Source organism: Dipodomys spectabilis, unplaced genomic scaffold (assembly GCF_019054845.1).
Source record: "Dipodomys spectabilis isolate Male_0828 unplaced genomic scaffold, ASM1905484v1 ptg000076l, whole genome shotgun sequence".
Taxonomy (NCBI): domain Eukaryota; kingdom Metazoa; phylum Chordata; class Mammalia; order Rodentia; family Heteromyidae; genus Dipodomys; species Dipodomys spectabilis.
Genome location: NW_024870753.1, coordinates 2,707,150 through 3,228,801, shown reverse-complemented (window position 1 = coordinate 3,228,801; position 521,652 = coordinate 2,707,150). Strand labels below are relative to the sequence as shown.

At 44.6% G+C, this 521,652-nt stretch overlaps 5 protein-coding genes across 8 annotated transcripts; 2 read left to right on the top strand and 3 right to left on the bottom strand.

The window, feature by feature from the left end:
* The first annotated feature begins 16,260 nt into the window (after positions 1-16,260).
* On the top strand, positions 16,261-25,851 carry Tmprss5 (transmembrane serine protease 5). The gene is made up of 12 exons (XM_042682928.1): positions 16,261-16,348; positions 16,559-16,657; positions 17,189-17,308; positions 18,263-18,398; positions 18,668-18,781; positions 20,303-20,346; positions 21,007-21,169; positions 22,036-22,214; positions 23,805-23,903; positions 24,313-24,455; positions 24,697-24,849; positions 25,794-25,851. The coding sequence occupies exons 1-12, from the start codon at positions 16,261-16,263 to the stop codon at positions 25,800-25,802; spliced, it is 1,347 nt and encodes a 448-aa protein (XP_042538862.1). The 3' UTR covers positions 25,803-25,851.
* Positions 25,852-135,750: 109,899 nt separating this feature from the next.
* On the top strand, positions 135,751-180,707 carry Drd2 (dopamine receptor D2). Of its 2 annotated transcripts, XM_042682880.1 has the most exons (8): positions 135,751-135,848; positions 172,109-172,424; positions 174,029-174,138; positions 175,330-175,466; positions 175,931-176,121; positions 177,063-177,149; positions 178,579-178,906; positions 180,390-180,707. In XM_042682880.1, exons 2-8 carry the CDS (start codon positions 172,140-172,142, stop codon positions 180,581-180,583), a joined length of 1,332 nt encoding a protein of 443 aa, XP_042538814.1. In that variant the 5' UTR covers positions 135,751-135,848; positions 172,109-172,139; the 3' UTR covers positions 180,584-180,707. The 2 variants fall into 2 exon arrangements, with proteins under 2 accessions (XP_042538814.1, XP_042538815.1); XM_042682881.1 differs by lacking the exons at positions 135,751-135,848; positions 177,063-177,149 and having other exon boundaries at positions 172,140-172,424; positions 180,390-180,583.
* Positions 180,708-187,697: 6,990 nt separating this feature from the next.
* On the bottom strand, positions 187,698-197,845 carry Ankk1 (ankyrin repeat and kinase domain containing 1). Its single transcript, XM_042682997.1, has 8 exons — positions 197,640-197,845; positions 193,744-194,038; positions 192,859-193,010; positions 192,540-192,589; positions 192,021-192,176; positions 190,994-191,112; positions 190,330-190,366; positions 187,698-189,001 (listed from the first exon to the last, which is right to left on the bottom strand). The coding sequence occupies exons 1-8, from the start codon at positions 197,822-197,824 to the stop codon at positions 187,698-187,700; spliced, it is 2,298 nt and encodes a 765-aa protein (XP_042538931.1). The 5' UTR covers positions 197,825-197,845.
* A 13,962-nt stretch (positions 197,846-211,807) lies between these two features.
* On the bottom strand, positions 211,808-253,954 carry Ttc12 (tetratricopeptide repeat domain 12). 3 transcript variants are annotated; one of them, XM_042682883.1, is made up of 22 exons: positions 244,790-244,823; positions 243,070-243,142; positions 239,718-239,887; positions 239,149-239,170; positions 238,462-238,539; positions 237,406-237,527; positions 233,983-234,042; positions 229,697-229,768; positions 228,546-228,606; positions 227,678-227,866; positions 226,478-226,547; positions 225,681-225,769; positions 224,758-224,926; positions 223,084-223,176; positions 221,368-221,428; positions 220,565-220,702; positions 220,018-220,110; positions 219,507-219,575; positions 216,334-216,435; positions 214,418-214,517; positions 213,068-213,293; positions 211,808-211,929 (listed from the first exon to the last, which is right to left on the bottom strand). In XM_042682883.1, exons 2-22 carry the CDS (start codon positions 243,125-243,127, stop codon positions 211,854-211,856), a joined length of 2,118 nt encoding a protein of 705 aa, XP_042538817.1. In that variant the 5' UTR covers positions 243,128-243,142; positions 244,790-244,823; the 3' UTR covers positions 211,808-211,853. The 3 variants fall into 3 exon arrangements, with proteins under 3 accessions (XP_042538817.1, XP_042538818.1, XP_042538820.1); XM_042682884.1 differs by lacking the exons at positions 239,718-239,887; positions 243,070-243,142; positions 244,790-244,823 and adding an exon at positions 239,455-239,694; XM_042682886.1 differs by lacking the exons at positions 238,462-238,539; positions 239,149-239,170; positions 239,718-239,887; positions 243,070-243,142; positions 244,790-244,823 and adding exons at positions 253,199-253,206; positions 253,947-253,954.
* A 1,944-nt stretch (positions 253,955-255,898) lies between these two features.
* Positions 255,899-504,506, bottom strand: Ncam1 (neural cell adhesion molecule 1). The gene is made up of 19 exons (XM_042682882.1): positions 504,455-504,506; positions 317,477-317,551; positions 315,420-315,638; positions 314,136-314,279; positions 313,645-313,782; positions 312,456-312,573; positions 311,923-312,092; positions 309,869-310,011; positions 299,390-299,540; positions 298,622-298,806; positions 298,045-298,141; positions 297,316-297,486; positions 295,557-295,688; positions 275,900-276,024; positions 271,484-271,664; positions 260,593-260,800; positions 259,491-259,607; positions 257,670-258,479; positions 255,899-256,135 (listed from the first exon to the last, which is right to left on the bottom strand). Exons 1-19 carry the CDS (start codon positions 504,504-504,506, stop codon positions 256,015-256,017), a joined length of 3,357 nt encoding a protein of 1,118 aa, XP_042538816.1. The 3' UTR covers positions 255,899-256,014.
* Positions 504,507-521,652: the final 17,146 nt, after the last annotated feature.

Genomic DNA, 521,652 nt, shown 5'->3' with positions numbered 1-521,652 from the left:
TCTTGCTATGTATCCTAGACTGACCTGGAACAGATCCTTCTGCCTCAGTTTCCTGAGTGCTGGGATTACAGATGTGTGTTACCTGTGTCTGGCAACTTCTTGTAATTGTTTGCAGTAAATAATGCTTTTCAGATTTAAGAGTGAGTGTCTTTAATAATGCAGGAACTTTGACCAAAGAAACGGTTTTCTGTGCTTTTCTGTTTATTGAAGTATATCACCCTCACAGAAAACTTAGTGTTGCCTCTCTGTCTCTGTCTCTGTCTCTGTCTCTCTCTCTGTCGTCTCTCTCTCTCTGTCATCTCTCTCTCTCTTTCTCTCTCGTCTCTCTTTTTTTCTCTCTCTCTCAAAGACAGGGTCTTGCTATCGAGCCTAGGAAAGCTTTGAACTTGTAATCCTCTTGATTCAGTCTCTTAAGTGCTAGAATTATAGATGTGTTTCACCATGCCTGGTAATCTCTTTTATTTATACCACTATCTACCACTTTTCAGAATTCCTGGGACTTAAGAGTTCATTTAAATATATATTTTTGCTATTACAATTAAATTTTGTTTTCTTGTTTTTTTTTTTTCTGTTTTCATACTTCATTTTTCTGCACCTTGCCAAATGTCACAGGTTTCATATTGCCAGTGTTCCTTTGGAATATTTGTACCTAGGAATCCTAACACAGGACTCTATCACAGGACCGGACCCTACTGTCTAATGCTTCATTTGATGGACATAGCTAATTTTTTTTTTTTTTTTTTTGTCGGTCATGGGACTTGAACTTTGGGCTTGGGCGCTGTCCCTGAGCTCCTCAGCCCAAAGCAAGTGCTCTACCACTTGAGCCACAGTGCCATTTCCAGTTTTCTGGTGTTTAATTGGAGATGAGTCTAATGGACTTTCTGCTTGGTCTGGCTTTGAACGTGATTCTCAGATCTCAGCCTCCTGTGTACTTAGGATTACAGGCGTGAGCATATAGCTAATCTTTCAGCTTGACTTTTTGTGTTTTTCAGTCTTTAAAGCCTATGTTGTGTTTAAGTGGTCCTGGACCTCTTGGACCCTTGCCTGTATTTTATCTCTTGCTACTGGATTATGGTTTCACTTTGTGAAAGAAGGTAAAGGCTGTGATCATAGTGTGCTTTTGAGGCAGGTGCTTTCCAAAGGGTTTTTCCAGTCCCATGAGCCCACGTCTCGATTCCTCAGCCTCCTAGTCCCTTGCCTTAAAATAGATTTTTTTTTCCGCCCTGCCTTCACCTTTTTGTCCATAGTTCTTTCTGGTCAGCCTTTTTAGTCTTTTCCTATTTAAGGGTCATAGAGGAACTAATGAGAAATACTGGTAAAACTTTTTCTCAGAACTCATCTGGTTAAAGATAATTTGTCCTCTGTCTCCTGCTTAGAACTCCAAGAGAAAAAAAATTGGTCTGAACAGCTGTGGGGTGTGTGTGTGTGTGTGTGTGTGTGTGTGTGTGTGTGTGTGTGTGTGTGTGTGTGTGTGTGTGTGTGTGTGTGTGTGTGTGTGTGTGTGTAGAACAAAGAAGTGAGCCTTCTTAAAAGAGGAAGAAAATATTTGTTTTTTTAACTCAAATTTTTGAAAATTGAATTTTAGTTAGCATTCTTTCTCAGCAATTTTAAGAATAGGATACAAAGGGCAGAACTGAATAAATGCATCACGAGGCTATTACACAGAGCAACAGATTTCTTTAGTTAATGAGCTACTGTTGCTTGACAGGTACAGCAGTTTGGGGGTGGGTTGTCTTATAACCAAAAACTGCTCCCCATTGCTTCCCTCCTCATAGTAGCACAGAAGACCGAATTCTTGGGCTGTGTGGGCTTAGTCCCTGGGGGCTATTTCCCCTGAGTAGTTTGCTAACCATGGCACAGAGAAGCATCATCCTCTTCCCTAGCCATGGCAATTTGGTAGCTGAATTTGGTAGCAGTGTTCAGACTGGCTAGCCATTAGTTGTGTGATAAGATAGTGGGAACTGAATCTGGCATCCCTTAGAGCATCCTTGAGGGTATCTCTTCTGATTGGGAACCTGAGCTGGAATGGGAGTAGACCTTTCTTTTAGAGCATGCTGATTTGGGCAGTTAAGCATGTTGATTATGGGAGTCAAGAACGTTGACTTATTTTGTGGCTGTATGGGCTAAGTAAAGGAAACCTCTTCGCAAAGAGCAACAGAGATTACACAGATCACATTGGGAAGTGAAATTTGTGAACCGTTTCCCAAGGTTGTAATAAAAGGAAAGTTGTTTGAAAGTTAAGTCGGAACACTCCAAATCTGTGAGGTGATTTGATAGTGGCTCTAGTTTCCATGTGGCTGCTAAATTATTGATGGCTAACCCTTGGTCACTTTTGTGAAAGAATTTCGCTGAAGTAGAGATCCTCCAGGTGGCAGTGTTTCTTCAGGCCTGGAAACATCTAAGCCTGGGCCATGGAAATGGAGCCAGAGAACTTGTTGGTTTTATCCTGAACTTTTGGCCTTGGTCAGCCCTGGAAAGGTCAGACTCTGAGCGGCATTTGTACTGTAAGCTTCAGTATGTTGCTGAACAGCACTTGTGAGTAGATCAAACAAGACATGTTTGATTAATAACATTGTTAAAGGAGAGATGGATAATCTGTTCCTAAGCTTGCAGATTCTTGTCCCTGAAGGCCATGAGTCCCAGCTTTTTGTGGGCTCTCATTCTGTTCACCTGATTTCCCAAGGTTTTGTTGTCCTTTTTTTTTTTTTTGGGTTGGTCGTGGGGCCTGAACTCTGGGCCTGGGCGCTGTCCCGCAGCTCTTCAGCTCAAGGCTAGCCCTCTACCACTTGAACCACAGCACCACTTCTGGCTTTTTTCTTTTTGATTATGTGGTGTTGAGGAATCGAACCCAGGGCCTCGAGCATGCAAGGCAAGCGCTCTACCACTGAGCCACCTTCCCACCCCCCAGATTTTTGTCTTTTGGAAGTACTGTGGTATAGACAAACACAGATCATTTTTTTCAGATCATTTTTTAAAAAGAAAGTCCCAGAGAAGCAGTTTGTCTGAGCTGCATACTTAGTTTTGTGCCAGGGGTAGGCGAAGGTGTATATAAGAATGAATTTTAGTGATGGGAGGTTGCTATGGATGCAGAAAGCAAAAGTCTATTGGCATTGCCTTCTATACAGGAAGTCTTGGCATAGTCCTTTTAAGCTGGGCTTTCATGCTTGCCTTTTTCCTAATCATAAAACTTGTATTGAACATCTGTGATAATTTCCTTCTAAAAATAACACGTTTTGCCAAAGCCTAAAATTTCCTTTGAAAAATCATAAAGTTGGAAGTAGTGTTCTGGTTCAAGTGCTGGAGTGCTTGCCTTGAGCTGAATTGCTGAGGGACAGTGCCCAGGCCCAGAGTTCAAGGTCCACGAATGACCAAAAAAATAAAAAAATAAAAAAAAATCAGAAAGTGTCTATTTCATTGTTTGAATGTAGACCTTGCTAGATGGGCGCTCTACTACTTGATATATACCCACAGACCTTTTAAAAATTGTTTTAGGTAGGGTCTCATGTTTTTGCTGGGGAGGAGCTTCCTGAATAGCTGATAGTACCAGTGTAAGTCTACATCTAGCTCAGTTTTGAGAAAAATTATCATATGACTTAGAAATTCTTTATTGGGAGATGTTTAGCTATATCACAAGTTGTACCTAGAAATAGCATTAGATGCCTCCACAGCAAGTTATGAAATCTCCACCTACAGGTTAGAGAAGAAGGGCAGTAATTCTGATTAGCTGTGTTCTTCACACCTCTTTGGAAACCAGATGTATTATTTGTTTAGCAGGAGAATTGATTTCCAACTGTTGAATAAGAGACGTACAGAGGCCCAAAACCCCTCCCCAACTCCCCACAGGCTTAGGACTACATTCTACTTGATAGCCGCTGCATGGGTAGTAAAATTTTGTTTTCAGCATCAAACACAAGAATTCCTTGCCCTCTGGTTATGTAAGCTCTAGCAACAAAGAAATAGTGAACATAAAGTAAGTATGCTTGAAGCTAATCTCAGTGCTGGGGGAAAGCACAGGCTCATGAGCAGTTGGAGCCGTGGTTTTAAATGGATGGTGTGTGCATTGTCTTGGAAAGGTAAGCTGTGTAGATATTTAAGTGGAGACAACTACAACCAACCCTTACAAAGGTCTAATGAGATAGGAAGTGGTTGGTGAGCTTAGAATAGTGGAGAGAGGGAGTGTGTAGGAGGTAAGAAGGATGGAGAAGGAGCAGGAAAAGAGGGCCAAGCAAGACTGAGGACCTTGCAGGCCAGTTAAGGAGTCTAGGTGGCTGTTGTTTTATAATTGAATCACATGCGAGAACATTTAGTCATTGGCCCCCGAGTATCCATTACCCATTTGGCTGGATCCCTTACTTTTATCTGTAGCATACCTCCTTCCCTTGTTCCCCCAACACAGTGGATCACTGACACAAGTGCCAGGCAGCATGTCAAGCTCAGAGCTCATTCCATATATGTGTTTCTTGGGAAGCATTCTCTTGTTATTCCCTCACCTCTGCCCCCAGGATCTGCCTGTGTCTCCCGCCCTTTTCTCTATTCCAGTTCATTTAGGCTCACCTTAGATCTGCTCCATTCCCATTCCTCAAACACTGGGTAATAAGTAACATACATCTCCAAGGCATCTGATGGTTTACTCACCTCTATTTCCCCAGCCATTTACTCCAGCTTACCCGATCCTGTGGTTTGGAGGTGTTGGGAAGGGTACACACAAAACATTCCTCTTGCTAATTGTCTCATCAGAAAGGATCTCCCTTGTTCTCTTAAGAAGGAGATTCTTGAAGCAGAAGGAATCCTGAGGGACCTGGTTACTCAGCTTGGCTATTGAGTCCCGGATAAGAAAGAAGCTGGAGTCTGAGATTTAGCTTGGTTTAAGGCAGTGCACCCTCTTTCCTAAGTCTGTCTGAGTGGTGTGTGGGCAGGTCGAGTTCTTGCTCTCTGGCTTTGGTCTCCCATTTTCTATCCTGCTGTAGAAAAACTGCTTTGAGAGAATATTGTTTTCATTTGCATGAAAGGCTCCATTTATGCTTGGTTACCTTGCAGTATGAGAAAAGATTATACATCACATTAAATATGTCATTAGCCTTGTTACAAGTTTAATTTCAGTATGGAGCTCTGTTCCTAAATACAGTCTAAATAGTTGTCATATCTCTATCTGCATTATTGGTTAAAACAAAAGCAGAGATTTTTTTTCCTTTTATTAACTACTTAGTAATCTGTTCTAGAATCTTTCATAAAATTGGCTTCAGTTGCATTGGTCTGAAGTAGCAGTTAGATCTTTTACCTCCTAGTTGAAAATTAGAGCACTGCTCTTCTCAAAGACTATAATGTGGTTTTGGGATTACATCTGCAGTATCTTTTTTTTGTAAGTCCCACAGGATATAATTCATCAGGGTCTAGAATTGTGAACTCATTTAAAGCCTAGGTTTTCCTTTTCCTATCTTTTCAACTATCTTTAGGTTTCATATTCCTCTTAACTGAATTTGTGCCTTCCTTCCCAGTCTGAAGATAATTCTCTTCGATAGGTGTGTGGAAACAAAATAGTGTTTGAGCTCTTGAGCTTTCTGCCTGCTACTTTTTAAATATCACCTTATCAACCCCAAAATTCTTTCCTTTTCCTTCAGTAATCATAACCACTCCCTCTGTTACAAATCCCTCAAAATAAAAGTTGTTTTAAAAATAAACATACGAGCTTCTTGGCTTTGGTCTTCCTGACATATTTTCTCATGTCCAGGCCATTCTTAAGTTTGGCTCATCAATAGCCTGTTTTGTTGTTGACAATGATTGGTTTTTGTTATTTTATAGGATTCATTGTTGGGTTCCATCTACAACTGGACTCTTGTTTCTTTTTTAAATTGGGTTTTCGTGTAAGGTTTTTCATTTTGGAAGCTCCTCCCCTTTCATCCATGCTATCTTTGTTTTAATATCTATAGCCATGAGGCTGGGATGTAGCTCAGTGATAGAGAGCTTACCTTGCGTGTGCACGGCCCTAGGGTTCCCAAGTGCTACCAAAAAACTACAAATGGATAAAAATCTGTAGCCCAGAAATTTCTGGCATTTTTCTGTGCTCTTTGAAATATGCTTTCCTAGCAGAGCCTGTGCCTAAGCTATACTATTTCTTCCTTGTCCTGTAGAGAAATTTCTAATTCATTCTGTAGTTGATATTTTGGATGAACGGTTTCCCTCTTTGCTTCTTTGACTTTCTGAAAGGCAGTTACTAGCAAGATGATTAAAAAACACAATGGGCATTGATCAAGATTCACTGACATGTTGAATTGAAAGGACATTCTGATATTTAGTAGAGTGAACATCTGGCTGACTTACAGAAAACTGAAATCATCTACATCGCTGTGTCAACGTGCTCATTTTAGAAAAATACTAGGTACCTCTTGCATGTGCCTGGATGGATCTGTAGAAAATGCATATGGCAATATTACTCCTGTTTTTTTCTTGCATCTTGCACCCCAAACTTGTACTTGGTCAATTTATGAGAATTTAACTTGGGGTCCCTGAGAACTCAACAATCATAACTTTCTAGTTTTTTTTCTGTATTTTTCACTTACTTCTGCTAGTTAAGCAGGAGGTAAGAGTAGTTCAGAGGAGAAACATTCAGATACAGAAACATTTTTCTGTATTTCATGGCAGTTGCAGTCTCTTGGAAATGCAGTTATTCTTCAAATAAACAGAAGACAGCAAACACCCCCACCTATTTTGATTTGCATTGAAGTTTGCTTTAGATTACAAGGAAAGCTCCAGAAGTGGTTTTGAAAACCTTTTTGTACCTGTGGGCAGAGAGTAGCTGTAGGGAGAGTAGTTGAGGGCGAATGGGCAAAATGGGGCATGCCTGACCCTTTGCAGGGCTTTCCTGTGGCCAGTTGGTCTGCATGGACTTAGCTCAGAAGAAGTGTGGGTGGGACAGGTCAAGGTCAAGGATGTGGGACCACACTTCTCTGGGCTTCATACCCAAGTCTTACACTGACTTAGCTCAGTGGCCCTATGCCAGTTATTTGTTCTTTCTCAAGACTAATAATACATACAAGAATATGAGAAGATGAAATGAGATAATCAATGTAAAATACATAACCCTGGGCAGTGACCGTAGAATATCAAATTTTCAGTGTTCTGCAGTTCAAGTCAAATGTACATAATTTAGAGTTTTATAACAGGCAATTTTCCAACTAAATTGCCTCATTTGAAAGCAGATGTAGCCTGGTGCTTCTTTTGTTGTTGGATTTGGACAGAGAAGTTTAATACTTAGAGTGATGTGAGGTCACTTCACAAGGCATTGCAAATCTGGTTCCCTCCACAAGCTCTATGCAAGGCTTCTCTTGTCTTATAGATGGTCTTCTGTTTGTGTGTATCCAAATTTCTCCTCCTCCTGACTTTTTTGTTTTGTTGGTTGTAGGGTTTGAACTTAGGGTCTGGGTGTTGCCCCTGGGCTCCTTTTACTCAAGGCTAGCATTCTACCACTTTGAGCTATAGCTCCACTTCTGGTTTTTGAGTGGTTAATTGGAGATAAGAGTCTCTGCCTGGGCTGGCTTCAAACCGTGATCCTCAAATCTCAGCCTCCTGAGTAACTAGGATTACAGGTATGAGCCACTGGCACCTAGCTCTTCCTGTGTGTGTGTGTGTGTGTGTGTGTGTGTGTGTGTGTGTGTGTGTGTGTGTGTGTGTGTGTGTGTGTGTGTGTGTGTGTGTGTACCATTGTGCCTGGTAAATTTTTCCTTCTTATAGGTCACATTGGATTAGTGCCTATCATAAATACCTTAAAACACTTGATAATGTCTATTGAAAGTCTATTTCCAAATAGGGCCACATTGTGAGATACTGGAGTGAGGATTTATGAATTGGACGGGGGGGGGGGGGGGGTGGTGGTGGTGGTGAAGGGGACATCTGGGGGGGGCCGCTACAGTTCAACTCCCAACTCCAAACAAATCTACAAGTCACACAGCTGTGTTTCCAGCAACACTTATAGACAGGACTTTTCCTATGTCCGTCACCTCCCCCCCCCCCCCCCCCCGTCTTAAAAAATTGCCTCTTAATGTCTTTGTCTAGTTTATTTAATCTATTAACTATCAGCTGTGAATCTAGTCACCTTCAAAGTGGGCCTGCTCACTGGAGTGAGCTTCAGGTCAACAGAGCATTCAGTGGACTCTAATTTAATTAGCCGAGTTCATGGGACAGCTGCTTCATAATCCTGATTCATGGATGGTCAGAGAACCAAGATGAGACAGGCAGAGGCTCATGTTGATTCCAGACATCCCTTATGCAGCCTCAGGCCTGGGAAGTTTGCTCCTGTTCTGGCAGGAAGGGAGGAAAGCTGAAGGGGCATTCTTGTCTTGGATGTGTGTTTTGAAATTAAAGGTCTGTGGCCTTTACCTCATCTAGCCACAGAGCTACTCAGTTCTCCTATCATTTAAAAGGTTCATTAAAAGATTCACCTTTACTACAAAAAGAAGCTAGATTTCCTAGCTTCTTCCACCCCATTCATCCAAGTGGGCTTGGTTCTTCAAAGCTCCTCATGTCCTGCCTGAAACACTAGTCCCATTCTTGACTTTGACTCTAGGAATACTGACTTTCGGAATTTCTCTTCTGCCCCAGTCTGTAGGGATCAGTCTTAGAGAGGGGAAGAGGGCTCTAGGTTTGCACTCAGAACACTGCGTTTCACATTTGGCTCTGACACTGACAAACCATTTAATGCCCTGCTTTTGGTGTGGTTACTCATTCAATGGAGATAGAAGGTCCTGACTTGCTTACCTTCCAGGATGCTTATGTACATAGACCCAACTTCAAATGAGCCAGTTCCACACAAATTAGTGTAAAAATGAAGAAAACTATGATCTTGCTTTTAGTGTACCCACCATATACCCATGACTGACTTTCTCGGTTCTTTCAGGGTTCAGCATGTATGTGTCTGAGTTAGACAAAATTCCAAAAGAACTGAGTGCTGTGTACAACGCACAGCCCTGCATCATAAAACTTGAGATGATTGATAGGTGCCAGTCTTAGAGAGGAGTAAAGGAAATACCTGTGGATGAAAAAATCGGGTATCAAAGAAGATTACATGTGGGGACTTATTTTCTCTGAGTCACAAAGGGTGGTTTACCCTCATGTCAGTCATGAGATGATTTGGAGTTTTAGATTGCTTTTACTGACCTGGAACAGATGTTTAGAAAGTTATTTTTAATCAACCACATGATTAATATTTTTGTTGCTCCTTTGTGTCTTAATTAAACCAGATGGAAAACGTTCTCTGTGTCCAATATTGACACAGCTGACTCAGTATGGGGATTTATTCACGCAGTCCATATTCAGCTGAGTATTTATTTTGTAAGTTTAAGTCTTTAGGTAGGAATTTTTGAGTAACTCCCAACATAAGTGGCTTTTAAATAAAGGGGAAAGACCTGCTTTATGAAAAAATGAGCAATGGGGGACAATTTAATTTATAATCTGTAAATTATAAACTTCATATTTTACTTCTGAACTGAGAAATAATCCAGCAACAATGGATAATTTTTGTAGGCATAGAAAAAATTTCCTAGAATATAGCTTGGGCCACTTTTTGTCTAAGAATTTGAACAAAGGGAGCCTTGTCCTCCTCTCCTGAGAATGTACTTCTGTGGGGGGAGGTGTGCTGTGTTCCCTTCTTCCTCTCTGTTGTTGCCACGGTGTCTGGTAAAGGGAGATTGCAGCACAGGAATGGAAAGGGAATTTTTAAAAATTATTTTAATGTGAAGGCTATGACAAGATGTTAGGGATAAACATATCTATACAAACAAGCCATCAATTTTGGGTTTTGAGCATCAGGAGTGATGCTGGATGGCTTGGCAGTTGGGCTGTATCTTAGTTTTCTAACTAGAGAAACAAGAGGGAAGGATGCTCTAAGCTAGAATATAGACTAAAATTAGGTGTGCGAGAGTAGATATTCGACTTGAGGAATGTTCTAGGGCTTTTTTTTGGGGGGGAGGGGTTAGTACTGGGGATTGAACTCACAGCCTTGCACTTGAGCTATACCCCAGTCCTCCCTTTTTTTGTTTTAGTTGCATTTTAGATAGACTCTTGAGCTCCCCTTATCCCATCTTGGTTTGGGTGGGGGTGGGGAGGGGGGAGGTTTGGCTTCAGACTTGGATCCTCCTACCCATGACTCTCAACTTGGGATTACAGGTCTGTACCACCATGTCCAGCCTCGAGGTCTTTGATCGTTGTTAGAAAATAAAGCACAGGGAAGAAAGAATACAATGAGATATGAACCCCCTAAAGATTGGTTGGGGATTACATCATGAAGTGCACTACATGATCAACTTGAAGTACTAGACATGGATCCTGCTAACAATGGGGAGTCGATGAAAGTTTGTGTCTCAACTTGACACACAGGGGGCTTTAGGATAAGTCAGGTTGTGCTTTTGGAGGAAGCAGTACTTAAGTCTTACATGACATTTTCTTCCTAATGTTCCAGGTCCATCGAGAGTCCCACTGGAAATGACTCTCCATATACCCTCTATTAAGAACCCAAGCCAACAAAGCAGCCTCCATCTGGAATGTTGCTGTCACCAGTGGTGAAAGAGAAGGCTCTGGAGGCTGTCCTACTAGCAGTTACACACTCTGGCCACTCACCATTCATTGCCCCAAATGTCGTCATATGGCTTCACCCAACTATGATGAGGTCACAATCCTACAATGTGCTGGTAAGCACTAATTACTCCCCTAGGAGGGGGTTATATAAATATTTGTAAAAATAAAACAGCAATTGGGTAGAAATCTCTTTACAAGACAGGATCGTTAAACCCACATTTACTCTCTAATGACAATATTTCCCCCTGAGATGAGAAGCTAGTGAATTAAAGCAAGACTGAAATACCAACTGTGGTTGGGCACAACACTTAAGGTTCTCACTGGCTGTCTTGTCTCTCTGAGTCCCATGTTGGAGAAAGGCAGCGTTGTTAACCGAGTTTCCTGTAAGTCTTGTTCCAGTGGTGTGAGAGTGGACATTGGTGGTATGATAGTACATGACTGGCAGTTACAGGAGATCAGGAGCTGCTGAAGCCAAGAGTAAATGTTGTATCCACTGGACACCCCGTTCCACAGGTTTCCCTTTTAAGATGCATGGGTAGCATGTTGTTTGGTCCAACTGTTAACCACTGCTTCAGACAGCCATAAAGTCCAATAGTTGTTTTCAGTAAATTCCCTTAGGTTAAAAGATATTCAAACTAGACAAGTTCTGAGTCAGGTCAAATCAGAACAGCCTTACATGTGGGATCACAGTATTGACCCACCATATCTACCTTGAGACAGTTTCACTAATTTCTCCTCCTCCCTATCCCTGCTGGCTTTGGACCATGATCCTCCTATGGCCACTTCCCAAATAACTGAGATTATAAGTGTAAGCCACCACACCTGTCCAGAGGGGTACTTTTTTTTTTTTTTTCAAGAATACTACAGAGTTAGGGTGGGGGGAGGGAAGTAGAATTATAACAAGTTAAAATATACAAACCTCACTATTCTTACTAAAAATTATCCTGTTTTGAATGAACATATCCTAGATTGCTGTAAGCCATTGGTTAACTTCCAGAGTGTTAAATCCTTTGATTCTCAGAGAATTTCACTGTTAGTCTTTTCATTGCTTTTATGGAGGATAGAATTTTCAGAGGCCTTAACTCAATCATTTCCCTCTTATTCTCAAATCCAGTTCAGATGTTTTCTCCTTTGTGAAGCCCTCTTGCCAACTGTCTTTCTCGTATACCTTTGTGTTGGTGCCTCTGTAATTTTACTTTTTACAAATAACTGTTGCTTTTCTTTTTTTTTTTTGCCAGTCCTGGGGCTTGAATTCAGGGCCTGGGCACTGTCCCTAAGCTTCTTTTGCTCAAGGCTAGCACTCCATCACTTGAGCCACAATGCCACTTTGGCTTTTCCTTTTTTTGGCGGGGGGGGTCCAGTCGTGGGGCCTGAACTCTGGGCCTGGGCGCTGTCCCTCAGCTCTTCAGCTCAAGGCTGGCGCTCTACCACTTGAGCTATAGCACCACTTCCGGCTTTTTTCTTTTTGCTTATGTGGTGCTGAGGAATTGAACCCAGGGCCTCAGGCATGCAAGGCAAGCGCTCTACCACTAAGCCACCTTCCCAGCCCCTGGCTTTTCCTTTTTATGTAGTACTGAGCCACATTCCTAGTCCTCCTTTCATTTCTTTAAGATAAGGTTCACTATATTCCCAGCCCCATAACTGTTACTTATATCTACTCCTATCTCTCAGCCCGCAGGCGCCAGGCCTGTGAATTATTCAACTCCTCTGCCCAGACACACTGATGACATGTGTATTATGTTTGCAGGTATTATGTTTATAGACTAAAGTGTGTTGTCTCAGGAGATCTCAGACCCTAGCCAGGGTATTCTCAGCTCTAGCCACTTTTACTCACTTTTGTAATTTATAAGTGATCCCTGTCCCACAACTAAGAGTATGAGGAAAACAGGGAACAAGCCAGGGGTGAGTTTCAACGGTAATAACTACTATCTATACCAGACAACAGAGTAAGAGCTTCACATCCAGTATCTCATTTCTAACTCCATGCCTGGGAGGTGGGTACTCTTATCTTCCTTCTTTCATGTGAGGTTGACTGAGGAAAGTAGGAAAGTTGGAGTTAGATGAAAACCTGACTCTGATGACCATATTCTCAATGGTTTCCTCGATGGGGTAGGAGAGGTGATTGGAGACAGGAAGCCACACCAGTCTTGCTCTCCTCTGGGACTGTCCTGTCTTCTTTGTCTTCTTTACAGAGATATGACTCCCAGGTATTTTCAGTCCGACTGTGCCCTGTGAGTCCACCTTATATTGGAAAGCAGATAACACTGAAAGCTCCCGTAGCAACTGTCTTATTCAAGGTAGAGAGGCCGCACTTGCTAGCAATGAAGTGACAGGTATAACTGAGGAGAGAGTTGACAACAATCCCTCATCGTCACCCCGACAACTCCAACATGGTGACAGTCCCAGACTGCTGGAAAAGCCAACCCACACAGAGGGGTGATGTAATCTACAGGGCTCAGAAACATTTCAACAAATGCTAATATCACTGTCTCCAGTACAGCCCTGTCAGCAGGAAGGGGGAATTGTGTTAGCATACGTGAGGCACACTCTTTGGCACAAGGGACCTGGTTGCTAAGCAACAGTACTTTGCTTCCCCTCCTCCCCATAACATTTTTCTCTGTTAGCCCAGCCCTTGGCCCCCTTCCCTGCAACAAGGGGCCTATTCATGGGACCTGAGCAGAGTTCATTGTCTCTCTGGTGCGTATCTGTGTGTGTGTGTGTGTGTGTGTGTGTGTGTGTGTGTGTGTGTAGGGGGGACAAAGAGAGGGGCTATGTGTGAACCAGGAACACTTCATGTTCCAACCAAGTTCACAGAAGACAGGAGAAGTGGCCTGCCTAGCAGATCCTGAAGACTAATATCAGGGCCATTGACCCTCATGGTAAGGCTATGCCCCTGTGCCATCCCTGCTCTGACCTCATTCTCTTTCACCTTTGTTCTGGGATTCTGGGCTGGTGGAAAGCGCCTCCTCAGGCAGCTCTGGGGCAGTGGCTGGATCCTCACGGAACCCTGTATGGTTAGCCTCCTGCTTTTTCTCTTATCCACCTCCTGGACCTAGTAAAGTGCTTTACACCTGGGGAGTACCGAGCAAATCAATATTGCATTAACTCCTACTCCAAAGAAAACCAGGGATTCCTGTACCATGAAGAGCCATGTTTTCATAGGCTTGGGCAGTAGGTTTTGAGATGGAGACACACCCTAGATGAGGCCACTTTGTCCAGAGTCTGGGCTTAAGGCCTAACTCCTGGAAACCGAGAGGGGAAAAAACGCTGGGCATACCATAGAATTCTTTCTAGATCATGCCCTTGCCTCTCTTCTCAGAGGGACATTAGCTCAGGAGATAGCATATTCCCAGGGATAAAACTGAAATCTCAGACATCCTTCCTGCTCCAAGTCTGTGTTCTTGCCTGCTCTCCCTAGTTTGCAGTCCTTTCTAGAGGTAGTACCTGGGAGTAAGCCACAATCCACACTTCTGGAGAAATAGGGCCTGATTCCAGTGTGTGTGTGAGACAGTCCTAAAGGCCTCAGTATGGTGGGCATAGGGATGGGGAGGTGGGGCTCCAGGGGGGCTGCTGCCTCAGCTGTGAGCTGATCTGGTATGGGTGCTCCTGGCTCCAGTGAAAAGATTTTCAGACCAGTTGAAGGAAGTTGTGCTGGGCGAGTCTAAGAGAGGCTTTCATGACCATTGGCTGGGGTCAGCTCAATGGAGCACAAAAGCAGGACTGAGGAGGATTTCCATGAAGGGACATTCTGTGTAACATTGTGAAGCTCACATCTGAGCGAACATTGCTTTGGGGCCAGGGTTTAAGGCTTTTATGATTACTAGGGACAAATGTATGTGTGGCCAACAAAAGGCGACCTAAGGGGGAGATGTGAGCCACTCTAGGGTTGGTTTGTTTATTTGAAGACAGAGTCTTGTTATATAAGTCAGAGTCTTTAAACTCATGACCCTTTTGCCTCAATGTTACGAGTGCTGGGATTATAGAGATGAATCACCATTCCTAGCTTGAGTCACTTCAATTTGTGTGTGTGTGTGTGTGTGTGTGTGTGTGTGTGTGTGCCAGACTTGGGGCTTGAACTAGGCCTGGTCACTGTCCCTGAGCTTTTCTGCTCAAGGCTAACACTCAACCACTTGATCTACAGCTCCACTTGTGGCTTTTTGGGGTGCTTAATTGGAGATCATGGATTTTCCTGCCCAGGCTGTCTTCAAACTGTGATCCTCAGATCTCGGTCTCCTGAGTAGCTAGTGAACTACTCAAATCACTTCAGTTTTAAGGAATCTTACTCTACTAGATTCTTAGTTCCCTAAGGAAGGGTCTACAACCAGTTTGTACTCTTTATTAATATTATTATGGACATTTGCATGGTACTTTAGAATTTATAAAGCCATTTTGATCACATAATCTTGTTCTCCTTTTTCTCCTCCCTCCCTCTTCCTTCCCCTCCCTTTCCTTTTGCCTTGCCTTCTTTCACTCCACGTACTCTATCTGAATTGCCTTTTTGTGCCCTGTGTGCCTTGGGATATATAGACTAGAGAGGAAGGAAAGAGAGAGAAGTAAGTTGAGCACCAGACAGGACCACAGTAGAGCTTTGTGAGCTGAGCAAAGCTCCCTGAAGAAATGACCTCCTCTGAGTCTTAGACAGTCAGCAGGAGTCAGCTACATGGGGAAGGGAACAGCAGGTTTGGTGCGGGTAATCTGAGAAGGCCTAGAGATTCGAGGAACAGCCTGCATGTCAGCGGCTGGATTCACTATGGAGGGAGCTTTTAGCTTCAAACTGTTCAATGCTTTTCCAAAATCTTATGTTTCATTACTCTTCTTCGTGTCTCAAGCATTTCAGATATACATATGACTCACCCTGCTGCATGTGTTCTTACTGCTATGCCTTCGCCTATTCAGGCCTCTTGGTCTGGATGACTCAATACTGAATTCTTGATATAGATAACAGCTTTCACCCTGTTCATCATGAGGACCTGTCTCAGGCTGCGTCTTCTAAGAAGTCCTTAATCGTGTCAGTGAGAAGTAAGTTCTTATTGTTTTGAATGGCAGTGGTAATTAGTTGAGTTCTTTTGTTTGGGAGGGGGAAGGGGATGTCTCCGTATTCCACTTTGTTTATATAACTTATCTTTGGGAGAAGACTATATTCTTTGAGGCAGTGGCAGAGTGACCTACGTTGATGTATCCTGAATCCTCTACACACTGTAAATAGTGGTCTCTGTACTCTGGCTTAATGATATTTGCTGCATGAATGAATGATGTGTGTGTGTGTGTGTGTGTGTGTGTGTGTGTGTGTGTGTGTGTGTGTGTGTGAGAGAGAGAGAGAGAGAGAGAGAGAGAGAGAGAGAGATGGAGATGCCTGAGGTGGAATGTTGAGAGACACCATCAGATGCCCTTTATGCTTGTTGAAGCAAAGACAAGGGTGTGGGAGTGGGTTAAGTCTGGATTCCATTTTTTATTCAGATACTTATAGCCATCTGAAAGTAAAATGGGGGGGGGGCTCCAGGAGAGCAGAAGGGAGCTGGAGGGGCAGCTTGGGGAGCGCATAGGGATGGATGAGGTAAACAAAGCCTTGTAGGTAGCAGTCAAGGGAGGAAAGGCTGAGATTAGAGAGAGGGGGCTTGGTGTGGGCTGGGTCTTCTCTTGGCAGCCCTTGATGTGGGGATCCTGAGATTCTGACAACTGTTTCCTCAGAACCCAATGCTGAATGATCTTATGGAGGCTCAATGCTCAGACGCCCCAGGACCTGGGATCTGCAGAGCAGAGCCAGGAGACCAGCAGCAACCTAGTAGGTCATATTAGCCGAAGAGGAGTGACAGAGTGGAGGCCTCCTTGTGTCAGCCCCACACGGGGCTCCCTGTTTCCCATTTTGGGGGTTGAATGGGCTCAAGAGGCTTCAGGAAGCTCTCTTCAACTCCACATACCCATGCCTAGGGGGTAAAGTGAGGCTCACTGGCAGAAGCAGAGAACCCAGAAAGCCCTCTGCCTTCTTCCACAGTCTCTCAGGCAAGGTGCTGGTGCTCCCTACGACGTGGCTGCGTGGTGCTGGCGGCCCTGATGTTGTTGGCAGGAGCAGGTGTCGGCTCATGGCTTCTAGGTCAGTGCTGGGAGCCATTCTGTGGTCCAGAGAGGGATGAAAGACAGGGACCGGGAGAAGCTGGAAGAGAGAAGTAGACACCGAGCAAGTATCAGGAGATGGGATCTATGTCTTCCTTGCCTATTCTATGAAGACAGCAAGGGGAGAAGGGGTGAAATGTAGCAGGCCAGCCTTAGGCTTCCCCTGTTCAGTGTGTTAGTCCTACAGTTCCAAATTACTTGAATGACAATCCAGGGAAGTCCCAGTCAGACTTTTTCTAGAAATCTTTGCCAATGATAGAGACATGGGCAGAGACAGGCAGAGAGAAAGAGAAAGGCAGTCAGACAAAGATAGAGAGACCGTTCCATGCTCATCCTTGGAGGTTGGTTGGGGTCCTGCCTAATGGGCAAGTGGTTGGTAGAAGTCCCCAGGTAGAAGATCTGCCTCTGCTGAAGGAATTTCTTGTTCTGTACCTTGGGCTTCTCCTAGGGGGAGAAAGCCCTTCCTTTCCCTAGCCTCTTTTCTGTGAACCTCTCTTTTCCTTCTGTGAAGTACTGTATCTGTGGCCAGCTGCCTCCCCGTCCGCTTCCACCTTGCAGGATGAGGAGACGACTTTGAGCTGCTCAGGTATCAGCAGTGAGGAAGCTCTGCTCCCTGTGATTCCCAAAACAGGTGGGTCACCCCTTCCCAAGGCTAGAGAACTCCCCCACCCCATCACCCAACCCAGAGTCCTTTACAGCTCTAGGAGCAACAAACAAAAGGCTGAGATCTGAGGATTAGGGTTTGAAGCCAGCCCAGGCAGAAAAGTACCTGTGAGACTCTTATCTCCAATTAACCATCAGAAAATCAGGTGTGGTACTGTGGCTCAAAGTGGTAGGGCACTGGTCTTGAGCACAAGAGCTCAGGGACAGTGCCCAGGCTCTGAGCTCAAGACCCATGACTGACAAAAACAAAAACAAAAAACCCACAAAAGGCTGTGAGTTCACTACTAGCTACTAGTTTCCCTACTCTGGTATGAGGGTGGCTCAATGATGCTCTTGTACCAGGGGACTGTCCTGATCATTGGTTAGAACGTGGCATGGAAACTTGTCATATGTAGCAAGGATGCCAATGTCAGAGCTAGATATTGTACATGTGTGGGAGGGGCGGGGGGCGGTAGCACTTTGTGACCAGAAAGGCCACCTAGGCATCTGGAGATACCTCTTCACATTGTCCCCTGCCCTCTCCTGTCTTGTCCTCTACCTTCCAGGTAAGAGAAGAGGATCAGAAAGCCTGATGCTGCTCTGAGACTGGGGCTTAGAATCCATTCTAGAAATTAGAACAAGGTTAGAGTCTTCCTTTTGCTAGTTACAAGGCCTTGGATACATTCTTTCTTTGAGTTTTATTTCCTTCACTCTAAAATGGGGATAATAATATTTACTATGCAAAGTTGTAAAGATAAAATATATGAAATATAGAAAAGAGCTTAGTTTAGAGCCTGTATGTTAGTCTGCTCTTGTTACCATAACAAAAACCTGTACATGGGGTGGCTTAACCCACAGACTCCTCTTTTCTCACAGTTTTGGAGACTAGACATCTATCTAAGTATATGGTGCTGGCGATTTGGTTTTCATGCTGTGTTTTCAGTATCTTTCAGAATAAACAGTGAGAACTCCCTACTGGAAGTACAAGTAAGGGCCTGGCCAGGCTGGTTCCTAGTCTGCTATGAGGGCTGGAACCCCAGCCTGGGGCAGCAGGTCTGCCGGAGCCTTGGGCATCTCAGGTAATGGGAACCACCTGGGACCCGAGGAGGAGGAAGGCTGGCTGGAGGGTAGGGGGAAGTAGAGTCGGAGACTGCTGTACGCTTGTTAACATCCAAGTTCTCATTCATTCTGGTCTCTGGTACCCCAGCCTGTTCCTGTGTCAGAAGTTATGGTCATAGTCATGGCACTGGTTGGCTATCTCATACATTTTAATTACGATTATAATTAACCTGTATCTCATGTTATAGTCTAAAGCTGATTTCTTGTTCTTTTTCCTTCCTTTGCCAAGACTCATTCACCACAAGGGAGTGAACCTGTCTGACATAAAGCTCAATAGCTCCCAGGAGTTTGCTCAGATCTCTTCTAGGCTGGTAGGCCTCCTGCACGAGGTGTGGCAGCCCAGGTATGGTGATCTTCTTCCTTCTTCCTCCTCCTCTTCTTTCTCTTCCTCTTCCTCCTCCTCTTTCCATGCTCAAGATCAAACCCAGGGCCTTGCATCTGCTAAGCAAGTGTTCTACCACTGAACCACACCTCCACTACCCTGATAAGGTTTAGCAGGGGCCATGATGGGAAGTACAGAACAATTTTATTTCAGGATAGCCTGGTAGTGAGGATATTGGCAGTATAAGGGGAAGGACAGAGGAACAGAAATTACCACTCTAGTTCACCAGGCCCATTACAGCTACCATATGTTATTTTCCCTTTGCAAGAAATCCTGGGTTAGTTCTTATGGCCAGAGGGTTTGGAAAGATACTTGTACCCCCTGTGTACTAGTTTGTTTTATGTTGTTTTGACTAAATACCTGAGAAAAACAATGTGAGGGAGCAAAGACTTATTTTGACTTATGATTCCAGAGGGTTTAGTCCATGGTTGCTTAGACCCATGGCCTTGGGAAGAGTATCATGGTGACAGGAACCACAAAGAGACAGAGAAGGTATAAAGAGATAGATGAGGTATATTCTTATGTTCTCCAAGGACACACCTCTAGAGATGTGCTTCCTAGCTAGGCCCTGCTTACTAAAGTTTCCACACCCTCCCACAACAGCACCAGCAACTTAGAAGAAGCTTTCAACCAAGGAGCCTGTATGGGGGATGCTTTGTATTCAAACCATAACGTTCTGTGGCTGGCCTCCAAAGATTCATGGCCGCCTCATAATGCAAAATGCATTGAGTACATTGGGGATAGGACTCTCCAGGAGGTTCCAAAGTTTTTTAACAGTCCCAACATTGAAAGCCTGAAGTCTAAAATCTCTTCTGAGACTCAAGGAAAACTCTGAGCAGTGAGCCTCTATAAAATAAAAAAAGGAAAATGCAAACTTCCACGACAGAAAGGCACAGAAGAAACATTTCCATCCTCAAAGGGAGGGAGGTAGACACAGAAAGGCAGCATGGGACCAAACCAAGACTTTCTTCTAGTAGCCCAAATGTCTGGATCTTGACCGTTTCTGGTTTCCCGAATCCACAGCCCTCCTGTTCTCCTGGAGAGTGGTCTTACCCCTTCCTTGCTTTCCCATTCAGGAATCTGAGCCTGGAAAGGAACATGGGGTTAAGAGATCTATTCACTAATGCATTCCCTACTCATTCATTCATCACATGTTTTTTTCATTTAGTAGAAACAGCTGGGCTTTCTCATCTATAGATACTCTGTAAATTTGGGCCTTCTCAAATTGATCTGCTAGGATTGTGAAGCTTTCTGTTGTCTTCTGAGAGATTAAGTAGAATGCACACTGCTGTCTTGGGCACTGGTTGGGAGAAAGCGCCCGAGCTCTAGGGTGGGAGAGGAAGACAAAGATGGTAGTTTTAAGTTGGTGACTACATGTCACTGTCTGCCTTCTCCTACCAACCCCTTGTCCTTAATACCCTTGGATGTATGTGGCCTTGCATTGGTCCTGTCCAGCTTCTTGCTGGCCCCTCTGTTTTGCAGAGACAACTGTACTTCTGGCCGAATTGTTTCCCTCAAATGCTCTGGTGAGTCATGTGTTGAACTCAGGAAGGTGGCAGTGGGAAGAAGAACCATTATGGGAGGCTCAGCTGGGTCTGGGTGGAGGGGTCTTGACCTGCTGCATTTCTTCTTGCAGATACAGTTTGCCCAAACAGAGTCATCTGAAGCCCCTGTCATGTCCCTAGCCATCTGGGGTTGGCTGGGTTGATGATTCCCTATGCCACTATTTCTCCTTTCTGCCTTGGCCTCTGGCACTCACTGCCATGTCCTTCTGGACTGATTCCAAAAGTGGAATCATTCCAAAAGTGGAATCAGTATTGGCTGCAGAGCCACCTGATAGCAGTTTCTGGAGACTAAGGATAGGTGGTAAATTAGAGGTCCAATGGGAAACAGTGTGTGAGGTGCCTCTTACCTGTCTTCCCACCCATATGTCACCTATTTATTTAGTCCTTCCTCACATCTATCCACACATTGACACGTTGGCCCCTACTTTGTACTATGGGATAGTTATTGGGCCTCCATAGATATTGCAGACATGGTCCCTTCTCTCAGCAAGCTCACAGTCTGTGCTAATCAAACGCCTATCTTTCTGTCTTCCCTTCTTAGGACCAGGAATGGTAAATGAGAGCCATCCATATTGGCTCTCTGGCTTGCTACTCTCTCTTTGTCACCCTTTCTGTTGGCAGAATGTGGGGCAAGGCCTCTGGCTTCCCGGATAGTCGGTGGGCAGGCTGTGGCTCCCGGACGCTGGCCATGGCAGGCCAGTGTGACCCTCGGTTCCCGGCACACATGCGGGGGGTCTGTGCTGGCACCCCACTGGGTGGTGACTGCTGCACACTGCATGCACAGGCAAGTGTGGGGGACTCCTGGGGAGGTAAGGGCTCAGTCACCTTTTCTGATTGGCTATTGGTGTGTCCTGTACAAGTGTCTATTCCCAATGCAGAGTGATAGTCTCCATATTCAGTGCCAAGTTCAGCTCTGGTGAGTTCTGTGTGAAGATCAGTCATAACAAAGACTGGTGCTTTGTATTCCTTTGGTTTTTGTAAAATCTTTTGCATTCATAGCACTCTGTGCTTCTTAGCATCTATCTCCACTGTAATTAAATCTTTTCTATGTAATTACTTGTTGAATATCTTTTATTCCTCTTCAGACCAGAAGCACTATGGGAGTATGACTCTCTCAGTCTTGTTTACAATGAATGCATTTGTAGATGTTTCCACTATTGGGTCCCTGGGGCCTTGAACAGTTCCTGAATGTAATAGGCAGTAAATATTCGTTGGAATAAATGGACAGATATCTTCTCTTGGTGGTAGGCAGAGAGGAAGGGACAATCTCCATTTTTACAGTGAGGAAACTGAGGTGAATGGGGGAGAAAAGCCTCCACCAAAATCTCACATAGTAAGTGGAGAGAGAGGACTGAGAGAAGTTTGTCTGACTGAGCTCAGAATTTGGATATTACATAAAGCCCTTTCATGATTGTTAAGAAACTTGGAAGGCGTTTACACAGGAAGAGAGGGAGTAATATTTGCAGGTGACCCCTACATTTCTCTATCCATGAGTCCTGATGTAGTCATTAAACACTTCCTACTTGCTCAGTGCTGGGGTGATACTAAGAGTCATGATCCTTGGGTATGGTCCACTAATGTCTTCCCCAGTCAACTTCTACTGTGCTACCTTTCTTCCTTCCCTGGGCTTAGCGTGGTCTTTGTGTGCAGTTTCAGGCTGTCCTATCTGTCCAGCTGGCGGGTCTATGCAGGGGTGGTCAGCCACAGTGTTGTCAGGCCACACCAGGGGGCTGTGGTGGAGAAGGTCATCTCCCACCCCTTGTATAGCGCCCAGAGTCATGACTATGATGTTGCCCTCCTACGGCTCCGGACACCACTCAGTTTCTCAGGTGAGGCTTTGGGATGAACAGACTGAAGGTGGTGGTTATAAAGGAGTAGAGCTAGTGGGAGGAGAGGCTAGCTGGTTAGGTTAGCTTAGCTTAGGTTCCCTCCTAACTCCATCAGCTTTAAACTACCCAATGCATTTGGGGACTATAGGGAGTTTGCATTCTCCTGAACCTGAAATTGTATGAGCTCTTGACGGGCTCTTTTAGAGGATGAGCTGTGCACAGAACTTTTTTTTCTCTTTTTTTTGAGGTCCCATGAAGAGCTGCCTTCTCTACCAAGTAGCTGATGACCTAGGCAGGCCCCAGAGCTCAGTCATTTTTGTAATATCTTAAAGAAATTTCTCTTATTTTCCCAAATATCCTCTTTCTTAGTCCTCTTAACTACTCTCTCAGGTAGATGAAACAGGTTTGTACAATGAGGTTAGAGATTAGGGAATGCCTTGAAGTCATGTGACCAGCAGTTCCTGAGCTGGTGTCCAGTGCCAGAGCTCTTGTTGCTCCTTCCCTGCCGGGGTGAGCCGCAGCTGCCTTAGTGCATACCTGTGTGTGGACACAAGACCCAAACACTACACCCACAGAAGCATCCTCAGATGCACACCCAATCACATGCTCAGTCATGTGCAGTCACACACACCCACTCGTGCATTCACACACGTGAATGCTCACACATTCACACACTCATACACATACACACACACTTGTATGCACACTCACCCTCCGCACACCTTTCCAGATGCATATGTTCAGCATGCTTTTCATTGTCCCTGAAGAATTGGGTTTCTCAGACAGTTTCACAAGTCTTCACGTGTCTGGGGAGGTCTGGGGGTGGAGCTCTGTGGTTGAGCACTTGCCCAGCAAAATTCAAGGACTGCCTTCCACCCCCAGAACCATAAACAAATGAAGGAAAAAAAATCTCATCACATAAATGAACTATTACTAAACAATTAATATTTCTAGAGGAAAACATTCTAGTAAATTGCTAGTAACCACAAAAACCTACAGTGTAAAAATAGGGCAGTATTCAAGTTCAATGCCAGTGTCCTCTGTAGAAGTTCTGAGCCTGGACCTGTCACCTTTAGTTCAGGTGGGAGATTGCAACATTTGGAGAGGGAGAGACTAGTACCCAACAGTCTTTCTCCTTGATTCAGTAGAGGGACTGAAAGAGAACTGAGAGGAAATAGCTCTTTCCCTAAGTGGTTATGCCTGTATTACCCACAATCACGCCTAGCTCCACTTTTATGATGTGTAAAGACTTGGAAGTGCTGCTGCAAGGAGGATTGGGCCACCTGGGGAAAAGGCCAGTGGGTTCCCATATGAAGTTGGATTTCCTGGGTCAGGAGGGAATTTCCATCTGCCCTTCAGTGCCCAGGTCAGGCAGGGCAGCAAGTGCATTGACTACCTCTAGAAGGCGTTATGCATACTGCAGTGTGCACATGAGCCTCCCTTGAGGACCCATCCCAAGGTAGGATGGAGCTGAACTGCTTAGCTGTCTAGGAAACCTGGCTTGTGGATATCAGACATCAGGACTGTCAAGATGCTCTGAGGAGGGAGACTCAGCCTGAGTGCAGACCAGGATCATGTGTTTTCCTGCAGACACTGTGGGTGCTGTGTGCTTGCCAGCTGAGGAACAGCATTTTCCAAGGGGGTCCCAGTGCTGGGTGTCTGGATGGGGCCACACCGACCCTAGCCATTGTGAGTCGGTTACCAGGGCCCTTGGTACTGAGCCGGTGGGTGTGGGATGAGGGAGGGGAGGGAGGAATCCTACATCCACTTTCCCTGGCCACAGCAAAGTTGGCCCCCCTTTCCCCAGCATCACCTTTGGCAGTCCTGGGGGATCCAGTTTGTTCAGCCTGTGTCTCTTTCAGGAGAACAAGCACTGAACATTTTCTCTAACCCCAGACTCCAGGACCTGGGAGTCTGTGTGAGTCCTGCTCCCAGCCTGATATATGGCAGCTGCCCCCTGATCCAGGCCCACAGCTCCTGCCCCAGGCTCTTCCCTTTGGGTCTCCATGCCTCTGGGACTTCTTACTCTTTCCATCTTGCTGCTCAGCCTTCTTGTACTTGCTTAGTGCCCTGCAACCTTTCCCGGTGTCTTCTACAGCCCATGGCTCGGACACGCTACAGGACACCATGGTGCCACTGCTCAGCACTCAGCTCTGCAACAGTTCCTGCATGTACAGCGGAGCCCTCACCCCCCGTATGCTGTGTGCTGGCTACCTGGATGGGAGGGCTGATGCTTGCCAGGTGTGGCCGGTGGCAGAGGGAGGGCACAGGAGGCCGGAATTAGCCTGGCTCTATGGTGTATGCATGTCAGTGACCTCTCTAGGAGAAGAGCTCATGCTTATGAAGGGAAAAGCAAGCAGCCATCCCAGCAGGTAGCAGGAGAGGCTGGAGAGAGAGTCCATCCCCCAAGTTGATCTGGTGTTCTTCCACCAAGAAGATCTGATTGGCTGTTTCTCTGTGTCTCTATGTCTGAATCCCTCAGGGAGACAGCGGAGGGCCTCTGGTATGCCCAGCTGGGGACACATGGCACCTGGTGGGGGTGGTCAGCTGGGGTCGTGGCTGTGCAGAGCCCAATCACCCAGGTGTCTATGCCAAGGTAGCTGAGTTCCTGGACTGGATCCATGACACTGTGCAGGTGAGTGTGGGGGCGAGGGTAGGGCTGGGAGGTTCCTCAAGGACCGGACTGGGAGATATTGTGAACCCCACCCCTTAAGTCTGCATCCTCCTGAGGGCTGGAAAGGAATGGACTAGGGAATGCCCATCGGAGTGGGAGGAGGACGTGTTGCTTATTGCATGGGATCCATTGGATTTCTAACAGTGGAAGAATTCACTAGATAAGAGTAGATACGAGTTTGTAGCTTAGATCTGCCATTTCCTGGGTGATCTTAGGTAAGTTCCTACCCTTGGAAAACCAGAGTTTCTCGGGGATATCCATCTTGGCTGTATTATATGCTACCATGATGACTGAAGGAGATAAAACCTGCTTAGAATCTGGCCCAGTGCTATACTTGGGGGACATGACCTGTAGTGTTACAGATGTATACATCTCGGCCTTCATCCCTGTTCTCTAAGGCGGTCACTAGTGACTGCCTTCCCTATTCTACAGCCAGAGCTTGGCATTTCTGCATCTAATTAACTTCTTGTGTGAGACTGAGCTTCATCTCTTCAGCAGTGGGAGGGCTGAGGGCAATAATGTGTATCAGAGCACAGTATTTGTGTTAAGTACCTCACAGGGGCGGACTGGGATCATGAAAAGCATCTTTCCCTGAGGCTGTGGCTGGGAGCAGGTGGGAGATGATATTCTTGAGTTTCTAGGAGGATGTACGTGTCCATCTTCAGAGCTGAGAAAAATAACCTAGAGAGCAGATATTTTTAGCTCCATCTGGTAGACGTGGAAGTGAAGCATCTGAATGGCTAAGTGTGAGTTACTAATAGAAAAGTCACTTGGCTGGCTTGAAGCCATACTGTGAATCCAGACTCTTTGTCTTTTGTTCCATGACTCTATTCCCCAAGTCCTGTTGTTTCTTCTCCTCCAACCTCACTGCGCACCATGCTCATGTCTCTTGATCTCTCCGGTAGGTCTACTAGCAGCAGGAGAAGCAGCAACGTTCACCCATACTGAAGGCTTGAATTTCTTACTACTGCATGCAAGATTATTACCACCCACAGACCGGCAGCTGGGCGACCGGGCCTCTCCCCCCAGGCCCAAATTTCTAGTGCCTCCACAACAGGGAGTCTCTGGATCTGGGTTGGGAATGATGGGGGATCTTGGGGATGAGAGGGATGGAAGGGACAGACCAAAGAGGCTGTGAGAAATGGCCAGGAGCCTATACTTCTGCCCTCCTCAGCCATCAGTGTGGCTTTTGTGAGGATACCCAGAGTACCCTTAGTCCTGCCTTCTCCTGCTACCCAGGACTTCCTAGAGGATCCCCTAGGGGGATCACCTAGGGGCTTCTGGGAGGATGGGTCCAGCGTCGTTCAGCCCAGGCTAATCCCATGCAAGTCTGGATCCTCCCCACTTCCCCACTGGTCTCCTCTATCTCCATTTCCATCTGGCTTTGGTGGGTCCTGCCTGGGGCAAGGACATTGTAACATGAGGAGATTATAGAGTTGAACTAGGGTACTGGTTTTTTAAAATGACAGTTCTTGGAACTGTCCCAGAGTTCTGGTATTAAAATGAAGTGATGGTAAGACCCTGGCCCTACCTTTCTTTCTTCTTTCTCACACATGCACTATAGAACAAGACTGCAATTTTCCTCCCCTCCCTGTTTCTTCACACTTTGATACTGACTCCGGCTCACTGACCTCAGAATTTTGGTAGGTGCTTAATTTGTTTGTTTGTTAAATTTGTCAAGCCTGTCTATCATAATCTGTAGTGCAAAACTCCAACCATCTAAGGACTCTGAGACTTCAAGTCTGAGCATCCATTAGATCGGCTCTCCCTGAGGGAAGAGTTGGCCTCCCAGAAGGGTTCAATTCTCCCTCTTAATTCTTGTTTCAGAACTGAGCCTTTTAGCTTGGGAAGATGACTTTCTGAGTTTGTGCCCAGTTTGCATTTTCCTGGTGAAGTCTCTCCCCCTACTCTCTCCTCTCTAGCAATTAAAATGCGATTGGCATCTTGTTTCACAAAACTTGCAATGAATTTTTTATGGTGCTTAACCAAGGAAATGCAATTAGTGTTTAATAAGATCAAAACTTGGTGAGTTTACCAGCATATTTAGTTGAGGGGTTATAAGGTGATCATTATTTCCTGGAGGGTTGCTACCTTTACAGGGAATGCCTTTTCTGCTCAAGAGTGGTTCTCTACCATTTGAGCCACAGCTCAAGATATTATTATTGTCCCCGTTTTATAGACAAGAGGATTGGTTCAGAGAGATTAACGTAGGGAACTTCTTAAGTCTCAGTGTTGGGATTGAACTGTGGATCCTGATGTCGATTCCTTATTACTACCTTGAACATGGCTGAGTGAAATGTTCTGATATTGCGTAGAAGTGCAGAACTGGAAGGTACTTTTTGTCAGATCATGTGGCCCAATCACCTGCCTACAACAATACATTACTGTGTGCTCCTTCTACAGGTGAAGTAACTGAAACCAGGAAATTAAAAGGCTCCTCCAGAGACTTCTCTCAGGAAATATTCTTAGGAACATCTGCTTCTTCCTGAGGCTCAAGATCTGACTGAAACTATTCAAACTTACAATTCTCCTGTCTGCCCTAGGAGGACTATAGAGTTCTAATTTGCTAATAGCTCTCCCCCATTGACCTAAAGAAGCTCCCAGTGGCTTTCACCAGTCAGATCGGTAGACTCCAAATTCTCCCTTCCCTTTGTTAGCATCTGTGAGACTAGCTCTCAGGAAGCAGAGGAGTGAGTGGTGTGAGCTGGTTCTGTTCCCCTGGGCAGGACACTAGAATGCAGGAATAGAGGTGTAGGCTAGGAAGAGTAGAAGAATCAAGTCCAGAGAGGAATTAATGAGGACCAGCTGTGTGCCCAGCTGTGCGAAGCTCTGTAGGGAATTCAGAGGTAGAGAAGCCTGTTGTCTAGTTGGAGCAATGAGACTTATTTGCAATAAATTATTAGTGACCAGCCAGGCATGAAGCTGAATGGAGCAGTAGCAATTGTGAGGGAGCTCTAAGAATCTATTATTGAATAAATCAAGAAACCTGGGTCTTCCTCCCCAGGGTTTAGCATCCTACTTGCTTGGGTAGAACTTTTGGGGCCTCCTGAGATTTCCCAAGAAGTTGTTTCCTGGAGGCCATGTTCAGAGAGGAGCCTGTCTCTCTCTCTTTCCTCCTTCTCTATCCTTGTGGGGTCGCAAGGATGCAACATTTTCAGTAGGTGGTGCTTTTCCTAAAAAGGGATGCTGGGGAAAAGGGGCGGCTTTGTCAGGCTCTTTCCTGAATTTCTTTTAGGAGGTGCTAGCCTCAGATCTACAACAGAACAAAGGAAATGCTGGAAATGCTGAACACCAGTGCACTAGCTGTCAGGATACCTGTTTTTTTTTTCTCCTCTGTCCTCTTTTGGCCTTTCACTTGGTACCCTCTTGGTGCTTCATAACTAGCAAGAGGAAAGCCCATCCCTGCCTTCCCCTCCTAGACTTTGAACATCCTGGCTCTAACTTCCTATCAGGCACAATAAAATGAACTCTAGATTTGCCCTGTTCTCAGGACTCTGCTTCTTCCTAAACTGACTGGACTCCAGGATTATCACCGGTCTTTTATTATTATCTTTAAGTAGTTGCACAAAGGAGTTGTCATTCAACAAAGCAGTTTATGAATATGGTATATCTTGATCAATGTCACCCCTTTCAACATTCTCACTCATCCCTCCCCTACCCATCCCTTCCCTCACTCTTGTTATTTTGTAGGATATGCATTGGATTCTTGTCTGCATTCTCCTCTTTATTCATCTCCCCTTTACCCTTCGACCCCACACCCCTTTCATGTACCTGCTTCCTGGTGTTTGTGTTTGCCAGACTTTGATTTTGCCTTTCTAAGGAAGTACACTATTTGAGATTTCCCTTGAATCTACCATATCTCAGTTACATTTGTATACACTTGCATACCACCCAGTGTATTTACATATATGCTTGAAACCCTCTCACCTCTAAGGAGCTCCCAGGGAAGTAGGGAGCAGATGGCTTTCCACTCCTAATGGGCATGGCTGGGCATCTTCACATGCTCCCAAGGCAGGGAAAAGCAAATGTGGATTTCCTCCAAGGGTGGATCACTTCAGGAAGATGAGTGGAGGATTTTTCACCTGCAGTTGATGCTGGAGTGGACTAAGCTGAGAAACAAAACAGAGTGGCAACAGGAATGTGCCTCTCCCAGAAGAGCATGTGGTCTCAGCAAGGCAGAGACTTGCCAAGGGCTGGGCTTGTCTTCCACACGTTCTCCCTTTCAGTGAACCTCTGGCCATGTCATCTGGGAAACAACACTATGAACTAAAGAGTCACTAGTAGGAGTCAAACCATGCAGGAATGTGCTACCCAGAATGGCTGGGTTTCTTGGAGTTTAGTCTCTTACATGTCAAATAGGGATCTCCATGGGATCTACCGTATCCCATTCACTTATAATCAAACCTTTGCCTCTCGAGATACCTGCCCCCACAACTTCCAGTTTGGAAGTCCAGGGGAGTCTGCTCCTTGACCAGATCTAAAGACACCAGTTTGATGACAGCTTCTCAGGACCTCAAGGCAGCTCTCCCTCCATGCCTGCCCTCTGGGTCTCTGGAATAACTACCAGATGAAAGATTTTCAAGATGTCTTTCCCCATCTATGTGGGACCCTGAGCACAGGACTGAAGGACAGGTAAAGCTCCTTGACCTGGTAGTTTACTTGGGACTCTTCAGATCAGTGCTCAGCAACCCAAGCTGTGTGTGAGGCCTTACTGAGCCCCTTTGACACAGGACAGCTGAGGCAATTTCCTGCCTCTCACCCAAGGTCATGCTTTCCTTCTTCTGGTTTTCCTTTGCCGCTCCCGAGTGGCCAGAAGGATCTCACCCTCCTGTTCCTCCATGCATGAGGTGAGACAGCAAGGAAAAATCCATCAGATGGTTGGAGTCCAAACCACACTATGGACCTAGGCACATGCCAGGTTGAGAGGAGGGGAGTCTTTTCCTACTGCTTCTCAGGGTACCCTAGCCCCCTAGTTTTCCCAGGACTGTCTTAGGAAACTCCATTCCTGGACAAACTGGGACAGTGGATCTTAATTACTGCTTCTCTTCTGTATAAAAACCAGTGCCACTCACCTCCTCCAACCTCCTTCAGCCTTTTCTTCTTTTTGTCAGTTGTGGGGCTTGAATTCAGGGCCTGGGCACTGTGCCTGAACCTCTTCTAGTGCTATCACTTGGGCCACAGCTCCACTTCTGGTTTTGAGTGGTTAATTTTTGCCTAGGCTGGCTTCAAACCACAATCCTCAGATCTCAGCCTCCTGAGTAGCTAGGATTACAAGTGTGAGCCACTGGCACCTGGCTTTTTTCTTTCTTTTTGAGTAGGGCAAGGTTTTCTTTTCTTTTTTTTTTAAAATTAAGTAATTGTACAAAAGAATTCCCAGTCAACATGTCAGTTTATAAGTACAATGCATCTTCATCAATACAATCCCTTTTCATCATTCTCCCCCATTCCTCTCAAACTCAAATTTCCTAGCAACTTCAGTCTTACCGAGCTTCATCAGAGTCCTCTGTGGTGTCCAGACTTGAAGTAGGGGGAGTGTGGATTGCTTTGTAAAGGTGATGATATCAGCAGATGCTGTCTGGGCCCCAAAGGCCCCTATGGAAGGTCCTTCCTTCCCCTGGAAAGTTCTTCCTTCTGTGGGGCTCAAGGCTGACCATGTGGCTATTGAGCCAGTAGCCAGAGCAATTGTACTCTCCACCCACCCAGGCCCAGAAACTCTCTGGCAATTGGCTAGGAAGGGAAGGCAGAATGATGTTACCCCAGAAAGCCATGAACATGGCTTTCGAAGTTCCTTCTGGCTTCCAGAATCTAGCTCAGAGCTCAGCATGTAACAGGTACTAGCTAGGGGTAGTTGATCCCACTCAGGATGAGGAGGAAGGGGCCCCCACAGGAGCTTCACGGGCCTCTTCTCCTGGTCTCTGCCTTCTAGAGGTAATCAGCGAGGGGGGAAAAAATAAGGCTGCCAGACTGCTGGAGCCCACAGGGATTTTGTGAGCTTTGTTTTTCCTTAGCACTGTCTGCAGAGGTGAGGACATGAATAAAAGAACAGGCAAAGATTTACTGTTCTCACATCTTGGCAGTGAGTCCCGTATTTGTACAGCAGATCTGGAGGGTTGGGGCTAGAGCAGGTAAGAGGGCTGCTGGTGCTAGGACAAAGTCAGACCCTTCAGAGTTCTGGGATGCTGCTGCAGGTGAGGCTGGGAGGGGCGTGTTTAGGCCATTTCTCCTGCACCACTCTCCAGTGTGTCCCCATGTGTGAAATAGGACAGTGAGCAAGGGTTGAAGTTAGCAAATCCATTGCTTGGGCAGCTGGGGTCCGAGAGTCTAACCCAGTGCAAGACAGACTGACGGAATAACATGGTGTCTGTGGAGATCCCAAAGGAAAGGATCCCAGCTAATTTGCCTTTGCAAAGGCACATATCTAGGATTGCCTAGTCTTGGTCTAGGGTGGGGTGGGCCTGGGCTGGTGCTGGGACTTTGAAGACTTTGAACTCGAACATGACCTTGGACAAGGTCCAGTGTGACCTCCTCATGTCTGTCCAAAGTTATACGATCTATGTTTCGGTGATGTTATACTTCTCCTGAGGCCACCAGAACAAACTTTCAAGTCTGGAGGAAGAGGAAGGAGGAGAAAAATTTGAGGAAGGCCGATGCAAAGCTCCACAGGACTTCTCTTCCAACAGTGACAGAGGCAGGTCAGATTCCTGTCAGTTTTTGTGTATGGGGTTTCCTCCCTCTAGAAGAACAATGTCAAGAACATTCTCATGCAGAGAACTGTACCTTTTCCTTAACGAACATATCCTCACCCTTCAGGAGTGTCCTAAGAGTACCCTGCCCTCACAACACACATTCACACAGCATCTCAGCACCCTACCCGTAGGCAGGATCATAAATTAGCAGAATCAACCACAATGGTCAAAGACAAGAAATACAGACCTTGTAACAGCAGACATGCATGTCTGCAGGGAGGTTATGTTTCCATGGGGCTCCTGATTTTCAAGCTATCTTCTTTCATGATGTTTAACATCTGAGGAGCTGGAACAAGAGTGTGAATGGAAGCTCACACTAATAAAAGGAGTACATCCAGCTAACACTTTTTAAAATTAAAAAAAAAAGCTCCAGCCCTTCACCAGAGCAAACATATCCTTTTAAGGATATGATGGGCCAGATTCAAATGTCAGATTCTCAGATCCTTGTATTTCTGCAGATGAGAAGTGCTGGCTTGTGGCCAATCTTTTCTTCACACCCCTGATAACAGCTTCTTTCACAGAGGACCTCGGTGCAGACATGGGACATGCCATCCTTCTTAGGTGTGTGCCCACCAGGTGGGTCTGCCCTCAGAGGAAAAGGTCTATGTAACTTCTGGGGAGTGGACTCAGGACCAGGTAAATTCTATGGGCTAGAAGAAGGGGTAGGGCATACGACTCCAGCCTGTGGTTTTCATTCTTGAGGGAGAGTTTGGTCGACAAAGGATGGGGAGAGCAGGTTACAGGAAGAGGGTGAGGAACTAACTTCAAGGGGGCTTCACTGTCAAGGTCACACAAGGACAGACAGGCTCCTACCTTGCTCTGGTCTTAGTCTTGTAGGACTGGGTCCTGTCCAGAAAACACCAGAAGATGGAAGGATTCTTTTGTCCAACCTTTATGGGGATTGATGCTTACTCTTGCCCAGTGAGTATGACAGAATTAGGGTGACCGGAACAGATCTATCTCTTAAAGTACCATAAAGTACCCCATGACTACATTTCAGGAAGCTCCATCTCACATCAGCTCAGGCCTCAGGATGCTCCCTGGACTCATTTTCAGTGGAAAAATACTCAGAGTGATTCATTATAATCCCCACTCCCAAGGCCTCCCAGAATTTAAATGAGATAAACATTGAGAGGAAACTGTAGCTTACAAATAGAGTGCACTCAGAACTCTCACAGAGCTGCCTTTAATAAAAATGAATGTGACTCAAAGCTAATTAGGAAAAAAAAAAAACAACCCGGATGTGCAGGGTCAAGGAAAGGCTGAGCGAGAGGAACTGGGCTATAAATCCACATGCATTTTGAAGAGATTGGAATTGAACTAAGTTGCCAGTGGGGATACTCATAAAAACAGTGGGGTAAATATGAGAGCAGTCAGGAATTCAGGCCCATGTGCATGAGTGTGTCACTCAGATATTCATTGTTGTTATTATGCGTGTGTGTGTGTGTGTGTGTGGTGTGTGTGAAACATTTGGGAGTTTGAGAAGGAGAAAAGAGTGCTGACTAGCAGCTTAAAAGCCTATATTCTGGGCTGGGAAGGTGGCTCAGTGGTAGAGCACTTGCCTTGCATGCATGAGGCCCTGGGTTCGATTCCTCAGCACCACATAAGCAAAAAAGAAAAAAAGCCGCAAGTAGCACTGTGGCTCAAGTGGTAGAGCGCTAGCCTTGAGCTGAAGATCTGCGGGACAGCGCCCAGGCCCAGAGTTCAGGCCCCACAACTAGACTCAAGAAAGAAAAAGAAAGAAAGAGAGAGAGAAAGAAAGAGAGAGAAAGAGGGAGGGAGGGAGGGAGGGAGGGAGGGAGGGAAGGAAGGAAGGAAGGAAGGAAGGAAGGAAGGAAGGAAGGAAGGAAGGAAGGAAGGAAGGAAGGAAGGAAGGAAGGAAGGAAGGCTTAATAGCTCATGGTGCTGGAGGCTGGGAAGTCCAATACAGTGGAGCTAAATCTGTAAGACCCTTCTTGCTGCATCAAGGAAAGTCAAGGGACAGTGACACAGAGATGTTGCCAAACTTGCAACATTACACTCTTTCACCAATATATAGGCATTCATGTGTGTTCGGGGGCGGGGTCATATGGTGAACACCTTCCAGCACTTTCCTTCCAAATTAAGTTTCCAGCACATGCTTTTTCTGGAGCACATTCAAACCATAGCAAAGATCAAGTCAAGTAAAAGAAGAAAAGACTTTGGAGGTAGAGGACAGCTCAGCAGATGTAAAAGGCTGTGGTTTCTAACCTGTGTCAAGAAAGCTGCCGGTTGTCCTGTTCATCCAGATTTGTTGGTCTTTCTCTTAGGTACCATGTCCCATGTAATCCAAGAGTACCAGACCAAATAAGGTAACACTGCCCTCAGAGTGCTCAGCATCTAGCTGGAAACACACTGAAGAGTGGTCTGATGTATTATTTGTCGTACAGAAGAGATACGAAGTATTTTGAAAGAGTTCACAGCAATTCCTTTACAATTATTTGCAGATAGATGCTCGTTGATGAGAGAGGGTCAGTGGGGTAAATGTGGAAATTTCCCACTTATTCTCAGCATGTCACATTTTAAGAAAGCCAATAGAGGCAGATAGTGTTTTGATCGGAACTTTAGAAGCATGCTTCCATGTCAACATATTTGCACAGAAAAAAAGACCGAAGACAAGATGCTGCCTGTGCTTGGTGGTGTGGCTAGCCTTGGTGGCACTGCTTGTAAGAGAAAAGACTAAGACTTCCTGTGGCACAGCGCGCCCTCCCTCACGTGTGTGTGCTTTACACGATCACCAGTGTCTGTAAGGTGTCTGTAAGCTGAGTCCTTAACAGAGTACGGACCAGAGTCTCAGTGGAAACCTGGGCTCTAATTCTGGCCATCACTCTATGCCTCTGGGTCTCATTTTCCTCATTTGTATGACAGGAGTAAGACTGACTCATAAATATTCTTGTTATAAAACTGGAGCAATATCAAAAATATTATTATTTTCTAGTCCTGGGGCTTGAACTCTGGCCCTGGATGCTATCCCTGATTTTTGTGCTCAAGGCGAGTGTTCTACCATTTGAGCCACAGCTCTACTTTTGGCTCTTTTTGTCATTTATTGGAGATAAGAGTCTCATGGACTTTCCTGCCCAGACTGGCTTTGAACCACGATCCTCAGATCTCAAACTCCTGAGTAGCTAGGATTACAGGTGTGAGCCACAGGCACCCTGCTCAAAGGTATTATTAACATGTAGGACCAAGAAGTAGTCACGGGGGCTGATTAGGAACCCACATTTATTGGGAAGGAAACCTTCCATGGGTGTGGACAGGCATGGTATGAGAGGCATGACCATCCCATCTTTCTCCCTCCATCCTTTCTTCTTTCTTCTTCCTTCCCTTCCTTCTATATTATTAAATACCTGATTGTCTCAGTTTAGTAGGAGTTTGCAGTCAGGGGAGGAGAACTTTGGAGATGTACACCAATGATTTCAGAATGGGGCTAAAGACAGGATGCAATCAGGAGTGCAAGGGAGCTAGACTCTGCTTGACATCCACCTTGGCTGGTGAGGGTCAGAGGTGAGCTGGGGTGGGATCGTGACAGGGAGGGGAAGAGCAGGCACTTGGGAATCAAAAGAACAGTGGGAATATCTGACATCTCCTGGGACATAGCAAATAACACTGTGTGGATGACGTGAGACCGATACCAGGGAGTAAGAATTCGTGAAGGAAAGGTTGCTGAGCACTTGTCTCCAGGCACCCTCACTTGGTCTTGTGGGAAATGGGAGGACTTCCTGAAGGTTTCCAGGCAGGAGACAGTCATCGTTGTAAAATGGAGCACTTGTTCTTGGGAAAGGCCTGTAGAAAGGCTTGAGGGACACAGTCATATTTTTGTAACAACTACAGAGGGGTTCCAAATATCTCTTTAAGAATTTGTAGAGCTGGAGGCATGGCCCCAGGGGTAAAATACTTGCTTAGCAAGTGTGAGCCCTGAGTTCAAACCTACAACCATAGGGGGGAAAAAGAAAAAAAGGAATCTTTATGTCTGTACATTGGATACACCTATAATCCTACCTACTTAGGTGTCAGAGATCTGGAGGCTCGAAGTTCCAGGTTAGCCTAGGGCAAAATGAGACCCTCATCCCAAAAGAAAAGTCTAGGTGTAGTGGAACATACCTATCATCCCAGACTTTGTAGGAAGCATCAATAGAAGAATCATGGTCTAGGCCAGCCTGGACAACAGAAGTTAGTCCTTATCTCAAAAATACAGTAACCCAAACAGAGGACTAGAGGCTCGACTTGTATAGAATATTGCCTAGCAAATTCAAGGCCTTGAATGCAATCTTCAGTACCACCACAAACAAAAACCCAAACCAATAAGCGTGAAGCCTTTATTTGGAAATCTTAAAATACATAATGGAATAATAGGTGAAGCAATATATCATTATTATATTTTATATATTTTATTGTTTCATGCGTTTATCTTACAATTCCCAGTTGATGATAGTCATGTGAACCATGAGGTTGTTTTGGTGAATGTAAGACACTGAAATTAGGGACTGTGTATCAATCAGATGCCACAGTTACCCAATGCCAGTTCCCAGCTTATTTCCAGACTTTGATTTTGGCCACAGAGCACCAAGAAACCATGATAGATACACACCCTGGTAGATAAGTAGTTTCAGTAACAGCAATGGGTTTTTCATAGCTTGATTTTTGTAGTCTCCAGATACTCTTTAATTTAAAAGGGAAAACTTCATTCAGAAGTCTGCATAAAAAATGAACTAATTTGACCTCCTAAGTTAATGAGTTGTTGGTTTCCATGCATTAAAATGAGGTACATTGCACATCTTTACTACTGTCTAGATAGTAAACTGTCACATTTAGAATTTATCAGTATTTGTTCATTAGTATGAAGAATGTCCCATAGTACTAGGAGGAGGAACTGGGTACAAAGTTTATAGAAAATCATACCACAGTTTGCAAATTCTCTTTCTGGGTTTCAATGTACCCCAATCAACTTCACCCCTTCATTGCTCTCCTTCATCCTACCCCCCCTGCTTCCTTCCCCACTTCCCTCCCTCCCTTCTTCCCTTCTTTCTCCCTCCCCCATCCCTTCCTTTCTCTCCTCCCTCCCTCTCTCCCTCCCTCCCTCCCTCCCTCCTTTCCTTCCTTCCCTCTCTCCTTCCCTCCCTCCCTCCCTTCCTTCCTCCCTCCTTCCTTCCTTTCCTCCCTCCTTGCCTCCCTCCCTCCTTCCTTCCTTCATGCAGGTACTTGTACTTGAACTCAGGACCTTGCATTCACTTGGCTTTTTGGCTCAACATGGCACTTGAACCACACCGCTGCTGGTTAATTGGAGATAAGAGTCTCATGGACTTTTCTGCTCAGGCTCTTTGAACCACGATTCTCAGATCTCAGCCTCCTGGGTAACTAGGATTACAGGCGTGAGCCACCTGTACCTGGCCCCACTTCCCTCTTAAAACAACTTCAATGGATTCCATTGTTTTTATTTGCATACATGCAAATGAACTGCATCAACTATATTCATCCTCATTTACCCTCTTTATTAGCATTCCACACTCCTGCTGGTGCACGTACCCCCAACAGAGCCTGTTTTCAGTAAAGTATATTTTGAGTGAAATTTAGATCAAATATCTGACAGACTTCAAGCCATAATTGGAAACTGCAGATGAAACAAGTTATTCCTACCTGAAGAGTTGGAGTCACACTGCCTTCACCATAGCAGGAGTCCTCCATGTAGGTTTCTTTGCTCAGGATTGGCGGGAGTGTCTATGGGGTGGTGGTGTCCACACTGGTCTCATCTTTCTATCACTCTGTGTGTGTGTGTGTGTGGTTTATTTACACTCTCTGTTCTTGTCTAAGATAGTGGATGCTGTGGAGAACCCACACAAAGTGTTCTTGATGTCAGGAGGATGAAAACCCCCACATCTTGCCTCTAGGCCCCTGCAGAGTTTCCACCAAGTCCAGTGCTAGGGTTTGAATGTGTCCTTAAAGAGTTAATGTGTTAGAGACTTCAGTCCCGCTGGAGGTGGGCCTTGGCAGGTGATTAGGGTCAGATGAGGTCTTGGGGGGGGGGTGGCCATCATGACATTAGTGGCTGTGAGACCCAAGTGGGCTCAGTTGCTCTACCTTGCAAATGACACAAACACAACTTGAAGTCCTCAGTCAGAGGGAGGATGCTTCCACCATGTTCTTGGGCTTTCTGGCCTCCAGAGCCCTGAACCAAATTCTTTATAAATTGCTTTGTCTTAGACATTTTATTTCCAGCCAAATACTGACTACATCAGCTACCAAAAGGATGTTGGCAATAGCTCCTTTTGTAAAGCACTTACTGTGTGCTGGGCACTACTTCTTTTAAAAAAATTAATTACCTTTAAGTATACAGAGGTGTTTCAGTTTGACATATCAACTGATGGGTATACATGCATCTGGATCAATGCCACCCTTCCATCATTCTCCCCAACCTTTCCAACACTCCCCATCCTCTCATGCTACCTGGCTCCATTTTCACATCTGGGCACTGTCTTATACACTTTGTTGTTTAGATATTTTTATTAGCGTATATTAGTTATATGGGTGGGCATTGTGACAGTTTTGTACATGTATGTCATGTAACCTGATCAATCTCTCTTCCTCCTTCTCTCTCCCTCACCCCCTTCCTCCTTCTTTAAATCATAACAGGTTTCATTATTCATTTATATGCATACATTCATTTATATGCATACATGCATATAAAGAACTTTGGCATATACACCCTCATTCACCTCTTCATTGGCCCCACTTCTCTCCTCATTAGAGCCTGTTTTACTTTCCTGTGATTCATTTTTTAGCATATATTAATTGTACAAAAGGGTTTCACCATGGTAACTCACAATGCTGTGCACTTTTTTTTATGCTGACACTTTTGATCTTTGCGACAACTCTATGAGATGGTGCCATTATTATTTGTATTGTATAGACAAGAAAATGGAGCCAGAAAGAAGTTCAGCATGTTTCTGAAGTCATGCAGGTAGTAAGCGACAGAGATGCAACTTGAACCCAGTACTTTGGCTCCACAGCCTGACTCCACTGTGGTAAGACTTCTCATTAAACCCTGAGGTCAAGAGTTGTAACTGGGAATGACATTGCAACTTGCCCCTTCATTTTCCCCAGCAACACTCCCAGCTGCAATGTGGATCCTTAGGATGTTCAGCAACGGATTTCAATAGGAATTGAGTCATCCGCAACACAAATGGAAAGGGGGTATTTATCATACGTAGAAAGTTTTAATTCTCTATTTTCTTTGTTTTACCTTTAGTTATACAAATGGGATTCAATTCAACATGTCAGTTTATAAATATGATGCCTTTTGATCCAAGTCACTCCTTCTGTCTGTCCAAACCTACCTCTGTCTGTCCAAACCTCACCCATCCCCTCAAGTTACCTGGTTTAATTTTCACCATATGAAGTTTTAAGTATGCGCTCCTTAGAGCTACGTTAAGCCATCTATGGTCTTGGTGAGGCTAATCGGGTGTTACAAAGTTAATGGCTATTATGGATTGGTGAGCCAGGTCCTCTCTTTTCTCTTTTAATTGTAGTGTTCAAAGGACCAAGAGGATGGGGCAGGTCTGGACAGAGAGAGTCATGGGGTCCTGGGCCTCTGAGTGAGGTGTGTCATGGTTTCTGGTTTCTCAAACTCCTCCTCATCTGGCATTGGTCCTTCTCAGTAAAGAGAACCAGTGGAAGTTTAATAAAGCCTCCACCGAAGGGAGGAGGTTGCAAAGTATGCGAGAAGACTAGAATGGAAATAAATTGGCAAAGTAGCTAAATTATAGCACTGTCCATGTAGTCATTGAAAATGAGTCTGTTAACAGAGGATCCTAAGAGAACAGCTGGATTTCCTCAAGAACAAACACTAAGCCAGGCAGGCTGAGTAATCGAAGACATCTTCATCAGGGATGCTCTGATTGGCAGGAGCAACCCGGTCTAGCATCAGGTCATGGTTGGCATGAAGGCTGACATGTTTGCTGGCTCTCATGGTAGCCATCCTCCCTTAGTAGTGGGAAAGAGTTTATTTCAGGATTATCCAAAGGAATCTCCTGCTGAGCAGGATCGATGTCTTTGAGTTTGTTACCTCTGGTGTTCAAGCCACAGAATGGAGGAAATAGCTTAAGAGAAGGTGTGGTGAGTTCTTGAACAATGAGGACAGAGAACGCATATTAGAAGAAGCCAGGGAAGTTGTCTCACCACAGAAAGTTGTGCTGTGAAGCTCAGCATACCTCTTCCAGCCCTCTAGTACCATCGTAAACCCAAGCATTGACAAGGCATGGTTTCCAAGTGATGATTGGGGGCTTTTGGTGCCAGAGTGTTGTAAGCCCTCCCTATTCTCTTTCTTGAGGTTTCATCTGAAACTCATGCCTAGGAATCTTGCTTCCATTGCTCTTGACCCATGAACCTCAAGATATCAGCTCCCAGGAGGGATCCTGCCCAGGCCAGAGGTTCTGGATTGCTTTGTGTGTGTGTGTGTGTGTGTGTGTGTGTGTGTGTGTATACTGGTCTTAGCCTCAGAGCCTGGGTACTATCCCTTAGAATTTTTGCTCAAGGTTGGTGCTTTACTATTTGAACCACAGCCCCAAACTTCTGGGTTTTTTGGAGGTTAATGGGAGATAAGAGTCCCATGGGATTTCCTGCCCAGGCTGGCTTTGAGCCGCAATCCTCAGATCTCAGCCTCCTGAGTAGCTAGGATTCCAAGTGTGAGCTCCCAGCCTCCAGCTCCAAACAAGGTGTGTTATGTAAGTTGCTTTACTGAGTCTCTAAAACCCTGGGCAAGTGGTTTGTTTTGCTTAGTGCAAATGAGGAAACAAAGGCTCAGGGAATTTACTTCACATACCCAAGCTGGTGAAAGGAAGGATAGGATTTGTGTTCACATTTTTTTTCTGGCTCCAAAATCTGTACTCTTCCATTCCTCTTTCCTCCTATCAGAAGATAAAAAATTCTCTTCTCAAAGTCCAGAAGCTGCATCTCCTAGTTGTCAGAGACTCATAGTTTATGCTGACCTTGGCCAAGTGATTTGACCTTTCTAACTCTCAATTTCCACCGTGGGTGCAATGGAGCCAATGCACCCCTACCCGACTTCACAGTGTGAACGTAAGGTGAAAGTCAATGTGCAGTGGCATTCTGTCCCTGTCAAGCTTGTGTTTTGTGGTAGAAGGACCAGCACTAAACGGATCAGACAGTTCACCTTCCTCTCTCCACACCATGGTTCACAAAGGGCTGGCTGGGTGAATGTTGGTTTCCAAACATTCTGGGCTTGAGCTGATGGAGATCTCATTATTCAGTCAAGAGGACAATCATTTGCCACTCCTTTGAGTCTGGTGGTTGTGGGGAAGAACAGAATGAAATTTGTGGAGGAGGCAAAACTTTTCCTTTCTTTGTGCCAGCACCAGAAAAGGAAGTAATTTCTTTTTTTAAAAAAAAATCCAAGGCCTGGGCAGCCAGCCAAACCCCAGGGAACAACAGAAGCTGCTCAGGAGGGCAGGTGGTGCGCCAGTTACCTGGGATGGGGATGGCAGCCAGAATCTCAGGCCTTTGAAGAGTTCAACTAGGGACGAAACAGTGATGGCCACTGCAGGTAGACTGTGGGCTCTACAGAGGAGGCCATTTGCCTCTGGAGCCCTCTTGTTCCCCAACTCTCCTACTTTGCTACTGGCAACGAGGTCCCCTCAAACCTCCCCTTCTTGCTAGGTGCTAAGATCTCCTGCCTATAATCCCAGCTACTCAGGAGGCTGAGATCTGAGGATCACAGTTCAAAGCCAGCCTGGGGAGACAAATCTGAGAGACTCTTTATCTCCAATTAACCAACCAAAAGCCAGAAGTGAAGCTGTGGCTCAAGTGGTAGAGGAAAAAGCTAAGGTGGCAGCACCCAGGCTTTGAATTCAAGCCCCAGTACCAGCACAAATAAACAGTACTTATGTCTATCTTTATGATTAAAAGCAGTTGTCAATTCTAATTGCCTCTGGGACTAATTGCCTGTACCATGGGCTTGGGAGCAGATGTAAGCATACTTTACAGCACTTTATTTGAGCTGGAAAAGGCCAAGCTAGAGAGGTTCTGTAGCAGAGGAAGCTGCGAAGCAAAGCTACTTGTAGGTCTGTTTGAAGGAAGCCATGTCACCTTCTAACAAGCGCCTGTATTTGATGCTCTTTTGCTAAGAGATGCTGAGTCCCTCTGGTCTGCTTGGGAAGAAAAGCCAACATCTACTTGCCCCAGAAGAATTCATGTTTAGGGGAAATGACAGCCGGGTTTAGTGGGAAGATCAGTGAAGGGGAGTCAGGAGACCATATTTTGTCCCAGCCCTGTCACTGATGAGCTGATGGCCATGGCCAAATCGTAGATCCTCTTTGTACCTTTTCTTCCCCTGTCAGATAAATGAACAGGATGTGGGTGAGCCCTATGGTCTCTTCCCACCTTCATGATGGGGGTGGTGAGGGGGAGGCTCTAGGTAGAGATCCCCAGCCTTTTCATGCCCAATAAATTCGTGGATCCTGCCTAGCTACTCTTCATTGTCTCTTCTTTTCTTCACCAAGACCTGGGATTTCTTCACACATCAGCATTCTTCCCGAGAGAATTCAGTATTTATTGCACAAAAGTTAAGAACAGGAACACTGTAACACTCATAGCCAGCAGCCTACAGGCAATGCTTTGTGTTCTAAATCTTCAAGAACTACTCATAAACAAACAAAACATTCTGAAGACAATGACTAAGGATATGCAGTCCTTCATGGCTAAGCTGAATTTAGGTCTGTCATATTGTCCAAGTTTATATCATTATCTCTTCTTCTCCAACATCAGTTCCTGCTGAAATGGTTTATTCTTTGTCATTGAGGAATCTAACCACAATCATCAAATAGCTATAGTTGCTATCTACAAGACCCAGGTGGAGTACATATCAACACAAGTAACAGAACCCTCTCTCCCTGGAGGTCATAATTTTATACAAAGTAGATTTTATATAGTAGTTGCCTAAGGGGATGATCACATATTTTGAGTAAGGTCTTTGCATACTGCCATTATGATATCAGGAAAGATGAATAGTTTAGTCAATGCAAAACTATAGGTTAGCCATTGTGCTAAACACTTTGTAGCCATTTCCTCATTTACTCTTCACATAATTTTGTTCAAGAGATGTGGAAATAGGTCAAAGCTTCACATAAATTGCCAAATTCAGGCATGATGGCACATGCCTATAATCTCAGAGGGATTGAGTTTGAGACCAGCCCAGCAAAATATCAGTAAGACCCAATCTCAACCAGTAAAAAAGCTGGGTATAGCAGTATGCTACAAAATTACAAAGGAGACATAATTAGCAGGATCACACTTCAGGCCAACCTGGACAAAAAAAGGGAGATCCTGTTGGAAAAATTACTTTGGCAGAAAGGGTTGATCATATGGTTCAAGTGATAGAGAACCTGCCTTGTAAATGTGAGGCCCTGAGTTCAAACTCTGGGACCACTCAATAAGCTAATAAAAACAAACAACTTGCCAAGGGCATGTTACCAGTATTGATAGCACAGAGACCTCAAACCAGGTCTGCTTGCTTCTATAAGCCCTGGTGTTTATTGAATAAATCATTTGCTTCCTGTAGACTTGAGAGGCCATGGATCTGGCTTGAGTAATTGAGTACTTGGAACACGTGACAAATGGAAGAGCTTTGAGGGGAGTCTCAGTGACTTGTGGATGCTGTGGAATGATCCCTCTTATCACTGAATGGAGAGAAGACCCTCTAGCTGGGTAAGTGTCATTGGTCCCTTTTAGTTTTAGTCTGATAGTACCTCACAAAGGACTCCACCCCCATTCTGAATTCACCTGCGCGCACACACACACACACACACACACACACACACTCCACACACATTCATTTGAGGGAGCTCTCTGCTTTGAGTCAACCAGATAATTTCATTTTGTCTTCACCCCTACCTCCATCCCAGGCCTGCTTTTTCCAGCTTTTCTATTACACAGTTCATTTCCCCACTGGAGATCTTGATATCTGCGATGTGCTCTCAGAGTTACTTCCTTATCTCCTTTCCAGATGCCCAGAATGGAGACTAGCCAGGGCAGCTGGGAGACGGCTAGATCTATTGTTGCTCTCAGCATCCTCGTCACTTCAGAGGCTCTGCCAAGCCGTGCTTAACTAGAGCTCCTCTCTGGAGAAGCAGGGGCTAGCTGGTACTGGCCAGTTACAGCCCTCCCATTGGGTCCTGTTGGGCATGGGAGTGGAGGAGCCCTGCTTGATACATCCTGGTGAATCAGCCCCATGAGCAGAGCAATGTCTCAAGGTCTGACCAAGAAGGCTTCAAACTCCTTCCAGACCAGATGGCCAAGATGAGGTGTCCAACCTTGCTTTTCTCACCCTCCCTCACTGACAGCCTACCTTTGTGACCACATCAGGTCCCTAAGAATTTCTTTAGCCTGCTTGCAAATCTCAGTTCTGCCCTAGGAAAGCCTGGAAGACTTGTGCTCACCACAGTGGAAATACAAAGCTGTCTGGAGATAGAATAGAGACAGAGGCCAGGTGTTAGCAGGAAGGATGCTGCTAGATAGAAGAGCCAGGAACGAGGGCATCCCTCTGAGGGTGAGTGCTCATTGACCCCACCAGGCTGGCCCTCGGTGCCAATTGAGAGAGAGAGAGAGAGAGAGAGAGAGAGACAGACAGACAGACAGACAGAGACAGACAGACAGACAGAGAGAAAGGGCCAGAGAGAGCCAAGCTTATTGAGAACTTCCTACTGTGTGCCAGAGCTGTATATGGATGACTTTTCCATGGTCTTTCCATGGTTTGTCTTTTGATTGTTGCCACCATCTTCTGAGTTGGGCCTGACCATTTCTGTCTCACAGGTGAGGAGACCAAGGCTCAGAGAGGCTGAGAGACAATTCATATTATGTGGAAGCTTCCACAGGACTGGGTATTTCTCCCCTGACCTTTTTTATTCTGGTGTGCATGGATTCCTTCTCATCAGTCCTACTTGCTAGTTCTCCCTTGAAACTGGATCAATTAATTCTAGAATTAATTGGAAGGCAACAACTGTGTGTGTGCGTGTGTGTGTGTGTGCGTGTGCGTGTGTGTGTATATATGTGTGCGCATGTGCATGCTCATGTAGTGCCTGTGTATGCTGAGGGAGGTAGAGGAGGACGAAGGCTTCTGACCCTCAGGTCTCTGGCAGGGTCCATGGAAGTGTCTGAGCCCCACATCATCATCATGTCATGTTTCTGCCTGCCCTCGCTTCTCTTTCCCAGCTTTGGTTACCCCAGGGCTGCAGTGTGGGGCTGTTGTGTGGCAGGCTTTCGTCTCTTTCCCCTTGGGAGGGGGCAACCACAGATCATTCAGGTGCGATAAAGAATCAAACATAAACTTTATGGCACTCAGTTGTCTCTTCTCTCAGGTGCTAAAACACTTTCCTTTTTGTGTCTATGTATGTGTAAGTGTATGTGTGTGTGTGGGGGGAGGAGTTCTGACACCCTGCGTCTCTCTTTCTGCTGTTCATGGGAAGTGGTTTAAGATAGAAATTAGAGCTCGTTGTTGCACATTTAATTGCCCACCAGTGAATGGAATATTTAATGGAAATGAAAATCCCTCAATATGTAAAAAAAGACTTCTAGTTCGTGCATACCCAGATGTGGCGCAAAATAATCCATTCACTAGCAATGAGAGTTGCTGGAGAAGGCAGGGCCAAAGGAAGAGGGCCAAGGACTTGGGGGCTATTAGCTGATATTTCTGCCCTTGAGATGGAAGCAATGTAGGGCTGCTCTGAGGGGGAAGAAATGCCAGGGCCATTTCTTATAGGGGTGCAGCTTGGAGACCAATCTTGAAGGCCCAGAGTCCTGGACAAGTTGCTTTTGGCAGAATGGGGAGAAGAGGTGAGGTTGGTCCATCTCCCGCTTCTCTCCTCACCCCCAGGTTCCTGTGTTGCTATGTAGTGCCAGGCAGTCTGCAGAAGCAGGTGTCGGCATGGGTGGAGGTGTATGAAGAGCTTCCAAAATGGTAGACACAAGGAAAGTTTCTTGAGGAGGTTATTGGGAACAGGTTCCATCATTCTCTGTCTCTGACCACTGCCCTAGTGTTGCCCTCTCAAGCTTTGACTCCAGGTTGCTCTAATATCCTGGGAATGTTCATTTACACACCAACCAATGTTTATGGAACATTTGCTCTTGTGAAAAAAAAATGTTTGTTAATTCAACCATGCAACTAACCTGACTTCTTATTAAATACACATTACGTATTCATTTCCTCGTTCACTCATTTATTTGAAGCAACAAATTAGCCAAGCAACATATTGGAAACACAATGATTCACTTTTCTTTTTGTGCCAGTACTAGGGCTTGAACTCAGGGTCTGTGTAGTATTTCTTAGCTTTTTTTTTTTTTTTTTTTTGGCCTAAGACGGAGCTACCACTTGAGCTACAGCTCTATGTCAAGCTTTTTAGTGGTTAATTGGAGACAAGAGTTTCACAGACTTCCCTGCCCAGGCTTTGAAGCTTGATCCTCATATCTCAGTCTCCTGAATTAGCTAGGATTACAGGCATGAGCCACCAGTGCTCAGGTGGCTTTGGCTTTTATGTTTGAAACTGAGACAATAATAGTTTTATCTCTTGGGGCTGGTGGAAGGCTTCAAAAAGATAATGCAAGAGTTGTTCACAATTGCTCAATAAATAGTAGCTATTTTCATATTGGGGTGGGGAGGAGGAAGATGAACCTGGTGGGCAGATAGACATGATTCCTTATAGAGGAGGAAAGTATTCTTCTGATGAAGGGTTACTATATTTGATATAAGAAGAAGCCAAGCCAGGACCATTGTTTCTATACTTAGGATGCACCAAGCACTTAATGATTCTAACTGAATCTTTACAGTAGTCCTGAGAATCTGTGTTTCCATTTTCGTTTTACTGGCAGTTACTATGTAAAGTTCAGAGAGGCAAAATAAATTTGTGTAGGTCCCTGAACTCATGATGAGGAGAGTGTGAGATTTGAACTCATATCTGTGTGATGTGGAAAGTGCCTTCTCCTCTATCACACATCTGGCCCCATACATACATGCAGAGAACTCACAGAGCAGGATTCACAGTTGGGCCCTCACTATGCCCCCTTCCCTTCCCCACCCTCCGGCATCCTAGATGCCAGGTTCTGGGGCTCCCAGGCCCTGTTACTTTTCCCCTATCCAAAGAGGCTTAAGGCAATGACTCAGCTGAGAGCTGCCCACTTCCACCTTCCAGACATAGTGAGAGAGACTTCTGAGGTAGCTAATGGCTTTCAAAATGTAATTGAACCAAACACCCTGCTGTATTGTCACTAATGCAAGCCTCATTGTGTGTGCCTCTGAGGCAGCCATTACTGACACTTCCATAAAGAAAATGTCTGCACCGAAGCAATGGTTACTCTTTCTGAACCAATAGATGGAGATTTAAACCATCGGGCTTGAGGCTGGCATTTGTGGCCTAGGTGACTGTACATTGCGACTCCAGGCTTTTAAGAAATTGCCAGGGAAAAATCCCCATTTCCTTTGTGTGCTGAGGACCCTCTGTTTTTGTGTTTGTTTCCCCCCACCCCGCAACCTCATTACAGTGGAACAAAGATACCAGCTTCTGCAAAAGAATTTCTGTATACACGTGAGCTGAATTTTCTTTGAACATTAATAACAAAACTCAGGAGGAAAAGAGAGAGAGAGAGAGAGACAGAGAGAGAGAGAGAGAGAGAGTGACAAAAGACGATTTCTAGTAAGTATTCTTCAGGGTTAGTGATAAGAGGTCTTATAACAGATTGTGAGAACTGGGGTCATGTCACAGTTCTACCCTCATCTGCTGGAAGTCAGAGAAAAGGCTTAAAATAGGCCCAGGTTGGGGCTCCATTTACCTCTTCCAATTTCTGACATTAATCTCTCTTTCCCTTCCCTCCCACACCGAGGCTGTCACCAGGGGTTCCACGGGCTTCCTTGCAGGGAGATACCCTCCCTCCTCCTCCTCTCTGTCACTCAAGCCACACTTCAGCTGAACATTCCTGTTCAGGAGGTAAGTGTCTGACCCACCTCTGCTCTGTCACATCTGGGCTGTCACTCCACGCATCGCTGAAATTTCCCAGGATCACAAGCAATCTGAAAGCAGCTTTCTTGAAATTCTCTCTCTCTCTCTTCCTCTCTCTCTCTCTCTTTGTTGTGGGGAAATCAGCCTAATGTTTGATAATGTTTCTAATGTTAAGAAGCTTTCTGAGCTTGATTGATGCTCATGGCTCACGCCTGTACTCCTAGCTACTCAGGAGGCTGAGATCTGAGGATCACAGTTCGAAGTCAGCCCACACAGGAAAGTCTGTGAGATTCTTATCTCCAATAAGCTACTCAGACAAAGCCAGAAGTGGTGCTGTGGCTCAAAGTGGTAGAGTGATAGCCTTGAGTACCAAGATGCTCAGGGACAGTGCCCAGGCCCTCAGTTCAAGCCCCAGGACTGGAAAAAGAAAAAGAAAATGAAAGAAAAGAAGAGAAAAGAGAAGCTCTCTGAATTTTCTCATGGAGAGATCCTTCCTCATGTTGTATGGAGTATGTCTATGTGAAATGAGTAGTTCAAACAAGAAATGACTGGATCAGACAGGAAGTATTAGGTGGATGGGGGAAACCTCTCTCTGTCCCTGGGATGATCAGATGGAATGGACAGAGAACCAGGCCTTGGGTGCTAGTCTCTGCCTTGTTCTCCTTGACCTTTGGGAACTAGGGTACCAGGAGTTCAAGTAATACCACAGCCTTGTCAGAGCCTAGGTTATAACTTGGCTTCTAGCTCTTCTGTGATATCGAAGACCTTCCCATATATCAGCTCATCAATCAGGCCATCTTTCCATCTGCATAGACTTAGATCTCTTCTGAATTAGTAAAAAAATGCCATCTATGGAAGAGTCTGAACTCTGGTAAAAAGTCAAGGCTCTTGAATCCAGGCCCTTTTTTCCCTCTGTTCTCTCCTAACTCTCTAATTCATGTTCTGTACCCTTTAAGCAGGCTACATCATCCCCTCTGAATACCCAAGCTGGAATTTAAATTCTGTCGGAACAGTATTAGGGAGTGTGATGATCTTCAAGAAGTGATTTGGGTCAGATATATGGTGGCTCACACTTTTAATACCAGCTACAAAGGCAACAACAGCTCAGGAAGATCTGGGTTCCAGGCTAGTCTGAGCAAATTGTTTGTGAGACTTCATCTCAACAAATGAACTGGATACAATCACAACTACTCTGTAGTCCCAGGAACATGGAAGGCATAGGTAAGAAGCCAACCTGGACAAAATGTGTGTGACATTATCTGAAAAATAACAAAACAAGCAAAGAAAAGGGGGAATTGGAGGCATAGCTCAAGTAGTAGAGCACCTGCCTAGCAAGCATAATGTCTTAAAGGAAACCACGCAGGGAGAAATGATTAGGCTCTGACCCCATGGGGGATCTGTACTTCATTGCTTTCCCTTACTTCTGCCATGAATGACACTGCAAGCAGGCCCATTGATCGTAGACTTCTTTTACAACTATGAGGACGTGAATTTCAGCTCATTGTAAATGAAATAGTTATTGGCCTGTGACTAAAGTTGCACGAAAGAAAGACTCACAGAAAACATGTCCCTGAGTTTTTATTGATAAAGAAATTGCTCCAGATGCTTTGTAAACACTAGCAAGGAGGACTTTATTCAAGAACATTGCAACAGGGATCGAGGCTGTTTCTGTAGGGGAAAGAACGCAAACTTGAGTTCAGTTCAGCAGGAACAGATGAAGGATTACAATCAATGGGCAGAGGGAAAAGGCTGATGAAAAATTATTAGAAAGAACTTGGTTGGGTCTGAAAGGAAGGGGATTCCTGATTAGTTAAGGAGGGAGTTCTGGGCATATCGCTAGCCAGTGTGCCTGCTCTGTCTACATCTTGGGGCCCTCCACATGGCTGAAGCCTCTTTCATAGTGAATCCTGGTCAGTCAGGTGGAACAGAGTGGAACAGCTCCCATATTGATCTGTGACTGGTTGTGGGATTGCAGGTACTGCATTGTCCTTTTGTGCACCAGTGGCCTGGAGTTCTGGCCAATCCAGGCTTCTCAGGGCTCTGCATCCAGGTGGGATGAGGACAGTGATCAAATAGCCCACAGCCAGTCCCTCTGCAATTCTAGGCTTCCTTCCTGATGGAAGGAAAGAGAGAGAATCAGAAAGCCCAGCGAGGTGTTTTGGGTAGGAGTGTGGGGGAGGGAGACCATCACGATGCCTGAGCTTGCTGGTGGATGTGCTGTCATGTTTTTTTTCTTTTTGGTCTTGAACTCATTGTTCCTGGGCTATTTTGCTCAAGGCTAGTGCTCTTCCACTTTGAGCCACAGCACCACTTCTGGTTTTCTGGTAGTTAATTGGAGATAAGAGTCTCAGGGACTTCCCCTGAACTTCCATCCTCAGATCTCAGCCTCCTGAGAGATAGAATTACAGGTGTGAGCCACTGGCATCTGGCTAGGATGTGCTGTGTTTGTCACATGCTTCCCAGGCCTTGGAACTTATCTTCTCTGTCCAGGTGGAATTTCCAAACCTTTTGGAGCAGAGAATTCTGGGACAGAAGCAGAAACATGTCACAGGTTTTTATAGCAGATTCATCCTTGGAATTTTAATTACCTTACTTCTACACTATTATATATTTACATCTCCTAATGACAAGATTGTATGTTTCAATTAGTATGTAATGACTAGTTCTATTACTAAAAGAAAAATACTTGGGGATAATTATATAATTATGAAATACAATTAGAAAATGACATGTAATTAAATTTAGAAAAGCATTCAAGGTACTCCTCCTTCCAGCTCTCCACACCCCCTCCTTATACAAAAGATTTCTTGTTTTTGTTCTCCCTCTTTTTCGTTCTTCTTCAAGTGCAGCCTAGCCTGGTCCAGTGTGATCAAAGAATGAATATTTCCCAGAAGGATGTAAAGCATTGCTTCTCCTATGACCTGTTGAATGTGGAAATGTAGCCTAATACAATTGAGTCCTGGCTTCAGGATTGGTTTACACAGAAGTGGCCCAACTGGTTAATGACCCATGCGGGCAGAGACTGTTGAAACCCTTGAGGTGTATTAGGTGCTGAATGAGGTAATGAATGAATAAATGAATGAATGAATGGAAACCTGTCCACCCTTGAGCTATCTGGGATTTTTGAGGGCCCGTCTTTCAGAACTGTACTTCTTAGGTTTCAAACCCTTTCATTTGGCATTTGACTTCTGCGCACGGAACTCTGGTGCTGCCTGAGGGAACACCAGCCTCTTCAAGGATTCTTGGAAGCTCTGAAATCTGGCGTGTTCTTGTTTGGTCTCTCTGTATTTGCGAAAGCAAAGCACCCTGGGGATGGCATGGCTTCTAGGCTTCAGAATAATGTTGTGTGGAGATTCCCTTGGGCAAGCTCGACACAAAACAACTCACTTGATTTCTTTCTTTCTTTTTCTGCTTGACATTTTCCCACTTCCTAAGAGTGAAGTTCCACTGGAAATCTTGAGGGAGAGCACTCTTTGGATCCCTATGGTTACCAAGCTGGCCAAACTTGTCGGCTAGGAGGATAGCTTCAGGCTGGCTTTGTACTCCTAGCCCTTCTGCCCTAATGGAGATGCTTGCTGTTTTTTTCCAGGGAGGAGAAGCAGCTGCTCTCTTGTGCAGGTTTGGAAATGAAAACACTGATTGTGCTCTAGTGAAGACTAGGATGAGAAGGGATTACAGGAGTCATTACCTCATGGGTACCACATTGCTTCTTTCCAGGCCTGGCAGTGATGGCAGGTTCTCTAGAAACCCTCACAGAGCCAGAGCTGTGATCGTGATCAACCAAGCCACACTTTGCCTGCGACTATTTAATGATTCTCCTGCCTGCAATTCTTCCTCTACTTAAAGTTCATATCAGCATCCTGAAGAGGAGCTGAAATACTTTCTGCCATCTCCTTGAATGAGGCCAGCGTGTAAATAAATATTCATTCTCTGACTGTCACCATTGGGCATCTCTTTATCTGGCCTATTGGGGCGAGTGGCTGGATGTGGCCTATGGTACCACCAGAGCGGGGCACCTGCGGTAGGACTGTGCTCACGTGATCACTGTGGCCATTTTTAGCACTAGCTTATGAATGAGGTAGAGAAGAGAGGTCAGTCAGGGATGGAGGCTATGTGGAACAGTTGATCCTCATGTCCCATCGTGCTGATTCTCACCTCTGGACTTGTTCCTCAGGGCATCAAATGACCAAGTTTGGTCTCAGGCCCAGGTAGGCAGAGAGTCATCAAGTATTTAGTTTGTAACTGAATGGTCTGATGGTTGGGCTCATTGCCTGATAGGGAAAAATATATCATATATATGATATGCATCACATATATGATATATATCACATTTTATGTATATATATGCACATACATATATATTATATGTGATGTGTCTGCTTTGTTAAATTCAAGTTAAGTAAGGATTTTTCATGGCATGATGTGATTTCTGGACATAGACTTAGTGTTATCAAATGTGAATGTTAGTGAATACCAACCAGTCTCGCATCTCTGGGTTTCTGGTTTGGTGTACACGTTTTTCATCAGGTGTGCCTGGTTTGTTGTTGTTGTTGTGGTTTTTGGGAACTATCTCTTCTTGTAGAATGGGGAAAGCACAGGAAGCCCACAGAAAGTTCTTCCTCCTTGTAATTTATCTTCTGGCTGATGAATTCTCCAGCTTCCTATCAGGGAGAATGTTGGTAATGTTTTGATAAGAATGTCCTCTGTTTTATTTATTTATGCCGGTCCTGGGGATTGAACTCAGGGTTTGGGTGCTGTCCCTGAGCTTTCTTTTTCTTTTTCTTCTTCTTGTCAAGGCTAGCACTCTATTACTTGAGCCACAGCTACACTTCCAGGTGTTTGGTGGTTAATTGGAGATAAGGTTTCCTGCCTGGGCTGACTTCAAATTTTGGTCCCCAGATCTCAGCCTCTTCTGTGGTTGGGAGTATAGGCATGAACTACCAGTGCCCAGCTTGTGTCTCTATTAGATAACAGTTAGGTTAATTTTTGTTGAAGTGAATAAAGGATTAAAGGAAAGGAATAAAGGAGGATTCTGTTTTGTCTCTTTCAGTGGGAAGAGCCAGCTCTGGGGTTGGGAATTAGAAGAATTGAATCTGGAAACAGAGAACTGTAAAAGGTAAGACTTGGTTAAGTGAGATCAGCTTTGGGGAGAGCACTTTGGAAGCAGAAGAATAGGAAAAACTATGCTTGGACTGACAAAAGGAAAAAGAGGATCATTCCTTAAGCGGACAAATGAGGCCAGGAGAGACGATGCAACAAAGATGGAGGATCTCTGGCTGAGCAACTGCAATGTTAAGGCTAGACTGTAGGGAGCTTCAAGGTCTTCCTTCCTTCCTTCCTTCCTTCCTTCCTTCCTTCCTTCCTTCCTTCCTTCCTTCCTTCCTTCCCTCCCTCCCTCCCTCCCTCCCTCCTTCCTTCCTTCCTTCCTTCCTTCCTTCCTTCCTTCCTTCCTTCCTTCCTTCCTTCCTTCCTTCCTTCCTTCCTTCCCTCCTTCCTTCCTTCCTGTCCACCACTGTCCTCCCTGTCTCCCTCCTGTGTTTTTCTCTTCCTTTCTTCTTTTCTGCCCCTCCCTCGCTTTTTAAGCGTAATTCCTATTGCATGAATGCTTTGTGACTGTACCATCTTATCAACACCTTCCTCCCAATAGCCATGAGGCCTCTGCCCATCCCCCTAGCACCCAGGTTTAGGGCTTTAACTTTTTTTCTCTCCTTCGAACCCTCCCTTTAGTTGTTATTTCTTGTCTAGTCTTTATCCAATGTATTTATTTCCTCTGTTTTTCTCTAATCAGGGCTGCTGTTCTAGGTCTTCACACTCTCTGATTTCTCGTCAAATCCTCCACCTGTCTTTATTAATGCCTTCAGTGGCTTCTCTGTGTCATCCACCTTGTACTCAATAAAAGTTTTATCCTCCAAAATATGTTTGCTTTCACTCCCTGCTCCCAAACCCCATGAAGGCTAAACTGCTCCCCCAAGGCCCTCCCCAGTGGGGCCACGGACGCTATAGATTCATTGGAAAAAAATAAAGGCTGGAGGGAGAGCACCTGCTGTAAGTAAGCACAAGGTCCTGATTTCAGTCCTCTAGTATTGCCAAAAAAAGGGAAATACAAAAAATAATGACCAGTTTTCATGTTGAAATCACTGCATAAATAAACAGCTAAGTAATTTCATTATTCTGCTCAATATTTGGTCTCTTAGTAAAATGGTAATGGATTGCATTTAATGTAATGTCAGGGTTGATCAAAGTCAAAGTAAATTGGGACATAAAAACTTGCTCTAATTTTCTATAACTTTGCACTTTCTAGTATATATTTAGTTTCCATTTTATTAAAGAAATCAATTTCTTTCTGTGCAGTGATTATTTTTTTAATGTTCAATATCTAATTCTCAAAAGTGTCTTTTCTTGAACTCCTTGAAATTGCAAAATTTTCATTTTATGCTCCACTTATGATAAGATGTCTAACTTAGGACAAGAATATGCACTTGCATCTGTGAAATATAGAAAATAGAACCATTAATTCCAACAACAACTATATAATCAGTCTTTAAGTGAAATATTTGTTTCAGAAGTGTCTAAGTATTGAATATTTTACCATCCTTATGCAGCTGTTAAAGAAAACGTAAAGTTTATGGAGATGCATGAAAATAGAATCATTTATTCCACAAGTGTTTATTGCTCAATATGTTCATTTGCTGAATGAATAAAATGCTAAGCAGACAAAACACAAGCAAAAAGGATTGTATTAAATGAAATATATGTTCTATAAACCATGTAGGAAGATACCAGAAGGACACTGTTCCCTATTAGAATAGTGAAATTATTGACTTATCCCTCCAGATTTCTGCTTTTAATAAGTTCTGAACATTTAAAATTGTTTATAGCTTTTTGTTATCATGGGGAACTTCAAACACATATTGAACTAGAGAGAATAACAAGCATAACAAACACCATGATCCCATCATCCTGCATTCTTAGCTCATACCCACCCTCATTTCATTGTATTATTTTTCTTGTTCCCCTATCTTTTCAATTGTTTCAACGTAAATTCTAGATATCCTTTCATCCATAAACATTAATCCATTATTTTATCCATAAATATTTGGGTAAAAAGTGGTTTCTAAAACTAAGTTTTATACCATTATCTAAGTTAAGAATTTTTTTTTTAAGTTAAGAATTTTTAAGCCAGGTGCCAGTGGCTCATGCCTCTAATCTTAGCTACTCAGGTGTCTATGATCTGAGGATTAAGGTTGGAAGCCAGCCTGGGTGGAAAATTCCCCATGAGACTCTTACCTCCAATTAACCACTCAAAAAGCCAGAAGAAAGCAGTATGGAGGTTCCTCAAAAGATTAAACATAGAGCTCCCCTATGACCCAGCAATCTTACTCCTGGGCATTTGCCCAAAAGACCACAAATAAGGCCATACTAAAGATACCAGCACAACCATGTTCATTGCATCATTATCTTTCATAGCTAAGATATGGAACCAACCCAGATGCCCCTCAGTAGACGAATGGATCAAGAAGATGTGGTATAAATACACAACGGAGTCCTCTGCTTCCAAGAAAGACATTGCTTCATTTGTAAGGAAATGGAAAGACCTGGAAAAAATTATATTAAGCAAAGCAAGCCAGACTCAAAGAAATGTAAGTTTCATGGTTTCTCCCATTTGTAATAACTAGAATATGTCTATGATATTCTTAGCAGGGGATCACAACAGCCCAATCACTAAGTGCATAGGACCATAAATAATGAGCATATCAAAATGAAATCCAAGAATTGGAAACAAGAGGTTCTTATTATGTCCTATATGTAGTTATTTCTATTTTTTCCCTCTATTTTAGTTTTCTGCACCCTTTGTCTTGTATGTAAGTTTATCTGATCCGTGGAAGGGAAAGAGAATCACAGAAACAGCAGGACAAAGGATGAACTAATGCAATAATGATACTCACTAGACACTATGTTAGAAATGAACTTTACAACTTGGGGGGAGGGCAGTGGGGAGGGGTAACTGGGAGAAATGAGGGAGGGGGGTAACAGTGTTTAAAAAGTAAGGCGTTGGGCTGGGAAGGTGGCTCAGTGGTAGTAGAGTACTTGCCTTGCACGAAGCCCTGGGTTTGATTCCTCAGCACCACACAGAAAAAGATAGAAGTGGCGCTGTGGCTCAAGTGTAGAGCGTTTGCCTTGAGCTGAAGAGCTGAGGGACAGCGCCCAGGCCCAGAGTTCAGGTCCCATGACCGACCAAAAAAAAGAAAAGAGAAAGGTACTGGGCTGGGACTATGGCTTAGTGGTAGAGTGCTTGCCTAGAATGCACGAAGCCTTGGGTTTGATTCCTCTGTACCACATAAACAGAAAAAGCTGGAACTGGCACTGTGGCTGAAGTGGTAGAGTGCTAGTCTTGAGCAGAAGAAGTTCAGGGACAGTGCTCAGGCCCTGAGTTCAAGCCCCAGGACTGGCAAAAAAAAAAAAGGTACTCATTACTTATGTAACTGAAACCGTCTGTTCATTACCTTTACAATAAAGACTATATATATGTATATATACATATAAGAAAGACTTAAAAACAGATGTGAAGCTGTGGCTCCATCGGTAGCCACATAGCCACAAAAAGAATTTTTAGCTAGATGCCAGGAGGTGGAAATCAAAAGTGTCATAGTTCCAGGATAGTCTGGCAAAAAAGTTCATGAGACCCCATCTCAACAGAAAATATCTGAGCACGATAGCGTAAGAAAGTCATCACAGCTACAATAGGAAATGTAAAATAGGAAAGATCACCGTCCAGACTGGCCCGGCCAAAAAATAAAGTGAGAGCCTATTTCAAAAATAACTGGAGCAAAAAAGTCTGGAGGAATAGTTCAAGCACTAGAACACCCCCTAACAAGCACAAAGCCCTACTTTCCAATCCTAGTACTGAAAAAAAAAAAAAAAAAGGAAAAAGAATTCTTAATAGAGCCATAGATTTAGTCAGTGTTCAAATCCTTCCTTCTGTCTCCTAATTTATTTTTGTCAAAATTGGCTTAAGCAAAAGGTACCTAATGGTAAAAAGATGGCTACCAGATGCTGAACATAACTTCCCAGGTTCAAATTCAGCAAAAAGATGCCTCTCTTCTAGCAATAACAATTTTTTTTTAAAAAAGCCCATTTAGTTATCTGTGGATTCCTGAGCCCATCAATATGGCTAGGAGAGTAGAATGATCTGATTGGATGGATTTGAATACCATGTTTCCTCCCTTGGGCTATTATATCAAAGGCCCTGGAATCAAAATCTGATAAAACTTTGAGTATTAGGTTAAAATCAAGGTGCTGTTACCAGAAAGAGGTAAACGTGTACTGAAAAACAGTTTAAGTCAGGTATCCATTGTGAAGATAATTGTTAGCACTTGGTCTAAGAGCACAATTAGTCTACATTTTTTGGTAATTTAACATCTTTCTCATATTTTGAAATATTTCAAACATGTAAGTAGGTATAAAAAGTGTTAACACATCCTTGCATTTCCCATGTAGTTTTATGAATGATTATTCCTCAGGCATATTTGCTTAGAATATTTAGTTTAGGTAATACCTCACTTTAGTAGATTAAAGTAAACTTTTCATCAAATAGATAAAAAAAAGCATTTAATAAAATTCAACACTCTTTCAAGATTTATAACAACAGAATTCCTAGCAGATTATTAGAGAAGTTTTCATTAGCCTAGCCAGAGATACTTTTACAGGATTTAAGGAAAAAACCATAGGTTATAATGAGATTGTAGTATTCTTATTAGAGCTGGATTATAAACAGCTGTCAGATTCTGTAATCAATGCAATAAAACAAGAAAAAGAAAGAAAAGACACATTTGTTTGTAGATGATTTGACTACCAACAAGTCCAAGAGCATTTACAAACTACAATAACTAGTAAAACTTGTAGAAGATTTCCTCGATGTCAAGCACGCAAAGACAATGGCATTTCTGTGCAAAACAATAACTAATCATAGATATAATTAGGAAAAAAAACTCATTTGTAGTCTGAAGGTAAGACACCTAAGCATAAACCTATGCGAAGATCTATACATTTTCTGCAAAGAAGATACTTCGAGTGGAAGGTTTAACCTCCTGTGTCTTGTCCTTTCTCCTCCTATCTCCCTAACCTGCTTTCCTAATAGTTTTCACTTACCTGGTACCCATTCCAGAATATGGTGTGGGTATTCGGAGTTCTTCCCTGAGGTGACTGGTGTGTTGTCAACCCCAGGATTTGGTGGGAAACTGTGTCTCTGGCTTCCCACATTTCTAGCCTAGCACTTACCTTGGGATAGCATTTGTCAATAAATGTTTTCTAGCCTCTCTTTTTCTACCTGGTGCAAGAATAGATAAACAAGGGAAAAAAACAACAACTCTTGGCTCCAATTCCTTGTTTTATGTGAAGTATTTTAAACTTTTCTCTCCCTGGGTACTAAGCTTCTAGCTCCCTTTTCTGTTTCTGGGCCCACAGCCAGGAAGCTCACAGCTCCATTCAGGATACTTTGTTCTCTTTTGTTTTGATGTGTTTCTTTTTGATTGGTGCAAATACTTACCTCATATTTGAGCATAGGTGTGTGTGTGTGTGTGTGCGTGTGTGTGTGTGTGTGTGTGCGCGCGCGCGCACATGCACGTGCACGTGCATGTGCCTTGTCCCTGTCTTTGTTGTTTTGTTTTTACTTTTTCATTACTGTCATGTGTTTACCTAGCAGGGATTATCTAGCAGGAATTCGCTGCTCATCACTGACCAGAGATACTTCATTCCTTTCCTTGCAGAATAAAGAGCAGAAGATGGGAAAAGATCTGTTGCTGATGTAAATAGTTACTAAGAACAATTTATGCAAACACCTGTTTTTGAAGTTGCTTGGGAAATGAGCAAGATGCAAGTGAAACACAAAAGACCAAGAAGGAAGGAACAGGAGATTTAAGGGGTGGGGTGTGTGGCATGGGGCAGAGGTAGAGAAAACTCTATTCTAGAGAGTTCTTGTTCTTTGGACAAGAGCCCTTCCCTAGTGTGGGCATGAGTTCTTCCTATTTCCTCATCTTTGTCTTACATGTAAGAAAGGAAGGCAAGGGACTGATTTCTCTTCCTATGGATTTTGGCAAACAAGAGGTCAAAAGATGCTCCAAGAATTCGTCTAGAATTTCTCATTGTTCCTAAATGACAATCTCCACAGAATCATATTCTCCTTATTGTTTAGTAAGAAAACTTGCACTGATAAGTCATTCCCCTCCTCCTTTAAAAGAAAATCTCATGTGGTATTTTAAAATCTCACTATGTACCAGGTCCAGAAAGTCCAAAGAAAAATTCACAAAGGAACAAAAACAATGATGAGCAGCTACCCTGATGATGGAGACTCCCTCAGAACTCTGCTTGCAGCTTTGTTACCCTTTCCTTGCCCTCCACACTACTGCCAGTCTCTGAACCAAGGGAAGAACCAAGTCTCTGGTTAAAGAGCTAAGCCCCCCCCCCCCCCCTCATTCCTTGGTCTCTTGTTTTATCAGGGGGATGCTGGCTGTGGAAGCATTTCTGTTTTGGCTCCTGGCCATTATCTGATGAGGTCACCTGAGGAAGACAGTACTGTCACCACAGCCACCAGTCTGCCAGGGCCTGTCCTGGGGCTCATCCAAGCCCCAGCTCCAGGAGGCAAATCGCAGATGGCTCTTCTATTTTTAGACCTTGGGATGTTGCCTGTGGAAGAGCCAGTGAACTGGAAAAGCCAGTTCTCCCTCCAATCACTGTTTTGGACTCTCTGGTTTCCTTTCATTGTTCTACCAGACTTTCCTGTGGGTAGAGGGACTTGCAGAAATACCTGAGCTGAATTCTAGTCTGGTGATACAGACAATGGTGACTCATGTACTTGCCAGGACTGTGGACATCAAGATTTGTTTTATGTATGACGACTAGACTATCTGTCTGTCTATTGATCCAGGGGCCTCCAAGTTGTAACAGAAAACCTTTCCAAATTTCTAGCCTGTTAGCTGTTCCTGCAATATATCATCATTACCACCACCACCACCACCTCTACCACCACCACCATCATCATCTGTCATACTGAGGATCAAACCCAGAGTTGTGCTCATGCAAGGCAAGCATTCTACACTCTACCATTGTACTACACCCTCCTACAGATTTTGAACTCAAAACTACAACATATCAATTCTAACCCTCTTCCAGACTTGGAAGACCCTATAATACTCCTTAAATTTGGTCTGTCCATTGGTCTGTCATCTATCTATCTGTCTGTCTGTCTGTCTATCTATCTATCTATCTATCTACATACCTACCTTTCAATGCTGTTACATACCAATAGTTTACTGATTCTATTTCTCTTGATATGGTGACCTGGGCCCTGGGCCCTGGGGTGGTGGTTGGTGTCCTGGTAAGAAGAGGGAAACGATCACATAAAGACAGAGACACATAGTCACATGTATGACAGAGGTAGGAGCTGGAATCTCACAGCTGTATGAACAGAATCACCATCACATCCGGAAACCTAGAAAGATTCCAGGTCATCACACGAGAGAGTATGCCCTGCTGACATCTTAACTGTGGACTTTGAGCTTCTAGAACAAAGTGACGATTAAACTTCTTATTTTAAATTGTTATCATAAAGGTGATGTGCAGAGATGTTACAGTTACATAAGTCATGTGAAGAGTACATTTCGTTTTGGACAATGTCATCCTTTCCCTTGCTCTCTCCCAGGTTTTCCCTCCCATTCTCACAAATGGAGTAGTTCATTTTCAACATAGTGTTGAAATGAGTAACCACTGCTGCAGACAACTTTTTTTAAAATTATTATTTTAAGCTGCCCAGCTTCTGATACTTTTTCTGAAGCAGCCCTGGGAAACTAGTACGACCCCTTACTGTCACATGTCAAAAATCATTGCAGAGGGATGGCATATATTTTACATACATACCTAAAAACTGTAGCATTTGAGTAATAGTAAGAATGATATCTGAAGCATTGGTCACTGATTGCTAGGCATGTGCTATTTATTTAGAGGACATGTAAAGCACTCATCATTTGTTTTACAGATGAGCAAACAGGCGTGGGACCAGTGAAAAGCAGAGTCAAGATTTACATCCATGCTGTCCGAACCCAGAAGCTATAACAGAACAGGGATGCGGGTAAGGAAAAAGGCTTTGTGATAAAAGATATAAAATTGACAACTTAATTACAGGAAAGTTCGAGAATTCAGTGTGTAACAAAGACATCACTGGGAGGAAATATTTTCAAAATATCAAAGAGACAAAGGAAATGATGACTATGAGTCAAAGAAGAAAAATCAAATGACTTAACAACAAAAGAAATAGAGAGATACAATAGAGGGAACAGAAACACAATAACCAAGCACGGAATGAGGGATGCTTCACCAATTGTCAAATCCTAAGTAAAATGACATGTCACTGTTTTGCATTTTGACTTGGTGAAGGGTAACACACTTAATAATTCTTAGTTTTACAAGGGGTACTCTTGTAACCCTTGGTAGAACTACTGATAAAATGAACATAAAAAGCGCCCCACAAAGTACATAGAAACCTGGCAGGAGAAAGGTTTTAAGTTCAATTCGTAGCACTGTTTTTTTTTTAAAATTAATTAATTAATTAATTAATTTTTGTTGTGAGAATACCGTACAGAGGAGTTACAACTACATGGACAAGATAACAAGAGCATTTCTTTTTTTTTTTTGTCGGTCGTGGGGCTTGAACTCTGGGCCTGGGCGCTGTCCTTCAGCTCTTCAGCTCAAGGCGAGTGCTCTACCACTTGAGCTACAGCGCTACTTCCGGTTTTCTGGTGGTTTATTGGCGATAGGAGTCTCACAGTCTTTCCTGCCTGGGCTGACTCTGAACCGTGATCCTCAGATCTCAGACTCCTGAGTAGCTAGATTACAGGCGTGAGCCACCAGCGCCCGGCTAACAAGTACATTTCTTATCAAGCATTGTTGCCTCCTCTTTGTTTCCTCTTCCCATCCTGTTTTTTTTTTTAAATGCACATTTCCTTCTAGTCCTTTCCTTACTATACCAGTCAAGTGTTATGATTATAAACCCAGAAAAAAATCAATTCTGGTGAACATAAGCAGAAAACAAATTGAATGGAAAAATTCCTGGTGGTTGAGGGAATTGGCAGAAAGGCTGGGGACCCCAGTTCAAGCATCTGGTAGGCACTGGTAGACTTGGGGAGCCAGTAAGCTCGTGCCTCAGGAGAAGTCTCCTTTGGCCTCTGTGGCCACCACAACTATCTCTCTACTCTGTCACAACTATGGCTGCCACCAGCCATCTCTTACTGTCCTTGAGCTTTTGCCTTATTGCAGAGTTTCAGGCCAGAATTGTTCCAGTTGGCCAAATGTGGGTCACCTACTCTGACTTTGGTACCAAGAACAGAGCCAGGGAGTGAAGGCTTCTTTAGCTTTCTAAGTGCAGGTGTTTTATTTTGAAATTAGTTTTAACTTTCTAAGGACACTTTTGGAAAGAAGAGGAAAAACACTAATGTCTATTGACATTGTTTGCACGTTTCAGCTGGGTTAGGGCCATTTTGTGTTGTTGAGTTATAAGGCAGGATATGTAATCTTTTCAGATTTGTAAATACCTTCCCTCATGCTGGGTGCTTTTGCACTTTTTTTTTTTTAAAGTAACATTTTGCTATCTTTCTTCAAAACTTAAACCCAGAGTCTTCCTGGAGGCAAATGTATTATTATGTACAAGTTTTACGGCTCAAAAGAAAGCAAACACCTCAGAAGGAAGAAACAATCTCAGTGTGAGGGAAGTAGCTATGTGCAGGTGAAGGATAACGAATCAAACAAAAGTTCTGAATCCAATCAGGAGATGGTGTTGGCATTAGGAGAGATTCAGTTAGCTGTGATTGTACCTAGACATTGGAACAGTTATGCCCTCAGGCTTCCTAGCCCTCAGCAGGTTCAGATCCAGTTGTGTCTGGCACTGGGATGGGTGGGCAGTCATTGCGGAAAGCTTGCCCTGTCATTGGCCTAGTGGTAGAAGCAGCAACAATGTTGTATGCTGTACTGCAGCCTACCAATAGTGGTAGGCCAAAGCCTAGATGAGCCTGAGCTGCTCAGTCTATGGCCAGTCAATGGCCAGTCCTGGTTTAGCTAAGGAATTGTGTGGCCAAATGACATCAGTAATTCTTTTTTTTAATTTTTTTTATTGTGAAAATACTGTACAAAGGGGTTACAGTTACATGAGCAAGCTAATGAGTACATTGCTTATCCAGCATTGTTGCCTCCTCCTCTGTTTTTCCCCTACCATCCCTTCCCTCCCACCTCCTCAGCTAACACCCCCCCCCCCCACCTAAATTGTAAAGTTTGTTTTTCAACATAGCATCTTGTACATCTCATTGTTACAATGGGTCAATATGAATCCCTATTTAAACAATTTGTTTTTTCCCTTCCCCTCCTCAACAATATCAAATGCAGTGAAAACAGGGGTTATACCATGGGAGAGGGATGTACAAAGCAACAAAAAAATCACATGGTACCTTATAAATATGTTAGAAACAATAGCAAGGAAGAAAAAACCACTTGTGTCCCTATCTTGGGGTTCATTTTGCTTAACATCATCTTATCTGACCTTTTCTGCTTGTCCCAGACTTATACTAGTTATTGCACATAAGGGAAACCATGGGATCTATGTTTCTTTGGGCCTGAATTACTTCACTTAATATAATTTTTTCCAAGTCTTTCCATTTCCTAACAAATGGGGTGATGTCATTCTTTCTGATGGAGGCATAGAATTCCATTGTGTATATATACCACATTTTCTTACTGAGGGGCATCTGGGTTGATTCCATATCTTGGCTATGGTAAATAATGCTGCAATAAACATAATTGTGCTGGTATAGCTAGCAAGATCAATAGAAAGCCCATGGATTGGAAGAAGATCTTCACTAGACATACAACGGACAAGGGTCTTATATCTAAAATATTCTTGGAAGTCAAAAAATTAAATCCTCCAACAACAAACCCTCAAAGAAACAAGTGCCCGATAAATAAGTGGGCTAAAGACTTAAAGAGAAACTTCTCTGAAGAGGAAATAAGAATGGCCAATAGACACATGAAGAAATGCTCAACCTCTCTAGCCATAAGAGAAATGCAACTCAAAACAACATTGAGATACCACCTCACCCCAGTTAGAATGGCTATAATCAAGAACTCTAATAACAACAGATGCTGGAGGGGTTGTGGACAGAAGGGAATCCTACTGCATTGCTGGTGGGAGTGTAAACTTGTTCAACCACTTTGGAAAGCAGTACGGAGGTTCCTCAGAAGACTCCACGTAGAGCTCCCCTATGACCCGGCAATCCCACCTTTGGGCATTTACCTGAATGATCACAAACATCAGTCTAATTCTCCTCAGCAGCAGTGTTTGTTGTCAACACCTGCTAGCTTCCTCTTGAGCAGGCAGGGGTTTCAGATGGACAGAGTCCCTCTTGAAAAGACCCAGGTAGAGCAAGGTGGAGCTTGAGGAAGGTGGAATGGTGGGGGCATGCCTGAGTGGGGGTATGGGGGTACTGGAGGGCTTTCTCCTATGCACTGAGCACCTGGTACTTGGAGGTACATTTGTTTAATGAATGAATGACTGCTGGAATGCTCTCTTGCATCCTTGACTTTATATAGATGAAGCCGAAGCTTACCTAAGCCCTTAAGGGGAGGAACTAAGACTGTTTGAGATCTTGTGCTCTATCTTAGAAAGCTTCATTTTGGAAAATGCTTAGGGATGAATCACACTGAGAGCACGAAATCTGCTACACAGATTGGTTCCCATTCCTCTTCCTCGATCTCTCTGATAGTCCAGTCTAGGCCCGAGCTTCCTTCTGCAGGAAGCCTGATCTTTCTCAAACTGCCTGAACATTCTACTCCTTACTGCTCATCTCCTACCCATCAGCCACCACACCTTGTCTCCTTCTTCTCTTTCTATCAAAACAAAGCTGGACAAGTGGCTCAAAAATGGCCTCATCCAGGCATCCTTCCCAGACTGAACTCGGTAAGTTTTCCAGTCTCCCTGTCCTCAACCCCAGTACCTGTCAGTCTCGCCGTGCCTGCTGCAGAACTATAAGATAGGCTTTATAGACTCAGCCACATGTACTCCTGTGAGCTCTAGAGCCTATTTAAGGCATCTCCCAACTCTCACATTAGGATTCTGTGATCCCTGGAGAGGAAAATAAAGTCAGAGTGACCAGGGCAGCTGCTAAGGGAGATAGATGGTGTCAGAGGCAGATTTCATCTATCTTCTTGGAGAAAGCTTCCATGGGAGTATCTTCTTCAAATAAGAACCATTGGTGTGATCTTTAGAGACTTGAAACCCTTTGGAAAAGACCATGGTTTGAGACAATGTCATCTCTCATAGGCCTAACTGAATGGTTCAGATTAGCAGGTAGTACAGAAAGTCCCTGGTGACATAAATGCACTTCTAGAACAGGAAAATCCTGGGTTGGAATTCCAGCGCCATCATTTCCTAGCTATGTAAGTTTAAGGAAAACTATACATTGTGCTGTGTTCAGATTTCCCACAAGGATAACTGTGATGCTAAGATATTTCCCTTGGGGTCGGTAGAAGAAAAAAATTAATCTATTTAAAGTACTCAGCACAGTTCCTGGTAAGTTGTAAATGCTCATTACATAGTTATTTCATATTATTAATAATAATAATAATAATATCATCATCATCACCATCATCATTATGATATCACAGCAGATTTGGCAGAAAGAGAAGTTAAATCCAATTTAGCCAGAACAGATTCTGGAATGCCTGCTCTGTTACCCATCCCTGGGATACTGTGGGCTTCTCTGATAGTTCTAAGGCCTGTCAAGTACCAAGATGATTATCTTGCTAATTAATGGTTTAAGAAAGAGCTGAGAAGTTGAGAAAAGCATTCCAGAATAAAGGACCACCTGGACGAATGCAAATAAATCCATAGAGCGGTTGAAGTGTAATTAAAATGTTACCCGCAGTATTTATGGAGCTCTTTTATTCCTTTGGTAGAGTTACACTTCAGAGCAAATGACTTCAAAGGAACAGTTGGGGGAGTAGTAAATGTTCTAATTAAATAATGCGACTAATTTTAATTATGCCATTGATATCTTCTGAGCTATCTACTGAGGATGTAGTTTGCAAAAAATGAATGAAAATAAGTAATGGGGTAGGCAGTGTGCCATTTCTGAGCTCCTGAATGGAACTAGACTATGTGTAAAAGGGACAGGAATAGCACTGCTAATAAATGACCTTGCTCAGGAGGCAACTAGCTCTGATACCTGCTGAACATTATGACTGCCAGTCCATCCTGGAGGAATCATGTCTCTGTTAAGAGGAGGTGCTTCAGTGCTAAAACACTACATAAAGAAGTCAGCCAGGCACTGATGGCTCATACCAGTAATCCTAGCTCCTCAGGAGGTTGAGATATGAACATCATGATTTAATCAGTGCACACAGAAAAGTTCATGAGACTCTTATCTCCCAGTAATCACCCAAATTGCAGAAATGGAGGTATGTCAAGTGGTAGAGTGTCAGCCTTGAGCAAAAAGGGCCAAGAGGGAGCATGAGGACCTTTGTCTAAGCCCTGATACTAGCACAAAATGAAACAAAACCACAAAATAGAATTGAAACGTTAGGGCTAGGGATGCAGCTCAGCGGTTGAGCACTTGCTGTGCACCGTGAGGCTCCTGGATTCCATCCCCAGCACCATATGTGTGCATTTGCACACGTGTATTTTTGGGAGGGAGCAGAACTTCGCTTTTGAACTCAAAACCTCATGCTTGCTTGGCTGGTGAGTTCTGGTAGAACACACCCCCAACGCTGTCTGGTCGCTGGTCACTCTGCGGATAGTCTCATTTCATTTGACCCATCATGTTTAAAATTGAGTTGTGATCTGCCTGCTTTAGGCTTCCTGTTACTGCTGGGGCTACAGGCACATGGCATGGCTGGCTTCCCTAGGTCAAACAATCCCCAGTTATAGTCAGGTTCAAAGGTGGTCAGGTGGCCTGATAATCCTTTGTCTCAGGAATGGTCAAGGTGAGGGTTTGCTACTGTAAGAGTCTTGGTGGGCTGGCCCAGCCCTTCCCACACTCCAAGATGGATGTAAAGGGATTGCAGGAGAGAATGCCTTCAGAGAATTACATCTTTCCCCAGGACCAGCTCCTGGGACAGCTCCTGGTGGAAAAGTTATTGAATTATATTTGCCTTCTAGAGCATCATTTTGTAGGTCTGAGATGACAAGTTAAGTATCTACTGATGAAGAACTATTTGTTGGCCTCCCTTGGGCTGGAATGAAAGAAGTCTATCATTAATCCTTAGGTAGCTGAAGTACTTAGAAAACCTATCTTGTGCCATTTTATGATCTTGGTGGCCCTATAGGCTGGTCATCTGTATTGTTGGAAAGCTTAATAATGATGGTTTTCCCCAGAGACCCATTTTAGGGTCCCTTTGCATTTGTCCTGGCTCATGGCTCAGTGCTACCTGTCGGTAGTGTGCAGGCTCCTTTGCTATGTCTCCAGCTTCCTGTTTGGCTTGTCCTGGCATGTCTCCCTGAGCACATGAGGTACCCCTGGGACTGTTGGGAGTTCTTCAAAGTTCACTTTTGAATCAAGGACATAAAGTTACCTGGAGTACCACAGGCTTCTAGCTTGCTGAGCTTTGCAGCTAGCTTTCTGTGGGACTGGCTGCTGCCGTCAGAAAGAATAGAGCCCTCATTGTGCAGGAGGGCTTCTGTGATAATAGGGTTTTGCCTCCCAGTAATTGGAAAGGTGCTAATCTAGTGAGTCATGAGCTACATAGAAGGGAAAAAAGTGCACCCTGGAAATGAAACTGTGTCGTGTTTTCTGTGCACTTGTCTCCTTATTGCTGGGGCAAGGTGGGGGGCACTTAGCTGGGGCTTAGCTGGACAAAGCAGAATCATATTATCTTGGGAAATGTACGGGAGTGATCTTTTACCTCTGTTTCCCCTCCAAGTGGTTCTATGATGCGGGAAGTTTGGGGAGCGGGGTGGGCACTAGCCACATGGCTGAGTCTGATGACCCAGCCTGAGGCCACAGTCAAGGGCAGTTGGCCTATGAACAGGTTTGCAAAGGAGAAATCATGATCCAATTAGTGACAGCCCTGGCTGAGACAGGCTGGCTGAGTGTAAAAATATGGGTGCACACGTACGTGTGTGTGTGTGTGTGTGTGTGTGTATGTGTGTGTTTGGTTTGGATATAAGTGCACATTTGGGGCTTGGCTGTGTGGGCTCAGGAGCTGCGTGAATGCCTATATGTGTATGTGTGTGTGCACATGTGCACATGTGCAGATGTGCCCTGGCCCAAATGTTGCTGTGAGAAGCAAGGGAAAGAGCCTTTTGCTAGGCCTGTGCATTAACTAGAAGCAGGATGCAAGCTGGACACCCAGCTCCCCTCCCCTTTGCATCGATGCCCTTTGAGCTGAGTCATTTCTTCCTGCAGTCAGTGTACAATCCCCTCGGGCTCCAGGGGATCAGGGGTGAGGTGTCACCTTTGTCCTGCTCTGTTTCCTTTGCTGTGGGATGTCCCTTTCCAACTCCAGTTCCCCTCCCTTGGGATCCAACCACATACAGAACCTCTGACCTTGCTGTAGGAGGGGACCTTGCAGGTGCAGAAGAGCAGATTCTTTCTACCCTGGTCTTCCCCACAGCTTCTTCCTTCAGGCATTTCCCAGCCTGAGTCATGGCCCTGAGGCTCTCCCCCCATCCTCCCTCCCACTCCCTTCATTAGCTTCATTGAAACTAATAATCCTGCCAGCAATTCCATTGTCTCTTAATTCCAATTTTCTTCAGGCCCAAGGGACAAATCAGCAGAGTGAAAATAGTGAAATGGCAGAGGCAGTCTCCCTGTATTAATTAGGGGAGCATTAATGTGGTGATAAAAACATGCCACCTCAGGATCAGGGTGCTGTGCCCTCCTCCCTCCTCCTCTACTTCCCCCTTCTTTCCTTTCTCAGTCCCTGCCGTACCTGGAAGCACGGATTCGAGGAGACTAGACGCAGGGGGTGTTGGGGAGATGGGATCCCAACAAGTAGCCCTCAGAGAGCAATCAAATGCTAGAGGACGGACTGCCCTGTCACTGCCCCCATGTTCCTGAGCTGAAAACCTGCCACTAGTCCGTCCATCTTCCCATCAGATCAGTCACCAGGCTGCATAAATTAAAGCTATGTCGGATCTTCCATAATTCCCCCTCCCCATGTCCACGGGGCAATCCAGACCTCCATCAGGCTCCCTCCCAGGGTTTGTGATGAACTCCAGGCTGGCCTCCCTGCCTGGGCCTCACCCAGGCAGCCATCCTCCTCCATCCCCAAAGTGCATGCCTCTCACACTGTTCCTTCTAGAAGCTGTCTTCTTGAGTAGGCCCCGTCTGGACCGTCTTCTGGGCGTGACCTCCCTGTTTTTCCTCTCATTGGATGAGCTCTTGTTTCCTCTTCACTTTTTTAGATGTCTGGTCTGGTCCTGTAGGGAGGAAGAAAGGACACCTAAGAATGCTGAGGAGAGCCAAGGCTTTTAGGCTGCGTGGGTTGGGGAATGACAATGACATATACTTCAAAGGGAGAGAGAAGTACAAGCATTTTCACTTTGTATTCTACTTCCATACCTTAGTCCTTTAGTGTTTCAGCTGATTTACATATGCAGTCTTTTCCACATTGGTTCAGGGATGTAGCTCCATGGTAGAGGGCTTGTCTAGCTCAATGGTAGACAGATGGTGCCCAGCAGGGTTACAAAGACTTTATGTGTAATGACTTTTATAGAAGAAGTTCTCCCATGCTTAGACTGCCCCTTAAAAGGACAAGTCTGTGTTCTTTCCCTAAACCTGCTTTGGTGTCTGCTTTGGTCAGTCAAATATGGAATAAGGAAACCATGACCAGAGGCTAGGTCATGAAAGAATGCACAGCCTCCTGCCTGGTTGCCTTGGGATGTCTGGATGCTTCCTGCAGTTGCATCCTGAAACTTTACTAATATGCAGTGAGGTGCCCAAGGCAGGTACCTAGTCCCAGCTGAGGCCAACCATCAAGTCACCTCAGCCTACATGAGCTATTCACATTATGCTGTTGGAGTTTCTCAAATAAGGCCTCAGACATCAGAAGGCAAAGACAAGCTATTTTTGTTCCCTGTCCACATCCCTGACCTGTAGACGCTGTAAACCCTATGAATCCTGTCTGCTTCCTGTCATTTTGTTTGGAATGGTTTGCTCCATAGCCACAGAAATCTGGCACATAAAGAGGCTATGGGAATTGGCTTCCTCAGACTCCCAGTATTAAATTTCTAATCACTCTGTAGGCTAGGAGGGGGCTGCTGGGTGTGCAGACACAGCTTATGGGGCTGATTGCTAAGCCTAGATGCAAGTGCCAGGCCACTTTGGCTTTCCTCCTGCCAATCACTTGGCTAAAAGGATCATAATTGTGCCATTAATCACCCTCTACCCTCCTTCTGCCCTTCTTCTGTCTGGAGGGAGCTGTCCACCAGTCTCAGCGCTCAGCCATGAATTGCATGGAGAAAGCCCTGCCCCGCCAAGGTCTGATCAATACGCATCTCTGAATCAGCTCTTAGGGGCTGTTGGGGTATCATTTATAAAATGACTATCGATCACAGGAAAAGCTTATTACAAGTGACAAAGACCCATGTTGACGCCCAACTCTGTGGGGGTCTGTGTATTGTGTGATGTGTCATGGGGAGAGGGATGGGTATACAATGGTTGGGACTAAAGGGAAGGAGGGAAATGCCCAAAAGAGTGTGTAAGGGTGCGTGTACATGTTTGAGAGGAAGAGTTTAGGGAGGGCTTTTGCAGTCTAGATTTTTGCATTCTATCTTGAAGTCCTGCCCGAGCAGGAAAGACTAGGGAATTTGGACAGAATCAGAAAGCTGGGCTGGGCTGCATCCTTTTTAGGTTATTATTATTATTATTTGCTTTTTAATACAGGGGCCTTGGAATGATGGGGCTACTTCCTCTCCAGGTCTGCTCCTTTAACCATCTCCTCCATGAACTGGGATTTAAATAAAAGGAAGTTCCTCTTATTAGGCACGTGGCAGCCACCGTGGCCATCTCTGTCTAGTCTAGATGTTAGATTCCTCCCATCTCTTCATCCTGTCTCAAGATCAGAAAGGGAAGAGGAGAGGTAGAAATGCCTGTCTGCATTTGTTGTCATTACTCGTGTAGATAGACATAAATTTCTTCTTATAAGAGAACACTCTGTTTTCCCAAGTCTACATTCTCACTGAGTAAGCCAACCGGAAGAAGAGGGAAGAAACCTGGGGAGTGGAATATTTTGCTTTCTCACACTATATTAATCAGGCAATAAGTATCACTCATGAATATATACAGATGCAAATCATGTCTTAACTCCTTTCTGCCTTGCTGACCTGGTTCCTCACTCTCTCTTCTCTACAGTTTTCCAGCTGGTTTTATTTTTGTTTTCTTCCCCCATCCCTTTATCCATCTTAGTAGCTAGAATCTGCCACATCCACAGAATATGTGGAAATGAAAACAGTACAGTTAAGTTATACACAAGGGATTTCCTGTCTGCTGAGGTTATGGGTTAAAAGGATCAGCTCATTTCTCTAATAACAGACATATTTTAGATGTCTTTAAGTGCTGGGTGCAGTGTTCTGTGGGTACTGTGGGGGCTGATGAGACATTGTAGTGCAGGCTTGAGATGCTGGAGTTGGATGAGACCTTCGTATCCTTTCAGACTGGCCTTCTCCACTGAGGGACTGCCATGTTTACCCATGAGTCGAGTAGCTACTCTGGAGGGTGACATTGTTGTCTTGGTTTAGGCATGTGTGAACTAGGGTTTTGGGGCAAACATATGGCCAGAACTCCAAGTCCTTTATCTGGGAGGCTGGGCCCAAATCCATTTCTAGTGGTGGCCCTGGAGCTTGGGAGTATGGGGTGTGTGATATAGGGTACGGAGTGTGGGTGTGGGGTGAGGGTGGACATACTAGCAGCCTTTGCAGGTGATTTCAGCACACCAATGAGTGCGTAGGAGTCTCCTCCTGGCTGCTTAATCCAAATCATATTAAAAAAAAACAAAACAAGAATCTCTCGGGGCCCTTGTTCATAATAAGTGATTTATGCTGCTTCTTCAAGTTGGGGCATTTGTTCATCTTTCATTTGTTCTTCATCACTTCCTTCCTCTGGCATCTGGGGTGGGCTGGAGGACGCATAGGAAGATGCTTCACATACTTGTTTAAATGAATGGTTCAAGTAGGGATTGGGTTTTTATTAAGGGTTCACTGCCTAGGCTTCTTTATTCCCCTCCATATGTCTTCTGAGCCCCTAGCCCACTAGGCTTCCATCTAGGGACCCTCATTTCCTTGTGTGACAGGAAGGTGAGGGCTGGGAGGGATAGGGAGGGGAAGCATTTTGGAAAGCTGCTAGCCATGTAGGAAAAGGGGTCCACATCCTTGCTATTGAAGCCTTGCTGCTCCACGGGTGATATTGGGGGACAGGATGGTGATCTTTTCTTCTATCCTGGTGCTGAAAGTATTTTGCTGTTGTTTGGTGGCGATGGTGGTCCTTGGGTTTGAACTTAGGGCCTTGTAATTGCTAGGCAGGTACTCTACTATTCCAGGCAGGCCATTAGCATTTTTAAAATTTATTTTTCAAGCAAGATCTTACACTTTTGCCCAGGATCGGCCTCTAAATGTGGTCTTCCTACCCTATGGCCTCCCACATAGCTCAGATGACAGTTATATGCCTGGCTTGTTGGTAAAGATGAGGTCTCATTAACTTTTTGTCTAGGATGGTCTCAAACTAAGATCCTTCCTGTCTACCTCCCAAGCAGTTGGAATTACAGGTATGGGCCACTGTGTTTGGCTGGTGCTAGAAATATTGAACGATCCTGGGGCTATGCCCTGGAGGAGGGTGCACAGACACTCTACAACCTGATAGGATGGCTCTACATACTGCACAACCTGCCTGTTAGGCTCTCCAGACAGAGCACGTCAGGAGGCTGCTGGCTCTTTCTGCCGGCCCTTCAGAAGGCTGGTCTCCGGATCAGGAATACTAGTGGCAGAATGAAGAGTTGAATCAAGCCAGGCAGGGAGGGCTCCACCCCAGTGTGGCAAACACTGAGGACAGATCCTGCCACCACCTCTGCTTCAAGCCAAGTTGGTAATGGCTTTAGAGCCATCACCTGAAAGAATTCTCCTTCAGGTGGAATCAAGACATGATTTTCCCACTCCTGTCTTCACAAACGGGCCTACATCTGTGAGCCTTTCCCATCTCCGCTCCAGACAATCTAAAAACGACTGGTTCCTGTGGGTCTTCCATCTTCCCTTGATGTTCCTCTTTGCATCTCCAAAGGCTTCTACCTGTCTAGACAGGAAGAATGGAGCCCATTGACCAATCCGGTGCTCTTCCTCCTGGCCCTACCCAGGTTGCTTAGGCTCCTGTGTAAGCTTTGAAACCAGGGTGGGTGCTTCAGAACCCGGGTTTGGGAACGAGAAACTCAGTGATCCAGAATAGAAACACCATATTCAAGTGGGTTGAACCCCAGCCCTGACATTTAATTAGCTTCTTTCTCAGCCCCCACACTTGAAGAGTACCTGTTATTTCTTTTCTCTTACTCACAATACACTGTAAGCCAGGAGCATTTTCCAGAGCTTTAGAACCTCTCATCAGAAGTCAATCACTTTGGAAGCATGAGAAATAGTTCTGCAAGTCTGTCGAGGGTGATGCAGAGAGTAAGTAGCTTGGGATGTGAAGAGCTTCTGGAGATGATGAGGAGATGATGGAGAGGGCAGGGGGAGCCCACAGCTTTCCATCTGTCACCTTGTTCTGGCACAGGTCACTGCCTAACCAAGGGGCATATAGATATGTAATGGAGCCTAAGCCATTTGCCTCTATAAACAGCCAGGGAGAATGCAGTAGAGAGATTGCTGACATCCCAGGAGTCCTGCCTGCCTGTCTGGGTGGTGCTGGGAGCGGCTGGAGCTTGATACAGCCATAAGGAGGACCACAGACAGCTCATGCAAAGTCTGGGGAGATTATGGCAGAGACTATGGTGGTGTTTATAGGGGTGGGTAGGAGGGAGTCACGGGGAGGTTTGAGAAGACAGTTTCAAGCAGGTGAAGTGGTCTGTGGTAAGGTCCTAAGGAAGACAGCAGCTAGGGCCTTCTATGGATAGAACAAAGTGTTTCTTGCACTCACCTCTTCTCCTTCCTTGGTGCCACCCTTCTGCTTGCTGCCTGGCCACAGCAGGAGCTTCCTTCTCCAGCACTTAGGCACCTTCCCCCAGTTCCTTTGAACCTACTTTCTAATTGCTAGAAGCAGCTAGTGTCTCCCAAGGGGTCCATCAAAATCAGGCCTTACACATGGTGATCCCTCACCCCCCCCCCCCACCTCACCACCATCTACCATCTAACTATTTTTCTGCCTACAGTCTCAATCTCATCACTCACTGGATTGGATTCACTCACTCTTGAAATCATGCCCTGAGCTTTTCCAACTATAATCTTGCCTGCCATCAATCACCTCTCTTTTGCCTCAGCCTCCCTAGTTAAAAATACTTTGGATCTATCTCATCCTCAGCCAGGTGTGATTCAGTCTCTCAGTTGTTCAGGGTTTCCTAGCTTTCCTTATAGAATCCAGAGTTCCTTTAGTATGGCTTTGTTTGTGATCGTGTGGGTAATTGCCCAAAAGTGGGATTGCTGGGTCATAGGGGAGCTCTATGTGGAGTCTTTTGAGGAACCTCCATACTGCTTTCCAAAGTAGTTGAACAAGTTTACACTCCCACCAACAATGCAGTAGGGTTCCATATTGGCCACATCCCTTCCAGTATCTGTTGTTATTAGAGTTCTTGATTCTAGCAATTCTAACTGGGATGAGGTGGAATCTCAATGTTGTTTTGATTTGCATTTCTTTTATGGATAGAGAGTTGAGCATTTCTTCATGTGTCTATTGGCCATTCTTATTTCCTCTTCAGAGAAGTTTCTCCTTAAGTCTTTAGCCTACTTATGAACCCCAAGATAGGGGCACAACTTGTTTTTTCTTTCTTGCTATTGCTTTTAACATATCTAAAATGTACTATGTGATTTTTTTGTTTCTCTTGTATGTTCTTCCCCCACAGCATAACCCCTGTTTTCACTGTATTTGACATCGGTGCCCTACATCGTGTATGTACATTTTTCCAATTTGGGGAGGGGAAGGGAAATAACAAAATGTTAAAACAAGGATAGAGTTTGACCTATTGTAACAATGACATGTACAAGACACTATGTTGAAAATGAACTTTACAACTTGGGGGGGGGGGAGGGGGGAATTAGGGAGGTGGGGAGGGAAGTGATGGTAGTGGTGCCAAATATAGATTAGACATCTTTTGGAGATTGTTTATTTGGAGAGCAAGGCCTAGCTGTAGAGCCCAAAGCAATTTATGGAAAAGTACATGTATGGATAATCTTAAGCCATTCCCATGGATGGTCTGAAATAAGTGATGCCTTAGGAACAAAGGCTTGAAAGGATTTTGAAAGTTTTCCCCACCAAGAAATGATAAATGTTTGAATAAGCAATATGCTAAGCCTGAGTTAAACACTATCCATCATGTACTTGGATCCAGCATTACAAGGTACCACATTAGTATGTACCTCATGTATCAGTGAAAAAAATACAGTTGTGGAAAAATCAGTAAGTAAATAAATAAGAAATAAGGACTGAAATGTAATTTCTGGCTTCAAGCCGATGGTCAATCTCATTCATTTATTTCTGCATGTGAATTTTAAGTAAATGCTCAAAACTGTATAACCAAGCTGGGAGAGTTTGGCTCACATCTAGCTACTCAGGAGGTTGAAATTGGGAGGATCTTGGTTTAAGACCCAGTGGGCAAAAAGTTATCAAGTCTCTACCTCAATCCAATAAAAAAAGAACTGAGTATTGTGGCATGTCTGTCATTCCAGTAACTCAGGAAGGTTTTCTATCTAGGCTGGTCTGGTCACAACTCAACTCTATTTGAAAAATAACTGTAAGAAAGGGCTAAGGGTATGGCTTAGAAGACTCTGCATTCAAATCCTAGTACTGTGCCCACCCCTACCCTGCCCCCAGAAAAACAAGCAGAAAAGCCAACCACAAAACAAGCAATTCGGGTAGTTCAGAGATGCACAAACTCTACAGTGCTCAGTGCTCTTCTGTGTCTTTTCCTTTGGGTCATGACCCATCTACATGCAAAAAACTTACATTTGGGGCAAATAAGTTTTTAGGAAATGACGTTCTGTGCAAATGGCCACGTTCCTCCCAAAGAACTATGTCTTTTATCAAGACTGGGCTGTCAAGAGGTGCTGTGGCTTTTAAGGTTAATGAGTAAAATTTACATGTAGGATGTAAGTGAGTCATAATATTAACTCTAGCATCAAAGACCCAGGCACAGTGGCTATAGTTAAACAGCTGTGAGGTGGTTTTTTATTTTTTCCCCTGAGTAGTCAAGCCTGGGAGTTGCACTGCCAATACACAGACGTAATGACATCACTTTTTCATGACTTCTGCCAAGCCATTCAGAATTGAGAATCTGTTGGGAAGAGTAAGGAGCTATTCTGCCTGCAGACCTGAGGCAGACTAGTAGAATCTATCTGTATAAGAACTCATCTTCTATCTCTGCATTCTATACCTTCCTCAGGCTGGGCCAGGGAGCAGATAGTCTCAGCCAGCAAGCCAGCATGAATTCTTGATAGGTGGGGTAGGATGGGCTGTGGCTGCTCCAGCTCTGTTCCCACCTGCTTGCAATAATCCTAGACTGCACTCACCCTCTGGAGGTGCCAAATTCTATTAGTTCCAGAGACTAATATTTCCATACCTGAGCCTCTAATCACCTCCCTCCCACAAGCTGGATTAATCAGAATGCATGTTGCAAATACATTAGGTACAAACACAGGATCCCTCTTCACATGCAAATGCAATCAATAGACACCAAAATAATTTGCATAATGGAAATAAAAAAAGGAGCCCTTTGTAAATAAATCAACTTTGGGGGAGTGAAAACTTAAAGACCTCATATGATCCCAGGCCATCCAAGGCTGGTCCAGAGTCTGGTCTGGTCTGTGCTCTGTTGTGCTTTACAGTAAGCAATCATTCCAAGATCTGAAGCAGTAGCAGCCCTCCTTGTTCAATGGAATCATGATCCCAGCCCCAAAGTACCTTCAAGTCAAGACTAAGAACACATTTTGCCTCAAGAGTATTTTCCTTGCAAGCTTGAATCCAGAAGAATGTCTCTCCATGCTTACTTAGAAGCTTCATTCTGAGTGTAACTAACAACCATCTCTCATTGATTGGTCAGTTGGATTATCTTAGGCTACTATGATAGAAGCAGTAGAGTGGACCTACAGTGACTCTGAGGCTGGCTGTGAGGGTCAGTCAGGGAAGTTTCCTATTGTGTCGTATTGTGGTAGCACATCATGTGTCCAGCCATGACTGTGACGGTGCATCACTTGGCCTCAGCGTCCTTTGAGTGTCTGAGAGATGTTTGATAGTTCAACAAAACTTAGTGGACAAAACTCAATTGCTAGTTGCAATTGAGGTGAGGGTTAGAACATTTCAGAACTTAGAGAAAGCATAGCTCTTGTCCTAAAGAATTCTTTATGGGAGATTGTCCATATTTTATTGTTTAGAATAACCCTTCTTAAATAAAAATTTTTAAGGATTTCCTCTTCATACAGTTACAATTTTATAAAAGTATATTATACTAGTATATTATACTAGAAAATGAAAAAAATGTCACGAATCTATTAGCAACATGAATTTCAAATATAATTTGTAGATGTGGTAAAATATATTTTTTTAGCCTATGAAGTATGTCTAAGAGAGTCTGTGGATTTGTGGATTCTTTAATAACTTTACGAGCTACTAGTGAGAGAGATCTTTTGTTGAAGTCTGTTTTTATTTTTTAGGAAGTCAAGATAAGTGGTTGACAACTGTTAAGAAAAGGACTTTCAATGAATTTAAGATAAGTAAAAGATTAATGAATTGGCTAGGTGTTTCTAGATCATAGATGCAATCCTAGCTATTCAGGAGTCTGATCGCTGAGGATAATGGTTCTAAGTCAGCCTGGGCAGGAAAGTCTCATAAGGCTGTCATCTCCAATTAACTGGCAAAAACCTGGAAGTGGAGGTGTGGCTCAATTAGTAGAATAAGAGCCAGCCTTGAGTGAAAACACTAAGGGACAGCACCCAAGGGCCCTGAATTTAGGCTTCATCACCTCCCCTGCAAAAAAGATTCATTACTTGGGCTGTACACAGAGCCAGAAAAGGTTGTGAAATCTCTTGTCCAGATGTGTAGGCAGTGAGCTATTATAAGTTGAACAAAGAAGTAAAATATCCCAGCTATGTGAGAATTGTACAGAGAAGGATCCCAGTGCAAGTTGGCCTTGACAAAGCCTTGAAACCCCCAAAATAATTAAAGCAAAGAGCAAAAGAATAAAGATATGACTCAAGTGGTAGAGCATTTGCCTAGAAAGTAAAAGGCCCTGAGTTTAAACCTTAGTAACAGAGAAAAACAAAGTTCCCCAAAACCTAATCTGGTAGTTTTCTGTGATTGGCTGAAGCTTGGTTGAAAATTGAAAAATAAGGAATTATCTCTAAGTTACATTTTGGTTTGCTTGTGAGAGGGTTCTGAGTATAGAAACAGGTCCAAGCTAATGACCTTTGGTTTGTTTCTGCTTTGTCAAGATAGTCTTATTTTCAGGCATTCTGTAACAAACTTCCTACTTCTACTAGAGTCTTGAGGGAGATGAGCCTGGTTGGAAAGATGGGAAAAGGGAGGTGATTTCCAGAACACAATTTCACAGAAAAATGTGGATCTTGGTTCCAGGAACATAAAGCGGATGACTCATAGTGATAATGAGAAGGTAACATGTATGAAGTATTCACTTAGCAGAAGCTGTGTAAAAGGAGATTAAATACCGATTTATTCTATCTTTTCCTTATAAAGCAGAATCTCATGTTTATCAGTCTCTACACTGAGTCATGTTTGAAAAGGTAACTTCTCGTAGGCGAAAGTCCTTAAACAGGAATTCAAGTCTTTACTAGTATCTCTCAAAAAACATCAGACTGATTGAATTGAAGCCTCCCAATAAAATCTCAAAGTCCCTCCTTTGCCAATCTCCTACACTTTACAGCTCTTCAGAGCCTCTTAACTTGGCAATTACTCCAGAATGCTCCTTGATGCTCAGCTGCAGTGTTTATACTTCTGTTGTTTTCTCCCTTGCCTCTCCTCTCCCTGAACTAGGTACCAGGCAGATAGCTTCAAACGCTTTACCATTGAGTTTATTTTCTTCTTTGACCTTCTACTTAACAGTCTTCACACCAAAAGGCAGTGCCTGGGCTGACCCAAGGGGCAAGAACTTCCTTCCTTCTTTCCTTCCTTCCTTTCTTTCTCTCTTCCTCCCTCCCTCCCTCTCTCCCTTCCTTCCTTCCTTCCTTCCTTTCTTCCTTCCTTCCCTCTTTCCCTCCTTCCTTCCTTCCTTCCCTCTCCCTCCCTCCCTCCTTCGTTCCTTCTTTCGTTCATTCGTTCCTTCCTTCCCTCTTTCCCTCCTTCCTTCCTTCCCTCTCTCCCTCCCTCCCTCCCTCCTTCCTTCCTTCTTCCTTCCTCCCTTCCTCCCTCCCTCCTTCCTTCCTTCCTTCCTTCCTCCCTTCCTCTCTCCCTCCCTCCCTCCCTCCCTTCCTCCCTCCCTCCCCCCTCCCCCTTCCTTCCTTCCTTCCTTCCTTCCTTCCTTCCTTCCTCCCTTCCCTTCCTTCTTTTCTTCATCCTTTCCTTCTTCCTCTTACCCTCTCTTCTCCTTCCCCCACCACCCCCAACTATCCACTTCCAAACATTCTTCCTAACTTGCACCATAATCCTCCCAACTGACCAGACCTAAACTTTCCTAAAAGTTCAGGGCTAAAGGAAAGCTGAACAAAATTCTCCAGAAGGGTTGAGTTATGGTGAGGATATGGATGGAGCTGAGGAGACTGACACACGTGACTGATTCCCTGGGGGGCTCAGCAGCCAGGAAGAGCCCTAGGACTGCTTATTCCTAGTAAGGGATGCTGAGCAGCCTGTCCTGACTCCATCTGGAACTTGTTCTTTTCTTATCCATGACAGTATATAGACGAGACAGCCACCAGGCCTCTAAATGGTAGGAAGGAGTACTGCAGAAGGTCCTCCAGACAGTAGAATGCTGTACACAGGCTGGAAACACCGCAGCACCAGAGAGTTTGCTAGAAATCAAGTTCCATAGACATTACCTCTGTCATCATTGTATGACACTTCTAAGTCATAATCATCTTTTTAATACAAGCCTCAGGCAATCAGCGGGCACACCAAGGGTTGACAGACACTGACTTTGATCCATATTCTTATGGATGAAGTTACAGCTGAAGTCATAACTGACCTGTGCAGTTTATACATGTCCTCCACACACCTGAGCATCCATCAGCTGTGCTGAGACGGCCCAGGCCAGAAGAGTAGGGTAGTGGTGCTCACTGCAATCTCTAGAGACTTTAACACTGCAGATGTCACAATGAGAATCTCTATAATGAATGGAAGGAGGTAGATATCCAGTATCTATCTATCTATCTATCTATCTATCTATCTATCTATCTATCTATCTATCTATCTATCTATCTATCTTATTTACACACAAATATATATATATATATATATATATATATGTACATATTAAAAAAAAACTTCTGGAATGATTCCAACTTGTGAACACATCTGAGAATGTATCAGTTAACTTTTGGATTAGAAGAAACCACCCCAAATTTAATGGCTCAACTGAGGTGTGGACTACAGGCCAGCCATATCAATATCATCAGAGAGTTATGTTAGTGCTAACAGAGGAAGGAACAGAAGAGGAGGAAAGAAGAGGGGAGGGAGGGAAAGGAAGAGGAAGGAAAGAAAGGGAGAAGAAAAGAGGAAAGAGCAGAGACAGAAGAGAAGGGAGGGGAGGAGGGGAGAGGAGAGGAGAGTCAAATCTAAGTCTTCTTGAGATTTAGACTCATATTAGGTACCAGGCTGCTTCCTTCATTTTCTATTGACTGAACCAAGTCGCAAGTTCAGCTTAGATCAAAGAGTGTGGTAGATTCCATCTCTTGAAGAGAATTGCCAAGCCACTCCATAAAAGGTGTCCTAGGTTACTAGAGATGAGTTTTTAACAAGGGTTCCCTCTAAGTCAGTTTATTGTGAATCACCTCAACCTTGATGTCCATTACTACTTCCTCTACCCAATATTTCATCAAATTCTTCTCCCTTTGTTATCTAACTAGTTCCTGCTAATGAGAAGAAGACTTTCCATCTCCTTCACTCTGCCTGTTGGCTACAAATCTTCAGCTGCCTCTGTTGTATTTGGAATTGACATCAGCCTCTTTGCCTTGCTGCAGTAGTCTTACATAAAGTCTTTCCCACCCTCCCCTCCAAGAGAACAGTCTAATCCTTCTTGGATATCAGGACCACTGAGGGACACGATCCTTCCTTCCTTCACCCCTCTGCCTTTCCACAATATTGATCTCACTTCTGAGCTCTCCAGCGGTTACTCAACTTTAGAGTCTGAAGTTGCCTTTCTGAGGAAAACAGCAAGGCAGTCTGCTGAATAGAGTGTCCCAGTGATTTGTGTTTAAATCGCAGAGGTCTATTGGTGATCTTAAACAAAAAAAGAGTGTTCACTTGACCCCTCTTAAACTGAAATAGTTCATCTTGTAAAGGAGGGCAATAATATCTTCCTAGCAGGGTTGTGAAGGCTTAAATCTCTATCAAAGAAGGCTTAAATCTCTTCCAACTCACAGGTGGTCAGTCAGTTGGTTTTTTTCCTCACTGAAAAAAAAAAGAATCTCACTAATTAGGATTAACCAAAGGGCTAGTCAGAATGAACAAAAATTCAACTATAGAATTTCTCCATCTGTCCCCAAAGTGGCTGTAATCTTCCACCCACAGAGTAACCAGTAGATAGTTCCTGAAAGGAGGAGGTGTTCAGAGGGCTAAAAGAACAAAGCATGCCGATCATGGGTGGCAAATGGAGATTCTGATGGTCTGAGAGTGGTCCCCTCTCTTTCTCTTTCTCTCTCTGATCCTGCATGCATGCATTGCCTACTACACATAGTAGGCTTTCAACCTATGTTTTGCAAAGTGGGAACCCTGTGCTTTCTCCTTTGCCTGTGGGTAATATTAAGAACCATAATAATATGACATATAATTCACTAAGGGTTTGCTGTATGCCAGACTTTATATATACATATACACACACACACACACACACACACACACACACACACACACACACACACACACATATATAACATATATATAACATCATTTAATGCTCAGCTCAATCCCAGAAGGTGGAATATCTACCATCTACAGATGAGGAAATAAGCTCAGAAAGGTTATTTGTCCTTCCAAGGAGCTGGTGCAACCCAGGTTTCTCTGACCTCAGTTACCCATCATGGTTGGTTGTAGGGGGGCTGTCCGCGGAACCCCTTGTTTGAGCTTAGAATCTGGAAATTTTAATTGGATTGTCCATAAGGTTAAAAATCCCAAAGAGGTCAGGAATCATTACTCCACATGTGGTAGTGACTGGAAATGGTGATAGACTGGATGTAAATTTCACCATTAAGGGTGATTTTCTTGCCCACTGAGGTCTCGCTACACCATTAAAGGAATCTTTCATTGTACATTCCTAGATGTGTCCCCACCTCCCTTTTCATCGCCTTAGTCAGTTTTCTCCTTTGGGATTGTGATGCGTCTTACATGAGAGAGCTTTCTGATAAAGTGAACCTGGCATTTAGAAAGTCTGTGGATGGTACAGCATAGACTCAGGCTGTGCTGAGGTGCATTTCTTTTTAGCTTGATCACTTCTGCTTAAATCCCAGACTCCTCCAAGATCCCTGGGCCTCCTAGAAAATTGCATCTGAAAGTCATGTCTGGAGAGGAAGAGGGCAGGTGGAAGGGCTTCAGAGGGTGTCCCAATCTCTTGAAGTTGTGGCCGTTTTTCTTATGGAGAGGGCTGGACATTTTAATTGGATTTCCCATAAAGTGAAGACTCCCAAGGAGGTCAAGAGTCATTAAAGTGTAGTGACTAGAGAATTGGGAAATTAAGCAAGAGCCCAAGCTTCATTCAAGTGGAGTTCAAGTTCCATTACTGGCACGCATGTGCATGTACATACACACAGATATAAAATAACTTGTTTTTTAATGCTCAATTTCATTTAAAGACCGCTACCATGTAAACAATCCCATCCAGGTTTCCTAACATGATGTAAAGAACATGGGGCAGATGCCTTTTTCTGCAGTTGGGGTGATGTAGATTTGTCAACAAGTCTCTATGGGGAAGCAGCAACTTCCTGTCTCAGGCTAGTCTGTCTGCTCAGCCTCTGGCCCCCAGGCTCAGGCAGCGATGCAGGCCCCCCCTCCCCCCACCCACCATGACTGCTGTTGGCTCAGGAGGGACCCAAGGCCTTTGGAAATCCCTCTGGCCCAAAAGCTCTATAATTTAAAACCTAGTTCTACTCACTGGGGAATCTCAGCAGCCGGTGACTCCCGCTGTTTTAGTTTACCTCCTGAAGTCTCTTTTATAATAGAAGAAGGAACAACGAATCTCATGGGAGAGAGAGAGAAAAAAAAAAACAAAGGAAAATCTTTGTTGCTACCTAGGGTATCATTAAAAAAAATGATATGTTCAGACGCAGGACTGGAAACCCAGGGATGGCAGGAGGCAAAGGAACAGAACCAGCAAGAGCCTTAGCGGCCTTGGGAACCCAGGGAGCTCAGCTCCATGCTCTTCGGGAGGCTTCAGAGGCCTGCTGACTACTTCCTAAGGATTTATGGAAAGATTATAGTGAGTGGGGGGTGGGAGGGGGAGGGAGAGAAAGAGAGATAGACAGACATAGAAGAGAGAGAACTTATCAAGCCAGCTCCAAGGAGGCAAATGAGACAGTTAGGGCACCCCACTTCAGGATCGTATTGGGGCAGGGCCTCCTGAGAGTGAGCCTTCCTAGTATTTTGTACCCTGGACCCTCCCAGGCCTGTGTGTATTTGAGTCTGAGCAATGGGGCTGGACCTTCTCTTTAAAAACAGTAAGGCTTTCTGTCTGCATTTCTAGCTCGCAACATTGAATGGATCCAATGACTTTAAAAAATGTGTTATTGTAAAGGTTATGTACAGAGCGGTTACAGTTACACAAGTCAGATAACAAATTTCTTTCTTTCTTTCTTGCTTGCTTGCTTGCTTGCTTCCTTTCTTTTCTTTTTTCTCTTTTGGTTGTCCTGGGGCTTGAACTCAGGGCCTGGGCACTGTCCCTGAAGTTCTTTTGCTCAGGGCTAGCACTCTACCACTTGAGCCACATCACCGTTTCTGGCTTTTTCTGTTTATGTGGCACAGAGGAATTGAACCCATGACTTCATGCATGCTAGGCAAGCACTCTACCACTAAGCCACATTCCCAGCCCATGAGTCATTTCTTTTTGAACAGTGTCATCACCTCTTCCCTTACTTTCTCCCAGTTTTTCCCTCCTGACCCCCCAACAAGTTGTATTATTCATTTTCAGCATAGTGCCTAGTGAGTATCTCTGCTGCATTTGTTCACCTTTTGTCCCACCATTTCTGTGGGACAAAGCTGATCTAAAATAGATAAGCTTACATACAAAACAAAAGGAACATTCTTTTCTTTCTAAAAAGGAATAGTTGGAGAGTCCAGGTGTATGCGAAGCGGGCTGGTCACTGTTCTGGGTGTGTGATGAAGCTATTCCTGTATAGTTTTCATGTTTTGTTTTACTTTTACATCTAATGGATCACCTGCTAAGGATGAGAAATTTGATGAACATATGTACAAACATTCAAGAAGATAATGAGAGCTGAATGCCTTATTATCACCTTGACCAAACCGGCAAGTTGCATTTAACTACTAAAAGTTAAGGCACATCAAAAACCAATATTCTGAAGAAAAAGTGCTTTTCACTTTTGGCTTTTCACTTGTAGGGAATAAATATTATTCATGAAGGTTTTATTTGCACAGAGATGTTGGAGAGCAGAAGCCTGAAATCTTCTAACCTGTTTAGACATAAAATATGAAATAGTATTTTTTTTAAAAAACTTTAATTTTTAAAGTGCAAGAAGTGATCACTTCAAGGATCAGGTCATCAAAGCAGTTTTTTTTTTTTGATGCTGTAATATTCCGTTAAAAGTTAATCTGCATTTTAATACGTGTTCAGGCTCCAAACGAAACGTGTTAGACAGAGATGGTATTTTGAATTCCCGAGGGGAATTCTGAATCATCTCTCTGTAGAAAAAGTCAGAAAGCAGAGGGCAAAGACAGACAAAGCAGAGAAGACTGGCTTGGAATTTTTTTTGTTTTGAAGCAAGTATCAAGCTGTTTCAGACTCAGTTTCCCTTCTTCCACAAGAGGACTGCGATCATTTAGCTCTCAAATATCTCCCAGAGGCCCCCGGTGATAAAGGCTTGGTCTCCAGTCTGTGAAGCTACTGAGAGGCCATGAGGCAGAGCTGGGGGGGGGGGGGGGTCTATAGTGGGGCATGAGGATGGAGCAACAGCTAGGCGTGGGGCCACAAGAGCTCAGGATTCTGTTTTGAGTGGAGTGCCAGGAGGGCTTTGCACAGGGCTGCGAAATGATCTGACCTATGTTTTAGAAATGATTCTGGCTGCTGAATAGTGAGTAATCTACGAACTATTTTTAAAGTGCTTGTTACCATTTTATTTTATTTTTTGCCCATAGTAGACCTACCAAAAGGTTACACCCCATTTTCCACCAGTGTTATTTGGAGGGAATTCACCTATAGCTGTATAAGACAGTTGGAGGTGAGAAAGAACGCTTATTGTTGGAGGGAGATAGAAGGAGAACAAGCTCCACCTGATTTTCTGTCCTAGCAGGCTGTGGCTTCCATGCTGGTTACCTTGTGGGCCAGAGCCTCCATTTCTAGCCTGTGCTCTCTCTCCCTCGGTGAAACGAGACTGTCCAGTCTTCCTTTGTGCCAGTCTTCAGCAGCAGTTCCAGGGCCTGGGCTCGGACTATACTGCATTTGCTATGTTTGAAATTGGACACAGTTACAAGTGCTCTACTCAGACCAAACATCACTAAGCCTTCTTGGTCTGTTCTCTGGAAATCTCTCTGCCCAGGGTGTGTAGCTAGAGGAGGGCGGGTACCACTTTGATGGGAGCATTAGGGTGTCTGGAAGAAAGAGTTTAAGGAGATGGCAGAGAGCTTGATACAATGATGTGTATTTAAAAATTCAGGACACGGGCTGGACACCAACTGGCCTTCACCATCAGCCTGGACCAGCCCCTAAGGAGGAAGTGTAGTGAGGGCTCTTACAGTACAGTCTCAAGTTCTTCCCAAGTGACTGGCCTCCTGAGCCAAGCTCTGTCAGTCCAGGGCCAGGGGTCAAGTTCCCTCCTTCCTAGAAGACAAACATTCAGCCTTCCACCACTTCCAGTGGACAATCGATTTGTTGTCTTTTGTTTCTGCAGTCTTTCATGGCCTCAAGGGACCAGGGTCAGTTCTAGTAGTGCAATCAACGGTTCTAGTTTGACTTGGACTACGTTTGCTCAGGAGTGTGGCTTTCAGTGCTATGCTCTAGGTGCATAGAAACAAGGTGGTCATGCTGGCGGCTGCTGAGTTCATCAAGGGTAAAGGCTGTGTGGTGGTTTTTGCCTCCAAGCCATAGACATAGGTACATGCCAAACAACTCACCATTTCAAGCATGTAGTTCATTCATCTTTAGTATATGTACAGAGCTGTGCAAACATCATTACAATCCATTTTGGAGCAGCTAACTTTCCTAGGTATTTCAGATGTGACTGTCATCTTTCACTGCACACAGTGTCTGTCAGGTCTTTTATAGGTCTTTTATGTTGAAATGCTATCAGTTCTTCATTCCTTCGTATTGTTGAATAATATTCTATTGTACAGATACAACACATTATTTATCCATTCATCAGGGGTTGGACATTTGGGTTTCTACTTTTTACTTAGTGAAAATGTGCTACTAAGAGCATTCGCGCGCGTGCGTGCATGTGTGTGTGTGTGTGTGTGTGTGTGTGTGGATACATAGGTTCATTTTCCTAGGATGTTTATTTGGCAGTATTGGGGTTTGAACTCAGGCTTTGTACTTGCTGGGTAAGAGCTCTACAACTTGAGTCACATCTCCTACCCTTTTTTATTTTCATTCATTTAAAAATAGAGTGTTGCATTTATGTTAGATCACCATCGTCCCATTTGTGTTTTGCATGTTGCTGAGATGACAGGTGTGCACCACTCACTCTACCCAGCCTTTTGTTTGAGACCCTCAACCAACAACTTGTGTCTACGCTTGCCTTGAACAATCATCCTAATCACCAACTTCTCAGTATATATTTGTCATATATATGTCTCATATATATATATGTCAGTCATGGGCTGGAACTCTGGGCCTAGGTGCTGTCCCTTAGCACTTCAGCTCAAAGTGAGTGCTCTACCACTTGAGCCACTGCTCCACTTCCGGTTTTCTGAGTGGTTTATTGGAGATAAGAGTCTCACGGACTTTCCTGCCCCAGCTGGCTTTGAACTACAATCCTCAGATCTCAGCCTCCTGAATTGCTAGGATTACAGGTGTGAGCCACGGGCACCTGGTTCAACATCTCAATATTTAAGATTACAGGTGTGAGCTCCTATGCCTGGCTCTTAGGATAGATATATAGAAGTGACACTTTGGTGTCATGTTGTTACTGAAACCTGAGAGACGAGTGCTGTGGAAAAGAATGAAGGGTTTCTTGAGGAAGTTAGCCACCTGCAAGGTAGCAGAGTAATATCTCCCCCAGGACGAATGCCTCCCCCAAGTCTTTGGAGACCAGATTGGGGGCTACCTATGGGGCGCATGTCTCTCAGGAGTTAGACATTCCAGTGTTAAGCAGAGGTGATCATTTCCTACTGAGGATGGTCTATCCTTAAGTGCAAGAGGCTCTGGAATGCAGAATGAAAGCTATGGTGTGGGAATAAGAAAGGGTATGGGAAGAAGACGAGACAGAGTTACTGATGGTAACCATGTTATGATATGGTAACCCCCAAGGCAGCCCAGGCACCATTTCCATTCACATTGCCTGTACAATGTGGCTTCCAATTTCTCTTTCTTCTCACCAAGACTTGTTATTCTCTGTCTCCTTCATAATGGGCATCGCAGTGGAGTCTCGCTGTGGCTTTGATTTCCCTGGTGGCGGATAACTGGGATCTGGGCTTTATTCCTGTGTATATCCATATACGCATGGCACATTGGCTGAGCCAGAACTGGGACTCAGCATAGGACAGATCCATGCTGAGGCCTGGGAATGACCCCTGCCTTCTGCTGAGGGAGCTTGGCAGTGATATCCCGAGCATGTGCTTTGATGCTGGGCAGACATGGTTCTGACATCCCTGCAATCTCTTAGAGAACACACAGGACAATGGTGAATTTTGAGACCGCAGAAATTAGCAAAGAGCCAGAATGCAGAAGACTGTGTATGATACACTTAGTTCAGGTTTTTGTCCTGGTGGAGGCAAATTTACTTTTACTGAGAGCCTCTGGGGCAGAGCAGAGATCTCACTTAGAGCCAGCAGGAAATATGGAGGGTGGAGGACAAGCAGGAGGTGAGGGGAAGGAGGGGTGGGGGCGTTAGACACTTCTGGTGACGGCCAATGCTCCTAACTCCCGTGGAGCATTTGTGTGGATCGTGAGGACTGAATTGGTGGGTCATGTGATGTTGAGTCCTTTCACGAACTGGAGGGAACTGTTTTCTTCAGCAGCCATAACACTTAACCCATCAGCAGTACGTGAGGGTCCGCGAGAGGGATGGACCCATTTGCAAATGTGATGAAACCCAGAGACCTTTCACCTGGAAATGATTGCACAAAATTTGCATGCAATCCTAGGTGGTTAGAAGCATTCACCATTACCATCCAAGATGCTCCTTTTCTCCACCTAGGCAGCCAACTGCCTTCTGTAGATGGACCACTTCCCCTCCCTGAGCTTTGCTCTTCTTCTCTTTAAATAATGAGCCACACCAGGAAACACACAACTCCATCCTGAGGGTGTTGGCCTCCGTGTTGTGCTTGAAAATATGTGTCTCAGTGGTGGCCAGACCTGGAAGACTTCCACCTAGGGAAGGATTGACAGAAGTGCGTCAGAAATGATGGCACACTTACAGTATGAGATACCCAACCTTTGGGACTGATTTGCTGGCCTTGTGGTTTTTCGTTGAATATCTCAGAAGAAAAATGCACCAAATACATTTTTCCCCATCTTATAAATAATGCATGCAATTGAGGTGACCTAGAGACTTATTGCAGTCTGTCTGGTTTCATGTTTGTTTATAACTACCCAAGAGTTTGACTTATTTCAGAGCTCAAATTCAAGCATTTAGCTGAAAAATTCTGGTTTGGTTGAGAGTCATCACATTTCTCCCCAAATATTTATTCTCTTAGCTAGGCACCAGTGGCTTACACCTGTAATCCTAGCTACCCAGGAGGCTGAGATCTGAGGATCATGGTTCAGAGCCAGCCTGGGCAGGAAAGTCTGTGAGCCTCTTATCTCCAATAAACCAGCAGAAAACGGGAAGTGGTGCTGTGGCTCTAGTGGTAGAGTGCTAGCCTTGAGCTGAGGGATAGCACCCAGGCCCAGAGTTCAGGCCCCATGACCGACAAAATAAATAATAATAATAATTCTTTTTTTTGAAATTTATTTAGTAAAATATTATTTTATATGACCAAATGCACATAGAAAGTAATGAGTCTCCATTGTCCCCACTGCTTACAGCCACAAATACTGGAGAGGGGACGACTAAGTTCCATTACTATTCTGGAATGAGAATTTCTGCCAAAGGTGGTAGAGTTCATGGGAGGCCAAGTGATACAGGGAAACAGACCCCCTGGGACCAAGCTCTTGTCTGAGACTAATGAAGGGACCTAAAGTCATGCTGGCTGAGTGTTCTGCCTTACAGTTTTGCCTCTATAAACAATGAAGGCATAGAATTCCATTGACTGTAGCATTTTATAATAGAAGAAGTTTGCTTTAAGATAAAGATGTTCTAAACTAATCATCAGACCAAGTCTGATGGTTACTCATTTTTCCTCTCCTTCTTCTACTAGTTTAATAAGGTGACTTAATGACCACTCATGTTTGAGATCCATGTTTTTAGGTAAGTATTGTATTTTTTTACCCACTTTTATAGATGTCTATGAGATACATAGTTGGTGCAAGTAGCTGGAATAACCACAATAAAATGGGAAGTTATATAACAGAAAGTGCAGAACCTATTGAGGACAATAGAAGACCTAAACAAGTGGAGAGTATACTATATTCCTGGAAGGAAAGACTCTCCTAAACCTGTCTAGTCTTCCAAAACTGCTGTGCAAATGTAAAACAATGTCAGCCAAATGAACGAAGACCTGTTTTCTCCTTGGGGGAGTGAGGGGGGAGGGATGAGTAAACACCTGGGCCAATGAAGCAGCTGTGTGCTTTCCTTAGCCTCTTACCTTCCCAACCTCTGATGTCAGGGTCTTGCTGATTCTCTGAGCACTGACCCCAGGGCTAGCCTCTGTGTGAGCTGGTGAAGGAAGGGCTGAGAGGGTGCTTTCCAAAGGCAAACCAGTGCAGAGTTCATCTCCTGACTACCACCTGGGGCCCTCAACAAGCTGGGCGACTATTCACCTGATCACAGTACTAGACAGCGAGAGCGCTCCTGCTCTAGAGTCTGCTGAGCGTATTCAACGTATCCAGCCTCAAACCTGCTGGCCCTGCCTGGAAACTGTGGAAATCAAGATTCTTTCTTGTCCCTCACAAGCTTTGGGATAAAACCATAGAAAATGCCATTTTGTGCCCCTTAATTTGGATAGGAGCATGATCAATTGAAAATGACCAAGAAGAACGAGTATAAAAAATTAATGAGAGAACTGGCTCTGTTAAAAAAATTTATGAGGCTATAATAATGAAATCAGACTGCAATGACTCAGAAATAAGCTAATGGTTCAACAGCATAGAACAGACAGACAGACAGAAACACACTCACACACATACACGAGTCTTTTCATTTAACAATAATTTTTGATTGCCCACTATGTATCAGGTGTGGTGCTGTACCCCAGAGACAAAAGGAAAACGAGATGATTTGTTTGAAAGTTCTCTATTTAAGGCTGTTGCATAGTAAGAGCAGAGCCCTGTATTGCATTGAATATAAAATTCATTGAACTAAAAGGAAATAGGGGGATAATCAGAAGGGTGCAGGGAGTATCGTTTGTGGTAGGGTGACCAGAGGAGGCCCCTAAATAAGACAAGATACAAAGAAAGGAATCGCTTGAAAGATGGAGGAGATAAGCATTGAAGAAGGAGTGAGTGCCAAGGTCCTGTAGCAGGTATTGACAAGACCTTTTCAAAGTTAGTGTGCAGAGAATAGAATAAGGGAATAGAATAAGAGCCACCGGCAGCTATGAGGCCAAAGGTGTGTTTAACTAGAGTGTTGCCAGATAAAATAGAGAGCATACTTACATTTGAATTTCAGAGACACAAATAAACTTTTAGTATATGAATACCCCCAAAATGTAGCATACCCATATTAGAGTAATCTTTATTCCTTCTTTGTCTGAATTCAATTTTAACTAAGTATCTTGGAATTTTAATTTGCTACCTGTGGCAGCCCTACCCAGCGATGATGATACAATATAAAATTTAAGAAAGTCAATACGAAGATTAGATTTAGAATATGATATCAAATACATTAAAAAAAATCAATCGATAAATGTCTGAGAAGGAATATACTAGATACATTTCTAGCTGACAGACTAGATTTCCCCCTTGGCCAGTTGCCATGCACTGACCTGCCCAATTGGGCCGTGTGCCAGTCTCTTTTGTCACTGGGTTAAGTATTTTGTCAGGTATGGGATGGGGCAATGAGGTATTTCTCTTCTTCCAAAAATATCATCAGTGATGTAAGTCAACCCCTCCATAGCATTTGGCTTGACTGGACAGAATCCCTCTTCACCCACAGCCTCATAAACACCTGGGATTTGGAGTGTGCTGTTAACAAGGCTGCCACTTCAATAATTCATTGTCCTGTTAGCAGCAGCTAGCTTCTAGAATTCCATACATCAATGCCTGCATGTTCTGGCCCACGTGCCAAACAAATACTAGTGCGTGGAACAAGGTAGAGGGCCAAGAGTGAAGTGCCCTCTGAGGTCCAGCTCTGTAGAGGTGCCCAGAGCCCCAGGCACTAGAGTGGACAGGGCTTTGGGGTCTGTGAGTGAACAGTCACCTTTGTCTGTGTTCTCACCTGCCTTCCCGCCCTGCCGGCACACCACTCTCTCTCACCTCTGCCTGGAATGCTTTTTTCTTACAGCTTCACCAGCCCCGCTCCTTCCTCTCATGTGGCACACGTTTGTCTGAATTCAACTCTACAAAGTTGTTGAGCCCTGCCTTGTGGCTTTCCTCTCTCTGCAAAGTCTAGGATGTCTTCACTAGCTAGGCGTTCATGACTTCGTTTGGCCTCTAGGGGCGCTCCAATCTCTCCAGCTCTGCTCACCCCAAAAGACAAACATTTATTATTATTACTATTATATTTTTAAACCTTTGTCTGGCCCATGCTGGTAAACACGTTTAGAAAGAAAACAAATAAATCTACTAGACACAGAAGGAAAACTCAGTATTCCTCAAAGGCTCAGAAGGTAATCAAATTTGTCTTAGGCTGTAGAACTGTGTGGGTATCCTGGCTGACGCTGCTTCTGAGGGTCACACTTGGGATGGATATTAGACCAGCAGCCTCCCTCAGTCCTGACAGGTTCCCAGGCACCAGGTTGGGTACCAGGATGTGCTCCTGGCCCTGGGTTGCCATGTATATCTCTCTGTAGCTGCCCTGGCCTCTTGGTTCCACCCAGGCTTCTTCTAGAGGCATAGCAGCTTCCTAGAAAGAGGCCTTGGGCTGCCGGCCACCTTGTACTGAGCAGCAGACATCTCCCCTAATGGTTCTGCAGGGGCTTCCAACTCTCATTGTCTCTTCCCCCGTCTGCAATATGGACCTTTTCATTTTCTTTCTTTCTTTCTTTCTTTCTTTCTTTCTTTCTTTCTTTCTTTCTTTCTTTCTTTCTTTCTTTCTTTCTTTCTTTCTTTCTTTCTTTCTTTCTTTCTTTCTTTCTTTCCTTCTTTCCTTCTTTCTTTCTTTCTTTCTTTCTTTCTTTCTTTCTTTCTTTCTTTCTTTCTTCCTTCCTTCCTTCCTTCCTTCCTTCCCTCTCTCCTTCCCTTCCTTCCTTCCTTCCTTCCCTCCCTTCCCTTCCTTCCTTCCCTCCCTCCTCCCTCCCTCCCTCCCCCTCTCTCTCTTTCTCTCTCCCTTCCTTCCTTCCTTCCTTTCTTTCTCTCTCTCTCTTTCTTTCTTTCGTTTTCTTCCTTCCTTCCTTCCTTCCCTCCCTCCCTCCTTCCCTTCCTTCCTTCCTTTCTTCCCTCCCCTCCTTCCTTTCCTCCCTTCCTTCCTTCCTTCCCCCTCCTCCCTCCCTCCCTCCCCCCTATCTTTCTCCCTGCCCCCTCTCTCTCTTTCTTTCTTTCTTTCCTTGGCTTGGAAGCTTGAACTCAGGGCCTGGACTCTGTCCCTGTGTTTTATGCTCAAGGCTAGTGCTTTAGCATGGAGTCACAGATCCATTTCTGGCTTCTTGTTGTTGGTTGTGGAGCTTGAACTCAGGGCCTGTGCACTGTTCCTGAGTTCTTTTTGCTCAAGGCTAGTGCTCTACCATGTTAACCTATACCTCCACTTCCAGTTTTCTGGTGATTAATTGGAGATAAGAGTCTCATGGACTTTCCTGCCTTGGCTGGCTTTGAACTGCTCTCCTCGGATCTTCGACTTTTGAGTTGCTAGGATTAGAGGCATGAGCCATCAGTGTCTGGCACTTCCAGCTTTTTGGTAATTAATTGGAAACTCACAGAGTTTCCTGCCTGGGGTGGCTTCTAACCAATCAGATCTTAGTCTCCTAAATAGATAGGGTTACAGGCACGAGCCATCAGTAACCAGATAAAATGTCAACAACTTGTAATCAAGTGCTGAGTGTCTCTGGTCCCTTCCTCCATTCTAAGGATTCCAAACTAAGCAAACTTTATTTCTTACCTTCCAACTGTTGAAGTAATGTTTCCAGGTCAAGACACTGGACCTTATTTCAAAAATCGCTGCTGGAAGTGGCGCTGTAGCTCAAGTGGTAGAGCGCTCACCTTGAGCTGAAGAGCTGAGGGACAGCACCCAGGCCGAGTTCAAGCCCCACTACCGACCAAAAAAAACCCCAAAAATCGCTGCTTTAGCTAGATGTGTGTGTGTGTGTGTGTGTGTGTGTGTGTGTGTGTGTGTGTGTGTGTGTGTTACAATACTCAGGATCAGGGCACTGTCCCTTATCTTCTTTGTTTAATGCTAGCACTCTACCACTTGAGCCACAACCCCATTTTTTAAACCTTTTAATGATTAATTGGAAATAAATGTCTCACAGATTTATCTTCCCTGGACTGGGCTTCAAACCATGATCCTCTGATCTCAGCCTCCTGAGTAGCTAGGATTACTAGCATGAGTTACCATATCTGGATTCTTGAATTCTCCTTTTATCAATATTCATTTTAGATTTTCTAGTATGGGGATCATTCTCCTGAACAGAAAGCTGGAGGCAAACTAGGAGGAGCTGCTTTTTTTCCGTTGTTTTAAGCCATTTGTATTAGGCAGGAGGGAACGGCAAATTGGTATTCTTTGCAAACCCTTTGTGTGTGCTGGGTTATTGCTTTTTGCTTGTCTGCTTTGGTTTTATCTTTATTATTGGTTCAGAGAATCATCCAGGTAATCCTCATTGCATACCTACAGTCTAAGAATTACGATTTCCATGTTATGAACAAAGAATTTGAGGCTCAGAATGGTTAGGAAAGCTGTTCCAGGCCATACAGCTGGCACTTACAGAGGTCCCTCCCTGAGTCTTTCTCTGTTCTCATTACTCAGATTGTGCCTGCCCACCCCTTCCCCCACAAGGCCTTTTGTGGTGGTGTCTTTAGCTCATCCTAAACCCAGCCTTCCAGATATTATGCTTAAAGGTCTGCATCTCTCCTTTGTATGCATCCTGTGTGAGCAACTTCCTTCACATCAGAGTCCTTTGCAATTGTTAGAATTTCATTTTGAAAATCAGCCTTCTAAGCTCTCTTCCCTGAACCAATCAGTTCATAGGATCAGCACTCTCTCTCTCTCCTTTCTCTCTCTGTCTGTCTGTCTCGCTCTCTTTCTCTTTTTTCTCGCTCTGCTTCTCTGAAGGCTTTGCAGTCTGTTTTTGTAAAGAGTTAGGTACGTGTCAGTCCATGTCTGCCCCTTTTGTCCATGATCTGTGTGAATTTTGCGGCGATCTGGCTATGATTTCTCAAGCTTCCTCCTCCCCTTCCTTCTCTGAGTCAGCCATCTTAGTTGGAGCAGAATTAGCTTCTAAATACATGCCGCCCTACCCTAACCTGCCTCCCTACTTTCTGAGAAATCACATTGCTGAAGAGAGCCATGAATGGATTCCAATGTGTTCATTACTTTTACCTGAATGATGGCTCATGCAACGAAAAGTCATAAGTAAAACTGGTGAGGGAAATTAGACAGAGACAGGACCAGATTTCTTTAGGAATTATTATTGTTGTCGTTGTTTTAAATAAGAATTTCAATTGTACGACAGTTTACACAGAGACTTGCTTGGATCTTTCTCTGAGCATGCTCGTGTAATTACAAATGTGTTCAACTCTTAAGCAAGAATTACTTTGTGGTGTAGGCCTGTAATCTCAACTACTTTGGAGTTGGAAGTAGGAGGAGTAACAATTTGAGACCAGGCAAAGTTTGCATCTCAAAAACAAGGAGTCGAATGCCTGCCTAGCAAGAATATAGCCCCAGGTTCAAACCCAGGTACTGCGTATGCCCCCAAAAAACTGAGCAAGGAGAGACTCCTCCTTTTACTTTAAAAGTCCAAAGAGCTGGTAGGGGAGCACTGAAATCAGAGAGGAGTTGATCTCAGAGGTGGAGGATGACAAAGCATGAAGAATTTCTTCTAAGACATAAAGAACTACAGCAGGTTCCTTTTCTCCAAAGGATGGAGGCTCACCTCCCCCGGGAGTGGTGAGGTGCATGCTGGGAGCCTGGCAGCCATCCTTCTCTGTAAACACACATCTTAGCCTTGACAGGAGGGCAGAGGAGAGCTTTCCAGTCAGGACTTCCCCTGGCCTCGATCTCCTACCCATGTTTAACAGGAAAAGAGTGGCAGCCTGCATGTCTTCCCTAACCTGAAACTCTGACTTGAATTTCAGGCAGCACAACAGTTGTTTTTAGGGAAAAAAAAATCCAACCAGCTCAGAGGTGATGCGGGTGACAGGGCTGTAATTACCACCTATTCCTTAGCACCTAGAAGAGTGTGGAGAAGATGCTGACAGCTCTGAGCTTTGTGTGGGGGAGCTGAAGCCCCCCCACCTCTGCTCAGAACATTTGACACAGACAGACAGCTGTGGGACTGGTGTGGGGTTGGGATGGGGGTGGTCGGGGTGGCAGGGATGGGGGGAGGTTGGGGGGGGCTGGGGCTGTCACCTCCTCTTGTTCTCTCCCTTTCTGTTTAGATTGAGGCAGTGGGCTGAGAGGTCTTGAAAGTATTCCCATCCATGGACAGAATTTTCTAGTATCCAGCCAGACTTCTGTTGAGAATCTCATCAGGGTGTGAGATCTGGCAAAACATAACAAAGAGGAAAGCAATCCACAGGTATTCATTTAAAATGAACTGGTCTTTATTGATTGGTCTGAAACCCTGGTGGGCAGGATGGAGGGGTGTGACCCCCAGAGGGCGCCAGAGGGACTGCATGCTACAAGGTTGCTGAAGGAGTCCAGGAGAGTTAGAGGGAAGAGAGGGTGTGTGTGTGTGTGTGTGTGTGTGTGTGTGTGTGTGTGTGTGTGTGTGTGTGTGTGTGTGTGTGTGTGTGTGTGTGTGTGTGTGTGTGTGTGTGTGTGTGTGTGTGTGTGTGTGTGTGTGTGTGGGAAGGGGGGCGGTTTATGCCACAGACTTGGCTAAAAACCTGATTCTGCTTCTTCCAGGACTGGTGGGTGTGGGCACACATTCTCTAGCTGTGGAGGGTTCTTAGGAAGGCTGAATGAGATGGCAGATTTAGGATTAACTAAGAGAACCAAGACCAACCTGGGAAGAGATGCCAAGAACGTCACTTTCAGTGATAATACACAGAAGTTAAGTGGATTGTCTATACACGGAAGCAATGGTGCATGTGCCAACAGCCCTTTTCATATGTTCATATGTATATTAAATCCCCTTATAATAAATAAAATACAGATTCAGCAAAGCTCCCCTCCCCCTACCATTTTGACAGAGTTCATCCTGTTAGATGTTTATCAAGTACTAAGTAATCATTCAAACTAGTACCAGGCAGTTGCTGAGGGTACTAAGGTGTCTGGCACACCATCATTCCTCTCAGGGAGCTCACAGACCCTCAGCTACAGATGGACCACAGTATGTGTGATCTGTACTGGGACTGAGTTTTGCCATGAGTTCTATGGAGTCAAAAAGCAGGCCGAAGGTCAGGGGAGACTCCAATGAGGAAGGAATAGTTGACCAGAGAACTAGAAACACCATCAGTTGGACAGGTGGATTGACAGTTGGGCATACAGAGCAGAGAGAAGGTGTGAAAATCTAGGGAACAGAAATGATTTGAAGTAGCCGGAAAATTGTATGTAATTTCTTGTTCCACACATTGGAAGGAAGGAAGGAAGAAGGAAGGAAGGAAAGAAGGAAGAAGGAAGGAAAGAGGGAAAGAAGAAAAGAATAAAGGAGAGATGGAAGGAAGAAAAGAGGAAAGAAAGGAAGAAAGGAAGGAGAGAATGAGAGAGGAAGAAAGGATATGAAAGAGGAGTCAGGGTGGCCTGGAGTATAAAAGTTCATCGAATGGCTAGGCATGTTGAGGGAGGGTCTTGCTTTGAGGCCCAGTGGGATCTTAAACTCCCAATTCTCCTGCTTCTTCGTCTCAAGTGCTAACATCACAGACACATGTCACCGCATCTGGCTAAATGGTCTTCTTATACTTTAGCATGCCCCCAATCCTTTGGATGCCAAGAAAGTACAATGGAAAGGCATCTTCTCGATGCATAATGGCATTTAAATGGTTTCCTAGAATAAATACATCAACTCACATAAAATACAGTATAAACAAGGGAACATTACTGTGGCTGCTACCTACTGAGTGAGAAAGCTGTTGTCAAAATGTGGTCATGATTGGATGGCAGCTGGAGCTGAGTTAAAGGCAATTGGGATGAGGAAGAGGAGACAAACGAGGAGCACTCAAAGGTGTAAGAGTGAGCGGCCATCTTCCCATTCAGGCCCTCTAGGGATACAGGCAGGTCACCCTGACCACAGTAAGTTCTTAAACAATTTAGAAGAATTCCTTCTTTTGATTTCTAAAATAGGAATTATTCTATGTTGTAGGAAAGCTTACTGACTTTTAGAAATCATCATTTTTCTTTACCTGCTTAAAAATACTAGGCACAGATAATTACATTTGTAAAAATGGTTAGCTTAGTAGCTTTATGAAAAGGAAACTGGCCAACTTTTTTTCTGGTGTAATTGATCTTTGTTAATGTTTATCTGGTGTAGAGTGAGCTTAATAATTTATATTATCTACTGCAGATACGCATTCCCTCTCAATTTTCAAATGCATTTACATAAGAAAATATATCAATATTGACTTCTGAGTAAATATTGCATATACTCCTTTACTGATTTACATTGAGTAAAAGAGTATTTTGTACTGGTGCTGGGGCTTGAACTCACAGTGTTGTTGCTCTTACTTGGCTTTTTCTTTCTTTCTTTTTTTTTTTTTTTTTACCTCAAGGCCTGGTGCTCTACCACTTGAGCCACCCCCTCTACTTCAGCGTATGAACATTTTGATATTCTCTATACTTGTAAATGCCCTCAATTTCCCTCTTGATCTTCCTTTAGCTGTATGTTACAGTATTTATATATGTCTTCTTCATTATGTTCTAGCTAGCGCTCTGTATTTATTTGCATTTTCTTAATCTAAGAGTCATTTAAAAAACATTATTTTTTTCCTAATGGTGAGATTTTAACATTTGTGCTTAATTATTCGTTTCCAGTTGAGGTGCAATATGACTAGAAAAAGGGAATTTTGTACTGTTTTGCTTTGAACTTCAACTAATGACCTTTTTTTTTTTTGTTTTGAGAGTTCAGAGTTTAAAATATATAAACTGTATGTTCTTACTAAGTCATGGACATTTGGTCTTCTGTAAGCAAAACTTTATCCATTTAGTATTTGATATTAGAGATGAATGAAAACCTTTTTACTACAGATTTGTTTTTGCTTATTTCCCCTTTGACTTCTTATTTTTTTCCTTTATCAGTATTGACATTGTGCTATTTTGTGCATAGGTAATTATAGCTTATAAAATTTCACTCTGAATTGTACCTGTTAGCCTGTCTCCCTTGAAAGTTTGTGTCTGTATCCAGCCCGTCTGAGATTCTAAGACTGACATTTTATATTTTGGTGCATGTGTTTGGTAGATGGTACTGTTCTGTCCTTGCGTTTTCAGCCCTTCCAAATCCCCTTCTTTTAGGGGTGTGTATGTGGGGGGGGGGCTTTTATATGTAGCACAGTTGATTTATCTTTGTGATATCATCTAAAGTCTTTTAAAAAGTGAGTTTAACTCGTTACTGTGCATTTACATGGCAATTGCATGTGGTCTTTATTCTGTCCTTGATTAATGTTATTCCCTTTGTTTCAGTATTTTAAGAAAATTGCTATGTGAAAATTTTCTTTCCTTCCCTTGGCTATGTAATTTGGATGGTTTGTATTTTTCTGACAGTTATCTTAATAACTATAACTTTATGTAATACGCTTAAATCCCCATTTCTTTGGACAGTATCAGCTAATTTTCTATACAATACATCCCGTCCTCTATTTCTTTAGATAATAGGTAGTAATTTCTCTCATATCTTGGTTCAATGCTCTTTCTTTCTGAGATAATTACCTCATTACTGTCTTTTAAAAAAATCCTGGTGAAATATTTTGTCACAATTTATTCTGCTCTGTGAAAACATTCTGCTCTGAACTCTTATTCTACTATTGATTTTGCTCCCCCCCCCCTTTCTTCTCTCCTTTTTCTTTTTCTCTCTTGGTGCACACATTCTGCTGCTTCCTTTTCCAATACTGACTTTAGGAGGAAGAAGCATTTTCCCGGAGCAGCTCTTTGCAGCCGAGTTGTACATGGAGGCCAGGGCTGCTTTCCACGCTCCTGGAATTCCCAATAGGGCACAGTGGCTCGCAGGGCAGTATATTAGGTTCCACGTCTCTCCAGCAGGTGAGTGGAGAGACAGATGTGTGACTGCGCGCAAGGTAAAGCATCTCTCCTTCCCACGATTGCAAAGATGCTGTGTCTTGAAAAATATGGCTTGACTGTGTCACACACACACACACACACACACACACACACACACACACACGTATTTTTTTTTCCTCTTGTTTCAGCCTCTCCGTTCATGGTATTCAGTGCAAGCAAACTTCCTGCCACCAACCCACGGACTGTGTTCCTATTTCCAAAGTCACAAGGTTTAACTTTAAAATAGTTTACACCTCAAGGAAGGCTTCTTGTCTTCTGGAAATGTATTTTGAAAATGTGTTCTGAATTCTGCCTTCAGGGCTGCTTCTCTGTGCTTCAATGGGACCTTCACGATTGGACTTTCTGTGTTTGTCTGGAAGCTGGAAGTTTCAGGTCTTTCTTCTGAAGCTCGAGTTTGTGTTCTAGCCTTTCCTTTTACTTCATTGCTTGGAGGTGACTTTTTAAGGGAGAAACACTGGCTTCATGTTCTAGTCTAGCCTAGCTGACAGGTGATGGCTGTGATGGTGTCATGGCTGGTAACATTTTGTTGACAGGCAGTGATCACAACAAAGGATGGTTCTGTTTGGAGGCAGAGCAATGGCAGCCAGGAGGATCTGAGGGTCAGGGTTTGTAGAGATGGGCGGCGACTCGGTAAGGATGAAATGATCGTGGATCTCAGCTCCGGATGTCGAGCTGCAGGGGTGGGGGCTGAGAACGCAGCTCTGATTCGGCCTCAGAGGACTGAGAATTGCATCTGTACCTGGCAGAGACCCCGTGACTTCCACGATGGTCAGTACCCAGGGTGGGTAAGGGAGCTCAATTGTGTTCATGAATGGAGCGTCTGGGGGTTCTAGAGAGGTCAGACCTCCTGATTTCCAGCCAGGTTCCTCTCTTTCCCCTTCCTCACAGACTTGCCTAGGAGCCTTTGATCTCCTGCTCAGCCTCTCTGGTAGAGACTAATTGTGGTGCTCTGTACTCTCAGTCCTGGGCTGTGCACTGCTGCTCCCTGCATGTGGGCATCTTCTGCCAGCTCCATTCCCAGCCCCAGCCAAGCACCCTCCTCTCCCACCCTCCCCCTCTTCTTTCCCTTCCCTTATCCCAGAAGCCAGTCCTCTGCACCCTTCCCCATTCCCTCCTTCACTTGTCTAATCCAATAACTTCACCTTGAACTTCCTTTACAGCCCCTATGTATCCTTGCATTTTAAAAACCAGTATGCTTCTTCCTTAGCGTCTCCTCTTCCTGGTCTTACAATTCTCTTCTCCTGTGTTTTCTTGTGGGGGACCCCTACTTAGGTTGATTGTGGCACCCTAGTATCGACCCTCCGGCTCCCCCAGGAATTCTTTATTTGCTAAAGCATCAGTTCTGATGTGGAAATCCTCTCCTTAGCCATAGGTCTGTCTCCTCCCTCTGCTGGTAAATGTGCAAGGGTGGGTGGGGACGGATCTACCTGTCAGGCTGTGACCTGTCTCATTACTCCCTGGACCTGAACACAGGGCATTTTACAGGAGTTGAAAGAGGAGCAGCTGGTGACGATGACACTCTGAGAGTTCATTGACAGAATGGAGTGGACTGACAGAAAAGGCTCCTTGAGGTCAAGAATGCCTTGATTTTTTTCTCCTCCTCCCAGGGAGTTGTTTGATTCTGACGCTGACACCTTTGTTCAGGCTCAGCTTCCCCAAAGAGAAATCACCACTTTGAAGCCGTGTTCTCAAAGTGTGTCTCTACAGAGGATCCATCTGGTGCTAATCCAGCCACGGCCCCCTCTAGAAGCCTGCTGTGCTCAAAACGCTGATTGTTCAGGCTCAAATAATTAATTGTGATGTTTACTTCAAACGGATGAATATGAAATTGTTCAACATGCCCTGCGACTTGCCAGGAAAGGGAGAGGAACCCGCAGGGACCGGGAGCTGGGTCTCACACACAGCACTTTGGCCCGTCTACCTGTTAAAGTCAGATGGGAGTCCTCGGCAGACACCTTGGTCTGAAGTTCCCAGGTGGGGGTGGGTGGAGCAGCTGGTATGTTGCCAGGAGTTAGAGTGTGGGCTACACACACAGCTGGGAACAAATAACCTATTAATAAGAGCTAAAAATGATTTATTACATTAAAAATTACAGCGGATATGTATTATACATAATACACATATATAAAGTTACACCTTATAGTTTGTCTTCTAATAGCCTCCTTGAGTGAAAGAGAAAAAGCTGGAGATTACACTGGTATGAGGGTCTTGGGTTAGTAGCATCTGTCCTGGGGAACCCTGCAGAAGCTGCTGGGAATAGCTGCTCCAGTCCAAACTCCTAGTAAAGATGGAGCTTCTATACATCCTGGACATACCCACCCAGCTTCTGCTGGAGAGCAGACTGGGTGGTGGACTTCCCAGCCTCAGATGGCATGGAAAGCCCTAGCCCATGTTGAACTGCTCATGGTCCCACTCAATTGCCTTGGTATCCCTTCTGGAGAGACAGGATCTCTCACTGTTTCTCTGTGACATACAACTCTTGTGTGTGTGTGTGTGTCCATGCACACGTGTGTTGGGACTGCAAGGAACCAAAGAGCCTCGAGATGAATCTCTTTCCAAAAGTTAGCCTTCACTCTCTGAGTGAATTATCCCGTGGCTGGGATAATTCTGAGACATGTATGTTGTACCATTTTCTGGAATCGTCCAGGAACGTTAAGATCTAGTTGCCCCACAGGGAAGCTGGGTGTGAATGCCCACTTGATTGCCTGCCTTGCTCTGTATTCCTCAGAAATCCTTGGCTGTGAACCCTTGGCTCAGAAGATGCTACTGGAGGAACCCAAAGCAATCAGCCTAACTGCCAAAGTGAAAGACCATTAAAACAAACAGGGAGATGGAAGATTTATTAATGTGAAGACTCAGCACTGTAAAGCTTCCATTTGTTCTCCATTAATCTTTATGTTCAGTGCAATTTTAATCAGGATCCCAGTAGGCTATTTCCAAAATTTGACACAATGATTCTGGGAAGTCAGACTAAGGGGCAGAAGCAGTTAAAAATGATTTGGGGAAAGAAGAACTTAAAAGGGAGACTTGTTTGGCCATGTGGGAAAATGACTTGTGAGTTCTCAAAGCTAAGCCACCAGGCACAGGAATGACTGGACAAAGACAGAAGAAGGAAGATGAGACAGTCCAGGGACAGGAATACACGTGTGGTTAGGGCAGCCGCGTAAGCCAACGGCAAGGGAGAGACCGGGGTGGGTGGAGGAACGCGGATTCATCTCCATTTCTACAGTCACCAGGCAGAGGGAATAGGGTTGGATTTCAGGAGGGAAAAGCATCAGATAAAGCCAGCTGACTAGAATGCCAAGGTGTGCCCAGCTCTCAGCTCTGCGGGATGCTCTTTGAAAAACAGGTGCCACTTGCTTCTTGGCAGAGGCATTGGAGTTGGTTTCTTAATCAATATTTCAGCCAGGGTGCTGAGTACTAAGTGACAAGGCACTTAGCACTTTTATGATCTCACAGAGAACCCTGGACAGCAGGAGTTCCTTCTGGACAGGGATGTATCTAGAAAAATAACAGCCAGTGAGGATGTGAAGGGCAAGTTCCCAATTCACGGAGAAGCACTGAGAAGCAAGGCTCTTTGTGTCCAATATCTGGCCAGCTGACGCCCAGGACACAGAGTAACAAGAGACTTCCACGAAGCAGGATTCTCACTAGAAGATCTTAGTCATCCCACACAGCCAGGGGTGCACACTGACACTCAGGACTCAGCACAATGCCCAGTGTGGAGCTGCTGTGGCATTCCCCGAGGGGCTGCGTGTAGGCCCTGGAAGCCTGACTTCCAGTGTCCTGTCCTTCCAATGGGTGGCAGTCCCCTGCTTCCAAGCCTGCGCACACAGCTTCTCCCTTTCTATCACACAGTCTGTAATTAAAGCAGCACCTTAAGGAATAAACATGCACCTCTGGGCTCCAATCTTTCTCATTAGGGACCAACAGAGATGCAATGAATGAATCATGCTGGCCAGCATATGGCTGTGTGCAGACCTGGATTAAAGCGTCCTATCCTTCGGGATCCTCCATAGACCCAGAATGGGTGTCATTCAGGGAGTTGTGCTTTACCAAGAGACTTCAGGATCAAGTCATTCCAATGTCAAGGTTCTCCAGGTTCTGATTTCTATAGGGCCAGGCCCTTTGTCCCTCAACTTTCTCCCCGTGGTATGTTCCTCCTGTGTCCATTCCTATAGTCCCTTTCAGTGATTACTCCTTCTTTTGTGGCTCCCAGAGTTTCTCCTTGAAACTCTCAAAGTAAAACCTCTTCAGTGAAGCCTTCCCAGACTATCTTCGTGCAGTACAGAATTCTGACATCTTTATGCTTGGCCTGAGATGTCTTCTAGCCCTGATTCCATTCACGGTGTGCTACTCTCCTGTTACAGTTTTTGATCCTTTCTCTCTAGAGACAAGAAAGCCCCTCCATTGGCTTTTCCTGAAAGCTGGAATAAGTTTTAAGCATTTACAGATAACAACAGCAGCGGTTTTACATTTGTGCTTTCCAGGGCAGGTTGGGCCAAATGCTTTCTATATAGACCAATATAGAAGAGATTAAAATACCAAAATATCTTGGAAGTGGTGTTGTTTTCACGACTCTGTATTTAGACAGCAAGCTCCATAAAGCAGAAGAGGAATTGCTGCTTTATGGCCATCACGATACACTCCACAAAGTGTATCTCAATTGGTGATTGTTTGCTGATCTCCTCCTATAACTAGGAGAGTCAGAGGACATGCACTCTGGTCAAAGGTAAAGAGCATTGAAACCTTGGTCCACAGGGCCTTAGGGAAGTGACGCCATCCAGTTCCTACCATTGGTCAGGCCAGGCAGGTGAGGACCAATTGTTCTTCCTTAAAGGGCCTCAGTGTAGGAGCCTCGAACACCTGGATTCCAGTCTCAATCCCGAATCCGGACTTCCTCCTATCTAGCCAAAGTTTCTGCCTCTGTCAACTCTGAAGAGTGCCTCCTGTCCTGATGTAGCTACCAGCTCATCAAAGAAGATTTGAATTTATTTATTATTTATAGTGAATTGATTTATCTGAATGAACTTGAATGATTTTAATGAATTTATCACCTATGCTGGAGAAAACTAGTGAGGTTCTTATCACTTGCATTTTAAAAGAGAAATCCACAGTTATTTTTAGGTTTTGCTTTTTATTTCCTTATTTATTTACTATTATTATTAATAATTTTTTTGGTGGTACTGGGGTTGGAACTCAGGGCCTCGAGCAAGCTTGAAAGGCAGATGTTCAACTGCTTAAGTCATGCCCCTAACCTTGATTTTCCTCTGATTACTTAAAAAGTACTTGAAAAGGTGATGGGCATGGGAGGTTACAGTTACTTAAGTAAGGCAATAAATACATTTGTTTTTAATCATTGTTACCCTATCCTTCTATATCTCCCACTTACCCCTTCCTATTCCCCCCACCAAGTTGTAATGTTCATATCCAACATAGTGGCAAAGGAGTATCAATGTTGCTGTGTCTTCTGATTACTTTTGAGATAGGATCTTACTTCCCCTCTGGGTGTGTGTCCGAGTCACATCTACTTTAGGCTGGGATAATAGGCAGGCACCACCACATCCAGCTTCTCTTTACTAAGATGGAGTCTCATGGACTTTCCTTCCTGGGCTGAGCTAGAATCATGAACCTCTTGTTCTTAGCCTCCTAAACAACTAGTATGACAGGTATGTGTCATCTACTAGTACCTGGCTTAGAGTTGTTTTTTTTTTTCTTTTTCTCAAGGCTAGCACTCTACCACTTGAGCCACAGCACCACGTCTGTCTTTTCTGAGCAGTTTATTGGAGCTAAGAGTCTCATCGATTTTCCTGCCTGGGCTGGCTTTGAACTGTGACCCTTAGATTTCAGCTTCCTAAGTAGTTAGGATTACAGGTGTGAGCCACTGGCCCACTTTAAAGAACTTTTACTAAGCCTCATGATAGAATTTCAGTCTAAGAGGCCGATGGGCACAAAAAGAGGGAGCGCTGCACTAAGATTGCCCAAAGATATCTAGAAGTGTGCCTGAGTGTTTTCTCAGTCTGCCTACAAGGCCTAGCACTCAGGGTCAGCACGGAGGAGGGCAGAGGAGAAATGGCAGTCTCGTGTCATGCTGGGCATGTTACTGGTGTCCGGTCAGGGCAGAAAGCTCCCTGGTGCTCTGCCAGTCTCCAGGGTCATTGCACAAAAGGTCATTGCACCTGTATGGAGAATTTTCCAGCTTTTAATGAGGCTGCCAAGGCAGCATGTCGGTAAAGTTCACCCTCTAATCCCCAATTAAGGCTCTGGGCCTTAGCTGCATCCGGCATCTGGTTGCCGATGGCTACGGGATTGTGTTGCTAACCTTCTTTCTCTCACACTGTACGATTTCCAGGGGGAGGGAATCTTTCCCTCAAGATCTCAAGATCTCAACACCGGCATGGATGCATATGGGGAGCCTCTGTGGGCTTCCAGCAGTCTTTGGGTTCCTCCCCTGTGCCTTCCCGAGTCCCTACCCCGAGACTATCGATAAAGAGCCCATTCTCTGCACACAGAACCAGATGAGTTTGGAGTAAGAGTGACTAGACCTCCTCAGCAGAGGGAGCGAGGGAGCGAGCGAGCGGACGGTGTATCAGGGCATGACTGGGTCCTGTCCCGCATATAGGGAGGAGAGAGCTCCGGCCACCCAGGTCCTTTGCATGTCCTTTCCCACCGCTCTGCTGATGTGACAGGAATTCCCAGGGGCCTGAGCTGAGGACCAGCGGAGATGACCGGGCTGCAGTGAAACACGACTATAATCGCTATTACAATAATGGTGGCTGGTGTTCTGCCATTTAAGCCATACCTCCAGTCCAGTGTCTGGAATGGAGCCAACAACCCACACTCTTTTTTTTTTTTTGTCGGTCATGGGGCCTGAACTCTGGGCCTGGGCGCTGTCCCTCAGCTCTTCAGCTCAAGGCTAGCACTCTACCACTTGAGCCACAGCATCACTTCTGGCCTTTTCTGCTTATGTGGTGCTGAGGAATCGAACTCATGGCCTCACACATGCAAGGCAAGCACTCTACCACTGAGCCAGCCCTAACCAGCACTTATTACATGCAGAACATTCTCTTTTATATAAAAGGAATAAGTTCAGATACTGTCTGGCAATAGTCATCTCATTTGATCCTGCCCCATATAGGACATTATCCCTATGGCATTGAATGGACAAGTCTATCCACAATTATATTGGGTGAAATTGCTGCTTTTGTATGAAGAAAATAAAGAAGTATCCACTTTCCATGGCTCAGTCTAATTATTAGGTAGCCAGAATTCCAAAATTCCTGCCCCTCTCCCCTGACACTAAAGTAAAGCCTTGCTGTTTTTGGAAGGTTTTTGGAAGTTAAATGATTTTTTTTAAATAGAATTTTCAGGTGCTGGTGGCTCCATGCCTGTAATCCTAGCTACTCAGGAGGCTAAGATCTGAGGATTGATATTCAAAGCCAGTTGAGACAGGAAAGCCTATGATACTCTTTATCTCCAATTAACCCTTGAGCAAAAAGGCTCAGGAAGAGCATGAGGCCTTGAGTTCAAGCCCCAGTACCAGCACAAAAAAAAAAAAAGAAAAGAAAAAGGGATTGGTGCCATACAGACTAAAATACAAGCCCCACAAACCTTCTTCCTCAAATATGGGAGTTGTTCTTTTCTGCTTGAGGAAGCATTGTCTAGTGAGGCTTTCCTGAGGACCATAGGGAAGAAACAAACAGCCCAGATACTAGGCTTATAATAAACACAACACCATAGTCAAATAGGCAGATCCAAAGCAGAAGGATGCAATGTCTGAATAGGTAGGGGCTGTCATAGAGTTTTGTCTTTGAGATGATCCAGAAAGGAGACAGAGGCCCCTGAGGGGTGAAAGAAGCAGGCTGGGGTCTTACCACGTGCTTCTTCTAGGTTCAGAAGCACACATCTCTCAGCAGAGCCAGATTCCTGATTTGAGGTGCATGATTTGGCTTTGATTTCAACAAGCAGGTGAGCTTGTCTAGACTTACAACACCAAAAAGGTGGTTTCATTCTCCAGCAGCTGATGTAGAGAGAGAAGTCAGCCTCAGAGGCAAAGAATGCTCTTCCATTTTAACCCCTATGTGACCTGGGAGCCTTTTGGTCCCTCCTTCATTATGCTCTGGCTTCATGTGGCTAAAGAAACCAAGTCAAGAGTCTGCACCCAATCTGGGGGTTGATACCAGGTCGTTTTCTTGTCCTTCCAGTCTAGAGTCCAGCAGAGTGCCTGGCTCATGGCTGTACTCAAGAACATGGACAGAAATGTCGATAAGAGTTCAAATTGTGGAGTTAGACTAGAGGTAGCTGCCCATGCCCCCATTCCATGGGCATTCCCTCTAGCAATGACAGCATTCCCATGGCCACCTTCAAAATAGACGTCAATGAGTCAAGGCTATTGCAAGTTCATGTGTGTGGTCTGAACAACTTCCCTCTCTGGACAGCCCTCAGACCCCTGTTGTTTGGCCTCTACATGACAGAGAGGCCAGTTCTCTCTAATGTGTCTGCCTTCACCACTTCGTGAAGGAGGACCGTGAAGATATTTTGTGGCTAGAATGCTTGCTGTGATGATGTTCATGTGTTGGGGAAGCTGTGTTGATCTCTCCAACAAGGATAAATGGGAACTTCTCTGTCCCTCTGTGCTTTTGTAGACTTTAGCCATCCCAAAGTGGTAATATTGGAATCACCTGAAAGGGTGATCCTTCTCCCCTCTGCCCCCTACCCCAAGACATTCCAATTTAGTTGTTTTGTATTATAGTCCAGGCATCAGGATTGTCAAAAGTTCCCTAGGTATTTCAAATAGGAAGCCATGCCTGAGAACTTCTGCATTCAAACACCAGCTCTATTGTCTGTCCATCACCCAACACAGATGTCTGTATCCAAGGGATATTTGTTGAATGAATAGGTGGGGAATGAATGAATGAATGAATGAATGATGAGATCTCTACCCAGGAACCCACAGCAGAATAACCTGGCAATGCTTTACAAAAACTTTGAGCAAAGGTTTTATAAAACCTTTTGCTTTCATCCCTACTTTCCTCCTCTGCCATCGTGATTTCAGATTCAGCGTCTCTGGGCTGTAGTTGGGGTTTGTGTGCTTTGAAAGAATCTCGCCAGATGATTCTGAGAGGCAAGTCTGGAGAAATAAAACGAATGAGTAAGTAAATGAATACTCGATCTGAGTGAATAAGAGTTTCAGTTGGGAACAAGAAACTCAAGAAGCTAAGACAGATGAGCATTCTGTATCGTTGAGGAAATTGGTGGGTATGATCTTCCGCTAGTCTTGTTTCCGTTCCCTCAACTGGCAACATAAACAGTACTTTCTGGGGAAGCAAAGTGAAGCTCTTTCCTCCTCCTGATGCCTCCTTCTCCTACTTTCTAGAAGGAGCTGGTAAGTGCCTAGAAGCAGGAGTCGGGTTTTTCTCTTTGGAATCCAGTTCGCAGGTAGCTGTGTTTTCTGTCTCACTGTAAACACATATATTGGACTGGAAATCAAGGCCATATCAAGGAGGGAAAAACGAGCCAAGAGGAGAGGGGAAGCAGAGCTAATGCGGATCTTCCAACCTTCCACCCTCCACACACTCCGCTCAACTCACCAGGACCCTGGCACCGAGGAACTGTGGAAGTCATTTAACCAGGGACTCTGGGGAGTAGTAAAGAAGTCCAGGGTGGAGATGGAGACACAGAAAGCAGCAAGTCAGCACACTGCAGGGAACATGGAGTTACCTTTTTGTAATGTCTCTGCTACTCTACAAGGGGATACAAGGCAGGCTCAGCAGGAACACACACCTGCGGTGCCCTTCACAGTCAGTCAGGGGCAGCAAGGCAGGGATGTGAAACAGCTTTCTATCTCCAGGCCCAGGGGTCTGCAACCCAGCCAACAGTTACACTGGCAACATTTTTGTTTTTTTTTTTTTTTGGGAGAAGGACAGCTATAATGAAACTATGGAAACTATACACTTAAACTATCCACCTCCATGTAGAAGTCCATGCATCTTTAGCCACATCAGATGCATTCTAAAACTCCCAGTGGATGTCTGCAGAAGGCAGCAAACCCTCTATGTGCTGAGTTCCCCCCTGTAAATGCACCATGCCTATGATCAACTTTCTTCTTACCTGAAGAAAGTAGGTTATGGCCTCTCTTTGGCATACCAGAACTGCCAGTGTTACTATTCTTGGGAATTGGACCTATTACCATTACACAAAATAGAGCGTTCTTGACAATAAACACAGGGATGCAGCAACCATGAGTCGTGTGGCCAAGTTGGCTACTGAGTGATTTGGGGGCAGGGGGAACACAGACAGACAGGCTGGATAAAAAGGCGGTTCTCATTCCTGCAGCAGAGGATGGCAGGAGATTTCCACACACTAGGCAGACCAGATTGCAATTTAAAATGATGAATTTTTATTTTTGGAATTTTTCATGTAATATCTTTGGGCTATTGTCGCCTATTTTAGGCAGACTTCTTGGTGATGTGATAACACACCTGTAAAACATAAAACTAAAATGACTTAGCTTATGGCTTCAGATGTTTCCGCCTTTGGTGACAGGAAGGGTGTGGTGGAAGAACAGCTTATATCATAGTGGCCAGGAAAGGGTGGGGGGAGAGACAGACAGAGAGACAGAGAAAGACAGAGACACTGACACGGAGAGACAGAGGGAGAGGCAGAGAACGCAGAGAGACAGAAAGGAGAGATAGAGGAGAACCACAAATACAGAAAGAAAGAGGAGAGACAGAAACAGGTGGAAAAAGAAGAGAGAAAGAGACAGAAAGACAGCAACAGAGACAAACAAAAAGAGGGAGAAAAGGGAGAGACAGAGAAAGAAAAAAAGAAAGAGAAAGGAGAGAGAGAGAGAGAGAGGGAGGGAGGGAGGAAGAGAGGGAGGGAGAGAGAATATACCTGTACTAGTAGACTTTCTCCTTTTCCTCATGTAGTCTGTCTGGGTCCCCAGGTTGTGGGAAGGTTCCATATTGAGGGCCTGTCTTCCTTCCTTGGTTAATCCTCTAGAAACACCCTCACTGACATACCCGGAGGCGGGCTTTTCTATTCTCCTAGGTACTGACCAAGCCAATCAAGTTGACAATCGAGATTCACAGGAAGCTGTGACCACTGGTAACTGAAAAGGCAGAAAGCAAAAGCGTGAATAAGGGGGACTGCTACATTGCTTTCTGCAGTGATGAGCTCGTCTATACTGTGCTGTCCAGTATGACAGCCACTGACTCGGGTGTCACACTTGAAGTGTGGCTTGTATAGGCAGTGGAATTCTAACTTTCACTTTGCTTCAATGAATAGCAGCTAGCGGCTGCCTTGTTGGGTGGTGCAGCTCTGTACGGGGGGTGAGAGCAGAACTGGGATTGGAACTTGGAGCTGTTTAGCTTTGAAGCCAATGGACCCTCATCTCTATAAAGTTGTCTCTCAGACTGAGAGTTACAGTCTCCCCCCCGCCCAGGTCTGAATCTATTATTATATTAGTGACTTGAGTGGTGGTGAGAAAATAATTTAATTTCTCTGTGCCTTCTTTGTTAAATGAATGGGGTTGAATTGCCCCAGAGACCGCAAAGGCTCCTCTTAGCTTTAAAATAGGACATTTTGATGGCATTTAGAATTCCTCCACTAGACACCAAATGAAGTCAGATAGGCATTGGAAGAGCTGCTCTCTCACTGCAGCAAGCTTTTCTTTCAACCTAATTACCCTCGCCGCGGGTCTGTTTTATTTATTAATATTATCGTTCCTAGTAGCTTCTATTTCTGCCACTCAGCCCTGGTCACCCCCAGCAAAACCACTGTCAGCCTCAGCCAGTCCTGAGCAAGCATGGAGCAAACAGTTCACAGAGTGCACCTGCCATTTGTCTCCACGGCCTTCTCTTCCTGCCCCCGCCCCCCATCCCTTCCTTACTTCATTTTCCCACCTTCTCCATTCTCTACTTCCTTCTCCCACTCAGTCATTCAACTTTCCTCTTTCCTCTTACTCCAACCCCCTGCCTGGTCTCCACTTCATTTTCCATTTTGTCTTCTCTTACTCAAGTCCTGGGAGTTCTGATAACCTGGTTTTATGCAGTGTTTAAACCACAGAGTAGGCCAGCCCTTGGGTGAGTGGGAGGGGCAAACGCAAAGACTACAGAAAGTACAAAAGAAAGCAGTCCAACCAGTTCCCCAGCTCAGATATCCCACAAAGGCCTTCACTATGATGTTTAGGAGTTGGGCCATCAAAATGGTATGTGTGAGGGTGATAACCTTGAACTTCAGCTTAGAGGAGGATACCTGTTCCCAGCCAGCCTCAGGAGTTTTACCTCACAGAGAGAGAGAGAGAGAGAGAGAGAGAGAGAGAGACAGAGACAGAGAGACAGAGACAGAGAGAGTGAGAGAGTGAGAGAGAGAGAGACAGAGAGAGACAGAGAGAGACAGCGAGAGACAGAGACAGAGACACAGAGAGACAGAGACAGAGATAGAGACATAAAGAGAGGGAGAGAGAGACAGATAAACAGACACAGACAGAGACAGAGAGAGAGACAGGCAGAACTAAGGTGGGATATGAATCTGTGGGGCAGCCAACAACTTCAGAAAGGAGCCCTGAAATCTTCTCCCTGCAATTCCCTTCTTAGCCTGGCTGCTTCTAGAAGACCTGGCTGGGGGCAGCTCAGGCTGAGGACTTGGGCATTCATACTCCACAAATTCCTCTGTTCTCCTGCGGCCTCCCGGGAGATGAAGAGGAAACCTTAACTCATAGGCATGGAGCTCTTTCGTGATGTCTTAGTGATTTGCTCTGACCCAACAGTCTTGCTTACTTGCAGTGCCATCCCCGGTGCCCCCATTCGGCCATCACCAAGAAGCAGGAGAGTGGAAGATGATTTTGATTTCTCTAAGTCTACAGGGAGAGTAATAAAAGGAGCCCTATGTCTGGGTTGCTGGCCAGCGCTACTACTTATTATTAGCCCCAAGTCTTCCTTTAACCTCATATTTCCATCTGTAAAATGGAAATAGATCTCCTTCACGAGGGCTTTTCTGAAGATGGAAGGGAACAATATACTCTCCTTTGTCTTAGACAGTGGACTACATCGTTTGGTTAGCCTAGAATGTGGAGGATGGTCCCTGTGGCTTTGGGTTACTGTCTTGCTTGAGAACCTAACTAGTGAAATGATGATGCAGTCAGATGTGGTAGATGATGCTTCCTAGCTCGTTACTTGTGTGGCTGACAAAGCAACGGAGGCCTTCAAGCAATTTTGAGACAGTCAAGAGACGGTGGCAATCGTGGTCATCTCCTCAGGATCTGGGGCAGTTTCTCAGCCATCCCATATCAATTTCCAGCAGGCTCCTGCCAGTTTGGTTTTCACAGTGGTGTGGTGTGGAATGGCTGGGGCTGATGTGCCAGGAGAAGGAGAACAAAGGGAGCATTGTCACATCTGAGAACTGTCTACACTCAGCTGGGAACAAAGACACTTGTTATGCAATAGACATCATGGAAAGGCCAATCTAGGGCAGCAGCCTTGCGTTCGGGAACTGTGGAGCTATAATTTTTGCCAAGAGATAAAAACCAAATTACCTCCAGTTTGCCATCTTAGGTGACAAGGAAATGACTAAGCTGAAAGAAGCTTGGATCCATCTAGGAGAAGGATGTTTACAACAGCTTCTCACCTTCCACCAGGACGACTGTGACAATAGGGACATATTGGTGATAAGATTATGGAGCTAAAGATTTATAAGCATATTCTAGCTACCTGTGTTTCTCTAGATCTGGCTTACTTCACTTAAGAAGATAATTTTTTTTCCAAATCTTTCCATTTCCAAAGAATGGTATAATATCATCCATCTTTCTGATGGATGAATAGAATTCTAATGTGTATATATACCACATGTTTTTGATCCATTCACTCATGGAGGGGCATCTGGGCTGATTCCATATCCTCGCTGTGGTAAATAGTGCTGCAATGAACATGGTTGTGTTGGTGGATTTACTGTAGTCTAATTTGTGCTCTATTATCTAAATGCCCAGGAGTGGAATTGCTGGGTCATAGAGTCATTCTGTTTTTTTTTGTTTGTTTGTTTTTTGAGGAACTTTATACTGCTTTCCAGGGTGATTGAACCAGTTCGCATTCCCACCAACAGTGTAATAGTGTTCCCTTTGGGCCTTATCCTCGCCAGAATTTGCTATTGTTGATTTTCTTGATAATGGGCCATTATCATTCTAACTGGACTGAGGTGGAACCTCAGTGTTGTTTTGATTAGATAAAGTGTTTACAAATGAATTAACTGAAGTATAATAGACTCTGTGGAGAGCTCAAATAGTATAATTCTTTAGAAAGACTAAGTCAAAGCCCAACAAAATAAGTACCAGGAAATGGGTATTTGCAAGGTGTGTGGGTGGGTAGGGCGGTAGATGAACGAAGGTGAAGCAGGGAGAATGCAGTTAAGAATCCAGTGTACCGAAGAATTGAGGAAAGTAAGGGGAGGGTGGGTCAAGGGGGTGAGGATGTCAAAGGGATGGACAGATCAAGATGCATTCATACATAACGTGCTTTGTTAAATTGCAAAAAAAATCAATACATAGCCTAAAATTAAGAAAAGGGAGGAGGGGGTGGGTTGAGAGGAGTGGGTGAGCATGTTGGAAGGGGTGACATTACACACACACAAACACACAGGCACACAAAGAGCTGGCAGAGAAGCTCACGTAGTAGAGTGTCTGCCCGTCAAATACAAAGCCCTGAGTTCAGCCCCCAGTACTGCCAAAAACCCCCACATATCAATATTGGGTCATTAACTGCAATGAATGTAGCATTCTAAAGTAAGAGTATATGGAAATTCCATATCATCTCCAAAGTTTTCCTCTACATTTAAAAGCAATCAAAAACAACAAAGGCTTTGGTGAAAGAAAAAAAAAGAGGTGACATTGATCAGGACATACTGTATGTGTAAACTGTGTTGTTGAATGGCAACTCCTTTGTACAACTACTTAATGATGATACAAATATTTTTTTTAAAAAAAGATGACAGAGCTATAAAGAAAAGTCACATGACAGGCCAGCAACATGGTGTTCAGGATACCAGCTAAGATTAAAAACAAACAAACAAACCAGGTAAGCTTCAGGGATGGAGGCTGACGTGGATTCTAGAGGAGAGTAGCACTCAGATTGCCAGTTGGCAGGACTCCAGTCCTAACCCTGCTAAGCAGGGTTCATCCACTTCTCTATCATCTCTGTGTTGATGAGGCTGAAGGATGTTGTTGGTGGGCAGGGGATAGGATGCACTCAAGTGTTCATGATTAGGGAGCTCCTAATCATTGTGCATGGAAGACAGAAAGATGTGCAGTTCTGTGAGGAGCAAGTCACTCCAAAAAGGGGAACTTACTATTTCTTGCTTCTGTCAAGAGTTTTAACCCTGTCATCAAATTTCCAGGGAAATTTGGGGAAAGAGTTTTCTGACCATGAGGGCTGCAAAGAAACAAGCCAGAAAAGTTGGCAGATGCCTATTGTCTGCAAGGAGACAGAGCACCATGCAGAACAGGCAGGGTTTAGGGGAAGGTCTTTTTACAGAGGAGGCTTTCCTTCTGTCTAGGTGTGGCTCACTCTGTAGGCGAGAGGATAGTCAAAGGAGCTTTTTGGTTCACAGGCTCTGCGATCTCTTGATCTGCCTGTGAATCCTCTGCCACCACACGTGTCCAATCAGATTCAGACAGCACGATGGGGCAGGATGACATGGCCACTCACAGAAGCACACGATCCTTTCTAACTGCTTCCAGAGCCCATCTGGAGGACCTATGAAGGCGTTTTGCATGTGCAATAGTTGGACTTCGTGATACCATCTCCCTTTCCACTCTGCTCCTGGAAGACAAGCTAGCCTTCTCTCCCTTCCGTCTCTGTTTCTCTCTTCTGCCCCTTTCTGTCTGTCTGTCTGTCTGTATTTTACTCTATGGTTCTCTCTCTGTCTCTGTCTCTCTCTCTGTGTCCTTTTCCTTCACACTCACATACTCACACACACTCAAACCCGAACCAGACAGCTAAACTTGGTCCTCAGATTCTGACATCTTCACCGGCCCAGCGCACAAGTAGGCTATTTGCATAAGTGAATCAAGGCCAGTTATTACCAGGGCACTGTTGTGATGGGTTCTTCCCTTGGCTTCCTGCCATCTGAACTGTTTAAAGGCTGCCTTCATTCCTCAGCTGCATGTAGAGATAATAAAAGAAGAGGAAACAGAGGTGGTTCTGGGCTTGTGGAGCAGGGAACAAGGAGAACAGAGGAAAATTTCTCCCTCTGTCCATTACCTAGGGAGACTAAGAAATCATCCTGACACTAACGGCGGTGGTCACCATTGGAGAGCATCTGTTCTGAATGAATATGTACACAGAGATGCTAATGATGAGAAGTTTCTACAAGATGTGTTTTATTTACATCACTGCATTTAACACTTTATAAAAGACAAAATCAGCAGGGCATCTGCCTACCACACAGAACAGCCAAAATTTCCAAATCCAGCTTGTTTTTAGCACTAGAGGCTTCCTATTCCCTTAACTAGCAGCTATTCCTCGTGTTGCTTGTCCTCTCTGACCGGAGTTCTTGATGAACGAATCCCACCCTCAGAGCTAATCCCAAGCTCTGATTTCATTTCCAACTTTGTTCTACTGTTGGGAAGTTCTGATGAGCTTCTGTCCTCCCAGCTTGCCTGCTGATGCGACTCTAGACACCTTGTTCTTGTGATCAAATCTAAGGACAAGCAGTTTTAACTAGTTATGAGCACCACCCTCTCCCTCTTAAGTGGTTTAGGTTCAGGATTGTGTCTGGAGAGTGAGGCCATCTGACTATGGTTAGAATCTTCACAGAGATATGACTGCTTTTTTTTTCTAATCAACCTATAAAACAACATCTTTATTAGTCCTTTATGGTATTATCATGTTATATGATTATGAAAACAAAAAACACTCTGTCATACAGGCTTTATTGCAACAGCAGTAGGGCAGAGGCTAAAAGTATGGGCCCAACAGTGGAGATTTAAGTGCATCAAGTAAGCACAGCATAGCAGTGTATCGATAGACCACCATTTGGTCCCCCATTTCCCTAGTGATGGAGGCTATTGCTATGACAACTAAGGGACCTTTAGGTTGTTTCTATTTCTTGATTATGGTGAATTATGTCAAAATGATGGCAATTAATTCTTCAGCATTGGACACTTGCTGGGTGTTTCCTAATTCAAATCTGCTCTGACACGATCAACCTGGAGAGAGTGTCAGATCCCATAGGTTGAGTGCTCAGTCCCTAGCACTGGTCCACATGTTAGATCACAATTATGAACACCTGGAGGTTTCCCTGGGGCTTCTGACTGACCCTCTCTAAGCCATCTTACTGCATCTGGAATTTCCCCTGCAGGGTCATGTTTTAGCAGCTGGTTTGATCCTCAAAAAGCTTGGCACATTTCAACAACAGTGTAATTTTTAAGAAGTGGGGGGTAGCAGAAAGGGCATACTAAGACTCTGCTTCCATTTCTCTCTTTTACCACTCAGTCTTCTTGAGTTAATGTATTTCCCCCTCCCACATGCTCTCACCATGAGATGCAGACTCGCCACAGGCTCCAAACTAACCAGAACAAGGGAGCATGCCCTGAAATCTCAGAAAACGTAAGCCCAAACAAGCCTTTGCTACGTTGGAGTTTTCTTAAGGCTTTGTTGTTGTGATTCTTGTTGTTATGGTGATGCAAAGCTGACTTACACATCCTGTGACTCCCTTCTTTGAGTTGAGTTTGGTTAATCTGCTTCAGCAGCTCACTGTCTGGGAAATACGTAATTGTTTCCATGGTTTATGATAAAGGATCATAATATAGATGAAGTGATGTGTCGAGAGGGAATGTAGGAAGGGATGCAGAACTTTCACTCCTCTTTCCAGGGTATTACCTCTCAGTAACGTCAAGGCGCTTAGCTCTCTCCAAGCTCATTTTGAGGGCGAGAGGATTAAGGGGCTTCATTGTGTAAGCATGATTGGTAGGCAACTGTGTAGGAATGTGATCACACATCCTTTGGGGTCCCCTGGAGCCCTTGACATAGTAATGTCAAATAATGAGAAATTTTTATATATATACTATATAATTATACAATACTGTATATGATTAGTAATATCAATTATATTAATAATATCAATGTTTTATTATATTAAAGATGTTAATATTTAATACTTATAATTTAAATTGTGACATTAGCTATTATTTCCAAGATGTTTTTCCTTTATGCTATAATAAGATCCAGCCTTGTAACTTAGGAATTTTGCTAAGATATTTATAGGCAGAGGTCTATTTTCTGTAATTCTGACTTGGATTTTTGATGCGTACTCAATCTCCAAATTCAAGTGTTATCTGGAGCCCAGGAAAAATTGTCTTTTCTGTTTGGTTCACTTTTCTTCTTCTATTTCATCTATTCTTTGCTTGCTATGCACTTAGATCTTTCTCCAAGTTAATTATCTTCTTTCTTGTTTGGTTTTTTGTTTTGGCTTTTTTTTATGAGACATTTCCCTTGATTTTCTATGCCTCAAATGTGATTTTCAACTTTGTTATTTTATTTTTATTTTTTGATTTCATGCATTGGGAGAAGATCTCCAGTACAATGATGGATTGTGGTTATTAATATCAGAAATCTTTGTTTTGTATCTCATTTATATCATTTTCTATTATATTAAGAAAGCACCCTCTATTTCTAGACAGCCAGATGATCCTTAAAATTATCAATGAATGTTGCATTTTATCAAGTGTCTTTTTTCATATCTAGTTTGATAATAATATGACTTTCTTCCTATCTTGTTAATGAAATAAATTGCTCTTGTTTTTCTAATGTTGATTATCTTTGCATTTTTGTATTAAAGTCTATTTATTCATGGTCTGTTTCTTCCTGTAAATTATTGGAATTGGTTTCTATTTCTTTTGAAAAGTTTTGCATCTATTTTAGCGAAGCTGATTTGTGTATAATTTTCCTTTTTGAAGTTACTCCATCCAGATTTCAAATTGAAGTTATGGTTGAGTTGAGAGTATTCTCTTTTGTTTTCACTACTCAAGGTTGCTTCTGTGAAGACTTGAATATTTCTCCCATAAGTTATTAGTAAACTTATGAGCAAACCATCTGGGTTTAGGGTTTTCTATGTTGGATTTTTTTTTTGACTATGGGGTTTGAACTCAGGTCCTGGGTGCTGTCCCTGAGCTCTTTTGCTCAAAGTCAGTGCTCTACCACGTTGAGCCACAGCTCTGCTTCAAGATTTTGAGTGGTTAATTGGAGATAGGAGTCTTACAGGGACTCTTCTGCCAGCACTGGCAGCTAACTGCGATCCTCAGATCTCAACCTCCTTGAGTAGATAGTATTATAGGGGGAGCCACTGGCACCTGTCCTGGAATTTTGTTTTTTACTCCTAATTCCAGTTCTTTAATGGAAGTGTTCAGCTTTCTTCCATCATTCATTTAACTGAACTGTATTGAAAGTATCCATTGTTTTCTGTCTTTAATATTACAGAAGGCGAGACAATGAATGCATTTACACAAGCATTTTGCAAATTTGTGAGTGCATTTGCACTTGAAATGTATGTTTTCTAAGACAGATTCTTACAAGGAGAAATTTCTGGGCTGAGAATACAAACACATTCCTTTTTTTCCATATCGGTCTTTTTCTTTCTTGAAGAAACAATACTGAAAGGAGCAATGTCCTCCATATTAGTTATTTGCCTCAACACATAACAGTTTCTTAGAACAAGTCCACATTACCATATTCTATTTATTAGACACAATTGTTGATTCACATTGAAGAAACAAGTGAAAAAATGTGAGTGTGTTTTAACACCATCGCTGTGTCTCTGTCAGCCTCTTTTAAGTAGATTAAGCTTCTAGGCAGGAGAAGCCAGAGAGGCTGTGGGATCAGCTGGTGAGAATGTGATATCGGGCCTCCAAGCTGTCAAGCACCTGCTGCCCTTGGTGTCTGGTCCCTAGTGTCCTGGCTACTATCCAAGCCCAAGATTTATGTCTTAATTATGTAAGTGGAGAGATTATGCTATCAAGAGCTCTGCAAAGCTAATTACTCAACAAGAAATCAATGTTGCTCAAGTCAAGAGTAATGAATCCTAAGGCTCCTAACCCTTTGACCATAATTGCAATAGTGAGGATCGTATTTCCACAGACCATTCCAAAGACCCGGGAGAAAAAGGAGGGCCCTGTGGCCTGAGAGTCATTGAGACCTTATCCAAACCTTCGTTCCTCATGGGTTCTGGGGCTTGGAACCGATCCTTGGCCATGCTTCCCAGGACTCATGGGTGCTTCTGCATTTATCCAATCATTTTTACTAGCTTAGGCTCTTGGAAGTGACCAGATGCATTGTCACGGTCAGTGTCAGTGGGAGAGAGGAGCCTCGGCCTGAGCTTCTGCTCCATTGGATGTGACTTTTGCCACTTGGAGGACCAAGGCTGGGTGAGAAGGTTTCTCTGGGGGTTCTTTCTCCTTCTGTGCTTAGCAAGTGGTGTCAGACTGCCCCTGATATCAGTTATGCCTGGACAAAGAGGTCTCCTGCCCCTCTGGGTTCTGAGAGATACAAGAATGCTGACTCTCTCCATTATCAACTCTTTACCTCCCCTATTCCCACCCTGCAGGGCCCTCGGCTCCGTCTCTCTTTCTTTCTATGGACATTTCTACTTTAATTTCCATTTGCCTTGCTTTTGGCTTTTACCTAGTGCTGCTGCAAGAAATTGCCATATATAATCGATTTCGGCTATTATTCTAAAAATACTGTTGAGGGCCATGACTAGTACATCTGTAACAGAACGATGAGATTTCTTTTATTTTCCCTCTCAGATGTCCAGGGCCCAAATCAAAGAACAGGATAGAGCCTGTATTCTGAAGAGAGTTGCTCAGGAGCAGAGCCGCCACAGGCTTGCAATGGGCTTTGAAATCTACAGGTTGCTGAACAACCTGCCTCCTTCAGCCTCTGATCAGTTCCACCCTCTGTCTCTCCACTCTCATTTCTAGCGGGTGAGCATGGGGAATGGTATGAGGAGCGGCAGTGGTTACCTTTGCAGGGTTTGTGGTCAGGGTAACCCTCCTCTATCTGCAAAGGGGAAGGCACAGGATCACAGAGACCAGTAGGCCCTAGAGTCTAGAGATCTTTGCAAGAGGACTGTGGATATGGTCCATGCCGGCAGAAAACATTGTAGAGAGCTTGGTAAGGAAGGTGCTTCTCTTGCTCCTTGGAGCACAGAAAGAGAGTCCACAGCATTTCCTGTGGAATCACCTAGAGGGTCATGGGATAGGACAGCAAGGGCTGAGTGCTGTCCTTTAGTCTGTCAGAGCAACGAGTGAGTAGAGCTCCCATGAGGGGTGGTAGCTCAGGTTGGAAGAGACACCTAGGATCCTTGTGTGAAAGGAGACCAGGGCTAAGTTGCACATTGCTACAAATATGAAAAGGTTGCTACGGTTCATCTGGAGACAGCTACTTCAGCAGGGTTCACTAATCTTCCCTGATATCAGCCAGACCAAGATGGGAGGAAATTCCACATAACCCCAAGCTGAAGTGCCTCCCACCTGTCCATCTCTGTACTGGCCTCTCTACTTTTTACCTCCCCTGTTCCCACCCTGCAGGGCCCTTGGCTCTGTATCTCTTTCTTTCTATGGACATTTCTACTTTCATTTCTCTGTACTGAGAGCTAGAAGGGTGAGCCAGAGACGAGAAAATAGGCACCAGCCATACAGCTCCTCCTTCCTCTGAGGCCCTAAAGCCACAGGCTTCCTGAGCTTGGGGACAGTAAGGGGGAAGAAGAGCTTTGAATCAAATACACATTTGGAGTCTTTAACTAGACTGAGTTTTTAATAATGGAAAGTGACAGGAACATTTACTTTATGACCCAAAATACCATTAAGTGGTGGGGGAAAAGTGATTCAAACAGAACACAGCAGAACTCATGACTGGGAAATATTAACTTACATGTTTATATCCCACTGAGTTGAGATTTCTCCATAACGCTACACATTATTCCAGTCAAGCCCTTAAGCCAAGCCCCATGGAGAGAAATGACTCTCGCATTGTTTGCAAGACTACCAAGGATATGAGACATGTGTAACCTCCCACACGGATAAAGACAAGGTAAATTTGAAAGGGGAGGTGATGTAATGTGAGATTGACAAGTGCTTATCTTTGACCCAGAAGATTTATTCATAAGGATTTACTCATCTCCAGTGTTCTACAGTACTGGTTGCATGCTGGCATTATTTCAAGTGTATTGACCAAGTCTCTTCCCATTCTGGATGTTATAACTGAATGAAGGAGAGAGATAGGTCAAGAGGATGTTGTAGTCCCCCTGACTCCTGCTCTAAGAGAATGCGGGAAAGGGCCTGACATGGGAGGGGCACTAAGCCACCCTGGAAATGATGGCTGCCAGGGGATACTCATCTCCCAGATGAAAGCCATGTTGTAGCTGAGATCAGGAAAGTGAATGGGAACTAACAAGGCTGGCATTGATAGTGGAAGGACAGTGTCATTCTAAGCGGCGAGCAGAGGATGCATCAAAGCACAAGGGACAGAGAGCAGCTTACGGCATGTTTAATGAGCAGAGAGGAGTATACAGCATGTTTAAGGGAGCCGGTTGGCTAGAAAGAAGAGCAAGAATAAGGGTTGAGAAGAAGGAGAGGCTAGGAAGGCAGGCAGAAGACTTGAGGTGATAATTCTGGATGCATGCAGGGAGTCACGAAGCATCATTTACAGCTACAACACCTGAAGCTTGATGACAACTTAGATGTCAAACAATAAATCATCCCCAGCAGATCATTATAACGCTGCATGGTTATAAAAATGTGCAAGATGATGTATTGACATTGAAAGATGTTAAGTGTTCTATTGTCAAATAAAAAAACCAGAATATAAAAAGTTAATGTAGAGTATACTCTCATTATTTTTGTTTTAAAAAGTTATGCAAAGATTCTGGGAAAATATATGCCAACCATTTAAACATCCTTAATTTTTTTCCATCCTTATTTTTTGTTTATTTGGACTACAGGTGAATTTCTCTCTTCACTTTTTTTTTTCTCAACTGCATTTTCTTCTATGGTTTATCCATATGCTAGTACTTCTTGGGTAATAAAGAAGAAGTGAGTGTTCCAGGACATAAAACCACTGAAATGTAAGCTCCAAATTTTAGTGCCAAGAAAATTATCATGTCTCTGTTAAGCATGAAGAAATTATGCAAAATTGAGAAGGGGAAGTTGGTATAAATGCAACTGGCACAGAATATCAATGGTAACATTTATGGGCTTGAGTAAACTCTTCATGTTGATTCTGACTGCGTCCATCCCACTGTACATGCTGTTATTTCCAGACATGGGTAACCCCAGCTTCTCAGGAAACTCGCCCATCCTGGTTCTGGCTCCTTCTGGGCCCTCTAGTTTCATGTCAGGTGCATCATGTCCCAATAGGATTTGCAAACAGATAAACTTATATATGACATTCATTATACCAAGGTCAGTTCAGAACCCATGAATTCCAGTAGGTCCACACAGCTGTCCAGGCAATGAACACCCTCTGCTGGTTCTACCAGTTTGATCCACTTTGGAACATGGGTAGCATTGTGAATGCACACCACTCTCTTACAGAGGCTTGTATAAGAATGAGGGAGAGAGAGTGAGGCAGAGAGAGGGAGAGGGAAAAGGAAAGGGAGACAGAGAGAAAAAGAGAAAGAGGAAGAGGAAGAGGAAGAGAAAGAGAAAGAGGAAGAGGAAGAGAGAGGCTAGCAATGTAGTTTCTCCTCTCTGATAGCAATCCATGTGTCTCCACATATTTCTCTTTTTAACCCCAAATGTCTTTAATCAAAGTTAATTTGACACTCAGTTATTAGGGTAAATGGTTGCTACTTGGCTTCAGCACTTGCATAGAGAGCTTCTGTAGCACTGTGGAGCCTTTGCCTAGAGCATGTCCATCTCCTGTCTGTACCTGTTTCCATTCTTGGGCTCCTGTTAGTCCTACCACCATCCATTCCTTTTCTGCACCATTTTTGGTATAGAATTTGCAGTATGCAAATACCACTATCTGTCAGGTCCTGTTCATGTTTTATCTGTGTGAATGCATTATGTGTGTTTAACAAGTCTTTGTTAAGCACAAACTATGCAACTGACAGCACCCCAGACATTGTACAACTATTGGTTTGTTATGATAGCCAATAATCTATAATAGTTCCCCAAGGACTTTAACAAATACGTTTATTTCAATAATCAATAATAGCCTCCCACGGAATTCAGCAAATACAATTGTTTTGTGTTTCTCATGTTTCACCATATCTTGTTAAATATTTTGTTTGGCAATTTCTTTTGTATTACCAAATTCAGATCTTTATCAAATGTAAGCCTGTCAGGAATAAAATAGTGGACGAGAACCTTCTGTCTTTCAGAGCCAGGAATATAAAACACAGATAACTTCTGAGGGCTTTGCAAGGCAGTGATTTGGCAGTGTTTCAGTCTTCAAACAGCACATGCTTTCCCCAACTAGTTGGAAGTTTCTCTCCTTTTCAGTTGGCTAAGTTCTTTCCATTTTTGAAAAAATCAAATTGATGTCATTTCCTATGAGAATGTTTCCATGACCGCCACATTGGGCTTGTGCCATCCTCTCTGTACCTTTTGTTTTAAAAATCCCTCGATAGTTCTCTCTACACTGTTTATAATAGTCTGCCTACAAGTCCACATGTCCCATAAGATTGCTCAGGCTCGTCTACCATTTTTTATAATTGTGTCCCAATACCTCACCAGAGCAGAATAGATGCTCAGTAAGTACTTGTTGAGTAACGGAAACCCTGATAAGAGCAACTTTAGGAAAATGGTGGAACACAGCTATCTTGCAGTCATGAAGCTGAGCCCTGGCAACAGTAGACACTTCTCTCAAAAATTGGTCCTGAGAAGAGTACAGGTAAGAGGGAAGAATCTACAAAAAGACCCAGGGAGAGATTGAAGATTTGTTTTGTAAGAGGGAGAGTCTTACACACGTTTAAGTATCAATGCAAAAGCATTTAGGAGGAAGGAAGATGATTAAGATATGGGAGATTATGTTAGTTAGATCTTGCTGCAGCTACTTTGCATAACAAAGCACCTCTAACCTCATCGGCTTATAGTAACAAAGAAACATTTATTCAACTCACGTGTCTGCAGATTTGCTGAAAGTCTGCATCACCAGGCAGATTGGTGCTTTTGGGTCTGTTCCATGTGCTTTTCATCCTCCTTAGGCCAGAAAACTAGCTGGACCATTTCTCCTCATGGCGTTGATAAAGGCTGAAGAAGGAGGATTTAAAATATGCAAAGTTTCTGAAGGCCTTAACTCAGAACTGGCACATTCTCACGGCTGTCTAGATCCCACTATCCAGAACAAGTCACACGGAAATTCCAATCTCAACAGCCATAAAGCAAGGAAAAATATTTTGCCTGCAGCGAACCATAGCAAAGACAGGGAGGAAGAAAGACTTATGGGCTAATAATACTGGGGTTGAAATGTTAAGAGAAGAAAATACTGGCAAGAAAATCATTCAAATGATCAACCATGAGGCCCCAGCTAGATGGAGAAGGGTGGAAAGAATATGAGGGCTATTGGGAAGATGAATGCAGACAAAGGAAGTGTGGATAAAGCAGATGGTTAGTGGAGATACAAGTAAGGACTAGGGATGTTTGAGACAGCAAGTTAAAGTCAGATTGGGGCATTGGAATGTAAGAATTCACAGCTAGGGAGCTGTTCATGGTGCTGACTAGTTCCAGCTGATGGCCTTGACAGAGAGGGAGGTGAAGGTGGGAGAGCTAAGGAGAGCAATTGTAGAGAGAGGTCTTTGGCTTGGATGGGAGGTCCCTGCAGGCAGTTAGATTACCTAGAGCAACAGCAGGACTGGAGATGAAGTAGGGAACCGAGAGCAGGATTCGTGTCCCCAGTAAAGGGAGGACATCAGCAGAGGATCTGGGAAAGAAAGGGATGGGGGTGTGGCATGTGTGGGGTGGGTAATTGATTTTTCCTGGGAGTGGAGGTGAAGGCAGCAATGGAGACAGCAGCCAATGGAGACAGTTCTGTATTGAGGAAGGAAGAGCAGTTCCTAATCAAGGAGCTTTGGGGGAAGCAATATCTCCAGGAAAGAACCACATCTCAGTTGAGCTGGGAAGAGAGAACACTTTGGTTGGAGAGTCTGCAGGAGCAGGAAAGTAAACTCCGTTGACCGCAGAGTTGCTCCTAAAGGAATTGGTGGGATCTTGCCTTGATGGAGTCAATAGCAGCAGGAGAGATCAGCCAAGAGGCAAGACAGTGTGGGGAGAGAACATGGCAAGGTCACTTCCAGGTCTAGCTAGAAACAGAGAATCTAAAGTCAGGAGAGTACACTAGCAATGGATTTAGTAATAGGAATTACTCAGTTCAGAGGTTGAAGCAGCTAGAAAAGTAGAAAGTCTTTAAGGATTGTTTTTCTCAATAAATCATCAGTCAACCAATCAATCTATAGCTCAGGAAATCTGGGACAAAGCTGCAGAAAAAAAAGAGAGTGCTTATTAGAGTGAATAAATGTGCAAAGAAAAAACTGGATCCATTCCTTTATTACAAGAATTGTGGTATGGTCTTCTGGTTTAGGCAAAGGAAAAGACCAGCAGTTTGCTATGACTAGATTGCAGGGAACAGCTCAGTGACTGACAGAGTTGAGGATCCTGCCCAGGAACTTCAAGACCTTTAGTTAACGAGTTTTGATTTTTTTTTTCATTAACCTTTACAGGGTTTGCCCTGAGAATTAAATCACACATATTATGTACCAGTTCATCTTCTCCAATTAAGATGATAATTAGTTCCCACAACCTACCAGGTATTTATCAACCTCTCTATGAAAAACAGCTTAATGAAACAATCAAGAAAATGTAATCACATTAACAAGGGAGGAGCCCGTGGGGAGCATTTGAAATGTCTTAACAGTAGAGTGGAAAGCTGTGGACTTCAAGGTAAACACACTACCAAACTGGCCGGCACAGATCCAATGGCTTTTGACAGCGGTCATGGGCTAGCTGGGAAGACAAGATGGTTTTGAACTTGGTGGGTCACAGGAACAGGAAGCTGGTAGGCTCAGCAGCGTAGGCTGTAGGGTCTGATAGAATGATGGCTGACAACAACAGCTCATGTTTGTCATACGCCTACTTTGTGTAAGACAGAGTCCCGAGTGCATTACAAGCATGGTTACTTACTGAACTCTTGTGAGGTAGGCATAATATTTGGCCTGACAAGGTAACTGAGACCCAAAGGTCCTCTGGTTATAAGAAGCAAAGCTGGGGCTTGAGTCACGATGGAGAAGCTTGCTTTGGATGTCCTCACAGTTGAGCCCAACCAGCTGTTCAGCCCTGTCCTGTCCAGAGGCTGAATATCAGGATCTTTCCTTCTCATCCCTCCGACTCTCACCATTGTATCCTTTGGAGCTTTTCAGATAAGAAGTCAGAAAGCAACTCCAATAAGCCAACTCAGACGTAGGCAGCAGACATCGCATCCTTAAACTTCCAGGGATGTGTGCTCATTAAGCCAAATGGATGACCAATGGAGATGTTCTCTTTTTAACAAATGTTTGTGTAGCATCTGTGCAGTGATGGGTTCTATGTTTTGGGGGGGTGGTGAGGGGAAGGGGACACAGGTGAGCCACAGGCACTCCATTCTATAGTCAAGGAGAAAGAGACAAACACAAAGATAATGCGTTTGATATCATGAAGTGGAACCTGTCCTTTTTTATTAAGATATGGACTGGAGATAAGGTCCAGTGGCTCAAGCTTATAATCCTTATTGAGCAGGAGGCAGAGATTGGAGGAGAATTAAGGTTTGAGGCCAGTTTGGGCTCAAAAGAAGCTCATAAGACTTTGTTTCAACTTCTTCTCAGCTCATTAGTTGAGTGGATTTTCCCAGCTACAGGAGAAACACAATGGTTGGGTGCCAGGGCATACATCTGCTCCCCCCCAGCGACATGAGGGAACAGAGTATGATGACTGGAACCCAGCCCAGACCAAGCAGAGCGCAAGATCCTGCTTTGAAAGGAGCAAATTGAAAAAAGGACTGAAGACATGGATCTCTGAGTTCAATCACCAGTATGGAAAAACAAACAAAAACCAAAAATGGTTTGGGGTGGGAGAGATGAGGAAATGTCTTATGGCGTGTAACTGAGTTTTTCCATGAAGAGCCAATAGAAAATGCCTATCAATACAAGGAACAGGATGGGCAAAGGCCTAGAGATGAACCTAGAACACACATCTGGATACCAATGACCAACTCAGTGCTTTTGCTGGATGCAGGCAGAAGTTTTTCTCAGCTCATTTCTGCCAGGGAATAACCTGAGGTCTACAATGAATGTTTTTCTCTCTCCTCTCACAGTGTTCTTTAACCAGAAGAAGGAGTACAGATGTTCACTGTCCATCCTTACTCTTGTCTGAGGGCCTAGCTCCCACCTGATTCTTCAATCTCACAGGTAGATCTCCCTGCTACCCAATCTGTCAGAGGCAGGTGGCAGACCTGGAAAGGGGGTAGGGGTGTCTCAGTGGGATCTCAGAGCAACACCTCAGTCTTTCCTGATGGCTCCTTTTCCTTTGATTGACCCTCCTCAAATACTTGGTCACTATTATAATAATAATAGTTCTTCCTCTGTACAGCTATGTATGCCTAATTACCATGTGACACAATAATGGTTATGGATAGCACTAAATGTGTCAGATTAACTTTGCTCTAAGTTTTGCTTTGTTACAATACCAAGCAAGACTCGGGTATTTTTCTGTATTTGATCTCTGTGGGCCTTGGTTCCCACATATGTGAAATGAGGGGTACAGAGTAGATTAGTGTTTCGTCCCATCCCAGATAGCTTCTTGGACTTACTGGTGAAGTTAGCCCCTCCCTATCTGCTACATTCTGATCTAGTCGACTTGGCCTTGGGTCCTCAAATTTGTATTCTTCTCTTCGTTTTCTTGTCAGGGACTGACATTGGGGAAAGTGGAGTCCGTCCTTAGTACCATCTTTTCCAAATCTCATTCATGGATTCTTTCCCTTAGCGATGGGGAGGGGGGACACCCATCGAGAGGTTGAAGAGAGCCAAGGACAGAGTGGCAGAGTTTTAATTCATTTTGGCAAGATGAGAATTTATCTCAATGACAGCAGGAAAGGCGGAAGGGTTTTAAGCAAGGCGACACGATGGGATTTATGTTTGAGAAACAGCCCTCTTCTGTAGCATAGAAGACAGACTGGAGGGGAGGGCAGCCTGACAGATGTCTTTGGAATGACCCGCAGGAGAGAGGCTGGGTTTGGGTTGTATTGTTGTTGTTTGGCTCTGGAGCGTTCTTTGTTTCATTCCTACATGGAAAACACCCCACTGTGAAGTTCTGGGGGTGAGGGAGCGCTTGCCTCACTAGGGATTCAGTTTAGGACACAGCTGCCCTTTACTTCTACTCGGGAGCTGGTGAACCTGAGAAGCTGGGACCGTAGAGAATCTATTCGGAAGATGGCACAAATAGCCACAGCTTTCACTAGTACCTAAGAATGGCATCGCAGGGTGCCAGGAGGAGGCTGGTGTCTGGTGCCAGTGTGGTAGAGATGCCATCTGGTACCCCACATTTAGACAAGTAGAAGAGGTCTCACTGGACTATTTGCCCAGGCTTGTTTTTAGTGGAAAACCTAAGTATCTAGTGCATTCTTTTGTTCCTGCCTGTTTTTACAAACCTGGTTCTCTAATCTCCTTTGCAACTCAGTAAGATACTTTTTTTTTTGGTGAATTCCTTTTCTCCTTAAACTGCCAGAATTGTTTGTTTCCTACATTGTTGCTCCCCATCTCTACTCAACAGTGACAGAGGAAGTTGAACGCAGGAACAGCTGGATGTGTGGTCCTCAGAGATGGGAGATGTACACAGGGGAGCAGGTAATTAGCAATGGAACCCCATTTCTGCTGGCTAGTACAGAGACCAAAAATACCTCTGTTGCTTATTTGCTCGTGCTCAATGAAGACGTAGGGACAGAGCATTTCCTTACCATCCAGAGTTTTCCTTGAACTGCGCAACTCCATTCAAAACCTGAGTGGCTGAATGGTCCTTGGGTAACAGGTGCTTAAGAGCTGCTTTCGATGAAAAGCACTGGTTGCTTACTCGGGCTCATGCACTGACGAAAAGCAAGAGAAAAACTTGGCACCCCTGCCTGCCTTTTTCCTCTCTCTTTGTCTAAGTCATTCTCTCGGCAGTCAATTTGCAATCACTTTGGGTTCAAAGAAGGATAGGACTCGTTGATTGAAATCTTTATGACACAGGGCTGAAATTGCCCCTAAGGAACCATAGAGTCCCTTAAAAATGAGGACAATTACCTCTAATGATGAGGTTGCACCTTGCAGCAGAACTAATCCTCTCAGGAGTGTCAGATTGCTCCCCTTATGTGGTAACAGCGATAATTTCTCCAGAACCCCAGAGAACCAGAACGGAGGCAGTGATCAACTGGTCCATATCTGCTGTTTCACTAATGGAGACCTTTCGTCCCCCGGCTCTGAATTCTTCCTCTATTGAAAATGAAACACCCGGAAGGTAGCTGAGGATGAACAAAAAAATGCCACCTGCAAATGGTATGCCTGTGCCTTGGGGGAAACCTCTTTTCTCTGTCCTTCACAATCGCCATCTCCTTTTCTGACCTGGAGGGAAGGTCCATGGCCGGACCTGACATACAGAATTCCAAGAGTTTGGATCTCTAGCCTAACATTGCAGGTTCACATATGTCTGTGGGCCACAGTGAAAGCTCTGGTTCTAGAGTCGCTGCCTGCTTCCTTCATCTCCCTTCACTGGGTTCCCAAATTAAGGAGGCTCGTGGCATTGCAGGGTGGTTGGAGGGAAAGTTGTATCAGACTTAGGAAAGTGGTTCATTCCCTGTGGGAGGGGCCTAAAAAATCCAAGTCAGTAAACCAGCATTGTGGAAGTTACATATAAACAGGTTGTTTACCAGGGAAGGCACTTACTTTTCCATCTATTTATTAACCCGGCAATTCTCAAGATGTTTTATTTTGTTTTCATATATTGGTGGCTATAGTGACCACTGAAACACAATGTTTGCATTTTTTTTCCAGTCCTGGGACTTGAACTCAGGGCTTGTGCACTGTCCCTGAGCTTCTTTTTAGCTCAAGGTTAGAACTCTACCACTTAAGCCACAAGGCCACTTCTGGCCTTTTCTGCTTATGTGGTACAGAGGAATCGAATCCAGGGCTTCATGCATGCTAGGCAAGCACTCTACCTTTAAGCCACATTCCCAGCCAATGTTTGCATTTTTATTATGGTAAAAATGATTTCTAAAAGATATTTCACTTGCCATGTTTTTCAGTTTTTAATGTTCAGTATCATTAAGTCCATTCACATTGTTGTTGTCTTTTTAATCTTATTTTTTGGAAGTACTGGAGTTCGAACTTAGGGCTTCACATTTGTTAAGCAGGTACTCTACTACTTGTCCTATGCCCTCCAAGTCTTTTGGTATTGGTTATTTTTGTGACTGGCTTGTTTTACTTCGCATAACATCTTCAAGGTTCAGCCATGTGGTAGCATATGTAAGCATCTCCTTCCTATTAAAGCTTGGATCTTATTCCACCGTAGACCTCATTTTGATTTTTGCATCTTGATAGACAGCTAGGGTATCTCCACCTTTGAGCTACTGTAGAATGATGCTTTGAACATGGGCATATGCCTTGTTGACATTACGCAAGTAGACAAATCTGTAATATGGATAGTTGTAGTCTAATTGATCATTTTTGTTTCTTGGAAGAATTCTGTGATTGAATATCTTAAGTAGGTCACACCTGTTTGTTTGTTTTTTAATTGTTTCATATGGAAAGGATGCAAAGAACAACCCACAAATACTCATTTCACACCAAGTTGGGAAAGACCGTTAGAGTCTATGAGCCAGATGTTCTTTAAAGGGCAAATTACAGCAGCAACTATTGAAGGTCTTAAGTGACTCTGTTGATCAGACAGTGTCCTGAATCTCTATGCTTCTAGAACCTTCTCCACCATCCTACCCCCACTTTCCCAGCCTAAACCTACCTCACTAGATCTTCTGCCCTGGGACTCTGGGTCTCTTATCATCATCAAGGTCTCTGGCCCTCTGCCCTTGGAGAGACATAATCAAGTACCAAAAAGCCATTTTCTTTTCTACTCCACACTTCTCTCATCCAGATGAATTGTCACCCAGTGTCATTTGCAAGTAGGATAAGAGAAAGAAGAAATATCATCAGAGTTGGGAAATCAGGCCTCACTTTGTATTGGCTGAATAGTATTCCATGTGTGCCACATTTTTGTCTATCCTTGAGGATGGCGGGGCTGCCTTGGCCTGTGGCTGCTGGGTAGATGAAGCAGATGGAGACATCAAAGGTGCTGTTCTGGGTGCAGCTTCTGCATGATGGAGCGGCACCAGATGCTCATTGTCACAGGAGCTTCCTAGCAGCACCTGGATGTGGATGTGGTGAAACTGAGCCTCAGAAACATCCTGAACACTCCAAGGTGGTGGTACGAAGCAAGTCTTGTGGGACTCCAGGGATGTTGTTGCCTTTCTTGCCCTCTCAGATAAGGGCATTTCTTTATCTTCTGTGGAATCATTCTCAGAAGCAAGGCTGTGGTATCTCTGTCTCTCTGTAAGTGTCTCAGAGACCAGCAAGGGGTTAGTTTGCCAAGCTCCAGCCGGCACTTGCTCTCTACCATTAAGCGCACAGGAAGAAGATGTGTTGGTTTAGCCCTCTCTGTCTCCATTACAAGGGCCAAAGCCGGGTGCCTGTGGCTCACGCCTGTCATCCTAGCTACTCCTGAGGCTGAGATCTGAGGACGGCTCTTCGAAGCCAGCCCAGGGCAGAAAAGTCCATGAGACTCATATCTCCAATACACTGCTCAGATAAACCTGGAGGTGGTGCTGTGGCTCAAGTGGTAGAATGCTAACCTTGAGCCCAAAGAAGCTCAGGGATATCGGCTCAGCCCTGAGTTCAAGCCCCAGGACCGGAAAAAAAGAAAAGAAAAAGGCCAGTAAACTTCACCTGCTCAAACCCCTCTTCTACCCTTCCTTGTCCCCATCACCCCCACATTCACACACTAAAATCCCAACCTTCAATGATGATGAGGCTTAGAACCTTCCAAGAGTGTTGAGGTCAGGAGAGTGGATTCAAGCTCTTCTAATGGGTTTAATCCCCTTAGGGAAGAGGTCCCAAGGGAACTCACTTGCCTTTTCTGTCAAGTAAGGACACAACTGGTCAGCACTATCTATTAACAGGGAAGCAGGTCCATACCTAGCACTCATCTTAGACTTGATCTTAGACTGTGAGATCTAACTTCTGTGGTTTATAAACCACCCAGTTCATCGTATCTTGTTACAGCAATCTGAATTTACTATGTTTAAGAATGTTTATTTACTATGTTTATGAGTAGAAATAAAGATTTAGGTAGTCTCTGGGATGTACAGAGGAGTTCAAAGAGTTTTGCGCCCCCTCCCCCTTTTCCAGGAAGGCTACCAGAGAGAGGGATGCCCTGCCCCCACCTGGCCTACTTGGACTGGGTACAGTTCTGCCTGGAGGCAGGGGAGGCCCCAAATGACCTCCAGAAGTCCCTGACAGCCCGGGAAGCAGGAGCCCCAGATGTTCTCTGTCATCAATCACCCGGTGCATCTGTTTGCCATGCCGCTTGTTTAAAGAGCGAGGCGCTTGCTAATTGAAAACTAAAAGATCCATCCGTCTCACTCACAGCTAGCATGAAATCATTCAGCCGTGCAAGATCCGGGTGAAGAAGGTAGTTCGGAGGTACAGTGTCCCTGGGTTGGTGCATCCCCAAGGAGCTCACCTGGCTCTTCCTTCTGCCACCTGACTGAGCAAAAACCAAACTCCCTATACCCAGTAGCCCAGGATGCATACATTATGGTGAGTCTACCTCAGAGTTATCTGTTATCCTCAAGGCAACCCAAAGAGAAAAGTATTGTTGGCCCTTGTTTAATGATAAGGAGGTGGAGATTCAGAGAGATGAAGCAGTTTAAGCAACTAATAGTTGACAGAGGCAGGATACCAAGTTAGGGGCTGCAGGCCTGCTCTGCTCCATCCCCTGAACTCATGTAGAGGAGCTGGGTTGAGAGACAAGGCGTTCTTCCTTGTGGGTTAACTCTTGGAAAGAATGAGCCAAGGATCCACAAGGGACAGGGTGGGATTTCAACGCTTTCTGTGATGTTGGATTGATTTCAAAGCTACTATGGTAATACATGAGGATTTGTGATTGTTGTAACACTTCTCTGTCAGGTCTACGCAAATCTCCAGGGCATGGTCAGGGGGAGAGACCGCTGGACCACCGCAGCTCCCCTCCCTCCCCGAGATGCCTCTATCATGGCTATTATAAGAGGAAAGCACAGGCCTCTGCCCACCGAGACAGGGATGGCCTGGCTCAATCCCTGTGGAACTGGTAAGGGCTCTTCCCTCTGGGGCCTCAGTTTCCCCTGCTGAACAAAAGTCAGATGTCGTTTCCAACCCTGATTTGGTAGGATTGTGTGGGTCTCTGAAGGAATTTTAGTCTTTTGTGGCCCAGCTTGGGGTGACTGTCAGAGCTGAGTCCCGGCCACCCACAGTCAGACCTGTGCGTTCACAGTGTGTCCCTGCTTGCCGGGAACGCAGCGCCACCTTCCCCGCGGGAACCCATATTGTCGAGCTCTATCCCCACGTTTTGTTGCTCCACAGCACCTGTGGAAACTACAGATACCACCCCCCCCCCCCCCCCCCCGCCCCGCCACGGAGAAGGCTCCATTTTGGATTGGCAGGCTGTGAGGAACAGGAGTCTGGCCTCATCTCTATTTTCCTCACCTGGATCAAAAGAAAAAAAAAGGAGAGAGGAAGGAAAGGGGTGTGTGTGGCGGGGGGGGGGGGGGGGTGGGGGTGGGGTGGGGTGGGGAAGGTTCCTGTGCAGCCCAGGGCACTAGGGCACTGACCCTAGGCAGGGGCTACAGGAGAGCATCCCCTCTCCGTCCCCCCCAACACTCCCATCCCGGCTCCCACCCCGCAAGGCTGTTTGGAGCCAAAGGACAGCTGGAACCCTAAGGCTTGGTTTGAACCTCCACCTCTGATCAATTTCATCACGCGTGTGCTAAATCAAGGCAGGGAATGGGCCCCAGGGATTTGCAGACTCCCAGTGGGAACATCGAGGGTAGCTAATCTCCCCCCTCCACTCCCCCCGAGAAAGGGGCCAGAGGAGCACCGGCAGAGAGGGGAGACCAAGGCAGGCTTGGATCTAGAGTTACCTGACCAGCCGAGGGGGGTGGTTCTTGGTGGGCAATGGGGGGGGGGAGGCTCAGTTCCAGTGTCAACGCCAAGCAGCCCGGGTGTCCCCCCTACTAGACCAGAGGTGCCCTTCTGGCCGGGCGGGTGGGGTGTGCAGCGCTGGCACCCCCGCGCGCAGTGGGGCGGGGCCTGTCCCGGGGGGCGGGGCCCCGGGCGCCTCGTGGCGGGGCGGCCCCGCCCCCTCCCCCTGCGCTCGCGGCGGCGGCGCTCGGGCGCGGCGGAGCTGTCCAGCTTCAGTGCCGGAGCCGGCCACCTCCCGCGCGCGCGCGCGCCCCCCACCGCGCCGCCTGCGCGCCGGGTCCCCCGCGCTGCGCTCCGGCCCGCGGGCTCCGCGCCCCGCCCCGCCCCGCTCCGCCTTGGCGGGGTCCACTGCTCCCCGAGCGGCCAGGGCGGGCGGAGCCGCTGCCCGCCGGGGGCGGGGGTGGGGGGCCTCTGATCGGCGCGGCGGGGCCGGGAACCGGGGACCCGCCGAGGAGAGCGGCGGCCCCCGCGAGGGACGGCTGCCGGAGGGGCGGCCGCGCGTGGATGCGGCGGGAGCCGGAAGCCCGGAGCAGCTGGCGCCGTCTCTGCCCCCGGGCGCCCTATGGCTTGAAGGTAAGCGCCGGCCCGAGGGGGCGAACTGCGACCCGAGGCCCAGCCGGGGGTGGGGGGGCGCGGGAGACGGAGATCAGAGCGCGGCGCGCGTCCCACCGCAGAAGTTTGTCCCGCCACCGCAGGAGCCCGCCGCGAGCGCCCGCGGGCAGCTCGGGCTGCGCCCGCCCGGACGGGAGCCTCATCCACGGCCAGCACGAGCGGGGCACGAGCCGGGCCATCCCCCGCCCTGCGGAGCGCAGAGGGCGCCCGGCAAGCCGCGGCCGGCTGCGCGCCATCCCGGGGGGGCACCCGAGTCCCGGACCCAGGGCGCACAGTCAGAGTTGTTTCTCCTCATTGCCCCAGAGAAAGACGGATGATGATGGTGGTGGTGGTGGTGATGATGATGGTTAAAGTTATCCTGACAACTCTGTAGGGTACCGCCGAGACTTCTCACTTGCAGAAGGCTGGGACTCTCCCCACGGCCGGCGCTGCCGCTGTCCTTGGTCCTGAAATCTCGTTCTCGGTCTTCTCTGCGTTTGAGACCCAGTTGGGGAACCCCCCCACCCCCGCCCCACCCGGGGGATTCTAGGCCCATCTCGCCGCGCGGTGGGAGCCGTGGCGGAGCGTGTCTGCTCAGCCCCGCCGCGGAGCAGGAGCCCCCCTAGGCCGGTGTGCGGAGACCCAAGGCGGCAGCTCAGAGAGCCAGGCAGGTCGCATCCCGGTCCGCAGAGGGGCACCCGGAGGTAAGAGGGCACGCGCGCGGGTGCGTCTACCCCACAGGCTTCGCGTGCACTCGGGTCTCAGCTCCGCAGGGACAGACGCTGAGTCCCAGCCCCAGCAAAGCTGTCCGAGCAGCTTCTTGGTCCCCACTACTTTCTGTGCTGGGATTCCTGGGGGTTCGGGGGCCGGTGAGGTGAGGTGTAAGGCTTTTTGTTGATTTCTTCTCTTGATCTTTCTGCCCTCTCCATCATTTGGGGACTTTTAACATTATGTATGTATGTATGTATTTTGCCATTGCTGGGGCTTGAACTCAGAGCCTCATGCTCTCAGTTAGCTTTTTAGGTTTTTTGTTTTGTTTTGCTCAAGGCTGGCACTCTACCACTTGAGCCACAGCTCCACCTCTGGGTTTGTTGTCATGGTTGATGTTTGGTTGGTTGGCTTTTTTTTTTTTGGGCTGGTTAATCGGTGATAAAGGTCTCATGGACTTTTCTGTCTTGGCTGGCTTCAGACTTATATCTTCAGATCCCAGCCTCCTGAGCAGCTGGGAATGTACCCATGAACCATCAGCTCACCTGGGTTGGAGCTTTTGTTGTTGTTGTTGTTGTTTAACTTGGTACTGGAGGTTGAACCCAGGGCCTGTGCTTATTAGGCAAGTACACCACTACTTGGGCAATATTCCCATCCTCCATTACTGGATTTTGACCAGGTTAATCTTTTAGGCTCCTTTACAAGGGTCTAAATGTTCAATGACACCTCCCCCACCCATCCACTTCAGAGGCAAATACTTGTGTTTCTCCTGTTTCTCCCTGACTCATCTTGTAATATTAGGGCCACTTGAAAAAGCATCCTTTTCATCTTTCCCGTATGCTGCTGTTTGATGAGAGTAGGCAGAGTGAAGCCCTGGTAAACATGACAATTTAGAAGAGACTCAGCAAGCTGGCTTGCTCCATCTCAGCTCCCTCCCTCTCTGACTTTTCTGCTTAGAGTTCAAAATGTATGGCAAATTGTTTCTTGGGGGTTTTGATGTTATCTCAGGAACTCAGACATCTGACAGGGAAGAGGCACAGGAGGATTAGACCTAGGCCAACCCTGGAAGTCCCAGTCTTCCTCTCTTAAAGAATGAATCCCATCCACCGTTCTCATACAGCCTGAGGGTGGAAAGCACCTGGGATGTGGAGAGAGTCTAATCTGTGGTAGAGGTCTGAAGCAGCATCTCTCTAAGGGAGTTTTCTAAAATGAACTCTGCATCTGAGTCATCTGGAAGGCATATTTTTACTTCTTCCCTGCAGAAATGCTGAATGGGAACCTCATGTTATGGCACATAGGCTTATGTTTTTACCAGTATTTCTGGGTGAATTTGTATGGACACCAGGTTGAAGAGTCACCTCTCATAAACACAGAATCCCAAAGGAGCCTTTGCATTTTAAATTGCTCAGATGATGGCCTTTGATTCATCCTGTGGTCTCCTAATGTCATACACATTAAATTCTTTACATGTGGACTATTGGGTGGAAGGATCATTAACCTAATGCTATCCCTTTGCTGTAGTGAAAGATATAACTCAGTCCTATCTCCCCAGCACCTTCTAGTCTCCTTAAAACAGAATGGGGGCCTGTCTGGGAATCACCAGAATGACTGTAGGTAGTCTTGTATGAACATTAACTGCCCCTCTCCGGGGACCAACCCAGGATGTTCTTCATTCCTTCTCCTGCTTTGTGGGTTGTGGTCTTTCACTATGCATGTGTTGTGACTTGCTAACACAACTGCTCTTAAAATGCCAAGGAGTGATAAGCTCAGCCCAGGAGCATGTCATGCTCCCCAAGTCTGGCAGCTACTAGTGACCTCATAACAATGACACATTGACTATATTGATTTGACTCTTTTGCTCTACAAACTAGGAAGCTTATTGGGGAAAGTCAGCCCATAATGCTGTTGGTAAGGCCCGTCATTCATATATCTTCACCTACAGAATTCGATTATTTCTGGCTAGAACAGGCAATATATCTTGAGAATGATGTAGGAGAGTCTGAAAGTGAGAGAAAAAAATCTTGTGTTCCTTCTTAGATGAGGGTCTCCTAAAAAATGGGGCTGCAAATACTCCTTGGATTGGAGAGCAGACTGCTGCTCTCTTGAAACAAATGTTAGAGGAAAAGACATGAACGCTGCCCAGAGAGATGTGTCTGAATCTTCCCCACAAGCAAAAGTTGTATTTGACATGTGGCTGTGAAAATCAAAAACTGTGTGTGTGTGTGTTCCTGTATGTGTTGGTACATGAGGTAGGTATGACGTAGGATGAAAGCTCCTTGAGCTGACTTGCCTTCTTCATGACTCATACTTTCTGACCCATGTCCCTCTATTTCTCCCTCCTGTGTGGTGCACTTGTTATCATTCTGCAGCAGTTGAAGGTGTTTCAGCACCTAGGAAGGGAGTAGAGAATTGAAGTAGAGCTTTCTTTCCCCCAATGTCACAATTCAAATCCATGGTTGTAGTCCTCTGGGATCGTGTTGCGCACCAGCCAGTTTTAAGGTCTTAAAAAGAACGTAGTAGGGTGGCCAACCATTCTTATTTTCCTTGGGGCATCGTTTATAAGACTTAGATTATTTATAAGATGCTTAGATTATTTGGGCTCCTCAGAGGTCTCCAAACAGGAAAGCTGCCCAGAAGTAGTTAATCGCTCTCTTGTTTTTCAATTTTTGTCAAAGAAGAATAGTGCTAAATGTTCCTAGTTCCTGGACTCTGAGTTTGGACTAAGAACCATTCTCCATCCTCCCAGGTGCTCTGCTTACGGAGGAACAGCCTGAATGTAAGAAACACTTGGAAATGACAGGCTTGGTTCATCTTCTCAGCAGGCAATCTCTGCTGTACGGCACCTTTTACTTAGCTGAATCCTGGCACCATTTCCCTTCCTCCCATTCCCAAGAGGATAGCCCTGAGAGGACTCCAAGATTTGGTTTGGGGCTTATATATTCTCCAGATCTCCAAGACATAATTGGAGCCACTAGGGGTGCAAGGCACTTATTCATCTCTTCTGGGTAGTAGGCTGATATTTTTTTCCATACATTTTGATGTTGACAGCCAGGGTGTCACCTTGTCCCTATCACCTACATAGTTGAAGATTTCTCATTATTTTTTTTAACAAATGATAAAAAAAACCCCATCCTCTCGAGATGTATAACCCCGGAAAATAGCTTGATTGTAATATCAGTACACCGGACACTGGTAAAAGACTCAGTGACTTGCTTTGCTTCTAGTTGAGTCCAGAGAAGAAGACATTGCCTTCCGGAGCACCCATTTCCCTTCTTGTCCTCATCAGCTCTATTGGATAAACAGGTTAAATCAACACTTCTGACAGCCAGGATGCCACTAGGAGAGGACAGTGCACTCTTCTCTCTCTCTCTGGGAGGCCTAAGAGTATTTCTCTGTGGAGAGCCAAAGCTCGTGCTAGCTCCAGTTACAAGGAGAAGCCAGAGGTGAATCACTGGGGTCTGGGGACTCCATCCTCCTCCCAGCGGAAGAGGCTGCTCTGCTGCACGTCTCCACGCTGGGGATGTTTGGGAGAGCTTGTGTTTGTGTGTGTGAAGATAGATAGAAGCACAGGAGAAATGCTTGCAGAGAGCTCTGGGAATTGGCGTCTGTTAAAATATGCATTGAATACTGGCATCACCTTCGTTCAATTTGGGCAATTTTGTTACCATCTGTCGGCACCTGTAAGGATTTGCACTTTTCCCAGAAGGAGCGGAGGGATGTCTTTGCTGCCTGCAGGGACGGAAAGCAGGGGAGGAGGACCCCTGATTTTCCCTGAAGCCCTCTGAGTGATGTCATCCTCCTCTCAGATGGAGACTGCTAGATGAAGTCAGGCTGACTTAGCCTCCAGTGGCCTCATCAGTAGGTCTTTGGGCAATCCTGCCTTCCAGGGCACGGCTGCCGGACCCAGAACTGCAGTGGCAGGCCCCAGGGACTCTCTCCTGCAGGTGTCTGGGAGACAAAGTGAGTTCTGGGGCAGCCTGTCCATTTGTCACTGAGCTCCTTCAGAATGTGCCTGCCCTTCTCGTTTCTGTCCCGGTCTTGTTGTTATTGTTTGTGTCTAAGTGGCCCAGCAGGGGAAAGGCATTAGAAATGAAATTATTTTTGTTGCACATTGTATAATTGCCTCCGGCCCTTCCTGTTTCCCCAGGCAGCAACATGATGAGTGGCAGTTTCCCGGGAACCCTTGGTCTGGGCAAGTGGCTTATACTGCACAAGCTTCTTTAGAACAGCTGCTTCTTGACAAGTGGGTCTGCTCACCGATCCCTTCACTGCTGGCTTCATCACCGGAGCAGCCATTTGTCACATGCTTGCTGTGTGCAGGGCACTGTGCTCAGCACTTGACATGTGTTTTTCATTTCAATTTTCCATCCTACAACTCTACAAAATAGGCACTCCTATTAGCACTCTTTGCAAAGGAAAAAGCATGGGCAGAAAGAGGTGAGTGGCTTGTGCAAGGTCACATGGTTAATGTGTGGGGTGGAGATTCAAAACAAGACTGCCTGAGGCTTAACTAATAGACTTTTCTGACATGTACGTGGCATAAATCATAAAGGACAAGGCTTGGTATAGAGATGTATCTTCTATCATCAACTGAAGTGACAGGGAATTTTGCAGATGATAGAAGGAAAACAAGAAAGGGACATGGACGGAGGGAGAGGATAGATGAACTATCCCCTTGGGGCCCCTACTTTGAGGATCACTTATGAATGTTGGTTCTGTGGCCAAATGCTGGTGGCTCACACTTGTAATCCTAGCTACTTAGGAGGCTGAGATCTGAAGATTGCTGTTTGAGGATAGCCTAGGCCAAAAAAAAAAAAAAAAAAAAAAAGGCCATGAGACTTTTTATCTCCAAGTAACTCACAGAAAACCAGAAGTGGAAATGTGGCTCAAGTGGTAGAATGCCAGCTTTGAGAAAAGAAAAACAAAGCCAAGCAAGAGTAGGAGGCCCCAAGTTCAAGCCTTAGTACTGGTACTCATTTTTTTTTTTTTAAAAGCTTCCAACTTGATGGGATGAGCAGGGGAAGAGGTCAGAATAGATGATCTGTCAGAGTAGACTGAGAATGAGATGTTCCCTTCTGTCCCGTGCATCTTTGAGTGCACTGAACTATTCCAAGGATGAAAACCAGATGTCTGTCCATCTTTATAGGTTTTGTGTTGTGTTCTTCTGACCCTAGATGAAAACTTGTTAGCCTCTGGAGAAATCCTGGTACATGAATGACTTTTCTGATGGGCAGAGAGGAGAGGCCTGGGTGGTTCTGGTCAGGGTACTTTACCTTTGGTAAGGACAAGGAAGAAAAGTGTCTAGATACCACCTAGTAAAGTGGAGTTCCTAAGATTTAGCATCAGGGAAGGCTCCAGTAGAATTGCACCAGATAAGGATGCTTATTGTAAGCTGGAAGGTTTCTAGAATTTGTTGTTGAACCTCACCTTGACTTTTGCGAGTGATTAGTCCTCAGTGTTTGCATCTTTGTTTGCTTAAGCCCTTTAAAAACAACTTAGTATAGGAGTTAAGTCTGTGGGCTCTGGAATTAGACTCTCAGAATTTAAGTCCTGACTCTAATACTTACCTGCTATGTGATTGTGAGTGAGTTGATTAACTTCTTATCACCGGCAGTTTCCGTCTCTAAGAGGATGTCAGTACCAACTTCATTTGATTACTGTGATTAAAGGAAATAAATAAAATGAAGTAAGCCAGTCACACAAAGACAGGGATTCCTTGTTTTCTCACATTTGAGAAAGCTGAGAGTAGGAAACAAAGCAAGACAAATCAAAATGAAAATAACAACAAAGCAAAACCAGGGTCATTGGAAGTCAGGAGGGCTGGGTTTATCTTCCTAAGATCATTCTTTTTTTTTTTTTTTTTTGATTCAGAGCTTCTTCAGCTCTTTCCTTCATTCTATTGCAGGGTCAACAGTAGAACTACTGACCATCAGATGCAAGTCAATGTGATGACAGGGGTTCCATGTTCCCATGTGCATGCTTTTTCCTTGAATAACAGATATGGCTGAAGGCTTGAGATCACACTGGATAGCACAGCCATTAGCTGTGTCCAGTCTTATCCTGACAGGGAGAGTTGGAAAGGGCGTGGTGATTATTCTCCACAGAGCTGCATTTCCTTCCAGACATCCCGAATATTCCCTTCATTCTGTGGTGTCTCTAGCCTTCAATTGGCCTTCATACTTTCCACCTGCTGCTATTCATGTTATTAACCAAGGCATGCCTATGTACCAGTAGGCCATAATATATAAATAACATGATGTGATCTTTGGGAATAGATCCTAATGATATCATGAGGTCTAGCTTCTCTTTGGGACAACTCTGTGGGGATAAATAGCTGCATGCTGCAGGGTGACTCTGGCAACTCTCTTGGTAACTCTGCATGGTGAGGAACTAGAATCTCTGGTCAGCAGTCACAGGGGAAAAAGAACTTCATTACTCATAAAGCTTTTAAGTAGCAATCGCCTGAGTAGCAATCGCCAAAGTCGTCACCAAAACCTGTTGAAAGACACTGAACCTCCCAACCAAGCTGCCCACAGAAATGATGAGCTACTATACTTTTTTATTGTCTAAAGTTGCTACCTTTGGGGGTGCTTTATTATAAGACAACTGACAACTGGTACACCTTGTAACAATAATTCTCTCCGAAATTATTCTAATTCGTCTTCTGAAATGACATGGCGTCTGTTCACTCTCTACGGTATGAGTGGCTCTCACTGGACTAAAAGTGCCTCTTGGGTCCCCCAGGGTGGCCTCTGCTTGTGTTGTTCTGAGACTTGAAAGTTCTCACGTGTGGCACACCATGGCGATGAGTCCCATTGGCCATCTGAGGATTTAACCAGCTGCTGGTTCCTGGGTTCTACTTTCCCATGTTCCCCTTTGAATGCCTTCTACTCAGCACATCTTGTGTCTTACTTTACTTGTTGAGCAAATGTTATTGAGGTTCATGCCTGTAATCCTAGCTATGCAGGAGGCTGAGATCTGAGGATTGTGGTTCAAAGCCAGACTGGGCAGAAAAGTCTCCATGGGACCTGAAGTGGCACTGTGGCTTAAGTGGTACAACATTAGCTTTGGGCACAAAGAGGCTCAGAGAGTTCAAGCCCCACAACTGACAAAAGCATTGTTATTGAGAACCTCCTGTGCACAAGGCATTCATCTTGGTTGCAGATATATCAGTGAACAAAGCAAAGATCTCTTTCTTCTGGGATCTTATATTCTAGTGGGAGAAGAAAAAAATGTTAAAAAATGAATATAAAAAATAAATCACTGGGGCTGGGAAGGTGGCTCAGTGGTAGAGCGCTTGCCTTGCATGCATGAGGCCCTGGGTTCGATTCCTCAGCACCACATAAGCAAAAAGAAAAAAGCCGGAAGTGGCGCTGTGGCTCAAGTGGTAGAGCGCTAGCCTTGAGCTGAAGAGCTGTGAGACAGCGCTCAGGCCCAGAGTTCAGGCCCCACGACCGGACCCCCCCAAAAAAATAAATGAAATAAAATAAATCACTGACTATGTTAGCCACACTCGGTGCTCAGGAAAAGAGAAAACAGGCTGGCATTAGGCTGATCTAGAATGCAGAGTGTAACCAGAGGGAACTTTGCACTAATAAATGGGGTGACCAGAGCAGACCTCATGGAGGAAAATGATAGTCAAAGAAAGAGTTAAAGGATGCAGGAGCTTTGTTTACAGAGAGGGAAAAGAACTCAGGGCAGTGGGTCCATCCAGTCTGCATTTTTAAGCATTTACCAAAAAAATGTCTGGTTCCCCACAGAGCAATAGGAATAATGACTGTGCATCTGGAGCTTTCTCTTAATTTTCAAAACCTACAAGGCAATAATAATCTCTTTCCTTTGTAACTCATTTTCACATACACTGCCCCCATTGGTCCTTACAGCGCCCCATTCAGGTGGCTGTGCTGACTCCAGTTTTGCCGATGTGGCCTCAGAGGCTCAGAGAGGTTTAATGAAACTTGCCCACAGTCAAAACAGAGCTGGGAAGCGTGAGAGCTACAGCCTTACCGTGCCTCTGGGGCTCTTTTCTTACTCCGCCATCTTCTCGCTAATATCCCAATTGTGCATTTCTTGTTTTCCCTACTAGACAATGAGGCTCTTGAAGCAGAGAATCTGTCTCCTCCTTCTCTAGGATGGGTTATAACCTAACATGGTGCTAAGCACTTGTTGAGAGAGTGGGTGAGTGATAGGTTGGAGATCTGTGACGTCTCCAAAGCCTGCAGCCTCCCGCCCATCTCCCTTCACTTGAAATCCAACAAGAGAGTCTGACAGTGTGTGAGAGGTATCCCACGTCCAGCAAGTCAGAGAGATGCTTCATGCCTTTTCTCCTCTATCCTCAGCCAGCACTGTCCAGTTGCCATTGGTCATGCCCACATTGTAGTTGATAGGAAAACTTTCATAGTTGCCATAAGGCAATATTGATCAGACCTATACAGAGAGATGGGTGAGCTATCAAGGAGCATACCAACAGATGTACTGATCAGGTCAGTCTGGGTACCAGAAAACACAATCAGTTGTTGGGCTGTCTTCAGTGCTCTGGGTAGCTGATGTGTATTGAACCTGGGACAGAGTCCAAAAGGATTGGTCCTCTGTTTAAAAAGCATAATAAGCCGGGGCTGGGAAGGTGGCTCAGTGGTAGAGCGTTTGCCTTGCATGCTCGAGGCCCTGGGTTCGATTCCTCAGCACCACATAAGCAAAAAGAAAAAAGCCAGAAGTGGCGCTGTGGCTCAAGTGGTAGAGCGCTAGCCTTGAGCTGAAGAGCTGAGGGACAGCGCCCAGGCCCAGAGTTCAGGCCCCACAACCGGACCAAAAAAAAAAAAAGTATAATAAGCCTCATTCTATCTGAGACTCTCCAAAAGTGATAACACAAAGCCATTTGAAGCTATCTTTCCCCAAAGTACCTTTAAAGAATAGAATATGTACCATCTGCCTATCTAGTTATTTAGTGTAACAAAGTGTCTCAGAGGGTGAACTCAGAGACCAGCTTAGATCTCTTCTGCTGTTCTTATACTAACAAGTGGTGTGGCCGTTGTCAAGTTAGTGTGACCTCTTTGTGATGCAGAGTTTCCCCTACTCCATAAAATAGGAATGACCACACACGTACCTGGCAGAGCTTTGTGTGAAATAAATGAATCATGCATATTAAGTATTTGGCTCTGTACCTAACATATGGCAAACTCTCAATAAACAGCTATTACCATTATTCCTGTGATTATTGGGAGGCATAGAAATGTTTGTAGGACTCTTCCCAATCTGTGCTCCAAATGTTATCTTCTCTCTCTTCTAGAGGGAAGACAGACTAGGCAGATGAGGTAATTAGACAAGGTAGGACTAGCTTCATAGAGTGTTATCTTTGGAAGAACTCAATGTCACCCAGCAAGAGGATAGGAGAGCTAGGTCAGAGCTCACTTTTGCCCCATCTCCGCCCTTTAACCTTCCTCCCAGCCTCAGAATGTGAATATTTAAGAGAGTCAGTGGAGTTTAGGGTGGACATGGTACAAAGTGAAGCCAGAAGCATCAGCAAGGAGCAAACTCTGAAGCTTGAGCCATTGTGAGGGAGACTGGACTCCATCTTGAAGACATCAGGAAGCCATTTTGAAAGATTGGATTTTAAGCAGGAGAAAAACCACACTGATTTGATTCGCATTTTTTTAAAAATGCAGAAGCAGCCGGGTGCCGGTGGCTCATGCCTGTCATCCTAGTTACTCAGGAGACTGAGATCTGAGGATCTCGGTTCAAAGCCAGCCGGGGCAGTCCATGAGACTCTTATCTCCAATAAACCACTCAGAAAACTGGAAGTGGCCCTGTGGCTCAAGTGATAGAGCATTCACCTCGAGCTGAAGAGCTGAGGGACAGTGACCAGGCCTAGAGTTCAAGCCCCACGACCAACAACAACAAAAAAAAATGCAGAAGCTGCTGTGTGGGAGAATTAATTATTGAGGAGGCAATACTGGAAAAGGAGCAGCGAGGAGGGCTTGTGGTTACCCAGGACAGAGATGTAGGAAGCCTAGACAGATGTAGAACAGTGCATCTGGGAAGACACGGAAGATCAGAGAGAGAGCTGAATCTTCATCGTATCGTGGGGTGGGGGGGGGTGGCGGTGGAGCACGAGGGAAAGCGAAAATTCAGGGATGACTTAAGGACGGTGAAGCACAGGAATTAAGGACCTTGACAAAAGTGTCTCGATATTGGGCAGGAATTTAAGTCAGATAGGAAGGAAAGTGAGACTAGGCTGTGGCTATGAGGAAGAGAGTTACAGAACTGGGTGCGGGGGTAGGGGGGGAGGGCTTGAGTCATTGAGCCATCGGGCTGGCATGTAGAGGGCAGAACATAGAAGACAAAATCATGATAAATCATAGGTATAGAAGCGGAGGGTGTCGCTGGAGATGAGGAGATCAATGGCCTGAGAGGCCAAGGATTTGCAAGCTAATTTCACCCAAGTCAGTGGCAAGACCTGGGCTGGAGTAGAAGGCTATGAGCTATGTGGCAAAGTCTTCAGTGAGACCAGGAGTATCTGAACAACAGTGACAAAGAGATTGAGGGACCAGAGCTGGCTGGCAGGCCCCTCCAAGGAACAAGGTCTTTACAAGTAGGCAGAGGAGGTGGTGGTGAGCCATGGGGCGGAGCATCCGAGACATGGTGCCCTCAGATGAGCCCAGGAGGGGCAGGGGCCACTCATACCTCCCTTCTAGATCTTGTCCTATGAAGTTTCTCTTCCATTTCCTTACTGGCTCGTGTACTCCCTCGATCAAATTCCTTCCCTTATCTCCAGAGGAGGAAGAAGAAAGAGGAGGATAGAGGAGAAAAGAACGTGGTGAGTGGGTATAAAGATGTGGATGAGAGAGAGGAAACAGGCAGAAGTTGGAGGGAAGTGGGAAAGTGGATCTAGTGACATTTTCTGTTCTTAGGCACTCAGGGGCTTCCATAGCTAACCTGTCAATGCTCTGTTTTCTTTTCCTGGATGATCTAGCTCTTAACCTTAAAGGCTGACTCCTATTCAATCTTCAGACCTGAAGAGAGGCATCAGCTCTTCCAGGGAGCCCTTCCAGAGTTTTCTTTCTACACTGTCCTACCCCCTCCTGTGTAATATATATGTATAGGATTTGTATAGGATTATAAGCTGTTGTATCCTAATTGCCTACTTGCTGGCCTGTTTCCCCCATTCGATAGTGAACTCCTTTTAAGGTAGAACTGGACTCCTTAACTGCCAGGGCCTATGTTCTAGCTCACTGCTCTGCCTATGGTGGTACAGAGATCATGTTCCCGCTCCCATCCTCTGGAACAGATACACTCAGTAAATTATAGGACATCAGTGCATCCTCCTTTCGTTCATCCTTGAAGCCCTCCCATTATTAAGGCCTCTGGGAAGTTCCTCCAGCAAGTGATCTAGACTAGATGGCTCTGGCATGGGTCATAAAGCCTGAGATGAGGTTCTTCATACTACTTAGCTTCATCCAAAGTTCCCTCAATTTCAACAGTCCCAAGTATCCCCTCTTAGTCTTTTCTTCTCATTGATGGTAAGATTATTGCTGATTTGGTCACCCCATGTCCTGGTAAACACAGGGAAGTACAATGTCAAGTAGGGCCCGGCTAGTACTGTCTCTGCCTTTTCTCTCTCTCTCTTTTTTCCTTGTGTCCATTCTAGGGCTTGAACTCAAGGTGTGGGTGCTGTGCTGTCTCTCAACTTTTTCACTCGAGGCCAGAACTGAACCACTTGAGTCACAACTCAGTTTCTAGTCTTTTTTCTTTTTCTTTTTGGTGGTTAACCGAAGATTCAAGTCTCATGGACTTTCCTGCCTGAGTTGGCTTCCAGCAGCGACCTCCTTCCAACAGTGATAGCCAGCCTCCTGGGTAGCCATGATTTACAGTTGGAATCCATGGGTGTGCAGCATCTCCTCTTTTATAATGAACAGTCCATTCTAACTGATGATGATTCCATTTTAATCCTGAACTATTTACAAAGGCCCTATTTCCAAATGATAGTTCTGGGGAGCCAAGAATTCTGGGGTGACACTCTTTAGCCCCATACAGGGATCTTTCTGCTTTGCTGGCACCTGGTCTCTGTGGGAATCTTTTGCCTCCTCCAGGGGAAAACGCCTTCCCTCTCAGTCACCTGTTTGGGAACATCTGCCCACATGCTTAATTGAAGCTTCATCTCCTGAGTTAGAAGGCAAATGAGGACGAGAAAGAAATCAATTAGTGCTGCTAGAAGTTCAGGGATTAAAGGGATTCGCTGGCCTGCTGACATTAGTTAGAGGGAAAATGAGGAGAAGGAAGGGGTCCCTTCCAGAAAGGGAAGATCTTTTGGGAACCGAACTCCTAGGCCACTTCGGTTGGGTCCCAGTGAGTATAGTGGCTGGTAGCAAATGTTAAATACCCTCTGCAGTAAAGAATTCAGAGACCTGGAGTTGTTCGTTCAACATTCATCCTATAGACATTGACTAAGCCAGGCTCTTAGTTTAATTCTCTCATTTCACAGATGAGAACACTGAGGCTTCAGTAAGCCTCAGGTGTGAATGACCAAGGTATGAAATTCAAATCCCCTCACACAGAGCATTCTCCGGTCTGCCGTGGGAATCCCTGACAGTAAGAAGTCTCTGCATCTGGACAGGCTCGCTTGTGCCCAGGAAGCTGTAGGCGATTGTGCTTCTACCCAGAATACCCATGGTGGAGATGAGGGCAGCAGCAGGAGCCTCGCCATAGCGGGCACTGGGTTCAGCTGTTCGTGGGATGATGGAGAAGACATGGGAGGTGTGCATCCTGTGGAGAAGGAGAAGAGAGAAAAGACTTGCCCCTCCAAGGGAACCCTAGACAGATAAAGCTGCACATCCAGTTTGCCCAACTGGCTAGTGGGCAAGGACATAGGATTGCTAAGGAGGATGGCAGGGACATTTCCTGTTGGTGTGCCTTGTCATTGAGAAGCCTGCACAAGCTTTTTCTTCCCGTGGTCCTGCTTAGTGCCTGTGTGGCCACATCTGAAGCAGCCTGGAGTGTGTGGGAGCAGCTTTTAGTAGGGCTGAGCCGTCAGAGTCTACGGGCTTCTCTGTGGGGAGCTGGTCCCTCACAGATGCCTAGTGATCACTTGTTGAGCAACTCTGGGAAGAATGGTGAAATCAGCTCACCATGACAGGTGAGGGAAGGGATGGGGAAGAAGCTTGTGATGGGCCCAGATTTGGGAGCTGAAGCCCTAGATGGCTTGCAACGTGTACCAGCACTCTGAGGTACCCAGGGTGCTGCCTCTCCTTCCTGCTCCTCTGCCTTCTTTTCCCTCCAAGCATCTATCTGCCCTCTGCGGTGTCTCCCCATCCCCTGTCGTCATGGTAATGTCACAGCCACTGAGTCCCTGGTCCTGGAAGATAAGACAGGAGAAAAGGGCAAGGACAGGCAGGTATGTGGCCTGCAGTGTCCGTGTCCCTTTTATGAGCAGTGAAACTCCAACAGGCTGGGAAGGGGGTAGCGAGGAAAGGGTCAAAGCTCAAGGACTCCAGTGCAATGCCCTTATGCATGCTGCACTCCAGCAAAGGAGCCAGGTAGAACTTGAGCAACTGGTGGCATTTCTTTCCTCAGCAGACTTTAGAGGCTGGCAGCTTGGGTGTCTTTCCAGGTGGGAATCATATTCTCTTTATGGGGTTGAACCCTGAAAGCCCTCTGACCTAGCCATCCCCAGGTCCTCTCTTTCCCTAGTCTTTCTGTCTCTGTGTTGCCAGCCCGTGGTGATAGAACTGGAGGAGTGGGGTGGCTGGGAGGACAGGAGACCAGGGCTAATGGTTTCGCGATCCTTGGCAAATAGTCTCTGGATGCTTTGACCCCTGGAGCCATGTAAGGAAGTGGCCAGGTGGACTGTAATGATGGTAGAAATGGGCCCCTTGTGTGGACAGTTGATGTGGCAGTGGTTCTAATCATAACCTCTAACTTCCTGCCCCCAGTTCAGAGTCAAGCAAGGGAAAACTCAACAGAATGGAGACAGAAAGGACAGTATTGCTCTGGGCTGTCCAGTAATGCTGCGCCTTCCCTCTGCACATACATGGCTCTCTTATCATCCAGTCTCTAGCCCTAATCAGTGGCCTAAGTACATTGAACTATTCCTGACTTAGGATTCCTTATTTATAAAAGGATGGGATCAGCTGGGCACTGGTATAATCCTAGCTTCTCAGGAGGCTGAGATTTGAGGATCCCAGTTCAAAGCCATCCCGAGCAGGAAAGGCTGTGAGACTTATCTCTAAGTAAGCACAAAAAAGCTAGAAGCGGCACTCTGGGATCAAGTGGTAGAGTAAAAAGAAGCTCACAAACAGCACCCAGGCTCTGAGTTCAAGCTCCAGGACCGGCACAAAAAGTTAAAATTAAAATAATGGGACAGGATTAGACAGTGTCTCTTCTAGCACTGACAGACTATGACAATCAGTAGCTCTGGTGCTGCCTTCCTCCTTCCAAAGCTGCGTTTGAGGACCTCAAGGCTTACTATAAAACATATAAGCCATATACATGACCACAGTGCTATTTTACATTTAGGCTCGTCTTCCTTCAATCGTATTCACTTTACCCATTTGAATGCTGTTTACCACTTCAAGTCTGCTTTATTCACATCGTCTCTAATCCTTGAGACAGCCATAAAGGCTGGGAATCATTATTGACAGACAAGGACATGGTGACTCAGAGAGATGACAGGGCTGTACTCAGGACCATTCAAATGGTAAGTCCTGGGCCTGATGTGTGGGCCCAGGCCTGTATGACCCCATGTCCTGGGCCCCTCACGCTGCCCCTGAGTCTCATTAAGTTCCACCCGGCATTGCGGTTTATGTCTTCGCTTTTATTGCAACACATTCTACAGTGTGTTGCGATGACTCGCCTCTCTCTCTCTCCCGCTCTGTTGCTGCCCCCAGTGTGGAAGGTCAATGAGAGTATCGTCATTTCCTTGTGTAGTTTGCAGTAGACGCTGACCATTTGGGAAGTGATCCCATGAAAGAAGGAGTATCCATGTTGTAAAAATGTGGAACTTGAATAAACTAGACTCTTTTTTAAATAACTAAATATAATGTACCTGATGTGCATAAGACTGGGAATCCAGTGAATGGTCTCTGCCTGTCTCTGTGTGTATCTGCTGTCTCTCTCTGTCTCTGTCTCTCTTTCACACACACACACACACACGCACACACACACACACACACACACACACACACACACACACACACACACCACTGGTGGGCTATCCTTTCAAATATATTATTGCTTTCATCTTGGCTGAAGCGTCGGAGGCTGTGTCTGCAGGAGTAACTCCCGTGACCTCTCCATCAAACAGTATAAGGGGCAGTGGTTCTCAGCAGCCAACATCGTCAAGCAGTAAGCACAGCCTTGCTCCGCATGTTTTCCTGGTGCTTCCCGGAGCCCCCCATATGGCATCTCCTGTCACCCCTGTGCTGAGACCGCAAATACAGCAAGCATGCAAAACTCTAACTGAGCAAATTATGCAGGAAAGTACTTCCTGGATTCTCCACTGCCCAGAGCTCTGAGCCAGTCACTGTTCCCAAAGCTCTATACATATGAATTCACTTTAAAAAAATCAAACCAGAGCAACACCTCACAAAGAAAAGATGAGGCCTGGAAGGGATTTTGTTGTTTTCTTTCTTTCTTTTTCTTTCTTTTTGGTGGCTGTGCGCTTGAAGTCAGGGCCTCATGTTTGCTAGGCGGGCGCTCTACCACTTGAGCTACTCCTTGATTATTTTGAGATAGGTTGCCACTTTATGCCTCAGCTGTCCTCCTACTGATGCTTCCTTGTGTAGCGGGGTTGACAGGCATGTAGCAAAGCGGCCAGCCATTGGTTGAGATAGAGTTTTTTGAACTTTGATTTCCCCAATCTCTGCCTCCTAAGCATCTACAATTACAAGCTTGAGCCACCATGCCTGCTGTGCGGAGACCCGTCTCAAAAAAAGAAACATTGTCACCTACAACTTATGATCCTCAGCCTCCTGAGAGCTGGGACAATAAGTGTGGATCATCATCCTAGGCTGGAAAGTAATTTTTTTATGATGAATAACAACAACACAACCCACGGGCTCTGTTTGTATTACAAGGATGTGTGTATTCATGTATAAAACTGAAAAATGCCCAGGTTAGACACCATTAACCAGCTGAGCTGTGGCCTTGGGCAGTTGTTTTTTCCTTTTTCTTTCTTCTTTTTTTTAAAAAAAATTGCAGGTCTTGGCTGTGTCACCAGCTAGCTGGGAGCCCTCAGGGAGCTAAGAAAATCTGTTTTGTCCTTTTAATCTTTTTTGGGGGCTGTCTGGCCTCCCCTCTGCCTAGAATGGCATAGGTCCTGGGAGCCTTTCCCTGTTCTGCCCTGTTTAAACCCCCTTTCCTCCACTCCCAGCCACCTTAAGGAAGTAGAGTCTCTGTTAGGCCCAGCTTCCAAGGGGTAATTGACAATGGCTCTAATGAGCAGGACCAAGGTGACAGAGCCCCTGGGAACTGCTGCCTGCGAAGGGACCAAGATCAGAATCAAGCCAGCAGCCCGGAAAGCTGTCACTCCGACAGCCCCTAATTCCCAAATTAGGCGCTTCTTTTCTGAAGCCTGGTTTGTGTGGTGCTGACACCCACTCAGAAGCAGCTCTGGCAGAAGCTGGCCAACGCAGGCAGACAAATGGAAATCTTATGTAGAAAAATGATTTCATTCATAGTCCACAGAGCCTCAGGCTTCCTTTTCCCTCTTTCTCATTTAGATGCAAATGCAGATTTTGTCCTAGGAAAGTCCAGGATGCTTTGTTTCTAGTGAGTTTTTTTTTGGGGGGGTGTGAGGAAGGGGGCGGAGGGCAGGATACTAGACCCCCCAGTCTTGGGAAACTGAGTTGCTGGAGTCTGGAGAAGTAGATGGGAGGTTTGGGAGCCAGTGAGAGCCAGCTGGCTCACAGCCCATTCTACTGCTGGTGAAGAGCAGAAGCATCGCACACTCCAAGTTCCCTGTATAGTCCATGAGAAACAACATTGTACAAGAACCCCGGACCTGAGCGGAGTAGAGCATGCCTGCAACCCCAGTTACTCAATAGGCCGAGGCAGGAAGGTCAGAGAGTTTGAGGCCAGCCCTGGTGAAAGTAGCAACAATTATCTCACTTAAAATGAGGGATGAAGAGAGGAAGGGCAGGGAGAGAATGTGGGCCTAATATGCAATGCATAGCCTGTGAAAGTAAGAAAATTAAGGGGAGGGGTTGGGAGTCATTGGGGCGAATGATGGAAAGGGTGACATTAACCAAGACACAGTGTCATAAACTGATTTGTTGAATAGTAACTCCTTTTTACAACTATGTGTGTGTGTGTATATGTATATGTATATATATATAGGTAGATAGATAGATAGATAGATAGATATGCTATAAATGTATGGACTGGGAGCTCAACCCAAGTGGTAAAGTGCTTGAAAGGCCTTGGGTTCAGTTCCCCATGCTGAAAGAAAGGAAAGAACGGAAGGAGGGTTGGAGAGAAGAGGGAATGAAGGCTAGAGAGAGGGAAAGAGGAAGAAAGGGAAGAAAATGGGGTCACTGCTTTTTTCCTTCTGTTTACTTGTCACTGCCTGTCCCCGAATGACTGCACACTCATTGAATAAAACCACATCTCTGCCCCACACTTGTTCCTTAATGGTCCAGACCCCTGCACCGCACAGAGACTGAGTGACTCATCCAAGAAAATGGCACAATCAAGATTCAAATTCAGCACTGGCTTTCTGACAGCGGCCCAAGTGCTCCTCCGCTTCTCCCACCGGGCTGCTAGCTTTGAGGAGAAACACTGCATTATCTTTATATCACCCCACAGGGTCTAGCAAAATGCTCTGCACACAATAGGCACCAACTCCTATTTTGCTAAACAAAACACATGCATTTATTTCAGAACTAACCACCAGAACAACCAGACTGGTTGGGTAGACTCCATCAGAGATCTATCTTCCCTCCCGGTGACTCCACTCAGGTGAGGCACACTGCCCACAATGAGCCTGTCATTCATTCATTCATTCATTCATTCATTCATTCATTCATTCATTTTTTTTTTAGGAAGTGAAGATAGGGTATAAATTCCACTTGAGACCATAGTTTCTTTTTTTTCTTTTCTTTTATATTGTGTTAAGCAAACAAAGTCCATTAAATTTGCCATCACGGATTTTTAAGTGTACAATTCAGTATAGTCTCAAAATACATTCATTCTGTTGTTCAGTAGATCTCCAGATTGCTTTCATCTTGCAATGCGAATCTAAGTTCTGTTTCCCAGGCATCCTACTCTCCCCCCCCCCCCCCCCGCCTGAACTACCATTCTACTTCCTGTCTCCATGAGGCTGACCACTTCAGATACCTCTTTCTTTAAAAAAAATTATTTTTAGTGTAAAAGTGATATACAGAGGGGGTACAGTTACATAAGTCAGGTAATGAGTACATTTCTTTTTGAACAGTGTCACCTCTTCCCTCACTTTCTCCCAAGTTGTATAGTTCATTTTCAACAGTGTCTAGTGAGTATCCCTGCTGCATTAGTTCACCCTTTGTCCCACCATTTCTGTGTTCCCCCTTTCCCTCCCCCAAACAGATAAACTAACATACAAGCCCAAAAGACAGACCCAAAGAAGCATAGGTTGCATGTTTCCCCTCATTTGTAGTAATTAGAAAGTGCATATAAACAAATACATCTACAAATAAACATAATGCAAAAAATGACATGGAGACATGATCAATTGAACAGGAGTCTAAACGTTCACAGGGTACAACCAAAAGAGGATGTTCTTAAGAGCAGAACCCCAAGGCTCAATAGACACCTCTTACAAGTAGAATCATACAATATATATCTGGTATATTTTACTTGCTATAATGTTGCCAGTGTTCATCTATGATGTAGCATGTGACAGGATTTTCTTCTCTTTTAAAATGCATACACATACACACATCATTTCTTGGTGGTGAGAGCAACTGAAATCCACCCTTTTAGGTTTGTTATTAGCTATAATCATCTGGACATGTGGTAGACAGCTAGAACTTAGTTAACTGAAACACCCTTGATGAGTATATCTTCTTTTTTTTTCTTTCCAATTCTTGCTTCCCCAGACATTGGTAAACTACTCTACTCTGAGTTTGGCTGTTTAGATTGAGCGTATAAGTGAGGTCATTCAACATCTACCTGATCATGCGCCACTAATGCTCAGCTCCCTTATCTGGCTCATTTCCTTAGTACAATGTCTTCTAGATTCATCCAGGGTTATTTCAAGGGACGGAGTTTTAATTTTTTTTAAAGGCTGAGTGGCATTGTGCTGTGTTTGTGTACTATATGTTTGGAAATCCATGCACCCGATTGCCTTCAGATCTTGGTTATTATGAAGGTGCAGCAGTGAACTTGACAGTGCAGATACCTCGCCCACACCCCAATGGCAGAAGTGGGATTGCGGAATTATATGGCCATTCTCTTTTCAACCTTTTAATAAGACACTTCCGTACTGTTTCCAAAATGTCTGAGAGTTCCCTTTTCTCCATCATGACACCAATATCTTTCATCTTTTTGATAATAGCCACTTTAACAGTTGGGCTCTGGTGTCTTATCATTCTTTTTCATTTATCTCTTGGCCTATTATGTCTTCCTTTGTAAAACATACACTAAGGTCCTCTCCACATTTTTTAAAAAAGATTATTTTTAAGTAGTTGTAGAAAGAAGCTTGCTTTTTCCCAAAGCAGTTTATGAATACAATATGTCTTGACCAATGTCACTAAGGTCATTTCTTTTCTTGTCTTTGAGTCATTTTGAGTCCCTTACATGTTCTGGATATAAGCTAATGTATTATTTACAGCTGTTTTCTTCCAACCAGCATGTTGTCTCTTTCTTCATCTATCACATCCATCATGGGGACCTGGAAAGAGTTGGTAGGCACCTGGACCTGAAGAACTTTCAGAAGCTTCACATGCCTGCAGTGAGGAGCCACCAAAGTCTAAGTCAGACAGAGAGAAAGACAGTGGTTAAGAGACTCAGGCTCCTGGACAGGATCTAGAAGAGAGTCTGAGGTTGCTGGAGGGGGTGGTACCTCCAAGGCCAGACAGACTGCTTCCAGTGTCTCTGTAGCCTGCTCTGAGAGACAATTGACATCAGAATCCTGCTTCTGCTACCACACAGCTAGGACTGTGGATTGATTTTTGAAGTCTCATGAAAAGAAAAACATCCCAGGCTTCTTTTGCTCTTATGATTTTTTATTTCTGACTGTATGTATATGCAGGTATTTATTTATGTGTTTAGTGGTCCTGGGGCTTAAACTCAGGGCATTGTGTTTACTAGGCAGGTGCTCAACCTCTTGAGCCACACTTTAAGCCTTTTCCACTTTGGTTATTTTTGAGATAGGGCTTGCCTTTTGCCTAGTTGGCCTGGATCACAGACCTCCTATTTATGTCTCCTGTCACAGCTCAGACGACAGGCAAGAATCTTGGTACTGAGCTTTTTCTTGTTTGAGATGATGTCTTGAGATCTTTTCGCCTAGGCTGGCCTTCAAATTTGATCCTCCCAGTTTTAGCCTCCCAATTTTAGCAAGGATGGCAGGCCTGAGCTGCCACACCCAGCTACGGATAAGTATCATATGCACTTTGCATTTGTAATTTTCATACTAGTGCTTTCACTAATGTCCTTCTCTGGTCCAGGATCCAGTTTAGGATTCTGTATGGCCTTTAGTTGTCCTGTTTCCCAATCTGAGACAGCTCCTCAGGTTTTCATGTTCTTCTACAATCTTGAGACTTTGGAAGGGCACCAAGGAAGTCATTTGTCGAATGTGGCATATGTATATCCATGGTTTATGAAATAGAGAATGGAATTTAAGAACAACTAGCAGGGGCAGGTTTGGAAGCAGCCCTAATTGGCTAGTCAGCCACCAGCTGTCTGAAGGTACTGAGGAGAAAGGTACAGTCCCGCATCCCGCCTGCATCCTCCCGCAAGCGCACATGTGCCCCAGGCCCCAGCGAGCATCCTTTCCCGAAACAATCAGAGAGCGATGGCAAATCTGAGGCAGCAATAATTCAGTGCTCACGTGTCTAACCTTCCAGCTCGATGCAGTTACCATCGCATCGCTGAGCTCCCTCTCCGTGCTAAAGACAGATGCGACACAAGCCTTGCCCTCAATGGGCCCAGGAGATGGAGTAAGTGTAGACCCATTTGTGGAGTTGGATTTCCAAGAAGAACAAATCATGTGCTGAGAGACCGAAGAAAACATCCAGAAGTAATTCACCCTGGGAAAGATAAGAAGCTTTTTCTTGGGAGTTGTTGGCCTCCAGTGGACAATAGATCCCAGGGAGGAAGAAATGTGGCTTCCTTCAGCCCAAGTGTTCAAAGAAAGACATCTATTCAAAGCCATGTGGGGGCCATTGCCTGTGGATGCACCTGGGTGCTGTCATCAGCATCCTTCCTGGAGGGAAACAGAATTTGGAGCTCTGCTCCACCCATGCAGCCCTAGCATTTATATTAGGATTTATATTATGCACTTATGTTAGCAATCCAGACAATGCAAGGAGGGTGGAGGAGACAGGCGAGCCTTCCTTTGGGGCGGGTGGTGTGCAGAGGGAAGATGTCAGTGAGGAGAACAAGCAGGTGTGCAGGGCCCCACCCCTGTCCCCAGCAGCCCTGACCATTGGGCTGGTGCTTTTGGCGGACACCAGCCCTTCCTTTGTCCCAACCTGCAGCGGGCACCCCATTCACTGAAGAGAGTGACACTTCCTGGACTGCAGGTGTAATTCCATGATCAACGGTAGAAAATCGGAAGTAGATAAATACAACCTTTAGAAGAGGGGGTAGAGGGGCAGAGGTTTTTTTTTTTTTAAACTCTGTGGCTTCCATGATGAATAGGGAGGGAAAGGGACTCAGGAAGAGTAGGTGATTCACAAGCAGTTGGATCTGGACCTCCTGAGAAGGTTCTAGAAAGGGATGGGGAGCTATAGAAAAATCACTGTTGGGCCCCAAAGGCACCCAAGCTGCTCAGCCCTCCCTAGGCAGGGAAGTGTGTCCATCTACCTGTCTGTACCTCGTGCTACAGAGGGGATCAGAGCCGCATTTCTTCTGTCGTTCTGCAGAGTTACCCAGATACAGTGGTAACTGGGAATTTTGGTGGTGTGTGGGGTTGTAAGGGCTGGCGGGAACTGTGGTAAATTAGAACGCATGTCCTCAGTTAACCGGGACTGGATGAGATGACAGAAGCGGGCACTTCTACCCAAGGCCCTGCCTCCTCCAAGCTGAAGCAATTGGGAAGAACATGGTGGAGGGGGCCTAGGGTCAAGATACAGCTCGCTCCCTTTCCTCCAGCCTTGAAGTATAGCACAGCCCCTTACGAATTGGACCCTTTTGTGTCTTCTTCAGTCCAGGTGTCTTGTCTACAGACAGGGGGCGCTGCTTGGGCTCGACCCCAGCTTAACTATTGCCATGTAAGAAGGCTGAGCTAACTAAGTTCCCTAACTTAGGATTCTTTTTTTTTTTAAACAAAAGAAACTAGCAATCTGTATTTTCATGTGAAATCTCCAAAGTGTAGATATTGGCAATACACTCTAATTTTTCCAAAATACTCTGTGAGCTTCACGAATCTTAGGTGGCTGAGGGTTTAGAGCACGCAACTCACGGTTACAGCAATCCCCGTTTATCAGATAAGCAAAGTGCTGGAAGTTCTTGGAGAGGGGTGAGTGTGTGTGTGTGTGTGTGTGTGTGTGTGTGCACGCGCACACACACGCACGTGCCGGACAGTGATTTGCAAGTGACACCAAGGTGCCTTGGCACCCATCAAAGAGTTATTTGCCCAAACGTAGCAGCACCAACTGATGCCTGCAAGGAGTTTTCCCCCATCTTGGCATAACCATCAAAGCTCTCGTCAGCCTGTGCCTCGGGAGCTGTCACAGCCTCATTACTGCTAATTCATCCTCACTTAGGCTGATTTATAAAAACTGGGTGGGCGCATAGGAAGTTTGATTAGCAACATTATGTTGTTTGCCATGACAGGCTCAGAAAACTTAGCTTAACTGTGTCCCAAGGGGCCCAAGATAAGAGCAAAGTGGGTTTAAAAAAAAGGTTCAGCCTCCAAAATGTTCTGCATCTGTGTGGTAGCCCCAGCCTGAAGTGGTCTGTTTTTCCCTCCCTTCCATAACTGGGTCTCCGGGGTACACCACGAGGACTTATTTGTTTAAAGAAAGATGAACAGGGCCCTGCTCCTACCCATCGTCTGTAGATGAGTGACACTCCTGTCCCCTTAGAGCACGTAACTCATGGTTACAGCAATTCCCTTTCTTGTTTGTATCTAGTGAAGAAGTGTGAGGGTGTGGGTTATTTGGACTGAGTATGCTGAACAACAGATCCAGTGACTCAACCCTTTCCTCAGAGTTCTAGAGAAGAAAGGGATAGGAAATGTTCAAAAACATGGCTTCCAGAAAGAGAAGCATTCTACCAGATGTGATGGCTTACACTTGTAATCCTAGGGGAGGATCATTAGTTAAGGCTATCCCAGGCAAAAAGTTGAGCGAGCCTCCATCTCAACCAATAAAAAGGTATGGGTAGTTCACATCGGTCATCCTAGCTATGTGGGAAGCATGAAAAGGAAAACCATGGTCTTTGCTGGCTTGAGCAGAAACACAAGACCTTATTTGAAAAATAACTAAAGCAAAAAGGGTCTGGGGGTGTGGCTCAAGTGGTACAGTGTCTGACTAGCATATCTAAAGCCCTGAGTTCAAACTCCATGTAGGAAAGAAGAAAGGAAGGAGGGAAGGAGGGATTGGGAGGGAAGGAAGGAAGGAAGGAAGGAAGGAAGGAAGGAAGGAAGGAAGGAAGGAAGGAAGGAAGGAAGGAAGGAAGGAAGGAGGGAAGGAAGGAAGGAAGGAAAGAAAGAAGAAAGGAAGCAAGGAAGGAAGGAAGGAAAGAAGAAAGGAAGCAAGGAAGGAAGGAAGGAAGGAAAGAAGAAAAGAAGGAAGGAAGGAAGAAAAGAAGAAAGGAAGGGAAGGATGTCCAGCTGTTGTCCATTTCTGTGGAAGATGGTCCTGGAAATATAAACACTTACAGAAGTAGATGGTTTAGGTTAGTTTCAGGAGAGATACTTTCAGAAGCTCCAAAATTATTCTCCTTTGCTGACTTCATTTCTCTGAAGATTCACATAATGATGATGTCACTAGTGACCAAGATGGTAGTTGTCACCTGGAGTTCATAGAGTCCTTGCTGTGATCCAGACAACGCTGGGTAGGACACCGCTGAGGATCTGTCTAGAGACCTTAATTGAGATCTAAGTTCTAGAAATTACAGTCTCTTAGTGTTGGGGAGTCATTTCCACATTTTTGGTCTTGGTTTCCTTCATCTGTAAAATGAAGCAATTAGATATTTGGCAAGTTCCACTCCTATGTGGTTTAAGGTTAGCCAGGAGGAGAACAAAATCGGAGAGCCTCTTCTTGCCTAGAGGCTATGCTAAAGGCTGCTGCTTTTTACTCAGCTTTCAAAGAATCTTCTAGGAAGGTGGATGGCTGTCTGAAGCAGCACTGTAGCTCTCAGATTCTGCCCTAACCACGATGTTCAAAAAGCACTGATCACACCGACAGCCATTTTTGGTAGAGGCCAGGGTACGCACAGAGCAAAGATCACCTCTGCTCATCAGAGTTCATAGATGCATCAGAGGCATAAGACAAGACTGGAACAAAGAAGGAGCATGTGTGAGCAGCAGGCCTTTGGAAGCAACCACTACAGCTTCCTCGTGTGATCCTTCAAGAGGGGCAAAGGAAGGTCCGAACAGGATGCCCATAGCACTGCACATTTTCTATAAGTCACTGGAGTTGGCAGCACACGTTCAGCTATACCATGTTTCTTAGGTATGACAGCTCTCATTAGTAAAAATTTTGAAAATATAATCTACTTTTAGTTTTTTAGTGTTCTTTATCATCTTTAAGTAGTTGAACATAAGAGTTGCCAATTAACAAAGCAGTTTATGAATACAATAGATCTTGATCAATGTCACCCCTTTCACATTCTTACCCATCCCTCCCTTATGCACCCCTTCCCTCACTCTTCTTCTTATTGACCTATCGACTAATAACTCTTTAGATAGAGAAGTGGATGTAGCTTATCAAGGGAAGTAGAACATCCTGCTTGTCGACCACTGCATGATCAGATGAATGAAACTGGCACTGACTATGGCCTGGGACTTTCTAGCACCTACCAGGCCTGATTGCATTTTCTGCCCACCTGCCACAGAGGCGTCTCCTAGCTGTGGGTCTTTAGAATTTACCAGGAAGGCCACAGGTAGGGCCTTTTGTCTTGATCAGTCCTATAGGTAGGACTTCTTTTTCTCAAAGGTGTAGTGGGAATGGTCAAGCTTACTGCAACTCTGCCAGACATACACCAAGAGGACTTCAAATAAGAACACCTACTAAGTGCCTTCCAACATCCCAGGGCTTTTAGCTTAGGAATTGTTGGGAAACCACACGGCATCACGGCTGGCATCTCCAGCATGGACAGAGGATTAGGGGCCACAGACAAAGTGGAGATAGCCAGATCCACCTTGATGGCCGTAGCTGCCACTTATTGAAAATCCACAGCACGCTGGTTCTTTCCTGTTTTCTAAGTTCATTTTATGATGAATCCAATGAGGAGAAGTTTTTTTTTAATCTGTTAAAGAGCAGAATTGATCAAAAAAGAACAACATTTTAGTATAGGAAATTTCAAATTGATACCAAAGTAGGAAGCAAGGGTATCACAAACCTCCGTGTATCTGTCACCCAGCTTCAGTGATGATTTATGGTCAGTTCTGTTCCATCTCTATACTAGACCCCCCTGTACCATTTTCAAATAAATTTCAGACAACACATCGTTTCACCTGTAAACATTTCAAAGCGTATCTAAATGATGAACACTCTAAAACAATAAACCAGCATGTCCTTGCTATGACTAAAAACTTGCTAGCAGTAATTCCCAATATCATTTTTTAAAAATCCTACAGTTCAGATTCTCAATTGTCTCAGAAATGTCACGGATTTTTAACAGTTGGCTTCTTTGAATCAGGATCCAAATAAGGCTCACTCTTAGCAATTGGTTAAACCAGCACTGAAGCCACCCCACCTCCTCCATCTTCTTCTTCTTCTTTTTTTTCCTTTGTGATTTATTTTTGGAAGAAAGCAATGGTTTGTCCTACAGCATTTACTGCAATCTGGGTTTTGCATTTCTGTGGTGATTACTAATACCTATTTGTAACACCAAGTAGGGATTTATGTGGGAGTCAGGTCATCTAGGAGAGAACTGCTCTCCCCCCACCCCCAAAGTGTCCTAGACCATGGGAACTTCTGGAGACAAAGAATGGAAAGGCTTCTAGAATCTTCCCAACAGTATGATCCTGAAGCTTGCTATTATTTGAACTAGTCCCTGTGAACAGGAAAAGTCTTTTCATAAAGCAGAGCAATTTTGTACCAAATAGCCAGAGCTGTTTTCCCTTCTTCTAGAGCAATAAGGTTCAGGATTTGTCTCCCTCTTGACTTTCAAGAGTGTGTTTTCTCAATTCTTTCCTGAAATTAAAGTAAAGGTCAAGGAGGCTGGTCTGAGACCCAGGTCCCCTCCCTCCCTCCTCCTCTCCCAGCTCCTGCGCTGGGGAGGGGGGAGAAGGAGGGGAGGTTGACAGCTAAGTAAGCTGCTGCCTCCTGTGACCTTCTCAGTCAGCACCCCCCACCGGAGGGGGGGTACAAACCAAGCTCACCTTCCCAGTGCTTTCCTTTGTGGGGGAAAATTCAGAAGGGAAAGGTGGGGAGAGGAAGGGGGAGAAAAAGAAAAAAAGAAAAGGAAAAAAAAAACTAGCAGCCTGTAGGCTCTGTTCTGAATTTAGAATCTTCCAAGCAATTTCTAGCAATTTCTAGAAGCTTCTCCCTCCCCATCTTGTTCTCTTCCTCAGAGGGGGGGGGGCTCTGAGCCCCACCCCATCCACTTGCTGCCCCAGCAACCTGGCCCTTCCTTCCCTTGCATGGTACCTGCGTGCTGAATATTTTTAATCAAAAGGCAGAGCGCACCCCGAGAGCAGCAGCCCGCTTAGCAGCACTGAGCCATTCTCCCCGGCCCTCCCCGCACTGAGCAGTTAATTAATGTGTGACACTTTGACAGTTGGTGAGGAGACGTTTCTTACGGAGCCATCAAAATCCACAGGGCTGAGGGGCTGTCAGGCAGACAACCTGCCTGCCTCTGCAGACCAGCTGAGACTGTGAACGCCGAGTCCACCATGGCGCAGGCCTTTTGCGGGGTGTTCTGTGTTCCCAGAGGGCACCTGGGCCACTCGGCCACTTGGGGAAGAAGAACAGGGAGGTGTCTGGGCTGAGAGCTCCAGTTCCTCTCAGCTGCCCTCTCTGGTAGGTTCTCAGGCAGAGGTCCTAGAGCCGTAGCTGGGTGCGGATCTGCGGGAGTTCTCCCTGGAGAACCTCCCTCCATCATCAATGCTCCGCAAATGAGCTGGGTTCTGATGACATTCATGCTGTGACTGTGATACCGTAGTCGTGGCTTGGTGCTAATGTAACTCTGTGGCTCCCAGGCCATCATTGCTGCTGTAGAACCCCACGTCCCCCTCCCCGGCTACAAACCTCCAATAGCCCAGAAGCCATCTCCACCTTTCCCTATTCCCTTCCCACAGAGTGCATGCTACTCTGATCCACCTCCCACCTCCCTGCACTCCCTTCACTCCAGGGGCTGACATGATGGTCCACTTTGTCCCTGACAATCCAGGCCTCCAATTTCAGCCTCCACAGTGCCTAGGACCTAGCAGGTCAGGGCGAGTGCTCAGAGGAGGCATCTGGTCCCCCTGTGAAAAGGATCTAGGAGGAGAGATGTCAGCAGGGTACGTAAGATCCAGGAACTGGCTCACACTGGTGTCTCCCTTGCGTGAGACACAGCTCCATGGACGGCTCTCCAACCTGCCATTGCCAGGCCCAGGGGTGGAAGGCAAAAAGAGCAGAAGACATGAGGTGATGTGATTTGTACACAGGGTAGCTCACAGTTTGGTAAGAACCACTGCTACTAAACAAATAATTAGACAAATAATGATTGATTATACCCATACTAAGTGTTACCCAGTAGCAGGAGAGTTTTGAAAGCAGCAGGAAGGAGCCCTTGGGAAGACAGTCCTGAAGAGGGTAAGGGAGAAGAGGGACACCCACCAGGACCGTGGGACCTTGAGCTCCAGCAGCAGGACTGAGCCTGGTAAGGAAGTGGGACCCTGGAGGCCAAGGGAGGGGACAGCTGTCTACCTTGGCAGAAAGGATTGTAGATCTGGTGACAAGAAATTTCATGAGTGTCCACGGATAGCTTTTGTTCAGGCCGTGAGGTAGCACTCAAGGCTGGAGGCTGCCAGGAAAGGTCTGACCCAGAGAGCAGTGAGCAAGAAGAGATTCTGAGGAATGACAAAGGAACCAACCAACCTCAGGCCGGGCTGTTGAGGCCTATGATTTGGTAGATCTAGCTGGGAAGAGCCAGATACGGTCAGAAAGCAAGAGGGCGCAGGATGTCTAGACACTGCTTCTGCTGTGAACAAGCGTGTCCTGTTCCCTGCCACTCTAGGTTGGATTCAGTATACCGGGAGTGGGGGATGGGAGGGGGTGAGGTCAGCACATGACCTTCTGCACTTCCCTTACGGAAGTCTCTCCCACCTCCAAATGGTAGGCCAGATTTCCCCTAGATCTAGATTTCTCAAGGTACAGACCTAGTCTCCTACAGCAGTGTTGGGTCTGGGGGGTAGGGAAGGCATTCAAGAGCCTTGGGTATAGACGGTGTGGTTAGAATGTCAGCCCAGGTAAGCATTCTGTAGCCACTGAGAGAATTCAGGCAAGATGTGAACATAGTGAAAGTGAGCGCGAAGTTTATTAGGACAGAAATACGGCAGAGAGAGGAGACCTTGTGACAGGATGCTACAGGAAGGTGACACTTCAGTAATCTTCAGCCGTCTTCAAGGGACAGACATGAGCATTAAGTTTAAGTAGAGGAAGAATTAGGGACTGGGGATAAAGGTATGCATAGCTTAAGTGTTTCAGTGAGGGTTATGTCCTGGCTGGTCATTATGTCAGCTTCTGCAGAAGTTATTACCACTGCCACCAGTGGAGGGGAGCAATCTGGTCCCCATGTGGTTTCTCCAGCTTCGGATACAGTCTAATCATTAAGGGTACTTGTCCTCATTTGTGATGATCTGTCCTGCCAGGCACTGCAGTTTCTGAGGGGGATGTTTTAGCCCTTGTCATAAAGATGTTATTTATCAGCCCTGTCTTTTCTGGAGTCGGAGGTGATTGCAAAGTGACGGTGGCAAGCAAGGTTTCAAGCAACGGCACACACACAAAACAGAGGCAAAGATGTCAGGCACAACCAGTTCGAGGACCTGTTAGAATTATCTTCCCAGTAGACTGAAGGGGACTTGTCTTTTAGGGTAAGAATAATAGCCTTGAGGGTCTGAGCACTTGCTGAGATGGCCTGTGAGAAATTCCAATCCCTAGGTCCAGGTTGCAGGGCTGGGGTCCCCTGTTCGTCAGGAAATCTTCATTACAACATTTTTCTCTTGGACAGCTTGCTTTCTCACCTCATTTTAGGCTCTCTTTGCTCATGGTTTACTGTTACCTATCAGTGGCGGGCACAAAGAGAGAGAGAGAGAGGGAGAGGCAGTTAATGCTGTCATGTTAACAAACCCCTTGAAGATAACCAACCTACAGACAAAAGGATTATTTTGGCGCACAGTTTTAGTGGTTCCGTGAATGATGGATTGACATGTGCTTGGGCCTGCATTGCATCTTGGTGAGCATACATAGAAAAGGAAACTGCTCACCTCATGGTATCTAGCAAAGACTGGGAGAGGAGGGGTCAAGTCCCAAGATCCCCTTCCAGAACACACCCTCAGTGACCTACGACCTCACACTAGGGCCTCCCCGCCTCCCCGGAAGGAGAAGTGTCTAAGAGGACATTATTCCACGACTCTTTTTCTCTCTTAGCGGGAGGAAGAAATGGGGAGTTACCTCCCATCCTGCCTCTTTTATTTGCAATAGAATCTGAAGAAAGGTCCTCTCCTAAGCCACAGACTGGTCCTGTACCTGGAGCTACGGAGCTGGAGGTGGTGGCCTGAGATACTGAGGGCTCAGGAGGAGCAGATCCCCCAACCGCCCCCCCCAATCCAGCTCTAGTCACCCCGCCAAGCTGCTTTTCAGATGCAAATGCGAAATGATTTTTTTTGCCCTCCCTCCACTTTTTCATTGAAATGCTTCAAGTCTCAGAAAAAGTGGGGGGGAAAAAAAACCCTGATGTGTTTAAGACATCAGTGTCGCACCCGCCTTCCAGCCTGATAAGGGATTGTTAAATTTTAATTAGACAATTAGATTCCTTCAAGTGCCAACCAAACTTCAGAGACAAAGCTGCCAGCACAGCTCAGGAAACAGAGTGCTTAGATTTCTTGCACACCAGCTCCTCCCACCCTACCTCCCACCTCCCTGATCTGTGCCCCCACGGAATAGAAAGGAGAGACAGACAGAGGGACAGAGAGGGTAAGACAGCCAGGTAGGTGGGAGAGAGCGGTGAGAATCCTGTCCTTAGACCAGTCAACTTGCCACCAGAGTCCCATGCACACCCAGACACATTGACCTTTTTGAACATTCCACCACAAGTCTGAGACTGAGGGCAGCCACATCCCTCTGGTTCTTTCTGAGAGAAAATGTTAGGTTTGGGTGTCAACCTTGAATGGGGTAGCCTTAAAGCAGTCTCTCTTCTTCTGACATACTTGACTTACTTGTGAGGAGCTGTCTCTGTTGGTAGGCCCCTGGGGTGTGCTGGGAAGATCAGCCACAGCCTCTCTACGGCCCCTTGCTGTGTTCTCAATCTCAGAACCCCAGAGTGGACTCAGCAGGATGCCCATGGGCCATGCTTGCTCAGCCCCAGTCTCTGAGCACTTGGCAACTGGAGAGGGAGCTAATTTCCAAATTGGGGCGCATACAAGAAGCAGAACATTTGTAAGACTCATAGGGCTAATGCCAGAGGCAGCTGGGGTTGGAAATGTCTGACTCTACAGTCCTCTTGGCCTGATATTTCCATTTGCCTTGTTTTACTACAGACATCTTGTAGGGAAGCTCTGCTCTGAAGCTTCCAGAAAGCCATTATTTAGGAAGGTTAGAGTGAGGTGGATGTTCAGAGAAACCTGATGGAGAGAGGAATCAAGCACTAGAATGGCCCCATACCCCCTACCCTCAATGCTGGAGACGGAACTTGGTATCCTGTGCATGCTAGGCAGCTGGTCTACCTCTGAGCCAGAGTCCTAGCTCTGATTTTGAGAGATCTTTCCCTCCTTCCCTCCCTTCCTTTCATTCTTCCTTTGTTTTCTTCCTCTTTTGCTTTCTTTTGTTGAATTCTCTACTAGTACCCAACAGTAGATACTAGGGACAGATGACGGTTTTTGGCTCTTGGGTGAACTGAAACTTGAAAGCAAGTTTCCCCTCCTCATTCCCACCTTCTACCAGGGTGGCTAAGAACACACAGCCTAAGGAATCCAGAGCACCTGGGATGGGGAGAAAGCTTGTCCTGAAGCATCTGCCTGACGGGTGGGATGGGGAACAGTCACTGCTACTCTTTGCCACTTTGGGGAATAGACACTTTTGTGGAGCTTACCAGCAGGGTTCAGTCATCCACCTTTCTCTCAGAAGACACCACTAAGAGACCACACTGGTGAGGCCTGAGATACTGTCGTGACTGTGTCTACAGCATTTGGTGGCTACTAAATGCTCTGTGACTGGAGTCTGTGATTTGAAGATTTTGCTCAAGGCCAGAGCCACTGAGGAGGGAGCTGGAGGTGGCATCTGAGCGAAGAAGTTGATCTTATTTTGTAATCTGAAATCAGCATACTCGTTTGGCAATAGATCTTTTAAAAAATAATGTAATCATTCATCTGAAAAATCTATGACTGCAAAGATAATTCACCTTAGGGTTATATAGTTATGCTCCCCCCAAATAACAACAACAACAACGACAAATTCTAGCAAATCCAAGGGGATGGGTGCTGTGTGGTTTAGTCTCTTCCTTACACTGGATCCCACAGTAATCCCAGGCCTTAGATGACTTCTTTGGAGTTAGGGCCAGCGAGGAGCTCCATGCTGCCTTCCTGAGTACCACCTTCCCTCCATCCCCCTCAGGAGCACAAACTCTGGCCAGGATAGGCAAGCTTGGCCAGGGGAGAGCAAGGACCGGGCTTTGAGGGGATACTCCAGGTTCTCTTGGCTGCTCCTCTCTGCCTTCTCCTGGGATGCCACTGGGAACCCAATAACCAGTATAACCCAGAAGCAGAAGGACAAAAAGGACAGACAGGGCTGGAGCATACTGAGCCCGGGGCTGGCCGGTATCCTCCAGGCCTCCCGAAAAAATGTCAGCAGAGAAATGCCAGGAAGGCAGTCTGTTTCATCCATTCTAAGATGCACATTGCCTCTCATTGCAGCGTCCATGAAATCAGGATGCATTTTAGAGCTGGCCACATCTTAGAGTTGTGCTGGGGTTTGATGGCGTTTTTTTCCCCTCTGAGTGTTGTATGAAACGATTTTGGGGCATGGCACAGCCTCTTTTGTTGGTTGAGCCTCTGCAATGCAGTGATGAGAACTACAGTCATTGCCTATATAGCAGGTGGACCTGGACAGCTGGGTCTTCCAGCCTAGCTGCTCCCTAGGGTTCGCTCAGGCCTGTCCTGCAGCCAGGACCCAGAGACAGGCTTTGCTGAGTCAGAGCCCTCCCCCTACACCCAGTATCGTCATGTGGTCTTTCCTCTGTGTGCACATCCCTGCTGTCTTTTGTGTCCGTTATGTTTCCTTTTCTTAAATGAATACAAGTCAGACTCAATTAGAACCCACTCTCATGCCCTCGTTTTAAGTGAAATTCCTCTTCAAAGGCCCTGTTTCTAAATACAATCACATTCTGAGGTACTGGAGTGAAGGTTTCACCATAGGATTGTTGTAAGCATCACAGTTCAGCCTATACCCAGCATTGACGCATGATGCTCTGGGGCTGAGTTATTTTTTTGACACTTGTGAAGATAGTGGTATATGTTATCAGGTGTATTTCAAGACTGGGGGTTTTCTTCTTGGGGATTCTAACAGAGGCTTTGACTCAGTTCAGCCAACAGCTATTGTACATTGCCTGCATACCTCAGAATAGGTGGCCAGAAATTGGCAAGATTGTGTGTGCATGTTTAATTTGCTTTAATTTTCCATTAAAGAGATCTGAACAGCACTGTGAAACCCTTGAGGCTATACCTCGGTGGAAAAAAAAAGCAGACCCACAAATGGGTTCTACTCTAGACTGACTGCAGTAGCAGAGACCCAAGGACAAAGAGAGATGGCCCAGGCAGGGACAGGGACACAGCGGCAGGCATCAGAGCAGGAGGATTTGCAATGCGTGGGCACTCCGTGGAGATTTCCAGGTACTTTCCTTATTTGTGGAGTGGGGATGGTAACCAAAAATCTCAGAGAGTGGCTTCGAGGATAAATGAAACACGACATCCAAAATAACTTGGCAAACTCTCCACCCCTTTGCAAGTATAAAGGCAGAATTGCACTGTCGAAAGGAAACAGATGCCTGGCTGGGTGTGAGGAGAGGATTGAGGGGAGGCAGGGAGCTGAGAGTCCTGGCCACTAGCTAGACCAGCAGGGGGACTGAGCAAGTTAGGGGAGGAATGAGCTTTCTGGAGTGAGTGTGCCTCCCACAGAGTCTTCAGGCTCCGGACATGGTTTCACACGATGTTTTATGCATGACAGGTTCAATAGACGCTGGCTGGAGAAATGAAGCTCAAAAGCCAACCCTGGTTGCCTGATCAATAGCCACACCCAGGTTGACTGCTGTGGAATCCGGTATTAATAAGGACACAATGCCCCACAGCCTTTGCATCTGAAAACCTGCTGCACAGCAACGTTCTGTTACCTCTCAGGGAATGAGGCATTTTGCTTTCCCCATAGCCCCCACACCAGTGATGTTGGGTAGGACATTGTCCATCCACGCCCCTCTTTTGAGGGCTGGAAGATGGGTCTGAGGGCATAGAGCTGGGCAGAGCCTTCATACTCCCTCTGGTTTTTTTTTTTTTGGGGGGGGGTCCGGTCATGGAGCCTGAACTCTGGGCCTGGGCGCTGCCCTCAGCTCTTCAGCTCAAGGCTAGTGCTCTACCACTTGAGCCACAACACCACTTCCACCTTTTTTCTTTTTGCTTATGTGGTGCTCAGGATTCGAACCCAGGGCCTCATACAGGCAAGGCAAGCGCTCTGCCACTGAGCCACCTTTCCAGCCCCCTCCCTCTGATTTTTTTTCAGTGATCATGGCTCACTCCTTATTTGGGCATAGTTCTATGGTCTTCCTGATTTCAAGTCTATTTAGATAGCAAAGTGTGTGGAAATCATGGTGCTTTGTTGTGGAAGGCCTAGAAATGCCCAGAAAGTGAATTGAAAGTCCACTGAAGGTCTATTACACGCACAACCCAAATAGGCTGTTAAGTTTGATACCTGATGCTCCCAGTGTCTTCTTCTGAGCCCTTCTGCTCCCTTTTCTCTGTGAGTACACCACTGCTAGCCTTCCAGAGCCCAAAGCAGGTGGGAATCCTGGAGTGGCTCTAGACTCCTCCTCTCCCTGTTCACTCCATCCCTCCCTCTCCTGTCCACATTTATCCAATAACCAAGTTCCATGAGACTGACTGCTAAGTTAGCTCCTCATTATCGCTGCCTTCATTCTGTGATCACCATCTCTTCACCTGAATTCTAGCCACCTCTCTTCACTCCGAACTCTCCTCCATACCGTAATGGTCAATGGTCTTTCCAGAACCCAGTCCACTGGGGTCACTTCTCTGCTCTGAGCCTTTCAGGGTCTCCCAATCTGACCATATCTGTGCTGACCTATGAATATCCCTTCTATTTAATTTCCTCCAACCTCACAGACAGATAGAGCCACTTACTGTTGGGTCCATGCTGTTTTCTCCTTGGCTGGAACATCACCCCAGCCAATTTCCCCTCTTAGCTGCTTGAAGAGCTCTCAGATTCACCTCTTTCTGTATCACTCAGATTTAATAGCTAAATTAATTGGGTATTGTTTTAGTTTCCAGAATATGAATGGTAGAACCATGTTGTATTGTTTTTCCTGCCTCTGTTGATGGCATAATATAGAGCAACACTTAGCAAATATTTATAATATCTCAAGAATGAATGAATACCTGCTTGTTTCTACCACTAAAAGCTGGACTCCTGGCAGACGTAAAGTGGATGGTACATGAATTGTGCTCATGCGTGTGTTGAAGAAATGAAAGAATGATCAGTTCTTTCTGAGCTCATTTATTATTATTATCATTTATGCTTTTAAAATGCGTACTCAATCATTCTGCCCTCTGCAAGAACCTGCTAGCATGAGAGTGTCAGCAACCCCAACATTGTTTTTATAAAAAGTCATTGGATGCATAAGCTGAAATCCCGAGGTCAGAGAAGTCTCTCTGTTGACTACCCATGATTGGTTTATCAGCCCAGAGCCCTCTGTGGGAGTCAGTGTACCTGGGAGGCCCCCCTGCTTACCTCCATGTTTTCTGGCAGAGTCTTGCCACCCAGTGGCTCCGCTGCCCCGATGGATGCACTGAATCTGTCCTGGTACGATGAGGACCTGGAGAGGCAGAACTGGAGCCGGCCCTTCAATGAGTCGGAAGGAAAGGCGGACCGGCCCCACTATAACTACTACGCTATGCTGCTTACCCTGCTCATCTTCGTCATCGTCTTTGGCAACGTGCTGGTGTGCATGGCTGTGTCTCGAGAGAAGGCACTGCAGACTACCACCAACTACCTGATTGTCAGCCTCGCTGTGGCTGACCTCTTGGTGGCCACGTTAGTCATGCCCTGGGTCGTCTACCTGGAGGTAGGTCTGGGCCCCCTGCCTTGGTCTCTGCCTGCTCCAGGAGGCTCCTGTACCAGAGCCTGGATTTCAGCTTTCTGCTGGTTTCTACCAATACATTTGCCTGCCAGTTCCCAGGTCGTCTCTCTCTCTCTACTCTGGGCTCAACTTTGCTCATTAAGTGGACAGATTATCTCATTAAGAGTCACAGCCACCATGTTTAGAGTGTTTCCTAAGTGCTGGGTCTTGTGTTAGGTACTCTCGATGAGCATTTTTTTTTTTCAGCAGCTCTGGGAGAGTAGCCTGATCATCATTTTTCAGATGACATAGCAGGTGGTCAGGCCAGCTAGGTGACTTCTCTAGCAGGTCCTGGAATCGGTTTTATAGTTAGTCCTGGAAACATAAGTAACTGACAAGAGTCCCAACCCTGAAACTCATCCCTCTCTCCTCATGTCAGGAACCTGAGCTGTTGCTCTAATTTATCTAGGACCTCAGGTAGAGGCAGCAATGACCTGTAATACACAGGACGGAGCCCAGCTCTGTACCCCAAGATGGAGAGCAGCGCTGAGCCCAGCACTGTGTCAGCGATGTTGTTAGATGCTGATCAGGCAAGCCCGACCATTCTAGGGTCCTGACTTTGTGGCGTGTGGCCTACAGAACTAAACCAATGCAGGACCATAACTGAGCCAATGGCCTTTGAACCTTGAGTCACTGCATTCTTCCAAACATAGTTTCCTCCTGTAGGAGTTCCAAAGTGATATCTGAGAATCATTCTAGATGATACTGAGATGACACAGAAGTATCCCTGAGTGGCCACACAGAGAGGTCTATGCCAGTGAAAACGCTACAGCACTGCTCCTGCTCCGTCAGGAAGGAGAGGCACAGACTACTATCCCAGAGGGGTGCAGGACCAAGTACCAGCTTGAGGCAAGAGGCAGAAGCAGGGGTGAGGGGAAACCCAGGACATGGCTTTTATGGGAGCTTCTGTGGGAAATAAGAGGCAAGGCAGAAGGGGAAGTTTAGGGATTATCTAATCTGAGTAATTCCAATGGCTTTGGGTTATTGGATAACCTTAGTTTCTTGGCATTGGCCTTGGGATGATTTGGGATGGGGGAAATATTGGCCTGGTGTGCATAGCATAAAGGGAGAGGTCGACTTGAGTACAAGAGATGGATGGTGTGCTGGTTTAAGGAGTTAGCTAGGCTCGGGGAAGGGTTATCTCTCCCTGGGCAGGCTACCAAATAATAGAGCATCAAGAACACAGAATGTTAAGAAAATGCAGCTAATAATAGTTGTCCCTATGATGAATAGATGCCAAATAGACAAGGTGATGGCATACATGTTTTAGAAGGTTCAAAATTGAGGCCCTCCTTTTAGGTGGGTTGTAATTCCTTTTTGTAAAGTTCTTGGCACCAAGCAGACTTAGGTGGGTGGGAGATGAGAGGCCAGGCCTCCAGTCTTTCATGAGAAGCACTCTTCCCCCATCGCTCCCCACACCCCAACTGGAGGCCCACAGGGTTCCCACAAGCCATGCTCTGAGTCTAGCCAACTGTCTTAGGGAGATGGAGCCATAGTGCTGGGCAAATGTCCCCTCCTGCCGTCTTCCCATCACATTGCTCTGTCCTCAGGTGGTGGGTGAGTGGAAATTCAGCAGGATTCACTGTGACATCTTCGTCACCCTGGATGTCATGATGTGCACAGCAAGTATCCTGAACCTGTGTGCCATCAGCATCGACAGGTGAGCTCAGCCAGGCTGGCCTTCCCTCCTTGTGATTACTCCATCTCATCTCTGAGTCAGTGATGCTTTACGGCTGGCTGTGTGCACATGTGTCTATTGTGTGATGAGGGGAGGTTAGGATAATACAGAATAGCCCTTAAAGGTAGGCTATTTACAAACAGTGAGGTCACCAAGAATTCCCAGACCATGACTAGTATAAAAGAGTACATTCTGACTGAAGTCTAGCACTTTTATTTTTTATGCACTTGTGGACGATTGTGGAAGTTTTTAGCACTCTTTCATTTTCTAGACACTGATGATGAGAATGTTGGCTTCCTGGGCTGCAGTGTTTGCTTTTTGCATTTTGTGTCTAGTACAGATCAACTGGTCCCGGAGGATCCAGGCTACCCCCACTTCTCCCAGCTGGTTCCTCAGAGCCTTTCACTAATTTGCACAGATTGTACCATGGAGGTGCTCCAAATACCTCATGAAATTTGTGTGTGTGTGTGTGTGTGTGTGTGCTTGCATACATGTGCACTCTGGCCCTGAGGCTTGAACTCAAGGCCTGGGCCCTACCCTGAGTTTCTTTTTCTCAAGGCTAGTACTCTACCACTTGAGCCACAGTGCCACTTCTGGCTTTTACTTGAGTAGTTTATTGGAGATAAGACACTCACAGACTTCCCTCCCCGTGGCTGACTTCAAACTGCAATCCTCACGTCTCAGCCTCCTGAGTAGCCAAGATTTCAGGTGTGAGCCACCAGCACCTGGCATGGGATTCTTGAAAGATGAAACAAGTTAATGGATAAGAAGTAGGAGCAGAAGAATGTGAAGGAAGACTATGAAGTTCTCACTGTCAATGAGCACTTCTAGTTCCTATTGATGCAGCACGGAGATAGTGTCATTTCTGTATATAAAGACCCAGGCCATCACCCTTTAAGAAGCCTGAAGTCCAGTTACAGCAATTAAAATAGTAGCTTTGTTATAGGAGTACAAGGTAGCTGGCCATTCCAAACTAAGTGAATGGATTCTACCAGCTGTCCTTGGGGTCTAAGTGTGAGGATAATTGGAAGAGTTGAGTATGAGGATCTGTTGAGGCTTTGTAGTGACTGTTACTGTCTAGCCCAGAGAACAAGGGTGTATCCGCCATATACATTCTGGAGAGTAAGAGGTCCCTAGGCCTGCATCTCAGACTCAGGGCCTCTACCCATGCAGGTACACAGCTGTGGCCATGCCCATGCTCTACAACACACGCTACAGCTCCAAGCGCCGAGTCACCGTCATGATCGCCATCGTCTGGGTCCTGTCCTTCACCATCTCCTGCCCACTGCTCTTCGGACTCAACAACACAGGCGAGTCTTATCTTTGTCTATCTGAGTTTCAGGTGGCTCTGAGAGCCTGGCACAGATATGGGCAGAGATCCAGTGGGAGCTCATTTCACCCACTTGGACAGAGGCCAGGCTAGATGTTTAGGGCCCAGCCCAACTCAGACTTATTCCAGGTTGGGCTAAAAAGGCAACAATGGCCCAAGGCACAACAGAGCTGGATGAAGAGTAAGGAAAATGGTTCAGAAAGATGTCTGGCCATTTTCAACTTTGTTTATTAAGCTGAAGCAAGCCAGACGGCCTTGCCAACTGCACGTGTGCATGCTCACGCACGTGGCAGGGGACTACTGGGCTTCCATGTGCCCCTGGCAACAGTGAGGAGGAAACTGGGAAACAGAGAATCCCAGCCCCTCATCTCAACAAGGAGGATGGGATCGTTGCCCAGTGGGCCCACTAATGTCCTGACCACTCGCGGTTCTCTTTTCCCCCAGATCAGAATGAGTGCATCATCGCCAACCCTGCCTTTGTGGTCTACTCCTCCATCGTCTCCTTCTACGTGCCCTTCATCGTCACCCTGCTGGTCTACATCAAGATCTACATCGTCCTCCGAAAGCGCAGAAAGCGGGTCAACACCAAACGCAGTAGCCGAGCTTTCAGAGCCAACCTGAAGACCCCTCTCAAGGTCCCATGATCCTCCCATGATCCTCCCTCCAAGTGTCTGTACCCAACCATCCCCAAGGGAGATCATGCCATGCTCAGGTGGAGGCCAGGAGCTGGTTGAGGTCTAGGAACTGAGTTGAGGGCATGGACCTCAGTGGACAGACTTGTATGTCCAGCAAGAGGGCTGGGGGCACATGGTGGTGGGTACCAACTAGGAGGAGACATCTGCTTAGGGATCTTTGTGACTGGACACAGCAGTTCTTGCTTGGTACCTTCCTTGGTGTCTCTATCTTTGCTTAGCTTCTTCTTTTCCATGCTGGCTTCTCCTTCATCATTCTTCCCCTCCCTCTGTCTCTTCCAATGCTATCCTGTCTCTACCACTCTCGCCCCACTTCCTTCCCTGTACCGCTCCTGCTTTCTTCCCTCTTCTCCCTGCTTCTCTCCTTGCTCATCTTCCTACTCTTACTTTGTATGAATTTCCCCCTCTACTCAGCCTTCCCCATGAAACAATCTGTGGGCATGGGAGGAACAAGAGCTTTCAGATAAGACACACAGGTACAAATCTTGGCACTACCACTTTGTGTTTCATTGTTTTCCCCTGAGTGACCTTGGGCGTGTTGCTTAACTTCTGTGAGCCTCGATTTCCTCATCTCTTAAATGGGAATTCTAATGTGGACTTCTCAGGGTGGTCTTGATTTGATGTGAGATAGGATGTGAGCATGTGCTTAGCATGATGCCAAACCCTAAGCAGGTGCTCTACAAGAACAGGGCCCCTGGGTCCCTGCTTCTGCCTACCTTCTCATCATAGTACAGACCTCCTTTCTTGCTCTGAGTGCCTTCTGATCTCTGAGCCCCAGTTCCAAGTCTGAGTTCTCCATGGACCTCAACTGTTTGGGTTTCTGACCCCTCACCACCCCTGCCCCTCACTGCCTCCTATGACCCGTGTGCTGGCTCATTCTACAGGGCAACTGCACTCATCCCGAGGACATGAAACTCTGCACCGTTATCATGAAGTCTAACGGGAGTTTCCCAGTGAACAGGCGGAGAGTGGTAAGTGTTCAGGCCAGGGATCCAGGACCGAGTCTCTCGACCCTTAGGGAAGCCTACCAGCCTTCACTAGCTGGTCAAAGGAGAAAGAACATTCTAGTACCCCAGCTCTGCCTCAGCTGAGGGCATATCCCCCCCCCCCCCAAGACTCCCAAGCCAGTGTATATGCCTGGTACATGTAAGAACTTGGGAGAAGGGGCTTGGCTATAACAATATAACAAAAGTGGTGATGATGGCTATCTCCACTTCTCAAACCTCTGCCATGTTCCTATTAGCTCATCAAATCCTCACCACGACCCCGGGAGGTAAGTCCTATTGATCTTTTTCATCTTTAGTTCCAAGAGGAAACTGAGGCTCAGAGAGTTTCGACAACTCGTCCAAATCTAAAACAGTGATAGAGCACACATTTGAGTCCATACCTGTGGGTCTTCTACATCCACTCCTGAGTTATTAGCCCTGGCATGAGCTGCCTTGTAGGCAGGCAGGTTCTAGAGCTGGAGACCAGGGGTGGGGGGAGGTGGAGCAGAACAGCCACAGGGGCCAGCAGAGAAGCACAGCCTGAACGTAGCGTCCAGAGGTGTGGATCCAGAACTGGGCCAAGTCGGAGGCATTTCATCCCTTAGAGGGGCAGAGGACAAGCCAGGGAGCCACAGAGTTGCACGCAGAGTCAAGTGAGCTGTCCTGTAGAAGGCTCCTGCCATTCACTGGCATTAGGAAGGCAGGACCTGAGGGAACTGCTGATGAGGAAAGTGCCAAACCAGGCTTAGGATAAGTTCAGACTAGTGGCCTACTCGTGCTGTCTGGGCTCATAGGCTGTAGAAACTGGGGCTGAGACCACCACGGCCCAAATAGGGGAGTCTAAGGCAGAATTGGGAGACTGTGAGTAGGTCCATGCCAGGTTCTTCAGGTCAGCCCAGCATGGATGTTGAGCCCCAAGTCGGGAGCTCAGCCTTTCGGCTCCTGTATCAGACTGGTCATCCTGTCTGTGCATGCTGGTACAGGTACCTGTGAAAGGGGAGTGTGGGTCCCATGCTTCAGCCTAGCAAGGGCCACAGAGGTGGGTGTCAAGCCCGTCCTCAGAGGCAGGACTAGATGTCCTACAGAGATTAGTCCCCAGCAGCCAGCTGCTTGGTACCTGGTACTTAGCTAGCATCACTCAGGTAATTAAAGAGACATAGAGGGTCCTAAGTCTTCAAATGATTTGGGGCTCTTATCGCTGCCTAAGAATTGCTCTGGGAAGGGGGCCAGGGACAGCTTCTCAGGGTCCTGAGAAACCTTCCAGTGCCAGTCCTTCTTGCTTTCTTGGCATGGTGACCCTGGTGTTTAGAGGAGTCCTCCGGGTAATAAGGGAAGGCCAGGGTGGGGAATGGGGGAGCCAGGGGATTTTGAGAACCTGCCTAGCTTCACCCAGAGCTGTCTGCCTCTGGTGCAGGAGGCTGCCCGCCGAGCCCAAGAACTGGAAATGGAAATGCTGTCCAGTACCAGCCCACCCGAGAGGACCCGGTACAGCCCTATCCCACCCAGCCACCACCAGCTGACCCTCCCCGACCCCTCCCACCATGGCCTCCACGGCAATCCCGACAGCCCTGCCAAACCAGAGAAGAATGGGCATGCCAAAGACCACCCCAAGATTGCCAAGATCTTTGAGATCCAGTCCATGCCCAATGGTAAAACCCGGACCTCGCTCAAAACCATGAGCCGCAGGAAGCTCTCCCAGCAGAAGGAGAAGAAAGCCACGCAGATGCTCGCCATTGTCCTTGGTGAGTTGGTTCTTCTGTTGGCCACAGCCCAGCCTTACCCAGTCCTGACCGGAGGAAAGGGTCCACCATTGTAAACCCCAAGCCCCGGCCATGCCTTCTTGACCACAGCTGGAGAGTCACGGGTCAAGCACTTTCTCACACATAGGCCACACCAATCGGCATATAGACAGACCTGTTATTAGGTAGATTCTAGAATTATGCCCCTTTGACAGATGGACAAACCAAGGATTAGTGCAGTTCTATAACTTGGCCGAGGAAGTTTCCAAGGGTTTGCCCTCAGGCCATCTAACTTTAGAGTCTGTAAACATCATGGATCTGCCGGGAGGTCCAGACCCTTATAACTCCGGACAGGTGGCTTTTCTCTCTCTGGCCTCTCCACTTGTAGACTGGGTTGCGTCAACGTTATTGTGGCTAGAGAAAGCATCTTACAAAGGCTTTGCAAAATAGAATACAGCAATAAGTATTATTATGATGCTATTTTTATGTTTTGGTTACTGTCACTATTAGGGATTGAGGAATATATATTTATACCCAACCGAGTCCCAGTAGTCCAAAAGCTATGAAAAAAAAAATCAAAGAGGTCCTTGAAAGATGATTCCAGGCCTAAATAAGGGAGTAGCCCCGTCCGTTGAGTAAGGCTTTTGAATGAAAGTCGCTAGAAAACCCTGTGATAAAGGTGGACTGGCATGGTGGCTGGGGAATGAAGGGACAGATGTGAGCTAGTCAGCATGGCACCTGTGGCCCACTCCGAGGCTTCGACCATCCCAGGATTTGAGTGATCGGATGTGACTGTTCTCAACTTATGAATGGGAGCGTGGGACCCGAGACCCGCTCAGTTAAGAAGCTGCCAGTGATTGATGGATGACCTGGTTGAGGTGTAGCTGGAAGGGTTGGGGCCAGGCCCTGTGCTCTCATCTACACGGGCTCTTGCCAGTGTGAGAAGACGTGTTCCCATGTGTCCAAGCCTGGGGAGATTGGGAGAAGGCTGGGACAAGAGTCTGGACATTCTGGGATGTAGACAGACTGGAATTCAGATCTCAGCTGTGTCAGTTAAGAGCTGATTGGCTCTGGTTCAATTGCAGAGCCATGACGAGCTGAGAACTAAGCGAGGTAGGTTTTTAGGGTGCCCTCTCCCCAAACTGTGTCCCACATCGCCAAGAGAAAATTTCTTCCAACCTCAGCACAAGGAAGCGTAGCCTTGGGGCTTCCAGCCCTACCTGCTGACTTGGGTCAGAATGCTAACATTTCTGATCTGTTTTTTGAAGTCTTCACTCATTTGTCAGATGAAGAAAAATCCGACAGAGGCAGGTGAAGAAGCCCTTCCCTGCAGGTGGATGTCAGAGGCGGGTCTGGCATCCAAGGCTAGGGCTCCTTGAACTTCTCAGTGCCTGGGTTGGGTGCTCCTGGGCCCCACTGAGCAAGAGCTCGCCCAGCCCAGCTTCTCTCTCTGGCCGGGGCCAGGCTGACCCTGCCCTCTCCCCAGGCGTGTTCATCATCTGCTGGCTGCCCTTCTTCATCACGCACATCCTGAACATACACTGTGAGTGTGACATCCCGCCGGTCCTCTACAGCGCCTTCACGTGGCTGGGCTACGTCAACAGTGCGGTGAATCCCATCATTTACACCACCTTCAACATCGAGTTCCGCAAGGCCTTCATGAAGATCCTACACTGCTGACTCTGCCGCCCGCCTGCACAGCAGCTGCTTCTCCTTGCCTCCCTGCCCGGGCCTGCCAAGCCTCACCCCTGCAAGCCATGGGCACAAGTGCCCTGGGTGGACTGGGCCTTGTGCTTGTCCTGCAGGCCCTGCAGTGTTAGCTTGGCTCCTCTCTGCCCCTCTCTACCCAAACACCCTCGTTCTGCCAGGGTGGGGCTGGGGAGCCAGGCCTGGTGCCAGCCCAGAGGCTGGACCCACCCCAGCTCAGGGCAGCTCACAGAGTCCCCCCTTCCGCCACCAAGCCTCATCTCCTTGGCACCAAAGATGCAGCTGCCTTCCTTGATCCTCCTCTGGGGTGCTGGGGTCTGTCGGGAATCAAGCTCGGCATCGGGCTAGCACTCCCAGTGGGTTGGGCTTGTCTGGTCCTTTCTGCTCTGTGTTGGGGCAGAGAGGGGAAGGGGTGGCAGGTCATCCTGCCACGACCCCCGTGGAGGAAAGCAGGATCTCTCACTATGCCCCGCCTCCAGGGGAACTTCCGTCCTGAGAAACCCATGTAAATATCAGACCCCAGAGAAATCGAAGCCAAATATCTTAGCTCCCGCATCAGCCCTCGCGTGAGCCTCTATTTTCTCTAACAGTGGTTCCTGCCCACCCCTGCCCTTTACTGCTCCCCAGGCAAATTTCCATGCCCCTCTGGGGAAGGAACCCTAATCTCCAAGGACCCCCTCCCCAAGAAGATCGGCGGGCAGAGAAACATCAGCCCCCAGCCTACTCCTCCACCTTCAGACTGGCCTCCGATGCATCTCTTCCCATAGCTCCTGCCGGCTGGCCTGGGAAGTCGAGCCTTGGACCCATGTGTGGGCTTGAGTTGGAGAGACCTGAAGTTCTTTGGGGGTGGGGAGGGTGGAGGGTAAGAGGGGAGCTTCCTCCTGCTCTACTCTGCCACAGAGCCTCTACCCTCTGGCCTCTTCTCTCTCCCATCTCCCTTCCCATCCAGTGCCTCTGCCCTTAGAGGAGTCCCTGGCTAAGAGGCTGCTGAGTACCAGGGGGCCCGGCCTGGCCCTGCCCTGCGGGAGAATGGAAGCCACAGCTGGAGGAAGAGCCCTGGGCCCCAGACTCTGTAACATCACTATACATGCACCAAACCAATAAAACTTTGACAAGAGTCTCTTCCTAGGGCCCTTGGATGGCCCGGAGCAGAGCCAGCATCCCTAGCATTCAGGATAGCCTCGCGTGCATTCAGGATAGCCTCATGTTCTGTGTCTGGCAGGGGTCTATGAGAAGAACTGGATATCCTCACTTCTCAAGGTCCTGCCTGGTTTGCCCTCTAATCCACCGGGGCTGAGGAAGCTTCATGAGCAAGGTGACCTTTGAGGTTAATCTCTTGGCCTGTGTCTGTCTCTGTCCTTTGTCCCGTTTCTGTCACCTGACCAAGTTGTCCCTGCTCTCATTCCAGGCCAGTCCACACACAGCTCCAAACCCGCGGGGGCTGCAAACTGGCACTGCCCTAGCAACAGAAATTTGGTGATTCTTTTTTCTTTTGGTGAAAGATGAAATATAAATGAACCCCGTGAAAGAAGAATGTTCTGCGCACCTTGCGAATAACAGGGTGATGACAAACAAGGTGGAGGCACCCACAGGCTCAGGCTCCGGGAGCTGTCAGGGCATAATTTGCATGCTAAATACAATATTTTTAGCACCAAAGTTTGGAGCACTTAACTTGCCCTGAACGTTTAATTATGGACTTTGATCTTCTTCCCGAACTCCAATGTAGCACCACGCCCTGGGAAGAGGCTCCTGGCATCTCTGACTCCAGAAATGGAGGACATGTCCCCAGTGCAGCCAAGTCACACAGTGACCACCTCCCGGGAAAGGCTTTAGACCCCCATAGGATTCAGAAGCCCTAGGGACCTCTTAGCTACTGACACCCACCTTTCCATCAATACCCTAGGATCACACCAGGCGCTCAATCTATGGGTGATCTTGGCCTGGCTGGGAGTGTTTCCCATCATTAGGAAGCTTCTGAGGGCATTCTAGTTTACCCGCTGTGAGATCGGGGATAAATGACAAAAGACAGAGGGAAGAAGAAGAGAGGAAGGGAGGACCCAGAGCTGCCCTGGAGAGGAAGCAAGCCTGCCAGGCTTCTGAGAAAGAGCCCTGTCAGAGAGAAGAGGGGAAGAGGGCAGGGCAGGGGCGGGAGGCGGGGCAGGAGAAAGTTGCCCACAGTTGTCATGAAGCTTCAAGTCTTTCTTCCAGACAGCAGATTGACAGCTAGAGTGGGCAGGGGGAGGGCTGGGCTCTCCCTCCCTCTTCCTCCCAGCACTTCAGGGGCAAAGGAATGGGGGAAAGCAGGGACCCAGGAACACAGAGGTAGAAGGGGGTCACCCAGACACTGGCTCTCCAGAAAGGCCCTGCCCCTGGCCCCTTTCTCTTGGTTGGGGGGGGGGGGTGAAAAGGAAGCCATCTGAATTTCCGAATTTCTCCCTCACTGTCTTTGCTGCTCAGTATGAGCTTGTGTCTCTCCAAGGAGCGTTCGCTCACCTTTATAAGAAGTGGATTCTGCGGCATTCCCTTGCCCCTCCCTCCCACAGGGCATGACGAGAGGCCCCCACCTCAAAGCCAGGGTACCCCAGGTGGGTACCCTGCATTCCTCACCTCAGATGGGAGTCACAATCACACAGCTATGAAGGAGCAGGCACAGTGGTGCCTGCCGGTCTTCAGGCTCTTCTCCAGGTGGGTTTGGATGAATCTCAAATGGTCAGGGGGTGGGGGGTGCGTTTGGGGGTATGTCCTGGGAATTGAGAAGGGGCGTGGTCCAGTCGTCTTACTCAGTGCTAACTTAGTGAGCAGTTGTGTTCCAGGTCCTAGGGGAGGTGCGGGGAGGAAGACAGGGAAGAAGGTGATGGAAATCCCTGCCTTGGCAGGCTCCCCGTCTTGATGTGAGGACAGACGTTCCCCTGATCCTCACACGATAACGGAAACACTTCCTGTGTCCCCTGGCAGATCTCTGCCAGTCCTGCAGCCTGCTTCCAGGACCTGGGGGAGGAGGTGCATGGGCTGCACAGCGGCAGGGCACCATTTTTCTAGAGTTCATGGGCCTTGAATGAGCAGGTTAGGAGCCAGAAAAGGCTCCTAACTGGCAGCTGGGACTCATCCTGTGTGTCGGGACAGGGCCCCCTGGATCCTCTAGCCACGTGGTCTTTGGACAGGAGCAGGAAGCTGCAGGAGGAACATCAAAGACCGGTATTTCCAGCCTACGTAGGATCCTTTTCCACAACATACTTAGACACCAATGGCGCACTGTCCTGCTGTCCAACTCTCCCTAGACTACTGGTTCTGTCTCCCCATGGACCATCAGTCCTATGCCTGGACACTGTCCCTGAGCTCTTCAGCTCAAGGCTAGAGCTCTACCACTTAAGCCACAGCACCACTTCCAATCTCGTCTGCTTATGTGGTCCTGAGGAATTGAACCCAGGGCCTCATGCATGCAAAGTAAGCACGCTACCACTGTGCCACCTTCCCAGCTCCACTCAGCGCTTTTCCCTTCCATCCATCCATGTAGGGTCTCCTGTGGATTTTGTCCTCCCTGATGGCTCCTAACCCCAGGGGACCTTTCCTACACTCACCACTCTCCCTCTCACCAGGAAAGTAGCTTGTCCCAGTGGCTGGGTTATCCTTCATTCTCTTGATTGCATCTATTGCCATCCATTCCAGCTTAGGGCCCTGACTGGTCTCTGGGTGCAGTTGGAAGAGGCTCAAGTCAGGTTCTTCCAAACTTAATCATAGCTACCAGGGAGTCAGAGATGAGGCAGGGATGATGGAGATCTGCAGCCAGCATGGGTAAAAAGCTTTTAAGACCCTATCTCAATCAATAAAAAAGCTGGGTGGAATGATGGCTTCCTCTCATCCCAGCTATGTGGGAAGCATAGATAAGAGAATTATTGTCCAGACCAGTCCAGGCAGAAACACAGGAGTCTATTTGGAAAATAAAGGGTTGGGGGTATGTCTCAAATGGTGGAGTACCTGCCTAGCAAAAACAAGGAAGGTCCTGAATTCAAACCCCAGTATCAGTAAATATATAATATATATATATATGTATATATGGAAGAAATATGTATTATATATGGAAGAGATAAATATATATATATATATATAATTTTGAGATAAGATCTTTAGGATAATACCCCAGGAGTCCATGCAGATAGCAGATAGCTACTGTACCAGTAAATACACAGCTGCTGGGCCAGATCGAAGGTGTTTATTAATGGTAGATGGGCCATAAGTAGGCCAGAGTCTAAGTGTTTGTGTTCCTTAGGCTTCTTGCTACACTCAGGTCTTGGAGTCTCAATGAAGCAGGATGCTGATGGGAGAGAACAGTAGTGGATGTTTACTAATGGACCTTGTCCTTTGACCAGCTTAGCATTGGGCTTAACCACCCAGGGAGCTAAGCATGATCGCTGCTAGTTAACAAGATCAAGGCTAGAGAAGTCCCGGCAAGCTGAGGTCAGGCCGCTAAATGCACAGCTCTGCTTCTACTTGTTCCGAGTTCCCCTTGCTGGGCCTGCTGACCTCAGCCTCCCGCAGCTGCCCTCCTCTGCTGCAGCCCAGCCTCATTCCTGCTCTCGGTCCCTTCTGTGAAGTTTCAGTCCCCTGCTGCCTAGGACTGCACTCAGTAAGCATGGTGGAGCACTCGCTGTGCATTGTGGGTACTGAGAAGGGGCTTGATGGGATGCTGAAAATAGCAGGGTATTGAGGGGTGCACAGAGAGCAGCTCTCTCCACTGCACCACAGAGGGTGTTGATTCAGTGTCTTGAGTGGGGGGTGATTTCCAGCAGGGCAAGCAAGGAAGGATTGAATGCGAGCAGGCGGTGGCAGAAGAAGGGAGCTCTGGACATTAGCATGAGTGAGGCTGTGGCATGAGCTGGTGAGCCCATGGCTGGACCAGCCATGGGGACGGAGCGGCTGGAGCCCTGACTTTCTGCACACCACTCACAAGTTGGATTGGTGTGCTTTCTGCAGCGGGGCAGGGAGAGAAGCAAGTTGCTGGCTAGAAGATGATCAGCGCTTCCATCCTTGAGCTCAGCGATGCCCGGACCCTCCCATGCCCTCCATGCCCTTTCCACTGTCACAAGCTGGGGGCCAGCATGCTCCCTCTCCATCCTCTGCCCTTGTCATTCTCTCCCGGGAGCTTTGGAGGGAGCAGTTGTCTCCTAATCTATTCAGTTCTCTGAGGATTTATCCATAAATCCTAGGTCTCTGTGGACCACGGAGAGCTAGCCTCCCTTCTGAGAAGAGGGTCACAGGCATTTGCTTATTTGCCAAGCCTCGCACAACTGCCCTGCCTGTCTGGGCCAGTTCCACTCACAGACTCCCTGTCCCAACACCCGGGCAGTTTGCATCCTTAGGAACATGCCGCCAGAGGACGCTGTTTCCCAGGATCCTGCGATGTCCTTGAGGAGGGCTGGATTGGGGGAAGGAAGCTCTATGTGGAAGGGGGTAAGGATGGAGGGGGTGATGCTGATGTGGAAGGACAGGACCAGAGAGATGGCAGGCAGGTCACGCAATGGTGAGGACCATCATGAGACCCTCCCTCCCCCACTTAGCCACCCAGAAGAGAAAAATACCCCCTCTCCCTCCACCCTGTGCTGCTGGCCAGTGTCTGTCTTCCTGGTTCTGCTAAGGAAGAGCTACAGGCTGCCCCCTGGTGGCTATTTCCAGCCTTGCTGGCTCTTCAGAATCACTTGGGAATCGCTCATGGTGATCCCACCAAAATCCAACTCTGGGGATTCTGGCTTTGAGGTTGGTTGAGATAAAGGGTAGGCGTTTCTCACCCCATGTTGATACCAGTTAGGGGAAGGATGGGCCGGGGAGGGGTGCCCAGCGTGGGCATGGAGAGCATCCCATGAAGGAGAGTCTTCCAATGGGTCCAGAGCTGCTGGCTGGCAGTCAAGGCAGTCTCTGTCTGACAGTTGTAAAACAGCCTTGATCTGGAGAGACTGCTGGTGCAGTGTGGAGAGGTGGGAAGGGGGTGGGAGGAGACACCCCCACCCCCACCCCAGGCCCTGGGCCTCCCTATGGCTTCTGAATGACCATCTACTTTCTGAAAATCCAATGGTCGCTGAGCCAGGACACCCAACACACCCAGCAAGTGTGACCAGCCCCATGCCTCCGCCAACCTGCCCACCACCACCAGGCTGTGCCCCGCCAGCAGCGGATGGCCATGTGCGGTCATGGGAGGAGCCACGCTCTGTCTGTGAAGAAAGGAAGTCTCCAGCTGGGCAGCTCCTCGCCAAACGCCCTCAACCCACTCTTCTCATTACCATCCCTCCCCGGTCCTGTCTCCTCCCCTCGGGGCCTCATGCTTGTGTGTCCCCCCATACATGTTTTTCACACACACACACACACACACACACACACACACACACCATCATCCTAACCCTGCTGGCTCCTATGGATGTCTTAGAGGTCCACAACCCATCTCTCGTGGAAAGGTTCCAATCCACAGCTTTATTGAATCCAGGGTTGGAAACCTGGCTGCATAACTGGACACCAAGAAGGATGGAGTTGGGGACCAGAAACCTGGTATTCCGCATCACTCATCTACAGTTGGGGCACACCCTCCCTTTACCCCCAGGAGACTGTGTAGGAGACTCTAGGAATGGTGACAAGGACATGGCTGAGGTTTCACAGGGAGTCGACATTTCCTCTGAGCTTGGAGCCTCTGCTCCCTGATCAAAGCAGGTGAGTCTGGCTCTCCTGTCCTAGCTCTGGATGAGGTGCCAAACGTACAGACCTGAGCTGGAGAAAGCATTTCCCTCACCCCCGGACCTTTCTTCATATGGGGGTCACTTTCCTGGGATGCCAGGGCTTGTGAACTGGGCTGCAGGTGGTCAAGGTGAAGTCTCAAGTCCATGGACAGAGGGTGAAAGGGGCCCAGGGTCCAGTGGAACAGATGCTGGAAACTGGGGGCCCTATTCCCAGTTACAGCTCCAGTGCGTCCTCTCTCCCTCCCCGTCACCCGGGACACCAGGTTCTCGCTTCCTCTCAAGGCTAATGGGCAGTGGGAAAGGGTCCTCTCAGAGTCAAGTGCCGTTCCACCGGGCCCGTCCCTTCTAGGCAAGGAGCCCCCGTGCATCTACACTTCGGTGTGCGCTTCTGGCTCTGCACCACCCAGAATGGCCAGCGAGGGCTCCTTGCCTTCCAGGAAGGCCACGATCCCCTGGTTCTGGCTCCTCAGAGCCAGCTGCCAGGGCGTACAGCCCACTCCATCCTGGACGTCTAGCAGGGCGCCGGCCTTGACCAGTACTTTGAGGATGGCTGTGTTGCCTTTTAGAGCAGCCAGGTGAGCAGGTGTCCAGCCCACCTTGTTGCGAGCGTGGACGTCTGCGTGGTGCTCCAAGAGGTGGAGGACACTCAGGAAGGCACCCCTCTGCACCGCCAGGTGGAGGGGAGTCCAGCCTGCCTGCTCGGCAGCATTGGGGTCAGCCCCACCCCGCAGCAGTGCCGAGACCACCACCTCCTCCCCGTGGCGGGCTGCCAGGTGCAAAGGGGTCCAGGCCATGCTTCCAGGAGCACCCACGTCTGCCTGACTCCCCAGCAGCAGGTGGATGATCTCCAGGTGGCCTTTGTACGTGGCTAGGTGCAGGGGCGTCCAGCCCTGCTGCGTGGGCAGCTCGAGGTTCGCCCCATACCTGAGGAGCATCTTGCAGATCAGATACTTGCCCCTGGCAGCAGCCACGTGCAGTGGGCTGTAGCCGCTCTGGTCAAGGGCATCGAGGGTCGCCCCACTTTTCAACAGAAATTGGATGGCCCTCACTTTGCCCCGCTCCACAGCCAGATGTAACGGAGTCCTCAGGTTCCGTTGCCGAACATCCAGCTCCGCCCCCTGGCCGGTCAGCAACTTGACCAGGCTGACGTGGCCAAAGTAGGCCGCCACGTGGAGGGGCGTCTTGCCCTCAGCCTCCTGCTTATTGGGGTCAGCTTGGCGGGAGACGAGGAGCCGGGCCACGTTCTCAAAGTTGTTCTGCACGGCCAGGTGGAGTGGAGTCCAGCCCTCGTGCTCCTGGGCATCCACAAGGGCCCCATGATCCAGAAGCAGGCGGGCAGTACGGTCATCCCCATTCTGGGCCGCAAAGTGCAACGGGGCCCAGCCGTCCTCATCGGCCAGGTTGGCGTCTGCGCCGTGGGCCAGGAGCAGAGCGCACAGGTCAGGCTGCTGGTCCTGGGCGGCGATGAGGAGAGGGGTATAGCCAGAGGCTGTCTGGCAGTCCACGTCCACCTCGTGGGCCAGCAGCAGTTTCACTTGCTCCACGCTGCCCTGGGCCACCAGGAAGTGGAGAGGAGTCACCTTGTTCTCATACACGTGCAGTTCCTCATCACTGGGGACCAAGCTCTCGCTGTCGGAGAACTGCAGGACCTGCCTCAAGTAGTCTCCCGAGTCTGCGGGGGGGGGGGGGGGGGGGGGGGGAAGATGGGTTGAAAACAAGAACCTCCTCTCGGGGCTGGGAAGGTGGCTCAGTGGGAGAGCGCTTGCCTTGCATGCATGAGGCCCTGGGTTCGATTCCTCAGCACCAAATAAGCAAAAAGAAAAAAGCTGGAAGTGGCACTGTGGCTCAAGTGGTAGAGCGCTAGCCTTGAGCTGAAGAGCTGAGGGACAGTGCCCAGGCCCAGAGTTCAGGCCCCACGACTGGACCAAAAAAAAAAAAAGAACCTCCTCTTCCCCCTGATCTTCTCCTCGGCCATTCCCCTGCCTCCTGAAGGGGCTGGGCAGAATCAGAGAGGAGAGGGGTGCGGGCAATGGCCCTCTGGGCATTAAGGATGGAACACATTGGACACTGCTACTGTTAGAGCTCTGGCTCCCTTCTTTTGGAGCGCTGAGCCTGCTGCCCAGAGTGGGGAGGGGAAAAAAAACCTGGGATGCAGGAGGTTTGGGTGTGAATCTTCCTTGACCCTTGAGCCATCCATAACCTCAGCCAGTTCTCTGCCTCTTTGAGCAGCCATATCTGGTTCAGGAAAGGGAAAACAAACAGTGCAGGCTCTTTCTCCCAGTGTGAGGCTAGACTAGGTGGAGACCTTACAGAGGAGCGAAGTCAATGCAAGTCAGAAATACATTCATGGATGGACCATCTAGGAGGTGAACTCTCCCCTAAGGCCTCCAGGCCTCTCTTCTTCTGCTCCACCCAGTGATGAGGTACCAGAATGAATTAAAGACAGTACCTGACCCGCCCCCCACAGATTCTGATGAGAGTTGTCTAGGATGAGCCACAGGCATGGTGGGTTTTCTCGTTTTTCTAAGTAATTCTGTCATGCCTTGAGAATCCATGCTGTACCTCTTAGGTCAAGATCTAGGGAATCTGTTCTTTCAAGGACACGGATAGGAAGAGAAGTGGAGGCAGGACCCCAAGGGTCAGTCAATCTGTCTCTTTGCCTCTATCGATCTATCGATCTATCTATCTATCGATCAATCGATCGATCTGTTTATCTATCTATCTATCTATCTATCTATCTATCTATCTATCTATCTATCTATCTATCTATCTATCTATCTATCTATCTATCTATCTATCTATCTATCTATCTATCTATCGAACTAGTCAGCTGAGGTTTGAGAAAGGTCCATGCCGCCCCAAGTTGGGACAGCCAGGGAAGGCGTGGAGGAAGACCTGTGTTGGACTCCAGGGAAGGTGTGGAGGAAGGCCTGCGGTTGGACTCCACTTCCTCCTCCCCACTGTGAATTCTCAGTTCCCAGTGCAGCACCTTGGACTCACCGTTGTCTGTTAGCTCTGGGCTGACTTCTCCACTGACCTGGTGTGGATTAAGGGCAGATCAGTGCTGTCCTCCCTACCCCCATCCTCCCCGCCACCCCACTCCAGACTCACACCACAACTCTGACCTGGGGAGACCCTCCTCATGTGTCATTGCTTCCATGCCTGGAGGGAAATGTTGAGTGGGACAGACTCACAGCGAGAGGTGGCCCTGGGGCTCGGCCTTTGCTTGGGGGCCGCGTGTCCCCCGCCCTGCATGTTGAGATGGAAGCTACCTGTCTCAAGGGCGATCTCTGCCCCACAAGAGGCAGAGAGAAAGGAGCTCAGCCAGGAGGCCCCAGACAGGGTCAGGACTGCAGAGGACACTAGGGCAGCTGAGGCAGGACCCCACGCACCAGAGACGCTTCGCTCTTCCCAGGGGCCCTAAGCGGTGGCGCCCCAGGTTCTTACAGCACACTCTGAGCAGATGGGGAGACACTGCCCCCCCGATTTATGATCCCGCTGACCTCCCTGGCACATGGAGGCTGGCTCTCCCTGACTGCCGCCCCACTCCAGCAGCCTTGTGAACAACACAGCCTGCACACACACACACACACACACACCACACACACACACACACACACACACACACACACACAGGTCAGTCAGCCCAGCCTGCCACACCCACCTGTCTGGCCCGGTGCAGCGATGGTTTGCAGGACACCTTCCGAGCTAGGGCCTCGCTCTCCAGTTCTGCCACGGGGCTCGGGAGCAGGGACAGAAGCATATCTGTCTCAATGGTGATATCTGCTCCACGAGAGAGAGAGAGAGAGAGAGGAGGTTGCACATTGGCCCATGGTTCTATCCTCATTTTTGTGTTCCCCATGTCCCTCTACAGCCCGTTTTCAGGCCCAGGTATACACTCTCCCCTCCAAGCCTGGACTTGTCAGGGCACAGTGGCCACAGTTACTGACCCTCTGAGGGTCATAGTCCTTTTTCATAGAACAAGGAGACAGGGCCACAGTAGCTCTAAGATCTTGTGCGTGTATGTGCTGTGTGTGCGGGGATGTGCATGGGTGTATACGTGTATGCTGTATATGTGGAGGGGGGTGTATAATGTGTGTATTAGGATTTGTGTGTGGTGTGTGCCCGGTGTGTCTATGGTATGCATGTGTGGTGTGTATACGTGTGGTGTATGTGTGTGTGGCGTGTCTGTGTATATGTAAAGCATAGTGTGTGTTGTGTGTGGTGTGTGCACAGTGTGTGCATACAGTATGCACATGTGGTGTGTGTAGGTGCATGGTATGTGTGTGCATTGCATGTGTGTCCCTATGGAATGTGTCTATGTATGTGCTCTGTATGTGTATTTCTTCATAGTCCCTAAAGGACCTGATAATGTCACTGTCCCTTCAAGCCTGTGATCTCATGTTCTGGAATTTGTTCAGGGCTGGCTGCAGAGCTCAGCATCAAAGGCAGGCTGAGAGTGAGTACTTTCTACACCACCTCCTGTAGACTCACACACCTGGGCACACACAGGTCAGCCCTGTCCCCCGCTGCCTGGTTCCAGTGTCCTCCTGCTGTCCCTGTCATGCAGAGACCCATGGCTTGCCAATCCCTACAGCTGCAGGAGACTGCGTAGCTCTCAGGAGTGGGCTTGAGCCCGGTCTTCTCCTTCCTGCCCCCTCCCCCCTGCCCAGGCCCCCAGGGATGAAGACCTTGGAAGCATGGCCTCTTCTTGGGGTCCTGGTCCCAGCAGCGCCTCATCAGATCTGCCATCTGTTGAGCCTCACCTGGCCACTCATCAGACACAGGCTGCACGGTGGGCCGCATGCCCGTGCCCACATGGATGATGATGGCCATCATGTTGAGCCCTGCGAGAGGGGGTCTGGGCTGGGTAGGTGCTGGGAGGCAGGGGCAGAGGGGTTGGGCAGGAGGGTGGGGGCTGAGTGCTCGAGGAGAGCTAGATTGTGGAGCCATTTTAGGCTCTGATCTGGGTCTCTAGGGTATTAGAGCCATAGCTAAAAGTCTAGGGTGACTTGTGGGAATGAACGGCAGGCAGGACAGGAGGAGGGAGGGTGAGGCAGGAATCCCTGAAGAGCTTCCCTTCCCCAGCACAGACCTGTGGCTTCTCCATCCCTCATGGACCTCAGCCTCCATAACCCCTCCCAGGACCCTGTGGGAGGGGTCGCCATCCGCCCCTGCCCTACCCATGGAAAGCTACAGCCCTCTGCTACCTTCGTATGGTTTCTTCTGAGTGAGGAGCTCCCAGATGACAATCCCAAAGCTGCAATGGGGAAAACGCTCCCTGAGAGACTTGACAGATATCCCCAGCCAACCCCCCCACCCCCACCTGCCACACACACACACACACACACACACACACACACACACACACACACACAAAATCTGGGTCTATCAAATCTCAGGCAAATTCTCTCCAGTAGGAGTCCCTTCCACACAGGAGGGAGAGGCCGGGTCTCACCTTGGTCATGTCCCCTCTGTTGGCCATACCCACTAATTGGCAGGGTATGCCATGAAGCGGATTCCTCTCACCTGTACACATCATATTTGGGCCCCGGGGCCTGGTTACTGTCCAGGATCATCTCAGGCGGGATGTAGCTGAGCGTGCCCCGCAGAGCTGACCTCTCGATGTACTGCATCCGGGTCGACTGTTCCATCCACTTGGACAGGCCAAAGTCAGATATCTGGGAGAGAGGCAGGGATGGGCATGTAAAAGAGTCCTAGCCACAGAAGACACTGTTGGCTCTCAGTAGATGTTATTGCAGAATAGTGTAATAGATTCCTTCTACACTGTCTCCTGGCTCTGTCACTTGGATTCAACTTCCATGAGCTCTGTTCTTCCTACCTGAATAGGCCCTGAAACATTACAGCACCTATGTTCTTCTCCATTTCCAACCACTGGGTCACTCCTTCACCAACTGGCCATTCATTGATGTACAAAGGGGTAGGGTCCAGCACCACAGTCTGTACCTATATAAGGGCCTCAGGTAGGGTGTGCACACATTTCACAAAGGGTTATTATACCTGCAACAGGGGATAGTAAAATGAAGAGAGGCAGAATGTACACCGTGGTAGCCTGTTGGGGTAGTTCAGAAATGGCCTCTCCAGGGTCATGATGGTTAATTGGAGAACTAAAAGCTGATTAGAACTTTATTTAGATAAAGAGAGGGGAAGGGGCAGAGAGCATATGCAAATGTTCTAGGGTAGAAATGAGGATGCATGTTCTTGTAGCTGATGGTTCAAAGCCAGCCCAGGCCTCAAATCCATGAACCTCTTATCTCCATATAACCACCCAAAAAGGGGTAGAATGCTAGCTGAGAGCACTAAAGCTCAGGGAAAGCATCCAGGCCCTGAGTTCAAGCCCCAGGACTGACACAAAACAAAGAGGAGAGGCAGGAGATTGGCTAGGGTCCTCACCTTGACGTGCATGTTGTTGTCTAACAGGATGTTGCCCGGCTTGAGGTCCAGGTGGAGCAGCGGTGGTTTAATACTGTGGAGGAAGTTCATGGCCAAGCTGGTCTCATGGATGATGCGGAATTTGAGCTGCCAGCCAAGCCTGTGGGCAGGCAGCATCTTCTCCAGGGAGCCGTTGGCCATGAACTCCATTACAATGCCCAAGGGCTGTCTGCACACCCCATAGATGGATACGATGTGTTGAAACTTGACCTTTTCCATTTTGGCGGCTTCTTCAATGAGGCAATTCACATCAGAGCTACCGAGAGTGAGGAGTGAGAGATGGAAGAGGATAAGCCGTCAATTACTAGAGCAATCAGCAGAACACACAAACACAACCCGATGCCAAGCAGAGGAGACCCAGAGAAACCTAGACATGTGCGCAGCTTGCATGAAAGCTCAGTGTCAGGAAGCCACAAGATAGGAAGTGAGGCGTTTGCAGACTTAGGAGCGAGTGCATTCTGCAGAGCAACTCATGCAAAGCACTGTACCACAGCCTGCCATTTATCCCGAGTGCTTGTTTACTTGTTTATCTCCCCCAGCAGATTTCAAGCCCTCAGAGGACCAATATTCTGCCTTATGCTTCTGTTTTAAAATATCATTGATTGCCGTTTTGCTTATGAAAGCAATACACATACCTTGTAGAATGCCTAGGGAATATCGAGAGCTGTTTAAAAAAGAAGTTAAATCACCACAAATCCAGCCTTGTGGAGTTGGCCTCTGTCAACAGTTTTAGAATGTTCTTTTAGGATACATTTTCATGCTGTCACTTTTTACTTTCTCCTTCTTCTGGCTCCTTCCTCCTCTTTCTTTGGGCCATACAGCACGAGGGGCCAGAATCTAGGTTTTCCACCTTGCTATTCATGGCTACGGGGCCTTTATGCACAAGGGGTAGTTAGCGATCTGTGTACTCACTCCAGCACATTGCCATGCACTGCACAATAGACTGTTTGCAGATGGTGGAGATGGGAATTAGGGAGAAATGATGGTGTTAAAAGCTGGGATGGGACTGGGCACCGGCGGCTCACGCCTGTAATCCTAGTTACTCAGGAGGCTGCGATCTAAGGATCGCAGTTCAAAGCCAGCCCGGGCAGGAAAGTCTGTGAGACTCTTCTCTCCAATGAGCCACCAGAAAACCAGAAGTGGTGCTGTGGCTCAAGTGGTAGAGCACTAGCCTTGAACTGAAGAGCTCAGGGACAGCGCCCAGGCCCAGAGTTCAAGACTGACCAAACACAAAACAAAACAAAAAGCTGAGATGGTTCTGCAGGCTGATAGTACTGGAACTTTCCTCCAAGGCCTCCTCAGTCTCCAGGAATAGTCACCTGCCAGCTCTCCTGCATCTGAGCAGGGGCTTCTCCTAACAGAGCCAGCGTCCACTCCCCAGGCGGCAGAGCTGACCGATTTACTGCCCCCATCACTCTCAGTTCCAGCCACAGAGGTTCTTCCCCACCCTTCTGCTTCCCTGACTTCCTGCTACACTTCCTTTGCACCCTCTGTGGCCTGCTCCTAGAACACGCTCTCCTTCTGGCCTCCATTACTCACACTCACTCTGTTGGTCAGGGGGTGGAGACAAAACGAACTCCATTTTGAATATATCAGGAGTTTCCTCCCCTACCCCTGAGAATCAAAATACTGGTTTCTCACAAGATCCCAGGGTCAGGACATATGCTGTTTGTTGAGACCCCAGGAAATGAGGAAAGCCCTGCTGATAGTTGTGATGAGGTTGTGAGATATGAGCCTGGTTTGGTTATCAGTAGCCCAGACAGGATCTGAATAGCCCAGACAGGATCTGAATAGCCCAGACAGGATCTGAGCCTGGTTTGGTTATCATTAGCCCAAATAAGATCTGTAGCCCTGTTTGGTTAACAATAGTAGAATAGCCCAGCCACCCTCACCCCTCCACGAAGGAGTAGCCTTATCGCTACCCCCAGGAGTAAGACTATCCTCCTGCTTTTCGTGGGCCAATTCAATCCAGAATGATAGTTTAGTTCAAACAGATACTACGAGATGGATTGTAACCCCATTGGCCACTGACATAAATATGCAATCTTTATGGGTGTGTTACAATCCCATTGGCCACCTGCATGTGGCCAGGCTTGACCACATGGATTTTTGCCTTTAAAAACCCTAGCTTGTGGGCCGCTTGGGGTCGCAGTTTCAGCTCCTGAGTCTGTGCTGCAACCCTGGTCAGCTCTCCACTTCCCCAATAAAGTCATCTTTTTACATGAGGCTGTCTCTGAGGGGTGGACTCTTTGCCCATAACAACTCTTCCCACTGCAGCTATAACGTGTGACTTTTCTCTGGGAAGCCTTTTTTCTGGGAAGCCTTTGGTGACCCAGGCAAGACTCTGGATTAATGAGCTCTCCTGGGTTTATGACCTCACATCAACCTCTAGGCGTTCTTACCCATCTCGTAGTAACACACTTGCTTGGGGTTAGTTGCTTGGGTAATGTGTTTTTCCCCCAGGATACAAACACTGGGGAAGCAGGGCCTATCTTCATCATTCATTGCCTCCCAGGGTTCCGTTCAGTGACTGAAGCATAGTAGGGAAACAATAAGCGTTCTACTGCATGAGTAAAGGGATGGAAGATCTAGTAAAGGAATTCACAACACACTTCTAGCCTCGTGCTTTGTACATAGAAGGCCTTACTCACCATGAACTCCCTTACCCTTTCCCACCAGCTAATTTCCAGCCCTCAGGAAGGAATTACAGTGGGAGCTAGCACCCTTGTCTAATGTGCCCGTGTGTCAAGCACCATCAGTCTCTTTTTGTTTCTGCAAATCTTAGAAGGATCTGATCCTATTCTAAAGCCAGCAGGTGGATGTTGAGTGGCTGGGGGTTAACCTTAGTCTGTCTCTGTTTGCCATTCTCCATGTGGAGTGGGGGTGGTTGAGGCTCTCCAGGAATGAAAGGACTGGCTGAGGTGGTGTTTGAAGAGTTTTTATGGTGCCAGCAGAGAACATGTCAAAGAATATCTAAGTCAGGTGCCAATCAACCCCTGATATCTCAGGAGTCTGGGGAGGAAGATGTGGCTTTCCTGCTTGGATTTAATATTCCAAGTGTCTCCTTCCTGGCTCTAAGGGAGCTTACAATACAGCTGGGGCATGGAAACCACCAGGAAAGAAACCAGAACCCATCTCAGTAGTACAGCAGCGATGAATGGGAACAGAACAGGGAAGGCCAGAAGAGAAAAAGAAAAGCATGCCCGTGTGTGTGTGTGTGTGTGTGTGTGTGTGTGTGTGTGTGTGTGTGTGTGTGCCCTTAATCCAAGTACCCATAATGCTAGCCTAAGACAATAAAGGATGGGACATCAGAGTACTTCCGATTTGACATTCTAATAGGAGCTACTGGAGAATCAGTAAAGGCCTGGCCAAGCTAGGAGACCAGCACCCTGGGGAGACTACACCCCCCCCCAAACCTTCTCAGCCAGTAGCAAACCAGTGTGGACTTGGGGATAAGACAAGGTAGCTCCTTACAGGTCACTGAGCAAATTGCCACACCTCTCAGTAAGCTCACACCTGGCCTGAGAGGCTGGGGTGGGGACAAAGAGGCAGTAAGGGGACAGCCGGCATCCGTGTCACTACACCCCTGGGAAAGAGGCAGGACAAGTTTATGAGGTCAAAGGCTTTTGGGGGGAGGGTGGTTCCCATTCACCTTTGACCTCGGTTGGTTTCACAAACAGGCATTGCACATCTGGTGTATTTCATGTACAGACGAAGACAAGGCCGAGCCTGGGAAGCTCAGGACACTGGCCAGGGACGGCCCTCCCTCTCAGACCCAGTCCACCCCTCCCTGGACCCAAAGCACAATCTGGCCTCAGTTTCTTCTCTGAAGCAGGAGGGGAGAGGGTAGCGGGTACCTGCTGGCATCGTGCTGGACGCACGGGGAGCATTTGATGGCATACTGGGTTCTCCAGCGCTTGTGCCGTGCCTGGAACACCTGGCCGAAGCCACCGCTGGCTACTCGATGCCAGTCATCCTCGAAATCATCTCGCGTGAAGACCAGAAGGCTGCCTAGCCGCTGTTCCATGGCGTTGGCGGCCATGGGGTCCCGAGGCCGCTTTGGCCTGTGCCTGGCCTGCGAGGCCTGCAGCCTGGGACTCCTGGCTTCCTGCTCCTCAGGTTCTGGGAGGGTGGGGATGGTGAATGAACTGGTCTTCCCTCCTCCTCCACTCAAGAGTGCCATTCAGACCAGCCCAGGCAGGCAAAGCCCAGCCCTGAGCCTGAGGCTCGGGGAAGGGTAAGGGGAGTTGACTACTCAGTGCCTTCCCCTCAAGCTCCGCCTTTGATGATTAACTCTTGAACTGCGGAGGAACTGAGGAGCTGAGGAACTGTCTGTCCTTGCATGGGGGGGGGGGGGGGAGGGAGAGCAAGGACCCATCTGGCAATCAGAAGCTCATCTCCCCAGCAAGTATGGGGTTCAAACTTCTGTTACAAGGATGTGTTTGCTTGTTTGTTTACTAGTAGACTTGCTGCTCTCCAGGCTAGCCATGAGGGTCAGCAGGAGGGGAGTAGGGAGGGGAGACAGAACTCCCCTTCCTGGTGCTGCTCTCTGGGGTCCAAGCCAAGGTGTGGACCTGGGGGAGGGGGGTTTCCTGGCCCTGTTATCAGGGGTGGCTTCATGCCAGAGAGGAGGCCCCAGGGATGGCTTCATGTGTTAGGAGGACTTCAAAACAGTGGTGGGTGGCCAGGAATCCGGCCTGAGAGCTCAGAGCAGAGAGTTGAGGGCGGAGGGGGGAAGGTGAGGGAGGGATGTCTTTGTAGAGCCTTAAAATTTGTCTTTAAGTAGTTGTACAAAGGAGTTGCCAGCAGTCACTAAACAGGACCCTGGGAGGGGATGATGAATGCAGTTTATGGACACAATATGTCTTGGTGGTGTCAGCCCTTTCCACATTCTCACATTGTTCTCCTCCCTACCCCTTCCCTCACTCTTACATTGGATTCATGCTGCTGAGGAATCTCTGGTGGGGTGGACAGGCTTAACTAGCTCTCTCCTACAGCTGAGCAGGGAAGTCTACAGACATCTCCACAGCCACCGAGTTCCACTTGAACATCTACCAGAGGAACGAACGCCTGGCCTTGGGTTCAAACCTAGAGGACCCCTAAAGTGTGTCACCAAGTCACCAGTCTCCCAAGGGACAGTGCAGACATAACACATCAACAGGAACTCATAGTAGGAAGAGCTAGTGCACATAACATCTTAGGGTGAATCCTGGCAAATCGATTAAAGATGGAAGATGGGCTCGGAAATGTTGGCCCTGGGGACTGACCATGGCCACTGTTGTTCTGGGATCAATAGCTTGTTTACCTACTACACATGGTTTATGGATAATTTCTTGTTTAATCACACACCAATATTATGAGGTCTTTATCTCTCCATTTATAGAGACAAGATCTGGGCGCTAAGACAGTTAACCCATCAGTGACATATAACTAGTTTAGGGGTAGCTGATGTTCACACCCGGTCTAGTGGAAATGGGCTGTAGAGGATAGGGAGAGGCAAGGGAAAGTCTTTTAACAACATACTGACAGTGAGGTCAAGTGGTACATGCCTGTAAGCCCGGCTCTCAGGGAGTTCGAGACATCATAGTTAAGCGACATGTTGAGAACCTACTTTTTATTTTTAGGACTCCTCTTTGGAGCTACTTTCTTTGGAAAGTCTTTCCCTGCTTTTCTTTAACTTTCAAATACACTTGCTCAGTCTGCTTCAAAAAAAAATGAAATAAAAACGATAAAAGAATATGGGCAAAAGGGTAGAGTCAGGCTCTTTCAGAGAGGGTAGAGGATTGGGACTTGCATGCGGAGCAGGACACTGACTCCAACAGCAATGCCAGAGGGAGGTCCTCAGCTTGCTCTGTCTATAGAACATATTGTCTCTGGAGCAGTAAGTTCAACCCGCCAGCCTCCCTGACAAGTCTGGGAGAACAAGGGGTCACTTCCTGCTGTGTGGGTGATCACAGAGATGGAGAAAGCTCTAGGCAGCCCCAGAGAGTCTGAGGTCTCTGTCCTGTATCAAGGTCTGCTGAGACCCGGGAGGGAGCAGCGAGTGTAGACTACCTGAGCCAGCCTATCCAGTGTCCTGGCCCAGGTACACCTGCAATGTTTCTCCAGGGAGAGCAGGAAGTGGGAGCTGTATGCCAATGGTGACAGGAACAGGGAAGGAAGTGCCACCCCAGGAGAAGGGATGCCAGGGCTCAGGGCAGGCTGCCTGGATGGATCCCAAACAAAATACCTCTGTGTTTTGACCCTGGGTGGAGATTCAGGGACAGGCTGGAGCCAGGGTGTGAATGCTGTCTACCTGTTAGGACAAGCAAATCATGAGTTGAAGCACTGCTGGGACTTTTGAAGTCTCAGGTAAAACAGAAACATGAAAGCATTTACCTAGAGCAACCACCAGAGGCTTGAGACATATCCAGACCTTGGCTTGTGCTCCCCTTTTATCTAACATGGGCCAGCACAAGAACGTAGGAGCCTTTGGATCCGGTCTAGGAGAAGGGAGGGGAAGTCCTGAGTAGAAGGTCCTAGAGATAAAGACCTCTGAGTCTCCCTGGAAGAAACTGGGAAAGCTGGGCGACTTGAGAGGGAGTGAGGTCAACCCGGAGAATGCTGACTTTCCAGGGGTCTGAGAGCCTGAAGTTTGGGTTCCTGGCCCCTTAGGAAGTCATCAGCAAGAGGGAAGGGAGGAGAGAGCTGAGGGGTCGGCAGAGCGGCTCCCACTGCGAGGCTGACTTGTCAGTGAGAGGAGGGGCCTGAGATGGGTTTGGTCCACTGTGCGCACATCCACCAGAACAAAGGTTTGCCCTGGAAGTCTTTCCTGCTGACTGTTACCAATGCATGTTCTTTTGACAGAGGGAGGATAGAAATTTTCTGGATTTGGATTAAGTGAATATGTGTGTGTGTGTGTGTGTGTGTGTATGTATGTGCATGGATACATGCCTGTGTGTCTGTGTGTCCGTCTGTTTTGGAGAACTTGAGATTTTTCAGACTTGGGATCTAGCTGTCTGAGTACTTCTAGAATTCTCTGAGGATACTGAAATCCAATTGGAGCCTTTCTCCAAACCAGAACGACAAGCTATTTGCTTACAGGGACATTCCCTCCCGCCCCTCCCCCCCCCAACTGTCCTCATTCTCCACCTGGGACAGGTTTCTGGCAGGCTCCAAACCTCTGGTAGCTTCTATGCAGAGGCTGCGCAGCCCAAAGGCATGTGTACAGGAAGTTGGAGCTTCTGCCCCGGAAGCAGGAAGCAGAGAGAAAGGGAGGGAGCAGGGCAATATGAGCAGTGGACGAGCGTGAGTCAGGAGCCTGGTGTTCAGTCCTGGGCAGTGCTTGGCTGAGAAGGTTTGGGGTTTGGGCCATTTTCCCAGATGTCTTTGGGGTTTTTCTATCCACAAATTGGGATTATATCAGTAATGTATTTTTCAGAAGTTTGCTGCCAGGACTACGACCTTTCAAAACGCACCTAAATGAATATAGGCCATAAAATGAACCCACTCTTCAAGTTCCACCTCTTATATAAAACTCCAAATGGATCATGGACTTATATAAGACTTTTAGAGGAAACTATTTTTAATTAGCTTGGAAGCTCGTCAACTTAATAGTGCAAGTACAACCTATAACATGAAGAGTTATTGAGTTGGACTTCATCAAAATTAAAGGCTTTCACTCTGTGAAAGGCCTTACGGTGATGATAAAGAATAAACTATGGATGGGAAAGGAGAGAATATTTGCAAACCACATATTCAGGAAGTGTTAGTTTCTAGTGTATGTAAAGAAATTTCAGCCAGGCACTGCTGGCTCATGCCTGTAATCCTAGCTACTCAGGAGACTGAGGTCTGAGGATTGTGGTTTGAAGCCAACCTGGGCAGAAAAGGCCCCAAGATGCTCTTAAATCCAACTAACCACTCAAAACCCAGAAGTGGAGCTGTGGCTTGAAGTGATGGAGCACTAACTTTGGGGAAAAAGAGCCCAGGGATAGCACCTAGGCTCTGAGTTCAAGCCCTACAATCGACCAGTGGCTAATCCCTATGATCATAGGAAGCTGAGATCTGGATGATCAAAGTTCAAGGTTAGCTCAGGCAGAAAAGTCCAAGAGGCTCTAATCTCCAAAATAATCAGCCAGAAAGCAAGTATGGAAAGAAGGTATGGTTCAAGCCCCAGCCATGAGCAACCAAGCAGAGTATGAGGCCCAGTTCAAGCACCACACCACCTCCCCCTCTCCACAAAAAGAAGCCTTCAAACAATGATAAACATCCCCATCAAGTGCCCAATTAGAAAATGGAGACAAGACACAAACAGATATTTCACGGGAGAGCACCTGCAAATGGCAAATCAACTCATGAAAAGATGTTCCTTATCATTAGCCATTAAGCAAGTGCAAATTAAACCCACAATGAGGCATCCCATGTATGTATCAGAACAGCTACAAAAAATGTAAAAGTAGAGCTTGCACCAAATGCTGATGAGGTCGGAGAGAAAATGGGTCACTTTCACACTGCCAGGGGGGAGTAGATATGGCTATAGGCACTAGAAAACAGTTTGGCAGTTTCTGATAAGACTAACATACAATTGGGGGCACAATTTTAGCAACTACTGCCTGGAGAATCTATGCAGAGAAATGAAGGAACTTATGTACACGAATGTTCATGAATGCAGCTTTGTAAATGCTACAATGTGGGGACAGCTCAGATGACCTCGGACCCATGACAGGCTGAACACGTTGGGACACTATGGTCTCCCATATTGCTTCTCAGCAACTGTTCACACACACACACACACACACACACACACACACACACACACACACACACACACACACCTGGACAGGTTTCTAGGCATTGATGGCGACTGAACGAAGCCTATGTGACAAGGTGACATATTACATCATTCCATTTATATCCCATTCTTCTTTTGGGCAGTATGAGGGATTGAACTCAGGGCTACATTCTTGCTAGGCAAGCATTCCACCACTTGAGTCACACCCATAGCCCTTCTGCTTTTTAGTTGCTTGTTCAGATAGGCCCTCACATGGACTTTTCCTAGGACTGGACTATGATCCTCCAATCTCCTTCCATGCTGGGTACAGGTGCCTTCCATAGGAGCCAAGAGTGGTTTAGACAAGAGCCTATGAGCATTATTAATTGGTGGCACTGGATGATATAGGGACAAATAACCAAATTCATGGTAATGGGTTGTGCTTTGAAGCTTACAAGAGATAAAAACAGGAATCTAGGGCCTGGGAAGGTGGCTCAGTGGTAGAGCGCTTGCCTTGTATGCATGAGGCCCTGGGTTCGATTCCTCAGCACCACATAAGCAGAAAAAGCTGGAAGTGGTGCTGTGGCTCAAGTGGTAGAGCACTCGCCTTGAGCTGAAGAGCTGAGGGACAGCGCTCAGGCCCAGAGCTCAAGCCCCACAACTGACCGAAACAAAAACAAAAGAGTCCAGGAATCTGCTTAGCCTGGAGAAAGACATCCAATTCTGTGAGCAGAGAATGGAAAGGGTGTTGGCAGGGCGCTTATGGAGATACTTTTGTTGAACTCAAACAAGAAAAAAATTAAGGGAATCAGAGCACATTTTCCTGCCCCTATGTTTGTTGCTGCCTGGGTTTCACTCATGTCTTTCCATCTACTGGTGGTGCTATTGGAGGGAAGTGGGGGTTGCCAAGGAAACCGGAGGTAGTGGCTAGTTTGAGGAAGGAGGTCACTGGAGAGCTGACTTGGAAGGTTAGACTTGGTCTCTGGCCCCATTCTCACCACATCCACCATGAAGCAAGCAGTCTCCTCCTCCTTCCCTCCCTCCCCCCACAGCCCTCCCCCCCAACTCTGCATTGACACAGGTGACAAGAAAGGTAATAGAACACAGTCTCCTAACCCAGTGTCCTTTGTTGGGCTAGACACACTGTCTCTGTATCACAGACATATATGTGATTCGCTAGTATTTTCACCTCCGGCCTCTTAACTAGTACTCGGACAGAGAAGACTCCCACTCATTTGTGTGTATCCAGCACATCCAAAACCCTATCCCAGTGCTTGGCACACAGTGGTAAGTCAATCAACAGAAACCATTATTCACTGTCGCATTTTGGCCTAAAGCACTATGGCCAGCAGGGCTAGGGGAAATGGGAAATACTTCATTGGAACGTTAAAAATGCCATCCTTCTTATAATCTAGCAGTGGATTCAACTGCATCGTGACTGTGCCCTAGGATTTCATAGATGGCCAAACTTCGGAGTGAGTAAGTAGAATATCGGGCAGAGAAAATAAGCTGATTTGTGGCTACTCATGGCCATACACAGCAACATGTCAGAGCAAATGGATGCCCTAAAGGCAGAGTTTATAATTACAATGGGAGCAGAACATAAAAATTTGGAAAACCCAAAGTTTGGAAATGCAAAGCGCAAAGTATACAAGAGAGCATACCATTTGGTAAACAGAAGGGAGCTGGACATCATCATCATCCTAATATCGGGCACCAGCAGAAGGGTCCTAAAGCCATTCCAGAGATCTCCAAGGCTGCCCCTCCCATCATAGGCTCAGAATGTTAGGTCCTCCAGGGATGAAAGGGTCGCCTTGGGTCTCTGCTCCCCCCAATCTAGTATAGCATCCTTTGGATCCCTCCAGTCATTGGCTTAAGTAGTCCTAGCAGATACCTGAGAGATGCATGTGTTGGTATTCTGCAGGTTCACGGAATGCCAGAGCAGTGGAGGGAGGCACAGCTTCTTCCATTTTGATGGAAAAGAATGCCTTGGCCGGGTGCCAGTGGCTCTCGCCTGTAATCCTAGCTACTCAAGAGGCTGAGATCTGAGGATCGCAGTTCAAAGCCAGCTTGGGCAGGAATGTCCGCAAGACTCTCATCTCCAATGAATCACCAGAACACTGGAAATGGTGTTGTGGCTCAAGTGGTAGAGCACTAGATTTGAGCTGAAGAGCTCAGGGACAACACCCAGGCCCAGAATTCAAGCCCCACAACCCACAGAAAACAAAACAAAAAAGATGCATTATCACAGGGAGGGGGGGGGGAAGAGCGAGAGTGAGAGAGAAGAGAGACAGAGAGACACAGAGAGAGGAAGAATAAGAATGAAGAGGAGGAGGAAGAGGAAGAGAAGAAGGAGAAGCAGAAAAAGAAGAGGAGGAGGAGGAAGAAGTGAAGGAAAGAGGGGAAGAGGAACTGGAGGGAACAGGACATCATCCTCATAGGACAATGCTAAATAGAAATATGGGGTCAAGGCTGATGCAAATTGTCTCCACCAAGGAAATTACCTGGTGAAGCTGCAAAAGGAGACTTCAGAAATAGAGCGCAACTAACATGCAAATCAGTCTGGAAGAGCTGCAGTCAGAGACTTCAACCTAAGAGAAATAAAATCTGGAGAACTCAGCAGAACCATAGGAGAAGGACCGTCTGACATTGGTGGGGGTAGGGTGGGGGAGCCCACTCTCTCAGTGGATCCACAAGACAGTGCATGGGCAGCAAAGCCTCACTCAGCTGGAAGACTCATTGTTTGCTGTCTTGGATAAGGGCTGTGTGGGAGACTCTTCCCTGTATCTTCTAGCCTTTTCCCCCTCTTGCATCTGGACTGTTTACTCTATGCTGGTTCTGACACTGTAAATTAGAAATTAGATAGCTTGTTTTGATCTTACAGCCTCATAGATGGACTTTGGACTTCTAATTTGGGACTTGAGTGAGTTAAGGCTTTGGGGATAAATAGCTTAAAAGATTGTGCTTTTCCTTGTGGGAAAGACATGGGTGGTTAGGATTTGAATATGATTTGTTCCCTTAAAGTGGAACAAACTGAAACACTTTTAGGTGACTGTTAATGAGGGATGAAATAATGTTAAAGTATTGTTATCAGCATTCTTTTGAGAGTTTTTTTCTCCCCTTTAAATGTGCAGAGATGTTGGGGGCTAGAGAGACTTCATCCCTGACAGATGCTGGACCCTTTTCTGAGTCCCTGGCTGCTTTGAGCAAAGTACTGCCATCAAGGTTGCCAGACTGTCCTCATGCCAACATCCAAAGCATGATTCTACCTCCAGAAGGCACTGCAGCAGCACACAGCTTCTATGGGACTTCGGCCCAAGAGAAGACCTGTGATTGGTGCAAACACAATCCTTCATTTGCATATTGAACAGTATCATGATTGCAAATTCAGGAATGAGTGATTATTCTCAAGGACTTGGGTCTCTCTCATGAATGGGTTACTATTATAACCCAAGGCTGTCATCTGTGCTTTGTCTCTCCTACATGTGATCATTTGCTGCCACAATATGATGCTGAAGGTCCTTACCTGACACAACCATGAGGCAAATGCACTTCTATTCTTCTTAAATTACACAGCCTGTGGTGGTACTGCATTACAGCAACAGGTCATGAACTAAGGTAACCTGATCCACCTGCACTGTGTGGTTGAAGCATGAGGGAGGCCTAAGCATCCAAGGAATATCATTGCATCATTCCTGGAAGATGATGGCTTATCTTGTAGACCAGACAAGCAAATACTCATTGTCCAGTCTTCAAGGAATAGGAAGTCAAAGACCCTGGCCCAAGTTAATGGGTTGCTCATTTGAGTTCTTGAGCCTGGCTATATCAAACAGTGGCCTTTGACTCTCAATTTCCCACTGATTCGAGTTTCTTCTGAAATAACCCACAGTGGGCTACGTCATTTCTGCCTCCTGATACAGAAACACTTTCTGACAGTCCTGCCGAGAGTAATTTTCTTAATAACTTTAGTGGTGGCAGAAAACAGCCTGGTTATTTGAAATGTCTGTGTTTTAAAGACAGTGTTCCAACTTCAGTTCTTGACCTGACTGTCATACGATTCCAATAGTCCAGAGAAGAAGAAGAACAGCATGTACATCTTTGTGGTTCTTTGTGGTTCTAGAGCCTCTGATGTGTGGTGAAGCCCAGACAACAGGAGTATCCCTTAAGCTGATGGCATTTAGTATGCTACAGTACCCCAGTAGATATCTAAGGCAAAGAAGAAGCCAGTCTCTGTAGCTCTAGTTCTCAGAGATTATTCACTGGAGCCCAGGAGGGTTTCCGTCCTTCTGAATGGAAAAATAGGAATATTCATGTTTTCCTTCACTATAACAAAAGATCGGAGACTGATCACTTTATAAAGAAAAGTTATTAAGCTCACTATTTTAGAGGTTCAAAGGCATGGTGCTGGGACCGAATCCCAGGCCCTGGTAGCCCTAGGGGGAGTAGCTGATTGCTTGTACCTGACTGGGTTTCATGTATTGATACTACTCTGTTCTAATTAGAGAAATGGATGAGAGAATAATTTGTTTCTTTTTGTTGCTGGTATAGGGGCTTGAGCTCTGGGTCTGGGCACAGTCCCCAAGTTTTTGTGCTCAAGGCTGGTGCTCTACCACTTGAGGCACAGCTCCACTATTAGCTCTTTGGTGATTCATTGGAAATAAGAATCTTGTAGACGTTCCTGCCTGGGCTGGCTTTGAACTGTGATCCTCAGATGTCAGCCTCCTGAAAAGTTAAGATTACAGGCATGAGCCACTGGTGTCCAGCCTAGAATTCATTTTACCCAACGTCATGATGAACTAACATCGTTTGGTACATAGTAGATACTTGATTCAAAAAATTTATATTTATGACCGGAATTGAATGAGGAGCTTTTCAGGAATGTGCTGTCATTTAAGTAACCTTGGCTGCGCAGCTACTGGAGATCAACTTGGACATCAGATCTGCCCGTGTGAGGGAGGGCATCAGGGTCTGGAAATCTCAGCATCTCCATTTTTTTTTTCCTTTGGCAGACAAAGCACCATGGTCTCTGCATGCTTCCAACACCCCACCGCTCCTCTCCTGAGCTACGGCCGATCAGATGGGAAGATAATCCCTTGCAGAGTGGAGATTTAAACTGTTATCTAACAGACTGCTGGTGGATTAGTGAGGCTTTCTGATAAAAATTTTTTAAAAAATCCTTAAAGGGGTTAGAGTTACATTTCCCCCTTCACACAGGGAGCAAGGGAAGGACTGTGCTTGGTTGACTGTGCTGCAGTTTTGACCGGAAAATTAATGAGATGAGAAACAGGACTACACGGCAGGCAGGCGGTGAGGTTTAAGGTGATGGCTGCAGATTGGCTCTGACACAGCTAGGATTTCCTCAGGAAAAATCTGGACAAGACATTCACTCCCCAGGCCTCACCTCCCTTAGCTTCAAATGGGAAATAATGACACCTGCCTGACAGGGACATTGTGCAGATGAAATGAGCTCGCTGATATAAAAGGCCTTTGAAGAACTTAAAATGGCGACTCTGCATGATGCTGCTTAGGCTGCGTGGGAGTCACACCGCAGGGTGGAGGTTGGGCCTGGCATCCCGGAGGCCTATGGTCTCTACTTGCTTGTGGGTTCTGTGAGGGAGAATTGTGGTAGAGCCACAAAGGTCTCCGAGTCGCGAAGGAACAAGTGATGTCTAATTGTGTCTTTGAGACCCAAAGGAGGGATTGCCAGGATGGAGAATGGGCCATCCTCACTACTGGTGACTCGTCCATGTGCCCTTGAGGACTGGGTCAAAGCACAAGCTCAAGGTCACGGCCTCCAAATGCCCTTAGAGCAAGACAATTAAATTCTTTTGGTCTATGCTTATTGTCCATAAGACTTCCTGAGGAGAAGAAATCTTTCAGGTTCCTTAGTAAATATAAATTCTGGTTGGGGAGGAAATAATTTATAACTGTTTTTGTTGTTGTTGTTGTTGTTGGTCACGGGGCTTGACTCAGGGCCTCTCAAGGTGAGTGCTCTGCCACTTGAGCCACAGCGCCACTTCTGGTTTTCTGGTGGTTTATTGGAGATGAGTTTCACCGGGGGGAGGGGGGGGGTGGGGGGGTGGGGGGAGTGGGGGGGGGTGGGGGGGGGTGGCCAGTGGTAGCGTGCTTGCCTTGCATGCATGAGGCCCTGGGTTTGATTCCTCGGCACCACATAAGCAAAAAGAAAAAAGCTGGAAGTGGCGCTATGGCTCAAGTGGTAGAGCGTTAGCCTTGAGCTGAAGAGCTGAGGGACAGCGCCCAGGCCCAGAGTTCAGGCCCCACAACTGGACCTCCCCCCCCAAAAAAAGAGTTTCACGGACTTTCCTGCCTGGGTTGGCTTTGAACCTCGATCCTCAGATCTCAGCCTCCTGTAGCTAGGATTACAGGCATGAGCCAACGGCGCCCAACAACAGTGAAATTATAGAACAGTTCCTAAACTTAGACAAAGGGGAGACAGTGTTCTTATTTAATAAGGAAAAGTAGATTTCAGGGTAACAATAGACATGCTTGTGTGTGTGTGTGTGTGTGTGTGTGTGTGTGTGTGTATGTGTGTGGATGTATGCTGGTCCAGGGGCTTGAACTCAGGGTCTGGGCACTGTCCCTGAGCTTCTTTTGCTCAAGGCTAGCACTCTACCACTTGAGCCACATCTCTACTTCTGCTTTTTTCTGCAGTTTATTAGAGATAAGATTCTCACAGACATTACTGCCCAAGCTAGCTCTGAACCTTGATCCTCAGATTTCAGTCTGAGTCACCACCCCCCCCCCCCCCGGGGGGGGGTGTGTGGAGGGATGCTGATTGGACATAACACTTTCACTGTATGAATCATAGCCCTTACACGCAGTGTAAAGACCACACACAGTCCTTACAGGAGGGTAGGAGAACTGAGAGGGCTTGCTCGGTAGCAAATCAGAAAAGCTCTATCATCTTCTAAAGCCATGTGCATTCACACTGCAGAGGCCCCCAGCACTAAGCAAAGGACTGTGCCCTTTATCCCCTTGACAGTTGGTGGCTGGGAAGGGGTGCAATGGACTGAAAGTAGCATTAAGAGGATTACTCAGACTGCAGTGTGCAGGCTGGCATAGGTCCGGAAGGAAGCAGGCCAATCATAAGGAGGCTGCTGCAATCATCCAAGGGAGCCATGGCTAGTACCTGCCCCTTTCTTACTTGGTTCGAATGTGGACTACGTTCAGCCACACCTGAGACCACTGAAGTCTTGCTCTACCATCTCCTGCTCTTCCTGGGCCTGCTCTCACAACCCATCTGGGGTGCCAGCAGCCTTTGTCACCAGCCCAGCTCTCCCCTTCTACAGGTGCATCTGCATCGGGATAACACTGGACCTGGAGGTCTACTCCAGAGGGGGACAGTAAACCTGAGCTTCTATTTCCCTATCCCCCATCTTTGGGGTAGGGTCACCTAGCAACCCCAATCAAAGTCCCCTTGTTTGAGAACTCCAGAGAAGGGTGTACAGGAATGGGCAGACAGTGGGGCTGACCTGCTAACAATGATAGCTCCTCTTCCTCAGCTCTGCGCAGAAATCATCTCAATCCTTAAGTCCAGAAAGTCGTCCTCACATCTCCTTGGTGGTGCCCCTCTCCTCCTCGTGTCTCCATTCACTTGCTCCCAGGGCTGGGACAATTCTCTGAGGAGCACACTGGCTTCTGGGTGTGTTGATTTGTAATTGTTCCTGGGTCTTATGTCTTACCTTTTTTTTGAATTCTGAGGTCAGGGCTTCTGAACCCAGGGGAAAGATGTTGAGGATCACTCACCGGCCTTTCTGTATCTCTACTTTCTTGTGAAAGGAGACATTTTTGGGTCAGTGAATGGCATGGGGTAGGTTCCAATAAAGCAGATTGTGGATGCACGGCAGATGACCACTGACTGATTTTCTGCGTGAGCGTCCTATGAGCCCTCAGCCCTTGTTTTCTGGTTCAAATAATTCTTGCTGTCTGCTCATGCCTTTGATGCAGTGAAATCCTCACTCACCCATTTTCATGGGAAAATTTGTCTCTCAGCTGCCCAGAAGGCGTAGACGTCTGTGTGCATTGCAGCTGGAGGGGATGCCAGGGATGGGAATGAGCAGATGGAGCTGCTGGAGATTAAAAGTGCAAATGCTGGAGATGGATGGAGCTGTGGCTCAGGCTGAGCTGCACTGGCACACCTGGCAGCCGGCCAGTCACACAGAGCTGTTCCTTGTGACTGACCGGTGACAGAAGTCCAGCTCTAGCACTGGGAAGAACTGAGGTGGCTGGTGGCTGGCTGCGATGCTCCACCATCCTGTGTCCCCCCCCCCCCCCGCCCCGCCCTGCTAGCATCTCAGGGGTTGCCTCTCCACCCTTGCAGTGGGGTGGGGGTGAGGGGAGCAGCCTCAGGCCACAGTCAGACCAAGGCAAAGAACACCTCCTTTTTCATTTTTGCCCTTTGGAAACTGAGATCACATTAGAGAACCTGTTAAACAGAAAGAAGTGATCCAGCCAGTTTCTCATCTCGGTCGGCCCTTGGCTACCATGCCAAGGATGTGTACAGGGGGTGATGGCTGCTCTGGGTGGCCTGCTAGCCTCTGCTCCCCTCTTCCCAGGGCGCCAAGGAGATTAAGGCCTGAGGCTCTGGGGGTTGAGGAGAAAGAGCTAATATCATAGTGAGGATATGGCAATCAACAAGTTTTCCTAGTTCTAAAGTCAGGACAAACAGGAAGTAGCAGAGGCACATCCGTTAGGGTCATGGATTCCAGTACTTTCTGTTCACCCCAGGGTCCTGCCAATGTCATTACAGCCCTGCTCCAGGCCCTGGCAGGCCATAGTTATTTGGCTCCTGAGCTCTGAGGGTACTCAGAACCCCATCCCAGGCAGGATTCCCGTTCCCAAACCTCACTGCCATGTAAGTAACTTACCTGAAAAGTCAGGCCACTGGGCTTAAGGATCTTCGTGTGCTGGGCTTCAGAAGCTGCCACCACTCACTCGGTTACCACTGTAATGATCTTAAAGTACTCAGAGCTGGATTGTAGATGCTGAAGTACCACAGCCTAACCTCCTCCATCTACTGCTACCCCCCCCCCCCCCCAGCATTCTGCCAGCAAGACACAGCAAACGGGGCAGAAAGTAGCAGAAGGCACTTCAAAGGCAATGGGAAATGTGGCTTTGGGTCAGCTGGCTTCGAGCCTCTGCAGAGGAGGAAGAAACATCTGGAGACAGGTGGGATGGGTGCTGAGGGAGTGACCAGATGAAAATGCAACAGATGAAGAAAAGAATCACTCTGATCTGGAATGGCTATTTCAATGGTCTTTATTAGCACAGCAACAACCCGTAATGTGGCACACCACGTCTGTCAAGAATTATTGATGTATTTCATCACGGAGTTGAGAATTTCTATCCCGTGATGCTCTTTCAGCTGAATGGCAAACCTGTGGTAATCAGAACACAAACACCAGGCCATGAATGTCACACGTCGGAGCCATCTCCTGCCTTCTGGAGCCCGCTGGGGACCTCAGCCCCAACATTCTGGGCGAGGAGGGCAAGTGGGGAGCCCTAGTGATCGGGTCGGTGAGGAAGGCTCTCAGGAGCCCAGCAAACGCAAAGCTCTCTGCTTGCCAGTGTCAGGCGTGTTCTCTGGAAACCCCTGGCAGGCTGCCACTCTGAGCGAGCTCATCCTGGTTTACCAAACCTTACTTCCTGTGGAAGGAAGCTGTTTTTTTGTCAGTCATGGGACTTGAACTCAGGACCTAGGTGCTGTCCCTGAGCTCTTTTGCTCAAGGCTAGCTTGAGCCACAGTGCCACTTCTGGCTTTTTCTGAGTAGTTTATTAGAGGTAAGAGTCTTACAGGTACTTTCCTGCCTGGGTTGGCTTCGAATTCAGATCTGTGCCTCCAGAGCAGCTAGGATTACAAGTGTGAGCCACTGGCACCTGGCACGCTCTCTCTCTCTCTCTCTCCCTCTCTCTCTCCCTCTCTCTCTCCCCCTCTCTCCCTCCCTCTCCCTCTCTCTCTCTCCCCTATTTCCTCCATTAGATTAGTCAAACAGAATCTGGAAGGCCCTTAGATGTCAACCACACCAACCCTTATTTTACCGAAGGGAATTAGGGGTAGCTAGCTGTAAGGAAGGAACCATCCTCGCTCCATCCACCAGGCTCTCCACTTCATGCCAGGGGTCATGGCTCAGCCCTCGGGCTAGACCTTTCAAGGCATGCATAATGGGGGTTTAAAGCTATTAACCAGACCCAAGCAGGGCGGGATTCTGAGCTAAAGGAGAAACAACGTGGCTTGGCATCAATGGCTCACGCCATAATTCCAGCTATTCAGGAGGCTGAGATCTGAGGATTGCAGTCTGAACCCAGCCCAAGTAGAAAAGTCTGTAAGAGTCCATCTCTCATTAACTGGCAAAATACTGGACTAGGAACATGGCTCATTGGTAGAGTACCAGTCAGGGGCAAGAAGGTGGAAGGCAAGGGTGAGGCTCTTGAGTTCTGCATGGCATGGCCTCCAACAAAGCACAGCGCCTAGCTTGGCCTGTCCTCTCTGGCTTGGTGGGCAGTAGGCCCTGGTACCTGGGCTCGGCTGTGCACAGCTTCCCCAGAGCAATGCCTGCGTTGAGTTGCACGGATGGCCTCTGTGTGTCACTGCCTGTCAGCCTCAGCAGGATTGGTACCAGGTCTGTCTTCAGCAGGCAAGATGCAGCACTGGGCACCTCCATGCAGTTGCCAAGGCAGAGGGCAGCATTACCCACCACAATCTCATCCTTTGAGTTGAGTACCTTCACCAGAACGCTGAACTCTGTGGGGACAGAAGGACACAGGCATCAATCCCTCCCCAGATAGGAGGCTGGGGGGGGGTCCCAGGGTCTCCCTGAATGCCGTGCTTCCCCTGAAATGCTGAGACAGATGTGCTCACGCATCCAGCAAACATCCTCTGAGCGGGCTGACCTTCCTCCACTCCTGTCCCTGTGCCATCTCGGGTAGGTCTATTCCCTCCCTCCCACCTTCCTTCCTTCCTTCCCCTTCCTTCCTTCCTCCCTCCCTCCCTCCCACCTTCCTTCCTTCCTTCCTTCCTTCCTTCCTTCCTTCCTTCCTTCTTTCCTTCCTTCCTTCCTTCTTTTCCTTCCTTTCCTCCTCTCTCCATTCCTTCCTTCCTCTCTCCCTTCCTTCTTTCCCATTTTTTTTGGGGGGGGATGGTGGTTCCTATATTGGCTATATTGGTGCTTAAACTCAGGGCTTTGTACCCTTGCTTGCTTGGATTTTTTTTGCTCAAGGTTGGCCCTCTACCAGTTGAACCATACCTCCAATTCCACATTTCTGGTGATTAATTGGAGTTAGGTTTCATGGCTTTTTCTGTCTGGGCTGGCGTCAAACCAGATCCTCAGATCTCAGCCTCCTGAGTGTCTAGGATTATAGGTGTGAGCCACCATCACCAGAAAATCTATCTTCTAAAAAGCCTCTCTAGCCCCCACCACGGTGAGGTGTTTTACCCAGCAGCCTGAATGCAAAGCCCTGTGCTAGCATCTTGTATCTGCTCAGGTAGAAGGCTCAGGTAGAAGTCCCAGCTTGACTCGTGAAGGAGAATATTAACCGTCTGCATGACAGCCTGGCTGTGATGTAAGTCACAGAATGAAGATAGGTTCAGACTCTACCCTTGTTCATTGAAGGTATTTCATCTCTCTCTCCCTCTCTGAAGAAACAGAGCTATGTTAGGTCTTCAGATTGCCGAAGCTTCGACCCTGCTTTCTCTGAGTTGCCTGCCTGTATGTAACCCAAGTCTAGTGAACTGCTTTTCTGTCCAGGTAAGCGGACAACTGGGCTCGGATATTCCCGACAAGCCCCTCCCTATGCTTGGTTTCATCCGGCAGCTTCTGGGATGGGCTAGCCTCTGGATGGCGGAGCCTTCACGACACGGTCACTTACTTTTGTCCAGCTTCATTATTTCCTCCCGAGCCTCGTGGAAACTGTTGGTGCAGACAGCCAGGATCTTTATGGCATAACGTGACGCGCTCTGGCCTCCTGTCTAGATTCCAGAAGGACATCAGAACACCAATACTTCCTTTTTCTTTTTCTTTTTTTTGGTGCCAGTACCCAGGCTTGAACTCAGGGCCTGGGCACTGTTCTTTAGGTTTGTTTTATTTTTTGTTGTTGTTGTTTTTTGCTCAAAGCTGTTGCCTCACCACTTGAACCACAGCTCAACTTGCAGCTTTTTGCAGGTTAATGGAAGATAAGAGTCTTAGGGACTTTCCTGCCTGGGCTGGCTTCGGTGATGCTCAGAGCTCAGCCTCTTGAGTAGTTAGGATTGCAGCCATGAGTCACAGCACCTGGCACTTTCATCTTTCTGGACCAAAAATCATAATCATAGTGAGCAAGTGTTGAGGTACTAGTGGCTTCTTGGATGTCCAAAGGAGGACTCTACTGAGAGTAATGCCTGGAGCATAACTCACCCCCTGACGCCCGAGCTAGCCGGTACCCCAGGCAGGGATGCAGCCCTTCTATGTACACCTGACAACTCCGGTAGACTGCGAGCGGCTGGGAGACAGTGATGCTGGCAGATGCCCCCAACCTCAAAAGCGAACCTGCGGTGTCGCTTCTCCTTTGTAGATGAAGGCGGACAGAATATCACCATCAGAGGTAACAACTGTGCAATCGTAACCTTTAAAAACATCCTGTGTGCACGTGGGTGCACGTGCATATGTGTGACACGTGAAAGCATGCCACCCACAGTCTGGTTACAGAAGTTTTAGAATGTGGCTGGGCACCGGTGGCTCATGTCTGTGATCCTAGCTACTCAGGAGGCTGAGATCTGAGGATGGCAGTTTGAAGCCAGCTCAGGTAGGAAAGTCTGTTAATCTTTTATCTCCATTTAATCACCAAAAACTGAGAAATAGAGCTGTGGTTCAAGTGGTAGAGCACCAGCTTTGAGCAAAAAACCATGCGGGCCCTGCGTTCAAGCCCTTGTATTGGCATGCGTGGATGCACACACACACACACACACACACACACACACACACACACACACACACACACACAGCCGTAGCATGTCACTGTCCAGGCAGCACTCTGAACTCACTCCTACTGTCCCATCCCCAGCTCTCCCCATGTTTTGGCAGCACCCCCTCTTTTTTCAGGCTCTGCTCAGCCTGGGGTTTGTGTGGACCCCACTAACATGGATGAGAGGGCCTCACCGGACATAGATATCACAAGTGGGATTCAGCAACAGCAGCCCAATAATTCACTTTGCCTTGCAAGTGAATCTAGTCACCCATTTGCATGCGCTGCACTCACTTCTTGGGGGGAAATCCTATCATCCTTTGGTCACGTGGCAACTCCACGGCCTCTTGGTCTCATAAATGGATTACATCTGACACACTCCTTGTAACTACATAAAGCATCATGGGTCCGAGAACAAGGTAACTGGCAGGAAGTTATGCATACCATCTTAAGGACAGAGGCCATGCATCTTATAGTTGGGCTTCAAAGAGTAAGCATTGTTTTTCTTTTCTTTTCTACTTTCAGTGCTGGGAATGGAACCCAGGGCCTTGCACATTCCAGGAAAGCCTGCTACCACTGAGCTCCATCTCCAGCCGTGGCCAAACCATTTCCAAGGCTGTACCTAAAGAGCATTTCTTTTGTTGGTTATTTGCTCAGCAATCGTGGCATTCAGAGCCCTGTCCAGTGGACAGGCGGAAGAGACTGGCTATCCCAGAAGCTGGAAATGCGGTAGGGGTGACACAGTGGTACATTCACTGATCAAAGCCCACACTTGTGCTGTTCCCTGAGTAAAAATGGCTGAGTTCTGGATGTGTAAGAGGTGGTAGGCAGTAAAGTTACTTTACCTTCAGGAATTTAATCATTTTCTTCACTATTCCTGCTCTCAGAGCCTCCCGGATGATTTTCAGAGAGGAAGGAAGAGTTCGGCTCAGAACACCGGCAGCTCTCTGAGGGGAGCGGGTGGGGGAGGGGAATTATTAAATGTTTTTGTAGAAATGCAGATGACTTACAAGTTTGGTGAAGCTGAAAGTTATTATTGGTCCCCTCCTTGATTTTTATCCACCTGCTACTTGATTTGTATCCCCCATCTCCTGCCAGTACTGGGGCTTGAACCCAGGGCCTTGTGTTCTCTTATTTGGCTTTTTTACTCAAGACTGGTCCTCTCACCATTTCCGCCACCACTTGTGGCTTTTTGCTGGTTCATTGGAAACAAGAGTCTCACAGACTGTCCTGCCTGGGCTGGGTTTGAACCGCAATCCTCAGATCTCAGTTCTGAATAGCTATGATTACAAGCATGAGCTGCCTGTGCCAGATTTATACTTGGATTTTAAAGAACAACAAAACAATGAAATAGTCAAGGAGCACAGAACATGTGTGGTTCCTCTTAACAAAGCTGCTAGGTAGACCACTGGGAGGGCTGCAAACATTTGCCCCAGGTGCACAGAGACCAACCAGTTTATTTCAGTGTCACACAAAAACAGCCAGCTCCCCTCAGAAAGCAAGGTCTCCCCAGTACCTCCCAGGGCCCCCCATGCCCCCAGGACCCTCCTTAGGAGAACTGTTTCCTGTATTTGTCCTTTGTGTCTTTTCATTTTCCTTTACCTTTCTGAGGTTTTGGACTTTTTTTTGGGGGGGGAAGGGTCCTACTTTCTGGGTGATTCCATTTACTTTTCAGCTCTCAGATTAAAAATAATAATAACAATTAGCAGCAGTGGCACTGTGGCTCAAGTGATAGAGTGCTAGCCTTGAGCTGAAGAGCTTAGGGACAGTACCCAGGCCCAGAGTTCAAGCCCCATGACTGACAAAATCAAAATAAAAATCCCAATAAAAATTAGCAGCTACAGTTTTCTGGATATACTACCTTTAATCTTTCCCAAGCTATAAATGGCAGTTATATTCTTTCTTTGATTTCCTATACTTCTTTCCATTTTCATGTTTACACTTAAAAAAAATAATTTCTGAGTGTAGCATTCTCGAAATGTCTGGTAACCCTTAGCTGCCCAATCAGTTCTTTAATTAAAAAACAGTGCAGATGGGCGCCGGTGGCTCACACCTGAATCCTAGCTACTCAGGAGGCTGAGATCTGAGGATCGAGGTTCAAAGCCAGCCGGGGCAGGACACTCCGTGAGACTCTTATCTCCAATAAACTACTAGAAAACCGGAAGTGTTGCTGTGGCTCAAGTGGTAGAGTGCTCACCTTGAGCTGAAGAACACAAGGACAGCGCCCAAGCCCAGAGCTCAAGCTCCATGACCCACAACCCCCGCCCCCCTAAAAAACCAAAACAAAACAAACCAGTGCATCTGGGGATGCTGTGCCTACAGGAAATTTATGAACTGGCAGAAAGACAGGTGACACCCAAGAGAGATGGTTCTATAAGGAAAAATCTCTTTTCTCTGGTCTTGCAACTTGTTAAGAGAAGTAAATACATGCAGGACTTAAATCCATTGCAAAAGCCCTAATACAGTGGTCTCTACAATTCCTTTTTCAATGTTCTAAATAAAGCCTATTTTACGGTGCTTCTGAAAAGAAAAAGAAAGACGAAAAGCTGGACATGGTGGCAGGCAGGATGATTATGGTCTGAGGCCGGCCTGAGCAAAAGTGGTATATTCTATTTGAAAAACAAACTAAAGGGGAAAAAAAGAACTGAATTGGTAGAGTGCTTGTCTAGCAAATATGAGGCCCTGAGTTTAATCCCCAGTACTGAAGAAAAACAAACAAAATAACAGCTCTGATTTTATGCTTGGGGATGGATGCCTGCCTGCCACATGTAGTTCCTATTCCTGGTAGTGCCTTCAGTGTCCCTGCTACTGTAAAATCTCCATCCTTCCAGGACTAGGCCACTCTGCTGCCTCCAGCCCTGCCCCCCCCCCGTCTCTCTGTCTCTCTCTCTGTCTCTGTCTCTCTGTCTCTGTCTCTGTCTCTCTCTCTCTCTTTTTGCCAGTCCCGAATTATCTGAATTCAGGGCCTGAGAGCTGTTCCTAAGCTTCTTTTTGCTCAAGACTAGTGCTCTACCACTTAAGCCATAGTGCCCCTTCTGGCTTTTTCTGTGTATGTGGTACTGAGGAATCAAACCCAGCACTTCAAGCATACAAGGCAAGCACTCTACCACTAGGCCACATTCCCAGCCCATGAAGGAATCTTTAATCTGCAAATCACAGGCGATCTCTGTCTTCCAGAAATGCATTAAAATTACCCATTGGTGACCTCTCACCTCTCCAGTGTGTCAATGTAGATTTCCACTCTCTCTCCCTGATGCCTCTGTCTCCAGAGTGAGGCTGGACAAACCTGGGTATCATCATCTCATCAATCTTGTTTCCCTGAGCTGCTCTGTAGTCCCAGAATTCTGCTCCAGATGACAGAATTCCTATTTAGGCCCAAGATGGTGGAGGGTGTGTTCTACTCAAGGGCCAGAAAAATGGAGGTGATGACTAACTAATGCATGTGAAGAATATACACTGGGTTGATGGCAAGTAGTCTTTTGAATCATACTGACATTCTTCTGGTGCACTGTGCTAACCACACTAGGCCAGTTTTCTTAGCAAAAATGTCAGAAACCGAAGTATGAAAGTCATTCTAGTGTGTACCTCCAAAGGGGCCCCAAACAACCAGCCTCCAAGAGCACTGGTCTCAAACTTGTGGGCACAGTCTTCTGAGGACAGAAAAAAAAATGCTAAACTAAATCCTTGGGCTGTCTAACCTGTATACAGCATCTCTTGAAGTAGGGTAAGTCAAGCAGACCACATGTACATGCTGGTTAGAATCTAGAATATACAGAAAAGGGTTTAACTAGAGTTCTTGGATGTGAGAGGGGTCACAAGCAGGATACCAGAAGGGATATCACCCAATCTCCAAAAGCGTAGGTGAAATTTGGCATTTGTGTGCTTGTGGCATTATTCACACCATACCTGGGAGAGACAGTGGGTTTGCAGAGACTGCAAATAAAGTCATCATAATGGTATTGAAAGCAAACACAAACAAGAGTAAGAACACTGAGTCTGGATATCCAGAGAGACTTACTGTCAGGATTCCTCCATCCTGGCTGTTGAGTAGAGACAGGCACTTCCTGCTTACCTCCATGGCCCATGCCTACAACCACAGAGCGGAGAGGGTGATCTTAATGCCCAGATAAAATTCTCTGTAGAACTTCTTCTGAGCAACAAAGTCAGGGGGAGGGGGTCCATGTCCTCAAGGCCTCTACTTCTGTCGATTTCTCCCACCTTGCTCCCTCCTCTGCCCTCCCTTCCTGTGTCTGTCTTCCCTAACTCTTGCTGTACTCCACCAACCAGGGTCATGTTCTATTTGACTTCGTAAACGCAGTGCCCAGTACTGGACATGTGAATAGTTTTCTGAATGCACATATGATTCATCTTGCCCTCAGCAAAGTGACAGAATGCCCTCCTTACTCCCACTGCCAGGGGTCAGGCTCATGCGTATACATTCTCTTTGTAAGTGAAAGATTCTATGCAGTAAGATGTGCTTTGTCTGTCCCAGGGATCCTGGGGGGAGGTGGGGGACAGAAATTTCATACCTCTGAGACAAGGGGGACTTGAAGACACAGGTTCATGACAAGGCCCAGGAGGGTGTATATGACATCTCGGAAGAGGTCTTCCTCACATGTGACCTTGAGAGGAAACAAGATGACCACTGATGGCTTTAATGGAGCACTTCATGGCCAGCTCTTCTTTTAGACAGGGTCTCAGATGCCCATGCTCCCCAAACGGTCAATGCTCTGGGCTTAAGTTATGGGAAGTGCTCAGAGACTAGTTCTGTGGTTAGCAGAGACACAGAAGGGTACCTTCTGTAAAGAGCTTGGTTCTGGATTTCCACTGAAGAATGGGCTGTTGGAAATGGATGATCAGGCCAGCTCCACCCAAATCCTCCACATCTCTCCAAGGTGGGTGGGAGACTTGATATAGAGGCCACAGTCCACAAAATCTATGGCTATGGAAGGTATTAAACCATTGGGGCCCCAATGCCCCAAAAGAAAGACAGAATTTTTGGAAAAGCCATGCATTAAGAAGTCAATGCCCACAAAGAGGATAAAAGACCCATTTTGAATAGAAGAGCTAAAATACCAGGAGGCCCAAGCAGGCATCTGGGAATTTTTCGTAGGCCCACATGTGTCTCCGGGCGTCAGGCTTGGCACTGAGGTTCCCCATCATGCTGACACATTGGCAGAAGGCGGAGGTGCTGGTCAACATGGGGTCTCTCTTCTACAAGTGAATCAAGAGAAATGGAAGCCTCAGAGAGCAGGTGGAGAATGGCACACAAGTCCCTAGTATCAACCCTCACTCTCCAGAGAGCTCCTCATCACCTCGAATGGCAAAGGGGTCACCATAGCCACAGGATGAAGGCAAGAGGCAGACCAAAAAGGGCCAACAGGACCTGGCTCAGGCCTTTCCCTTCTGAGCAATTCTTCATAGATGTCTGTTGTTGGGGTGAGGTTGGTCCTGGTACTTTTCCAGTTCACCAAGTCCAACACTCTCTCCAGGGAGAACTCTCGCTATCTATCCTCGGCCTCATCAGCTCAGATGGCTCAACTGCCTTCCTGCTGGGGCGGATTTCCCTTTGGGGACGGAGTTGCAGGCTGTCCTGGTGACAGCACTGCACCAGGAACCAGCTGAAGGAGATGGATCTCCTGTCTTCCCCTAAAGTGCGGCTCACGCGCAGCCCTCCCATATGCCGTCTCCACCTGCTCCACCTGTAGTTGTTTTGACAACTGACATCTGCATCGATTCCAGTTGTAAATAAACGATGAGTCAACCTGAGAGACAACAGGCATTCTGGGCTGCAAACTGTATTTACACAGCTCTGCCTAAGTTTCTGAGCACCTGTCATGGAGAAGGGAAGGAAAATGGGGGACTGGGAGGCTGCTCACCAGGACACCGGTGAGCATGGGCAGAACGTCTGGAAGGCTGGCCTGGAACCAGACTTGAAATCTGTGGAGAAAACAGCAGCCAGCATTATTTCTAAATGACACAAACTGTCACTGGAACACACAGCCTCTTGGGTAAGGTAGCAGATGGTGATAAAGTGTCCCTCTGATCTACAGCAGGTGTGGATCATTTTTTCTGAGCCAGCAAAACAGGAAAGAAAAGCAAAAAGGTCACTGGGTGGATGTAAAGTGGCTTTAAGATGTCTAAGTCTGGCGAATCTGCTTTGATGTCGAATGACAGACCTCGGGGGCAGCTTTGCTGGACTCTGCCAAGCTGACCTTGTGCTGGCTCCCCTCCCCTGTTCCACACCTGTGCGTCCTGTGTGCCCTGCACAGGTGGCGACCACAGTGTGAGCATGTACACTTGTCACAGCTACCAGGAGGGCCCAGATGCACACACGTCTCCATGTGCTGGTGTGGCATCCCATAGTTCCAGCCAGCTGGCCTGGCTGTGAGAACCAGCCTTTCTCTGGTGTGCAAGGGTTTCTAGGCAAAACCCCTGAAGTGCATAGGGAAAGACAAAGAACCAAGAAAATAAGACATGACGTAAAAATCACAGAGCAAGGCAAGACAAACCAGCCAGGCAGAGATGGCTATGCACAGTGCCTCTGGCAGCCCAAGAGGATGCTACCATGTGCTTGCTCTCAACAGTCGTGCAAGGGCCCGCTTCCAGAAGCCCCCTGGATCCCAAGGTCTGTGGGTGCTCAAGTCCTAAGGGACTTATATAAAATGGGGGTTAGTATTTGCATATAACCCACATGATCATTTGTGAGTGCGTGCGTGTTGGTACTGGGGCTTGAAATCAGAGCCCGGCACTCTTGCTCTGCTTTTTTACTCAAGGCTGGTACTCTACCACTTGAGCCACAACTCTAGTTCTGCCTTTTTGCTGGTTAACTGGATGTAAGAGTCTCACAGATTTCTCTTCCTGGGCTGGCTTTAAGCTCTGATCCTCACATCTTAGCTTCCTGAGTAGCTGGGACTGCAGCATGAGCCACCAGTGCTCAGCTTCTTGGTCCTTTCGCCTTTATTCTTTATTACAATTCTTTTTACTTTGCTATTTTTTTCTAAAGGTTGCCCAGACAGGCCCAGACTACCACCTTCCTAGGTGTTTCCCTTGGGGCTGTGATGGCAGGACAGCATTACCACGTTCAATGGTTTATTGATTGAGATGGGATCTTAGGAACTTTTTGTCCTGGCTGGTTCACACTGTGATCTTCTTGATCTCAGCCTCCCAAGTAGCTATGATAATAGGGTGAGTTGTTACCCAGTCCTCTTGTATCATTAAATAACCTCTACTCTTTAGGTTACTAGATACTTAATAGCATGGTGTCATATAAATAGATGCTCTACTGAATTATTTAGGGAATGACAAGGAAAACATCTCTCTATATTCAGCACAGATGTACTTTTTCAACATTTTTGATGTGCATTTGATAGAATCCAGATAGAAAGAGCGGACTGCTTTTAGCAGTTTCTGCTCCAAACTCATGGAGGTCTGACTACCCTGTACCCAGAGGGGCTAGGGCGAGTGTGGACCGCAGACCTCTGGGAGATGCCACACACTCGGGAGGAGGCTGGCCTCATATCTCTGCACACGAGAAAAATCACCTAGTGCATCTCAAGTGGGAGAACTATCCATTTCGGGAAATAAAACATTACCTTTCTTCCAGAAACAAGTCTGTGAGCAGTCCCATGGCGGTGTTGGCCTTCTTATCTGAGAACTCGAGAAATAACAGCAGGGCCTCCAACAATCTGCAACAAACAAACCCCAACCCCATAAACACCTCAGAGTGGCCTGTCCTCAAACTCCCAGAGGCCCAGCAAAGAGACCTTTTGAGGAATCTGGGAAGGAGCAGCATCCACGGGGAGAAAAGCTAGAAGGATTGTCCAGGCAGGCTGCCCCAGAAGCTCTGCCAAGGGAACTTGGATGCTTGACCTGGGAAAACCTGGCTTCCCTTGGCACTGGACAGTGGGACCGGATGCACCTTCCAAAGGCTGGACCAGGCCCCTGCTGCGGGGCGGGTAGTTTGAGGCTGATGTATGGAGAGAGCTTCTCAGGATGCGGCTGGGCTGCCTGAGGAGGTGAGCTCTTATCTTCACTAGTGGGGCAGGGAAGCCCACCCGCATCCCCGTCCCATGACAAATGGAAGCAATGACAATCAAAGCTCTGGTTCAGACACAATGGAATCTGGGCATGCGTGCTGGATGGTCCTAAGCTTTTATACATCCCCGACTTCCTCAGGAGCCTACTCCAGAATTCCTGCTGCCAGACACCATTTGGATTCCTCCTCCTCCAACCATTGAATTCTCTTGTTTTTGGTCTTAAAGATGAAGGCTAATGAACTTTCATAGCACAGAATGAGACAACAGCCCGAGAGCATTTGGATTTAGTCTTGGGAGACACAGGCAAGTCAGCTTCCTCATCCCAGGACAACGCTCCTCCAGCCACACTCATTACCTACAGAGGACAGCGTGTCCCTTCCTTCCTGCTGCCGTCCCCTGCCCTGTAGATAGAGAAGCTGTCCCTGTGGGTGGACTGTAGGTCAGAGAAGAGTTTCAGAGTACCAATGACTGCACTGTCACCCCAGTTAGAGGTGACCCTGACTCACATACCCCGAATGACTGTAAACATAGGAATCCCAGAGGCATGACATTGGTGGCTTTTCCTACTGTCAAGGCTGAGTGGCCAAAGACACTCCCCAGAACCTCTCTACTACAGAAGCAGGGGACCATCTTCCCCAGCAAGGGTGACGTGTGACACAGTTCTATCCTGCCAGAAAGGAGCAGTCAGTAGTACCAAGGCAGGCTGACTGCCTTTAGTTCCTGTCTGTAACATGTACGCGGCAGGATGTGACCAGTGCTACTATTGTATTAGATTGAACCATAGGAAATGGCTGGGATGAAAACATTTCTCATGCAAATGTGGTAATTTCATATGTCCGTACTAATAATCGAAAGATAAAGAAAGCTAAAGAATAAGAAAACGAGTATGAATAAAACAAATAATAAAGAAAGACACTACCAGGCACTAGGTAAGGTTTGTAGGAAGCTTTCTTAGGAGACAGGCCACTCTAGCTCTGTAGACTTGAGCCATCAACCACATTTGTTTCATGAAGTTCTACCCTGTGTTGTTTTAGAAAGGGCTCCGTGAGATGCAGAGATAGCACTGCTTCCGCTAGAAGCGGCGGTGTTCTCCTCCAGGGCTGTGTCTGTCACTGATCCCTCATAAAGGCTGATGGCAGCCACACATCAGAACCCAGGGGAGGGCGACAGGCCAATCTGTTCCTGTCTGTTGACTGATGACTTGGGATGAAAGCTGCCCGGGGGCCTTACTGGGTCAGGTCAAGGTGGCTGATGATAAGGCTCCGTCCGTTCTCTGTCTGGGCGAGCTGGAGAATCAGGGTCAGGCTCTGCTGCCTGATGGCCAGGACTGGGGACGTCAAGAAGGAGAGCAGCAGGCCAGCCCTGTCTGGATGCATCACAAGGAATCGCTGGTTTTCTTCTGCAAAACACATGGGTGACGTGCTTTGTAGGAGTCATGGTGCCACCAAGCCCCAGTTCTGCCCCTACCGCTCTAGGGGGTAAACAGGTCTCCACTCATTTGGGAGGCAGGATAATGGTGTCTAAGAGCAAGACTCCAGAACCAGATCTGGTGGGTCAGGATGAACAGGGGTTTTAGATTCGCAGTTATAAAGTCTTGCCCCCCACCCCCGGTTCCTGTCAGTAAGTCGAGAGTGTAATGCACCTACTGAAGATGACTGGGACTCGGTGAGTCAATATATGATTGCACCAGACAGGAACTGACACACACCAACCATCTCCTTCCCTCCGTGTGTGTGGGGTCTGAATACAGGAGCAAAGGGGAAGGAACTGGCCTAAGTGGAGGCTCGCTTCAGACTATCCAAAATCAGACAGGGGCCAGAGCAGCCTTTGCCACCCAGCAGTGTCTGGAGGTGCTGGATGACAAGTCACACATCTCAAGACAAACTGTACTTTTGGGGGGCAGAGGGGAAAGGGAACTCTCCATCCTTCTATCCCATTAGCATGAGCAGCCATCTCGTGAGACTTGGGCAGCCAAGGAGGAAGGTTCGGGAAACATAACTACAGTGCAGACCTTGCTTTTTGATCCTCACAGTTTTTGGAGAGGAAGGTCTAGACACCAGCTCTCCAGGGCCCGGCCTTCAGGGACAGACATCATGCCTGGCCACACAGCTGGTCACACCTGCAGCATGACTGGCACAGATGAGCAGGCTTACCATTCTCGTAGCACACTGCTTGCCAGAGCTTCAGAACAGACACACAGACGGTCTCTTCTACTGCATCCTTCTTTTCGGCTAATAAGCACCTAGAGGGGACAGGGTGAGTGAGCCACATGCAATCAGTATCCATTTTCTTTCTACTTGGTTTTATCCCGAGTCTCACCGGATGCAAGGTTAAGAAAGTAAACGTTTACGTGCAGAACCACAGGTCACCCACCAGGACTCAAGGACTGCCCGTCACTGAGTCTTGAGGTCCTGGCTTAGGACACAGGATGGAGGGGACAGGTCCGCAGTGGGTGCTGTGAGCCAGGGGCCATGGTGGAGAGCTCGCTCCAACCCACGCTGGGACCTTAAGTCTCAGGGTCATCCAAGCACAAGGGAGATATAAAGTAAGTGTAGATGGGATTCGAACGGGCCTAGCCAGGACCTGGCTGATTCCACTTCCTATTATGATTTACAAATTTAAAAAGCAGATAGAGAATAGGCAGCAATCTTGGAGACCCTGGAGAGCAGTATAAAGGGCCATCTCTCTACCACTGTGATGCCCAGAGCATCTCTGAGGCATGCTGCTGTCTCCCTCTTCATGTATTGCTACAGCCCGACTCAAGTGGCCCCAGGCTCCAAGCTCGAGGGTGTTCACGTGGGAGCTTTGTACCAGAAGAGGGAACCCCAGCTGACAGGGATGGGGTGGGGGTGGGGCACAGAGGAATACCATCTCCTGCGTGAACTGCTTACTAACCGGTTTCACACGCGATGGTAGTGTTCCCTGGCCTTGTCTGCCCAAGTGTCCCTACCTTCTTAGGACCTTGTTGTCATTGATGATGCTGAATCCACTGTGGGTTCTGAATAAAGTGCGTTCTGTGCCTGAAACAAATCCGTGGGAAAGGTGTCAGCTGGTCATGAGAACTCAATTGAGATGATCACGGCATCAAAACAAACCTCTCTCTCTTTCTCTCTCTCTCTCACATACACACACACACACACACACACACACACACACACACACACACACACACACACACACAGAGGTTCTTGCTATGTGGCCCAGACTGGCCTCAAACTGCTCCTGCCTCAGTTTCCCCAGTGCTGGGATTACAGGCATGTGCTACCAGGCTGAACTAGAGACAAATACTTTTTCATTCTGAAAAAAAAAAAAAGAACACAATTACTACCAGCCACATGATGCCACAGACAGAGGAACTACTCAGAAAAGGAGGGCGGGGCTGGGTGGCTGGGCAGGTTTGTGGCACAAGTCAGCATCGGGAAGTTTCAGAGCCTCTAGGTGCTCCAAAACTTCCGGAGAAGACTGGCACACGCATCTGATCTTAAATATTTATTTCCAAGCTGTTTCCAGGCTCTGGAGAAGAAACCTCAGAGCCTCCATTGTACACTAAAGAAAAGCCAGAGAGGCCACGGTTTGTGCAAAGAGCCTCCCGCCACTGAGCAACGAGACTTGCTTCAGCCCTGGCTTTGGTGTTGACAAGATTTGGGAGCACAGAGCAGCATGGCTCTCATTAGGAGAAGAAAACGTTTCCTCTGAAACTATGTTCACATTCGAAGCAGCCAATTAGTGTAATCCAGGTGAACTGTGCTGTTTATCCCATTAAGAATCTCTACTGGGTACCACAGGACATTTTGGGGGGAGAGGGGTACATGTAAAGTGTTTGGGGCGTGTGTGATGACTGAGTGTGTGGAATAAATACGTGGATGTAAGTATTTATGACGGAGGAGGCATGTGGTGTGTGTATACACGTCTATAGACCAGGAGAGTAAGTGCTGTGCTCGTGTGTATGTGGTATTTACTGCGTGTGTGCCGAGCATGTGCGTGTTTGGAAGAGAGGGTGGGGTGTAAGGGATCCCTCGGGATCTACATTAGCATGGGTGTGCACTCGGTATTTGTGGGAGGGATTCTTGGGGTCACAAAGTCAAGACCTCTAGGCGCTGGTCCAGCATGCTGACTCTACTCCAGACCCCGCCACACATCTGGGGCTTACACTGCTTCATTATTTCCGTCAGGATTTCCATCCCCCCTGCATAGAACAGCGGTGCCTGGTCCGGCCTGGACAGGGTCTCCAGGAGATTTTTGGTGGTCACAGCTGTGTTCTTTCCTAAAGCCAGAATTTCATGGGCTTCCTTCTCTTGAAGATCTACCTTCTCCTGAAGATTGACCTGCATGAGGTATTCTAGCAACATATGGGGGGAAAAAAAACTCTCAACAAAGCAATACTCTAATAACTAATACTGTACAAGAACACCTCCCCTCCCTCCTTCCATCCCTCCTTCCTCCCTCTCTTCTTCTCCTTTCCTTCCCTCTTTCTCCCTCCCTTCTGTTTTTCCTTCCCTCTTTCCCTCTGTCCTCCCTCTCCTCTTCCTTTCTGCCCTCCTTCCCTCTCTTCCTCCCTCCCTTCTTTTTCCTCCCCTCCTCACTGTCTCCTTCCTCTCCTCTCTTCTCCTCTCCTCCCTTCCTTTCCTCCCTTCCTTTTTTCCCCCTCTCTCCTTCCCTCCCTCCCTCCCTCCCTCTCAAGGGTGGGAGGTTGAGAAGCACAAAACATTGAAATAATTCAAACTCTTCTTCAGCAAAGATCAAGGACACAAACAAGGCACAGTCTCTATCGAGAATCTTAAGGCCTTGTGGATTCAGAGCAGTGCGAAAGCTCTGCAAGAAGACACACAGAAGAGAAAGGCACGCAGGTGGCGGAGGGAAGCGAGGGACGAAGCGGAGCAGAGCGAGGCTGTGCAGGGAAGGCAGGGAGGGCTGCTGGCCTGGCCAGGGCAGAGAAGGGAGGAAGGTAGGAAGGCACCTATGGGAGGTGCTGGAAGGGGAAAGAGACTCAGAGAGGACACCAGCAGGACCGGACTCACCTTTCACCTGTGTCTGCAGCTTGGGGTTGATTTCTAGGATCTTCTCGTAACACTCTCTAGCCTGCAAAACAGAAGCAAGACCTTGCAAAGAGGTTGGGGGTGACGGTGATTACAAAGCAGGCAGCAGGCATCAAGGATGAGGCTTCGTTATTATCGGCTTGTTCCCAGCCTGCTCACGTTTCCTGCACGGGAGCTGGCCGTGGGGTACAGGGTGTGCACTGGACACTTCGTTTACACTCTTCAGGTTCTGTGTGTGTGTGGTGGAAACACGCATCATTTTAAAACTCATCTGTGCAGTCAGATATAGACATCGGTGAAAAATATCCAGTCTTACCTTTTTTGGTGGGTTGTGTCTATTTGGGATATGAAAAATCATAATGTAAATGCAACACATGCATATGACATTTGCAATAAGAAAGAACAGGAGGCTAACTGTTACCTATGCCCACGGGGAAGTAAGGAATAAATGAAACTGGAGACAGTGTTGAATGAGAGACGGGAAGAGGAAAACAGGCTGCCAACTTCAGGACACAAGCTGAGGGCCAGGAGGGGTAGCTCCCGGTTGTAATTGCAGCTATTGGGAGATGGAGAGGGGGAGGACTGCAGCTTGACCCCAGCCCAGGCAGAGTGAGACCCTGCCTGAACAACAAGCTAGGTGTGGTGGTATACACGTAATCCTAACACTCCAGAGGTGCAGGTAGCAGGACTGTGGTCTGGCTAGCCTGGGACAAAAGCAACAGACTCGCCTGGAAAATAACTAAAGCAGGAAGGGCTCGGGGTGTGGTTCAATGGGTAGGGGGCCTGCCTAGCAAGTGATCGGTCTTGAGTTCAAACCCAGGTACCATACCAAAGGCCCAGGGTAAAAAGATAAAGGGTTCTTTCCTGGTGTCATTGACTCTACTGCAGAGCTACCCATCCAGCACCTTTATTTAATGGTGGTTTTTGAGACGGGGTCTTGCTTTCTGCCTAGGCATGTGCCTGGACCACGATCTGCCTATGGTAGGCCTCTTGTAGCTGTTGAGGTGTCAGGAACATGACACCACGTGTAGCTCCCCTCTGTTGAGATGGGGTCTCACAAGCTTTTCAATCCAGGCTAACCAGGAACCACGATGCCAACGTCTCATGCCTCTTGTATTCCCCTACGAACTTACCTCCCTGTAGTTTTTCAGGGCCAGGTGGGCTTTCCCCATGTGGAAGTAGGCCTTTGTGTAGGCTTCATCACACTGCGTGAAAGAGAATGGCTGGTCAGAGGTTTCGTTAGCCACTTCCCTAACAGAACGAAGGCAGACACAAGTGTTCTCAGGTTGACTGCTGGGGCTGTATGTCTGTGACTGGTCTAACTGTTGCCCGTGAGGGGCCTGAGTGGAGGAGAAGTCCTCTGCCAAAGCAATGGTACATGCCAGTTTTCATCTTCGTTTAGTTGAGACATACTCAGGAAGCAAACCGGAAGCTCTTAACTTGGAAGAGCGCTCGCTTAACATGGGTTTCAGTTAGAATCACCTAGAATGCTCACAATGCCACTAGCTCCCTCTCCCCCCCACCCTTGCCCCCTGGGCCAATGAAATTAGTATGTAGGGTGGGGCCAGTCATTTGTTCAGCTCTCCAGGCCGAATAACTAAGTAGGTAAGTTCGGAGAACTGATTTATTGCAGGAGAAAGAATTGGCTCTGGGAAAACAGCTGGTGCTACCAGTATTTATGTGGGGCCGGGAGGTTTGTTCCTCCTCCCGAGTGAGCTGCAGTACATATATACGTCACATCTATCATTTGAGGCCTGGAGGATGTCCCCCGCTTTCCAAAGACACTACTGAAACGTATGGCTGAGAATCTTCTATTCGGGGGAGGTGTTTCTGCACTGACCTGTCCTCTCCTTTATCTTTGTTAGAACTCTGCAAGGAATAATTTGGCACAGGGACATGAATCTGATTTACAATAGCCTGGTTAAATTAGCCTCGTGTCGTTACAAGGCAGTAACTGGGTGAGATGTCCGTTAGGGATTAAGGGGTAGGGAACAACTGGTCCATGGACTCCAGACCCTCAAAATGATTTGGGATGTGACAAAATGGACCCATATGCTTCTTGCCAGCTGCCCTTGGCTGTCTAAAGAGGCAGATGATTTGCATAGCTAATGAGCTTTTTGGGGGGAGCGGGGGCGGTCAGTTGTGGGACTTGAACTCAGGGCCTGAGCACTGTCCCTGAGTCTTTTTGCTCAAGGCTAGTGCTCTACTCCTTTGAACCATGGTGCCACTTGCAGTTTTCTGGTAGTTAATTGGAGATTAGAGTCTCATGGCTGCCTGGGTTGGCTTCTCATCGAAATCCTCAGATCTCAGCCTCCTGAGTAGCTGGGATTATAGGTGTCAGCCACCAGTGCCTGGCCCCACAAGTGTTGTGAGCAATATCCTTGTGGTTTTTAGCAGAAAAAAAGGTTCCCTACCCATAAGCCTTAGCAAGGTTAGGAGGTCATGTGTTCTGGGTAAATCTGTGTTCAATCCCTCACCAGGAGCAGGGTGCTGGCTAGGCCAACCTAACATACTGGATGTTCATTTTCCTGGTCTGGACGGTGATGCTAATAATGGCATGGAAAGCACGGAGCATGGCTCCAGACAATGCGTCACGAGCTGCTGGTGGTGGAGTTATAAGAGCGGGAATCCATTTCAGAGCAAAAGCGATCTAAAGAAAAGCCGACTCCTAGTAAAAGAGGAAGTGAGAATTGTCAGAGCCAGCCTTGGAGGCGTGTTTCCATGGACGTCCGGAGCAGAGCTGTGAGCCTGGTAACGCCACAGATCCCATCAAGGAAGCAGGAAAGGCACAGTCAAAAGGGGAAAAGAGGCAACTCCAACATTTCAGTTCTTAAACTGAAATAGTCACAGCAAATAATTCACTGGCAGAACACTGAAAGCCTGAGCCACGGCCTCGGTGGGTGTATCACTGAGAAGCAGGTGTCACCGTGGCTCCATCTTCCCCATGACCAGTGCAAAGAGCCACTGGTAGACACTGCTCATACCAGGCCCATTCTCCTGTGACCACGTATCCACGCTCAGGCTCCCCTTGCATGAGCCCCAGGTTCCCTTGAAAGGAACCGTGACATGGAGGAAGAGTGTATTTCTTTGTGTGGGAAGTGTTCTGCCAGGAAAGAAATGATCCCAGTCCTGATTGAAAGCAGCCTTGCTGCCTTTCCTTTCCTCGAAAAGGATCGTCAGTCCTCAAATGCCACCACACCGGCTTGTCTCCACCAATTTAAAAGTGTCAAGAATGTTAAACGGGTGTGAAAGCACTAATGCTAATAATAATGGTACAGAGAATGAAACTTTTTCTTTGAATTTACCGCTTCCACGAAGAACCAACGAATGTTACTACTTTGAGAATTCCTGGAACATTTTGGCCCATCCATCCAAACCGCTCCACCTGGGAGCCTGGCTGGTATTTTAATAATACTGCGTGTCGGCATGACCTCACATCAGCTCTGCTCATCGTTAATTATGCTGTATTATAATTCAGATTTGGGAACAGGCCTTTGTGGAAGCTATACCACATCAGGGGATTATAGGGGGTTGTGGGTTGAGACAAGGCCATTTACGGCAGATGGCGAAGGGGGTGGCTTACAGTCAGACTAACACTGGTTCTGTGATCCTGCATACATTACTTAGTTCATCTCTGAGGCTTAACTTGTGAGAAAAATCAGGACAACAGTGGGCCGGAGCAGAACAGAACAGGCTGTGTTAAGCGTGTGGCAAATGATGGTTAAAACCACCAACAAGGACCCCTTGCCTTGTTCTTCTCTTGTAGGGAGATGGTGGAGAGAAGAAATCGTGATCAAACAAGGGGGCTGTGCAGGTTAGTGGGTCTATGCTGGAGTGAGGAGACTTGATACTATCCACAGCTTCAGGTAACTCTCCTAACTTCAGGACCTCTCCAGTGCCCTGGAATGATGCTTGGAGACAGGGGATTCTCCAAATGTCAGTTTTGAAAGATCCCTTGAGTACTGTGAACCATCACAAGCAAAGGTGGCTTCCTAATTCGCCTCCATTTCCTTTGCTTACTTGGCTCCTCTTCTGCTACCCCCTATTAACAACCAAGCAGGTAGACAGGGCCAGCACACTAGTGTGAATGGGTAGTCTTGGGTTAGCCATGGTTAGGAAGTCAGGCTGAATGTGCTCTCCTAAGGAACCACCTGGAGCATTCTACTGCCTGCCGTAGTTTTACTTGATCACAAGCTGCTTAAAACAATATTGGCATATTAAAATAAAGAGAAATGCAATAATATGAGGGGATGGGGAGAGATGAGGGAGAATGATGGAAGAGTAGCATTGATCAAGCTGCACTGTACTCAGAAACTGACCTGCTAAACTGAGACGCTGTAAAAGCACTTGAATATTAAAAGTAAATAAATGAGTAACAGTAAAACAAAGAGACGCATTTTAGAGAATGCCATATCGATTCACCAGGGGCTTTTTAAATATTAAAAACATGTTTTAAAAGCAAATTTCTGCTTCTTGTTTGTGGCAGGGTGTGGGGCTCATTTCCCTTCTCTGCAGGCAGCAATGTGTGGGCGCAGACCTCTGAGATACGCTAGCTTTGACTCTTTAGTTACAGACCCCAGTGACAATGGAGCACAGGGAAATGTGGATGGAGGGTTATTTTAACATCTTGTCATCCGAAATAATGTCTCTAAGGAGTAATCATGCCATTTCCAAAACAAACAGGCCTTACTTCACTGCACCTTGGACTGCTTCCTTGGGCAGGCTCTGGAAGGAGTACTTATGTAAATCATGGTGGTAAGTGCCTGAGGCCTGACTGAAGTTGAACAACAGGAATTCTCTCTTCTGATTTTTTTCCCTCTACAAATAGGGGTCAGTATAATACAATTCCAATTATTTATTAAGGCTGAAACAGCCTAAATGGATGAGGAAAAATGGGAATATAGTGGAAATGAGCTCCTACAGCTGGCTCAAGAAGAAAGAGATTTCAATGGGGGGTGGGAGGGAGGGAAAGTGGGAGAAAAATGAGGGAGGGAGGAACAGCTTTGACAAGAAATGTACTCTCTACCTTACTTATGGACCTGTAACCGCTATGTACATCACCTTGACAATAAAATTTTAAAAAAAAATTTAAGAAAGTTTTCTAGTATGATGTAGACAAAAGCACCAGATAATAAAAGTGGGGATGGGGGGGGGCAGGAATGAGCCACTGCAATGCAAGGCCTTGAAAAGTACTAGCAGAGCATCTGTGGAAGTGCCCGCTCTGAGCTGGGCCGTTTCTGAGTGGTATCATGACCCTTGCAACATTCCATCTCATTGTGTAGGTGAGGAGGCAGGCTCTGGCTGCAGCTCATACTCTTTCCTACCACCAGACTAGCAGCACCCTCCATTATTTTAGGATTAAGACATTTGTCTTGAGTAGAACCAACCTGGGCGCCTGGGAAAGGAGATATTGTCTTACCTTCAGAGCCCAGTTGCAATCCACCAGCACCTTCTGGTAGTCCCCGAGTTTACTGTAAGCCTGTAATGACACAGATGGACACTCAAACACAGCTCTGCACAGAGCACTCTGCTCAGTACAGAAAGAACAGCCACAAGGAGCAGCTGTATCGGCCGCCCTGTACCAGGCAGGGCCCAGCAGGAATCAGGTAGCATATTCACCCTGGAGATCCAAGTGGATTTTGCCAAGGGACCACTAACAAGGGCAGGACAAGGTTCAGGGGCCATCAAGGGTGTTACAGAACCCCAGGGCTATCAAAGTGAGCCTCCATGACCACAGCGAGGAGGAGGGAAACAGAGGAGGAGGAGGAGGGAGGAGAGAAGACCATGTGGGACCAGCTGACATGAGCGGAGGCCTTTACACGGCCTTCATGGGAGCTGTGAAGCCAGGAGATGAAGAACCCCATCTCAGTGCTGTCCTTCCCTCTGATCTGAACCCCAACAGAAACTAGAGGAGTAGGGGACCAAGACCTCAGTGCATCCTGGCCAGACCCTTGGTGCAGAGCAAGCCGGAGGAGGGTCAGGCGTGGCAGAGAGAAAATGGCCAATGCACTAACCACAAGTACAAGGAAGAGCTCCTCTCCGGCGTCCACCCTGCAGTGAGTGTTCCAAGAGGACACCATGCATGAAAGGGAATCAAGAAGGGACTTTGGAAGACAATGCAAACCAAACTGGGGATTCAGGTGAGGAAGGAAGGCCAAGCTCCAGGAAGGGAGAGTGGCTGTTCTAGGATCCCACCAGTCACCCATAATAAAGCCAATGCCACAGGCAGGGTTGCCCGTGACCAAAACCTTAACGAGGCCCCGTGACATCCCACTGCTCAGATGAGCTGGTTACCCCGACAAGCCAGTTGTGAGGTCCATGGCCAAAGACAGGGGGGAAAGCAGGCAGTTTCTGAGTTTCTGCAGGGCAGCTCTTTGTGGGCATAGGAAGCAAGAGCAGCCCAGCACCTTCATTAACCTGGGCGCTGTGGGTTAACTGAAGAAAACCCTTGGAGCCATCTGTGTTCAGAGCCGTGGGCTGCATTTGAGTCAGCTGTGAGGAAGCAGTTAGCCTCTCCATAGAGACCCGTAACCACTGTGAGTCAGGGCCCAGTCTCTACACAGCCTCTTGCTTTTTATGCCATGGAATATTATTCACAGCCATGAAGGAGAATGAAATTATGTCATTGGCAGGAAAATGGGCGCAACTGGAGATTAATGTGCTGAGTGAGATAAGCCAAGTTCTTTTCCTTGTTAAGGCTTGCACTCAGCACCCTGTCATGTCTCTGTTCTCCTTGGCTTTTTCACATTTCAGGAGGAACTATTCTTTTCTCTTCTTCCAAAATGGTAATTAAATGCTAAACTCACATAAATGACATCAGCAATCTATTGATCATAACATTAATTCTGGGAGAAAAACAAAGCGGTGAAAGGGTAGGGAGTTGTTATTTATTTTTGCTGCTGTTTTTTTGTTTTTAGCAAGAAACACTCAATTCACAGGGTCCTTATTAAGTGTTTTCCAGCACTGCATGGAAACAGGAGATCCATTTTAAAAATAGTCAATGACTTTCTATTTGTCTCTGAATAAGCTTTCTCTTTGGGAAGCCTGAGAGAAATTGCTCCCCTAAAGCTTTTCTTTTGCGTTTACTTGTATTAATCCAGACTCACTGTTGATGTGATTCTTCAGAATGTATCAAAGAGCTGCTTAAAACTAAGTACAGTAAAAATGTAACTAATTTAGACAAACTGGGGGATGGGCAGTCTAATGAGATATAAGTCTAAATTACATAACATTCCCAAAGCAATTCCATTTTATTGCTTTTGAATCACTTCAGAGCCACAATCCTGAATGAGCACCTATCAGTAGATGTTTCTAGGGACCAGAACTGCGAGATAAATCAAGAATGGGATGTAATTGCAGTATTAATTGCTTACATTTAAATGATTCCTCTGAATTGTCAACAGAAACTTAATTCCTCAAATGGATTTATTATGTCTCCAGTTATGTAACTTACCAAGGATGTGCTGAAGAGCAACTGCAAGCAGAGCATTAGAGAAGGTATATGGCAGCTTTCTGCCTTCAATAACTATAGCTTTGCTACAATGATAAGCTGTACGGTGCTCAATCTACCTCTAGCCATCTTGTCTGTCAATTTACCTCCTTTTATAAAGTTTTACCACACATGAGGTAGGCAATTAATACCTCATCACCAGGTGGATGTCTGCAAAGGGCTGAACTAATGAGGTTATACTGTGCTTGGAATAGTAATAATCATCAAGTGATGCTGCTGCTGCTGCTGCTGCTGATGATTTTGTGCTAGTACTAGGGCTTGAACTCGGCCTGGGCACTATCCCTTAGCTTTTTCACTCAAGGCTGGAGTTCTATCACTTGATCCACAGCTCCATAGGCCTTTCAGTAGCTAAGAGGAGATAAGAGTCTCAGGAACTTATTCATGCCGGCTTTGAACCAAGATCCTCAGATCTCAGCATCCTGAGTAACCAGGATTACACTGGCAGCTGGCTTGTGCTTGGAATTATTCAACATTACACACTGTCCCTCCCTGGACTCTCTGGCCTTCATGTGTCTGTTTCTTGCTATTGATGCTCTTCTTCCACCAAGCACAGCCAGACCTCCCTGTGTCACAGAGCCCGGAAGTGATGAGCACTGTGAAACAGCGTCTCCCTGTAGTAAATGACATGCATCAAAGTCATCCCATCCCGGTCCTGCTGACAGGCCCTGATCACCTGGCAATCATGCCCACCCATCTGCTAGCTTCTCAGGCCCAAGCCACAGAGACTTCCATCACACATGGAAAAACAACCAACTACTTCTCAGGGATAAGATCATAGACCACATTTGTTGTTGTTCCAATTGAGAGCTGTCAGCCCTGTCCCTTCATTAAGCAGCAGGTAATAAGCATCAGGGTGGTGTCCTGGGAAACAGATCCCCTGTGATATAAAACTGAGTTGAAAGGGCTGTGGAAACTCAAATTGGCTGTAAGTCCATCCTCGACCCTCCCTCCCCCCGTTCAACTCCAGTCACAGAATCTTGAAGAGGGGTAGACAGAATAAGTGAGAAATGAATAGGAGTTAGAAATTGAGATAGAACCAAAAAGAGGGTGGGGGAGGAGGAGTCGGACGATGGTAGAATTCTAAGTGTCATAGGTCATTGCATCCTGGTGGTCCTCCTACTCAGGACAGAGTTCTCCCCAACTCTTCCTGCAGGACTGGTCGCTTGACATCATTTGAAGCATGGAAACCCATACCTGCTACACACCCACCAGCTCCTCCTACTCCAAACAAGTGCCAGGTTTGGTCAGCACTTGCCAATGTACCATCCCCTAACACCCCACTCCCAACCCCCGCCACGGTCCCCCCCCCACCCCCGCCAGCGGCCCACTGACCTGGGCTCGGTTAGTGTACAGCACCTTCATGTCCTTCATCTTCTCCAAGCCCTCGCTGTAGTGTTGGATGGCCAGGTTGTAGTCGCCCTTGCTGAAGGCTTCGTTCCCCTTCACTCTTAGGGCTGTGGTGATGGAAGTGGTGCAGGTGAGCTCACCACACAAGGTCCCAGCTTCTTGCAGACTGCACTCTCCCGGCTTCCCGATTCTGCTCTGAAGGTCCTAGCCACCATCAATCCGTAGGCACTCACCACTCAATTCTCTCTGCAGCTACTTTAGGACCTGTTCCTTTAAGGTTCCCCGCCCCCACCCCCTTCCTGGTGTTTGAACTCAGGGTCTGGGTGCTGTCCTTGAGCCTCTTTGTGTTCAAGGCTAGCGCTCTACCACTTGAGCCACAGTTCCACTTCCAGCTTTTTCTGAGTAATTTATTGGAGATAAGAGTCTCAAGGACTTTCCTTCCCAGGCTGCCTTTGAACCACGATCCTCAGATCTCAGCTTCCTGAGTAGCTAGGATTATAGGTGTAAGCTACTGGTGCCCAGCTTTTAAGTATTTTTCCCCCTCCCAACCCACCTACAAGTCCTCCAGATGGCATCTCAGAGAACGCTTTGTGCATCAAGGCTCAGGAGCACTCTGAGCTTGCCACACATCGAACGTCCCTGAAAACGATCTTCCATTATACATATCCACCCTCTCACACACTCTGTGCCTATGTCTTTTTTCTCTCCCTTTCCTGTCTCACATTTAGCTTTCTTATTTCATCATCCTTTCTGATTTCCTCATCCAGGGCTCAGACTAGCCAGTGGCAGCTCACTCCCTTCTCTCCCTAATGTTCAAGCACTGTTGAAGACTCCACGTGTTTTAGAAAGAGGGCAGACTGAGGCTGCCCGCTGCAGCCGACCAGAGGAGACATGACCACTGGCTTCTGCAGGGCCAGGCTCTTGCTGACACGGCCCCAGCTGCAAACTCATCACCTGAGAGCAGAACTTCCGGTCCTCAACATCTGTACACAGGCTCCTGTGCACTTCCCCAGCAGAGTGAAGAGAGAGATGGATGATTACCGTCTGCTAGGACTTTGTTTTCCATTCTTCTCTTGGCTCTCTCCTTTGCATCCTTTTCCATAGATGCCAAGAAGGCCTCTGGCCACAGAGGGATTTCCACCATTAAAAGAAAAACACACATATGGTGTTCAGTTTTCTAGTGGAGATTCCAAAATGCGTTTACAGCCACATTTCTCACGCGTGCACATGTGGGTGCACGCGTGCACGCATACACATACACACGCGCAGATACTTCAGAGCCAACTAGAGTGACATTTTCTTCCTTTGACATTAAATGGCAATCTGTGTAATACGGTATTATACATGATGACTGTGGCTATAAATTATGTCTTTTAAAAGAGATTTTGTTTGAAGAGACTTTTTTTTTTCTCTGTTCCTTTTAGCATAATGAACTTTGAGGCTGAGCAACAGAGAAACTGCTGCATCCCTTGAGCAGCGAAGGGCAAATTAGATGACACAGAAAAAGCAAATTCAGTTTACAAAGATTGGCCAGGCGAAAAGGCAGCCAAGTCCCGTGGCACTGTCCAAGCAGACCACTGCTACAGCATCTGGGTGATTAGGAGGATTTGGGTTATGGCTACTTGCAAGCCCAGAGGTTAAAATTTAAAATTTAAGGTCTGGAAATTATAGCCAGTAAAAACAGAACCTAAATGAATAAAACACATCGGGAGAAGATGCTGTTCTTACCTGGATTTATTCCATCTTCAGTCTGTAAGGCACAGGTTATCATAGAAACAAAGAAACATATTTCAAAGACTACTCTCGATTTAATATGCAACTAAACCAAAAAGGTAAGCCAACTACAAAAGAAGAATGAGGCCATTTCTTTTAAATCACCAATACTGAAGGGTCCCAAATTTGGGCGCTTGCTTTAAATTAGCAAATGTGATTATGGGTGCCGTTTCTAGGGGCTGAGAATCAAGATTTCCCAGGTCATGGGATACCCCTCTCTTCCCGGCAGTTATGGACATACAACTGAGTAAAATGCATCACCTTAACAGAACAGTTGGCACACTAGCTCAGTGGGTAGAAAGGCTAAATTTTCATTCAAACAAACCCAAAAGGCTGTTTAAAGATGTCCCAGGGAGACTAAGCAGGGGAAATCCAGAGTTTATACTCCCTTGTGGAAAATAACGTTAGCAAATCTAAGAAAACAAAAGACTATTTCAGTTTTCACAGAGAGCAGGCATTAAACGTCCCCCCAGTGCAGGTCTTCTTGATGAATCTACTTATTTAACCCCCTAGCAGAATAAAACCTCCTTGGGAGCTTGTGGAGGACTGATGAGGGTCTTGTCCATGGCGATGCGGCACGCGTCCTCCTCCTCCTCTAGGTCTCCCTCCAACAGCTGCAGGTGTTTTTCTGTCTCCAGGACAGCTTTCTGCTGTACCTCTGGGTCATCAGAATTCATGTCTTGAATTAAATTGGCTAGAGAGGAAATCAGGTGTGAATCAATCAAGCTGAGTCTTCAAAAGAAAAGAAAAAAAAAAACCAACTTCATTCACCGGAAAGGATGGTGGAGAAAATTAATGGGGAAGATCTTAAGGAAGGAAACTAAGGCTGTAGAAAGCACAGACAGAGTAATGAGAAGCAATATGGAACAATTAAGTACAGGATTTGTCTGGAAAGAGAGCTGCCAGAGAATTTAACGCTAGGCTTCAAGGAATAGTTTTAAGCCATTCTTCAATGCAACCGTAATTTAGGGAAAGCTTATTAGGAGGCAGATAGTCTGCAGAATGTGATAGACAACAATGATGGGTAAAAAAAAAAAAATCTTTCTGTGATTTGCTTTTGTGAAAAGCTTTTGATCTTGTGTAGGAGACGAAATGCGAGTACAAGCAGCTTTGAGGTTCACATAACAATAGCCCTTTACTTCCTCCCTCCCTCCCTCCCCTCCCTCCCTCCGTGTATTTCCATCCGTGGCCCATCAACCTGCAGTCATCTCGCCAGGTACTCAACCCCTTTGTCCTCCCGTCCCATCTGATGGAGAAATCTATTCATCTCACTCCAGTTCCAGAGGGATCAGTCCACTTCTGCATTATCCTAGCGGAAGTGAATCTCATCTCCTCACATGGGTCCCCAAGACTAGCATGAACACGAACCCCCATGGACCCACACTTTTGGAACCTCTGCTGTGCCAAGTTTCCAAGCACTGCCTTGGCTAATGTAAGTCAGGTGGCCAATCCAGGGTGGAGAAACAGACTCCTTTGATTAAACAACAATAACAACAAGGATTTATGACTTTTTTTTTTTTACCATTAACCAGAATGTGTTACAGGTATTTAACTGTTTTTAGTGATTTTTAAAAATAAAATGTACGTACTTTTGCCATCTTTTTTCCTCTCTTAATAAGATATACTATTTCTACAAGCAGTGTAAAAGAAAGAGTTGCCATTCCTCCATGCTCTTGATATGGTCAGACTTTAACATTGTTGTCACTGAATGAATGGGAAGGATAGCTTCTTAATGCTTCAATTTGCATTTTCTGAATATACCTGAGATCAAATACCTTCTGGGCAGGTCGTGTGTATTTCTTCAGTTGATGCACCCGTTCCTATCCATGACCAATTTTGTAAAAACAGGTAATCTGTCCATTTTATACTAATTTATATAATTTCTTTATACATTCTGAACTGGTCCCATGTATTTCTACATATCTTCCTCTTGGGTATGGCCTGTACTTTCATTTTCTTCTTATGGATGCTTGTTTTGAAGAGATTTTCATTTTTTTGAAAAGAATTCTGTAGTTTAAGTTATCCAGCCTGCCATATTTTGTCTTAGCAGCCGATAGCAGGCTAATACAATTGCCTAAACTGAGTTTGCTGTCTTGTACTTTGCAAGTCTCTGTTTCTGTCATATATTACTTGGAAATCATCTACTTAATATGTTTTTGCCACTGAACTAAAACTATCACAAAAGAAAGTAATTCGTCATCCTCTACAATGCCTAAGAATAACATAAAGCCCAAGAAATGAATGACATAGAATCTATGCACATGAAACCACATAAACCCAAGTTAGTTAAAAATAAATTAAATCAGAACTTCAACTTTTCAGACAAGCCACGTTTCAAATGCTTACTGTCTACGTATCTAGTGATTGCACAGGGGACACTACAAATTGTAGAGTATCTCCATTGTTGCAGGAAGTTCTACGGGGCAGTTCTGGCATAAATAATCCCTGGGGGAAATTCAAGGAGGGATTCAAGAGAGACAAAAAGGCCAAGTGAGGAGTATCACACACCAGAGTCTGGGAGGGGAACGGCAGCTAGCTGCTGTTCTGGTGTGAGGTGGGAAGAGGTCAGGGTCATGTGAGGACTGAGGTCCTGATGCAGAGGCTCGAGTTTATTGTGGCTGTGAAGGAATCCAAGCAGAGAAGTGTCTAGCCAGAATTGCATTTCAGATACATTTCCCTGTGGGGAGTGAGAAGCCTGGTGGCAGGGATAACAATTAGGGGTTGTTGAAAGTCTATTGAGAGGAACCAGAATCAAGGGAAGGTTGGGACCGATGGAGCTGGGGAAAGATGCTGAAGGCAAGGGCTGATTGGACGCAGGGTGAAAAGGTGGGTGGAGTCCAGAGGCCTCTTGGAGCTGTGGATGATAGTGCCACCAACCGAGACTAGACAGAGAAGGTAGGACTAAGACGGGGAAAGCAGACAGGGAGAGACACTAGGACTCAATTCTGCACACATTCAGTTTGAGGTATTTGTGGACCACAGTGATATGGCAGGCTCTGAAAAGAAGGCTGGGTGGCAGTTTTGATGTGGAAGTCACCAGCAAAACTGGGTTGTACAGGCAAGAGGGCCAAGGCCAAAGTTCATGCAAGATCACTGAGGGCTGAGCAGAGGAGAGGCTGGTGGGGAACATGAAGAACACATCAGCATGTCCTACTATGAGGTTACAAACTGTTTTCAAACTCATGTCTTCTTTATATCCATCCCACCTGCAGCAGTTAAAACAGATTTTCAAGTTGCCATGTAAGGTTTGCTTGTTTGTTTCTGGCATCAAACAAGCTCCCTGAAGTCTGAACAGGAGCAGACTGGTGTGGCATCTTTCCAACGTGATGTGTGAATGCAGAGTGCATTCTCTGAGGCCCTGTCTGTCTTGGCTGCCCAGAGGGAGAGAGATGATACTCATAAACCACCCATATAATCACAGAGAAAGCCATTTGACTTTTTTTTTTTTTTTAGTCTCTGTAGCTCAAACCTAGAAATGGATCTTTCCCTAAAATAGGAGAGATTTCAGACCCATCAGGTGGGCTCTTGAGCAAATCTCTTCCAAGTGGTGGCTCCTTGAAATGGGGGAAACAGCAATTCCTGTTTGCTGCAAAGGGGACTAAATATGGTGGAAGACTCTCGGCCTGAATTTCAATCAGGATGTTAACAATGATACGAGTTAACAACCAGAAAATACTTTCCTGAGGCTATAACTTATTTCTCAATACCCATTCTGTTTAATTTCAATTACAGTTGTTGTTTTTTTTTTTTAGAATAAGAGTCATAAACCTGCCAGGTAACTCAGAAACTACCATACAGTCCTCCTTTCTCGGTAGCCTTTCTACTTCTCCCTCTCCAAAGCAGAATTTAATTCGCTTGTTATTTATTAGTACTTACTGATTTCGTCCACCTTCTTAAGAAATTTCTGCAAGTCTTCGTCTTGATACTCAGCCATGGTGGAGCAGAGTCTCTAAGAGAAGCAGCATAAATTAGAAAATATATAATAAGACACTAAACAGAACTGTCAGGCTTATTAGCCTTCTAAGACGAAGAGCCGAGTGATTATTTTAAAGGCAGATTTGTGCTTATAAATGTCATGAATAATGGCCTCGATCTATTTCACTCTGGCTGCTGTTGAAGGGCCATGGGACACTCATTATTTGTGGCATTACTTCTGGAAAGCTGCCAGCCCTCTCTCCACTGGGAAAACTGTTTTGTAAATAAAGCCACAGTCAGCTGCAGCACGGAGACCAGAACAGCTGACAGGTCACCAGCGATAATGGAGGATGCTAATGGCCAGGTCTGGTCCTACCAGGCTTGGATCTGGCAGGTGTCAGGTAATCAGAGACTGGACACTTTACATGTAAATGTCTACACTTGTTTACAATGTGTGCCATTGGCTTGTTTCTCAGGAGCAGAGGTACAAAACTGGCTGAAGGGATTAGAACTTGATACCAAGGTGCTTCTTGAATCTTCCCTATGCACCTGGGATTTATTTTGTTCTGGTATGAGGGCTTGAACTTAGGGCCTGGGTGCTATTCCTTAGATTTTTTCTGCTCAAGGCTGGCTCTCTATCATTTGAGTCACAGCTCCACTTCTGGCTTTTAGAGTTTAATGGGAGAAAAGAGTCTTACGGATGTTCTTTCCCTGGCTGGCTTTGACAGGCCAATCCTCAGATCTTAGCCTGCTGAGTAGCTAGGTTCACAAGGGTGTGAGCTTCCAGCGCCTGGCATACCACAGCTGTTTTTGAGAAGGATGGAGACCCTGGTGGTACCCAAAGCTTTGTCTGCACACCGCAGAGCTCATCCCTAATCTTGAAAACACATCCCTCTACCTTTGTCTTAGAGACTCTCAGTCCATGAGCCTGGGGGAGGGCCCAGGAATGTGTGCTTCCAACCTCCTCCTGGCGATTCACAGGTAGGCTTAGGGTAGCACACCTGTAGTGGGATTATGATGACCCGGCCAGGACTATGCTGAGAAGTTCTTTGCTCTAAGTCACAGTGTCCTTATCTCTTCCAACCGCAAGCTGTGTGACCTGGGCTAAGGTCACAGCTCCTCTGGGGCCTCAACCACGCTATGGAAAAGGGAAGTCTTGGGGATACACGGCCGGCCGGCACCAGGGGTGCCCTCATCTCAAGGCAAGCCTTGTGCGTGGCTGGGCCTCTTTTCTTCTCCAACAAGTGTCGTGAATGAACTGATCCAAGCCCACGAGGGCTTGGAAACCCAGGGACCGGGCCCACCACTCGGTTCGGGACCTGGGCGCACACGTCCGAGGGGCGCAGGGCAAGGTGACCCCGGGAAGTGCAGCCCGCTCGGCCCTGCACCCCCTCCACACCCGGGAGGGCGGCTCGCCCCGCCCCTCCCAAGGCCCCGCCCCTCCCAAGGCCCCGCCCCGGCCCCCAGGTCCGCCCTGCCTGGAGGCGGGGCCAATCGCGCCGTTGCTTAGCAACCGCTCCTCAGCGTCCCCCGGCCCCGTGTGCTCAATGGAGGATCCAGTTCCCAACCAATACCGTCCCATCCGTGGGGCCCCCCCAACGACGACGGCCGCTGCTCGGCTTTCGGGGCCGGAAAGAACCAGGTCCCAGAGAAACTTTTAGGGCCACCCCGCAGCACTGACCTGGAGCGCCCCGAGTTGGACCGGAAATGACGGCTGTAGGCGGGCTGGGCTGGGGAGAGGCGGGGCCAAAGGCCAGGGGGTGTGCCGTAACTATGGGGCGTGGCCAGGACAGAGGGGCGTGGCCAGGAACGTGGGAGGGGGAGCCCAGCCAAGCACACCACAGGGTTCAGGGCCAAGTTGGGGTCTAGAAAGAATTAAGGGAGCTGGAGAAGGCTGAAGCCAAGGATGGGGAGAGCCCAGAGGGCTGGAGGCTGGCGGCCTGGCTCCACTGTGCTTGGCCTGCTACAGTGACGATATCTAGGGATCTTGACTGAATGCACGTTATAGTCACTGTGATGTACAGCTGAAGTGTCATCTGCTGTGTGTTTTTACAGATAGGCAAGCATGTCAAGGGAAACAACAGGTTTTAAAAGCATTGCTGAGTTACACTTCGACTCTCTTTCAGGGAATACACCTTCGACTTGTGCCCAACCGAAATCCCTGGAATAGTATTTCAATTCCACTTTCCTTTTATGTCCTCAATAAGAATTGGAGAACCTGTGGTCACTTTCCACTGCAGAGTAAACCTGAGACTGAAGAGATCATCAGCTTCTGTCTCTTCTAACTGCGCACTGGGTGTCACCAGCCCCAGCCCTTTGCTTTGTCTCAAGGTCTTTTATAAGCCTACAAGAGATTCAACAACATCTCCCCTCACACACACCCTCGTGAGGAATAAGGGCCCTACCTTTGAGATTAAGCTGAGATTAAGGTACATGGCTGCTGGCGCTGCAACTGTCTTTGCCTTCCAGGCACTGGAGGAAGCTGAAGGAGGTTAGCTCTGTCTCTTCCTCTCCATTGCTTATCCCAGAACGTATGACCTTTCACAGCAATAGCAGGTAAAAGTCCTGCCTTTGCAGCTCACCTTGCTCCTTCCCTTCCTCCCTTGCTATCATTGAAGGTGCCCCTTCGGGACTCAGCCATAGACTGAGTCTGTGTGTCCTTTTGGGGGACAAGTCTTCCATTCTGGGGTTTGAACTCAGCACCTTGTCTTTGCTTGGCCAGGGCTTTTCCATTTGAGCCATGCCCCCAGCCCCTTTTGCTTCTAGTTAATTGTCAAGAGATAGTGCCTCATGATCTTTGCGCTGGCTAGCTAATCTTGGATCTTGACTCTCCTACCTTCCATGTAGCCACTCCATCTGGCTTGTTCTTGGAGGTAGAATCTTGATAACATTTTGCACATGCTGGCTTTGAACTGTGATCTTCCTATCCTCCCCCCCCCTTCCCCACTAAGTAGTTGGCATTATGAGCATGAGTGAGCAGACCTGAATTTCCATGCCTAACGAATGACAATTATCGGCCACAAGCATATTAGCATCCATGAGGTCAGGGGATGCTTGCTGAGGGCCACACCCTCTCCTGCACATGCATCATTTAATTTACTTCTCTTAGTAGCCCTCCAAGGGTTAACTCCATCTTTCCTCCAGAGACAATAGGAGAATTGCCCAATGAGATGTGAGTCCTGATTTGAGATCCAGCGACCCCATCGCAATGTCTCCCTTTCTGGGAGAGCTCTATGCTGGGAAGCCACTGCCCTTGCTTGGCTCTTTGCTGTGTAAATCTCCTGTCACCCGTCCATGTGCCCAACCCTCCAAAGGGGCGCACCCCCACTCTATTCACAAGCCAGCCTACTCCAGAAAGGTCTTTATTTGAAGACTTTCCCTGACAAGTAAAGGAAAGGTTGGGCCTTGAGTGCCAGAAGGGAAGGGTGCCGCCCACCCTGCCTAGAGTGGAGCTGCAGCGCCACCGTGTGGGATACTTGGCTATACCACCCAGTGTAACCTAAAGTAAAGGCTCTGCCATCTCACCCCCCCTCCCCCATTTATTTACTTCTGGCGTCACCTACTTCCTGTATGTACTTGGCAAAGTTCCCTCTAGGACTTCTGGGATTGCTCCTCTGGAGAATGAAATTATTCCAGTAATTTCAACAACTGAGGCTGGCTGGGCCAGCACTCTACTATTTGAGGCTCTCTGCTTGTTTTAGTTACCTATATAGCTTTGTTCAGCTGTTACTGAGTTCTGTTGTTATTCTTCTACTTTTTCCTGGGAGAATGTTCTAATTATCTGAAATTATAGGTGAGCATATTATCTTTGCCTTTTTGTACATCATCATCATCATCATCTTATTATTATTATTATTATTTATTTTGAACTCAGGGCTTCACACCTTACCAGGCAGCTGTTGTACTTGTTCAGGGCAAAACCATGACTAGCTGGATATATATATATATATATATATATATATATATATATATATATATATATATATATATATATGTACATACATACGTATATATAGCTGAATATATATATATACATATATATATACATATATATATATATATATATATATATATATATATATATATATACACATATAGCTGTAGGGCCTGGGAGCTGTCCTTGATACCACTTGAGTCACAGCACCACTTCCAGTTTTCTGGAAGGACTTTCCTGCCTGGGCTGGCTTTGACCCATGATTCTCAGATCTCAGCCTCCTGAGTAGCTAGGATTACAGGCTTGAGCCACCAGTGCCTGGCCAACACGCATTTTAGGAAGACAAAACATTCAGTCTACTTAGGAGGCTCAGACCTGTAGGATTGTGGTTCAAAGCCAGCCTTGTGGAAAACTCTGCTAGATTCTGTCTCCTATTTATTAACCAGCAAGCCTACTGGAGATGTGGCTCAAGTGGTAGAGCATCAGCCTTAAGCAAAATAAAATTATGTGTGTGTGAGTATATATATATATATATATATATATATACATATATATATATATATATATATATATATGAGAGAGAGAGAGAGAGAGAGAGAGAGAGAGAGAGAGAGAGAGGAGCTCAAGGCCCTGAGTTCAATCTCTGGTACTGGCACAAAATGAAACCAAACCAAACCAGAACCCCAACCCCAACCCCATAAAGTCCATAACAAGAGGGCAGCACATGTTTTGGAATTAGCATCTGGTACTAACTCCACCTTGATGGTTACTATTACAACCTGCTGCTTTTCACATGTTAATTTCACTTATTGAAGAGGAAGTAGAATTACTCATTTGCTATTACCTTTTAAGAAGCTAACCCCATGGACGTCAGCAAAATGCAACATGGGAGGTTGGATCCTGGGGTTGGGAATTCCAGACTCCAAGCATGGTCCTTGATGAGGCTTGGTGCAGGCTCTGTCCTGTTTCCTGGGTATTGTTAGTAATGTCCTGAGCCTTCTCCCTGGGGTGGTACCCAGAAACTTCAGGTTGTTCTCAGAGGTTCACATACTACCACTTCTTCTACATTAGTAGGAGTTTCCATAAACATCCTCGTAGTGCAAGGAACATTCCAAACCCAAAAAAAGCTGCTACCAGAAGAAAGGAAAATTACCATCCCGCTCAATACATTGACCCAATGCAGATTTGTGGTGGGCATGGAAAGGTGGTATTTTGACTCAGGCATCCGGTGGCTTGTGTCTGTAATCTTAGCTATTTGAGGAGGTTGAGGTCTGAGGACTGAGGTTCGAAGCCAGCCTGGGATTAAAAGTCTATGGGAGTCCCATCTCCTATACAATCAGTGGATCAAATGCAAGGGCCAAAAAAGAGGCAAAAAAAGAGATAATTTTTTTTGGGGGGGGTTCCGGTCGTGGGCCTGAACTCTGTGCCTGGACGCTGTCTCTCAGCTCTTCAGCTCAAGGCGAGCGCTCTACCACTTGAGCCACAGCGCCACTTCTGGCTTTTTTCTTTTTGCTTATGTGGTGCTGAGGAATCAAACCCAGGGCCTCAGGCATGCAAGGCAAGAGCTCTACCACTGAGCTACCTTCCCAGCCCAAGAGATAATATTTTGAAGTGTCTGGTACATTGGGTTGCTAGCCTTCAAAGTTCCTGTAACAGTGATAAGTATTGTCATATCATTATTCTTACTTGGAAAGTGTATTCTGTACACTTCAAGGTTCCAAATCAGTGCTGGGCAGCATTTCCTCCTTTGGAGTTCAGTGGATGCAGACGGCTCAGTCCAGGAATGATTCAGAACACTTTTCTCAGTCCCCAGGGAAGACGGTAGCTTCCATCCACAAGGCCAGCTTGGGGTAAGGCCTGGTCTTCCTGTGATTCTCAGGATGGCCACTGGGTGGCAGCTTTTGCTCGGTCTGTGCCCTTCCCAGCTAGGCCTCAGACATGAAGTACTCTTTAGGTGTTTCTCCTTACACCCCATGTCTGTAGAGACCCCAGGTATTCTGGGGCTGGAGGTGTGTGTGGGGGGGTAGATGCATGCAGAGGGTGTCCGTGATGTATCAGGGTGGCAGAGAAATCATGTTAACTCTGAGGCATGAATCCCCACCTCCCTCCTTCCCCTTCCCTCCCCACCAAAGATTGGTAAGCGTTGGCAAGAGGCTGAGTGTATTTTTTGGTGATCAGATTTGGTAGGAGACCCCAGTGGGCATGAGTTATTTTCTGGCTATTCTGGAAACGCAGGCATTTTTATGGAGAGCTACCCCTACCCCACCCTACCCCTTACTCCAGTAGCCACATAAGTATGGTCTGAACTAACAGGGTAGACACATGGCTTGTACATTGCCCGTTGTGGAATGGCCTTGCTTCTTATTTCTGTGAGATGTTAGGCAAGTTACCAAGGCTCTCTATGCCACCATTTCCTATGTAGAAAATGGGGTGATAGTGTGTACTATCTAGGATACAATTAAATGAGTGAACATTTGTAAATGCTTAGATCATTCCTCCCAGAGGAAGTGTTAGCAGAAACACTACAGAAAATCCAACTGTCAATGTGGGGAGTAATTTTTGGGGGCTATCTACATTGCTTTGTCATATTGCATTTAGCATCAATTTAAGTCCCATAGCCTATTTGATTTGGTGTTATTAGAATGCATTTCACTGCTAAGCCTCCATCCTTGGGCTTTGTCACTTGGATTTTCAGGAGGTCACACCTGTCCCTAGGAGAGGACTAGATATCCTCTCTGAGGCTGTCTTTCTCAGCTGGCCTCAAGAGCTATTTTTTTTTTGTCAGTCGTAGGACTTGAACTCTGGGCCTGGGTGCTGTCCCTGAGCTCTTCAGCTCAAGGCTAGCACTCTACCACTTGAGCCACAGTGCCACTCTGGCCTTTTCTGTGTATGTAGTACTGAGGATCGAACCTGGAGGTTCATACAAGCTAGGCAAGCACTCTACCACCAGGCTCCATTCCCAGCCCCCTCAAAGGCTCCTTTGAAAGTCCTGTGTTCTGTGTGTGGGGTGAATTCTCTCTCGGGGAGAATTGTCAGAAATTCCTGTGACACTGAGCATTTTCAGCCCCACTCAGGGGCGGGGTGGAGGAAGACAAGGACGGAGAGACAGGTGGCCAACATTTAATCTTCATCTAATTAAACTCCATGCCTGAACCCCATTTACTTATTTATTTATTCTGGAAATTCTCCCAGAGATAGAGCTGCCTGTGATTTTCTTTCCTGGGTTTGGGGCTCCGTTCTCTTCTCTTCCGAATCCATATTCACTTCCACATGATTTTTCTCCAAGTCTTGTGTGTTTCTTCTCTTGACCTTCTGTGGTCTGCTACCCAGCCAGCAGCCAGAGCGGTCATTGGGAAAACTCACGTCAGATGTAGGCTCACAAAATTTCCCTTGACTTTCCATTGCATCTCAAGAAATGGGAGATGTCCTAACAGTGCTCTCTCCAGACTCCACATGATGTATCGAGCTCACCAATACCGTTGGTCCCCTCCTGTCTTTACTCTGTCTCACCCCCTTATTGGCTCTCTGCTCCAGTAAAGAGCTATTCCATGAAGTCCCTTCTCCAGTGCCTTTGTCCTTCTCTTCCCTCTGCTTGGAGTACTTTCCTTCCCATGTTTACACGCTTCCATCCCTCCCTCCTCTCAAGTCACGGCTCCAATGTCATCCTTCAGAGACCACTACCCCACTCTCTTCCTTAATCCTTGGATCTTGTCCACAGTGCTGTCCATTCCCCTGGGCCAGACAGGACAGGTAAATAATGCCTTGCTAACAAGAGCTCCAAATGAAGTGCTCAAAGTGTCAGGGCTGTCTAGCAGGTACTGGCTGGAGTTAGTTGTCCAACTATTATTTGTATATGTAGTCTTTGCTATGTATTATTTAATAACATTCGTTATATTCATATTACCACCTATTACTATGGCCTGTGACCTGGCAGGGTTTTTAATGGCTGGCTCTGCTTCTATTATGTGGAAACACCAAGCAAGGCTGCATCTCTCTCATCCTGGCCTGGGGGTGCCATCTTGGAAGTATTTACCCCCTGTGGAATTTCACACGAGCTACACTGTTTTAGTGTTTATCTAGACTTAAAGTGATGGGTCAAATATTTGTGATGCAGATTGTGTGCCCTTTCTGCATCCAATACATGTGAATAGCGTGCACACACACACACACATATACACACACACAGAAAATTAGACAACATTCTTCTAGTGCTCAGAAACATACGCTGGATTAAACGCTCCAACTGGATTCCACAAAGGCACTCCAGCCATTGGCAGAGGCGTGAAGTTCTAAGTGATCTTTTTATGGTTTTACTTCATCTCACTTGTTTGTGGAAGTGAACATGTGAACTCCTTTGGTTGGGAACTATATCCATGGCTCAGTCATACCTGCCTTTAAGCAGGAATGGTTGTGAATAGCCCTAAAGACAAGCACAAGGAGTTTAGTTCTTGCATATAGCTTCCATGCGAGGGTGGGTTTTGCCCATTGCTGTATCCTCAGCCTCTTGGAGATGCTCAGTACTTCCTGTCATCTGGAGGAAGGAGGTTCTGGAGGCAAGGCCTCATGGGTGAGTGGAGAGGGCCAGAATTTCTTGCTTTATCCAATTTTTGCTAAGCAATGTGATTTGTGTCTCCTTCCCTGCCCCTCCCCCCAAACCATTTGCAGTTGGACCTCTGACCCCACAGATGCAGGTGGCTGTGTATCATTAGCACAGGCACCGAGGACGCAAAGTGATGGTGGTGTCACCCTCAGATTAGAACACTGGAAAGGGTATCCTTGAGGGTGGGTACTTGCCCTTGGAGCTTACTTGGCTACCCACGTCCTGGCCCTGTAGCCAGGTCTCTGTCAAGAACTCTGGATCCCATAGCACAGGGGGCAATTCCAGCAGTATTGTCTGCTTCTTCCTGAGTACCACAGGCAAGAGAATTCTGTGCCAAGGCCTGGTTTTCATGCTACCTAGCTCAGAGACAACCTCTAGGGGCTGAGTTGGGGCATTTGAATGCAGTCAGGCAGAGCAGAGCAATAGAAGAAAGGTACTAGCTGCATGCCGGTGGTTCACACCTGTAATCCTAGCTACTTGGGAGGCTTGAGATCTGAAGATTGTGATTCTGAGAGACTTTTATCCCCAATTAACCACCAGAAAACTGGAAGTGGTGCTGTGGTTCAAAGTGGTAGATTGCTAGCCTTAAGTGAAAAAAGCTCAGGAAAGCACCCAAGTCCCTGAGTTCAAGTCTTACAACCACCACTGCCACCACCACCATCACCACCACCACCAGACAACAAAAAGAAACATGCTTCTCATGTCTAAGAGCCTCTGTGTCTATCTCAGCATTGTGAACTGAAGCTCGGGTGTTGGCAATTATTACAACTGGACTTGTAGGACCCTTCAATGAGCCAAGAAAGCACCATGCTAGACTCGCATATCCATTGTCTTGTTCATTGACCAGGACTGATTCTCTCCCCCAGGTTACATCTAGTCTTCTCAAAGAGGAAGTAGATTCTTAAGAGGTGGTGGTATGGGGGGGTGGTTTGGAAGGGCAAGGATTCAGTCATTCTTCTAAGGATCAACTGGGAAATGGGAAAACCAGGATGTGAATGAAATCTTTCCCAATCTGATGTCCGGCCTTTCTAAATTAGGACTTGTTTATCAACCGATTAAAACAAATACAGAAATCTCCACTCAGGCTACCCACATTGAAGACATTGGGTTTCCCTGACCTTGCTTACAAGGTCAACACCATTAGCACAGACAGGTCTCCATTGGTTTTGCAGACCACATTCTCTCATGGAATGGAAAGAAATCCCAGTTGGACCAGCATTGCTTTTTTTCTTTTTTTTTTCCTTTCAATTTTTATTGAACACAAGTATTCTGACAGAATGCAAAGTCAAAATTCTCAGTTAGTACTCAGTATTTACACCGGTGAGAATGGAAACAAAGGTGTTGTGGATGTTTTCACTTGGTAAAAAGGTTTTATAACAAGAGAGAAGGCCCCCGAAAGTACAGAATGCTGGGTAAGGGTCTTTGTTCATGGAGGTCTAAAAAAAAAAACCCACCAACCAGACAGACAGCCTAGGGTGAAACCCTGGGATGTGGGAGGTTCCATAGAAAAGCGTGAAGACAGAACTCCACTGGGAAAGCTGTAACTATATATACACCATGGGCCCTTCAGACTGGGAAACTCTGCTCATGGCACCCTAGTGGCCCTCCTGGAGAACTTGGCCTTGCCATTCTTTATGTGAATACATATGCATAACACACACACATACACACACACACACACACACACACACAACATCGAAACAAATGGAGTTGATCCCTCCTTTAAAAGCAAAAAGAAAGAAAGAAAGAAAACAAAAGGGAAACAAGAAGCTTGTATCTCTTAACATAAAAGATAGAACATCTCAAAAATGACGTGATTCCCTCTGATTTTAAGAGGAAGCATTGCGCTTTAAAAAAATAAAAGCTCATGCATGCCGAGGCAAACATAATATGTAACACAGGAGAGGCAGACCAAAGGGTGGGTGGGCAGTTTGGAGTCCTAGCCAGAGTTCTAGGACTTGTCTGCCCTGGGCCAGGCTATCTATGGGCTAACTATACCTCTTGTCTTTTAACCATCAGAACCCCCAATTCCTTTGCCTACACACAACCAACCAGTCGGAGGGAAACCATCTCCAGAAGGCATCGCATGGCCTTTGGCCTGGTTGGTCAGGCCACTGATATCACAAGGTGAGAAAGCGATTCCCCTGGTCAGCCTGGTGACCGGAAGAACCCCTCCATCATCACCACTAGGCCCTCCCTGCCTCAGGTGCCCACCTCTCCCGTTCTGCTCGGTGCTCGGAGAGGTCTTCACCTTCCTTTTTCCTGTGCATTTGAACGACTGATCCATGCAGACCCTAGAGTCACAGGGCTGTGTGTTCTGGAATCCTCCATTTCCATCCCCAGGAGCTGAGAAAAATGCAACATAACCCCACATTTAGCAAATGACAAGACCATTATTTTTCACAGTTTGAAATTATCATCTAGAATCGCCACGGATCAGAGTGCAGACATGTCGGGACATGGGGGAGGGGGCGTGGAGGCCGACTTGCCACCCTAGCCTCTTGCTGCGTGGTACCTTAGGAAAGGAACGAGAGCCCGAGGACCAACTTCGGTTGACTTCGCGTCCTCTTCTTCTTCGTCTTCTTTATTATCACCATCATTGTGGTCATCATCTCAATCCGTTTTTCACTTCCTCTGTCTTAAAGGCTTCAATTCCTTTTTAAGATTTATACTTTGTTTCCTGAATATGTGTTTTTTTTTTTTCTGAACTATCTGCTATACCTTTCCACAACCAAACTATGTTGAAAGTTTTATTTCAATACTATGACAAAAAACACGTTTCACACTAAAGTTCACGCATCCACAGTGCACAACAAGCTTGCAGTTCTAAAGTAGAATGAAAAACAAAAAAGCAAAATTTCTATACAAAGGGCTGGCTTTTCCCTCCTCCCCCCTCCCATCCCTCTTGAAGTTTCTGTATTTTTTTCCCCTCTTCACTTGATTTTCAATCCAGGAAAGTTGTGTTATGACTCCAGATAGTATTTTTTTTGTTTCCTTTTTCTGTTTGTTTGTTTTTAAACAAATGCTGCTTAAGTGAACAGAAGGCCAATGTTACTTCACTTCAACAGATTTCCAAAAAAAGACACTAATTCCCTGAAGTGTACATGCTCTTCTGCTCAAATCTAGATTCTGGGCTCAAAAGAAAATGGTATGTATATATTTTATTTGGCTTTCTACAAAAAAAAAAAAAAAAAGAGGGGGATGTTTGGGGTCAAAATGTGTGATCACCAAATACCAGCCCCAACTATACAATCTTTTCTGCTTCATTCAACAAAGCATTTGCGTGCCCATGAGTCAGTTCCTTCGTCCTAGACACAGGCAGGCGGCAGCTAATCAGAAAGTGGTCTAACCCCTGAAGGATCACCAAAAAGAACCAAAAGTCCAAAGGCAAAACAATGTCAGAATGAGATGGATTTCTACCTGAGTTGGACACAGGCAAAAACTGCAAATGAGGACAGGGAGGAAGAGCCGCCCAAATCAAAGTTGGCCCATGTTCATGAAATAAGGCTGCCTCTAGGCGATATTTGTTACTTAAAAAAAAAAAAAGGCAGTATTTTTTTTTACATGGACATTGAAACAGAGAACTGAAGTCAAACACATGTCAACTTGTAAACACTGGAAACAAAGTTGTCAGAAAGGAAAGAAGAGGGGGTGAAAAAAGGAAAGAAAAAGTAGCCAATGAAATCGGAATCCTGAAAATGGAGAACCCTTCCCCTCCCCGAGAATTTGCAATTTGGCATAATTATGAAATAATAAGCATCTACGTGGGAAATGAATTCAGCTAGAAAGGGTGACACACTTTGCATAAGGGAGAAATACAATGTGAACAGAAATGATAACTTATTTATGAGGTTTGACAGACGTCCAACTCGACTGAAAGTATAAAAATAAAGCGTGGACTTTGTTCATCCAGTTAGTCTTAGTGACTGGAAGTTTGTTTTGTTTTACTTTATTTTTTTCCTTTCTGAAAACTGGTCTGTGCCAATTAGGTTACACCAAGTATGGTCTTCCTGAACCTAGACATTTTTTTTTCTGAGCTTCCTAGATTCTTAATTTGGGGTCCTTTTGTTTGATTTTTAAATGGTTTCAGGGAACAGAGTGTCCTAGTTTGGGTTTAACCTTTTGTCTCATGTTCTTGCAACAAAGGAGCCCTTTCTATAAACCTACAAAAAGGAGGTCCTATGTTTATCTGTTTAGTTTTCTTTTCTTTTCTTTTTTAAAGGCAAAAGACACTAGAGGAATGAGATTTTGTGTGTGTTTGTGTGTGTGTGTGCGCGCATGTGCACACGCATGTGTGTGTGTGTGTGTGTATGTGTGTGAGACATTGGGAAACGCTCTGGTGAAGCCGCTGTGTCACTTTTCCTGGCACCAATCACGCTTTGCTTTCATTTTCCTTTGTTTGTGTGGTGTCATTGGGGACCGTCTTGGCTTCGGCTGGCGCTGGCTTCGCTTCTGACTCCTGGCTTTCCGACTTTGCTTCTACTGGGCCCTTCCTGCAGAGAATCGACAAACAGCACCACTGAGACACAATTGCTGCACTGCTGCACACATCTCCCCCATCACCCCACTTTTTGCTATACCCTGGGGAAGGGGTGGGGAGCTTCCGTGATTTTGGCTCCTAACCTTGGAGGTATACTGGCAGTCACCTGGGAGCTGTATCCTGAGCCAATTCCCCAGTTAACTCCAGGCACAATGACTTGTAAAAAGACCTAAGTGTGCAGCCTTCAATTGCAGTCTTTCATAAAACTTGAGGCAGGGCAAGGGGTGGAAAAGGAATCCCTTTTCTCACCTGGACAAACTGTGTGTCAGCAGCTCAGCTTGCAATGTCCCATTATTAACCACCTCTTTCCTGCTGGCCCATTCCCTCCTTACCCCTGACTCTAACACCCCCCCTCCCCATCCCCATCCCTTGGCCTCCATGCTGTAGCCTCTACATAGTCCAAGTGAGAAAATAGCAAAGGGGGAAGAGAGGCTGGAGAGGGCTGCTTGTTGGGGGGTGGGGGATGGGGAGGGCAGTCCTTTAACTTCCTGACACCCAGATGAGGGCTCTGGGCTACAGCCTGCTGGCATCACACCAGCTATGTGGAGACAGCCCTGGGAACCTCCACAGAAAACCCAGGCCTGCCTCTGTCACCAGCCATGGATCCCAGAAGCCAGAGACCCAAGGCTGCTGGGAACCGGCACAGACCTCAGCCTTCAGTGCCATGGTGTGAGGCACCACATGATGAGAAACCGGAAATCGTGAGGACCTGGGACTTAAAGAGACCCAGCAGACAGTCATGGGGCTTGAACTAGAGACCTAGGCGCTGTCCCTGAGCAATGTTTGCTCAAGGCTAGCCCTTTAACCCTTTCAGCCACAGTACCACTTCTGTTTCTTGAGTGGTTAACTGGAGATAAGAGTCTCACGGACTTTCCTGCGTGGGCTGGCTTTAAACCGTGAGCCTCAGATCTCAGCCTCCTGAGTAGCTAGGATTACAGGGTGAGCCACCCGTGCCTGGCTCATTCTTTTTTGACCGATCTTCCCAGATACTCTAAAGGCCAACAGAAGTCAACTGTGGCTACCTCCCCTGGGTGGGGAGGCGGGGGGCAGAGCTGTGTCTTTTCTTCCTGCTCTATGGTGCCTCTCTTGGGGGAACACTCAGCCCTGTCCCTGAATGTCCCTGTCCCCCACATCACTGTGGGCCCAGGTGGCAGACACAGGCACCGTGGCCTCCTTTAGCTCTTTCCCCAGGGGTCTGACTGCAAGGCAACCTCCAAGGAGAACAGAAGTGCAGCCAGGATGAGGAGATAAAACGTAATTAACGTGGCCTAATTAGCGAGCAGGCGGTTGGTGGCTCCTCTCCTGGTTCACCAGGACCCTGCTGCTGGCTGTCCCTTCTTCTACCTCAGCCCAGCCCTCTGGTTGACAGTCACTCAGAGAAGCCCCCGGGGGAGGCCGAGGACACATCTAACAAGGAGAACACAGCACACGCAGCACACACGCACACAGGACACAACCCGATGACAGCAGACAGAGAGAGGTCGTACTCGATCTTGGCTGGTGCCGGTGGAACCGAGCTCTCGGCAGTGGAAGATACAAGCTCAGGGGCTTGTCCACTGGCCCCAGCGGCGGGAGCAGGAGAGCCCAGGGCTGCAAAAACATCCTTTGCAAGGTCAATATCTGGGGTCTTGAAGTTCCCTTCGTCCATTTTTAAGTCCTCGCCCTGGGAAGGGTTTGTGGCGGTGACGGAGGCAGCCTCGCTCTTCGGGCTAGCGGAGGCTGGGGAGGCCTTGGGTGGGTTCTTCGCGGTGTTGGGCTGGGTGGGCTCTGGGTCCGGGCCTTTGGTGCTGGGGGTCTCCTGCTTGGCCTGGGGGGCTTCTGTGGCCGGGGCAGATGCTACGGGACTGGCTGTCCCGGTTGGGGCGGAGGTTGGGGGAGGGCTGGGCTTGCTGGTGGGGGGGGTCTTGGGGGCCTCCCCGACACTGGGCGGGGCGCTCGGGCTGAGGACGGCTCCTTGATTGGCCAGGACACTAGAGGACAAATTGCTAGCGGCCGGGGCTGAGGTGGGGGTATCGCTTAGGTCAACGAGGGGGGCGATCTTGGGGGCTGAGGCTGGGGGAGGGGAGGAGGCAGCAACCCCAGACCCCTTGGAAGGGGTGGCCTGGCCAGCGGGCACAGAATTGGAGTCCAGCGTGGCAGTGGCCGGAGGGGCAATACTGGAAGTGAGGGTGGTGGTCTCACTGGTGGGGCTGTTCTGAGCAGTGGCAAAGGTTTCGGTGATAGTATCAGAGTTAGTGGTGACGGTGGTGACAGAAGGCAGCATGTCCTCGACAGTGGCTGTGGTGTCGGCAGGCAGCCTGTGGGGAGGACAGGAAGTAGAAGAGAAGACACGATGAAGCAGAGACATGACAGAGAGAGAGAGAGAGCCGGGCAGGAGGGCCGGAGAGAAGGAGAGGCGGGGAACGGTGGGTGGGTCATGCGTTCACGTACAGGCAGGAACACAGGGCCACAGAGAAAACAAGCACGCCAAGAGAAGGTACACGCCCAGGCGGGCAGAAGAGGATACAGGAGACGACAAAGAACGCGGCAGTCTCAAAGGGGCTCTGCCTAAAGCTTTCTTCCCTGCCGACGGACCCCCAGCTCTCTGTACAGTGCTCCCACCACCCCCTGCACACACAGGTCCTCAGCTCTCGGATGCCCGCCCCAGGATCTCCACGCCAAGAAGAGGCAGGGCAAGATTTCCTGGGCCCCAGAAGAACTGACCCCTGGCAACTCCCCTGCAGGGCTCCGCAGGGCAAGGATGAGGAACAGAAAGCAGATAACACGTGATCCCATGGCTCCCGAGAGCTATGCATTCTTCCAGACACAGCTCTATTCCTAGCAGCTCCCCACGATCCTCTCCCACCAAGCCAGGCAGGACAAACACAGCTGGTCGGAGTCTCTGAGGACACCCCTCCCAGGAGGCTTCTGATTAGCAGAGGGGCCAGGGAACTCTACCAGGTCTCCTCACCACTCTGATTCTTTTAGGAGGAAAATTGCACAGGACTATGTTTGTAAGTGACCCTCAACAGGATTGGCCAAGCCCCTCTCCATGAGGCCATCTCTAGAATAGGTATGTAACTTGAGATTCCCCCTTGGTACATAATAGAGCCAAGAATGCCTTCCCTTGAAGCACAGTGGGTTCAAGCGCTGCCCGGCCAAGTAGGTCTTCTGGCCCACTGGCTTCAGAATCCAGGCCTGCCGTGTTTGGCCGGAAGCCGAGGGTAGGAAGCAGGGAAGGCATGGGTAGGGTGATGAGGTGGGGGTGTGGGGTTCTACTGAACAGGTGCCAAGTCCTCCCTTCCGCCCTCCCTCCCCCCACCACATACTCAGGCTCTGTCAGTGGCGTGGTCTCATTGGGCTCTGTGTGCTTCCCCCCGTCGTGGTTTGGGGTCCGCTCCTCTTCCGTTCGAACTTCCACGATGGGCTCCTTGGATTCATCTTTCCTGTGGGGAGTTCTGCTGGTTAGATCCCCACGCAATCCGGCAGTGGGCGGGGCAACAGCTACCGCTCAGGTAGGTACCTAGGTCTCGGGTGAGGCTGGCTGGGCCTCGGAGTCAGGGAGGAGTGTATAAGCCTCACAGCCCGACTTTCAAGAGCTGCGTCACCTTGAGCATCTAATGGAATCAGCCCTGCCTTCGTGTCTTCACCCAAAAAACAGTGGCAAGCATGAGGATGCATTTCACCTGGTCTGAGTTAAATGAGCCAATGCATACCAAGCGCGTAGCATGTTACGGCAGTGAGAGAGGAAGTGCTCAAAAGCACACACACGCATATACATGTACGCTGTGAAGTATGTATAGGGAGGGTCGTGTGCATGTGTGCATGTAGAGATAGATCGCAGGCATGTGCCATGCGAGAAACCCATCGCCCCCTTCTGTCCCTTCTCAGCAGCAGCTGAGCTCCCCGCTCCCCCTCCCCAGCACCGAGGGCCCTCAAAGCGCCTACAATCTGCTCAGGATCCATTTCCTCAGAAATGCTGCTGGAGGAAACAGCCTCGGGACCATTGGCTCACCCCAGGACGTGGCTTTTTATCTACTTGGCTCCCTAGAGCCTGGGAACGCTGCCTTGCACTCTGGAGCTACAGGAGAAATGTTTTGCTGGGTGATGAGTGAATGCATGAAAGCCAGGTGGGTATGCGCCCCTTAAAATGCTGGCCACCCACTTCCATCTGGGCTCTTCTTCAGCCTCAGCTCTGATGAGTCTCTTACTCAGGTGACCTTCCTGGGGATCTCCAAACTTCTGACAAGTGACCCCACCACCACGCTTACAGACTTCCCATAATCTTTGCCTCTCAGGGTTTCAACCTGGGGAAGTAGAGCTAAAGGCGAGGTCAGCGTGGTTCTGAAGGGCAGCTCTGAGGTGTGACACACCGCTGGGTCCTGGCTAGGGGCAGGGCCCGGTGTGAGGGTGAGGGAGGGCTGTACTCACGAGAAGGCGGCCTTGCCCTCCTCCATGTCCTTGCCCTTGGCCCCAGGTCCGGCCTTTCCGCACAGGTTGACGGCAATGCACATGAGCAGGCCACACTTGTTCAGGAAGTAGCAGGTAATGTCCACCACGACCAGGAGCAGGACAAAGATGACGATGAGGATGCCCACGATGGCCCCGGTGCTCAGGCCTGAGGTGGGGCTGCCGTTGGCTTAAGAGGGGGAAAGAGATGGCTGGTGGTTAACAGACTGAGAGAAGAGTTTTCTGACCCTGTAATCTACTGCCCTTGGGGTTAGGGAGGGCCTAGAGCTTAAAGCCATGGCACGCATGCTCAGTGGCACCTTCTCGCTGGCCTCTGCATGCCTGCTGTGGAGACAACAGCATCTCTACCTCTTCCAGAGGGGAGAAATGGCTGCCTCGGTTCACCTAGGAGACAGCAGTATGTGAAGATGTAAGTTGGGATTTGGGAGTCATGTCTCCAATCCCCCCCTCAGCCTTCCTGAGTTCTGGGAGCAGGCTGAGCGTAGCCACACAACATCCGGGGATATTGGATGCGGACAAGGTGGTTGGGCACTGTGATATGCGTCTGGTACCTGAGCAAAAGGCTTTACTTTCAGGACAGGCAGGTAATGGTGGCCGGTTTCAGGCTGTGAGGGGAGGGACAGGGTCCCTAATGGCTGCAAATGGTATTTCCAGGGTTGCCTGGAGCTAGCAAGGATGTCAGGGCCAATGGGATGGGTGCCTTAGTCTCCTCTTCCCCTTTTGCAAGTAACTCTAGCGAACCCCCCGCCCCCGCCCCGCTCCAGGGCTCACAGCTCATCCCCGCTCTGCCACCGCCCAGCAAGCTGAATGAAGTCACATGACTCCAGAGATGTGGCGTCTCCCCAGGCCTGATGGGTAAGGTGAAAGATGTCTGGGAATACTCACCGTCTAGGAGCTAGGCAAGCTTGCATCAGACTTCAGGGAAACCAGCGGACCCACATGATGCTACACACTCACACACAGCCATTCCCACACACGCACCCTGGCGGACACATTCCCAGCAGTATCCGGCTGCCAGTCTGGTGGGACTCACTCTGAACGACTCAGCTTCTGTGTCTAGCTCCCTGGTGTTCACCTACAGTCCCGAATGCTATCACAGAAGGACCCAGGCTCGGCTCCCTGCATGGCTGTGATTGACATCAGTTGGCCAAGATGCACCCGCTGACCCTTGGTGACTGCCAGCAGTGTCTGAGAGGCAAGGTAAGGCAAGGGGCGATGGTGTGGGATACACGATCCCATGCAGAACTCTGCCTATATGTCAGCATGGAAGCAATGAGCCCCATCTAAAATATAGGCACTGCTGGTTAGTTTTTCTTCTGGAAAGACTTGAGTCCACAATTGCAAGAAGGCAGGAAGGAAGGAAGCAAGCAAGCAACAAGGAAGGAAGGGAGGAAGCAAGCAAGCAAGCAAGCTTCCTGTACTCTCGGGGTCTCCTGAGGTTACCCAAGATCTCAGGAATTGAGTAAAGAACTATGGGCAATACAACCTGGGGCTTGGTCCCATCTGACCCCAAACTCAGCTTCCTATGCTTGGTGGGCTGGGCCCAGCATCCCGCCATTCATGCATCACACAGATAATGGGAGCGCTGTGTGACCCATAGTAGCCAGCACTATAGATGGGGCATATAATCAGCACTATAGCCACTATGTTTGCCCTCCCTCCCTCCCTCCCTTCCTTCCTCCCTCTCTCCTTCTCTTGCTGAGAATTGAGCACTTTCAAGGAAGGTGCTCTACCACTGAGCTCCACCTGCAGCCCCTTTCTCTCCCCCTTTCTACATGGGCCAGCCAGCCTGGGCTGCAGTCTTCCTACTTGTGCTTCACTGGAGGTGAAAGATGCACATCACTGGGCCCAGCCAGTGTGCTTCCCTGAAGGTAAGATAGCAGGCAGGCAGCCAGCCAGCGATGACTGAGATGGACTCTCTTGGACTCTTATGCTGGCTGGCCTCAACACAAGATTCCTCCATCTCTGCCTCTTGAATAGCTAGGATCACAGACTTGAGTCACCATGCCTAGGTTCGTTCACTCCTTCCTTCTTTTCCCTCCCTCCCCCCATTTCTTCTTTCCTTCTTCCCTCCCTCCCTCCCTTCCTTCCTTTTAAAGTCTTACTATATGTAGCCCCAGACTGGCCTTGAACTCATGGTCTTCTTGCTTCAACCTCCCAAATGCTGGGATTACATGTATGTACTGCCAAACCCCACCACTGTTATTTTCGCATACAGCCTGTGCTCCTGGGGGAAGATGCTCTGCCTGTTCCAGGGATCCTTGTGCAACCACTGAACAACTTTCCCAGTGGCTGTGACTCTTGGCTGGTCCACTTCAAACCCCAGTTCTGGTTATGAGCTACTGGCCTATAAATTACACAGGACCACTCGCAACCTACTACTCTGGCTGCCATGGGGCCTGAGTTGGAGCACATCAATGGTTTAAGTCTCTTTGGGACCTTGGATTGCTTCTCAGAGTTTTCCTCCTCAGGCTCCCTAGTGGGTCCTATTCAACTCTGTATGGAGGACCTCACCCTGTGCCCTCAGGCAGGCTCACAACTAGCAGAGGACTCTGGCTACCTCCTCTCTGGGTATAACCAGAAGGTCAGCTGCTCACTTCAGCTGTCAGCTAGAGTGGGTCATTCTCCTCAGCAGCCTGCTAATGCAGAGGTGCTTCTGGCTGGTTATATGAGAAGGAAGCGCCAATCTGCTTCCCCATGGCCCTCACCCCTTTCTAGACCCTTAGGAGAAGCCAGAGTGGCTTTCTTGAATGAATTGGGCATCTTAGCCTTGTATTTTCCATCCTAGTGGCTTAAAATCACGACAGTGTCCAGACATTAGTAAACTGGTTGGTGTCTGTTTGTACTTTCTGGAGGAGTTGAAAGTGGTTTTGAGTGTGAGTGTGTATATGTGAATGTGTGTGTGTGTGTGTGTGTGTGTGTGTGTGTACACCTGTGCATTTGCACTCAATGGCACTAGGTCTGAGACTTTTACATAGACTCTTCTATGGCCGAGCCTGTGTCTGTTCTTAAAAAGGAGAAGTAAGCCAGGCACTGGTGGCTCACTCCTGTAATCCTAGCTACTCAGGAGGCTGAGATATAAGAATTGCAGTTTGAGTTCAGTCTGGGCAGAAAAGTCCCTGTAAGACTTTATCTCTAACTGACCACTCAAAAACTGGAAATGGTGTTGTAGCTCAAAGTGGAAGAGCACTAGCCTTGAGCAAAAGAGCTCAGGGTCAGTGCTTAGAACCTGAGTTCAAGCCCCACCAACTGACAAAAATTAAAAAAAAAAAAAAAAACAAAATAAAGGGGGCTGGTAGCTCACATCTGTCATCCTAGCTACTCAGGAGGCTGAGATCTGAGGATTCCCCGTTCAGAGCCAGCCCAGGCAGGAAAGTCTGTGGGATTCTTATTTGCAATAAACCACCAGAAAACTGGAAGTGGCACTGTGGCTCAAGTGGTAGGGCACTCGCCTTGAGCTGAAGAGCTGAGGGACAGTGCCCAGGCCCAGAGTTCAAACCCCACGACTGACAAAAAATAAATAAATGAATAAATAAAAAAAGAGAAGTGAAGCCCTGAGAGCTGGTGGATGTGTGAGGACACAGCGCTGGCTGAGTTTCCGCTCTGGGCTCAGCAGATGTAGTTGGGAGGCTGCCCTGGTTCTGGGCGCACTGGAGAGGAGGAGCATGAGGGTGAAAGACTGTATGTGCAGTGACACCAATGAAGTGTACAGCAGTGGTCTCTCCTTCCATTTGATATACAGTCCACAGAACATTCGCCCTTGGCTGAATGTTCTGAGGCTTCTGCCCAGCCCTCTAATTGAATTCAAGGTTACTACCACCAATCAGGAGTTCCAAACCTTCTGTGTTTCGCCTTCTGAGCATACCAGCCAATCCCGTCCCAGGGCTGATTGACTGACTGGAAAACTTCCTTCCTAATGAGATCCCCATCAGAGGCCCTCGGGCCTCAGACTTCATACTGCCTTGGAGTAGTCTCCCCCATCTCTTTTATTCTCTTTTTCATTACCACCTACTTCTAATCATGTCTAGCCTTTCCCTCTAGGCCACCCTAGCAGGTGTCCTGTCTCATTTCTCCAGCATTCAAGATAACCTGTTCACAGAATATCTGTTGTACAACTGAATATTGTGTTAAGCCTGCTTCTAAATATTTACAGGTGTGTCATAAGGAAGTAAACATAGCTTTGTCCCACTCAGTAGATGCTAATTATGGGGATGAGGGGAGATTGCAACTTCACACGAGAAAGGGCGAACCACCTGCTAGTCAAAACAGAGCCGTGGTGGATGAGCTCCCTGATGGAGGCATTCAAGCAAAGGTGAGACAACCCTGGGTAGAGATGTTGTAATGTTTGGGATCCCAGTGTGGTACCCAGCAGGGCATTCTGTATAGGATGTCTGCAAGTCTTCTTCAACCACAAGTACCCGCTATTCCAAGTCTGTAACTGTGCACATGGAACAGATTCCCTAAGCCACTCTCTCTAGTATACACTGAGAAAGAGTTTTTTTCCTGGAGGACAGAAACACTTGGTCTAGTCCATCTTTAATCTCTAATTCTTGTGATTTTTATTTTTGCTTTAAAAACCCAATGCCTTGACTCACTCTGGTGGAGTTCTTGGGGGTACTCAGATTCTGGGGCTCCCTATTTCTCTGGAATTATAATCCTTGGGATGAGGCTCAGGAATCAAGGATGGAACAAGTACCCAAGCTGATACAGAGGAGGCCCACGATTCTTCTCCTGTATCACAGTGAACCACAGCAGATTTTAGGATCCATCGCCGAGCTAAAGCTGTGCAGCCACCACTGATAACCGGACTGGGCCTATGGGACTGAACAGATCCAGAGAAAGCAGACTTTCCTGAAGGAAGAGGGCCACCATGCTAAGACTTCCAACTCAAACTGGAAGGAGAATGTTGCCTACATCCACAAAAAGAAGTGGTAAACAAAGACAGGCCATGTTCACTTCCTTCTTGGTAGCATTCCAGGATTGTTTAGTCAAGGAACGCTGGAGGGGTAAAAGTTTTCCCCACATTTCATGTAACAGTTCATAAAAGTGTTTTTTTTAAACCCCAACTTTGTGGAGGGGCTCTGTTACTGCATTTGCCACCATGATTTCCCCAACTTTCTTGCATATCCTACATGCAATGACTTCTTGGGAACAGTTCCTTTACAGCCTCTGATGTCAGAGCTGCCCAGAGCAGGGAGACTACTACAAGGCTGAGGCTGCTGGTCTTTGCAGTTACCATCTTGGGAGAAGTTGGCATTCAAAAGAAAACAGGCTTGCTCCAAGACTGAGACCCACAGATACCTAACTTATACTTTTGAATGAGAATACAGGCCTCACACTTTACCAGAGTCCTGATGGGCCCAAGCTATTGTGTCCATGAGACCTAGGTGCAGGAGTTCCTCCCTCCCCACCCCCTCCCTCTCCTCTGACTCTTAGATTTTCAGAATGGTTCATTTAGGTTGGGGTCTAGTTTGTTCACAAATCCCTTATACATCTGTTTATGTCATCCTCAAACTGGCTACCACTGATGGTTGGTCTTAGGAGCTTGTGCAAGGTGTCTTAAGTGTGATTCCAATCAGAATGCAACTTTCCCAACAGACACTTCTTTCAGTTTCTATCATGTTCAGCCTCTGACAGGAGTAGTCTAGGTGACTGTGTAACTGGAAGGCTTTGCTCCAGAATGATGTATCTGGTGGCTCAGAATGTGTCACTGTCCCCAGAGTGACCACCTCCCCACTTCTGCAAAAGCATAATCCTCTCTCCCTGCTTGCTAAGAATTCCAATCTAGCCAAGACCCATGGTGCTTCTTAGGAGAACCAGGAAAGCCTAGAGCGCCCCCACGAGGAAGGGGAAAATAAATCTCCATTGGCCAGCACTCCAGTCTCAGGCTACAAATGTGAGGCCCAGTGTGAATGTTTCTCCAGGTAACTGGCTATTGGGTTGATGCGGGGTGAAGGAAAAGGCCTTTTGACACTGTGTTGGGCACACATGGAGCAAACAGAAATCAGAACACACGAACGGCGAGTTCACACAAACCGTTATATCCTTTAATAATGCGAAGGTGTAAACTTCATAAAGGCCTCGCTGATTATCTACACAACATGGTTAACATTCTTATTAGTAGAAAAAAACGTGATCCAAACCTGCTGTATAAATATTCCAAAAGTGAGCAGAGAGCCCCCACGGGCGGGTTGCGTGTGGGGGTGGCACTGATGCAGGGCACAGAGGCAGGAGGCTGAGGAGGCTCTCTGAGAGTTCCTCTCCTAAGGACTCCTGGCGGGACCTCAAGAGTCTGGTGTGCTCAGGTGGGCGTGGACACTGTCTGCCAAGGGGTGGACCACTGTAAGCTATAAGCAAAAGGTCTGAATGGATTGGTTGCAACGACCCTCCACAAATGCACTGCTCTGCTGTGCTGGTGGGAAAAGGCCCAGGCTTCACAGGAGAGGTTTCTGCCTATCTGAGCTGTTGAGCAGCATGGATGCTCTCTCTATAACTGAACCCTGGATCTATCACCAGCAGGTACCAAGAGGTGGCTGAGGGCTGCGGCCCTGGGTTGTGCTGAGGGCATCAGGGCGGTGTCTAGATCTCTCATGTAGGGATAGATCTTCAAAGGTCCTTTTAGAAATAGTAACACTGTGGATGGACCTGGGATCAGACTGAGGTAGAAGCCTGGGCTGGCTTCCCGTAGGATGATGAAGGCAAGTGGCTTCTAACCAATCGGAATGGCCAGGGGATGAGGGCCTCTCCTGCCTTCACGACCGTCTTCCTTAACTCATCTATAATTCTCACTCCAGGTTTCTGTTCTCTACAGCTTTACCCTGTGTCTAAGAACTATTTCGGAAAGAGGCCCAGGGCTCCATTGCTGAGGTTCCGGCCTGGGCAGATGGCACTGCCTGCCTGAGCTAGTGAGCAGTATGGAGTCTCTATACTGACCGCTGGAGGCACCAGCGGATGCCAACAGGTGGTCTTTGACCAGAGAACCACAGTGTGGGGTTATTTCAAGGCTAGTTTTGAAGGCTAATTTTTGAACACTAAAGAAAAAAAAAGCAACAGAAAAAAAATATACAAAAAGAACCTAAAGAGAATGTAAATCCAACTTCTGTGGAAATGGTCAGAGAAGAGACAGGGAGAATGACAGTGCGGGAGATTTTATCCCATCGAAGGTCCATCCCATGACCCAGCAGGACCCAGCCCTGCGTCCAAGACAGACACAGGAAAACCATCCATCTCCTTCCCCAATAGCGGACAGGGGTACTTAGCTTTTCATGAGACTTTGAGACGTATCATCAAACCAAGACACCAATAGGGAAGGCAAGCTCGGGCACGGTGGAAGTGGCCACAGTCTCCACCTGAATTTATTGATACGGTGGCTTTGAGCACTCTGGTAGGGGCCCGACCTTCCGCGCGTACAGCTGCGAGCATGTTTGGGGAAAGTAGAAACCTCTCGTCTCATTCACAGTGGGTGCCTCTAACCTGTCCTACACACTATGCTTATAGCCACGGTGCAGGTCATGGCTGGTCAACAACCCCAGGAACCCAGAGGCCCACCCCTTACCCAAGCTTCTGGGAAGCAGTGGAGTCACACATCTGGGAAATAAACACCTTTCAAAGCTGACATGTGTGGGACATATAACGGCTTTGCCCTGTTCACAGAGGTGATAGAACTGGCATTCTAGAACATTCATCAGTCCCCCCCTCAGACTTTATCTAACAGTATCCAATTGTTTGTCCCCCAGTGCATGGGCCACAGGGGCATTCGATTGGCCTATCCTATCAGCAGAGTGCTCAATGGATCACCACATCTAGATCTTCCAACATGGGTAAGCAAAATCAGTTACTTCCTGGGGGTGGAGGAGAGGTAATGGGTTAGAATGAGATGGGCTGTGTTGATCTCAATAATCTGAGACAAGCTTTCCAAAGACTTAGAATTCTCCTTCTGCTCTAATTTAGATATGAACCAAAAAATGCAGTAAGTAGCAGATATGTAAAAACTTCTCTGTAAACCTAGTATGATGCTTTTTTTAAAAAAAAAAAAGCGATAAAGAAAGAGTGCTCAGATTCTTCTCTCTCTCTCTTTTTTTTTTGCTGCTGTTGTTAACTGCTCTGACAAAGGGGCAGACTCCTTATCAAGTGGCACAGGAGGGTCTGTGGAGGGCAGAAATGTCAGGAGGTAAAGCTTTTCCCAATGCAAAACTTTCCTCTTCCACACTGAACGCGGCTCGCTCAGAGGCTATGGCCAAGCTACAGTGGCTCTGACAAGGTTCTTCCAAAGGGGGGGAGGGGCACCGGTCATTTCCATAGGATCTGGGGGGGGCTTTGAAGCAAACGGAATCCTCCTGTTCAAGTTCCTAACAGAGCAAAAGAAGAGTCACTGCGGAGAAAAGCAAGGAGACAAACGTGTAGGACGCAGAGGTGCCTCCCAAAGTGGCTGCATTGTCAAGCAATGGGGTGGGGGGGGTCCCCACAGAGAGTGTAGTTGGTTGAAAAATAGACGTGGCAGTGGGGATGTCCCAAGTGACGTCCAAGATGACAGGTATGACGACAGACACAGGAAGGGGTCAGGGTCGGGGAGAAGAAAAGAGAAGGCAGAGACAGAAACAGAGGGAAAAAAATAGATAAAAAGAAAAAAAAATTAGGTCCAATATAGAAAACACAAGAATCCAAGGTTAATGCAACTTAGTAAATTAAACCAACCAAAGATTAGAGGAGAACTCATTGCAGTATGAACATTATCATAGGCCAGGTCAGAAGCTCAGCAATGCCAAAAGCAGCATAGCGGGGTTAATTTGGGAGTTAAAGGGCCAGCGAGCGAATGAAGTTAAAGTGACAGAACAAGAACCTCCACAGTAGAATGCTAAGGGTTTGATTAGGAGAATGTTACCTTCTTCTAAGGTCAAGCCTCTTAGGTACAGTCAATGAGTGTAGTTCTTCTAGCGTCTAGTGGGTTTTTGGCTGGCAGTATTGGTAGAGATGCAGTGGGTGATTCAACTGTGTGTAGCCCTGTGCCCGGCCCAGGGTGGCCTCTGCAGACCACATCTGATCTTCTTTCCTACTACGCCCCTCCCTCAGCCCCCATCATGCTTTGCATGAAGCCTGCCCATTTCTCCTACCACTCTGCTCACCAGACTCCAAGCACAGTGCACATCTTGTAACGCAAACCAAGTTTTATTCTCCAGTCCCAGTACAAGGGTCAGGAAGGCCCAGCCAAGCACGGGAAAAGACATCAAACTCTTAACACCTGCGCCCTACGTCATGAAGCCCTCACAAAGTTGAACAGCCCCCAGCCTTCTCTGGCTTACGTGGGAGCTTGGGTGTTTCCCAAGGATGCAGGAAGACCAGGTCTTCCTCTTCTTTTTAGCTCTGACACCCAAACTCTAGAAGTTCACATTTGCTGGCAGGTACCAGCCTGGGAACCCGGCTTACCCAAAGACTTGCTCATCCATTATCACCCCAAGGAACAACTGTGACAAATGCTCACACCAGCCTCACCCTGCCATATCTCCTATGTGGCCCTAAGGCAAGATGGATTTGACATACTCATTGTCCTGTCCATTTCGCAGCAAAACACACCAGAGCACCCAAAGAAAGAAGGGGAAGAAGAAAACCAGGGCCACCTCTCTTCAGACTTCCTTTTAATCCAGGGAGAGAACCATTTCAGGTGATCACCTCCAGGTTAGCTTGCCTTTAGACACGCCCACCCCATCTTGCACTAAGGGGCCTTAACCATAATGCATTGGATACTTCTATAGTTTCAAACTCACCTGCCAACTTGCTGGTGCTGGCGGCCCCCACATGTCTCCCAGCCATTCACACAAACAATCATCATCGAGAGTCATACACTGGTCTCTCTCTTTGTGACAGAGACCTTTCTTGGCCTGTCTCCCTGCCCCCGCCCCACCCCCTTGCCCCAGGAAGAGCAATCGTGTCAATTGAGCCAAAAGGTTGGCAAGCTCTATACACACAGCAGGCATGATGGGAGCTGTTCAGGGCTATCTTCCTATACCTTTGGCCTTGGAAGACTATATGGGCCCACATCTATGCCCACATCGCCTGTCTACAGTTGGTATTCAGCTGGCCTGGAGAAAGCACAGGGATGGCAGAAGAGCTCTGTCTTCTTGGAGGGGATCTGGCCAATGAGGACATGTGTCCACCGTACAAGGACAGGGCATGTTGGACCAGAAATCAGGACTCTCACTTTAGTCTCGAGTGAACTCAAGTCAGCTCTGATTCCCTAGAGACAGATATGTCACCTGCCAGGACAAATGCTGACACCACAGTCTAACAGACTTCCACTGATGGTGTTTTCTAGATGCTAGCTCGTCTACCTGTTCATTTCAAGAGGTTCAGTTTATTCTCTGTTTTTCATGTCTGTCACTCACTGGACACTGTCTCTTCCTTCTCTTGGGGTCACCAAAGAGAAGAGAGTTGGACCATGGCTGTGCAGTTAAAGCAAGCATCAGATAGGAGGCATATGAAAAAAAGATACTAGGTCCTGGTATGGGAGGCAGCTAGCAGATAAAGTCTCATTAGGCTCCTTCCTCAATCTGTGTTTGAGGCAAGGCATTTCCATCTAAGTAGGCTTATAAACTGGTTAGCATTCGGCCGTTCACGGCTGAATGAGACAGGACCCTCTCCCCAGGATGCTTGGCTTAGCTCTCCTGGGGCCGGTCAAGCACATCTCAACCCACTGCACAGAGAGCTACAAGGCAAAACTAAGCTTGGCATGGGCAACCAGTCATGAGGACGGCTGTAAGCAAGCGATTGTCAGGGCTGTTCAGGCGCATTAGGAGTGCAGCATGTGTGCATTAATTCAAAGCAGGACACTACAGAAAGCAGAGGGAGCAAGGTGTACCTGGGATGGCCGTGGGCTGTGCCGAGGTCCTGAACACAAAGTGAGCCGCCTTGGATTTTCCTTGCTGGTTCTCGGCCACCACATAGACTTCATACTCAGCATTCCATTCGAGGGCCTTGAGCATGATGTGGTCACTGCCAGAGGGGAGCCGGATCTCTGGTTTCCATTCGGAGGAGAGCTTCTGGGAAAAATTGGCAGGAAGGACAGGAGACACCAGAGAGCTTTAATAAACAATCTTGGCAGGATTGGCTACTACAAGAGTAAAAAATAATGACTGGTGTTAGGGCTGGGATGGTAGCTCATGCCTATAATCCTAACGACTTGGGAGGCAGAGATCAGGAAGGCTAGGAGGGCAGCCCGAGCCAATATAGGCTCCATTTCTACCAACACGCTGGGAATGGTGGTATGCTAGGCTTGCAGCTAGGATGATCATGGTTCAGGTGGGCCCAGGAGGAAAACACAGGACCCTATCTGAAAAATAGCCTAAAGCAAAACAAAAAAATAGAGGCCTGGAGAATAGGTATCAAGTGATATAATACCTGCCTAGGAACACTAAGGCTCTGAGTACAAAGTTCAGTATTGCTAAGCAGGAGGACAAAAAAGCAAATAAAACACACAAAACAACCCCAAGCCGAAACAAATAATGATGCAAAAACCACAAAATCAGGAAGCAAGTACAGGGCCTGGGAATTCATTTTTACTGAGCCTGAGAAGTCTTAAGGATCACACAGATCAGGAGGCGAGGTTTGCTGTGTTCGTAAAGGATTGCATTCTGGGATGCACAAGGATTTCCTAGAAGAGTCATGTTTCTGGTCATATTTCACAATGCTGCCCCCATTCCGGTGTGTACCTCACCTTCGGACAGGTGAATGCTGCATAGATTCCAGTTTTACCACAAATAGGCACTGTCATTTATTGAGCACCTACAGCGTGTCAGGCGCTTGCCCTGTGGAAGTCTGTCCCCACACATTTTCTCACTGAGTCCCGGCCACAAGTCTAGAGGGGGCGGTGAAGCTCCTATTAAACTTGATGATGGGGATGTAACGGCCAGGCTGGGTGGCTTTCCAAAGTCACCTCACAAGTCCAGTACACAGCCTGAAGCTGTCTTCTTCACTTTCTGTAGCAAGTGCTCAGCAAATGTATACAAATATTCCATGACATGCGGTCTGGTGGCTACAGCCTGCAGCTGGACAGATGAGGATTTGCTGTCAGACTCAACCCTGTGGGATGTTCAGAAGGCCCAGAGGAGTGCCTCATTCAGCCTAGCAAGCACTGCCCAGGGCAGAATGAGAGGCACAAAGCTAGAGTTCTGGGAGCCCCCTTTCTTCTCATCCTATGCTCTTTCCAGTTATAGCCTACACATATGTCAGGAAGTCTGTACTGAAGGGGAGATTACAAAGCTGTTGCTAGGCAACTGCATCTCAATTAAAGAAGTGGGAGAAGACTCAGACTTCCCGAGGAGTCTTCAGATAGTTTCACAACTGCATAGCTCACACACAGCTGCACAATCTGACTCTCTCTCTCTCTCTCTCTCTCTCTCTCTCTCTCTGTATGCTTGTTTTGGGGCTTAAATTGAGGTCCATGCATTCCTGCTTAGTTTGCTTGCTCAAGGCTGGTGCTTTATCATTCAAACCATACCTCCATGTTGGCTTTTCTTTTGTCAGCTACGGGGCTTGAACTCAGAGCATGGGCACTGTCCCTGAGCTCTTTTGCACAAGGCTAGCATGCTACCAACTTTGAGGCATAGCACCACTTCTGGTTTCCTGGTGGTTGATTGGAGATGAGAGCCTCAGGGATGTTCCTGCCCTGGCTGGTTTTGAACTGTAATCCTTAGATCTCAGCTTTCTGTGTAGCTAGGATTACAGGCAGGTGTAAGCCACTGGTGGCCAGCTTAGCTTGTTTTTGTTTTTGTTTTTTAATTGATTAATAGAGATGGAATTTCACAGACTTTGCTGCCCAGTTTGGCTCTTGATCTTGACCCTCTCAATCTCAGAATCTTTGGTAGGTAGGATTACTGTGGCATGCCACGTGGGTTCCTGGCTCCTTCTGATTTTTTCAGAAATGATATGCCCAAGGTACATGCCGGACAAGAAAGAGGTCTGACAAATGTTTACTAAATAACATGCTGCTCCATGGAAGACTAGGAAGTGGCTCAGCAATCACCCTAGGCCCTGGGCCCTGGGCTGAGGCTGGATGAACAGTTACCTTACAGCAAAGGGGCCCTATCAGTGCAAGATAGTTAGTTCAAAACTTCAAAATGGGACTTAGGGATGTGAGTGTGCATGCTGACAGGGGAAATGTGGGCAAGACAATTGTGGTTTCCTAAAATCTAAAACAAAAATAAGGTTTGTGTATAATCACTACAAAGCCCTGTTTGAATCTGAACTAAGAAATTGAGCTGGCTGTCTTTGCTCTTCTGTCTTCCCAAGCAAACATCGTTACAGAAGAGACAACCAGACAATAAAGCAAGCACTCAATAAAGTAAGCATTCTGTTGTATCATACATATTAATATATGATAATATTTAGCAAACATTAAGCGTTGAAGTGAAAGAGAGAAGAGTGTAAGTTGTTGGGATATAAAATATCTCAGCATTATTCCCGCCCCCCCCCCCGCCCTTGTCTTTTTTTAGCGCAGCTGCTGTAAGCCATTCAGGCGATCTGACAGAGGAGATATTTCCAGCTGGAGCTGGCATCTTTAGCAGTAATTAGTTTCCATTTATAGAGGCTCCCGAGTGTCAGGTACATTTCAGGTTCCTTGCATATATTAAAACGAGTCTTTAGAGCAACGTGGTGAGTTATTCTATCCCCATTTTACAGATGGGGAAATGGAGGTCTGCAGGTATGGAATGGTCTATTGAGGTGTAGATGCTGGAACTGGATGCTATGCCTGGTTGGTTATAAGACCCAGGCTCTTCTAACCAGGCCACATTAGCCTAATAATGGCCAGAGGCATTTCGCTCTTTCATTCCTCTGATTCCAGCAAGGCCTGGATGCAAGGCCACCTGCCCAGTCCTGCATCCATCCCTGAGGTGAGGAGACACGTCTTTCAGTGATACCTCTGAGCTAGGCCTCAGGGAACTCAGCTGATGCTTTCCCTCTTAAACCAGCTGACTTAGAGATAAAATGAGAATACCAACTGGGTTGACTGAGAACCTACTTGTACCCGCTGGCTCTATGTATGCCTTAGACTCTAAAAACTACATGTCACTTCCAGAGGGGTAGACAGGGAGGGAATAAGCCAACTTGCAGACAATAAACAAACAATAACAACTCACCCCCCAAATTTATTTCGGTTTGATGAAGAAAGCAAAAACTTCTCTCTAGCTCATTATCTTCTAGTGGTAAGAAGCCCTAGCAACAAGATTATCTGCAATGGACAGACACTGTTTCTAAATCTCCCAGTAACAACTGGCGTGCGGTTGTGGATGCCCAAGTATTATGCTAAAACTAAAACAAAAAACAATGGAGAAAGGGGTTCTATTGGGAGGTTGAGGCAGAGAGCTGGGTAGAAGGGAGGAAAGCAACTGGAAGGATAGGTGTAGATCCAAGCTCAATGCCAGCACAAGTAGACTGGTTGAGGTAGAGAGACAAAATACAGGCGAGGAAACAGATGCTGTGTTAAAATTTGAAGACTGCTTGGGCAGGGAAAGAGCTCAGGCTCTTCAGTCAAGCCTGGATTCAAGTTCAGGCTCACCCCACTGAGTGGAGACTGCCAATCACTGATTACCATAGTTGCTTCATCTATCGAATGGCGTTAACAATAAGACACCCTCCCCATGGGGGTCTTTGTATAAAGAAGATGCCTTCAGACAGAGCCTTCCCTGCAAGCTACACTTGATCAAAATGAGCAGTTATTCAATAGTCGTGTGACATTTTCACAAAAGTACTTGATCATAGACGAATGGCTGTGTAGAAAGGTTCAAGCAGAAGGCAAACCAATCATGGTGTGGGTTTGGTACCACCTCACTTTGAAAAGTTTTTCAAGGGCAGGGGGAGGAGTTGGGGAGGGAAGGGATGCTAGGGGATAAACAAAGGAGGAGGTAACAATGCTCGATAGGAAATGTACTCATTACCTTACTCATGTAAGTGTAACCCTTCTGCACAGTATTTTTACAATAAAAACATATACAAATAAAAAAAGTTTTCAACCAGTTTGCCTCATTTGTAATAATTAGTGTATGTGTTGGATAGTTCTAGCAGAGGACCACGATAGCTATGCATATATGGCCATATAAAATGATGCTAATTGAACTGAAATAAGAAATAACCAAACAAGTAGGTCTCAGCGTGGACATAGTTTAACAGCTACAGGTTAGTTTTGGGATTCAAAATCCTGACCAAGGCCCCCATATTGCCTGTAAGACACACATCAGGTGTTAGTGCGAGGGCAGGTCTGGAGAGGGAGGCCACTTACCGCTCGGTACTTGACGAGGTAGTGCCTGATGGGAGAGCCACCATCATCCTGCTTGATCAGGTTCACCTTTATGGAGTTCCCGTCCTCGCCCATCTGCCCTTCGAGCTTTGGTGCACTGGGTTCCCCTGAAACAGCCAGCAGACTCAACGTGACATTTGGGAATAGAATGGGGTGCGGTGATGGGGCGGGGGGCTTCTCTTTTGGAAATTCACATGGTTTAACCAAAAATAAAGCAGTAAGCATGAAATGCTGAACTCCACCTAGCTGCCTTAGTCTTATCTTCTCCCTCTTAGCACCACCCCTTTCTCTGGTTAGAAAAGGTTTGCTCTCTCTTCTTCACTGGTACTTGTGTTTTCTTTCAGCTGCTCTCAAACTACAGATTTGATTTTTAGAACTCTGACATATCCTGCCCGACAGCCTAACGTATGGGGAAAATATTCTAAGTGTTTGAGTGGAAATCCTACATCCAGGAAATTATTATTATCATTATTATTTTCCTTAAAATATCAGTTTTCCCTGAATCCATCATTCACTTCCAAGGCCCTAGGGCCCAACCCAACAGGAATGAATGATACTGCTTTCTTCCAACTAGCTTTGCATGAATTAAGTTTTACTGCTTAGGTTATAAAAATAAGTTTCCAGCGGTGGTTAAATAAAGCACAACTTGCCATAGGCAAGTTTCCTATGAGCACACTGCATTTATGGCTCAACTGAGTGAGTGAGTGGTAATCCATGGTACTTGGATTTATTAAAGCCATGATCATCAGAGTTCTTATTCTTTGTGGAGAGGAGAGGGAACAAATGGCCTGGGCATGGCTCAACAGAAATCAGTTGAGGTTGCTCTTTATTTGCGGTATACACTTGCTTAGGCTTTAGCATTGTGAGATCCAAGCTGGGGAAGGAGGATGAACTGGTGCTGGACAAATTAACCGAGGCTGGGCTGGTTCTTCGGTCAGACACTGACTTAATTTAAGAGACACTCTGCTATCAGTATGTGTAGAAAGCAACAAAGTAGGAGAATATCTGATAGCAAGAGTTAAAATTAACTTGGCATGTGGGAATCCTGGATTTCCTGGAAGAGGCCACCTCTGCTCATTTACTTCCCATTCTCAAAACACTCAGGGAGGGTAGAGGACAATGGACTTCTGGGTGGTCACCATGGTGTGTGCTCTGGAAAACAGAACCACAAATGGGTGACGGGAGAGCCAGGAAGAAGCTGGCCATCTATCCACTGGCTTAATCACTCCATTCCACAACCCAGCCATGAACGATGTAAAGGCCTGGGTGCCCTATAGAGTTACCTTGGGATCCTCTTCCTTTGACACAAGCAGAACAAGAGAGAGGGAGCTAATGGAGCTCTACTCCTAAGCCCCTAGCACCGGCCACATCCATAGAGCACCTGAAGTTGGTCAGAAACACAGATAACGAGTTATCTGCGTGCACATTTAGTTTTAAGAAATAGTGGCAACAGGAACATATAAAAGCTGAATCAGGGAGGACCTGCTGAAGGGGATTCAGGAAAAGCCACGTTTCTGATCTGTTTTCTACAACCTGTCATCAAAGGAAAATAAAAACAGAATATAGAGACAAGGCGAAGACTTGGCCTGTTTGGTTAAGCCTCTATCTAGCTACTGATCCCAAGTGTTCTATGGTAAATATTCAGGCTTTTGGTTTAGACATGTCAACATCTGGAGGCTTTTCAAAATCCTCTGGACTCTTCTGAGCCTTGGACAGTGATTCAGTTACATCAGCTGAGCTATGAATGTCCAGTGAGAAAAAACAAAGTCCAAGTGCAGTTTATTGTAGAGTAAGGCAGGAACTCTGGGTGTGTGCAGCAATGCTAAGCAATTGGAAGGAGAAGCCACAGTGGAGCTGGGTAAATTCTATTTTCAGACTGACTTGGGGCCAACAACTCATCCCAGCCAAAAGCATCACTGCAAGTTCAACATCCTGTGAGATCTTCCTTAGTCCCAGGTAAAATTGGACAAGGGTGGCCCTAAGATGGATGGAAAGGGACAATAGTCATGGTAGACATTAGTCATGGTAACCTTCTGCCCTGAGAATCCCAGTGTACTTTGGATGGTCTACCTGCCGTAGGAAGGGAAGGATGGGGTTTACCAGGCAGTGCTGGTGGCCTTTCCAACATCCCCACCAGCCAAGGACCACATCCAAGAATGGGAGACTCCAGAGATGTGCCTGCAGCTACTGCTCTACTGCACCATCTTTACTGCTTCCTCTTGGAATGGAGCAATGGGGGTTTCCAAGGCTAAATCACTACCCCCAAATGCCCGAATTCCTCTGAATTCTGCAGCATGGGAGGTATGATGCAAAGCAGGAGTACTGGATTAGACAATCTGCAAGAACCCCTTCCGGCCCCATTGTCATGGGCCACAGCGATGTGACTTCACTAGAATGAACTGGCAATGGTATCCTGGCTATTTTCTCTGACATCACAGAAGACCGAACACTTAACAGGTGTGTGACCTTCGGCCAATGTTAGGGAGATGCATCCTTTCTCTAAGGCACAAAGTCATCAACTTTTTGCTTTCTAATTTTAACAACATTTCTCTAAAAAAGAGTTCTATCTTTGAAATAAGACTTTTAAGTCTCTTTAAAGACATAGGAACAAAAATCTCTCTGAAAAATCCCTATAGGCCCAACAGCCCTGAGGAAGATACTCTCTCATCTTTGGATTTGGTTTAGAAAAATTAGAATTGGAAGTACACACACACACACACACACACACACACACACACACACACACACACACACACACATCACCATAAAAACTGTACTATAGTTCTATAAACTTACCATATTGAGAACATTATAATTTGTTAGTTCAGCTGAGAGAATACCATATTACTCTGGCATGTATTCTTTTCTCATAGAATTTAGAGCATTTTATATCATACATACTATACAGGCAAACCTCTTAGAGTATGTGGTCTATGATTTAGTCCACAAAAAGTATATTGTGTGCTTACTAGATATTAGGCACTCTATCACAAGCCTCAGAGATAAATAAGACATGTTCGCTAGACAAACGATAAAACTGAGCTAGGACCATTTAAAAAAATACTGAGGCCTTGAGACAGGAAAAAAAAAATAACCTTTCTTATGATGGTGTTCCTACAGGAATGCCATTTTCAACTAACATCACAGAGATTTTTGATCAACTTTCTAGCTCTGTAATTTGCTACACATATATTCTAAGATTCAGCAAGAGTAGTTTATCAACCATTTGTTTCTCTCTTCCTTCCACAGTCTGCTGCTTGCTCTTATAAATAGGACTATAAATAAGGTTAAGAATCGTTCCTAATCTTCCTGTATCAAGCCATGCCTGACAAACGAGGGACCATGGGAGAAGCAATGGGACCTGGGTATTCAAGAGGCTCATTGCTTAATTGAAAACATTAGTAGAGAAAATTATTTATAGGGTCCCGAGGTTCTGAGATGGCTGTTAGGATTGAAATCATTATGGGTAATTTCAGCAAAACCAATATTGTAATTATTTGTAAATTCTGGTCTGCCATAGAGAATCTCAAGGTTCTGGGGTGGCAGCTGGGACTGAAATCATTATGGGTAATTTCAGCAAAACCAATATTGTAATTATTTGTAAATTCTGGTTTGCAATTCAGCAGCAATAGGCAGGTTGCCACAAGAAGACCCCTGGGGTTAATCATATCCTTTGAGTTTTGCCTCAATTATGACTCAGTATTCCCCTCCACCCCAAATATTTTCTGTGAAGATAAAAGCAGCAATACCTCAAAAATAGTCCTTGCCAATCAACAAATATGGAAGACTTGGCAGTTTGTGTATTTTCTAGCACCATGTAAATCATGAGTGAAAGGGGGGAAAAAGGAATACATACATAGGAAAACCCTATTAATTCCTTTGTAGGAATATAATAATTGAAATGCATATTTCAAACAATACAGATTATAAGAGTCTTCCTTTGTAATGTTTGGGCTTTTGTGACCTTAAATCTAAGTCTGTTTCATGCCCTTCCTCTCATTAGAGACCCTGAGTTGTAAAATACTATAGAATAGATGAATCCCACAACAACAACAACAAAAATGATAGCAAGTCCAGGGTTGTGGGAAGTATTTATGGACCCGCTGTGTTTCATTCAAAACAGCCAAAGCACTAATGGTGAGCTGAATATTTTGCATGAAATTCCAAGGTGCCAAGCAGCCTGGTCTGAAAACATTTCCATCTCTTTGCTCATCTCCTCTTTCTTCTCTCCTATAGGGATCTATGCAAAGTTCTGGTGTAAACCAGTGATGGATGCAGGGCTTGGATGAAAGATCTATTTTTCACTACCAAATAGCAGTGTGAGGCATTAAAATAGTGATCATTTCATTTATCCTAACTCCTGTCTCCTCTATAAGCAATCTGAGCCTTGTCTATACTTTTTTATTTACTTTTAAAAGAAAGTCCAATCTGTGTGATTTAGTTATTCAGATATGAAGCCTATTCCATTTTTTCCCCCAACTCAGAAACATTATAATTCCATCAAGAGGTTATTGACGGCTCTTTAGGGGGATCAGCAAATTGCCTTAGGGAATCATGATTTAAAACTATTAGGCCACTAATTCTCCTTCCTGAAAGAGAGCTCTTAGCTCTAGATGTCAAACAAATGAATGTAATATGATCTATGTCACATACATTCCTTCAAAGTCTCCCTGGCGCCTCTTTTGGTTATCTCCATGGCTTTCTCACAGTTCCAAAGAATGTTAACGATGGGTATTAATTTGCCCAGCATTATTTCTCCCCAAACCTTAGGAGTTACATATTCTCTTTCTTTTCTTTCTGGGATGTGCTTGTTCTCAAGTGACTCAACTCTTTTCCATCGAAGTCTCTGGCTCCGGGAAATTCTAGGATACCGAATGTATAGATGCAGGTGGTGCCCTAGGTTTTTACAGAGAATGGATGCTCAGGTCTCTGGGACCCAGCTCACTAGGCACTTGGTTCATCCATCCTTTTCAGTCCCCATTTCCTTAGGAATTATGAATGCATGTGTTGAGAATGGGGTGGCCAAGAACAGCACAAATTAATCAGCAACAAATGAACTCTGACAGCCTCGACCACACACACAAAAAAATCCATTCCTTTCTCATGGGTGTCATGAAAATACCAACAGATTAATTGATCAATTATCTTTGTTTCATCATCCTAAAAAGAAAATATGACCATGAAGGTATGGCTTATGGTTATGGGACCACTTAGGCTGAGGAAGGTATGACGGTATTAACTATCACCAACAATTAACTTGGCTTCTACCTCTGAGGCCACGGGGTGGGAGGAGGGGGGAGTGGAGGCATGGCTTCAACACTGTTTCATGGCTATTAGATTCGTTATTAAGAAGAATGAGACTCCTGGGATGTTTCTACGCTCATACTGATAACCCCAAGGGAACTGGCAATTTCCAAAGCCAGCAGTGACCCTTGATCTCTGCCCATAGGACTTGGGGCTGATACCATCACTGCCTCCTACTACAGACCCCTTCTTGCTAACTCCCTACCCTGAGAGCTGTCAGTACAGGAAATCCTTAGAAATAAAGGCAATTAGAGCAAAAACCCTGCTGGAAAGTCTGTGTCCACTTTCCAGAGCCCATGCCCATCCAGACACACAGCTGCAAAAAACAAAGTCTATATCCGTATACATATAAATATAAAATCGATAAAAGAGGGCATGGAAAGGGTAATTAGTGATGTTTTTCAGTCTAAGAAGGAAGAGTGGGTGTTAAGAGTTTAGTTCATCGGAATCAGCAATTCCTAGTACAGACCAGTGTCAGTAGCTAAAGGAAAAAAAAAAAAAGATCATTATGAATGGGGTGGGGTAGGAACCATGCTCCAACATGCAGCACTATGAGAAGAGGGGGACAGGCGTGGGGGTTTTCATGACACACATGCTGATAGGGGGAGATGGGAAGTCCCATTTACAGACGAGTCCTCAGGAGCTGACACACAAAACCGTGGCTCTGTGAAGTCAATGGAAGCCATGCAGGTACCCAAGATTCAATACATAGTCACACAGAGACTATTAGAGCTAGCAGCAGTAAACTAGCTCTTGCCATGCTAATCTACCCTCTGCTCTGCAGGCCCAGGAGCCAGGTGACCAGAGAGAATGGTGGTGTCCCTGTTTTAACCTCCCTTCTTTGTTCAGGGTTGTTATTGGGCTAGTAAATATTCACTCAGCTGAACTGAAAAGTAGATGGGACATCTGACCCACGTGAAGGCTGATCCCAGGCAATGTGGGGCAGATAGACAGAGGGACATTAGATTTAATCAGTTGCTGGGTGTGCTACCGACTGACTGTGTCTTTTAGCTCATTGAACCCTTTCAGCCTCAGGTCCAATTCACTTTAACAACCATGGAGAAGAACATGTTAACTCAACTCGATTTCCCTCTCCTGTAAATCTCATTTGCTCTGGCTCCTCCATTCTCCAAAAAATTATTATTAAAGGCCCTTTCCTCTGCTGGTGACTGAAGTCTTCTGTCTATGCGTTATAGATGGGCAGGACAGGATTCACTACAGATGAAAAAGGGGAGTGGTGAGGGATGAACAGAGTTTTGGAAGTCCATGGGGGTATTGAGTGAATCTATTTATTTATTTTCTACTGGACAACAAGTAATTGACAGCCAAGATCAGCCCAAAGGTGTAATCCTAGGGCAACTACAGGAAACATCTCCCAACATCTCTTGGCTTGTTTCCATGTCTTAGAGAAGTCTCTTCAGGAGCACACAAATTTCTATCTTGCTAATGCTGTGCTTTGTTTCATTCTTAATTGTAGCAATGCACAGAACTGGCCCAATTGTTTCTTAAAAAAACAAAATTAATAAATGAAATAAGTTTTAAAATTCAACATCCTGCTCACACTTTAAGAAATATAAAACCACCACATATTTAAGGTGAGATTTGAGTTCAACAGATCTAAAACTCACACCATTCTCTTCTCTAAGATCAAGATAAGATTTTTTTTTTGTCGGTCATGGGCCTGAAATCTGGGCCTGGATGCTGTCCCTGAGCTCTTCAGCTCAAGGCAAGCACTCTACCACTGAGCCACCTTCCCAGCCTTAAGATAATAATTTTTAAAGGATATGTCAGAATCATTATTGTGGATTGTATCACATTAGATTTTTTAAAACTTTATTTAAAATTTATTTAATTACAGAGGTGTTACAGTTACATGAGTAAGGCAATGAGTACATTTCTTGTTTTGTGCTGGTCTTGGGGCCTGAACTAGAACCTGGGCACTGTCCCTGAGCTTTTTTGCTTAAGGCTAATTCCCTACCACTTGAGCCACAGCTCTCCTTCTGGCCTTTTTGGTGATTAATTGGAGATAAAGAGTCTCATGGATTTTCTTACTCTGGCTGCCTTCAAACTTCTATCTCAGATTTTGGCCACCTGAGTAGCTGGGATTATAGGAGTGAGCCACTAGCACCTAGCGAGATATTGTCCTGTTTGGGGGAATATTCCCACTTTTGTTTTCTACAATGTCAAAACTAGACAGCTCCTTTTTGGAAATGAGAGCATCTCCTATGCAAATCTGGGAGTCTGGCTGTAAATGGGACTAAATTAACGTGCAGTTGCCATACCTACAAAAAAAAAGGGGAAGTCTTTGTGACAGGCAATGGGAGGTGAAGAGAGGGGAAACACACAGGCTAACACACGTGAGGCGCGTGACCATGACATGGAACAGACCAGGAACAAAGAACATGCAAGACAAGCGTTGATGGTTTTGTCTGTGTGGATGTCGCCCAATCAGTTCTGAGAGAAGTGGGACCCCGGCATGCACGGGCACACTGGGTGGTTATTGGGGTTAGTTCTGTTTTTGTGATCAGTGCAGCCTGTGTGTGTCTCAGGGTATGATGCCAAGTACAACTTTCCAGTTAGGAGCGAATGGAATGTGTATGATTCCCAGGGCAGGTTCTAGAATAGGTGTTTGATTTTAGTGAGAGAAGCCATGAGTAGAGAGAGGCCTCCTTCTTCTCTCTCTCTCTCTCTCGATGGTACGCGAGAGATGTTTGAACAAGGTTGTGACAGGCACAATATTAACTAATTATTTTGTCACTGCTTTGTGCTTAATTAGACTATAATTTCATTTCCTTTGCTACAAGGGTCAATCACGATTCTTGATTACTCTGAAATTCCAGTCATGGTAATTGCCAAGTGACTGCTGCTTGATTTGTGCCCCCACTGCCTGGATGAGGCTCCCTCTTGAAGAGTGGCACCTTACAAGCAATCACAGCCACGCAGCTCTTAGCTAAATTCTTATTTCCGAGAAAGTCTTCAATTTGCATGAATTTTGTAATGTGCTTTCATTGGTTCAATACAAATACCTTTGCCAGGGATATCATTCTTTCTGTAGCATTTCCATCGCAAACATGTTCGTGGAATGGTGACCCATTTTTAGGACCACTGTGGTTTTAGAGAGCTATTTGGGTATAAAGATAAACAACTGCCATAAGGCTTGTTTATTTTTCATAACTCTCTGGGGAAAATTCAGGTTTACACACCATGCGGTGGTGAATGTGGCTTTATGGTAGAGAGCAGTGGGTGTAACCAGGTTTCTTGGAAACAAAGGGCTGTCATGTCATCTAATGGCCACGTCAAAGTTGTATGAAACGGTGAATTCTGGATGTGAATTGAGAATAAGAGGAAATCTCTCCAATGGCTTCACTTTGAATATTGGAAAGAGAGAGAAATGAGTGAGCCCTGGGTGCCAGGTTATGGTCCCAGGCTTACTTCACTTATCAGAACAAAGACTTTTACCTTCTGTTCACCAGCGTGGACGACATCATCAGCACCATGCAAGCCACATGACAAAGTCACATGATACGCACGCACATGATTGGTTGAAAGGAAAGTGGAGGAGGTCACATGGAAAATACAAAAAAATTAAAAACTGATGTAAACAATGAGCAGGGAGAAAAAATCAACAACAAAATCACAGACTAAATAAAAGGAGAAATCAAATTAAATTAGCAGCATATATAGGAAACACATTGGGAGGACAGTAAAAAAAAAAAAAATCCCGGAAATTGAATAATAAATCAAGAGCACTTGGTTAACCACACCAATAAGCATTAGCTACCACTGCAACAACATTGCACATTAAATTAATTATTAACATCAAGGAGTGTAAACCCTTGTTTTGAAATGGGGAGGTCTTTCTCTCAGGACTCCTGTCAAAGTCAATCCTGGAGAAAGTCAAGGAAAAAGAGGGGGGGGAAGGGAGGGAATGGGAGAGAGAGAGAGAGGGAGGAAGGGAGGGAGGGGAAGAGAGAGAGGAGGGGGAGGATTGTTATTCACAAATTCCAGAAATATCTCAGCATCTTTGGGAAGCAAGGACGGTGAAACAGGCCATGGATCACCAAGTAAAAGTCCTGAGATTTTGAACCCTGAAAGAACAAAGGATTGCATTAAATCAAGGAACGTCATCTCACGTTTCCACTAGTGAAGCCAGGAGATGGAAGCTGAGCTGCAGGAAGCCGGATGGATGCAGCCCAAGGGAGGTGGACTTGGAGGCGCTCACCTCACTTCACCACATCCACAATGCTCTTGGCTTTGGTGGGGCTCCCCAAAGCCAAGACACACACACAAAGGACAAGGCCGGTGCTGCCTGGGAGGTAGGCTCCTTTTGGTGGTTGACATAATGATCTGTTGACCCTGAAAGGCAAAAAAGGAGTCTCTGGCCCAACAAACTGATGGTCTGTCATGAAACAAACACTTGGAGGTTTGAAGCGATAGCCCCGGATGTGTGGCTGCATTTGAAATTTACAGTGTGGAAAAAAACAGTAATGTTCCTGCTTGCATCTGTCCTATGTTGTTCTTGGACCTTTCTTCTGTGCTATATTCCCAGTTGAAATGGAATGACCCTGACTGCTTAGCGAGGGTATTAGGTTTTTCCAGCTTAACTTTCACAGGCCTATTGGGGGCTTTGGCAAATAAAGCTTAGAGAAAAGGGCAAAGAAGGGAGGTAGAAAGTAGTCTTTCTGCCCAAAGCATGCTGCTGATTAAAAATAGAAACGTTTCAGCCAAGTGACATATCCCCTTGTCGCTATGAGCTAACAGAACCAAAGCTCCTCATTCTCCGTTCAAGCATGCGCGGCTGAGGTGATAGATGGTTGAGCACTTTCTCTTGGTGTTTTATTTGGGGATACCTCTATTCCCTCTGATCATAAGTAGAGCGACACACACACACACACACACACACACACACACACACACACGGAAAGGTAGGAGATACTATTCCATACTTTCAACCCTGAGAATGTGACTTGGCATGACTTTCCTCACAGCAGCTTTGCTATTCACATGTGTGGTATGCGTGTTTCATGCTGTCTGGTTGCTGAAGAACATGCTCATATTAAATGTGGGCTCCTGCTCTATTGTGAGTAACTCTCCTTTATCTCAATATCAGTGAGGCCTTATGGTTGAAAACCAGACAGGCTATGAAGCTTTTCCCTTGGATGTCACCACATTTCACCTGGGGTCAGAAAGTTCTGGTGCTTAACAATTAAACACTCATCATTCCTCCTTCGGGACAAATATGGAATTAAGACCGTGTTTTACTGACACACGCGACCATGCGGCACAGAGACACACAGTCATGCAGATTCATCATGTAGTTTTCTCCCATTGTGTGAGATACACACTGTAGCACAGGCTACACAAGGACAAAAGGGACCCCAAACAAGAAAGGGCGTTGTTAGCTGCACTGCTTTGCCAAATGCAACAGTAAAATAAAACGAATCCAGACCATATCTGAATTAAACGCGGGCAAGCTTGCCGTCACCTGCGCTGCTCTGCTCACAAAATGAAACCTCAAAAGCATCTGGGATTAACATTCCTTGCAACACACACACACACACACACACACACACACACTGCCAAGAAAGCAAACCCTTAGCTGTGTTCTGCAGGAGAAAAAGGAACATTTCATCCAACATTCAGAACCAGAAATCTCTTTTCTCCCTTGTTTAATTATGCATCAGAAGCTGGGCTTTCTGCTTCTTGCCTTCTCACTCTGACTGCTTGTCCGTGGGATACGTGTCGTTTGTGCTCTACACCCAGAGATATTATAAAATCTGAAAGCCCCACCCAGCTTTAGCTCCTGAACACTACACATGTCTACACATAGTCCTATGGCTGACCTGGCTTCACTAGACTGTTGTAAATACCAGCCAATAATGGGTGATGGTCTATACTTAAGTGTCAGGTGTCCATGATGGGAAAAAACCGTATCATCTGAGTTTTGAGTCTGTTGTCAAGAACAGAACTCCAGTTCTTTATCTTGACTTTAAACTAAGAACAAGCCTGGGCTAGGTGTCTTTGGTCTATCACGGTTGCTTGCTTGCTTCCTTCCTTCCTTCCTTTCTTCTCCCTCTCACCTTCCCTCCCTTTCTTTTTCTTATACCACCCGAGCCATACTTCTACTTCCAATTTTTTTCTGGTTTATTGGAGATAAGAAAGAATCTCTCTTAAATTTACCTGCCCAGGCTGGCTTCCTGGATTCTTGGATCTCAGCCTCCCCAGAAGGTAGGATAACAGGTGTGAGCCACCAGTGCCCAGCTGGCATACCACATTTCCAGCACTGAGAAAACCTGAAGGGCCCCTGCCTGCATGTTCTCTGAGTACTCTGATACAAAGGCAAGCGTGCTTTCGAAGGCAGCCACTCCTCGCTTCTCCACATCACCCCTAGCATATGTGGAGCAGCCATTTCTTATTTCTTCCTTTGTGCCGAGTTGTTTTGCAACTCTACATAAGTGTGAGTGCGTGTGCATGTGTGTTGTGTACATGCATGCATGTGTGTTCAGTGTGATTTTCCTGGTCTTCTCTATTTTGTAACATGAGCCTCAATTTGGAAAGGTCTCCTGTGAACTGAGTATTCTAGAAATAATCCCCCCTGATCTGTTGAGGATGACTAGTTTGCTCTCTTGGCCAAGCAGATAGCATGCATAGGAAACCACGCTGGGCTAGGAGCCTGCATGCATTCACAACTGTTGCTTCTCATGAAAGAGAAAACATGGGGCTGTGTTTCCACCCGGAAGTCTACAACAAACAGCCATCAGAGGTAGCTTCTCAGCGATGTACTCACTAGACAGCTCTGCAGTTGTAAGGGCAGGAAGAGGCCAGGTTGCTATGGAAACATGAAGGGCAGAAAGGGCAAAGAAAGGTGAAAGAGGGAAGGGAGACAAACTCAAATCTGTACGCATGTGCGTATGCATCTATATATTTTATATGAGCATCATGAGAAAGAAAAGACATGAGATGGTGAAGCTTCCTTCTTCCCTGATTTATCAATATTAATATAAGTATTTTAAAGAGATCTTCAGAGATTTTTTTTACTGACAAATGACACTCACACAGCAAGTGATAATATATGCCCCCCAATTACTAGCATTTACTATATGTATATGTGTATATATATATCAAATTTAATTGTTAATTCTCACAAATATATGTATACACAGATATGCAGAATCTATCCTTTATTTTAGGGATGAGAGATCTAAGACTGAAGGCGACATGGAATTGCATAGGAAGAATAGACGTGCTGGGATTTGAACCCAGTCAGTCTGGTCCAAAGCCTGAGCTCTTTTTTGCTAAAGAGGAGTGGTATGATGGGGGATATTTCTGAGTCATAAACATGGCATTTGGACTTGGGGCTTGAGTGTCCTGAAGTGGAGGGGGAGGAGACAGAGGCTTGGGCTGTACTAAGCACAGTGCTAGCCGGCAGGACCACCCTGCCTGCATACTCTCTGTGTGTGCCTCTCTGAGCCACTGTTGGCATTCCAGCCCACGCATGCTCAAATGCTGTCTAACTTTGCTTTATTTTTTCCCTCTAGAAAACTAGGTTCAAATGCCAAAGGGCAGCAGGCCTGGTGTGCTTTCTTCTTTGGATGATTCAAGGCAATCAAAAGACAGGGCAGGAAAGAAATGACTGGAAATCAGCCAGCCTCTGCCAGGTTGAAGAAGCCAGAGCATGACTGGTCTCTATTCCCACTGGGTCAGTGGTACTGATCCAGGGTGAACAAGGCTTACCAATTTGAAAAAAAAAATGCTTGTGAAGTTTGCTGTTTTCTTGATGGGGGTGCATGCTGAGTAAGCGCTTATTCGATTTTTAGAGAGGAGAAAAGCAAACCTCCCTTGCAAAAGGTTAAATAATTTGTGGAGGCCACGACTGCCAAGAACATCTGTAAGCAGACACTTTATTTTCCTAGGAATATTTACAAGAAATGTATGTGTTTACGGAGAAAGTGCAAGCTACGGGCCTCACTACCTAATGTCAATGTTGGAAATCCAACTGCGCCAATTAAAAGAAAGGGTGAAAAACCTAACACCTCAAAAGCATTTTGTATGACCCTAAAGAGCAGATATGTGTATATATATATATATATATATATATATATATATATACATATATATATATATATATATATATTTTCTGTAGTAAATTCCTTGAGCTTCTCCAAATATCAAATTCTAGCCCATGAGAAATCGTGGGGATGGCTGGCCTCGGCAAATCCAGGGAGGCTGTCGGCAGGGCTCTCCTGTTGACTCCTCTGAATCTGACAGGCCCTGTGCCTATTGCTCTTTTCCTTGGCTTCTCTAAAGTCTCAGTGATTCTCCTGGTAAAAGAGTTAACATTAGGCCAACAAACTGTAGCTGGTGGCAAGCAACCTGCAGAGAGACAGATGAACAAAATGATACTCACTAGCTGGCGAAGATAATGGAACAAAGGTAGAAGAGCCAGCAGGAGCCACTGAAGAAAGAAAAATGAAGATTAAAAAAGGGGGGAGGGAATTGAGGGGAGAGAAACAGATCGAGAAGGCACATGGATACTGAAGAAATAGAAATAGCGGTATTGGGAATGACAGTAGTCGAAGCTGATGCAAGTTCGAATTAGGAAGAGAAACTTCATGCATGGAACAGGTGGCCCGCAGACCAGCACAGGGCACAGTTCTCTTTTTAACTTCAAACCAGGAGTCTGAGCATCTGCCAAGCCTACTGTTCAGGTAAGGGAATGGGCCAGGAACAGCTGCACGGCCTTAAATGCTGGCTGAAAATGAACAACTAATTCGGCAGGACCAGCTGGCTCCATAGGATCAGAGGGACAGCAAGAAAGGGAATCTGATGGTCCTCAGCAGAGAGGATTAAAATAAAAGACCAGTTTTCATGTCCTATTCTTTGTATGTGTCTATAGTAGGCACATGTTTATATCCATGGTGCACATGTATAGCAAAACATACATGCCTTGCTCAGCTCTGTTCTTAATAACTAAATGAAATGGAATAAACCTATTCTTAATGACTGGGTGAGGTCTGTGATCACGTGTTATGAGAAGCTGTCCCTGGCTTGTTTGTATATGAAAGATACAGCTGCCCTCCAGCATGCTCCCTATAGAATAAGACTCTTTGGAAGTTGCTGTGGCACAGAATGCATACACTGTTCCTACCATTCTTTCTCTCCTGCAGGAAAAGTACATGAAAAAGAGGGAGGGATAATCAAGTTACACTAAGCATCTTTCTGCATGGAGGGTGTTAGACATTGCATACTTGGAGAGACATGGATACTTGACGGATCTTTTCTTTTCCACTGGCAACGTCCCTTTGGAGAACTAGATGAAAATTTGGAAAACACCAACCTCTTTCCAACATCACTTTAGTATGGCTTGGTGATTCCATACTTCCAAGGTGTAGGTATCTGCTTAAACCCTCAGGGTACAATGTCACTGGAATCAGAGTAAACAGGATACTAAACTGTCGTGATCAGACAGCCTGATTCATTCTGGTAAAGTCCTCTTTCTCCCTCTCTCTCTGTCTCTCTCTCTCCCTCTCATAAGTTGGCTTGGATTGTTTGCATAATTCATTCATACTGTTCTAGAAAAAGGGTAGAAGTTTCTGTGTTTTAATCACATATAATACATCTAAAGTATACTTTCATATGCCACATAGTGGACCCCATTTAGAAACAAAAAATGTCAGGGTACCTCTTTTTTTTTTTAAAAGTAGAGACTATGTACTCTCTGTATCTGGAAAGAACTGATCTATTTTGCTGTACAGAAGCAAATGAAGATGTAACTTTCAGGCTTTGAAATTCTACAGGTGTATGGTTCAAATAGGGGGATAGATAAAATTATGTAGTTAAGTTGTAAATAGTTCCAAGGGAAGAGCCCCTCTCAAGGCAAAATGAAGCTATGAGCTTAGCACTGGAGGGTCTTGACAGCATGTAGGCATTTGGCTTAAACAATGTGAATCAGCAACATTTCCCCAGGTTAGAGTTTATCTGGGTTTTAGAAGCACAGCTCCCTCATTCCGTTCATGCACACACAGGAAGAACACACAAAGGAACCTCCAAACAGGTAAGCCATGCACGCGTACAAGTGGGGGTCCTTGAGTTATTTGTGACTGCTGCTGGTTTGACCTGCTTTGATAAGCCTATGTTATTATATGGGGAGAGGGGGAGTCAATTAAGTAACCCAGAGAGAAACCTCCCTTTATTAAGACTACCCCAATAACACTTCCCGACTCAGGGTCTTGCGGACAACACCTCTCTGTCTGGCATGTAACACCTGCTGGCCATGTGTTTGCATCTTTCCCTGGGGGACGAGGGTCAACTCAGGGGGAAACTCCAGGGTGAGCCCACAGATCTACAGGATAAGGTGCTCAGCACCATTGGTTCCCAGGCTTGATTCAAACACAAAGCTCAACAGAAGGGTGATGTGTTCACCTGAGCTCAGACATACTCTGAACCTTCTTTTTTTTTTTCCATCATGGGGGTTGAACTCTGGGCCTGGGCGCTGTCCCTCAGCTCTTCAGCTCTACCACTTGAGCCACAGTGCCACTTCCGGTTTTCTGGTGGTTACTTGGAGATAAGGGTTTCACGGACTTTCCTGCCTGGCCTGGCTTTGAACTGCGACCCTTAGATCTCAGCCTCCTGAGTAGCTAGGATTACAGGTGTGAACCACTGGCGCCTGACTACACTCTGAGCCTTCTGAGGAATGGGAGGAAAACACCGAGAAGGGCTTTCCTCACTACCTACTGTGAAGAGGCTGCCTGTGTCACAGCAGTGTGGCACACTGGCATCATCCTTCTAGGGGTGGCCCTTCTAAGGACAGGTCTGGGCATCAGGAGACCAGCCCTGAGCAAGTCCCTCCAGGCAGTAACTCAGGAAAGCTTAGGAGAGACCATAGTCAAGTTCTCCTACATGAGGTAATGTTCCCACATTTTTACTGCCTCATCCCTGCCAACACTGTGGGACAAAGGTACATTCGACTCCAAGACCGTGTGTGTGTGTGTGTGTGTGTGTGTGTGTGTGTGTGTGTGTGTGTGTGTGTGTGTGTGTGTGTATGTGTGTGTGTGTGTATGTGTGTGTGTGTGTACTGATAGTGAGGTATGAACTCAGAACCTCATGCTCTTGCTTGGCTTCTTTGCCCAAGGATGGCACACTACCACTTGAGCCACATCCACACTTCTAGCTTTTTGATAGTTAATTGGACAGAAGGGTGTCATGGACTTTTCTTCCCTGGCTTTGAATCATGGTCCTCATATCTCAGCCTCCTGAGTAGAAAGGCTTTAAATACAACTTTATCATGATTGAGAACAACTTATTGTGCCACATTCATGATCACATTCATGATCTATGTGGATGCTACTAGGAATCTCAGCTCATGATGCACCTTCATACTCTTAGACAAAGGTTGTTCTCTCTTTTTGAAAAATGACTGTGCCAGTCCTGGGGCTTGAACTCAGTGCCTGGATGCTATCCCTGACTGAATTTTTTGCTCAAGGCTAGCACTCTACCACTTGAACCACAGCTGCACTTCCAGCTTTTTTGGTGGTTAGTTGGAGAGTCTCATGGATTTTCTTGCCTGGGCTGGGTTTGGATGGTGATCCTCAGATCTCAGCCTCCTGAGTAGTTAGGATCACATCTACTACACCAGGATCACACTAGCCACCAGCACTAGGCTCAAAGGTGGTGGGGTTTTTTTTGCTTCTTTTTTTTTTAAGTAAAACTAAAGCAAACAATTAAAGCAAACATTTTAAAGTCCTGACTTTAAAAGCAGCCTCTGCTATATGAAGAAAACATCTCAACTTTATATAAAGGCCTGGTCTGGCAGAGCCTGAAGATGTGTCAGACTCCAGCTCCAGGCACTGGGGAGATAACCAGCAGTGGGTCTCAGCCCAGCCTTCCTCTTTTTCATATAGCAAAGCCAGCATCTACTTGTGGATCACCTCTCAAAGAGAAAGAACTTGAAAACTCTGTTAGGGATTACTAGAAGAATCTAGAAGGAAGGAGCTGTTCCTCCTGGGCTCCTGTGGGGGCACAGCTGCCAGCCAAGAATAGGCTGTCAGTCCTATAGCTACATGCTCTCCTTCCCGCCCTGCACCTGCCACTCTGCCACCATCTTGAGTTAGTACTTTCAGACGTCAACTTGGCTGAGGTAGATTTTATCTAGCTCAAAAAAAAAAATCTCAGAACACCCACACTTTGTTAACTTGGTTTTTGCTGTTGTTGCAGTATTTCAGAATACATTTCAACAGGGAAGTTTTCCTGAATGCCTTTCTTTCTGGGTCTATCTGGGTGACACTTGGCTCCACTCCACTTTGTGCTCAGTTTAGGAAGGAGGAGCCAGGTCTCTGTGAAGGAAAGTTTGGGGAGTCTGTGTGTAGACTGAGGCATCAGATAACAGTTCTACTTCCTACAGCAACAGGTCCATTCTGTGTACGCCTTGTTTCCTGTGTCCTGCATGTGTAGCCTGCATAAGTAGCGTGTCATTTCCATGGGAATTCTCTCCCTCTCTATGTGAGACCAGCAGAGTTGTAAAGTTAGCAGATCAGTTTGTTCCAAACACAGAAACACATGTTACAAGTTATCTACTGCTAACAAACAGAGATGACTGGAACTGAAGGTTTAAACCCTGAACAGTTTCCTGCCGGACAAGCTTCATGGTGCACTTTTTACCCTGGCAGCTGCCACAAGGGGCCTCCCCAGCCAGTCTTGCTATTCCCCTCTAACTACCCACCGACAGACAGAAACACAGGGAAGCAACTGCGTTCTAGACTTTTCTATCCTAAAAGCAAAATGTGGAAATTTCTTTCAGGTTCTTTTCTGCTTGAAGGCAGACCAGGAATCCACAGCTAGCTCTCTGGTATCTTGGCTAAAGGTAAGGAAGTGCTGTAGCGTGTTACTCAGGAACCATCTGCACAGTCCACCATGCTTGGCTCAGCAAACATAATCTTTGCCACAGGGTAATCATCACACGCAAAAATTAATAAATAGACAATTTCAAAACACACGGAAGTTGCATGCTCTAAAACAACAAGTGTTAGCCTCTCGGAGGAACCTACAGATGTTAACAAGGGCACAACTAGACTAAGGTCAGTGTGGTTAGGGCCTAGACAGCACCATCTATGTCAGCCTCTAGGGGACAAAAAAAGGGGACCAGAACTAAATTAAGAACTAGAACTAGCAGATGTTAAGGCTATGGAGACAGGTAATGAGGTATGAAGAGGCACTTACGTGAAGGAGGGCTATCTGCATTTTCCATGGTTGGAACACAGACGAAAAGAAAAGCCAAGAGACAGACCCAAGGGGTAGGGGAGGGGGGGAGAAAAAAATAAGATGTAAAAGAAATGAACAGAACCTGCAGAGCACATGGAGCTGGAAAGGCAAATTATCAAATTACGTCTAATCCAGAAAGAGGCAATCAATCCCTGCAGAAGGAAGACGAGATGGGCTATTCTACTTCTGGGATGAGGTAAGGTGATTCCTTTGCAGCTCCCTGGCTCAGAAGGCCAGCAAGCAAAGGATTCTCTCATGCATGTTAAATCCAGGGGCCAGGGAGAGCCCAGGAACTCTGTGGAAATCAAGGAGTCCAGGTACAGCTTTGTCTTCATCCAGACAGACTCAGGAGCCTCTCAGGACAGAAACTCTGGTGGGTAGAAGGACATGGCCAGGGCAGGGCTTATCTAGTGCTGCGAAAAGCAAGGGCAAAAGCTGGGCAGGCATGGGTTAAAGAAAGAGAGGATGGTAAGGGGAAACAAAGGCAGCCCTGAGCAGCACCAGGGAGAAGCAGCTCTCTGGAGAGAGAGATAGCCCATGAGGCAGGTAAACCGAATGCTCCGGTGGGGGGTGCTTGGAGGGGGGTGGTGGAAGAGGGAGCCAAACATGTCCAAGGCCAAGGCTGTCCTCTTCCCTTTTAAATGCTGGGAAGTCTGTTCCTGCACACGTATCTTACAGTAATCTGTTTTCCTATGTTATGCCCGCCAGGACTTAGATGAATTGTCATCGTCTCTATCTTCTCCCTTCAAGGCACAGGATGCTCGGTATATAGGTAGTAATTCTCTCGAATCCCTCCAACTCACCTGCTGGCTTTATTCACTCTCTCTTCAATACAATGTCAGAGGGAACACCCCCTGGATGTTATTAGCCTCCCCAACCCCTTTAAGAAAGACAGGGTAAGAGGACTGTGTGTTAGCCATCCCTGAGAGCCAAGTGGGCTAAGTGGGCAATCATGAGCACAGGGACCTGAAAGACCAAAAGCTGTCTTCTGAGCCACAACTGGGCCAGCTCAGGGTCCTGGCTACGCACAAGAAGAGCAGAGGTGAGAGGGAGAGGCAGGGCAGCTGGCTTTACTTACGGACTGGCTGTGTCTTGAACTCAGAGGCTGTGCTGATCTCACCCAGCCCCTTGCCGTTGAGGGCTGCCAATCGCACAGCGTAGGATGTCTCAGGCTTCAGGCCCACGATGGTGACAACACCCTCCATGTTGGCTGTTGTGAAAATATAGGACGGATCACAAAGGGTGGAAGCGTACTGATGAAATGCTGCTGTGGAAAATAGTGTAGCGGTACCATTATCTGGCCTAGCAATTCCACCTCCAGGTACACACACACACACACACACACACACACACACACACACACACACACACACACACACACACACACACACACACACACACACACACACACACACACACACACACACACACACACACACACACACCACCAGGGACTCAAGAGAGTAACTGTCCGCATTTCCAATAGCAGCATTCACCATAGCCAAGAAGCGAAAGCAAATCTAAATGTCCCACCATTGGTCAATAAACGGATCCATGAAATAAACTAAAGAGAAGCAGTGGAATACTATTCAGCCTTGAAAAGGGGATGAACACTTGACCCATGACACCATGGATGAACCCGGAGGGCATTACGTGAAATGAAATAAACTAGAGCCAAATGGACAAATATTGTACAATTCCATCTACGTAAGACACCTAAAATGATCAACTGCAGGAAGTGGAACCGTGGGTACTGGGGACCGAAGGTAGGTGAGGAAATAGGGAGCTATTATTTCAAGGGCAAAGAGGTTTGGTTTGGGATGACAGGAAAGTTCTAGGGGACAGATAGGAGCGATGGCTGTGTTTTACGCTAATGAGTTTTAATGCTACAACTTAAAAATGGTAAGATGTAAAGCTTATGTATGTTTTACAACAATAAAAAAGCATAACAACCCTAGAAGCAATTTTAGGATAAAAAGAAAACCATAAGCCAGGAAAATGTCACAACTTGAGTATGAGAAAGGATGGTTTTCCTCTGTCTCTGGTCCTGATTACATAGCAGCTCTTCTTAGTCCCTCCCTCCCTCCAGCTGTCCAGGAGTGGAATGATCCATGGAGGTTTCACTGCAGACAAAGTCTCAGGAAGATTGCTTGAGACCTGGCTCTGGATGGCTGAGAGACCCGTATTCCTGCCAGTTCCTGAGTCCACCCTAGTTCCCCCATACCAGACAAGGGCTACACTATAAGAACACAACATTGAGTTACCACAGTGAAATCCCAAAGAAGGAGTCAGATATAGATCTATCTGTTGTCTGCTGCTCTGGGTTCAGATCTTCCAATTGCAGTAAAATCTAGAAGACCTTTTCAGAATCTTTAACTTGAAAGATATCTCAGGATTGCCTTTAGAGAAGATTTTCCCTCATCACCACTTGTTTATTTGGTTCCTGTCATAATTACATGGCAGCTCCTGGGTACAGATACCCAGGCAGGACTGGCGAGGCATTACAGGTAACAGATAGGGCCACAGCAAGAGTAACCTGTACTCATCTGGCTGTGTTCAGCATCTACGCGGGGCTTCTGCTTAGCACACGGTGGAGAATAGGATGTCAATACCAGCAGAAGAAGGACAATAGCTCTCCATCAAGATCTGACTGTGGTCTTAATTCTTTAGCGACTCAGATGGGGGTGGCAGATGGTGACATCTCTCAAGTTGCAGAGCCATGTCACCAGACTCCAACAGGAAGCTGAGATGCTGAATGCTGAGCGTGAGTGTACTCCCTCAATACCAAGGACCAAGGTGATCAGTCCTCCAGGGGACCCTCTCCCTTCCCCACTCACCTTCCTTGGCATCGTACCACTTGAAGTGCCACACTTCTTCACCCAGCGCTCTCCACTCAGCCTTGTATTTGAGGATGGGGACTCCACCCGTGGCCTCTGGCTCATCAAACTGCACCTGTGCTGTACTGGAGTATGGTTCCACTCCATCGATGGAGGGTGAAGATGGGGTGTCTGTGTGGAAAATACAAAGAAACCCAGATGAACAGCACTTCTTCTTCTTATTTTTATTTGGTGCTGGTCCTACTGCTTGAACTCAGGACCTGGGTGATGTCCCTGAGCTTCTTTGGCTCAAGGCTAGCACTCTACCAGTTGAGCCACAGCTCCACTTCTGGCTCTTTTGGTAGTTTATTGGAGATAAGCAATCATCTCAGACTTTCCTTCCCCAGGCTGGCTTCGAACTGTGATCCTCAGATCTCAGCCTTCTTAGCAGTCAGGATGATAGGCATTAGCCATTAGCACCCAGCTAAGCAGTACATTGAATCACAAAACATATTTCTCTCATTTCTGTGCATTCTTGGGATTCCTGTTATCTGTCTTCTGTCCTCCTGGCCCATTTCCCCACCTGATCCTCTCCCTGATTCATCTCATGCTTAGATCCTCACACCTCCAAGACTCCCTGCGTTTCCTGACCATCTGGCTTGGTGGATCCTGGTGCTCTCTTCTTCCTGCAATCCTGGTACCTGTGAAGTGTCTTTGATGAGCAGCAAGGGAGGGGCGAGTGGCACTCACCTGCTTGAACAAGGATGAATTCTAAGGATTCCTGTCCAATGCGGTTCACTGCAGTACAGTTGTAGTTTCCAAAATCATTTTCAGAGTCTGGGGTCACCTTTAGAAAGAAGGAGGCAAGTCTTTTGGTTATGGATAAAGCACAAATCATTCATTCCAGTCCCACAGACAGGACCAGTAGTACAGCAGAGAAAAGCAGTTTCTTCTCCAACTAATGGGTTCCCCGGTTTAGAATGTGCCAAGGAAGCGAGAGAGAAGATGTGAGTGGCACTCAAAAGCTTATCCAGCTAGGCATCTGTGGCTCACGCCTGTAATCCTAGCTACTCAGGAGGCTGAGACTGAGGACTGTGGTTCAAAGCCAGCCCAGGCAGGTAAGTCTATAAGAGTCTTATTGCCAATTAACCACCAAAAACCCCCCACAAAAACCTTGGACATAGAACTATGGCACAAGCGGAAGAGTTCCAGCCTTGAGCAAAAAAGCTAAAGGATAGCACCTAGTCCCTGAGTTCAAGCCCCAGGACCTTGTATACACATATATAAAGCCTTTTCCACCCCTCTGTACCCCCCAACCTTGACATACCTCCAGATAGCTGGCTGAGGGGGTGTTGTAGATCTTGATATTGCTATAGTTGGAGCTCGGCAGTAACTGACCATCTCGGAACCAGGAGATCGTAGCACTGGGGTAAGCAAAGACCTCGCAGGTGATGTTCACCTGGTTCCCCTCCCATGTGTACACTGCCACAGGACCCTGTAGCTTGGGGGCATCTGCAATGAGTTAGAAACAACAGCTATCAGAATGATCACCACTATTGGAGCCCTCCACATCCTGTCTCTTGGCTCTGGGGAAGCAGATGTGTCTCAAAATGGAACTGGAGGGCTGGGAATGTGCCCGAGTGGTAGCGTGCTTGCCTAGTATGCATGAAGCCCTGGGTTTGATTCCTCAATACCATAGTCACAGAAAAAGCCAGAAGTGGGGCTGTGGCTCAAGTGGTAGAGCGCTAGCCTTGAGCTGAAGAGCTCAGGGACACCGCCCAGAGTTCAAGTTCCATGACCAACTAAAAAAAAAAGGAAGTGGAGACAGGTATGTTTCAGCATTCCTGTGCGCATGTGCTGCACAGGAAGGCTCAGGATGTAAGGCCTGTAAGAAGGCCCAGGGTGGAACCTGTGGTGGTGCCTTGGGACTATGGCCGTGAGACCTCTTAGGGCCACCTGCTATAGGAACATGGCAGAGCTCCTGGGAGGTGTGTGTGTGTGTGTGTGGGAGGGGGGTGCAGTTGAGGTCTAAGCTGTGTCCTGATCCTGCCCTACTCCTCCCACACTCCCTGGAGTCTGTCCTGTTCTTCCTTACATTGCACTTCGAGGTACATGGACTGCGAGTCCTGGCCGATGGTATTGCTGGCCGTGCAGATGTACTCGCCGGCGTCCGTGTACTGGATGCTCTTTAGGGTCAGGGATGACACGCGGGCGTGGCTGCGCACCACCATGTGCCCGTCCAGAGTCTGTCAGGAGGAAAGGCACAGCGTCAGAATCAGAGTGGGGCAAAGGGCCACGGCAACGTGGGGGCTGGGAGACTAAGCTCGTCTGTGACCAGTCTCCCTCACCCCACCCCCCTTTTAAGTTAACATCTAATCTCACTTAATAGATCTCCTCCTACGGAGGCCCTGGGAACACCATGGAAACCTGGGTGTACCCAAAATGGCGTGCGTGGGGGCACTTAGGTATGTCAATTGGCCTGAACTAGGTAGGTGGGTTGGGGGGGGGGGGGCGGTGAAGGCAGGCTAGGTCTACCAAAGCTGTTTTGTTTGGGACATGTAAATGGAAACGGCAGCCCTGGCCAGCAGAAGTTCTAGCAGCAATGGCCCTGGCTCATGAGGTCTTGGGGGGAACCTTCCTTTCATCCTTTCCTTCCAGTTTCTCTACCTCCCATTCCATGGTGCATGTACGTGTACCTGGAAGTTCTAATACTCCCAATGTAGGAAACTGAGCAAGAGAAACTGACCCCCGCCCCCCCATCCTTTTCCTGAAGATGCCTCTCTTTCTTTGATGCTAATTTTTTTTTTAAAGGGAAACAATTCCACTTCAAAAATGGAAGTGTCAACAACTCCAAGTTTAGGAGCTGTTGAACAAGGGGGACCAAGAGTTCCTTCTCCAGGGACACTGGCACAGAGAGGCCTAGGCAGATCTAGGAAGATCGTCACTAACATTTCATAGTCCTGGACACTGCCATTGGCTTCCTGGGTCACTGGATGCGATCAAGAAGAGAATAAGCACACGAGCCTTAGGCACTAGGCTCTAGATTCCCTCCCCTGCTTTATCATTGTTAAGTAAAATGGCTACTGACTCCAGTAGAGTCTAGGCATGTGGCTTTAACCCAAATCCTCCAGGGGGCTGGACAGCTGAAGATTCCTGACTCCTTAGCGGCTGGGCCACTCTCTTATCTCTAGCGTATAATGTTCTGTAAAGATGGACGGGAGGGTACTCTGTATCTGGCATCTGCCACACATTGGGGTTTGGTCTTCAGAGAGTGAGAGGACCTCTGGGGTTCTGTTGCTTTGGAAGCCTGGGGCCCTGAGTCACAACACCCTGTAGCAGATAGCCTGGGAATCTCAGAAGCAAGGCAGAACTGGCCTCGTGCTGCAGTTTCACCAGCTCTGTCATAAGCAGTGCCTTTCACCCTCAAGGACAGATCTCGTCCCCATCATATATCCTACCTGGAAACTAGAATGTGCTGCCCAGCAAGGGGAGAAGAACCAAGCAAAATCATCACCACCCATTGCTGTAAGCACCTCTTCTCTCTGAGATGAACGCCCTGGTGTTCCCATTGGACCTGTAAATCTAGGAGACTGGCCAGCTCTGAGAAACTGCATCCCAAGAGATGGTACCAGTTAATGCCAGCAGCCAAGTGAGGAGCCCTAGCTAGAAGAGCCTTGAGACAGATACTTAGGATGCTGGAGACCTTGTGACTCTTCTACTTGGATACTGGCAATGCTGTCAGTCGAGCCCAGTGGCTATTTTCATATGCCAAACCCTAATCTTTACCTGTCAGTAAAGATTAAGGATATCCAGAGCATGTAGCCATCGCTGCAGGTATCTCTAAAGGGCTGGCCTGATCTACTCATCATTCTATTTTCCCAAGAACAGCAGAACGAAAGGCAGAGGAGACTTGAGATCCATCCCTGGCCTGGGCAGCCATGAGATGAACTATGATTGTTTGTGACAGACTGGATTTATCCTGGGGCTGCTGTACATGCAATCCTCAGAAAGCTCAGAGAATATTTCCACTTGGAAGAGAGATAAAAGAAGGTCAAGTAGGAAGGAGGGCATTAACAACAATACTCTGTTGGGCAAAGGATGAGCAGTCTTTACTCAGAATAATCAAGAAAATGGTTAAAGAGAAGCTCAGGAAATGGATGTAAGGACAGCCAAACTCTTTTCTTTCTTTCTTTTTCTATCTGATCTTTTCCCCCAAGTTTCTCATTTACTTCTGTTGTTAGACCAGTAGGCGGTGCTCTGTGGAGAACAAATTTGCATTTTCTGGTGGCTTGATGTAGGTTTGATAATGGAGCTAATTAGCCAGCTGCCCAGTTTGGCCTTTGAGGATATGTAGATAGACTATCTCTCTCTGAAATGTTTTACTCTTGCTTCAGGACAAAGGCAGGCTGTGCCACCCACAAGACATCCTGATCAAAAGTTATGCTGACCATGCTGGCTTCCCCAGAGGGAACAGACGAGCTCAGGGTGAGAGTGAGGAGTAAAAAGATCATTCTGACCAAGTGTTGATGGCTCCTGCCTGCAATCCTAGCTCTCAGGAGGCTGAGATCTGGAGAGAATCATGGTACGAAGCCAGCTGTAGCAGAAAAGCCCACTGCTACAATAATCAGCAAAAAAGTAAGGTTGGAGGCATGGCTCAAGTGGTAGAGTGTCCACTGAGCAAGAAAGCCAAGTGTGTATGAAGCCCTGATAAACTGTATCAGCAATAATAATGATCATAATGATGATGATGATCATACTAGCAATGATAATGGTAAATAAAGGGAAAAAAGATCATTATGGCCAAAAGATTTTTTTTTTTTAGGAAAAGGAAATATATCAAGCACAGTGATGGTTATTCTTCTCTTCTCGTCCATCATTTTTGTCTTACTTCTTCCAGGTGAAAGTGTTAAGGCTTTTCAGCATTTATAGAACAAAACTGTCCATAACCCCAGCTTTCTTTGACTGTCATATGGCTTATAGTCTTCATCTCTGAACAAGACAAATAGAAGAAAATGGAACTTCTGATCCTCAATTATGTCCAAAGTGAAACATCCAAGGTAAAGTTACTTCTGGAAAATGGAGTGTGTGTGGGGTAGGGTGGGAGAGAGGGTGTTGTGTGCTTTCTTGGGAGTAAACTGGCTACTTCCACTTGTACTCACAATTCTCTTAACATCGTCTTAATGCTCCCTGATAAAATTTCAGCTTTTTGCTTTTATAAGTCTAGATCGGAATGACGGGGAGAAGAAGTATAAGGTAAAGCAAATGAAATCATCTGTTCTTGAGCTGCGTAAGACCCATTGATCATTCACCCTTCTCCTCTCCTTTCCCCAAGCCCAACAGGGCCAACACTTTTGGGCAATAAAACATCCAGCCTGTGACAGCACTGAATGATTTCTGTGTCAGGGGAGGGGAGCATTTCAGTAAGGACATGTCCTGAACTATAGTCCTTGTAGCATCAAGGGAGGTTTGTTCATTTGCCCCTGCAGATACTAATGTCCACGCCTGGGCAGGCACTCAACTTTTAAATATTAAGAAGCATTAAATATTTAAAGCCTTGACCTGAACACATGCATTCTGTATTGTAGAACTAAGGATCACTTTTTTCCCTAAATTAAAATACAGACTCTATAGGACCTTCTGTGTTTATAGTTTTACAGTGTGGAGGCCTCATTTGGAGAAACAGACAAAAGCAACTTCAATTAAAAATAAAAGTCTTTGTAGATGAGATCCTTGAACTTCCTTTAAAGTAGACCACCTTTCTACTTTTATACTAACCAAGGAAAAGATGGTGGGCATGATTGGACATGGGGTCTTGGAATGTAAGCAATGAAAATTTAAGGTTAATACTGAGTTTCAGATGCAAACCAAGTCCCCCATTACCTAGTCAGAAGCAAGCAGGCATAGAAATCTCAAAGGCTAAAGGCTACTGACTTTATATAACATAAAGCCATTTGTACCAATCATTCCCAACCTCATCAATTGATTGCTCTATAAAAATAACAGATATGTTTAACAATTTGGGTAAACCAACAAGAGATGTCACTTGTGTTGCTTTTGAGATGAAATGTGATACGATCATTTGACCAAGACCGATTATTATAAAATAAAGTGAGCGACAAGATGAGTTGAGTTGCCAAGGAAGGGCTGAGTGGGTTTTCAATCACTCACTTTGTGACTTTATGGTCCAAAGCCACATCTATTGTGTGAGAGTAAAGGGGTAAAAAAACCATCATTTCAAAATGCCTGGCCTGGGAATTGGACAATTTATATCTATCAATATAATTACCTGAATGTGATTTTTTACCAGCACCAGTGAGAGAATAAGATCCCATTTTAGGATATAATAAGGATTTTGTTCATCCACTCCCAACACAGCTTGCTTGCTCGTTCTAAAAACAACTAAAACTATTACTAAGTAAGATCTAGCACTATGGTCCTATTCCGTAATCTAACCAACGTACTAATTAGTTTAGCATGTCTGGTTATTCACTGTAATGATGAGTTAACGCTGCAATGCTTTCAAAACTAAAGACTGGCTAGTGGTCAGGTAAGCTATACCTCTTGTTTCTCTGGTCGAGTCCACGAAGCCTGGAGAGAACAAGATATAAAACACAACAAGAAAGCAGTAAAATTTTACAACATGTTGCTTCAGAGAAGTGATGTACTATACTGCATTCCGTGCACATGCAGCTTCTTTTCCATTTTGAACTGTTTCTAAGGCCCACTTTCCGTAGTGTGTTTGTTACCCGATTTAATCAAGGCTTTAGATTACGCTCAACCCACCCCCCCACTAATGAACATTATCTCGTGTAATTCCAAGATAAAGGGATTCCTCATCTTTGGTAGATATAGATACCAGAAAACAGCAGATATATTTTAGATTTCTTTATAGTGATGTTACTAGTTCAAGCCACATATTCTAGAAGTACTAACAGAACAAATTGCTTCCTTTGAATTTTATTCATCAGCTTACCACAGTATATACGAATACCATTTTATGCTCATGCATTGTATTACTGCATGCATTTTATAAAAAATAAGTTTTTATTTTTTAAAAAAGGAACAAAGCAAGGAGCAGAGAGGTACATTAGGAATGAGAAGGATGAAGTCTCTAAGGATACCAAATGCCCAGGGGCTATGGTAGGCTCCACCCCTTCAAGGCAGGCAATGCTAGATGGCTCACAGGCTGGAGCCTGTTCCATTGTCATTCGACATAGCATTCTCCAGGAAGAGACACTTAGATGGAGAGAGTTTTCCACTCACAACTAGATTTTTTTTTTGCCTACTCTTTTGTTTTGTTTTTCGTTTTTATCCAGCACTTGGGTATCTTTTCTGCTTACGGGTTTTTCCCTCTGTTTTCATGCTGGGAGTCAAAGACCTCAAAGCTGCATCATCGTTTTTTGTTAGGTGGCATACATGTCTAATTGTCCCTGACGTTCAGATGGAGACAGGACAGAAACAAAGATGCTAGTGACATGGCACACAATCTGGGGAACGAAAACGAACGAGTGAACAGTTAGTAAGCCCACAAATGCAAGGAGTTCTGGTGAGAAATGAAGATGGAGGTGGCTGGCTTAGATTTTACAGGATGCTGGGATGAAGGAGAAAATGAGAACAGGGGAGCATGCACAGACAAAATAACAGGGCCAACATGTCAAATGTTGCCAATTCCACATCACTAATAAGCTTGTTTGTCACATGCCAGGGCTGCATGAGTTGAGGTTGTTTTTAAGGGAGTTAGGTCACATGAGGTTGGTTGTTTTTCAAGTCTGATTCATCTGTGTCCTTCTGAAATCACCACAGTTCCGTGGCTTTTCGACTAAGTAGTTGCTAATGACATAATGCTTCTAATAGCTTGACTTCTACCTGTGTGCCTGGTGGAATGATGATAAATATATTCATCTTAATAATTTAGTTGGAGGTGTGGTCTATTTTAAGATAATCTGATATGCAAATATATACACTTAGGAAAATCACAGGGTGTGATTACTGATGCTCCCCAAACGGTTCATTCTAGGTTGTTTTAAAAAAGTATTCCTATGTTTTATTGCCTTGCACACAAATCTACAGGTATTTGTACATAAACTAAAGCAAAACACTCCTATAATTATCTCAAATGTTCCCTGTTATACACTTGCCAACACCTCAGATAAACCAGACTCTGATTGCTTGACGCAATCACCTCTACCAATGTTTAAAATCAGGCACTAAGCTTGTACTGACTGAGATAGTCTTTCCAGTGAAAAGAAAGCTCCAGTTTCCCAAGAATCCAGAATTTCTAAAATGTCTCTTATTTGCGGATACTCTGTTAGCTCAAGATTCAAGGTTCACAAAATGCCTTTATTTCTATCAATGTCTTCTGATATCAAGCCTTCAACCCCCTCTCCTTTCTCTTACTCATATACCTTTCTTTCCTCATTTCAAAGGCACAGAGGCATTCAAATAAACATGGATTTTTTTTTCCTGCCAAGGATTGAGTATGTAAGTCATCACCGCTGGCTCTCGCTCAATATGCAAATGGTACCTGGAATTTAGCAACAGTCACTCAAACACCTGCGAATATTTGTGATGAACCCATGTGGGATGATCAGTGAAATGACACAAATGCACAAACTTTCTGAAGTATTACGAAGATCTTCATGAACATCCTCCAGCTGATCCATTATGATGTCCATTTTTTTTTTGGTCAAGATAATAATGACTAAGAATTGGACCAACTTTTGGACTTCTGGTCTACCTTAATGATCTCAGTGATCTAACCAACTAGAGTTAACCTTACCAGTTGCTAACCTAAACTGCTTCAATCAGATGACACTTAACAGATTGATAATGACCATTCTCAATCCAGTGATTAAACTTGGTCCAATGATATCAAAGATCAGGTAGGGCATTCAGACACCCAGAATTACTTCTAGCTTATTCTCATCTTTTTCAATGAAGAACATTGATATTCCATTAGAAAGCCACTGTGTGTCTCTAGAAGAAAGCCTTTTCTCTCTTTCAGTCAGAAGAGTAACATCAGACTCAATGATGTAAGACAATACAGTTTTAATTCACATATATTGTAACAAACTTTATTCAAGGAGTGTGTGCCTCACCCAAATTGCTATCTGAATCTTAAGAGAGTACCTGTGGTGCTAGGGGACATCATGTGCTTTGCCCTGAGTCACTTCCCAGAGGGAAGCCACTGCAGTCTCTTAAGGAATATGAACTTGACCTTTCACCAGTCAATATCTACATCAGTGATTTGAGCAAAGCTATTTCACATAAGTGTTGATCCAAGGTTGAAAGTAACCCCTAACACAAATGTTAGGTGAAGTTGCATGAGGAAAGTTATCTGCACTTGGATTTTAGGGCTGGGATCACCCTTGATGGCTCTACCTCATTCCTTTTAATACACACACATAGGGAGCCTACCAGTGCTGATATGTTCTGACTCATAGACTTTGAAGGACAAGTTCGAAAGATGCTCTGAAACAGCCATTCACAAGGCAGGGGGTATTTGCATAAGTAGCATTTTCAGCAATGCATTGATATTTAAGGGGAAAGAGGTCAGTTATGCTATATTGTTGGATCAATCCCAATGAAGGAAGGTCCTTTCCACATCATCGCTATGACCCTGTTCAGAAACAGGGATGCAACCAACAAGACAGAATTTTTAGTAGAAATAAATATTTAAAAAACATCTTTCACTGTTGGTTAAACAATCAATCGCATGAGAATAGGATAAGGGACTCTGTGACCTAATGCAGGTGAGGTGAGTGATACCTGTGCATTACCTGGTGTGTATCACTTTGACGATGTGGTACATTTAGTCAACCATAAGCTCAATAAGCAACAATGGAGTGAGGACAGAGGTTAGGAGCTGATGTAACTCACAATGGAGTCCAGATCAAGGGGATGCCCTACTGAGGTCTGCCTGAGTTATCCAGGGCATGGCACAGAGGAACTTAGGGAAGCACAGAGGAACTAAAGCTGTCTAGCACAGGATGGCTGGAAGAGTGAAGGATGTGGAAACAATGCCACTCAAAAAACAGAGCAAAGGGCCTCAAATGCTAAGTGAAGAAGGGAAGACTGGCTAGAGGAAATTCTAAGAGCTGCTTCAGTGACTCTTAAATGACTGTGTAAGGAGCACTGAGGAGCAGAAGACACAGGAAACATCCCTTCATGGTCAACAGAGTTGGCCAAGGGTCCCACAGAGGGTGGACGCCATCACCATGAGAGAAGCTAAGTGATACTAGAAAAGAAAGCCAACTGATTCTAGAAAACTGTAAAAAGTGCCTTCCAACCCCCAGTGATTCTAGTCTTTCATGTGACCTCGCTCTCCGGAGACTCCTTTCTTCTGCCATTCCATATAATTTCTAAGCTGACACGCCTCCTGAATCACCCCAATTATCAGAAAACACTGGTTCATCCTCTTCTACAATTCAATGATGCTAGCTATCCTCATTATCTAATTACCTGTCATGCAAAAAAAACTTTAGTTGGAGGAGAACTTGAGGAGAGCTTGCCAAAGTAAAAAGTGACCTGGTTACTCCTGCATAGCTCACATTTGTTTTTTTCTTAATTATTAACTATCGACAACTGTCAGACTGATATCATCATGCTTCTTGGATGTCAATATTTAATTACTTTAGAAATGGCAAATTTTGTTAGGATTTCATTTAGGCAACTGTGTTAGTCTGGTGTTATCAGAGGCTGATTTGGATGATTTGCTTTAACATTGACTCACTCAGCCTCCAATTATATCATGTTGACTACACTTGGAAGAGGATCCAGGGCAAAAGAAAACCACAACACAAGCGATGCGAAAGGTCTTGCATAATTATCTCCCAATAAGACAGATGATCTAAACTGAAAACTCAATTGTAGAAAAAGTCATTCCTTTCCAGGCTTGAGACATGCTCTGCTGGGTACCTTCAAGTCTCAGTGTTTAGTAAGGATGAGTCGTTCAGTTTCTGCCTATTTATTCTTACCCCGTGAATGTGAACTCCTAGGTATAAACCAGAAGTGCCAACCTATTAAAGAACTCAAGGTAGGCACAAATCTTAATAATCTTTCTGGTCTCAGTTGGCTGTTGAGCTATTTCTAGCGAAGATAGAGAGTGTCATTCACCCGAGATTAAGGCTTCTGTCTTTACTTGAGTTTTCAGAATCACATTGGGTCACTTTGCACAAATCTACTTGTTAAGTCTGATATTGCAAGATCTGTCAAGACGCAGCCCTGTGAATTGAGCCCTGAAATGTACATTCAATCCACAAAACACACAAGAGGGAGCTGAAATCTCAGCTGAGGGTTCAGTTCCAGGGTTGAGAAAGAAAGTATCCAAGTAAACATCACATTAAAAAAAAAATCTAGGTTTTTTTTTTTTTTTTTTTGCGTATCAAAGAGCATATGTGAGTTTCAAAAATATTTAGCAGTTCCTTAGTTGCATTTTTGTTCAGTTGAAATCAACTCTGGATGCAAAACTTACCAAAAAATAGGTTATTTGGAACAGCAGTTTTGGTTCCATTGGATTTAGCTTTGTTTTCTATTAGTAGGATGGAAATTAGTTCCTCAAATACGAATTCCAAATTTAGCTCTGGTATTTCACATTATCCCTTTTGGCTTTATTTGAGTTGATTGCTTTTAAGGAATTTCCTTTTAAGCAGAACAAGTGAAGATTTAATATATTTTAACATTCTAGTCAATAAGCAATTCATTATACATGTTCTTTAAGGTGAAGGCTATTCCTTCTGAATAGGTAAGAGAGAACCGGCCAACTAAAACGAAGGCAATTACAATAGGATATACAAAATGATATTGGAGAAGGGCCATAATAGAGTTGACGTTGTTTTAAAATCAAGCCTTTACATCTTTCTGATTTTGGCCCACTCAGTAGCAAAGGGCTACATTATGAAGGGGCTCATACCCATCTTTTATATACCATCAATTATAAAGATAGATTTCTAGTGGCCATAAGTCCATGTGCTTTAAAGCTAAATATTCCTGGTCATTTTTAATTTTCCAGGAGGGTCAGTACAGTTTTCTCAATCTCTCTGTGAATCGCCCATCATCTTGAAACTGCTAATTATTTTTGCCTTTAGAACAAAATGAACTCCAAATGTGACCAAGAATACAGGCAGACGCAAAAGCAACCAAGCTTTCGTACGTGTAGTGCATGTATATAGCATGAGTATACAAAACGCAAGGGAGAGAATTAATAGGCTCTTTCGGGTCCCTGTTATATCTTTGGATGCTACTGCGATGATAATCATATCATCTGCTACACTGGGGTCTCTCTTGTCTTTGTTCCTCACGGTTCCAAAACCCCGGGTGTGAACATCACTATCATCTAAGACAACCATGCCCACAGCACCACACCCCTACCAAATTTAGGCAATGAATTGTGCCCCTTCTACTTCAAAGGGATGCTAAGCAAGCCTCATCCTGGAAAGCTAAGGGAGGGAGATTGCAGGACCTCTAGTGACCACACCCCACTTTCCAGGACCCCAAAGGGAACGGGGCATGGTACAGACTCAATGTGCCTCAAGTCTGTGCTCCACAACCCTGAAACTCTTGGGTGACACTATACCTTTTCTTCGCTGCTGATGTTTCGGGTGGAAGTCCTCCAGGTGATGGAGGGAATGGGGTCTCCGGAGGCTTCACAGGTGAGAGTCACCTGCTCCTCCAGTTCCATGGCAGTCTGGTTCTCTACATATGTGATTTTGGGTTTTGCTGAAAAGAAAAAAAAATTCTGTAAGTTTATCTAATTACATAGATACATTTTTCTGGGTTTGAATGATGACATGCATCCATTCAAAACAAAAGTTATCTATTTTCTAAGTACAAGGTCCTATTCTAACTATGACAGGAGACACAGAATTGAATGGATGCAGGAGCTATGATGTATGCTATCCTGTTCTGGGCTTTCACCAGGAGATAGCTTTGGGGCTCTGCCATGAGATTTTCAAACAGGCACAACTTTGGCCTGGAAATGAAGTGATTCCAAGTATAGACAAACTGCTTGAATAAAAGCAGAGAAGCTGGGGCATATAAAAGGGGGGTTGGGAAGAGGGTAGCTCTGTATGAGGAAGACAGACATTAGGCTGGGTGGCTGGAATTTCCTCCACTGACTGGCCTCCACCACTGACCACCACAACAGGGGTGGTCATTTCTATTTTAAAGATGGTGAATTTAGGAACATGTCAAGATGATTTAGAATGGAGGAGGACTTGAGGTAAAGATACCAGTTTTAGAAGTTCTGGCAAGGACCCAGATGTGAGCTCATACTGTGTACTAATAGAGTTTGTTTTGGGGGGGGGGAGAAGGAATGCTTTGAGTTGCAGGTGTGGGGAACATCTGGCTTGTAGGCCATACAAGTCCTGTGAGCTCATTTAGTACATGAGGGAACAGACCCCAGACACAGTGCTTCTGCGCTTCCCATTGGCTCCCCACGGCTTATCAGCCTGGATTGACAATTTTGTATGGCCAATATCCAAAGAGCCCTCCTTCTTGGAGTAAGTGGAAATGAATAGAGGACTCCAGCAGGGGTGAAAGAAAGAAAGGGTTGACATTCTTATGACAAGAAGCATGGTGTTGCTAGAACAGTCTCCAGGGAGGAGACTAGAAAGAATGCAATGGATTGAAGCTTCTGGGTGGACTGAAGATTGGAAGAAAAGGAGTTGAGATGAGTTCATTTTCCAAATGTTTTGGGTAATGCACGAAGCACAGGCATTCCAAATCTGAGCGAAATGCTAACACATTAGGGAAAATTGAATTCTTTTCCCCAATTTAAAACAATTATCCTCTAAAATGGTTTCTATAGGAGAAAAAAAAGAGATAACACCAAAGAAATGTAACTTATTTCACTAATGGAGGAAAAATAATTCTAGCCAGTGAGGCAAATAACACCCAGCTACTAGGTAAGTAGTGGCGGATTACAGAGTCCTCCTGCTTACCCTTGGTTCACTCTAGCACCAAGGTTTCATCTTCCAATAGTCTGACTTTGTGTTAGTGTCTTTTGTCAGCCCATGGTGTTTGGATCGCTCTCCTACTGTTCACCTGGCCTCCATGGAACTTGGTATCTCGAAATGCTTCATTCCTTCTTTTCCTTGTGAACCCTCCTGTGAGATCTGCCATCCTGAGATCTGCTGTTTCCCAGCACTGTCTGTGCCTCTGCAGTTAGCCACTGAGAGCTGGCTTTGTCAATGCTCATTCCAAACCAAGCCCCAGCAACTCTAGTCCAAGAAGAACCCTGGGGCTCTTGTTTCTCTGAACAACAAAGCTGGATATTCTACTGCCACTCAGGATGGGGGTACGATTCCCCTCGGGTTCCTGCTGGTCCTAAGAAATCAGCTAAGCAAGGCTTCTGCCCATTGGCATACTTCCCTCAGCCAATAGCAGACATGAGACTTAAGAGCATTAGCACAAGTGTAATAATCTGCGGAGACAAAAAAAATCCCTTGCAGAAAGAGTCCACAGGGAGAAGAGCAATGGAAATTCACTGCCAACCTTAAAGGAGGGTAGGACATAATTACTTAGCAAAAGGAGCTTCTAACTGATAACTAGGGCAGTGCATGCTTGAACTGGTCCTTTCTTAGATTAAAGAAAGGTAGAACCATTACCTTGTTCCCCTAGTCTCCTTACCAAAGACTTTGAGGTGGATGGATGCATCCTGCTCGCCAGCCTTGTTTTCAGCAATGCAGACATACTCAGCCTCATCATTCTTATCCACCTTCCTGATGGTCAGCTCGGTACTGTCGTCACTGAAGATGTACTTCTCTTCGTCCTCCTCATTCTCTATCAGTTCCCCATCCCTGTAGGGTGCAAAAATGCAAAAGACAAAGATGCTGAGCCCAGGGCCCTTCTCAACGATGTAGACTTCAGATTCCTTTCCTAAGGCTACTTAATCCTTTGAGTCTGTCCAAAGGATGTAACTGTGTTCTGAGAGGTGTCATAGACTCTCCTACCCGGCCATGCCCTCCCAATCTGCCTCCACAAGACTGAAAAATCTTATGCCTGCAGAAGGCAAGAGAATGTGATGTAACTGAAAATCCATTCTTCACCTGGAGAATTTCCAAGAAGCCTCTCCCCAACTCAAGGCTATACCAACATGCAAAAGGTTCCTATGATAGTCCCCTTCTCTTGCCCATGACCCAAGGCAGGGGTCAGTTTCTTACTTTGTCCAGCTCATCGTGGGTTCTGGGAAGCCGTCTGCATCACACCCCAGGGTGACCGATTGGCCCAGATTGGCGGTGGCATTCACAATGCTCTGCCTGGCATGGACAGTGGGTGGCACTGAAGGAAAGAAGAATGGCAGGGAGATTGTGAAAACAAGAAAGAACTCAATGACTCAGAGAAGGGCCCCACCCAGGGGCCAGGAGTCCTGGGTATAGAATTCGTGTAAGAAACCTAAATTCATGTGTGGACTAAAGAATTACAGTGAACAAAAATCCCACCATTTCCCCACATGCATGAATTGTTGGTTTCCAAGACTTTAGATGCTATCATATTACATTTTGCCCGTGTTGACATGGCATGTGATTTATAGTAGCTATTTGTCATTATGTGTTTTCTCAATCAATGTACACTAAATAACTACGGGCTTGGTGTACCTTGATGTTAATTTAACAAACAAACCAGTATCTCCATAAGGATAGTTACTACTGTGAAGAAACCCACCAACTCACCAAAGAAGGTCATTTTCCTAGAATGATCATAAACAACTTGTACACAAACTGGTTCTTTTTCCCCAAAAGAAGAGCGAGATGGGGGAGAGTTTGGCAAAAACATACATATCAATAGCCAAAACAATTCAAATGTGACTTATTTTCTTAGCTCTGACATTATAATTTCCTGTAAACATCTTGTAAATGTCAGATCGATTCTGTGGGTGTGTTTATTTGACACTGAAAATTAAGATTCATAAACCCACGGACCATGATTTGGACTGTTTTGAAATTAGAGTGAAATGAAATAAGTTTCTCTAGACCTTGAGCCAGAGGGACTCAATTATGATAATATCCAAGAACAATGAGGAAGAAGAGGAACTTACTAGGAAGTGTGTGGAACTTTTCTAGTTCTGTAAGATGATGAAAGATATTCAGCATTTGTATCCAAATCCCCCATCATTGATGGGAGACCCAGGCAACGAGTTTATTTAAAAAAGAAAAGGAATATTTCTTCCCCTAGAGGTTATGGTGGGGAGTTGAGATAAATGAAGGAGTTGAGATGAATGGACGGACTGGGAGGACCAGACTTATTTTACAAAGCAAAGAGAAAAAGTGAAAGGAAATGCGTTAGCGGTGGTAGGGAAGGGGAAAACCACAGTTGCAGCAATGGAGAGAGAGTAAGAATGGGACTCCTCACCATTCACAATAACCTGAATGTCCTTGAAGTTGATCTCCCCCCGTGCCAGGATCCTGCCCTCACAGCGATAAGTGCCCTCGTCCGTTTTCTTGATACCCCGGATCTGCAGGTAGTTGTTGGACAGGACTATGAATCGGACTAGAAGAGACAAGAAGCAGGTGTTTATCCAAGAGTCAGTTAGAAACCGCTGAGATCTGCAGGCAGGTAGCTGAGCCTCTTCCTCTTCCTTCAGTCTTACAAGGTAGGGGTTAGGGCTGACAAGATCTCACATGAGCCTGGCTCTGTAATAAGATCTGAGAGCAAGAGTCTACTGGAAAAAAATCAGGTGCTGGAATTTATCACCTATGTCCATTTGGGCTTTGGGAGTCCAAATATTGTGGATCTAGGGGAACCCGAATGTGATTTTGGCCCGGGAATGCCTCAGAAGCTGAGAAGGATGAAGATGAGGGTTCACAGGGAATGAATAGTGTCTCAGGCAATTCAGGTCTCACCATCTTTCTTCAGGATCACATCTCGGCCTTTGTGTTTCCAGATGATGGTTGGGGGTAGAGAGCTGACCACGTCACACACGATCACGGCATCCTCTCCCTCTCTGAACTCCTGTGGGGTTGGTGCGTTCTTGAACATGAGCTTCTCTGGAAAAATGAGCAGGAGAAGCATGAGGAAGAAACTGGATCCACTCACAGGAGCACTTCTTTTTTTTTTTTTTTTACTTTGTGCCAGTCCTGACCTTGAACTCAGGGCCTGGGCACTGTCCCTGAGCTTCTTTTGCTTAAGTCTAGCACTCTAACACTTGAGCCACAGCGCCATGTCTGGCTTTTTCTGTATATGTGGTACTGAGGAATGGAACCCAGGGCTTCATGCATGCTAGGCAAGCACTCTACCACTAAGCCACATTCCTAGCCCACAAGAGCCCTTCTTATTAGAGTTATGTTACTGGACCTGAGTTCCAGGCCAGCCTCAATCCCTACATACAGTTCTATAAGAGGTACTCCCAACCAGCAGCTGGTCATAGATGGGAGGCGGAGAAGCTGGCACGAAGAAGGGAGTAGGCTGCCAGTGTTTAGCTACTGATAGCAGAAACAATCTACAGAAGGGGAAGGAGTATCTTCACCGAGAATTCCTTGCCATGTGGGATGGTACCAGTGAGGCAGACGAACGGGCAACACAACTGGTCTATAATAGCAGTCCCTTCTTTGTCTCCCTATAGCAAAGAGAATTCTGAAGACGAGGAGAGAAGCTGAATGACAATAAACCTAGGGCAACTGATATTGTCCCACTGGCTGTCACTCGTCTTGACTCTGGTCAACAGGACAGAGGCGCTGGAACAAAGTAATGAGGTGCCATCTCCAGATGGGGATTTAGTGGCAGGAGGAATCTCCTGCTGTGAGCAGCACTGAATGCTCAAGTAAGGAGATTTGATACCACTGGCACCTGGGCAATATCCCCCGCTGAAGGACAGTGAAGTAAAAAGGAAAGCCTCAATGGTCTAACCACAAGACACAGAGGGAGCCCTATCAGCTTTCTGGGAACTGTGTATTTTGAGTCAAAGAAGGCAGACTAGTGGTTTATGAGTTCTGAGTTCCCCAAGGACCAATGGAGAACACAGAGGAACTCTGAGTTAGGTCAGGAAAAGACTTACAAAGGGGAACACAATCCTGCCAGGGCCTCACTAGTCCTTCTATTGCCTCCTCACTATTTCTACAACCCTACCATGTGTCCTGCTGGCAAAGCAGAGAATGGAGAATGACCGAAGGGGGGAGGGAGGTTCTTACGGAAGATCTTCACATTGACAGTGGCCTCAGACTCGCTGCCATCTTCGCCCGTGACCACACACTTGTAGATGCCTGCATCGTCGATGTTGGCGTTGTAGATGGTGAGGGTGGAAGAGGAGTCGTCATTCCACACCACCGAGATCCGCTGCTGGTTTGGGCTGAGCTTCTCTCCATTGGGGGAGAACCAGGAGATATCCTTGTCTTTGGCATCTCCTGCCACTGGGGAGGGAGAGATTCTTTTCAAACCGCTGAAATCGTGGTGATGAAGCTCATGCAGAGTGACAGTGGCTATTTAGTAAGCACTACTGGTATCTGGGTGGTGAGGAAGGGGGACCCCGCTGGTTTAAGAATGCCCAGCAGCTCCATTTTACATCTGTTTCATTATTGTATATCTAAGATGGGGAAAGATGCCACACATGCCTGGGCTCCTATTGCTTTCCTGTTCATTTGTTGATCATTGATTGTATCCTATGTACTGAGCTGATGTACTTCTAGATATGCTGAAGTTAGTATATCTACGTCTGACCTAATGGGCGTGAGCCCACTGACCAGCTTATTTTCGGGACTGGATTAGAATCCTCTGAGCTGGAGACATGAGACAATGTCTAGTCTAAGAGTATAGGTTCCAATTACATTGGTTCTAGCATCTGTTTGTGCATATCAGCATAAATGTCATTCCAGCACCTGCTACTTTGGACAAATGTAGCTCTTCCTCTCCTGTGGGCATCTGCGAGGGGCAGACTACTGCTGCTGCCGAGCTGACCAATGGTAGGCTGCGGCTCAGCCTGGGGAGCTTGGTTCTAGCAGATGCAGATCCTGTAGCATCTCTGCACGGAGCCCCTTCCAATCCACCCCATCCAGCCCCACGCAGATGCTTAGTATGGAAATGAAGCAGTCTTCCTTTCAGGACCCATCGTGTTTTCAATAAATATCACTATTTGCAAGATGTGCTGTGGGCTTCACGGCTGCGTCTCCAGATCGTTGGGATTGCTGTAATGAAGACAGAGCCGGAGCGGGTGCATCCGCCGGCCACAACTACCTCATTGGATGCAAATCATGATGGCACTTAACAGTTCTCCCCCCTGCCAAAAGCTGCTTGCTAAATGCCACGGTTCATATCCAGCTCCACTCTTTCCAGGTTCTGCCATGTTCTGAATTCCCAGTTGTTTCCTATTCAGAGAACCTGAGGCCTAATTCTATTCATTATAGGAGCTGCGGAGGAATAAAAATGCATCTTTTCTAAATAAACACAAGGTTTGACACAGCCCAGAGCTGCAGTGGACAGAATACTGCCCCATGAGGCTTTCCCAGCAGACCTGAGGGGCACACACCCTCCGAACCACAGAGAAAGCACTAGGCATTGCCTTTTGGGCAAATTTTAGAATTTCTTGGACTTACAAGGTAGGAGATTCTAAGCAATGAGCCGTAAGTTAATCTGTCAAAGCATTGCTGGTTGGTGCCCATGTTGTTTTCACTGACAGAGCTAGTGGGACACAGCTCCGGAGAAGCGAGATGCTTCGCTGCCTAGGAGTTGTGCTCCTATTAAAAAAACTCTTGGGCTTCCCTCCACTGCCAATCAGACAATAAATACACATCACCGTGATGGTGGCGGCCTCTGAGAGGAAACAAGGGGGCCTGAGAACTCTTCTATCCCGGAACACAGCAATGCCCAGAAACCTAGATAGCGCCATCAACTGGACACTCAAGGAACTTCTGCCTTGTCCGATGTTTGTATTGATTGGGTACTTGGGGTTGAACTCAGAACCTTGTGCGTGCTAGGCAGGTACTCTAGCCCTCTGTTTTCCTTGGTGGAGTCTTGCTTGCTTCCTGGCTTGTCCTGAACTATGGTCTTCCTATTTAAACATCTCTGTGTTAGACTCAGCCATTGGTTAGAAGGAATCTCGCAAAATTATATGCCCAGGCTGGCCTGGAACAGAGATTTCCCCAGATCTCTGCCTCCTCTAAGTAGCTAGGATTATGAGTTTGAGACAAAGACTCCAGCACCCAGCAGGTTTCTGAGGTGAGCCTGGAAGCGCGGAGGAACACGGGACACTTGCCTTGGCACAAGAAGAATTTGGACTCTCCAACGCTGATCTCCCCTTGGCTGGGAACGATATCCACCTGCAGAGAAACTGAAGAAAAAGAAAAGAAGACAAAAAAAGTCCAGTTTAACTTTCACATTTGAAGTTTTGAGAATGGAACCCAGAGCCCTCACTGGAAACAGGGTCCCTCAGCTCAGTGTAAGAGAGGCTAAAAGGTGGAGGTTGTGGGGAGCCGAAGGCCTTGTCACCACCAAAGTACCATCACCATGCAGCTGTGACAGAACCAGACCATCCTACAGGGGAACACACTGTCCCTGGGGGGAGCTCTCTACCCTAAACGTGACCCCTGACCCTTGAGAGGGCTTATGGTCCCGATCTAGATTTCAATGTGAGCTATACCACCAGTGTCTTTTGATGGTCAACTGGGCTGCATCACCGGCAGGAAGCCTGCCACAGCAGAACTAGGCCCCAGGGTCTCCAGAAAACTCCTCACGCCACCCTGTTTATCAATCATTGTGAAGATGCAAACTGATTCTGAAATGCCCACCTTGCCTAGCAACTTGGACCATCACGCCTGATTCCCTAACAGAATGTACCAGCAAACACCGTCACTCCTTTTAGACAGATGCTTGCCTAAAATCCTGTATTCTGTGCCCCCATGGATTTCCCTGTATCCCTTGGCTACTTCCCCTGAATTCTTGTTTGAATATTCGTATGTGCTGTCATTCCAACACACTGATAAGAAAACACACGGCCCCAGATCTCACCGATTCCTACATTCAGCCTGCTCCTCATTTATCTGCTCCGAACAGATAACCGTTCCTCAGGAAAACAGTTTTAAGATAGAAAAGAAAATGCTTTATTCATTTGGATTTGACTTCCTTTTGCCTCTCCTCTTCTTAAGTAAATCTGAAAGCCAAACATTTGGTTCAATGCATGGAGCATTTCAAAGCCAAGATGAAGGAGGCGCCTGAACAAAACAAGCTGGGTCCTAGATAGTGACTCACGGAGTCTTTCCTTCCAACAGCCATTTTCTGTTCACAGTGGAATGGAGAAGCTTGTTGCCATGGCGACTGGCTTGCAGGCAGGGCTGCTGCAGCTCTAGGTCTGTGCTCATGTGATGGAGAGACCACAGCTGTTCTCAGAGAATACAGGGGCCAAAGGGATGGTTTGGGGTTGTGCGTGTGTGTGTGTGTGTGTGTGTGTGTGTGTGTGTGTGTGTGTGTGTGTACCAGATGATTGGGGGTACAGTCTTTCTAACCATCCCTCCAATAGACAAAGCAAGTCATTGAGAAATCTAGCAAAAGGCTACAGAGAAAGGAATGATGAGGTAGAGCCAAGGATAGAAAATGGAAGGAGCCAGGACAAGGGGAAGGGATTGGAACAGGAGGTAAAGCAGGGAGGGGACTGAGCCCTGCTGTGGACAAGAGGAGAAGGTCAGCTGCTTCCAAATGCTGGACTGGAAGAAGCACTTCAGTAACCTAGGGATGGCTGGCTAGTCTTTGCTCTTCTCTAGAGAGAATGATCAGCTTCACACTGTGAGATCCAGAAAGGGTCTCAGATACCACCCTGCCCTGACTCTTTCCCTTCCAGATGAGGAAGAGAGACAGTTGAGGATTGACCTTCTCATGGGCACTTCTAGTAAGAGCCAAGGTACCCTGAGTCCAGGCCTTCTGGTTCCAAGGTAGGTGTTCTGTGAACCATGCATGTAATTAACAGACCACTACTGTGCTTAGCAGAACGTGAGGATCAAAGAGCCCCTAAGTACGGGGAGAGATGTTTCCATTCCGTGTAAGGAATGATTTGGACATGCTGAGTTACGACCCTCAGCTTTGCCACTCCTTAATGAGAAGAGCAAGCCCAGCATGGACAAGACCCCAGGGGCCTTACAAGGAGGGCTGTGGGCCAATACTAAGAGGCCAATCAGGGCCTCTTCTATTGCTTTCTTAGGAAGTGTAGAATCCTAAGCCATTCCTTACCTGAGTAATGGTCCTTTCTGGAGTTTATGGGGGCATTTTTTTTTTTTTTAGAAAACTGGAGACATATTTCTGGAAAGTTCACTGGCCCATATGTTGAGCATTAGCTTCAACATATGGATCCGGTTACTCTGGTAAGAGTCCTCATTGCTTTGAGAAGGATATTCTTATCCTGAGTGAAAAAAAACACAGCCCGAACTTGCTTTTTAAAGCTATTTTCCAAAAGAACATGACTCTCAAGGGGAAGCCAGAAAACTGAAGAGTTTTCATACCCCAAAGTGGCCAGGATCTAGCATGGACCACAGGGAAAAATAAGAAATGAGAATTTCAAAGGAATTCCCAGCTGCACGGGATCCCACGCACACATTCATTATGACAGAAGTTTAAAAATAGGTCTTCCATTGAGACTCCTGGCCTTCTGCACACATGGAAAAGAGAGCCATGTACCTCATCAAAACGCCAGACAATGCGGGGCCAGAAGGACCCTAGGATGCTGGACAAATGATGCCTGGGTATTTTCAACTGTGGCACAATGGTTCATCATTCTCCTGTGAAGTACCAAATTTTGAAATATCAGCATTAGCAATGATGAAGTAGAAACCATGCTCTGGTGTCTTTCCCGCTGGGGCTTTGTGTCTACCTTCTAGTTCCCTGTTAGAAACTTTTCTTGTTTCCAAATGCCTGCCTCGAGTTTCACATTCCTTCAGTAGCATGGGTGGGTGAGATTTGCTAATCAGGAGTAATGCACACCTTCAAAGACACCAATAAAAGCAGTTTTCCCAAAGAAAACATGTCATCCTGATTCTCAACACTCTCTGTACAAATGCAGGCTCGTTAGCTGCATACAAAGATCCACGTTTCCACACCGAAGTGCAAGGACCTGCCTTGGTCACAAGACAGCCATTTCTATACCCTCTTCTCAAGGACTCATCTCCCAAGTCTACCAGAAGCCTGTCCACCCTCTCCAGTTGACAAAACGCACCTGATCTCCTCACAGGTTTTGGAAAGTTCTAGAAGGGCATGGAATACTATATTCATTTTACAGAAGAGGAAATCAAGGGCACAGAGAAGTGAAATAACTCAGGGAGGACTTCTCAGCAACCAAACCAAGAATGATAAAACATCTAATGCCAAGGCTACTGATCATCCCCCATCTTATCTTTTGCAACCTCCCAATGGGTTATTATATCTTGGTTACTACTTGTTCTCTTTCCAAATCATGGTGTAGAAAGAGCTTGGCCCTTGAAAAAACTTTTGTTTTCTTTGGCTGTCATGGGACTTGAACTAAGGGCCTGGTTGCTATTTCTGAGCTTTTTTGCTCAAGGCTAGCACTCTACCACTTTGAGCCATAGCTCCACTTCTGGTTTTCCAGAGGTTAATTGGAGATAAGAGACTCATGGACTTTCCTGCCTGGGGTTGGCTTCAAACCACCAATCCTCAGATCTCAGCCTCCTGAGTAGCTAGGATCACAGGCATGAGTCACTAGCACCAGGTGTGTGTGTGGGGAACTATTATAATCCATTTGCTTCCATCTTTTTTTTTTCTTGGTGACTATAACTGGCTTCTTTGTTTGGAGCTGGTGAAGGCATGGTGACTCCCATTTTGGGAACAGGTAAGGTCAAGACTCCTATCCAAACTGAACAGTGTCCCAAGCTCGAGCTATTTCTTTAACACTATTCTTACTCTTGTGGATACACACACACACACACACACGCACACACAGAACAAAGTGATCTTCCTTTTGCCATCTCACTTGAAAAAACAACAACAAACCCATGAGAGATGGGCATGTTCTGAAATATGTCTTCCACTTAAATGTCTTAAAAAAAATTGAATTGATGAATACTCCAACAGAAATGCTGACGCTTTCAGGTGTAGACGGAAGTTTTATAACTCGCCAACTCCCCAGCAGAGGTAGGCAGTCTTAGTTGCTAAAGAAAAGTGAATTAAAGGATGCCAGAGTGCTTATCAGACGGGGTGGGCATCTCACGGCAAAGCAACTGAGAGGAATTATTCCGATTTCAAAAGGGCGTTCGTAGATGTCGCTGAAATTGGCGACTCTTCCAGCGGTTTACTTTTACTGCTTTTCTTTTCGGATTCCAGTGGGCTACAGGGGAGGGGCAGTAAGTAAGAGCAGGATGAGCGGAGGCCTCTCCTGAGGCTAACTGGGAATACTTCCACAATACCTTATGAAGTCACTGGCTGTCAAAGAAAAAACTTCAGGTGTGCGGTGGTTCACGGGCCACCATGCACATCTGAGGGCAGCGTCCTGGTTCACCAAGGGTATGGGTAAGTGGCAGAGAAGGCTGTGCCTAGCGAATCTCATAGCACAAGGACATTTGACAAAGGCTCCAATCTGTGGTCAGTGCACTGTTTCTGTTTTCTACTCCCATGTTAGGCACTTTATTTGTTATTTACTGAATTCACTCAGAACCCCTCCCCCTAAATAAAACCAGTAACCGGAGTAGTAAACAATAATGATCTAAAAGAGCCATGTTAGCTGGGTCTCAGTGCTCTTGTCTGCACAATGGAGATGGTGGGAAAACTGAAGTAATGGGATTGGGTCATCACAGGAATTAAATCGGGTTGTGGTTAAGAATTCAGGGCCTGCAGCCAGGGACACTTGGGTCCAGATTCCAGTTCTGAGACTTAGCGTGAAGTTGTCAGGTGGATCACAGTGCCTGGATTCCTCACCTGAAAATGAACAGAATGACTCTACAGATCTCAAAAGGTTACTGCAATGATTTAGACAGGCGATGTGTATAGTATTGAATCTACACACACACACACACACACACACACACACAAGACCTCAACCAAACGAATTCAAATAGCAGGGAGGAGATAGCAGAAACTTCTTGTATATTACTGGATTCAAGCAGTCCAAACTCTATACTCTATATTATGGTATGGGCATATGCACTGAGATCTATATGTACATGTGGGCATATCCACAGAGAAATTATACACGTGTATGTGTTTTAATAAAACAATGCAACTTGCCAGACTCAGGTTGTTGCAAGAGTAGACAAGTAAACTTATTTGGGGGAAATGATAAGTTTGGGATCACAGAGGGGTCTCACCTGTACTTGACCTGAATTCTAACAGTATGGCTTGAGATGATGTTGATAGCTTCACATAAGGGGGAAATGAGATGAGAAGTCTAATAGTAATCCGAAAGTTAGATGCTATTTCAAAGGGTCTTACAAAATATGAGTGCCTAGCTGGTTACAGTGACTCACACCTATCTATAATCCTAGCTACATGGATGCAGAAATCAGGAAGTACAAGATTGAAGTACTGAGCTTACTCAAAAGACAATTAATTAGACCCATTTCAACATACTAGCCAGGTGCAATGGTGTACACCTATACTCCTAACTACATAGGATTCACAGGTAGAGGATGGCCAACCAAGACCAACCCCAAGCAAAGAAATACAGCCCTATCTGAAAAAAACGAAGTAAAAAGGACTAGCATCATGGCTCAAGTGGCAGGGTCTAGCAAGTGTGAGTTCAAACCTCAGTATAGTCAATGTAACATGCATCTCCTTCAAGTTTCCAGGCCAGCAGTACGATCCTTTTTCAATAAGCCTTAGCCCACTCTCTCACAGTGATCAACAAATGAAGAGAGGAATGTTCCAGAGCCCCTCATCCTGAAGGGCAGGCAGCTGAGTATACTGAGTGTCTAATAAGAGGTATGATTGTTACCACATGGCTTCTCGGTCTTGGTTGCATGGGTTCAAGGCCAGGATTGCAGAGCCATTTAGTAACAATGAGGGTTACACCGGAAAATATCTAATGTACCACCTGCAGTGCCTTTATTTTATCCCAGGAATGCTAGAACAGAAACCCAACAATCCATGCAGCAAAGGAGCTGTGGGAACTGGCCTCACCTGCTGTTACTTGACCTGTGTGTCATTTTCTTTGTGTGTCTTCAGAAACTATTTCTCTGTTTCCCCTTTGCTTTGTCCTGCCCCCAGTCCCCATCTCCAAACCAGCAAGAGTGATGGAGTGATTCTCTTCACTCTATAAGCTTAGCCAGATCAACTGGACAAATGGTGTGTGCTCTCAAGTCCTGTGGTCAGCAGATTACAACTACCCACTGTGCAAGCCAGGTGCACTTTTGTCACCGAAGCTTCCACTCCTTGCTTGCTTTGTTCAAGCCACCTTTCCTGGTATTTTACCTTTGTGAGGGTGGCTCAGCCTTTTTGCAAGAAGCTGCATGACTGAATGGAAAGCCAAGGATGCAAATAGATGATTGGGACTTAGCTAGGTTTCTCCAGATAAACAAAATACAATCCATCCACCTGCCCCGATACGCCAGACTTCTTGGTAAATTGCTGCATGCTATCTGATTGCATCCAGGATGCCTCTGACAATGAAGTCTTAGGTGGCTCTCCCCAAAGCTTGCCTTGACAAAAATGGCTTTGACAAAATGACGAACTGAAGTTCTTTTCTTCTGGCCATAAAAAGGTACTGATACAAGGCGAATCGTCTCCCTCCCTTTCTTCCTCCCTCCCAAGAGCTTCTGCTAACATGGCAAGAAGTTGGGATTATATCTTTCAATATTTGTCCAGCTGTTGTTTGCAGATGCTGGATTCTTTACCCTCAGAAAATAGAAATTGAGAGAATGCTAGCATGCAACTTCATCCTGAGAATTTTAGATACTGCCTCTGTCTTTCACAAATGTCCTTATGTGTTGATAGCTTTACGCACATCTGGGTTATTGAAGATACAAAGCCGACTCTCTCTCCAACAACCAGTGCAGAGAATTGTTAAATTTGGTTTCTATCAAGTGAAAAACTCCATATTCTGAAAGATACATATGTGGTTATTATGTGGCAGGTGCTGTGCTAAGCAGTTCATTCCTACAATAATCCCCACAATGGGTCCTGCTATTATTCTACTTGACACACAAAGAAACGGAGGAATCAAAAGGTGAAGTAAGGTCCCAAAGTTGGTCAAGTGGTAGAGCCATTTGGAATCATCTCCAAATGAACTTTGAGGGGAAAGGGAGTTGCTTTCCTGCCAGGTGAAGTGGCTGATGGCCCACAGATGGAGAAAACTACTATGTACTAGGAACTTACACTGACTAGAACCTCTGGGACAACCTGAGCAGGAGCTGGAAAAGGATACTGGGATTTCCCAGCCGCTAGGCCACTCTCTTCTCCCCACTGGCCTTTCCTCTCCCCTCCTCTTCCCGGCCTACCACTTGGGAGGAGCCTGCCCACTCTGTGGTTGCTATAGGTCTATGCTCAACACTGGTCCTGGCCAGCCTCAGTGATAGGCCCAGAGGGGTTCTATGGGCTCCCCCTTATCCCCCAATCTCAGTTCCCCATTAGAATATCAATAGTAAAATGATTCTCAGATGATATGTTGTGACTGATTTACCACCACCACATCAGGGAATGCATTAGAAATGGATTATCCATGCAACTTCTGGGTGCAACATCTCAAAGCAGCAATCTTCTGGGGGGAGGGAACCCAAGTGTGTGCAGTAAAGAGATATTCCTGTTGGAGGTCATACTCTTTTTAACTGGGTGGAGAATCCATTCCCAAACCCCGCTGCCACCGTCATTCTCAATTAGATGGCTTGACCTGGGAAGAAAACCTCAAGCTAAGTTATTAAAAAAGAATTGAAGTGGATAGAGCCAAAGAAAATGGAATCACTTAGTTAATAGCTCTCTAGACAGTGTACATGATAATATTTGGGGAAGTGCTTCTCTCTCTCTCTCTCTCTCTCTCTCTCTCTCTCTCTCTCTCTCTCTCTCTCTCTCTCTCCCTCTCTCTCTCATTAGAAAAAAAGAGTAAAAATGCAGTCCCTGGGATCCATGGCTCTCCATGGTGATCAGGGTTAAGAGCTGAAATGTCAGATTCTTATCACCATGTTTTCTCAGGAGCTTAGAACCCAAGGCTGCCATAATTCATGGCGGAAAGAAGAAAAGAGGAGACAAGGCCACAGCCCACGAGGATCTGGGATGGTGTTGCCCAATGGAAATGGATCCTCATCTTGCAGGTCTGTGGTACTGCATCTGTCAACACCCTGGTTCATTGACCCCAGAATCACCCAGAACATTGCTTCCTGATTCTCAGTTAAAAGTCCTTTGGCTGCACTTCCAGCTTCCTTCTGTCTCCACAGTGTCATTTCAGGGACCCAGAAGAACCTTACCCCAGGCTGACATTCTATCTTCAACTGTGGCACTTTAATCTCATGATTTATGTGCCTAATAATAGCACGGACCTCTAGCTGCACTTGAGGTTGCTAGTGGCCTTTCTTGACTTATAACAAATCCAGGTTTAGGGAGAGTTTCTTGGGAGGTCTGTAGAAATGCCCACAGGGTAGGAGCAATGAGGTTGAAATAACACAGAAAATGTACCACTCCTTTCTTTCTGCCCAGAATAATGCTTCAACCCTAAGAAACAGCTAATAATTCACAAAAACCGAGCACAGAATGGGATCCTTATATCCACGCCCGTTTCTTGCTTCTGATTGTTGTTTGTTAAAAGTATGGTTTTAATGTAAGTGATCATTATGAGATTCTGTCACAATCTGCTTAGCAGCTCCCTCTCCTCCAGTCAACACTCAACTGTCTTTGCCACATTATCTGTATTTTATGGAGCAGGTAGGTGAGCCTTTAAATCCCAGCTTGTGAAATAAATGGCAGGAACGTTAAAGACAGGCACCATGTCATCATGTGCTTTGATGCCCAAGGACTGGAATGGAAGAAGATCCCAAGGAGCCAATTCAAAGGTCAGGGACAAAGAAGGAGGCTCACTGGAGGAACAGGCATCAACCAAATTCATCCTGCGGATCACACACACACACACACACACACACACACAGAGAGAAAAGCAAAGGGAAAAAATCATCTTCAATAATCACTAAACTTGCGGATGCACGAACTAGTTTCTATTTCCAAGTGGACTGATCACAACAGCCCAAGAAACCCCAAGACTCTTATCAACCCAAACTTAGTTGAGACATCTAAAGTATGGTTTTCTTCTATCGCATGACAAACTCCCCCAAACAAACTCCAAGCTAAGCACACCCAAGGACTCAGATAGCCCCTTTTGGCACTTGCTGCCTAAGAACCCCTCACATACCTGTCTGCTCCCAGGATAGCCACACAGCCCTCCATTTGAAGTGTGGTTTGCAGTCTCTGACCCTAACAAATGGGGACAATATAGGCCACAAGTTCCATGGGGATTGGGGTATTCTGGGTAGGTTTGTCTTTGTCTACTGACATCCATTACCTTTGCTCCCCTTCTCCCACCTGACAGAGAAACAGAGAGAGACAGAGAGACAGAGAGGTATGCAAAGATCTGTCCTTGAGAAGGAAAACACCATTAGATTAAATGAAAGAGATGGAACTGTTTGTACGACACATTATTAGTGCTATGTGTCAGTGTCTGCTCAGGAGCCTTAATAAGAAGACACTCACGCTAATTCTTCCAGAAACACCAACTGAGGGATCAGCTTCGTTCATTGCTATGTGAGAGCATCCTTCTCTCTGGCTGCATGCCTCAACTTGGAGACTAAAACCTACAATGAGACCTCAACTAACTGCCCACAGTTAAGCAAGACAGAACACAGGGATTTTCTTAGAGAATTCAAGAGAGGGAACATTTCTAGATTCTGTCTTTCATGAAAAATCAATGCAGACCACTCAAGGGATGGTTTGGGGGCTGTCTCTTGGTCTTACCCATCAAAATCTGGTCACAGTTCTTCTAAAACCATGACAATTACTTTGAGATTCACTCCAGTGTAACAGTTCCTACGTGAAGGAATGTAGCCGCAGGCCATGATCAGTTTACCTGCTGAAGAATCACTTAGAGTGCTGGTTGAAAGTAGACTTCCTTTCCACAATTACAGTTCAGTACCCCTCTACTGGGACCCCTCTGTTTGTGTCTTAGAATGAGTGACTTTGATATGAAGCCAGGTTAGGGACTACTGGCTTAGTCAATAACCTTCCTGGTAAAACTGATGAATTACGAACAACATCAAACCCACTGAAACTCATCAAGCTCCTGCCAGAGATTATTTTCAGTAATTTGTCATTAAGCAATGTGAGGGGCTTCTGCAGAAACTCTGATTTCATGCATTTGTTTTCAAGTTTGTCACAGCAGCATTTGAAGAAGTACAACTCTACACTCAAAGCCAACTGAGACGGTCAGACTTATGTACCACCTGGCCTGGGCTATGGAGTACCCAGATATGGGTTCAAATGTGATTCTGAGTGTGTTTATGGGTGCTTGTGGGAGAGACTGATGTTTCTATCAGTAGACTGGGGTGAAGCATACTGTCCTTCCTCATATAACTTGATGGAGAGCCTGAACATAATGAAAAACTCAGTGAGAGAATTACTTTTCTCTGCCTATTTTTGAACTGGGGCGTTTAGACTTGGACTTGAACTGGAACTTACATCATAGGCTCTGCTGGTTCTTGGACTCTTGACTCTGACAGGAACAACACCATCAGGTGCGTCTGAAATGTTTCCTGCATGAGCTATGGTCCAAGGTTCCCACAGATGAGTCTGCTGGTCACAAAGTAAATGTGGCATGGAAATGGATTCAGTAAGGCGAGGGGATGTATAAACGGAGGGGGGGGGGGCAGCTTTCTCTTCCTAAATGAGACCTCAGAGTTCTAAAATAAAGTCTTCAGCAATTCTGAATTAGCTATAAATCATAAAATGAGATGAATTACTGCTATAGTATCTTCAAAATGGCAGTTAGAAAGGACACCCAGCACTAAATGGCAGGCTCTTTAGTCTAGGAAGTTTTCTGATCTGTGGAATAAGGAACTACCTGCCTCTTACCTTTATTCTATTATACTGATGAATTTCAAATCACGACAGGAGCATTAATAGGATTCTCAATCCCCTGCTGAACCTGATAAAAGAAACTGTTCAATTGTTTTTAACAATTCCTAGTTGAATTCATCTTTGCCTTCAAAGCTGCAGAATCCCAAGGACAAATATTCTTCTTCTATGTAGAAGAATTATTATTTATTTTTTATCTCTCTGCTTGTTCATTGATTTTCCCACTCCCCTTTTCCCTACAACACAAGCCTCATTTGAAAGGAAAAAGGCAGTTGGTGGTTCATTAGCTCTGTCTCCAATGTGAAAATTCGTAACCCCTCCTTTAAGTGTGGCTATGTTTACCACTGAAGTTACAGATCTTTCTGACCAGTCAGTGTAGATCTCTGGGGCTTCTGTACATACTATGCATTGTCGACATATGCAAAATACACAAGAAAATATACCAATACATTTCTCCATATATTTTTTGTCTTATTTTTTAACTATAGCTAAGTATTGAATGGCAAAGAAGTTATTTGTCCCTGCAGCTCACTTTCCTGAGGACAGTGATCCACACGACCCAAACCATGTCCTGTGTATCAAGTAGGGACTTGGTTTGCTTTCCAAGTGCTTGGTGCCTTCCCTAGAAACCTAGAGAGTTTTCTGCTATAGTTTGAACATAAGCAATGGCTCCCCAAGGCTCTTGTGCTAAAAGCTTCATGCCCAGGGTAGCATCACTAGGATTTTGCCCTTCAAAGGGATTGTGAGAAATAAGGCTCTCCTCTCTCTCTTGCCCTGTTTCCTGGCTCATCACATGAGCCATCACCCATCCTAATACACACGCCCTGCCACAATGGGCTGCCCTTAGCAGCAATCGAACTCCCCAGCGCCAAACCTATCCTAGACTTGAACCTCCAGAACCACGAGCTCCAATAAACTTCCTATTTCCTAAGTAGCCTGACTCAGGGATTTCATTATAGGGACAAAAAGCTGACAAGCACAGCTTGAGGAGTTCTGGCTGGTCAAAAGAAAAAAAAAAGTGATTGGAATTTTTTTCATCATTACAGTTAGGAAGAAAAAGAGATATGACTCAAGGAGGCCATGAGAGGAAAAGAGGGAATAAGAAAATCACGCCAAGAAGCCTGAGGAGACGCTATCTCGAGCAAGGTCAGGTCATTTCTGTAATTTCAAAGCCTCACACTTGGGTTCTGTATCCAGCGGGTTCTGATACATGCTCTCACTGACAGCCACCTTCCTTTCATTTATGTCTCATCTCTGGAGGAGAAAGAATATAGTTTCTTAAATTGCCCGTGTGTGGTGGGGAAATGTAGTTCAATAGAAATGCCTAGGACCATCATGAACAGTGAGTCGGTGGGGTCCCACGGAATGAGGGTCACTATTCCCACAGGGCACGGGACCAAAACCCACGTTTCTAATGACTGGATTATTCAGCTACTAGCAGAGGCAAAGGAGAACAAGGCAGGAAAAGCTATTGATAAGAAGACCTGTAAAACCAAGCTTTTCGTTCTACTCTTTGTCTATAAAACAGATCTCACTAAAATCTCTGTTTACTTGCTTGGAAAGAAAGGAAGGGGTTGGCCTCACTGGTTGTAAATCTATTCTACTTCGATAGTCACATGGCCTCGGTCAAACTGGCAATTTACCAAAGAGTTTCTCCATCTTTCTTTTGGGACAGTTTGTTCCAACCCTGGGATTCCATGTGTTTTTGAGTCTCATAGTTCTATAGCCAACCTTTGCTGATCCTGGCAGGACAGAAGAGGTTTCAGCAGACTGGGAGGCAAAGCCAGGTGTCCTGGTGTCCCTAAGGGGTGTGTTTCTTGCCATTTGCCTCTTGAGATATTAGCATTATCATTTAATTCTCTGGTACTGGCTGAAGTTCTGGTCCAAACTAAACTGATCAGCTAGAGCAGTGCTCCCTTTCATCTACTCAGCCAGGACTCCTGCTACTGTTGGGCTCCTGCTGCTGAAACTCTGATCCCAGGGCCTCCTGGGTCTTCTGCTTTGGTGAAGCAGTGATAGCCAGACCATCTAATCCTAAAATGGTAGTGAACAGGTATCAGAATGACACCAGAAGGGCCTGAGATGTAGTAACATTCAATGAATGATATCATCATTATGATCGATAACCATAAAATGGGGTAGAAAAAAGAAAAAGTAAGTGCCAGAAAGTTGATCATGGCATCAGATGAAGTCCAGAAAAACAACATCAGGTCCAGGCTGATGGAGAAGACAAATGATGCAGATTAGCAAATTTGCTTTCCATACCCCTGCTTGGCTAATACCAAGATTCTACAGCTGGAGCCCAGTTTGTTTTTCTTTCCTATGTGCCTGGCATCCCTGGACACTTCCCCATCTAGAAAGAGAATGGGTTTGGAGAACCAGAGAACAAGACAGCGCTTCTTCTAATGAGTGTCTTCCTTCCTCAGGGTACGGTAAAAAAAAAAACAAAACTCAACGTTTCTGCCAGTGTTAAGCGATCCCTGTGGATTTAAGTGAATGGATGGATATGAAGAACTCTGAGGACTGTAAGCTGTGTTATATCAAATAATACCATCACAACAAAGGCTATAAGAAAACCAAGGACTAGAAAGAAATTACTGTCTTTATTTCTCTCTTTTTCTTTGCTGTGGGTTTATGTGGTAGTGAGCAATTTAGACATGTGTAGTCTGGTTGTACCCCTGAGGCCTATTTCAAAGAATACTTTTTTGAAGCTAAAATGACTATGGAGTCTCATCCAAAGAACTGTTAAGTTCTGGAGACTACTATGTCAAAAATGGGAGTCATTTCCATCCATCTAATTCTGAGTGGCTATTGGCCAATTCAATTCAACATGCAATCAGAGAGGCTGGACCAATGTGGCACTGCCAGGACTCCTGGGTGCTTCTGAGATTTCAATGCAAACACAACAGCTCTCCATTCAATTTAACAATCTCCCTGCCTCTGAAGAGGAGACGAAGGCCACTTGGGGGGAAAAACCCCAAACCACAAGGTAAATCCCCTTTCCTAAGGAAAACTCTGTCAGTCTACTCACACTGAAAGCAGGTACCGAGGCTGCAGAGCTTGAGCCTGCCAACGCCAAACACAGAAAAAGCCAGGCCATTCAGCCTCGGTTCCATCAAATAAATTTGGGATGCCAAGTTGACACAAGCAGCAGGTGAGTGACAGCCTGAATGGGTGACAGGTCTGAGACCCCTCCCTCATCAGGTCTGTCCTGTATCACAATGTGCTCAAAGCATATCTAAAAGCCCTCCTTTGAATCAGCAAGCCAACTCCCAGGTTCCACTATAGGGATTCATCTTGATGATGATATTCATGAAACAGAACATAGCCACGAGGGATACTCTTGTTCTGTGTGACTGAGGATTAGAGAGAACCAGCCCCATTTATACAGAAGACACACGCAAACAAGCGAGTGTTTAATGTTGCACCAGATGCTTTACAAACATCATCTCCAAGACCTGGCATGATCCCTGAAAACTTACTGGTTAAGTGGTTGAACTTTACATCCGCCCTGCCCCCCCACTCTTAGAGAGGTTGCATGAATCACCCAGTATTCTACAACCAGTACATGGGAGAGCTGGGTTTGAAAACTCAGGTTGGCTCTGCTTCCAAGTCTCTTATTTCTCTTTCCATGATACCCCCAATAGTGCAGTGAGCCCTAGAAAGTGAGATTGAGTCCTCCTCTCTATCTACTCTTAAGTACAATTCCCCGCTGCTTTTGCCTATGGGCAGAGAGGAAGAAAGCAAGCATCATGCAATGGGTAATCTGTCCCCTACAACACAAAATGGCACACAGTATTCACGCTTCCAGAGAGCCTATGTCTCCCCCAGGTCTAATGTGCCCAGGGCTAGCAGACTAACATCAAGCTTTAGGAAGCAATTCTTTGGGTACCAGCTCTCACGCTAAGAAAGCTCCACCCTCATCCTCTTTACCTCTACAAATTTAAGCCAAGCCTGCCTTTAAAGAAGGAATCTTAGAGATAGGGATGAATTAATCCAACATGCTTCCTGTTGCCATTCAATGTTTTATAACACCTAACTACCCTTAACTAAGATGTTCCTTGTCTAATGAGCAAGATGGGACCAATTGTGTGTTTGGGAAAAGGGACACGCTATCATTCAGTATCTTCTCCATGCTCAGCTGCACCTGTGCCCACAGATGCTCAGTGCCCAGCAGATAAAATGAGAAGAATGCAGAATGCTCAGTATAGCGCCTTCCTTTGTCAATGGACTCTGGGGGAGGAGGAAGTGAGAGAGAGAGAAGGAGGGGGAGAGGAGGAGGAGCAGGAGCACTGATGGCGGTAAACTTGTCACTGTTCTCATATTGCTGGAGGGAATTTAGGATCCTGTCCCATCTGCTGACCTCTAGAAAGTCACAACCCCCAGGCCCCCAGCTCCTCAGATTCTTCTTTTTTACGATCATAGAGATTGAATGTGAGCGTTCTTTGACTCCACAATCTTAATGAGTTTCATCTTTCCCTATCTTTCTTCTGTTGTCCAAGATGGCCTCAAAAGTCACATGGTCACAAAAGCCACATGCCTCCACATGTTAAGAAACAGAATTTAGCCAGGTGCTGGTGGCGCATGCCTGTAATCCTAGCTACTCAGGAGGCTGAGATCTGAGGATCCCGGTTCAAAGCCAGCCCGGGCAGGAACGTCTGCGAGACTCTTATCTCCAATAAAGCACTAGAAAACCAGAAGTGGTGCTGTGGCTCAAGCAGTAAAGTGCTCGCCTTTAGCTGAAGAGCGCAGCAGGGACAGCGCCCAAGCCCAGAGTTCAAGCCCCACGACCAGCAAAAAGAAAAAAAAAAAAAACAGAATTTTAAAAGCCAAAGAAACCTCAGCATTTCCAGCTAAGGCATTTTTGAGACATCTTATCTCCAGCCATTTCTATGTGGTTGGTTGGAAGCTCTTTCTAAAAAGTTTTTTTCTGTCTATTCTTTATTATAGCCCCCTGAGGTAGGGCAGGGAAGAAAATGACTCAAAAGTGTTGATAGAAAAGCCACACAAAGCCTTCCTAGCAGTGTTCACTTATTAAGCGAAGCAGGCAGAGCCAGAGATGGCTAAATCATATACCTGCCTCTCCCTCAACACTGTGCCGCGCGGCCCCACACAATGGGCCTTTGGAAGCTGCCAGCTCGTCATCAGCATCTCCTCGCACAGTGGGTGAGCCGAGGCAAAGATAATTTTCCAGGCTGCTTGACTATCAACAGACACCAAATAGCTTAGCTGAGCAGACACGATTTCCTTCAACTTGTTGCAAAACTCTTAAACAAACCCTGGAAATGGAAATGTGTTCTCATTTTACTTCTCAGTTAAAGAATGATGATTTACCCAAAAACAACTCCCCCAAACCAAAAAAACCACACACACACACACACACACACACACACACACACACACACACACACACACACACACACACACACACACACACAATACAACCCAACAACTCGTTTTAGGAATCAACAAATTCGGGATATACACGTAGATGTAGACTCTCACAGAGTACAAGACTAGGTTTTAAAACAGTTGAAAAAATAGTCATTCATCCCTCCATATCTGTTCATTTCAGAATTTACAGATCCAAGCTACCAAGAATCAAAAACACTTGGGGGGGGGGGGAAACCCTGCATCTGTACCAAATGTATACAGTCTTGTTTTTCTTATCCTTTATTCCTGAAAAACATGGTATAACATAGATGACCCAGAAGTACACAAGAGGGTGTGTGGAGGTTACATGGACATACTACGTATCATTTTCTAAAAGTGATTTCAGCATCCTGGGATGTTGGGATCTGCAGGGGTCCTGGAAGCAAACCCCTGTGGAGATTGCAGGATTACTATAATTTAGAAATCCAGGAGACGTTTTCTTTATGTATTTTTCCTTACCCGGTGGCATGTTGAGATATACTTATCAAAACAGCCCTTGGTGGTAAGTGCAGCCTGGATTTGTTACCCTCACTAATGTCTATGGTATAAACACTCTTAAGGCCACGAAATCTTAAGCTACCAATATGATGTTCCTAAATGCACAGATGGGAGGAAACATACAACTGGCTCTCAAAAAGCCAGTGGATCAGCTCCAGCCTCCTATCTAATTGTCCAGCCTGGTATTTAACCCTGGAGGCCCTGGGCTGCAGAAGCAAGAGAGGGGTGAGAGTGGGAGGGGGGCATCAAGAGCCTGCTTCTCCCACTCTGATATTCACAGCAGGTTGGTGAGCTGGTTCAAATGAGACTAAAACATTTCAGCTCAAGGTCAACCTTCCAATCTTGAGCTTTCCACTATAATCTTTCAAGTAGTCATTACTCCTTGGACTCCAATCCCCAGTTTCTCCACTTTTCAGAAACAGACATTTTCTGTCCTCAGATCGGTTGGGGAGCTACACGCCATTTACTCAGAGAAAACTGATTCTTTTCCACTGAGTTGTCTGCCCTTATCCTAGTAGCCAGCTTGCTTTGGTGGTCCCCCCTCTGCCAGGAGCCAGGCTATTCCTCAGAAACTTGCAAAAACAGCAGTACACGAAGTGGTTTGTTAATTGACCCTGCATAAGACAGGACCAGTCTGGGTGTCCCTCTATGTCTCAGCATCACAGTTCGCTGAATATACACTGGAACTACGAAGCATGTCTAAGGAGTAGAAACTAGGCCTTCTATTGGAGATGTACTCTGAAGTCTTATTTAAGACAACGTCGAGATTCACGGGGCTCGTAGTAAGAGACAGCATCCAGGCCCAGGTAATTTCATTCCTTGCCTGTGTCTTTTGCTCCTATTAGGACCCTTTTATTTTTTCTTTCCCAGACTCTGCTCCTCTCTCAGGTTCACTTTCTGACTCTTCTATAATTTCTCTCTTCTAAGATGGAGGCATACACCGAGAAGGAGGGTGAAGAAGAAAGGAGGGAAAAATTTTAAAGTACAGCCTCTATTTGCATTTCTTTCATCTGTATGGTCTATCTCCCTCCAGTTCATTTCTGGGATTTTATATCCCACACAGTCTCTAAGGCACTTCTTTTGAGAGCTCAACTCTCCATTTATACCATTGCCTAAAATAACCTTCTTCACACCCACTCTCCTCTAGTGAACTCCTCTTTCACTGTTGCTACAGCCTGCCTGTCTTTTGAGGGAATGATGGGAGAGTCCATGGGGGAGGGGGCTGGGGGTGAATGGATAAATAAGTAAGAGAGACAGAGAAGAGAGGAAAAGCAGAAGTGGAGAGAATGAGGACAAGGCTTCCTACCCATGGGCCTGCATTTGCCCAGGTGAGCCCCAGCTCTCCACTGATATTAGCTCCCTTCATCTCAAAGTGCGGGATCTGATCTGACCTGCACACCACTTGCCTTCTTCAAAGAGAAATAAGTTGTGTCTGGTCCCATGTGATTATCACCAGTGGCTTTTTAAAGACCATGTATCCAGTGGTATATGTCTTTTACTTCCTGAAAGCAACAGCAGCCTAGCATGGTGGGGGAAGACAGAGGCTTGAGAAGTTGATGTCCTTTAAGCCACTGCATATGGAATGCCACTTGCATGGTGACAAGCACCAATACTCTTGGCATTCTAGCCAGAGGTTCACTGAAACACACAATCTAGGTATAATAGCCAGGAAAACACATCCCATGATACACTTGGAGTAAGATTTTGTAAGCTTGCCAGTGACCCTCTACCATATTGTCAGACAAGAAAATCTAAGAGGTTTGGTGAAGATGAATCAGGACTACAAATTCCAGTCTTCCAAAGTCAAATTTATCCACTTTCCTGCCCTCCTGCATATGAAATCTTCATTGAGAACCCAAGTTCTCTAACAGCTTGATAGACTAGCTTCTTCTCAACAGGGTGGGAGATGAATGAGGAACTCTAATGGTACGATGGACACAGGTAGAAAGCATTGGTTGTATTGCCTTTAGGAATTTATTGAACTAAATTTGGCTCCATCCCAATAACCACAGAGAAAAAAGAAACACATAAATTAAACACACACAAAAAACAAACCACAGGGTGATCTGCAGATGTCTCATACCTTTAGATGTAATTAAGAAAAAAAATTAATCTTTGCACAACTCCATAACACCTCCTTTGAAGAGCATGGGGTGTTTTGTGTTTACCCCTTCCAGACTCCTGGGTGTTCTCAAAGTGGGGAGTGGGATGTGACCACAGTTTTTCCAACATGTCTGAGAATTGGGCAGCAGCCAAAGGGGCTTCTTTGCATAATCTCATGCCAAATGTGACGATTCAAACCATTGTGGGTGAAACCATTTTCATGAACTTGGGGCTACTTTCCTGCCCTAACTCTGCATCATAGTCTAAGCAGACTATAGCAGAGTAAATGTAAGAGTAGTTACCAATTACCTTCCCACCCTCCTTTTTGGAGGTACAAGAGTTTGAACTCAAGGCCTAGAGTGCTTACTCAGCAAGCACTCTACTACTTGAGCCACGCCCCCTCAACTGGCTACAGCCATCAGCCTTCTAAGGGTCACATGTGTGACTAAATCAAACCCATTCTTCGCCTCTTTCTGTGACTCCAACGCCTGCATCTCTGGATTCTCAGCTGTGTGCTCTTGCCTTTACTCTCTGATGAGTAGACCTCTTCTTCTGAGATACGCTGTATTTTCTCAAAAATACTAGTATCAGAGAGTAGTGTGACCAGCGGCTCACATTCTTTACCGTCCCTCTTGACTCACTCATGATTTCCCCTTCCACCCACTTACCAACTTTTGCACTGCTTCCAGTCACCTTAAATAGCACTCTCATTCCCTATTCTTGCCTTCTCCTTCTTGATTCGCTCACCATTTTCCCTTCCACCTACTCATCAGCTTCTGCATTGCTTCCAGTCAATTCAAATAGCACTTCCCTTTTCCTAGCCTTGCATTCTTCTCCGTTCCCCATTTCTTTATTTTTATATATGCATATTTAGATATGTGCACAAATGTGTTGGGCTTATAAATATAGAGACAGAAGGGTGTGTGGAGATATGTAGGGAGGAGGACTGATGTTTTTACACAATGGTGAATTAGATGAAAAAAAATGCGAACACATATTGTGTGTTAGCATTTCTCCACGTGAAGACAAAGAGCAAAACGCAAGGATTCCTTCCTCACTGTAAAATACCAGTCTCAGCAGCAAACGCTGAGGGCCTACAGGTGAATTCTCCAGAAGCTTAGGCCTAGCCAAAGTCTAAAACCAGATACACACGTGTGGTATATTGAAATTTTCCTCACCTTCTATGGAAGAGCTCACTGTTCACTAAAAATCCCAAAGCTTTCTACATGGTGATAAATGGTGCACAAATCAGTGGCATACATGTGACCGGTAGGGCGAAGTTTCCCAACTGGGGCTGATGTTCACGATTCAAGTGTTTCCAAATTGTTACAGAATGCACTACTCCCATATTGTTCCTGCCACCTCTATTCAAGCAGTACACATGGCTGCCATCTCTTGGGCCACGGTTTATTGTGGGGCTGTCATTCACAAATCAGCACAACTGGTAAACTCTATTAAGCTTCCATCAACTCCTTGTGTTGCATTAGAGACCTCAGTCAACCTTTTGACAACAACTGTAAAATGTCTCCAGATGGTTAACGTAACACATCAAAGTTAGTATTCAAAGACTTCAGTCAGTTTATGAAACACTGGTCTCCCACAAAGGCATGACATCACCTAGCAACCTCAGTTGCCAAAGTACCTCTGGAGACTTTTATTTTGTAAGGGCTGCTGCCAAAACTAAGCCTTTTGGCCCTCAGATTGTGTGAACTCTACACATATACGACCGGCAGATGCAAAATTCTATTCCACAACGATGGAGACATAGCTGTTGGCAGGCCTGCAGGAAGAGAAAATATGAGCATAATACTTGACGTGCTCCCAACTCTGGTAGGAGGGAGCTCCCTGCAGAGGGAGCTTGTGACATTGGAGCTCCCTGCTCTAATTCCCTTCGCTATTGCTTCGTCCTTTTCATGACTCTTTGCCATTCCTTTTGTGAAAATACAAATGGGGCCAGGATCCAGGGACTCACACCGGTAAGCCTAGCTACACAAGAGGCTGAGATCTGTGGATTATGGGTTTGAAGTCAGCTCAGGCTGGGAAGTCCTTGAAACTCTTATCTCTAATTCACCACCAAAGCTAAGTTAAAGTTAATGGCTCAAGTGATAGAGGCCAGCCTTGAACAACAACAACGACAACAACCCAAAAAGCTAAGGGACAGTGCTAGATCTTTTTGGTGGCCCTGAATAGTCAGGAAGTATTTAGAAGTGGATTTATTTATTGATCAATCAATCAATCTGTCTGTATATATACACGTAGAATTTTCCATTTCTAATCTAGGTGGAGGCTTTTATCCTCTCCCGCAGACCACACACATTCATTCTACAGACACAAATGAAAAGGTAAGAGGGTACTGAGATTATTTTTTTAAACCTCCAGCACATTTGTTAGGGGAAAGGGGGTGATTTGGGAAAGCAAATTCTGATACCCAGCAGCAATACAAATCAAGGTCAGAGACTGATCTTTCTGCCCTCATTAACTATTAACTCTCAGCACCTCTACCACAAATCCTAAACAGCCACATCCTCACATCCTGGACCGATGTTGCCTTGCTGCTCACCTGGGGCAGAACTTAGGTGCTCAGGGTTAAATTTTTTTTTTAAAAAGCCTCCAACTAGATGAGAATGAACTTGGATGGAGATTATCTCCCCCTTACCCAATGGTTTTTTTCAATCTCTCCTACTGTCTTGAAAATCTATGTGCTCCAGGTAATGGGCTAAAGTCAGTCTTTCATTTTCCACCCCTGTACCTAAGTGCTCACATGCCTGAAAAACATATCCAGACAAACTGCTGGTATTAAAGCAGAGGAAGCCGTGCGTGTAGCCCTTCCTCTGTCTGGTTTGCCATCCTTGCCCACCAGGCGCGAGCAATTTACATCGTCTCGCAGACCCCTTCTTCCTGTGCGATTAGGGCTGAGGCCCAGGAAAGCAATTCCAATTAGACCCCAGGTATAGGGAGAGTCTTTACCCATCTATAAATATTCAAATCAGGGGCCCGGAACTTGGCAGAATTTTTCTAATTAAAATTTCATTCCAATGAAATCAGCCCCATTTTGACAGCCATGGGAGACAAAAAGCTTTGTGGGTTTTGTGATGGAGTTCCCCCTCTTTAGTTCATCAAAAACATGGCTGGTGTCTCAGAACAGAGAGGGGCTCAGGCCCTATCTCCGTAGTAGTCACATGGGAGTGAGGACAGCAGCTCATAACCAGAAACCTTGTTTTCCCAAGCTAACGTTACTGTAGGAGTACTCTCACTTACAATTCAGAAACTCAATAGACTCCACGTGGAGGCTTGGAGGTGGCATGTGCAATATAGTCTTCAAAAGTAAAACTTGACAACATCACAGGGAAACTATTCGACATCATTTGCATCTCAGTTCGATCCCAGATTAAAAGCCTTCAAAACACAGCTGCCGTGCACAAATTTGCAAATACAGATACAAATTTCCTTTTTTTTTTTTTTTTTATAACACTCAGACTTGTAAAAGGCAAACAAAATAGACAATGCAGCACTCAGAACATATCCAGCTTAAGAAAAAAAAAAACACCCATTCCAAGATCCAAGGCAAAATACCTACTTTTCATGGCAAAACAGCTTTATTCATTTCCACTTCCTTCACCGAACACAATTTAAACTCCACATAATTTTTGCTATCAACTCCTCTCCCACAGACTGTAACAGCTAAAATGCCAGTCTGTCTCCAACATAATTAAACAAAATGTGCAATCTTCTAAAATCTGTGAATAAACAATATAAGGCAAAATAAAAGACCCAGACAAAAGCACATACTCAGATCAATCCTCAAGCTATAATATTCTGACATTCAGCTAAGGAACACTTACAGAATCTGTTGAGGTAGAGAAAAATAATAATTCCAGAACCCAGTGAGGATGGGGTTGCTGGGGAGGGGAGAAGAGAGTTTGCTGGGAATTCAGGTGAGGACATTTATTTGGAATGCAGAAGCAGAAGGATGAGCGTTCCCTCTAACATGCTCATTATGGAATACTCAAAGTATTACATGCGACAATATAGCTTTAATATAGCTCTTAGATGCTATAAGTACATGAAGACAGCGTGGAAGAAGTACCAATAGCCTAGACTATACTACTGATAAGGGCCAGATACAATAGTTTACACGTGCAATTCTGTCACCTCAGGAGATGGAGACAGAAAGGGACTGAAGTTCTAGGCCAGCCCAAGAAAAACATTAACGAGATCTCCCATCTCAGTCAATAACCTGGGCTCAGGAAAGATGCTGGCCTGGGTGAAAGCAGGAGACCCTATCTGAAAGACAAACTCATAGCAAAAATAGTAGTGTACATTGCACTTGCCTAGCAAATTTGAGACCCTGAGTTTGAACTCCAGTGTCAACAAAAAAAGGAAAGAAAAATTGTAAAGGAAATAAGGCACGAGTACTAGTTTGCTACACACACTACCTGAAACACAGGGTTGCTGGAACACACTAAAATACACTGAGTGGCTTTGGCAAGTTCTAGATGCTAGAAATCAGAGCTTAAGGTGCTGTGCTTCCTCTGAAAGTTCTAGAGAAGCAGCTGTCTTTCTAGGACTCTCTCCTATTACTGGCAGGTCGTTGGCCCGAGGGAGCATAATGAATATCTTCACAGATTAGAAGATAAATATTATGTGTGTGTCTGTCTCCAAATTTCTTGAGTATAAGGATGCCAGGCATGTTCATTCAGAGACCTCTCTATTGCAGTGATGTCATTCTAACTAATTTCTTCTGCAATACTGTATTAGTAAATATAATCAACTTGGTAAATAGTAGGGGTTTGACCTTCAACAAAGGAATCTGGGGAGGGCACTTTTCGACAGTAATCAGTACATACTGAGTAATAAGTAAATCCAGCCCACATTTACTCAGAGAAAACAATGTCCAGGACAGTATCTCTATTCACGAGGATTTCAAATCAAGTATCTCCCTCCCCCAATTCCTCTTGGGAAATAATACGGGGAGACAGACCAGAGATGTCTGGGTTCAAACTCAGGCTCTGCTATATACTAACTGTATGTTTTGGGAATTGTTCTCTCTGAATGTTTTTTCCTCTGTAAATGGAGTTAACAGTTTTCTGAAAGCAGTGTAGTGGGTACCATGTAAGAGAACATGAATATAACACCCATTTGTGACGGCCCCTGGCAAACAGAAGTTGCCAGCACTCATTGATTCTCCTCTGCCTCTCCGCCAACCCTTCCTGAACTCTGCATTTGAAAATCAAGTTTCAGTATTCTATTTTTAATTATATTACAGGTTTTTCAAACACAAACATGATGTAGCATCAATGTCGGCTTAGATCACCTGGTCCTTATTTACAGCAGTAATAATATTTGCATGCAATTAGCTTTTCACAAATGTTGTAAGACAAGCTTAATGCTTTCTTTGCCCACTCAAGAGGACTCTGATTCATGACTCCCCACATCTAATCTACGCAGCACGAAAGAAAAAGTGGGTTCTTTCTTTGCCCTAAGTTTTCTCAGTTGTTCTGTTTTATAAACAAACAGGTCAGAGAGATGTAAGAATAAAATCCAGTGAAGCGATACAAAGATGAAAAGTTAAAACAACACAAACCACAAAAAAATCTCCCCCTTTCATCATTCTCTTCCCTTTCCTTTCTAGTTCTTCCAATTTTTCACGTCATTTCAACCTTTGGGATTTTTTTTTTTGAATAAGGGGAGCACAGATCTACACTTTCCTATTTTCTGAACATCTGGGCAGCTGTGCATTTCTGAGTTCCCGTGCTCTGTAGCTCCTTGTCTGACACTCACCATATCCGCATCGTACCACTTCTGTTACCGAGAACCGGAGAGGACAGGCATGAAGAAAGGACAATGAGCTAGAGTTGGCTTATTCACCGCTGTGACAAAATGCCTGACATCAACAACTTAGAAGAGAAAAATGATTATTTTGGTTCACGGTTTCAGAGATTCAGTCTGTGTGTGCCTGCTTACTCCCATCCTGTCAGCTGGTGCTGAAGTCAGCACTGGCTGGAAAGGGGCGTGGCAGTGCAAAGCTCTCACCTCCTTGCAGCCAGAGAGAGAAAAAGAGACAGACAGACAGACAGACAGAGGGAAACACCATCTTCAAAGGCAAGCCCCCAGTAATTCACTTCCTCCAACAGGACCCACTTTTAGTTCCCCTGTTCCCCTTGAATTCATCAGTGATGAACTGATCATCAGCCCATTGATGAAGTTAGTGTTGTCTTGATTCCAAGAACTCTCAATAGCGCCACCTGCTGGAGGTCAAGCCGCCCATGCGTGAGTCTTTAGGGGAATACTTAATTCAATCACATCAATCCTGGTTTAAGAATGGTCCGGATTTGAGAGAAATCACGTGGAAAAAAAAAAAAGAAAAGAAAATGGGAGAAAACTGCAATGAGCTTCACTGGTTAGAGATTGGGGATCTATAGACCTGACGTTGAATCTAGTACCTTCATCCTCATGAACAAGTCTTTCTGATCTCAGATACCGTTTCCATGAAAGCAAAATGCTGGCATCCTCCCTCCCTAGTTTCAAGCTGCTACAAATTCCTGATGAGTTGGTCCTGCACATTGGAATATAGTTGCTAGGAAAAATAGCATTTTAAAGAATACTTTCATTATTAAGCAGTTGTACAAAGAGGTTACAACTGCTTAAATCAGGTTATGAGTACAATACATCCTGCTCAGTGTCACCATTTCCATCATATTCTCCCCCATTGGAAAAAAACTAGCTTTTGATCTACAAAGCAGTAAAGGATTTGAGACGCATGAAAATGAAACACATGAAAATTAGAGGGAAGGTTTTAGATGGCTTACTTTACAGCTCTTAGAAAATAAACAATCGATCAAAAAAATGAACTAATGAGTCAATGTTGGGGAAATCTCTCCCATCTGACTCTGAAACAGCAACGTATAATGACCAAGACCAACATCTTTATAAAACCTACAGTCATCTCACATACCAGAGCCCACAGGAGAATCGGGGAATTGTGTCTTGTGAGAACATAAGACACAAGTCCCCTTGGGTAACGTTCAACTCAAATTTTGTGGCACTGTCATAGGCAGGGGCAGGCCACTCGGTACTTGCTTCGCATCCCCAACCAGCGATCTTCCTGCATTATTAATGTGGGGTTGGTCTGCACTTCTGATTTTACACTGGGGAGAGTTCCATCCTAATTATTCTACCAATAAGTGGAGGCAAGTTGAAATGATCTGCTAGCATTGTAACATCGGTAACCACAGGTCGGTCTATCTACCCATTAAACCACAGAAACAACTATCTCCAAATTTGGTTCTTGGTATGCAGTTGGTACCAACTAGGTCACTGTTATCTTGGTTTTCTCAAGACTATTGTTACTTTTCTAAAACCATTTGGATATGGGCAAAAACAGAGAGAGGGGAGAGGGGAAAGGGAAGGCAGAGCAAGAGGAAGAGTGAGAGGAAGAAAGAGAGAGAATATCTTTAAGAGGCACACAAGTTCATACACACACACACACACACACACACACACACACACACACACATTCTGCCTCCACGTTCATGCAATAATTAGTATACCATAATAACTCCATTACAAAGCTTAAGCTTGATCACGCAGTTAAAAAGTTTTTGTGAGGAACTGGGGCTGGGAAGGTGGCTCAGTGGTAGAGCGCTTGCCTTGCATGCTCAAGGCCCTGGGTTCTATTCCTCAGTACCACATAAGCAAAAAGAAAAAAAAGCCGGAAGTGGCGCTGTGGCTCAAGTGGTAGAGCGCTAGCCTTGAGCTGAAGAGCTGAGGGACAGTGCCCAGGCCCAGAGTTCAGGCCCCACGACCGGACCTCCCTCCCCCCAAAAAAGTTTCTGTGAGGAACTGATTCCCTCCCCTCCCCAGCCAATCTGCCCCTCATGTCCCACACCTCACACCAGCGAAACATTTCTCATTGACTTAAAAAAATGCTGTAAGGGAAACTTCCCCATCATCCATGGTTAAATACAATTAACTCAGGATTTCAACAAAAGAAACTGGATCAAATTGCTCTGCAATTTGGGGGGAAGAAACAAGATTTCTTCCCACTGTGCACAGACTAAGCCAGAAGCAGCAGGACAGATCTGAGAAGTTAATAACACACCTCCAACCCAAGTGGAAGAAAGTACATTAATTACTAAGCAATGGATATCAACACTGTAACTAACGACAATTACCCAGGCTTAAGTGACACGAGGTGTGAATCCATCTTGGAGGATGCACGCTGTCTCTTCTCTTTTTTAAGGCAAACTACACGGGGATACCTTGCACCTCAGAATCGAATTTGTCAGTGTGGCCACCAACTGGCCAGGAAGCTCTAGCAGCTACAGTGGCTCTCCAGCATGGCCCTCAGAGTAACAGTTCTGGACTCCAAACTTGTGTTTCCAAAAGCAGTAAGATGGCTGGGAATGCAGCTTAGTGGTAGAGTGCTTGCCTAGCATGCATGTAGCCCTGGGTTCAATTCTTCAGTACCACATAAAACAGAAGAGGCCAGAAGTGGTGCTGTGGTTCAAGTGGTAGAGTGCTAGTCTTGTGCAAAAACAGCTCAGGGTTAGTGCCCAGGCCCTGAGTTCAAGCCCCAGGACTACCCTCCCCCACCAAAAAAAAAAAAGCAGGAAGAGTGCACTGAGCAAAAAGAACAAGAAATGGAAATAAAATAAAATAGGAGGCAGAGCTCAGAGTCTGTTTGCTTTTTGGTTTTTAGATTGCAGACTAAGGTATTGTGTATACTAGCATCATCTTCTAGGCAGCATTTTCCAAAGAAAATCCTTCAAAATACATTCAAATTAGCTTGGTTATCCAGCCTAACCTCGTTAGGGAGTCTTTGTCCATTTTCTATCTTGATACAATTTAGAATTCAATTCCATTTCCTTTCAGCTATGGAATAATGTCTACTGTCAGATTCTGGCTTCAGAGCCAGGCGCTACCTAACTTATCTCTTTCATTTGTGAAGGAGTTATGTGAACAGGTACAGAAAGATCCAGTTCCATTATTTACTGAAGAAAAAAAATAACCAAGCTACTAGAAAAAAAAACAATAACACGTGTGTGTGTGTGTGTGTGTGTGTGTGTGTGTGTGTGTGTGTGTGTGTGTGTGTGTGTGTGTGTGTGTGTGTGTGTGTGTAGACTACAGCAAACTGGCCACATCAAATCCATTCTGAAAGTCTGCTTGTTTACCTGGCAGAGTGGCCTGAATTAAGTCCCACTCAAATTTTGACTATGAACTTTGCAATCCACATGGATCTTGTCTCTCCCCATCATGAGCTATCTGCCGACTTCTGCCTGAACTCTCTCCATGCCCCAGAGTCTGACTCTTCTCTTTGGTACTAAAGTTTTAAGTGTCTGTTGACTGCTGGGCAAGGGTTTTTGCGTCAGGCATGATGGAAAGCTTCTGTAATCACAATTGCTTAGGAGGCAGATATCAGGATTGTAGAAGGTCCTGAATGAAGGAAAGATGGGGTCAACTGTAGTACAAGTTTACAGTTGCTTCTGCCTGCCTCCTGTTATATCAGTAAGCAATAGATCTTTGCCATATTGCAATATTTTAAGGAACATATATATATAGTCTATCTATCTGTCTGTCTATCTATCTATCTATCCTCGACCTTTGTTCCTGACATAGAGATCCCCTTTCCTTGGAAATGTCTGTATTTTAGGAATGTCCTGGGTTCTACTGATGAGACTCTTGGATTCTTGATAGGAACTGATCACCAGAAGAATGGACGCCCTTCCCTGAGGGAAGGGAACAGAGATTAAGAACTGATGATAATCAATGTACAAAGTCTATAAGCTTCTGAGTTCAGAGAGCTTCCAATTTGATGAGTACATTTCAGGGAAGGGGTCTCTGGAGGGTGGCAGGAAGCTCTGTGCCTCTTCCCTCTTGTCTGTCCTGTCTCCTTCTGGTGTTCATCTGTATCCTTGGTAATATCCTTTGTAATAAAGGGGTCAAAGGGAGTAAAGTGTTTTCTCAAGTTCTGTGAGTCATTCTAGCAAGTTACCTGGGGAGAAGGTGATGGAGAGCCTGATTTACAGCTGGTGGTGGCAGAGGCAAGGGCCATGATCTAGGATCTGAGACTGGCATCTCAACTCTAAGAAGGTAGTATCAGAATTGAGTTCCACCACAGAACAGGCTATTGATATCTTCTGAAGAATTGCTTTGTACATGGGGAAAACCTAACACATCTGGTGTTAGAGAAGTACTGAGAGTGAGACTATTAGGAGAAAGCAGCTGAAGAGTTAGTTTGCTTTTTTTTTTTTAACCATGTGGTCCCTTTCTACATGGGACTATAGTTAAACTCATAACACAACACTAGGAGCAAATTGCAGAGTGGATTCAGCAGACAACTGGTCTACCTGCAATGCCACATGGAGGTGTGGTGCTTCATTTTGAAGTAACCATGCCCACGCCACTAACCTCCATCCAGAAGTCTACGGCATTCCCTATGAGGACATGATATGCCCAGCAAGCAGTGGGATGCTTGTTGACCACACTCAGTGGCCATGTGCGAAGGCAGCCACCAGGAGGCCCATCTTGAAATTCTTCTCAAAGACATTTCACTTCTTATATGCCTTCTGTACCTGACTATGTCATCTAGGATATTAAAGCCAGCTCTCTTTTGCTCAGCCATGCATCTCCAGGACTAGACCCAGTGCCTGATGTCTTAATGGAATATATGACAATAGGCAACTGACCCTTTCACAATGTCACTCATTGCCCGCAGGGGAGCTGCCTGGCTCTGACAAGTTACTTTCCTGAAGGCTCTTAACAAATTTCCAAAAGAAGAAGGACCTAAGACTCTGCTCTGAACTTGCTGGCTGAGGACCAGTTCAACGGTGCAACCCGCAGGGGTCACATCTTTTTCTCCTGGGAGATGAAAGGAGATTCTAATCATAATAAAAGCATTAAGTCTGACTGGCTGACCGGGCTGCAGAACCAGTGCTGATATGAAACAGCAGCATGAGTGTTTTTTTTTTCTTTAAATCAATCTTTTCATCCCTTTTGTGGTATTTATTTTACAGATAGAAAAAGATAGGCCACAGACTAAGAAAATTCAATTCCTGACTTCAATCCCCAGGGGTTTTTCCCTGCCTTTCTTCTGGAAGGCAAGGGGACATTTTTTTTTCCTCCTTAAGCAAGAGAAGGTGGGCAGGGACTTGAGGTCTATGGGATGAATTCTCCCAATTGTTCTTTTCCTTACAGCGACAATTCTCCACCCTGGCTACCTATCAGACCTCACAGGGAGCTTGAAAACCACGGATGCCTGGACCTGGAGCAGATTGTGTAAACGTGCAGGGGTGATGGGAGGGCATCAGTAATGGCAAAGACACCCGGGTGACATTTTCACATGCAGCTAGCCCAATTCCTCCACGCATTTCAAATCTACACAAGAACCGCGTGCTCCAGCGGCCACTAGGGTGGCGTGTTGAATCATTAATGAGATTCTGTCTCTGCTGCCTCCGCCTTGAATGCTGCCCCACTGACAATACGCTCTGTGACTGTCACAACAAAGACGAATACCCAGAGCAGAACCCAATAACATTTTCTGGTGGGCATAAACAGTGAGACATCTTTTTGTTTCAGTCTCCAGCACATCAAAGCTCGCCTTACACAAACGCTTCCTATTTATCCCAAGAAGCCGTTAAAAACATTTTCTTTTCTTTTCTTTTGCCTGTTATTTGTTCATGGGCTCACTTTCCATGCAATTTAGAAATGAGAAATGGATTCTTCGATTTTTTTTTTCCTTCCCAGCGGTAGAGATTAAGCCAGGAGCAGACACTGGGAAAACAATCCTGAAGGCAACAGCAGGTGCCCTGGTCTCTGCCTTCCTACGTGAGCAGCCCACGAGGACCGCAGCACGCCCCTCAAGCCCGAGCTGCCAGCTTTTGTTTTATTTTGACAAATAAATGACAAGACAAGGGATCTGCTCCAAATGACTGGAAACCAGATAGACAAAGGGCTTGCTATAATGCCATGTTTTGATATTTTTAGCTTTGTTTGCAAAGGCTAAATTACAGTAGGACCCTGGATTCATTCCTGTAGCAATTGCCTTATAATACACCATAACCATTTCAGGCTGCTCCTCCCCTAAGGAACTGCAACTTGAAATTACAGATTATACAGAAATAAAACCCTCATAACTGCTTGTTTGTTTGTTTTACTTAAACGGCCCTGACTTCCTAGCATAACACCGTCAAATTCTGAAAATATCTCCAACAGCAGGCTCACCTGGCATACATACATGGTTTCCTGTTGATTGCAGGAAGCAATCCAAGCCAAGGTATCATGGAAAAATCAAGATAAGGGATGGACAAATATGACCAGCCACTTCTTGGCACAGAAGATTCAGTTGAAACCCAGTTGATATATGGATCCCAGACCCAAGGCCTGCTTGCTCGCTCGCTCTCTCCCCCCCGTCTCTCTCTGTTTTTCTCTCTTTAACCCTCAGTTCTATTGCAACCCCCCCCCCCCCAAATCTCTCAATATATGCTGAATGGTGGGGAAGGCTGGAGAGAATAAAGTCAAACACATAAGTGTTTCTTTTACTATATTTAACAGGAATGGGATAAGGATTTTGTTGTTGTTGTCACTAGCATAACATACTGACCACACTCAACAGGCAGAGGGATATTGCTATATGCTTATCAATGATAAATGTAGTCAGTCTTTTTATTTTCTTTTATAGAGATCAGCTAGCCTTAGGAATAAGCTGTTCAGAACTGATAATGAAGTTAAGGGAGCTCAAATAATTGTGATAACCCATAACCATATATTTGGAAGTTAGAAAATACTCCAGCAACCCTTTGAGAACACCCAGTGATACTGGGTAGGATTCAGATTCCAGTGACATCCACCAATTTTAAAATGCCATCCAGATATAAAGTATGAGAAATAAAAATTTTAAAGGCTGCAGAAATAGTTCCATGGTAGAGTGTCTGACTAGCAAGCGTGAGGCCTAAGTTCAAACCCCCAACCAGGTTTTTAGCATGTAGTTTTCACTAAAAAAATAAAAAAAAGGAAAGTGATTACCTTGTTGGGGGTCATTTGATTCCCTTCCCTCTTCGTTCATTGGTAGCATAAATTCTAAACCAGCCTATGAAAACTAAGCTCAAGTATAAATGAATGATCTCCTCTTTTATTCTCTTCACCATGAAATAGAAGTAAAGGCTGAAAACTCCTGCCCAACTATATTTTCTAGCCATGAGGCTTACAAAAATCACATCCATATGCCAAGATATAAGACGATATAGCTGAATCCAAACTCTCAAAAAAAATCCTAGAAGAATTGTCAGGCACAGGCAAGGACCAGACACAATTTATGGTTGATTTAGCCTTGTAAAAAATTCCCTAGGTCAGCAGATCCAGTGTGCTGTGTGCTTCATTGTACAATCTGCAGAGAACTCCTTCCAGAAACCACACTATAGAAGGAGAGCCTGCGGTGACCCTCTTTGTGTGGAGCTGTACAGCCCTCTGCAACTGCAAAAGCAATCATTTTGAGAGCTCCTGATGAACACTAGGGCAACCACTGGCACCGTAACACGAGCAGCTTCCAACAAAACAGTGCTGGGCGCCAAGTGGGTTTGAGGCTTTGTATTGGCTGCTGTTGGTAGAAAAAGGAAAACCAGTTCAGAGAAAGAAATGGCTCTGGAGTTTCGCCTCTTTGAAGATCAATAAACACCGGTTGTGTTGGGATTCTTTCATAATTCCTGTAAAACTCGACAGTTCCAAGTTCACTCCCTCTCGGTACAAGATTGGGGACTTTTGTACCAGTGCCAAGAAAATTAGGCAACATAAAAGGGGCCCTCAGACTCCAACAGCTTGTTCCAACGTCTTGCAGTTGGAACAGTTCCACGGAAATTGGGGCAGTTGGTAACCTGACTGAGGCAGAAGTAAAGGGGGAGTAAAAGCTCATTCTCTGAGACACCACTTAGCTCCATGATGGCACCGAAACTGTCAACTCCAATGTGGTGAGAGAGAATCCAAGGCTCAGTTCCTCAGTTGTGTCTGAAAAGACTGTCTGAGGCAGGGGCTGATAGGAATAGCATCAGCTGTAAACCAGGGCCTCCTGGCTGGCCCAAATCTCTCGAGGCTTGGGACAATCATGGCTCATGGTATTGGCAGGTATGTCTGACATGTAAGTTTCAAGAGTAGAGGGAATAGGTGGGCTGCTTACAGTAAGTAATAAAGAACAGAATCGATTACTGCTAAGAGGCATTTAAATGATAGGAGAGAAATCAGATTTCTCAAGGCTTCAACTGGATTTTCGTATGTAACATGCATTTCACAGAGATCACTTTGTATACGGATGTTTACATATACAGCAAAAGGTCTGAAAAGATAGTTAATTTCTTCAAAGGCCGCACCACAGTTTCCCAAGTAACTTTCGTAGTATCTGATGAATTTCACCCAGATGTGAAGCAGCTGTTTGGGGAATGGTACTAAGGGACATGGGTGAATTGAAAAAGGAGGCTTATTTTCTGCTATACATACTGTTCTAATTGGATATTCCCAGTTAGCTAGTATTATTTGTAATAAATGTCTAAATGTAAAGGCACTGTACCATTGTAATATATGAGCACTGAAGGGATCTACTGAATTTAACATGAAACACAAAGTGTAACTTCTAATTATAAACCACAATATCCCTGACTGTCAAATTTGAGAAACTATACTAACGTATAAATTTTTTAAAAAATGATCTGATTACACTTGCAAATAAGCTGCATTAGGCTATTGATTATATCAGAACTTTTACCTCACAAGCTCCCATAGGCTCCTATATATAATCCACCAAGACTTAATCAGCTTACTCAATGGGTGAATTCCCTATCTAGAACAATCCCAGCTTGTTCCAATGAACGCTTAATTCAGTTTGCAGTTGTTACTATTGGTCTTTACAAAAAAGTCATTAGTATAATCATTATTGAAGAAATATACCTAAATATAAACCTATTTTAAATAAGCACAAGCTACTGGTTTTTTTTAGGCGATATTGCTTGTCTTAATAATTCGATTTAGACAAGATGTGGCCTAAATGACTATCCTTAATCCAGCAAAAAGAATAAGCTCATTAAATACTCTCACCCAATATTCAGTTGACAACTATGTACTGTGTGCTTACTATACGCCTAGGCAAAATACACTAAAGACCAGGAAGAGAGAAGCTGTATGAAGTCAACCCTCAGGGGACTCCACAATTTGGTGAGCAAAGTTACAACTTAAAAAAAAAAGTTTTAAAAACAACCAAGACAACTGGATGCTGATGGCTCACACCTATAATCCTAACTACTCAAGAGGCTGAGATCTGAGAATTGCAGTTCAAAACCAGCCTGCGCAGAAAAGTCCCAGTGAGACTCTTATCTCCAATTAGATACTCAACAACTGGAAGTAGCACTGTGGGTTAAAGTGGTAGAGCACTAGCCTTGAACAAAAGAGCTCAGAGATAGCACCTAGGCCCTGAGTTCAAGCCCCATGACTGACCAAAAATAACAACCAAAACCCAAACAACCCCAATAATGACAAAATAGTATAGTTCAAAGACAAACGGTTACATGGAGGACTAAGACAGAGACAGGGGAGAGAAGAGTGGAGGGCAGGGGGCATGGCATGAGAAGAACATGGGAATTGTCCACCTGACCAAGAGGAAGGAAGGGAGGTAAACCGACCAAGGGGAAGGAAGGGAGGTAAAGGTTTTCTGACAGGGACTGAGATGTGACAGTTACTGCACAGAACTGAATTGTGAGTTCAAACTGGCCACGTTGTTTCAGGATCAGTGTTTTCAGACTCGGGTTATTAGAAGGTATTTCTCAAATTGGAATGAACTCAGTTTGTCGTTTTAAGGAAAGTACTTGGAAGTATTTGTGATGGATGGTGAAAATTCAAGTTTTTGAGCAAAATTTAGCACTTCAGAAAGCCAGCACACACCCGCGTGAACTTAACAGCTTTCCAATAATTATGTGTCTTATATCTAAGCCAATTTCCTAAAGAATACGAACAAAGGCAAAATAAATCTGGCTGAGACTGATTTGGGGGGCAGGAAAAGCAAAAACATGTGAAGGCAAGGCTTGCCTGCCAAAGCAGAGCACTGGAAGGAACGCATGTGGGAGATATGCATTTTTCAGCATTGCACCAGTATTTTTAGAACATACTACACTGACTCATTTCACATGTTGGCTTGGAGACGAGAAGACCCCAGGGATGTGTGGCAGTTACAGTTTCAATTTGAGAAGGAGGAAGAGGAGGAGGAGGAGGAGGAAGAGGAGGAGGAGGAGGAAGAGGAGGAGGAGGAGGAGGGGGAGGAGGAGGAGGAGGAGGAGGGGGAGGAGGAGGAGGAAAGAAAAAGAAGACGGAAGGAAGGAAACAAGGAAGGAAGGAAGTACGGGAGGGAGGGAGGGAGGGAGGGAGGGAAGGAAGGAAGGAAGGAAGGAAGGGCATTTGTAATGCTCATAAGCAGAGAATCACAAACTCAGCAAGACAGGAGCGCAGGCCAGCCCTAGCAAGGATACTGCAGTGTTACACTTGCATTTGGTTTGCCAAGCTCTAGCATTTGGTTCATCAGGTCTGGCTCAGACCCCACTCCTGAGGTATGCTAAAGGAGTAAGATCTGATCTCTGTCCCTAAAGTTCGGGTGGAAATATGGCTGAATGCAGATTCAGAGCTCATTGAAAGGTTCTTAAATGTTCGGTTGCTGAGCCAGGCACCAGCGTAATACTAGCTACTCAGGAGGCTGAGATTTGAGGATCATGGTTTGAAGCCAGCCCAGATAGGAAAGTCCGTCCATGAGACTCCAATAAACTACTCAGAAAAAGCTGGCAGTGGCACCGTGACTCAAGTGATAGAATGCTAGCAAAAGAAACTCAGGGACAGCACCCAGGCCCAGAGTCCAAGCCCCAGGACTGGCAAAAAACAAAAAAGGTTGCTAAAGCTATTCTAGAATATACCTGTTGCTAGAAGGCAGTGTGCGATGGTCTGGTGCTCAGTGCCTCTCTTCTGTCCCCTTTACTTCCCATCCCCCTCAGCCCATGCTCCTGCTGAGGATGCTTCTAGCCTAGGGTTCAACATCCATTTTGCATCCTTTTCAAGTTAGCTGCTGAATTCAACAAGAGACTGGGGACCGCAGGGCTACCGGGGCCTCACTGTGCGCTCATTACATTTGGGACCCACGCGCAGTCACACTGATGATGGTGACAAAGCCGAGCAAACCACGCTGCAGGTGGCTGCTAAGGACTTGGATCTTCCAGCAAATCCCCGCCCTATAATAAAGAACTTTCTAGAACACGATTGACGCAGGTGGCAGACTAGGATGAAAAAGACAAACACAGATCTTTGTTGGCTATCTCACTCAGCTCTATTCAGCAGTGTTCAATGTGGAGTCCCAGCAAACCTGCCTCAAGCAGGCAATTCTATGGCTTTCTCTACACAATGCCAACTTGCCTTCAATGAGAAAAACCCATCAACTCTCTCCGGCAGGGTAGCACAGTAACTCCTGACCATGTCCAGTCTCCCCAGCAGTAAGCACACTTCCATTTACAGTGAATGACTGCAGGCCATGACAGACAGTCAGTTTGACTCTGCTGTATTTTCTCTCTCGTGAGCTCCCCCACATGCTGCCTGAATGGCCTGGAGCTTTTGCTATTTGACAAGGGTCCTATGAGCTTCTGTCTCTGCTTGGCAAGAATTTCCTATCTGGATTCTTCCTCCTTTCAACTGGGCGGCAGCTGCCATTTTCAGGTGAAGGCCACTCCCCTTGTCCAGGTAGGATGTGAGTCTTTGAGTGAATAGCCACGGGCAGGTTAAAATCTTATAAGGAAGTTGGACATCTCAGAACCTCAATGTGGCCAGCGATGCCCCAGCATGGAACATAAGCACCATTGCCAAGCTTTGTTCTTATGGCTACAGTTCCATGTTCAGTATCATTGGGTCTTGTCAGACATATCTTGCTCCTATTGCTTATTCGAGCAAGATTAGCCTTTAGCCAGGTACTTAAGGTCTTCAAAACCTTCCCTCTCACAATTACCTAGGCTTCCTCTTCTCTCATACTTGACATACACACAGGATGAATTTTGATCATTCCTTCCCACCCAGCATCTTTACTGGTCCACCAAGGGTGATGACAGTCTATCCGGAATTCATTTACCCTTCCCAAATTTCTCTTCATCCAATGTCTCCTCAGACTCCTTCTATTCACAGGTCTCCCTCCAGGTCCAACCTTTACCCCAAGCATCCCCAAAGAACGAATTGTCTGATATTTTTGGGAACAAAACCTACTCTATCTTTTACATATTATAGCTTCGGTGTGTCTGTCTCGCTTCCGTAAGGGAACTAAGAGTTCCTTAACATCAGGGAAAGAGTCTTATGTTTCTTATTCTTTTAGTGCTTACACTGTTGCTGGTCTATGAAAGATGCTTTATAAAGACTTGTTGCGTTGACTCAAATATAGCAACTTGGCTCAAAAACGATGCTCTCTTCAGGACATACCCTTGCACACCAGTGCCTGGTGACTCAGTTTGTTTCCACACTGACAGAGCCATACAAGCAACTCTTTGTCCACAGTCAAGTGCATTTGCTCTTAAAGCAAGTTAAACCAGGATGTACTGTTCAATCCATCTTTCCCAGGTACCTTTACATTGTCTGATATTGTAATGCACATTCTTTACCACTCAAAGATACATTCACTGATATGGTTTCTTTCTGGAATAGTGATTTATCTTCATAGCTTTATGATTCATTTCCCCATAGCCAGATCTATTTGTTCATTCAGTCAGTCATTTTCAATACTGAGGCTTGAACTCATGGCCTGGTATTCTCCTTTAGATTTTGTTTTTTTGCTCAAGACCCTATCATTTGAGCCACAGTTCTACTTCTGGCTTTTTGCTGGTTAATTAGGAATAAGAATCTCTCAGATTTGTCTGCCTGGGCTGGCTATGAATTGTGATTCTCAAATCTCAGCCTTCTGAGTAGCTAAGAATTACAGAGGTAAGTTGCCCTCACCGAGCTGATTTATTTCTTATTATTTTTTGTTGTTGTTGTTGGTCGTGGGGCTTGAACTCTGGGCCTGGGTGATGTCCCTGCACTCTCCAGCTCAAGGTGAGCACTCTACCTCTTGAGCCACAGTGTCACTTCCGGTTTTCTAGTGGTTTATTGGAGATCAGAGTCTCAGGGACTTTTCTGCCCAGGCTGGCTTTGAGCCATGATCCTCAGATCTCAGCCTCCTGAGTAGCTAGGATGACAGGCATGAGCCACCGGTGCCCAGTTTAATTTTAAATAAAGCAGATGCTCTCTTGTCTCTCCTTGCAAATCTGCATCCCTGAACAAACTGCACACATGGCTGCCTCAAAACCTCATGCTGCCCATTTTGCAACCATTCCTATCCTTTTAAATTCTACCTTTTATAAAATCTTATATCCAGCACTTACCTAATGGGCCTTTCTTCTTAGCTCAATCTTACATTTACTATGACACTCTCCTTATTATATTATTATTATTGTTATTGTTATCATCATCATTTTTGTTGGTTGTGGGATTTAAACTCTGGGCCTGGGCACTGTCCCTGTGTGCTTCAGCTCAAGGCTAGAGCTCTACCATTTGAGCCACAGCAGCACTTCCAGTTTTCTAGTGGTTTATTGGAGATAAGAGTCTTACAGATGCCGGGTACTGGTGGCTCACGCCTGTAATCCTAGCTACTCAGGAGGCTGAGATCTGAGGATCTCGGTTCAAAGCCAGCCCAGGCAGGAAAGTCTGTGAGACCCTTATCTCCAATAAACCACTAGAAATCCAGAAGTGTTGCTGTGGCTAAAGCAGTAGAGTGCTCACCTTGAGCTGAAGAGCATAGGGACAGCGCCCAAGCCCAGAGTTTAAACCCCATGACCGACCAAAAAAAAAAAAAGAATCTCACAGACTTTCTTGCCTGCGCTGGCTTTGAGCCACTGGTACCTAGCCCTTTTTTTTTTTAACAAATAAAATGCAATAAAAGAAGCTCACAATTCTGTATTCTTCCAAGACTGTTAGAAATCTGTAAATTCATTTTCCATAGAAACAGCATTATACATAGTAATTCGGTTTGCTCTTTGGCTGTGAAACAAACTTCAGTGAATCTGTCTGCAATGGAAACTAGCGGAAGGCAATATGGTCACAATATAAGCAATTAAGCGAAACACTAAAAAGTGAATGCAAAACTTGATGTTTATCTCGGCTGGTACTTGTTGAAGAAAAGCAGAGAGATGGAGATTGCGGGGATCCTGAAGACTTCCTTTCCTCACTGCCATCCTTCAGGCTTTAGACCTGCCTCCATCCTCATTACCAGTCAATCCTTCCTTCATCTCACTTCGCATTTATCCATTTTCTCCTATGGACCTCTGGCCCTGTCCCAACAGGATATTATTTGTCCTCACCTGGATTATTACAAGGATTTCCCAGGTGGTTTCTCCTCCTTAGTAGACAATTTGCATAGGGTCTTTAGCTCCATCCTTCCTGAACCTATCATTGATCATGCCATTGTTCAGTTCAACAGCATGCCATCTGGCCCATCTACACAGAAAAGCGGGGCTCGGTACTGCTCAGTACTGCAGTGCTTGTCTGGCATGTGCACATCCCAGGATTTGTTTCCCTCTATCCCCACAAAAAGGGCAAATACCTTAGCTACCCTGTCTCAAAAGACAACCTTGAGTCCAGCAGAGCCTGCCCAAGGTCAATGGAGACACTAGTTCTCAGGGAAAGTAGTTGGGACTCCAGGATGACCTTTAGGATTCTCACCAGAAGGCAGCAGGTGTAGTAATCTTTCCCCCTTGAACTCCCTGACTAGTTGTTCTGGTCTTGAAGCCAGAAAGAAAAAAAAGCCCAATTTGGTCATTGCATGGGTCTGCTACAGGAGCTGGGATGCAGCCATGTGGGAGGAGGGAAGGGAGAGCATCATCCAGTGGCTTCTGTTTTATCTTGGCCTCTGAGAAGAATGAGGAGCCCTGTTAATAGGATCCTGCAGAGATGTAGCTCAGCACAGTGGAAGGGCAGTGCAGCTTTTCTAAGGCTGTGAGGCATCTTCCCCTTGATCAAAGGTACATGAATGTCCTCCACCCAGTGTTGTGGGGGCAGAGCAGACTGAAAGTACCCGGGGTAACCCAACAAACACACAGATACTGGTGGCTGTGCCTCTACATAGTCAAGATAGGGGAACATAGCAATGCTTCTGATCAGAGCCTCTACATTCTGGTCAGACGCCAGCCAGTGTTTTCCCTTGGATGAATGCCTACTTACTCAGTGCTGGGCTATAATTCCACATAGAATCTTGTTTTGTGTTATACCCTTTTTGCTGTCTCACCTTGAGGAAATAACTAGGGAAAAGAAAAGGACTGATTTATGATCAAATCTGAGAAATATTCAGGAATTAAGATGACAGAGAAATCCAAATAAGACACAGAATCTACCTGGGTATGGGAAGGAAGGAAGGAAGGAAGGAAGGAAGGAAGGAAGGAAGGAAGGAAGGAAGGAAGGAAGGAAGGAAGGAAGGAAGATGGGGAGGGAGGATAGGAGGGAGGAAGGGAGGGAAAGATGAGGGAAAGAAAGAAAGAGAGAAAGAAAGAAAGAAAGAAAGAGAGAGAGAAAGAAAGAAAGAAAGAAAGAAAGAAAGAAAGAAAGAAAGAAAGAAAGAAAGAAAGAAAGAGGGAAAGAGAAAGAAAGAAAAGGAAAGAAAGAGAGAAAGAAAGGAAGAAAGGGAAGAAGGAAGGAAAGAAGGAAGGAAGGAAGGAAAGAAGGGAAGAGAAGAGAGAGAGGGAGAGAGAGACTATCCCAACAAACAAACAAAATAAACAGGCTACTGCTGGCCCAAGCAACTGATGTGGGAAGCTGGGAGCTGAGCAGCAGTCTGTTGTCATGGCAACAAGAGCATCCTAACCACCTCCGGGAGAGCAGAGATTTCAATGGCTGAAAAGAGCCACACCCATGTGTCCTGCAGGGACATGTGCCCCAGCCCTCAGGGCCAGAGCTCTGTGATCCTTAACTCAGGCTTCTCTCCTCAAATTTCATAAAAAGTGAAAGGAGGAGTGGGAAGATGTTTCCATTCTCTGAGAGGTACTGTACTCATAGAAACAGACATTTTAGGACTAATTGTTGTAAGGCATTATATTAATACAAGATACATATGTTTGCACATAGATCTATTTTTATCCCTTTTCTAACAGCTGGCACAAGTACGATGATAGTTTTCTCATTCTGTAGAGTATGGTACCTAGAGGGGAGGTCACAGGCATGCCATTTAAACCATCAGAAATGTGGAACATCCTATTTTGGCATAATATGGCAAACGGGGCTTGCTCTGACTGTGAAATTGTCAGTGACAAAGCTTAAACTGTCATAAAGCTATCACTAAGTGAACTGCTGCCTAGTCTTATGAGAACGAGGCCATTCTACCTGCATCTTATTAGAAAAGCATGTAGGGTAGCTGGCACTTGGGTGTCTGTGTCTGTGTTGAAGCTGTCCTGGTTTCTAGCTTTCAGGTAGTTTGGAAACTATGGGAGATATCTGGAAACAAAGACTATAATTGCAATCTGCATCTCTGAGTCTCCCAAGAGCAAGGCAGTCCCACCTACTGTGCAGGGAGGTGACCTCATTAGAGAAAAAGAATCATCCATGGAAAACTCAGAGCCTCCCAACCCTCTGGCAGTTAAGCCTGGGCCTGGAGAAGACATCCAGCAGTAGTAGCTGCCAACAACAGGACTTCTGTCCCCCTCTGCAGCAAAGGTCTCCCTCTTCTTAGGAGCTCGAGCTTTGGCTTTGTTTTATCCTCAAGCAAGATGGCTGCTGATTGCAATGAGCTCAGAAGAGCGCAAAGTAATTAAAAATTCATTTAAAAGAATCCATCGCACATTTTAACGTCTATCTACAATGAAGAACATGGCTGGGTTAAATAAGCTGGCAAGCTCTTTAGGAAGGCAAGAAAAAGAGTACTCAGGCAGCCTTTCGCTCGAGGTGTAGAAACAGTCGATAAAAGGAAGGAGATTGCAGCTAGCCCCTATACCAACTTCTGTGGGCCTTTTCCTGCAATTGCAGGTGGTCACTGTAGAAAGCAGTTATTTATCCAGCCTTCCTCTCCCTCCCATTCAACCCCAGAGAATCTGGCAGCTACCTAATGGCCAGACCAGCGAATTTGCTGGCTGAAATAGTTCTTTAGAAAATGAGATCTCATACCTCACCCTGAGAGTAATTCTCATTAGGGTTAGTGGAAAACAAGGATGATAACTTTAAACGTTTCTTTTACTTGTTTTTTTTTTTTTTTCTGAGACAAGGTCTGACAATATAGCCCAGGCTGGCTTGAACTCTCAATCCTCCTGCCTCAATTATTCCACAGTGCTAGGATTACAGGTGCATACGGCCACACCCAGCATAAGAACTGACGTTTTCTTCCTGTATCATTGATCTTATAGTACGAGGAACCTTTCTGAATTGATTTTTCTACCTGTGAACTACAGAGTGACATATGAAGGAAAGTCAAAGATCCTCAAGCAGGGATCCTTGGCTTCCAACCCTCCCACCAAGTTCTTACTGGCTGTTCTTTAGTTCCAGACATGACTGAATGCTGAGCACCCTGCCACTGACTGCTCCTGTCCCCAGGACAGAAGAGCCATGTCATTAGCCACTGGAAGCAAGTTCTGTTGGAAAACAGACAGATATTTTCTACAAGGTAATCCACACACAAAGGAGACTTGCAGGGGGAAATAAAGATACAAAAAGCACACAGCTGAAAAGAAGTTAACTTCTATTATGTGTTCTATAGATCCACTCACAAACTGTTTTCGGTCTGAACATCACTTTATATCAGTTTTGAAAGCTGTCTAGGTGGCGATAGGAATCCAATGATGAATATAATAAAAACAGGTTCATTTAGCAATCAAATTACATTATTACCACCACCACATTACCCATTCTATTCTAAAATTTATGTTCAATTTCAGAATCAACCACAGTCTGCTCACTGCACTCAAAGCAGTGGACATATTTTCTGTTTAAAGGAACTTGTCAGACTCCAACCTCAGAAATAAATACAAATCAATTTATCTTCTCCCTCCTTCTTCCCACTCTGAAAGCAAATGTCAAGTGTTATAAGGCTCCCCAATGATGTCAATAATTTTATTAAAAAATTGAGATTTAATATCGCTCCTCGTATTCCTGATGGAAGCATAGAAGGAGGTTGGGTGATAAAACTAATAATCTATTTTTTTTCATGGCAAATATTTTCATTCACCTGGGACAGAGCAACCCAAGGCCTTTATGACATCGTTAAACCAGATTATGAGCCATTTTGATTAAAATCAAAGACAGTGACATTTCCATCCCCAAAAAGAGAATCACTACAGCCAGTGTCTGTGCTGATATTTGTATCCGGATCAATCTAGAAGCTGGTGTCAGGAGAAGCTGCCTCCAGAGGGTGGTAGGCCTCTGTGATTGCATTTGGATGTCTTAAATTCTTTTTTTTTTTTTTTTAGGTCCGGTCATGGGGCCTGAACTCTGGGCCGGGGCTTTGTCCCTTAGCTCTTCAGCTCAAGGCTAATGCTCTACCACTTGAGACACAGTGCCACTTCCGGCTTTTTTTGCTTATGTGGTGCTGAGGAATTGAACCCAGGGCCTCAGGCATGCAAGGCAAGTGCTCTACCACTGAGCCACCTTCCCAGCCCTGGATGTCTTAAATTCTTATGCATGCCTACTTGCACCTCAAGCTGTGGTTGTAGGGTGGTGGAGATACAGTAAGGGGGGACCACCCTAAGGTAGCAGCATACCAGCCAAATATCATCTTCACCACAACTAACAAACACCTAAAGGTAGAAATGGAAGTATTTATGCAGACCTGGAAAATGTTCAGAGCAAACCTATTTCCTGTTGTACAGCAAAGAGCAAGACAACAGATCACTAGAAAGGGAGAAACCCAGTAAGGTACAATAATAACATGTATATTTTCACTCTAAGCAGTGTTGGAGTTGTTGCCATTAATACAGTTAAGGATATTTTCAAGTTTCTGAAGCAAAAAAAAAAAATTGGGTTGAAGATTCTCATTCTTTTTCCCCTACAATAGAAATAAATGTTATCTCATTTATCATACCCTATTTGAATATTGCAAGGTTAGTTTGAGGCTTGATTTCTGAATTCTGTAACAGTTTTGCCTTTTACACTTTTTTTTAAATTTAAATTTTAATTTTTATTGTGAAAATACTGTACAGAGGGGTTACAATTACATGGGCAAGATAATGAGTACATTTCTTTTTTTTTTGGTCGGTCATGGGGCTTGAACTCTGGGCCTGGGAGCTGTCCCTCAGCTCTTCAGTTCAAACGCTCTACCACTTGAGCTACAGCGCCACTTCCGGTTTTCTGGTGGTTTATTAGAGATAGGAGTCTCACGGTCTCTCCTGCCTGGGCTGGCTTTGAACCGCGATCCTCAGATCTTAGCCTCCTGAGTAGCTAGGATTACAGGCGTGAGCCACCAGCGCCCGGCATGAGTACATTTCTTATCAAGCATTGTAGCCTCCTCCTTTGTTTCCCTTTCCCATCCCTTCCCATCCTCCCCCCCCCCCAATCAGCCCTCCCCCCGCAAAGTTGTAAAGTTCATTTTTCCATATAACGACTTGTACATTTGATTATTGCAAAGGATCCACCTGTATCCCTATTTAAACGATTTGTTTTTTCCCTTCCCCTCCACAAATTATACCCAGCAATCTCACTTTTGGGCATTTCCCAAATGATCACAAACAAGGCCACACTAAAGCTATCAGCACGACTATGTTTATTGCAGCATTATTTACCATAGCTAAGATATGGAACCAACCCAGATGCCCCTCAGTAGATGAATGGATCAAGAAAATGTGGTATATATACACAATGGAATTCTATGCCTCCATCTGAAAAGATGACATTGCCCCATTTGTTAGGAAATGGAAAGACTTGGAAAAAATTATATTAAGTGAAGTAAGCCAGGCCCAAAGAAACTTAGGTCCCATGGTTTCCCTTATTTGCAATAACTAGTATATGTCTGAGTCAAGCAGAAAAGGTCAGATAAGTTGATGTTAGGGAAATGAACCCTAAGATAAGTATTCAAATGTTTTTTTTTTCCTTCAGGTGATTGTTTCTAACACATTTATAAGATTATTTCTTTGTTGCTTTGTATGTCCCTTCCCCATTGTGTAACCCCTGCTTTTTTTATATTTTGGGAAAAATGATTGAATCCAACACAGGTCCAAATAGAAAGAATAATGATAACATTTTATAACCGTCTGTTTTGTAGATTCTTTGTTCATATTATGATATGTTTACATCGGAAGATAAGACAGCTGTGTGTGGTAATTCTGGGGCCACTGAAATTGAAAACGTTAATGAGTGAAATCTTTTCAAGACAGAATGGTCCTGTTGTTTGAATTAGTGTATTCATTTTTTAAAAAATTACACCAAGAAGGAGGTATCTATCTTCCTTGGGTGATGAGTTAAGACAGTGAATTGTCGCAAGGTCGATCCAATGTTATGAACCAATTAAGATGATTGACATAACTTAATAAGTTCTTGCTCATGTAGATTGGCGGCAGGACCCTCCACTCAGAAGGAAATTGCCAAGGACCCGGTGATATGATGATGTCTATGATCATTAACATTTGTCAACACCTGTTATGAAGCAGACACCATACATATGAGCTTTCTGATTTATTTTCATCTTCATTACACTTTGATATAGGCCTTCCTATCTTATGAAGGAGAGACATAGCTTTGAAAATTTAAGAAGTTTGTGAAAAGCTACACCCTATGCATTCTGCTGATCTGGAGAAACAAATGCAGAACTGATCTTTATAATTAAAATTCAACACAACGTTGCCTTGGGTAATGAGTGGGGTCAGCTCTTTTTTTCTCTTAGGTTGTTGAATTGCTGTGAATTAATTTCTTTCAAGAAGAAACTGTAATATGTGAATGCTTATCCTTTTTAAAAATATGTAATTCTTTTTCTAATTACAATAAAATTTCTCTTATTCTACATGGTCACAGAATAGACTATTCTGATTAATAGACTATTCTGGTTAATGACACATTGGGGGAAAGACTACTAATCATCCAGAAATGGAGCATAAACAAATGTGCTCCATACAGAGTAAGCCAGGTCATGACAATCTTTCTTCTGTGATCCAGAAAACACAGAGGGGTCCCCTATCAGCACGGGGTGAACACAATAAAGACCAGGGGACACAAGGGGAGAGGATGGCACCACATAATGGCTGCTGGAATCTTGGGTTTGAGGAGCTAGAAGGCATACCAGAGACTGGCCAAGCTTTTTATTTAGTGATAGGGGATTGGAAACACACATGAGTAGTAGGCTACATGATTGACTCAAAGTCCCCCAGGGGTCCAGTGACACATACTGACACATTTTGCTTTGTGAGCTCAGAGTCATGTGGATTTCACTTATCAATATAAAAAAGAGAGAGAGAAGATGAGCTGTCCCTGGCCTTCTAAATTTGATTTCCAAACAACCATAGCTCTCCCCTTGCTTATATTTCCTGTGAAAGCATCGTCCTGGGTCTTCATTTTCTTAGCCCCTACTTCCACTGGACAACAAACACACAGGATGGCTCACTGCAAACAAGACACAGCAAGTGACAGGCTTTTCCTCTGAATAGTTCCTGATTTTTCTCTCTGGTTTGATATGGTTTCTATTAGGACTGGAACAGGAAGAGGAGCATTCGATTCCAGCCTCTTGCAATTTAACTTCCCAGCTTTAAGGATCAATCAATTATTTACTTAGCTGGCACCATTTTCCTGTCACTTAAATCATATTTAATTTCAAGTCTATTATAATCCATTATTGGTGCTGAGCCAAAACTCTTGATGTACTATTTGCTTATGAGATGGTTTCAACATATAGCATAAAAATACTAAATGTCCCATGTATATTACGGATGACAGATTGCCTCTGTTAAAATGTGGTTCATACACACACTTTAGAGATTTCTCTAGTTTACGACTTTAGCATATCCGGGGCACCATTTACAACTTAGTGAGAAAGCACCGGAACAATCTAGATCAATAGTCTGTTCAATCTAAAAAAGTTATCCTTCTTGTAAAAATGAGACTGAAAATTTGGTTTTTGAAAGTCATCCAGATTTTTTTATCCTTTAAAATCTAACAATGTTTGAGATATAAAAGCCCAATGCAATGTATGAAATTCAATCAAATCCTAATTTGGATAGAAACACATGATACATTTTGGTCAGATAATTGCTCTGGGTATTACATGCTACTAGAGAATTGGTGTTAATTTTTTATGTATGAAAAATGCATCGAAGAAATACATTATGGGACAGTGACCTTATTTTAGGAATAACACCTTGCCTTTTAGGAGATGTAGTGCTGAAATGTTTGGGAGTTAAGTGCTGGAATGTCTGCAGCGCTTTAAATAGTTCCAAAAAATAGAGAGAGGCAGCAAATGCAGAAAAACAGCCACTTAAGTGTAGGTAAATAGGTATCCACTGTATTACTTTTCAATTCAGAACTGTTTAGTTCATATACCCCCACATGTCCCACAGAAAACTATTTGTTGGGGAAAGGTGGTGAGGCAGTAACATTCAACAAAGAAAATAACATCAGGACAATCAGCCAATGATGGACTGAAGCTGAAGGTAGTGGGAACCCAGGGAAAGACTACCCCGCTGAGTCACCAAGGGGCCACCAAGCTGTGTCACTCACTCTCCATGTCTAGGCCCTAGCAACATCTCCATTGCCATCCTCTGAGGTGGCCTTGTTCACTCCAGGGAGTCATGTGGGCTATAAACCCACACACATTCTCCTAAAGACACACACCAATGTGAAGAGTCTGCTCCCTTCCTGCTTCGAGTCACCTCCAGCCCCACCCTTCCGTGCCTCCATTTTATAATTGGTAACATACGCATAAAATATCCTCTTAGATGCTCATAAGATTTGTCAGCAACTGGATGCTCAGCCTGTCATGGACTAAGAGTCTAATAAATGGACGTGACCATCATTATCACGACATTCTCTAGAATAACAAGATTTGCATATGTATCCTATGATCATTTTCTAGCCAAGACAGAAGACTTAGGGCAAGTTGTCAACACTGGTAGGCCTAGTTAGGTCTAGATTAAATACTGCAACTCAAGAATATCAATGATTAGATTGAATAGTTCTAGTGTTCCCAGATCCTTCCTTTCCCCTCCCTCCAACTCCTACTTTTCTATGTATATGACTGGAATGAATCAATACAGATCAACTACCAAAACAAGTATGACAAAAAATTATAGACAATTCTCACATCAGAACAGACATCACTAACATAGGGTACACATAACATCAAGAGATGTTTGAGATGGTTCTTAGGAGGTGAAAAGATTAGAGTTATTTCTGTCAGCTTATAAGCTATAAAAGAAGGAATTTGAGCCATACAAATACTTTAAATCCTCTGACCAATGAGACTGTCACCTGGTCTATAACACAGAGGTACTGGGATGAAGGTGCTCTCCAGGGACCCTCCACTCCCATTGAGGACCCAAAGCCCATTTCTATCTACTTTTTCTTTCCTACTGGGTTACTCCCCACAGCTGTTGAGTGGAGCTCTGTTGAGTGGGAATTTATGGGTTACATTATCTAGTTTTAACTAAACGAATCTTTCCAAACTGAACAGCTTGGCTTAAAAATAAAAAAAGATTCCCACAAAGAAATAGTGGACTTTAAGAGGATACTACTAATGAAGGCTCAAGTAGACGAAAAGAAAATGGCAGAGCAGAGGGATGTGCTAGTTTGTTGAGATAAAAACACTGACCTAATGAGGGCAGATCACAAATCAGGAATTAAAATGAAACCATCAGCGTGATTTGGAAACACTGATTTAATCCACTATTTGGAGCATTGTCATAACATGTATTATGACTTGAGATACTAGCTAAAGAGACACATACAAAATTTATAAAAGAATAAATAGTACAGATGTATAAAAGGATACCCTAAAGTTGTTTACTGATAATCAATTGGAAAGCATTAGAAAAAATGATTGTAACTCATAATGTTCAAACTAAGCTGGGACACGGGACCAATTTTAGCCATAATGAAACACAAATGAGAGTAATGAAAACAGTAAATCTTATATTCAGGGTCCAAAAAATCAATATACAAGTAGAGGATGTGGGAGTCTAGGCTCCGAATCAGCCCATTTCACAGAAGCCCGGGGTTCACAAGCTAATGGAGCAGTCAGCCAGGTAACAGCAGGTCACTGCCAACCAAAGACCAAATTGCATCTCACGAGGCTCTAGTGTCTAAGTTCAGGGCTTCAGTAGCTTCTGTTGGACCATAAGTGGAGGACTTTCTCCACCTCCCCAGAAACATGGCCCTGGTAGAGCCCAATGAGAGCAGAGGGTTTAAATCCAGGTGTCCACAGAGAGGTTTCCAGCCATATAGGAGGATGAATTAGAAAACTAAGGCATCTGACTCTGAGTTCTAGGACTCCCAGAAGAGAAGACACAGAGTCAGGGACTCAAGAACGTGAGGGCAGAATTTGAACAACTTAGCTTGCTACACAAGGCAGGTACTTAGTCAACTCTAACTCAATGACTCCTTTGGCCTGGTTAGTATTGCATCTCTATGTATTTGGCATCTAAACTCATTATGATCAATGAATTATCACTTGAGAGATTCATAAAGAGGCTGAACAGGATTTTCCCCAAACTTTAATAAGGTATTTCTATTTGATATTTGCATGCAACCTTTCCCTCCAAAAATTAAGACACAACCAACAAAGATCTCTGAGCCTCTTCGCAAGGTTTTAATAACGCAGTTTGCATTTCTATGACCCAGTCTTTCTACCACTTTGATTTTCTTCTCCAATAATGTGAGGAGGGTTTCTTTCTAATATCCCTGCTCTTCCTAACAAGCTATTTTATACTGAAAATGTAAAGGGAGATTTTTAAGGTCAATTCTGTCAAGAATTTGTAAGTAATAGTATTTAAAAAAAAAACTCTCTTCTAGCTGAAAGATTACAAATAAATCTAAACACAAATGCAGTACACTACATTTTAAGGAAGAAGATGTAATTAAAGGCTGTGAATATGTATGCATGAGGCTATGCTAAGACTTTGACACCTATCGAATGATAAAAACACAGGGTCATTATGTGATGTTTTCTGCAATGTGATAGGTCAAAAATGTCCCTGAAATCATTTCAGCTTGTTATTAGATATCAGATTCTCTTTTTTTCAAAAATGACTTCAAGTGGAAATAAACAAAGGAAATCGCTACCCAAATGATAAGCATAAAATATCTACATAAGCTAAAAATCACAGAGAGCCTCAGGAATTATGCGCTGTGGTGAAACTTAAAACAAGCCCATGCATCCCTTTTAGAATAAATGCCACACAAAGATGTGACTTCCTCAACACTGGAAGAATCCGAGAATGTTTTCTGTACCGCATTTTAACATGACATCGTAGCTGTGATTTTTTTTTAGTGAGAAGTGAAGATCTCCATCAGCAAAGTGCAAACATTTCAAGTAGCACTGTATACAGTAGGCCAGCTATGCAATCAGCCTGGGTGTCCATCAACTAATGCATGGATTTTTTAAAACGTGGTACATATACACAACGGAGTATTAGTCAGCCATAAAGAACAAAATTGTATCCTGCAGGAAAATGGGTACAACTGGAGATCAGCATGTTAAGTGAAATAAGTCAGACTGAAAAAGTCAACTATCATGTTTTCTCTTATACGCAGTCTAGACCTTAAAAAGAAAGGATGGGAGCTGGGAGTGTGGCTCAGTGGTAGAGTGCTTGCTTAGCATGCATAAAGCCCTGGGTTTGATTCTTTAGTACCATATAAACAGAAAAAGGCTAGAAGTGGTGCTGTTGCTCAAGTGATAAGAGTGCTAGGCCTTTAGCAAAAGCAGCTTAGGGACAGTGCCCACATCCTGAGTTCAAGCCCTAGAATTCGCAACGAAAGAAAGAAAGAAGAAGGGAAGGAAGGAAGGAAAGAAGGAAGGAAGGAAGGAAAGAAGGAAGGAAGGAAGGAAGGAAGGAAGGAAAGAAGGAAGGAAGGGAGGAAGGGAGGAAGGAAGGGAGGGAGGAAGGAAGGAAGGAAGAAAGGCAGGCAGGCAAGCAAGCAAGCAAGCCACAGCAATAGAACAGAGAGCCTGTGTGTGGGCGCCATGGCATGGAAGTGGGGCGGGGGGGGGGGGGTGGAAGGAGAAATGAAGGAGGGATCAACAGAAATATTTCATATACATGTATGAAAATAAAGCAATGAAACTCATTAAACTTGTTTAAAAGGTGGGGAGGGAAATCGGAGAATAATAATAAAGGGAGTGAATTTGATCAAAGTAGATTAGGTTCGTGTATGTAAGTATCATAGGAAAAACCCCTTTGTATAATTAATGTATACTAATTTTTTTAAAAAAGAAAACCTTGGAGGAATAATGACCCTGGCTATTATTCAAGAAAGCCAGGCTAAGAAGCTCCAAGTGCACCTGCCATTTGCCTGGACATCGTGGTAAAAACCATCAACCCTGGTGGAGGAGATGAGTGGAGGAGCAGATGAAGGTCACACACGACACAAATTCTGCGAGGTTAAGAAATGCTGACAATGTGGGTTGGCTGGATTGATGAAATTCCACAGAGATTTCCGGAGTGTGTAGAAAAATACATTGCTCCTTCAAGACTTAATCTAAGGGGTAAGAAAGCAGGTCATTTAAAAAAAATGAACATACAAAGAAAACCACAGGAAGGACAGAAAAGAATTCTGTGTATAATAAAGCCAACTGGAAGGTATTGGGAAAGTGCCCAGTTAGTGTGGTAGGCAGATTCAAGGTGGGGTGAAGATGAGCTTAGATAGATAGATAGATAACAGACGTATACCCACTCATGTCTCAGTTCCTGACACCAGTGGCAGGGTCTTCATTCTCACTGTTTGCTATTTTAGGGAGTGTTCAGCAGTGGGGAGACACAGGCCACGCTGTATCTCTCAGGACTAAGCTGACAGAAGCCCATGAGCTCTTCTGCTCCATGACAGATGCTTGGCTGAGACAGCCAGAAAGAAGAGAAAACTCAGACAACAGCAGCTGGGCCAGACACAATCAACTTCCCACCTGCTTACAGACCTCACATTCATCTCGCAAACCCAGATTCCCACCAGTGTAAAAAAAATCTGTCAGCACACTGAGAAATTAATCAATTTGGGGAATGGGAGGGAACCATCCCAGGGTGGATTTTAGGTCCTTTGTGTAAACACATTTGTGCAGCCCAAGAGGCAGCTGAACAGGGACAACTATAGCTTTCTCTGCAACCACCCATACACCATACATCGGGGACTCACACAGCTCCTGCTGCTATTTAATAGATTAGATAGATAGATAGATAGATAGATAGATAGATAGATAGATAGATAGATAGATAGATAGATAGACAGACAGATAGACAGATAGATAGATTCCTGATGGTAAAGCTGGTTTTGGAATTTAATAAGATATGTTTGTTTGGTGTCCCTAGTATACTATAAATATCTAATTTGCATTTCTGTCTGGTTCATCCTAGGGGTGATTTTTTTTGTTGTTGCTTTCCCTTTTGTCTGAATGGAGAAAAAGAAAGATCTCCAAACTCAACTAGTCAGACACTCTGCTCCTCAGGGTCCATCCATACCCATGTGTAAAATCCCAGAGCCGCCATTACTACAAAGCAACCCCGATCTGAGGAATATGTCAGCTTAAGAAAACGCATTAGGAAATGCCTAGTTCTCTGCTGTCATTTCCTTTAAAGTTCTAATTAGTAGTGTACAGAAATGAATTTCGTAAATTGGAATGTTTCCTTTAAAGCTTTTAAGGTACACAAAGGGTTCCCGATAATGTGTTTTTTGCCATAATTGGTCTTTGAAGAAAGTAATTTCCAAATACAGATTTCATATTTTTGGAGATGTCATACATCTTAGAAACAATCACAATGTTGAGTCTCAAATTAATATTTGTTGCTTAATGCCACCAAAATGTCAGATTAATGAGTAATTAACGATGGTGGAATGGAATGTTATTTCCTTCTTTCTATAAAGGCCAAAAGCATAATGGAGAATTCCTGTCAAAAACATCTTTCAACAAATGTATTGCCAGAGTTTTCCATTTTAAAGTAACAGATGAAGGGGTCTATAAATGTCTTCTTTTCATGGTCAGCAAACAGCTGGGTTTCCAGATAACACAGGCAACATAAAATATTCATGTTATTAAAGCTATTTCTCTATTTTACTCATATTCGTTGATTGCTGATATTAACCCAGCCCTCTTCCCTAAATGAAGGCTTAACCACTTCTTTTCTGTGGTGCTGTGTTTGGAGGTTGCTAGATTACCATGGTCAACCATTGCTTCTCTTAGGGACTCTGTGGGCAGGGTGCCTGCCTTCTCCATGCTGGATATCCTCTTTCCAAGAAGTCTAAGACTACGTCTGTCTATTCCCACACGGCCTTCAACTTCATCGACTGCCTCTTCTGCCCTGGGGTGCATCAATCCATTTTTCACAATGGCTGCCCCTTTGCTGCAGGGCTGGGCATTCACTCTAGCCAGCCTCTTCCCTGCCTTAGCCATCTCCTAATTCCCGCATGCCAATTCCCAGCTCAGGTCACCCCACCCTGTCCACCTCCTTCCATTCTGCTCATGCACTAGCCCACTGAATGACCTCTGAGACAGAGCAAAGGCCAATCTTTGTAGAGGTAGCACCTTCCAGATTCAAAGCCTGTCACTTCCACAATGCCCAGCCATCACCCACTGAGATCTCATCTTCTTAACCCACACCCTACAGGACTAGTCCAGCCTGTGTCCCCAAGGACCTAAACTCCCAGATTTGTCCTCCATCACCAGCTTGTCTCCTGCATCCTGTAGCAACTCTGGGACATGTAGCTCATCCAAGATCCCTTTACTAAGTTTGGAAATTCACTTGGGAACGGATATGCAAACTGGTATAATTAATCCAAGCAAAAGATATGGCGGGCTCTTTGTATACTTATGCTTGATATTGCCAAGAGGTAGAAACAACTCCAGTATCCATCAATGGATGAAGGGACAAATAAGACCTGGTAGATGTGTACATCAGAATATTCCTCAGTCATGAAAATGATAGGAAATGCAGTAATAAGCTTAAACATGGGAAAATCTCAAGGAAGTGATGGTAAACTAGGAGCTACTGAATTCTCGGGAGGAAGAGAAAAAGCAAGCTATTGTCTAATGTGTATGGAGTTTCAGGCTTGCAAGGTTCTAGATTCTAGTCACAACACTGCAAATATAACACTACTGAGCTGTACATTTAAAATGGTGAACATGGTAAGTATTGTGGGGTTCTGACCACAAAAACACATGCATTTAATTTTTAAAAAATCTCCACTTGGGCTTGCAGTTACTTGGCTTGTTCTTTATGGTGATGGAGAGCAGCAAACTTAACACTCTGCTCTCCTTTTCATTTCGTCTGTATAAAGCTTAACTGTAATATATCTGAGAATTGCCTCTATGTGAGCTTTTGGTTTTAAAAAGTGCACAAATGCAGACTGCCTCCCAAAGCATAAATGTGTGCAAACACACACACACACACATGCACACGCTCCTGTATCACATTCAATACCAAGCCTCACGAGCTGTGTAAGTCAATCAGCCAAATGTTGATACGTCCATATTACAACTGAAGTCTTCACAACTTCTTTTATAAATTTCTTTTCGACTAAAGAAAGAGGTAACTGTCCACAAGAGAAACGTAGACATTGCCTGAATTGTGAAATGGTGACCCCTCTGTATAACTATATTAAAAAATTTCCCACTGATCACAATGCATCTCCCTTTTCTATGTTACTGTAGCCAGTGACACTTGGAGACATTAATCCAATTTGCCATCCCTTACCTTTTTTGTTGTGATGTGCAATAATTGAAGGAATTTCATCCCAATGGGACACAGAGGCACGTTGTCAGGTGGGCAACCCAGGAGAAAAAAGAAAAAGGAAGAAAGAGTGGTTAGATGATGTCCTTGGAGGGAAGGGCAGAACATCAATCTGAGAGTAAAACAACAGCAACAGCATCCAGATGTTTGATGTCTGCCTCTCCTTCTATCCTAATTAGAAACCCATGCTTCTGGCAAAAGCACAAAGAAAAGACTCTCCAGCCTCTACCCAAGGACCTCCTTTCTCAGCTTGTCTTTTCTTAGCTGTTGATTCTGCCACAAAAACCACTTGGGAACCAAGTTCTCCCTCCACAAAGCCAGACAACCAGGCTGCAGGGACACAGGTTTCTCTCCTTCAAATAACCGTGTCCTGAACCCAAGAAAATAATTCCATTCCTTAAATCTGTATCTAATGCACTTTGTACCAACATTTCTGAATTCCTCTGCTGTTTTTTTTAATTTTTTTTATTTTACTTTTTTGATTGATTGGGTGCTGAAGATGGAACCTAGGGCCTTTTTCTACCACAGAGATACATACCCACTCTGTAACCCCAAACTTTGGGAGGTGACGTGACCCAAGCACCTATGGTCTCCAGTCCCAGCTGTCTCAGTAGGGGTGGGGCAGCTCCACTGACTTCACTGTGGCAGAGCCTAAGCAGGGAGGATGAACAGTGGGATTCACTTCCCAACAGTTCTTGAACACACACACGTTAAGGCTCTCTCTTCCCTCGCCCTCCTCCCCACACTCCTATCTCTAGCTCATCTTCAGGTTCCTTGGAACCTGGTGGTTATGCATAGGAACCAATGCCATGTTAGGAAGAAAAAGAGTGTACAAGCCAGAAAAGGAATTAACACAACTACAACTGAGATTTTTTAAAAATACGTCATCAAGAATTCTTTATAAAGTATACTAAAATAAACATGTTAATTTATTTCCATTGTCTCACCTCATTTACTTCCAAATTACCATGAAAATAACTGAAACCATAAGGAAGGTCCCCTGTATTCTATGAAGTATAATGATTTACACACACACACACACACACACACACACAAAGTGATCCTCATATTCATTTATCATGCAAGAAAACCCTCTTCTTACTCTGCCCAGCATGATGCTTCAGGAAGTAGCAAATATTTTGATCATCCAGTTGACTTTATTAAGTCACCTTGTCTCTTCACAGAGGACTGGCAAGTGAACCTGGTAGGCTGCAGGGTGCCACCCCTTGCCTCCTATTCTGAGAAGCTCTTGTCTGTCGCAATTCTTTACAACCAATTCCATTGGTTATTCAAAGGCAAGGTCCATACAATAGAATTACCTGGAGAACTTCTGTAAAAAATAATACCTAAGACCTATAACTGGAGGTTCCTGCAGAAGATCCCTTCTGGAATATGTATTTAATAAGCATCCAGGTGCTTGTGTTGTGGAACTGAAGTTGTAATACACAAGAGGGAAATGAATAGAGAGAATGTATAGTTCTGTCATCCAGGCAAGAGTGCCACCCTGAGTTAACCTTGGAAGACATTTATTTGGAGACTAAGAAGTTGTCACTGTGCTGGGCAGGAAGCAGAGGAAGGAGAGATCTGGAGTGCCCCCTGTCCCATGCTCCAGTTTTGTGTCTGGCTGAAGAGAGAACCTCATGCAAGTGTTGGCCTCTTTAGGATCACACTCTTATATTTACAGGTGAGAAAGTTCCAGCTCATTTAAGACCATTAACATGTCTTGAAAGGTGTTTTTCCTGTTTTGTTTTTGTTAAGGGTCTTGGGAGAAACTAACAAAGAACCAGCCAAGGTCACTGGGTTTCTCTCATTCATTCTTTTAACTGACCCAGAGTAATCCTTATTCACCCAGACACTAAATTTTCTATCTGGAAGCAATGGCTTCTGCCATCTTCCTTTCTGAACATGTGACTTTATGGACTTCAACTGAGCATGCCCAAGACTGTGTCTTGCCCTATAGCCACTTTCCTATATGAATACAATCAGGCTCACCGATAAAACCTCCCTACCTTCTTTGTTTGAGGACTATACTACTCTCTGAGGAACTCCATTGCTCTTGTAATTAATAAATCCCTTTCTATAGCTTTCAATTTGTTGTTATAGTTGTTGTCCTCGTGGCTTTGTATTTATCAAGGGAAGAGCTCACTGTGCTCAAAACACATTCCCATATGTAGTGGATGTTCTAGAAGAAATGTCAACAGTGGCAGCCCTGCATAAGTCTGACCTGTAAGGTAGGTGAGTTTTCCCATGGACAAGTTGCTTGTTGTCTGTACTGTGCAAGAATTCTTATATTTGGAGGGGGAAAGGAAGAGGGCTGGGGAATTGGAGCAGATTTTTTCTTGAAAAGTAACAGTAATATTGCTTTTTATGAGAGAAGTTTTAATCTAAAATGCATTTCAAAACTACATAAGGATGTCAGGGAGACAAGAGAAGCTCGATAATGTGTCAATTGCATCCACTGAGAATACAATTATGAGAAAAATGAACTGTAATGATATAATGGATCGTTTTGTGTTACTCAAAGTCTAAGCAATAAAGAGTAGTGTGAGAAGCATAAGGAGACTATGGCTATAAACACATATGAATTATTTTAATGAGCATGAGAGGTAATGCTTACCCCATCTCCAGGTCATTCAAGGTTATAGGCAGCACAGAGATCTCTATGACTTGAGTTCAAATCTTAGCCTCAGAGCTTTGATTTGATGTGCTATCTGACCTGGAAGGAGCCATATAAACTTCCCAAGCCCTATGTTCTTTTTTTGTTGTTGGTGGTGGTGGGGCTTAAACTCTGGGCCTGGGCACTGTCCCTCAGCTCTTCAGCTCAAGGCAAGCTCTCTACCAATTGAGCCACAGCACCACTTCCGGTTTTCTGGTGGTTTATTGGAGATAAGAGTCTCATAGACTTTTCTGCCCAGGCTGGCTTTGAACCGTGATCCTCAGATCTCAGGAGCCACCGGTACCCAGCCCACGCCCTATGTTCTAAGAGAGATCTAAAACTCAGCGAAGCACAAAGCACAGGGCCCACCAGGCGGTGAGCACCGAACCCAAGCCAGTTATTTACTGTTTATTTTTGTCATTGTTCTTCTACTTTTGTCACTGCTCTTGTTGTTTGGCAAAAAGAGGGTGGGAAAGATCCAAGAAGACTGTAATGTGTGACCAAAAACTGCGATCTCTCTGTCCACGTTAATACCCAGGAATGTTGTGAATACTTGTAGTTCCCCACAGATATCCAGCCAGGTGGACTATTGTCAGCCTGTATTCTGGCCCGCAGGCTCTGAGCAGGTTGAGTCTCCTGCCTGTGTCCTAAGGCACTTTTGAGGCAAAACCATTCTATCTGCTGAAACCCAAATGTATAAAAAGGGGCTCCTCCCAGTACCCCCAAGCTGATGTCTCTGTGGCAATTATAATATAACTGAGAAGGAAACCAAAATAGAATCCAATTTTATCCTTCCTACTAATGGGTCAGTGAGGTTTCCTTTGATTTATTTACAACGATTCTCTTACTCTTTTCATCCATGGCTTATGGTATTATGTTTCTGCAGGAGATTGTGCCTCGAATTAGAATTTCTAAAATAATAATCCTATAATCATGATATAAGAAATGCAAGCCACTGGTTAGTAAGTCCACTCATGAAAAAAAAAAAACCAACCTTGACTGGAATCCTTATAGGGAAGAAGGAGAGAAAGCAAGCTTTCAGATCAGCCTCATCATTCAAAGCAAAACCACTGACTTACCCAAATCATCCATTTAACAAAAGCTTATTGGAAAGTTCCCGCCCAACTCTGCTACAGACTTTCAAGGGCTTCATTCTGTTGTGCGGCAATCATATTACTTAAGATTTTTAAAGTTGTCTGATGAGAAGGCTGATTTAATTAGAGTAGTAATAGGAATGACACACATTACATATGCTCTTAGATTGCCAAAACCTTTTATTTTCCCCAATGATAACTGAGGTATCACATGTAGGATGGCTAATGGTAAGCATTTGGGCCTTTAATGAGGGAAAGCCTTGAACAATCTGTGCACATGTTTTTTTACGACACACATTAAATATGCCTAGGAAGTTAAGGGAAGTGTTGATTCATGCTCTTGTGCCAGATCTGAAATGATCCAGCAATCAATACTCTACCTTACCCAAAGCTGCACTGAAAGTAGAACAGGCAGAAACTTGGGGGGGGGGTTCTTTTCTCCCTTAAAAAATGTTTCAGTGCATTATACTTCATCACTCTTATATCTTTAGGTGAGTTACTGTTCAAGGTAAACTCTTCAAAAAGATTATACTAGCATCAGGAGCTAGGCTGAAGTAGGAAATTTGCTTCCGTTTCTCATTTGGAATGAACTTTACATGAGCCACAAGACTAAAAGCATGTATCGTTTATTTGCAAAATAATTTTTGAGCCTGTCTCAGGACTCTCTGATTTGCCATCCATCCAGACAACACGCAACAGCTGTGTTCCTAGTGAGCTAGAACCACTGAGCAATGGTGCCTCCAGAGCCCTTGGCTGCATTTAGAGGATTCTAAACTGAGGAGTGAGACCTGTACTGTATAGTAGGCCTCTGGGTTGCTATGTCAAGGAAGCCAAGGAAACCAGTGCCAGGATCCAAGAGCATTAAGTGCTTGTATTTCTAAAGTGTCCCAAGGGCTGGGAAGGGAGGCCTCCTAGCAGGGTTCAGGGAGGAGGTGGAAGATCCCTCCATATACTCTTAGCTATCTGTCTTCTTCCTTCCCAGACCACAGAAGGTAGCAGATGGTGTCCTTGGCCTTGGGAAAGGAGTGATGGCTTTTCCTTCCCCTCTCGGTGGAGTCATTAGCCTCTGACTCCCCCAAGATAAGGGAGAGGAGATGATCCAAGTGAATGGCTTTGGATGAGCTTTCTAAAAAGGTAGCCAGGTATCCTGGTTCTCAGTTGGATGATTGCTAGGTCAGATGACTTGCCCACTGATCCTGGGTCCACTCAAGGAGGTGAAAAGTACATTGCACAAAAATGGCAGGACAGTGAGGGGTCAATGCTGTACCTCTAAAGAGTCCCCTTCTTGATTGTAAGGGGGTGGCGTGGCAGGGGGGGGGGGGGGGGGTGGGGGTGAGGGGTGGGGGGGGGAATATCTACTCTTCCTATAAGGTTGGTGTTTGTGTTTCCTTCTCTGCAGCATCTGGGCCCAGTTTAACCTGCTTTTAGGAGAGTAACACTAACCTAAGAGAGTCAGAACCAAGGGTGACATCATCAGGGCTGACGTAGCCTGCGGTCCTTTTAAGGAGCCTGGGCTATAGTGGTTTTGGATGGTGGGTGGAGCCTCTGAATAAGCTCCTCCCCCAGGGCTCATTCCCTTTTTAGCTGTTTACAAGGCAGAATGCTACAGATGACAGTTGTCACTTTGAAGCCAGTTGTCTAAAAGATACGGATACTTTTGTCAGAAGGACACACCCAAGCCTTCCAACTTTCCTACAAGAATCCACTTTTCACACTGCCCAGGGATAATGTCAGTCAGAACAAACCCTGGATGAACATCGCAATTTCTTCATGGTGGAGACCAAGGGCCTGCAGAGCTCAAGGTCTCTGACTGTAGTTCCTATAAAATGCCTGTTTCTTGGGTGGCGGAAGAGAAATAGCCTCCGTTGGTGGAGGGGTAATGGTGAGAGGAGGTTGGGCTCACAATACTGTCAAAGTAGCTTTGAAACTATGAAAAGAACAATGCAATCTGTTCAAACTGTTTGGGGAAGTGGGGAAGAGGAGCGGGGAGAGTGCCAGAGGGGTGAAATTGATTGGAATACAGTGGCCAATTCTTTTTATATCTCTCAGAAGAAGAAAAAAGTCTCTTACACTCAATTCTTTTAGGTAACTATGGCCTTAATTAAGCCCTACAAGACAGAGCACTAAATACAAACCTTCACCCTGAAGTGCTGTCATCTAAATAGCTAAGTCACTTCCATTTGTTCTGTCTTCCAACTATTTTTGTCATCAACTTAGAAGGAGGAGGAGGGGGAACCAGCCCTGGTAAATGTAACCCCAGACACAGTCCAGGGTTGTTTCTAGATCTATAGCGCTGACATTAATAAAACTCTGTTTATCTCTACTACATTAAAATTGTGTTTTATGGGAAAATTTCAGTGTGTGGTATAGAGGGGCGACATGTTGAACCCATTGACATTTAGCTAACAGAATTTTAATGGAATTGCACTGGCCTATTCGGGAAGAAAAACAGGAGAGAAATGCCAACCAATTGACTCCACAGAGAACAATTCATTTTGGTTTTACATGTTATTAAATATCACTTCCTCCCACTAAGGTTGATACCTGTAATAGTCTCAATCAAGCAAAAGTTGCCCATCCCCAAATTCCATCACGATGGTACACTTGTTCAATCTCAGCTTCTAGGGCACTATAACTAGCCATTCTTAACAAAACAATTCTCTACAAATGGCACCATTTGCCATATCACTTTGCCAGGGACAGGGGGCTTCTAGATCACAGGGACCAGTCATAAAACAGTGCTTGGAGATCTGTCCTCTTGGCCATGTCTGACTGCTGGGTTGACTTCACTTGACCCCTGACCCCCTGACTGTCACTGACCATTGTGGACAGGGCTGTGCAAATCTGAAAGAAGTCTTCCCTGCCGTGGGATAGGTCCTGAGCTCTGAAATATGCCTACTTTACTCATTAGCATCTCCCCTGTTAGAGCAAACCAACCTCAACCAACCTCACAGTAGCCAGAGTCTTCAAGGATTCTTCTCTCCCTTTCTTTCCATCTAGGCTGTACATCTACTTCCTGTGCTTCCAATTCCCCTTTCCCGTTTACCTTCCAAGTCTCCCCCTTCCTTTCAATTTCCTTCTCTTAAAAATGGCCATTTGCCACCATTACAGCATCCTGCTCTGAAATCTATGGTGACTTGATGGTTTATTTCTTTCCAGAAATGCTTTTAATGGCATGAAGTTATATTAATCTGCTACGCCCTATAATCACTGGGTTATTCATATTTTAAGTGCTGGCTACCCTTGGTTTGCTTTAAACATAAAGTTTTCTCTCTTTTCCCTTTCCATCTATCCTTTCATCCCTCCCTTCTTTCTTTCTCTTCCTATTCTTTAATGGCTCATCTTCATTCTCTCTCTCACAGAAACACTAAGCTCCAGTGATCAGGCCTCTGGATTCATTTCACTTCCATAGATCCCCACGTTTTAACTCGTAGTTCTGAATCCCTTCTTAAATTTCATTCACTGACACATTTTATTTATTGAACATCCGCAGAGGCCAAGAAGCATACCTGGCACTGGAAATTCATTGTTTAAGGAGACGCTCATTTTAGAAGGGGACTCCAACCATAAATAGTTGAACATTAAACACCCAAAAGAGAGATGCTGGTGTGACAGAGATGTTTAACAAGAAGATGTTTAATGTGGGTAGGAGCCCTGTTTGAGGTAGCGGGGCAAAGAAGGCCTTTCCAAGGAGATACATTTGAATTCACACCCCTACCCCCCATTTCCACCTCATCACCATGAAAAGAGCTAGAAAAGAGATTTTAGAGGACAGAACAGCAAGCCTGAAACCCTGAGGCAAGCAAGAACTTAGATTTTCTAGGAACTTGGAAAGAATGTACATGTGACTAGAATCTAGCAAAAAGGGAGCAGCGACCACAGCTTGCAAGACTTTTCTAAAGAGCTTGGATTCTATTCTTAGTGGTACCAGGGAAAGAAGAAATGTGCTCAGCAGGGAAATGGTGTGACCTGATTCTTTTTTCAGTAGTACTAGAGTTTGAACTCAGGGCCTTACACTTGCTAAGCAGGCATTCTTATCACGTAAACCACATCTTCCTTTTTTGCTTTACTTATGCTGTACTCTAGTCTTATGCTGGCCTAGACTGTGGTCCTCCTACCTGAATCTCCAGAATGGCTTGGATTACAGGTATATACCACCTCATCCAGCCCAACAGATCTGTTGTGTTTTTTTAAAAATATTTTTCCTTTTATGTTACTGTGAAAGACATAAATTATTCAAATCCTGCAAAATAAAGAAAAATAAGGAAAGGAGTGGTTTGGGAGGTTTGGTGAGCAAAGGGTGACATTCGTCAAGATGCACATATATACATATTCATATACCACTTTGTGAAATGGCAACTCCTTTGCACAATTAGAGATAAAACAGCAGATAAGAGAATACACACATACACACAAAGAAAGAATGTGAACTTGGACTTATGATCTCCAAGTCCAAAGTCCTCTCTGTCACAATTCCAAGAGCTTCAAAACAAGCCTACAAGAAGCCTCCAATCTACCTCCAAAATGGCGATCACCAACCACGGACAAACAAAACCTTAAGGACAGCATGTGCCTTAACTCAAAGAGTTGTGAAGCTGCACAAGCAACACGATCATGAGATCAGAGCTCTGCGAGTTTCCAAACGCTCCTGAACAGTTTTCTAGCCACGTATTTGTTTGGTTTCGCCTCCCACCACATGCTCTCCTCAGAAATCACCAGTACAATAATGAACTGTGTACACACGTTTCTTGAAATGTTTCCCTGGAATAAGGAAACTGTTATTTAAAACAAAAACAATGGAGGAACACATTTGTGAGAAGCACAGAAGATGTAAATAGTAAGAAACAGCTGAGTTGTCTCATCAGAGTGTCTACTGAAGCTTAGCTTAGGTGATAATCTGCTTTGGGAAACAATCAGCAATGGAAGCCCTCCCCCATCCCTGGCCTTTTATTTGAGTACACAAATTACAAATTTGGGGTGATTTTACTATTCATCCAGACTATCATTCTCCTCACTTGACCCTGGAAGTTTATCTATCTATCTATCTACCAGAAGTTATCTTCCTGTGCCTTTTCCACTCTCCTTCCTATGATCATCCATTGATTTTTTTTCTCCTTCCTTCCTTTCCTCCCTTCCTCCCTTCTCTTTCTCTTCCTCTTCCTCCCTCTCCTCTTCTCTCTTTCTTTCTTTTGTTGATGTAATGCAGGGTGTGCCTGCATATGCTACCCAAGCACTCAGTACTACTGAATGCTACCTGAAGTCCCGATACTATTTCTTGATACATTTTGACTCCAACTCTGCCTGCCTGTCTCTTTCCTCTCTAAGTCCAGCCCAAGCCACAGGCTGCCCTAGCGACAGGCTGCAAACAGTGTCCAGTTTCCTTCAGAAAGGCCCTGGATTGGCCGAAGCCCAGCTCTTCACTATTAAGAGCACCAAGGACTGTAAATGAAATGCTGTCAGCCCACAGAGCAGAACTGGCCCAGCTAAAACTTCTGCTTAAGTCCAAGACAATCTTTTTCTCGGCAAATGCAGCAGCCTTTTTTTTTCTTTTTTGAGACATTTAATAGGTATAATTGTTAATTACATCAGGATCCTGTGGCTCATTCAGATTTTTCATCCACCCACTGGGGCTAACATAATAGCCAAACAAAAGCCAAAGTCTTGTCCACCTCAGTTCTGAAGAACCTGTGCTTAAGAAGCAAGATTAATGTTGTTGGAAGCACAATGAGAGTAGAAAGATTTTTACATCTTATTAGATTGTAAGTGCCTAGATAGCATGACACAAAAACACCTCACAGAAGCCAACATCCAAGTGGAAAAATATGACAGTCTTATTTACGGTGGGTTATTTAAAGAGCAAAATAAAGTATCAATGTAACCTCATGATACCTAAAATTGGAAAGAACAGCTGATAGAATGCATTTAAGAGCTACCTTCTTCTAATCAGTGCTATTAATCACTCTTAAGTCTAAGTAGACAGGATGATCTTTGGGGCAAATGACTGCCTGACGTGCATTTATAACAGCTGTGTATTTTAAGATCTTCCTGCCTTCCTCATCTCTTGTCTCCAAATTTTAGATGATGTCAAGTAGTTTGCTGTGAAGATTAAAAAAAAGATGCATAATTATTTGACCTTCATAAACCACAATCTTCATTTCTGTTCCAGTTCTAAGCTAGAAGCTAAGAAATCTCATTGGCTTAACACTGTTACAAAATATACCAGGACATAGGTGGTCCAGCTAAGTTCAATTTTTATACTATCTGCCATTTGGTTTTTTTCTCAGTTCTGCTGGACAGAGCTTTGGAGGAAATCACCAACATTCATCAGCCTTGAAGTCTGTAGACAAAGAGTCCATAGACAAAAACTTGTACACTCTTTTGCAGCCATTTTGAATGGGTTCAAGGCAAAAATGTCAGTAAGGTCCGAAGGAGGTGGTATGGGTTGGGAGCACTGCTGGGAAGGGAAGAAGCTTAGGGTGCAGGTTCTGTGTGTCCCCCAAGTATATACCAGAAATCTTAGTATAACTTACCTAAAACCAATTCCAGACATTTGTAAACCAAATCTCCCAGAACAGTGCGACCACTTGTCATGGGAAGGACACCAAACTGGGAGTAATTTAGACCTGAGTACTGAAAACAACTTGGGTCCTACCTCTGACATATAAGTTTTCTCCCTCCTAAAAGGTTTTTCCAGCAGCCAAACAGCTTATGCGTATGAAATGAAATTTAAAGGAAAGGGGGAAAAAACAAGAAAATACATTCAGAGAGCATTAGAAAAAAAAGATATTAATGTTGCCCCAATTCTGTAATATGTTCTTGGCACTATTGAGGACCAATTTACAAAGAGAAACATGTAATTTCTGTACACTCCACTCATACTCGAAAAGACTTGAAGGAGAAGAGATGGAATTTATTTTACAGGCTGTACCCACTTGAATTCACCAAATACAAGAAAATGTAATCTTGGCTATTCCTAAAGAGGCATATTTCAGAAACATTTTTAGAGAAAATTACATATTTTTAAAATAGGTTCTAGTCATAATGCTAGTTGTTCGGTTTTTTTTTTTTCCTGGTGTTTGGTCCTTTTCCCAAACACAAATGGGGTCCTTTCCAAAGGCGAGGATGCATAACCTAAGAGCCTAAAAAAGAAGTTCACACAAGAAACGCTATGTTCCTTGTTGGGGGTCAGACTCCCCAGTACCTTTAGGAATAATACCTTGTATCGATTGGCTCTTGTTTTTCGAAAGGAACAGCCTAATGCTTGACAAGCCACTGCCTGGGGGGGAGAGAGGGTTTCTGGGAGCAGTGTTTATTGGATTCTTCAGTCAATAAGTTTAAATAACTCCAAGCCTAAAATGATTCCTGTCATTAGATGTAGATGAGGGTTCTGTGTTGGTAGTCATTTGAAAATAAGATGTCAGTGGACCTGGCACCTTCCTCTGGGGTCAAATTCGCCCTCTCTGCTCTCTGGCTTTTTCTTCCGTGGTTTTGTCAGGCTGGGGACTGGCCCTTAGAGGATGAGCTGCAGCCTGGAAGGCCTAGCCCTGCCAATCTACCACTTTCTCTCCCCTTTCAAGAGGATGTTTACCAAGACACGTGACACTCAGGCAACCAATCACTTTGGAGCACCTTAGAGGAAGGCATGGCTGAAGGCTGCAAAAGGCACCGGTAAGTATGGAGACTGTATTTGTGTTTAAAACCACCCAGAAAGGCAGAACATAGGACCACATGACAGCTGCATACAAGAAGACACAGATCAGACCTGTAAACTTCTGCATGAACTCTTTCTGTGATGCCATACTTTGCCCTTAGTTTTGGCTGCAGACTATGTCTATTGTTTGCCTGGAATTAGAGTGGTCAGTTTACACTTGGAGGCCACAAGAAATATTTACTCTCTTAGCAGAATAATTCAATTAGGTCCCTAGGAGAGAGAAGGGAGAGAAGGGAAGAAAGGGGAAGTAAGGAGAGGAGAGGGAGGGGTACAAAGAGTACAAACTAGCTAGCTTACCACTACTCTGGGTAGAATCTCTGAGTTGAAGATTGGCTAGATTTCCGTTATAGTTATTTGTTTTAAACAAAACATGTCTCTCAATTAGTAATATAAATGAAGCTTTCTTCAGAGCTGCACAAAAGAGGAGGAGGCCCAGGAAGACGTGACTCACAGGACCTCATTGTTGCTGTTTCTCTGTTGTGCTGCCCTCATTTCTAGAACCATCTGGAAGCTCCTTTTGTTATCGGCTAGTGGGATCCATTAGTCCTGACTCTCTGGTCCCCATGTCCCTTATAGAATCTGCTATTACGAGCAAGTTTTTGGCAAGTGGAGCAATGGAATATATTTTTTCTTCTTGATTTTTCTGTGTGGATGCTAAAAAAAAATACTATGAACAGCAAAATGGATGGAAATCCTTTCCTGAACACCAAGTTGGGAATGAGACTGCCCAGCCATTGGTAGCTCGTTGCTAGTATGTTCTGGTCCACTGGCAGTCAGTCCTTTGGCAGGAATACAAAGGTTTAGCCTTTGGCTTTCCATGGTTATCGCCATAGTAATGCTTTGTTCAGATGTCCCTAGTTTCCAAACTCTTCTGTAGGCTTTGGCCTGGGTGTCCAGGGCTTAAAGGAATTTTTTGTTGCCTTCCCCGTGCTCTTTAGTCAGCTGGCAAAGACACTGATCAAGGCACTGAGTTAATGGAACTCACACACCCACAAGGCACAGGAGAGTGGCCATTGCAATTTCTTCCCACCCACTGCCCAAGAATTGAGAAGGCTTTGGGGGCAGGGGAGGGATGAGACTAGAGTTTGAACTCAGGGCCTTATGATCACTTACATAATCACAGCTCCAGTACTAGAGCCATGTCTACAGTCCCTTATTGTATTATGTACTTGTTTCAGACAGAGTCTAATGCTTTTGTCCAGTCTGCTCTTAGACAGTGGTTCTCTTATTTGCGCCTCCCACAAATCTGGAATTATGGCCAAGCACCACCACCGCCAGTTTGTTGAGATAAGACATTGGTAACTTTTTTTTAGCTTGAGCTAGGCTGCAACCATGATCCTCCTATCTTCTATATAGCTGGGATTATAGACATGTCTTGCTATGCCTGTCGAGATTTTTTTTAATGGGGAAAGAAAAGAATTCATCTCAAAACTTTTTTTTGGGGGGGGGAGGTGATATTTGTACTACAAACTCAATACTTCAACACACCAGTAAAACACAAGCTCCATGAAGTAAGAACTTCATTTAGTTCCCTGTTGATTCTCAGCTTCTTCTGTTATTGGCTGGCCCACTTGACTGATAACAACTTCAAACTGGAAAACGGAGAAACCTGTCCTGTCTGCCCTCCTAAACAGTATCACTTGCTTGACTCTACTCTGGGAGAGGCTCTTGAGTTTGACTCAAGTCTTCCACCAGGGGGAGCAAGGATGCTACCCCAGCACAGAAAAGGAAAGTGTGTCTCAGGGGGGGAAAGTGTCACAGGGGGGAAAAGAACAAAAAAAGAATTGGGAGAAAGAGGAAGAGGAGGATGAGGAAGAAGATCATTATTATAAATGAAATGACTAGGGCTTGCAAGCTCTCCTGGCCTTCTGCCTCCTGCTTACTAATGTGAGTTAGCCTTGGCAAGATGCAGCTCATCTCCAAAGGAGACAAGAGAATCACCAGAGACAAGCCACTCTGAAAGTCCCGGCTGCCGTGCTCTGAAATGGTTCTGTTTGTGCCTCAGACTCTGGAAGAAAAGATCAGTTAGCTACATGGGAAGTTTGAGGCCTGGCAGGAATGGATACGATGACTTCATTCTCAACTCCAAACTGTGGGTCCTCCTAAGAAGAAATCATTCTACACAAAACCACCACCCAATCACCCCAGGCAACAACAGTTTAAGAGTCTAGGTCTCCATTCTTCCTCTGCAGGCCAACTTAAACCTTTTCAAGAGGGCAGAGCTCTAAGCACTGGGTGCTGAAAATGCCTGGCTGATTTCAAAACAGCGTTTTCTGAGTCTCCCAGCTTATCAACAGGAAGAGAGGGCTTTTGCAGTGGACAGCAATGTGCTGCGTGACTCAAAAGGACAGATGCAAGGGACTCAACTCCCCATGGATTACCTTCCAGGGGTCAGGCCCAATGGAAGGTTGATTTCAAATCCCCACAACAGGTAAAGTAACCCCAGTAACCTCAGAGAATGTCAGAATGAAAACCACACAGACCCATCTCAAATGAAAAGAAGCAAGACTTCAGTTTCATGCAGCAAATAGAGCTTTGGAGAATAACTTCACCTTCCAAAGCTCCTGAACCAGGCAAGGGCCACCGAAGACACTGCCCATTTCCTCAGTGGTTCCATCCTATTAAGTACAAGATGGAACCCACCAGCCAAGACACAGCTTAGCTCATTCCTGAGAGCCCAGTCGTGGCCCATAGCTGCTGAGCAGCCAATGAAGCCAAAGGGGCAAACATGATGATGTTTTCCTGTTTCCTTTAAGGTAAGGTGCAGAGCCAAGAGGAAGTCATTTACATAGAATTCCAGAGAAGGAGAGAGTTAACAAATTCCATTGAATAATGATGAGTTTCTCCAGGACAAAGAAAGTTAGTAATTCTTACGCTGCCCATTGTGTTGGTCTCAGTACACAGCACGTGGCTAACAGGGACTTCACTGGTGATCTAATTTATTACAGTGACCCAAGAAGCCTGTCTGAAAAGTAACCAAAGGCTCTGATGTAGCTGCCACTAGACTACATGGTGGAAATGTAAGACACAGTACCTAACTGAACTACTTTGACTCTCAATGGCTTTCCAAAATGTGAGAAACTTTACGGGGGAAAGGTGGCTTCCTGTTCTTATTCAGCTGTTCATGGGAGGAAGATTTTCATGTAACCGAAACAAAAAAAAAAAAAAAAAAAAAATGAAGTCAAGCACCAGTGACTCATGCCTGTAAATACTAGCTACTCAGGATCATGGTTCAAAGCCAGCCCAGGCAGAAATATCTGTGAGACTTAATCTCCAATTAACTGGTAAAAAGCCAGACTGGAGGCATGGCTCAAAGGATGGAGCACCAGCCATGTGAGAAAACATGAGGCTCTGAGTTCAAGAACCAGTAGCAGTATGAGCATGCCTACACACACACACAGACACACACAGACACACACAGACACACACAGACACACACACACACACACACACACAAGGCTGGCCACAGGGTTTGTGAAGGAATTTTTTTGCCAGATAATTGTACACAATGAGCCTTGTCAGATATTTCTTAGTTTTCATTATAGGAGGTGTTAAGTATCACAACAAGTTCAGCCTGCATCATGAATAGGAAAGAAGATGACCCAGGGACTTCTCGACAATGGTAAATCAAGTGTTCCGTCTGGCAAGAAAAATGTCATTACCCTGTAAAGTGATCTAGCTGATGTCATTTCCCGAAACAGAGGTAAGGTGTCTATTTTTATTTATGAGGGAATTTTTTTTTATTTCCCTCCATTTTATTTTCTGCCATCTACTTTGTGAGGTCAAAAGGAACATATTTACTGCACCTCTTAAAAGAAATAGCATTCATTACACTCCCCCAAAAGTCAGTTTCAAATCAGAGTAAATACTTCTGCTGGTAATACATGACAAACAGTTTGTTCTTGAACATCAGGTTATGAAGGACTAGTGTCAGCCCAAACAGAGAAATCAAGGTCAAAGAATTTACCATTTCTGCTCACTGGCTTGCTTGCATTGGTTCTGCACTAGCTGTACATCCAATTCAAGGTCAAGGGAAATGTACTGAAAATTCTCCAACTACCTAATAGCTAGCAATCTGACAAAAGAGGTTATCTAGGCAATTTACCAGTTTCTCTATTTTTCAACCAAAGCAACTATGTTCTGGGAAAAAAAATACTTTGAGAACATGCACTCTGGAAGCGTAGAAAATTTTTGCTTTAAGAAAACTCAAAGCAAAGCTACTTTAAATAATTGATGTTTATTCAAATGATCACACTCATTTTTTAACAACAGAAATGAATAACCAACTACAATTAGGAAAGATGATTTGGACACATTTTTGAGTGAAAGAATAGATTAGGACACACAAAAAATCAGGTATTATCTCTTGTTAACAGTAGGTGTTCATGGGAAAATGTGCGAAGGATACACAAGGAGATGCAGTTTTCAAACACGTTTACTAAGGAATCATTTATCTCAAGTAAAGTTCACCACTTTAGGATACCCTTATGACTAACAATAAGAGAGAACTTTTCTACCATTCCAAAATATTCCTTTGTGTTCTTCTTTAGTCCTGTCCCTTCCACTCCACCCTGGCCACCTCTGAGCTCTTCTTTCCTTATGCTATCCCCTGTTCTATAGCCTGTCACTAGGACGCACAAGCCATCTTTTGATTAACATTGGCTTCTGACCCCTAGAAGATGAGATTATAGATCATGATAATTTCATGACTTTTTTTTTTTTTTTGTCGGTCTTGGGGCCTGAACTCTGGGCTTGGGCGTTGTCCCTGCACTCTTCAACTCAAGGCGAGCGCTCTACTGCTTGAGCTACAATGCTACTTCTGGTTTTCTAGTGGTTTATTGGAGATAAGAGTCTCATGGACTTTCCTTCCTGGGCTGGCTTTGAACTGCAATCCTCATCTCAGCCTCCTGAGTAGCTAGGATTACAGGTGTGAGCCACCGACGCCCGGCTTAATTTCATGACTCTTATTATCTTTTCTATATTTTTGAAAAGTTCATTATAAGCATCATTAAATTTTGGTCACGTCTGGTGGTGTACACTTGTAATCCTAGCTACTTGGGAGGTCAAGATAAGAGAATCTTGGGTCCCAGGCTACCTTGGGCAAAAGCATGAAATACTGACAAACAAACTAAGGCAAAAGACTAGGGGCATACTGAAGTGTCAGAAAACTTGTCTAGCAATTGCAAAGCTCTGAGTTCAAACCTTCCCCCCCACCAAAAAAAAAGAAACTACTTCTGCAATTTAGAAAAAAAGTAAAAAACTAATAAATTGTGATGGGTCTTTCTGGGAAATAGCTAAAGCTATGTGAATATACATGTAACAAAGAGATGTCACCCTTATAACTTCAGTGTGTATTTCCTCACTATTTAGAAGTAGCAAAAGCATATATTTGTTCTGATTTAGCTCTTCCCTTCCACCCCAAGTGAATGGCTCAAATCTTCTACCCTTTCATCATCCTGATATAAGGCATGGATTTAGGGGAGCGGAAGGTTGCCAGTTAGGATGCCAGGGGTCCAAACAAAAGATAATATTCAAATTCAGTGTACAAAGGGAATGACCAATTGTAGGCCCTAATCTCTGCGTACTTTTTGATTGTCAAGGAACTCTGGGATGAGACTGAGCTCACTAAAAAACAAATATGATCCACCTTTCACTTCCCAACTTTATAACACATGCCAGGAAGTGAGTCTATCTGTCTCTGTTGGCAAGGTCCCAAATGTTTTGATTGAAATAGAATATCTCATTTAATTCTCATTCTGGGATGAATTCATAATTCGCTGAACCAATGCAAGCTTTTCATAATCAATAGCAATTGAATTAAAAACATGTCTGCTGTCTTTGGCAATATATATACATATATGAAAAGCAGAACTATGGGCTTCATGCACTTTGGCCAAAAAATAATTATAACCATATTATAGTTGTTCATGAATATACATTCACATATGTGACTCTATGTAGGCATGTGTGAAAATATATTTATGATATATATGTATGCATATATATACATATATACATATTATGAATGTGCACATGCACACATGCAATGCATCTATGCATGATGGCTGGATACATGTGGGTCTGTGGTACATACATGTGTGTACGCTGTATATACAAAGCATATATGTACAGATAGACATATGATGCATATGCAAATGTATGCATAAGGTTATGTGATGGAGAATGGTCACAGATGATTGAGAAATCTCAGGGCCAAGGAATGATCTCAACTTTCAGTCCACTCTCCCCAATGCCTACTGATTACAAAAATCTCATTATCTCCCCATCCTACCTATCAATCAAGATACAGCTCAAAATCCCCTTCTTCATCAAACCTCGCCCCCCCCCCTTTGTCCTATACTAGAAACAGCAACTTTTCTCCTTTCTATCTTAGATTCAGACTTAATGTGTATGTCTTCTCCTACAATGAGACACAAAGTCCTCTGAGAGTTAGAGGATGGACAATTCCTAATTGTATTTTCTCTGCCCCCCCCCACCCAGTGCCAAGCATAGTACTTTGTAAAAGTTTGGGGATCAATGTCAATTTTCAGAACAAAATAAAGGACTATTCCATATTAATGTAATCATCAAACTTTGTTCCCATAAGATAACAAAAACTGTCTAGGCCAGAAAATATGAGTCAGGACTATGACTCTAGCCACATTCAAATTTCCTAATACTTTCTGGTTCTTCTTAAAACCCTGTTGATCCACTTCTGTGGACTCTTGGTATAGTCCATCGGATCAGTGGCTCAACTTTAGCAAAACAAAAAAGAAACTGAGTGTTGAGGGTGTAAGAAAAAAGTTATTTGGGGTCCTATGAAGTGCTGAAGCTGGGATTTATGAACTCATGAAAAAATGATTTGTCTTCCATGTGTTTTAGGTTAACAAAAAGCTTTTTGTCCAGACATTAATCTACTCAGGGATCATAGCTAGATTGTAAGTTTTAATCAATTAAGTAACCTGCAGAGGAGAAGCGAGAGGGAGGAGAAGAAGGAGGAACAGGACAAGAGGAGGAGGAGGAAGAAGAGGAAGAGGAGGGGGAGAGGAGCAAAAGCAAGAGGAGGGGGAGAGGTTGGGGGGAAGAGCAAGAGGAGGAGGAAGAGGAGAGGGAGGAGGAGGGGGAGGAAGGAGAGAAGGAGGAAGAGGAAGGGAAGGGGGGAGGAGAAAGAGGAAGAAGAGGAGGAAGAGGAAGAGGAAGAAGGGAAGGAGAAGGAGGAGGAAGGAGAGGATGAGAAGGAAAACAATGAGCAAATGTATCAGATATTATGATAAACTTCCCCCAGAAGCTGAGAAATCAAGTCTTCTGATGGTCCGAGAGCTATGAACAACATTAATCTCTATTTTGCATCTCTTCTTTTTCAAGGACAGACAAGGAAACAAACAACACTTTGGTACAGTCAAGTGTCATTGCTTGATTACCTGAACTATGGTTTTTCATTATTTTTCTCTCTTTGTCCTCATATAGGAAAAATGTGCATTTATCCCATCTTTTCTTCAGATGAAAATACTGAAATACTTATTCCCAGGAAAACACTCCTGAAGCCAGAAATTAATTCTTATAAACTGATCACTGAACTCCAATATTAACATTTGGGGACAAAGTCAATTCATTTTCAACTGATTCACATAAATACAACCTATTTTCTTGCTGATCTTTTGTGAGAAGTTATCTCCGAATGAGCACAAAGTTTCTAGAAGCTTCAAACTTGACATAGGAGTTAACAACAATCATATCTAAGAAAAAGATACCATAGGTATACTACAAAAGTTGTAGTCTGACCAGGCACATGGTACATGCCTGTAATCTCAGCCACGTAGGAGGATCACAGTCTGATCAACCTAGGCAAAAACTTGAGATCCTACTCAAACAACAACAACTAAAAAAGCAAAACAATAAATAAAAAGGCTAGGGTGCATCACACAAGTGATAAGAGTATCTTGAATTTAAATCCAACAGTACAACTAAAAGAAAAGTTGCAGCCCAATTGTGGCCTTCTACGGAGCCCCATCCCTAAGATTACTGTAGAGGAATCAATATCCTCCTTTAGTTTATTCTATTTGACCGACATAAGATATATAATGGTTCTAGCAGTGACCTCCAAAGCATTGAGGAAATACTTCCTCAAAAAAACCTGAAGTCTTGTGCATATTATTTCATTGACTCCCCACTACCTAAGGAAGCTAGTGTTTTGATCCCTTGAAGATGTTCACAGGTCGTATAGGGATGTTGCATGTCTTATCGCTGGCACATAGCCAGTAAGAGGTAGAGCTAGAACAACAAATATGCCTTAACTGTACAACCCACAGATCCTCCACTGTACCATATAACTGCGTTCCCTACAGTATTTCTGCTTTGTCTTTGCCTGCGTTCAAAAGGTTGTCTCTATCTAGCTTCTCTGCAAAATACAACCATTTTCTGAATTCTCATCTCAACACTAAATATGCAGTAAACCAAATGGAAGTTGTCAATACCCCAACTGAGGGCTCATTGCATGAAACACGGAGAGAATTCTGCTTCTGGTTCCTTCCCTTGGAAAATTCAGGGGTGAAAGATCACACATCACCATGGCTGGCACCATCCCAGCCCACACACATCCCAGCCACTCTTCCATTTCTCTTTGGGGCTTTTTTAGAAACAGATGGGCTACTGACTATTATGGGTTCGTTTCATGCAGCTGGAGCCTCCCAGAATTATAGAAATAGCAATCTTCTGAATAATTTCTCCTGCCACAAACAACTGCTGCTTCGCCCGTAATAATCCTTTCGTGGATTGAGAAAGAATTCTCCCCATTCCAAAAGCCTTGGTGCAGTTTATTTTAAACCACAATGTCCTTTTGTACATCGGCTCAAGAAATGCCTCAAACGTGTGCACCAAATGATCTGTCTCTGAGTTGTCTTCCCTAGGACATATACACCAGATGGTAATATTTGGGTTAAAGGACTTCAGCTGTTGCATAAAGGAAACCAAGACAGAAGACATCTCAAGTTTGTCCGTGTTAGCTTACCTCCTCCTAGACTCCCCCCAAGCTAAATTTGTAGAAACCACAAACCTCGCTAACTGCTATCATGTCAGAAGTCTGCAGAGTTAAGAGGTTTGTTGCTATGGAGAAAAATAATAATCCAGATCTCTGACCAAACATTTTCTTTTTCGTCTAAGTGTATGGTCACTACAAAGTTCACATCTGTTTAAAAGGACCTGGTAATCTTGAGAAATAATTGAAATCACTCTAGAACAAATAATAAACTTGATTTGTTAGCTATGGGACAGGAGTTACAACAATGTGTCAAATAAATAGATGGAACATTTTAAGACATATATGACAAAGCATAATTCTGGTTATATCAAAATTAGTTTTGAGTGATGGCCAACCTACAGAAATTTATAATCTGTCATTATAACTTTATTGAACTGAATTGCCCAAACCAAAAATTTCAGCATCTTTCGAGGTTTATCTAATAGATAAATCTGTGACAATAGATGCATACAACACATTTTTTGTGGTCAACTCATATTTCACCATATGATTGATTATATGTCCTTTATTTACCCATTCACTGATTGATGAGCATTTGGTTTGTGTCAACTTTTTGATCATTTTGAGTAGTGTTGCTATGAACTTTGGGTGTAAATTTTAGCAAGCATTCACCTAACACCTTATTATTTCTAAATGAAAAAGTGCACTCCACAGCAAAGCAAGAATGTTATTTTATGTCAATGAAAAGAATTAACAGTATGAATTGTGAGAGAGCAGGAGTTATGGCATTATGTGAATAACCTGGGCATTGGAAGACAAAGTCCCACATCTACAGAAGCCCCAAAGTGTAGATTTGCTCTGCTTCCTCCACCTGCTACTGAGACTCCAAGGGCCCTGAATTCCAACTGCGCATGTCTCAAGGGGAAGGCAAGCTTGCCAACCCCACCCACCAATCTCAAATACCGACCACCATATCTTGGAGTATCAAGTGAAAAGGGATGCTTATGCCAAATCCCCACGTGCTTCTCAAATGATCCCCAAATGTATTTTTCCCAAAGCCTGAAGCAAATCCAATTTTTATTACTATTTCCTTCCATCTGGATTCACTACCTCCTCCAGAAGAGAGAAGTGGATTCAAATAAATTGGTAAGTTAATTAAAGAACAACCCAATACATTATATGAAAACATTCCTAGAGAAGGACACAAACAGTTAAAGCTTCCTTTCAATGTTGGTCGAATATCAAAGGCCATTTCCAAGTGTCTGCAGTATTAGCCAGAGATAAGACATTAACTTCTGCACCCTCAAGTAAAGTAATAACATTATAGAAGTCAATGACATAAGACTCAATTTATCCCCAAAGGAAAAGTTCAAAAGATCAGTAATTATGAGGAGTTGGAGGACAAAGGAACTTTTTTTTTCTTTTTTGCCCTCCATATTACCAGAGGTGGTTTGTTAACTAGTGTCTGAGGACAGTGACTGATGGTGGCCAATTGGGCTTTGTTCTCATTAGAAAGGACTTCAACCAAGCTGAAAGGCAGGCAAGGCCCCGCCCACCACAGCCTGTCTTTTCACAGTTGGATGTGCATGTTTTTATTTAAAGGAATAAAAAACAAAATCACAAAAAGATGAGTCAAAATGTGATACACTCATTCTTCATATATTACCATGATTTCCTCTTTCCCATGATCAGAATGATACTCTCTGGATTTCTTGTGAGGGGAAAAACAACACAAAATAAAACACAAACAAGAACAGCCCCCAAAGCAGTATCAGATTCTTTAGGTCTAAACTATTTACACCTTTTAGCAGGGTAATATAAATCACTATTCAGTGTTCTTCCTATTTTTCTAAAGAAAATACATTCCACATTCTTCCCCCACCACGACGCCCTCCCACAGGAAAAACAAAATAAACCTAGTAAAGGGTGCTTCAAAACAAAGTCACAATTCACCAAGAGATCTGGGTGAGTTTAGAAAGCCATAAAAAGGAAAGACCCAAAGTGCAAAGGGAAACACACAGAAGAAAGGAAAAGAATCTAACCCAGGGATCTGCAAGCTATGTTTTCCCTATCAGGCTACCCTATAGCCTGTTGCCATTTACCCTTCTCTTGCAAAAAAATAAAAGTGTTGGAAAAATTAATTATTAGAAGAATGTCCAAACCAATGTCCAAACCATTGTATTTTGTATTACATGAAAATTCTTAAGAATCTGACTGCAGTGCTTACAAATAACATTTCTGCTGCCTTTCCATTTGCATATAACTCTTGAGCTACCCAAAAGCAGAGAGTCCTTGGGTATAATCAAGAGGCTTGCAAAACCCAAATCAATTGTAGTCAAGCCCTTTGCTGGAAAAGTAGGGGATCTCTTGCCTAAGGTAGCTAAGCACACATTTCATCTCATATCTCTCAAATGGATCTCATGAAAGAGAGCAGCTTATTATCCACCCATTATTTCTAGGGAGGTTGGGGAAGGCATTGTATTTCTGGAAGAAGGTAATCCAGTGAGATTCCTGTCACAGACATGTATACACGCACACACACGCACACACACACACACACACATACACACATGCGCACACGCACAAACATAACAACCAAGTTCCCTGGGCTGAGAGTTTTTGCCAGCAAATGATTTGTCTCCTTTTTATAAATTTGTTTCAAGCAACAGAGCTTTATCAGTGAACACAAGAACACATTAGTTGCCTACAAATTAGCATTTAGTACAATTATCTACAAAAGGGACAAGGAATCCATTTACAATTCAAATCTTCTTCACTCCATTTAGCCTGAAACTTTTTTTCAAGTAACAAACACATCCAGGAACAAGAGATAACTACTTCTTATCAATTTGGAGGCCATTTTAATCCACCTTTTAATAATGTTGTTGCTGTGTGAACGTGGAGGATTGGACTGAATAGAGAAACAGAATAACAGATGAATAGCACTTGGAAACCTAGCAAACTCTCCCACAATAGCCAAAGTGCTATGATGTAAAGTTTTATTAATTGCATGTGCTAATCAACCATTTCCCACAAAGTCCTGTTACCTTGGCTCACTCCTGTGCCTATCACAGAATACAATGCACTGCACTTTTGCCTAATTCAAAACCAATGTGCCAAAAATGTCTGTAACCGATTTCCACAATCTAAACCTTACCCAGTTTATTTCGTTGCTAATAATCACACAGATAGCTTCTTACAAGGGAACAAATGAAATAATTACATGATTCCAAATGGTTTCAAAGTCTAGGATAAGAACTAAAAGACATTTTCAATGTTATTGATTTATTTTGTTTTTTTTCCTTTCAAGACAGGTCTCTTTACGTAGCCCAGTCTGGCCTTGAACTTGCACTCCACTTGCCTCAGCCTCCCTAGTGTTGAGATTACTGGTATGTACCACTACATTCACCTAGAATTAAAAGACTCCTAATGGCTGATCTTTGTCCTAAGTATTTTGCTCTAGATAAAGCGTGGTGGCTTAAGCTGATAATTCTAGCTACTGGTGTGGGAAAGGACGGGGAGCTGGAGGATTATGGGTCAAGGCCACTGCAAGTTAAAAAAGTTTGTGAGATTCCATCATCACCAATGGCTGGGCATGGCCATCTATGCTTGTTCTAGATGAGTGACATGAGGAAGCACAAATAGGAGAATTACAAACTAGGCCATCCTCATCATAAAGTGAATCCCTATCTCAAAATAATCAATGCAAAGAGGGCTTGTAGAGTGGCTTAAGTGGTAAGAAGCAAGAAGGCATCAACTACCAAACACAAGGCCCTAGTACTTCAAAAAAAAATCTTATTTTGCTTTAAAAAAATGTTAGCTCCTTCTTCATGAAATGGTTCACATGCTGTGGTTTGCTTTTAATGGTTCCTTTTATCTCAACAATAGGATGATGGCCTAAATTTTAATCAAATCTCACTCAGGTTCAAATAATCCTCCTCCTCCTCCTCCTCCTCCTCCTCCTCCTCCTCGTCCTCCTCCTCCACCTCCTCGTCCTCCTCCTCCACCTCCTCCCCCCACCTCCTCCTCCTCCTTCTTCTCTGTCATTCTAAGTAAATACCAAACTGCAGTATGGTGCAGATGGTTGGGGAGTCTATGGGAAGCCCGGTTGTCATGCCAATGTAGCCAGGAGCCAGGAATGCCACTGGGAAGAGGGCTCCCAATCTAAATGTCACCTCCACAGGTGACAGGCCAACCTGGTTGTTGTGGAGGTGACACTGAACTTGGCAAGGCTCCACGTAAGCCAAAGGAACCACAAAACCAGATACCTAGTTAAGACACACAGGCTGCACCTCACCAAGCACATCTGGTTTCATGTTGCCTGGAGTGACATGGTCCTTCTTCATTGCAGCTGTGAGAGATGGTACATTCTTCCATCAGCAGTGTGGGTGGCTCCAATCCACACAGGTGTGCCCCCCTCTGGATGAAAGCCTCCAATGTTTCTATAAGACAGGCTTTATGGCATTTACTTTATAGTTCATGGAAAAAAAAATATTCTCCAGGAAAATTAAATTTGGATGGGCCAATATTCCTAAGGCCTTGTTTCACATGACTACAAAAAGGCAAAAATTATTCCTGATGCTCTGCCTAGGTAAGGTTAATTACAATCTTCTGAACAAGTAGGAGGTTGGCAGAATTAGGAAATAATCAGCTTTTCTTTCCTTTTTCTTGGTATCAATTATGATTCTATTCTTGAGGGGGAAACAAAGTAAATATACTGGTGGTCCTAATCAATTTGTAGACAAGACAAGCAGAATGTTGTGCAAATTGGTTAATGTGAGCAAACATAGGAGAAATACCTTGAAAATCAACTTACATGGTAAAAAATAATAATAACACAAATCATGCGGAAAGCAGATCCACATTGCTCTTTCCAGCAATGCCAAATTTTCCAATAAGGAAAATGATCTCAACAGAGCAACTGTGGAGGCCAGTAAATGAACCTACCACACATTTGGGCCTACTGTAAGCCCTCCAACGTGCTATTACTAGCTAATAAATTATTTCTAAAGTTTCAATCTATTCCCTTTAAAAAAGACTTTATATAGGATTGATTGGTTGATTGATTGATTGATTCATTCATTCATTCATTCATTCATTCATTTTTGGCAGTACTGGAGATTGAACTCAGGGTCTTGCCCTTGCCAGGCAGCTACTCCCAACTCTTTGGGCTTTGGGATTTCTTTTTTTGAATAGGGGCTTGGTTGTTAATGTGGGCTTGGATTACGAGCCTTTCTATTTAAGTTCTCTATGTGGCTCAGGGTGAGAGGCACGTACCATCACATCTAGATTTTTTTCCCCATTATTTGAAATAAGTTCTTACAGATTTTTTTTTGGAGGGGGGGAGGGCTGGGTTGGTCTTGACCCATAATTCTCCATATCTACATCTCCTAAGTAGCTAGGATGACAGGTGTAAGGCACTGAACCTTGGTCCAAAACGCCCTTACTTGGTTTGACATATAAGGAGATAGAATGTTTGTCCAGTGAGCATAAATCCAGTAAAATGAAGTGGAAAAATTGGGTAATCAGAGAGAAAGAATAGGGGGGAAAAAGGAAAGAGAGCGTGACAGTAGACTTACAGTGAAGGAGCAATACACAATGCAGCCATAATTTAGAACAGATCATAGAGGAGCAAAGTTAAATATGGAAAGAAGTAGAGTATGAACATAATGAAGGAAAGTAACGACGCCATTAAAAACAAGGTCACACATTCAGCAGTGCTAACAACTCACGCGGGAATTGAGGCTATTATGGAAGAATTTGCTGCCTCCTTCATATTTCATTTGAAAGGTTTTTATACTTACACAAACTTATCCATTCTGGTGCTGCTACAACAATGGAGGCTTTAGGAACTCCATGATAATCACTGAAGAATATTCTATCCGTGGGAAATGGCATCAAAGTGGAGAGACAGCCATTATAATGAGGCATTTCCCTAAATTTTTTCCACAGACCTGTCAACAAAGTGTAATGCTCACTTTTCTGGGTCTACCCAAAGCCAGATTCTCCTAACCTGGATAGAGTCAGGTTACTTCTTGGAACTCCAGAGAAAGAGGAAGTGATCTCTTTTAATGTCACTCTCTTTAGCAAAATCAAAGCCATGCAAAGACCAAAATAGGTAGCCCAAGGAGGCTCTAGGAAAACTGTATTAGAGTTGTCACGTCAACCCAACCAAGATGATTTTAGACACTAAAATGGCAGGTGAGGGCTGAGCTGGGTGAATAAGGTACAATTTACAGAGACTGGCTAGGGTTGAAGAGCAAGTGGGGATTTTCCAAGGACAGGACTTCAAACAGGCTCTGTCTGAAGAATACAAATCAGCTGCAGCAGTTGGGGGAGCTCCGCCTTGCATGAGCATTTGTTTTCTTTCTTTTTTTGCTTCTTTCATCCTGACTTGTTTATTGCGTGTTAACTCACATTCCTTTGTTGGCCAGTGGAAGAGGTTACTATAAACAGAATTAATTTAGTCTAGCTACTGGTTCACAAAAGCATATGGTGCACATGACAGAGGAATCTGCAGCCAGATAATTGGTGGTGGGTGATGAACTCATGGAAGCAACTCAAACCTGGGCAAACCCCTCCGCTGCCCAGTAGACAATGAATTTATTATTGCAATTATTTATTATCACGCAATGCCCTCCTGGCCTTCTCGTAATGCTTTCTGTATTGTGTGACTCAACTTTCTCCAAGGTCTTACTTATATCCTACCTGGATGAACAGTCCCCAAAGTTGGAAGCTACAGAACATTGTAATTAAGGTCACAGACCATGCAACCACACGGCCAAGGTCTGCTTTGCAACTATGACCTGAGGAAAAATAACATCTCCATGCCTCAGCTTCCTTGTCAGGAAAATAAGTATTAGTGCCTATTTTTGGAGGATCTAGTGGTTATTTTGAGATAAAGTTTGGCATGCATGAAATAATGCCCCACTGAACTTGGTTGTGTTCAGGGAACATATTGGAGCAGGTAAGCAACTTTCACAATGGCCCCTATGGTGCTGTCTAATGGTTCTAATCATTCCCCAAATCCACTACTCCACAGCCTTTATCGCCTATATCTTGCTTCTGGCCTCTCCCACCCATCTGCCCACTTAGCACATAATTTATCTTCCTTCCTTCCTTCCTTCCTTCCTTCCTTCCTTCCTTCCTTCCTTCCTTTCTTCCTTCTTTCTTTCCTTGCTTCCTTTCTTCTTTTTGGTCAGTCATGGGGCTTGAACTCAGGGCCTGGGTGCTGGTCCTGAGCTTTTTCCACTCTATCATTTGAGCCACAGTGCCACTTCCAGTTTTCTGGTGATTAACTGGAGATTAAGAGTCTCACACATTTTCCTGCCTGGGGTTGGCATGGAACTGAGATCCTCAGATCTATGCCTCCTGAGTAACTAGGATTACAGGCATGAGCCACCGGCACCCACTTAGCACATATTCTGAAAAATTCTATGCGCACTTTGAACCCAATAAACAAATTCAAATCAGAGAACACATTATGTTCCTCTTATCTTAAGACCTTTGCCCAGCTCCAATTCTTTAAATGACAGTCATTATTCTGGCTTTAGATCTAATGCCCCAAGAAGTCTTTTTATCTGGTTACTCTAATTAAAGGGGCTTCTCTTCCCCTGCCCACCTTCACAGAGCAAATCATCCCTTATCTGTGTCCTGTTATAGTTTCTCCACAGCAATAAGCATTCTATCTGAGGTTATCTTTCTCATTTGCTTGCTTACTTGCCGGTCACATGGTCTCCTTATTAGTATGGAGTCACATGAAAGCAGACATAGGCCTCAGTCACTGCCTTATCTAGGAAACTTTGACCATTCTCAGTCTCTTAGCACAACCCTGGCATCTATTTAATCCACTTGCCCAATAAATTCCATGTCATTTCATGACACTGCACAGATGGCAGGAAAATTTTACTCTCACTTTGCTGAAGATATATTCTCATGCGTTGTGCTGAAAACAAAAGGCTACTGAACTTGTGATAAATACTTAGTTACGTGGAAAGCTACATTGTCCAGAAAGCTCCACTGCCCCAGAGAAAGGAGATACTTGGTGTCTTCTGTATTCTCTTCCTTGGAGACTTAACACAAAAGCTATTGCAAGTTAAACTTAAATATATCATGACCATAATCCCACTGCAATGTCAGACATTTACATGGATAGAAATGTTCATAACTGACAAGTGAATTTTTCAGACAGAAAGACACATTTTCTTTCTTTGAACTGCTTAATTGCTCTTGTTAACAGTGATCTAAAGGATATTCTATAAAACAGTGACCTGTCTTAAGGGCAAAGAATGCAAATACGCCCAGTTTATCCTTTACCAGTTCCAGTAAAGGAAAATTAGACATAGCAACCCTTCCCAAGGAAAGAGGAAGTCATCCAAGAAGCAACCAGACTGTCCAACCAAGTGAACATATTTGTGGATTGCTGTTTGTACATTACCTGTTGACACTGTTCATTTCAGCTAAGCTTGACAAATACCTGTTGAATTTTTACTATGTTTACTATTAAGGAAGACACAGACGTTGCCCTCAAAGAGTTAACATTTGCACAGGTTGCTGGCAAACAGTAGATACTCAATAAAAGTATATCAAATCCATTAAAGCAGGAGATAACTAAGTACCACTGAACAGTTTAGAACAGTTTGTTCTAGAGCAAGCATCCTGGAGAACCTAGACAGGGCTGGAACTTGAGATCAATGAGAAAAGCTGGAACCTCAATTCTGATGCTTCCCAGAGTCTTCTGTGAGCTGCTTAATCCAACAGACTTAATTGGACCCCACTGGAAATGGACATAAGAAGTCATATGCCATACAGGATTTGCCACTGGAACACGAGATAAGACAGGTGTAAAACTCTGGGTTTGGTGCAGGACAGGGGCCAATGCATAGTAACCAGGGTGGGGCATGGAAGTAAGGGGGTGAGGAGGGACAGGTGAGTGACAGGTGAAGTGTTGTAGTATATGTAATCTATGTGTAACATGTATGCAGCATATATGTAACATGTAACGTTACATATATGATAGATTATATTATGGTCTATTATAATATATTTTATATTATATATTTTATATTATATACATACATATATACATATATATATGGCTAGGGCTGCAGTGTGGTTCAGTGGTAAGGGTTTATCTAACATGAGCAAGGTCCTACATTTGATTCCCCAGCACTGAAAAAAAAAAAGAAGTTAAAAAAATTCTGAAAAAAAAATTACATAGAATTGTAAGGGATCCAAACTATGATCTAATATAATAACTATGTTATTTCAGGAAAGGATATGAATTGTCATGGGTCATGAGAGATGAACCCAGACTCCCAAGGCAGGGTAACACCTGGATCCAGCAGCCATCCAAGACTCCTGGCTTAGCAGAGCACATCTATCTATGATGTAGATATGTACATATATGTACCTCTATATCTATATAATGTGAATACACACGTACATCAGGCCCATGCAGTAATATCTACTAGTGCACCTACTGCGGTAACAAAGAATGGCTTTCACTGGCACAAAGAAATAGAAGATCACTACAATCTGACTCCATCTTTTCACCCCTTCAGAACTGGCACCATCTCTCTTGGTTCCTTATTCAACTTTCAGACCTCCTCAACTCTAGTTCTAACCCCACTGTCAGACTAGAATCAGGCATCTTAGGTGCATCTTTCAAAGTGAGGGACCACTCCAAGAAGACCAACCCAGAAAGTGGGACTCCTTGCAGTTAAAAAAAATGCAACAAATCAATGTCATGAAAGATAAAAAGAAGAGGGCTGCTCAGGATTAAGGGACTCATGGGACATTAAGGACCCCAGGCAACATAAGAACCTTGTTATGTGCCTGATTTGTTTTAAGTAGCTGTCAAAAGATAGTTCTGAGACAATACAGACTGGATAATAGATGAGACCAAGGCATGCTGGTAGTGTTTGATGTGATAATGGTCTGGTAGCTGTTGCAGAAAGAATGAGAGAATAGTGAGCAACACCAACTGAAGTACGTAGGGTTCAAATTAACTGATATTCAAGTTTTGCTTTGAAATGCTTCAGACAAATAGGGGGAAATGAAATAAATGAAGCAGAAGTCTGGATAATTATGGAATCTGAGGAATGAGTGTATGGGCCTGTTGGGTTATTTGACTTCTGAGTATATCTGAACTTTCCTTTTTTTTTTTTTTTTAAAGTAGAGCTCTATTCTCCCCTTCCAAAGCTAATATCTGACTCTAACATTCTGCTTCTTCTGACTTCTCCTAAATGTCAGAATCCCTCCCAGGCTCTCGGGCCTTCTCACCCTCCTTTGGCAAACCCTTGTGCAATCTGGGTTTGTTCAGCTGTACCTGCATTCCAACACTTCCGGGAAGTCTGCTCTGAGTACTGACCTCTTGTCAAGCTGCAGTGGCATTCCAACTTACCTACCATCCGCTTCCACCTGCATGCAGCATACAATCCTGTGTACACACCCACCACGTGGTGCCCAGTAGCCTGCAATTTCCTACTCATGCCCATAATTCCCCTTTTCTCCTCTGTAACATAAGGAAAGGACCACCTCCCTCCCCCTCCTCCCCACCCCTTTCCTAGTTTGTCAATTCTATTTCAGAAAGGCATTTCATACTTGTTTTCTCAGAATCTACTGCTAAAGACTCATCCTAGGCCTGGAATACTAACCAACAGCTATACCATACATCCAGCCATCCTCAACACCAGGCACTTTCTAAAGTCATAACTGATCTTTCCCAGAGTTCCTTCAGTATCTCACAAGCTTGCACCTGAATTCCTATGAAGTCTAAGAGCAAGAATTAAGTATAATAAAAAATGAATATTGACCCTGACTATATTATCCTATAACTGACTATACCTAGACTAGGAATTCCATTTAAATTATTTTATTTAATCCTCAGAATAGTCTCTCTTTTTACTTTCTGACTGTACTGGAGATAGAACTCAGGGCCTCGAACTTGCTAGACAGGTACTCTTCCATTTGAGCCACACCTCCAGCCCCCTTTTTGTGTGGGTTGTTTTCAAAGCAGGGTCTTGTTTTATGAGCAGGCCATCCTTCCCTGTTCCATTGGGCTGACAGACACCGGTCACTGTCCCTAGCCCTTGTGATTCCCAGAGTTACAGGCCCACATTACTATGCCCAGCAATGGAGTAAAGATGGAGTCTTGTGAATCTGGATGTCTGGGCTGGCCTCTCACAGCAGTCTCCTGATCTCCTCCCAAACAGCTAAGATTACAGACTTGAGCCACTGCACCAGGCTCTCTCCAGATTTTTATTAAAATAGGCATTGCTACCATCCAGGCTCCAGATAAAGGGGTACACAGAAGTCAGTACTTTGTTCAAATCATATTTGGTAGACAGTAAAGCAGGGACTGTGACCCATCAACTGGGCAAACCTGACTCCCAGCTTACATTCAGCCTGACCAAGGCTCAGCTTCTTCTTTTGTAAAATGGGATTCATTAGTGAGGCCTACCTTGTAAGATTGTTGAAAGGATGAGATGAAATAATAAGTCCCTAAAAACATTAGTTATTACAATTTACTTGGACTGTTTTCTGGGGAGCCTCTATTCACTGAGATCTCCTGGGGTCTCCCCAGCATGTTCCAGAACTGCTGGGCAGAGCTGGCACTGAAGCAATGAGTTCACGGACCCACATCCAGTCACTTGCACTGGCGAGGTGCCCTGCCCTGTGCTGGCAGCTGGGCCAGCTGGCCTCCCAGGCTCAGTGGGAGTAAGGTAAGCATGCACATCTGTGTGGGATGACTTCTCAGTGGAAGCCATAAAATACCAGGAGGTCGTAACTGAGTTTACCTGAAGAAGGAACAACGCAATGACATAGTGGAGAAAAATCCTAAATATGCCTGATCAGTTGCATTACTCCTCTTCAATCAACCACATTCTCTTTACAGAGTTTCAGGTTTTGGTGAGACCAGAGTGAAATATCCAAGTTCAGCTCCTTTCTGTGATCAAGGCTATCAGGAAACCTTAACTCAAGACCTCCATGGTCATGTTTTCTGTAAGAAAGCGATACAGCAGCTTGAGGAAGGAGAATATGAAATAATGATTAATTCACCATAGAGTATTGCCTTTCTTACTTATGGAACAACTCATGAAACTATACCAATGGATGCCTGTATTTGGAAGCAAATGTAATTTAACATTAGAGATTCCCCTTTACTTCATTTCTCTTTGTTTAGAACAAAAGTGCCAGAAATGTTCTTGTCAATGAGATTTAGAAAAGAGGTCACAGCCAACAGAGTTGTCTGGGAATCAACAAAAATATTTGTTCTTGCTTGGCACTGCAAACCTACAGCTATCATTCTAGCTACTCAGCAGGTTGAGATCTGAGGACTGTGGTTCAAAGCCTGGACAAAAAAAAATTAGTCCAGGAGACTCCATATCTAAGAACCAGCATTAAAACCAGGCTGGAGTCACAACTCAATTGGTAGAGTGCCAGCTATGAGCAAGAAAAGTCAAGCAAGCACAAAACCCTAAGTTCAAACCCTGTACTGGCAATAAATAAATACATAATTAAATAAATCTATTTCCCCTTGTTAGTTAAAACAGAACAGACCTCCTTGCTGGCCAGCCTGCAGGAGACTCACCAGTGATGAACTGAGAAAGTAGAGAGTGCTGGTCTAGCCAAAGTCTGTGAACAACAGAGCCCAGACACAGAGCACTGTGCAGGGGGCGTGGGTTTCCTGGGGGGGTCAGGAGCCCTCGTTGCTTGTGAAGCTGGAATGTCACTCAAATGTGGGCCTCAAAGGTGCTCTGGTCAAAGGAGATGTGGCACAAACAGAAGAGCAATGCAGTGTGAAAGCCCTAGTCTGGGTGCGTGGATACTTCATGAGGACAGTGAATGAAAAACCTCTCCATGGTGGGCCCACGAGAAGATGGAGGAGTCCCCAGCATGCCAGCTCTGAAGATTAGCTGTGTGCAAACGTACTCAGTCTCATTGCTGTCTCCCCCCAAACAGTGCCAGATGACAGAACTCGCCTTTCTACCCAGATTATCTAAAGCCATTTTACCCTTAACGCTGGCCTTGCCCACGTTATTGGTCCATCCCTTGCATTTCCCCAGAAGTCAACAGCTGGAGGAATGGACTCTCTCCCAAGTCATCCTCATTCAGTTTCCTCCAGGTGTGATTTTAACTGCCTCCTTGGCGGGGAGGAGGCGGGGGGGACTCTCTTTGTGTCTCTGTGTTTGAAGCATCATGATAACACTTATCTGCTATTGATTGTTTTATATGTTCCTTAACCGCCCCCCCCCCCCACAGAGTAGCAAGTTAAACAGCTTGCAGGTGTGTTGGCTGGGCTGGGGGGCTTAAGGACTTCAAAAGTAGAGAAGGCCACCATGATGACTTCCAAGAAACCCGGCAGATGTAGTGGCTTCCTGGACCCAGAGGTGGGAGGAATTCCAGAGCACTCCCACTAGCTCTTTGCTATTGTTCACATACCCCCATGCATCTGCTTATTCATCTTTATGTAAAAGACTGGGAAAAACAATTTCTCCAGTCAGAAATAGAATGGCTTCCATGTGTCCACACTGTGTGGCTGGGCGCATTGCATGGGCACCCCTTGCTCTAAAGTCTCTTCCTAATGTCCTCCTCTCAGAAAAAGATGGGGGCAACTTAGGAACTTTCAAAGGGAAAGGCTGAAGAATAAAGACTCTATCCAGCTGGGCTTCCTAAGACCATAAATCTTAAAGGGGTTGTAGAACCTTCACTACTGAGCGGCCGACAATCCCAGGGTGGGGCGGGGAAGAGGGGAGGCAGAGAGGAAGATCAAGATGGAAACCAAGTTTGAGAATCAACTAAGAAGGAAATGTCCTCCCATTCTGATGGATACAGTAAATAGGAAAGGTTCTCTACAAGCCTGTGAATCAAGGGATACGCTACATGGACCAGCTCTGTGTGTCAACTAAATGCCAAAAAGGAAAGCCACATGGGGAGTGTGATGCTCAAGTGACGTCGAATGCCCGCCCTGTGATGGCTGCTCAGCTTCCTGACCTCCCTGTGTGATTCAGAGCACTTGTGAGAAACATGAGAAGTGCCATCTACGTTGTAGCCACAATAGAAAAATCTCAGCCCTGCATATGCAGCCAGGAAGAGCAGGTAGTTCCTATGTATTCTGTGTTGATTATGCACTCTTGTTATTATCCCTCACTAATAAGAAGTTTTATAGCCCCCAACTACCAGGCACACAAGACATAGGACAGAGGGTCAAATTCTTCCTACTCTACCAACTTCTCCAATGCACCCTCACAGCTTTCCGAATCTAAATCATAAATAGACTTAGACTTTACCAGTTAAACATCTTGAGTCTGAAAATCTGAAATCTGCAATGTCATGTTTAAGTATTTTTTAATGTAAATGCCTAGAGCATTTTGGTTGCTCAAATCAGGTCTGCACGAAAATGTAATTGTCATTTTAATTGAAAACTGTCTGGATTTGAATCCTGATTCTTCCTGGTAGCTCTTGTCTCTTGGGTCAATTAGATTAATTTCTGCCCACTTCAATTTCCCTATGAACAGAATGAGATCATCATAATAAAGATACTTACCTTTCAGGGTTTGTGATGACGTGGTCATTGGTGAAGCACTGGGAATTGTTGCATTATGTGAGTTCCTCTGTTTAGATTAGCATCATGGCTAAAGACTACCTGGATTTAAACCACCTATCTCCCACTTCCATGCGGCGTTGTCCATGCCTCACTATGCTAATCTATAAAATAGAGGAAATAATAGGCCCAGCAGCACAGCAACAAATGAAGCTTAAATGAATTGAATCTAGAACCTGGTGCAGCAGAGAGTAAGTGGATGAACAAACATTAGTGTTGTTGCTGACAAACAAAAAATACCGTCAAAGACAGCCTAAGAGTTATGAAACTATTTCCAGTTAGGGAAACACTGTTCCAGAAAGCTAGCAGACCAAGCTGGACATAAACTTTGTCCCTTTCCCTATCAATATTTCTAAAATCAGACATCAACAGAACTTGGACCAGCTGTTAGTGGCTCATGTCTGCCTTCTGTAGGAGGCTGAGATCTGAGGATCATGGATCAAAGCCAGCCTAGGCAGGAAAGCCTAGGAGACTCTTACCTCCAATTAACCATCAAAAAGCCAGAAGTGGAGTTGTGGCTTAAATGGTAGAACACCAGCCTTGAGCAAAAATGTCAAACAAGAGATCAAGGCCCTGAAATCAAGCCCCTGTACCTAGTACCAGAACAAAACAAAACAAAGCAAAAGAAGATGAAGAAAAAATTTAGTAGCACAAACTATTCAAGTCTTTTCTTCCTTTTTTGGTTATTTACTACCCTCTGTACCAGCCCCGGACACAATTTCCTTGTTAAGTAATTATCTCCCTTCACCTCTGTTTCAGCTCTGCCCTCTAACCTAATTTCTTCATCTTAGCATTTCCATCCTACCCTTCTTGCTCTCTCATGCATGTCTAATTTCCAGTTATTATAAGCTGTTATTCCCTAGGATATAACTACAGCGATGAACTATGTCTGCCACTGGAACCTTGAGTGGCCTAGAAAAAGCCCAAGTCCAATAAAACATCTGCAGCTTAGCGTCCTGAAATCAACCACTGGGGCCAAAGATATCCCTGATAGACAGAAAGGGGATAGGGAAGCAGTGAACCCTACTGGGCTGAGAGGCAACTGGGTAGGAAGAAAATATTGTAGAGGCAGTAGATTTTCTCTCTCACCAGCTGTTTGATCTAGGGCAAATTTCTTAACCTCTTTGGAAAGCAGTTAGCTTTGTAACTTAAAATAGACTCATTCTGGGAGGGGGGCATTCTTTACGTGGATTGGTTCTTCTAGGAAATTAAACTTGTGACAGCTGCCCACATACTGCCTGCCCCACAGGGACTCCAAATCGTTCCCATTCTACGCTCTGATTTCTGTTTCCCAGGCTGTTATCGCTGTCTAATGTTCTATAACTTACTTGTAGATTATTTCCCATCTTTTCACAATACCCTCATGTATACATGAGCATGTGAGCAAAGGTGTTTGCTCCCCAAGAATCTGGAACCACAAGAATCTGGAACAATGCCTCATTTATGCAGGTGTTAGTAAGCTTTTGCTGAATGAATGAATGAATGAATACATGATAGAGAGTTATAAGGAAATAGACATTTAGGATCTGCAGGTACATGGTTCCAAGCAGACCACCACTGAGGAAAAACACACATGTTCAGGATACACAGAGGTTAGTTCTGAACTGTAGATGCCTGGTTCATTTCCCCCCCCCCCCCAGAATGCCACCCAACTTCTGAGAAAGACACAACCACCTTCCAACAAATCTCAGATTTTCACTTTATCACTTAAATTAAGCACAATGTGTGGGAGATGGACGGCAACTTTTACCTTGTTTTTGGGGGCACCATTTGCTTTTGGGGCGACGTCATTATTGTATTTTCACAAAATTAAGGGCAGAAGGGGATCACAAATGAGATATTGGGATGGGGGCTGGCTGAAAGATCCCATGTCAACTAAGCCCTATAATGCAGGTCTGAGAATCTCAGATGTTTTCATTTGGAAATTTCTTTTAGTTTTATACACATATGTCTACATATATTTTTAATGTGTTGAGTGCAAAGTCAAAGCCACACACAGTAAACCCATGAATAAGGTAGGGTTACTATATAAACCAAATTATGGCTAGAAGTTGTGTCCTGCATATAATTTAATTTCTATGAAAGTTCCTCAGTTTTTCCCAATGATAATTCAAAGCAATTTTAACTGGCGACCATTTTTCCTTTTTCTCTAGTGTCCTAGGGCTTACTTAGCAAACTGTAAGCCATGCACACTTGACTTTTCTCATATACTTTCATAAAGTGATACAGCCATGTGACTGCCGGCTTTGTGTCCCCCTTGTTCTGGGCCTGTGTTAGGAGTGAGGGAAGGACCCTGACCCCCTCAATCATCCCCTATTGTGACTACCTTGACCTTTGCATCTCATACATTCCCTACCCGTTCAAGAATCTATTCATCACATCTCACTAAAACTTACATTGCAAAAGCAAAATAACACATGAGGTAGTTCTAAATCAAACCATGCTGCATCGTTGTATTGTTCAGTGATGCAAAGCACCTTCTTTATAGGAGATGTATTGGTCTTGATCCCATTAATATGGGTCAGTAAGACTCTCAGTAATAATCCGTGCAGGCCCAAATCTTCATGAATGTTAAGCAAAACATACAACCAACGATGGTGTTCCTGTCTTTGAATCTATCAACCAGTAGCCCGTGGCATAATGTAATAATAATGAGGTCAGAGAGGGCAATTAAAAATTACTTTCCAATAACTAACTTACTGAGATAAAACCAAAACAGCTAGAAATACTACAATCTTATCGGTAGCTAGAAAAAGTCCAATTATTGCATGCACAGAAAAATCCTGCCAATTAGAAGAGCATTCTTTCTGTCTGGGGCATGCCAAACTGAGGAGCTAAATACATTGAAAAACAAATTTGCTGCTCCTCTAATATAGTAAAACCTTCTAGGAAAGAACAATGTAGGTTACTTTAGGGAAGAAAAATGAATCAGAATCCTTAGTTGTGCTTCCATGGTTCAGTTCATCAAAATAACAAGCTTTGTGATCTTCCTTTGGGAACATACACTTTCTTAATGATAAGATTATCATTATTATACCTCTTCATCTTCCTCCTTTTGGAAATGTCTCCCCATTGCTTCCTTATAAAACATTATGTTCTTTCTCATAACACAAAACTATCTTCATTTATCTATGTTCTTCCAACAGATTTATCCTGCATGCTGCTGAATTTATGCCACACTAAAGCTGGGAAAGGGGCAAATTCTAGGCTGTGCTGTTCAATTTGGCAAATTTGAATCTAACGAATGACTTTTATGCTCTGATTTCTTTTGGAGGGTGAGCAGTACTCAAGTTTGTATTCAGGGCCTTAGGCTTGCTACCTAGCTAGGCACTCTACCACTTGAGACAGGCCTGTGATCCTTTCTGCTTTAGTTCATTTTTCAGATAGGGCCTCACACTTTTACTTGAGCTGGCCTGAGACAATGATCTCCCTACCTCTGCCTCTCATGTAAGTGGGATTATAGGCCTCAAACAACAGCATCCAGCTTTGTTGTTTTGAGATAGAATCTTGTTAACCATTTTACCCAGGGTAGCCTTGAACTAAGATTTCTCCCAACACTGCTTTCTATATCGCCAGTATTATACATGAATCGTAACCCATACACTGATAGTTTTTTGTTTGCTTGTTTGTCAGTTGTGGGGCTTGAACTCTGGGCCTCAGCCCTCTCCCTGAGCTCTTTAGCTCAAGGCTAGCGCTCTACCACTTGAGCCACAGAGCCACTTCTGATTTTCTGGTGATTAATTGGAGATAAGAATCTCATGGACTTTCCTGCCTGGGCTGGCTTTGAACCACAATCCTCAGATCTCAGCCTTCTAAGTAGCTAGGATTATAGGCATGGGCCACTGGTGCCCGGCCTCTGATATTTTTTTAAAGTATAGTATTTTCTTCTTTTACTTTTCAAGCCTTTGGAACCCAAACCCTTTTGAATTTTGAAGCTGGATATTGAGTTTAAGAAAATACATGGATCACACTGCTGGTGGGAATGTACACTTATACAACCACTTTGGAAAGCAGTCTGGAGGGTCCTTAGAAAGCTAAAGATTGACCTCCCTTAAGACCCAGTCATACCACTTCTAGGCATCTACCCTGAACAACAGGAACCAATATACAAGGACACGTGCACCTCCATGTTTATTGCAGCACTGTTCGCAATAGCTAGGATATGGAAACAACCTAGATGCCCCACCACAGATGAATGGATCCAAAAATTGTGGTATCTATACACAATGGAATATTATGCAGCCATTAGAAATGACAAAATAATGGCATTTGCAGGGAAATGGATGGAGCTAGAAGGAATCATGTTGAGCGAGGTAAGCCAAGAACGAAGAGACAAACGGTACATGGTCTCCCTGATAAGTGGATGCTAAATCCAAAAGGTTAGGTGAAACGACAAAACTAACAGGACTTAAGAAACAAAGAACTCCCGCTCATCTGGTTGAACCACTACTAAATATCCTCATGCTGCTGATCACAAATATGGTATATAACATGTGAACACTGTTATATATTACAGACTGTGGTAGACAATTTGCTCCAGGGAAGTTAGAATGAACTTGTGACTTTGAAATTATGTAATCATTTAATCACAATCAAAAAAAAAAAAAAAGAACCTCGGGGAAGGGAGGGAGGGAGGGGATGGTAGGGGGAAAACAATGGAGGGGGTAACAATGTTCAAGAGGAAGTGTACTCATAACCTCACTCATGTAACTGTAACCCTCTGTATAGTAGCTTTACAATAAAAAAAAAAAAAAAAAGAAAATACATGGATCAGGCACTTTCTGATTTCTCAGCTGTCTAACTAAAAATTTCACATTTTCAATATGCCCTAGCCCCAACTACAGTTCTCTTCTCCCAAATCAAGAGATGAACAACCTCTCCCAATACCTCTGTTCAACTCTAGCAAAACAAATCGATTAGGTATAATCTACTTAGGAAAAATGGCCTTGGGGAAGAGCTGCTTTTCTGAAAACTAATCTGTTAGTATCTAGGAATGCTAATGATACACAGAAAAGAACTGTAGAACAGTGAATGGACACTTATAGAAACATTTTCCTCCATAAACCTATATCCTACAAAAGCCCACATTTTTTTTCCACTCCCATTTTGGCATTGCCCAAACAAATAGGACATCAGTCGATGGGACCATAAAGAATAGCTTTACAAACAGCATAGGCACTTATATTTTACAACTAGTCCTTTAAATCAGTCACTGGGGTCATCGCCATCCACTACCAAAAGGCTGCACCTGGCTAGCTCTGATTGCATTTAGGTTGACATTTGTATCATTCAAAACAACTCTTGGTCAATTCACAATTTTACATTCCTTTATGAGCAGAAATGCTACAAATTCCCTTAAGAGTCAGAATAACTCATGGGTCACACTGATACTCAACACACCCTGGTCAGGGTTGAAGGAGTGCAGTTCTGGTTCTACAACACACACAGTGGAAAATCTCTCTCATCTGTGTTGTTGTGAGGGCTCTGGTAAGACCCAGTCACTGAAATCACCATTGCTAACAGCAGTGCTTTTATTGAATGTTTATTACGTTCTCACAACTGTTCCAGCTGACTAGTATGGATTAAGTCATTTCCCTCACGCAGACACTATCAGGTAGTTAACACATCTGTCTTCCTGAAGTCACAGATGAAGGAACTGAACAGACAGAAGTGGCATCGCTGGGGGCTGAGAAGGTGGCTCAGTGGTAGAGCGCTTGCCTTGCATGCATGAGGCCCTGGGTTCGATTCCTTAGTACCACATAAGCAGAAGAAAAGAAGCTGGAAGTGGTGCTATGGCTCAAGTGGTAGCGTGCTAGCCTTGAGCTGAAGAGCTGAGGGACAGCGCCCAGGCCCAGAGTTCAGGCTCCACAACCAGACTCCCCAAAAAAACTAAAAAAAAAAAAGAAGAAGTGGCATCGCTGGTATGTGGTAAATCGCATGCCTCTAGTGCCCACGCAACATGCGCTTAACCCTGATGCTAAGTTGTCTCCAAGAGCATCAGTATAACCCATTATCCTGCAAGGAGCAAGGAATAAGGACCTAGGAATAAGGAGAAGGATGTGTAAGGATCATGGTCCAAAGCCAGCTTCAAGCAAAAGAGCATGAGACCCTACCTGAAAAAGAAAACTAAAGAGGGTTGGAGGTATTACTCAAGTAGTAGAGTACACAAGGCTCTGAGTTCAAACCTCAGTACTGAGAAAAAAAATACTGAACACCAGACTTGTGAGTTATCTCTCATTAAATATATGCACTCAGGTTAAATCTGCTATAAAGGAATATCTTCATCAATATCATAGGAGATCTCAGGATATATTGTAAACTTGACATTATATGATGGGTGTAAAGCTCAGTAGTCTATGACACATAGGAAAAACTAAACAGATAGACATGACCACATTACTGCATGACCAGTAGCAGAAAGTTGTTAAAATACACAAACACAGATCACTGGCCTAACAATTTGCCCTAAGTTTCAACTTCCTCAAGGAAAAAAAAAAACAACTGGGCTTGGGATTGTCCATTTAACTGCACTCCTAAGTGATCAACAGGCAAAGATATGATTATCTAAAGGAAGTCTCTTGCTAGTGAAGGTATCAGAGATAGCATTAATTGTGTTTGAAAAAAATCAAACAGCCAACAAAGCCTCCCTCACAGGATGACAGATATGCATAATTTGATGACACAAGAGGCACCTTGCTCATTTATTGAACTCTAGGGACAAGGAGGAGGGCTTCTTTTGACGGAGTCGTTCAGTGAATAAGGATACTCATGGTTGCTGAATAAATTAAGCTATTCTTATTTGACCTTGCCACACTGGGTTTGAGTGACCGACACCATCCAGCATTGTCTGGCATTCATTTGCAGACGTGTAAAGCAAGCTCACCATGTCCAGACCTTTCTTTCCCTTTGTTGCTTTTTCTAAAAGGTTTCATTGAATTGCTTATTAAAACTGCTGTATATATTTTTTTTTAAAAAAAACTCTTCTCTTTTGAAAGATTTCTCTGGCTTGCCTCCAGCTCAATTAGCATACTACTTGCAGCTGATGGAAGTCATATCTATATCAGATTATAGTTAGCAACCATTCACAAGAGTAATCAAATTAGATTTGGGTATCTATGGTGACACAACAACAAAAACTTCCACTAACCCCTGTGGTTTCATAAGAAGACTACCACAACTTTATATTAAATTATTGCTCAAAACATTTGCTCAAAATTAAATCTGCATCTCAGGAGATACATACGCAAGTCAATGGGCATATCAAAAAATGTATAATCACAACTTTCCTAATTGAAATACTAAATAGCCTTAGGAGTGGTTGGTACTAATCTGTATGGCTCTTGGCCTGTCTTCTAATGAGTCTTCCTTGGTTATCAGTGACGGCCATTATGAAGCTGAAATATCAACTGCTATTGTCATTTAAATTTATCAAAATTCCAGTTAGGGTTGGGCCAAGTAGGAAGATGATGGAGGAAAAAGGAAAAGACAATGACAGCCTTTGGTGTACTTGTAAGCAAATAGGATATTAAGCATGCCCATTAAAAGACAATGTGAGCATAGCCAGTTTTAGTTCACACGTGTAAAGTGAAGAGAATGTGTATGTATGTGTGTACGCATATATATAATATATAACACATATAATTATATATTATTTGTATAATATAATGTACTATATATATATTTGACATAAACTTACATGCAAATTGAGTTTAATCATGTAGGCTCAGACTCAAGTTGCAACTGGAGTTGGATTTTAGCTCACTAAAACCAAATAATCTTTTCATTGGTTTTAATTTTAAAACCTGTGCAAGGCGCACAGGTAGGCTGCTAGTGAGTGGTATGGGGTAAATGCCTTTTTGCCCACCATGAGGCAAAAGGCCTTAAAAGGCCCAGCAGTCATTAGGTCCAACTCCTACACAAGCAAACACAAGTCACAGCCTCCAGCGCTCTGGGACCTGGAACTTGGTTGAGTGGAACATGAGGGGCTTTCTTTACCCCGCAGGCTCCCTATCCTGTCATTGTGTTACCTCTCTCCTCTAGTTTCTGAAGTACTAGAGACAGGGCAGTAGGCATGCTTGCTTAGCAGTTATCCAACTAAGGAACAAAGTACTAGTGTACCCTCTAATGGACATTTCCAATCTCTACCAGAGATAAAAATACTGAGCCTGTATTACAGACTCTGTAGGATGTTGTTTATCTCCTGCCAGTCTCTCTTCATTATTACATAAACAGACATTAGGAAAATAAAAGTAAGTGGTATCCTGTAGTTTTACCTTTGTTGTTGTTGTTGTTTTGTTGTTGTTGTGTGTGTCTGTGTGTATACTAGAGCTTAACTCAGGGCCTTCCACTCTCACTTGTATTTTTCATTAAAGGATCCTTTGAGCTATACCTCCATTCCTGGCTTTTTGCTGGTTAACTGAAGATAAAAGTCTCACAGACTTTTCTACTCAGGCTGGCTTTGAACCATAACTCTTAAGACCTCAGCCTCCTGAGTAGCTAGAATTACAGGCACTTGGCAGCCATACTACCTTTTGATGTTAAAAGTACTACATGAAATAGCATATGTGGAAGTAACTTATAAAATGTAAAACCTAAATAAATATGAAAAATTATCACTGCAAGACAACTGATATTTTTCCTCTTTCTAAAACAGGAACACAGAGCTTTCTTTCCCCTCGGGTGTCAGTCATCTTATTCTGGATCCCAGCAATGAGTAAAAGTGGGCCGTAGCCCTGCAGAAGCCTCTCCATTCTGCTCCTAATGACTTCCATTCACCTTGGCAACTGAACATACAATGACCTGGCATCTGGGATCCAAGCACAAAGCTGGTCTACATGGGGTTCTGTCTATAGATCCAATGTTTTGGCAATTTAGTCATAGCGATGTCGCTTTCCCTCTTGTCACTCTAAAAATGCTGTTATATGATCTGCAGCTTTAGAAATTACATCAGTTATAGTCTCCACTCAAATAATTAACTTAATACTCCGTGATTACCAATTAGATGCTCAATTGGACAGATGCTCACTTTTACATACAAAAGCAATGTGCCTCTGAGTATCTCCAGCATCCAACTTGATTGACAGGTCTTTCTTTTTAAGTTAAAAGGGAAAGAAGTAGTCTTTCTGGAGCATTTAATTTGCAGATTTTTATGGATCTGATTTGACAACACCCTTATATTATTGCTGCAGTGTTGGGGGGGAGGAGTTTACTTTTGCAAACTCAAATTTTCCTCAGGAACATTTCTGATTTTTGGAAGAAAGATGTGTGGTCTCTGAGCATCCTCTTTCAAATGATCAGGTAAAGCAGATTTTTGTAGTGGGCACTTAGAAATCACACCCTGTATTACAGACTCAGTAGGGTGTATTATCTCCTGCCAGTCTCTCTTTCATTATTACACAAGCATAGTAGGAAAATCAAAAGGAGTGATAACCTATAATTCCATACACATTATTCACCCCCAAATCTATTCCTCTTTTCAGAAACACAATTAAAATATCTGAGGTGGTGGTTCTCGGTAGAATTTCTCAATCTAAATCTTTGGTCTTATGCTTTGTACTTAAGTTATAATATACTGCAATATTATTAGGACTTAATAAACCTTTAAAAGTATTTTTGTGTACAAGAGAAGGAAAAAACAGGTGGAAGCAAATGCTCATCAATCTTAAAATTGTTTTGCTCTCATCCAGTGGCCGTGTCTCTTCAGCAAAGGAAAATGGCTAGAGAAATGTGCGGCTGTTTTCAGCCATTATACAAAATATAGAATGGGTTGGTCAATTTCACTGTTGGTTCCAGGATATTATAGCACAACTTTTACCGAATGTGAGATTGTGTGTGTGTGTGTGTGTGTGTTAACATTTTGTAGAATTTTTCCTTTATTTCATCCTAAAACATTCTGAAAACACCTGGAGGGGCCCGTGATTTATCACCAATGAAGAGTAAATGATAAACAACTGGCCTAGCTTTTCAAGTTTGTTATTTATTTGGCCAGTGAATTCAGTACCAGTCTCTGGGACACAGAACTTTTCAAGGGATGAAAGGAGGATTATGACAACCAGGAAACAAGCAATAAAGGTGGTTAAGAGTCCAATATCCCAGGTTTGATCATTGCTCTAGTACTTAGGTGTTGTCTTGACTCTGTTGTCTTTATCTCCTATTTATTAAATGAGGGAAACAAAACAGCTAATACATGTGCAATGCCTAACACATACTGTAGGCCTAACACTTCATACAGACGTACTTTCTTTATATATGTGTATATATATATATACATATATATATATATACACACAAACACACACACACACACACACATATAGTAAAAATACTGTACAGAGGGGTTACAGTTACATGAGTAATGTAATGAGTACATTTCCTATCGAGCATTGTTACCTCCTCCTTTGCTTTTCCCCTACCCTTCTCTCCCCACTGCCCCAACTCCTCCATTCCCTCCTCATCGCCCCCCCCCCCAAGTTGTAAAGTTCGTTTTCAACAAGTATCTTGTACCTCTTGTTGTTACAACGGGTCAACCTGCATCCTTGTTTTAACATTTTGTTATTTCCCTTCCCCTCCCCAAATTAGAAAAATGTATATACAAGATGCAGGGCACTGGAATCAAATACAGTGAAAATAAGGGTTACACCATGGGGGAACAACATACAAAAGAAATTTAAAAAATCACATAGTGCATTATAAATACATTTAAAAAATAGCAAGAAAGATAAAACCACTTGTGTCCCTATCTTGGGGTTATTTCACTTAGCATCATCTTATATGGTCATATGTACATAGCTTTTGAGCTTTTATGGCTTGTCCTAGACATATACTAGTTATTGCAAATAAAGGAAACCATGGGACCTATGTTTCTTTGGGCCTGGCTTACTTCACTTAATATAATTTTTTTCCAAGTCTTTCCATTTCCTAACAAATGGGGAAATGTCATTCTTTCTGATGGAGGCATAGAATTCCATTGTGTATATATACCACATTTTCTTTATCCATTCATCTACTGAGGGGCATCTGGGTTGGTTCCATAACTTAGCTATGGTATATAATGCTGCAATATTATATAGGCATACTTTCTATAGAAGCTGAAGAATAGGAAATGTTTTTAAAAAAGGAAATCACAATCTCCTGCTAAGTGGAAACTGATGAAGATATTCAGGGCTGGTTTTCTTTGAGACCATCCCTCACCCATCATGGGATGGGTCTCTCTCTCTCCATGTTGCTTGTGAGCTATATCTGGGGACTTAACTTCGTTACAACTCCGACAGCCCACTAGCCAGCAGCCAAGCCCAGTAGAGCTGAAGAGCCAGGGATGTCTCAGCTGTGGCGCTTGCTGGTAGTGAACTCAGACTCTTGAGTTTCAGAAATATAAGAAGACCGCTTCAACTTGCTGATAAGACCAGATAGCCTATGACACGGGTATTCATGGGATAGGTCTCCATCCAGGCCAGGTCTGCTCTGGTCAAGACACACACACACACACACACACACACACACACACACACACACACACACACACACACACACACACACACACACACACACACACACACAAACTTTTAAGAGATCAAAGGTACATAATTTAAGTCAAGCAAACACAGTGTCCAGGAGAAGCAAACTACTCATTGGAGTCCTACATACAGAACTTCTTAAGCTTGCTCTTCCTTTCTCCTTGACCCAGTAAATCAATGCCTTTATGTCCAGGTCAAAGACCATATTCTCAACAAAACCTTTGCTGATCAGCTACCTACAAATGCAAGTGGTATCTTCCTTCATACACTCCTGTCAGGCCCTCAGTGCTTCATAATAACCAATTCTGTCTCTTCCACCAAATATACCTGCTCCTCCAAAGGAATGCTGTATTAGATCCATTCCAGGGACCTGTGTTCCTGGCACAGGAAATTGTCAATAGGTTTCTTGAATAAATGAGTCAGGTTATTTATTTGTGAGTCAGGATCTTGTGTTGACACATACGTGACAAGTAAATGTTAAAATATTTTTAGGTCAGAGCCTTCAGAGTAGTCATAGACATAATCAAACGGAATCATATTAGCATATCACACAGAAGCTTCTATCGCTTCTACTTAATTGCAATTCAATGTCTATGTTGCAGCCACCTCCTACACATTATCAGGAGTATTCTACGCAACTACATAAACAAGTGGCCTAACCACAGTGTGACCAAATTTATTTCATTAGCAATACATTTTTAAGTTCCAATTCAGCTGGAGAGAATTGCTTGGAACATTAGACAAAAATTTTGCCAGGCATTCTTGCAGAAAGAAAAATGGGCCTTCAGGCTCTCTTGCTTCATTTGGTTTTTAGATTAGGGAATGTTTGGGACTAAGCAGCTGTTTAATTAAGCAGACTGGTCTTAGTAGAAGTGGTTTGGTGCTGGGGGTTGAAGTAAAAGAAAAAAAGTCACTGAGTTATTTAGTTGAGGCTGTTACGATGTCAGTCATTACCTGGGCAGCATGGGGAAGCCAATTCCTAGATTGGTTCATACATGAATGTCTTTCTAACGGCAGCTAATGGATGCATTTCCATAGGTCTACTGGCACCACAACTTTGTGTCAGAGTGTGAGAAATGCAGGCAATTTTCACAACTTGAAGAATAAAACTGAAATCCAAGGAGGTAACTGGGAATGTGCCCTTCACAGTTTGCAGTGGGACAAGGCATGCCTGTCTGGAGAGGGTTGCTGTTCCCAGATCACTGCAGAAGCTAGTCCCTGTTTTCTAATGCAAGATCTTTCCACGGAAAGCTAGAAATATCTCTGCTCATGGCCCAGGCTCAGTTCTAGTCCTGACCATGGCAGAGCCCAGCCAAACTCTAAAGGAACCCAGACTCTAAAGGATCCCAGAAAGCAACGCTCAAGTCAAACTCTAAACGCCCAGCCAAACTCTAAAGGAACCCAAACTCTAAAGGATCCCAGAAAGCAACGCTCAAGTCCAGTGCCATAGTGGCCTGAATCAAGGCATGCCCTCTGCTTACACTGTTATTACTTCCTCCCCTTCCAAATGTCATTATAAATGCTTCTCTGCCACCTTCTATTTACTCAAAAGTAGAAATCAACTCCCATTCAGAAAGGAGCTAGGAACTGCCACTTACAGATGCAGTAATATCACAGGTGGATACTTTATAAGGACACTTCCAAGATTCAAATTACAGGTAAGCACATCACATTTCCTCCGGCGCTTCTCTTTGCACACTCATTAATTGATCTGGAGTGAAAAGAATGGCAGGTGTGTTCTTCACTCTGACACATGCATATGCCCACTACTACCCTTCCACTTACTTATTTGAAAATGTGCTATGTGGAATTCAAATGCTTTGTAAAAGGTTCTCTTTTCATTAGCTTAAATTGGAATAAGATGCTTCCATATGGCCTCAGGACATTAAAAAGTCAGGAAAAAGTTGGTAAAATAACAAAATTAACATAAAATAACCTTATCATTAAAAAAACATGGAGAGACATCATCCAAAAAATTTGAATGCCATGCTAAAAATATTCTTGGAATGCCAGAAGGTGGAGTGATGGCAGAAAGGTGTGAAGACAGACATCTCTCACTCAATAGAGACACTCCTACGATTTGTGAGAGGTGGAAACATTTTCCATGCTACATTTTTTTTTTTGCCAGTCCTGGGGCTTGAACTCAAGATCTGAGCACTGTCCCTAAGCATCTTTGGCTCAAGACTAGCACTCTAGCACTTGAGCCAGAGTACCACTTCTGGCCTTTTCTGTTTATGCAACACAGAAGAATCAAACCCAGGGCTTCATGCATGCTAGGCAAGCACTCTACCACTAAGCCACACTCCCAGCCCCCATACTCAATTTTTTAAGATAAAGTTTCTGCACCCAGTACGCTCTCTCCATCCCTCTGTCTCTGTCTCTGTCTATCTGTCTGTCTGTCTGTCTCTTCTCTCAGAATTTTGGAGGAAATAAAATAGTGTACAACAAAGGCAAGAAAAAAATGTGGTAAACAACTAAGACTGGAATATTATCCTGCCTTATAAAAAAAGGTGATTCTGAAACATAGCATGACATACACAAATCTTAAGGGTACCATGTTAAATGAAATAATGCGGTCGCTGGAAGGTAAACATTGGAGAATTCCATTTCTGTGAGGTACGGAGAGGAACAGAAAGTAGATGGTGGCTTCTGGGGGCTGAGCGGAGATGGGCATTGATTAGACAGGGCAGTGTCCATTCTACAAGATGAAGCATTCTGGATTTGCATGACAGTGATAGGAGGAACAAGATTATGAATGAATTTAATACCACGGAACTGTTCACATAAAAGGGTTTAAGGTGGTGAATTTTATGTCATCTATTAGGCCACAATCAACAAATACATGGGAAGAAAAGGCAAGCTAACTCATGAGTCTAGGTTTAAGATCCACAGAAGAAAGTTTACTTTAGCAAGACAGTAAAGAAAGATGACTCCAACAACATAGCAACCAATGTGGGAAGTTGTCTTCAAGTATGTGCACTGAGTCAACAAACACGTAAACCAAGACAGAAAGTGTATTTAAACAGTACAGTAAATGTGGACCGAATGAGGCCAATTCCTAAATGTTAACTACCCATGCTATGCAATATGTGAGAAATAAACAAAACAGTTCCAGATTTGGCTTTAGCTTATTATTACTATTTTTTGTAGCTTCATTTAGCCCAAGAACCACTACAAAGTATACGATATTCTAGCTGATGTATAAATCACTACAGAATTAAAAAAAACATGTTGACTTGATTATAATACACTGATCTGAAATGAATGCTTCATCAATAACCCTATTTTAAATATGACACCGTCCTTTACTTCCCCCAAAAATAATGACCTCCAGTTCATTCTGAGTTGTAACCTTTTATGACAAAAGTTTCAACAAAATTCAACCACACTAATGAGAACACCATCGTCAAGACATTCTTAAAGATCAATGAGCATTTTTAATGAGAATTCCCAGTTATCAAGGGAACTTTGAGAATGGGAACTTTCAGATGTTTTTTAACTTAAAAAGAATTACAAATGAATACCAGAGTCCTGTAGTTTGCCTGTGACCAGTAAAAGCATATATCTAAGCTAGTCATTAAAAAAAAAAAAAGACCCAGTTTCTCAGTTCAATTCCTATCAGCCACAATCAGATCCTAAAGTAATATTTGGAAACGTTGCTCCTACAAAAAGCCCCAGGGGAAAGTCATGTTATTCACTCAATGAACACTCATTTATTACACAGAAGCAGTAAATTCCTATGGTTACCTCCAGGGCTTTGTTACCACTGGGAATTGTTACAGTGTACAATCATAAATTCCAATACTCCTATATCCAACTGCCACCCATTATGGTTCCCATTCATTTTCAGTCATTTGCTCCTGCCACACCATATCCTGCCATCTGCTTGGACTTTGTCCTTCTTCCCATCTCTTTCTTCTAAACAATCAATCATTTGGACTTCACATTCAGGCTATCGCGCCATTCACTTGCAACCTTAATTTTCCACCTCCCCTTCCTCCACCATACAGAGCTGACTCCCAGAATAGGCTCGATTCGACCATCTGCAGAGGTCTCTCCAGCCCAGAGCCTGCCAAATGCTACAGGGAAAAAAATAAAAGGCAAGGTTGGACTAGTGATAAATCTGTGGTTGCATTTCCATATACCCCAAGAGCGTTTTTGTGAAGAAGGCATCCAGTTAGTTCCTTCTCCCCTTTATTCAAACTTGTACTACCTTCTCCAGCAGCCAAATCTACCTTTTCCCCCTCCTATTAGCAAATGGACTCATTTCTTTCTTAGTAAAAATAGAGGCTCCTCTTGTCCTAAGAAGCAGGTTTTTATAAGCTTGCAGCCCTTCCTAACTAACAAATTTATAACTCTGATTACAAAGAAAATACATCCTCTATCAAAGATATATTTCTCCCATTGCTCTCTCCTGTCTCCTGTCTTCCTGGGACCCTGCCCATCCATCCATCCATCCATCCATCCATCCATCCATCCATCCATCCATCCATCCATCCATCCATCCATCCTTCTCCTCTAACACTCTACCAACCAATTCCCTCCAATCTAATAAAATTCTACAAAGAAATAATACATCTGGTGCCGGTGGCTCACACCAGTGCTCCCAGCTACTGGGGCGGGGGGGGGGGGGGGGGCGGAGGGTAGAGATGAAGAGAATTGCAGCTTGAGGCTAGCCTAGCAGAGAATAAAGGATTCCGTGTCCTTCCTCAGGACTCTGTTGTCACCCATCTGACTATCCTCAATCGGGACCCCTGCTCTGCCGGGCCCCTTGACAGCACAGGGGACAGGGACCACTTGCTCATTTTGCTTTCTCTGCGCCCAGCAAATAGATGGCAATCATTAAATGTCTGTGAGTCAATAAGTGAACTAATTAATGAATACAAATGAAGTGCTATGTGCCAAGACATCTGTTAATATAGAACAGATATTAATCACATATTAATAAAGCACAATCAAATTGAGATAGCTATGTCTCCTCTCTACTGGTGGGCTACATATGATCACTTCTTGACAGAATATGACAGCACAGCGTTAGGTTACTTAAACAGTATTTTGTGGCCATGACAATACAACTAAGCTAACTAGTACTATTGGGTCAAAATCCTCCAAACCTCACATCGTAATAAGGTTCCTAAAATAGTCACAAGGACCAGATATTGAAGTGATACCCTTTTGGTTGACTGTTCTCAACCCAGTATGTTCTGTGAGACTAAAACTTGCTAGCATTCTACAGACCCTGGAATAAACCACAGGAAACAGCTGGGTGTGGTGGTACACACCTGTAATCCCAACACCTGGGAGGCAGAGGCAAGAGGATCATGGGTTCATGGCCATCATGATCTACAGAGTAGTAAAATTTCTCTCTCCAAAACAAAGTAAGAATCTATCCTGGGCCTCTTCTGTAAAGCTGGATGAAAGAAACGACATGATTAGAGATCAGCATCTCCAACCTGTGTGTTTCAGAAATCCAAGGTTCTCCAAAGTATTACCATCAGCTGCTGTTTACTAAGAATGGGCTGGTGCCAGGCACTTGCCAAGTTGTTTAGTATATAAGTGTTGCATTTGATTTTCCTAATAACTCTAGGGACATGAGTACATTCATCTGAAAGATGAGAAAACTGACACTTAATTGTAAAACTTTACCCAGATGGATGGGAGTCTAAAGGAGTTGTTAACTACTGTGGCCACACTAAGGAATAAGGCGACACTCAAGCATGTTATAGACCCCTACAAACGAATGCACTCGTAGGGGGTCACATATATTGATTAACACTGCAAGAACTCAAAATCTCCCAGTAAAGAGAATATTTAACAGGACATTTCCCAAGTTTATGTGATTCCTAAAACCTTTCTTTTCTTTACTCTCTCTTTTTCCTTCCCTTCCTTGCTTTCTTTCTTTTTTTCTTTCTTGCTTTCTTTCTTCTTTTTGGTCAGTCGTGGGGCTTGAACTCAGGGCATGGGTTCTATTACTGAGCTTTTTTGCTCAAGGTTAGTGCTCTACCACTTTGAATCAGAGATCCATTTCCACTTTTCAGGTGGTTAATTAGAGATATGAGTCTCATAGACTTTCCTACCCAGGCTGGCTTTAAACGGCTTTAATCCTCAGCTCTCAGCCTCCCGAATAGGTAGGATTATAGGTTTAAGCCACCAGCATCCAGCTTGATTAGCTCCTTTTGTGTGTGTATACGTGAACACTGATACTGAGCCTTGAACTCAGGACTTCTTAAACTTCAGACCCAAAAAGATATACACATTTTTGCACAGTAAAATCAAACGGGATTAGCATTCATTTGGAGAAATACCTCATGTGCCACAGTTCCATGTCCAAGTTTCTTCTGGTGGTTAATTGGAGATAAGAGCTTCATAGACTTTCCTGCTGGGGCTGGCTTTGAACCATGATCCTCAGATCTGTCTCCTGAGTAGCTAGGATTACAGGCATGAGTTACAGATGCCTGACCCTAAAGCCTTTTCTAGTGACACCATTTGTCATATTTCAGGGGACATGTGTTTTGCAGAACACAATTTGGCTCTAGGAGATAGAAACAAAGGGAGAATAAGCTCACCAAGGCTGAAAAGGAGAAGGCAGCTAACAGGGGTATTTGTGAGAGGCGGTGGGGCCCATAATCTCAAGCAGCAAAAGAAAAGAGATTTCTATTCACGGCATCAAACATCAAGGTCCTGGACTTGGGCCTGTGAATGGAGAAGCCAATTCGAAAGGCCAGTTGGCCACAGAAGGAAAGGAGAGAATAGAGTACTCAATGGGTGCTGTGGTTATTAGGTCACATGGGGGCCCATTCCTGCTCTTTTCCAGTCTTGTGACATACACTTTCTTGCTAGAACAGTGACATTCCTAAAACAGACCCAGGGCTTCCGATAAGGCAGAGGAATCTAGGAGATCCAATGGTAAAGAAGGCTAGAGGGATAAAAAAAAAAGTGTCTTTCTTGCAGATAACTTCAGTGATAACTCCACTGCACTGCTTTCTGTTATTTATTGGGAAGTCCACTGGCTGACCACCTACTGTGTGTCAAATTCTCCATGAAGACAGAAAGATAGAGCCCTCACAATCCAGCAGGGAAAAAAATTAGTATTTGGAGACATAATAAAAGACTTCATTAAAGATTCTCATGGAAATTGTACAAGATGGTACCTGGGCTTTTCAGACTAATTTTTTCTTGAGGGGAAAGGGTTTGAAAAGTCTTTATACTTCTCATCCTCAAAGTCCATTTATGGTAAAATTTGCCCTCCACTGTCCTAAAAGAAAATGCAGGTTAGAGCTATGAAAGAAAAGCTGATTCAAGGATATGCTGTTTGAAAGTCAGCCAATACTTTCACGGTGGGCAAGGCTTGGACACCAGGTGCCAGGGTGTTTGCAGCCTGGTTGCTGATCTTCAAGTGACCTGAGCAAAACATGAGTCCTTGCTGTCTCTCTTCCCTCTCCCCACAGAAATGTAATGGAAGTAAATTAATACAACAGGACAGCAATAGTCTACATAATTATCAAAGCCAAATAGAAGAGACAAAAGGCTCATTTAAGATCCATTAAACCAACTGTTACCAAAAAATAAATATATTGCCCTACATAAATAATCTTAATACTTTTATGTGGACTTTTAACAAGATTGAAATTAAATTACAGAATTAGTTCTTGCCTACTGATTCTTTTCCCCCCACCCCCCACTGAACTATTAATCTTCTATGTTGGATGGGTTCAAAGCAATCATTGTCTGAATTCCTTTTATGAAAATTACTTCCCTGGCAATCTTCACTTAAACAAATTCACACCTCCATCCTGCAGTAACAGGATCAATGAGACAGACACATTAAGAAATGGAGTGGACAAGGATCAAGCAATGACCTTCTCTCAGGAATCCCACTAAAAGGCTCACATCAACTTTTTAAAATTTATTTTTCAAAATCATTTTAGATGGAGAAATATCTGCATAAGAAGTTTTCCTAATACTAACAAGGACCTCCACACAGCACATGTGTTACAAGTAATGAACCAAACTTAAAGGATTATCAATAAACAATTCAACCTGTGTTCAAATGTCCTCTTTGATTTTTAACCTATAGTCCCTCATCTCTTCCAGGACCCTGTTCAGTATATTACATCACACTTTGTTCTCATGTTTCCTTACTTTCCTAACAACTGTTATATTTCCTTATTTTTTGTAAACTTGAAGACTGTGAAGGGCACCGGAAATGCTATTATGGAATTTTCTTCTGTTGGAATGTGTTGCTTTTTTCCCCTTATGATTAAATTGAAGATGACAGGGGTTAAGGTGGGACAATCATACACGTTAAGGGCCATTGTCATTGTGACACCTCAAGGTTACATACACCCACATCATTCCATCCAGACCATGTGGTCTAGAGTCCTCTGTCTAAGATAGTCCTCTCCGCTGTGCGTTCCTTGTTCTTTACTCTCCACAGTAGGAAAGAAGTCACTAAATGCTGCCTTTGAGGACAAGGGATGGTAATGTCATTACTACAGGTATCTACTTAACTGATTTAGAATTCTGCAGGTGAAATTTATTCAGTCATTTATTTGTGTGGTATGGGCTCATTGGTTACTATTTTATATATTTTGGTGCCCAGTGTTTTTCAACTTTGGACACTGGGATGTGTTCCAATTGTCTCTCTGATACAACCAATGTGGGGGTTTCAGGTTTCAGGTTTTCCTTTTCTTTCTTAGGTACTCCCTTACTTCTGCCAATACAAGATGTTCTCAACTCATCTGAATTTCCTGCTTGAGCTCTAAAAATCAGCCACTGCTCCAAGGAGCCTTGCTTCCCTTTATTGGAGAATATTAGGAACCAAATATTGGGGTTTTGGGGGGCTCATGGTTACAGGACTGTCATTTCTCTTAAACCTTCTCAGATGAGAGAATAAAGTTACACACTATCCTAAGTTAATACACATGTCTATAAATGTTTCCCTATGCAACTATTATTATTAATATTAAGCATTACATTTATTTTATGCTCCAGGAAAACTTTGAACACTGTCAAGTTTTCTACTTTGAATGCCTCAGGAAAAGCAAAGCAAGTCATTTCCACCTCTACTTAGCACTGGTGACCAACGAACCAAAAGCTTAAGAATGGACTTGGGTGGACCTCACAGAAGTGGGGACGCCTTGGTGTCAACTAAAAGTGGTGACAGTGATGGTTATCAATTACAAAGGATTACTGGAGAATTACATAAGATAATGTTATTTCCATGTCTAGAACATATCTCCAAACACAATAAACATTTAATAAGTGATAGATCAATACAGACACAGCTTCCAGGAAAACAGTTTCATGAAGAAAAGATGTAATAACAGAACTTGAAGTCTAGATGTATGTTTAGTTACGTTTTTACCATTTAACTTAAAACTAAGCAGTAGCTTAGGTATATATATTTTTTTACTCCAAATACATTCTCTTGAAAGATTAAGTGGGTATCATTTTACTAGTCATGTCTACTTGCCTGGAAGGACTGAGAAACTGATTTCCTAACACCTGCCTTCAGAACTCACTTCAAGGGGGGGTGTTAATGAGTTACAAGCATTTATCACAGTGCCCAGAAGAGAACACACAGAACTTTGATTTCCTCATCTCCATCAGAATGAAGTCACTCATGCCAGGGCAGATGCTATCTTCAAGATAGTCAGGGTACCTGCCAAAAATAATTTCTATTCTTACAGCAAGCTACCTGTCCCAACACTTGTATTAAAAAAAAAAAAAATCTGCCCACAAATCTGGTACGACACAATCAGAGTTATCATCCATCTTCTATAGGAAGAAAGGAATAGAGCTCCCTTTGGCAAAGAAATTGCTTTTTTTCTTCACAAAGGACCAAAATGAGATAACCACACATAGTACAGATTGTTTTCTGTGGATGGATTTCAGGTTAGTGATGATAAATCCTTCATGTATACTGCTTCTCTATAAGAGTGATTAAACTAAGTCTGTTTTCATATTTTTCTTTCTGCAAGGCCAATGCCTACTAGGGTCAGAAAAGACTAAGTAATGCATTGTGCTTGTGTAGCAGCGACTGAATGGCATAAAGTCCTAGGGATGTATCTTGCAGGCTATCAGATGAGAGTGGCTCCTAGGCTCTGAGTAGAATGGATGAGCCCCCATTCAAGTATCTCAATTATACGAATCCCCTGTGAAACGGCTCAGCCCAACTCACCTGAAAGACTAGGTCTCATTAGTCCATGTTAGAAACATTGGATGCTGTGTGTGCTGCTGAAGAGCAAGAACAGAGATGCCCTGTGCTAGTGGATAGAATGTCAAGTTCCCATCTCCTGCTGGAAACGAGGGCTTCTGAGCATAAGGCTTGCCACTTATGGCTGGCTCAAACTAGTCAGAGGCAGAGAGCAAAGTGTCAGTCAACCATCTCTCTCAAATTGACCACAGGTAGCATATTGATGTATGCAAGGAAATGGCTCCATACCATGTTATTAGAACTGTCTGCACCTGCTAGGACCACCCCTGTCTGGTCCTACCTTACTTCCAAACCTCTAATTTAAGTTCCTTTATAATCCTCTTCTTTAAATGTTTCATTACCTTCCTGTTTAGCTTCCCAAGGGGTCCTCCTTGCCTCTCCAATGCCCTCCACCAGTTCTAGCCACTCTGGCCTGCTTTACAGAGGCTGTACGATTCCTTCTAACCACAGAACCTTCAGCTTATTTCTTTGTTTCCTGATTTTTTGTTCTGTTCCTATGGTCATGGCATGAGATTTGTGAGAGCAGAGGCCTGTCTGTCACTGTGGATCTAGGGCCTACCTAGTACATTGTAGGTATTGGGTAAAAATTAGTTGTGTTGAAAACACATTCACTGAAATAAACCATGCACAAAAGGTCACAGGCTCCATGATTCTATTTATATGGAATGTCCAGAATAGGCAGTTCCATAGAGACGGGACACAGGTGAGTGGCGTGGTCAGATATTAGAGGAGGGAACGGTGAGAGGCGGCTGCTTAATGGGGCAGAGATTCCTACTGGAGTGAAAAAAATCTCTTGGAACTAGACAGACAGTACACAACACTGGCAATATACTAACAGCTATGAACAGTACCTTTCACATTATGAGTATTTTATCACAATGGAAGGAAAGTCCATTATGTGAATAAATGCCTGCATCATGTACACATTACTTCCACCACTGCAGTTTGAACTCGAGTGTCCTCTAAAGGCCCATGCATGCCTGGGCCCTGTTGGGGAGGAGTGGAACCTTTAGGAGATGGGGCAGAGCAGAAGGAAGTTACAGAAGGGGATATAGGAGTCCAATCCTGTCCCATGTTTGTCTCTCTGCATCTCAGCCTCCATGAAGTATGTGGGCCTCCTCCATCACAGGTGTCCACCATGATACACTGTACCACCAAAGGCCCAAAGCCATAGCATCAAGCAGCCATGCACAAAAACTTCTGGAACCATAGCCCCAAACCAACCTGCTCTCTCTCTCCCCCCTCTAATGTTGTTAGTTTCAAGTATTTTGTCAGAGTCATGGAAAACTGACCCAGCACAGCCACATTCTGGGCAGATGGCAGCTATGATGTAGGAAGGTTCTCTTCAGACTCATGTCAGACCCTCAAACATTGAGCCATGGAGATGAACTATCTACCACCACCCAGTTCATTCACCCAAGGAAAACCAGCCTCTCGTTTATATGTATGGACTTGGTCTAACTTGTACAGATGCTCATTCAAATGTAGAACTCTGGGTGTGGGTTTTCTAATGTTAGTGATCAAATCAGACTACATCATGGCCAATCATTTCATTTCTGTTATCATCATGATAAATATTACTACTCCTGGCCAAGTGAGGTCAGGGCCAGCAGTATGACTGCCTATTGCCCTTCTTTACCTCGGATGCACCATCGATGCTAATGTACAACCATGATCATGTATTCGTCTTTCTCTATGTTAAACCTGGTATGCTGTATCTTCAACTTAATTGGGAGGGGTCTTCCTTGTTGTTTATGCTAGAAGGGGCATATATTTCAGCCTTCATTTACTGTTTGATCTCCGTCCTTGCTTACATGGAGGTCAGTCCTTGTGCTCACTATTAATGGGCCTGATTCCAAATTCAGATGCCCAGGTCACCAAAGTGTTCCATACAAAGCACAAATGTGTCAGTATCATCCTGCTTAGCGCTCCCATAGTGTTCTTTGTCCATTGGACAAAGTCCTTCTTCCTTTAACACTGTATGCTAGGACCCTGAATCATCTCACCCTACACACTGTCCTTGGTGCAGTATTTCAGGGCTCCATTTGGGTCTGCTGTTCGTGAACCTCCATACCAGAACTTGTGTGTTCCCTCTGTCCCCTCGCACCTCTCTCTCCTTCCCTGCGCTTCAGCTGGCTGCCTAGTCCTCTCTCCCATCAAGGCTCTTCTCTCCACCTGCAGAGCAGTTGACCTGCATCTCTGCTCCTGCAAGAGACTCAAACTACCTCTCTTTGCACTTCATACATAGCCATCACTCATTTATAGAGATTGTTGACTTATCGTATGTTCCTTTAGTACCTGACACCAAGCCTGGCATTGTAAGAGAAAGTCAGCATTCTTTTCTAAATGAATATATAATTAAGTGATAATATGAATATAAACATCATCAACTTAGTGGCTTAAAACAGTACACATTGATGACCTTATAGCCCCTGTAGGTCAATATAGTCCAAGCACGATTTTGCTACATCTTCTGCTTCGGGGATTCCTGCTGCCATAAAGGCACTGGTTGGGGCTGCAATCTCATCAGATGCCTGACTGAGAAGGACCTATTTTGTGCTAGTGTGCTTAAAGGCAGAGGTGATTCCCTTCAAGCCTCATTAGATGCCACCCTAGGTCATTATCATGTGGATTTTCCCAATGTAGCCAGAAAAGCAACAAGATTCTCAGTGAAACACACATCATAATCTTGCTGTCTCATCCCCTTTGCCATTTCATATTGTTTAGAAACAGGTCATAGGGTTAGGGGAATTCCTTATGGGCAAAGCTATCAGAATGTTGGGATCCCAGGGGATAGTCTAAAGTATGGCTACCATATAAAGATTTCACTTTGAAAGTCCTTTGGAGGAAAAAGAGAATCAAAATATGTATGGCTAAAAACTAATCTTAGAATCTTAAATGGTTAAATGATTTTCTTTCTTTCCTAATTAGATTAGTAAAGAATTCATCATTACAATGAATAAAAGTTCCTCTAATGCATAATACTCAGGATCCAGGAGTCAATATAAAATTTAAACCATGAACCATTTTCTACTTCTATGTTTCTTTCTGCATCATTATGATTGTAACTGGCTCTTTAGACTTACCTGGATTTCCTTAAATCATTTATTTTGTATCCACTTTACAAGGTATTTGGGGCCTAGGAGGCCAAGCTTTATTTAATATATCTCAATAATTTATCGCCAACAATACACTAAGGAAAGTGTCTACCTCATAAAAACTGGAATTTACCAAGTGAGAGATGTCCCCATTTTCCTTGGAGAAAGCAAAATTTATGAAAATAAGGCACGACAAGGTAGTATATTAAAACATTTCAAAACATAAAGAATGTGCTTAATGTATAAGCGATCTTGAAACATATCCCCATGGTTGCGTTGTATATTTGATAAACATGGCCGCTGGGGACCAAGAAACGGCTAGGCCTATCACAGTTGCCATAAATCAGCCTTGAGGATGGCCAGCAAGACAGCAGTAGCTTCAAGGGATAACTTGTCTCCTGGCCCTCCTCTATCCTGCCTTTAAACAGCCTCAACACCTTACGGAAAGGCTAGATTCTCTTTTGAGTGGCTCTTTTGTTCTGTAAAGTAACTATAACTTGAAACCTGGGGAAGATCCCAAATGTTATGCATGCAGCAGAATGCATGAAGGAAAAGCAGGGGGAAAAGAACCCCAGGAAACTATTAACAGTCATCTGAAAAGATTCAGAGAAGGAGCAACCTGCCTGCCACCCAAAGAGGCCATCATGGAAACCCACAGTGAAAGCAGCCTTCCAGGCTTCTCTTCAGTAGCCCCTCTCTCTTCCTCATTATTTCTTCCTAAGTCCGGAACTTCTCAGGAACTCCTCTGGAATGGAAGATCTAATTTGTGAGTAAAACTCTCCCTTTTCCATTCTTTTCCCCTTGAAGAAGGCTTACTCTTTATCTCCACCATGGGTTTTTCTGGAGGATGAGCTTCTGGAGTTGAATCTGGTAACACAAGATAGGCTAAGGAGAATCTGGCTCATTATTATCATTCATACTGGTAACCAATTGTTTTCATAAATCTAAACTTCACAAAATTTTCTTTAAATCCTGAGAGAGCAAAAATATAACTTCAGTTATTGTGAAGCAAGGAGCTGTTCCGATCACCAGACCACAATACATCACACTAATTAAATTTCCTTTTAGTGACATGCTATGTATTCTTGTCTTATCTACTCATGGCTTCCTTATTTTCTCAGAATCCCATGCAAGCCCAGTTTTCCTGGTGATAGGGAGCGAGGGGCGGGGGATGGGGAGCATGCAACCACAGCCAGGCTCTGTTCAGATTCAGCACAAGATGGAAATGCAAGTCACATTTCATTAAATATAGCTTCTGAGAAATACCAAATCTACTTCTGACAGCTCAAGGGTTCTTCAAACTCCATTTTAATTAACAGTGTTTCAAAGGAAAAGTCCTCTGTCTATTTATTCCTTAAAAAAAGGAAGTGCAGGTTTTCCTCCATCTGAAATTGCTTTATTGACTCGACTTGCAACAATCCCCTCAGGTAGGTACCATGGGCACATCCAATTCAGCTAAGGATTGGATTCGATTACTGTCAGATAAACAACTTACTACCCACACAGATTCAGTCTTATTGAATTGTTATTGCACTGAACACCTCTCCAAGAAAGGTAACTTAAAAAGACTCTCAACCCAAGGTGTATCTTGATGTTTCTCAGTGCTCTTGAAGCCAAACATCACACTTGGAAAACCAGTGAAGTAGTGTAAGGCAATAAACTCAGCCCTGGAGTCCACATTAGCATTGCCTTTTAGGATAGCAATTTGTAACAGGCAGCAAAAGTCTCAGCCTTTAGATGTGGCTGGTCCATTGTGAGGGATTGGTTTGTACTAAGAAAATTACTGTGGAAAGCTGCAAGGATGTTCTCTTCAATGCTGTTTACAGAGTGAAGATTTTAATGTAAACTGATAAGAAGTAGATAAAGGAATTGGGCAAAGAGATATTCTATAGGTCTTATATTTATCCTCCCATAGAGGTTTAAAAAAAAACAGTTAAATTTTGAGGCCATAGTGTGGTCCACTCCATTGTCGCAAAAAATAATTCCCATTTAAGGGAACTGAGAGTTGCAAGTTAATGTTAAGCAGAAGTTAGGATTCTGTGTACCTTAAAATAACAACATATATTGTTCACTTTGCCAGTACAATACAGGCTAGCTGACCAGGGAAAAGTTGTTCAGCTTCTTGCTTTTGACTACCTGTGCAAAGAGCCACCATCCTGCATTACCAGCTTTATGCGGTTACTAAGCGGGTTCCCTAACTTCTTCCATTTCTTCCACTGTGTCAGGAGGTGGCATTAATAGCTGACCCCATGGGATGAGATTAAGTCAGTCAAACAAGTAAGGTGTTTAAACAGCATGTGACACCCACTGAGCCCTCAATAATGTTCTTACTCTACCTTCTACAGATCATTTTTATATGCGGCTATTTAATAACCATCTAATGAGTATAGACTAACAAAGCACTCATCTGCTAAACAATAATCAAACTGTGCTGCTCCCTCAGATGCCTTTTATCTAAATACCATCACAGGGCTGGAGAAGTCTTTAGAAACATCACATAATTCATCTTTTTTCTTTTTCATAATTCACCAGTAGTATTGTAACTCTCTTCATCTTACCTCAGAGATTTAAATGACAGCCCTTCCAACAGTCCCAGAGCTGAGCAGCAGAGAATGCAACATGGTTAAAAAGCCAATTTTTTAAAAAGGAATCTTTTATTCAAAGAAAAATGTCTTAGAATTGAGCCACTTCATTCACCTCAAAGAGAAAAGTGTATTTCTGTAACACATTGGCCCATTTTAGCAGACAGGTTGAAATAAAATAAAAGGATTTATGCAGTCTGAATCTATCATCAAGGGAAAAGAAGAAATATTATCCCTCTCGTTTAAATTCATTTGTGACATATTTTTGCATCAGGAGGTATAAATAATGCATGGTGGCATTTCAGAGCCTTGAATTCTTACTCCAGTGTGTTCTGCTGTCTTACATTTTGCAGACCTGGTGTGTGTCATTCAGCCAGGAGCTCAACAAAGATGGCTCACGGAGGCTGTGTTAGAAAGGAGGGCAGGGGGAGATCTACTGCTCCCAGGTGCTCACTGCAATGTGGAATAAGAAAAGGAGACGGAGAGATCACAGAAGGCTTCTTAGAAGAATGGTATTCTAAACCCATGTTGAGTTAAAAAGCAGGGTTTCAATAGTAACAGATAGGAATGTGACAGGGACTCAGACCTGTATGGCATCTTTGCACAACAAATCCCCCACCTAAAAGAAAAATAACTTCAGCAAAAAGGGCTTAGACTTGTGGCTCAAATGGTAGAAAACTTACCTAGCAAGCATGATACCCTAAATTCAAACTCCAATATTGCAATAACAACAAAAAAGGTGTTTGGTGTATTTTTTTTAAGACACAGGAAAATACCTGACAAGAAAAGAGTTAAGGATGCTCATATCCTGCCGGACACTGATGGCTCCTGCCTGTAATCCTAGCTACTCAAGAGGCTGAAATCTAAGGATCATGATTTGAAGTCAGCCTGAGCACTATGAGACTCTTATCTCCAATAATCACCCAAAAAGCTGGAAGTGGAGCTGTGGATCAAGTGGTAGAGCGATAGCCTTGAGCAAAAAATGCTGAGGGTCAGCTCCCAGGTCCTGAGTTCAAGCCCCAGGACAAACACTCCCCTGCCCTCACAAAAGGTGCTCATATCCATTTCCTTATGACACTCTGGGTAGTAGGTCTACAACTGGTTTATATCAAGAAGTCAACTTTAATCTGCAGACAGCTTGCCCCTGTTCATAGTCACATGGTCATCCATTGTAAGTCAGCCTCTAGTTTCACAGAACACACACTCTCCAGTGCCAGGACACCAAGGAACATCTGTTTCCAGCATTTCTGGGTCGGGAAGGGTTTTACAGCAAAATTTGTTTGACATAAATCACAGTAACACACTCAAAGACATGTACAAGTTTGTAATGGTTAATGTCATATCTGAGAATGAAAAACTAAGACAATCTAACCCTGCACTCACCTATATTCTGATTGCATTTTAAATATGTCTTGATTTATAAAATATTTTAGGCATTTCCCACAACTGATAGAAATCCATGTCACCAATCCATGCCAATGAGTATTTTCTTGTAGCTGGAGATAATTTAATTGAAAATAAACTTATATTGAGTTACGCCATGCTGTTTCTTTGGATATTTACATTGTCATCAAAACTTCCTTTATATATTAATGTTTGAGACACCAAGAAGGATCATAACTCAAAAAGGAAAAGAAAAATCTTACCTGATTTGACAGGATAATATAAATAAGAACACAATCACCAAACCATCCAGACACAGGATTCCAGCCAGGAAGGATGGAGGGTGGAAAGGGGAGAAAAAAAGAAGAGAAAAATTGAAATCAATAGTAATATAAAAAAACATTGCCATTTTCTAAGCCAACCAACAAACAACAGTTATGACAAAGTGAGAATTACCAATTGTTTTAAAAAAAAAGAGGAAATCAACTAGAGAGCCTGTCATTTGTTGCATTCATGGTTTCTAAATGCAAACAGAATTACCCAACATAAAAAGAATCAGTCCAAACAGATTATTTTTTATGACAGAGCAATTAGTTTGTGTGTGGGTGGGTGTGTATGTGTGTGTGTGTGTGTGTGCGCGCGCACGCACATGTATGCACATGTGCCCATGTGTGCCAATACTAGAACTTGAGCTCGGGGCCTGGGCACTGTCTCTTAGCTTTTGTGCTCAAGGCTGGTTCTCTACCACTTGAGACACAACTCCACTTCCAGCTTTTTTTTTTCTGGTGAATTGCTTAGACTGGCTTCCAATCCCATTCCTCACATTTCTGCCTCCTGCAGGGCTAGGATTACAGGCTTGAGCCACTGGCTCCCAGCTAAGATCAATGAGCTTTCAAGGTAAGAACAGGAAGAGGCAAAGTATTTCACAAGCCAATGCTAGGGCTTGAACTCCGAGCTTTGTGCTCTTTCCTGGATTTTTCACTCAAAGCTCGTTAGGTCCGTGGTGTTTGTGAAACATAGCCCCATTTCAGCAATGTACACACCCACATCCCACAAGGATGCAAAAGAGCCGATCGCACAGAATGTGAATGTGATGAGAGATGGAGCGCAGCCACTGGGGAAGATGCTGAATCACGCAATCATGCAGCAACCCCATGGGGCAGGGATGGCAAGAAGTGATGGGTCACAAAGCATTTCTCCCCCCACCCGCCCACCCAGCATCTGTACCCCATTTTAAACATTTTCAGCTAATTCCAACACCACCAGGCCAAACTCCACAGTGCTCTAGGGAGTGGGCTGAAGGCCAATGTTCTTCAAATCTGCTGGTTAGCATTGTTTTTCCTGTGATAGTTCCAGCTATCTAGTCACACCAACCCAGGCCAGCCCACTCTGCTGAATCGAAAAAAAATAATAACACAAAGATGCTTACAATCAGTAGGCAGATAGAATGAGCATCAAATACATACGACGCAAGACAGATGGAGGTAAACCCAGAACAGAGAAGCCAAGCACTGTGAGCTCCCACAGATGGGAAGAACAAGAGAGCTTTCACCAGACACAGAAAGGATGGCAGGAGATGAAGAGCAATGAAGGGATTCTGAGTAAGAGAAAAATTACTTAAAGAAGGCCAGGAGGTAAGAAAGCCGGGGGCATGTTGAAAGAATGGCAAACAGTACATTTTGGCTTCCACATTCACTAGGGAGGATAACTGGAGCAGCAATGTTGGAACTGGGCCCCTGGGCTTATCTCAAGGCTGGAGAAAGGGATCTGAACTACAGTGAGCAGGCTGGGGAAAATCGGGGGAGATGTCCAATGGAAGCCCCAAGTTATGGGTGGTGTCATGAATGAAGCTCCTCTGGTATTACGGTTGGACAATTTTCTGTCCTTGGAGGCCATCTGGGCCAGGCCATCTCTAAACTCCCCATGCTCTCAAGAAAATGTCTGCATCCAGGAGGAGAGGCGGGTCTTTAGATCTGTCCGGTAATAATAAAGCCAGATGCCTGAAAGGTTAGGGGTCAGAGAGGAACTGCCGACCACATTTTAGGGTCATGTCAAGGAGATCTCGGCGTTTGTGTCTGAAACAGAAACAGAGAACGATGGAGGTACAACAGGACAGAGGAAAGGGGAAAATATAGTGGTCTCACTCATTTATAGTTGGTAGAGCTGAAAGGAAGGATTCAAAGAACATGGCAAGATTTTGAGTCTGGGTTCAAGAAAGAACTGGAATTTTTACCAGTCAACTCAGACGCATGGACTCTGATCAACTATACGCCTTCCAAAGTCTGTAACAGACTCTGAGCTAGGCAAAGTTTTCAGATGTGACAAAGCCAAGGTCCCTGCGACCCTGAGTAATCTCCCCTGTAAGTGGATAGGTGCTGTCGGTTTGCATTTTGATTTTGTTTTAACTTCAACAACATTCTGGAGAGAGCAGAGGAAGTCAGACACAATTTTAACCCGTGACTGTGATGGGGTATCACTTAGAGTAAGCCAGGTCCTGTTTTTCTCCATGTGTCATTCTGAGCAATTCATGCCAGCTCTTCTGTTAGAATCATCTTGAAAAACACTGGCTGATAATACTTCCTCCTCTCTAAATTAGGAGGATGAAATAAACTAATGTTTGCAGGAGCACTCCTTGAATCATAAAATGCTTTCTGACTGCTGTTGGATGAGACTGAATTCTAAGGCCCAGACACCTGAAGTAACCTGAGGTACATAGACCAGAAATGAGCAGTTAAACATAGGTTTGGAAGTCATATTAATTACCATGGCAGAAACAGAAGAGCATGAACAGATGGAGGAAAAAGCATTGGGAGGGGAGTGGCTGAGAAATGAACTGAAGTAAATGCCCACATAACTGATGGAAGAAAACAAAGGGTTAGGGAAAACAAAAACGTGTCCCTGGCCAGGTAACTGGGCATCTGGAAAATCCTGTGGCTGCAAATCAGCAAGCTGAGGTTCTAGTTCTGTCTCTACAATTTATACATTAAGGAGATCTAGATAAATTATTAAACCCATAGGGTTTTTTGTTGTTGTTGCTGTTCGGGTTTGGTTTGGTCCTGGGACATTCAGAAACATTGGGGGTGGGGAAGAGGTCTTGAAACCTGATGTTGTAGACTGTATACTCCCAATTCCCTGCCCAAACTGGAGAGTCCTAGGGGTGAGGGAGGACTTACAAAAGCGGAATGACAGGAGGGATGGTGAGGGCTGTGAAAATAAGCAAAGAGCCCTAAGAAAAGAGGATTCCAGAAGGAAAAGGAGTCCCAAATAACGTGAACAAGAAAGAAGGATGGATCTGAAAGCAGGAGGAAAAGCGGGAGACACAAAATCTGTGAGTTTGGGGAAAAGTTGTTTATGAAGCAGAGGGGCAGAGGAGGGTCACGAAAGGGGAGAACAGAAATCCTGTAGAAGGAAGACAGACAGGAAGTGGAAGATTGTTTTCTGAGTGTGCCATGCTAAGGAAAGAGCCAGACAGTCAGTGACAGAGGGAGGTAAGGCTTCTGGGTCACTGAGGAGCAGAAAGAGAATCTGAGCCTTTGAAAGAAAGAAATGCTCTACAAAGCTGATCAATGAAAAGAGGGGTGCTCTTCGGTTGAGCTGGGAGAAAGGAAGGAGCACAGAAAGCAAGAGGATGCTATTGTCATGGAGATGAGAAATTCCCAAAGGGAAGCTGAAGCCCTGGAGCAGCTGGGCACTTAGGGATTCTGGAAGAACCCCAGTAGGGGCTGAGACAGTCAGTCAGATAGACACAACTACAAGGACTCCAGGCAAGCCGGCAGTGGGTACAGAAGCAGGAAAGAGACTGGGCCTCCAGATTTAGGGCAGGCAGGCCAGCTCTGAAAGAGACCTGGGTTTTCCACGTGATGGGTCACATTCTTTAGGCTGGCTAGTGGGTGTGGAATGTGGTACTTGGGGTTTCCAAGGTAAGCACTTATTCTAGGGGGAGAAGCAAGTGCCTTCCTTCCTCCCTCATCTTCCTCTGTTTTGGAAGATTTGTATTAAAAGGGAAAACAGGGCTGAGCGCAGTGACTTAAACCTGCAGTCTCAACTACTGAGAAGGTGAGAAGAGGATCACAGTTCCATGCCAGACCAAGCAAAATATCAGCAGGACTTAATCTCAAAAAATAGGCCAGAAGCCTGGTACTGGTGGCTCATGCCTATGATCCTAGCTAATCAGGAGGCTGAAAACTGAGGATGGAAGTTGGAAGCCAGCCCAGGTGGGAAATCCCTTGAGATTCTTCTCTCCAATTAAGCACCCCAAAAGCCAGAAGTAGAGCTGTGGCTCAAGTGATAGAGCACTAGCTCTGAGCACAAAAAGCCCAGGGACAACACTCAGCCCCTGAGTTCAAGCTCCAGGACTGGCACAAAAATGAATGAATGAATAGTAAGTACATAAATAAGCCAGAAGTGGTGTCATAAGGCTTTAATTTCAGCTGCCCAAGAAATGGGGTAAGAGGCCATGGTAAAGCAAAAGCATTAGATCTTATCTCAAAAAAAAAAACTGAACCCAAAAGATATGCAGGCCATGGCTCAGGTAATAGAGCACCACCTTAGCAAGTGTTGGGGCCCTGAGTTCAAATTCCAGCACCACACAAAAAGGAAAGTGACACTAAATAGCAGTTCACAGTAACAAAAGTTCTCATTTATGGATGTGTCAGGTAATGGATTTTCTTCTCCAAACACCAGTGCCTTTGGGAAAAAAAAATTAGTGTCATGATCTTTGGGAAAACAACAATACATTTCCCTGGAGAAATGAGCATCATTTAGTATCTTCTTGGTGCCTTGACATTATCATGACCAAAATCTGTCTCTCTGCCTCGAAGTGTAACGGGAGATGCTTCAAGCGTGAGGCACCCTGTCCATTCAGTAAGAGATCCGAGATCTTGATGTCATTACAACGAGTGATTGTGCTGGCTCCTCCCCTATCAGGTGTCTCCTCTCAGGGTGAGAGGAGTCTCATAATATGCTGTCCATAGAAACTTGAAAGAACTAAGGATCAAGGGGGGAAGAACGTAATGAAACGGATCCAGCAAGGAATCACTGTTCTCTTAGAAGTATAACAAAATGGGCCCCAGGTGAAAAGTCTGAGGTATTGCTCTATGTATCCTTGATGTAAACTACAGAGGTTTTGTCAAGTCATTTTGTACTCAGATATCTTCATTGTGTTTCATTTTCTCATCTCTATAAACTCCAAGAATGAGGTTGTGGGAAATCTGATCCACACCACCAGGTAGGTATGCATTAATATATTGCCCTCTCTACTCGAAGAATGATAGGGAGTTATGGTTCAAGGTTACTAATGAGATTTTCTTAACACAGACCTCAAATTGTTTGCTTATAATAGCAGAATATTTCTCGTGCATTCTTAAATGTCTAAGAGACTAGAAATGATTTTCCAGCCCTGATTTTTCTCCAGCACAAATAGCCTCACAATGGTCTAAACCGCTTGGGTTCTGGGTTTGGCCAGTCATGTGGATGCTTTCCAATAATGAATCCCTTATTTAATATTTATAAACCACAAGCTATTTGTGAGTTCCTAAAGCTACTGACAACTTAGGAAAGGGAATATTGAACAAGCTTTTTATCTTCATCTTCTTTTCCACGCTACACAGTGACTTATTAACAGATTGGAAATGTTGTCCAATCACACACATCTCCCAGGTCTACAGAAACCAGGGTCATTAGAAAGAGGATGGGCAAGAAGTAGCCACAAAACCTCATAAGCAATTCATATGTGCCTATAAATTATCTTACTCTTGGAATGTGGCTAGGTACATAGTTGTTTGTGTGTTGGATGGGGTTTGAACTCTGTGCCTAGGTACTGTGTCTTAGTTGTTTTCTCACTCAAAACTTGTACTTTACCACTTGAACCACATTTCCACCTCTAGCTTTTTTTGGTGGTTCATTAGAAATAAGAGTCTCATCGACTTTTGTGCCTATGCTGACTTTGAACCATAATCCTCCGATCTTAGCTTCCTGAGTAGCTAAGATTACAGGCCTGAGTTAGATACTTGGTTCTTACAATATTTAAGTGGCATCCATTCTTTATAAAGAAAATGTCATGGTAAGCTGAGCCCTGAGACTCAACCATTAGTGAGTTTTATACCTTGAACACTCCAGACTACAATAAGGCCTTGAAGATTTGGGGAACTTTTTTAGGTCGTGTGTGTGTGTGTGTGTGTGTGTGTGTGTGTGTGTGTGTGTGTGTGTGTGTGTGTGTGTCTGTGTCTGTGTCTGTGTCTGTGTGTGTTTCTGTGTGTGTGTGCACGCGCACGCATGTATACCCTCCTCACGTTAAACATAGACTGTGTCAATGAGCTACATACCCATTCCCTATACTTTTCAACCTAAAAATCACATCTACCACCCCCCTATTGGCTAAGTAAAAATGTAGGGTGGAGGGAAAGTCAATTGTGTCTCAAGGTCCAGTGCTTAAGAGAAGACTTTCTTCACACAGACACTGTTTTGCTGCCACCTGCATTCAACTGGACAGACAGACAGACAGCAGAAGAAACTGCTTCCGGATATAGGAGTGAGTAAAGCTTATGTCTAATTACAGCCACTGGATTAAAAGTTCATTTTTCCTTCCTGTCAATAGCACAGAATATAAGACAGTTCATCAATCATCTAAATTAGCATAGCCCTCAGGCCCAGGCCTCAAAGAAAGTAGGCCAAATCTAAAAGAAATCAGAATAAATTACAAGTCAGAACTTGACCAAAAGCAAATTATAACTCTCATTACTTTTTCCCATAATGGATGTCCACTGATACAAAAAAAAAGTGTCTAAAACAATAATCAACCACAGAGCCACTGCATGGAAAGCTGCTGACCAGAAGGCCCATAACTATTCCTACAATATATGTATTGTTGCTTTCTTAGAGCCATTTTTTGGATTTCTACCAGGAGTGCTTGTTATACTGCTGCTAGCCCAAAGGATGCTCAACTAGTACACACTAACTAATTAAGGATAAGCTGAAAATAAAGTGCTTTTTTTAACAGTCAAATCCCAAAATCACAAGAAGAATACAAGACATGTTTCCTAAGGCTATTTGAGGAACAGATCGAAAACAGTGCATTTTCCATGTTCATCAATTAGAGACCAGAGGATTATGTAATGAGACATGGAGCTGAAGCAAATGCATATTCATGATGGAAAATAGGAAATTACACATATCAAGTGTATGACTACTTCAACACCTTTTGTGCTTGTGTAAGTGTGAATATAGCAGCTTGAGGAGTTAAGATTTTGAGGAATTAAAAAGAAATTAGGCTGGGCACCGGTGGCTCACTCCTGTAATCCTAGCTACTCAGGAGGCTGAGATCTGAAGATTGAGGTTCAAACCAGCCCAGGCAGGAAAGATTGTGAGACTCTTAATCTCCAATTAACCACCAGAAACCTCAACGTGGCATTGTGGCTCAGAGTGTTAGAGCGTTAGCCTTGAGTGAAAAAAGCTTAGGAACAGTACCTAGGCCCCGAGTTCAAGTCCCATGACCACCACCAACAACAACAAAAAAAGAAAGAAATTAGACTAACAGACAAAAGCAGTAGCCTCTCAGAGCACATATCTCAGGGAGCTGTATAAGGAAGCTGAGTAAACCCAGCCCTTTATGAAGACAGCTCCTACAGGGAGCCTGCATCCATAGCCATATGTCCTGTTTACCTTAAATGCACTTGAACTTCTGCATTCTCCAGAGAACAACCACTGTTCTCTTTGCAGAGGAAAAAATGTGGTGTCTCCTTCTATGGTAAATTAACCCAGCATCAAATTTAGAATGCAAAGCAAAAGTGAGAAACTCCTCAATTTCATCCTAATCTTTCAGCTATCTTCATCTTGTCTCCACATGTTTGTATATCCTAGAGCTGGGGCCCTCCCAGCCACCCACTCCATCTGCACCCCTCCTTCTCCTGCTGCTGCTACAAAGACAATGACAATGCCTCCTACTCCTGTTACTCCTGCTTCTCCCGCTACTACTATTACTACTGCTGCTACTATATGGGGTATACAATGGGGCAGGCATCGGCTCAGGCATGCCTTCCAAAGCAAGGAGGACAGCATTACTGATCACACATGAAACACAGCCTACTTCAGATGCACAGCTCATCCCTGAGCTGCAATTACTGCTCCGGATTCTGAAGCCAGAAGCAGTGATGTGTTTGAATTCCAGGGAGATGATTGAATGGAAATGTTCACATCTGATCACCTCTCACATACAAAAATTACTATGTCTGCCAATCTGGCAATTACCTCAAACGTAAGAGTAAAAAAAAAAAAAGCAATCAAATTTGTTATTATGGTTGACTTCAATTATGGAAGGACAGAACCTGCCTGCAGAAAATTTATGGAAGGGGAGAAGAAATGAATTTTAGTATCTGTTCTAATTTTAAATCAAGGCATTTCATTTGGTAAACTCTTTTAATTTGGGGAAAGACTCTTTGAAATACCCAGCTAAGTTTTAGAAAATAATCAGCCCATTTGCCGTGGCATATGCACAAATTTTTAATGCACAGAAAACAAAGCTTCAATTTCCATTATCCTTTGTATCCCAAACAAGTTAAAGTTGTACGATCTAACACTTCTTAGGAAACAGAGAAGTGGCATACAGTATTTTAAAACATCAAATATGATTATGTCCTTCTAAAGGGAATAAATGCTCTATGTTCATCAAACTCTGTTCCTTCTTCTGCCTTTTCAGTTGGGAAAAGAATATTTCCCCGCTTTCCTTGCAGCTTAGTAGGTGGAGCCAAAGAGCTGTGGATGGAACCAAAGGAAAAAGGGTAGGGCCAAAGGTGTGTGGGGTGGAGCCAGTTGGTATGGGCAGCTCCAAAGGGGTGTGGGAAGAGGGAGGTAAACCACAGCCAGGCCTGGTCTCAAGATCTCTCATTTAAAAAGGACATAGCATTCAATTTTACTCTTTTTCTGAATAAAGGACCCTCCCCTCCCTTTTTATTTTGGGATTCTTAAAAAAAGAAAAAAAGACCTGTCATCTCTCATGACTTTACACTCTTCCTTTTTCCTGAAAGTCACCTGACAGGATGTAGGAGATTCTGAGTAGGGCTGGGGAGAGAGGCACAGGAATTCCTGAATTCATGACCTTAAGGAGCACAGCCTGTTGACATGCCTGTTGACCCTGTTAAGTGGAATGGAGTTCTTATTTTAGTAGAACATGCCCCACCTACATAAATGCAGACAAACTGGCATTAAGTAGTATCTATCACTTTCATGATCACTCAGTGTAAGATTCAGTTTTCAATTCATTAATTTTAAAAAAGATGACAATATAGCCAATCTATTTGCATCTTTGGTATCAACCAAATAGCCTAGTCACTAACTTCATTTGTAGACCCTCTTCCCCTCCCCCACATCAATGCTGGCCAATGCTTCTGGTCATGCAGAGATCCCTCTGAATCAAACAAGGCAGCATCTCTCCTTCTGGCTTCAACTTTCATACTGTAAACAAGCATCCCTTTCATGGTCTATTTAGTGACACATTTTTCACGTTTCTGTGCTTTTTTTAAATTGGTGATTCTGCTGTTGCAAATGGCCCCCAAGGTAGTCCTGAAGTGATGTCTAAGTGTTCCTAAGTGCAAGAAATCCGTGATGCACCCTTACTAGCAAAATACATGTGTTAGATAAGCCTCATTCGGTTACAAATTTGTCACGCTGGTGGCCCCAAGTTCTCTGTTAACAAATCAGCAAATATACTATAAACGGTGTCTTTAAACAGAAACACATATTAAACAAGGTATGCATTGACCAGTTGCTAAATGACCAGAGGCTTGCAGGAACCAACTTGGTCTTTCTCTAGGATAAAGGATTCAGTATTCCCTCATTCAGTGTTTACAGAACACAACTACAGAAAAATACAAGAATTAACTGTGACAGTGTCTGAAAGAGTCATTGAGCATTATAAAATGTGTGTTAGTGTGTTTCACACATAAGTGGTATAAAATTATTGACTATAACTTCCTTTATATCTGTAGGTGTGTGTGTGTGTGTGTGTGTGTGTGACATATGTCGGCTACCCAACTGGCTCAATGAAATCGTTTTATTTGCGACTGCATTCTACCTCTGATCTCCTCCAACAGTACAAAGATCAGCTCAATGTTCTCTCTTGCTAGTGTCAAATGGAAAATTCATTGCAGGAGTTCAAGTACTACTTTGCCTAACAGAAGATAAAGGGATTTCCTTACACCTTCACAAGATCTGGAAACCAAGTGACACATCTCATGTGCAATGGATTCTAATGTTTCACTAAATACTGCTCACCTTTCTTGCTTTCAATAAGACCAACACACACACGCACACACACACACATATATATATATATATATATATTTACATATATATTATATAATGTGCTACATATATGTATATATATTATATATACTGTATTATATGTATGCATATATAATGCATTTTATCTACTTAGCATCCATTCAATATTAACCATGAGGGAGAAATACCATCTAAATTCTAGAGAGAGTTATGCATGAGATAGTGTTCATAGACTATGTTACTATGCACTATGCTCTCCCATTCTTCGGTCTTACCCTATTACCACAGAGATGAGAGAACATTGAAAGTGTACTCCTGAAGTAGGTCCCAATCCTGGATGCTCCAGAATTATTATTGTCCTCTTCTCTAGAGAAGAGAGGAACTAAGTCAAACACCTGGTCAGTAGTCAGGCTGAAGTCAGACAGTCAGCAGTTCTATAGCTAATGTTTGTAATCCCTGCGTAGAACCAGGAGGTACAGTTAGGGGCCATCTCTCATCATTATCACATCCCACTCACCAAGAACTACTCCTACCAATGTAAGAAAGGGGCAACTTGCATTAGCTCAAAGTTCTTTTGAGTCATCATCCTCCCATATGTCAGATTAAGATAGCAATATCACCTCCTTATGCACACAGTAGGTAGGTTGCTATGGTGTACAACACATGGCTAGTAATGGACAATCACTTTCATATTACACAAAAATATTAACATCAAATTGTATAAATTGAACACAGACACTTGTTGGGAGTTTTAATTTTTTAAAGTGATAGTGAACAGCAAATGAGAAACATAGACACAAGCTGACAAAGAAATCCATGTAATAATACAGACATACTCACACTCCAGGCAAATTGTCTAGGAGAGAGTAATTCATGGGTTTAGTTTGATGTGCATAAAATCCTCATGTCCTGATAATTTGTAACACGTGGTACATCTCACCACCATATGAGAACACAATCTATAATACCAGTTCCTGAAGGGGCTTCCCATTCCAGAAATTCCATATAAATCCAAACCCAGACAGATGATCAGTCCATTTCTTATAAATCATAAATCACATGAACATTAAGACTGGGAATCTGAAAAATATGGTTTAGATTATTTGAAACAGATGTAAAAAAATTCTATTTAAGACACTTGAGTTAGCTCAGGGAAGTCATGATTCAGGTGATTGGTTGGTTACTTGGTGGTACCTATTCTTAGTAACTTCCTACATTTGACATCCTTACATATTGATGTTAAAAATTCATCAAAGTGGGGCTGGGAAGGTGGCTCAGTGGTAGAGTGCTTGCCTTGCATGCATGAGGCACTAAGTTCAATTCCTCAGTACCACATAAGTAGAAAAAGCCGGAAGTGGTGCTGTAGCTCAAGTAGTAGAGTGCTAGCCTAGAGCTGAAAAGCTGAGGGACAGAGCCCAGGCCCAGAGTTCAGACCCTACAACCACCACCACCATCAACAAAAGAATTCATCAAAGTAATTATGAAATCCAAAAGTTGTTGTTTAAGATCAACTTGCATATCAATGTTTTATCTGCCCCAGCCATTTCTCATTCAACAAGTCCTTATTGGACAGAATTGTTCTTGTGAATTAACATGGAAGAGATTTTCTCCCAATGTCTTGATGTAGACAAAAATCTAACCTCACGTGACCAATGGTCCTCACTCCTGCAATGGAAGTCATGGTGTGGGAATAGGATTTCCTTGTTGTTGTTGATGTCTATTACACAGACGTTAATGTATTTTCACTCCTACCCCACTGGTTCTATTCGGTTTATCTCTGAGTCACTTCCACCTACGTACTTTACACAGTCTGTGCAATGCCAAATTTGTTTTCTTCATTCCAGGAAATGAGCACATCTTCGTCTTTGTGTGCTTGTGTATGAGGTAAGAGGAGAGGAGGCTGTCAATTTTCGAATTTAATTGCACAAATTTGATTTCTGTCATATTGAACCTCTCCTATCTCCAAATCGGATCTCAAGGTGATCCCAGGGGCTTGGGAAAATGGCAAGCAAGGATCATGACTCACCCTGTACTGCTGGTACCATACACAGCAGCATTTTGTATTCACTGCTTTTGGTATCCTTAGAAGACCAGGGGGAGGGTGTGAGTCCAGCTCTGTCCCCTACTGAAGATGTGACAACAGCCCCTAAGGTGTCTAGCCGCTCTGTAAAAATAGAGATGGAAAACTTCCCACTCTGCTGGGCACTGGTGGCTCACACCTGTAGTCCTAGCTACTTAGGAGGCTGAGGATCACAGTTCAAAGCCAGCCTGTTATCTCCAATAAACAACTCACAAAAGGCCAAAACTGTGGCTGTGGCTCAAGTGGTAGAGTGCTAGCCTTGAACAAAAGAACCTTAGGGACAGTGTCCAGGCCATGAGTTCAAGCCCTAGGACTAGCAAAAACAACAACAACAACAAACACCTTCCAACTTAGCATTCTTATAATGCAACCATAAGTGCCCAGAAAATGCTTTAAAATCTTCTCTTTATTATTATTATGATCTTAATGAAGGGTAGATGCAGGTGTATGGTAAGAAGACCCTCAAGCCAAACAATGTGGATGGCTGATTGGCTCTCAGACTTGTGCTCTCTCTTATCCAAGTTCACTTTAAAGGCTGCATCGTTCATGACCACTGTTGGAACTTCACACAAAAGGGGTTTGCTTGGAATAGTTCCAATGTGCTATGCTGATTATTCTCCACTTGCGTCCTGCAGGTGTCAGCCTCATAAGAGAGTCTGTTGTCCCCTGTCCCCTGGTGGAGCTCCCCCATGTTTGTTCTCAAGAGAGACAATCAGAGACATTCACCTACCTCACAGAATAGAAAACTCTAGGGAAGCAAAATAGCTGTACACTATTATCTCTCTCTAGGCCTACTGCAATTCCAGGTAAGCCCCAAGTAGAAATCTCTTCTCCTTTTTCTCAGTTCTTACCAGGTGATTGAGAAGAAAGAGAATGACCATCCACCAGTTTAATCTCTTGACTGTACATGCCGGTCCTGGAATGTGCAGGGCTTCTCCAGAAAGTCCCTGGAGATTCTTCCAATTAATTTATAATTCCTTTGCAATATTTCTCTTTCCCCATAAAATGTGATCATTGAAAAAAGTCCTTATAACTCATAATTCACAGCGCTGCACTTAACAAGGCTTCTTGAGCCCAGCAGGCCCTCCGTAAACATGTGCTGCCAGTTGATGTCACGTTAGCTGAGGATGTAAGCTACTGGCAAATATATGCAAACTACTGAGATTATGCAGTATGGGTACAACCTTCTGAGAACTTGAGAAAATGTCCCTAAAGAAGTGTCCAACCCACTGTGATCCATAGTTCTGTCTCCATAATTCTCTTTCTCTGTCTTTCCCCCTCTCCGTCTCCTCTCCCACTGATGGCTCTTCTGTAGCCTCCTGTCTCATTTCCGGCATCTTTCTTTGACCATCTTCTCTCCACTCACTCACCTGCTACAGCACAGAACATTTCATTTTCTCCTTAGGACATTTTTAACTCCCTGAAATTTCCTATTCATTCATTTCTCCATTCATTTACTCATTCCCATTGTGCCCTAATTCTTCTCCAATCAGAATGACAGCAATGAGAAGATGCTTTTAACCTACAGGTTACCACCTGTCTCTCCACTACCTTTGAGGAGAGATTGGCCCATAAAATGCCCTGTGGGTAACAGGAGAATGAAGGAAGAAGAAGAAGACATGCTTATAACTATATTTCTAATACTTCTCCGGTCACATCTTTTTATTATTGTTGTTTTCTTTTGAGACAGAGTTTCAAACACACCAGGAAGTCCAAATTGACCTTGAACTTGCAGTCTTCTCTCCTTCTCAGACTCTCTAGTGCTGGGATTCCAGGTGTAAGTCACCATGGCTGGCACAAGTAACACCTGGTTCCTATGTCAAATTATAACTCAACACATGGACAAGAGTTTATTCCCATTTACTGTCTACCTCTGACAATGCCTTAGTAGTAATACTGTCTACCTCACACAAATCCTGATGAAAATAAGGAAAGAAAGACCCAGATTATTCTGTTACTTGAGCAAATCACTTCTTCCCAGTAACTACCACATTAAATGATCAAATACTTTAACACCAAAGCCATTTTCAAGAGCGGACAGCATTTCCTAGAACCAAGACAACAATTTAGAAGATCCTGGCCATTTATTTCCAGTAAGATCCTACATGATGTCAACATTGGTTCATCTGGCTTTCCCTAATTGCCAGCACCTAGTAGGAAAATGGCTGACCCCAGAATACTGTAGTATTTGAAACAGTTGCATAAGGTGTTTGAAAGCATCTTCCTCCTGGACAGGACTGGAGAACTCTGGGGTCCCCCATGAAGCTATTACACACTTGTCTTTGAGGTTTGCAAGCTGTTTGTGCAGATCATCAGGCCCACATCTTTTCTCATTCCTTACATATGTTTGACTGCCCCCATCCACCCAATGGAAGAGAAACCATGCCAAAAGATGTTTCATGGTGCATAGTTGAAAAGAATTTCCTCTGGGTTCTGCTTTCATTCAAGGACATTAAAACAGAGTACCTACCTCTGTGAAATTATCAGCTTGACCTTGAGCAGATACTTCTCTACTGGTGTTGGCTTGGATATACAAGCAAAGACTAATAAAGAGAAAAGGCAGAACTCTTAACATTCCCAATCACACAGATGTAGTTTGAAGCTGTTTCTGTAAAAGCTTTTTTTTTTACTTTTAAAGGTTTTCCTCTAAATACAAACTCCCCAAGACCATCAATAGGTTTTCTTCTTCAGAGTTTTCTTCCCTCTAGAGATGGTCATTGAAATGAATGAAGAAAAAAAAAGAAAAAGGAAAAGGAAAGCAAACAAGGACAGCCCAACCATGTGAATTCTTGGCTGGAACTTCCTGGAGAAGGACTTTGTGGGCGGGCAGCTGAATGGGCTGCTGTATACTCCCTCCTCTTCACTAGTCCTAGAGCTGGCACTTACTTCTTTCCATTTCCCTGTGCCTAGGCCACACCGTTCCCTATGTACTTGTGCAAGAAGCATCAGGCTGCTAAGAGGCAATGTCCGAAAGCCCATTTTCAATCAACAACTGTTCTTTTCTAATTAAGAATTTCTGTAGCCAATGTTCTGATTTTCATACAGATAGTGTGATATTTAGCATGGATGCCAGTTCCTGCTACTCCTCTCTCAGTGTCCTGTAGTTCTTCCTCCATGGTAGTAAGATCTGGACTTTTAATGAAGTACTCTGCCATGCTCTGGCCTCTGCTGCATTGAGCATAGCCAGATGACCAACTTTCAGTCAAAGGGATATGCAAAACCTAAAACAGATACTTATGAAGAAGGAAATTATCCTCCATTGTATCACTTCCTCTTTCCAATTAAGTAGAATATAAATGAGATACACTGACTGGAGCTCTGGTAGCACCATTGGACCATGGGGTGGAGACTTAACCATAAGGATTGAGAGCAGAATGACAGCATTTTGGGGTCCTGACAGAATGGTGAAACCTTCATATGATCCTCGAGGATTACCTTCCTACTTTGGATTTACTTTATCTAAAAACAAGAGGAGAAGGAAGAAGGGAGAATAGGGAGAAGAAAGAGGAGGAGAAGGAAGAGGAGGAACAGGAGGAGGAGGAACAAGAGGAGGAGGAGGAAGACGAAGAGGAGGGAAGGGGGAGGGGGAGAAACAATCTTCTTGAAGCCGTCTTCATTATTTTAGGCTATTTGTCTCACAGTTGGTCAAACCTAGTCCCAACAGACACAGTGCTACCTGTGTTCTCTTGGCAATCTCACTGCCAATCCTATTCTCAAAGCCACTGGTGCTCAGTTCTACAAAACAGGATCTTGAAATTCTCTCCTTCACTAAAGTGCAGCCTCGTGGGAAATCATACCATCATGTCAGAATGTTATTGAGAGTATCAATCCAGTCTCCAATGACTGAGCTTCAATCAGAAGGGAAAGAACAGAACAGAGATGTCCTCAGCTCTTGTGATGCTCAGGAATTTCCCCTCCTTTTCACTAGTCTCATAACCCAGCAAGAGTTATCCCAGACAGCTGTTCACCATGAGCCAGACAATTAGAGGGACTTCCCAAGCCAATGTGTTTGCATGGAAAGTTTTATCTTCAGTGAAGTAACTGATAAGACAATATCCATTCCCACACATCATAAAATAAAGCTTAAATTGGAACTTGGTGGACCAGCACCAGACCTACTGTTTTAATTTTTTGTTACTTGCATTAGATTGACTATATCATCTTGGTTACATACATTTCTTTGCAGATCACTTGGAACACTGTGAAGATGAGCTAGTTCTTCCCAGTGGGTTACCAGGAGCCTAGTTATCTCCCTAGTACCCAGAAATAGCCATTGTTGTAGCTGTGGTTTGGCTTAATTGTCTACCTTCACTATGTTGGGGTATTTAGTCAAATGCATTAGCATCTGGAAAGCTAGCTAAGCAAAATCAAACCTGCTACAGTAGGGTTTTCAAAGCCACAGAGATTTCTTGTAATATCACCATGTAAATGACAATTTGTATAAGCCTGGATAAGCCAACACTTAGTGTCATGATAACTAGAAAATCACCATAGTATTCTTAGTTGAATTTTATAGAAGAGAAATACATTCAGGACTTTAATTGTTATCGTATGTAAATAAGAAATATTTTCCTTGAATTCTTAAGCATAGAAAAAAAAATCACAAGAGTTCCTAAAAGCTGATTGTCTCTTGAGGATTAGAAAAGATGAACATACTTTGAAGCTTGTTTCAAAAGACTACTCTCCTGCACCAACTATGATAGGACTTAAACCGAAATGGAAAGCTAAAGGAAGTCATACTCTAATTCTGTTTCCTTTAGAATAGGAAGCATAGCAAGCATCTCCCAATTTATATGCTTTTTCCAATCATGGCTAACTTCTTAGGCTCTGAACCACACATTTCCATAAAGCCATCTTAACAATTGGTGCCATTCATGGAGTAGCACATAAGCACGCTCTAAGAATCAAGATGGATAGAAAATGGACCACTGCAGCTTAATTCATGATCTTTCTCAGTGATAGTTGACACGCTCAGTCAATCCACACACTGGAATATGCAAACAGCGTGAAACACGGGGCTGGAATCTATCTAGTGAGCACTCAGTTGGATTACTGCTACTGGATTGTTATTACTAGCCAGCCATGACTGAGTGTAGGAGCCACTAATTAAGAAAACAGTAAACAGCACTACATCAGAATGTAATTACTACTAAAATGACAAATCCAATAAAATGGGGGGGGGGGGGAGAGGATAAAGACACTGTTCAAATCCTAAGAGTGATTCCATAAGCACAGAGATGTTGGGACATTTCCCCATGAGATCAGTTAGCAAACTCAGGGGTGAGTTTCCTTGTTCTCTGCTTTTAAAGAATCTTTACAATTACTGAAGTAACACACACACACACACACACACACACACACACACATACTTAAAAGTCTAAAGGATGGCTCAAAGGTGGAGTACAAAGGACCCTTGTCATGTAAATGTCAGACAAAGCCTATGCTATACTCAGTGGGTGGATGAGTAAGCCACAGTGCCTACACACTGAGTATTGAGATGACTTCCCCCAGAAACAGCCCTGTCTACACTAAGGCCCTTCTGCCCATCAGCTCATCAGCTTCATCAATCTCTGCTTGGCTGCTGCCAGATGAGGCAATTAGCCAAGAAAATGAATGTAAATCCAACGGAAATATTCACAAATAATACAAATCTTCACTGTTTCATAAAGGCAGTGAGAGTGACAAGAGCAGGACTGGACAACTGAAGGGGTCAAAGTCGGCCACGATGACATGGTTGGTGGCTACCTCCAAAGAGAGCCACTGGATTCCCAAGAGCTGAGAGGACTTGGGGACATCGTGACACTCTAGAGTGGTGTTGCAAAAGTGACACTCATCATAGTCAAGGAGGGGAAGGATAACTAAATCAAGCACAAGGTGCCATGTGTTATTATATAATTACAGATTATTATGTAATTACAGATGTTGAATAGCAGACAAGCCAAGAATGGTGTTTAGACATCTGTCTTCCTAGAGATGAGGAACACAGACAAGAACATCCCTTCTAGATTCTGTTCCAGGTGAGGGAAGGGGAAAAAAAAATGGGTGTGGTAAGATCTCGATTGGATATAGGAAAGCTTTTCACAAAAGTTAGTCCCTCATTAAACATCATCGCTTTAGTTCCAGTCTATAAAATTTCAATTCTAAAATTTCTGAACTGTTTTCTGTTTTATAATGCTCAAGAAAATAGAATTCATTGTACTTTGTGTTCAACTACATGTAGATACCCCGAAGCGCATGTCATACAAATATTTGTATGTGTTCCATCTGAAATGCATTAACGTATATTTGTTTGCTTTTTTTGCATGTGGACACAGTGCAAACACACAGTGCATAACATAAAGTTATGCTTATTTATAGGGTACAGTGTTACAATTTGATACATGCATGCAATGTGTGACGATTAAGTCAGGCTTAATTAGCATTTCTAGCCCCTCACCTATTACCACCTCTATGTGTTCTACATGTTCTCCATTCTCTGGCTGTTGGGAAGTAGAAAGGTAATTCTGGTAGACCATAGTTGTCCTGCTCTACTACAGAATATCAGAACCAGACTCCTCTCTCTGACTATGCTTTGGTGACCATCACCCACTTTCTCACAATCCACCTCTCATGGCCTCTGCTCAGTTCTCTGTATCTGTCACATCAGCTTTCAAGTTTCTATAAATGAATGAGAACATATGGCATCTTGTCTTTCTATGTCTGGCTGATTTCACTTAATATAATATCGTCCAATGCCACCCATGTGGCCACAAGTGATAGAATTTCAATCTTTTTATGGCTAGATAAAATCATGCGTTACATCTTCTCATTCTTCATCTCTTTCTCTGTCAGTGGACATTTTGATTGATTTCCTACCTCAGCCACTATGAACAGTGCTGCAATTAAAACGGCAATTTCTACTCATCCACTCATTTTAAGTTTTTCTTAAGGAACCTCCATACGGCCTTCCATAAAGGTTGTTCTAATTTACATTTCCAACAACAGTGTGGATATGTAAATTTTCTTTATAAGTAACTTTATTGTTATTATGTGATGTACAGAGGGGTTACAGACATATAAATCAGGTAGAGTACATTTCTTTTTGGACAATGTCACCCCTTCCCTGGCTCTCTCCCAATGATATGTGAAAATGTAAGTGTCTTTGGTGACTATAAATTGTTGTGTGGCTCCTGGAACTCAGATGAGGTTGTATGTCATAGGCAAACACATATACATATATATACTATTAGCTATGAGTGTAAAAGAAGAAACAGTGGCCAAGATATACCACCTTTAAGAACGGATAGAGAGACTAGGGGGAGGAAACCAAGAAATGGCTCAGGGATCAGTGTCTGTAGTAAACAAGGATAAAAGTGGAAATGAGTGAGTCTTCAAAAAGAAGACAGCATCAGCACAGTTTTCATCACCAGCTGTTGAAACTAGGCAACTGTTAGAATGAAGAACTTCTGGGAAGCCTGCGTAAGTAAGGTGGAGCAGAGTCTCTAAATACCACACAACTGGCTCGGGTTTGCTGTTGGTAGGGATCACAGCCTACCCTACAAGGCAGGGAAGGCTGCTGTGCAGTTGTCAGTATAGTAACACATGGATGTCGCCCTCAAGTATGACTGAGATCACGTTTCACCCAGGGGCATTCCACAGAAGGGTCCTTCTCATCAGAGACAAGGATAAAAACACCTGCTCCTGAAAATTAGAAATGGATGTGGCTGGTGAGTGGGGTGTATGCCTAGTATGAACAAGCCCCTGAACCCCAACCCTAATACCACATTCATGAAAGAAATTAGTCTTATTCTCTCAACTTCTGTTCATTATATAAATGTGTAGAATCTCTTGGTTCTGTTCTATAGGAAACGTCTAACGCTTGGGGAAAAAAACCAGCAATTTTTGTAATGAAAATACCCTACTGAAAGCAACAGCCCAATAAAACTAGATTACTTAGCAATTTTATGATTTTATTATGACAAAGCTTTCAAGATAAAGCATTTGAGACTTTGTTTTAAATTCGATATATACACATACATATAGATATAGATATATACAGATGTACATACATATCTACAGACATATATGCATATGCACATGTATATAGACATGTTTGTATGTATATGCATACACATGTGTGCACATGCATGTGTGTATATAGTTATTAAGCACAACCAAAGTTCTACTTGGGATGGCTGACTGGGCCATTATAATATCCATCACTAACAGAACCAAATGTTTCTTAGAAGACTGAGGAGACACAAGGCCTGGCTCCTGGCAACAAATCAAAGAAACTACATGGCAATCATATGGATGTTGCTTCACTCAGGACCTTGGGAACCATCAGAAGCAAGATTCACATTGCCCTCTGTAAGCACAGTATACATGAGTGACATGGTCCATAGGTCTCACATTCCTCTGTCCGGCGCCAGAGGTTGTACTTTTGAGAAATGAACCCTCCTGGATGGTGTCAGTCTCTTCCTGATCCTGCTTCGCTCCCCACTTCCTTCTGGTAAACATATCCATTCCTTTTTAAATATGAAAGTAAGAGATGAGCCTACTTATTGTACAATAATGTGACCATTTATACCTGTACTGAATTATACATCTTATGATGATTGAGATGGTAAATTTTCTGTGAGGCTTTTTTCTTAACCAAAATTAAACTGTTTTTAATCAAGAGAGACTATTCCACAGCAGACCATAAGCTTGGCTACAGTGTAAGAGAGAAAAGGACTAGATCTTAGACTCGTTTACAATTTACGTATCTTTTCAGGGAGAAATTTATTCCAGTTATAATTGGTACAAATAGCAGCAAATGGGTAAATGCAGGTTTGTTTTTTCTGTTTAATTTCTTTTCTTTTAATTCAGTGCAGTACAGAGGATTATAAGAAGGGATACAATGAATCCTGCTGAACCTAAATTCTACACACTGATTTGCATTCGACCTGCAAGACTACTCTCTTTAAAATTTTGCAATATTGACTGGAAAATTTCAAGGGGGAAATACTGTTGGCACAACAGGGTAAGACAAAAAAATATGTCTTTTATCATGGATCTATCATGTAGACTTGTAACAAATCAAGAGCAAAGCCCCCGCTTTACTTCATTATACATTATACCCCATGAGAAAAGTTTCTGGTTAAGACTCAAGATATAGCAAGATATCCTTAAGGAATACACATACACACGTACACATACCGCAAAACTACAAATGATATTACAATCAACATAAAAGAATAATCACTTCTCTTTTTTTTTTTTGCTCACAAGTAAAAGATGTTTTTGTTTTCACATCACATCCATTGATGAAGTCATCCTAGCCCTGGGAATTGCCCATGAGCTAAATAAGCTGGCTAGGGTAACAAGGGACTAACAACCCATGGTGGTTTTTTTTTTCTCTCTTCATGGTGAAAGACACTATTCTATTGTTATTTCAGGATTGAAGACAAAAGGAATCTTCCAAATAAATTTGAAAAGTATAACAACTTTATGTGTGTATTTCCAAAAAAAAAAAAAAAAAAAACCAACCAAAAAACCTTGGGATTTATCCAAACACAGTCAAATTTCTATTCAAGTGTATCATGTGCTATTACCATTCCTCCCCCCGTTCCTGTCTGCCTCATTCCCTTTCAGGCTCTAAGGGATCAGACTGCAAGCCCTCTGGAGCCATAGTAACAGAAGAGCCTCCCCCGGGTCCACTCAGATGAGTTGGAGCAGTTTCTTTTACCTCTTTGCAAACTACTGGAGATGCACAAGACTGCAGATCTACCCTCTTGTTTTCCTTCTAAGTTCATAGAAAAGGCTGGCCAAGCTTTAAATTAAGCCTGGGTCAATCCAACCCTCACCACCATGAGAACACTGTTCCTCTACCTCACAGATTCTTCCAAGAAAGCCATTCCCTCTCCACAAATTCTCCTCAGGAAAAAAAATAACAACAAAAAGCAGTGACCTCCTGCAAGCGTTTTGCCAATGCATGCCCAAATGACAGGTGATTGGGAAGTATTGGGTTTGCAAGTATCTTGTCTTCTTTGGGATCTGATTCCCCTAAGCTGCTTTAGGGAAGAGAGAAGGTTGGTCTGCTCCATCTGCCAGGGGAAGCCATCACAAGTTCCATGGGTCCTCCTCTCTCCTCTGACTCTGTTGTTTTCAGAGCCACCACTGAGCACCAACAAAAGCTCTTGAGATAGTGATTCAACATCCTATAAGGCCCTGGTGTTTATCCTCAAGTATCTCCTTCGTGTTCTTCTTCCAAAAGTTCTATCATTCCATACTGTAAATTCCTACCTTTTTTTATGAGACTGGGATTTGAACTGAGGGCCTTGTGCTGGCCAGAAAGATTCTCTACCCCTTGTGCCACAGCCACGACTCTTTCTGCCTTAGTTTTTTTCCAGACAGAATTTCCTACTTTTGCTTGAGCCAGACTCAGATTGATCTTCCTACCTCCACCTCCTGAGTACCTGGAATTGTAAGCATGAACCACCACATGTGACCCTAGATTCCTATCCGAAACCACTACAGTGGACCCCAGCGTGGCGCAGGGAATTGATGTTACTAAGTCACAGCTGCCTGGGTTGGGAAGGATGGCAATAGGGTGAGGGGAATACTAGCAGAGAAAGACCCAGTGTCTAGACTAAGCATAAACCCACATTCAAATTTGCAGCTGGGCTGCCACCTCTGTGAGTCTTCACTTCTCCAAAGATGAATTTCTCCAGCTGTAAAATAGAGATAATGAGTGTAGCTGTCCTCAGAAGGCTGTCCTGAGGAGTAATGGGGGTGGCGGGGTGGGTTCTTGGCTCAGTGCCTGCCTTTTAAAGGCCCCAGAATTAGTGTTATTTGTTTGCATGAACTTGGCCTCCTACACAATCCATAAATGAACTGAACAAAGTGAACCATTTAGGCTCATTGTCTTAGGTTCTTCCAGTGAAAGCTGTTACCAATCAGTTTAAGTCAAAAATTTAAAATGTGGCACACACCCACACCCTGATCTATCTGCTCTTCTCATGGGAAGCCTGCTCAGCTCCTGACAACTCCAAGCTGCTCAGTCAAAGCTCTTTTGGCCTACTTCCCCTCTATCCAAGGAAGGATCTTCCTTTCTATATATTCCTTTGGTTATAAATTCTTGAAGACAAAGACAAGTGACTCCAATAGTAAGAGTGTAAATGCAGGGGTCAGGTGAAATCCACCTGTAATCCCACCTTCTCAGGAGGCAGAGATCAGAAAGGTTTCCATCAAGCAAGCCTGGGCAAAAGGTTAGCAAGATTCTACCTGAACCAAGTATGATAGTACACAACAGTAGTAGTTCCAGCTGCACAAGAGGCTGTGAATAAGAAGATCAAGGTTTGAGGCCAGACCTGGGGAAAAGGTATGACTCTCTGAAAAATAACTAAAACAAAAAAAAATGAGCTGGGGTGTGTGTGTGTCTAGTAGGAGAGTACCTACCTTGCAAGCACAAAGTCCTACGTGCAAATCCCAGCACTGTTAGAACAACAAAGGCTTAAGTGTAACATTTGTTCCTGATTAACTATCTAGAGCCATAAAATCAGGAGTCACCTCTGCCATCTATCATCTCTCTTAAAATACCCATGTTACTACAGAGTTAACAACCAAAGCAGTTTTGAAAAATGTGTTTGCCCTAGCCTTGTCAATTATGACTTCAGCCCTGGCTGAAGGAGGCTACCTTAGATGACTAGACTACATTTTGTCCCACCTAATCACTCCTTGTAGCCACTAGAATCTAGAACCAGGACAGCCACAATGATCCTGGCTTAGGACACAAAGACAAACTGGGCCAAAAGGCTGAATTGAGGAGATACTAGAAGAGAGGACAAGATACAGAAGGGAAGCCTTAAAGATGAGAGAAAAACAGGTGGTAGACCATGTTCACCTGACAACCTTTAAATATAGATGCAGAATCACTTGCTACAGGCCCAGCCCTGTTTAGCTCTGAATTAGAGGAAATCCTTTAGCTCCCTACTTTGTTAGGCTAGCCCTCTGGATCCCCGATCTCAGATTTCCCTTAATATTCCCCTAATGCCTGGAGTGCGTGTGCATCTGCCCTAACAAACAAAGAGTTCTGGCAGAAGCCCAGCAGGGATTTCCACAACTATGGAGACCATGCCTTTGACTACAAATAACTGATATATCAGAGGATCTTCCACTAAGGCAAACATTAGCAGAAAGTTCTCTAACGCAACACATAGTTTTGTATTTCCTTCCAACATTCTTTCTATATCACATCATCCTGTCCCGTAGAGGTCTTTTACGACAGTGTTCATTCAGCTTAAAGAAACGAAGGAACCACGTGGCTGTTTTGTTCGTGTTGGAGGAGCAAGGCTGGGCAAAAAGAGTATGAGCCCCATGGGAATAACTTTGCAATCTGACTCCCCTGCCATTGGACCCAGGCTCTCTGCACAAACAAGTCCCCCTTGGCCCTCTGCAGGGCTCAGCAGAACCAGAGCCATCTGCTTAGAGAGAATCCTATTTCTCTCTATGGTCACCCTGGGCTGGAACACCTCTCTGCATAGAGCTACCCCATATTCTAGTACAGCCCTGTTTTATTTACCTCGGAAAATGCAAAATGCATTGCATTTTATAGCCTGCCAAGTACTGCTATATAAAAATACATGCTTTGAAAAATACATGCTTTGAACAAGGCCTGCAGAATATATGTCTCTTACATGCAGTAGTATCAACACATGAAGTTGCAAAAATTAGAACTATGCAGGAAGAAACCCACAGGCTTGCTCAGAGCTACTTCTTTCTGGAATAAAAAGTCAGGAGGGAGCTGGGTCCAGTGGTTCACAGCTGTCATCTCAGCATGTGACAAGCTGAAATCAGGAGAATCACCATTCTAAGACCACCAAGGCATCAACTTCACAAAGCCTCATCTCATGTAAATAAGATGGGTGTGGTGCTTTGTGCCTGTCATCCCAGGATAGAGAAGATAAATAGGAGGATCAAGGTTCAGGCTGACTTGTATGTAAATTTCCGCAGAAAAGGGTTGAAAGCCTGGCTCCAACATTAGAGCACCTGCCTAGCAAGTGTAAAGTTCTGAGTTCAAACCCAAGAATATGTTTACACCCAAGAACTGGCAAAAATAAAATAAAAGGTCAGGAGAGCAGAAAATTTTTGATTTTTTTACTTGCTCTGAGAAATGCAGTTTTAATCTGGGATCATGAAAGGAACAATTAGGTCAGCTAATTATTATTAAAATGTTGGGCAGAATGCCAGACGTTTAACTTGAAAAGTGCCTTTTAAATAGAAAAAAAAAAACCACCTTTTTAATCTGCTTTTGTAAGTGTACATAAAATATGAAAATACCAAAGCAGATGTTGTGTTGATTTCAAAGAAACGTAATACACTGACATTTCCCCAGCTAATACTGACTTTAACCTGGCTAGTAACCCACAACGCTATGCCAGAGTACATATTCATCCAGGTAGGACGTTTTCAGCAGCAGAAAAGTGAAATCCTGACTCAAATCTGTTTAAACCACTTAAAATATGCATCTTTCCCAAAGGAGATGAATAAAGATAGGGTAGACTTCAGGGCCACTTGAAAACTCTCACCACCAAAACCCATCTCCAAGTTAGGGCACTGGTGTCCCACACCTAGAATTCTAGCTGCTCAGGAGGTTGAGATCTGAGGACCACAGTTCCAAGTCAGCCCAGAAAATCTGAAAGACTCTTGTTTATCTTCTCTGAAATCAGAGTTGGAACTCAAAACCTCAGGCTTGCTCAGCCTGCATGTTCAGCTGGCATTCTACTACTTGAGCCCCACTTCCCTTCTGGCTTTTTGCTTGTTAAAGATGGGAGTCTCGTGGGTTTTCTTCACAGGCTAGCCTAGACTGCAATCCTCTGGATCTCAATCTCTTGAGATTACAGGCATCAGCCATGGGTGCCTGACTTCTTTGGCTTTTGGAGGACTGTTTTTATTCAGAAAAACTTAAAAGCTATTGAAACGTTGCCACGATTATACAACCTTTATGCCCTTTGGTGAAATACATCAATTGCTAACAGCCTTCACATTGGATGTTTATCTCTTCCATAAACCTACACGTAACTTCCTGATTATTTCAGTGTCATTGACAGTGTTCCAAACATCCATAATTCTATGGCCCTAAACATTTCAGCCTCCATCTCTTAAAAACTGTAGAGTCTCATATTTGTTCTGGGCTGGGTTCAATAGTGTTTCCTTCCTCCAAAATACTTTCTGTTCACCTGGCACCTCTGAATGTGACCTTATTTAGCAACTGGATCTTTGCAGGGCAATTAATTAGGATGATGTCCTTCTATGGCCATGTGATGACAAAGACACATAGAAGATCATGTAACATGAGAGAGAAAGGAGCGATGCAATTGACAGCCAAGGAACCACAAAGATGGCCAGAAGGTGGGAAGAGATAAGGAAGGAGAGATTTTCCAACATAGCCCCACCAACACCCTGATGTCAGATGGACAGCCCTCAGCACTATGTGATGGTGTGTTTTGAGCCCCCTAGAAGGTGGTATTTTGTCACAGTGTCCTAAGGAACGACTGCATAATCACAATACATTTATGAAGTACACAGATTAATTAACCCAACTAATATCACAAGTACAACCTATATAATAAAAATGATAATGCCCTTTGGAGAATGTTTTCCCGAGCCAGACACCAACCAGGACTGCACCCTGCAGATACACTAGTATCTTTCTGTCCACCTGAATCAGCCCTTCAGACCTTCCTGTCCTTCAAGACCTTGTCAGCCTTGACAAGTACAAGTTACTCTTTTGGTGGAACCAGGAAGTTGCTATTCTTTACAATTATGAAGACTATTTCTTTATGATTGCCTCGCACAGTGCCGTTTTTACCAACCTCTCAATGGGTTCACCTTTTCCTTCAACTCCTTCAAAATACTGCCCATCACAGACAGCCTCAAATCAAGACCTAGCCCCATCATGAGTCATTTGACTGACTCTAGATTCCTTGGAGTTCTAATCTCAGCATTTTATAGTGATTGTAATCTCAAGTAATAGTCATCTAGTGATAACTTGAGTTTGTTTTTGTTTTATTTGTCCTATCTTTCTAAAAATGTTACTCATCACAAGTATTCTGCCTTCAGTATGTACATTACTTGAATTTAATTAAATGGCTATTTGGAGCAATGTGTGCTTCAATATCATTCATGATATTCTCACCAACTGAATTTTCCAACCTGATTTGAGCAAAGCACAAAAGAAACGAAGAACAGATCTTTCCACCTCAGAAAAGTCAGTAATTATAAATCAGTAATTATTTCCATAAGAACAATTAGTCTTATAGGTATACAGCTGATGTTCACTCATTAGGCAAAGGTACTCCAGAGAATAAATGTGACTCATAAATAACAGGAAAGATGGCTTTATTTTCAGCTATTGGACTGAAAAGGTATATGATTCTGTTTATCCACTACAAAATAAAACAATTAGAATCAATTCTCACTAATTCATATTTACGTTGCTGAAACTGTCTGCTGAAAGTAGACAATTCTGACCTGCATTTCTGAGGAAATGTATTTTAATTCTTTTAAACACAGACTGTTATTTTTTTAAGACCAAATCAAAATAAATTGTTCTGCTGAGACCCTCCTTTAATAAATATACAGCAAGAGTTTGTAATTAGCCGATCACAGCCAGAGACATGAATCTAATAGAAAAGTAATTGCATCCAGGATTGAAATCTGAGAAGGCTTCCACATCCTGGATTTATTCCAGTTTTATACTTTCACAAAATATGATATTGGTTCTTTGGGTGATGTTTTTGACAGAAATAGTTCAACTTGGGCTCAAAATATAGTTCAATATCCTGAGTCAAAGCAACTTTCTGTTGGCCTCTACTTAACACTGGAACTTGCAGATTCTGAGCATACAAAAGAGTTTCATTGTGCTGGAAGGTAAGTCATCTGCCTTCCTTTCTGCTCGGGTGGATGCGATTTCCCTCCCACTTTTCACAGGTGCACAATAGTAAAGCATTACTCTAGCCTTTCTGGAATCATTGAAAACAATGACATCATCCAAATTAGTGATCGTTCCAAATCATCTCCAGGACCCTGACCTCATTTCCAAACTCAAAACTCGGAGATGTGGCTTTGGAACGGGTTCTACCCATGTGAGAGGAAAACAAACCATGACATCATGTGCAATTCCACGGCGTTCACTCAGACTCCTGTTCTCATTCAACATCTGGTGCTACTCACTCTCACACACAGGTACACACAGCTGAAGAGCTTCTGATGACTAAGCCCAGTATACACGTCCTGCCCCCCATTAATGTCAAGGTTGAGTCTGACCTGCACAGGTCCAATTTTTCACAATTTTTAGTAATTCGATGGACGCGATCCAGCAGGACTCTGAACTATTTTTAAAAGGAAACACAAATTGAGACGACTATCATGCCAAACATAAATGTCAAACAGATTCCTCCTTTATAAAGGTCAAGGCTCGGATTTGCAAGCTAACCTTCTCCATGAGCAGCCAAAGCCTTTAGACTAGCCCACTGGGACACCCCTGTGTCATCCCCCGAATGATGTCAGAATAACACACAGGATGGTTTGTAGCCAGAGTTGATCTTTCCTTGGTCTCTGGCTCTGTACATAGGACTCAGTTCTGCCTGGATGCTTCTACATTCTTCTAGCAGTCTCCAAAACAGCTTTTCATTCCTGAATGTAAGAGAGACCACTACAGATGCTCTCCCCAGGAAGCAGAAAAACACTGCCTTGTAGAAAACAAGGACTTGTTCTAGTTCCCTTTCTGTTTTGCTGACAAACTTAAGGTTATGATCCAAAATAGAGACATAAGTAATCGACGATAATATTTCAAGATTCACAACTTCAGCAGACAATCGGTGTCTTTTCCTATTACCAGGAAGAGTGGCTTCACTGGAAACATCTGAAAAACAAAATCATCAGTGAGCTGGGCACTGGTGGCTCATGCCTGTAATCTTAGCTACTCAGGAGGCTGAGATCTGAGGACTGTGGTTCAAAGCCAGCCAAAGCAGGAAAAACAGAGATTTTCTTATTTCCAAGTAACCACCAAAAAAGCCACCAAGTAGAGTGGTGGCTCAAGTGGTAGAGTACTACCATTTTTAGAACATTCCTCTAGTATTAACTGGCTTAAAAGCAACTTGCATAGGGTGACATTTTGGAACTTCTGTACAGTGAAAATTTTGAGGAAATTAGGAATGTGAATGGGTAACATTTTTCAATGACTGAAGCAAGTGTCTGTGGCTCACAAGTGTAACAGACAAGACCTCCAGGCCATTGAGGTCTTTGTTGTTATTTTTTGTTTGTTTTTTAGGTTTTGGTTTTACTTTATTTTGCAGAGTTTTTAGTTGTTATTTGTTGGGTTTGGTTTGGTTTTGGAGGGGGCTTAGCTGGCTGTTATTTATTTGGTCTGGCATCTCTCCTTGTTCCCCTCATTTGCACAGGCCCAAATCTGAAGGTCAATTACTTGGGAAGTTGCTTCAATTATCATCTAGAGGAAGAAGAGTGGAGTCCACTTTAGATTTCCGTTTAAGTTTGCTTGTCATGCTCACTGAGACTAGTGAATATCTGTAATTAGTTTTGGATTTTTTGTTGTTATTGTTTCTTCTCTCCATCCCCGGAAGCTAAAAGTCTTAAAAAATGCAGTCCCTTCTGCAAATCACAGCTACAGTATCTCAAGTGAGAGCCACCCACTTGTTTAATGAGACTGTGTTACGCAACAAATTGCTAAAGCTAGCATCTTCCTCTCATCTGCCCCATTGAAGAAATCTGTGACAGCGAAGGACCTAACAGTCCCTGGGAGCATTTTTTAAATCTTGTGTTTGTCCTGTTACCGTCTAGTGAGTTTTGTCTACTTCCGTTTGCTGTGACTCCATAAAAAGCCATTGGTTCAACTCTTTGCAGAATTGCTCTCAATCAAAAGTTCTGTTTGCCAACACATGCCTCTCAAATCCAATTCACCACAGCGCAAAAGTAGCCAAAATCATGAGGTTTTCGTGGACTTCCATGATAATTACTTATTTACTTGGCTAAAGTGTAATGATTCAAAATTTACATTTACAACTGAGAAAGCCATTTCAAACAGGAAATGAGACATAGAGGTTTTAAAACCATACACATGTGTAAGAGAATAATTAAAGTTAATAACAGCCAGGTGTTGGTGGCTCACACATCTGTTCTATAACCAGAACTACTTGGGGGTGCTAAGATGGGGAAGAATGAGGTTCAAGATCAGCCTGGACATATATTGAAGACCTCATATCAACAGAAAAAAAATCTGCACATGATAGCACATGCCTGTCATCTCCGCTCAGACAAGAAGCCTAGAATAGGTGGGTCATGGTTCAGGCTGGGAAGGAAGCAAGACTACCTCAAAATTAATCAGTGCTCATTGTAATGGAAACAACCTGGAAGTATTAAAGATGGAGACAGACTTGACATTCACGGTGTCTAAGTCCCCATACTGAGCTGATATGAACAGGATTCCCTTCACAGGGACAATGAATTCGCAGCAAATAGCAAGAGTCGACCCAAAGCAGAGGCCATTTCTGTAGACACAAGTTGGCATGCACGTCGATGCCAACGAGGTTCCCATAGATGACACTGGGGTGAAAACACACATCATAGCTGGGCACTTTCTACCACCAATCAAGCAAAATGAACACTGCCAGCATCTTCTGAAACCAAAATGGGACCCTTACTGGCTAGAAGCAACACAATGCAAAGCTCCCCAAAATGAACACTGCTCAAAGCTCTCTCCCAGACTGGACCTAGAACTACTTCTTACATAACAAGCAAAAAAACATCTGTGGAAGTCCTAAACTGGAGGTGTGGCCAATTCTATGCCAGTGGAAACAACAGAATGCTTGACTTCCATGGTCATGAGGGCAAAGAATAAACACAGAAAGGGGGGGGGGGGAACCAGAAGCAGAGGTTGGAAGGAAACACTGAAAACAGCCAACACGCTATCCAAAAGGCTTTCAAGGCAGCAGACAGACCACCTGGTCCTCATCTCAAAACAGTTGTAAAGCAATTTACCCCTGCCCACCTCAATCCACCAAGAAACAGGAGGAAAGTGACAGAGAGATTAAACAGAAGACCTCAGGCCAGGAAGAACTGCTTGAATAAATGCATGTTTCTCAGCTGGGTGCTGATGGCTCACACCTGTAATCCTAGCTCCCTTTAGGAGGCTGAGAATTGAGGATAGCAATTCAAAGCCAACCCAGGCAGGAAAACCTATGAGACTCTTATCTCCCATGAACCACCAGAAAACCAGAAGTGGAGCTGTGGCTCAAGTGGTAGAGTGCTAGCCTTGAGTAAAAGAGCTCAGGGACAGCACCCAGGCCATGAGTTCAAGGCCCACCACTGACAAAAACAATGCATGTTTCTCTCCCACAGCAAACCTGCCATGCCCCCACGAGAGGCTAGCACCCTCAGGCTTTCAAACATAGAGTTGAATTCTTGTTGTTCTTCATAAAAAGAGAGAAGGTTACACTCACAAAAAATATCTAGACAAACTGGTGGCTCCACATCTCATGTTAGTGATGTCATGACTCACCGAGCTGGCTACTTTGACAGACTTTATACTCAAACAACAACTGAAAGGTTAAAGATATGTTGAGTGCTTTTGCCACACAAAACAAATTAGTTGCCAAAATATAAAATAGTGTTTGAGATCTGGATGAAAATCAGAAACCATGTGGCCTATGAATTTTCTGGGGCGTTGATTAGCTCATTCACATGATAAAAAAAATATAAGGGATTGGTGCCAAATTAAAAACATGCTCATTAGTATTCCTCTCACACTGAAAAGTCTTTGAGCATATTTCCTTAAAGATAGAGGGAGAGAAAGCTGAGCGTGGCATCATATCCTGTAATCCCAGCTACTTGGGAGGAAGAGATCAGGAAGACTATAGTTTGAAGCCATCCTGGGCAAAACCTTAGCAAATCCCATTGCAACCAGTAAGCCAGATGTGGTGGTTTACCCCTGTGACCCCTACTACATGGGAGCAATAAGTAGGAGGATCATAGTCAAAGAAAAACACAAGACTCTATTTGAAAAATAAAGTGAAAAAAGCAAAAAGGACAGAGGATTAGGGACAGAGACAGAGATCAGTGGACCAGAGACACTGTAGATAACAACCTTGCTTTTAACAAGAAGACAAAGATCCTCAAAAGGAGTCTAAGAATGTTTCACCTCCATACCATCTGTAGCAATATTGTAAGCTTCTTTGTCTAAGTAATTATGAAGCTTCTACTAATGCGTATCTGAAAAAAAATTCAAGAAAACTAAGACCAAAGGAACTACAAGGACCATTAAATTGGCTTGGGGTATTGGCTCTCCTCAGTTCAACTTAATTTTGCAAGATGGATAAGATTTGATTGAACAGCATCTTTCTGTTTCACGAAGAAGACCAGCAGAAAGCATTGCTAATTTCATTTTGCTTTTTTTCCTCCATGGTAATTAACTTTACACAGGAATCCATTATGGTAAGGTGTATGCACACATCGTAAAGCAAAATCTAAACTCTGCATAAACCTTGAAGATAAAAACACAAGGCTGCCCAAGAAATTCCACCTGATTCTCTTAGGAACCCTCTGGGGTCAACATTTGTTCCTGTTGTCACAGGGGTCTCATTGGAAATTTGCATGGAAAATCCAAGTCCTTTGTTGGGAACCCAGTCTTCCATTTGCCCCAAATCTGAGAGGTGCAGGACAACTGAAAATCAGATGACATTCTAGGCAAGTCTTCAAACCCTCATTACCCTGAAAGAAAGCATGCATTTGCTATTCTCCTGTATTGAATGCATTCTGGCTTCCCTTGCCAAATTAATTCATGTGTTTCTAGGATTTATTCAACAAGCATGCACTGCGGACTTATGGGCCAAACTCATTTTTGTGATGTCTTATTTTCAGACTTATGTACCTGTGACGGTTCTTTAGATCAAAGCAGGTATATATCAGTCCTTCTTTCACTCTTGTATTTGACAACTATTGGTAGAATAGTTCTTTGCATTCCCCCATTTATACCCCAAACATCTCTTCGGGAATTATTACTTCCCCATCATCTGTCCAGGTGAGACTGACTCCCCCAAGCTCCAGCTCCAGAGTGGAGGACAGCACATCTAGCTCAGTAATTACTTCATAAGTGGGCCTTTGACCCAAACACAGCTCATCAGTCACCCCTAGGGCTTCGGTTACAACAACTTGAAGGAGACAAGCCTCTTGTTTCTGGGCTCAGTAGTCTGGCTTGCTGCTTGCTCTAATTGCCTCCCCACGGAGAAAGTCTCCCTGGGAAAGACGCCAAGGCAAGGAAACACAGGGACGGTCAGAAAGAAATCTACTCTTAGTGACATCATCCATTTGTTGCGTGTGCCACGTCTGCCCGCACGAACCAACGCAGCACGCATTTGGCTTGCACTGATTTTAGCCTCCTTTCTGTCACCTGCCAATCAAGGGATTCCAATCCACCTAATCCAGGGCCAGGCTCAACCCCTGACTGTAGAACTACAGTGGAGAGGGGAGACAAGTAAGTGTGTCATCATCTGTGTGAACATGAAGGAACACGAGGTAACAGCAGTGTTCAGTCAGGAGAGCCATTCACAATCAAAGTCAAGTTCAAGACCAGGCGGGGCCGTTCACATGTGCTGCCTTCTATAAAATGGGCAGAACTGGACCCACCTCACAGCCTCTTCCTCTGAAGAACCACACCAAATTCCAGATAAAAGTCGCTATACTGAATCCCATAGCAAATCCAGATATGATTTCTAAGGAAGCCATGATTGAATATCCAGTCTGCCTTCCCCAGTCATTTGAGCAGAGAATTCAGTTCTCCTCCATCCAGCTTTTCCTTGACCGGAGACAGACATTTCCAGAACAGACCCTACATGCCAAGAAGGCCGCCATTTGTCAGCCAGGAGTCTCCGTGACTGTCTGGGGCGGGGACGGAGGGGTGGTAATCCACTCCACATCTTAGAGGGCATCTGGGGTACCATTTCCTCCTCCTGCTACACCAAGAAAGTGCAGGTAACATACCAAATAATGTTCTAGAAAGCAACCAGAGGGTTCATAGAGGCTACTGCCTGTGGAGGAACTCTTTCAAGAATTTCTCTTTTGTGATTTAAGATGGCCTGAATTCTAACTTCAGGGTAAAGAGTTAGGGAGATGCTTTCCTGTAAGTACAAGTTAAATTCCATGGTCTTGTAAAGAAAGGCATAATTAGCCACACAACATATGCACATACATACATAAGCACACACAGAGAAAGATGCACACATGCATCTCTGTGTGTACATATATGGAACTCTGTAGTGTTGCCCCAGAACACTGAAGAACTTAACATTAAGGTAGTTATCAGATGTTTACTCACAAAACACCACCTTTCTGCAGCAGCCTTTACCTCTCAACCTTCCAGGAACATTGCTTTAACCACAATAAGACTCAGCCCAAAACCAGCAGGTGATAGGAAAAGAAAACATCCTGACCCCCTGAGAGTAGCATGAATACCTTGGAAGGGCTGTATTTATTCACCCTCATGCCTACAGCACCTTCATTGGAATTTACCCCATTTCTTCACTCACCCCACAGCCCGCACCTTGCTGTCTGTCTTGCCTAACCATGTTTTCATTTGGGATGACACTCTAACAACACTAATAATACTTCCAACAATACTACTCCCGCTCGTTGTGCTTTTTATGTATCAAAGTCTTGAAGAGCAGGAAATATGATTCCAATTTTACTACGTTAAGAGCTCCGTATTTCTTGTTCCCAGCACTTAGCATAACTGTCATGGTGTCATTTGTGTGATTATCTGTATTTAACGTATGGTTTTCCTACCAAACCATCAGCTCCAGGAAGTAAGGATGCTGTTTGCTACTCTTGGCATTATCCCTGAACCTAGAAAATGTCTGATGTATAATATACACTCCAAGTATATATAAAGAAATATAGGAGATCACCACTAATTCATTAGTGGCAGAATGTCAGGAACAGGTCAACTTCACTACTCTTTCTGTTGTATGGTAATACCTCTTATTTATCAGTCTTGAATTTATTTTGTAATTAGAAAGTGTACCAAGTGGGTGGGATTCCTGACTCAAGTGGTAGAGCACTAGTCTAGCAAGCACAAGGCACTGAGTTCAAACCCTGTACTGCCAGTAAAGAAGAAAAAGAAAACATATCAAGATTACCAACTGCCATAGTTGGTTATTTTAATTTCAGCAAACTTGCTTTGTACATACATAAGCTAGTATTTCAGTTTCAAAGGACTTTCTGCCAGTGAGGAATAAGACCAAGAATTACACCTTGCAGATATATTTCCCTATACAATTCTGATCTGCTCCACCTCGTCCCCAGCCCTACCCAGGACCCAGCTGCTATGACAGGCCTCTCTTCTCTCTCGCGGGACACATTGCTCGAATGTGATTACCTGGAAATGACATCATGATTTATAACACAATTTTCTAAATTCTATAGCTGCCGTTTATAATGAGTCAGATGATGGCCAGGTGGGACCTGATTTCCTCCTAATTGTGTTATCTGCATTATCCACCGCCTCTTAATTTTTTATTTAAAAATAAAATTTTTTAAAAGCCCTCAAAATATGAAATGCAGACAGACTCAAAAGCTCCATAATTTGAAGAACAAGTCGGCAGGGAGCTTTAAAACACAAAGCAGGAAACAAGATAATATTTCATAGAATTCTTTTTAAAAAGATTCTTTAGAAATCTGTAATGTACAACCATTGCGTTAAACATGATGGTTTTTTGGTTTGTTTTTTTTTATACATTTTGATGGTATTTTTTTCCCCTGCTGGACAAACAGAATAAGGAAATAAAAATTATGAATGCAAGGCACAGGCAGAGCAACAAAATTAAGAGACTGTAAGCTTTATTTGTAGCAACATGTTTTCTACTTAGAGGAGGTAAGTTCATTTTGACAGAAACCCTTGATATAATTACCAGCACAACGTAATTAATATTCCATAATATAATCAAGAGAGGCCTATACAATTCAGCTACGTTTTTAATCCCCTCTCCCGGCTTGAATATCTTATTTCATAGATAGTTCAATCAGAATTTGAAATACAGGCTTTAGTTTTATTTTTGTTCTTAGTTAAATCCACCATAAACAAAAGTATGATGCGTGTGTGTCACTGAAGTGTAAAAAACCAGTTTAGCTTAGTTTTGAACACGTGTCATTACATTTATTTGGCAGAATCCCAATGTTCCATAGATACTCAAATAACAAAAGGATCCTTACCCCCGGTGGAGAAAGAAGAGAAGAGACTGCAGGGAAGAGAACACACAATTTTAATTTCCTGTCACTGATATCAACGGCAAGGAGCAAGGCAATATTCATCCTGTTTTTAGCTAAAAAAGTGACAATGTAAGTTGGGAGAAAATGACAGCATCTTATGTACAGCAGTGTTGAGTAATTTTTTAATGGCAGTGGGTACTGGAAGAACAGATGGGGCCAGAGCGGGGGTAGGGGCGGAGCTAGGTCAGACACAGCTATAGAATTCCACAATAAGTATTACACTTCTACCTAGGAAGGGTCGTTGTTGTCGTTTCATAGAATTAGACATCTAGTACTATACTTGCACCTAGATAGGTTTCCCCCTGTCCTCCTCATTTTTTAAGCTAAGGTCTTTGTATTTATTCCGGAGGCAGCAGCCTCAGATCATGATCCTCCTGGGATTGAAGACCTAAACCACCAGGGGTTTTGTTTTTGTTTTAGACAGCTGGCCTGGAACTATGATCCTCCCTTATCTCTGTCTTTCTAGTGCCCAGGATAATAGACATGAGCCATGATGCCCAGCACTGTCGATTCTTTTCGTGATGAAATGTCAGATGAGGAAAGGAGCCTGGATGTGGTATCACAGAGCAACAGCTCCAGCTTGGACACACATGGGTTAGGGGCAGGACCAGAGCCTGAACCTCTTGGGGCCTCAAGATCCTCACCAAGCCCTCTTCAATTCTGCTACTGTGGAGTCACTAAAGGATCAAATTGAGAAGAGCTTGCTGAAGTCTAAGCCCCATCCTACCCTCTGCTGAAGATCAGAACCAGCCCCGCCTTCCCTGTGCTTGAGTGACACAGGGCTGCTCCTCTCAGCAAAGAAAGACATCAAGAAAGAAGTCTTCATAGGGGGAAAAAAGCCATTTTTAAGTCTTCATAAGAACAGATCCAAATATTCACAGAACTCTATAGTTTGAGACCGAATCATCCATTAACTACCATCAAAATATACAGCCTTAGTCCTGAAAATCATCTTTGATGGGGACAACTTCTTTATTACTTAATTTAATTATAGCTCTTAAAAGAGGCCTCCCAGGAACCAGTAGCCCTAAATAATTCCTTATAATGTTTTTACTTCCTTTTGAATCATTCCTTTATTTATCATATCCTACAGTAAGAGCATGGGGAAAAAGAGAGCAGGAGATAGATATTTACGTATGTACATACATATGTATGTATTAGAGGTATTAAAATAAATCATACTTTTCAGGAAAAAGAAATCTAGTCCTGAATTCTGGTGACTTTATCTGTCACATCTTTAGAAGAGGAAAACAAGAACAGGACATTATCCCAACAGCCATTTCAACAAAGAATGCCCCAACATTCCTCCTATGACACTTTACATGGCCTCATTAACCTTTCCTTTGAAAATTCACCCTCTAAAAACAAAGGACATGACAGCATATATAAATCTCTCTCATAGTGAATTAATACGCTATGTAATTAATGCTCCTTCATTTTAATTCCCATTAGTTTTTTTTTTTAATGCTTGGCTTTGATAGAAAGAGTAGCCTTTAATTTTTGAGTAGTTATTATCTCAAGGAATCATTTCAGTGGCCTAGTTCGGGTTCTTCTGCACCCACTCCAATACGGTAATTAGCCTTTTATTCAGACTAATTTTTGCATGAACAAAAGGACAGGATATCCAACGGACCATGCTTCCTCTTTCCGTTCTGCCCACGCCTCTCATTCTGACCTCCTATCCAGCTCCCCCAACAGCTGTCTGTCCTGGGTCCTAATTTTGGGAGTTCTGATTGCTCCTAGTTAGTTTGGTAGAATTGGGAATCAAAAAGAACAAGGAACCCTTCAAGGGTTTGCTGCTAACAATCTGAGCTGGGTCACCCTTACCAGTGATGGCTGTGTTTTAGATGGAGGAACCTCTCTCTAGAGAAGCAATGAAGGAAGATCCTCAAAACTTAAAACACATTGACACTCCCCCCCCCCGCCCCCCCCCCCCCCCCCCCCCCCCCCCCCCCCCCCCCCCCCCGGCTTCAAACTCTTTCTATACTATGGCAGGTTCAGCTACCATAATCAAATCATTGGTTCTCCCATTCCACAAGTAAACACAGTCAATTTCTGCCCGAGAAAATGCTCAGCTTTAGAAATAAGGAAATGGAAAAGAAATAAGAGCACAAGCCCACTATCCTAGAGACTAAAATGGGGCTGGGAAGGTGGCTCAGTGGTAGAGCGCTTGCCTTGCATGCTCAAGGCCCTGGGTTCGATTCCTCAGCACCACATAAGCAAAAGAAAAAAGCCAGAAGTGGTGCTGTGGCTCAAGTGGTAGAGCACTAGCCTTGAGCTGAAGAGCTGAGGGACAGTGCCCAGGCCCAGAGTTCAGGCCCCACAACTGGACCAAAAAAAAAAAAAAAGAGACTAAAATGACTACATAAACAAGAGAGACTGAATGTCAGGCCTGATGGTTGCTCTCTTAAGGATATGTTTTAGAAAAATAATGCAAAAAGCAAATCATTTACATATAGCTGTCTGTGTCAATGATCTGTATTATGATATAAGCAGATAGGAACAAGCCAACTCATAAAAATGAGGGAAAGGTTTAGTGTCAATGTTATGAGTATCTTCAAAAACAGTACATACCAAGTTCTGGTTATGCAAGGAAGATACAATGCTGTGTTATATTTAATTATGCTGTTTTGTGCATTGAAAAACTATTAAAGAGGATACACACATCTTATGTAAAAGAATACATATGTAAGCCCAAAGTCTCTCTCTATGTCAATATTACATAATTATATATTTATTAAATATAATTTATGTGTTTAACATTATACACAACTATATACTATATAATTATGTATTAATATATAATTATATAACATATAATTATATACATATATAATATTAACATATTTATATAATTATATATTACAAAAATCAGGATATTATATGGCACACATGGTGTACACTTATGCCACATGCACAAATACAGGGAAAAAATGGAAGCAAACTTAAAGTTACAAAGACTTAAATGAGTTAAGATTCCCTTTTTGTAAAAAATAAAACACATCCCATGTATAAAGATGCTTATTTATATAAAAACTCGAAATAGCAGACTATGGAGGGGAAGATCCATTTTGACAGGCACAAAGAGCAAGGTTCTTCTGTTCAATGATAACTCAATGTCCAGCCTTTCCCGTGGTCAAGCTCCAGCCACCACGCTACTCCCCCATCAGGCAGGGCTGACGGATCACTTCAATAGAACTAGTCAAACAGAACCAGATATGGGTCAGTAGATTTTTACCAGTGGGGCCATATTACATTTATATTTGAAATATGATTAGAGACCTAAACTGAAGGCTTCTGTATTCTACTCAAGTTGGATCTACATTCGCCAAATAAATCTGAAAACAACCAGATATTCTACAGAGCTCCTTTATCACTACATTGCTATATAAGGTTTACAACATCATCACTACAAAACCATTCCCTCTCCATTTAAAGGACAAAATGAGTATGCTCATGAGTATCTTAATCTTGGCTCAAAACAGCAAAACTTAAGAAAAGATTCTGGTAGTTTCTACATGGTAATGTCAGTCAAACTGCAACTTTATGTATATATGCATGTATATACGTGTGTGTGTGTGTACATAAAGTAGATAAAATGTTATGGCAAACATCAGCTTATGCCACCACAAGAGCCTTCCATTAATTAAAATTCATCTTAGCTATATTAAAAGAGTGTGAAATTCTAGTAGCTTTCTAATTGAAAGGGGAAAACTAGGCAATTAAAAGTAGACTACTTAAAGCAACTATTTCTCAGACAGCCACAATATGAAACCTCCATCCTTCTGTTACTCATGTGTAAGGTGGATGGGAATAAAATTCATCACAGCATCTCATTATTTATCACATGTCCTTTGAGTGTTTGTGTACATTCCAGGCGTGTCAATGAGGGAGGCATAATTCAGTGTTTATTCTACTAATAAGGGTTACCTTACCATTCCTAAACACAATGCTTCTGTTTGCTCGCTTATTACAATTGACTCAGCATGGGCTGTGTGTATGTCAAGCTGCAGGCTATGTAGAAAGCTGAGTGACACAAGGTGTCTCCCACCCTTCAATGAGGCTGGGCAGGGCTGCAGGATGGACTCACCAGGCCTGAGATCCCATTGAGCCCTTCAGAATCCACAGGACTCTTCATTTTCCCACCCAAATTCCCATAATGGGAAAAAAAACAGCATAAAATCCAAAGAGCAGAGAATGAGAAAAGAACCTAAAAGGATTAAGACATATTTTTAGAAATGCCTGATTTGAAGCAAAAAATTTACTTTTGGGGGACCTACAGCCCAAGGAGGAGCTGCCTTGCCCTGAAGTAACCCAAACATAAGGTACAAAGATTTAAGGTTCAGGGCTGGCAGCAGGAGTGCTAATTAATGAGAACTAATTAAAAGTTACCGATCAGACTGCTATCTCTTCTTCCCCTCCAGCCCACAGTGGATAGCTAAATTACCAGGTAATCAACCTCAGACAAATAGAAGAATATTTGTCAAAATGAAGAATATATATCAGGGTCCTCCCTGAAAAGGGTCACCAAACAATCCGGAAAGTGGATTTTGAAAGGCCCACTCTCCAAGAGAGTGTTAAAATGTTCAGAACAGCAAGAATGAAGAGAAGATCCCCAAAAGCTTCCAGAATGACGAATAAAGTCATCTGCACAAAATTAAAAAAAAAAAATCAGACAACATCAAACTGTGGCTTGGAACCATGAAGGCTAAAAGATAATGAGAATTGCCTTCCAGTCATGATGGGGGAAATATTTGCAGTCTAGAAGTCACATCTAGTTAAGCCTGAAATTGACAGGACAGAATAAAGACGTTATTAGAAATGCATGAACTAATAATGCATTGGTTTACCTTTCACTCCTCCTTCTCAGAAAATTGCTTGAGTATTTGCTCAAAAAGAGAAAATCACATGGTAAATCAGGAAGAAAAAAGGCATTAAATTCTAAAACCCGGATTCAGCCAAGAAGAGAGATGGAAGGTCACTGCTGGCTGACAGCTGTGAACTGTCAGACTCAGTCAACACATGCAGCCCGCAGACAAAGGAATAATGGATTTCCCTTCACAAAAGATCCAGTAGATCTGATCCCACAGATCTGATCCCATCATATCCAGTCTACTGTGAAGACCTCGAGATTCCAGATAAACTTAAGAAGGCGATAAAGGAAGACAATGCAAGAGACAAGAAGAGTAATGAAATATTTCATAAAAATGCTTTAAAAAATATAACCATAATACACCCCTTGGATCATCAGTGAACAATATTCACTTGATCATCACACTGTAAAAACTATTTATTGAGTTTAGCCTAGCACTGGTGGTTCCTGTCTATAATCCTTGCTACTCAAGAGGCTGAGATTTGAGGATCATGGTTCAAAGCCAGCCCAAGCAAGAAAAGTTCATGAGACTCCGGTCTCCAATTAATTACCAAAAAGCTGAAAACAGAGCTGTGGCTCAAGATGATATAGTGCTAACCTTGAGCACAAAAGCTAAGGAACCCAGTCTTAGTTCAAGCCCTAAGACCAGCACCAAAAACACCAAACCAAACCAAAACAAAACAAAACACCCTATTGAATTCCAACTCTTAACTGTTAACAGTTCAGTTCTAATGAAATCATGCACAGCTTGGCAATGAGTCAGGAACAGAATGCAGATGCTATCAAAAATGATATCAAATCAGACACAGATGTTATGTGTTGCAAGAAAATAAAGGAGAGAGCAGAGAGAAGCTGAGGGGTACTCTTAGCTCCACCTTAGAAAATAGGAACTAGAGAGATTCCACTTACAGCAACCATCAGTTGGCTAATGTGAGTTAAGAGTTTATTCAACAGGAAAAATGTCATAAGTAAATACACAAGTGTATTAACAGAAATATGGGGTTTACAGGGGAGAACCCAAATGGTTTAACTCCTTAGAAAGACTAACTCATAGTCCAACAAAATGAATACCAAGAAACTGGTACTTGAAAGATAGGATATGGGGTCAAGAGAAGGGAGGAAGATGAATGAAGAGAGGAATGAGGAAGAGAATGAAGTAATAAAATTCAAAGCATATCTTACAATAAGAAAACTGAGAAGAGGGAGGTTGGAAAGGAGGGGGTGGAATGACATCACTTAAGGTGCATTGTATTCATAAACTGATGTGTTGAATGATAATGCTTTTGTGCAACTACTTAAAGATAATACAAATATATATATATGTATATATTTTTTTTGGGGGGGGTCCGGTCGTGGGGCCTGAACTCTGGGCCTGGGCGCTGTCCCTCAGCTCTTCAGCTCAAGGTTAGGGCTCTACCACTTGAGCCACAGCGCCACTTCCGGCTTTTTTCTTTTTGCTTATGTGGTGTTGAGGAATCGAACCCAGGGCCTCATGCATGCAAGGCAAGGCTCTACCACTGAGCCAACTTCCCAGCCCACAAATATATATATTTTTTTAAAGAAGAAGGATGGTAAATAGTAACAAACCTGCCTTGAGGGATAGGAATTTGGTGAGCTGAGATGATACTTGGGTCAGACACTTCTTTCATTCTCATGGGCCACCATTAAATGATGATTAAATTTGCTAAACTAAGTGACAGAAGTATAAAATGCCCATGAAGAGAAGTGGAAATACTACTTTTGCATCTGTTTATGTCAATGGGAAGAGTTTTCTAGAAGATATGAGAAAAAAAGTTCCTATATCGAGGGAATTTTCTGCCATATGTATTTTACATATACTTGTTTATTTTAAAATCAAGCAAATGAGGTGCTTTTTCAAATGATGAAATCTGTTACAATTTAGAACACAAAAATATATTACTTAGCAATATGGAGTCAACCACCCAACAAAATAATTTTTGAATGTAAAATCAGTTCCTTCTACAGGTGGGAGGCAGCCCCCTGGCTAGTGTTCACCACTAACAGCTCAGATGTGCAATGATTTTCATAATTTATGAATATCCATGTTGACAGAAAAATTAAATGCATCTGAAAAAAAAAACCCTCAGGTGGAGAAAAAAAAGCACAAGACCTTGGAGTTCAAACCAGTATTGACACATGTACAATATAGTAATATAGTAGCACGCATGCGTGTGTATAAATTCTCATTTTAAAAGCTAAACTATTAAACTAAATTTACATTAATAAAATAAAAGTTGCATTTAACAGGAAGCAGCTGGAACATGCACTTGCAATGAGTCATCTGCCATCCTCTCGTCCTATTCTCCATGGCTTCTTCCTCCCTCCACCTCCCCAGACTCCTTCACAGCCACCATACAATTCCAATAAAAGATGCTGTGACATTAAAATTAATACAGAAATAGACTTACTGCCTGAAAGATTTCATAAAAGTTAACTAAAATGAATATTTCTCCCTTAAAACTTTTATGAACTAAGCAACAGACAGTCGTAAGTGGTTACATTACTCATCATTAAGAGAAATGAAAACCTAAATTACTGTATCAACTTTTACGGACTATATATTGCCCATCATAAAAATATCTTTTATCATGCACAATTACTAATTGATGACAGAAAAAATACATCTAAAATTATGACCAAAGTATTTTTTCAGAGAAATACAAAAACACTTAGACTGAGAGTAAAATTATGTGTTTATCGCCATTGAACAGCCGTGTGTGTTTGTGTATGTATGTGTGTGTGTGTGTGTGTGTGTGTGTGTGATGTTCCCAGCCAAGTCACCTCCCCTCCTTCAACTCTGCCTCAATTCTTCATGTATAAGAGTTTTGCTAAATTCAACAATTTCTAAGGTGTCTTCTTATTCCATTCGTGATTTCCTTCTTCTTGTTGCTGCTTTCATTTCAGTTGGTGAGTGCACACATAGCTAGCGATTAACATCCCATACAACAAGAATCTGACCAATTAATTCTAATAGGCCATTGTTGTTTGACCCACGTATGGGGGGCAAAGACTTTTTCAGAGCCCTACCATTAAGCTTTGATTTGTTCATCTTGTTGGTCATTTGATATGTCCTGGGGGAAGCCGACTGCGACAATACCGAAGAACAGATCCCATCCTCAAACTGTTGACAACACAGGGTGAAAAGTGACCAGTGAACAAAAAGACTAGAAGGTACCAAGTGCTCTGAAAGGATTAAGCCTCTGGTGCTAATGGGACAGAGTGAAAGAAGTAATTAGCTCTACTTAAAGGCTGTGGGGGAAAAAAAGGAGGGGGCTGAGTAGAGAGAAGGAAATTATGAAACACATTCTAGGCTCTAAGTGCAAATGCTTCTTTTATTCCTGAAATTTTTCACCCTGTCAAATTTAGCCCATTCATCTGGCTTGTGGAGATACTCCATTCTGATCCTATTCCCTATCCTGCTAACTCTCTCGATCCCAATTTGTGCCATTTATGTGACACATCTACCCTACAACAGTGATTTGAAAGTGCAGGAAGAAAACACAGAAAGGACAGCAATAAGATGACCAGACAGGATGTCCCTGTTTGTGTCCCCCATGGCTAAATTACTTCGCAGCCCTTCACATGGATGGCTTGGTGGAAACTTTAGAGACCAGGTAAGAGACTGTATAACCCATTACAATGCAAGACGTGGAAAGGCCACCCAAGAGGACAGAACTATACCCAGGTAACAGACACAGACCCCAGCCCTGGCTCAGACCAGAAATGGTTCACATTGCCCCATAGACTCACTCACGAGCCTGTTTGTTTTGGGTCCTTTTATCAGGACCATCTACCCTGGTGCTGGTTCACTCAGGTCTTGGATGACAAACCTGCTGACCTTGGTCAGGACTATGGACCACAAATGGCCCTGTGACTTGGCTCAAGTCCCTTTCAACAATGGTCACAGGGTATTCTTTCCAATGGAGCAAAACACAGAGGAACACTACACACTTGAGCTCTCAGGGCAGGTCGACCTAGGTCGATCATTTCAAATGGATCATTGAAAACCAATCTGATGGGATCACTTATATGTAAAGGCATTAAACAAGGCTTAAAGCATTGCTGTGATTCTATGCCAGGGCCTCTCAGCCATTGACCAGACAGACCACCCAGAGACCTAAAGCAAAGCTGCAAAGCTGCAAACCTGCAGACAAGCCCAACATCAGTAGTCAGTCTTTGTCTCTTGCCTTAGGGGATTGGGACAGGATATTATGGTTAGCCATTGGACTCAAGCTAATTTTCCAGGTAAGAGGCAGCTCAGAAGCTGGAGGCCTATAATCTTAGCTGCTCAAGAGGCTGAGATCTGAGGATCACAGTTCAAAGCCAGATGATGCAGAAAACCCATGAGACTCTTATCTCCAAATAACCACCAAAAAGCTAGAAGGGGAGCTGTGGCTCAAGTGGTAGAGTGCCAACCTTAAGCAAAAAAGCTACAGGACAATGCCTAGGCCCTGAGTTCAAGTTCCAGCACTGGCATAAAAAAGAAAAGAAAAAGAAAAATACTGTATGTAAACTAAGCTTCTCCTAGTTTTGCCTTTTGCCATGCCTATTGGAAAATTGTAGAGATGTATATCACTTAAGTATTTATCTTGAGAGGAGAGAAATTGTTTATGACATCTACCATAATCATTTAAATTGTGTTCCTCCTATTTGTTTTCTACCAGTCTAGTTTTCTGTGTTCCTATTTTGCCATCTCATTTCTTGGCAGGTTCTTTTCTCCAGAACATTAATCCAAACACACACTAAAGATCTACAGAGCAGTCTGCATAAGCCCAAATTAAACACTATTTTCATAGAGATGAATATCACAGAAATCAACTCAAATAAAAGAAAAAAAAACGGTGTCGTCAAAGGATTTGTGTTCAACTGTCAAATAACCAAAGCTGTACAATGTTAGGGAGGACAGTGATAAGTATTTTCATTGCTAGTCAAATATACCCAAGCCAAGAAGTTTCTAGTAAAAATGGTAGGCAACCTTTTAATACAGTTAAGTACCGCCTCATATTTAATTTAAAAAATCACTTACAACAATGGGCTTTGTCTGTACAATTAGATACAATCATTTTGTCAAAATATGTGTATGTGGAGAACAGCACAGTTGCCCCCTTGTAAAAACTCCAATCTAATTGGAAATGCCATATCTTCTGTACACAATCTATTGAAAGATACTTAAAAGCCTGCAAAAGCAATTAAGCCAGCTCCAAGTATGGAACCCATCTAAAATAAGGAGAGCACATACTACCTTCTGGAAGCTGCTAGAGATGCTGTCAGAATGAACTAGCCCGAAGAAGAGCCTTCACCAGGAGAGGACTCATGAAAGTGAGTTTTACCATGGGCTGGGGGAGGGGGGCTATTGAGGGGGTGCTAGGGTGGAAGGAGTGGGGAATAGTTTAAGTAGCTCATCTTAGATCTTATTAACAATCCCATCAACACTTCTGATGTTTATTCTCCAGACTTATATTCACCCAATGACTCTAAAAGCACACAGAAGCAAAAGAAGATTCCATTATTATGATGATCATTTCAAATGGATCATTTAAAACCAATCTGATGGGATCATTTATATGTGAAGGCATTAAACAAACCATGCATTTTCTAAAAAAAAAAAAAAGATACTTAATTTCATATTGTATAACTTCATTTCATATTGCATAATTTACTTAATTTCATATTGCATAACTCTATACCCTTGAATCACTACCCCCAAACACAAGCTACTTCAATTCAGATTATTTTTTTTTGGTTCATGTTTTCTTCTTCATTTGCAATTTCCAATACTGCATATATCTCCAGAATTTCATTATAACTCTTTTTTTAGATGTTTCATAAGGAGAATAAGCTTACAAAATTACAGAGATGTACAGAAACACAAAGTGCATCATAGAAAGATGAGTTACTTTCCTCTGCCCCCCGACATTCAGGATCCTTGTACCATGGGGTGGTTCTCCTAAAATGAGGTGGCCAAAGGGGGACTCTTCCACTACCAAAGCTGCAGGAATTCTCCAGCATCCAGCCTTTCTCTCCACTTGAATGGAATGAAAACCCTTTTGAGAACAACAATTACAGTTCCCCCCGTTTGCCCCCACCACCAGGCATACTGTTGGATTTCGTGCATGCCCCATGCAAATAAGGCAGCCTTCCTTTCACAGCCTGCTTAATATGCAAAGACACCCTGCTTTTTTAAGTAGGAAGTGGAGAACCACCAACAAGCTTTTCTAAACCCAGAGGTTTCCAACAATTATTTCCACTGTTTATTTTTCAACAGAGGATTGCACAATAACACTGAGCGCTTTAGCCCTCATTTGCCAGTATTTTGTACACAATAACAATTTAGATTTTTAAACCTTTTGTATCATATTTAAGTAGATGGCCAACTACTAATTTCAATATATTAATGATTTTTTATTGCTAAATTGGGGAAATTCAATTATATGGGACAAGATTCAGCTATACTTGATTTTTGAGAAGCTGGCTTTAGTCACACATCTCTGCTATAAATCTTTGGAAAACTTGTGACTTATATAATGTATCATAAGTTCCAAATTAAGACCAAGTAATCATATTTAAATAGCAATCCATAAAACATTATCACATATATTTACAATGTGTTTCCTAAATTATTGCTGAATTCAATATAAGGCTTCTCTGAAAAGAAATTAAAATTTGTAGAATAAAATAATGCCATAAAGAAAATAGAATCTTTGTACATTGTTGCTATTGTTATTATTTTGTCAGTACTAGGATTTGAACCCAGGTCCTCAAGCCTGCTAAGCTGGCACATCTACCACTTAAACTATACTCTCAGTCCAGGATCTTTGTACAATAGATTATATACACATGCACAGTTAAAGAGAATTTTCTAATCGCAAACATACTAGATGATTTCTCATCACCATGGTTCTGAAATAAAGGTAAGCCTATGCAGTACGATTATTGGATCTTCTTTAACAAAAATGTTCACTTGCCTTTTATCATCTTAGTTTTTGGTTGCCTTTATCTACAAAGTGTTCCAATGAGATCCCCATCATACAAATACTGAACATTTCCACCTAATTCTCCGGTCAAAAACTCAACGTGTTGCTCTGGATATCAATTTTTAACCAACATATTGAACATCATATGTAAATTTAATTACGTTCTCTTTTAAAACCTCTATAGACACAGTTTTTTTAAAGCTAAGACACAAGAGATATAGATGTAACTTACCATTTCAAACTACACATCAATCAAAATATTTCAAAAAATATATGTAGAACAATATCCATCACAAACCATATAAAAACATCTTCCTGCCAATTGTTTCAAACCCCAGGACACGTGACTCTACCAGCCAAGGACACCTGCACGTATCAAGCATCGTCCAGGATTGACATTAGCATCATTTCAAGGATGTTGGGAAATCACTCAAAACATTTTTGTTCCTTTATGAGGTTTGTCTTACTAGAACAAGTTACTTAACACACAGGATTTTCCAATACTGGAAGACACAGTCAGAACCTTTTGTGTATATGTGTGCCAGTCCTGGAACTTGAACTCAGGATCTGGACACTGTTCCTCAGCTTTTATGCTCAAACGATTTTTAGCACTCTACCACTTGAGCCATGGTACCACTTTCAGATTTTTGGTAGTTAATTGGTGATAAGAGTCTCATGGACTTTCCTGACCATTCTGGCTTCAAATCTGCTCCTCAAATCTCAGCCTCCTGAGTAGGTAGGGTAACAGGCATAAGCCACTGGTGCCAGATTCATAGCCAACCTCTTTTTAAATTAAGAAATTAACCATTGAAAAGTACTAATTTAAGTCTATACAAAATGGAAATAAACACTAACAATAAAGTCACCATTTTAAGTCTCTCACGCTGAGTTTAAGAATCAACTATTGGAAGTGGCACTGTAGCTCAAGTGGTAGAGCACTAGCCTTGAGCTGAAGAGCTGAGGGACAATGCGCAGGCCCAGAGTTCAAGTCCCACAACCGACCAAAAAAAAAAAAAAAAGAATCAACTATTTTAACCCTTATATGTGGGGGCTAAATTTTGCCTTATAAAACTTGTAAGTAAATACGCTGGGTGGTATGCAAATGTACACAAATGCATTAGCTGAAATACGGTGGGTTCAAGGGACATCTCAAATAATGTAATTCCTAAGAAGTTCAGCAAAACATAAAACCAGGAAGCATGTAGTTGAAAGGGGTGGGGTGGGGTCAAGGAGAAAGAGGTGGACAAATGAGAAGAGGGAAGATGCAGTCAAGAATCCAGTGTATAGCCTACCGAATGAACAAGAGTAAGGAAAGGGGTGAGGAAGGGAGGGATGGGTGAGCAAGTTGAAAGGCGTGGTATGTTATATTCATACACTGCTTTGTTAAATGGCAACTTCTTTGTACAACTAATTAAAGATAATTTTTAAAAAAAGAAGTACTTTAAACCCACTTATCAAAACACTTAGTATTTAGCAATGTATACATAAGTTGCTAAAATATACATTTTTATAATATATGTTTCTTAAAATATCTCCAAGTATACATTCATTATTATGGTTAAAAGAATATAATTTAACTGTCTGATATCTGTGGTCACTATTTCTTTAGTATTGCAAAGGGCAATAAAATGATAATTCAAAGTCATGTGTTGACTTACCCCCTGTGACTTAAAGGGCCTACTTTCAATACGTCTAGGAAACGTAAGTGATTATGGAGGTTTATTTTGATACAAAAGTACTCTTAAATACCTACGTCCATTATATGTGAAAGGCTTGTCTCTTTAAAAAATAATGCTTACAACCTAACTTAACCACAGAGAAATACAAACAATAAGAATATTCTTCTTAGGAGATGGAAAGGAGGAGAATGAACTGCCTTCATGTCCAGTTATCTTAATTAAGTCTGACTGGCAATTTCAATTCTGATTCCAAAGCCAATTTAGTTCTCAATGACCTCCAACTGTAATCTAGGGCAGCTAACAGGCCTACTTTCAATCTCTTCTCTTCAAAGAATGTCACATAATGTCCCTTTCTAGCTTCATTTATCACAGATGTTTTTCTCTGATGAGAATTTTAAGTTCTCAGCTTCATGAACAGCTTTAGGCTATATACAAATTGGGGGGAGGGGGATCTTAGTTATCTTTTAATGACATTTCAAGGTTGTCTTGGGTATAGTTCCACCCAAGAAGAGGTTTAAAATATAGTCTAGAATTGTTCACAAAACTGTGGGAAAATGTTCACCTTGTATCTCCAACTCTTGGGACCAATGTTATAGAACACGGGAGGTTTTTTTTTCTCCATAAATATAAGACTAATGGAATGTTTCTAAGTAAACATTCTACTGCCCACAAATATGGACCATGGCCATTTGTAAATGTGTTCATGAACTTGCTCTTCTCCTGGTTGTTGGCCTGGTTGCCAAGCCTGCATCTTAATAGCCAAGAAATATAGGATCTCAGGCCACCCTAGCATCATTTCAGAAACTCTTTAAGTTTAGAAAGGGTTCTCCAAAAATCTACAACTAGTCTTTACTCTTTGAACTGCCAATAGCTTGATGTTGCCTTGATGTTCCTCTTTTTAGGTCTTTCTCTTTGATGCACCTTTAGACTATTTATATTGGCCTTTAAGAACTCTGTTACACCTCAACAATTCTATACTAAGTCAGGTGAGATGTAAGATTTCAAAAGGTCTGTTATGGCTGGTAGCAATGACAAAGCTGAAAGAGACAGATAGTTCAATGGCTTCTAAGTATGTTCCAAAATTAGAGTTAACACAGCTTCCCTTACTATTAACTTCAACCTCACAGGACACAAACACCCTCCCCTCTCCTCATAGGCTCCAAGAAGACAGCAGCTGGGAATCCCTCATCCCATCCCCCTTGATCGCAACAGCACAATGCATTTTTATTAACTGGAAAAACTCAACCAGGGACCGCTCAGGAATTGTGGAGGGCAGATATAGCCCCACGAAGAATGTGGAAAATAAATGAAATCCTAGAATACTAAAGAAAAATACCCTCAATCTATTTCTCTCAGAGAGAGAAAACAAACAAACAAACAAACAGGATTCAGCCATATCCCCTACAGGCTACAAAATGTTGGATTCTTTGAAATCAATTGGCACAAGAGAGCTGTAGACACTAGTGACTATATATAAACTCTCCTCACCTAAAATCCCAGGTCTCTGTACAACTGTCCCATAGGCTTGAAGCCCCCTTCCATACTGCTGCTACGGCCATCAGTGCCTCACACCTTCGAGTTTGAAGATGGAAACAGAACAATATGAAACACAAAAGAAGACACTAAAACATAATTTGAAAATAAAATAAAAACTTGGAGGGAAAAAAAAGACAATATAGAAAAGAAGGCCAAGTTTCTAAATTTCTTGGCAACACAAAAGATACTACATCAAGAAAGAGACAAAAAGAGATTCCTAGAAATTAAAAATATTAAAAAAACAGAATTTGAAAAAAAAACCTCATAGAAAAAAAGGAAAGAAAAGGAAAAATAGAGAATGAAAATAAGAAAATTATATATAACTCAACCCAACTTCTGTATAAGAATTCCAGAAAGGACAAGAGAAAACAAAGGAAGATAAATATTAAATAAATATGAACATTTCTCATCACTGAAAGGCAAACATTTTTGCTAAAATGGTCCACGGAAAACCTAGACAATAAATAAACACAGACCTACATGAAAAGCACATCACTGAGAAATTTTGCTGTAATATAGAGTAGAGTAACATCTTCTGGCAGAGAAATAAATGTCACACAAAATATCAAGAGACAGGATGGTACTGGACTCAGCCATCAGAATGCTAAACACTAGAAAACATGGGGCAATATCTTCCCAAATTTAGGGAAAATATTTTCCAATATAAGAAAACTAAAATCTGTCAAATATCAATCAATGATGGCAAGGCTAGAAAAAAAAAAAAAGTAAGGTGAAGGACACGGCCACAGAATGAAAAAAGTGCACATTCATACTTGAGTGTGCTGAAAGGAGATTTCACACTTCAGTCTGAGAACTTGAAGATAATTACTGACTAGAATGTAGATAAATAAGCAAAGGAAAACTCTGAGGCCATACTCCAAGAAAGACAGAAAGTAATGTAAGAAAGAAAATAAAATCATGGCATTGCTCAAGGCTCAGAGGTGCATAAATATTTACATGGTCATAATAATGTAAACTAATGTTGACACATTGGTTTACTCAGAAACACTCGGAGTCAGATGATAAAGGAAGTAGGAGAGGGTAATTCATGTATAAGAGTACTATGCCTCCATAGGAAAAGGTCAGTAAATAATTCCTAAAATTGAAACACTAGTAAAGTATTAGATATGGAGGTTTTTTAAAAAAGGTACAAACAGCTATATGGCCTTCCTCAGAGGAGTCAAAATGAGACGTGGGAGGGCTAAAGAAGGGGGAAAAGGAAAAAGAGAGGTAGGGGACATTTATGTTTTTAAGCAAATGTAGTCACTTCATTTCACTAAAATTAAAATTCAATAAAGAAAGGAGGCATAAAGACAAATCAACTCTAATTAATTGAATAGTTAGGATTTTATTTAATCTAGTTATTACAATTTAGCAGATAAGAGAGACATTGGCTGATCTTACTTTCTCTTCACCACAAATAAATAGCTATAGACATAAACCAAACTGAGAAACTTGCTATAACAAGGTCAGTCTAAAAGAATGAAATATGAAATCCCTTATCCTAAATCCTTGGCGATTCCAATGTACCACGAATAAGTTTTCCAGTTGAGTAGAACTAACTGCATAACCTTGTTTTCTTCAGTTTTCAATTAGTCAAGATTGTAGTACCTAGGTTTGTGTTGATGCTTTCTACCTATAGGTGAACTCCTTTAAACCATACTTCCTTTAGCAATTCATACATAGCTACACATCCATATTGGGTGACTGAATCCATGTCATTGTTAGCTGTTCTTTGAAAAGCTCCCTAATTGGTTCTTCTAAACATGGTTCAATTGTGAACACTTACTATTTCTACTATGATTCGTGGTAGCCATTCCCTTGGTATTCTTTCTGTGATGAGTGGAGCTTTTGTTTTTACTATCCATATACTAGCCAGATTGAAATGCTGTCTGCATTCTTGAGTCATACCTTGATCTTTCTAAATTACTGCACCTTTTTACCAGCAACATACCTGTCCCTTACTGTCAAGTTTCCTTGCTTTGAATCCAAATTTACAAGCTCTTATAAATGTGACAGAAGCTAGGAAATGAAGCAAAGGACAATGCTGAATAAAGGCTTATAGGCTTCTCTATGGGTCAAGTGAATACAATTTGATGTGTGGATATCAATTGGAATATCAATTCAGAGGTTGCTTCCCCTCACTTCCTCAGACTAAATCAGGTTGCTAAACAAATGACTTCCAGATCAATGAAGCAACACCAATATGATCTTTAATAGATATCATTATTTAAATATCTTCAATCATATGGCTCCACCACTGTGGTAAGTGGATGGGTTCAATATTAACTGTAAGCAAATACGAAGTGGAGTCTATATAAATCTATATGATTTTTTTAAATAAACTTTTACCTTTCTTAAAATTAAGATCTACTAGACTTTGCTCCCTCAGGAATTAAAAACAGTCAAAGCAGTCAGCCATGAACTCTCCAAAAATGAAAAATAAACAGAGAAAATGGGAGTCTAATTGCAATCAATACTTAAATCTAACACTAATTGTATAGCCCTCCACTGTGAACTTTAACAAAAAGGAAGAAAGGAAATCGGAAAAAAATTACTGAGCTCATAGCACACTAGACAGTCGTCTGAGTCACCTCCTTCTGTCCTCACAATAACCCAATTAGGTGGACATTATTATCCTTGTTTCACAGATAAATAGATGGAGTGTTGGAGAGATGAAATAGCTGGCTCAAAGTCATAAACACAGAAGAACCATAGTCCAAAATGGAGGCTTGAGCCAAAGGCTCATGAAGTACCACAATAGTGGGCTCTGTCTCTTCACACCAATGAGGGACAATAAATTAAGAAAGGTAATGCATTACTATCAACTCAAAACAAACAGCTTGCATTGGATTTACATCTTCCCAAGGCCACGCATGATAACAAAGCAGGTGGTTGGATTTGTGATCCGAGGCATCTCATGGAAAGGGAGTAGACACTCACAAATGCATATGAATAAAAGAATGTTAGAACAAAATAACCAAGTACAACCCTTGTCATACTCCTTTTCTGATCCTAGTTAAATCAATGCATCTAATTTTGGACAAGCAAAGAAGCAGCAAAGATTTTGTTACATGTGAGACGTTGGTCTCAGGGATCTAGAAATAAAGGAATGGCTGTCAAAACTCTTCTGGAAGACAAAACTCCATCTAAAAACTTCCCTCTCACGTAATAAAGGAAGTTACTGATAGAGAAAAGCCTGATGATTTTAATTTCCTCGCACATGATGCATAGTTTCTCCTTTCTATCCTTTCCCCCTGGCTCCCTCCAGCCTCCGCTCCTTCCTCTTGAAGCACACTTAAAAGGTTCCCAGATGACTTCAGTATGAAGGCCTTATCCTATGTAGCATCTTAGAAGTCAGCTCTTATTCTGTCTTTAACTCCAGACAAATTTGAGTTTCATTACTCAGCTGAGATCAGAACATGGTCACTGCACTCTTCTGTATCAAATCCTGTTTCCACTTGATGCTCGCCTTTCTCACATTCCTAACCACAGAACTACCTCTTTCTCACTGCACTGTTGTTTTCCAACTGAATCTAAAACAATCCATTCTCATGAAAGAAACGGTAGTCAGGCCTGTAATCCTAGTTGCTCAGAAGACCTGAGGATTATAGTTTGAAGCCAGCTCAGGCAGTAGTCTGTAGGACAAAAAACCCTCAGAAGTGGCTTGAGTGGTAAAGTGCCAGCCATGAGCAAAAAAATGCTAAGCAAGAGCTTGAGATCCTGAGTTCAAGTCCTGGAGATGAAAGAAAGGGGAAAAAAGAGAAAAAGACAGAAGGAGAAAGGAAGAAGAAGGGAAAGAGGAAGAAACTCACACTAGAAATGTTCCAATAGCAGGACAAATGAGAGGTAGGTTTTTTTATAAACATAATCGGGATTTTACACACACACACACACACACACACACACACACACTGTTTCCAGGTTTTTATTTCACTTCATTCTAGGTTTCTAACTTTGACAGTGTCACCCCTAAACTCTCATTCCTTCCATTTGTTCAATATGATGCTTGAATTATAGACAAGCTGAGTGCTTTCTAAACAGTTAACTCCACATAACAAATTCTGAGTGTGATAACAACACCACAAAGCGCGAACTGTAATTTATGATGTCTTCTTTCTACTGATAGAATATAAAAACTAGAGACTGTGGCTAGTCTGAGTCGTCTTAGTCAATTCAGCTGTCTCTCTCCATCCTCCTCCACTGGCCACATCTACTGAAGCCATCCTCTTCTCTCCTTCCAAGTCTCCTTCGACTCTCTTGCCTTGGCAAGTTCTCCAACCCCTCATCCCTCAGGCCGTCTTCCTCTTGCCAAGGATACCTTAAGTACCTCCTATTTTGCTGTAAACGCTACCTGGGATTTCCAGCTATCTTTTGGATCTAAATCAGCAGGGAGTTTTCCAAAGTCAAGATGTCATAGTTACCAGTTTAATTCCTTTTATGGTTGGTTATGCTATCTCCTGAAGTTAATAGACTGCTTACTTACTTCATAAGTATTCTCGCTGTCAGTTCTTCCCACTCTCAAAACCCATTAAGTCTCCATCTGCACCTTCTAATGTGCTCTTTCTACCTCACATGGCTCCATCTTCTTGCCTATCTATGACAGTAGCTGTCAAATATTTTAACCTTGAGTCATAATATGCTTTTCATCACCACCATGTGTCAAATAGTAGATACATACACACGCATGCATGCATGAATACAAACAGAAACACTTTCCCAAAACATACTTCTTCTTGCTATATGAATATATCCTTCTAATCCATTCCATTTCATTCCATCACTCTCTCTCTCCCTCCCTCTTCTTCTTTTCTTTTTTGTCTTCTTTGTTTAATCCCTACAGAGGCCAAGGAAATTTGGACCTATATATTAAGATATTAGGATGCCAAAGGTTTTTTCCTAAGAACTGAGATGTCTGATTTCCCCATTGTATTGACAGTTCCATGAGGATTTTTATCCCCTTGAGCTGGCAAGTTAAAAGGCTTTCCCTGCGTTAGCTATCTTCCATTCTGCAGCTGTAATCTGTCCTTACAGGTTATCTTGTCATCTCTATCATCTCAGCTGTGCCCAACACTTCCCCTTGTCCAAAACCATCACAAGTGTTTCCTCCCAAAATTATCTACTGTATAAAATATTTCCACTGTGTTTCTTCAGTCTAACAAGCCCATAAAGAATTTGATTTTTTTTCAGAAAACTAATTGGCTATATATCTAGTAATAAGGTAGAGTTGTAAGGTACCTTCACTTATGATGCATTCATATATACTTTCTTATTCTCCTATTCAAAGATGGGAATTAGCTCAAAGGTGAGTGACATAAATAAATCCTCTTCCCTACTTAGCAGAACTTTTTTTTTCTTTTTGGTCGGTTGCGGGACTTGAACTCTGGGCCTGGGCACTGTCCCTCCACTCTTAAGTTCAAGGCTAGCACTCTATTACTACTACTACACTCTATTACACAGTGGCACTTCCAGTTTTCTGGTGGTTTATTGGAGATAAGAGTCTCATAGGGCTGGGAAGGTGGCTCAGTGGTAGAGCGCTTGCCTTGCATGCATGAGGCCCTGGGTTCGATTACCCAACACCACATAAGCAAAAAGAAAAAAAGCCGGAAGTGGCGCTGTGGCTCAAGTGGTAGAGCGCTAGCCTTGAGCTGAAGAGCTGAGGGACAGCGCCCAGGCCCAGAGTTCAGGCCCCACGACCGGAAAAAATTAAATTAAATTAAAAAAAAAAAAAAAAAAAGAGTCTCACGGACTTTCCTGCCTGGGCTGGCTTTGAACCGCGATCCTCAAATCTCAGCCTCCTGAGTAGCCAGGATTACAGAGCCACTGGCGGCCAGTCTCAGCAGATCTTTTGAACCCAGATCTTGAACCAAGCTCTTTTGACTCTAAGCTCAACAGTATCCTTTCTCCATGAGTTTTCCTACTAAATAAAGGTACTTCCCTTGAATTTCACTGGCCTTCAAGCTAGTTTCATCTGGCTCCCTTCACCCAGACACTGGGTCTCCATCATCTACTTGATTCATATAGCCCTAAACCTATAGCACTATACTGGACTCTTACTTTTTAAAACTCAAGACCCAAGCGATTCATCTCTATCAATCGTTTCCACATGCTTCAATGCTAATTCATCACATCTAACCCCAGCACACAGAAAGAAGTACAGCACATGTCCAGTTGCTATTGCTGACTATCCTCTTAAATATATTTTTAAGAAGATTTGTCTAACACCTCTTGCATCATGTCTCTTCTTTGTCTAGCATATAAGATTTTAAGAGAACCTGTCTCAATACCCACCCTTTAGCTACCCTTAAAAAGCAATTCTTTTAGCCAGATCCATTTCCTTCCATGGGCAAAAAATTCCTCCTTACCCTGCTCATTCCCAGATCTGTGATATCCAGGCCAAGTGCTCCTTCTTGCTTTCTGCAGATATTAGAACCAAACTGACGTTTCCCTTTCAAAACAATTCTCTAGATTGGCCACATTGTAAATCTGAACAACAACAAATGTTGGCAGGGATGTGGGGAAAAAGGAACCCTATTTCACCATTAATGGGAGTGTAAATTAGTATAATCATTCTGGAAGGCTGTTTGGAGGTTCCTCAGAAAACTAAACATAGATTTTCACTATGACTCAGCCATACTATTCCTGGGCATCTATCCAAAACATCACAAGCCAGGATATGGCAAACACACTTGCACATCCATGTTCACTGCTGCACTATTCACAATAGCCAAGCTATAGATACAGTCCAGATGCCCTACAATAGATAAGTGGATCCAAAAGATGTGGTGCCTATACACAATGGAATTTTACAGAGCCATTAGAAGGAATATTATGTCATTTACATGGTAATGGATGGACCTAGAACAATTATGTTAAAATAGGTAAATCAAGCTTATTGAGACAAACGGTGCATGTTTTCTCTCATAGGCAGAAGCTACTTCTAAAATATAACTAGATATGATCAATTATACAAGACCCCAGGGCAAGGCTGGGAAGGTGGCTCAGTGGTAGAGAGCTTGCCTTGCATGCCTGAGGCCCTGGGTTCGATTCCTCAGCACTACATAAGCAAAAAGAAAAAAGCCGGAAGTGGCACTGTGGCTCAAGTGGTAGAGCGCTAGCCTTGAGCTGAAGAGCTGAGGGACAGTGCCCAGGCCTAGAGTTCAGGCCCCATGACCGAACCCCCCCACCCCCAAAAAAAGACCCCAGGCATTCACACACAATAAGACCAAAGGAGGATACTCTTAGGAGAGGGACACAACAGTGCAATGCCTATGTACATCTGATCACATAAAATAATACTGAAATGAAAAAAATATTTTAATAATTGAAAGGTTATTTTCTAATTGTTTCTTAGTGATTGCTCTAGCTTATCAGAATCTATTTAAAATTTATATTAACCCAGTGATATGTAGAAACTTTACTACTATATGTCTAATATACTTTTCCCTCTTTTTTTTGGTTCCGGTCATGGGGCCTGAACTCTGGGCCTGGGCGCTGTCCCTCAGCTCTTCAGCTCAAGGCTAGTGCTCTACCGCTTGGAGCCACAGCGCCACTTCCGGCTTTTTTTTTTTTTTTTTTTTGCTTATGTGGTGCTGAGGAATCGAACCCAGGGCCTCAGGCATGCAAGGCAAGCGCTCTACCACTGAGCCACCTTCCCAGCCCCATACTTTTCCCTCTTTCGTTATGCATATTAATGTATGCTACAAAACTCAAAATCGTGTTCACACTATTTAAAAAAAAAAAATAAACCCAATCCTCACAATTTCTGTCCACCTCCTTCATTTAGGGTCGTATTCACATAGCACCTTTCAAGACTTAACGGTTGAAGCTAAGCAAAATTTTCCCCAAAGATGACCAGTATCATATTAAAATGTCTTGTTAATTTTTTCCCCTCAGCCTCTAGCTCAGAACCTTTCATTATCATAAATGCATTCCTTTTAACAAATATTTCCAAGAAAATCCCCAATCAAGATAAGCTTTTTTTTTTTTTACTGAGTACCCACTGTGTATCTGTTTTACAAATGCAATTTTATTCCAGTTCACCAAAACCCCAAATTTTACAGATGAGTGTTAACTCGCAGTAAGGTAAATGCAGTGCAGTCACACCCCAAAGATCTTGATCTCCTCCCTCCACCACATCCCCCTCCTTCCTTTAGCCTCTCTCAAGTCTGTACAGGCTCACATGTGTTGACAGCTTTTCCAATCCTCTGTGTAAGTCAGCCTATTCTCTTTTTTTAAAAAAAATATTTTTATCATCTTTAAATAGTTGTACAAAGGAGTTGTCTTTCAACAAAGCAGTTGATGACTACAGCATCTCTTAATCAATGTCTCCCCTTTTTACCATTCGCACCCACCCCAACCTGTCCCTCACTTTCCTTAATTTATAGGTTAAGTATTGAATTTTTTGCCATTTAACAAAGCAATTTCTGTATACAGCGCGTCTTGATCCATGTCATTCCTAACTTTAGAAACCGGTGACACACAGCCAACTGGATGTCCCAGCTCCCGCTACGTAATTCGCTTACCCTTCTCATCCTCAGTTGAGTTTCTACTTCAAGACCCTATAGAAATGGTTTTCTCTTGATCTCTGGGCATTTTTTTCCCAAGCAATCCATCCTATCTCTACCTGTGTATTCTGCTCCTGAGGTTAGCTCTGCCTGAACTCCTACTCCTTCCCATTCTACCTTGTGAAGGAAACACAACCCCGAAACCCAGCTCAATGGAGTCCCAAGCAGAATCTGGCCCAGAACTCCTTCAGTCATGTCTCTCTATGGCCAATCTCTCTCCCCACTATATGCAACCTTCTAGAAACCAGAAGTATATCCTTCTGGACTTTATAACCTAAAACCCTGCATAATTCCTAACGTTACTGGACCTTTTCAAGATTTCAGGAATGTTGATTGAAGTAAAGGAATTTGGGAATGCTTGCTATAGTTTGATGTTTGTTGGATTAAGTAGTCTGTCAATCACACTGTAAAATGAGAATGCCATCTGTCCTTCCTCTCTGACAAAGTGTTATTTAAATGCTCTCTCCTGTGTGCAATCCAAAGTAGACTGCCTCCCAACAAGATCTCATAGCGTCCCTCTCCCTTCCTTAATGTTTAGCTGAGCATATAAGTATGTGCCGGAGTTGTTTAGTGTGTGTATTTATTCCTCTGCACTTTTAGACTGGGAACCATGACAACAAGGACAATAAATGTTTGGTGAAACATTTCCAATACCCAGCACCGAGTAAGTGCTCAGTAAATATTTACTGAATAAATGATGTGAAGATTAAATGATAGAATGGTTCTGTGAAGCCTATGATAATGATTAAGATATAATTATTGGTATTCTATTTCATACGTATCTGCTTTTAGCTACCTAAAACAAGCTCTCCACTCTCCTCCCAAGGTTGCCTTTATTTGGCAAACCTACCTTCCTGTCCCATCAGTATTACACTTTCATGTGTGACTCATTTGAATAAGAATAGCAATTACTCTATTTTATTCCAGCTAGTAATTTGCAAAAAATATCAGCAGTGAGAAATAGTAGAACACCTCAGCTTTCACTTAAGAGTTTCTAGAAAATAAAGGTCAAGTAGCCTTTGCCAAAAAAAAAAAAAACCACTCTGATTTCAATACATGGTTCTAATCTTCAAAGAACGACATAAGCAATCATGGCAAGATCCATGTTTAACAAAGGATCCAAGCAAATCCATACAGTTGTTGAAGTCAGGACCAGACTTTCCCCAGACCCTGAAATTACAGGAACTTTTTCGAAGATCATGGGGAATTAGCATCTGATAATGTGTTCTCATGGTCGTGTGCTCTCAAAATGTTCAACAAAGCAAGAGATCTTTCTTCCTATTTTCCTTAAAGAAGGTCCTCAAACAATGGATACTTCCAGGCCCCATGATACCTTGAACTAACAGCTTTCCACCTTCTATTTCCCTCTGAAATATCCACAACTGTACTTAAAGTTAAGGTCTAGCTCCAATCACTGAAGAATTCATGCTCTCCTAATATAATTTTTTATTATTTGTTTTTTTATTGTGAAAATACTGTACAGAGAGGTTACAATTATGTGGGCAAAATAACGAGTACATTTCCTATCAAGCATTGTAGCCTCCTAATATAATTTTTAAAATCATTCTAAAAAAGAGAGCATTTAATCTAAGCAATTGTTTTCACCATCCAGATCTTTCTTCCTTATTAATAAACACAACTTGCATGTACTGAAACTCTGAAGTCCCCAAAATAATCACACCACTAATTAAGCCAATATTACTAATTTTCCCCTTTTGTAGAAGAGCAAACTAAAACTTGAGACAACTTACGCAAGGTCAAACTGCTAGTAAAGGACATTGCTGGGGCTGGCTTCAACCTGGGCTTGTGTGTCTCTCTTCATTCTCTAAGCTCCACTACTCCCAGGGTTCCCTGACAGCAGAAATTATGTCATTGGACGCCTTTGAAACTCCCCCATGGAGCTGATGATTAAAAGCTGGCACTCAATAAACATATTTGATCAAGTACTTAAGAGAATACCTAATGTAACACGATCTCAAACAGTGTGACATTGCTGTGAATATTGCTCAATGATGAGGTAATCAGAAACTGAAAGAAGAGAATAACGGTTTGCAACAAAAGACTTTTCAGACATTATCTCAGGAATGTCAGCAATGAGCAAGAAGGGGAGCCCACATGTTGCCAATGTTTGCAGCTACCAGTCAGAAAATACTCAGGAAGAACATTGGAGTGGAATAGGGGTTAGCCCAGGGAGGCCTTGAACTCACATCAGCTGTGCACTCTTCGAACTCAAGAAAGCATTACATATATTTGGAATGGAACAAATGCATCACACATTTATGAAGAAGCTGTGTTTTCATCTTTCAAGACAGATCCTCTTTCGGTCTAGAATTGATTAGAAGCTAAGTGTGTTAAACTAACTGAAAATCAGTTAACTCAGTGACTGCACATTGTAGACACGGCCTCAGAGTGTTTTAAGTGCAATGCATTGAAACTCTCTGAAAGGCCGCCATTTGGCACCCAGACCAACATCAAAAGGCAATGTTCTTGATGAGCATCTGCAGCCGAGAGAGTATTTCAACAACATGAAATGAAAGGGCATAATGGCATCACTGCCAACTCCAAATAATTTACATCCCTTTATGGCAGCAAGTGGTTTTAAGGTTTGGCACCAGGAGTTAATAACAAAAAGGTCTGGTGGTGACATGGCTACGACCTTCAGATGGACTTCCTTGGGGCTTACAGTTAAGTAGTGGGCCTATCTATTCCCGTTCTTGAGAACAGCACCAAAATGTGTCTGAATGCTAAAAATCTCTGATAATTGAGATTCAGAGAGATCTCTGGACATTTTGCCCTTGTAAGAGGCCACCTCTTAGAATTTTGCCAGGGCTAGTTGCATGTATTTCGAAGCTCACATAATTCTCTTCCTTCTCTCACATAATTCTTCTAGGTAAAAAGGAAGTTGGTTTTATTTTCAAAAAAAATTTTAATTCAAAACTTACATACAACCAAATGATTATTATGTTTTCACCCTTGTTTAACTTGTAAACCAGTCTGAATACCTGTGAAATGCTATCTGCATGTTTCTGCCCTTTCCTAAAAAGTCCCAGACATTCTTAACCTAAGGTATTGTTTAGATTGCCAAACTGGTGAATTCTTAATTATGGAAGTTTCCTGAATTATCAATTATGGAGTTTACAATATATTCATCTTGACACCATGAAATGCTTGTGTACTGAAAGACAACAACGCTCCACACTTTAATAATACAGGAGAGCCCTTTAAAAATGCTTTTGTCTCCTCTTAGGCTAGGACTGGTCCCAGCAGACAGATGAGGACAGGTGCAATTCCTCCCCCACCCCCCTGCTGGCCAATTGGTTCTGGTCTCCATCACCACAAACCCCAGATCTTCAGTGAAAGTTCAAACCATTCTTTGCCAACAGGTAGTCAATCACTCATTTTACATGAAGTCAGGAAAGATTATAAAATATCTTTGGAGGACTGCCAGTAGCACAGAAGCCACTTCGAGCCAGGAGAGTAGCCACAGTTCTTTACGCTGACAATATAAATAGGGGAAATTCATCAAACTAAATACTAAATAGAGGCTTCATCTTAAAAAAAAAAATTAAGTGTTTGCACCAGAAATCCCCAAGTCCATATTTCAAACAGGATGAAGTTTGAAGAAATGTTGTCTGTAATTTAAGGAACTGAGTTCTGAGGTGAACAAAAGCATCTGTCATGTCAAAGATTAGTTTTCCAATGAGAAAGTAGTGCTATTTATTTCAAAAGGTAATTAAGACATTGTTCCTTCTGACAGAAAAACATAGAGATTATTTACAGTGAGTTTTATGTTACCTATAGAAGGAATTCAATTAAGGATAGCTATATTCCAAACAGAAGCAGTATGCAAACTTTTCGGGGTGAGGGGGGGGGGTTGTTTTGTTTTGGTTTTTTTTTTTTTTTTTTTTTTGGTGCCAATCCTGGGGCTTGAACTACAGGTTTGGGTGCTGTCCCTGAGGTTCTTTTCCTCAAGGCTCCATTTCCTGCTGTTTGGGGTAGTTAACTGCAGGTAAGAGTCTCACAGACTTTCCTGCCCTGGCTGGCTCTGAACTGTGATTCTCAGATCTCAGCCTGCTGAATATCCAGGATTACAGGCATGAGCCACTGATGCCTGGCCAAACTAAATTTTTTAATGTAAACGAATTCTCCATCTTAGTGATTACTTCCTGGAGTAAATATTACTGTCTTTTGCACACCCATAGTATACTTTTTTTCTGGCAATTACTATCTTCATTTTTGGGGTGTGTCAATGTAGGGACTTGAACTCATGTTCTTGCTTCAGCACTCTACCACTTGAGCCACACTTCCAGTCCATCTTTTGGCTGTTTAATTGGAGATACACATCTCTTGGATTTGGCTGCCCAGGTTAACAAATTCAAATCTGGATCCTCAGATCTGAGCCTCCAAAGAGCCAGTCACCAACTAAACCAACAAATGTTTAGCTTAACCAATAGGTGTAGGAAGACTTAGAGGAAACTCTTTCACTGACAAGGCTATGCCCTGCTATTTTTGTTATTGCAATGTTATTTTTGAAAAGGATCATGAGCAGAGGTATCTGGTAAGAAGTTAAGTTCCAACATGGGGCTGGGAGAAAGAATATCGTAAGTTTTAAATTAATGAAAAACTTGACAGGTTGATAAATCATTAGGAATTTTGTAGTGGGAATAGTAACTCCAAAACTTAAAAGAACTGACAGGCCACACTTCTACAATGTCTGAATTATATTCCTCACTTTTTAAAAATTTTATTGCATTTGAAATGAATTCTAAATTAAATTTCAATATTTTAAAATATGCTAATATGTATGCATAGAACATTAGCTTTTTAGGTTTGTTGATAGGAAATATGAGGTTTTCCACATCTTAAAATGTATATTAGTCATTTATTTTGCTCAGAAAGGTAAATTTCTCCTCTTAAATGGAAATCAATATAAAATATAAACAATATAGTTTACTATAATTGTGCTCACAGTCAACTTGGCTAAAATGCCCCTAAATTATTTAGCAAGTGCTATGAAATGTACTTTATGAGCAGTTACGTGATCTTTGTTTTTAAACTGGCCCTTATTTAAAAAAAAAAAAAAAACACTCCTATCCATTCCTTGACTCTTGCAGGTTAAATAAAGGACTGTAAAATTACCAACTAAACACATGACTTAACCATTCCAGACCATTCTTCCACATAACATCCAAAAGTGCTTCTAGAATAGATTCAAATTGACAATGCGATTCCACTACCTTCAGTTTTATTCCTGGGAAGAAGATAGCCAACGAGTCAGGGGCAGCCTACCTGGAGCATATAATGTATTCCAGTTAGCACACACCTTATACCTCAATTTTCATACACACCCCAAGCAGAGCACAGAGCCTGAACTACAATTGTCCCTGGACATGCTAAACGCATTTAAAACTAAAACAGAAAAAGGGAAAGGAAAAAGAAGGAACGTGTGTGCTGTGTATCAGACTATTTTCATCCTGATTCTTGGTGGGGTTTTTTTTTTTTGTAGGAACAACAATGGAAAATTAGTTTTCTTTGTAAAAACCCATTCAACTTCTTTCTTTGTTAAGCAATCTGGTATGTGATTCACATTTTGCCTTCTTTTCATCCTTATAGTGTGGTCCTGGGGCCAGGGACCAGAGGACACTTTGCCACTGGCCACACTGGCTACAATAGCACCCTGGCTTGAGCATCCAGGAGCAGCGCCCAGGGTAGGAATTCCCTGTGCCTGCAGACCTGCATGCAACTCTCAGGGGTCCCAAACCTCAGGGTTACACCCATCCCTGATGATGGAAAACACAATCTGACCATCTCCCCCCAAAAAAGGCACACAGAAGATCAGGTCTCCATTGTCACTCTCCCACCCCTGAGGGGAAGCAGTCTCGGAAACACAGCCCAGAGGAAGAGATCACCCACATTCAAGATGGAGAAGGGCACATCCCTGGAGGTCCTCGGCCAGGTGGCCTTGGGGACCCAGCCCTGCCTCGCCCCGCCCCTCCAGCCTCGCCCCCAGCCCGCAGCCAGCGGGTCAGCGCGTGCGCAACCGCATCTGCGCCCTGGCAGCGCCCGGGGCACGGCTCCCCGCCGCGCCCTTCCAACCATCACGCTTCGGCCAGAACGCCCGGGCGCCAGCGTGCGCCCCGCAGGGGGAGCGGAGATGTTCGAAGTAGCCGTGGAAGAGTCATGAGTGGGTGAGCACAGGCGGCTCCCACCCAGAGACCTCCTGGGGACCACCCTCCCCATCTCCATTTTATCCCCTCGGAGACAGGCAGACAGCAGGGATGGACTTCAGGGGCGGGGTCTCCCTGCGGGGGGGTGCGGGGGAGAATGTTAAGCTGGACGGGGGAGGGGTGTCTTTAGGGTCCTGGCAGCTCGGGCTGCCACCCGCGCCGCAATAAAAAGCCTCTCGCGGCTTCCCGCCCAGCCAGCCTCGCTCTGATTGGTCGCCATGGGAGGGACCCGACTGGGTTGGAGGCGGCGGCGGAGCGCGGCTCCCGTGCCGCCCGTGGAGGGGGCGCGCTGGGTGCTCCCCGGCCCGCCCCGCCAGCTCTCCACCCAGGCTGGGCGCGCCAGGGGCAGGTACCGCGGCACCTGGCAGCGGCGATCGCCACACGCCACCGCCCTCCACCGGCCTTCCGTGGGGTGGGGTGGGGTGGGCTTCGTAGCACACGCCCACCCCCAGCCCAGGCGGTCCGCCCAAGCCACAAGGCTCCCTTCCCTTTTCTTCCACTCCTCCCAGAGCAGAGCGTCAGCCACCGAAGCGCAGATCCTTGGGTGGGGTGGGAGGGGGGGGGGGAAGCGGCTGCAGGGGAGGGGGCGCTCACACGGAGATGGGAATAGTGTCTAAAAAATGCAATATGCCTTCCTCCTCCGGGGCGGCCGGGGCTCCAGGGCGTCGGCACCGCCGCCGCCCCCCGCGGCAGCACCCCCGCTGCCGTCCACCCAGCTCCCCCATTGTTCGCACTTGGACAGGATCGGGAACCTCGCCCAAAGGCAGGAGTGGGGGGGGGGGGGGGAGGTGCGGCGGCGAGGTGCACGCGGCGGCTACCTGCCATTCTTTCCCCGCACCGCGCACCACGGGGTTCGCGGTGCGTGTAAAGACACACGCGCGTCCATGCACACGTGCACACGCGCGCGCGCACACACGCGCATACACACACACACACACCAGGCAGCCCCGATCACGCCCTCCTCGCCCTCCGCCCCTCCGCACTTCCTCCTGTCAAAATGCACGGCGAACCCTCCCAGCCCTGCCAGCTCCCGGCCGGCTCTCCAACTCAGCAGCCATTTGGCACATAATAAAAAATCATTAAAAACAACGACAACCCCCAGAACCACCTGAACGTCATGGGGTACAGCCGCACAGCACTGCGATTCTGCTCACTGCGCCCCATTCTACAAACCGTTATTCGTCCCTGGGCAGGGAGGGAGAAGAGGGGGGCGGGAAGCAGCGTGCAAAGGCAGTGCGTGCGCCCCACTTTATTAACCCTGGGGAAATAAGCATGGACGGGAGCGGGGGGGGGGGGACTCCCCGGCTTTATTGTTCACTCTTTCTCCCTCTTTCCTCGAGCCGGGGATGACAAGCCCCTTCGCCGTCGTCATCCATCCCGAGCCCCGCGTCGGGGCACCCCCCCCACACACACACACCCCAGCCGCCCGCAGCCCGCCCGCCCGCCTTCCAGCGGGGATGGAAGGAGCGCAGCGCAGCGCCGCGGCCCCGCCGCCCCCCCACGCTCCCACCGGCGCGGGCGGGCACACAAAGTGGGAGGGCGGGCGCGGGGGGCGCGCGCGGGGCGCTGGCGGCGCGGGGCGTGTGGCGGGGGGGGGGGGGAGAGACAGTTGGGGTGGCAGCGCCCCCATCCCCGGACACACACGGCACGAGGAGGCGAGGAGGTGAAGTGGGGGGGGGGGGGGTCCGGGCTGGGCAGGGAGGACGACGACGCGCTCCAGTCTTCGGCTGGCACGTAAACCCCACCACCAGCAGCAGCAGCATCAGCACCCCTCAAATAACAATGTTCCTCAGGACGGGGGTGGGGGGGGAGAAGGGGGGCAATGAGCAGATCCGATTGAGAATTTAAAACAAAAAAGAGCGAGAGCAGACGAGCACGGTGTACCTGCGGTTCCCAGGAAAAACAAAGTGCAGACGAGATCCTTGGCTCGCAGCATTGTGAGGATCTGCGGGGCTTCGGGGGGCGTCTGTGGCGGCGAGCCCCGTGCCCCCGGGGCGCAGCGGCGGGCGCGGACGGCGGCGGGCGGCGCGGGGCGGCGGCGCGGGGCGGCGGGCGCGGGGCGGACCGTCTCCCGGCTGAGCGTGGTTATTTCTTGCAGGATCGTTTCCTGCCAGCGGCAGCCGAGCTGCGTTCACGCGCGGATCGCAGAATGAGTGACAGTCCCAGCCTCAGCACACCCGCAACTCGGGGAGATCCTTGCGCTGGCCCGGGTTCGCGTCGACGGAGCTGGGGATGGGAGCCGGGGTGGGGGGGGCGGAGGGGCGGGGGTGAGAACCTCACTGTGTCCTTCCACCACGCCGGCCACAAATAGTGCCGCGCATCTAGGAGGTAAGAGAGACTGGGGGGGGGGGGGGGGGAGGCAGATGCGGCCGCCTACAAAACTCGGCCTGGAACAGGCCCGGGGAACCGGGCTCGCTCCCTCTCCCTCTCACACACACAGTCTCCCAGGCAGAGAGCTGGGGATTTCTTTTCACTTTTCTCTTTCTGGCCTTCGCCTTTGCTCCTGCCATCCCGAATTTCTTAGTCAGGAGCTGGGATACTTTGATAACAGTAAATTATATATATATATATGGGTAAATTAAATTTAAAATTTTCAAAGTGGTGGAATTTCTCCATTTAAATACATGTATCACAGGGATCCTTTTTTTTTTTTTTTAAGAGCAGAGGATTAGGAATCTGGGAAGGGATGCTGTTGCTGAGGTTTGTTTTGGCATTTTTGGTGTTTGTTTTATCCCGGCTATGAAGTCTCAAGTCTGTCTCTCACACACAGGCAATGGCTACCCCAAAGCAGCAGATCCCAGGGGTGGGGGACTGGTGAGGTGAGAAGTGGACTTTAATGAGGGGGAGGGGGGAATTGCAAATGTTTATAAGTAATTTCCAGGAACAAAAATACACTTTATAAATACTGAAATCTGTGGTCTTTAAAGAAACATAATTGGTTGGCTAAGCCTTTTATGTAGGGGTTATGACATAAGGCGCAATATGAAATAAGATTGTTCCTTCAACAGGACACAGCCTTGATTCTTGAGACTGTAATGCAGGCTACTACTGAGAAATCAACAAAAAAAGAAAGATTTCGATTCATTTGAGAGCTGTGTTTTAAAGAAAGAAGAGGGGCCAATTAGCCGCATGCTGGTAGCTCATGCTTGTAATCCTAGCTACTCAAGGCTGAGATCTGAGGATTGGAGTTCGAAGCCAGCCAGGGCAGGAAAGTCCACGAGACTCCTGTGTTTAATTAATCACAGAAAAAGCCAGAAGTGGTACTGTGGCTCAAGTGGTAGAGTGTTATAGCCTTGCACAAAACAAGCCCAGGGACAGCGCCCAGGCCCAGAATTCAAGTCCCACAACAGACCAAAAATAAATAAATAAATATAGATATATATAATTTTTAGCTACCTGTCCAGCCACCCTCCACTTCAGAAATGCTTCATCCCCATAACCTTCCATATTCTCTACAAGCCCTCCACACCAAGATGGCACTGAAATTTCCAGAAATCCCAAAAGTGCTTTCTCCTCACACCATACATTTATGTAATATTTATCTTATGCCGATTATAAGAAACAAGTCTGAAAATACAGAAAAATAGAAAGAAGGCACTAAGAACAATCCCAAGTGCCACCGATTCCAAAGAAAACTTAGATTTTCTAAATCATCTGTATAGATAGGTGTAGATAGATATCTCTATCTATATCATAATTTTTAAAAATAATTGACATAGCAGCAATTTGGAGCCCTATTTCCCCTAAGGTTTCATGTAAGTGTTGCCTTGTGCTATTAAAAAGGCTTTCTACATATTTTATAGCTTTGTAATGTTTCCTCCTATAGATGATTCTTCACCAGGTTCTCCAACAGAGTAGATTGTTCCCGGAACATTCTACATATAAATAGCTAGATGTTAATTACCTGATCATATAAATAATGATTTGATTATTAATAAATAATGACCATCTAAATAAAGCTTTTTCTTAAACACATTTCAGAAACTATTTGATGAATTATTTAGCCCCGTGTTTTGGTGTCGTAAATTATATATTGAATCTGGGATGTACCTCAAAGGCCCTATGTTAAATCTTGTACTCCAGGATGGCACTATTGGAGGAGGTGAGGCCTACTGGGAGAAAGTTAGGTCATTTGGTCATTTGGGATGTGCCTTTGAAAGCAGTGTTGGAATCTGGGCTCACTCCCTTTTCCCCCCTTTTCTTCCCCCCCTCATCAATGATGAAGTATCAATTTCCTCTAACATCCCTCCGACCATGATATACAAAGCTTCCAAAGCAGTAGTGCAAAGAATCCAAGGACTGAAACTTCTGAAACTGTCAGCCCAAAGAAGTCTTCCCTTATAAATCGTCTATGTCAGGTATTTTTTGCCATGACACAACCTGACTAATACTACATATTATTATGTAATCTATCTATCTATCTGTCTGTCTGTCTGCCTGTCTATGGTTGCTATATTTTAGTGTCATTAGCTTGGCATAAACTTCTGATAATATTACACGTGCCACCTTGTACCTTATACATTTATATGCCAGACTCTTTCGATAGTGGTGAAAGAAAATACCATTAGGCTGGGTTGGAGGGGAGTGAGGTTTGGAGCACCCAAAATAAAACACTTTAATTTTGCCACCAAGAGTGAGAGACATACTCCTTCCCTGCGCACTGACCTCCTTCCAGCCTGTGTCAGAACTAAAGGATTCCTCACCAGCTCTCTCCCCAAATGCCCCTATTTTTAGCCTTCCAATGCAGACAAGTGTGGAAATCCTATCTCACTCTGGAATGACTGAGTTTCTTTTCCTCCCTCTCCACCCACTCCTTGCCCTGGGTAGCTAGCTGTTCATCTCTATTGTAATGACTCATTCTAGAATTCTGCCCTGGTTACTCCAGTCCCCACTCCAAGGATCTTTCCTATGTTCTTTTTTATTTATTTATTTTTACAGAATGCATTGTGGTCTCTGATTCTTTAGCTCTTCCCTGCATTTTCCCAATCCCCCTTTGAACCTCACTGTAAAATAGGATGCAGTTGGAGCCTTCCCCAGACCCCTTTGGGCAGAGAGTTCCAGACTGTTGGGCATCAATCAGTGGGCATCTACCATGCATACCTTTGCAGGGTCCAAGCAGAGAGAAGAGACATCCAGACTGAGTTCAAGAGGGAGCTTTGTTCACAAGTTTGTGGTGTTAGGAGAAGGCAGTGGTATGGAGGCCAGCACTCAGGGCAGTGTGCAAGTCCTAAAGGTATGTGGTAAGAAACAGAAAAACACAGATTTGAGAAACATCCCCAAGATGAATAACAATAGTAATAATATAATGATCATAAAACAGCAAAACTTTAAAACTTGCCAATGATTGGGGTCTGAGGCAGAGGAAGAAACCCAAGCCTCTCTCCCCCATTCCACAATTATCTATCAATAAATGCCTGGGGGTGCCCTAAATTCCAAGGCTTATAGCAAGGGACAGAGATGAGTCTTCAACTATGGACAGGCAGGAAATTGTTAGACATGTGGCAGTATCGGCGGTCATAAGTGCCAAAGAGAGCAATACAGTCTGCCAAGGGAGGAAGGAGTTCTAGAATACAGAAGACTTCTGCGGTACCTGGACCAAGATCTAGAGAAAGTGATGTTTCCAGAGCTTCCAATGTGGGCAACTAAACAGCTGCTGGTAACATGGATTTGAAAGAAGAAGAGTAGTTCAAACCAGGCCTGAGCAAGGAAGAAGCAATGTCAGCCCCCAAAATACGAGTTCTGCCCAAGTGGAAATGGTCAGAAGACAGAGAGAACATCTAGGCAGAAAGAAATGGAGACAAAGCACTCTGAAAGACCGGGAATTGAAACAGCAATGTCATGGGACCGAAAAGAGAGGAACGTTCAGAAGCCATCAGAAAAGATGGGGTTGGAAAGAGCTTCCTGAATTTGACCACTGGAATGTCCTTTGTGGGCTCTGAGAGAGCAGCCTGCCCGCATGGAGTGGCTGGGAAAGTGACATCACCATCCCCAGAATGAAAGGGTGGAGAGAAAGGCGGAGCTGGGTGGACCTTGCTTTCCAAAAGTAGGAGACGGAGGAGAATGTGAAAATGGCAAAGAAGGGAAGACAAGTTTGAGGGGGAAGTAGATTTGAAAGGGGATTTTCTTTAACATTCCAGTCATTTATCCATCTATTCATTCATCCATCCATCCATTCATCCATTTATTCATTCATTACTTCATTCATTTTGTGGCACTTGGGATGGAAACTAGGGCTTGCGTGTGCTAGTTAAGTGTATATGTAATGAGCTATATCCTCAACCCTCTTTGCTTCTCTTTTTTTAATTATTTAAAAAATATCTTTGAGTAGTTGTACCAAGGAGGTGCCATTTAATAAAGCAGCTTGTGAATATGATGCATCTTGAAGAACATCACCCTCTTCAACATTCTCATCCCTCTTTGGCCCACTCCAGCCCTATGAGGACTTATCCGATTATAAAGCTAATTAAAGCAGTTCTCAACTCACACCACCACCATGGCCTTTGAAAAAACATAAAAAAGTAGCCATATTTCAGACTTCTTTTCTATTGACCCCAGAACTCATAACTACTTTTGAATTTTTATTTCAGTATTTGACATGGGTGAAATGCATTCTGGGAAACTCTATAGCTTTAAAACTAACACAAGAAACATATGACCTGGAGCTGAAAGAGGCTAGAAAACAGTTGTGTGTGAAATGTGAACATGGTCCAGGAAAGAATTAGGACAGAAGGTAAAACTGAAGTCACAAACCCAAAGAATTGAAGACTCCCGGGAGTCCACAGAACTCAGGCCTAACTTCTCACAGTCCACATCTGGTTGATGGCAGAAAGTCCTTGTAAACTCTAATGTGGAGTAGGGCCAAGGCAATGTGTTTCCTTCCCTGATTGAGGCTGGTTCAGACACTAGACTCTTGGACAGTCACCAGTCAATCCAGCCAAATGGTACTGGGGACCCCAATGCAGGGGAATGACACAGAGGGTCAGCTTCGAGACACCATTTTCCTGTGCAAGCTACATACTGGACAACTTCCAAGCTTGTCTTCCTAATCCCACTGAGCATCGTGTATTAATATAGTTGTTATGACAATTTCTGTAGCATGGATAGAAGTAAAGCATTGAGGAAGATTATTATTCTGAAAGTATTTTTTTCTTATCATACAAAGAAGTTTTTTTTTCCTAAAACTATTTTTGAGCTTTAGGATGGGTCACCTGTCCTCACATTGACACCCCGCTCCCCAATGTGATCTTCAGTTGAAGGAAAATTCCCAGGAAGGGCTGACAGCTGGGAACATCCCAGCTTCTACACAGAGCGTCTAAGAGCTCCGCCACAACACCCACTCCATGAGCTTTAGCTGTAAATCAAAATAGCAAACTTGAGTGAGTTATTTTTTTCTTTTCTTCCTTCTTTCTTTTCATTGTGATACCCCATAAAATATTGCATGGCATAAATATTTACCATCTTCACGTAGAGCGGCCTTGACTCTACACACCTTCCCATCCGTGTGCACCTGTCAGTCATCACCCATCTCCTGTACCTGTTCTTCTTTAAAGGAAAAGCATGCATGACACACTGACTCCCAGCTTCCCCCACTCCCAGACAAGTACCACCCCCATCCTTTCTGTCTTTAAGAACTTGACTCTTCCATGCATCAGATACAAGAATCATCATCAGCTTTTTTGTCCTTTGGTGTCTGGCTTGCTTCACTTAGCACAATGTTTGCCAATTCACCCATGTGGTGACATGTGCCAGGACTTCTTGCTTTTCTGAGTCAGAAGAATATTCCATTGCTATGTGTGGACCGCATTTTCTTTATCCGGTCATCAGGGCTTGTTCAACTCCCTTACTTCCGAGCTACAAGAAAACTAAGTCACAGTGTGGATTGTCACAAACTTCCCAAAGTGGACATTCTATTTGATATAAGGATGGAGGGATGAAGCAGGCTCCAGTTCCAAGAATCAGGCTGGAATGTGTAGCCAGCTTTGGGAAGGCACAGAGACCTAGCAGAGGAAAATAGAGTTCAAACTATTCCTTGATTCCGAGCTGACTTCAAACACCAGATGCCTAACTTCCTGTTTTACTATTCAAAAAAAAAATCCAGAATACAATTCTGGAACAGGTGACTTCCAAGATGAGAGAAAGGAGCTAAGGTATCCACGTCAAGATCTCATAAAACCACCAGCTCCTGGCTGAGCTGATGTTGGAGATCTCATTTCCTCATGCCCATGTCTTCTTCATCCTCTCAACACACCTGGGGATGGAGTAAAGTGGGGGGGGGGCTCTCAGCTCCTGCAGTTCGGCCATCCCAGGTCATAACCAACTTCTTCCCCTGTGGGCTTTGTGGCTTTGGGTACATGAGCTCACACTTGTAATCAATCCCCATTCTTCCTGTATATAAAATGGAATTAGAGCAACATCTATCTCTGACCTCTTGTGAAGAGTGACCAAAATAATGTCTGTAGAGGGTTCAGTGCAAGCCAAAGCACAGGTTCATTCAATAGGTGTATACTGAATATCTGTTACATGCAAATGGTTGGCGATTTAAAAAGAGAACACCCCAAAACCATAGAGTCAGTCTTCATAACTAGCAGGTTGTGCACTGTGGCTCACACTTGTAAGTCCAGCTATTCAGAAGGCAGAGATTGGGAGTGTAACCAAGGCTAAACTAGGTAAAAAGTTATCAAAACTCCATCTCAACAAATAAGCTGAACGTGGTGGTATACATGTAATCCCAGTTACTTGAGAAACATCGGTTTACTCATCATAGGTTTGGCCAGCCTGGGCAAAAAGAAGAAGATCCTATCTGAAAAAAATAAGTAAAAGCAAAAAGGGCTGAAGGCATGTAGTACTTAAGTAGCAAGCAGGTGGTCCTGAGTTCAAACCCAAGTACCACAAGAAAAGATAGATTAAAAAAAAAATTCCTTAGTAAAGAGTAACAATAGAAATCTATTTCAAGGAAGATTTCATGAAGAAAATGGTATATAATTTGCAACCTAGAGCATGTGGATGTATCCAGCCCTATAAAGAACTAGTGGTGGTTCATTCCAGAAGTATGCTAAGACCCAACCCTCCAAAAACCTTGGGTGGTTCTAGAAATGAATCGAATGCCAGAATGGAAAGCAGAAGTGGGGATGGAACAGAGGAGATGGCTGGAGCAATGCACCAGAGCTACCTTCAAGGCTCAAGTAAGGAGCTTGCATTGTGTTCAGAGTTCAAGGAAAGCTTCTGGAGTATTTTTAGCAGAAGCAAGACATGAGTTGCCTTGGGGTTTTAACGGTCACTCCAGCTGCTAAGTGGAGAGCAGCTTGTGGGGAGACAAGAGCTGGGGGAGGGGGGGCTTCAGAAGCCACTGCAGGAAACCAGGGAAGAGAAGATGGCGGCAGGGGTTGGAGAAGAGGAGAAAGTATTGGCCTACCTTGCTCTAGGTGTACCATCTAATATTCATATATATTCACTTTCTTTACACCAACACCTTCTATATTCCAGGCTTATTCTAGGCACAGTCAAGTGATAAATAAGACCTTCCCTTGGGGTTGGAAGAATGGCTCAGTTGGTAGAGCTGTAGCCAAATGAGGTACTGTGTTCAAGTCCCAGTCTTGCTAAAAAAAAAAAAAGAAAGAAAGAAGATATTCTCTCTTTCTTCTTACACCTGAAAAAGGACAGAGGACACACACACACACGCACACACACACACACACACACACACACACACACACACACACTCTCCTGGCAAACTATTTTACCCCCCGTATTTTATTTACTCTTACATCATTCCTTGAGGTGATCAGAGAAACTCTGTAATATGTTGAAGGGTCTGAACACCAAATTATCTGACCTTGGATAAGTCAGTATAAGCTGAGTTCCACGAGGATAATAACTAAACCCCACACCTTAGTAGCCTATAATAATAAGCTATTTTATGCCAGTTGAAGGCTTGTCCTAAGTTGTCCTGAGTAGGGGGCTCACTCCAGATAAAGATGGCTCCATCCTCAGGCCTCCCAAATGTGACTAGGAGAAAGCAGTAGAGAAAATCACCAGTGGGCCTTTCAACTTTCCCCTCAGCACTTCCAGTTTTGCTTCCTTGACCCAAACAAGCCAATTGGACATAATTCCTGCAAGGGAACAAGGAGGTGAAAATGTGTAATACTCAGAGGGAGAATCTGAAATGTTTAACAGCCTAATAAGAATTGTAAGCCTCAAGCTCACATTCTTCCCGACTAAGCCATATGCACAACTGGGAGTGGGGGTTGGGGGAGAAGATGAACTACTTTCAAAGGGGCTAGGAACAGAGAAACATAAATCTAGAGAGTTAGGAGCCAAGACTCGTGGAAGATCAAAATCAGGAACGGAGATAAGTTATCTCTGAAATATACATGAACATCGAGGAGGGACCATTTGACATGATTCAGCCTTATTCTCCAAATTTACAAGCACTAACAAGAATATATACAAGAAGGGAGGTCTTGCTATCATGAGATCTTTTAGAAGTTGGATAGCTAGGATTTAGGGGTTTCAAGACTTCTTGCATAAATAGCCAATTGGGGGCAACAATTTGTATTGTGACAAGGTTTTCTTGAACGTATAGAAGCTGTCATTGCTCCTCTGCTCCTCCATTTGTATTTTCAGTGTAGCTGATAACACCAAAGACCAGTTTGCTTTCCATTTATTTCCAAAATACTATCCCAGCAATTAGCTGTAAATTAACAGGTGATAAATATGCATAAGAGAGCCAAGCTTGGGAGAACTTTGCAGACCACATAGAGGTGAAGATCAACCCTGAGGGGCTGGGAAGGTGGCTCAGTGGTAGAGTGCTTGCCTTGCATGCATGAGGCCCTGGGTTCGATTCCTCAGCACCAAATAAGCAAAAAGAAAAAAGCCAGAAATGGTGCTGTGGCTCAAGTGGTTGAGTGCTAGCCTTGAGCTGAAGAGCTGAGGGACAGCGCTTAGGCCCAGAGTTCAGGCCCCACGACCGGATCTCCCCACCCCCCAAAAAACAACAACCCTGAGCAGGTTTGTACAACCATGGAAATCCAAGGTAGGAAGAATCTGGGCTTCACCATAAAGCCTCACCCACTCGTAGGTGTGTTGTTCTAGGTTGCTCATGGGAGATCGTTATGCACGAATAGGCAATTTTGTGTTGTTTGTCTAACAACATTGCTTGTTTAACTGAGGAGCTTAATTAGTCAAAATCAGATGACAAATGCCACATCAAAGTCCTCCTAGACCCTCCTACACACACACACACACACATACACACACACACACACACACACACACACACACACACACACACACACACACACACACACACACGCTCTTCCTACTCTCCCATACATCAGGGAGAAAACACTGCATTCTGAAATGACTTTTGCATATAAGTCCCAAGATTGCAAAATGATGCAACCACGTGGTAACAGGCTCTATCGCTTGGATAAATATGGCTACAAATTTTCCATTAATGAACAGATGGGAGCCTTTTACAGCGATCATTTCTCTGTTGGGCTTGTAAAGAAATGTCACCCATCCAGTTGCTTCTGTTGGACTAGATATGGGTTGTCCGGCTGGGAATAGAATTGTTTTGGTTATTGTTTGGAAGCATTAGGGTTTTGAATTTAGGGCCCCAAGCATGCTAAGCAAATATTCTGCCACCTCAACCACAAGCCCTAATCCTTTGGTCTTTTTTCACTCAAGTCTGGCACTCTACCACTTGAGCCACACCTTCACTGCTAGTCCTTTGTCTTTAGTTTGTCTCTTTTACAAAGGACCCCCAAGATTTTTCTCAAGGCCAATCTTGAACTATGATTATCCTCCTACTTTCTTAGTAGTTGGGATTACAGGCATGAACTACCACACCCAACTTTAGAATGCATTGTGAAACTACCATCTTCTTTACCCTTTTGCCATGTGCTTTTAGAATGCCCATGTTTTAATATTATTTTGCATTGCAGAGAATTAAGATGACAAGCATGTTGGTATAAATAAACATTCGTGCTCTATATTCTAAACACAACAGTGAAGTCTTTCCATTTTAATTGATTTTTAAAAATCTTTTAATCTTCTAAAATAATCACAGTTCTTTAGATCTGGGAATGGCTGTTGCTCCCCATTTGCACGAATAACCAGAGGAAATAAGCCCGAGGAGATGTCCACTTGTCATCCAATGAACACTGAATAAGTACTTAATATGTGCAAGGTACTGTTCTGAGTGCTACCTATACCATGAACAGCAGCCTAGATGTTCTCAAATTTGGTTTATTCTAGTTACGATATTTGTTTGCTCTATTAGTAATTAGTTTAAAATTTATTTACTTAAAATAAGACAAACAACTTAAAATTTGACTAGTCTATGTTCTGTGGGTGTGTCAGTTTAAATGTTGGGATTTAAACAAGGCACAGAGGCACATCCCTGTAATCCTAGCTACATCCAGAGGCTGAGATCAGGAGAGTCACAATTTGAGGCTGGTCTAGGCAAACAATCCTCTAGACTCCTATCTCAAGTAATAGAAGTGAGGTTCATGTCATCCTAGCTATATGGGAATAAATAGGACGCTCATAGTCCAGGTAGGCTAGGCTACAATATTTGAAAAATAATTAAGGCAAAAAGGCTGGGAGTGTGGCTCAAATGCCTGCTTAGCAAGTGGAAGACTCTTGAGGTCAAATCCCAGTACAGAGGAAAGGGAAGGATGGAGGGAAAGGGCAGGACAGGACAGGACAGGACAGGAAAGGAAAGGACAGGGAAGGAAAGAAGGGAGGGAGCTGAGATTTTAAATTCAGTTTCAGAATCACAATTTTCTTCCTAAAGAACAGTAGAGAGATGTGTGTGTGTGTGTGTGTGTGTGTGTGAGAGAGAGAGAGAGAGAGAGAGAGAGAGAGAGGATGCATTTGGCAATGTTTGAATGTGATTGGATTTGGTAACAGCATGTAGAGGGGGAGGGCAGCAACTTCATGACCTTAGCTTAATTCAAACCATATTTATACTGATTTTTTGTAATAGGATTTCTTCCCCATGTAAGCAAGTTTCAGAGGCGCTGTAGGCCCTGGGCACCAGGTCTAAATGCCCTTTTCTGGGCTCATCCTATCTTACTTACTTACTTAACTTCTCACTGTTGGCTGGCATAGAGCCTCAGTTAAGGCCAAAGCGCCCCCCTCCTGCTTTTCTACATATGCCCTGTCTAGTCTTTCAACCACCAAAAACACTTTTATTAGAGACTAGTTTTATGTACCAGGCATTGAAATGGGATCTGGTGAGGAAGACGACGATCCAGTCTTTGTTTCTACAGAACTGGCAATCTTGGATGTGAAGATGGAGAGACAGGCCCATCACCAAACTTCTACAATCGGGCACGGTGTACTCAAGAGCTGGGGGAGGGCAGACTTGTGTGTCTTGTGTATCAGAGGTTGTGTTTAGGGACAGGTCAAGGACAGCTTCCCAGAGGGGAGGCCAGCTGAGCTGCTCATTGGAGCCTTGCCAGGACAGCAAGTGAAGAATGGGTATTTTGGGCAGAAGGAACATTCTGTCCAAAGGAATGTTGTGTTAGCTCGGATTGCTGCTCATGAAATGCCTCTTGTCTGTGCCTGTTAAACTCTAACCCATCCTTACTGCAGACTAAGTCTGGAAGGAACCCTAGAGATGGGTCAGCCCAGTGTAAGCCTTCACTTTCCTGCAATGTGAAACCTGAGGCAAAAAAGTCTTCAGTCGGGCTTGTGCTTTGATCCACAGTCAGTCAATGCCCACCAAGTGTGTTCATTTATCCAACATATATTTATTGAACGGCGACTACTGGAAAGGTACTGGGAGGTATGCAAAAATGAATCAAGTTGAAAGAAAATGTCATTTCTTGTTCCCTATAGGAATTTATTTCTCACTGGAAATATGTGGTCTGGAGATTAAGATTGTTGCCAGGCAGAGCCAGGATAGAAGCATCGCCCAGGAACCTTGGATTGTTACATATTCTTCCTAAAACCCAAGCTTCCACTGCTGTGAGGTAGCATAGCTGTCAAACCTCCTCGTTGTTTTTGTTGTCTTCCTGTTTGTTTGTTTGTTTATTGGCAGTAGTGGGGTAGTTTGAACTTGAGGCCTTGCATTTGCTACGCAGGTGCTCTACCACTTAAATTATACCTCCAGCCCTTGATTTCTTTACTTGGTTTGATATAGGGTCTTGGGTGTGTTTGTCTAAACTGGCTATGGATCACACTCTCCCCTAACCTCCACCTTTCATAGCTGGGATTAGAGGTGTGAACCACAAGGCCTGGCCCCACAGATTTGTTATGAGGGTTCCATATGATAACATTTGCAGGCTCTAGTGCTTCATAAATCTCCAGGTGTAGCTATAAAAGCCTAATATAGTATAAGGGAAATTAAGTGATGGCACAGAGTAAGTACTCAATTAAAAGCGAGTTGTATGACTAATTAACGTTTCCATTCCAAGGTCTTTACCTGCTCCAAAATTAACACATAATTCCTTGAGAATCTCAGTTCTTAGAGTCCTCGTGTCAGGCCAAATTGAAATGGAGATTTCTTTTTCCCCCCTGAGGTCCAGTAACCTCCTACACTGTAATGAAGCCTAATTATTCTATTAGTATCATGCAATCTTTAAAATTGGTAGGTCTGAACAGTAACCTAATAATCAGCCATTCGAGAAGGGAGGAGAGCTCCTCTCCTGGCTTTCTGGGTGACACTAGTTGGCCATTTGTTCATGGCTCCATGCCATGTGGGCTCCACAGGGAGTTGTGAGACCCACCTCAAGCCAACTGAAGAGCTGTCAGGATGAAGTCCTCATCTGAGAACAGGGAGAAGAATTCAACAGGAAGGTACTACACAGGGACTGAAATTCCTTTGGAACAATGGTATGTCTCCCCAGATGGACTGCACTGCTTTTCTAAAGTCTCTCCTAGCTGCTGCCATTGAAGAAGGAAGGTGTGAGACCAGCTGCCATCATTCATTCGAAAAGACAGCCCTGGGTGTGGTAGGGAAGTAGAGTCAGCAGAGCTCCATTCCCTCCTCCCCTCCCAGTAAAAAGATCCCCTGATCCTCTTCAGCCACTTGAACACGTGTGAATGATCATTGTGATACATTAAGTCCAAAGCGAAAAGCTGGCTTGCCAGCAGCAAAGGAAACAAACAATATCCCAGTGCTGGTGGGCCATCGCATTCTTGCTATGTGCCTACAGGACCTATCCATGAGGTACTAGCCAGCCCACATTTGCAGAGATCCACACTGCCAGGCAAGGAGAGTATGAAGCTCATCAACACCAGTCCCTTCCCCTCAGGAAAATGAGGGAAGTGAAGTAGCTCATCGCTCCCCGCAAGGAATGGCTGTGGATGCTGGGGTGAACACCGCCCCAAACCACAGTGGTAATGCTCGAATCATCAAAAATCCTTCAAGATAGAGTTACAGGCCATGACTTAAAACATTTGCTGGTTTTTCTTTTATGTGCTGTACAGAGCTCTCACCCCCCCCCCCCCCAACCTTTGACTCTGCGACCACTCCTGGTTTGAGTTTGGGTTTGAACAGCTGCCCGGCCCATCTGTACATGAGAGCAATAACTCATGCAAAGGCATTTAAAGCGCTTACACATCCTCCCTAGCCTAGAAGCGGAGAGAAAGAAGACTCCATGGCAACGACCATGCCACTCTAAATCATCATCGCTGCCTCAGGAACAAAGTGAGAGTCGAAATAGAAAAAGATACAGGGAGTGGGACCTGTTCACAAGCGTTGATTGACTATTTTCAGGGAATTAAATCACTTCGGTTAGAGAGACAGCACTAGGCTCATTTTTTGTTAGCTCAGCTGTTGAATTCAAAACCTAGGAGACCTTGTTATTATTTGTAACTTTCTCTTTCACTGAAAAAGTGATTTGTTTCATGTCAGTACTTGGGCTTGAACCCAGGGCTTTGTACTCTGGCTTAATTCCCCACTCCCCCACTCACTGGAGGCTGGCACTCTACCACTTGAATCACAGCTCCACTTCCAGCTTTTGGGCTGCTGGTTAATTGGAAGGAAGAGTCTTATTGACTTTCCTGCCCAGGTTGGCTTCAAACTTTGATCGTCCTTTGTCAGCCTTCTGAGTAGAAGGATTACAGGCGTGAGCCACCAGCACCCAGTAAAAAAGGAGTTTTTATTCCTTTTTCCTTGTTCCTTGCAACCAGATCTTGGCCCTGGTGGGTTCCACAAGCATGAATTTGGTAGGGAAAGTTGAACCCCTACCAACTTGAAAACCTTTGCTGATTTGATTAAGGTTTTGCTTATTACAGAAATATTCCAGAAGCCAAAGAGTAGCTAGTAAACATTAGGAGGACCAAATTGAAGACTTACCTCAATGTGGGATTTGTTCATCAGCCATCTTTGTTTAAAAAAAAAAAATGAAACCCTACCCAAAATGAAGCCTCACATACGTGGAAGCCAGGGGTAAATAATGTCAGCTCAGCACAGTTTCTCTTACAGGACTTACTGTAAGTATAATCATAGGCAGAAACAACTTTCCAACATAAACAGCAAAGAGAAACCTCTTGGAAATTACTCGATAAACTGTTCAAATAATAACTGCTTATCTCAGAGTTGACTCCAGGCTATGAGGGTTGGATAGGAGGTATTCTAAGATCAGAGCAAACGTTTTCTTCGCTGAAGCTGGACATAAAGGTACATTTGTTTCTGGAACTTCTTGGGTAGAAGAGTGAAAGGCATTTCTCAAGTAAGGGAGAGAGGATAATTCTGTATGCTCACATACTCAAACAGGGCCACAATCAAGTCTGATTGTAAGATCCAGACATGTCTAGCTTTCTTCTCCACCTGGACACCTCACTATTGTGTCTTTAAATGTCTTCCTCTGAAGTTTTGTTCTAGAGATTTTTCTGTGCCCTGAAAAAATAACTGTACATTATTTCTGTGAAGATTTTAATCATAGGTAGTTCTATGGTGACTTTACTGACCTTTGGTTGTTTTTCAAGGTTAAAGGCATACTATTTGTTAAAAAGAAAAAGAAAGAGAAAACTTTCCCCTCTCTGTTTGTCCCCTAGGTTCCTTCACAGTATTCTGGAGAACTCCCACATCTTTGTAGATTCTCTTGTAAGTTTGGAAGTTTGGAGTAGCTACTCTGGTTTTTTTCCAACTCTTTTTAACTTGACATCATAATGTCATTGTTGACTGGATTCTTTTGCCATGGTACAGGGAGACTGAATTTCCATCCAGCAACATTTACGGTGTATCTGCTGATATAAAATGTACGTTCTGTAGATGAGGCACTGTTTTTCTATCATAAGGGAATGAGTAGAATGAATCTTCTTGGTATACCATATGTATTATCTCATTTAGTTTTCATAATAGCAATAGGAGACCTGCTCTGCCTACACTGATCACATTTGACTGATTTTAAAAGATTTAGAGGAAATTCACTTGCCTTCCAGTTCATTCACCACTGAACAAAAGAGTCTTCCAAACATAAATTTGAATGTTGTCAGCCAACATAGAATAGAAGGGACTGGATTGATACTTTAATCTTAAATAGCTTTTGTATAAAAAAACTGAACAAAATGCAGAAATCAACAGTTAGTAAGACATTAGATGTCAGAGAACTAAAGTGAGTGATGTAGAGACAGAAAATGACAGAGGCAGCTTTTACAATGCTCCAGCTTTCATTACCTGGCAGCTCTCTCCATAATGGGAGGCTCAAGGGCTCCCTGGGTTGAGCAGCTAGAGCTGGGATCCAGCAAGGCCAAGGCAGTTAGAGTTCTGCAGAGAAATGAGGAGGGAAGAGAAGGCTGTGCCAGAGAGAGTTCTTGTGATTCACCGAGGACCCAGCAGCAAGGATTCAAGAGACTACGGGGGTTGGGTTCATACATTTGAAATAATAGCCCAAAGCTGGGAAAGAACATTCTAGAAGAAATAAATAAGGGCAGCTCTCACAGGACCAGGAATAGTCCCTCTCCCCCCAGCCAGGTTGGAAAACCTCTTAATTTGCCTGGCATGGAGTAATATATTCAAAAAGCATTTTGCCTCAGAAATGAAGTAAATTTGGTCCTTGACTAAATATGACTTGGCCTCACCGAACAAAACTTCAGAGCAAATCACAAAAAGATAGGACTGCTTCTAAGGAATTTTACTGAATCTCAGAACAAAGCTTAAGAACAGCCATAAAATTTTTTTAAAAAGTACATAGCACACAACAAAGGAATATTCACAACATCTGTTGTCCAGTGTGAAAATTAATAAGCATGCAGGACAATATGAACTCACAATCAGAATAAAAGTCAGCTAATTAAACTGACCCAGAAATAATACACATGATAGAATTCACAGGCAAGGACATTAAAAAGTCATTATAGAGTGTTCTGCATATTCAAGAAGCTACAAGAAAGATTGAAGACTTCAGCAGGATAGAGAAACTACAAAAAAAGTGGCTCACATTGGATTTCCAGAGGGGAAAGCTAAAATGTCTGAAATGGAAAAGTACAATGATGTGGGGGTCCCCCCAAAACATTGAGGGACTTGCAGATACTCACTGGAACTCAAAATCTAACAAAGACAGAAGAAGGGCTATAAATACTACTAGTGACCCACAGAACAACTTCAAAAACTATAATGTGCTGGTCACTAAAGTCACCCAAGAAGCAGCACAGATTTGAAAATCAATGGTCAATTTTTTTTCTCCAAATTTCATGAATGTATAAATCCATACTATTAAAGATTCCCATGAATTCCAATCACAAAAGTATGAAGGAACATCACTGCAGCATAATCAAATTGCTTAAAGATCAGTGATAAAGCTGGGCACCGGTGGTTCACGCCTGTAATCCTAGCTACTCAGGAGGCTGATATCTGAAGCTCGAAGTTCAAAGCCAGCCTGGGCAGGAAAGTCCCTGAGATACTCATCTCCAATTAATCACAGAAAAAGCTGGAAATGGTGCTATGGCTCAACTAGTAGGATACTAGCCTTGAACAAAAGGAGCTCAGGGACAACATCCAGGCCCAGAAGTCAAGCCCCATGACTGCCTGCCCCACCCCCAATCAGTGATTAAACAAACAAAACAAGATTTGTTAAAAGCAGGTGCCAGTGGCTCATACCTGTAATCCTAGCTACTCAGAAAGC

Coding starts and splice junctions, on each gene's coding strand:
- Tmprss5 (XM_042682928.1), top strand. CDS start 16,261: ATGCTGAATGATCTTATGGAGGCTCAATGCTCAGACGCCCCAGGACCT. Junction 18,782..20,302: donor CACGAGGTGTGGCAGCCCAG/GTATGGTGATCT, acceptor TCTGTTTTGCAG/AGACAACTGTACTTCTGGCC. Junction 20,347..21,006: donor TGTTTCCCTCAAATGCTCTG/GTGAGTCATGTG, acceptor TTCTGTTGGCAG/AATGTGGGGCAAGGCCTCTG.
- Ttc12 (XM_042682883.1), bottom strand. CDS start 243,127: ATGGCTGAGTATCAAGACGAAGACTTGCAGAAATTTCTTAAGAAGGTG. Junction 228,607..229,696: donor CCCTGAAAAACTACAGGGAG/GTAAGTTCGTAG, acceptor TCTGTTTTGCAG/GCTAGAGAGTGTTACGAGAA. Junction 223,177..224,757: donor AGCCACCTTGACCTGACCCA/GTAAGGCCCCCG, acceptor TGTTTGTTGCAG/ATTGTTGGAGGCCCTGCTGT.
- Ncam1 (XM_042682882.1), bottom strand. CDS start 504,506: ATGCTGCGAGCCAAGGATCTCGTCTGCACTTTGTTTTTCCTGGGAACC. Junction 312,093..312,455: donor CCCACGATGAGCTGGACAAA/GTAAGAAACTGA, acceptor TGCACCCTACAG/GGATGGGGAACTGATAGAGA. Junction 256,136..257,669: donor CCGGCACCAGCCAAGATCGA/GTACGACCTCTC, acceptor GATTCTCTGCAG/GAAGGGCCCAGTAGAAGCAA.
- Drd2 (XM_042682880.1), top strand. CDS start 172,140: ATGGATGCACTGAATCTGTCCTGGTACGATGAGGACCTGGAGAGGCAG. Junction 176,122..177,062: donor ACCTGAAGACCCCTCTCAAG/GTCCCATGATCC, acceptor CTCATTCTACAG/GGCAACTGCACTCATCCCGA. Junction 178,907..180,389: donor GATGCTCGCCATTGTCCTTG/GTGAGTTGGTTC, acceptor CCCTCTCCCCAG/GCGTGTTCATCATCTGCTGG.
- Ankk1 (XM_042682997.1), bottom strand. CDS start 197,824: ATGGCCGCCAACGCCATGGAACAGCGGCTAGGCAGCCTTCTGGTCTTC. Junction 192,177..192,539: donor TCAGAAGAAACCATACGAAG/GTAGCAGAGGGC, acceptor CCCCTCTCGCAG/GGCTCAACATGATGGCCATC. Junction 189,002..190,329: donor CCCAGAGCTAACAGACAACG/GTGAGTCCAAGG, acceptor CCCCCCCCGCAG/ACTCGGGAGACTACTTGAGG.